Here is a 576716-nt window from a genome sequence, read left to right on the forward strand (position 1 = left end):
CCCTCCATTCACGCCTGTCGCGACACCACTGGAGGCGGGCTGCACGATGTTGGGGCGTGAGCGGAAAACGGCCTAACGGTGTGCGGGACCGTAGCCTAGCTTCATGGAGACGGTTGCGAATGGTCCTCGCCGATACCCCAGGAGCAACAGTGTCCCTAATTTGCTGGGAAGTGGCGGTGCGGTCCCCTACGGCACTGTGTAGGATCCTACGGTCTTGGCGTGCATCCGTGCGTCGCTGCGGTCCGGTCCCAGGTCGACGGGCACGTGCACCTTCCGCCGACCACTGGCGACAACATCGATGTACTGTGGAGACCTCACGCCCCACGTGTTGAGCAATTCGGCGGTACGTCCACCTGGCCTCGCGCATGCCCACTATACGCCCTCGCTCAAAGTCCGTCAACTGCACATACGGTTCACGTCCACGCTGTCGCGGCATGCCACCAGTGTTAAAGACTGCGATGGAGCTCCGTATGCCACGGCAAACGGGCTGACACTTACGGCGGCGGTGCACAAATGCTGCGTAGCTAGCGCCATTCGACAGCCAACACCGCGGTTCCTGGTGTGTCCGCTGTGTCGTGCGTGAGATCATTGCTTGTACAGCCCTCTCGTAGTGTCCGGAGCAAGTATGGTGGGTCTGACACACCGGTGTCAATGTGTTCTTTTTTCCATTTCCAGGAGTGTATATGTAACGTGTTTTTGAAGGAAAAACTGGACCCAATAAACATACGAACATTATATGTTATTTCAAGTGAATAAAATAGTGTACAGAAATACTGTATGCACTGTAGTATAAAGCATACACAGTACTGTACTAAGCTGTAACACAGAAATTATGAACTTAGCCTACAATCTTAAAATTATATTTCAGTGTTTGCAACAAAGTATTTAGCATTTGTTCTCTAAAATGCAGTTTTATACACTATTATACATTTTTAGCACTTTAACGGAAGCAGAGAATGTTTGATAGACAATCAAATGTCAGTCGCCAATTCTTTATTTTGCGTCTGCACTATTTTTAGATCATGCTCGGTAATTCGGAATTTTCGGTAGTCCGGTACATTCAAGGAATCGATAGCACCAGGTAAGCGGGTTTCTAATGTATATGTCGGTTAGTGTTTTTCCATGCAGATTGTTTACGTTGCGTCTCACACGCCGTACAGTGCTATTTTTAGTTGACGCTCGGTATTCCGGAATTTTCGCTAGTATGTTATCGTCAAGGTACCAAAGGTACTCGAAAAGCGGGTTTGTGCTGTAGAGTTTCGGTAAGCGTTTTTCCCTGCAGACTTTCAAAATTGGATATAAGACTTGGTCACGACATGAAATTTGACCTTTGACGTTTTCTCCCTTCATTTCAAATCGAAGTATGTCAACCAAAATTCATAGTGTAGTAACACTGTAAACAGGTGATGATCGCTGATCTTTCTCACAACTCGTTAGCAGGTGAATCGTTGCACTGTTACGGACACGCATGCGCTCTATGCAGAAGTTTTGAGAACTGTCGATGTGAAAGCCAAGCGAAATCACTGTCATTCGCACCAACAGGAAGCAGTGACTAAGTTGGCAGAATTACTTTTTGAAAGTGGTAGTTTCTGAGTCTTCACGGAGCTTATTAAACATGTATTGATAAATTGCAGTTTATAAATAATTAAGTAATATTTTTAGTGTAACTGTGTAATTACTCGCCCGCATCTCGTGGTCGTACGGTAGCATTCTCGCTTCCCACGCCCGGGTTCCCGGGTTCGATTCCCGGCGGGGTCTTGGATTTTCTCTGCCTCGTGATGGCTGGGTGTTGTGTGATGTCCTTAGGGTAGTTAGGTTTAAGTAGTTCTAAGTTCTAGGGGACTGATGACCATAGATGTTAAGTCCCATAGTGCTCAGAGCCATTTTTTGTAATTACTCTTGTTTTGTTTTCAGTTTCAGATGGACATTTAAAAAATAAACACGATATGCGGGATGAAAAACTGAACTGTTGATGTTAAAACGTCGAATAATACTGGGTGTTAATGTGAAGTAAGTTAGGTTTTGCTCATAAGTAATATGTATTTTAGGTTTATCCTTTACGTAAATGATATTAATATAATGGTCAATGTCTCAAGTTATTATTGAATGCTTAATGGTACGCTTTGTTTTATAATAATTGTGAAGACAAATTAATTTTTTTAACATTTTTTACATCTAGCTGCACTGATGTTATATCTATTTCCGATGAAGAAGATGTCAGTTAAAGTAGCAAAAGCATTAATTACGAAAAGTACAAAGAAATTTTAGTCCGATTAAAATTTGTTGTTGATTGACGTCTGTCACTTGCAGCTATAGCGCTGCTGCAGTTATTGCCAGCTACGGCTCGGTTATAAGCGACGCACAAACATGGCGGGTCACTTCACAAATGCTGTTTTTGTGTAACGTGGAACATCGTTAGAAGCGGCCGCCGCGAGGTTTGATGGAAACCGGGATGCTCTATAGACAGCTGATGTTAAGTGACCAATGACTGAACTGCGGCAGACCAAGGGTTTTGTAGCCCCCAGTTTAAACTCATGTACTAACCTAACAACAACATCGTGGTATGAAATAGAGTCGAGAAAACAGCTGTGAATCATGTGTGGCGGATCTGAAATCCCTATCGCTTTATTGACGCCGTTTAATGCTAACCTCTGCTAGCAAACTCGAAATATGTCATTATATGTTTGTTTGCGAAGCCATTTTCACGCCGCGAAATTTCAGTTTTAGCAGCAAAAGCAAATTGCAATTTCTCGCTGTCGTTGGTTACCTGAAACAATCCTCACACTGGCTACACGGAATTCCGCGTCACCAGCAGATGCTCAGTTCTTATTTGCACTTGGTTGCGGATTACAGGCGACACAAGCAGATTCCAAACGAAAAAAGAATGACGGGAAAAAAGAGGAAATACAAAAGACATTATAATGACGAAAATGACTCGGTGAAGCATTAGGAATAGAAAAATTACATTTAAATCATTTAACTGAATAAAAATCATAATCAAAGCCTTCTAATCAGATTTGGAAAAATACAAAATTGCACTGTATTAGACGAGATTCGAACTTCCGTCCTAAGCGTCAGATTTATACGCTAACCACTACCCCATAACATAACACTGAAAAAGCGCACAAGTATTTGTGTCTCTCGTGTCACAGTCGCCAGGATTAATTTACTACCTTCAAAACTTCGGCTTCACGCAATCTCTTGTGAATCTTATCTAATGTAAGCCGATATCGTTGATTATAATAACCGTTTAAATAACTCTGAATCGCGTCTTGTGCGGGAGGATGCAGCGCTTCGTTAGCATCGATGTGCGTGTGTTTGTTTGTGTGTGTTGTTTTTGGTGTTGTTATCATGTATAATGGAATACGAAATAAAAAGGCCAGACCCAAGATTCGGGATCCAGGCACTAAGAAAGAAAGCCATACGAGGTTACGGAAATGAACTTATTTTTGTAGCAGTTTGGGAACGGCGAACTGTTCAGACGTGACGTTGAGCGCTCTGATTGGAGGAAATCGACTACAACACGTAAAAGTGTCAGTTATCAAGACTTTTTAATCGACCTGAAGAGATATTCTTTTCGGGTTACTTTGACGCGGTAGAGCAGACTGTCAGGAATGTTTTCAACAAATTTGACCACATTGTACCTTCACGGGCGGATGTACAAAGCAGTGCTGTAGTTAATGTAACAATCTTTACTTCGCTGCACTTTCCTGTACATTTGAACTCAGCAATTATGAGTTAACAAATCGCTATCATGTTCCATTTTTACCAGCTGTTTGTCTACCAGTTTTGATGTCCTGCCATTCCTGAGCCCATCGCACATGCCTTCTCTTGACAAAGGGCTCCTTCGTCTTCTGAGTTCCTTTCCCAACTTATAACTCCATTAGTTCTTCACCATTTATCTAAATTCATTCCTATTCATGATTTTGTTCTCTGCAATATCGATGCCTTTGACATCTTTATAGCATTCATGAAACTATTCTAAACACTTTGCCTTTGGTTTCAGGAAATTCAAAATTTTCGCTGTTAGACCATAATCCTACTGTATGGTTAAATGATGATGGCGTCATCTTGGGTAAAATATTCCGGAGGTAAAATAGTCCCCCATTCGGATCTCCGGGGGGAGACTACTCAAGAGGACGTCGTTATTAGGAGAAAGAAAACTGGCGTTCTACGGATCAAGAGGAAGAAAACTAGCTCTGCAGATGACGAAGAAATTGAAGAAATGTATGATGAAATCAAAGAAATTATTGAGATAGTGAAGGGAGACGAAAATTTAATAGCGATGAGTGACTGGATTTCGGTAGTAGGAAAAGGGAGAGAAGAAAACGTAGTAGGTGAATATGGATTGGGGCTAAGAAATGAAAGAGGAAGCCGCCTGGTAGAATTTTGCACAGAGCACAACTTAATTATAGCTAACACTTGGTTCAATAATCATAAAACAAGGCTGTATACATGGAAGAAGCCTGGAGATACTGACAGGTTTCAGATATATTATGTAATGGTAAAACAGAGATTTAGGAATCAGGTTTTAAATTGTAAGACATTTTCAGGGGCAGATGTGGATTCTGACCACAATCTATTGGTAATGAACTGTGGATTAAAACTGAAGAAACTGCAAACAATGGGAATTTAAGGAGATGGAACCCAGATAAACTGAAAGAACCAGAGGTTGTAGAGAGCTTCAGGGAGAGCATTAGGGAACGATTGACAGGAATGGGGGAAAGAAATACGGTAGAAGAAGAATGGGTGGCTTTGAGAGACGAAGTGGTGAAGGTAGCCGTGGATCAGGTAGATAAAAAGACAAGGGATAGTAGAACTCCTTGGGTAACAGAAGAAGTATTGACTTTAATTGTTGATAGGAGAAAATATAAAAATGCAGTAAATGAAGGAGGCAAAAACAAATGCAAACTCTCAAAAATGAGATTGACAGGAAGTGCAAAATTGCTAAGCAAGGATGGCTAGAAGACAAATGTAAGGATGTAGAAGCTTATCTCACTAGGGGTAAGATAGATACTGCCTATAGGAAAATTAAAGAGACCTTTGGAGAAAAGAGAACCACTTGTATGAATATCAAGAGCTCAGACGGAAACCCAGTTCTAAGCAAAGAAGGGAAATCAGAAATGTGGAAGGAGTACATAGAGGGTCTATACAAGGACGATGTACTTGAGGACAATAGTATGGAAATGGAAGAGGATGTAGATGAAGATGAAATGAGAGATATGATACTGCGTGAGGAGTTTGACCGAGCGCTGAAAGATGTGTGTCGAAACAAGGAGCCGGGAGTAGACATCATTCCATTAGAACTACTGACGGCCTTGGGAGAGCCAGTCCTGACAAAACTCTACCATTTGGTGAGCAAGATGTAGGAGACAGGTGAAATACCCTCAGAATATAATAATTCCAATCTCAAAGAAAGCAGGTATTGACAGATGTGAAAATTACTGAACTATCAGTTTAATAAGTCACAGCTGCAAAATACTAGCGCGAATTCTTTAGAGACGAATGGAAAAACTGGTAGAAGCCGACCTCGGGGAAGATTATTTTGGATTCCGCAAAAATATTGGAACACGTGAGGCAATACCGATCCTACGACTTATATTAGAAGAAAGATTAAGGAAAGGCAAACCTACGTTTCTAGCATTTGTAGACATAGAGACAGCGTTTGATGATGTTGACTGGAATACTCTCTTTCAAATTATGAAGGTGGCAGGGGTAAAATACAGGGAGAGAAAGGCTATTTACAATTTGAACAGAAACCAGATGGCAGTTATAAGAGTCGAGGGACATGAAAGGGAAGCAGTGGTTGGGAAGGGAGTGAGACAGGATTGTAGCCTATCCCCGATGTTATTCAATCTTTACATTGAGCAAGCAGTAAAGGAAACAAAAGAAAAATTCGGAGTAGGTATTAAAATCCAAGGAGAAGTAATAAAAACTTTGAGGTTTGTCGATCAAATCGTAATTCTGTCAGACACCGCAACGGACTTGGAAGAGCAGTTGAACGGAATGGACAGTGTCTTGAAAGGAGGGTATCAGATGAACATCAACAAAAGCAAAACGAGGATAATGGAATGTAGTCGAATTAAGTCAGATGATGCTTAGGGAATTAGATTAGGACATGAGACACTTAAAGTAGTAAAGGAGTTTTGCTATTTGGGGAGGAAAATAACTGATGATGGTCAAAGTAGAGAGGATAGAAAATGTAGACTGGTAATGGCAAGGAAAGCGTTTCTGAAGAAGATAAATTTGTTAACATCGAGTAACGATTTAAGTGTCAGGAAGTCATTTCTGAAAGTATTTGCATGGAGTGTAGCCATGTATGGAAGTGAATCTTGGACGATAAATAGTTTGGACAAGAAGAGAATAGAAGCTTTCGAAATGTGGTGCTACAAAAGAATGCTGAAGATTAGATGGGTAGATCACATAACTAATGAGGAAGTATTGAATAGGATTGGGGAGAAGAGAAGTTATTGGCACAACTTGACTAGAAGAAGGGATCGGTTGGTAGGACATGTTCTGAGGCAACAAGGGATCACCAATTTAGTATTGGAGGGCAGCGTCGAGGGTAAAAATCGTAGGGGGAGACCAAGAGATGAATACACTAAGCAGATTCAAAAGGATGTAGCTTGCAGTAGATACTAGGACATGAAGGAGCTTGCACAGGGTAGAGTAGTATGGAGAGCTGCATAAAACCAGTCTCAGGAATGAAGACCAAAACAACAACAAGACCATAATCGGACATGTTAAAGGCGTGTTTATAGACAAAAACTTTTTATTTTTAAAATTATGGTGTTAACAGTTCTATATCTCTTTACAGTTCCTTATTTGATTTCAAACGTACCTACCCATTATTCCATCTGTTTCCTCAGATCTTCCTTAATATCCTGCGTTCTCGTTTGACTAATATGTCGACTATCTCCCTTCTATTCCTATCCTAAGTCTCAAAAGCATATCCTTCATGTCTGACAACCATGGCGTAGTGGCTTAGCCCGGCACCACTGCCCAGCGGCTTCTTATTGTAGAAGTTTTTTGCTCGTAATAGGCCTGTATCAGTCTACAGATCCTAGAGTGATCGCCTTCTGTTCTAAGCCATTCTGTTAGGTTACCTCACCAACATATCTAATTTTCTTCACTTACTGAATCTCCCCTTGGTTTAAAATCATCCATTCTTATCCATCGCCTATGTGTGTCATGTATTTTGTCTTCGGAAAGGAGACCTGCAATCATACGCTCTCAGCTACTTCTGTCAACAGATCAGGCTTTATGATTGCTAAGCTAATATTGCTGAAAAAAATGGCTAAGGCATCCGCAAAGTTCGAGCAATCTATGTACACTTCTTTCAGTTTCGAAAGTTGTATGAAACGTTCTTCATTCATATTTTTAATACTGCATCTTCCCCTCCTTTTCCAAGACACAGTTAAAAAGAAGGAGTGCAGAGAGTCCATCACCTCGTCTGACGCTAGTTTTATTTTTAAATGGTACGAAATCTCGTCAACGAATTTCACCTTTGAAGTCAGTGTCTGTCCAAATCTGTTTTAAGATTTTTGGATTTATTCATCCATCCCAAATTCTTCCAGAATATTCAATAACGACCCACAGTTAACTGAGTCGTAAGCGTTTTAAAAACGAATGTAGTGTCTGCTAATCGTCTTGTACTTGTTTACGTATTCAAATTGAAAAATCTGCTCCGGGCAAGAAAATACTTTCATGATGCAGGCTTAGTACTCACCAATCAGTTTTTCAAGACCATCTTCAATTCGTAATTGGTTTAGAGAGGATCTGGTGCAGTAGAGGTACTGATGAAGAACCCCTGATACCCAATTGTTTAAATAGGGAGGGTGTTGGCGACATTGCCACTCCAGAGGGCAACCTGTCAGCTCCCCATGTCTGCATAGATAGATTAAATTTTTCTTATTGATGATTTTACAGAACTGGGGCTATCGTGTTGAGCTACTTACTAGGTTGTTCTTGTTTTTGTTGTTACTGTCGTCTTCAGTCCGAAGAGAGGTTTGATGCAGCTCTCAATGCTACTCTTATCCGGTGCACACCTCTTCATCTCCAAATAACTATTACAACCCACATATTTCTGAATCTGTTTAGTGGTCTCTCTTTACGATTTTAATCCCTCACAATTATCTTCGCTGCTAAATCGATGAATCCTTGATGTCTCAGAATGTGTCCTATCAACCTATCCCTTCTTCTAGTCAGGTTGTGTCACAAATTTCTTTTCTCCCCAGTTCTGTTCAGTACCTCCTCATTAGTTCCGTGATCTACCCATCTAATCTTCAGTATTCTTTTGTAGCACCACATTTCAATTGTCTGAACTGTCTGTCGTCATTGTTTCACTCCCATAGATGGCAACAATCCATACAGAAAAGACTTCCAGATACTTAAATCTGTTCTTCTTGTTAAGAAAGTTCTCTCCTTCAGAAACTCTTTTCTTGTCATTGCCAATCTGCATTTTATACCCTCTCTACTTTGGCCATGATCAGTTATTTTGCTGCCAAAATAGCAAAACCCATTTACTACTGCAAATGTCGCGTTTCCCTGGCTGTAGATAATTTCCTGGGCATTTCTGCAGTATTTGGATGTCATGTAGTGTAAGCGCCGTGGTACTGTTAGAAATTATAAGCGCACAGTATCATTAGGGATGCTGTGTCGCCTGGATACTTGCTTGATCATCTCTGTTTTGCAAGATGCGCGGGAGATGATGCGCACTGTTAATCGCAAGATGAGGAGTGGCAGTAGTCTTCAGCGGTGTGTCGTGAGCTGTTACGGCACAGGGCGAGTGGTACGGTCGCAGTTATATTCAGAGGCAGTGGAACATGTCGACCTACTGAATAATTATTTGAGATGAGGAAGGATACTGAAGCATTTTGAGAAGAATATTTTGTTATTATTATTTTGGTGAGTAACAGAAGAAGATTTAATTTAAGGTTATTGATTTGAAATTTTGTACTTTATTGCTGCCACTTGTAGCTACGCATTCTTGGTTCATACACCCATCGACCTGAGTATAGGGAAAGTTAAACAGTTATACATGAATTTGGGGATATGAATAACTTGTGAATATTTAATGTTATTTTTGTCAGTTGCATCTTCGAAAAGATCTCATTTTACGTTAAAGACTACTTACGTTTGTCCTCTCGAGAAGTGTATGTTTTTTTTTATTAATGTTTGTGAAGCAAAGAAATAGTTCATTATTGAATATAGAATTTTTCTAATTAGAAAACTAAACATTTGATGTTATAATTTATCTCAAGTCACTGTCCGCATCCAAAGACCATTCCAAAATATGACTTATCATTTCTACTTTTTCACATCTGTTATGAACCAAGTACGCTTTTTACTTTCTTTTTCAAAGAGAGCGCATTACACTAGGCGCGACTCAGTACTTACTTGTAGTCCAACATATGCGATGCCCTTTCAAGACAAGAGTAGTGTAACGGTGTTTCCATTGTCCAACCGTCAACAATAAGAAAAAAGGAGCACTGAGTTTTTCCAGGACAAAGTTTATTGATTCACAGTGTAGAATTTAGACAGTATTCTTGCCATTACGAGTATTTAAACAGACAGAGAACCAGTTAGGCACTTCAAGCTACTTTCTCGCAGTCAGATTTTCGCAACACATTCTCGCACTTGAATTCTTATTACCAATGTTCACATATTCCTAAACAGTGTGTTTGAAAAGTAACGCCCTAGTTATAATGTGTGCTAGAATCTATACAAAGTGACATACACTATTCTAGTTCGTTGTGTTTGAGGCATCAACTCTCCAAGTGCGGGTCCGGTGCAGCTTGCAGGTCTGTTTGACATTGAGACAGTGTCAGTGCTGTTTTTTCCCTCTATTCCCTCAGTTCAGTCCACGCGTGCGTGCCTAGCAGTGAAGACCAATCCTGCAACAATGTGTACTCCTCAACAGAAAGCTCAGTGTGTTACTTGGCTTGTGAAAACTCAGTGAGTTATAACAGTGCAACGTAAATTTAAGTAATTCAACATCGACTTGACTCCCCCAAAGTTAATGACAGGTGCAGTTTGATGGAAGGTAGTGTGATTGGTCGTTTCATTGTTGTAGAAAAAACAATATATGGTGACGTTTACTGTGACATTTGACAGCATACTTCTTTCCCCAAATGGACGATATTGAGACGGAAATGGGGCTTAGGTTTTTCCAACAAGACGGCGCCCCACCTCATCAAGGTACCCATGTGTGTGCACATCTTGACACTCCCTTTCCAGCAATGTGGGTAGGCAGGGCCATCACAAAACCGAGACTTAAACCAACTGGACTTTTTGTTTTGACATAAAACATGTTGCGTACAGTGAAAAGATCAGAGACACCAGTCATTTGCGGGAAAGAATCGTCGCAGCAGTTTGGACAGTTACACCTGAAATGTTCTTGAATACAAGGCGAGAAGTGGAATATCGTCTCGACGTGTGCAGGGCAACAAATGGATCCCACGTAGAAGACTACTAACATTGAACAGAACTTGAAGGCAATCTTTTTCATGATATATACTCATTGATGTAATTTTTTATTAATTTGCCCATTAAATTTATACTTAAAACTGGGGTATCCTTTTGAAACATCCCATATTAAAAGCTTATGTATGCTTGTAGATAGCTACACCTGCCACCACGCAAAACTTTCAATAAATTACAAGAGCCATGCACTGCACCCAAGCAAAACTGCCAATAATTAATACAATCACATTATTTTTATTAAGATAACTTTCACATGTCGACTTCCTGCAAGGATGGGGTGCTACGGAACATTTTGACAAAGTCATTTAAGTGCACTGCTCTCGCCTTACATTGTTCATAATTGTGCTTTGACGCTGAGCTATTTACTAAGAAATTGTGTTTCTTTTCTACTATGAAAGACACCAACTGATATGTCATTGATCATTTGATCTGAACATTGTTTTATATTTTTGTGCTAAAATGCCACACAACACTCAGGTAGTAAGCTCTGCACAGTGTGCAACTGCGCGACCGCTACGGTAGCAGGTTCGAATCCTGCCTCGGGGATGGAAGAGTGTGATGTCCTTAGGTTAGGTGTAAGTAGTTCTAAGTTCTCGGGGGACTGATGACATTAGAAAGTAAGTCCCATAGCGCTCAGAGCCATTTGAACCATTTTTGTAAGCCGTGTACCACAATCAAATCACAGACAGTGGCAGATTTACATATATGCACACTAGGCACGGGCCTAGGGGACCTCCTTAAGGGGGTGGGGGGCGGCATTTTTTGCTCTGTACTCATTTTCACCTTTTACGTTTTAAACTAACTGCGACTACAAACGATCATTTTTTTTAAATATTGTTAAACAGCTTGCTAGTTTCAATAAGCCTTAAGAATGGAATTCGATAATACAAGCTTGGAAATATACATAGTTTACTTGGTGACTGAATGGAAATTTAATATTGAGTTTCTGTCTCGTATCATCTTCATGATTGTTCAAAATATTTTGAAGTAAGCTGTCAGGACGGCAATCTACAATACAATGTTTGAAACGTTATTATTCCCAGAATGTTGTCGTCTTCTACTTAACCCTACCATATTTTCCCTGTGAAAACACAGGGACCCCTGAAAAGCTGTGATAAACTAATCAGCAGTTTCTTAAATACTGTTACATGTGTGGGCCTCAGAATGTAAGACCCGACTCTACTTCAATTTCTTGTAGAAATTACGGGATAGTATCAAGTCAACCCTCCATTACAGTAATCAATGTGAAACCTCTGTGGTCGTCAGTATCTGAGCTCTGATTTAATGACACCCGTTTAACAAAACATGTTGATCCTGGGAATGTTTTACATTTTTAAACACATGTTTATAGGAAAAGAATATAAGCAGAATATCTAATAATGTGTGAAATATACTTCACAACAGTTTCAAAATTTTATTTATGTATTTACTTAGTTACTTTTTTTGGCGAAAAAAGAAGAAGAAACTAACTTTCATTTGTCTAATTTATTGTGCTTCAGCCTGCATGATATCGAAGTTTCTACTCTGTGCAATCGAATATCATGTAGCACTGCAAATTATATATTAAACTTCTTAAGGATACAGGGTAGTTATAATAGGTGGAAAAGTCGAAACTGTTTTTGACTTTATTAAATCCTATAGTCTTTTCTGAATATATTGACCTATATATACCTAATTTTAAAGTTACGGTCATGTATGATGCCAAGCCCCCTTTATTTCTGTTACAGAAACTAGTATTATCTCGAAAAAAAACCTGTGAACTTTCGGTTTCCAGCGATTATACGTATGATGCATTGTATATATTGGTAACAGTGCGGGTTTCTAGTGTCTCTAAATGATTATCTGAATTGTGTTGTAATTGCTACTTCTCTGGAGAATGGAAAAAGTTGTTGAGTGTTTATCTAAGTACAACCACACTTGCCATGGTAACACTGAAGCACATATTCAACATCAGCGTTCTAAGAATTATGATGGTTACAGTGGAGGTATGAAGTGTGATGGAGCTCTAGTCGGTGCCCGTTCATAACGTTAGATATACGAAATACCTACGCGTATGGGACTCTAAGGCTTCCAACAAAATTAACGAGTTCAATGTTTATGGTAACAGCTTGGTAACTGGAGCGTTGTGGACATGTGCAGAAGAGGATGGTGGTATATTAAGGAAGCTACGAAAACAAATGAAAGGAAAGTTGCTATCTAATGGAAAATGTCTGTCTGGCCGAGGCAGATTGACAGAAATTGAAACAGACCTTCTTCAGAGTTAGAGTGGGCTGGCCATTAGACGAACTGCACCTCTAAATGATGTTACAGCAATGAGAAAACCTGTATGGGCAACCTACTTTCATAAGTCGTCCACAGATGACCACGCTGATCACGGACTTTGCCCTAAAGGAGTAGATTCTTGGTGTGGTTACGAAAAAGTAAAAGAAAGTGGTCAAATATACCATCATAAGCACTCTCTTCCTAAGCCTGTTTTGAATGAAATGAAACCAATTTTTAGAGACCTGAGTGACCCTATTTTGCTTAGTAAATGTGTTCATGGGGGCACTCAGAATACAAATGGAAGTTTCAGCCATTGTGTATGGGAAAGATTATCCAAGAATGTTTTTGTAGGGCTAAATACATTAATCGTTGGTGTACTAGATGCAGTGATATTTTTCAGTGGTGGAGTTATAGGAAGATTGGAAGTCCGGAGAAATTTAGGCATAAAATGTGCCTCTAATATGGAAAATCAATTGCTTACCTGTGACAGAAAACGAGTGCATGAAGCTGAAAGGCTCGCTCTTCAAGTTACCGAAGAAGGATGAAGTGCTAAAAGGAATGACAAGAGGAAGCTTGAAGATGAAGAAATGCTTCAGGATGACGACTATGCTTCAGGAAATTTCTGAGGCACAGTTTAATTGGACTCATCTCTTCATTCGAAATTTCCCACAAAATGAATTTTTTTGGAATTCGGGTACAATATATCCTGAAGTTTGTAAAGCATTGCTCTAAATTTTTTCTGTAACTTCCAATAGTCCAAACTTATGCAGTAGTAGTTTTATTGCAGAATCAACTAAATTATAGAAAAATTAACATTTTTACAAGAAAAAAACTATAAAAATAAAAATGTAAGATGTGACTATTTTATCGTTGGAATATACATAATAGGTGGAATTAAGTAGGTCGATTACCTCAGCCACCATATCATGCTTATCTGGTAAAAATTTGGTCTTCTTCAAATTATAACATTGGATTAAATGTTACCTCAATTTGAGGTTAGCATTTTGGAAAATAATTACATCTATTTCTTTGTAATTTTTTTTTTGTAACCTTAAGCAGGTTCAAAAATATTCGAACTACTTCTCATTTACTTAGAAAGTGTGGTGCATTACCTGGTATCAATAAAATATCTGTGGAAAACATACATTATAAACATTGCCCCAAAGAAATAGGTGTTGATTTTTACATAATATTAACCCAGGAAAGTACCCTGATCCTTAACCAAGCTTGTTTTCTTCGAGGGAAGGTTATTTTTATTTTTTGTTAGAACAAAATATGCATCTGCGTGTAGACATAACAGCTGTGTTGGGGGACTGATGACCTTCCCTGTTTAGTCCCCCTTAAACATCCCAACAACCACCACCACCACAGCTGTGTTCACATAATTAACAACACACTACATCAACTGCCAACAAGACAACTTAAACTTTGTAGTCTGTCTTCTCTGCCCACAGAAACCGTTAAAATGTTACAAGAATAACTGGGATAAGAGTCAATCCAGCATACCTCACAGTAAGAAATTGCAAAAATTATTAGCTTTTTAAATTAGAAAGACAGTGTCAAGAATATTCAGACTATATTCGCGTCCCAGCTAAAGTTCCAACGATGTGCTTCTACTGTTCGCTGACAACAGAGAACAAGCGACAATGAAATTAAATTATTCTGCATTGTCGTTCTTTCATAGCACAATTATAACGAGTAATCCGGGTTGGTCAGTTCTTCGCTCCGTATTTAAAGGAAAAATCTTTGTGCTCATGTGCCGTGTTTAAAGTAAAATGCTTTGTGCTCATGTGTGGGGTTGTATGACTGGATCTGAATACACTCTTTCTTTCTTTCTTTTTACAAGTTTTTTTCGTCTGTTTTAACTGTTGGTTGACAATTTTGTAAGTGCCTTAACATGAATAACAGTGAAAAAATCAAATGTGCAAAATTAAGTGGGGCGGCGTTTCGGAAATTATTGAACGAAGGGCGAGAAGCCAATGTCCTAAAAACGCTTGGTAAATTTTTCACCAAAAATGTTGCTGGTTCGATTTCGAATCCAAGTAGTACAGATGATATTTCTGGCACTGCAGCTGTTTTAAAAGAAGTAACTAAAGACGAAACAATAGTTAAAAATGAACAAAAACAAATTGTTCCTGATTTTGAGTTTCACGTAAAACTAAGTGTCAGACATTACAAAAAGAAATAACCTCGTTAGTGATGATCCTGCCGAATGGTGTGTCAATGAATCAACAATCGACATTCTCTTACAACGTGGCATTAATCAAAATTGTAATGGTGATTTTCCTAATTCAAGATAATGAGTAGGCGGTAAAACCATATACTTGAACAAAAATGTATTTTACGGTAAACTTTTAAATGGTGAATCAACTTTGTGTGATTTTCTAGTATACTAATGTAGCACAGGCGCTGTTTTTTGTGCACCATGTAAATTGTGCAGAGGTAAAGCCGCCATTGCTACTTATGGTATTGCAGATTGGAAAAATATTTCTAATATTTTATCTCATCATGAGAAGTCACTTGAACACAAAAATTCTGAGTTATCACTAGTAACAAGAAAAAAGTCACTTGGAACAATAGATAACCATTTAGAGTCATATGTTAAGACAGAAAAAATGTACTTGCACAGTGTTTTGAAAACAGTGTTGGTAGTAGTGAAGAAGCTAACAAGTCGTTGCCTTCTCCTACGTGGACACGTTGGAAGATTCCGTTCATTACATAATGGCCTATTTATAAAAGCTCTTGAAGTTATAGCCGAGTCTGATCCTTTCTCACAGAGAATTTATCTTTCTTCAAGAATCTGTGATGAAATAATAGAGCTTCTTTCTGAACAAATCAAAAGACTTATCATAAGTGAAATAAAACAATCCAAATATTTCACTATAATAGTAGATTTTACTGCAGACAATTCTCATACTGATCAATTATATTTCATATTAAGATATGTGAACGAGAATAGTGAGCCTAGCGAAAGTTTCCTTCTGTTTTCACCAAACCCGGGACAAAAGTCCGAAAACTTAGCTGAGACCATACTAGAAGTCCTGTCTACAAATTCCGTTAGTATTACTGACTGTAAAGGCCACTCATATGACAACGCAAGCAATATGTCAGGAACCTGCACTGGTTTTGCAGGCACACATTAAAGAACGAAATCCGAAAGCACATTATGTGCCTTGTGCAACACATTCCTCGAACTTATTCACCACTTGTGGTGCAAGCTGTTGTCGGGAAGCATGTTCATTTTTCAATGTAGTGCAATAACTGTATAATTTTTTCTGAGCTTCTACACAGTGCTGGGATAAACTTCTTTCTTTCGTGAAACCAAGAAACAAAACGGTAAATAGTTAATCAAAAACATGGTGGTCAGCAAAGAAAGGAAGCGTGTGTTAAGTCGATGTGAAAACTGGGAGGACGTTATCAATGCCTTTACACATATTGCCAACAATACGTTTCCAAAACCGTTTGTGTGAAATGAAGCTTCAGCTTTATTGAATCAACTCAGGAGACTAAAAACAATATTCATGATGGGAGTTTGGGAGGACATACTCTAGAAATATAGTAGTGTAAATGTGAAATTTCAAAGTGTAAATATTGATACTAAAATAGTGCATGAATTATATGAATCACCTGTAGAATTTATTGCATCTATTCATGGTATGTTCGACTATTATGAAAATAAATGCATGGAGATTGTAAAAGAACTTTTGTATCTTCATTTTCAACTGTTTCCTGTAAAAGAATATATTAAAAGTGAATGTATAACAAAAATCCATTGGCTCCTACATGCTCTGTTGAATTTTTAGGCAACAAAAGAAACGTTATTTTCCTTGTGTTCGTTTGTGTTATCTTTCAACAGACGAATGTGTTAACACAATGCAGTTTTAAGTTTGTTTTCTCCGCTGCAGGGCACCAAGTACAGTTCAGGAACCATATTAAATTTTGATTGAGCGCGACTAGACAGATGACGCGTCCTTCAGAACAACGAATAGCTGAGTACGGACACAGCTCACAGCGCTCCCACCATAAACAGCAATTTTCAAGTGATCGGGTAATAGCTTTTATTTAAAACATGTTTTCTTTGGGATGGGGGGGGGGCAAATATAATATGGTGAGCCTAGGGGCGCAAAATTCTTAAATCCATCTCTGGTCACAGAAAACTTATTTGCAGAATTCAGCAGGCAACAATAATGTGATTTGGGATCATATAGTTGCCAACAACAGTGAGCTTAATTCCGGTGCAATAATGTAGGACACTGTCATGTATCATCCGGACAAGCAGAGTGCAGTCAGTATCGACACTCATGAATCAGATACGATTCAGAATCCACATAACAACTTTTTTTTTTGCAAATTAGAACATTTCCTTCTCTGAGTATAATCAAAACTAGAGATTAAATGTTGCAAATTGAGCTCCATTGGAGACAACAACCACTCAGGCAATACAAAATTTTTCAGACACTACAGTCATAAAACCTATTCATCACTCAAAAAACATTACGAATTTTTTGAAAGGAGAACCAGTAATGACAATAAGACCGACTTAAAAAAAATGGTTCTGAGCACTATGGGACTTAACATCTATGGTCATCAGTCCCCTAGAACTTAGAACTACTTAAACCTAGCTAACCTAGGACATCACACACATCTATGCACGAGGCAGGATTCGAACCTGCGACCGTAGCAGTCGCGCGGCTCAAGACCGACTTCATGACAATGTTTTTCAGTTAAAGATTTTCAGAGAGCACTCCCTGTAGCATACTAGTCTGAAACAACACAGCCTGATGTGAAGGACAAACTTCTAAATTTACCAAACTTTGAAAACTCGCAGTTTGAAAGGCCCACACAATTTTTTGAACACATGTACAACAAATACAACATTTGTTAGAACCTTACGAGCCATCAGCGGTAATCCAACATCGCATTTCGAAACTTCCAAGATGATTACGCATCTCGCTACTGACAGGATCCCGCTACTGACAGGACACCAGAAAGACAATGTTAAAGCATTCTGAGACGTTTTACAGTTACTATAGATTGGGGAGCCATGCCCACAGTACAGTAATAGCAATGTTTCACACAAAAACCGCAACTATCAGAAACAACAGAGGTTAGTCAGAATCATTTAATGACAACAGAGGAAATCATTTTGGCAACGACATACTATATCGAAACAGCCAGAACTTAAATGGAGCATATCAGAACACTTACCAGCCGATTCATAATTTCCATTGCAATAACCAGAAGACATTCTACACGGGAGGCAACATGAACCATTGCTCACATGAACAGTCATTGACACAGTCTCACAGACACATACACACAACAATAATTCCGGAAATAATTACGTACAGAGGAATAATAAAACAATCGCAGACAAAAACCATACTATCAGAACTCACACGACGACAGACAACACTACCAGAATCAAACTAATAGTTACGGAAACAGAAATAACGAATCCTGGAGAAAAAGAAACTTTAATAAACCACGAAATATTTCTTTAAATGGCCAGACAGATATTCCCGTCCACAGTGGCATTGTCCGAATGATCGGGAACAGCAGAGTACAGTACAGGTCGCTGACGTTTCATCTCCCAACACACAGAGACGGGACAGTGGAGTTAGACAATGACTAGAGGTGCAGGCGCCAGAAAGATGCGCCCGGCGAGACAGCACAGGAAATTACTCGTTCAGACAACGTTATTGAAATTATGATATGTTTAGAAGACATTAGAGGTTTGCTGTTATGGGAGACTAAAGAATCACAAAAACATATTTACTACCCAGTCATCAGTACGCAAATAGGAAAACATACTTTAAACGCAATTTTAGACTCAGGCTCTCCCGCCACAGCTGTCATAGATTCAGCAATCAACAAATGTAATACAGACAATTTTTTTTCGTACTTGACCCTTACGCAAAACTAAAATAGAAGGTGCTGTTTCAGGAAAAGGAGTGAATGCCAGCTCACAAACACTTCTGGATTTCATGGTACAGGATCACACTTCCTTCGCACACTTTCTGATCGTACCTCTACTTACAACAGATGCCATACTGGGAACCGATTTTCTGAGCAAACACAAAGCATTATTGGATTTCAACATTTATAGCATATCGCTATACAACAACGATGGTTAGATGTCACTAAGCTTAGAAAAAACAGGACACCAACAGTCTAATTTCTTAACTTCAGACAAAAACGTTAATTGGTATACGACACGGTTCAATAACAAAGACTTTCCTTACTCAAATAAAGATGACGAATCTCCAGCAGACATATTAGAAGTAATACAGACTAAAGTAGAAAGATGCAAAGCAAGATCTCTCCATGACAAACAACAATTACAACAGATTCTTCAAACCAATTCTTCAGTTAGACTCTTTTAACTTATAAGAAACAAAATTCTTGTCAAACGACTGGAGCCTGACAGTACTACACGGCTTGTTCGTATTCGTGAAGATGTAGTTAACGAACTTACATGGTACATTAAAAAACGTTACGTACACTATGGAGCACGAAAATCAATTTACATACTTCGACAAACTTTATCAACATGGAAAAAAGGATTTGACGATTTGCAGCGAAATGCAAATCCTGTCAAAACGTTAATACAACAACTAGTCTATACTTTGCTCAGTTATACCCTATCACTCCTGTTGAACTACGTTATTTAGCAGCCGTTGACATGTATGGACCTGTTTCGACTAGTAGATAAAGTTATTCGTTAATTTTTGTAGCTGTAGAGCTAACTCCCAAATTCGTTCCATTCACACCATTGAGAAAAGCAACCGCCAAAATTTTCTCAGTGGCATTTGTTAAGAACTTCATAGGAGAAGAGGAACATGTTGTCAAAGTTATCTCTGACAGTGGACCTCAATCCAGATCATGTTTCTGGTTTCGCACGTAGAAGAACAGAGAAGTAAGCCAATTTTTATATACCGCTACCATGTTCCACCCAATAAAGCAGAAAGAATCATAAAGGAAACTGGATAATTGTGCAGACTTTACTTTCACAAAAAACACAGAGAATGGGACAACATTTTTCAGGGTATCATAAATTCTTTGCCAAACGTTACTTTTTCCTTATTTAGTGCTTAAAAACAAACTCTCACAAGACAGAATTAGAGTAACTACTAATTCCTAAGCCAAGATTCTTACGATAGCAGTAAATAATACACATTGCATTAGAAAACATCAGGCAAGCGGCAAGGAAGATAAAAGGACTTCAAAAGACGAAAGGCATAGGTAGAAACATCCAGGTAAATGAAAAACTCTTGGTTCGTTCACACCGAATATAAAACAAAGGTAAATACACATTCAGAAAATTCTGTTTAATTTAAAACTCTCCATATCGCAACCTCCTTTTTTTTAGGTGGAATCATTATGGACTAAACGAAGCCTTGGCCTACAGCACCTATTCAGTGTCAAAAAGTTTCACGAATAACGTCTGCTTTCACTCTTTCTATGCTGTCCACACACATTGATGGAGAGAGAATGCAGCGAGCAAGAGTCTTATTCAGTGGGATTTTGGAACATTTGTACATATGTAGAATTAAGACAAATTTTTATTCAAACCTTTGTATGCGCATCTTACCATTTATCGTGTGAGATGTAGGTAGAAGTCTTAGAGAGTAGATTTTGATTTTTTTGATGATGCAAAGTGAGCAATTCCTTCCCTTGTGTCTAACATACTTATCTCGATACAATGTAATTCACTGTTGCACATTATATTTTACACATTATGCGTCAGGCAATTTATTTTTAGACATGTAACCAGGAGAACAAAATAGAATGAAAAGGGGATAAAACAAATGATGAAAAATAAAAAATAAAAAAAATGATTTCACAGATACGAGAAAGAGCTAGAAGTTTTTCTTACAGGGACGGTTCTATACAGTTGAATTTACAGGTAAAGGTAAATGGGAATGGACGCTTGTACAGATCACGTAACATTTCTTTGAAGGAGTTCTTAAAATGTTGAAGAATTCGCTATTTTCAGTTATAATTTCTGATTCGAATTATGGGAAAGACGGCGTTTGTGAGCAAAGTCATGAAGCGTTTCAGGTAAATTTATATTGATTTGAATATGAACAGTGACGAGTTGCAGAAATGTTGGTAGTGGATATGAAATGACATTATGGAATTTTATTTTAAGACAGTTAAGTGGTTTTATGTGATATATTTTTAACCTGTGTACTGAAGATCTGTAGAAAGATGAGAATATGATTAGTGAACTTTCAACTTGATTACTATACACACTTTGTATTTTTCAGATTTAGTAATTTATTTTTATTTTTTGTCTGAGAAAGGAAATTCGTATGCACTGAGGTTATCGATTAAACTGTGGAGAGGAAGCTACATTTGACTGATCATAAATGTGCCAAACAATTTTCATTTTTTTGCTTATGAGAGATTTTACCTGTGTTCATGCTTCTAACTTTACTGTTCTTTTTCTCAGCATGCAACACCACTTTGTTTCCCATGATTTCTGTTTATTCCATGATGTTTAGCAGTTACCTTTGTACACCAACTCTTTATTGTTTACCCTCTACATGCCATTTATTTTGGAACACATAAAGGATATACGTCTTAGATAAGATTTCTTAGCCGGTACATACGCAGGTAAGATACCCTTGTGGCCACAAATTTTAATTATATTTGACAGACTCATGACTAACTAGGTAATAATATATTATTTCAACAAAAACAAACTGCTTGCTGTGCACAACAAAAAGAACCCTCTTTCTCCTTTTTCACCTTGTGTCCTTCCCAGTAATTAGCAGAGCTCGTAAAATTCTGCAAAGTATAGCATTTCTTAGATACAATAATTATAGATGTGTTTCGCAGTATATAAGATAGTTTAAGAGAAAAATATTAGTTCATGACTAAATAAGGCAGATACAGTGTTTTGTAACTGAGATTTTCACGTGGTTTTCACTGACGATGCCAATGCTCATTTACTGAGATTATTTTGTTTTACTGATACGGAACGATCTTATGCACATGTTTTACTGTGTTCCACATGGGACTGCATCGTTTGTTTACCATTAGTATTTGTAAAACTCTGACTGAGCGCTGTTGCCTAACTCTGTATCTTTTATGTTTGCCAACGTATGTAATATGTTACAAAATCTACCTCTGGGAAATTCCTTTCTTGCACATACGATTATGATTTATGCTTGGACACCTCCACTGTTGTAGCACTCAGCAAAAAATTTACGATTTCGCAACAGACACAGCATAGCTCTCTCCAGTTGCACTGAAAAAAAAAAAAATATTTCTGTGGCAAATAGGAACTTTATGATCAACAGCATGGTTATGCGGTATACTTGGCTTTCAGTTGTCTGCGGAGAATGTAATAGACTGACACAATTTCCTCTGAGACTGCTCCTAGCCTACTTACACATGAACTAATCTGACTGTGCTACGGTTGTCGATGTCAGTGGAATAAAAACCATATGTATTTTACACTCAGTCTTCGTTTACATCAAGAAACTATTCTACAAGACTTTTGGGCGGTAGTGTCTACAATAATGTTATCACCGAATTCTACTGCATTCATTTTACGGACGACAGTGCTTTTTTACTAAAGAAACTGTAAAAAGTAGTGTAGGGCAAATCTAACACTTATCACGAAACTAAAATTTTTGCAAGAAATTTCACAGCCTATGTGCAGTGTGAAATGATAATTAAATCAATACCGTAAGCTGCTGACAGGCGTTGATATACATAAACGGGCGCAGTTGAAAATGTTTGCCCCAACGGGACTCGAACCCGGGATCTCCTGCTTACGTGGCAGACGCTCTATCCATCTGAGACAGCGAGGGCACAGAGGACAGTTCGACTGCAGGGACTTATCCCTTGCACGCTCCCCGTGAGACCCACATTGCCAAGTCAATGTCCACACACTGCATTCGTAGTGCCTCTGCCCACTATACTCATTACTCGCGGCAGTCAATCTGACCGAGACCCGTAAGAGTTCGGCCAATGCGTGTGCATCCGCACAGAAGAAGGAGGTCAATGGCCAGTTAGCCTTAACTATATATGGAGGTGGCATCTATTCTTTCGGACATAATTAAAAGCGAGCAGTGTCATCGGAGATGCAGTGTCTCCTGGATGCTTTCTTGGCCCATCCCTGCTTTGCAAGATGTGCGAGAGATGATGCGCACTGTTAATCATCAGAAGGCGAGTAGTGCGCCATAGGCCAGTGGTACGGTTAAAGCTATATCCTGAGGAAGTGGATCATACTGATTAATTATTTCATATGAGGAAAGAAATTGAAGCAACTTGAGAAGAATGTTTTATTTTGATAATTTTGATGTGTAATGGAAGATGATTTGATTTAAGGTAATTGGTTTCAGATTTTGTACTTTATTGCGACAGCTTCTTTAACTCATTTTTGGTTCAAACATCCAGCGACTTGAGTATATGGAAAGATGAACAGTCATGCACAATTTTTAATCTGAATAACTGTTGAATACGTGACGTTATTTTTATGAGTTGCATTTTTTAAATGATCTCATATGATGTTAAAGGCTACTAATTTTTGTTCACTCAAGAAGTGTAATTTTTTGGCTGATTAACGTTTGTGAAGCAGATAAGACAAAATTAAATAATAAGAAAAAGGGAGTACTGAGTTTTTCCAGGGTTTAAAAGTTAAATGATTCATTGTGTTGAATTCAGACAGTATTCTTCCCACTGCGAATATTTAATCAGACAAGGAACCAGACGTGCAGTTTCATGTTACTTTCTCGAATTTAGAATTTAGCAATACATTATCACAGTCGAATTCTTATTTTCAAAGCTTACGAATTCCTATGTTGAAAAATTACGTAAACTTACAGATAGCTTACGCTGCCATCAAACAAAACTTTTAATAAATAGCAACAGTCATTTTGCTTTTGTTAAGATAACTTTCATCCCAATCTAATTCCCTAAGTATCACCAAATTTAATTCGACTACATTCCATTATCTTCGTTTTTTATGTTAATCTCATATCCTCCTTTAAAGGCACTGTCCATTCCTTTCAAAGGTTCTTCCAGGCACTTCGTTGCCTTCGACAGAATAATAATGTCGTAGGCAAACCTCAAGAGTTTTTTATTTCTTCTCCCCGGACCTTAACATCTGTTCGAAATTTTTCTTTGGTTTCCCTCACTGTTCCCTCAGTATACAGATTAAGTATCATCGAGGCTACGCTAAAAGCCTGTCTCAATCCCTTCTTAGCCACTACTTCCCTTGCATGCCAATAACTGCCGTCTGGTTTCTCTACTAGCTGTAAAGAGCCTTTCGCATGCTATATTGTATGTCTGCTACTTTCAGAATTTCAAGAGAGTATCCCGGTCAACACTGTCAAAAGCTTTGTCTAAGTCTACAGATGTTATAAATGTGGGCTTCCTTTCCTTAACCTGTCTTCTAAGGTAAATCATAGGGTCAGTACTGCCTCGCAATTCTCTGGAATCCAAACTGATCGTCCCACTTTTTATATTCTTCTGAAAAGAATTAGTATTTGCATTTTGCAGTCATGACTTATTAAACTTTGCTTTATTTGGAACTGGTATAATTCTATTATTCTTGAAGTCTGAGTGCATTTCGCCTGTCTCTCACATCTTGCACACCAAATGAAAGAGTTTTGTCATGGCTGGATCTTCCCAGGTATCAATAGCTGTTGCGGAATGTCGTATACTGCAGGGGTATTGTTTCGACTTAGGTATTTCCCTGCTCTTTCGAATTTTTCTCGCAGTATCCTGTCTCCCACTTCACTTTCATCTACATCCCCTTCTGTTTCCATAATGTTGCCTGCAAGTTCATCTCTCTTGTATAGATCTTCTATATACTCTTTTCCCCTTTCAGCCTTCTCTTCTTTGCTAAGGACTAGTTTTCCGTTTAAGCTCTTGTTGTTCATACAACTGCTTCTCTTTTCTCCAAAGGCCTCTTTAGCTTTCCTGTAAGTGATATCTATCTTTCCCCAAGTGAATTTGCTTCTAGATCATTATATTGGTCCTCTAACCATTCCTGCTTAGCCATTTTGCACTTCCTGACAATTTTATTTTTTAGACTTTTGCCTTCCTGCTTCATTTACTACATTTTCCTATTTTATCCTTTCATCAGCTAAAATCAGTATCTTGTGTGTTAATCAAGGATTTCTTCTTGGCCTTGTCCTTTTACCTACTTGCTCATCTGCCGCTTGGCCTTGTTTTTTTACCTACTTACTCATCTGCTGCTTTCACTGTTTCATCTCTCAAAGTTGCCCATTCGTTTTGTATTGTACCACTTATCATGTTCTTGTAAACCATGGTGTAATGCTTCGTTTGAAGCTCTCAGTAATCTCTGGTTCTTTCAACTTATCCAGCTCCCATCTCCTCAATTTGTAGTTTTTTTCAGTTTTAATGTAGATGTTATAACCAGTAAGTTGTGGTCAGACTCCACATTCGCCCCTGGAAACGATTTACACTTTAAAATATGGTTACTAAATCTTTGTCTTACCATCATATAATCAGTCTGAAAGCTTACAATGTCTGCAGGTCTCTTCCACGTGTACAGCTTTCTTAAACAAGCTGTTAGCGATAGTTAATTTGTTACTCTGTGCGAAATTCTACCATGTGGCTTCCTCTTTTGCTCCTTTCTCCCAACCCATATTCCCTTACAATTTTCCCTTCTTTTCCTTTTTCTACTCTCGAATTCCAGTCATCCATCGCTATTAAATTTTTCGTCTCCCTTAATTATCTGAAAAATTTCTTTTATTTCATCATACATTTCATCAATCTCTTTATCTTCTGCGGAGCTACTTCGCATATGAAACTGTACTATTGTTGTGGATCTGAGCTTCGTGGCTATCTTGGCAACAATAATGTATTCACTATGATATTCATAGTAGCTTATCCGCATTCCTATTTTTTTCGTTATGAAACCTATTCCTGAGTTACACCTATTTGATTTTGTATTTATGGTTCAAATTGTTCAAATGGCTCTGAGCACTATGGGACTTAACATCTATGGTCATCAGTCCCCTAGAACTTAGAACTACTTAAACCTAACTAACCTAAGGACATCACACAACACCCAGCCATCACGAGGCAGAGAAAATCCCTGACCCCGCCGAGAATCGAACCCGGGAACCCGGGCGTGGGAAGCGGGAACGCTACCGCACGACCACGAGATGCGGGATTTTGTATTTATAATATTGTATTCACGTGACCTGAAGTACTGTTGCTGCTACCACTGAACGTCACTAATTCCCACACTCTAGCCTGTCCATTTCCCTTTTTAAATTTTCTAACCTACTTGCTCGATTACGGGATCTGACACTCCACACTCCAGTCCGTAGAACGCCAGATTTGTTTCTCCTGATAACGACGTTCTTCTGAGTAGTTCACGCCCGGAGGAGGACTATTTTACCTCCGGAATATTTAATCCAAAAGGATTCTAGCATCATTTAACCATAAAGTAGAGCTGCTTGTCCTAGGGAAAAATTGCGGCTCTACCTTCCCCTTGCTCTCAGCCGTTCGCAGTACCAGCATAATAACGCCGTTTTGATTGAGGTTACAGGGCCATATCAGACAGTCATCCAGACTATTGCCCCTGAAAGTACTGAAAAGGCTGCTGCCCCTCTTCAGGAACTGGCCTTTCAATGGATACCCTTCCGTTGCATCTACGGTACGGCTATCGGTCTGAGGCACGCAAGCGTCCCCACGAACTCACGAACAGCAAAGTCTGTGGTTTATGGGGAGGGGGAGGGGGGAACTTAGTATGATATCGACCCTATGAATTACAGTGCCGACCACTGGGAGCCACAGCGTTTATTTATTATACTGAACGTATGTTACGAGAAGTTTGTTTTCATATTGATCACTAATGCAGTTGTGTACACGTCCCATGAGCTACGAGAGATAGTTTTGACAGCGTTTATATTATGTCTACCTACAAGTATCGGCAAGTTCAGTCGACATTGTTCCTTGTACTGTGACCGTCAGTCGCTGTAGGTACTCACCCACTTACTCACTGGTCATACCGGACTCGAGAGTCCATTACCGCAGCAACGTATTTTCGCCACCTGTCCCTGTCTTGGCCTATTTCCTTCCATTCACCTTCAATACCTAGGTCCTCAAATCAGCCTTCACATTGTCCTCCCATCTACGCCTCGGTCTCCCCACAGGACGTTTTCCCTTTAACTGTCCTACAAGTACTCTGAGCGCTGCCCTGCCCTCATCCATTCGAGCTACGTGACTCTCCCATCGCAGGCTACGTGATTTAATAATACTGATTATGTCAGGGCTTGAATAGAGTTCGTGAACCTCTTCGTTATGCAGTTTTCGCCACTCTCCGCTAATGTCATCCCTTTTTGCTCCGAAAATTTTCCTCAAAATTTTATTTTCAAATACTTGAAACGGCTTTTCATTTTGCACAGCGAGAGACCAAGTCTCACACCCACACAGCATAACTGGTAAAATAATAGTTTTGTATATTCTAATCTTTAAATTCCTAGACAATATCCGTGATGAAAGTAATGTATTCAGCGAAAAGTAGTACACATTTCCCGCCCGTAATCTCTTCTTCAGTTTCGGATTCAATCTCACTTCTCGAAGTGATGCCCACGGATAGATACTTAAATGTGTTCACTTTTTCAAACTGCATGTCTCCGACTCTTAACATTTCCTAATCTACTGCTGTTGGTATTCTTGTAGAAACCAGGTATTTAGTTTTGTCTTCACTTATCTTTTGACCTACATCTTCACTAGCCTTGATTAACGCATTCGAATTTGCTGTTACACATTCTTTCTTAGCGCTAATGATGTTTAGATCATCTGCATACCCTAATATCTTAATATTTCCATTTAACTCCACACCCTCTGAATTATCTGCTGCCATTCGTACAATATATTCTAGGAATAAATTAAAAAGTAGCGAAGACAGGGCATCTCACTGCTTAAGTCCGTTCTTTATTACAAATTCATCTGACTCCAGTTTCCCCACGCTCACGCTACCTTTTGTGTTTTTAAAAACTCGCTTCTATAGGTCTAACATACTTCTTTGGTATTCCAAGTTTCAAAATAATTCTGTACAATTTTGAATGCAATACTGAATCATATGCTTTGGTAAAATCTATGAAAAGAATATGCACTCGTTTATTGAATTCCCATTTCTTTTCCAAAATTTGACGCAGGGTGAGTATTTAGTTTATAGTTGATCTGTTCCTCCGAAAGACAGCTTGGTAAACCCCGACATTTTCATCTGCATATGGTGTAAGCCTGCTTAGCAGAATATTCGAGAACATTTTGGAACATACTGGTAATAGCGATATCCTTCTATAATTACTACAATCCATTTTGTCGCCCTTCTTAAAAATTGGGATCAGAATCGACTCTTGCCACCTTTCAGGTATCATTTCTGAGTTCCATAATTCATCACCTTGTGAACCATTTCCACCAATTTCTGTCCCCCATTTTTAACTAATTTTGCAGTTATGCAATCTGATCCTGGTGCTTTATGGTTTTTCAATTTGTTGATTGCATCTCTTACTTCCGTTAACGTTGGTTCAGGTATCTGGGGTTCTGCTGCATGTATTTCGTACGCCTGCTCATTTCCTACTTCATCGTGTACATTTAATAGATGCTCAAAATACGCCCTCCATTTACTTAATATAGCACTGGGGTCTGTCAGTATTCCTCCGGCATCCCCTCGAAGTGCATTTGTCCTAGCCTTGAAGCCCTTCCTATACCCTTTTATATCTAGGTAAGGTTACCCAATGTTTCCTGTTTTACTGTTTGCTTTCATTTTTTTTTTTATTTTGATTGTTCAAATAATCCCTCTTCTTTGCCCGCAGCCTAAGACCAACTTCCCTTCTCATGTTCAAGAACTCCTCTCGTTTTCTATCTCCCATGCTATCCCAATCCAATCGTGCTTTTCTCCTTTCCTCTACCAGTTTCCAGCATTCCTCATCAAACCACGGTTTCCTCCTGTTCTTCTTAATTGTACCTATTGTGACCTTCGCTGCCTCTTTGATATTATTCCTCACAGTGATCCACTTTTTATTTATATCCTCGTCTTGATCTTCGTGTGTCCTGAGAACATAAAACCTACTTGAAATTTCTATCATGTACCTTCTTCTAAAGTTTTCATCATTTAGCTTGTCAGTGTTGAACCTAACAAATTCTGCACTGTGACACCTTGATGTTGCTGTAGATAGCCGTCGGTGAACTTTGGCAACTACAGGAAAATGATCAGCATCGCAGTCTGCTCCCCTGAAAGTCCTAACATTTTCTATACTAGTGTGCCATCTCCGATCTACAAGAGCATGATCAATTTGGTTTCGGGTGTGTCCATCCGGAGAGACCCAAGTTGCTTTATGAATGTCCTTCAGTTTGAAATACGTGCTCTCAACAATCATGTCTTTTGAAACAGCAAAATTAACCACCCTTGTGCCATTATCATTCGAAATGTTATGCAAACTTTCTTTCCTAATTGTAGGCCGGAATGCTTCCTCCTTCCCTATCTTCGCTTTAAAATCACCTATGATTAATTTTGTATCGTACGAGAACTCATCCCACAGTTGGTCTAGTTCTTCATAAAAGCCGTCTTTAACGATCTCTTTAGTGTCCTTAGTTAGTGCGTGCACATTAATTACTAGTAGTCTTTTCCACATGCCGGACAACACTATAACTGATAGTCGATCACTATTGAACCTTATATCTCTGATTGCGTGAAGCACGTTTCTCCCTATTGCGAAACCTGTTCCGAAACTGTGAGCTTCCGCACCTCCATAGAAAAATGTATAGTTATCCCTCTTTATGCTACCCTCCCCCTGCCACCGAGTTTCTTGAATAGCTGTAATGTCTACAACGTATCTATCTAATTCTTCTATAATGTCTGGAACGATCCTGGCCTGTTCAAACTTTTAACGTTCCATGTTCCCAACCTGAAAGTTCCTTTCAGCCTGATCTCTTCGAAGTGTAGGTGTTCCCCAGGGAAGCGTCCTGGGACCTCTGCTGTTCCTGATCTATGTAAATGACCTGGGTGATAATCTGAGTAGTTTTCTTAGGTTGTTCGCAGATGGTGCTGTAATTTGCCGTCTAGTAAGGCAATCCGAAGACCAGTATCAGTTGCAAAGCGATTTAGAAAAGATTGCTGTATGGTGTGGCAGTTGGCAGTTGACGCTAAGTAACGAAAAGTGTGAGGTGATCCACATGAGTCCCAAAGGAAATCCGTTGGAATTCGATTACTCGATAAATAGTACAATTCTCAAGGCTGTCAATTCAACTAAGTACCTGGGTGTTAAAATTACGAACAACTTCAGTTGGAAAGACCACATGGATAATATCGTGGGGAAGGCGAGCCAAAGGTTGCGTTTCATTGGCAGGACACTTAGAAGATGCAACAAGTCCACTAAAGAGACAGCTTACACTACACACGTTCGTCCTCTGTTAGAATATTGCTGCACGGTGTCGGATCCTTACCAGGTGGGATTGACGGAGGACATCGAAAGGGTGCAAAAAAAAGGCAGCTCGTTTTTACTATCACGTAATAGGGGAGAGAGTGTGGCAGATATGATACGCGAGTTGCATGGAAGTCATTAAAGCAAAGACGTTTTTCGTCACGGCGAGATCTATTTACGAAATTTCAGTCACCAACTTTCTCTTCCGAATGCAAACATATTTTGTTGAACCCAAGCTACATAGGTAGGAATGATCATCAAAATAAAATAAATGAAATCAGAACTCGAACACAAAGGTTTAGGTGTTAGATTTTCCCGCTCGCTGTTCGGGAGTGGAATGGAAGAGAGATAGTATGATTGTGGTTCGATGAACCCACTGTCAAGCACTTAAATGTGAATTACAGAGTAATCATGTAGATGTAGATGAAGAAGGTCCGTCCGGAGATCCGAATGGGAACCTAGTTTACCTCCGGAATATTTTACTTCAAAGGGACCCATGCCTATTAATGTTGCTGATTCCTAATGAATAGATTTGATAGTAAGAGAAGAAGAGACAGGGATGGGTCATCACGCCATCGCCTGCTCCCCACCGGCTCTCCGCGACTGCTTATTTTTTGTATTCGCAGCTACCCTTCATATCTGAAGGCCGTATCCTCTATCCGCAACCGTGGTGGTAGGGGCCCAACAAATTTTAAAAGTTTGTCGTGTTTCAGTAGAGAAGCGACAGCCTATCTGGATTAGACACATTTCCTCTTCTCCATCACTCCTCATATTTTGTATCGTTGACACACGTCCACGTATGTCCAACTCCGATATTACACGCTTGTCCAGAAAGTAAGTTCCGATCAGACTCGAAATGGAAACTACATTGAAAGAAATGTTTTATTTTCGACAGTATTTTCTACCTTCCATCAACTTCTCTACATATTCGCTTCTCCAGCTAGGACATCTGTCGCACCGTTATACCAAATTTCCAATAGCCGCGTCATAGAAGGCAGCCGCCTGTGCTTCCCGCCAATTTTCTGGGCCCATCTATAGATCGTTGTCTGTGCGAAAATGTTGTCTTCATAGCCAGTAGTTAATGTGAGGAGAGATGAAAAACAGGGGGAGACGATTACCGGATGTAGTGCGGGTGATCAAACAATTCCCATGGAAAACGCTGCAAGAACATTTTCATTGCCCCTGCAGATTGCCACCGAGAATTGTCACTAAGTAGGAACCATATGACAGTTCTGTAATGTGGGCTGCATAACATCAGGCGAAATCTGTGACCAGCACATCATATTTGGCGGGAGACACTGAAACGTCCCCTTATAAAAATTACACATAACTATGCTTAAACTGACACACAATATTTTTAGCGCAACGCAATCTGACTTTCAGTAATCCCTACAAGAGAATGGCCCTGACTAACATTAACCTATACGTTTCACATATCATTTACCTCACAAAAATCTTGTTTACTCGAACTACTGCAATACAGCGAGCACCACTACTGCCAGCTAAATAAAAGATTCAAACTACGGAAGGCACTAACTACTGATAGGTATAGTTAGCAAATGAAAGACTTTAATAGAGAACAAACAATGTATTTACCGTAATAGTCATTATATATATATATATATATATATATATATATATATATATATATATATATATATCAGTTCATGACATCCATTCTTACAAATTTCAAGACTCCGCCATCTCTCTCCCCACATCCACCACTGCTGGCGGCTCACCTCCAACTGCGCAACGCTACGAGCTGTTAACATCCAACTGCCCAACACTACAATGGCGAGTATTACAACAATGCCAACCAGCCACTGACTGCACACAGCACAGCCAGTGATTTTCATACGGAGCGCTACGTGGCGTTACCAATAAGAAAACCTAAACAGCCTACTTACAATACTATTTTCTACGCATTTTTATGTGCTCACCAGGAGGCCAGAACTGAAATGGGCGAAGTGACGCAACCGACAGGGATACTGGAGACACTGTCGAACACATATGTGCAAAGCTTTGTTAGATTTTCATAGTGGTTTCCATTTCTTGACCGATCGAAACTTACTTTCCTAATATCCCTCGTATATTATGCACATATTAAACGACGTAGCGAACTGGAGTCCTCGGACATAGTCACTCACGTTTCTGTTCCTGTTTGTAGGGATTAATTGGATTCAACTGCCTTTTCGCCGTAACCTAAGCTGTTCAGCAACCTCTACATATGAGTGTATTGCTTCTGAAAAGCATATGAGGCGTTACATATAAACCAAAAAACGTGATAGAGCAATGCAAAAGATGGTTGCTTGCTGTGCTACTGCAGCTTAAATTTACAATTTGTCTCATTTTATACCATTCGTATTATCAAAACGTATAACAAAATCTATATGACTATTCTTCAATTCGTAATTCAGAGCCGGGCAGAGAGTTTGATTAAACACCTTCAAGCTATTTCTCTACCGTTCCCATATCGAAGAGTGCGCAGGAAAAATGAAGACTAAATCTTTCCATGCGAGCTCCGATTTCTCTCATCTTATTGCGAGGGCTGTTCGGAAAGTAAGGTCCGATCAGTCGCTAAATGAAAACCACCGTGGAGAGCAAAACTTTTTTATTCGCAACAGTTAGCCACGTCTTCCAGCTACCACTCTAAAAAGTCGCCGCTCGTATTTAGACATCTGTCGTGGCATTCTGCAAACTTTCCAGTACCCTCGTCACAGAAAGCCCCCGCCTGTGCTTTCCGCCAGTTATCTACGCTGGTCTGCCTTTCGTTGTTCCTGCCAAGATGTTGTCTTCATAGCCAGCGGTTCATGTGAGAAGAGATGAACAACGGAGGGAGCCAATTAAGGGCTGTATTGTGGGTGATCAATCACTTCCCATCGAAAACGCTGCAGGAGCGTCGTCTTCATTGCCCCTGCAGAATGCGGCTGAAAAGGTCTTGAAGAAAGAAACGCATGACATTTATGTTACGTAGGTTGCATAACTTCAGTAAAATCTCACGAGGTCTACATATTTGACCGGACACACTGTTATTTTAGGCATTCCTACGTGATCACTTCGCGTTTTGAACTGAAACGAGCACTGTGAAGCTATCGACAGGCACACTAAAGACACTGCACAAGATACTTGTGCTAAGTCCCATCTGGTTTTCAGAGTGGTTTCTATTTCGCGTCTAATCGGACCTTACTTTCAGAGTACACTTCCTACAATGACCGTTTCTTCCTAGGTAGGTGGGTGCCAACAAAATGTTTCAGCATTCAGAAGAGGAAGTTGCTGATCGAAATTTCGTGAAAGGGTCCTGCTGCGACGAAAAACATCTTTGTTTTAGTGATCGCCAACGCATGTCAAGTGTCTTATTCTTGATATGATAAAACAAAACGTGCTGCCCTTCTTTGAACTTCTCCGATGACCTCCATCAATCCTACCGTATGCGATTCCCAGACTGCACAGCAGTACTCAAGAAGAGGACAGACAAGCGTAGGTCAGGCAGCCTATTATGCAGACCTACTGCATCTGCCGATCAGTTCTTCTGCCAATAAATCGCAGTCCTCGATTAGCTTTCTCCAGAACATTATCTATGTGACTGTTCCATTTCAAGTTATTAGTAATCGTAATTCCTAAGTATGTAGGCCGTGACGGGTAGCCGCGCGGTCTATGGCGTCTTGTCACAGTCCGTGCGACTCCCCCCGTCTGAGGTTCGAGTCCTCCCTCGGGCATGGGTTTGTGTGTCGTCCTCAGCGTAAGTTAGTTTATGTTAGATTAAGTGGTATGTAAGCTTAGGGACCGATGACCTCAGCAGTTTGTTCCCATGAGACCCTAAGACAAATTTCCAATTTTTTCCTAAGTATTTAGTTAAATTCACAGCATTTAGATACGTGTAATTTATTGTATAACCAAAATTGGGTGGATTCCTTTTGTTACATGGGTGAGTTCACACTTTTCATTATTTGGAGCCAGTTGTCACTTTTCGCACGATAAAGGTATGCCTTGTCTCAATAGTTCTGCAATTGCTTGTGATCATTGATGACTTCACGATATGGTAAACGACAGCATCATCTGAAAACAGTATAAGAGGGTTGCTCAGATTGTGTCCTTAATCGTTTGTATAGTGTAGGAATCAGAAATACTTAGAAAAAAATATTGACATGGGAACGACAGGATTCACGCTCAACAATGACGGGTCACCACTCCTGCGCACCCCTCTGTGGCGCCAGCGAGCTGTAGGTGCTTCCGCGCATGCGCAGACCTTGCTGCCGGCCCATCGCCGAAAACGGGCTGCTCGCACTGTCAGTTGTTGCGCGTCTACCGGAGACGTCGGAAATTGCGGAGCAGCGTCTGTAGCGGCGCGTTCTCCGCACTGTGTCTACGATACGTCGGGGCCATTCGTAGGGGGGGTGCAGCTTATTTACGGGCGACACTCTTGGACTTCGAGCAACCAGAGAAGTAGTCGACAGAACTTACTCTTTCCCTGCGACACTGTTAGCAGATGAAATGATTGTTTCACTTCAAGGTAAGTATAGGAGTAAATGTCTTTAATCAAGTTATGTGCGGCATGCTCTCGCTAACTAGCTGCTACAGTAGTACATCAACTCATAAGCGACACATATGTTACATAAATCATGTCTGAAATCAATTAATTTGAGAGTAATGTGACTGGTTCTTCCTTTTGGAAATCTAAGTTTTTATGACGATATCTATTCCAATTATCACAAATGTCACAGCGGCATTCATTCTGTTTTCTACAAACTAACCATACATTTAAATGATGTAGACGCATGTGCAACTGTTTTAGCCTGAACAAATTAAGAACGATAAGGTGTTTTTCACACAGAATCTGGAGAAGTTTTGTTCTCACCTTTTTTGAGTTCCGTATCTTTACTGAGTGCCTATACGTGATGAATACTTAGAATTTCATTAGTTATTCACCACTGGTAAAAACTGCTTTGCTGGCTGGTTATCTTCTTCAGTGGGTGCGCATCCTGTCACTTGCTGGACGTATAATGTAGTTTTAATATGATATTTTCCTTCGCATCCAGTAGTAGCTTCTACCTGACGCCCTTGCCTTAGATACCTTCTTCTAATAATTGCTTCTTTTACATAATACGCCAATATTTACCTTTTTCTGGATAATTAACTCTGTTCCCCTCCATTCTAAAATAACACAATTGTTTAGCTAATAAACTAATGTTGTGTTTTAAAATTATAAAGTATTGTCACTTTAAGTTTTTTCTGTAACGTAATAATTATTTCCTTATGGATTTCTTGGTTTATTTTTTAAAAAAATGATTAATTTCCTTTTTTCTATTTGTCGAATTAGTGTTCACTCCAACATACCTTTTATGCACATTACGAGAAATCGTTAAATGATTTCACGTAACAATAAATTAAATGTTTCCTGATTTTAGGCACTCCATGCCGTTTCAGTGTATACACTAGTTAATTATTTTTGAAGTTTTCGTTATGTTGTAGAAACTTGTTCGGATGCACTAATTTTAAAGGTGGCATCGGTTCCCAAAGTACCTCCGCTATAAAAACAAATAAAATCCTGCAGCCCATTTAGAAAAACTATGGATTTACCTCATTTAGAGACCTGACGTCGTGTTTAAACATCTCCTCTCAAATACAAGGGTAGTTTTTGTGCCATGCGTTCGAAATTGTTATGAGGTATATTATAATATTAGCAACTGAACGTCCATAACAATAGGACATAATATCACTCCGAATGTGCCTCGGAATCGTGTTCAGGCCACGTACCGTGTTAACGGTATCTGTATTCTGAATCATCAGTATTCTGACTGGTTTAACGCAGACCACAACTATTTTGTGGCACTTCTTCATCTCGGAGTAGTACCTATACTGAACGTTCTCAAATACTCGTCGATTTCTCTATCGCAATATTACGCGATATACATTAGTCATGAGACAACGTGGAATCAATGTAAACTTCGTGAGTTTTTCGTCTTTTGGCTGTATGCTGACGAGATGGCCAATACGTCAGGAAGATCTTTGGGACCTGAGTAAATGAGTCCAAAGGTGTGATGCTGCCACTGTGCTTTTTACACTGTTCTGGTCTTTGTAGAACGACGACAGACCAAGTTTTCGTATTTTTCATCATCTGAAATGTATAGAGCAAAAAACATATTTCTGCAAACTTAAAATACAAATGTCTTTCAAGATAAGGTCTGTGACGTAAACAATGTAGCGCCTGGAACCGCACGGCCACCCCGGCCGGCACTAACTTGAAATTCAGTTCTATGTGGCGCAGGTAGATCTGCGATGAGAAAATTCAGAACCGTGTGTACAGACAGTCGTTGTACTTGAGAATCAGTTTTCCGTTTTATACGGTTTCTTGCTACATATATTTATCCAATTTCATAAAATTAGGAATAAGCATGGCGATAACAGCGAATGATTCAGGAAGTTTCTTACCGGTGTTCTCACCATAAAAGTTAAATATATGATCTTCTTTACTTTTATTTAGATATTTTTGAGATCTACAATTTAACACTACACAGTTTGGTGATCTCGCATTATTTACGTAGGATATTGCTAGAAAATACGAGGTACGCACACTTATTTTACTGCGAATAGCCAATGATCATTAGACGAATGAATAGATTGTCATAAAATATAGCTGAGAGCCACCCAATGCAACCAGTCTTCAAACTACACTAAAATCGCTCCATTGGTTTGGAAGCCCTGATACTAGACACACACAGACGCTTTAAACTTGCAACACCCTTTTTTATGTCAGAAGTTAAAAAGGGCGAATAACATTCTATACACAATATTAATTTTCTACAAACATCAGTACTGTGTATTTCGATCCATAATATGTTTATGTTCATCCTACTACCAACAGAAGATTCCATAAACTTTTTTTGTAATTTATGGCTGTTGATTGTTCAACAAAAGTTTGTCTTTCATAAAACAACAGTTATAATTGTACTTACGAAACTTGAGCTAGACGAAACCGACAATTAACAATCTTGACTAATGGGAAAGAAACCTTTACGCTCTCATGGATAGATTCTTTGAAATCAATGAACAACTTTTGTCGTTTAAAGGACAGTTGACCCTTTCTGCTTTCACCATGAGATAGGTTTCAGAATCTTCAGACAGGTTTCTCTCTTTTTGTTTTTCGTAAAGCTGGATAGAGGTATGTAAGAACTTTCAGAGTAACAGTGTACTGTAAACAGCTGAAGAAGGTATCTTACTGCAGATTGAAAAGTTCTATCCATCAATATAATTTTCTACTGACATAGACCTTCCAGTTTTGATTCGGTAGAAAAAATAACATACCATTTTCTATGTCATCGTTGAGGATAAACGTTTCGCCTTTTGAAGTTGTTACCTCCACCTGGGATTCGGAAATCTGAACTTCTGCCGCAGATTTTGGCAGTTTCGGCATACTCTTCAAATAAGCGTGAATAATGTTGTTACGTATATCCTCTACATCCTTTGTAACTAAAGTGTTTTCTATTCTATTCTTCACAAATAGGCTTTGATGGTTTTGCATCCAAATCTGCTCCTTTCTCCTTAATGGAATTTGATAACGTTCTTCGGTTTATTAAGTGGTCTGGAATTGGTGTGCAATCGTGTTGGCCTTGCTAACGCGAAAATGAGTTTTCACTGCTTACAGTGAAAAATTTCAAGGGGCACCGCGAATTATTATTTCACCCTCACAATCCACATTCTTCATATCCTGAAACTCTTCTGTTAGGTTTTAATTTAGAGACATCGCAAATTAAATGTAGATTGCCTCCATTATTGCAAATGGTACTAGGAAAGTTTGCAATAGAGCTTTATTTATTTAATTTTTTCAAAGTAATTTCAGCCACATTGAACACACGTCCCCATCCTCCGAAAAAACCCAATAAACCACTTCTCACAAATTTTTGTTAGGAGTTAGGCTCACCCGTCCCAAGCCCTCAGGAGGCCCTCACCACCTGAAAACTACACTCCTTTCAGCTTCATTTTCACATGCACGAACAGTGCAAAGTCGCAAGGGGCAAGGTCTGGCCAGTGTGGAGGCTGCTCTAGAAGTTTCAGTCCTGCACCCTTCAAGCTTTGGCGCGTTGAGCTGGAGCGTTGTCGTGATGGAGGAACCAAGTGTCCATTCTTGAATTCGGTCGCAGGTTATTGAAAGATCGGATAACTTTGGGCAGGCACTGCTCTGTGTACAATTTAGCTGTAACTGTCTTCTGTGTGTCCAAAACAACACGCCCCACAGTTACACTCGATTTGAACAAAACAGCTATAATTTTCTTCTTTACTATCTGGATTTTCTGACAGCTACAGGTGTATCGTCATTTTCAAAGACCCGAAGTTTGTTTTGAGTCTTAGTTGGCACGTCATAACAGTATAGCCGATTCTCGTCTTTAAAAGCTCCCGGCACCAAGTTACACGTCTTGTCACTGTTTTTTCGTCAATCTATGAGGCACTCAGCGACAACAAAGTTTCTTTAATTGCAATGCAGAATCGAACGAATTGCTGGCGCATTTAGTGTACGTTTACACTGCCTGCGATGCGACGCGACGCGATGCGAAGCATAATGGCCAAAGCGATGCAATACGATGGAGCGTTCACATTGCACACGATACAGCGCGCGCGCGCGATCTGGCCAGCAATTGAGCAGTCTCCGCACGATGTCGTGTTTCCTCGACCCAGTAAATTCTTTTTTATTAGAAACCAGTGCTCTGAAAGTTCAACGAAGTCATGAATGGGTGCATGAAATCAACAAGGAGAGAAGGGCTTTAGGAGAATTTCATCATTTGTACAGTGACTTGAGAAATGATGAGGGTAAATTTTGGAGTTATTTCAGATTGAGTACAGAGACATTTGATTATATAGTGTCGTCTCTTTCATATAGATTACAGAAGCAAAACACAAATTTCAGAATGGCTATTATCTCCGAAGAGAAAGTTATGATCACCATCAGGGAAGTACAATATTAAGTTTACAGCAATCACTTTGTTATGAAAAATTTACAAATTGGGATAGATTCAAACTTCCTGTTCATAAATTTTGACATAGTTGACAATGAGAAGTAAAATACATCACAGTTCACTCACTTAAGTATCAAAGTTTTCAGAATCTTGGTGGCTTGAAACAACAATGTCATCAGGTTCAATTTCAGAAATGACTATTTCATTCTGCGGATTTCCAGCAATTACGATTTCAACTGGACTTTCAGGTGCACAGGGTGACATCAACGAATGTGCAGTGTAAGTGGTTGATTATTCCAATTCTTCCAAAAGAACCTGCTCAATTTTTATCCTGGCTCTCAACTGAGCTGCTGGTGATAGTTTTCGCGTTGCTGGCAGCAAACTCACTACAAAATGATAGCTGTCATCTTGCATTTCTGATTTCGACATTTGTTGCTCAATTAGCTTAAACTTTTGCTTCTCTATATTTAGCAACTCAGAGTTTGTCGATTTCTTGGATCTCTGGTTTTGGTTTGTGTGTGGGGTGGGTGACGGAGGAGGCATCGAAACGCTACCCTCTGAACTTACAGACAGTCTTGAAGACCTGGCTTGGTTGGTTTCATCAGGTGAAACACTCTCTTTCTCTGTTAAGAGCTGGTGAAAATGGTACGTCGTCTTGTGCGTCGTCGTGTTGCGATGCTGTTCTTTTACTGTGACGAACATTAGTCTTGGTCTTCCGTGGCGTCATTATGTCAGTCAGGAAGGTCACGGCCAATTAGATTGGAAAGGCAGCATGCCACTTTCGTCTCCTGAACGTTCAGCCCGAGATTTTTGAGTTCAGAGCGGAAAGTGTCACGTAGGTTCTTCTATTTATTCTTCAGTACCTCGCCTGAAAATATAGACGTGATATTCCAAAATGACAGAGCAAACAGTAGTGCTTCAAGAAGGGCGAGGAGTGTCAGAGAGGCCTTCAAAAACTATGTCAACAGTCGTTAACGCAAATATATTTCATGTCGAAATTATCAAATACTGTAACTATTGTGAACGTCATTTCATTATCAAAATACTGTCATAGTACCTATACACAATTAAAATTAGAAAATAAACGAAGTTGTTTGTGTTACTTAATTCTTGGAGTCTTGTAGCTATTTATTTTCCTTTTTTGTATTTACTGTCTGTTCCACAATCTTCAGCTATTTCATATTCCATGCTTGACGAACAAAATCCCTATTGTGGTAATATTTATTTTTCTGCTCCCACAACACGGAGCGTTCACGCACACTGTTAATTAGTCTTTCGATGTCCATTGCAAGCAAGCAATTACTTCAGACGCAAGCGCAAACAAGCAACCGCTCCAAACACTCGCGCGAAACGCAAACTCGGTTGCGACTACAGCGGAGCCATCGCATCGCACCGCATCAAATCGCTCGGCCCGGCCTGCAGTCTAAACGGTCACCGCTCTGTTGCCACTGTTAAACCAAGCCTGCCCATTGTCACGTGATTTCAGCGCTTTATCGCTCTACTCGGCTCGGCATCGCATCGCGGGCAGTGTAAATTTAGCCTTAGCCGCAAGGTATCCTTTATCTGCTTATAGGTCACTCACCTGTCTTCGTCAAATACTTTCCTCGCAGCATCCATGTTTTTCTCCGTAACTGGCGATCGTGGTCTTCCCGGTCTCTCAACGTCCTCGAGAGTGAAATTTCCTCTTTGGAATTCTCCGTACCATCTGAATATATTTGTACGATGTGGACACGCATCACTGAGTGCAAGAGTCATTTCTTCAAAGCACTGGTCTATATTTAAACCACTGGCGAGGTTGTACCGCGAAACTGCCCGAATCCCACGCCGTGCCGATAGCAAGCGCTTCTATACAACCCCACTAGTGAATGACTTCGCCCACAGACTTGGTACAGCGGCTACAACGCAGGTATGAAGTATCCTCAGAACACAGAAACTCTCAACCCCCAGCGATTTATTGTAGCGTCGTATTGCAAACCCTTTCCTAGTACCATTCTTGTGATCATTAAAAGTTGCCGCTTCTGAGTATCCCGCAGTCCGCAAATACCCCTTGCGATTTCCATAATTTTAGTGCCGTGAAAAAAGACATTCCTCGCTGTTGATTTCTTCGAACGAAGATGCGCACGCATATGTGCGTTTCTGTAGGCAACCGTATTGTCTCACAGTGGGATAAATGTATTGTTTTGGTGTTGACTTTTCGATTTATAAATGGTTAACTTACTTTTTTCCATCTGTTTCGTTTTCATTCTGTAGCCACATATACACTCCTGGAAATTGAAATGAGAACACCGTGAATTCATTGTCCCAGGAAGGGGAAACTTTATTGACACATTCCTGGGGTCAGATACATCACATGATCACACTGACAGAACCACAGGCACATAGACACAGGCAACAGAGCATGCACAATGTCGGCACTAGTACAGTGTATATCCACCTTTCGCAGCAATGCAAGCTGCTATTCTCCCATGGAGACGATCGTAGAGATGCTGGATGTAGTCCTGTGGAACGGCTTGCCATGCCATTTCCACCTGGCGCCTCAGTTGGACCAGCGTTCGTGCTGGACGTGCAGACCGCGTGAGACGTCGCTTCATCCAGTCCCAAACATGCTCAATGGGGGACAGATCCGGAGATCTTGCTGGCCAGGGTAGTTGACTTACACCTTCTAGAGCACGTTGGGTGGCACGGGATACATGCGGACGTGCATTGTCCTGAAGGAACAGCAAGTTCCCTTGCCGGTCTGGGAATGGTAGAACGATGGGTTCGATGACGGTTTGGATGTACCGTGCACTATTCAGTGTCCCCTCGACGATCACCAGAGGTGTACGGCCAGTGTAGGAGATCGCTCCCCACAACATGATGCCGGGTGTTGGCCCTGTGTGCCTCGGTCGTATGCAGTCCTGATTGTGGCGCTCACCTGCACGGCGCCAAACACGCATACGACCATCATTGGCACCAAGGCAGAAGCGACTCTCATCGCTGAAGACGCCACGTCTCCATTCGTCCCGCCATTCACGCCTGTCGCGATACCACTGGAGGCGGGCTGCACGATGTTGGGGCATGAGCGGAAGACGGCCTAACGGTGTGCGGGACCGTAGCCCAGCTTCATGGAGACGGTTGCGAATGGTCCTCGCCGATACCCCAGGAGCAACAGTGTCCCTAATTTGCTGGGAAGTGGCGGTGCGGTCCCCTACGGCACTGCGTAGGATCCTACAGTCTTGGCGTGCATCCGTGCGTCGCTGCGGTCCTGTCCCAGGTCGATGGGCACGTGCACCTTCCGCCGACCACTGGCGACAACATCGATGTACTGTGGAGACCTCACGCCCCACGTGTTGAGCAATTCGGCGGTACGTCCACCCGGCCTCCCGCATACACCCCACTATACGCCCTCGCTCAAAGTCCGTCAACTGCACATACGGTTCACGTCCACGCTGTCGCGGCATGCTACCAGTGTTAAAGACTGCGATGGAGCTCCGTATGCCGCGGCAAACTGGCTGACACTGACGGCGGCGGTGCACAAATGCTGCGCAGCTAGCGCCATTCGACGCCAACACCGCGGTTCCTGGTGTGTCCGCTGTGCCGTGCGTGTGATCATTGCTTGTACAGCCCTCTCGCAGTGTCCGGAGCAAGTATGGTGGGTCTGACACACCGGTGTCAATGTGTTCTTTTTTCCATTTCCAGGAGTGTATTTAGTTCAAGGCGACGTAGCCACAAAAAATGGTTCAAATGGCTCTGAGCACTATGGGACTTAACTGCTGAGGTCATCAGTCCTCTAGAACTGAGAACTACTTAAACCTAACTAACCTAACGACATCACACACATCCATGTCCGAGGAAGGATTCGAACCTGCGACCGTAGCGGTCGCGCGGTTCCAGACTGTAGCGCCTAGAATCGCTCGGCCACCCTGGCCGGCCACATAGCTACAGTTTTCTCGCTTAAAGGGACTGTTGCACTGCTATGCTGAAATTCAGTCTACTGTCCTAGTAATAGATACTGCTGCGCAAACACTATCTTATATCGTGGGAGTGTTTACCAGAAAACTTGTTAGTTGCTAAGCTCTTTAGTTCAAGTGTATCCTAGAAATTCTGCATCATCTCATTCGCAGTGGCTAGTCAAGAATACCGATGCTAAGTTGTTCAAGAACCAGCAGGAGCATATTACTTTGTTGCCTGCAGTTTTGAATCGTTAATGAGGAAAATGTGCAAGAATAAGGTATTACCCCGTTACCTCCAACACTTGGATATAAAATCCAGACCATGAAAGAAATTTGTAATCATCTTTGTAGGAACTGGAAAGACCCGGGCACTCCCAACCGCAAATACGTAATAAAACAAGGCGAAGCACGACCATCAGCTTTTCAGTACACCGTAGTCTAGTTCATTATTGGTGAAATGGATCTACAGATAGGTGTGTATGGAAATTGCACTCTAACAGGACAAAATGCTACAGAAGAAGTCCGGATCGTGTAGAGCTTTGGTTCCTCATCCTGATGGGTGAAATATACGAGGGTAATCTCAAAAGTAAGGTCTCCTATTTTTTTTATAATTTCGTTGACTCCTTTACTTCTATAATGGTTTACATCAGTTTACAGCTTGAACATTTAGCTATTTTCGACACATTCACCATTTCTGTCGGTAATTTTTGTAGGCACTGTAGCAGTTGTTGTATGCCCGTATCATATCAGCTCGCCGCCATGCCGTTCAGAAAGTTATGAACCTCTTCTTTTACGTCGTCGTCGGAGCTGTATCACTTTCCGGCCAAATGTTCTTTTAACTTAGGGAACAGGTGATAGTCATTGGGCGCCAAGTCAAGATTATAGGGTGGGTGGGTGATTATGTTCCACTGAAACTGTTGCAGGAGAGCAACGGTTTGCCAAGCGATGTGTGGGCGAGCGTTGTCATGGAAAATGTGTACGCCCTTGCTCAACATTCCTCTTCTCCAGTTCTGGATTGCCCGTTTGAGTTTTTTCAGGGTCTCACAGTACCTGTCAGCGTTAATTGTGGTCCCAGCAATTCTGCTCCGATGACGAGGTGAAAGAAGAGGTTCATAACCTTCTGAGCAGCATGGCGGCGACCTGGTATGACATGGGCATCCAAAAACTGCCACCGCGTCGACAAAAGTGCATCGACAGAAATAGTGATTATGTGGAAAAATAGCTAAATGTTCAAGCTGTTAACTAATGTAAACCATTGTAGAAATAACTAGGTCTACTTACTTATAAAAATATAGGAGACCTTACTTTTACGATTACTCTCGTATTTTTCCAAGGGGTAAAAAGAAAAAGGTCCATTTATATTTCTGTCCTGAAACTAACGTATCTTTAAAAGATCACTACTTTGAGGGGCGTTCAATAGATAATCAAATACTTTTTTCACGATAATAATATGTCATACTATTCCACACCCCGTTGGCTAGAAAACCCCACTTTTCAACGTAATCTCCGTTCAATGGGACGGCCTTATGCCCGCATGGTACCACCCCACTGGTCGATTTTGGAGCAAACGCCTTGCTGCATCAATATCCTCCCGTCATCCACGTACTGTTGCATTGAGTCAAACGGAAGTCGGAAGTTGCGAGATCCGGCGTCTAGTGTGGATACACAAAAATAGTTCAATAAAGTTCTGTGAACTCCTCTCTGGTGTGTAGACCTATGTGAGGCCTTGCGTTGTCATGGAGAAGTCTGTTCGCATTTCCGTGGCGACGAAGCCACTGGAGTCGTTTCTTCAAACTCCTGAGGATGGCACAGCACAGTTCAGAGGTAATTGTTGCACCATGAGGGAGGACGTCAAACAGAATAACCCCTTCAGAATTTCAGAAGACCATTGCCATGACTTTTCCGGCTCGGATCACGGCTTTGAACTTTTAATTCGGTGGAGAAGTGGTGTGGCCCGATGCTGTGGATCGCCGATTTGTTTCCCGATGCGTAGTCACCTATGAAAATGTTCGGCGAAAAAATGTCACGATCAACCTCGTAAAGAGCAAGCAATTACTCATAGATGGTCCTTCGTTGCTCTTTGCCGGCTTCTGTAAGGCAGGGAGGAGGCGAGTGGGCACTCACCTTTCAGTACCCCAACTGGTGGATAACTGTGTCAGCACTACCAACACAGACGTCCAGTTGAACAGCGAGGTGTTTGATTGTGATCCGTCGACAGGCCGACACGCAGGTGATCGAACAGGTTTGCCTGACCTTGTTACGATAATGACAGAATCCTCGCCCAACAATTCACCGTGCTTTTGACCACTGTCAAGTCTCCGTAGACATTCCGCAAGCATCTATGAATATCTGCGATGCTGCGACTTAAAGCCAACAGAAATTCAGTGAGAGATCTTCGCTTGGAACGCACGCCATTTACAGTCGCCATTTTGATGGCTATTTATAGCGCTGCTACCTACCTTAACCTCATAAAAATGTAGGGGCTGAAACGCGAGTATTAAAAAATTGGCCGAGAAGAATATGTGTCGCTATATATATTGAACGCCCCTCCTATTGTCACTGTGCCTTTAAGGATGTAATACCGACTGCTAAAGTTACCAATAATTACATTCTGTCCCAACAAATATCATTAACTCGTAAAGCAATGTGGCGATGCTACTTTTCATGAAACTAATGTGTGAATATCATCTTCCTCACATAGTCCACTCGTCACGCATACACGTTTTACTTATATTATGCAGCTGTTACGGTAAAATTGGCACATATACAACACTTATGCTTAAGTACGTGATAAAATGTTTGTACCAAGTTACCGCAATAGATCAGAATTTTTTCCATTATTCTCTTCACAACAATAAACTACGAAGGTCTTTCAATAAGTAATGTCCCACATTCTTTTTCTCAGAACATATTTATAGTTAAGAGTCAGAATTTAGTGACAATATACATCAACATTTCTTGGCCATGTCCTATTTTTCAAGGAAGTCTCCAGCACTTTCTATGGCCCTACGCCAACGTTGTGGATGAGCATGTATTCCCTACTAGTAAAAGCTCTTGTCCTGTAGGTGTAGCCATGTTTTCGCTGAATGACTAAAACCCTCGTATCTTCCAAGTGTGTTCGCTGTAGAGAACCTTTTAGCAGCTTAAAGAGATGGAAGTCCGAGGTATGGTCTGTAGGCGTGGATGGGGCAATGATATTCAACCCAGTTTGGCGATGTGTTCCCTGGTTCTCAGACACTTAATCGTGTTGGAGCAAGATTTTTCTGGATTCGTGTCCGATCGAACAGGTCGGAAACGGTTCGTGTCTTTATTCAGAGTCTTCATGTATACTTCTGAATTGATGGTTGACCCTCTTGGCATCACATTCACGAGAATAACGCCATCACAATCCCAGTAGACTGTTACCGTCACCTTTCCGGCAGAGGGGTTGTCTTGATTTTCTTCTTTTGTGGTGAATGATGATGATGCCACTAAATGGACTGCCTTTTTGTTTCTGGCGAAAAGTGGAGCACTCAGTTTTCGTCCATGACAAAAAGACCTCTCTGTCTGTCTTAAAACGCTCCAACAATTCAGATAAAATGCCCTTTCTTTGAATCTCGTGTTCCGCTGTGAGCATTTGTAGAACCCATCGTGAGCACCTCTTAGAATATCCGGGAATCTCGATTATTGCAGGTGCACTTCCAATGCTGTTGAGTTTTCATGCGCCGGTCGGCTCGATTCAGCATATCTGGAGCAGTGGCTGTGAACGGACGTCCCGATCGTGGCTGATCTTTGAGCTCTGTTTCTGCATTTCCTGAGGCTGTAACTTTCTTTATCCATCGCCCAACTGTACTCCTGTCAAGTGCAGAATCACCATACACTGCCCACAAACATTTACGGAAATACGTGACGGTTTCTTTTTCTGCACTGAAGAATTCAAAAACAGCACGCTGCTCATAATGTAAGTCGTACGTGAACGCTATTTTGACGCTGTACTACGGCTCTGCCACCTGCCAGAACGGTTCGGAATTTCACCGGCGGACAGAACAAACATCAGAAGTGAAGCACCAACAAGGACGTTAGTCTATGTATATTAAGGGCATTTTAAAACGTGCGGGGCATTACTTATTGAATGCCATTGTCATTAATTTAGACCAAAACGCAACAGTGGCTATGTAATAGGCACTAAAATACTGCAGGGCTGATACTTTGTTTTATTATTATTATTATTATTATTATTATTACTGTTATTATCAGTGCCAGGGGCGAGACAAAAACACTGACATCCTAAAGTCTTCTACTTTCTGCGAGTTGAGGAGTAAGGAGTCCATCAGTCAAATGATTTACAAATAGTTAGTCTAAGTAATGTGCACATATTTTAACTTGATTGATTTTAAACGGGGGTACAGGCTATAGGTGAAGCAAGTGTCGTTATGGAGAGGACTGTTGTAGAAGAATTTTGTTTTGTAATTGTCTGCCCTCAATGTGGAAAGTTACTTTTCTTTTCTGAGAATGTATTTGTGATGAACTGAGAATTGCTTCATCGTTGCATAAATGAGGTTGCTAGATATAGATCAATTGTCTTATTATAATCCAGTTTCCGTGCTGACATTTTTCCAAAATATTCAAAAAGTTATGTACTTGAAAGTAGTCATACAGTTAAGTGGAAACAATTAACATATCACGGGTTGGATTCCAGGCGGGTTGCTCGAGTGAGAATGCTATTTATACATCTACTTGTCAAATAGTACAATCTTTAAATAATAATATACCGCCAGTTGGTATTTTTGTGATCTTCTAAAGCCATTTCATTGTGCAGATCGAGTTACTCTCTTGGAAAAAGTCAAGTGTGATGGAACTGGTGGCTTTATGAACACCTGGTTTGAATGATACCTAACAAACAGAATGCTAAAGGTGGTCCTGAATAATTCAGACAATGCCGGAAAGGTAGGAAATTCTATTTAATTGGACAAAAAATCACAAAAAGAGTCCCAAAGATTTTAATTTTGGGTCCACTTCTATTCCTTATAGATGTGAATGGCTCTCCACTTAATATTCAACAAGTAAAATTGGTAGTTTTTGCAAGCGTTTTAGTGTTATAGCAAATTCCTTTAGAGAGAAAGAAGCAGAATAGTAATGAAATTATCGTATGGCATTTACTGGCCGGGATATCCTCTTTGGGGTTCGGCCGCCGTATTGCAAGTCTTTTTAGTTGACACCATTTCGGCGAGTTGCTTGTCAATGATGATGAAAATGATGATGAAGGACACACAACACACAGTCCCCTGCCGTGAACCCAACCCGAGCACCCTTGCGTGGTAGTCGGTCACGCTGCCGTTGCTGCGCTACATAGGCTGACAGCAGAAGTTTTAGTAAGTGATATTTTGCAAAGAATTTTTAAATGGTTATCTGAAAATGAATTCTTCCCAAATTTTGAAAACACAAGCACACTGCATTCAGTTTGGTACACCAAATAGAAACAGACGAACAATTGAAGTATCACTTGAAAATGAATCAGTAAATAGGATGGAATGCTAAAAAATTTGTGTATACATACTGATGAAAACTTCAACTAGAAAAAAACATATTACTGAGTTTCTCAAAGAATAAGTTTATATACGCTATAAGGCTGTGGGTTTTTATTACTGCTTGCTTGTTTAACCTTGAATTAAGAACACTGTGTGAGGTAAGCTGACAAGTTAAATGTTGCAATATTTCTCACCAAGTTAGAGCTTTTCACACAGTTTTCAACTCGCCAACATAAAAACAGTGGCATCTAGCCAACATCAAAAAGTGAAATAAGTTTATACACAACAATGTTAAATGTTAACTCTCTGAAAGAACGTTAATCTTAAGCACAATAATATGAAAGTTTAATTGGACATTTGTTTACAGAATTGTTCCTACACATACGTTATAATGTTGGTCAGTACTACGAAAAACGTCCGATTCCGGTTCAAAGTTCGGTACTATTTAGGATGATAATCAAGTCTACTGTGGATGGTTAGTAAAGTGACAAATCTGACGCAAGATTACCCAAGGCCGCTGGAGTTTACAGTGGATGCAAGCTGGTGAACCAACAAGGTTTACGCCTCTGTATGCCGTATTAATCTTAATCTGCGACGTGTTGCTGTCTGCAAGGCCGCTCTCTCCCACTGAAATTCCCGCTTAACTAATCTGGTCTTTGCTGAACTTTCCAGCAGGAACTCTCCCTATGTTTCTCTTTATGCGAGAAAACATGCACTCAGCCTTAGTATTATTATGTGGCTATATACAGGCGCGTGTTTGGAGCAGCGTGCATATTATAGTACCCTCTCAGTCCTCGCAAGAACAATTAACTAATTTGGCTGGTTCGTTTCTCCACAGTTGGAGCTAAACGTTGCTACAGCTAATTTTAGCAAGAGTGCAGAAGCTGTGAGCGCAGTGTCCACAACAATTTCTTCTCTGCATCGTACGGAGCATTACGCGCTCCGTTCTGCACTTGACTCCAGTTCAGAGAAGAGTCCTCCCCAAAAATTTCTCTCTTTTCCTCTCATGGCAGAACTGCCTCCCTCCACTTGGGGTTCCTTTTTCGCGTCACGGCTTTTTTCGACCAATCGGAGCGTTCCTCTTATTTTGTAGAATCAAGCTCTATCAATCGCAACGTCCCACCTATCAAACTGCATCGAAACTTCAGTAGTTTTGTCCTTCCTAGTGAGTTTCCGCCAATCGGACATTTTGTGCCAGTTCTAGACGCCTAAAGTACATAGACCTTTCCGTGTGTCACACTCGCTGGACGAAAATGAGTCACTTGCTTTTGTTCGTCTCCCACTGGCATTTTGAAATGCAGTTTTCTAAAGCTTCTTCTCTGCTCTTGTACTGATGCCCTCACTACAGGTGGCCCTCCAGCTTGAATCATCTGGCCCGGGGTCGCTGTCTCTTTCCTGCCACCCCTTTAAGTGGTAGCTGGCGTTAACTCCCACAGTGCGGTTTCGCTACGCCGTTGTGGAGCTGGCTTTTCAAAACTAAAAGCGACTCGACTCGCGTTCCCTGTTCTACCTTCCGCTGAAAGACATGCACTGTATAGGAATGGTGTGTTAATTACCGTCTATTGACTTTCATCCCTTTTTGTATTACACACTGGTAGGCAAATGTTCTCATAACTGTCGATTTACGTTAGGTGTCATCTTCACATTCTGAATACGATTTGTAAAGGTCTCATGTAAGGTGCGAATCAGACCATTTATTCAGCCACCATACAACTTTTGCTCTTTGTATGATTGCCTATCTTGGAAGCAGACGTATTAACATCCTGATGTATTTCTTATATTTCTACTACATAATGTCTTACTGAATAATTTTCTGGGTTAAGCTATCACTTAGAAAGAAAGTAATGATTGCATAAAAGAGAGCAATAAGAATAACATGTGGTGTTCACGCACGCACATACTGCAGGTGCCTCTTCAAGTAGCTAACTGTTTCATTGACGAAATTCGTCATAAATAATCCATAACAATTTGAGAAGAACATTGATGTCCATACGTTCAACAGTAGATAAAATAATGACTTTTTTTACCCCTTTCTAAATCTGTCAGAGGCTCAGGAAGGAGTTCTGTATGCAGTAACAAAAATGTTTAATCATTTGCCCAATAACATAAAATGTCTGGCAAGTAGCGAACATCGTTTCGATAAAAGAATCCTTGTAATGATCAACGGAACATGTAACAACCTCACTAGCTTACTTATTAGTTTGCGGTTTAATACAACATCTACAAAAAGTAAATGCCATTTATATTTCTTCATTTTATAAATAAATGTGCTCAGTATCAATGTTGTCAGAAATGTAGGAAACCACTGATATGAAGTAATATTGTTATAACGCCTTATGGGTGATTTCCTTCGTCAAATGCCAACGAACAGTTACGTTATTGGCAATTATATAGACGAAAGGTTATGTCTGGTACGCTACCGTGTACACAACACGATCAGCACTAGTTCACATAGCCCGTAATTCTGAAAGCAGGAGCTACATTTCTGACATCTTAATGTCAGTGGCTGTGCCCTGTCTTCTAGGTTGCCGTGACGTTACCTTTCAACAAGATAATACAAGACTGTGCGCTTACTTCACTGTCCTGACTTGTCTCTATACAGCGGTTGTTGGACTGTTGGCCTCGCCTCAACGTTCTCCACATCCCTCACCCGTCGAAATCAACTGGTCAAGGGTTGTTCAGGGACTGGGACGTCACAAGTCGCCGCAAAAAACGATTGATGAACTGTGGCATGGGGCAAAAGTAGCACTGAATGGCGAACCAATATCTGTCATTTAGGCTCACAAGGGGAGGCCACGACGTTAGCACCACAAATTTACTACAAACATTGTACGGTTATAATAGTCAGTGGGACAACGTAATGTGCAAGTAGTATGTCGTACTAGTTTCAATTAGATATTTTCGAGAAAATCGCAATAGAAGTTTTACTCGTCAGTGATACGCCGGTGGAGAGATCCTGACAACAAGCTAGCGGCAGTCACATGGGTAGCAAGCGTTCAGGCTCTGTAATCGGTGGATCATCGAAACGTGACCCGTTCATACTGTTTTCATTTATACTTTTTCCAATACTCATGAACTTAAATTTACAGTGTTATTTGGTTGTTTGCTATTTTTAACATCACAACAAATGTTATACTTACAATTATAGAAAAGTTCAGGACCAAACACTTAAAGTTTTACTGAAAATGTGTGCCTGTCGTGATTTCCGAAATTCTTTATACTTGCAATCGATTAAGCTACCGAGAACTACTTTGCACCCAGACACTTAGATCTGCAAAAAATGTTCAAATGTGTGCGAATTCCTAAGGGACCGAATTGCTGAGGTTATCGGTCCCTACTCTTACACACTACTTAAATTAACTTATGCTAAGAACAACACAGGCACCCATGTCCGAGGGAGGACTCGAACCTCCGGCGGGAGGGGCCTCGCTGTTCGCGACATGGCGCCTCAAATCGCGCGAACACTCCGCGCAGCTTAGGTCTGCAGACAAAGGTTTCATGGTCGAGGGACAGACTTGAAACCCGAGGTCAAAAATCGATAAATGAAGATGAAAAGGATTTTTTTCAATAATTCAATGAGTTACAATATGCCAGAATATTAGGACAATGTACAATTAATCGTCGGCTGTGCTTTCGACATTACAAGTTGTAAAATGGTTTTTCTCATGCAGTCACGAAAAACATAAATTAATACGGCATCTACTACATCGAATGAATGCAGTTTTTCCGCTCGGACAGTGAGCCCTCTGAGCTTCTACAGAAAAACAAAGTTCGTTGACAGTTCAAAAAATTTCTCTTTCTTCCTCCAATTTCGAAGCAAATCTTACGTACCGTAACACTTCCTTTGTCGACGTTTAGATATTGCAGGCGCATCTTCTCAATCAGGTAACCCCTCTGTGGGCAACAGGAGGCCGAGTATAACACGATCCAATCGTCCTGCCAAGGAAAAATCCTTGGCATTGCCAGGAATCGAACTAAGGTCTTCCACATGGCAGCCGTCTGCATTCAGCAACTGAAGCGAATTTCTCTCTTTCTTTGCTTACGACGTTTTACAATAGCTGTCTTAAAAACTTGGACTGTAAAATTCTACAACTTCGTTGGTAAATAAACAATGTTCACACACATGAATAAATGTAAATATTTCAAGATTGGGCACCATAAATTTTAAAGTGTCCTGATGGAAAAATTAACGTCTACAATAGCAACTGGTTGCAGCTAATTCATTATAGATTACTTACAGTTTCAAAAGTTGCAGTATTTCAATACGATCAGAAAGGATAGGAGTAATTTTTTAACGTAAATTCAAGATAGAATACGAAAAGAATATGCGACAGTGAGACACGTAATCCCTGTCGACGAGCCGTTGTATTGTAAGACAAAAAAATTAAATGAAATTAAAAAAATGGAAACAACGAACCCAAACTAACTATCCGAATAGCTCGTTAATCGGTATATATGATGTATAAGTACAAACAAACAAATCATTAAAACTTTAGAAAAGATTGGATAATTTTTTTTTTCAACGGACAGAGTTCCACAATTGGAGCAAGTCAATGGCGAGTTGCTCCATCTCTGGTCTTTACGCAAGCAGTTACTTCACTTGGCTTCCTTGTTAGAATTGCTCGATTTCCTCCTGAAGGATATCTACCCAATTCGGCCCAATTGTCGCATGAGATCGTCAGAATCCCGAGATGGTTGGAGGGCTCTGCCCGTAATGCCTCAGACGTTCACAACTGGGGACAGATCCGGAGACTTTGCAGGCCAAGGTAGGGTTTGGCAAACGTGGAGAAAAGTAGTAGAAACCCTTCCTGTGTGTGGACAGGCATTATCTTGCCAAAATGTAACTCCAAGACGGCTTGCTATGAAAAGCAACAAAGCGGGGTGTAGGCTATCGTCAACGCACCGACCGCGGATGACAAAAGGATATTGCTATGAAAAGAAATGGCAACCCAAACCATCCCATCCCTCCTGATTGTCGAGTAGTATGGCGGGCGACAGTCAGCTTGGTATCCCACCGTTGTCCAGTGCACTTCCAGAAAAATCTTCCCTGGTCGTCGGGACTCAATTCGAAGCACGACTCGTAACAGTTTTACTGCGGGCAATGAGATTCTAGGCCAAAGTCGTGTCTCGAGATCACAAAGACAGCGGTGGGATATCTTCTTACCTGCCGCCCGCCTTACGGTCAGACAACCAAGACTGATTGGCTAGGGATACCATTTCATTTCATAGCAGCGTCCTTTTGGTTAACTTTCGCGGCACTCGATATTTACGCCCCGTTTTGTTTCCATTCATGGTAAGTCATAACGGACTTTGATTTCAGCAAGATAATGCCCGCCCGCACGTAGCCAGAGTTTCTACTACTTGTCTTGATGCTTGCTAAATGCTATCTTGACATGCAAGGTCGAAAGGTCTTTCTCTAGATGAGAACGTTTGTAACATTATGGGCAGGGCCCCCAACTAGCTGGAGAGTTTGACGGTCTATGGCGCCAGTTCGACAGAATCTGGCACGGTATTCCTCAGCAGGACGTCCTACAGCTCAGTCAAATGGTTCAAATGACTCTGAGCACTATGGTACAACATCTGAGGTCATCAGTCCTGTAGACTTAGAACTACTTAAACCTAACTAATCTAATTAGTTGCAAAAAGCTGCACGCGAAAAGGCGATTTTTCAGGGTGTCGTATCTGGTGTTAATACTTTCAGCTGCTGACAGGGGTTGATATATATCAACGGGGGCAGATGACAATCGGTGCTCCGACGGGGACTCGAAACCGGGATCTCCTACTTACTGACAGACGCTCTATCCATCTTTTTTCTATAATAAAAAAACTGAGTAAAGAAATTAAGGGTCAACTTGAACGGATGTCTTGTGACGTCCGCCCAGACCAAACACAACGAACAATACCGGAAAAAAGATGGATAGAGCGTCTGCCAGTAAGCAAAAGATGGCGGGTTCGAGTCCCTGTCAGGGAATACATTTTCACCTGCCCCCGTTGATATATATCAACGCCCATCAGCAGCTGAAGGTATAAATATATAATTCTAATTTCGTTCTAGACCATATCCATATAATTATGACTAACCTGAGGACATCACACACATTCGAACCTGCGACCACAGCAGCATCGTGATTCTGGACTGTGCAGGTCCGAAAAAACAGACACCATATCCATATAATTATGACTAACCTGAGGACATCACAGACATTCGAACCTGCGGCCACAGCAGCAGCGCGATTCTGGACTGAAGCGCGTAGAGCCGCTCGGCCACAGCTATCAAACAATACCAAGCCGAATAACTGCTTGCATAAGGGCCAGATGTTGACAACCGTGTTAGTTACTCACCCAGTTTGTGGAGTTCTTTCTCCTGAATAAATGATCAAATTTTTATGAAACTAATAATTTTTTTGTGTATTCGTGTAAATCACATTTACCGATTTCCATCCCGTTCAGATAATTCCTTCGTGGCGCTCCTTTTTCGTATTAGAGGATATTTCTTCATTCATTTTAAAAAGTTTAAAGCCTAAATCGTTTCAACTTAAAAAATTTATAACAGAGAAGCCAAACAGGAAAAATTCGAACAACAGAAAGTCGAATATTCGAAAATGTGTCCAGGGCGGAGTACAATGCGAGCGTGTCACTCTCTCTCCCACAAATTTCTTCGATGGGCCCAGGCGAAAACAATCGCGGTCTGTACCCGACCCTCAAACTGCAGGTTGCCCACCCGTGGTGCAGACGAGCAATAAATGAAATTACTCTATCTGTTATTCTTTGTGATGATACAATTTTGATGAGCAACAGTGCAGCTGAGGCTTCTGCTTTCTGTCAGTTTCCAACGTAGAATTTCACGTCTCCATATAAACGTAGCCCACTGATAAGCGTTGAATATATTAATCAGATGCCATTCCTGTCGTTTGGTGTCACCATTAGTTGCCTTTCTATATCTCACCTATTGCGTCAGAACAAGCATAAGTCCTATCCTATTACAGTAGCCACTTCGATGTACGGATTAGTAGAAATGGAAATTTGTATTAAGTTCCTACGGGAGCAAACCGCAGAGGTCATCGATCCTTAGGCTTACACACTACTTAATCTAACTTAAACTAACTTACGCTAAGGACAACACACACACGCCCATGCCCGAGGGAGGACTCGAACCTCCGACGGGGGAAGCCGCGCGAACAGTGGAAGGCGCCCTAGACGGAAATGGCTCTGAGCACTATGGGACTTAACATCTTAGGCCATCAGTCCCCTAGAACTTAGAACTACTTAAACCTAACTAACCTAAGGTCATCACAAGCATACATGCCCGAGGCAGAAATCGAACCTGCGACCCTAGCGGTCGCGCGGTACCAGACTGAAGCGCGCAGAACTCCTCGGCTTCGATATCAGTCTCAGAAGTTTTTTTTCTTAGTTTATTGATCACGCTTGTGAAGTCGTGCTTTTAACCGGTATACTGCGCCCTGTGACTTCAATTCATACTTCAACAGTGGGACACAGTGAAAGAGACTTTGTGTTTTTCATTCTCGTGTCCACTGCTTGTTACAAGAATTAATACTCGTACAAGAATTAACGCTCGTGAATCCAATTTTTGCCTTGGTCAGCTTCGAGTTACCATCGTCTGTGCGCCAGTTGTTCTACTCAAGATCTCATTCTCGCACATTTCCTATTCGTGAGATCTTGCTTATTCTCCTGTTATTACGTGACCTCTGCACTTCATTCACACACTTAGACCGTTGTGGTGGTGGCCCATTAAATTGGCTGCGGAGGTAATTACGGCCACGCAGCTTTTGTTGGAAAATTTTTCGTCCGTTGAATCGCGGCAATTCGCTTTCAAAACGGTAATTATTCCAGAGGAATGGTCGCTGCAGCACTGCTTTATTACCTCCGCGCTAATTACCACCTTTCGAGTACTCTCTGTTTTCGATATCGTCAAGCAACGTAAGCTCTTTGTGACAATTATCTTTCGTGTGAACGCTAATTAAAGGTCTTTGAATATAGATTGGGAAATGCGCAGTGAGCGCGTCTCACTAATCCTAAACTAACTGCACTGTCTAGGGCTGCGGAGATGATATCGCACGCCGCTTTCTATTGTTTTGCTTACGTGGGATACTGCTACCTGAAGATTTCAAGTAGCGCTGAAGTTTTTCCAACAATGTTGTAATACATCACCAACTCGTTATTATTATTTTTAATCTCGGTAATTCTGTAATTGTGAAGCAAAGTATTCCTCTTCTTTATGATTTCATATCTGTTCTCTGACCAACAACTTACTTATTTTTTTTAATTTTTTAAATTCATCAATTTGTATCATCGTCTCTCTAGAAAGCACAGGATTGGCGTTTATATCGCGGTCATACTTCACGATTCGTAGCTTAACTGAAGCCATGGCTTTTAACACATGCGTGTATGTCCCAGTGTCTTTAATGCTTTTTATTGCTTTTTATCTTTCTGTAGCTACTGACTTGCATATTCCCGCAGCCCACTGAAGTCTTCTGAATGGCCATGTTTTTCGTACTGACATAAATTTCCAAGATATGCTTGGTCGTTATTTTAACCTTTTTATTTACACTTGAGAAACGTTCCACAAATTTCCTTAAATTAAATGTTTTTCATTAATATGCACAAACTTCTGCGACCTGTTACCCGACAAGATTGACGTTTTCACATTCAGATCTGACTGTATACGCTAAAACAGGTTATTGTCGATCTCTCCATCGCTGACCAATAGAAGAGTCAGCTTTCTGAGTGACCTTCCTATTTATATCATTATTTCTTTCTGTAAATGCATAAATGCATATACCGTGAGATTACAGGTTAGAGTTCTACTGGAAGTCACACTACTTTATTCCATCATTATTGGTCCAAATCGTCCGTAAGTCCTAGGATTTCATCAAACTTCTTGTTGCCCTGGTTTATATTTGAGACAGCTTAGTCAACTGCTGAGAACTTGCGTATTCACCATTCAGATTTGCAAATAGTGCTAATTTTATCAGACTTGACTACTGACATATTTATTTCCTGTGATATCTCGAATGTTATAGGTCTGTCAATCAAATCAGACACTTCATTGATAGAGGCCATCTTTCCTGTTCGCAGAAAAATGTACACAAAATAGCAAATTTTGCCACACTTAGTTTTCCAAATTAAAATGTGAGTACATTATTCTTAGATATCTTGAACAATGCTGATTGTTCACTGAATGAATGTTCACTGCCTATGACAGTTTTGTGCACGGTACCAATACGTTGCGAAAAGCTGCACGCGAAAAGGCGATTTTTCAGGGTGTCGTATCTGGTGTTCTGCTGGCCACCGAGACAAAGGGTCTATTGGAGAGCCATTGGCCTAGCGACCATTTGAATACCTATCGGACGAACGGTCATGCTGTATCGATCCCACAGCACAATGTCATCATTTAAACACTTCACACCAGCTCTGGCTCAAGTAAGTGGAGCAAATCGATTTGTTTTTTTTTGCATTACGCGCCGTGTAGTGTGAACCTTAGGCAGCCTGTAAAATAACCATTTGTTCATATGTTGTTCCTAATAAAACCCCGAAAATCCATGATTTTTTGATACCAAAAGAGCCAGTTGTGGGGATGGCCACTTCTGTAATTTCTATTCACGGCAAATATTCGAAATTTTTACCTTATGTTCTTAAGATGATGTACCCAAGGTAACATTAAATATTTTTCTATATCGTTAACCGTTACCGAGATCGAGAGGTTCAAATTTACCGTACTTATGCACTTAAAATACGCACATAATATCTGGTCTTAGGTATAAATGTAGTTTTAACTTGAATGAGATTTTCTCTCTGCAACGGAGTGTGCGCTGATATGAAACTTCCTGGCAGATTAAAACTGTGTGCCCGACCGAGACTCGAACTCGGGACCTTTGCGTCTCGCGGGCAAGTGCTCTGCCAACTGAGCTACCCAAGCACGACTCACGCCCCGTCCTCACAGCTTTACTTCTGGCAGTACCTCGTCTCCTACCTTCCAAACTTTACAGAAGTTCTCCTGCGAACCAAGCAGGTCTAGCACTCCTGGAAGAAAGGATATGGTGAGACATGGCTTAAGCACAGCCTGGGGGATGTTTCCAGAATGAGATTTTCAATCTGCAGCTGAGTTTGCGCACACAGTTTTAATCTGCCAGGAACTTTCATATCAGCGCCCACTCCGCTGCAGAGTGACAGTCTCATTCTGGAAACATCCCTCAGGCTGTGGCTAAGCCATGTCTCCGCAATATCCTTTCTTTCAGCAGTGCTAGTTCTGCAAGGTTCGCAGGAGAACTTCTGTAAAGTATGGAAGGTAGGAGACGAGATACTGGCAGGAGTACAGCTGTGAGTACCGGGCGTGAGTCGTGCTTCGGTGGCTCAGATGGTGCCGGCACGGTAGCTCAGCGTGTTTGCTCAGATTTTTAGCTGCCCTCTGTAATAAAAAAACAAAAAAAAAAAAACTGAGTGAATGGATCAATAACGAACTTCAACGGGCGTCAGGTGACGTCCGCCACGAACAATTGTAACGATCATTAGCGAACAAAATGAACTAAAAAAAAAAAAAAAGATGGTAGAGCACTTGCCCGCGAAAGGCAAAGGTCCCGAGTTCGAGTCTCGGTCGGGCACACAATTTTAAGCTGCCAGGAAGTTTTAGTTTTAACTTACTTGCGAACATGTGGCAAAAATCCTAGTGTCATCTCAAGGGTTCTGAGGTGACTAAACAATGTTTTCGTTTGTATTTTTGATCAACAGAACTTTACGACGCGCTGTCTCTGCATGAATGGTGGTTTACGGCTACGCAAACGTGCTCCAATTGGTAATATATTGACTGAAAGGGCCTTGACTTTCCTGAAAAGTACTTATGATGACTGATAAATATTAAGTAAAACTGTGAAGACTGTAAATTCAGTAAACTATTTCTAATAACAGTTTTTTTCGTTTAATATACAAATCATAAGCTGGACGTTTCCGATGAACTGCAATCGATGAGCAAGAATCTAGAAAAAAGGTAAGGGAAACGATTTTGTATTAATCATACATTCTGCGTACTTATTTCTTGTTCGTTTGTGTCAAAGTATATAAATGTGAAGAAGTACGTAAATAAACCGTCTAAACTTTACTGATCCATAGAATTAGTTTTATACAAGCAATACACGCTACTGTAGCAAGGAAAAGAAGGGAACCAGCGGAAAAAAGGCGAATATGTTCCAATATGTTCAAATGGCTCTGAGCACTATGGGACTTAACATCTGTGGTCATCAGTCCCCTAGAACTTAGAACTACTTAAACCTAATTAACCTAAGGACATCACACACATCCATGCCCGAGGCAGGATTCGAACCTGCGACCTTACAGTTCCAATATGTTCCTCTTTAAAAGACGCTGAACAGCTGCCCCACTGTCATTCCTCCTTCTTCGTGAAAGACTTTGGCATACGAACATATTCGCTCTTTTTTGTGTTGAAAGAGAGTACCAGAGAGACAGTGGCGATGGAAGAGGGAGAAGAGAGTGCCACAGGGACAGAAAGGGACAGGAGACAGTGATGATGGCAGAGATAAAGCGGCAGTGATAGAGAGAGAGAGAGAGGTGCAGAAAGAGAACACAAGTGGGAGCCGTAGAGAGAGCAATTATTGTTGTCAATGAGACGATGGCAGTGAAATACAAAGAGAAATGGATGAATGTAGAAGTAGTAGGAGCAGAAGAGTGAGGAGACAGTGGAAATGAAAAATACGGATGAGTGGAGACCATTTTTACGCTTGGAGTGTCTGGATTCTCACAGACTGGCAAACTTTAACACCTATGTATAGGGGAGGGCGCATTTTGGACATAAATTTTAAACGTTTGAGTATAGGGAAAACATAAGTTGAACCACCGAGAATTAATGAGCTGCATACCCGTTGTGGAGACAGTGATGGTGAGAAAGAAAGAAAAAATAACAGTCCGATAAAGTGGCAGTGGGCTGTACCATAAATCACTGGGAGAAAAAGGAGAAAGTGGGAGATAGATATACACTCCTGGAATTTGAAATAAGAACACCGTGAATTCATCGTCCCAGGAAGGGGAAAATTTGTGGACACATTCCTGGGGTCAGATACATCACATGATCGCACTGACAGAACCACAGGCACATAGACACAGGCAACAGAGCATGCACAATGTCGGCACTAGTACAGTGTATATCCACCTTTCGCAGCTATTCTCCCATGGAGACGATCGTAGAGATGCTGGATGTAGTCCTGTGGAACGGCTTGCCATGCCATTTCCACCTGGCGCCTCAGTTGGACCAGCGTTCGTGCTGGACGTGCAGACCGCGTTAGACGACGCTTCATCCAGTCCCAAACATGCTCAATTGGGGACAGATCCGGAGATCTTGCTGGCCAGGGTAGTTGACTTACACCTTCTAGAGCACGTTGGGTGGCACGGGATACATGCGGACGTGCATTGTCCTGTTGGAACAGCAAGTTCCCTTGCCGGTCTAGGAATGGTAGAACGATGGGTTCGATAACGGTTTGGATGTACCGTAAACTATTCAGTGTCCCCTCGACGATCACCAGAGGTGTACGGCAAGTGTAGGAGATCGCTCCCCACACCATGATGCCGGGTGTTGGCCCTGTGTGCCTCGGTCGTATGCAGTGCTGATTGTGGCGCTCACCTGCACGGCGCCAAACACGCATACGACCATCATTGGCACCAAGGCAGAAGCGACTCTCATCGCTGAAGACGACACGCCTCCATTCACGACTGTCGCGACACCACTGGAGGCGGGCTGCACGATGTTGGGGCGTGAGCGGAAGACGGCCTAACGGTGTGCTGGACCGTAGCCCAGCTTCATGGAGGCGGTTGCGATTGGTCCTCGCCGATACCCCATGAGCAACAGTGTCCCTAATTTGCTGGGAAGTGGCGGTGCGGTCCCCTACGGCACTGCGTAGGATCCTACGGTCTTGGCGTGCATCCGTGCGTCGCTGCGGTCCGGTCCCAGGTCGACGGGCACGTGCACCTTCCGCCGACCACTGGCGACAACATCGATGTACTGTGGAGACCTCACGCCCCACGTGTTGAGCAATTCGGCGGTACGTCAACCCGGCCTCCCGCATGCCCACTATGTGCCCTCGCTCAAACGGTGTTAAAGACTGCGATGGAGCTCCGTATGCCACGGCAAACTGGCTGACACTGACGGCGGCGGTGCACAAATGCTGCGCAGCTAGCGCCATTCGACGGCCAACACCGCGGTTCCTGGTGTGTTCGCTGTGCCGTGCGTGTGATCATTGCTTGTACAGCCCTCTCGCAGTGTCCGGAGCAAGTATGGTGGGTCTGACACACCGGTGTCAATGTGTTCTTTTTTACATTTCCATGAGTTTATATACAAAGTGGTACTGTGGTCTTAGGCAAGGTGACGAGAGAAAAACAACGAAGGAATCTAACTAGGACAAGGAGGAGGAAGATATGAGGTGAAATGTCTCGCTTTTGTCAACGATTTGCAGTGATTTGCAACGACAAAACGGATGCAAAGACAATCAAAGTAACACTTCACAAAATAGCAGCTAAAACCGCAGTTTTAATCTCCCAGGAAGTTTCATATCAGCGCACACTCCGCTGCAGAGTGAAAATCTCATTCTGGAAACATCCCCCAGGCTGTGGCTAAGCCATGTCTCCGCAATATCCCTTCTTTCAGGAGTGCTTGTTCTGCAAGGTTCGCAGGAGAGCTTTTGTAAAGTTAGGAAGGTAGGAGACGGATACTGGCAGAAGCAAAGCTGTGAGTACCGGGCCTGAGTCGTGCTTCGGTAGTTCAGATGGTGGAGCACTTTCCCGCGAAAGGCAAAGGTCCCGAGTTCAAGTCTCGGTCGGGCACACAGTTTTAATCTGCCAGGAAGTTTTAAAACCGGATTACTAATATCACATGAGAAAACCGGTAACATCTAAAAAATTGATATATTTAAGTGTTTGGTATAATGGATACAATCAAATAGGTTAGATAACACCACAAGTAAGGCAAGATATAAGAAAATGGAATTAGCTTACAAAATCACCCGAAACATATATAACAAAAGATCAGTATCATTCCAACACTACACAACAATAATTAAACCGGAAGTACTTTACGAATCCGAATGCATAACACTGAATAAAAGAGGTGAACAACAAGAATTGGAAAAGAAAGAAAGCAAAATACCGAAAGAAATTTAGGACCACAAAAAAACCCAACAAAGATAACAATTCGGCGAAGAGGAAAAATGAAGATCTACACTGCTGGCCGTTAAAACTGCTACACCACGAAGATGACGTGCTACAGACGCGAAAGTTAACCAACAGGAAGAAGAGGCTGTGATATGCAAATGACTAACTTTTCAGAGCATTCACACACCGTTGGCGCCAGTGGTGACACCGACAACGTGCTGACGTGAGGAAAGTTTCCAACCGATTTGTCATACACAAACAGCAGTTGACCGGCGTTGCCTGGTGAAACGTTGTTGTGATGCCTCGTGTAAGGAGGAGAAATGCGTACCATAACGTTTCCGACTTTGATAAAGGTCGGGTTGTAGATTATCATGATTGCGGTTTATCGTATCGCGACACTGCTGCTCGCGTTGGTCGAGATTCAATGACTGTTAGCAGAATATGGAATCGGTAGGTTCAGGAGGGTAATACGGAACGCCGTGCTGGATCCCAACGACCTCGTATCACTAGCAGTCGAGAAGACAAGCATCTCATCCGCATGGCTGTAACGGATCGTGCAACCACGTCTTGATCCATGAGTCAATACATGGGGACGTTTGCAAGACAACAACCATCTGCACGAACAGTTCGACGACGTTTGCAGCAGCATGGACTATCAGCTCGGAGACCTTGGCTGCGGTTACCCTTGACGCTGCATCACAGACAGGAACGCCTACAATGTAGTGCTCAACGACGAACCTGGGTGCACGAATGGCAAAACGTCATTTTTTCCGATGAATCCAGGTTCTGTTTACAGAATCATGATTGTCGCACCCGTGTTTGGCTACATCGCAGTGAACACACACTAGAAGCGTGTATTCGTCGTCGCCAAACAGGCGTATCACCCGGCGTGATGGTATGGGGTGCCATTGGTTACTCGTCTTGGTTACATCTTTTTCTCATTGACGGCATTTTGAACAGTGGACGCTACGTTTCAGATGTGGTACGACCCTTGGCTCTAGACTTCATTCGATCACTACGAAACCCTACATTTCAGCAGGATAATGCACGTTGCAGGTCCTGTACGGGCCTTTCTGGATACAGAAAATGTTCGACTGCTGCCCTGGCCAGCACATTCTCCAGATCTCTCACTAATTGATAACGTCTGGTCAATGGTGGCCGAGCAACTGGCTCGTCACAATACGCCAGTCACTACTCTTGATAAACTATGGTATCGTGTTGAAGCTACATGGGCAGCTGTACCTGTACACGCCATCCAAGCTCTGACTCAATGACTCAATGCCCAGGCGTATGAAGGCCGTTAGTACGGCCAGAGGTGGTTGTCCTGTTTACTGATTTGTCAGGATCTATGTACCCAAATTGCGTGAAGATGTAATAATATGTCAGTTCTAGTATAATATATTTGTCCAATGAATACCCGTTTATCACCTGCATTTCTTTCTGGTATAGCAATTTTAATGGCCAGTAGTGTATACAGGAACATAGAAACCACCACAGACACGATAAGAAAAAGGAGATTAAAATTTTACGGTCATATGTACAGAATGAATGACAATAGGTAACGTAGAAAATTTTTGACTTCATTTCCAAATTAAAAACTCCACGGGATGGCTGGAAGAGATAAGAAAGTACTTGAGAAAACTTAATGTCGCACAAAACACCATAAATAACAGGGAATATTTCAGGCTACTGATCAGTACTGCAAAACTTCCTGTCCATTAATGAAATTAAGAATCTAAGAAGGTGATGTCAAATGAACAGAGCCAGGCCATCAGCCCACGCATGAAGACGTTCTGGGAAGATGAAAAGATTGTACCTTGGCCTTGGGTTCTAAGTGGTCTATAATTGGCCAAATTATGCAATTAAAAAAAAGAAAGGGACAATGAAAGGGAGATGCTGAGTATGAAGAGAAGACTGATCATGAAGAGAGATTGGATAAATGGATTTTGAATGTTCTGTGTTGAAAGACCGTGAATATGTTTTGCGTTCCAAAATTTTTGGTGAGGAAGGCGGATTGGGAACTGAGGCAGCTGGTTCCTCGCATTTCTGTCGGAGTCTCTTAAATAGGGATATGTTTGCCTTTTATGTGGTCCAACAGGAGCTTTTTCCACCGATGCATCAATAATCTGCCGTACTTGGTGACCAGCAAGCTACGACTGTTTTCTGATAACACTATAGTATACGCGAATGTTTCTTCGTTTAGTGGATATAGAGGGATAGAGGGTGACTTAAACAGATTTTCTGTTTGTTGTAATGAATGACAGCTTGTTCTAAGGTTAGAGGAAAGTGCATCTCGGCTGCAAAGGATACAGCGTATAGAACGCTTGTGTGACCCATTCTTGAGTACTGTTCTTGTTATTTGGAACCCCCACCAAGTCGGATTAAAGGAAAACATCGAAGCAGTTAAGAAGTGTGCTGCTATTTTTGCCACCAGTAGATTCGATTAAAATGCGATTATCACGGGGATGTTTCTGGAACTCAAATGAGAATTTCTGATAGACAGGTGGCGTTTTATCCACAAACACTGTTTACAAAGTTTGGACAACAGGAACCTGCAACTGGCTACAAAACGATTCTACCACAACCAACGTACATTTCGGCAAAGAGCCATGAGGGCAAGGTAAGAGAAATTAGGTGTTCAACCCTGAGGTTGGTTTGCAGCAGAGCGCCATTCCTCTCTTCTGTCTGCCTTACACTTTATTTCGACGTGTGTCTTACATCCAGCATCATTCATGATCTGTTGCATGTATGATATCCTCGGTCGCCCCCACCGATTCCTTCCCTCAATAGCTCCTTCTGCTATTGTTCCAATGATGTTGTTGTACCGTAGGATGTGCCCTACAGTTTGTCTCTTCTTGTTTGGATGTGCCTCCGCAGAGATCTGGTTTCCTGTACTGTTCTAAGCACCTCTTTATTTGTTACTTTGTCTCTCCAGCTGATCTTCATCATCCTACTACAGCACCACATTTCCAGGGCCTCTAGCCGTCTTCTCTCTTCTCTTCCAATCGTACAAGTTTCACATCCGTTTAGCTCCACACTCCAAACGAAACCTTTCATCATATGTTTCCTTATTTTCAGACTGATGTTGTCCCTGGTGAGTAAGTTCCTTCTCCGATTAAATGCAATTTTGGCCTTTTGTATACTGGTCGCAATTTCTTGCCGGCTTCTACCATCTCTTGTGATAATGCTTCCTAGGTAAGTAAATTCCTCTATCACTTCCAGCTCCTCTCTTCCAATTCTCATTCTCAAAGTTTCATATTTGCTCCTGTGCTTCATTCCATCACTTCAGTCTTTTTCTTGTTTATTCTCATTCCATACTGATTGCATAGAATTTTTTCCATTGTTCTGAGGACTTCCTCTAGATCTTCTTTTGTCTCCGTGACTGTAGCAATATCATCTGCATGACGTAGCATGTCTATATTCTGCCCATTAATTTTGATCCCCACCTCAGTAGTTTCTCGAACTTGGTCTATAGCTTCCTGGATGTAAGCACTGAACATAAGAGGAGAGAGAGCACATCCTTGCCTTACCCCTTTTCTAATATTTGCTTCTTGTTCATGGTGAGAGTTCCTAATCACTGACACCTCATTCTTATAGGACTTGAGTATGACGCGGATGTCTTTGTACTTTATTCCACATTTCATCAGCACTCTGAACATCTCTTGCCAGATAGCGTTATCAAATGCCTTTTCCCTGTCCACAAAGGCAATATAATTTGGTTTATTTTTCTGTAATTGCTTTTCGATAACGAGTCCCAGTGCCAATCCCCTTCTAAAGCCAAACTGATTTTCAGTCAGCATATCCTCCACCTTCTTATCAATTCTCTTCAGAACTATTTTTATGAGAATTTTGGATGCATGTGACATTAGACTTAGCGTTCGGTACTGTTCGCATTTTGCAGCTGCTGCCTTCTTTGGTATAGGAACAATGATACATTTCTGAAAGTCTGTCGGTATCACTCCTGTGTTATAGATAGACCTAATAAGTTTAAGCAGCATGATTTTCATGCTCGTAGGGAGGCATATGCAAACAGTCGTTTCTCCCTCGCTCCATTATCACGTGGAATATGATAGGAAATGAATCATATTGGCACACGGTAGCCTCCGCCATACACCATAAGATGGCTAGCGGAATGTGTGTGTAGTTTTAGATGTGGAATGATACGGAGTCACGAAACACCTAACACTCAAAAACGTCTTCGCAACGTAGCAAAAGATTGAAACAGTTAAAACAGGTAATACAGCAAATCCTTCACAACGAAAACCGTTCATAAAATGAGACATAAGCCCTGTTACATGTATGGAACTTTCACAGAGTGATAAGAAAAGCAGTGACGATTTTGGACCCTAAACGCTATTCAGAAATACTTTGACACAGGGGAATAAATCCATGTAGAGTAATGAGGAAAACAGAGATTTGCATAGAAAGAAAGAAAGTGACCACCCTGCTAGATGGCTTCATCTTTATGTAGCTGACCTGATCTTAGCTACCTTGGTGGTTAAATTTAACGTTGCCGGTCGGAGTGGCCGTGCGGTTCTAGGCGCTACAGTCTGGAACCGAGCGACCGCTACGGTCGCAGATTCGAATCCTGCCTCGGGCATGGATGTGTGTGATGTCCTTAGGTTAGTTAGGTTTAATTAGTTCTAAGTTCTAGGTGACTGATGAACTCAGAAGTTAAGTCGCATAGTGTTCAGAGCCATTTGAACCAATTAAACGTTGGGATTCAACATTACCTTGTTCCAGAATTAGCAGAATATGTCTTTGGAGACTATGCCTGCGGAGCAAATGGTACTGTGATGAACAATTATACAAAATATCAGATATTAGAATGGCAAGTCATGTAAGCGCACCCGCAGGAGACGCCACATGAATACTGTGTCGATGATTAGATACCGTTTTGTAGAACTACCAAACTACGGACATGCTGATAGCTACGCATCACAAATTGTTCCAAAGCGTTTCAGACATCTCCATGCGATTTAACGGGGCATTTCAGGCGCAATGCGGTGCCTTGGCGTTCTTCAAACTCGAGGCATGCGTGTAGCTCTGTGAACAGAGCTGTTGTCGTCTTGGAAGAAAGGAGTGTCCGCAGCATACCCATTCATATTACAAAAATTGATGTGTGCGTGTGTGTGTGTGTGTGTGTGTGTGTGTGTGTGTGTGTGTATGTGTGTGTGTGTATGTGTGTGTGTGTGTGCGTGCGTGTGAGTGTGTGTGCTCCACATGTCCTCCTAAACCAGTGGACCCAGTTCAACCAAACTTGCTCCACAGATACTTTGTGAGGAGACAGTCACTTTGTTGGTAACTAACTGTCTATCATAGTAATGGGAGCGTGTGTGAATATAAAGCCGGCCGTTGTGGCCGAGCGGTTCTAGGCGCTTCACTCCGGAACCACGCGGCTGCTACGGTCGCAGGTTCGAATCCTGCCTCGGGCATCGATGTGTGTGATGTCCTTAGGTTAGTTATGTTTACATAATTCTACGTCTATGGGACTGATGACCTCAGATGTTAAGTCCCATAGTGTTTAGAGCCATTCGAGTCATTTCTGTCAAGATAAGCGTAGCCGGCGACACGTAAGTTGCCAGACTTCATTCACCAAAATTTTGAGAATGAGAACACTTAGTGAGTTACAACAAACATTACACGTTATTTCAAACCTCTGCGAAGCCTTTCCTTAGTGACAACCACCATGACGTTTTAATTTATTACTTCTTTACCATCAACTTTAGTTGTAACACGTTTTACAGGCAGTATGCACATATACCACTGAATGTAATTGCAAAATTACATGATCATATGTTACATAGTTTAGGAGATGTGACGCCATAAAGGAGATGTGTGACAAACTGCTTCATCATGCTTGACAGATAGTATAAACGAATGCGGCTGAATGTACCTACAATATTATATCATTGTACGACACAAAGGTAAAGTTATATGGCGCCATAAACTGTGGGGTGGGTGAAAAAGTGCTGCAGCGTCCATAGCGTTTACATTGATTACTTCGTTGCTCATAACTCGATTCGCCACAGGTTTTGCAGAGAGTATCACCATATGGCATTGAACATACTTACGAAATTATATCATTGTATGACACATAGATCAGGAGATATGGCGTCATAAATATTTAGTACAAGGCCGGAATAAATATCTGGTGACGCTGAGTTTCTCCGCTAGTCTGTAGAATAACGGGCAATCACTGCTAACCGAAATGTTGGACAAAGCTTGCTGGTTCATCTTCAGAGTAACATGAATGAGTGAGCCAGAATCATTGTAGGAAACACATCCAAAACATCACATCATCAGCCTGATGCTGACTGCTCGTTAAGAGTCTCATTAGGCAGTTGGTGTATCGGATGTCTTGCATCATTTCGAATTAGGTCAACTCGTGACTCGTCGGACCACACTGCACTCTTCGTCGGCTACCATCAAGTGCCTAAGCTGTTCCATTGAAGTCGTGCCACTGTGAGCAAGGATCTTCTGTGAGGTACCCGACCTCAGATGTCAAATGCATGGAGATATCTTCGCAATGTTCCTTCGGAAAATGGTGTAGCTGGACTTACGTCAGCCTTGTCGCCGACTATCATAGAGAGAGCAAGGTAATGGCCTGTTACGTCTTACTCCGTGTTACATGTCTACTAGCGCTACACCAATCCTTGTAGACAAATTTAACTTACCGCAGAGATTGAAAAATAGACCCTATGGAACGTCGCGTAAGCACTTGATGCCGGTTTCACATCATTTAGAACGCTCCGAAGCGACCAGTTTGATCTTTCAAGGGGGTGTTTTTTTCCGCTTGTAGTTGTTGACATTTATTCCTGAAATTCAACTAAACTGTAATAGGTATACATATAGTACTTAGAGCGACGTATGAAAATTTGTGCCCAACCGGGATGCTTATTGAGAGCAGTCGCCTTTCCACTAAGCCTATCCAAAAACGCTTCCCGGAATGACCAAATCTGCTATATGTTACTTGCCTTAGTGGCTTAGTGGTAAGGTGACCACTAGCGGTAAGCGGGAAATTCGGGTTCGAGTCGCGGTTCGTCACAAATTTTCACATGTCACTTCAGGTAGTAAGACTGAATCTACGCCCATTGTGGTTGATATGAATTAGACCAATAAATTTCATTACCTGTAACTGCAGTTCGTCTTCAAATATAAATATTTATAATTCTCCACTAAAAGAGTGGGTTGTTTCAGGTTCGATACTCTGCAAAAAAAAAAAAAAAAAAAAAAAAAAAAAAAAAAAAAAAAAAAAAAGGTTCAAATGGCTCTGAGCACTATGGGACTTAAATTCTGAGGTCATCAGTCCCCTAGAACTTAGAACTACTTAAACCTAACTAACCTAAGGATATCACACACATCCATGCCCGAGGCAGGATTCGAACCTGCGACCGTAGCGGTCGCGCGGTTCCAGACTGAAGCGCCTAGAACCGCTCGGACACCTCGGCCGGCCGTCTTGCTGTAGTGAAATGGTTCCAAGGAGATCACTTCTATCGTGAAGGTGCTGAACGATTGCTAGGAAGCTCCGGCCATTGTTTACAAACACTTGGTGACTACGCTGACAATTAATATCATGTATCTAGGTCACTCTGAAGCACAACGAAGGATTCAATAAATGTTGCTTTGCCTTCTGTGATAATGTGTAACCGAATTTTGAAACCTTCACGCATATCTTCTACATGAATGAAGACAAGGTGCCTTTTCAGTGTATAAGATATGAAGTTATAATACAGACATATTTTTCAGGCGAGAAGTAGAGAAGTCTGTTTATCTCTTTGTCGTTTTGATCAACTGTACAACACGTACTTACCTCAAGGCAAGTCATTTTTTTTTGCTATTAAAGTAGCAGCCATTGATTTTTTAATTAATAAATCAAATTGCATCTGCTTGATTTATGACAACTTTTAATATATTTTTATTTGCAGTTTACGAAACTTTGTACAAAACCTACGATGCTGCGCATTTCTTCCAAAAATAAAAAATCACATTTACGGAGGTCCTTATTTTTCAAGTTTTTTTTTGTGGAAACCCATAGCCTTGTTTCTTTGTTCAAAAAATAGTTTTGCATGATTTCGGAATAGTAGCAGAAGGTGAAGCTGTAAGACGCCATTTAAAAAATCATAGCGTGGCACAAAATCATTTGTACTTTTTATCTCAAAGATATGATTCCGAAGTACCGTCTTAACAAAATACGTTTTTATTTTCATTTTTATTTTTAATACTGTGTCGCTGCATTAATTTAAATAATACAACATATGAACCTACTATTTATTAACCGTCCGAGGCAAATATAACGAGAAAAATCATATTTTATTTTAAGCATCGATGAAGTCTCTCTTCTGTCGTGGAACCTTATGGGAATAGCCACGCACAACCTAAAATATATACAGTTTCTGTTCCTTATTTTTATACGCTTATTCGATGAGCTTAGCTCCTGCCTGGTCCACATAATTTACAACCTTTACTTTAGTAACTAAGTGTAGGAAATTGATGAAATCTTTATTTTCATGCCACTGTGAAAAATCTGGCTTACAGAACTTGTCACTCAGATCAAATCTACTAAAAATATTTCTATTGGAGCGGTACACTTACATTAGACAGAATTTTTGGCATTTGAACGATTCCCACTTGAATTCTTCTGTATTTTCACCTGTTGGTTCTGCATAACGATTCATTGTAATGAATGTTTTGATTATTGATTCATAAGATCAAAGCGACAGAACAGGAGAATGGAACATAAAAGATTTTTCTATATCTGTGAAGCCACATGTGGCGTATCATTATGGGCGATATGAATACATACATACATACAGTGTTAAAAGAATTCTACAATCTAAGAATGGTGCTTTGATTTATGAAGTGGCACAACACAAGCTTCGACTTACGTAAGTAAGGAAAACAAGAGCAGAACGTAGTGCAGTCTCTTCTTGTGGTCGTAATTTAACTTAATAACGAACCGAAAACTTTTTCGAAATATACACGGCTTTCGCCATCCTTCTTGCATTATGGATCCCCTCGGAGCACGGAAAGTTCAGTTTTAGACTGCCAGACAATGTGTGTGGGAGGTGAAGATTTATTTAGAAAAATTTCTACACAGGAGTAAAGAAACTAGGCACTAAAATTAAAAGCCTTCTGTCACCAACGGGGTAAATTACATAAATATGCTCGGAGATCGTCAAAACTTCCTATGTAAATGTGTGTTGGATTGGTAGATGACAGTTTACGTTGAATTATTTCATGCTAGTAAAGCAGAATTTATATTATTTTCTGTAAACGAAAGGAAAACGAAGGCACTGTACTTGATATGACTACGATTTTCTCTATAAAGTGATTAATGCCTGTGGTGATCCGCGCTAGGTCATAAACAGGTTCCGTCACCCATAATGTCATTCAGCCTGTTCTGGCCTCTCTTTGCTACCTTGGGATCACTTGTCCGTTGCTCCAGCCGACTAATGTGATACTTTCTACGGAAGCATTCAGCTAAGGAAATCGAGGTAAACCACCTGTCTACATAAGACAATCAATGAATTTAGCATGCGGAAGTATTAACTGCGCGCACTTGACAATGTTTCTGGAAGTTTCTCTAAAATCCATGTAACTTGCGCAATTACATAAAACCGGAACGGTGAACGAGCAAAAATGAAATGTCCCATGTAATGAATGGTCTCCAGTGAACTACACTCCTGGAAATGGGAAAAATAACACATTGACACCGGTGTGTCAGACCCACCATACTTGCTCCGGACACTGCGAGAGGGCTGTACAAGCAATGATCACACGCACGGCACAGCGGACACACCAGGAACCGCGGTGTTGGACGTCGAATGGCGCTAGCTGCGCAGCATTTGTGCACCGCCGCCGTCAGTGTCAGCCAGTTTGCCGTGGCATACGGAGCTCCATCGCAGTCTTTAACACTGGTAGCATGCCGCGACAGCGTGGACGTGAACCGTATGTGCAGTTAACGGACTTAGAGCGAGGGCGTATAGTGGGCATGCGGGAGGCCGGGTGGACGTACCGCCGAATTGCTCAACACGTGGGGCATGAGATCTACACAGTACATCGATGTTGTCGCCAGTGGTCAGCGGAAGGTGCACATGCCCGTCGACCTGGGACCGAACCACAGCGACGCACGGATGCACGCCAAGACCGTAGGATCCTACGCAGTGCCATAGGGGACCGCACCGCCACTTCCCAGCAAATTAGGGACACTGTTGCTCCTGTGGTATCGGCGAGGACCATTCGCAACCGTCTCCATGAAGCTGGGCTACGGTCCCGCACACTGTTAGACCGTCTTCCGCTCACGCCCCAACATCGTGCAGCCCGCCTCCAATGGTGTCGCGACAGGCGTGAATGGAGGGACGAATAGAGACGTGTCATCTTCATCGATAAGAGTTGCTTCTGCCTTGGTGCCAATGATGGTCGTATGCGTGTTTGGCGCCGTGCAGGTGAGCGCCACAATCAGGACTGCATACGACCGAGGCACACAGGGCTAACACCCGGCATCATGGTGTGGGGAGCGATCTCCTACACTGGCCGTACACCTCTGGTGATCGTCGACGGGACACTGAATAGTGCACGGTACATCCAAACCTTCATCGAACTCATCGTTCTACCATTCCTAGACCGGCAAGGGAACTTGCTGTTCCAACAGGACAATGCACATCCGCATGTATCCCGTTCCAACCAACGTGCTCTAGAAGCTGTAAGTCAACTACCCTTGCCAGCAAGATCTCCGGATCTGTCCCCCATTGAGCATGTTTGGGACTGGATGAAGCGTCGTCTCACGCGGTCTGCACGTCCAGCACTCGCGCTGGTCCAACTGAGGCGCCAGGTGGAAATGGCATGGCAAGCCGTTCCACAGGACTACATCCAGCATCTCTACGATCGTCTCCATGGGAGAATAGCAGCCTGCATTGCTGCGAAAGGTGGATATACACTGTACTAGTGCCGACATTGTGCATGCTCTGTTGCCTGTGTCTATGTGCCTGTGGTTCTGTCAGTATGATCATGTGATGTATCTGACCCCAGGAATGTGTCAATAAAGTTTCCCCTTCCTGGGACAATGAATTCACGGTGTTCTTATTTCAATTTCCAGGAGTGTAGTTTCCAAACGTGAACGAGTTTGCCCAAATCTAATGAAGGTACCAACAAACTGGTCTCTCGTTGGGGGAAATGCGTTCGTCGTCAGGCTGACTATGCTGAGAAATAAATATGTAGACATCAATAACAAGATGCAGAATTTTAATAACGTTTGTACTATTTAATTGGATTTAAGAGTTTTCACATTAAAAATTAGGAGGCACTACTTTCAGGCACGCCCTCATAAATGAGCTGCCTCAACGATGTATTGGCCAGCTGGCCGGAGTGGCCGAGCGGTTCTAGGCGCTACAGTCTGGAACTGTGCGACCGCTACGGTCACAGGTTCGAATCCTGCCTCGGGCATGGATGTGTGTGATATTCTTAGGTTAGTTAGGTTTAAGTAGTTCTAAGTTCTAGGAGAAGTTGAGTCCCATATTGCTCAGAGCCATTTGATGTATTGCCCGTACAGAGTGTACGCCTTTTGCACTGAAACGTTGGCCAACAAGATGGCCTTGTCTTTCTAAATTTGATTTTCTTTTGTAGGGTTTCGGATAGGCTCCGTTTGTGTGCTTCCCGTTCTATGACGTTTGAGTGAATTGCGGCCCATATAGGTACAGAAGGGAATGCATTAACTCCAGACATGCTCGTGAAATGCGTGGAACAAACTCGATTGTCATTTAGGTGTTCGGCAAGCATCCTCTAGAGTGCCTACTGAACATCTGTGAGAGTAAATCAATATGAAACAAAGTACAATCAAGAGCCAAACAAACTGGTACAACTCCCTAAAATAGAGTAGAGCTCCTGCGAGCACGCACAAGTGCCACAACACGACTTGGCATGGACTCGTCTAATGTCTGAACTAGTGCTGGAGGGAACTGACACCACGAATCCTGCCGGATTCTCCATAAATCCGTAAGAGTACGAGGGGCTGGAGATCTCTCGTGAATAGCACGTTGCGAGGCATCCAAGATATGCTCATTGATGTTGAAGCCTGGGGCATTTGGTAGCCAGCGGATGTGTTTAAGCCCAGTTGCTGGAGACACTCTGTAGCAATTCTGGACGTGTGGGGTGTCGCGTTGTCCTGCTGGAATTGCCAAGGTCTGTGGGAATGCACAATGGACATGAAATGAAGAAGATAGACAGGATGCCTGTCAGTGTCGTATCTAGGGGTTCCATATCAGGGGTTCCATATCACTCCAACAGTACACGCCCCACACCATTATAGAATCTCCATCAGCTTGAAGAGTCCCCTGCTGACATGCAAAGTCCATAGATTCATGAGGTTGTCTCCATACCCATATCTGTTAATCCCCTCGTACAATATGAAACGAGACTCGTCCGAATAGGCAACATGTTTCCAGTTACCAACAGTCCAATGTCGGTGTTTCTCGTTCCCGGAAACGGTCGACCACAGTTCACTGCGGCCGCGGTCAGTGTCGTTCCGCGAATGGTCGTTCACAGTTCACATTAGCCAGTGTAGTTCCTCCGTTCCTCGCTCTCGCCTTGGTCTCACTCGGTCGGTTTCGCTTTTCTGCGTAGTTGCTTGTTACAGCTCAACTTTTTCATCATTATACACTGAAGTGGCAGAGAAACTGGTATAGGCATGCGTATTCAAATACAGAGATATGCAAACAGGCAGAATACGGCGCTATGGTTGGCAGTGCCTGACAACAAGTGTCTGCGCAGTTGTTAGATCGGTTACTGCTGCTACAATGGCAGGCTATCAAGATACAAGTGAGTCTGAACGTGGTGTTGTAGTCGGCGGACGAGCGATGGGACACAGCATCTCCGAGGTAGCGATGAAGTGGGGATTTACACGTACGACCATTTCACGAGTGTGCCGTGAATATCTGGCCCGCATAAAGCATTGTGCCACGCAGTCATCAAGGGTACAAGAGTGCCTTTTCGGCTCCAAAAGCTCATATCGATGGTGTTTCGTTGAATAGTTCGCAGGCTGACACTTGTTGGCAGCCCAGCATTGAAATCTGCAGCAATTTGTGGAAAGGTTGCACTTCTGTCACGTTGAACGACTTCACTTCCGTCGTCGTTGGTCCCTTTCTTGCAGGATCTTTTCCAGTACACATGTGAAATGGTCGTATGAGGAAATTCCCCATTTCATCGCTACCTCAGAGATGCTGTGTCCCATCGCTCGTGCGCCGACTACAACACCACATTCAAACTCACTTGTATCTTGATAGCCTGCCATTGTAGCAGCAGTGACCGAGCTAACAACTGCGCAGACACTTGTTGTAAGGCACTGCCAACCATAGCGCCGTATTCTGCCTGTTTGCATATCTCTGTATTTGAATACGCATGCCTATACCAGTTTCTCTGCCACTTCAGTGTATAATGATGAAAAAGTTGAGCTGTATCAAGCAACTACGCAGAAAAGCGAAACCGACCGAGTGAGACCAAGGGGAGGACGAGGAACGGAGGAACTACACCGGCTAATGTGAACTGTGAACGACCATTCGCGGAACGACACTGACCGCAACCGCAGTGAACTGTGAACGACAATTTCCGGGAACGAGATAGACTGTGAACGAAGTGAACGGTGATGGAGTTGTTTCTTGGTTTTCCCGTTGACGTTAGTGACCGGTTCCTTTCGACCCGTTTGTTTGTCCCTAATACCCCTCTAAACATCACTATAGAATGTTTGATTTTGTTGACGCAGCTACCAGATCACCTCTGCTTGTACAGCTTCATCACTATCAAAGTGAAGCCCTTGGCGGTGTACTTCAACTTCAGGAAATAGATGAAAATCGGATTTGGCTACTCGGGACTGTTTGGAGGGTGATCGATGACAGGAAACCCAAGGCGTCGGATAGTTGCTCTTGCAGTGCTCGTGTCTGGTCTTGAATTGTCATGCTGAAGGGGATGGCGCTCTAAGGGTCGATGATCTCTTCTGCGATTAGAAACTTGATTGCAGCACGGTCTTTCTCGCACACTGGCAAAGGCGCGTTTCACACCGTCATGTTACACGCTACAATTCTGAGCCCTACACGAGCAGACGGATGCAACTTGCATCATCGAAACGGGAGAGTCTACCGTGTAATTTTCATATCATGTAATACCACGATCAATATTGAGAAGAACATAAATAATTCTGAGGCATTACTTTTCAGCACGCTCTCCTATATGACTAAGCGACTTTTCCAGAGCACGCAACCCATACCTAGTTGTAGGTTGCCTGTCTAATCACTTTCAGGGCAACAAAAATTTGATTTTCAGTATTTCACCTAAAAATTGACTGAATTTAAAAATGTGAAACGTGCACATAATCTACTTAATAAGGCGTCTAATGTTTTGTGAAAGATTGAACATAGCAAGGCAAGCATCACGTTTACCAACTATGTGTATGTCTTGAAAGAGAAGACTTTATTCATCCAGTTGTTGTTGTTGTGGTCTTCAGTCCTGAGACTGGTTTGATGCAGCTCTCCATGCTACTCTGTCCTGTGCAAACTTCATCTCCCAGTACCTACTGCAATCTACATCCTTCTGAATCTGCTTAGTGTATTCATCTCTATGTCTCCCTCTACGATTTTTACCCTCCACGCTGCCCTCCAATACTAAATTGGTGAATCCCTTGATGCTTCAGAACATGTCCTACCAACCGACCCCTTCTGCTAGTCAAGTTGTGCCACAAGCTCCTCTTCTCCCCAATTCTATTCTATACCTCCTCATTAGTTATGTGATCTACCCATCTAATATTTAGCTTTCTTCTGTAGCACCACATTTCGAAAGCTCCAATTCTCTTCTTGTCTAAACTAAAGCTTCTATTCTAAACTATTTATCATCCATATTTCACTTCCATACATGGCTACAGTCCATACAAATGCTTTCAGAAACGACTTCCTGACACGTAAATCTATACTCGATGTTAACAAATTTCTCTTCTTCAGAAACGCTTTCCTTCCCATTGCCAGTCTACATTTTATATCTTCTCTACTTCGATCATCATCAGTTATTATGCTCCCCAAATAGCAAAACTCCTTTACTACTTTAAGTGTGTCATTTCCTAATGTAATTCCCTCAGCATCACACGACTCAATTCGACTACATTCCATTATCCTCGTTTTGCTTTTGTTGATGTTCATCTTATATCCTCCCTTCAAGACACTATCCATTCCATTCAACTGCTCTTCCAGGTCCTTCGGTATCTCTGACAAAATTACAATGTCATCGGCAAACCTCAAAGTTTTTATTTCTTCTCCATGGATTTTAATACCTACTCCGAATTTTTCTTTTGTTTCCTTCAATGATTGCTCACTATACAGATTGAATAACATCGGGGATAGGCTACAACCCTGTCTCACTTCCTTCCCAGCCGCTGCTTCCTTTTCATGTCCCTCGACTCTTATGACTGCCATCTGGTTTCTGTACAAACTGTTAATAGCCTTTCGCTCCCTGTATTTTACCCCTGCCACCTTCAGAATTTGAAAGAGAGTATTCCAGTCAACATTGTCAAAAGCTTTCTCTAAGTATACAAATGCTAGAAACGTAGGTTTGCCTTTCCTTAATCTAGCTTCTAAGATAAGTCTTAGGGTCAGTATTGCCTCACGTGTCCCAAACTTTCTACGGAATCCAAACTGATCTTCCCCGAGGTCGGCTTCTACTAGTTTTTCCTTTCGTCTGTAAAGAATTCGTGTTAGTATTTTGCAGCTGTGGCTTATTAAACTGATTGTTCGATAATTTTCACTTCTGTTAACACCAGCTTTCATTGGGATTGGAATTATTATATTCTTCTTGAAGTCTGAGGGTATTCCCCCTGTCTCATACATCTTGCTCACCAGATAGTAGATTTTTGTCAGGACTGGCTCACCCTAGGCTGTCAGTAGTTCTGGTTCATAAATGGCTCTGAGCACTATAGGACTTCTCAGGCCATCAGTCCCCTAGAACTTAGAACTACTTAAACCTAACTACCTAAGGACATCACACACATCCATGCCCGAGGCAGGATTCGAACCTGCGACCGTAGCAGCATCGCGGTTCCAGACTGTAGCGCCGAGTACCGCTCGGCCACACCGGCCGGCTGTCAGTAGTTCTAATGGAATGTTGTCTACTCCCATTGATCCAGTATCTGAGAACAATAGACTTGCAAACAAACTTTACACGTATTTTCAAACCTTTGTAAAAAAAGTGTTTCTCGCTGACATCCCCCGTAAAATGATGAAAAATAAAGAGATTACCAAGCACTACATTTTCGCTGTACACGCAGTAAAAACGCCGCAGCAGACATGCCGATTTTATTTTTCTCTTCTTCACTAGTAACTGCATTCGCAACACATTTTGCAGACAGTGCCTATAGACAGCACTGAACGTGCCTGCAAAATTAAGTCACGGTGCCACACATGGTTCGGGAGACATAACTTCATAATCATCGAGACGCGTGGGAAAGTAGTTTTTGCTAAAGGTGGAGCGCATATCACCGGAATATATTCATTTAATGTTTGATAATGAAATCAATCAGCTACTTCCAACAATCTTTAATCACGATTTCAAACCTCTTCTAAGCATTTTCTCGGTCATCTCGACTGTGGTACGTGGCAGCTGTGCCTTGTGGTGACACATTTTTCCAGGCAAATGGAACATAGCTTCATCACCGTACAGTAAATATGAAAGGAAATTGTTATCTTCCATCTCGTAGCCGAAAATGAGTCCACAAACTCTTCCTGTAGTTATGTATGTGGTGAGTTCTTTCGGACATGTCCTAAACAACAGATATAATTTCGATCCCACACCATTACGAATCAATCATGACACAAAGGAATTAATGACGTTAGCTGCCAGTCTGCATTGATTAGATCAATGGGGGGACGTTGAAAATTTGTGCCGGACCACTATCAAACCCAGGTCTTCTGCTTATTGAGCAGATGCTCTGGCCATTAAGCCATCCGTAGACAGTTGTTGTAATAGCACGGACCGACCTAGCAAGTCCCTTGTCAGACCGAAATTCTCAGCTTACACCACACACTAATGTTACTGTGCCTCCACTCATTATCCTGCTGAGCGGAGTGGCCGCGCGGCTCGAGGCGCCATGTCACGGATTGCTCGGCCCCTCCCGCCGGAGGTTCGAGTCCTCTCTCGGGCATGGGCGTTTGTGTTGTTCTTAGCATAAGGTAGTGCAAGTAATTCCCACAGGAATTCACACACACACACACACACACACACACACACACACACATTATCCTCATTTCTCGCGGCATCTCGCCGATTCCCTCGAGAGCTTGGGGGTGGTGTGCATCTGCACTAATGGGACCACTGACAGTCATCGCCTTACATACTTTACTAAAGTTTTTGTATCTCGTTCTCGACTGTGGTATATGGCAACTGTACTTTGTGGTGACACACTTTTCCAGGCGAATGGAACATAGCTTCATCACTGTATAGAAAACACGAAAGACTTTATTTTTCATATGCAAGCCGAGAATGCATCCAGAAATCTCTTCACATAATTGCTTATCAGAATCATGAGGAACTTGTAGCAAATGAACGCTGTATGGTTTGAAACAAAAACGTCGCTCCGAAACACGCCATACAGAACAATGGCTAAGCCTCACTTGATATGATGAGTAAACTTCTGTGAACTTCTTGCAAATTTAGGGACTAGGCTGTCCGCTTTGAACAAGCCGTCGAGGCCGACCTGTGAATTTGCCCTTACTTAAACAACCAGCGGTTTTAAACAGCTTTGCAGTGTAGAAGGTAAAGGAAGGAGAGATTAGGGTTTAACGTCCCGTCGACATCGAGGTCATTATAGACTGAGCACAAGCTCCGGTTGTCTCAATGGTGGCGAAGCGGAGCGACCGTGCCCTTTCAAAGACACCATTCCAGCCTTTGCGTGGATGCGATGAGATACTGTCGATGAAAATGGCGCCTCACAGATGCGACACAGTTGCACCAGCTGAAACGCAGAACGAGAAACCCCCTTTGCTGCTGTGTTATAGCCATCTCATCTCGACGCACATAGGGTAACGAACGAGCGAGCGGTAAAGCGAGCAAAATATCTGACGCAGTCGGTTACCCTATGACCTGGAAACTTACAGCTCGCACTAGCGTAAACTGCTGGTTCTTATGAGAAGTGGATAAAAGTATATTAAGAGCTCTCAAACGCTCAATATTTATTGCGTAATGCTACAATAATAATGATCGTCTCAGAACGGTTCTGACGGTTTGCGCAACGTACTGAAGGAGACTGCAGAGCTTTAAAAATACTGACGTTCGCTCCATATATCGTGCGTTGTACTGTCCCATGTATCGGTATTATTTAGCAACAAACGGCAGTTCCTATCGATAGACAGACCAATTCAATTCGCTCCGAGCGAATTTCCGCAAAAACTGAAAAATGTAAATGACAACAGACCAACGAATGTGCTAGAGGTTTTATATTAAAGCAACATGCGGTACTTAGAGAAATGAAATTCATGATTGTTCAAATAACGCCAGATACCCCGCTGCCCAAAGTAGCAAATGCACTTGAAGAACATGATGTCATGACAGTAAAGATAAATGTTCGTTGTACTTGTAGCAGTTCTCAGAATTCTCAAATGAGATCAAATTAGTAAGTTAGCTCTCCAATGAGCATGCATGTTGCTTTTATTGCAACAGTTGTCATACTATAGGCAAAAGATCATGTGAGCTTCTAATCAGTAAATAATTGCTCTATTTCGTTTGCACCATCTGTTACGGTACAGAAATACGCATAAAACAGCAGATGTACACGATAATTTACACAGTTGAAATGTTTAATTTGTAATTAGTTTATGTAGTCGTTTACGAATCTGTAACACAGTGAATAAGCCCTTTCTCCATTTAAATGTTTACCTGAAACTTCTTGACTTAATAGGTCCGTACTGCATAGTTTGTGGTTGTGTTTTGCAAGGCAATCAACTCACTATCGCAGTACATATGAGTTCCACATCGTTGAGCGCCGACATGTTCGCTGCGAAGGCCGACTTCTAAATGTCACGTCCCGGACATAAATATTGGGTAATAATATTCTGCCGTTGTTGCCTTCGCACTTTGACACAATATTTTTGCATAGTAAATACAGAGCGTTTCAGAGAGATTATGCGATTACAAGGTATTATGTTATCAAAGCTCTCTATCGCTGCTCCGCGTCTCGGCTATTCGATGAAGTAATACGTTGTCTAGTTTATATTCAGTGCCGCTAGATGTCTGTTGTCTTCTGTTTGATTGGTTACGTACTTGTTGCGAAATGACTGATCCACAGCAGAAATCATTTCGTGTTCTTAAGTCTGCGAAAAGTAATTCCGTGATTACAGTGAAAAGACATTTCAGTGTGAGGTACATGCGTCCTTACAGATAGCACAGATTTCTCCCACCGAATCCGAACTGCGAGCCGCGACTGTTTAATGCCGTCCGCCGTGGGCTGTACTAAACGCAAGTGGAAGCCTTGCAGGCCATACTGAATTGCAGACTGTTTTTTCTTTTCTTTTCTTTTCTTTTTTTTTCTTTTTTTTTCCTCTGTCTGTCTCAGTGTGTTTGCTGTATGTGTGACAGACTGCTGTGGTAAGCGTAAACCAATGTCCTAGTGACCAGCTTTTCAGAGACGTATGCACTTCATAAGACAGCGAGCTGCGAGCTCATCACTCGCTACAATACGTTCGTAACATTTATCCATGAAGGACTGCTGCTTCTTTATGAACTCACTACTAAGCATATGAATGTATAAATACAAACAACTTATCCGTAGCCTGCGGAATATGCCAGGAAAGGACAACAAAAAACTGAATTTTACTTATAGTGCGTATACAGTGAGAGGCTAGCCATGAAGTTTTAACTGTCGCCTAGAAAATATAAAGTTATAAAGTTACCTTATGAATTTTTGTTAGTTGCAGTTACATGTCAGTGCCATTTGGTACTATGGTGCAGAGATTTTAACGTCTACCGCATACGTGCAAACAAACAAGAAATTATCTAACTTTAGTTGTTCGAGACGACAAAAGAACTTTATTACTCCACGTAGACAGTAGGTTACACCATGATGAACCGAATCACTATGACCACCTGATTAATAGCGTGTGGGCCAACTTCAGAATACAATATAGCAGCAATTGTGCATCTTTGTAGGTTTCCTGAGTTTGTGACTCCAGTTTTCTAAGCACAGGTAACACCGTTCCTTTAAATTATGGTTCTGTTGTTTGTGTGCGTGGAGGTGGCGCCTCATACTCACAGGTGTTCTCCATCAAGTTCAGATCAGCTGAATTTCGTTGCCAAAAGCTTAACGCGATTTCACTATCGTGCCTTATGACACGGACAGTTACCTTGCTGGAAGGGGCCATCGCCATCTGGAACGACGACATGCACGAAGGGATTTACTGTTTATTTATTTGCTGCTATTTACGAATGATCTACCACCTAGTTACTAAGACAGGTCGTACTTCCACAACATGAAGCTGTGCATGTACAGAAAGTGAATCTTACTCTTATTTTTAAAAAGGATTAATAATATTTCAGCTTTAAATACTTATTCGTAAAAGTAATTAAAAAACGAAAATCTTAAAATTAACGATTTATGAATAGAAGACAGGAATTTATGAAGACACAGAAGATGTTATGACGTATAATAACTTTAAGACATATTACAAATTCGGAAATTTTTTGTCCAAAATGAACAAGATTCTTGCATTTAAGATGACTAAATTAAAGATAATAGAACATTCATAGAGTTAACAAAATTTTGGAAAATCGAAATGTGAACCATAACCATATTTTTAGGAACAATAAAAACAGACGATAGGAACATGATAGTGGAAGAACGTCCTTCACCAAGTGCTATGACGGTGAGTGTGTTGGAACTGTCCATCAAGCCTCCGATTGTAAATTTGTAAATCACAGCTCTTCAACTAAATCTAACATCCACTCTAGACTTCCTGATAACTAAATTTTAACCTCTAATAATTGTATTTACAATATGGTGTCAGCATGTTCTCATTCTTCTTGGATATAGAGTTCTTGAGATTAATGTTTTTTTTAGGCTGTTGTGTTGTTTAATTGGGGTATTTCTTCATTTTATTTTACGGTCGTGTCGAGATCAGTGTCACCACCTGATTCTACGTCAGAATCAGTGCTGGTTTTCCATCCTGTGAATTCCTTCTTGCCTGTGCATATCGGCTCATTGTCTGGCTCAGACATACTCTCTGTGGGTCGCTTTTGGTTTTAGAGTGTTTGGCGTAGATAAGAAGAAAAACATTTTATACGTGACAAAACTGTCGCAGGTGCACTGATTTTCAGAGATGTTGTTCAAACTGCTGTGTGATGCATATTGTCTCAGATATTTAGAGGAGAAAAAAAAACACTTTTGTTACGTAACACAAATGCCAAGGGTGCGGTATTCCTCGAAGAATTCGATTCCGGACTTCTCATAGGCCAACGTTCACAGTAGTTTTAGAATAGTTCGTTTGCAACACGTTGACATGGGACGCTACACAATTACATTGTACTTTTAAGGAAGGTAAGTTTCCATTACTGCTAGCAGTTTCCACAGTCGAATGGTAAATAACTGCGTAATTATTGTTTGTTTTATGCTCTGTTTACATGTTAGTCGTCCTGACCTGAGTTCTGTGGATCTCAGTTTGTGGGGAAGACGAAGCGTTTGGTGTACGAGTCATCAGTATATATTCTAGAAGAGCTAGTTGCCCGTCTGAGAGCAGCTGCATCTGCATACACCAAAAAAGTTTTGTATCACTCCGATTCCCAGAACTCCTGGAGATAGACGTTGACTGTGGATGCTGTATCATAGACACAGTCCCTTTGCCTGCTTAGAGATGTCACTACACCCACCCAATGATGTAAACAACCATGAATGAGCAGCGCCCATTAGACGGAGGGGGTCCGACAGGCGATCAGTTCCGGTCACTCCATCAGGAAGGAGGTACACGGATCGTCTTGTCTGTAGTTCAACCATGCCTAGACGATCAATACCGCGGTTCGATCGTGTCCGCATTGTTACTTTGTGCCAGGAAGGGCTCTCAACAGGGGAACCAAAGCACGTTCTTTGGATCAGTAGAAGATACAGAGAGACAGGAACCGTCGATGACATGCCTCGCCCAGGCTTCCCACGGCTACTACTGCAGTGGATGATCGCTACCTACGGATTATGGCTCGGAGGAACCCTGACAGCATCGCCACCATGTTGAATAATGCTTTTCGTGCAGCCACAGGACGTCGTGTTACGACTCAAACTGTGCGCAATAGGCTGCATGATGCGCAACTTCACTCCCGACGCCCATGGCGGGTCCATCTTTGCAATCACGGCACCACGCAGCGCGGTACAGATGGGCCCAACATATCGAATGGGCCGCTCAGGACTGGCATCTCGTTTTCTTCACCGACGAGTGTCGCATATGCCTTCAACCAGACAATGGTCGGAGACGTGTTTGGAGGCAACCTGGTCGGGCTTAACGACTTAGACACACTGTCGAGCGAGCGCAGCAAGGTTTAGGTTCCTGTTTTGGGGTGGCATCATGTGGGGCTGTAACGGCTCTACGCTACACGAATGCTATTCTCCGACCGATAGTCCAACCATATCGGCAGCGTATTGGCGAGGCATTCGTCTTTATGGAAGACAATTAGGGTCCCCGTCGTGCACATCTTGTGAATGACTTCCTTGAAGAAAACGACATCGCTCGACTAGAGCGGCCAGAATGTTCTTCAGACATGAACCCTATCGAACATGCCTGTGATAGATTTTAAAACGGTCTGTTTATAGTCGACGTGACCCACGAACCACTCTGAGGGGTGTACGCTGAATCGCCGTTGAGGAATGGGACAGTCTAGACCAACAGTGCTTTGATGAACTTGTGGATAGTATGCCACATGCATCATTGCAATAGAACGTGCCACTGGGTATTAGATGTACCGGTGTGTACAGCAGTCTGGACCATCACATGTGAAGGTCTCGCTGTATGGTGGTTCAATATGCAATTTGTTGTTTTCATTTGCAATAAATAGGGCGGAAATGATGTTTATGTTGATCTCTATTCCAGTTTTCTGTACTGGTTAAAGAGCTCTTGGAACCGAGATGATTCAAAACGTTTTTTTATGTGTGTTTTATTCGTGAAATATCTAGATGGTTTGAGAGTGATAGACAATCATGAGAACTCGTGTACCAGTTGCGCATTAATTTAAACGGATGACATTTGTAGCAACATCTCTAAATCTACATGCGTAACACAGAAGTTTGGAACCCGTTTCATCGAGGAAACCGCATCCTGTGACATTTTTGTCACGTAAACGTACTACCTTTTTTTATCTCCTCTAAACACACAAAAATTTTGTGTGCGGAGTTTTTTACTCCGTGTCTGCATATAAGTGAGCTTTCGTATTTGACTTGAAATTATATTGTTTCGCACAAACTGAAAAATACCTACCACAAATCCAAAAGACTCCTCTTCCTTAGCGGCAAGTCGCCGCTGGCCATTCTGAAAAGAGAATCCTATACAGACGAGAAAGGTGATATCTGACAGCTGCAAAAGATCGATAGTAATTTCCAGATATTTATACTCAAGTAATCAGTCCGACAGCATTATTCTGGCTTCAATCGATCATAAATGCTACGTAGTGCTTGTGAAAAGCAGCTACGTTCCGAAAATAAAATTAGGCTTCTTTTACTTTTTTGTAACTCTGCTTCAGTACTAATAAAATTATATTTTTGCCACGTAATTTTTCTCGTTAAAATGTGTAGCTAGAGTGGAGTTGCCACGGAGATGCACGTTGTTTTAGGGCGTATTTCACGTCAGTAGAATCGGTACGCACTATAAGTAAACGTATCTCGATATACGAGCTGCACTACTGTTTTATAAAAGCTTCTGGTTCAGAGGTCGCCTGAAAAATTTCACTTCTATGAATCAGATACATACTGTTAGTTAACATTTCTCGCTGTGCATGCTGCGCAGTTTCGTTATAAAATATTATTCTTTCACGAACTCATAAGAAGAATCCTTTTCTTGGTGTGCCTGAGAAACCATTTAACTGTAAAATCTCATCTTTCAGGAACTATTTCAATTTTTGCGTGCTGGTGTGTAGCCTCTAACAACGACTGCATACCTAATCTGACGGTCTTTGAAGGTAATGCCACCGGTTTTGGTAATTTACGAATTCCTACCGAGTGAGACTCAAATTCTCCTCCTCAAGAGGAGACGAATAGCTTATTAATTCAGAGGGTCTGGTGTAAATAGTCTCGCCTCGTCAACCTTCGCAATATCAAAGTATGCGATACATCGCTAAGTGCAAGCAATTTTCTCTAATTCCTCCGTTGACGCGGTTGTAGATTTTAAATGTAACCCTTACTACGGGAGTGTAGCACAGCTGTAAGCAAAACAACTTCAAAAATTCTGTACCTATGTTTTAAGACTGCAAATGACAAGATATAGAAAAAATAAATATTGCTTCACCTTATTTCATTCATTCCCTTGGAATTATGACATCTACATAAAAATTTTTAAAAAATTAAAATGAAAACAATATTCAGGCTTCCATCGATGACAAACATTCAGCAAGTACAAACTGTCGATTGCTAAAGATATGACTTGGCTTTCCGGAGTGGGAAGGAGCGCCTGGTCCTCGGCACGAAACAGCCCGGCGGACTTGGGTTGAGGTCCGGTGAGCCGGCCAGTCTGTGGATGGTTTTTAGGCGGTTTTCCACCTGCCTCGGCGAATGCGGGCTGGTTCCCTTATTCCGCCTCAGCTACACTATGTCGGCGATTACTGCGCAAGCAAGTTCTCCACGTACGCGTATACCATAATTACTCTACCTCGCAAACATACGGGCGTAACTCGTCTGGTGTGAGACATTCCCCGGGAAGAAGGGGGGGGGGGGAGGGAGTTTCACCGGGGGCCGAACCGCCCAATAACCCTGGATTCGGTGTGGGGCGGAAGAGGGGTGAAGTGGAGTGCGGTAGTCGTCGTGCGGTTGTGGACCACTGCGGCTGCGGCGGGGACGGAGCCTCTCCGTCGTTTCTAGGTCCCCGTATAATGTACTATACAAAAGGTACGGCTTTCATCGGGTCTGGGACTATTTCAACATTACGTACAGATAACATGTGCTAAACGACGGATAGTCATCGGATAAAACAGAAATGAAATACAGTATTCCCCATGGACGTTTTACAGGCGCTATGATGTTTCTAACCTACGTAAACGATTTAAGAGTTAGTCTGAGCAGCCTTCTCAGGTTGTTTGCAGATGATGCTGTCGTTTACATCTACATCTACATCTACATCTACATGACTACTCTGCAATTCACATTTAAGTGCTTGGCAGAGGGTTCATCGAACCACAATCATACTATCTCTCTACTATTCCACTCCCGAACAGCGAGCGGGAAAAACGAACACCTAAACCTTTCTGTTCGAGCTCTGATTTCTCTTATTTTATTTTGATGATCATTCCTACCTATGTAGGTTGGGCTCAACAAAATATTTTCACATTCGGAAGAGAAAGTTGGTGACTGAAATTTCGTAAAAAGGTCTCGCCACGACGAAAAACGTCTATGCTGTAATGACTTCCATCTCAACTCGTGTATCATATCTGCCACACTCTCTCCCCTATAACGTGATAATACAAAACGAGCTGCCCTTTTTTGCACCCTTTCGATGTCCTCCGTCAATCCCACCTGGTAAGGATCCCACACCGCGCAGCAATATTCTAACAGAGGACGAACGAGTGTAGTGTAAGCTGTCTCTTTAGTGGACTTGTTGCATCTTCTAAGTGTCCTGCCAATGAAACGCAACCTTTGGCTCGCCTTCCCGACAATATTATCTATGTGGTCCTTCCAACTGAAGTGGTTCGTAATTTTAACACCCAAGTACTTAGTTGAATTGACAGCCATGAGAATTGTACTATTTATCGAGTAATCGAATTCCAACGGGTTTCTTTTGGAACTCATGTGGATCATCTCACACTTTTCGTTATTTAGCGTCAACTGCCACCTGCCACTCCATACAGCAATCTTTTCTAAATCGCTTTGCAGCTGATACTGGTCTTCGGATGACCTTACTAGACGGTAAATTACAGCATCATCTGCGAACAGTCTAAGAGAACTGCTCAGATTGTCACCCAGGTCATTTATATAGATCAGGAACAGTAGAGGTCCCAGGACGCTTCCCTGTGGAACACCTGATATCACTTCAGTTTTACTCGATGATTTGCCGTCTATTACTACGAACTGCGACCTTCCTGACAGGAAATCACGAATCCAGTCGCACAACTGAGACGATACCCCATAGCTCCGCAGCTTGATTAGAAGTCGCTTGTGAGGAACGGTGTCAAAAGCTTTCCGGAAATCCAGAAATACGGAATCAACTTGAAACCCCTGTCGATAGCGGCCATTACTTCGTGCGAATAAAGAGCTAGCTGCGTTGCACAAGAGCGATGTTTTCTGAAGCCATGCTGATTACGTGTCAATAGATCGTTCCCTTTGAGGTGATTCATAATGTTTGAATACAGTATATGCTCCAAAACCCTACTGCAAACCGACGTCAATGATATAGGTCTGTAGTTAAATGGATTACTCCTACTACCCTTCTTGAACACTGGTGCGACCTGCGCAATTTTCCAATCTGTAGGTACAGATCTATCGGTGAGGGAGCGGTTGTATATGAGCGTAAGGCGGGTTGCCGCTCTGCCCCTGGTGCCGTACGCGTACGCGTGCTACTAGAGTTCCCCTAGCACGCGTACGGCATAACGATCCGGATAAAAAGTATGAATATTTATGAACAAACTATCATCTGTTATAGTATTTGTCATGCTGATTACGAATATGTAACTACCTTTTCGATATACCCAGTGGTTACGTCTAGCGGCAAAGGATCGCAACTTGTGTCAGCTTAGCACCAAAGTCGACCAAGTAATATGCAATACATTAAATGTATCACCTGTACGATGAAAAGACGAGAATGAAAATTTGTGCCTGATCAGGACTCGAACACGGATTTCCTGCTTACCGCGGGCGGTCGCCTTTACCACTTTGGCTATCCGAGCACGACTCACGGCTAAACCGAAACTTCGATATGTCATCAACCACGCGTCTACAAGCTGTATTCATACATCCATTGTTTGTATTCCCACAATAATGAAACATCTCACTTGAAAGCCACCTGCCCGGTATCGGCGGATAAATTCGATATTGCAGGGCCTGTGTTATTCTGAACTGCGATGCTAAGACCCTTTGAACATGCATGCATGTCCGAAGGGAAAACCCATCGAACGTCTGAACAAGATAGATAGTGCAATAATATCGCCGACATTGGGCAAACGACTTTGAAGTAAAATTTCTGCCCTGTACAGGAATATGCATAATGGATGTACGAGTGCAGGTCGTACACACAAGGACCACCACAAATGGAAGTCTGAGTGTGGCCGTGAGACATGCACGTATAGCTAGATGCTAGCCGGCACGGTAGCTTAGTGTGTTCGGACAGAGTGTTAGCTGTCCTCTCTGACAAGAAAAAGAAGCAATACTGAGTGATTGAATCAACGAAGACCTCCAACGGGTGTTAAGGGCCTTCCGCCCTGAACAAATGCACCGAACAATAACGAACAAAATGAGATTTAAAATAAAAGATGGTAAGGCGGCCGATCACGATATGCGGGAAATCCGGGTTCGATTTCCGGTCCGACACCAATTTTCCATGTTGTTATTCCATCGTACAATTGATTTTGTGTTCAACAATGTTCGAATGTGCGTTAAATCTTATGGGACTTAACTACTAACGTCATCAGTCCCTAAGCTTGTACACTACTTATCCTAAATTATCCTAAGGACAAACACACACACCCATGCCTGACTCGAGCCCCCGCCGGGACCAGCCGCACAGTCCACAACTGCAGCGCTTTAGACCGCTCGGGTAATCCCGTGCGGCTTGATTTTGTGCATATGTATGCATGTCCAAAGGAATTTTGCATTTTAATTCAGAATAAGAGAGGCAGTGCAACATAGTATGTAACAAGCATGACGTGCAATATCTTAACCCATATTGGCAACAAGGTAGAACATTCGAAGGCATTACATTTCACCACCTCCTCGCATATGCAGATGTAGATATTTGAGCTGAAGGCATAAGTGTTAAGGTCTCAATGTCGACATGAAGCTGTTCTCTTAAATTGTTTTTCAGGACTGTAGAGGAGCCGAGCACTCAAGCTAAACCGTGAGAAATGCAGGTGTCTTTTGCGTTATCGACGGGGTACACTAACTTATAATTTCGGTGAAGTTACACAATATTCTATTTACCTCCAGGATTTCACAAGCAGTTGGAGTGGCAAAACCGCCCACAGTACTTTTCCCCACCACCACCTTTCCCTGTTTCTATGTATAGCGCCATAGCTCCAGGAGAGGGGCGTGTGAGGAATTTTGAGTCTTTCCGCTGGAAGCTGTTCCCTCATTGCAGAGTTATGGGGCGATATATTACCACGAGGCTGAGTGGCTTGGACCGAGCAGAAATAATATGCTACACATTTTTCCTAGGCCAGGTAGAGGGCCAAGAGTGTCTAAAAGATATAGGGACTGATATTTCAGTATTAAATTGTCACACACTTGCTCACAGTTTCCTGGGCAGTCTGTATATTATACAAGTGTGTCTCGAGGAAGACTCTCAGAGTTGCTTGTTTTACTTCCCATACACGTTTCGGAGAAGTTCCTCCGTGATCAGTGGGTTTTATTTCTTATTATTACACGTTGGTGTTCACAAGTCTGTTTGGTATCTGTACAACAGCTACGATTATTGCCTTCCAGTATTTCATTTTCTGCAAACGTCGCGTATTCTTGCTCTAGAGGGTGTTTCAGTGCAGCTTCCTAACACACACTGTTTGGCTGTCTGTGTGGTGTTCACTTGTGAACATCGGATAGCCACCAGATGGGTCCAGGCTAGAGAATGGAGCGATATGGTCTGAGGAATATTTTCGTGGCATTCTCTGGGTCATCTCGTCATTCTGGAATGAACACTTAATCAATCCAGATATGCATCTATGGCTGTGGATCATGTCTATCCCTGCATGCTGCTAGTTGTAAACGCCATCGAGAATCTGTGGGACCACGTCAATCGGGCTGTTGACATGGAACCTCAACTGAGAAACCTACTACAGCTGGCCACGGCACTGGGATCAGCATGGCTCCAGATCCCTGTCGGTACCTTCCAGAACCTCACAGACTCACTTCCTGCAAATCTCGCAGTTCCCACTACAAAAAGGTGGTTCTTCCAACTTCTGACAAAATTAAGATTTCAGAAACATATGAACACCTCGATGAAGATGCTAAATTCACTATTTTAACAAAATGAGTAGAGTAAAATATGTTAGTTTAAATATAGTTCGCTATTGTGCACAGATGTCAGCTTATCTTCTTACCAGTTAGATGTAGTTGCTGTTTCAGAGGTATCGATATGTATTGCAGTGTTGATGAATATTAAATGTAGTTTCAGTTTTTACTTTCTTGAATCATGTTGTGACACTGTAATCTCGCGAGTCTATATGCGATAACTTTATTTCAGTAAGCTAGTTTGCAGAATAGGGTTGGGTTGTTTGGGGGAAGAGACCAAACAGCCAGGTCATCGGTCTCATGGGATTATGGAAGGACGGGGAATGAAGTCGGCCTTGCCCTTTCAAAGGAACCATCCCGGCGTTTGCCTGGAGCGATTTAGGAAAATCATGGAAAACGTAAATCAGGATGGCCGGAAGCGGGATTGAACCGCCGTCCTCCCGCATGCAAGTCCAGTGTGCTAACGACTGCTCCACCTCGCTCGGTTTATGCAGAGTAACCCGTAGCTTGGGAGCCATTGGCTGTGAAGGAGACAGCCAGTTGTGTCTTAGCAATGACTCATACATACCTGTCGCTATGCTAGCCGTGGGAACGGATATCTGTGTCACTTCGAGCGATTGAATATTCAAACCCCTCTTGTTGTTATTGTTGTTGTGGTCTTCAGTCCTGAGACTGGTTTGATGCAGCTTTCGATGCTACTCTATCCTGTGCAAGGTTCTTCATCTCCCAGTACCTACTGCAACCTACATCCTTCTGAATCTGCTTAGTGTATTCCTCTCTTGGTCTCCTACGTTTTTTAGCCTCCAAGCTGCCCTCCAATACTAAATTAGTGATCCCTTGATGCCTCAGAACATGTCCTACCAACCGACCCCTTCTTCTAGTCAAGTTGTGCCGATTCAGGAGAAGATTATATAAATATTTCAACCCTTTAACTATCATAGTTTCGGAAATAGAAAAAAATTACTTAAAAAGTAAAAAACAAACACTTAGGGAATTAAATTCAGTTAGGAACTATAACAGTTTACCTTTTATTATCATTTGAAAACATAACCAGAACTCTCAATGAGCAGAATTATTTAATTAAAATTTAATCAGAAGAACTTTAACTACTTTACATTGTCCTAATATAGAAATGAAACAAAATTATTATTTGTGTCTAATTTTATTGTGGGAATAAATGAGTGTGTATGTGGGACATACGTTAAATTTAAAGATTAAATTTATGTAATACATTACGTCGTCATAGCGTGGGAAAGATATTTGTAACCACATTACTGATGAATTATGTCTAAGTGTACCTGCCTTGTAAGGAGGCAGCCAGGAAAACAGTTTAAAGTATAATCATTTTCTAAATTTATTCCAATATTGATTTTCTTTTCGTTTGGTTTTATTAAATTTTATATTAGTATTTGCGTGTTGGAATGAAGTAAATGTATCAGTGAATAACCATTGGCGCAGGCCAGTTTTGGTGAAAGAATGATCTCGAAAAAATTTTCTGATTGGCCAGCCAAAATGATCGACCAATCAGAATTAGGCAGTTCCCGCGCACTGCTAAGTAGATATGCTGTGGTAGAATCAGCAGCCAGGGCAGTCGCTTGTCAGCTATTGGACGTGCAGGTCATGTTGAACGTTTCTGTCTTCATTATGTGTAAAATGAAGAAGTAATTGGTTTCTCGCGTCTAGATTGTGTTGCCTTGAAAGCAGCTGCATTTTCGAACAGCTTGTTGAAAGTTGGAAGTTTCGTAATTGCTTTGTTGGAAAGTTAGCCGCGTGTGAACTTTCGGCCTGTGTGTACATTCCGCGTGGCATATTTCGTATTCATGTATGGAATATTTGGCGAGAAGTTTCTGTTAAAGAAATCCACTGAAAAGGATCGAGAGTGAAACTCACTATTAGTAGCGTAACTGTAACCACGAAATCGCCCAATGATTCGGGTCAGACTTACATATATTTCTGGCTGCTTTGCGTGTGTTCTGGATTGTATGAACTGTTAACTGAGAACAGTAGTCTTGTTATTCAAGTACATTTGGACTTGACGGCAGGTTTTTTTCATTTGAGCTAAAGGAAATAAAAAGAATTGTATTATATTTTTTTCATTTTACTAAAGCAATGAATCAATCACCTTCTGCCGAAAATTATTATAATATATATACGTGATAGTTGGCTACTAGAGTTCGCCCGCATCTCGTGGTCGTGCGGTAGCGTTCTCGCTTCCCCCGCCCGGGTTCCCGGGTTCGATTCCCGGCGGGGTCAGGGATTTTCTCTGCCTCGTGACGGCTGGGTGTTGTGTGATGTCCTTAGGTTAGTTAGGTTTAAGTAGTTCTAAATTCTAGGGGACTGATGACCATAGCTGTTAAGTCCCATAGTGCTCAGAGCCATTTGAACCATTACTAGAGTTACGGGGACTTTGCAACGTTAAGTATAGGCGTCGTTTTATCAACGCTGCTTTTCAACGTACTAACAGTACCTACGTTTGCAGAGAAATATGATGGTGAACCGACGCCATACTGATGTGGAACTATTGGAAGTGAGCAGTTCGAAGAACGTAAAGTACAAAACGCCGCCCCGCCGCAACACTTATCTCTGTCAGAAGACAGCCATTTTTCGCAGAACCCAGAAATGTGTGTATTGTTTTGTGCGATTAGGACTCAATACTGGATGTAATTTGTAGTTATGAGTTCGTAGTTTCTCCACAGGAACATACGTCACTATTTATTAAATTATTTTTCTCCAGCACAGAAGAATATTTTCTTTGAGTAGTACTCTTATTTTTGGCGTCGAACTGTTGTAATAGTCTCCCAGGTAATGAATTTCGTAAAAAAAGAATAAGACTGGGTGATTTAGAAACAGGTTGCAGGTAACATTACATACAGAGATTGGAGAAAGATATGGAATCCCCGCTTGGAATGTACCGGATGATCAAAAAGTCACTATAATTTTGAAAACTTAATATACCACGGAATAATGTAGATAGAGGTAAAAATTGACACACATGCTTGGAATGACATGGGGTTTTATTACAAAAAAAAAAAAAAAAAAAGACACGCCATATTGCTAGACGCGTGAAAGATCTCTTGCGCGCGTCGTTGACTTTCGTCATGCTTCGCCTCCCAGGTCCCCAGAACCCAGTCCGTGCGATTATTGGCTTTGGGGTTACCTCAAGACGCAAGTGTATCGTGATCGACCAAGTCGCAAGTGTATCGTGATCGACCGACATCTCTAGGGATGCTGAAAGACAACATGCGACGCCAATACCTCACCATAACTCCGACATGCTTTACAGTGCTGTTCACAACATTATGCCTCGACTACAGCTATTGTTGAGGAATGATGGTAGACATATTGAGCATTTCCTGTAAAGAACATCATCTTTGCTTTGTCTTACTTTGTTGTGCTAATTATTACTATTCTGATCAGATGAAGTGTCATCTGTCGGACAGTTTTTGACCTTTTGTTTTTCTTTTTTGGTTCTAATAAAACCCCATGTCATTCCAAGCATGTGTATCAATTTGTACCTGTCTGTCTACGTTATTCCGTGATTTATTCAGTTTTCAAATTTATACAGACATTTTGATCACCCAGTATACGCTGTTATACGATGTTGTTGTTGTTGTCTTCAGTTCTGAGACCGGTTTGATGCAGCACTCCATGCTACTCTATCCTGTGCAAGCTTCTTCATCTCCCAGTACTTACTGCAAGCTACATCCTTTTGAATCTGCTTAGTGTATTCATCTCTTGGTCTCCGTCTATGATTTTTACCCTCTACGCTGCCCTCCAATGCCTCAGAACATGTCCTACCAACCGGTCCCTTCTTCTTGTCAAGTTGTGCTACAAACTCCTCTTCTCCCCAATTCTATTCAATACCTCCTCATTAGTTATGTGATCTACCCATCTAATATTCAGCATTATTCAGTAGCACTACATTTCGAAAGCTTCTATTCTCTTCTTGTCCAAACTATTTATCGTCCAGGTTTCACTTCCATACATGGCTACACTCCATACAAATACTTTCAGAAACGACTTCCTGACAGTTAAATCTATACTCGATGTTAGCAAAGGTCTGCGCAATGACCTAAATACGTTGCAACTGTCAGTCGCGGGCAGAACAGCGTTCTGTGTAGTTGTGAGTGCATTACGTCGGAACTAAGTGAATCTGAACGTGAGCAAACTGTTGGTGCTCCTCGGTGGGCGAGTCCGTAACCTAAAAATCGTCCACTAAGTTGGAAAGCGGATTAAACTGTTTCTTGAAGATAGACGGTCAATGAAGAGGATTGTGACGAAAAATAAGAGGACGACAGCTGCTAAAGTCACTGCAGAACGTAACGTCGCGAGCCCTTTCAGTACTCAAACAACACGAAGCTACGTAAGCAGGCAATTACAGGGCGAGCTGGAATCCCAGAGCCACACGTCAGTGGTTCAAATACCGTAACGTGATGCCCAAGCCATAAAACCTGGACAGTAGACCAATGAAGCAAAGTCATTTGGTAGGTTCAGTCTTGTTTCCAACTTCCGGCCTAGGTAGCGTCCGGAGTAAGCCGTTCCGTGCCTAAGATGGAGACTACTTGTTGCCAAGAGTGATACATGGCGGGGATCAGTGATGATTTGCGAAACTATATCATTGTATTCCTCGGTCACCATGGTTACTCCGCACGGTCAGATGACTGCCAAGGATTATGTGACCATTTTGGTAGATCATGTCCATCCTTTGGTACAGTTTGTTCCCCAGTAGTGATGCTGCATTCGGGAGGACAGGACCCCTGTTCATGAAGCTTGCGTCTTACACGGCTGGTATTGTCGACGCGAGGATGAATTGTCCGATCTTTTCGAGCCACCACAGTCATCCGATCTCAGTTTTATTGAGCCTTTGTAGCCTTCTATGGAGAGAAGGGCGCGTGACCGCTATCCACCTCCATCATTGTTGTCTGAACTTGCTACTATTTTGTAGGAAGAATGGTATAAAATTCTCTTGAAAACCATCACAGGACTTCTGTTTATCCATTCCGAGATGATTCGAAGCTATTTTGAAAGCCAAAAGTTTTCCTGCAACGTCTTGGGCAAATAATGTGTTGTATTTACATCTTTTAGTGCACCACATGTATTTCATAAAATGATGATCTTTAAACTTCAATCAAAAACTAAGTAAATGACTTGATTGTTCCTTTTCCTGCATGAAATATTTACACCATTGTAAACAGACGTTATATATAAGGGGCGATCAAAAAGTTTCCATTTAAGGGCGTTGCTGCAGCATATATGCAAAGTGACAAGACCCCGATGTGGGTAATAAGCACCAACATGTAGGAGCAAGGGACCGATGTGGCATTCGTGTCTTTCCGATGGGCATCCCATAAGTACGGAAATGTTTATTTATTTATTTAATCGTATGGTGATTGTATACAATATACAGTTGATATAAGGCAGATGGTTGGTTGGTTGGTTTGGGGAAGGAGACCAGACAGCGAGGTCATCGGTCTCATCGGATTAGGGAAGGACGGGGAAGGAAGACGGCCGTGCCCTTTGAAAGGAACCATCCCGGCATTTGCCTGGAGCGATTTAGGGAAATCACGGAAAACCTAAATCAGGATGGCCGGACGCGGGATTGAACCGTCGTCCTCCCGAATGCGAGTCCAGTGTTGAACCACTGCGCCAACTCGCTCGGTCTATAAGGCAGATGATATTATGCAATATACGTATGATATTACACAAGATTAAACCTTAAAGTCCGTGTTTTTCAACCAGTTAATTAAGCTGGGTGTGAGACTGAACAAGTAGTCAGGAATTCCAGGGTAGGAATGAAGTGGACAGCGTTGAACTAAATGTTGAGGTATCTGCTCTTCTTGATTACATTCACAAATTGGTGAACTGATCCAGCCCATTTGTACCTGAAGTACCTACAACCTATTGAGGTGGCACCAGAGGTTCCTCGGTAGTTCAAAACCTTTTGGTTTCTTTGTGGGATCAAGGTGATGGGCTCTAGTTCCCAATGTTTTTGTTGTCCTTTCATGCTTCCAGCTTTCATTTAGATCAAAACCATCCGCGATGAGTTGTCCTGCAGTAATACTTGCTGGTCTTCGTGACCGCAATCGTTGCTGTGGCGGCTGACAGAATTCCTGGTGCAGTTGTAGAGAGGGTGATGCAGAGATTTTCTTGGCCTCCCTCAGTAGAGCTTGTTTCTGCCTTAAGTGAGGTGGAGCTATGCGACTCAGTACAGGTAACCAGTGGCATGCGGTTGATTTGATGGAACCAGTAATGCAGCGCATTGTGTCGTTAAGTTTCGTGTCTACCTTCTTCACATGTACACTTTCCAACCAGACAAGTGCACAGTACTGGCAGCAGACTACCCAGGACTGATGACAGTTAAACACTGATGGAAATGTGAATTATGGCGACGTTATTATCAAATGCGTGCAAACAGGACTAACGTGCTGTCACTCTTTTCTTGGCTGCCAAAGTACAAACACCGGTAGATATCCATCGGAGAATGTGTAAGGGGCAGCATATCTGTCGAAACACACAGTTGTGGAAGGGTGCTGCAAGTCCCGTGCCGGTCGCTATTCGACACAAGATGCCCATTCCTTGCTGATTTCTACGAACGTGGTGTGTCAATCACTGGGGAACGGTACACGTAACGCTGGAGAAATTACAACCTCCAATAAGGCGAAAATTTCGGATAAACTGCAACAAGGGGTGCTGCTCCCTCATGACAACGCACGTCCCCACATAGCAAAAGTCGTAAAGCAGAAATAACACCAACCCAAGTGGGAGAACTTTCAGCATTGCAGCGCGTCACCAATCGTAATTATCTAAATAAATTATGAATAATCCGCCTCGATTGCGAAAATTCCCGGTGTTTACCCAGGTTTCAACGTGGATAACCACGCCTTCTTCAGAACAAAATAAAAAACAGCTTGCCTAACTGGGCATAGTCAATTTCCAAAATGAACACCACAACGGCAGGTCCCCATAAAATTTATTAACATTACACGGTACATCTGTACCAAGTCAATAACACTACTTAACTGTGTGTGCTGCCTCGCCCCAGCCAACGTGCGATGGGTCACAGGCTCTCCACTGCGAGGCCTTAGTGCCTGAAAAAAATTACAGGCAGGAAATAGACAAAGCCTTCATAGATTTCAAAAAGGCCACAAATCTCTCTCCTAAATTTCAATCTCAGAGGAGAAGTTCCGGAAATTATAAGATTATTACAGGAGTTAGAGAACATGATGGAATTTCTCCATTACTTTTCAAATGCCTATTATAAAAAGTAATACAGGAGTGGTGGATATTAAAAGCAGAAATTGACAAACCAATCAAATTAGGTATAACAGATACCGGAAAAGACCGCTTCATATTTCCCAACAATCTGACGACTCTATGTCAGGACATTCAATCAGCACAACGGAGATAGAAATCGGAAAGAAACAAACAGTAGAAGAAGAAGAGCTCCAAACATCTTATGAAAAAAAATAAAGTAATAAATATATAAATAAAAATCATGTCCAGCAACAACAAAGTTTTTCCGGACTTCTTGCAGGGTCAACTGTCCAGTCGTGAGTCTTATGCCAAAATATCCTCCTGCCTTGTGCATCAAGATGTGTAAATCCTCTTTCTTTCGGATATTCCGTTGCTGCACCAATACATTTTGTTGTTGCAATTTACTGCGGGAGTCACAGAATTCCACAACCTGCCTTACTCTGGTTGGTACCTAAAATTCTTACAATTAAATACGGAAAAATCAAGAGAGTTTCTCAGTACAAGCTTTTCGATGCAACCATTCAGCAGACTGTCCTGGAAAAGTCTGGTTACGAAATTCGTGGCCACGAAGTGGAAACAGTTCTCAGGCTAACCAGAGACATATATAACAAAACATACATCTCAAAATACGTCAATCAGAGACACTACAACACATTCATCAAATCGGAGAGTGTTTGAGGGGATGAGACACTCATTTTAAACACAAAGAGAGACAATGAAGAAATTAAAAAGTGAGAACGAAGAATAATCAGAAAGATTTTAGGTCCAAATTATGCTAAAGAAGGAACGTCTAAGAGCTAACGAGGAGATTGAAAAGTATTCCATTTGCATGCAGATAAGGAAAACCGCAGGCAAAAATTGTATGGACATGTGAAAAGAATGGTACCAACCAGGTTAAGGCAGGTTGTGGAATTCTGTGACTCCCGCAGTAAATTGAAACAATAAACTGTATTGGTGCAGCAACGGAATATCCGAAAGAAAGAGATATATTTTGACTAAAGGTGTGATCAAGACTGAACTTTAGTCAAAATATAATAATCTATTGATCACTGTATTCCAAAAATGTTTACCAAAATTGTCGAAAGAAAGAGGATTTACACATCCTGATTCACAAGGCAGGAGGATATTTTGGCATAAAACTCACGCCTGGACAGTTGACTGGAAAAACTTTGTGAAGCGAAAGGAAAGGGGCCATACTGTGGGAATGAAAATGACGTGAGCACAAAGGAAAGCTACAACAAAGTGCAAAAAATGCCCCGTGTTTTACATCGTGTGGTCTGTTAGGGCTCCGACGAGAATAGTAATAGTAATAAAGAAGTTGAGCTTTGTGATGTGTTACTATAGATGATCAATGTTTTTGGCTTTAAATGTACTGAAAGACTACTGTATTACTGCGTCTATATATAGCCTGATGCCAGGTAATAAAGCCCACATTCCTGCCTATTGTTTCAACTTACAGATTAGGTCATTAATACACATTGCACATGTTCACTTCTGTTGAAATCTGCTCCCATACAGCTTAATGCCCACGGCAGTAATGTATTTCATTACTGTAGCCTCGGTCTGTGTTCACGAGTTAATCTAATGAAATTCTCCGCCCTTGTTGCTCGTAGCTGAGAAGCCACTCTTTTCCTCTTCAAAATACACACCTAGTGGGATCTAGTCGCGCTTCAAAAGTGTACACACGTGTCATACAGATACTACAGAGTTTCACGTGATGTAAGCACTTCCATTCGCGTATTTGTGCTGGGACTGTAGATGCCATGTAATGACACTCAAGACTTCTGAGAAACCACACCACTTCGAATCTAGTCCCCAAACTAAGCACAAGGTATGATAGAAACACTTTTTGAGTGTCAGTAACGCAAATGTGATGAGTGAAGTCATACATCACAACAAAGTATATCTGCTTTATTTGGTACACGTGTTACACAAGGAGAGCCTAATGCTGTAAAACTAACAGGTCCACGAGGTATCGCCCTCTTGAAGAAGACCGGCCCAAGAATGAAGGGGCTTGTGAGACTTCTCCTCACAGTCACATAAGGTAAGTGCAGCGGATGTTCCTGCACAGCATGTGACGGAGTAGAAACCCATATGCGACACTTCTGTGCATTCGTGACTCCGTACAGAGTAACAGGTGCCTCGTAGGACCAAAGAATATTCCCAGTCACGTGGCAACCATTTCCACACATGCAAAAAGAAAGAAAAAGGGTCAAAGTCACGCCGTTGTATCCTATCTTGGGACGTTCTAAACCTTGTGAGGATGCCAGTGTAAAATACACTACAAAATCTTTTGAACTGTTGACCAAGGGAGAGACTATCTCCGTGACACAACTCGATCACTGGGTACAGCATTTATGTGCTGCAATGTTGGCTGTAGCTACTGTAACTTCATCAACAGCTGCCATGGGAATGGGCCGACTTCCTCTTCCTGATATAAAATGGTTCAAATGGCTCTGATCACTATGGGACTCAACTGCTGTGATCATCAGTCCCCTAGAACTTAGAACTACTTAAACCTAACAAACCTAAGGACATCACACACAGCCATGCCCGAGGCAGGATTCGAACCTGCGACCGTAGCAGTCGCACGGTTCCGGACTGCGCGCCTAGAACCGCGAGACCACCGCGGCCGGCTCTTCCTGATATACCACCTAATTCACTCGTTTCTTCAAATTTGTTGATCATCTTATTTAGCCTATCTATTTACATGGGACCTCTTCGCAACTGTTCCTAACGACGATATTCCAGCAATGCACCACTGACATTACTGCCTTTGATAAAACAACATTATCAGCAGTTCACGATCTTTTATCTCAATAGCCATTGCGTTTCGTAGGGAAGACTTCAAACTTCTTAACCCTTATACCAACAGACACTTCAGAGAATAAACCAATATGCGTGCCAAGCGTCAAACAACATACTGACGTCAAAACAGTAAACACTTCACCTTCAGACTTTTACAGCGTGGTATTTTCTCCTGATGGCAGATAGTGGAACTATTATTTTTCAGCTTGCTCTAAGAGCGCATCGTTTAACGAACATACCTACAATGTTTCAGCATCCTACGATGTATACAGCTCACACTGCAGTTTAACTATAACCACAAAGCACGCAATGTTCGGAAGGAAAGTTGTAGAAGATGCAACCATTAGTTAGGAGAAGCTTTACTTGTCATAAAGTATTGATTATACCTTCCTGCCACTGCATCATTTGTCACATTAGTAACACCTAAGGAAATCATGCTCTGCAGTGACCGCTTTAATCTTTCTTACCTTGAAAGGCAGATGTGTGCGAGGAATGTCGTACAGTCATCTTAAGATCACATACATCCAAACTACTGATAAGAATAATAAACAGAAAAGTGGAAAAGAAAATTGAGGGACTTTCAGATTCGAGAAGTTAGGAAAGGTAAAGCCACCATAGAGACAGTTCGTACGTTGCAGTTGATAATGGAAGCAAAGCTGAAAAAGAATCAAAATGCGCTCATAGGGCTTGTCGAACTAGAGAGAGCGATCGACAATGTATAATGGTGCACAATGTTCACAATTCTAAAAAAAAAATACGAGTAAGCTAAAAAGATAGATTGATAAAAAAAATAGGAGTAAGCTAAAAGGATAGATTGATAATATACAGTATGTTCAAGAACCAGGTGGGAACTATTATCTTGGAAGACCAAGAATAAAGTGCTCGAATTAAAAATGATGGAAGACAAGAATGTGGCATTTCGCTACTACTGTTTAATCTACACACTGAGAAGCAATGACGAAAGTAAAAGAGAGGTTCAAGTGTGTGATTAAAATTCAGAGTGACTGGATATCAATGACTATCCGCTATTACGTTGCTATTCTCAGTGATGGTGTGAAGATAAATTATGAAATCTGTTGAATGTAATGAACAGTCTAAAGAGTAAAGAATATGGACGGAGAGTGAACTGAAAAAAGGAAATATTGAGAACTATCAGAAATCAGAATAGTGAGAAACTTGGGAAGGAAATTGGTGATCGCGAAGTTGATCAAGTTACGGAATTCTGCTACCGAAGAAGCAAAATAACAGACGAAGGACGATTTTTGGTGAAGAAGCAAGAAAAGACACAGGAAAGTAATGAAAAGTAATAGACCAGGGAACATAAATATATTCAACTTGAAACAAACAGGATTTAAAGAAGAAAGAAATCCGATATTTGTCATCAAAGGAACAAGATCACGTTAGGACGCAACTAGGCCTGTGAGACATTTCACTGCAGGTGGAGAATAGTTTTTCGTTAGTAGAAGAGTACAAATTCTCAGTTATTAGCGCGCCAACTGATGCTGACATTTGTCACACTGCATGGTTTAATTCGCTCGAAAAATAATTTGCGGATCGGTAGTAGTTAATACACTGAGGAAAAAAACCTCAACTTGAAGGAGTTAAGCAATATAAACGGAAGTTTGTAGTCGTATTACTTCTGAAAGATTTCACTCCAGTCAGAGAAGAATGGCGCTAGTAGCGCCATATGAGGATGCAAATCACACTTAGATACACGATTTAACGGTCATGAGCGTTAGTTACCTTTGAGACTGGTTGCGGTTAGTTGATGTTAGTTGAGAAAGTCTTTGAGGCGCCAAAGAGTTTGAACGAGGTCTTGTGATAGGGCTACGTGAAGCTGGATGTCGCTTCTGCAATATTGCAGAAAGTCTTGGCAGCAATGAAAACACTGTATATTGTTGGTGACAGCGGTGGTAAACAGAATGCAAGGTCGCAAGAAGACGGGGTTCCGGACGGCCAATTGTCACAACCGCGAGAGAAGACCATCGTATTTGCCACATGGCTGTGGCGCAGTATACTGCGTCTGCAGCAACAATTTGAGCAGCAGTTGGCACCACAGCGATACAACAAACTGTTACAAATCTGTTACTTCTAGGATAGTGTCAATCCAGTTACTCTGTAGCGTTCATTCCGCTGACCCTAAACCACCGCCATCTGCGAAGTTAGTGGTGTGAAAAGATAGCTCATAGGAGGGTAGGGTGGAGTTTTGTTATGAAAGCTAGTTCTTCCTCCGTGTCAGTATCGATCGTGTATTGGTTAGATAGGACTCCGCTGAGGGCCTGCAACCCCAAACTGTCTGCGTGGTAGACGCACTGGACCGACACCTGGAGTTAAGGTCTGGAGTGCGGTTTCATATTACAGCAGGAGCACTCTCGCACTTGTCCAATGCACCCTGACTACAAATTTGTACGTCAGGCTGGTGATTCGACCTATTGTGTTGCCATTGATGAACAGCTTTTAGAGGTATTTTCCAACACGATATCGCTCGCCCACACGCCGCTGTTATAACTCAATATGCTCTACAGAGTATCGGCATTTGCCAGATCAGTCTCTAATTGATCACATATGTGACATCATCGGACGACAACTCCAGCGTCATCCACAACCAACATTAACCGCCCCTGTACTGACCGACTACGTGCAACAGGCATGGAACTCCATCCCACAAACTGACATCCGGCACTTGTAGAACACAACGTATGCGCGTTTGCACTCCTGCATTCAACGTTCTTCGGTTACATCGACTATTAATGTACCACTAATTCAGATTTTCCACCTCATATCTCTTGCAATGTTAATCATTTAAATGTGATACGTAGAATGTCCCCCCCCCCCCCCCCCTCATGAACCATGGACCTTGCCATTGGTGGGGAGGCTTGCGTGCCTCAGTGATACAGATGGCCGTACCGTAGGTGCAACCACAACGGAGGGGTATCTGTTGAGAGGCCAGACAAACGTGTGGTTCCTGAAGAGGGGCAGCAGCCTTTTCAGTAGTTGCAGGGACAACAGTCTGGATGATTGACTGATCTGGCCTTGCAACATTAACCAAAACGGCCTTGCTGTGCTGGTACTGCGAACGGCTGAAAGCAAGGGGAAACTACAGCCGTAATTTTTCCCGAGGACATGCAGCTTTACTGTATGATTAAATGATGATGGCGTCCTCTTGGGTAAAATATTCCGGAGGTAAAATAGTCCCACATTCGGATCTCCGGGCGGGGACTACTCAAGAGGACGTCGTTATCAGGAGAAAAGAAACTGGCGTTCTACGGATCGGAGCGTGGAATGTCAGATCCCTTAATCGGGCAGGTAGGTTCGAAAATTTAAAAAGGGAAATGGATAGGTTAAAGTAAGATATAGTAGGAATTAGCGAAGTTCGGTGGCAGGAGGAACAAGACTTCTGGTGAGGTGACTACAGGGTTATAAACACAAAATCAAATAGGGGTAATGCAGGACTAGGTTTAATAATGAATAGGAAAATAGGAATGCGGGTAAGCTACTACAAACTGCATAGTGAACGCATTATTGTGGCCAAGATAGATACGAAGCCCACACCTACTACAGTAGTAGAAGATTATATGCCAACTAGCTCTGCAGATGACGAAGAAATTGAAGAAATTTATGATGAAATAAAAGAAATTATTCAGATAGTGAAGGGAGACGAATATTTAATAGTAATGGGTGACTGGAATTCGAGTGTAGGAAAAGGGAGAGAAGGAAACATAGTAGGTGAATATGGATTGGGGCTAAGAAATGAAAGAGGAAGCCGCGTAGTAGAATTTTGCACAGAGCACAACTTAATCATAGCTAACACTTGGTTTAAGAATCATGAAAGAAGGTTGTATACATGGAAGAACCCTGGAGATACTAAAAGGTATCAGATAGATTATATAATGGTAAGACAGAGATTTAGGAACCAGGTTTTAAGTTGAAGGACATTTCCAGGGGCAGATGTGGACTCTGACCACAATCTATTGGTTATGACCTGTAGATTAAAACTGAAGAAACTGCAAAAATGTGGGAAATTAAGGAGATGGGACCTGGATAAACTGAAAGAACCAGTGGTTGTACAGAGTTTTAGGGAGAGCATGAGGGAACAATTGACAGGAATAGGGGAAAGAAATACAGTAGAAGCAGAATGGGTAACTCTGAGGGATGAAGTAGTGAAGGCAGCATAATAAAGTAGGTAAAAAGACGAGGGATGCTAGAAATCCTTGGTTAACAGAAGAAATATTGAATTTAATTGATGAAAGTAGAAAATATAAAAGTGCAGTAAATGAAGCAGGCAAAAAGGGATACAAACGTCTCAAAAATGAGATCGACAGGAAGTGCAAAATGGCTAACTAGGGATGGCTAGAGGACAAATGTAAGGATGTAGAAGCTTAGCTCACTAGGGGTAAGATAGATACTGCCTACAGGTAAATTAAAGAGACCTTTGGAGAAAAGAGAACCACGTGTATGAATACCAAGAGCTCAAATGGCAACCCAGTTCTAAGAAAAGAAGTGAAGGCAGGAAGGTGGAAGGAGTATATAGAAGGTTTATACAAGAGCGATTTACTTGAGGACAATATTATGGAAATGGAAGAGGATGTAGATGAAGACGAAATGGGAGATTCGATACTGCGTGAAGAGTTTGACAGAGCACTGAAAGACCTGAGTCGAAACAAGGTCCCCGGAGTAGACAACATTCCATTAGAACTACTGACGGCCTTGGGAGAGCCAGTCATGACATAACTCTACCAGCTGGTGAGTAAGATGTATGAGACAGGCGAAATACTCTCAGACTTCAAGAAGAATATAATAATTCCAATCCCAAAGAAAGCAGGTGCTGACAGATGTGAAAATTACCAAACTATCAGTTTAATAAGTCACAGCTGCAAAATACTAACGCGAACTCTTTATAGACGAATGGAAAAACTGGTAGATGCAGACCTCGGGGAGGATCAGTTTGGATTCCGTAGAAATGTTGGAACACGTGAGGCAATACTGACCTTACGACTTATCTTAGAAGAAAAATTAAGAAAAGGCAAACCTAAGTTTCTAGCATTTGTAGACTTAGAGAAAGTTTTTGACAATGTTGACTGGAATACTCTTTTTCAAATTCTAAAGGTGGCTCTGGTAAAATACAGGGAGCGAAAAGCTATTTACAATTTGTACAGAAACCAGATGGCAGTCATAAGAGTCGAGGGGCATGAAAGGGAAGCAGTGGTTGGGAAAGGAGTTAGACAGGGTTGTAGCCTCTCCCCGATGTTATTCAATCTGTATACTGAGCAAGCAGTAAAGGAAACAAAAGTAAATTTGGCGTAGGTATTAAAATTCATGGAGAAGAAGTAAAAACTTTGAGGTTCGCCGATGACATTGTAATTCTGTCAGAGACGGCAAAGGACTTGGAAGAGCAGTTGAACGGAATGGACAGTGTCTTGAAAGGAGGATAAAAGATGAACATCAACAAAAGCAAAACGAGGAAAATGGAATGTAGTCAAATTAAATCGGGTGATGCTTAGGGAACTACACTCCTGGAAATGGAAAAAAGAACACATTGACATCGGTGTGTCAGACCCACCATACTTGCTCCGGACAGTGTGAGAGGGCTGTACAAGCAATGATCACTCGCACGGCACAGCGGACATACCAGGAACCGCGGTGTTGGCCGTCGAATGGCGCTAGCTACGCAGCATTTGTGCACCGCTGCCGTCAGTGTCAGCCAGTTTGCCGTGGCATACGGAGCTCCATCGCAGTCTTTAACACTGGTAGCATGCCGCGACAGTGTGGACGTGAACCGTATGTGCAGTTGACGGACTTTGAGCGAGGGCGTATAGTGGGCATGCGGGAGGCCGGGTGGACGTACCGCCGAATTGCTCAACACGTGGGGCGTGAGGTCTCCACAGTACATCGATGTTGTCGCCAGTGGTCGGCGGAAGGTGCACGTGCCCGTCGACCTGGGACCGGACCGCAGCGATGCACGGATGCATGCCAAGACCGTAGGATCCTACGCAGTGCCGTAGGGGACCGCACCGCCACTTCCCAGCAAATTAGGGACACTGTTGGTCCTGGGGTATCGGCGAGGACCATTCGCAACCGTCTCCATGAAGCTGGGCTACGGTCCCGCACACTGTTAGGCCGTCTTCCGCTCACGCCCCTAACATCGTGCAGCCCGCCTCCAGTGGTGTTGCGACAGGCGTGAATGGAGGGACGAATGGAGACGTGTCGTCTTCAGCGATGAGAGTAGCTTCTGCCTTGGTGCCAATGATGGTCGTATGCGTGTTTGGCGCCGTGCAGGTGAGCGCCACAATCAGGACTGCATACAACCGAGGCACACAGGGACAACACCCGGCATCATGGTGTGGGGAGCGATCTCCTACACTGGCCGTACACCTCTGGTGATCGTCGAGGGGACACTGAATAGTGCACGGTACATCCAAACCGTCATCGAACCCATCGTTCTACCATTCCTAGACCGGCAAGGGATCTTGCTGTTCCAACAGGACAATGCACGTCCGCATGTATCCCTTGCCACCCAAGGTGCTCTAGAAGGTGTAAGTCAACTACCCTGGCCAGCAAGATCTCCGGATCTGTCCCCCATTGAGCATGTTTTTGGACTGGATGAAGCGTCGTCTCACGCGGTCTGCACGTCCAGCACGAACGCTGGTTCAACTGAGGCGCCAGGTGGAAATGGCATGGCAAGCCGTTCCACAGGACTACATCCAGCATCTCTACGATCGTCTCCATGGGAGAATAGCAGCCTCCATTGCTGCGAAAGGTGGATATACACTGTACTAGTGCCGACATTGTGCATGCTCTGTTGCCTGTGTCTATGTGCCTGTGGTTCTGTCAGTGTGATCATGTGATGTATCTGACCCCAGGAATGTGTCAATAAAGTTTCCCCTTCCTGGGACAATGTATTCATGGTGTTCTTATTTCAATTTCCAGGAGTGTATATTAGGAAATGAGACACTTAAGGTAGTAAAGAGGTTTTCCTATTTAGGAAGTAAAATAACTGATGATGGTCGAAGTAGAGAGGATATAAAATGTAGACTGGCAATGGCAAGGACAGCGTTTCTGAAGAAGAGAAATTTGTTAACATCGAATATAGATTTATGAATCAGGAAGTCGTTTCTGAAAGTATTTGTTTGGAGTATAGCCATGTATGGAAGTGAAACATGGACGATAACTAGTTTGGACAAGAAGAGATTAGAAGCTTTCGAAATTTGGTGCTACAGAAGAATACTGAAGGTAAGGTGGATAGATCACGTAACTAATGAGGAGGTATTGAATAGGATTGGGGAGAAGAGAAGTTTGTGGCACAACTTGACTAGAAGAAGGGATGGGTTGGTAGGACATGTTTTGAGGCATCAAGGGATCACAAATTTAGCATTGGCGGGCAGCGTGGAGGGTAAAAATCGTAGTGGGAGACCGAGAGATGAGTACACTAAGCAGATTCAGAAGGATGTAGGTTGCAGTAGGTACTGGGAGATGAAGAAGCTTGCACAGGATAGAGTAGCATGGAGAGCTGCATCAAACCATTCTCAGGACTGAGGACAACAACAACAACAACAACAACGTAGAATGTTATTTCCGAAATTTCATTACTCTACTTTAAGTATAATTTAATATTGCGATATTTTTCCTGACAATGTAATTTCGTTTCTCAATTCAGATTACATTATAATTTTTATTTTATGTTATTTTATTTCTTCATTTTAAAAATTTACATTTTAGACGAATATATTATTGAAGTGGCTATGAGCACTACGGGATTTAACATCCGAGGTCATCAGTCCCCTAGAACTTAGAACTAGTTAAACTTAACTAACCTAAGGACATCACACAAATCCATGCCCGAGGCAGAATTCGAACCTGCGACCGTAGCGGTCGCGCGGTTCTAGACTGAAGCGCCTAGAACCGCTTGGCCCCTCCTATGTTGAAGTATTTGGATTTGTACCTTTGTGGTTAACTTTATCTCCAGCTTACTGTTCCACCAGTGTTTGCCTTTAGAAGACATCGTCTGGAGTTACAGTTCTATGAGAGACTGTAACATGGCCAGCTGGTTGGTCTTTTGTTCTGTGAACGAGCTGTGGATTCCCCTCCGTGCCTCCTGTAGCGAACTACGTAACCTTAACTCTTGGACAGCCACCAAATTAATGTTTCCAGCGGTAACTTTGCTTTTGTAACTCGGCGGTGCAGAAATACGTGTTGGCCTCTGTGCTAGTAGCTTTTATCGCCTTCTCTCTGACAGCCGTGGTGTTGCAAACAGGAGGAATAACCACAAAATATTACGCTAGTAGAAGAGTTTATTCGAGAATACTTTGATTTGGAAGTATTGTTTCTGGGTTAATGCGTTTGAAACTATACGCTCCCATACTGAAGCGGAAGGCAATGCAAGCTATATTCCGAAAATTTTGTCCATATTTTACTGGCTATTCTTCTGACACGGTTTGTCGTTCTCCTGTTGCGCTTCGCTTCCGTCTATCGTTCTCATGCATCAGCTACTGAACGCAGTGTATAGAGATAATCATGTACTTGTTGAGTTAGTTTTTTTTTTTGATCAAACCTTTTACTTTTTCGAGCACTTATTTCACAGTTGTTTTTTTCCATAATACCCTTAGGGACGGCTCGGTTGTTTTATCTTCGAATAGCACATGTTTGCTTGGTACATAGTAGGATTACTAGGAGTTTAGATGCCTGTAAGAATCGACTGTGAGGAAACAATGAAATTGGTAAGGTGGGTGCTGTGAAGGGCAAGAGAAATTTCTCCGCACAACACGCTATGCCCAATGAAACAATTAAAAAGCTCTGCGCAAAAAGAGTCACGTTTCATATCTTTGAAAGTCTCCCTTTTTGTTGCTCTTGTTTCTACATGGGTAGAATTCGAATCACACAGTTTTATTGTTAATCGCCGAGTACATGAATTCGTTACCTGATGCCCGGCATTAAAGTTTCTGTAGCGGCTAACACTCATGATACTCTCCGATTCAATACCTGCGGTTGATAACAGTTTGGGCACGGTCCGAATATTTACGAATCCAATTAAATTGATAAGTCTTGAACTGAACAGCTTAAGGCAACGGATAACGCAGTGTGTGGGGGAAAGCAGCCAAATCAAGTTCGTGAATGAAACCGTTTGCACCACTGTCTGACACGTTCGATAACTACATGTACGAGGGTCGGTCAAAAAGTAATGCCTCCCATTTTTTTTCTACTTAAAAAAATCAAGTTAAGTGAAAAATTTGAATTTGGCGCCATTCCTCAAACCTTCTTCTGCAATCCACTGCAGTAGTAACTTTCTGTGTCAACAGGTGGCAGCACAGCAGAAGTTTGTAAGATGGCCGACATCGATGTTCGTTTGAGACAGCGTTGTGTGATTGAATTCTTGAATGCAGAAGGTGAAACGCCCATACGCATTCATGAAAGACTGAAGAAGGTGTATGGTGTTGTGACAGTGGATGTCAGCACTGTTAGATGATGGGTTCGTCGTTGTAAGGAAGCTGAAGGGCAAACACCGTTGACTGACGAAAAGCGGAGCGGCAGGCCGGTGAGTGCAGTGACTCCACACAACATTCAGCATATTGATGACATCATTCGTGGTGACCGTCGGGTGACTGCAGATGAAGTGTGTCGCATTATTTCTCTTAGTAAAGGCAGTGTGATCACGATTATTAAACAATTGGGGTACTCAAAAGTTTGTGCACGGTCGGTTCCAAGAATGTTAACCGATCAGAATAAAGAGGCATGGAAAACAATAGCCTCCCAACACTTGCAGCGCTTCCGTTTGGAGGGAGATGAGTTTCTGAAAAAAATTGTGACCGGGGACGAAACATGGGTGCATTTTTTTGAACCGGAATCAAAGAGGCAGTCAATGGAGTGGCATCACACAAGCTCGCCGAGGAAGAAAAAATTCAAAAGTGTGCGATCGGCAGGGAAAGTTATGGCAACAGTTTTCTGGGATACAGAGGGTGTGATTCTGGTTGATTTTTTGGAGCAGGGATGCACAATAAATTCTGTTCAATACGTCACAACCCTCAAAAAACTTAAAGCACGTCTTCAGCGAGTTCGCCCAACAAAATCAATGGCAGATGTTCTTCTTTTGCATGACAATGCAAGACCACACACCAGTCGTCACACCTCTGACGAGATTGTCAAAATTGGATTGGAAGTTTTGCCTCATCCCCCATACAGCCCTGACCTGGCACCATCAGACTTCCATCTGTTCGGGCCACTAAAAGAAGCTCATCGTGGGATTCATTTTGAAGATGAGGAGGCCGTCAAAACATCCGTGCGTCAATGGCTTAGGAAGCAGAGCTGTGATTTTTACCGTGCTGGGATACATGCCCTTGTTCAGAGATGGACCAAAACTGTAGAGATGGGCGGAGATTACATTGAAAAATGACAAAATGATCCTCAATGTTGTGGTTTTCAACCTATGTAATTGCATTTAAATTTCCCGACAATTAAACGTAGAAAAAAAATAGGAGGCATTACTTTTTGACTGACCCTCGTATTTATGATTCAAAGCATGGCTGATTCAATATTATTTTGGCGGTACAACTATTCAGCACTACACTATCAGGGAAGGCCAGGTGGCTGAAATTACTAGCCTGAACAATGACGTTGATTCTCATTAAAGATGCAATTTTCTGCTGCACTTGACCCAAATCTCAGCGAAGAAGAAACCAAATGATAATATATTTCATGCACTGACGGACCTCAGTGTACGGTGGTTGGAACTTAAATAGTGGCAACTATTTATTTACAACCGGAACAAAAGAGCTACATGTTTGCACCTGTTATTGTCCTTCAACGTAGTCACCAGCGTTGTGTAGAACCCATTGCCAGTGATGTGGAAGGCTTAGAATATCGTTAGCAGAGTCTGTTCTGTTGATGGTACGAATGGAGCAGTCAACTGCCTGTCGAGTCTCTGGAACAATTCTGAAGCGAATGCCACGAAGTGGTTCCTTTATCTTCGGAATCAAATCAAAGTCACATGGACTTAAGACCGGGGAGTATGGTGGATGGTACAGTACTTCCCAGTCCCATCGACCGAACAGAGCAGCCACAGCATGTGCAGTATGCACTCGAGCATAGTCGTGCAAAATGATGGGCGTGTTGCGCAGAAAGTGTCGCCGCCGGCCGCGGTGGTCGAGCGGTTCTAGCCGCTACAGTCTATAACCGAACGACCAGTACGGTCGCAGGTTCGAAACCTGCCTCGGGCATGGATGTATGTGATGTTCTTAGGTTAGCTAGGTTTAAGTAGTTCTACGTTCTAGGGGATTGATGACCACTGATGTTAAGTCTCATAGTGCTCAGAGCCATTTGAACCATTTTGTTAAGTCCCATAGCGCTCAGAGCCAAAGCTTCTTTCACAAAGCCGGTCGAAGGTAACGCTCCAAAAACGAACAGTAATGCTGTGCATTGACGGTCTGCCCTGGACGAACGTAATGCGTTAGGATAAAACCAAAACAGTCGTACACGAGAATCACTATAACTTTAAACCATTTGCACCATCAACAGAATAGGCTCTGCTAACGGTATACTATGACTTCGACATCGCTGACAAGGGTTCTACACAACGATGGTGACTACCTTGAAGGTCAGTAACAGGTGAAAACATGCAACACTTTTGTATCGGATGTGAATAAATAGTTGCCACTTGAAAGTCTCTTCGGGTTTGCTGCCGGATCCTAAAATAAACTTGACTCGATATTTCGGCGATCCAACTGGTCGCCATTTTCAGGAAAATGCTGTTTCTTCTGATGAGTCCCTCTGAGAACTAACGCCAGGTTGCAAATCGACGTCCTATATAGGTACCGTTCAGTACACGGCGCATGCGCCGCCCGCGACGGTTTCTGCCTTCCAAGACAGGGAGGTGGCGCCGCCCTTACTGAAACACTGCTGGCAACGATATATCGCAATCAAGGCCGCACCAAAGAACGTTCAGTTTTGATGCGAGATAATACAGGATTCAACGTCTTGCTAAGAGGAAACCCGTTGTCTCTGTTGATTAAATTATCATCCAACTTAATTTCAATATCCTATTTATAGACACTGTTCCAAAAACCGGAAGTGTTGGCAACTACCACAGTTTCATCAAATTTCATACTGTTTCCCTCTTTTAGGCAGTGTTCTGCTACTGCCGATTTTTCCAGCTGTTGTATCCTCGTATGACGGCGATGTTGCACACACCTGTCATGCACTGTGCGAATCGAACGGCCAATGTAAGCTTTCTCACATTGACACGGAATTTTGTACACACCGGGTTTCCTAAGCCCCAAATCATCCTTCACAGTGGAGCCCTAATCTTAGAAGGTGGACGTAACACACTCTTAATGTTAAAATTCCTTAAAATTCGTCCAAACTTAAACGATAAGCCTCCAGCATAAGGAAGATAGGTCACAGATCTATGTTCCTCTTCATACACCTCCGGAGATTGTCCAAACTCGATAGCCCGACGAATCTGCTTCTCGGTGTATCAGTTTTCCTTAAAAACAGCAATCAAATGCTCAAGTTCTTGGGTTAAGCTGTCTTCAGCTACATCACTACTCTGCAATTCATATTTAAGTGCTTGGCAGAGGGTTCATCGAACCACAATCATACTATCTCTCTACCATTCCACTCCCGAAAAGCGAGCGGGAAAAACGAACATCTGAACTTTTCTGTTCGAGTTCTGATTTCTCTTATTTTATTTTGATGATCATACCTACGTATGTAGGTTGGGCTCAGAAAATATTTTCGTATTCGGAATAGAAAGTTGGTGACTGAAATTACGTAAACAGATCTCACCGCGACGAAAAACGTCTATGCTTTAATGACTTCCATCCCAACTCGCGTATCATATCTGCCACACTCATTCACAAAAGAGGTGCCCTTTTTTTGCACCCTTTCGATGACCTCCGTCAATCCCACCTGGTAAGGATCCCACAACATGCAGCATTATTCTAACAGAGGACGAACGAGTGTAATGTAAGCTGTCTCTTTAGTAGACTTGTTGCAACTTCTAAGTGCCCTGCCAATGAAACGCAACATTTGGCTCGCCTTCCCCACAATATTATCTATATGGTCTTTCCAACAGAAGTTGTTCGTAATTTTAACGCCCAGGTACTTAGTTGAATTTACAGCCTTGAGAATTGTACTATTTATAAACTAATCGAATTCCAACGCATTTCTTTTGGAACTCATGTGGATCACCTCACACTTTTCGTTATTTAGCGTCAACTGCCACCTGCCACTCCATACAGCAATCTTTTCTAAATCGCTTATCTACTGATACTGGTCTTCGGATGACCTTAATAGACGGTAAATTACAGCATCATCTGCGAACAACCTAAGAAAACTGCTCAGATTGTCACCCAGGTCATTTATATAGATCAGGAACAGTAGATGTCCCAGAACGCTTCCTTGGGGAACACCTGATATCACTTCAGTTTTACTCGATGATTTGCCGTCTATTACTACGAACTGCGACCTTCCTGACAGGAAATCACGAATCCAGTCGCACAACTGAGATGATACCCCATAGCTCCGCAGCTTGATTAGAAGTCGCTTGTGAGGAACGGTGTCAAAAGCTTTCCGGAAATCTAGAAATACGGAATCAACTTGAGATCCCCTGTCGATAGCGGCCATTACTTCGTGCGAATAAAGAGCTAGCTGCGTTGCACAAGAGCGATGTTTCCTGAACCCATGCTGATTACGTATCAATAGATCGTTCCCTTCAAGGTGATTCATAATGTTTCAATACAGTATATGCTCCAAAACCATACTGTAAACCGACGTCAATGATATAGGTCTGTAGTTAGATGGATTACTCCTACTACCCTTCTTAAACACTGGTGCGACCTGCGCAATTTTCCAATATGTAGGTACAGATCTATCGGTGAGCAATCGGTTGTATATGATTGATAAGTAGGGAGCTATAGTATCAGCGTGATCTGAAAGGAACCTAATCGGTATACAATCTGGACCTGAAGACTTGCCCGTATCAAGCGATTAGAGTTACTTCGCAACCCATAAGGTATCTACTTCTAAGAAACTCATGCTAGCAGCTGTTTGTGTTTCAAATTCTGTAATATTCCATTCGTCTTCCCTGGTGAAGGAATTTCGGAAAACTGCGTTCAATAACTCCGCTTTAGCGGCACAGCCGTCGGTAACAGTACCATCGGCACTGCGCAGCGAAGGTATTGACTGCGTCTTGCCGCTTGTGTACTTTACATACGACCAGAATTTCTTCGGATTTTCTACCAAACTTCGAAACAATGTTTCGTTGTGACACCTATTAAAGGCATCTCGCATTGAAGTCCGTGCGAAATTTAGCGCGTCTGTAAATTAAGCCAATCTTCGGGATTTCGCGTTCTTCTGAACTTCGCATGCTTTTTCCGTTGCCTCTGCAACAGCGTTCGGACCTGTTTTGTGAACCATGTGGAATCAGTTCCATCTCTTACCAATTTATGAGATATGAATCTCTCAGTTGTTGTTGCTACTGTATCTTTGAATTTGAGCCATATCTCGTCTACATTTGCCTAGTCAGTTCGGAAGGAATGGAGATTGTCTCTTAGGAAGGCTCTAGTGACACTTTATCCGCTTTTCTAAATAAAATTATTTTGCGTTTGTTTCTGGTGGATTTGTAAGAAACGGTATTGAGCCTAGCTACAACGACCTTGTGATCACTAATCCCTGTATCAGTCATGATGCTGTCGATTAGCTCTGGATTGTTTGTGGCTAACAGGTCAAGTGTGTTTTCGCAACCATTTACAATTCGCGTGGGTTTGTGGACTAACTGCTTGACATAATTTTCGGAGAAAGCATTTAGGACAATCTCGGAAGATGTTTTCTGCCTACCACCGGTTTTGAACAAGTATTTTTCCCAACATATCGAGGGAAGGTTGAAGTCCCCACCAACTATAACCGTATGAGTGGGGTATTTATTTGTTACGATACTCAAAGTTTCTCTGAACTGTTCAGCAAATATATCATCGGAGTCTGGGGGTCGGTAAAAGGAGCCAATTATTAGCTTAGTTCGGCTGTTAAGTATAACGTGCACCCATACCAATTCGCACGGAGTATCTATTTCGACTTCACTACAAGATAAACCACTACTGACAGACACAAACACTCCACCACCAATTCTGCCTAATCTATCTTTCCTCAACACCGTCTGAGACTTCGTAAAAATTTCTGCAGAGCTTTCTGTTCCTGTAATGATTTCAGCTTCTCTGCTTTCTATTAGCGCTTGAAGCTCAGGGACTTTCCCAGCATAACAATTTACAACTACAATTCCGACTGTTCCTTGATCCAAGCACTTCCTGTATTTGCCATGCACCCTTTGACATTGCAGCCCACCCCGTACTTTCCTGAGGCCTTAAACTTGAAAAACCGCAAAGTCCACGCCACACAGCCTCCGCTACCCTTGTAGCCACCAGCTGAGTGTAGTGAACTCCTGACCTATTCAGCGGAACCCGAAACCCCACCACCCTATGGCGCAAGTCAAGGAATCTGCAACCAACATGGTCGCAAAACCGTCTGGGCCTCTGATTCAGACCCTCCACCCGGCTTTGCACCAAAGATCCGCAGTCGGTTCAGTTAACGATGCAGCAGATGGTGAGCTCTGCCTTCATCTCGTAAGTAAGACCGGCAGCCTTCACCAAATCAGATAGCCGCTGGAATCCAGAGAGAATTTCCTCAGATCCAAAGCGACACACGTCATTAGTGCCGACATGTGCCACCACCTGCAGCTGGCTGCACCATGTGCTCTTCATGGCATCCGGATGGACCCTTTACACATCAGGAATGACTCCACCCGGAATGCAGACGGAGTGCACAATGGATTTCTTCGCCTCCCTAAGGGGCGACATTAAGCGCCTAACTTTGGAGCTCCCAACTACCAATAAGCCCACCCTCTGCGATTGCCCGAACTTGAAGGCTGAGAATCATCCTCTGAAACAGGGCAGGCAGCTGCATCTGGCTCAGCCAGAGACAGTGCCTGAAACCTGTTTGTCAGACGCACCGAGGAGGCTTTCTGATCACCCTCCGGGGACGTGTTTCGCTGCCTGCCACGCCCTGGAACGACCTCCCAATCAACCACAGGCGAGGGCTCAGCCCCTCGGCGGGCAGCAACCGGGGCAACCACAGCAGCAGACCGATCTGGGGACAGACGGGACGAGGTTGACATCCCCGTGATACCCAAGTCCGGCTCCCCACAGTGGTGCCCATTGACAACAGCCTCAAGCTGCACGACCGAAGTCAGCACCGCTTGCAGCTGTGAGCGAAGGGATGCCAACTTAGCCCTCATCCGAACACAGCAATCACAGTCCCTGTTCATTCTAATCGATGTGGAACAACAGTTACTGAAACACGAGTCCATGTCTAGATAACGCAAGGGAATGTATGAACTAACCTGTACAAATGCCTAACGACTGTGCTACAATCTGTCTGAATTTACGATTACAGTAACTAAAACTCGAAATTACACCTCCTATACGAAACTCACACGCAATTTAAGTATGAATCTACGAAGCAAATACTAAAGCGCGATGCTACAACTCTCAAATACTATAATACGTCCGAAATTTATGAATTAAACAATGCAAGTACCCTAGAACACGCAAAGAAGTTAAGAATTAAACTATGTAACAAATAAGGAAGCTAGCTGCGTCGGAAATGACATATGCTCTCCGTACCGATGTCCTAAGGACGCCACTGCGTTGGTGTGGTGGATGACAACTCTTAGGATGCAGATACCAATCTCTGTGTGCCGGCTTTCTGTGAACCCTGTGTCCCAAAGTACCATCTGGCTTCTTTATAAAGCATAACGTCTAAAAATGGAAACATCCCATCATTTTCAACCTCCATAGTAAATTTGATACTGGGATGAAGACAGTTGAAGTGGTCCAAAAATCCGTTAAGAGCATCACGTCCATGCGGCCAGACAGAGAATGTATCATCCACGTATCTCCAGAAGCACGTTGATTTGCAAATCTGAAGTCCTCAGTGCCATGTCCTCGAAGTCCTCTATAAATAAATTGGCAACTATGGATGACAAAATACTACCCTTAGCCACTCCGTCATTCTGTTCAAAAATGTTACCGTTGAATAAAAAATACGTGGACGTCAGCATAGGACGACACAGGTTCACCAGCTCTTCATCCACTTTCTTCACTGATCAAACTAAGGGACTCTTTCAGAGTAACTCGTGTAAATAGGGATACCACATCGAAACTCACTACCAGATCTGAAGGACTCAACTTCAAAGATCCCAATTGTGGTATCCCTATTTACACGAGTATGTTAATGGTAATTAGACATGGAAAAAATGAATTTTTAGGAGGCAGATGGCAAAACAAGAGAAGAAGTAAAAATATCCCAGTTTGCTTCGTCACAAACTCCTTAGAAGTTTGAAAGGTAATAGAAGAAAATGCGTAGGTCAGTCGATAAGAGCAATGCCCGTGAAAGACAAAGATCCGAGGTTAGAGTCTCGGTCCGGTATATGGTTTTGTTCTTCCAGGAAAACTTAGTAAAATGACGAATAATAAACACGTCTCAATCCAGAAATAGTAATAAAAGATAAATGAAGATGTTACTGTTGAGTTTATGCTGATTTTCCAAAGCTTCTACCGTAACTAGAGATGCACACACAACTTCTGAGGACACGCAGAGTGACGGCTTTGCTCTCTATTGTAGACAAACAGGTACAGAAGTAACACGAATGGTTTTACACTGGTCCAGCTAATACTGTAATGCTGAAGAAGAGGAAGAAGAATAAGAAGTCTTCATAAATGGCGATTATGGAGAAGTTGATAACTATTATTCAGAGGCAGTAAAGCGGAATTCTGATAATCCAGAATTTTACAACGACTTTTCTTCATGTTATCCGAAACTTGCTGCTTTTGACTTGTGTCTCAAACACTGCAATAAATGTCTTGAACCGAATCCAAAGTTTATTCGGCGTTGGATAAACAAAGGCAAAATCCTGCAGGCAAAGCAAAAGGCTGGCAAAGCCATCTTAATGCATCAAAAGATACCGAAATCAGATCTATCAGATTCTGAAGCCATAAGGCACAGAATCAGCGGGTAGCACTAAACTCTAACCCAAAAGAGGGAAATTATAGATCCAAAAATACAATATATTACACGAGGTCCATCCACGGGAGTCGTTTTATAGCAAATGCAGAATTCCTCAAAAACTCTCGGAGAACATTAGCAGAACCCTGAAGTTGTCTCAAATATTCGTAAGTTGCTGGAATCAGCACTGACTGGGATTCACTGATATAATGGAAAGGACAAATTTTCTATTATTTATCAGTTTCATTTTGTCAGGCCTATCATCACCAGCACTCAGTCATCTTTGCCTGAATTGGCTCTGAGCACTATGGGACTTGAACGTCTTAGGTCATCAGTCCCCTAGAACTTAGAACTACTTAAACCTAACAAACCTAAGGACATCACACACGTCCATGCCCGAGGCAGGATTCGAACCTGCGACCGTAGCGGTCGCGCGGTTCCAGAGTGTAGCGCCTAGAACCGCTCGGCCACACCGGCCGGCCTTGCCTGAATTTGTGCGTTTGTTGGCAACTGAAATAACTTCATTGTTGTCTACGTTTCATTGTATTACTGTGTTCAGTACTTGTTATTTAACTGAAAGAAAAAAGTATAGAAAGCTGTTTCCCTACTTGTTTCACTATCAAGTAAACAGGTGGTTTTCGGCGTGCAAACAGAGAGCGGTGATAGTGTTTAATGGAGCAAGGAGCGGCTATTTTGATTTGTTAGTTAAGGAAAGACGTTGCTTGAGTGTTCATTCTCACTGAAACCCAAAGAGTGTTAATGATCTCCTTATGTGAAAGTTGAATATTGTAATTAGTGTATTCTTTCAAAGTACATATATAATTATAGGCCCACATATTCTAATAAAGAAGAAAATGGGTAACCCAGTGGATAAATACAAGATTACAAATCCAAGTATATTGGGTACGATCCCTAGGTGGTCCTCAGATTATCGCTTCTTACACTTCCGGCAAGGCCTTGTCAGTGCATTAAATGCCAGGTTGCCCTGTGGTAGGGAGTCGACGTTAGGAGTGCCTCCCCCATATAGCTGCCTGGGTGAGTCCGTTTGGATGTCTACCTCTAGTATGACCGTGCCTTGTAAAGCATTGTGCTATTCAAATCAACCTTCGGTTTGATGATAGCTTTAATTATGTAAAGCGAAAAATTTCGTTTCTTTTTCTAGTACTTACGGTATCTGACTCGTATACTAATGTTGATTTATTTCAATCCGTAATGCAACGTTTACAAGCAATAGTTCATTAAACAGAATAAGAAGTTATGTATGAATGGTGTAGCTCAGCCATTGATTGTTTGCAAATAAGTTACGAATTATTCTAGCTTCACTATATGAAATTCAATACATCTTGAAATTTAACCAAAAATTCACTACATTGGTTACTGGACAACAGAGCATAGAACGATCCAGTAACCGGAACCTAAAGTCTTTAACATCATTCCCTTTTACTGCCGACACTCTGGTATTGTAAACTGAGTCAATATTTTTACAAGCTAGTAACAGAAGTATCTTGATCGTCCAACATATGATACATCAACAGAAACGGTTCTCCGTATACATTCATGCTCCCATACATAGGCACTTGCTTCCCCTCTCCCCTCCCCCTCTTTCCCCCCCACCGGATCAATTCTACAGGGGCTCATATTCACATCAGAAAAAAAAAATTGAATCTACAGATGCAGTTTCATCTTAAGATATTTTACACATAGTTATGTAAACGCATGATGCAATAATACGTGCGCCAAAGGAATATATTCGGGTAAGTAATGCGTGCACAAATATCACTACCTATACACAGGGCGGTCAGATACAGTCTGTAAAGCTTGTGAGGGTGCTGCACGGTAGATTGTGCTGAGAAATAATTATTAAGAAAAGAATTCGATACACTGCACCTCTCCTGAGGTAATTAGCATCGAAGCTACCCAGTCAGGCCGATGTGCGCGCAAATTCAAGAGGCGCGCCAGTGACAATGCTGCCAAATGTGTACTTCGTTTGTCGTTTGTTTTCCTAAAATCGAACAAGAAAGTGATACAAAAATTCGATATGGGACGATCACAAGGATCGAATCCGAACCAAAGAAGTACGCTATCATCTACGGTGTGAGAGCAACTGACACTAATTGTATCTGGCGGGATGATTCAACTTGCGTACGCAACTGCCTGATTGGCTTACTTCAATGCTAACTAACTCGGAAACGGCGCAATGTATGGAATTTTTTTTTGTTAACAGTCCTTCCTAACTAGAACCTATTCTGCAACACGCTAACAACCTTTGCAGATTATTTGTTATCACACTATATATACTTTTACTCATAAAGTTTGATTAATTATATTTATAAAACATCGTCGTTCGTGGCCTTCCTCTATATTTTCTACATCTACATCTACATACATACTCCGCAATCCACAATACGGTGCGTAGCGAAGGGTACCTCGCACCATAACTATCATCTTCTCACCCTGTTCCACTCCCAAACAGAACGAGGGAAAAATGACTGTCTATATGCCTCTGTACGTGTCCTAATCTCTCTTATCTTATCTTTGTGGTCTTTCCGCGAAATATAAGTTGGCGGCAGTAAAATTGTACTGCAGTCAGCCTCAAATGCTGGTTCTCTAAATTTCCTCAGTAGCGGTTCACGAAAAGAACGCCTCCTTTCCTCCAGAGACTCCCACACGAGTTCCTGAAGCATTTTCGTAACACTCGCGTTATGATCAAACCTACCAGTAACAAATCTAGCACTCCGCCTCTGAATTTCTTCTGTCCTCCCTCAATCCGACCTGATATTGACCCCAAACGCTCCAGCAACAAATCACGCGATTCATCATTTTTAAAACTTGTGTTTTTGTATTTATCTGTCGTGACATCCAAAATGCCGGGATTCATGTATAGATCTCAATCTACTCTTATTAAAAATCTTGTTGTTCAGTTTTGTGCTCATTTTCAACTTCCCATACTATTTGCCGACGACAACAACAACAAACAGCGAATACAAATGTGCCCACAGACCATAGCACGCTGAGAGACATTCGAGGATATCGTTAATAGTGCCCAAAGATGGCACATTATTTCCAGGTACCGTAATAGATGTCGAGAGTTTCTGATCTGCTCTATATTATTAAGCAATCTCGCAGTCTCACCCCTACAAGTTCAATATAATTGTGCATCAGAAAATAGTGCGCAATATTATTGTCAGTCTAGAGGACGGTGCTAAACAAGAACGAAGTCTAGTAATCATGGTACATAAAGCGCAAAACTAAAGAGCTGTGAGCTGTTGTTCATCTTTGACACTGTGAATCAGATCTCTTCTTCGGCAAGCTATTTGCTTTCCACAGTTTTTGGAGCAGGTAGTCTGGATCAAAACAAGAAAAAAGTGTCGAGTAAATATTGCTCTAAAACACATACTTTTAGAGCTATGAGCACTTGTTGAATAGCACAGATGTGTTTCGCATTAAAGAAGAAGGCGTTTTAGAGCCTGTGTTTATCAGATGTTATCTGTTGTTTTGGTCCATTTACGAGCGGAACGGGAGAAGGCATGACTAACAGTGATAAAAGGTGCTTTCTTAAAGGGAAGGCTGTACGCAGACCTCCACTGACACTTTACAAACTCTACATCCGCATCATACTCCGTAAGCCACTGCGGAAGGCCCCACTGCCAGTTATTCCTTTTCCTGTTCCACTCCGCCAGCAGATCCTACAGGTACGCCAAAATGAAATGCTGAACTGGCCAATGAGGTTCTCAGACTTCTTCTCAAGACCGCTCATAACTAGTCGGATTAAAACAGTACTCAACTTGTCACACAGTGCCAGCAACGGACCAGTGAGACATGTGGCGACAGAAGCGACCTAAAGCGATGTTGGTTTCCGTGAGACGCCACTCTCACGTCACACGTGAAACACGCTGCACTGTGGAGTGCGTTTAAGACACCTTCTGTGCAACAGGAAGAACTTCGTGTACCTTTTCTCCCTAAGGCGAAGCTGAAATTTTTTTTTTTTGCGATTCACTTTAGGAGCTTCCAGTTGAGTTTCATTAATATATTGTTACAGAATTACCATTCATCTGTTTCATTTACTGTAATTAAACCTCACGATCAGTTTCGAAATTGCACAATTTCATCTTCAGACTGGCTTACGGTAGTCCAGCTCAACAGAAACACTGAAGTACCTACTTTTGGTTAGCTTTTTGATCGCTGTATGTACTTCAGTGTTTCGCTTGAGATGGACTGCTATAAGCAAGTCTGAAGATGATATAATGTTAATTAATATTGTGCTTATAGTGGTTGCTGGTGAGGAGAAAAATTAGTTATTCTATTTTATTAATGATCTCATTCATAGGCAACCATATCATAGTGATCACAGTCGCCCAAGAAAGTTATAATTAAGCTTTACTTGTTTAATCAGAATCGGACGATGACTCTCCTTGTCCACAGCCTCGATGATTCGAAGCGATCTGCAATTCTGTGTAAATAACATGTCTTTGTTTTCTTGCACTGCGTAGTCAGTCGGGAAACTTCAGATCAAGCGGAAAGTTTGCTTTGATAGAGTTTAATTATCCGATGAAAGAATGGAGCTCTTGGGTCTAATAATTCGTTTCCAATTCATCGGAGGTTCCCTTCTGATTACCAACGAAACGACACCTCCGTGCAAATTTCCAATTAGTGAATACATAAATAATGAAATTCCTTACACACCTGTGATGTAAATGCTCTGTATATATTTTCTCGAGTAGCATACCATATATTTTCAATCTCTTTCTTCCAGTAATCTCGGTAGCAAAATTACAATTATTCATTGCGGCTATTCGGCACGGACCAGGTCCTAGAAGTCCCCTCAACACACCAGACAGAATATTACAAAGAGTAATTATGCGCTCATGGAATAGTAATAGTACTGCACTACTTTGCGCATCGATTCTGCGAGTATACAGATTGTCAAGTACGAAACGTAATTCTCTCATAGAATTGTGCAAGGATAATTAGTAGAATATAAAGAGATATTAAAATGAAGTTGTGTATAGTTTCGAAATCAGTGATATGAACAGCTGTTTCATCGATGGCACTGAAGAATCAATAAAATGCCTGAAGTCTTTATCTTACATTGTACATTAATTGATATGAACATTATTTAAAAGCACATTTTGTAGTAAACCGAAATTATAGTGCATTTTACATTATGGCTCGTGCACTGTACTTGCGAAACATGCAAATTAAATAGGTTAGGTTTAGCAGTAACCAGACATTTAAATCCGTTTACCTGTGCAATAAAAGATTGGGCTAAAGAAGTAACCAGGTGAATTAAGGGCGTCAGCCGGCTTTGAGATAGTATTTACATTTAATATTTAATCCCAGGCAACATATAGCTTGCTTTTCGGCGACAATTTAATAACATTTTTGCGTTCTCCAAAACTGGACCTGACAGCTTTAGGAAAGAAACAGCGCAATTTATTTCACTTTAGCCACTAATTATAATTCTGGCATGTTATTCGTTTCCCATCTTAAAAGAGCCCCTGCTGTGACGCATTTCCATTTGCCGCTAGCTGCGAGACTAGGCGCCACCCCTCCCACCCCCTCCCCTGCTGCGGCCTCATTTCTCGCCACTGTGACACAAACAGCGCCCACGAGATTTATTGCGCCAGCGTCGTTATTGCCGTCACATGCGGCTGGTGCGAACAAGTGGAGGGAAAAAGGCCAGAAATGTGTCGCTGGTAGTGCGGTGCATCGCTCGAAAGATTTCTCTACTGCTATAATTCTCCGATGGCGTAAAGTGCAAGGCGACTACAGCCACTAAGTCTTCATTTAGTCCGCGGTATTCACGAAAATTTCGTGCACCAAAATTTTTATGTTGTGTTGTTGAGTTCAATGATTTGTTTGATGCCTCACGCAAAGGTATCCTATCCTGTGCAAGTCTCTTCACATCTTTGTAACTTCACATCTTTGTAACTGTCCTTTTGAAAGTGGTTACTGTAGTCCGGCCTTGACTTCTCTATGCAGTTCTTATTTACCGCTACCCCCTGCCCCCCTCCCCCAAGTCATCTCATTACGAAACAGAAAGTCAGTGGCGTGCTTCCGCATATTCAATTGAGCTGTTTCTTAGTTGAAAGTTGGTGAGCTACTGCCCCATCTTCTAAACAGTATGTCTCTATATTTCCCGGTCTTCTCAGTTTCTGAGTATCTGGAACCATATTTCGTGTATGTTCACTTTTATCTAGTCCATCCATCGTCTCGGTGGTCTTCCCTCCAGACGTTTCTCTTCAGCTGTGTCTTAGATGATCATCTTTTTTGAGTTATCCCCCTGTCGTCTAACTATGTGACAAAAGAGTTGCAGGATTCGCTGGAAACAAATACTGGACGACTTCTTCCCCACCCTGAGTTAAAGGATTGATTCGTTGGTCCGTTTGTTCATCCATGACAATGCCAGCACCCCCTTATATACCCACATCTCAGAAGCATCAGTTCTGTTGAGGTCCCATTCAGTTATTGTCCACGTTTCGGCGGCATAAAGAAAAATTGGAATCAGTAGTGATTTCAGCACTCTCAGTATGATATTTCTGTATTGTCCACGTTTCGGCTGCATAAAGGAAAATTGGAAACGCTAGTGATTTCATCACTCTCAGTATGATATTTCTGGTTTGGACTCGGTCTTTCCAAATAACTGTCAGCTGCAATGCAGCATTCCTATCCATAGCAATTTTACGTCGTATTTCTTTTGTAGAGCCATCCTCTTTCTGAATCACCGACCACAAGTAGGTAAAGATTGGTTCAAATGGCTCTGAGCACTATGGGATTTAACATCTATGGTCATCAGTCCCCTAGAACTTAGAAATACTTAAACCTAACTATCCTAAGGACATCACACAACACCCAGTCATCACGTGGCAGAGAAAATCCCTGACCCCGCCGGGAATCGAACCCGGGAACCCGGGTGCGGGAAGCGAGAACGCTAACGCGTGACCACGAGCTGCGGACGTAGGTAAGGAGACCAACGGATAGTATATCAGTAGCTGATAGTGATTCACTTCTCTAAGTTAGCATTATCAAGGTCATTTTCTTATTAACTGACAGTAGAAGTCTATCCAGTAGTTTTTCCATTTCCATTTGTGATTCTGCTCTCAATATGGTGTCATCATTAACTCTTAAATTACTGATTCTTCGTCCTCCAATTCGGATCCACCACTCCAGCCTTGAAGACATTTTCTCACAACTTATTCTCCATAGATGTTAAATAGAACTAGTGATAATGCAAATTAGACTGCACATTTAGACGTGTCATGGAATCGTGAATTTGTAACCTGTCAGTTTTTATCGGCGTTTTTGTTTAATAGTGTGCTTCCGGGTCTTATGCACAAAATGAGAACAGCCTAGTGTCTGACTCATTTACATGGTTCCAAATGCCTTGAAAGAGTTATATCTAGTCTGATTATTGCCTTTCTATCGGAGCAGAGATTTCTGATGAGGGAATAAGATGATCAGGAACGCGCGCTTCTGATAGCAAAGTCCACAGATCTTTCCCTCGATTAAAACGAAAGTCTTGCTGTACTCAAAGAAAGACGGTGTTTACATCTAATGCATAACTAGCCTGTTGTCATTTTGTGCCTAACACCCTGAAGCACACTAGTAAACAAAAAGCCGATAAAATCTGACAGATTACAAATTCACGATTCCATGATGCGTCTTAATATGCAGTCCACTTTGCATTATTTTAGTGAAGTCGTGTGATAAATTTCTTTTCTGCTCAATTAGATTCAGTAACTCCTCATTAGTTGTTCGAGCTACCCTTCCGATCTTCAACATTTTTCTTTAGGATCACATTTACAAAGGTTAGATTCTCTTCTTGTCCCACTGTGTATCGTTCGAAGTTTCATGTTCTTACGAGACTACACTGCAGACGAATATTTTTAGAAGTGACTTCATAATACAACAATTTCTATTCGAAGTTCCTATATTTATCTTTTTCAGCAGCGGTATTCTTGGTATTGTTAGTTCTACTTTGGTCGTCATCAGTTACTTGTATGCCCGAATAATAAAGTTCATCACCGCTTTTAGTGTCTCATTTTCTAATTTAATTCCTTCAAGATCGCCTGATGTAATTCGATTACTTTCCATTACCATTCTTTTAGTTTTGTTGAAAATAATTTTGTAAGGTATATATAAGACGCTATCCGTCCCGTACAAGAGATCATCCAATCTGGTTGAAGTCTTCGTCAGATTTGCGCAGTCCTCGGCAAATGTTGATAAGGTTTTATTTCTTCCCTCTAAACTTTAATTCCCTCTACTGATTACTTCTCGACTTACTTCAACGGCTTGCTCAATGTGCATATTGAATCATGTCGCGGATAGCCTACGATCCCTAATACTAACCTTCTGGGTGTTATGCCGAGTTGCTGTTTCCATTTTATGAACAATATTTCGACGACCGACCCATCCGTCTTCTACAGATGCTGCGAGGTCTGCTGTATTATTCGGTGCCTGGACTCCAAACTAACTGTGAGCTGTTGTTAGTCTCACGTCGCTACTTATAGTTGAGTTCTATTCGCGAGGTCCGCTGCGCCTTTTGAAGCTATTTTACAGAGCACGCATTGGTGCTCCGTGAAACGTAGATTTCTTCAGTGTTTTGCAACTCCGTTGAATGTGATGGTTGGAGTCATATTAATAAATTGAGAGCCGGATCTCACGCGTATTCATATTGAAATATCCACCCTCCTTTATTAGGTTTTCTGACATTTCTATTCCGACAACCTCCTTAATTATGGTGTCCCAGAAACTTGATGTTCGCACCACGATACTGGTCTCACCGTAAATCATTTTATGATTATATTCGACGCACTGCTCGGCGGCTACACTCTGGAACCGCGCGACCGCTACGGTCGCAGATTCGAATCCTGTCTAGAGCATGGATGTGTGTGATGTCTTTAGGTTAGTTAGGTTTAAGTAGTTCTAGGGGACTGATGACCACAGCAGTTAAGTCCCATAGTGCTCAGAGCCATTTGAACCATTTTTGAACAGTTCCTCGCATCTTTCCTCGACTGTTCTGATAGTCACCCAAAATAAGACATGCCACATTCGCATGGAAAGCGACACACACCCGGCTGAGGACTCAAGTACATAGAACCCGAGACTTTCCGACAAGGAGAGCGTTGGTGGTGAATTCCTACACCAACGACTGGTGTTCCGAAGGAAGGGGTATTCGGAGCATCAAATTGAAAGGGCGATGCAAGCAAAATGAAGAACGCCTGAGAAAGAGTCTGCGACTGAGACTGAGGAAGAGAAAGAGAAAAAGCCAAAAAACGCTTAGTTGCCTTATGCTGGGCCAATATCCGGAAAGATCGATAGATTGCTCAGGAAAGATGGCATCCATTGTGTTTCGCTCTCTTCATCTAAGATAAAAGCTATTCTGTGCAATGTTAAAGACGATTCAGGTGAGCGAAAGCTGGGTGTGTGTTACATTCAATATGAACGTTGTATGTCTTACGTTGGGCACACTATCAGAACAGGCGGGGAGAGATGCAAGGAAATCAGCGGAACACTCGACTAAAAGGACCAAACAAGGCAAGGTCGCCGACCCCTGTCTCTAATGTAATCATGAAATGAAATGCGATAAGTGGTGCGAACGCCAAGATTATGGAACAGCATAATGATGGAGTTTATAAAAAAAGATGTTAGAAAACCTAATAAACAGGCACGGTGGCTTCAGATTAAATGGACTTGGGGCCCGGCATTCAGTTTCTTAAAATCTCGGTGACCATCCGAGTTGGTAAACGCTGAGGGAATTTGCGTTTCACAGAGTTTCAGTCCATGGTCTGTGAAACAAAAGAGCATCTAATAGCGCAGTGGACGTCGGGAATCGAACTCATGTCAGTTATAAATAGCGGTGTGACACCAGTAATGTAGTTCACAGTCTGGTTGGAGCCCAGGCAGCGGACACACACAGTAGCAAACTCGCAGTACCTGAGGTAGACGGAGGGGTCGGTCGTCCCAATGTTCCGCAGAAAATGGAAACAGCAACTCGGCAGAACATCCGGAAGCTCACTATTGATCAATCGCTGCGAAAAGACCCGAGAGATCACAGATTACGACTCCGTCTCTCTTCTTGGATACTGCTCCCTTTCATGTCCGTCTCTTACGATTGCAGTCTTGTTTCTCTCTCTGTTTCCCTCCATATATTTTATCCCCGCTACCACCAAAACTGAAATATTATATTCCATTCAGCATTAATTATGGTACACATATATTTCATTCGAGTTTGGTGCCATGCTCGACGTGTGAATGTAAGAAAATTCACATTTAAAACAATTCTTGGGTAGTCGCACTTCCAAATATCTCAATTTTAAAAAATCGAGATTAATCTGAATAGAATAAATTGGTGCCGTCGAGGTAACGTGCGAAGAACCTGTATATATTAACAAAAAAATCGTAAAATCGTCGCGTCTCTCTGTTTGAACTCACTAACCTGCAGAACTACTACATGAAGTTTTCACAGTTTCTTAGGGCAACGTTTAGACTTTATTTAATCAAAATCGAATTACGAGGAAAAATAATCGTGATTTGAGTTGTCTGTTTCAACACGCAAATCTCCAAAATTGCAAGACCAATTTTCATGGAGTTTTCAGTGGTAACTTGAACATAGCTTCCAGCAACGTAAAGGCTTTATTTCATTAAAAGCGCGTCACGTAAAAAAGGATAGCATGATTTAAAGTTATAGCGAAAACTATCGCTTACGTCTGTCTGTTGGAACAGGATCATCTCCGAAATCTACTAGACGAATTTTAATTGGAGTTTCACAGATAACTTCAGTTTAACTTTGTGCAACATAAAGGCTTCATTCCATGAAAATGGGATGACGGAAGAAGAACATCTCTTAATTTAAAGTTTTAGGAGTCTGATCAGCTAAGTATTTCAAATATTTACCTTAGTGACGCCGTAGTACACCAATGAACCTATAAATGGTGCTGTTAGTTTTGCAGTACATCAAAGATCCACAAGAGATCTCTGTTTGTTTTTTTGTCTCATTGAAAGAAATTTTAGGAAGTTTACGTCAGTGAGAGAATCAAGCGTCACAGTCTTGTCTTCACGAATATAAACGAACTTTGAATTTACTTTGGCTAAGATAAACTAAACTAGGCTGTGCCTGATTTTATTACTGCAACCGGAGAAAGTATCTCCCTTATCAATTATTAGGGAAGCAAGTACAAATACCTTTTATTGTTATGAACTTCTCTTCCCATATTTAATAATGGAAATTACACTCCAAACATATATACTTCACGTAAAGTGAAAATATTGTGATACTAGGAATTATTATTCTGAGATGGATACATCTCAGTGCTACGAAAAACTCTGGTATGGATATGAAATGTTTTTCCTGACTCAGAATAAATTGAAAATTGTTTTAATTCTGAAATATTACTTCTTAAGGCTCAAGGCAAAGTTAATGCGAGCTTCTGCTAGAGTGGTTTTACGAAAACACCAATTATCAACAATCTAAGATAACCGAGCTGTGTTAACTGAAAATCGTACTTCGTAAATAACATAAAAGTGCCGGTTGCTCAGAATGTAGAGCGCGAGAATTAAAAGAAAACTAATTTTAAGTTGCTTTTTGGAATTAAAATAAAATACCCCACGAGCTTCGATCCGTAAACAAGAGCTAAGCAACAAAATCAGAAACAAAAGCGATAAGACAAAGATAACACGGCATCTTTCCTTTATATAGTAGTTCATGGAATCTTCATATGTAACCCAGAAATCTAAACTTTCAATACCCTATTTGTGATAAATATTCCTGCGATGCGTATATCACTGTCATTACTTTTACTAGTAATTAGAGGCGTCACAATATAGATTTACGGAATTCGCTTTAGGTATAAAAATGTTAAAGAAACAGCTTTGCTTCTTTTGACAAGTTTAATTTATATTGGACTTCTTGATTAGGAAAAACGATTTTGTTGACAAACAGATACAATAAGGGTTCCTTATTTACCAATTGAGATACGGAATCCTAGATAACTTCTATTGCGAAGCGCGTGCTTCTAACTAGTTATAAATGCGAGGATGAAGTGATAGTCATGACTGGGAAATAGACGACGAAAAGATGCATTTTGTTGATCAAGCTTGTGAGGTGGATGCGAAAAATCAACCGAAAAGGTCTCCGTGTGAAGACTGCCTCAAGGCTGGTGCAGTTGACCTTGTTTTGGGCGGCGTAATTCTCTGGTAAACGTAATTAAGGGACGAGGAACCTTAACAGCATCTCGCTCCTTCCTTCCTTCCTGACCCACAAGCTCGTGCTCTTAAGATTCCTCTGAACACTACACGAGAATTACGTCTTTCACTTTATCCGTATAGTAAGTTTCTAGATTTGAGAGTAACTTTTCTCTTCGCTTCTCAAGAACTGTCTACGTCAAAAACGTTTCTCTTGCAATGAATAGCTTAACTGCAGTACTAAAACAGTAACTTCAAAACAACAAACATTATTCAGCCACCTGTACATAGTTTCTGTGCTAAAAGTATACTGAGTGCAAAGTGAGGCAATAAATTTTCTACTACTCCACACTTACGATACCACCTTTGGTGAATTGGTGTGATATAGAAACAATATAATCCCACTCTGCCTCTATCAAAGATTAAATCGATGACTGGACACACAAACTAGATGGCGTTCGTAATCTCCTAAAATGTGATGGTCTCTGTTTGATGATATATCTCTCTCGGTGCATCACTAAGACCAAAGTATGCTACACTTCTATCAGCTTTAGTTTCCTTACATTTGAGGATATCTAAAAGTAATTGTAACTAAGGGTAGAAATCAACGAATAATTATGGTAGGAGCATAAAACTATTGATCGACATAAAACAGAAGCTAATAAAACAACACTGCTGAAATTGTTAGTTAATTATATCGATAAACGAGACATTTGGACAAAATTTTAGAAGTAAAAGAGTCTTATGAAGTCCTAATCATTCATGGAAGTAGGGTAAGTCAGGGTGATAGGTGTATCGGGTGAAATGGTGAATTGCTTAACTTATTTGCTGGTTAAACAGATGTCTCTCTATGTCTGCACGCCAACAGTCTCTGATCATCTGTGCAGTGTGCACGTGTTGAAAACCAGCTCCGTTTTAGAAACCGTAAGTACTTTGTACAAAACTGTTTTCGATGCTAAATAATTTTTATATGCTGCATGCATTTGTAGATGTTACTTCAGGTAGTGTAGTCCGCATGGTATTTTTTGATATATTCTGCCTTCTGACTCTACTTTTGTACTACATAACCTAGAAATCGTTGCGTCTAGTGTTTTGAATATCTTGCCGTGCTAGTCACCGTTTCACCCATAGCAAATGGGAGAAATGGTGAACTCGGACAGGGGTGATGCGGTGAAGGACTTTTCTTATATGTAAAGTGTAAAGCTTTTATTTAGGTACATCTCAACCACGGTTTTTGACAAGTCATGAAATGTTAGCGTTTCCTATCACATGCAAGAGTTATATTCTGTTTTATCCGACATCTCAATACAATCGTTAATTTAAAAAATTAGTTTTTATAATTTTTTTGCGAGTACAGATAGGTTTGTCAGTGATTAAAGAAAGTAAATGTTCTAACTACCGCCATTGTTCCACTCAAAGATGCCTACATTTTACAAAAGACAAAAAGGATGCAGTCGTACTGATTGGACAGAGGAGCAACTTAACGATGCCGTAAAAGCGGTGCAAAATGGAATGAGCCTGAATAAAGCCTCAAAGGGGTTTCATTTTCCATGGTAAACGCTGAAGAGATGATAAGCAAAAGGGTGCTTTACGAAAATCTTTTGGGTGGACTGCCTGTACTAACACAAGAATGTGAGAAACAATTGGTAAAACATATAAAATTACAAAATTTCGGATTTGCACCGACAAGGACAGAAGTACGTACCATGGCATATAAGCTAGCTGAGAAATATAACCAACATCACAAATATAACCGAGAAAAGGAAATTGCTGGAATGGACCGGCTACATTTATTCTTAAAAAGAAATCCGCAAATCGGAAGGAGTTTCACACGCACGGTCAATGGGTTTAAGTACGAAAAACGTTTCAGACTATTTTTCATTGATGCAGAACATCTTTGTAGAGCATAACTTCGTTGATAAGCCGGGACATATATTCAACGTAGATGAGTCCGGACTTCAGCTGAGTAATAGACCAGGTTACGTGTTGGCAGGAAAGGGCTATAAGAGCGTTCCAACGATAACATCCGGTGAAAAGGGTGAAACCATTTCTGTAATCGCTTGCTGCAATGGAGAGGGCATGTTTTTACTCCCAGCTTGTGTTATGAAGGGAAACAATGAAACGGCCGAGTACAAGTACGGTATGCTGCCGGGTTCCACCATTTTCATGTCACAAACGTCGGCGTACGTAACAACTGATATTTTTCTTCTGTGGCGAAGGAACCATTTTGCTCCGAGGAAGCCTGAGGGAACAGTCGTGCTTATTTTGGGTGGACATAACTCTCATTCCAGCCTCGTGGATACATTACAGTTTGCAGAAAAAAAAAACTACATAATTTTGCTCTGTCTACCCAGCCACGGTACACACTACCTGCAGCCGCTAGACAGAGCAATTTTTAAAGCTCTGAAATCCTGTTATTACAATGATTGCAATTCGTATATTAAAATGAATTCAAATAGAAAAATTTCCAGACTAGTGTTCGGAGGACTGCTTACAAAGGCTTGGGTACAAGCAACTACGACAGAGAATGCTATATCGGGGTTGAGAAGCACAGGAATCTTCCCGTTTAATCCTGATGTCATACGCGTTATCAACATCAGCTTCAGATCAACATCAGAAAAACAACGAACGACATAAAAACCGACATATTCACCACGCACTGGCAGAAGGTACCTAATCCCTCGGAAGAAGCAACTGCAGACGTAGATAACGAGCAGAGACTTGAACACATACAAGCTTCACCGCAACTGGGCTGTCCGCAACGGGCGGAAAATCCACAGGAAAACATGCAGTCTTCATCAGAAGCAACAGATATGGCCTCGGCAGTGGCAACAGAAGAATCTCAAATAACCCCTGGCAAACTCTTGGACCATATTTCACCGATACCTATCATAGATAAAGTTACATCTGCAAGGAAGAAGTCCAGAGCTTTAGCTCAGATCTTGACTTCTGCGGAAAACATGACAACCTGCTAAACAGAAAACGACAAAATGAGTCAGTGAAGAATATATCAAATGCTGAAAAGAGGACCAAAGGAGAACCACAGTAAAAACCGTGGCCAAACGAAAAACCGTAACCAAAGAGACTAACAAAGAAGTTATCAAAAAGAAGCAGCCTATTAAACGAAAAGCGTCTTCCACTGACACCGAATCCTACTCGTCGCTGGATATCCAATTGCAAGACGATGACGACGACGTGGATGATGAAGAGTGTTGTTGTGTTGGGTGCGGTGAACTGTACAGTTCCACTAAAAAGGATGTGGATTGGATCAAGTGTATTAGCTGCAAAGGTTAGCTCCTTGAATACTGTTCAAAATATGAATCTATGTGTGACGTATGTGGCAAAAAGCAGAGTAAATAAGTTCACCATTTCACCCAAAGGGTATTCGCCATTTCACCCATGTATATGTACTTAAATTGTAAAACTGCGGAAAATTGTGGAAAGTTAAAACATAAAGCAAAGGGTTGGCAATGCTAAATACTTAGGAAGCAGACAGGTAACATAGGAGACAGACAATTAAAAAACATGGCGACAGTCTGGTTTCCGTTCGCAAGAGATATAAAAATTACACCCAGCTACAGTATGATTTCCGTTTGGAACACTTTGGAAAAGACACACAACACTGAACACTCACTGTAAACACTGCACTAAAATGTTGGCACAAAGATGACACACCATAGCCAAGGGCAGATGGTGGGGGGGGAGGGGGGAACTTGGGCAGATGAGGGGGGAAAACAAGGAGGAAGGAGAGGAAAAACGAAAGGGGGGGGACCAAAGGAGGGAGAGGACTCATAAGGGTGGGGGGGAGGGGCAGGGCAGACATTAGAGGGAATGGGCAAAGGCAGTGGAGTGAATGCGAAAGGGCTCGGGGGAGAGAAGGGGGCAGAGAGAGGATAGATGAGGAAAAAAGAGGATGGAAAGGGGGGAGGGGAGAGGGAGCCCAGGAAAAGGATGGAGGAAAGGAGGGGGGTGAGGATCAGAGTTGATAGGAGGGATAAATAGAGAGGGAATCATCTGGGAGGGGGAGTTGATGGAAGCCACCTTGGGAAAGGAGATGAAAGGTGTAGAGATGGAGGGTAGGGGGGACACAACAGTGAAGACATGGCAGACTAATGTCGTGCCGCTTCATAGTTTTAGTAATGATGATGAGCTTAGAGGGTATGTTTCAGAAATGAAACTTAAAGCATAGGACAATTTTTGAAACATTTAATAATATTACAGAAATAAGAAATGTTTGATTACACCTGTAATTGTTGTAAGTAACGTCAATGTCCATTATGTGGGAATTTTAATAAGAAATAACAACATGTACGTAATTCTGTGATCACATGACTACAGCTCCCTCTGGTCATAACTTTGTCTCTGCAGAATAACAGGTCTTAGCATACTCTTTTCATTACGCGTGTTTTCCACGGTTTATTACAGATTAGTTTATGTATGAGCGCCTAAGAGTACACAGCGAGTAGTTAAACGAATATAAAAGGACTAGTAAGCCACCTGTCAATAAGGTTTTTGCCAGCACGACGTATTGTGAAACTTGTGCTTGTACTTCTAAGACGTGAATATATTGCAGAGTGCTTTTATAAGTAGAATTTCATCATGGGCGTTAATTTCAGCTTTTTATTTTCCTGCCAAAAAATAAAAACCAATACCTTTTTAACTCGATCAAATAAGTACATTAGACATAGCTAATGCGGTAAGCAGAGCTTCAAAACGCTTGAAATATAGGCATATAACTTTTATTTCAGATATTTATAAATTTAGACACATTTCGATTTTAGAATACGTAATATATCAGGAGCTATGGTTCGTGATATAATCACAAACATGGCGTTACACAGATTAAAATTTGTTAAACCTGAACGTTGGCGGAACTGCCCCAATTTCATAGAAAAAAATCGTTAGCACATGTACTAAAAGAAACACTGAAATAACTTCGGCGGTTGATCTGCGCAACCGAGGATGTTGCTCTTGGGGTAGCACTTTATAAAAGTTTTGTAAATTCCTGGCTCGAACAAACAGGTTGTTGGGCAGGGTGCTTTACTGTAAGTCTATCAGCTCAAACTGGAAGTAGTGAGGTACTTCAGCAGCCAAAACCGAGATGGTCTGACAAATAAATCGAAATCCGTGTTCAGTCGTGCAGTGCCTCGCCGTCTCTTTGGGAACTAACGATGAGTTATTTCAATTATTGAAACATAGTCAGTCATGTCTGGCCCACAAACGACTGCCTCGAGCTAATGGAAATGTTTCATATTATGAACATGATACTGATGTTTAAATTGGATTACTTTTTGTTTGATCGCACTAGTGCTCCGCCACATCTTATAGCAAATGATTCTCACCTTGCACTACGAGACTTAATGAATTTAAAGAATTGGTGATGTAAACCACAAAAGATTTCGTCTCCGTTCTCCGTAGCCTTAACTCAGTTTGTTTCCTAATGGACAGCTTCAGTTTGGGCAGCAATTACAGTTGTTCGTCAACTGATGAGTGTATCATATTGTATTGGTACGATCCGCTGCCATTGTAGTGACGTTGTAACCTTCCCGTATAAATAAAAAATATAAAATAATGAAATTTGGATAATTAAGCTGTGACGGATGAAAACTGACAAATCTTAACTCGTGAAAATCTGATAAATTTTAACGTAAGCAGCGGTACGCCATGGCCCTTTGAAATCAATCTGAATCCGTCCGTGAGAAATAAAATGAAAAATTCTTACCTCGTTATGGTGTCGCCGGATGACGCTGTCTATATATCTGCTCGTAAATGGCACAGCTTTGTGCAATGTGGCCTGTCTACTAATACTGGATAACATTTGTCTGAGGTCTGAATTACTAGAAAAACAGACTTTACTCAGTGACACAGCAACACAGCTGGTCGTCTGATTATTAAGGAGCACATGACTATGACCTGACAAAAATTCTGGAATATTTTAATTTAGATAAATGACTGGATCGGGACTGGCAATGACTTAAGGAGAAATTATACTTTTATAATTGACTGGTAAAAAACAATTACATTCTTAAAATTTATACGTTATTGATTAAGATCTACAATCCGTTACACGGGAAAATTGAATATATTACAAATCTTGGTCAACTGGTGCTGACGAATCACAAAAGAAAAGATTGAAACAAATTCATATTAATATCTCAGACAAGTGACTTAACTACGCGTATGCCAATAAAAATAAAAAATAAAAAAATACCTTACAATAGATGGTTGACTCAATTACACTGTTTATTTTTCATTACATTAACAATTATTGATTTGTTCATCATCATCTCATTTCTTGGTATCATGTAGTTCTGCGGCTGATTACAAATATTATTCAGTTCCATATAATAAAATTTTACAATTTGTTCTGCACTGTGACTTTAACAACTACTAAATATAAAATGCGCTGTACCAGCGACAGACTACGGCTACACTGTAGCAGCGAGCGACTACAACTGCTGCAGAAACTGGTCTGGTCTGCGACTCTATTGCAGCTCTCTTTTAACAGGGGCAAAGATATTGTATGTCTCAGGCAGCGCCTGTGAATTGTCGTTCTAGCAAGTGACAATAAATACATCGAGATTACATTTAATGCAGCAGGGCGTTCCAATATAAGTTTTTCTAACTCATAATAGTGTGATGGCATATTACGCACTGTCTATGGCTTTTAAACGATACGAAAAGTAAGACAATTTGTCGATTTGGCTTCCTCACTTTTCCTTTTCTGGTTAACTGTGTGGACGCAATAGTATTCCTAACGCAGAAGGCATGCTACTAGTATTGTTAGCAAACTACTTGGCGCCTGGCAAGGTGACTGCTTTGATGTGGCGGCGTCCGGCTGCAGCCTTCGTCATCCTTTTCCTCCTCTCTCCTCAACCGCACTCACCAGTGCGTTCGGAGCGGTGTTTGGCCAGGCCATCAGGGTTTAGTATAGAACTTCATATGTGGCCAATCCACCCACTTTGTTTTCCTTAAATCGATTCAGGCCGTTTCACTATGATAAGCTGGGAAGAAGAATGTGACCAGTGATGAATATAGTTCATTTTTATTTCTCGCTAACGATCTCTCGATGAACGGATTGTTAACTCGTTGGTCAATAAATTTCGTTTACAAACAAGACCCGTTGTGTGTTGCCATATAAACATTTATTTGAAATCAAAGCTTCAAAATCATCCATTCATATTGTTGTCAATCTGCACAGGTGACGCAACTGACAAAATGATGTACCATGCTTATAACGACTGGGACAGTTTACACACGAGTATTCGGTGTATAGAAATCTGTCTACAGTGTTGTTGTTGACAGTTGCTGAAATTAGCATTCACGATTTAAATATGACCTCTAAAGGGAGCAATAGGCGCGCTGAATATCCAAATAAGTTTCTGAACATAGAAGTTCCTTTTTCTCTTGTTGCTTTATGATATAGCCTTTCCGTAACTAGCAATGATTAATTTAACCCGTAACTGGTGATGTTGGGTGTCAGATACCCACCTAAATCTTTGAAGCCCCATTCTTACCAGATTGTCGTGAGTACACCATTGTTGGTCCCTATACCTTCAAGTCAGTTTATTGCAAGTCGGCCTGCAGCGCGGTACTCAACAGAGCGGTGAGTTGTTTGATTTTATACACGATTTGTTAAAGTTACTGGGTATTTTAACCACTTTAACGTAAAAGACCTTTGGAGCTTCCTTCCGAGTCGGTGTCCATTTGTCAGCCTGCACACCCGCTGATTATATTTCGATGTTATCAGAGAGAGGACAAAAGAAATTAAAGGCAATTGGAAATCTACTCTTTTTTTGTAGTAGGTTGGAACAGAGAGGGTAAAGAACTGTCGTACAGATAAACACGGGAAGGCTAAGGGCTGGGATCTCATCCCTAGTAACCATCCCACGTTCTTGATTCGTTCTTTCAATACAGTCTGCTGAATTGTTCATTTAAACAACTAAAAGGGTGGCCTTGTTTATATTTCACTAAATGGCCTACCCGACAATGCCCAGGCATTCATTTTGTCAATTATGTATTAGAAACGAAACAAAATAATCAAATGTGTTTGTAGTGAACTACTGAAAAAGATATCATTCCCACCTATTTTCGCAAACACCTTCGGAATTATGAAACAGTCGTACAAAGAAATATGCGTAATGTACAAATGTATAAGTTCAGTATCAGAATTAAGAAACGAACAGTTTCTGTACGTTGGAAGCAGCTGCTTCGCATGTCTACAATGTGATTCCGTAAACGGTAACACCTCTTCATTGCTGTAAAGACGGCTATCGTCATCACCTCCAACCGTTTGCGCTTCGCACTAGAAAGCTGTCTAAGGCGTTGCAGGTGTTGGGGATTTCCTTAAGTTGATTCGACTGTAACACTGTGTTGGTAGTAAAGAATAAATATGTTAAAACTTCATTCATCGTGCGACATTTTTCGCGATCTCCGTGTTTATAATATCTTTTTACTATGTGTCGTGCAATAATGTATTTCTGTAGGTACATTCAGCGGCATATTTGGATATTGTCAGCGAAATATGTTACGAGTAGAGTTAGTAGCAAAGAAGTAATAAATTCAAACGTAATTTATGACATGGTGGTTTTTAACGCATCTCGTTGTTTATGACGTCATATATTCTGAACTATTATAGATTAGTCGTTCTAACACCAATAGCGATTGTTCTCTGACAGTGAGAGATATGTGGAATTAATTTGGTGGAAATCGGTCCAGTAGCTTAAGAGCAGATGTAGAATATATACACTCACAGACGCACATACCCACATATACACATACGTACACTTTTATAATATGTCTGCATTAAGAGAGAACCCTTTTAATTATAGTCACCGTTAATTAGAAAAAGATTTCAACGTAAATAAGCTTCAAGTCGCTCTCACATACATCACTCCTTCACAATATTATTTCCATTCTGGCTAATATTATTTTGGATTCTTCCGCATGGAAATTACTGAATCTTAAACCAAATATCGTGTAGAGCAATGACTTAGGCGTATCCTGCATGAGCGATAGTTGATCTGCAATATCTAAACTACTTATCAATGGACTTCAGAGAGTAAGTTAAACATGGCATCTCACACTAAGACCATTGAGCAACAAGAGAGGCACATCGCTAGAAGAAAGTACATGTTGGAGGTTTTCTGCAGCTATAGGGATAACATGTGCATCACAATGTGCGAATGAAATGGCACAGCAACTGAAAATTCTCTCCAGAGCTGGAGTACGCGGGCATCACGATTCTTGTGGGAGAAAGATTTCTATTGCACGGAGTTCCAACGCGATATTTTCGTCGTAGGGTACAGCGGGGCTGTTCTGTTCATTTCAACTGTAAGCCCTATATAACATGACATGACACTTTAAAGAAATCTGTCAATGTGGTAGAATTATGGTATGTTAATTGCAAATAAAGTTTGCATCACACCGGTTCACAGAACTTCTGAAGGTAGATGTTGACTGTGGATATAGTGTCACAGACACAGTCCCTATGACTGTTTAGAGGTGTCACTAAACTCGCCCAAAGATGTAAACAGCCATGCATGAGCTGCTCTTATTAGACGGAGGGGGTCCGACAGCCGATGAGTTCCAGTCATTCCAGCAGGAAGGAGGTACACGCTTCGTGTTGTCTGTAGTTCCACCATATCTAGACGGTCAGTCGCGCCCGGTTCGATTGCGCCCGCATAGTTACTTTGTGCCAGGGAGGGCTCTCAACAAGAGAAGTGTCCAGGCGTCTCGGAGTGAACAAAAGCGATGTTGTTCGGACATGGAGGAGATACAGAGAGACAGGAACTGTCGATGACGTGCCTCGCTCAAGCCGCCCTACGGCTACTACTGCAGTGGATGACCGCTACATATAGATTATGGCTCGGAGAAACCCTGACAGCAACGCCACCATGTTGAATAATGCTTTTCGTGCAGCCACAGGACGTCGTGTTACGGCTCAAACTGTGCGCAAGGTGCTGCATGATGCGCAGCTGCACTCCCGACCTCCATGGCGAGGTCCACCTTTGCAACCACGACACCATGAAGCGCACTACAGATGGGCCCGACAGCATGCAGGATGGACCGTTCAGGATTGGCATCACGTTGTCTTCACCGATGAGTATCGCATGTGCCTTCAACCAGACAATCGTCGGAGACGTGTCTCGAGTCAACCCGGTCAGGCTGAACGCCTTAGACACACTGTCCACCGAGTGCAGCAAGGTGGAGGTTCCCTGCTGTTTTAGGGAGGAATTACGTTGGGCTGACGTACAGCTCAAATGGCTCTGAGCACAATAGGACTTAGTATCTGAGCTCATCAGTCCCCTACAACTTAGAACTACTTAAACCTAACTAACCTAAGGACAGCTCACACATCCATGCCCGAGGCAGGATTCGAACCTGCGATCGTAGCGGTTGCGCTGTTCCAGACAGAAGCGCCTAGAAGTGCTCGGCCACACCGGCCGGCGTCGACGTACACCGCTGATGGTCATGGAAGCGCCGTTACGGCTGTACGATACGTGAATGCCATCCAATATATAAAAGATCGAAATTTCTTTACACGAACAAAGTGTTAAAGAAACATCTGAAGGAGGCAGAAATTACAATATATAAAAAAAGTCTATTACGTCCCAGTGTGTTTAAGTGTCAAAATCAAAACATTTGTCTCAGGGGGTTTAGCCGAGTGGTCGCAGTCATGGCGCTGCAGTCATGGACTGTCCGCTGTTCCAGGCGGGGGTTCGAGTCCTCCCTCGGGCACGGCTGTGTGTGTTTGATAATTTAGGTTGAGTTGTGTGTAAGCTTAGGGACTTATTACCTTAGCAGTTAAGTCCCATAAGATTACACACATTTGAACATCTTGAACATTTGTCTCGGGTAAACTTTTTTCGTCTCTTTCCACCGCATATACGTCGAGAAACCGGCCATCACATTCCTGGCACGTTACCCAGAGGAGCTGCCTACAACACTTGTTATTGCTTATTTCACATCTTCCTCGGACCATGAAATACTTGCCTTTTCCCTTTTGGCCTTACGGATCATCTGAAAACAAATCAAGAGAACGTGTTCTCTAGACTTCTGCAGTAAAATATCAGTTAAACTAATAACGACGTGCAAGGTCCATGGATTCATGAAGTTGTTTTCATATCCGTACACGCCAATCCGTTTGATGCAACTTGAAACGAGACTCGTCCGACCAGGCAACATCTTTTCCAATCGTCAACAGGACAATATCAGTGTTGTCGGGCCCAGGAGAGGCGTAAGGCTTTTTTTGTATCGTGCAGTCATCGAGTGTACAGAGAGGGCCGTCGGCTCCGAAAGCCCGTATCGACACTTGTTGACATCCCAAAACTGAAACCTGCAGCAGATTGGGGAAGGGTTGCAGTTCTGTCACGTTGACCAATTCTCTTCAGTAGTCGTTGGCCCAGTCGGCGCAGGATCTTTCTCGGGCCGCAGCGATGTCGGAGATATGATGTTTTACGTGATTCCTGATATTCGCGGCACACTCGTGAAATGCTCGAACGGGAAACCCCCACTTCGTCGCCTTCTCGGAGATGTCGTGTCCTATCGCTCGTGCGCCAACTATAGCACCATGTTCAAACTTACTTAAATCTTGACAACCTGCCATTGTAGTGGCAGTAGCCGATCTAACAACTGCGCCAGACCCTTGTCCTACATAGGCGTTGCCGACCGCAGGGCCTTAATCTGCCTGTTTATATATCTTTGTGTTTGAATACACATGACTGACCCGGAAAAAGCCGCACGTGTACGGGGCGAAATAGCCTAAAGAGGAGACATTTCTAAAGACACGGCAAGTTATAACTTTGTGAAAGAAGCCAGCAGTATTTGTTGATGCACACACTGCATAATTTGTGGTCTTATGCTATTAAAATTTCACGTTATTGTGTATCGTAGACTTTAATTTGTTACGTTGTATAGTTCAACTGTGCCAATAATATGTCTCAATTCGCTTACCTCTAGAGTTCGTTTTTCTGACCTGTCAGTAATGGTACGGAAAACACCCTTACAGCAACCACTTGCGACGGCACAGAGACAATGGAACACTGAAGGCAAAACGACTCTGACTATATGAGGGACTAGTGTACTGTTGTAACTTTTCTTATTTCTGGCGAATTATCTCCGTGAGCAGAATATCGCCGCTGTACCCTATGTGGACAAAAAGCTATGTCGCATACGGCCACAGAGAAATATTGCCAACATTCGGACGAAGGCCGCACAGACATGAGTGATACTGATTGGCAGAGATAGCCATCCACGCCGAACACAGACAACTACATCTAGGCAATCGAGAAACAGATTCGCAGCAATCGCAGAGTGACTATCGCGAACATTGCTGAGCTGATTTGCATCTCAATATGCATTGCTCATTCCATCATCCGAGATCGTCTGCAGTATCGGAAATTGTGCTCACACCTGGTTCCGCGATTTCTGTCACCGGAACACAAAGGAGAAAGCTTTATACTTGAAAAGAGCTAGAAGTGTGGAAAATTAAGCAAAGGCATCGTTGTCCTGCACGACAAAGCGTCACCCCACACGGTGCGCTCAATACAAGCTTTGCTTCAATGATTTCGATGGGAATTTCAGAAGTAACTGCTATAGCGTCCATGCCTTGCACCATGCAGTATCCATCTTTTCGGAAAGCTAAAAGGAACATATGGGAGAAATAGACTTCCCAGCGACGAGGACCTCCGTGACCTAGGAGCAGGTTTTATCGTCGAAAAATCGAACTGTTGATGGAGCGTTCCGTCCGTTATTTACAGAGACGTGGTTACAATGTAGAAAAGTAGTATCACGTACCTGTTCACTTTGAAGTGTTGTGCAGCATTCAATGAAACCTACTTGATTTGCTATAATAGAGTGTAACTTACTTTTTGTAATCCCCTCGTGCTTCCGAAAGCAACTTTCTTCATAACTTGTAGTCGACAATTTTTTATTTTCATTTTTCTTATTAATATTCATCACGGCATATTTACACTTTTTACCTGTATTGGACAGTTCACTTAAATCTTAACTAACATTCAAAGTAATTGGTACATCCCACTCACGAGACAACCTGCTGGCTCATTCGAGTCGCACTCCAAATCTATCGAAACATGCGGACTTTCAAATAGTGACAGTCACATTTATAGTACGAAATTCCCACTTCGAATGTGGTCAGGTGACTGGGTGTCACTTGTGTAATATGTCTGTACGCGGGATTTCCACGCTACTAAATATACCTAGCTCCATTGTTTCTGATGTGATAGTGAAGTGGAAATGTGAAGAAACACGAACAGCACAAAAGCGTACAGGCCGACCTCATCTGTTGACTGACCGAGACCGCCGACAGTTGAAGGGTGTCGAAATGTGTAATTGGCAGAAATGTATCCAGACCATCACACAGGAATTTAAAATTGCGTCAGGATCCACTACAAGTACTATGACAGTTAGGTGGGAAGTGAGAAAACTTGGATTTCATGGTCGAGCAGCTGTTCATGAGCCACATATAAGCCGGTAAATGACAAACGACGCCTCTCTTGGTGAAAGGAGCGTAAATGTAGGACGATAGAACAGAGGAAGAACGTTGTGTGGAGTGACGAATCACGGTACACAATGTGGCAATCCAATGGCAGGGTGTGGGTATAGCGAATGCGCGGTGAACGTCATCTGCCAGCGTGTGTAGTGGCAACAGTAATATTGGGAGGCTCTGGTGTTATGTTGTGGTCGTGTTTTTCATGGAGGGGGCTTGCACCCCTTATTGTTTTGCGTGGTAATATCACAGCACATGCCTACATTGATGTTTTAAGCACCTTCTTGCTTCCAAATGTTGAAGAGCAATTCGGGGACGGCGACTGCCTCTTTCAAACACCTGTTATTCAAAAATGGTTCAAATGGCTCTGAGCACTATGGGACGTACCATCTATGGTCATTAGTCCCCTAGAACTTAGAACTACTTAAACCTTACTAAACTAAGGGCATCACACAACACCTAGCCATCACGAGGCAGAGAAAATCCCTGACCCCGCCGGGGATCGAACCCGGGAACCCGGGCGTGGGGCACCTGTTATTAATGCACGGCCTGTGGCGGAGTGGTTACACGACTATAACATCCCTGTAATGGACTGGCCTGCACAGAGTCCTGACCTGAATCCTACTGATCACCTTTGGGATGTATTGGAACGGCGACTTCGTTCCAGACCTCACCGACCGACATCAGTACCTCTCCTCAGTGCAGCGCTCTGTGAAGAATGGGCTGCTATTCTCCAAGAAACATTCTAGCACCTGATTGAACGTATGCCTGCGAGAGTGGAAGCTGTCATCAAGGCTAAGGGTGGGCCAACACCAAACTGAATTTCATCATTACCAATGGAGGGAGCCACGAACTTGTAAGTAATTTTCAGCCAGGTTTCCAGATACTTTTAATCACATAGTGTAGGTGTGCGGATTAGCTTCTCTCGCAGCCTACTTACTACCACTATGGAATATGGAATACCTCACTCTTTGCAGTTCTCACAGTCATGGATGCAAACTGATCGATAAGCACCCAGAAAAAGGGGTCGAATGTTAATGTCATTCTGTGCACCTGTACCCCGTTAGGACAGTATGGAAATGTATGCCACAGTTCTGGTGACAGGTAGAATGGCCACTAGATTGCGTTACGTTTGCTCGCGATTAAAGTTGTTCTCAGGTCTGTTGTAGTTTAAAAAGGGGTTAAAACGGCGTCAGGTGTAGAATGGTCACTGTTCATGGCACGGAGGTTCCGTGTACTCGTGTGATACACTGTTATCATCATCTGACAGAATTAGAAAGGTGCCTCAGTGTGGGTGCGGGTCGGATAATGCAATATTCAGATTTATGCGTCATGTGAATGTGATAGTGGCCCAGTGTTGGACTGCGTGGGAAAGTGAGGACAGGTCAAAATTCCGGCCGACCACATCTGACCACCGAACGTAAGGATTGCCGTATAGTGTACCAACCGCATCTTAACCGCTTTACATCTGCGCCTGGCATTCGAGAACAACTGGTGGACTCCCTGCAACATTCTGCGTCATCTCCGACCGTTCGTCCGAAGCTAGCAGAAGCCGGACTAGGGAATTGCCGTCCCATATATGGTCAGCCGTTAAGACAACGCGAGCGACAGCCTTTGGAGTGGTCCCGTGACCTGGAAGCATGTAGCGCTAACGAATGATTTTCCAGTGTGTTCAGCGGTTACTTACAGCTACAGGGTGTTTCAAAAATGACCGGTATACTTGAAACGGCAATACAAACTAAACGAGCAGCGATAGAAATACACCGTTTGTAGCAATATGCTTGGGACAACAGTACATTTTCAGGCAGACAAACTTTCGAAATTAGAGTAGTTACAATTGTCAACAACAGATGGCGCTGCGGTCTGGGAAACTCTATAGTACGATATTTTCCACATATCCACCATGCGTAGCAATAATATGGCGAATGAAATTACCCGAAACCTTTGACAACGTGTCTGGAGGAATGGCTTCACATGCAGATGAGATGTACTGCTTCAGCTGTACAATTTTTTCTGGATTCTGTCGGTACACCTGGTCTTTCAAGTGTCCCCACAAAAAGAAGTCACAGGGGTTCATCTCTGGCGAATAGGGAGGCCAATCCACGCCGCCTCCTGTATGTTTCGGATAGCCCAAAGCAATCACACGATCATCGAAATATTCATTCAGGAAATTAAAGACGTCGGCCGTGCGATGTGGCCGGGCACCATCTTGCATACACCACGAGGTGTTAGCATTGTCGTCTAAGGCAGTTTGTACCGCCACAAATTCACGAAGAATGTCCAGATAGCGTGATGTAGTAATCGTTTCGGATTGAAAAATGGGCCAATGATTCCTTTGGAAGAAATGGCGGCCCAGACCAGTACTTTTTGAGGATGCAGGGACGATGGGACTGCAACATGGGGCTGTTCGGTTCCCCATATGCGCCAGTTCTGTTTATTGACGAAGCCGTCCAGGTAAAAATAAGCTTCGTCAGTATACGAAAGGCTGCCCACATGCATATCGCCGTCATCAATCCTGTGCACTATATCGTTAGCGAATGTCTCTCGTGCAGCACTGGTAGCGGCGCTGAGGGGTTGCCGCGTTTGAATTTTGTATGGATAGAGGTGTAAACTCTGGCGCATGGGACGATACGTGGACGTTGGCGTCATTTGGACTGAAGCTGCAACACGGCGAACGGAAACCCGAGGCCGATGTTGGATAACCTGCTGCACTAGCTGCGCGTTGCCCTCTGTGGTTGCCGTACGGGGTCGCCCTACCTCTCCAGCACGTTCATCCGTCACGTTCCCAGTCCGTTGAAATTTTTCAAACAGATCCTTTATTGTATCGCTTTTCGGTCCTTTGGTTACGTTAAACCTCCGTTGAAAACTTCGTCTTGTTGCAATAACACTGTGTTCTAGGCGGTGGAGTTCCAACACCAAAGAAATCCTCTGTTCTAAGGAATAAACCATGTTGTCCACAGCACACTTGCACGTTGTGAACAGCACACGCTTACAGCAGAAAGACGACGTACAGAATGGCGCACCCACAGACTGCGTTGTCTTCTATCTCTCTCACATCACTTGCAGCGCCATCTGTTGTTGAAAATTGTAACTACTGTAATTTCGAAAGTTTGTCCGCCTGAAAATGTACTGTTGTCCCAAGCATATTGCAACAAACGGTGTATTTCTATCGCTGCGCGTTTAGTTTTTATTGCAGTTTCAAATATACCGGTCATTTTTGAAACACCCTGTATGTCCTAACGTTAATGACCGTCCTCGACGAGTACGAAGGAAAACTGTTGACTGGTCTGCCCTTCTAGTGCTCTGAAGCGGCACAGCGGTGTTCCTCCTGGTGTCACTGTGTGAAGAGCCTTCGATCATGACTTCACGTCACGGCTGGTAATGACGGAGGGAACTCTGACAGCATAACGGTACGTCATGGATATCCTGCGTCCTCATGTTACTTCTCATGTAATGGTATTGTGATATCATTTAGCAGCAGTAGAATGCTTGTCCACAGGTGGTACGTGTCTCTATGAACTGTTTGCGTGATGCCGAGGTACTCACGTCACCACAAAGATTTGCAGGTCTGTCCCCGATAGAACACGTATTGGACCAGATCTGACTCCGTCACAGAGCCAATATTATAAAGGTGTCAAGAATCACCATCTACAGGGTGGTCCACTGATAGTGATCGGGACAAACACCTCACGAAATAAGCATCAAACGAAAAAACTACGCCGGCCGGGGTGGCCGAGCGTTTCTAGGCGCTACAGTCTGGAACCGCGCTACCGCTACGGTCGCAGGTTCGAAACCTGCCTCAGGCATGGGTGTGTATGATGTCCTTGCGTTAGTCAGGTTTAAGTCGTTCTAAGTTCTATGGGACTGATGACCTCAGCAGCTAAGTCCCATAGTGCTACGAGCCATCTGAACCATTTTGAAAAAAACTACAAAGAACGAAACTCGTCTAGTTTGAAGGGCGAAACGAGATGGCGCTATGTTTGGCCCGCTAGATGGCGCTGCCATAGGTCAAACGGAAATCAACTGCGTTCTTTTGAATAGGACTCCCCATTTTTAATACATATTCGTGTAGTACGTAAAGAAATATGAATGTTTTAGGTGTACCACTTTTTTCGTTTGGGGCCGCTGCAATACTCACAAACGTATGAGTACCTGGTATCACGTGAAATTCCTCCAGTGCGGTCGGTATTTGCTTCGTGATACATTACCCGTGTTAAAATGGACCGTTTAATGACTGCGGGAAAGGTCGATATCGTGTTGATGTATGGCTATTGTGATCAAAATGCCCAACGGGCGTGTGCAATGTATGCTGCTCGGTATCTTGGACGACATCATCCAAGTGTCCGGATCGTTTGCCGGATAGTTTCGTTATTTAAGGAAGCAGGAAGCGTTCAGCCATGACCTGCAACAAATGATGATGCCCAAGTAGGTGGTTTTAGCTGCTGTCGCGGCTAATCCGCACATCAGTAGCAGACAAAATTGCGCGAGAACCGGGAATCTCAAAAACGACGGTGTTCGATTGCACGCGTCCCAAATTGCTATGCACCAGGAATTGCATGGCGACGACTTTGAAAATCGTGTACATTTCTGCCACTGGGCACAAGAGAAATTACGGGACGATGACAGATTTTTTGCACGCGTTCTATTTAGTGACGAAGCGTCATTCACCAACAGTGGTAGCGTAAACTGGCATAATATGCACTATCCACGATGGCGGCGACAAGTGGATCATCAGCGACCTTGGAAGGTTTATGTATGGTGCGGCATTATGGGAGGAAGGATCACTGGCCCCCATTTTATCGATGGCAATCTAAATGGTGCGATGTATGCTGATTTCCTACATAATGTTCTACCGATGTTACTACAAGATGTTTCACTGCATGACAGAATGGGGATGTTCTTCCAACATGATGGATGTCCGGCACATAGCTCGCGTGCCGTTGAAGCCGTATTGAATAGTATATTTCACGACAGGTGGATTGGTCGTCGAAGCACCATACCATGACCCGCACGTTCACCGGATCTGACGTCCCCGGATTTCCTTCTGTGGGGAAAGTTGAAGAATGTTTGCTATCGTGATCCACCGACAACACCTGACAACATGCGTCAGCGCATTGTCAATGCATGTGCGACCATTACAGAAGGCGAACTACTCGCTGTTGAGAGGAATGTCGTTACACGTATTGCCAAATGCACTGAGATTGACGGACATGATTTTGAGCATTTATTGCATTAATGTGTTATTTACAAGTAATCACGTTCTCAAAAATGGTAAGTTCACAAAGGTACATGTATCACATTGGAACAACCGAAATAAAAAGTTCAGACGTAACTACGTTCTGTATTTTAATTTAAAAAACCTACCTGTTACCAACTGCCGGCCGTGGTGGCCGTGCGGTTCTAGGCGCTACAGTCCGGAGCCGCGGGACTACTACGGTCGCATGTTCGAATCCTGCCTCGGGTATGGATGTGTGTGGTGTCCTTAGGTTAGTTAGGTTTAAGTTGTTCTACGTTCTAGGGGACTGATGACCTAAGATGTTAAGTCCCATAGTGCTCAGAGCCATTGGAACCATTTTTTGTTACCAACTGTTGGTCTAAAATTGTGAGCCATATGGTTGTGACTATTACAGCGCCATCTATCACGAAGTGAAAAAAGTGGTCCAACTGAAACATTCATATTTCTTTACGTACTACAGGAATATGTAATAAAAATGGGGGTTCCTAATTAAAAAAACGCAGTTGATATCCGTTTGACCTATGGCAGTGCCATCTAGCAGGCCACCCATAGCGGCATCTAGTTTCTCCCTTCAAGCTACACAATTTTCGTTCTATGCAGTTTTTTAGTTTGACCGTTACTTCTTGAGATATTTGGCCCGGTCACTATCAATGGACCACAATGTATACTAGTTGTGAGTAGCTTTGTTTCATCTCAAAATAAGTGTGTTACGTTAGATGAATGTTATTAGTTGCAAGAGAAACGTACACCCAGCGGATCTCCTGTTTTGCTCATCTTTTGCACGAGTCCTGTACATACTTGGATGTGACGAATGATGCTACTGGACGATGCATTTCTCATGTCAAGATTCTTCATTACAGCCCATTGTATCTCATTACGGATGTGCCGGTATATTTTTCATTATTATTACCAGTCATATCTGGAGAAATTTGTTTACTTGTAGTGAAGATCAGAAAAAGTGAACGACGAGATTGCACACGTAGCCGGCTGCGCCGCGTCTCTGCTCGACGGCTGGCGCTCTCGTATTGCAGTCAACAGGCTCATAAAATTTCTAATTTCGATTTATGGAACGCCCTTAAGAAGAACATCGCACTAGAGCGTTCTTTCTTACAGCTAAGTAGATTGTGTCTGGGAAGTAGGGACCAATATTAAAGTGCTGTAGAACACACGAAGTTTATTGAAAATGTAATGTTTATTCAAACCCATTAAATAACTTATCCCATTTATGTATGAAAATTTATATCCTCCATAAGACCACCCAAGGCTGCACGTCAACGAGCATCGCGTTCATTTAAGTTCTCAATGACTGGTTCACAAACATCTGGTGGGATACCGTTAATAAACTTTTTAATTTCGTCCTTCAATTGGTGTCTTGTTTTTGGTTTGTTCACCTACACTTTTGATTTAACAAATCCCCACAAAATTTCACAAGGCGTAAGATCGCATGATCTGGCACGTCATTTCTGGTTGTCACGCAAAGATATAATTTTTTGATGAGTCTTTGCATTCAGCAGAGCAATCGTTTCACGGGATGTGTGATACGTCGCACCATCATGTTGAAAAAAAAATCATCATTTTCATCAATAAGAGGGGAAACCAATCGGAAAGTGTGTTTCGATAATGGTCGCCGTTCACAGTGACAGCACCGCCCTCATTACGAGTCGATCACTCTTCCTGCCCAGAACCCACACCACACAGTCGTACGTTGTGGATGCAAGTCACCATCCACAGGGGGGTCCATCGTTGCTCACGTCCGTAGGTATAACCTACATTACCCTACACATGACCCCTGTGTGGTGCTAAACGAGTAACAGTGTCATAGGTGATATACAATATGTCCAGAAACATAAAGAATAACCGTCCTTTTCAGGATCATCCAACTAGAGACGAGAACCACCTAGTTCGTATTATGCAGCTTAATATTGGAGGTATAAGCTCTGCCAAATGTAACAAAAACAGCTGCATGAACTTAACATTGATGTTGTCAACATTCAAGAAACACATACCAAAGATGAGCAAGATCTTCAGCGTAGAGGACGAATACCTGGTTGTACACTGGTCGAAGCTATCCACCATCCACAATATGGAATAGCCCCTTATGTGAAGTCATGCCTAAACGGAGTGCATGTAAGTCATTCTACAGACATTAACCACATCTACACAATAGTAATCCAGATAAACGACTTAAAAATTATAAACCTGTACAAGCCTCCAAGTGTGAATTGGATCTCCACAGTTGTGCCGGCTTTCGATCACCCTTGTATATACATTGGAGACTTTAACAGCCATCACACGGATTGGCGGTACGACACCGTCGATGTCAATTGGGGAGTTACTAGCTCAATGGGCAGAAACTACCAACATGCACTTGGTCTTTGATGTAAAAGACAAGGGAACCTTCCACTCTGCACGCTGTAATAAGGATTACAACCCCGACTTGGTATTTGTATCCAAAGATCAGCTAGATCAACCACTTAATGCCACTAGTACTCTTCTGTCTCACTTCCCAAACTGCCAACACCGTCCTGTTATGACAGAAATTGGTTTAAAAATTCCCCTTGTAAAGTTAATGCCCCTACCCAGATGGAATTTTCAACCAGCTAACTGGGATGGATTGTCAAAAGACCTTGACTCCAACTTAGCTGCGAAGAACTTACAGGATACAGAAAACCACTACGATGAATTCTTTAGACTAGTTATCAAAGCTGCTAAGTCAAACATTGCTAGGGGTTACAGAAAGGAATATGTTCGTGGCTGGAACCAAGAAAGTGAGGCTTTACATCAAGAATACCAAAGTTCTAGAAATCAAACAGTGGTCTCACAGCTACTCCACTCTTGAAACAAGAACAGACGAGAGAAATGGGAAGCAACACTTAAAGGAATGAACTTTGCCAAGTGAAGTAGGAAAGCATGGAGAGTCTTGACTGGGCTAACTGGCAAGCAACACCTCAAAACGCCGTATCCTAAATTGAGTCCCGACCTCATTGCCAACCAGATTGCAGACCTCACAAGGGCAAAGAGAGACAAGAATCATACATGAGCAGTAAAATGTAACCTCTCTAACCTCAAGAGCAGTGCCCAAAGAAACGAGCCGCTTTCTAGGCCCTTCTCCATAGCGGAAGTAGAAAGTGCTGTCAAGCAACTGAAAGTCGGTAAGGCTGCTGGCCCTGAAAGCATCTACAATGAATTTATTAAGAACATGGGCCCACACTGCATACGCTGTCTCACTTCGCTCTTTACTTACATACTCAAAAAGAACTACCCCTCCTGAACAAGCTTGCTTCAGACAAGGACGCAGCTGCACCGATCAAGTTCTTGCCATAACTACCCATATTGAAGCAGGTTTTCAAGGCCATCTGAAATCAACAGCTGTCTCCATCGACATTACAGCCACGTATGACACAGGGACTGATCTACAAGCTACTGCGAGTTGTACCAAGTCGAGAAATTGTGGATCTAATATCCAGCATGCGTAGTGAAAGGCATTTTAAGTGTTTCTAGGCAGCTCTAAAAGCCACAAACGGAAACCAAATAATGGACTACTACAGGGATCTGTTTTGGCCCCATCACTATTCAATTTATACATTAATGATTTACCAACCACAACAACAACTAAATTCATCTATACTGATGACATCGCATTGGTAGCACAGGCCAGTAATTTCGAATTCTTACGGAGGATCTGGAGAAGATGTCAACTTTCTTTAAGACCTGGAGATTGATCCCAAACACATCACAAACTGAAGTCTCTTGTTTCCATTTAGCGAATCGTGCTGCGAACTACAACCAATGGACAAACGTTGAGGTACAATCCTTTCTCAAAATATCTCGGAATCACTCTAAATAGAAACCTGAACTACAAAGAGCACATCACCAAGCTTTCTCATAAAGTTGATTCAAGGAACAACATATTACATAAGCTCAGAGGTTACAACCTGGGGAACCACTGCTGACTGTCTGCGTTTAACCGGCATCAGTCTTGTGTACTCTGCTGCTGAGTACAGTGCACCTGCCTGGTTGAAAAGTGTACACAAAACTTAATGACACAGTGCGCTGTATTACTGGTTCCATCAAACCAACACCATGCCACTGGTTACCTGTACTGAGTCGCATAGCTCCACCTCACTTAAGGCAGAAACAAGCTCTACTGAGGGAGGCCAAGAAAATCTCGGCATCACCCTCTCTACAACTGCACCAGGAATTCTGTCAACCGCCACATCAACGATTGCGGTCACGAAGACCAGCAAGTATTACTGCAGGACAACTCATCGCTGATGGTTTTGATCTAAATGAAAGCAGGAAGCATGAAAGGACAACAAAAACATTGGGAACAAGAGCCCATCACCTTGATCCCACAAAGAAGCCAAAAGGTTTTGAACTACCGTGGAACCTCTGGTGCCACCTCAATAGGTTAAGGACTGGACATGGTTGTTGTAGGTACTTCTCGTACAAATGGGCTGGATCAGTTCACCAATTTGTGAATGTAATCAAGAAGAGCAGATACCTCAACATTTAGTTCAACGCTGTCCACTTCATTCCTACCCTGGAATTCCTGACTACTTGTTCAGTCTCACACCCAGATTAATTAATTGGTTGAAAAACACGGACTTTAAGGTTTGATCTTGTCTTATATCATGAGTTTATTGTATAAAATCACTTGCCTTGTATCAACTGTATATAGTATAAAATCACTACACGATTAAATTAAAAAAAAATCCCACAGTCTCTCGCGGATTTTCGTTACCTCATATACTGCAGTTCTGTTTACTGACGCACTCAGTGAGGTGGAAGTGCGCCTCATCTGGGAAAAATATTCTTTTTGTGAAGTTCTCGCTATTCGCTTCTCGAGCCAAGACCCATAGAGCAAATCGATGTCTCTTTCCATGATCTGCAGGCCTCAAGCCTTATGTAAGTTAAATCTTGTACGCATGCATTTTCAGATCTTTTGAATGGATTTCATGCAGTGAAGTTGGTGATAAATTGAATTGTCGAGCTGTTCGGCGAACCGTTTTTCTGGGGCGTACCGACCGGCCGCTGTGACCAAGCGCTTCTAGGCGCTGCAGTCTGGAACCGCGCTGCTACTACGGTCGCCGGTTCGAATACTGCCTCGGGCATGGATTGTGTGATATCCTTAGGCTAGTTAGTTTAAATAGTTCTAAGTCTAGGGGACTGATGACCACAGATGTTAAGTCCCATAATGCTTAGAGCCATTTGAACCATTTGGGGAGTACCGTCAGATTGTCACGCACGACAGCAATGTTTTCTTGTGTTCGAACACTTGTGTTATCTTAACGTATGACATAGAACCCGTGGTCTCAAACATCCGGATCAACTTCCGAACTGATGATTCGCTTGGAGTAGAATTACGTCAGTGTGACACGCAATTCACCAATGGTGGCTCTGGGACTTTCGCTGTTTTTGTGATAACTTTTTATTACTTGGATATGTTGCTCAGTTGTTATCTGCTCCGTGACGGAAATAAACATCAAACAACATTTCTCACCATGCAAAAACTATCAGGCTATTAAACGGAAGGAGCGCAGATATCAAACAAAATAAAACCACAGCTGCCAACAGTCATATGATAAAATTGCGCAAAATTCTAATCCGTTCTTACTTCCCGGTTACCCATTTTGTATTACAACCGTGGAAAAGACGAGATAAATCCGTGACCCGTTGTATCTATGATAACCTCGGTAGAGCATTAGGTTTAAAGTAAAATAACCTCTTGGTGCGGCTCTAGAGGCCCATATACTGTTTTTTCGGAATAATTTAGCCGCTGTCAGAAAGTTTCTTTAAATGAATTGGCAGTTCGTGCCCACCGATTTTATGAATTCATTATTCTGCGACAACAAGACTTTCATTGTCATATTAACTTTTCTCTCCATTCATTCGACTAACAGCAGCTTCGAATCATATTTAACCCATCGACCTGTAGAATACCTGATGTTTTTTAGTCAAAGCCTGATCCAAACCCTTAATTGACTTAACTATGCTAGATTTATCAACGAACAAAGTTCCACTACAATTTCAATCGGACGCAACGGTATTATAGACCAGGTTTTAAACATCCTACATACTTTTATTGTCTGGATGTAGAGTAAACATACACTTGGAGATATTACACTACTGGCCATTAAAATTGCTACACCACGAAGATGACGTGCTACAACGCGAAATTTAAACGACAAGAAGAAGATGCTGTGATATGCAAATGATTAGCTTTTCAGAGCATTAACAGAAGATTGGCGCCAATGGCGACACCTAGAACGTGCTGACATGAGGAAAGTTTACGACCGATTTCTCATACACAAACAGCAGTTGACCGGCGTTGCCTGGTGAACCGTTGTTGTGATGCCTCGTGTAAGGAGGAGCAATGTGTACCATTACGTTTTCGTCTTCGATAAAGGTCGGATTGTAGGCTATCGCGATTGCGGCTTATCGTATCGCGACATTGTTGCTCGCGTTTGTCGAGATCCAATGACTGTCAGCAGACCATGGAATCGGTGGGTTCGTGAGGGTAATACGGAACGCCGTGCTGGATACTAACGGCCTCGTATCACTAGGCGAGATGACAGGCATGTTATCCGCATGACTGTAACGGATCGTGCAGCCACGTCTCGATCCCTGAGTGAACAGAGGGGGACGTTTGCAAGACAGCAACCATCTGAAAGAACAGTTCGACGACGTTTACAGCAGCAAGGACTATCAGCTCGGTGACCATGGCTGCGGTTATCCTTGGCGCTACATCACAGACAGGAGCACCTGCAATAGTGTACTGAACGACGAACCTGGGTGCACGAATGGCAAAACGTGATTTTTCGGATGAATCCAGGTTTTGTTTACAGCATCATGATGGTCGCATCCGTGATTGGCGACATCGCGGTGATCGCACATTGGAAGCGTGTATTCGTCATCGCCATACTGGTGTATCACCCGGCGTGATGGTATGGGGTGTCATTGGTTACACGTCACGGTCACCTTTTGTTCGCATTGACGGCACTTTGAACCGTGGTCGTTACATTTCAGATGTGTTACGACCCGTGACTCTACACTTCATTCGATCCCTGCGAAACCCTACATTTCAGCAGGAGAATGCACGACTGCATGTTGCAGGTCCTGTAGGGGCCTTTCTGGATACAGAAAATGTTCAACTGCTGCCCTGGCCAGCACATTCTCCAGATCTCTCACCAATTAAAAACGTCTGATCAATGGTGGCCCGGCAAATGGCTAGTTACAATACGCCAGTCACTACTCTTGATGAACTGTGGTATCGTGTTGAAGCTACATGGGCTGCTTTACCTGTACACGCCATCCAAGCTCTGTTTGACTCAATGCCGAGGCGTATTAAGGCCGTTATTATGGCCAGAGGTAGTTGTTCTGGGTACTGATTTCTCAGGATCTATGCACCCAAATTGCATGAATGTGTAATCACATGTCAGTTCTTGTATAATATATTTGTCCAATGAATACCCGTTTATCATCTGCTTTTTTCTTTTTGGTGTAGCAGTTTTAATGGCCAGTTGTGTATTAGAAATCTCAGCTTTATCTGCAGTACCGCTACGTAGCGGATATAAGCCATCTTTTACTCATTAGTGTTTGTCTTAAGTAAAGTGCAAAATGCCAATAGTTCATTTTTCTACAGTAAAAGAATAACAGTAGACTATTCTTTCTTTGTCTTTCCTCGGAGCTGAAAATTTCTTTATTATTTGTGTGATGACTCGTATTTCTCCAGTATTTCGTAATCGACAGGATCAGTACTTCCTAATTGTTCTTATACGAAAGAGATCTTCATTTCATGAAGAGTGTGTATCGGGTTTCTCGAACTGTGTTTCAAGTGTTGGAAATTTTGCAGTTTCCCCTCACTTACGGAGAGGGAAACATTTCATATTAACTCATTTTATTCAGAAGAAACGTCGGTTTTAGATGGTACCCATTGCTCCATCAGTGACGGATTTCAGTTCCTTGACCTTGCATCTTCGATAAAGTACAAATTATAGATGAGGAACAGCAACAAGGAATACGTTTTCCAGCTGAAGGTGTTGATGCAAATGGAGCTGACGTACAGTGTTCGGTGAAGAGCCAGAGCGCCTCACCGCTCTGTGTGGCCTGTCCTAACTCAGTGTCTTTGGGCCACGCCAGTCGGAGTTGTGGTACTACGAGGCTAGGAAACTCGGCTAACTGGTATCTACAGCACGGGTCGGACAGCGAGTTAATTGCGATGTACAGCAGCCCGTTCCTTCCACTTGTCGGCTTGGCGGGCCACTCTCCTCCACGCGGGAGAGGTCGCCTCTCAGAAGAAACTCTATTGTTCGCTGCCACTCCGCTTAACGACGACCTGAGGTTGCACCCCTTCGTGCCGTGACTCTTCGTTTAGGTCATCGCATGATGCAGCTATGGCAGCGCAGAGATTTCTGCGCCGTTTTGTTACACGCCAGTGCTAATGGTCCTAAGCCGACACGTTATCCAAGGCTTTCGCCGAAAATGGTCAACAATGTTTGATCGAACAACACTACCTTTATTTTACAGTTTAGAGAACTACATACTACCGTACATTATTTTTCAGTTACTGGAACTTTAGTATAAATTATATTATAGAAGTACATAATCAAGATCGAAACCAAGCTTACTGTCCTGTATTGAAAACGGAATCCACTGAAGAGTCATAAGCTATGTTTCCTCTCATTTAACGTAAAGTGTTTTAACAATAAGAGAAGTTGTATGAAACATAAAAAATGGCTCTGAGCACTATGGGACTTAACTTCTGACGTCAGCAGTCCGCTAGAACTTAGAACTACTTATACCTAACTAACCTAAGGACATCACACACATCCATGCCCGAGGCAGGATTGGAACCTGCGACCGTAGCGGTCGCGCGGTTCCAGACTGCGGCACCTAGAACCGCTCGGCGGCCTGAAACGTATTTCTGAGAAAGTAGCCAAGGGGAATACACATCTGCGGTGTAAAAAAGTTTTAGTTTGTGTTTATAACAAGAGTCATAGTGGAAACTAGATTTCAGGATTTGCAGTGCAATACCTTTTGGGTCCTTTTCCAGGTGCTGATACCATAATTTGCATTTGTCTCTTGTGAATGATGTTTACACTTTATTCCTTTGCTGATCATTTGAAATATATCTTCTGTTACCCATGGTTTCTTCGCAGTTGCCTTCCTTGTGCCTCTATTTTTATGGCGTATTTCTGTGATACCCAATTTAGAAGCGTTCCTGCCTCTTAAATAGAACGGCCTATTGTGATATTAGCTATCACAGTTTCTTCATCCTCTGTTCTCAGTCTTCCACTTCTTTCCATATTCTTTCTTCCGAAAGGCTGTCCATCATTACTAAATTGTGGACTGAGTCTATACTTACTGCTGGGTACGTCTTACAATTCAATACGTGTTGTCCGCATTTCTATTTGTTCGTCACTGATCCAGCTGGAATATTCTGTATTTAGTAGCCATTTTCAAGAGTAGCTCCCCTTTTCGTGAGATTGTAACAGTGTCTTTGCTATTAGTAACTGAAACTTGTTGCACGGCCCTATTAGCCTTTCTGTTTGCTCCTTCCTATTACAGACACAATGTTTTCCTGTATATCTGTCTCCTATTCCATTCCTCACTACAGCGTTGGAATCAACCACGAACATTAGATATTCATCACCCTTTCCTTACTGACTTACGCGTTCATTATACCCACAAAAGAGAGGGAGGGCCACGTTGCAAGGAAAATAGTTTTTAATTTTTATTGTTTTTTACATTAAGCTGATTAAATATGAAAACGATACTGAGGAATTTCATTCATTTACATATAGGAATCACAAACAAACGTCCGATTCTACCATTAGAATAACTACAACTAAATAAAGAAGAGAAGTCGATGCATGTTTCAATTTACCCCTCCAACGGGGCAGATTGACACATACCAAAATTTCACTGAAAACAGCCTACTTAGTTTGAAATTTCTGAAATGTCAGAGGTGTCTTCATTGTGTCCACAGTATCCACCCATCTAGAATGGATCATTAGCGGCTCAGTAACAATGATACCTCGCATTGTACCCATTCCTCTCCCTTTCTATAAACATCCCCACAGATCAAACAATAATATTCTTCTTCTTCTGCGTAAGATGGATAGAATTTCAATTTTTTTTTGCTGCTAGTTGTGGCTTCTTGGATTCATTTTATCTTGGTTTCCATTCTTTAGTGCCTTCTTTCCTATCTTTCATCTTATAGTGCCTGTTTATCAAGTGTGTCTGTTAAAATGGCACACTTCCTTTTCTTTTTTCCCATGGTTGCTCTCTTTCCTTCGTCCACCTTCACGGAAAAGGCGAATGTGCTCAGAGGAAAACATTTCTCCCCTGAAGGTCCTGGAGTAGCATTAACAGCACTCGCCACATTCTCGGAGCTAGTCAGACGATCTGTAAGTTTTTCGTCTGGAGCAGGCCTATTGGTTTCAAAATATTCACGAAAATCAATTCCTTGGAATTTATAGGTTGAAATGGGAATATGTCTTTTGCTGAGAATCAAAGTGATGTTTGATGGCGCGAAAGTGGCAGAAGCTCTTTGTTTATAATGGAAGTCAAGTCATAAACTGTCAGTCTTTCCTGGATTTGCTTTCAGCCAGGCATCGATTGCCTCGCTGCACGTTTTCTTGAACGGGGCTGTAATCTGTGAGAACAGTGTGGATGAAATGACAGTAGCACCACTCAATCGTTCTAACATTCGTTAAGAGCTTCTGTGCTCGGGCGGAACAAATGGTTATCCAGCAGTCGTAGGACAGGATCTTCTTTTGTTGGTCAGATTTGTCTAATAAAATGATCGAGAAATATTTTAAAAATATAGCTCCATTATTCATCTGGAAACTGTGGCAGCACCGATGCCTCCTGTGGGCTCGTCCTGATAAAATCTTTAAAAAAATTTCTTAGAAAAATTATCATGGGCGGAATGAAGGTCCCTTGAACACACATAGCAGCTGCATCTGTTACCATTTCTCCCCGTTAAGCGTAGCTTATAATTCCGACTTGGTTCACATCTTTCTACGCAACTATCCTGTTTGGCTTTTAGTTACACCCGTTTCGCTGACGTTCCAGATTCTAGAAGGGGAAGGAGGATGACGATAATAAACATCTCCCAACTTTTAGAAGAACTCCCCAACATTTTTTTATTAAATGCTGTCATTTTTCCCAGACTTGTGTTCTCGGTTTATCTGATAATAAAATCATAGTTTTATCAAAAAATCATGAAATCCAATCGACTCCAGCTATGTCCTTTTGTGCCCAAGATTATAACATTTCCAGGTTAAAGTATGCTGCACAAGGATATTCCATTTTTCATACTTCCACTTTGGTCAATTCGAACATAATTTCTCTGGATCTCACAATTTAACCTCTATTATTGCATGATTGTTTGAAGATCCTTTGGTGTGTTTCGATTGCCCACATGTAACTTTTCCGTCAGTGTCTTTTTTTCTTTTTGATGAGTAGAGAGAGATTACAGTAAAAAATATTAAATTCTTTTGCAATTTTTCTTGTGGAATAATCGCTCTTTCCTCCATTTTCCACAACTTGAGTGGCTGCTCTCTGCATCACATCTGAAAGTGTTAAACCTTTTCCTGTTTTGTGATTGTATGACGCATTTTGTTTACCAGTCAGTAAAAATTTATACTGAGTGAACGCTAAATACAAGAACAGGAACATAAAAACATTACATTATCCAACATGCATAAAAAGTCTGTCTAACGAAGAGTGGCTTACGTGCCCCACTCTGCACCGCCATACGAAACACAAGTAAACATTTTGACAATCACTTTAAACTAAAACCAGTTATTACATTATTAAACAACAAAATGGAACTATTTATCACTTGTGAAATTCAATGTCACCGAGCGTGTTAATTTACAGAAAACATTTTTAAAACTCTAAACAGTTACTCATCAATGACGATTTCGGTCAAAGAAAGAGAACATAAAGAAGACGCCAGCTACGACAATCATGGCGAAGACATCACGCAGAGCTCCATACGATGGCAGCACCTTATAGGATACTTCATGAAGAAATTCGGATGTTGCAATGTACCTTTGTCGCAACGAGCCCCTCATTCCCCTACTTCCTCTGCTTGTGACATAGGGATCGCTTCGCTGACGATACCTCGTCAGAATAACTCGATCACTTCTATTAATGAACTGTAGCGGTAACTCTCCATACGTTACACCCATTTTAGTTGTACCTCTAAATATTTAAACAATGGGGTGTGCTCAAGATTAATCTTGTAATCAGATTGTTTGATGTAAGACCCACCAGTTATACAAAAAACCGTTTTTTCCAAGTTCCCAACATGTTTCAGCACCTCTTTGCCATCATCAGTGGGTTTCTGTTTTATTTAATCTGTAATGTGAACATTTTTACTAAATGATTACAAAATTAGTGAAATATTTAGTTATAACAACAATTTTAACTAAATATTTTGTAATCATTTACTAAAAATGTTCACAATTACAGATTAAATAAAACAGAAGCCAACTGATGATGGCACAAAGGTGCTGAAATATGTTTGGGAACATGGAAAAAAACGGTGTTTTGCATAACTGACGTACATCCCACAATTTTAACTACAAGCACGTAAAACACAAGGAGCAAATCAAAATGATGAATATAATGTAATCGGATACTATACTGTTCTTTCCCGTTGTTATTGGCGTTATATTAGGTTTACCCATATTTCAGGATCACTGCCATTCATCATACTAAGTAGATGTGTGTCCAACCCTTTCAGAAATTCGTTAGGATCATACAACGGCGGTGCTTTCTTGCACCACAATTGCATCGCCAGCGAGCAGTCTTAGTGAAGCTGCGACATGGTCCCAAATAAAGATAGTAGTGCAGGATTACATTATTGACTTGCTAGTATGACCTATTTATTTTAGGATTATATGAAGGTTGTCCAGAAAGTAAGTTCCTATCGGTCGCGAAATGGAAACCACAGTGAAAACCACAAACATTTTATTTGAAACAGTTAGGTACACCTTCCACATACTTCTCTACGTAATCGCCGCTCCAACTTCGAGTTTTTCGTAGTGTTGTATCAACTTTCCAATATCCTCGTCATAGGAAGCAGTCACCTGTGATTTCGGCCAGTTACCTGCACTGGTCTGCAGCTCGTTGTCTGTGGAAATTTTTTGTCTTAATAGCCAGCTGTTCTTGTAAGCAGAGATGAGTCTCAGGGGGAGCCAACTGCGAACTGTATTGTCGGTGATCAAACACTTCTCATCGGAAATGCTGCAGGAGCGTCTTCATTGCCCCTACAGTGGGCGGCCGAGAATTTACATGAACAAGGAACTGGTCGACAGTGGTGTTATGTGGGTTGCATGACACAGGCGAAATCTCTAACCAGGCTCTCATACTTGGCAGGAGACGCTATTCGCTAAGCATCTTTACTTGCCCACTGTTCACTCAAAACTGAAAAGAGCGACGCGTCAAAATCTACGGGCATACTAGAGACACTGTCCAACACATCGGTGCAAAGCTGTACGGGATTTCGCGACAAATCGGAACTTATTTTCTGGACAACCCTCGTAATATGCTTTGTCTCTCCTAATCATATCGTAAGACGGTCACTGTGGACCGAAAACGACAGTCATTAAATGAAATTAAAGAATCTAATTCTGAAAAATGTTATAGCGCTCTTTATCCTACATGACAAATCGTTCATTTACATGTAAGGCATGAAGGGTCCTACTACTCTTTCTTGGAGCATATCGGATGCTACTTTCTTTTCTGTGCAACGTTCGCCGTCCGGTATAAACTACTGATTGCCACCAGTGAAACATTTCGCAACTAGTCGTATATTTACGTAGACACTCCGCACGATCGTATCTTGATTAACAGGTGACGCCTTTCGAAAACTGGAAAGTCATAAACTAACATCATCCAGCATTTGAAAGATGTGTATGAATAAAGTGAGTTATTGCTCAGTTCGTCGTCATATTTTGAGAGATGCTTATTTACGTCCAGGAACGCCTAATATTTGTTGTTAGAAAACGTTACAGAGTCTTGCAACGGACGCATGTTAGCGGTATTGATCTACATGAAGGAGGGCAGTTATTACACTAAAAAACAAAGAGCTGGTGCAACACGAAGGAGTTATCCGAATGGGACGCATATTGGTTGATGTGCTGTACATAAACAGACAAACAAGTAACAAATAATTCCAAATTCAGGAAACTTTGATTCATTCAAGGAAATGTACTTCACAGATTGAGCAAGTCAGTAAGACATTGGTCCTCCTCTGGCCCTTAAGCAAATATTTATTCGGATTGGGATTGATTGACCCAGTTTGTTGGATGCCCCCTCGTGAGCAAATTCTTTCCAACTGGCGCCTCAGATCGTCAAAATTCCCAGACGGTTGGAAGGGCCTGCCTATAACGCTCCAAACGTTGTCAACTAGGGAGAGATCCGGCGACATTTCTGGCCAAAGCAGGGTTTGGTAAGCACGACCACGAGCGATAGCAGATCTCATTGTCTGCGAGAGGGCTTTAGCTTACTGAAATGTAATCCCAGGACTGCTTACCATGAAGGGCAACAAAACGGAAGTTAAAATGTCGTCAGCGTACCGCTGTGCTGTAAGGGTGCCGCGGATGACGAACTTAAGGGTCGTGATATGAAATGAAATGGCAACACACAACATCACTCCTGATTTTTGGCCAGTATGGCGCGCGATAGTCATGTTAGTATTCCGTCTCTGTCCAGTGCATCTCCAGGCACGTCTTTGCTGGTTATTAGGGCTCAAAAATGGTTGAGATGACTCTGGGAACTATGGGACTCAACATCTGAGGTCATCAGTCCCATAGACTTAGACCTACTTAAACCTAAACAACCTAAGGACATCATACACATCCATGCCCGAGGCAGGATTCGAACCTGCGACCGTAGCGCCTAGTACCGCTCGGCCACAGCGACCGGCCATTAGCGCTCAGTTCGAAGCGGGACGCATCACTGAAGACTTTTCTATGCCAGTCAATGAGATTCCAGTCTGAAGACGTATCTGGAGACACCTTGGGCAGTGTTAGGATACCAAACTGGCTGTCGCCCGCCATACCCGGAGTTATGGTCTGGGGTACCATTTATGTTCATATCAGGACCCTTTAGGTTGTCTTCTACGGCATGTGTACTTAGTAATTAGTCTTGGCCTGCTCACGTGTAACACGTCCGCTGCCTTCCTTCCCCACGGCTCGACTGCTCATTGTTCTTTCTTCCCACGGCCAGCTGGGCTGTTCCGTTTGGGTTACCTGGGCGAATCCCCACCTTGGTACTTTCGTAAAATTAACTTGTTCATTACCTTTTACCATATTTACTTTCATACATTCTTTTGCCATCAACACATATTAATCAGAGTTTTTTTTTCTTTCGCTTATTACCTGTATTCCTTAAACACTACTGAATATTTACTAGGGGGGTATTGGTCGTATAGTCCGCCCCCGGTAGCTGAGTGGTCAGCGCGACAGACTCTCAATCCACAGGGCCCGCTCAGGGACTGGGTGTTGTCCTAATCATCATCATTTCATCCCCATCGACACGCAAGTCGCCGAAGTGGCGTCAAATCGAAAGACTTGCACCAGGCGAACGGTCTACCCGACGGGAGGCCCTCGTCACATGACATTTCATTTCACTGGTCGTATAGCAAGGCTTGCAGTACCATTCGTCTTTTGGCCGCTAGATGGCTCTCCTTGCCTGCCTGCAGTCACTCGTGCCATCCTGTGCCATTCCTTTACAACAGTACTACTGCTCTCAGTGCTTGTAGCGTCTTGTAACGTCACAGGCACCCTAACAGCACAGAGGTACATCGATGATATTCTATGCTCTGTTTGTTGCAAACCATCATGAACTTCCATTTCTGCAAGATAATTCTCTCTCACACACGGCGAGAGCTGCTATTGCTTGTTTTCGTGTTTGCCAAACCCTACCGTGACAACAAGGTCGCCGGATCCCTCCCTAGTTGACAATATTTGAAGTATTATGGCAAAGCCTTCCAACAAACTCGGAATTTTGACGATCTAACGCACCAGTTGGAAAGAACGTGCCACAATTTCCCTCAAGAGGGTACCCAACGATTCAATCATGCAATGCCAAGCCGAATAAATGTTTACATATGGGGGAGAGGTGGATCAACGCACTATTGACTTACTCAAATTGTGAAGTTCTTTCTCTTGAATGAATCACCCATTTTTTCTGAGATTTTAATCATTTCCAGAATGCGATTTCCACTCTGCAGCGGTGTGTGCGCTGATATGAAACTTCCTGCCAGATTAAAACTGTGTGCCGGACCGAGACTCACACTCGGGACCTTTGCCTTTCGCGGGCAAGTGCTATACCAACTTTTTTTTTTTAATCTCATTTTGTTCGCTTTTGTTCCTTGCGTCTGCTCGGGGCGGACGTCGTAAGACATCCGTTTAAGTTCGTCGTTGATCGATTAACTCAGAGGGCAGCTAATCCTCTGACCGAAGACGCTGAGCTGCCGTGCCGGCGACCCAACTGAGCCACTCAAGCACGACTCACGCCCCGTCCTCACAGCTTTACTTCTCCGAACCCTGCAGAACTAGCACTCTGAAAGAAAGGATATTGCAGATAAATGGCTTAGCCACAGCCTGGGGGATGTTTCCAGAATGAGATTTTCACTCTGCAGCGGAGTGTGCTCTGATATGAAACTTACTGGCAGATTAAAACTGTGTGCTGGACCGAGACTCGAACTCGGGTTCTGCAGGGTTCGCAGGAGAGCTTCTGTAAAGTTTGGAAAGTAGGAGACGAGGTACTGGGAGAAATAAAGCTGTGAGGAGGGGGCGTGAGTCGTGCTTGGGTGGGTCAGTTAGTAGATCTCTTGCCCGTGAAAGGCAAAGGTCCTGAGTTCGAGTCTCGGTCCGGCACACAGTTTTAATCTGGCAGGAAGTTTCATATCAGCGCACACTCCGCTGCAGAGTGAAAATCTCATTCTGGAAATGGTTACTAACTGCCAGGTCGTTTTAGTAATCATCTGTTTATCTGTAAGTGTACAACACGCTACCGATTTCTGTCTCTCTCGGATAATTCCTTCGCAGTGCGTTCTGTTTTTTTTTCCTTTTGTGTTTGAGTGTATACGCTACACAAATACAAGCATATGTCACATACCGAGATCGCTGTTACAAGTGCTGCTCGGCTGCTGGGCGCCACGTGATTTACGAGCGCTGCTCGCGCTTGTGTGCCGCAGGTTGGGTGGCGCGCTGCACGTGGATGTGGGCTGCCAACGGCGCCGCCGGGCGCAGGGCCGGTGCTGGGCTGACCTGCCTCTGCACGCTGCTGCTGCTCGCCGGGGACCTCCCGCAGGCAGGTGAGTGGCGGCTCGGCATACACTTGTCCTCACAAAGTGACGCTCACGTCCTAAGTCCCTGAAACCAGCGAAGCTTTCTGCGAACTGTAGAGTCAAGGAAACAACACAGGCCTTCCACCGAGTCCTTTTGTATGGTATCACAACCGTTTTCTTGAAAGCCGCAGACAAACATCTCTCTACATTTCTGGTGAGGGAGGATGCCTGTTAGGTCAAATTAACCATCACAGCTAAGGTGTGGAGTGAGCAGAAGGTGAGCTGATGTGGCGAGGATGATCCGGAAAACGCCACAGGGGTCTGTATAGTCTGAATTACATACTGAGTGGGCTGGACTTCTCCCATCAATAGTACATCAATGAGAGTCTACTGTTGCCTATTCCCACTGCATTACCACTTACCGCGAGCAAAGCAATATGTCTCCATGAAGGAAACTTTTCTTCTTTTCATTTTCCTTTTACCTTTTCCCGTTTCCTTATGGGTTCGGCATTTATGTAAGGTGTGATTCAGAAGTTTCAAGACTGATTCGTTTCTGAGTAGGGGAGCGCGATGACTGGTTCCGCCAGGTGGGGGAAGTAGGGGGGGGGGGGGTGGTCTCCGGTAACGAACTGACGCTGCGGCAGTTGCCTCCGGAAACCTGGAAAGTGCTCATCGTTTGCAGCGTCAGTGTGTGTCACTGACCTCGGTCGGAAAGTGGGAGAGGCAGAAATGGAGCAGTACTTGGAGCAGCGTTTTGCAATTAAGTTTTGCGTTCGACTGAATTAAACCGCCACGGAGGCTCTCGGTATGATTCAAGAGGCCTTTACGGGGGTAGGACGTCAAACGGGCTGACTTGGAGCAGGAGAGGTACCACACGACATTTTAATTTCTGCTGTCTATACTTTTACAAATAAATTCATAAAACTTTGTTAGCATGACCAGGAAGGATTGAGGACTCACACTCATAGCAGTGGAAGTTCAAAAACGTAGCAAAATACCTTTTTTCTTTACATGTGATATTTCATCATTTTTTTCACTCACTGATGGCTGCATTTGTTTCTGTAGGTACACTTTTCTTCTTAAGTAAGACAGATTCTTCGATGAATTTTGCACAGCATACAAGCACTACTTACAGATGTAGGAAACTCTAGAATTTTCCAAATCTATTAAAAACTGTGGTAAAAGTTGAGATAAATAACTATAAAATTTGAGTTTTTCTAAACAATAAGTTTAAAATGTAACAGTTCATTCATTTTTTAATACATTAAATAAACCCTAGAGATTCCTACACATGTAACTATAGTTTGTATGCTGTGCAAAATTCATCGAAGAATCTCTCTTACTTAGGAAGAAAAGTGTACCTATAGCAACAAATGCTGCCAGTAGTAAGTGAAAAAATGATAAAATTTCACATGTAAAAGAAGTATTTTGTTACGTTTTTGAGCTTCCACTACTATGAGTGTGAATTCTGAATCCTTTCTGAAATACTTTCAAAGTTTTATTAATTTATTTGTAAAAGTATAGACAGTGAAAATTAAAATGTTTTGTGGCGCCTCTCCTGCTCCAATTCGGCCCGTTTGATGTCCTATCCTCCCTTAAGGAAGAAACCATGTCCCGTTCAATGGTTTTCATGTGGCAAAAACCTTTAAAAGATGGCCGCGGGAATGTTGAAGACGGTGACCGCTCTGGGAGGACACCATCAAGCCGAACGGATCAAAATGTGGAGAGACCGTCGTCTTAGTGTGAGTGCTCCGCTGCTTGAGGGATCGAGTTCACCTCTTCCGCCCGGCGATCAAGGGCGACTGGATTCTCCACGACGACAACGTTCCCGCTCACACGTCGCGCGCCGCCACCGAAGTTTTCGTCAAGTTCAACTTGACAACACTGTCGCAGCCACCCTACAGCCCCGACTTGGCTCCAAGTGACTTTTCCCTCTTCCCCTGAATCAAGACAGACCTAAAAGGGAAGTGATTCGACTCCATCGACGCCACCCAGCAGGCTTCGACGGGAGCCCTTGACAGCATGACGCCCGAGGCCTTCCAGAAGGGCTACGGACGGTGGAAGACGCACTGGCAGCGCTGTGTTGATGCTGAAGGATCATATTTTGAAGAATTTTAGTCCGCTGTACTTAAAAGTCCACTAAATTTCTAGTTTTGAGTCTTGAAACTTTTCAATCACACCATGTATACATCGTTTTTGGCAATATTAGCGACATTTGGTGACCGGATGCACTTATGACGCCACCACTACCTACAAAGTGGAAATATTTGTGCCCTAGCTGTCTGCGTCTAGTGTATATCTGATGTTCAAGGGTGATAATGTTTCCTAAGTGTTTGCATAGTGTTTAACTGAGGAGATACATGAGAACCATTCCTGTATTTACCTAGCTGGATGTGGGAAAACTCCTAAAAACCACATATGGGTCTGCTGGCTCATCAGCCCTCGTCGATTCGGGGCTGGCTAGTCTCCCTGTGTTTCACAAGCGTACAACTTAGTGCTCTCAGCTATCCAGCCGTCTGCGAAGGAAACATTTCTGGACACGAAAATCTGGCGTATTTCATGAATAAACGAACCTCGTCCGTAATTACGATTAGGAATGGATCCTCAGACGCGCTACAGAGGTCTATACCATACGTGAATTTCTGAATTTGTCTTAGATTTTGTAGGAGGCGGAAGTTTTCTATCGCCGTGGACAGCAGAGTGTTGCGATGGCTGCCTGCAGACTGTGTTTGTCACGGCAACGTCGAAACTTCTTTCCTTAAACATCAGATTGGAACTAACTTCAATCAAACTATAGAGGCAAGAGGATTATGAGTCACAAAACCAGTATTAACTACTCTGCAGGACCATGGCTTTACTGCCATGCGAAAAGTACGAGTGCGAGATTTTCACATGCCATGGGCTCACTGAAAATGGCGAAGCTGCAGTTGACGAACAAATCTACCATTTTCTCGCATCTGTAGCAAGTAGCGTAAAGCGACCTGAGTCCTGCTGTGCGCAAGGACGATCAAAGTTCGTGAACTGCGTGGGAATCAGCGTCCACTGTCAACGAAGTGTGAATGACCGCCACAGAAAATGGTTGGCCATTGTTCAGAATTGCTTTACCTCGTACAACAGCGAGGGAACGTTCACACGGTCTTCATCTCACTCGTTTCGTGTAGAACTGGCCAATGAGCTAGATGTCTTTATTTAGCTAGCGGTGATGTAGTATGCAGTTGGTAGGATGTGGATCAGAACCGCTGCAAATCTTATTTATTGGTAACTGGCTACTACAGTGAGGGCAGAATTGATGAGTTCACTAACAGAGTTGTTAATCATTATATATACTCGATGTGTTAAACGCTTGAATACAACTCACTCAAAATTCCGACGGAATAAAATCGCATTCAAAATAATGCATAGACCATCTGTATACTAGCTTAGTTATATGATCGCGTTGATAAACCCGTAGGTTAACGTTACTTTCAGGCATAGTCTATTGTGACCCATTAGAGGCGGTGGCTGTTAATGGAGTTTGGTTTCAGGAACTTACCTCTGGCCTAAGCTATTTCCTTACAGGGGCGTAAACTATATGGCTTATGTACGAGGTAGTATGTGAGGTGGAGCACTTAGAGAGACGAATAACAACAAGTAAAAGCTTCGGAACTGTACAAAACTTATGCATGAATAGATGAATATGTTTAACAACGTTTTTTGTTTGTTAGGTGTTTGACCACAATTGATTTACGGAAGTATTATGGAGATCTTTATGATTACTTACCTCGACAAAACTATTCCACCTGGTCTGTAAGATCTATGAGGCCGGTCAAACTTAAAAACAATGTAATAAATCCGATTCCAAGTAAGGTACTGCTGGTGAGAATATTACAGAACCGCCAATCTTAAGAGATTTGGTTTCAAAATAACGATATTAATTAAGAGAATGGAAAAACTAGTAAAAACCGACATCGAATACGACCACTTTCGGTTCCAAGAAAATGCACGACAATACGAGACAGTACTACGACCTATCTTACAAGACCGACAAGAACAACAAAACTTATGTAGTATTTGTAGATTTGGAAGTCCTCAGTGGAATACAGTCCTTGAAATTCTGAAGTTGGCACGGATGAAATACAGAGAGCCAAAGGTTATTTGCAACTTGCACAGAAACCGGAGTAGAATTTAAAGAGTTGAAGGCATAAAACGGAAATAGTATTTGAGACAGGATTGTGACGGCGGTTATCGATTGTGCTAGATTTTATTCTGTCTGTACATAGAGTAAGCAGTAAAGAAAACCAAGGAGAGATTAGGAAAAAGGAATCTAGGTTCAGGGCGAAGAAGTAAAAGTCTGTGATATGCACTTGGATGATCAAATGATCGTCTGAAAAGATGTTGTAAGATGAATTTCAGCAAAAGCAAGACAATGGTACTGCAATAGTAGAATTAAATCAGGCGACGCTGAGGCAATTAGATTAACAAATGATACATTGAAAGTAGCGAATGAATTTTGCTAATTGGGTTACAAATTAATGCATGATGACCGATTTAGAGAGAGAGTATAAAATGTAGACTGGCAGTTGCAAGAAAAAATTTGTTAACATCGAAACCGATTTCAGAGTTGCGTTATCTTACCTGAAGGTCGAGGTCTAGATCGTAGCCTTGGGCGGAAGTGAAACATGGACGACAAACAGTATAGAGAAGAACATACCGAAGCTTTTGAACTGTAGTGCTGCAGGAGAATGCTGAAGATTAGGTGGGTAGATCGTATAACTAATGACGAGGTACTAAAGCGAATTGGTAAAAAAGTAATTTCTGGTCTCATGAGGCGGCAACGAATTGTCAATTTGGGAATGGAGAAAGTGTGAGTCAGTGCTTGACTACAGTGAGAAAGATTAAATGGATGTAGTCTGTAGTAGTTATACAGAGATGCAGACGCATGCGCTGGATAGAGTAGATTGATGACCATGCAGCGACTGCTTTATATCAATATTTTGTGGTTTGTTCTTAGATCAGACACATTGGACCACCAGATAAACAACTAATGATGTGATTCGAATTGGAGGAGGAGAGGGGAGAAAAGGATGGCAAGGGAAGGGAATATTGACTGGACTGGTGTTCTAACCCAGGATTCCCTACTTTAGTCCGTAGTTGCGTTAACTACTGCACCACCGGAACTCAGTGTTCATCGGAACTGTGCGGACTTTCTCTGCACGCCTCACGGCCGACTCACACTCCCAAGCGCCACCTATCCACAGTCCTCAATGATCGCTACTCTGAAATTCCCGCCAGGAGGTCAGACGTACCAGTGCATCCCCAGTGAAGAAGGTTGATCCATCGCCCATCAAGGCGAATTAGTTATATCAATGCATTGTGTCTGCTCTTTAGGACATGTCCGAAAGAACAGATACAGCCAATATTCTGCAGTTTTACCTCTACTTCTTTAAAGGTTCTTCCTCTTACTGAGATACCCAAATCGTCAATACAGGGTGGTCCATTGATCGTGACCGGTCCAAATATCTCACGAAATAAGCATCAAACGAAAAAACTACAAAGAACGATACTTGTCTAGCTTGAAGAGGGAAACCAGATGGCGCTATGGTTGCCACGCTAGATGGCGCTGCCATAGGTGAAACGGATATCAACTGCGTTTTTTAAAATAGGAACCCCCATTTTTATTACATATTCGTGTAGTACGTAAAGAAATATGAATGTTTTAGTAGGTCTATTTCTTCCGCTTTGTGATAGATAGCGCTGTAATATTCACAAACATATGGTTCACAATTTTAGACCAACAGTTGGTAACAGGTAGGTTTTTTTAATTAAAATACAGAACGTAGGCACGTTTGAACATTACATTTCGGTAGTTCTAATGTGACACACGTACCTTTGTCAACTTATCATTTCTCAGAACGCATGCTGTTAGACCGTGCTTACCTGTAAATATCGCATTAATGTAATAAATGCTCAAAACGATGTCCGTCTATCTCAATCCATTTGGCAATACGTGTAACGACATTCCTCTCAACAGCGAGTAGTTCGCCTTCCGTAATGTTCCCTCATGCACTGACAATGCGCTGACGCATGTCAGGCGTTGTCGGTGGATATCCTTCAACTTTCCCCACAGAAAGAAATCCGGCGACGTCAGATCCGGTGAACGTGCGGGCCATGGCATGGTGCTTCGACGACCAATCGACTGTCATGAAATATGCGTTTCAATACCGCTTCAACCGCTCACGAACTATGTGCCGCACATCCATCATGTTGGAAGTACATCGCCATTCTGTCATGCAGTGAAACATCTTGTAGTAACATCAATAGAATATTACGTAGGAAATCAACATACATTGCACCATTTCGATTGCCATCGATAAAATGGGGGCCAATTATCCTTCCTCCCACAATGCCGCACCATATATTAAGCCGCCAAGGTCGCTGATGTTCATCTTTTCGCAGCCTTGGTGGAATTTCCGTTGCCCAACAGTGCATATTATGCCGGTTTACGTTACCGCTGTTGGTGAATGACGCTTCGTCGCTAAATAGAACGCGTGCAAAATATCTGTCATCGTCCCGTAATTTCTCTTGCGCCCAGTGGCAGAACTGTACACGATGTTCAAAGTCGCCGCCATGCAATTCCTGGTGCGTACGGTTGCAATCGATGTTGATGTAGCATTCTCAACACCGACTTTTATGAGATTCCCGATCTCGGGCAATTTGTCTGCTCCTGATGTGCGGATTACCGCGACAGCAGCTAAAACACCTACTTCGGCATCATAATTTGTTGCAGGTCGTGGTTGACGTTTCACGTGTGGCTAAACACTTCCTGTGTCCTTAAATAACGTAACTATCCGTCGAACGGTCCGGCCACTTGGATGATGGCGTCCAGGACACCGAGCAGCATATATAGCACACGCCCGTTGGGCATTTTGATCACCATAGCCATACATCAACACGATATAGACCTCTTCAGCAACTGGTAAACGGTCCATTTTAACGCGGGTAATGTATCATGAAGCAAATACCGTCCGCCCTGGCGGATTGTTACGTGATACCACGTACTTATACGTTTGTGACCATTACAACGCCATCTATCACAAAGCGAAAAAAGTGGTCCAAGTAAAACATTCATATTTCTTTACGTACTACACGAATATGTAACTAAAAATGGGGGTTCCCATTAAAAAAAAAAGAAGGTGATATCCGTTGGATCTATGGCAGCGCCATATAGTTGGCCAGCGATAGCGCTATCTGGTTTCCCCCTTCAATTTAGACGAGTTTCGTTCTTTGCAATTTTTCGTTTGATGCTTATTTTGCAAGATATTTGGCCCGCTCACTATCAATGGAACAACCTGTATAGAAAAAACATTGATTTTACGTATGTTGAACATCATGGGAGGTAGAACAATTCCTTGAGAAATGCCGTTTTATGCTTCCTCCAGCGACTGTTATGCCCTTCTAGAATGACGTAGAATAGTCCTCTCTGGACAAAGGATACTATTATTTGTACTAGCCGATGGGCTGTAACAATGTCAGAGATTTTGAGTAATAGTTTTAGGTGGTTTGCTGTGTACTTAGATCAACCTGTGCCAAGACCTTTATTAATTTATTTCCACATCGCTCCTCTATATGCTCTGTGAATGCCAAGATCTGGCCAGTATAAGATTTATTTGCACTGAATCCAGCTTGTTGCAGCTTTAACTTTGAATAAACGATGTTGTTGATTATTCATGCAGTTCGAAGAGGTGTCGAAGAAATGCAGGTCACTAATTATTTGATGATCCGAATTTTTTCCTGGTTTTATGAGTGCTATTAACTTGGAATTCCTCCATTGTTTAGGGATTTATAGGGTGTATCGGCAGTGGTTCAATAGGCTTAACACCCACTTTTTGGCACTCGGCCTGAAATGAGGCATACACCATCAACACCAGCGGTCTTACAGATTGTTATCAGGTTTGTACCCTAATTGATTTTACTTATCATGAAAGGAGGGGATAAGTTTTGGATTTCTGTGTGGATATCACGTTGCGTCTTGCTTTTCTCACATTTTTTGTTATGCTTCCCATTCAGTAGTAGCTGGTTCGTGGTTTGATTACATGTTACTCTAATTATTTCTTTGCTTTCTTTTGGTCGCCTTGAGATTTCTGATCAGATTCCATGCAGTTTTCTTGCTATGTGGCACGTTCATTTTCTCCAAGGTTTCGAATCATTTCTTTTGCCTTGTTTCACTTAATGCTCTTACGAGAGGTGTGCCACAAGCTACTATCTTGTCACTGAAAGGGACTTTGACTACAATTCGTCATATTTCTCTAAGGTTTTTTGGTACTCTCAGAGTGTCCTGGTATGAAGATCTGTCTACGGCCTCTTGGAATGTGCTGTTTTGACACTGTACGGAGAATGTATATTTTTGGGTCGGTATTTATGTTGCTAATTTCCTCACCTAATTTCCTGGAGAAATCCTTCCGTGCCGCTTTTTTTTTTTAAACTGAAACTTCTCTGAAACTGCATGTTAACAGATCTGACTGCCGAGAAAACTTGTATTGCAATGGGCGTTTGCTGATTTTTTGGAAGTACTCTGTATACATTTGTAACACAGCTGTCTTGGATTTTGCTGCTGACAAAGGAGTTATCAGCGTTGAAACCTCGTTTCCAAATTTTGTTCGTGAAGGAGTAGGACAGCCTTGAGTCATGTAGAAGAACGAAGTTATTTATTTCCATTCATTCTTATAGCAACTGACCATTGTCATCGGTTTCGTTGCAGCTCCAATTTATACTACGTCGGCTGAAGTCACCTATGATAAACTGCGTTTTCTGATGTTTGAAGTTGTCTGGCATAATAAGCGTAAGATTTCTGGGGGATCATATATGGAATACTGTGAAGGTTCCGAATTCGATTGTTCAGATCTGAGTGCCATTTACTACTGTTTTTCCTGTGGAAGTAAAGGGCAGGTGAGGTCTAAGGAACATTACACTACCACGTTTAATGTGTGGTACCTCTATTGCTAAATACATCCCATTAATTTGAGGCCTATGTGATGATTCTTCTCTGTGCCTTTCCCAAGACACATTACATCTCATTTATGCGCTTGGCATAGCTGCGAAATTGTCTTGTTTGTTCTTTGCTATACCCACTACGTTCAAGACGCTATATTAGAATGTCATCAGGACCTTGTAATTCATGAGTGACGTTGGTAAGAAATTGTACGAATCCATAAATAAGTAGTAGGGGTAGAAAATAACAGACTTGGATTTGTTGGTAGTGCTATAGCAAATTTGATGGGCCTGTGAAGAAAACCACACGTTGTACGTTATTATTAAGTTTCCTCAATCATTAACTGTAGAGTAACTGATGGAGAACACCCAGTTGAAGACAATTCTGCTTCATTTTTGTGGGTGTGTCCGGACTATGTGTCGTCTCAAAAGATGTCTCATCATACACACCGGTTTCCACGGATGCATTGCTACACTTCTGGATCCCACACATACTACGGAACTTGTTGCCGTGCCTTAACGTCACAGATAGCGATAGTAGAGGTGCAGTCACATCAGAGAGGAGTGCGCGGCGAGACCATACTAATATGTTGTTCCATCATAGGAGCCGCTAGCTTTTCAGTAGTAGCAGAGGCAACGGTATGGATGGTTGACTAACATATTCCCGTAACGTCAGCGAACATGAGTTTGCTTCAGTGGTACCGGGAACGGCTGAATGCAACGGGAAACTGCTGACATTATATTTGCTAACGACATGGAACTCCACTGTATGATTCACTGATTACGGCATCACCTTGGGTAAAGGTAGTCCCCCATTCGAATCTCCGACAGGAAACCAATAATGAAGATGTTGTCATCACAAAAATCAACTTTGGCATTCGAAAAGTCTTAATTTTGATTTTTAGACCCATCAGTCGGGTAGCTAGATTAGAAAACGTAATACAAAATCGATGGTATAACATCGTGGAGAGAAGTTTCGCTGTGTTATGAGAGGGAAAGAAGCAGGTATGTTTAGATAATTCTATGTAGATGTAAATCACAAATACACAATAGGTCTGACTGAGGCCAGGTCATCGAAAGTGAAACATTGAAAGCTCTGAAGCACTGTCCAAATGAAGCTTAAAATAAGACCCAAAAGGACATAATTTGTAGAGCCTTGTTTGCGTGGTGGTCTAAAGTTCATATTCTAATTTGGGTTAGGATGAAGGGAACCAGATAAGCTGCTAAGTAATTCATGTCCAGAAAGGTAACTCGATGTCGAAAGTGAGGCACCTGGTACGGCATTCAGAAGCAGGGATGGGCTAGTGGAAGTTTGGTTTGGTCGATACAACTATCATAAAGTTAAGGCTGTCTTACATGGAGAATGGTGATAGAATACAATCGCTACATACAGCTTGTTAGCTGTTTTTGTAGATTTTTTTTAGCACTTGCGATTGAATACTTAGTAGTTGAAAGATTCGTTTAGAGTTTTGGATTTGCTTTTGATATATAATACACGTCATTAGTGCTTGGTATTGTAGAGAAAGTCGTGGGAGTTCTCAAATTTCGTAAAACTGTCGTGGTTTTCCGACAGTGCGTGAAGATATCAAAGTGCCTTAGTTTTAAATATGATGTTTTGCATTGCGCCCGTTTTTTCTGGAACGTTTCGTACACAGGGCAGAGTGCCTACATCAACCTGACGGCACTTGGCAGGTCCGCGTCCATTCCGCTGTCCTTGGATGACGACTCGCCCTACCTGAAAGATCTCTACTGGCCACTTAACGACTCGTGGCAGCTCGCTGGCTTCGACGGCGCAGAGGATGGACACCTCATCGGTAAGCAGTCATCAGTAGCCACTTGTCTAAATTTATCGCAACATTTCCATACGTTATGCTTTACATCTACTTGGTCATCGTCTGCCTATCCCTTTCTGACCTTATTCTTTTTAATTATTGTCCCTGCATTTTCGCTTTATGCTAGGGATAGCTACAAAAGCTACTTTTTTCCTTTAATTTGTTCTTTTATTAAATTTGGTATACGTATACATAATTTTGCGACTCACAGAGGTTGCTGGTATCGTAAGACTACTATCATTCACCGAAACGAATAACATGAATTCCTGTTTAATCAGCTTGATAATGATAAAACCTAGGAAGATGCCGCTGGTGGTAAGTTTGGAATTTGGGAGCGTTTGGTTATAACAGTTACATGTAATTTATTGACTGACGGCCATTGTCTAAATGTTTGCAAGCTTTGTATTTCATATTTGCTGCAAACGAAGGCATCGCCCACAGGCAACGCAGCAACATTTGTAATTAATATCCAGGCTACACCAATTAACTTTTTGGCCAGAATGAAAATAAAAGATATATCAAGTAAATGTTATTTAGCTGCCAGGGGGACATTAACCTACATGAGTGCCTTTCTTGCAACTTTGTTTGTTACGAAGATATGAAGATCAGTGCATAATTTTCGAATATCACCCTACATTGTTAATTAGTAACACACATCACATCCTCGAGAAAGTATAATGTATTCACGTGAACATAGCGTTGAACTTTAGAAGAAACGGAAACGGAGTCCTGCAAACCATCGTGCGTTAAAAATGGTAGAACATTCAAAGGTACTCAAAGTTTTTCATGGCTGCTTCCAGCGTAACCTTTTGAAGTGAATTAGAAGCAAGCAACGGCATGTTTTCTGGAGTTGTTGGAGTATCACGATAGACATCATTTTTTATCGATCCGCGGAAGATATGCGTCTAGAGACCGAGAAGGCCAATCCTCTATACCTGCATGAGCAGTCCGTAAGGAAGTCTACATTTGGTCTGGAACACAGCGCAAATTAATATGTACTGGACATCCATCTTATTAGTAGCATAAGGATTCTGCTTCTTAGATATATTTCATCTAGAAGGTGAACAATAGTTCGTGTGAAATAGTTAGCACATCTCCTGCTATTATGTTGCCATTTCTGAAACAATCTTAGTATCAAGCATCGTGAATCAGACGTTAACTCATCTCTACGGTGATGTTCCACCTGCCGAAGTCTCTTTTTGGTTTTCAATGGACCAGTAATGCAGTTTCTTTGTACACACTGACAAGGAACCTCTGGAGTGTGAGGTCGTAAACTCAATCTTTAGTAAGGCTCATTTGAAAGTGTTGTATTAACAGTTATGACAGGAGAAATATTAGCTGCTAATCACTCACCACGTGCATCAGGGGGGCGACAAAAAATGAGTGTCCGAGAGATACAGAGATCAACTTTCTATGGGGTGTATGTACTTTACAAAATGGACATTGTCGACTTTCAAGAAATGTTCAAAACAAACTATTAACCTGCACCGTGAACACTGAATGAAAAATGGCGCCCCGCAGTGATCACAAAGTTGGGAGTTCTCAACATTAAGATTGAAGGCGTGCAGGACGTTCAGCTAGATATGCGTTCTTACATAATGCATATAGAGACATGTTGGGCTAATGGGATGACGAGCACTGATGGAATGTGATACATGCAGCCTAATGCTAAACGGTCTGTCGTAATGTTTGTCGTGAAACAAGCTATCCTTTAAGGCGTATCTGCAGATACTGCTGTAATGAGTTTTATACAGGGTGTTGAAAAAGGTACGGCCAAACTTTCAGAAAAGATTCCTCACACACAAATAAAGAAAAGATGTTATATGGACATGTGTCCGGAAACGCTTAATTTCCATGTTAGAGCTCATTTTAGTTTCGTCAGTATGTACTGTACTTCCTCGATTCACCGCCAGTTGGCCCAATTGAAGGAAGGTAATGTTGACTTCGGTGCGACTCATTGCTCTACAGTACTAGCATCAAGCACATCAGTACGTAGCATCAACTGGTTAGTGTTCATCACGAACGTGGTTTTACAGTCAGTGAAATGTTTACAAATGCGGAATTGGCAGATGCCCATTTGATGTATGGATTATCACGGGGCAATAGCCGTGGCGCGTTACGTTTGTATCGAGACAGATTTCCAGAACGAAGGTGTCCCGACAGGAAGACGTTCGAGGCAATTGATCGGCGTCTTAGGGAGCACGGAACATTCCAGCCTATAAGTCGCGACTAGGGAAGACCTAGAACGACGAGGACACCTACAATGGAGGAAGCAATTCTTCGTGCAGTTGACGATAACTCTAATGTCAGCGTCAGAGAAGTTGCTGCTGTACAAGGTAACGTTGACCACGTCACTGTACGGAGAGTGCTAAGGGGAACCAGTTGTTTCCGTACCATGTACAGCGTGTGCAGGCACTATCAGCAGCTGATTGGCCTCCACGGGTACACTTCTGCGAATGGTTCATCCAACAGTGTGTCAATCCTCATTTCAGTGCAAATGTTCTCTTTACGGGTGAGTCTTCATTCCAACGTGATCAAATTGTAAATCTGGACGATCAACATGTGTGAGCTGACGAGAATCCGCACTCAATTGTGCAATCACGTCATCAACACAGATTTTCTGTGAACGTTTGGGCAGGCATTGTTGGTGATGTCTTGTTTGGCCCCCATGCTCAATGGAGCACGTTATCATGATTTCATACGGGATACTCTACCTGTGCTGCTAGAACATGTGCCTTTACAAGTACAACACAACATGTGGTTCGTGCACGATGGAGCTTCTACACATTACAGTCGAAGTGTTCGTACGATTCTCAACAACAGATTCGGTGACCGATGGATTGGTAGAGGCGGACCAATTCCATGGCCTCCACGCTCTCCTGACCTCAGCCCTCTTGACTTTCATTTATGGGGGCATTTGAAACTCTTGTCTACGCAACCCCGGTACCAAATGTAGAGACTCTTCGTGCTCGTATTGTGGACGGCTGTGATACAATACACCATTCTCCAGGGCTGCATCAGCGCATCAGGGATTCCATGCGACGGAAGGTGTATGCATGTATCCTCGCTAATGGAGGACATTTTGAACATTCCCCGTAACAAAGTGTTTGAAGTCACGCTGGTACGTTCTGTTGCTGTGTGTTTACATTCCATGATTAATGTGATTTGAAGAGAAGTAATAAAATGAGCTCTAACATGAAAAGTAAGCGTTTCCGGACACGTGTCCACATAACACAATTTCTTTTTTTGTGTGTGAGGAATGTTTCCTGAAAGTCTGGCGGTACCTTTTTGTAAGACCCTTTATACAGGGAGAAAACGAACATCCAGACGCTGAATTTTTACAGTGGTTCCAGCTGGTATGAATTGCAATGTCAAATACTTTTCAGGAGGGATAGTTTCTTCTAAAGGAGTGCCATTTTTATACGCAGACGAGGAACGAAGCAAAATCATGTTATTTTGACCAGTTGTTGGCCGAAAACAGTGCTTATAACGTAGTTCTCTTACGTCCATTTTCCCAGTATTCCTTGCTGTCACTTGCAACATCGCGCACACGAGAAAGAATCGTAGGGGTAGAGCACCTACAACTTCTAGAAGCCTAATAAACAACTTTACAGCCAATTTACCATCAAGATTTACAGTCGGGATAATTGTATATGAATGGGTTAAGACATTGATGTTAGTTGACCTTTATACAACTCTCTTGGCACCTCTGATTTCCAGGGGTCATTTCATATACATATTGGCTGGAGTTGAAAACAAATTCCTTATTGAAAGACGGTATACGTTTCTTTGTCTCATCTACAAATTTTCTGGCCGATTCCGCAGTTTGTTGTGCATAGTCAAGTTGACGTTTTGTTTACAATTTCATAATCTTACGGTTTCAAAATCTGTACCTCTGTTTGAAAATATGCAACCATCAACTGATTCCCTTGAAATCACTATAATCTATGTTGCGCGTAATTTGATGCGCATAACGTTGTACGTTACTATTATGCACATCCAGTATATTGTTTCGAGCATTTTTGAAACGCGCGATTGTCAGTTTTTGTAGCAAGTGTACCTTGTCTTCCCTTACAGAGCCGTAGTTTTTCTTACGCGCTACATGGTCATATTGCCGCTGACTTATTCGAACTCTGTTCGTAATTGTTTTCTTTGCTATGTTGAGGAAGATCTTCCATGTACAGAATTATGTTTAATACCCGTTCTTTGGGAAACGACTGTTCCTTACAAAGTTTCACTGGAGATGGGATTTGTCGATCCCTGCTCGACAAGGATGATTAACTACATGGGCGGACACCTGTTTAACTATCACTTTGACTTTTTAAGCACATGTCGCCGTCATTGTACTCACCTACATTGAACGCACAATTGAGCGTATACGACACCACATATTCCACTGGCTCGTCTTGCAGAAACACTAAGATTTAGTCCTCACTTTGTCAACTTTGACATCTATTGCTGTAAATATAATCCATGTTCTCCTTGTTAATCGTTGCTATTCTCTGATTTGTATCAATGCCACTAGCACTGTGGCATAGCTGTGAGTTACTCGTCAACTAAGGAGTGCAATGACGCTGTGTACCCTCATGGTGTGCTCACCATGGGACACCTCCAGTCCCACCCCCTGTTGCCATTACCAGCCAATACTTTAGTTGCGTGATTAACAATGTATGGGGCGTTGAATGCCATAAACATCATTAGCCTTTTGCGACTTCGTACTTGAAGGGTACTTTGTCAGACAAAGACAGAGGCATAGCACGAGGGATTCATCCGAAAGAGACGGAAATCGGCAGATGTAATGTACGTGTGCGAATAAACCAGTGATTATAATTTTGGAAAAATTTGATGATTTATTCAAGAGAAAGAGTTTCACAAATGTAGTAAGTTAAGATGATATATAGATAATACATATATAAGATGGTATATATATATATATATATATATATATATATATATATATATATATATATATATATATATATAAAGATGGTGATCATGCAGCTCGTTAGAATGAAATGAATACCCTAGCTGCATACAGACGTTAATAAGTCAACGGGGACTGTTGAGAATGTGTGCCCCAACCCGGACTCGAACCCGGGATCTCCTGGTTACATGGCAGGCGCTCTATCCATCTGAGCCACCGAGGAAACAAAGGACAGTACAACTGCAGGGACTTATCTCTGGCACGCCTCCCGTGAGAGCCACGTTAACCTTGTAGTTAAGGCTCACCAACCATTTGACCATCTTGTTCTGTCGGGATGCACAAACAATGCTCGAACTCTTACGGCAATCGGCAAAAAGCCACGAGTAATGAGTATAATGGACGGGCACTATGAATGTAGTGCGGGGCAATAAGCTGGGAATGTGGGTCTCACGGGAGGCGTGCCAGAGATAAGTCCCTGCAATCGCACTCTCCTCTGTGTCGTCGGTGGATCAGATGGATAGAGCGTCTACCATGTTAGCAGGAGACCCCGGGTTCAAGTCCCGGTTGGGGAACACATTTTTAACAGACCCCATTGACTTACTTCAACGCCTGTATGCAGCTACGGGTATTCACTTCATTGTAAACGTATTGATTACCACTAGCCCCTATGCAAGCAGTTATTTGGCATTGCATTATGAGCTGTGGTATAAAAAAAAAAAATCGTGTTTGAAGAGCGCGCCGCAGCGCGTTGTGTGGAGCAGTCGCCCTCCGTTTCTGGCAGTGGCGCCACTGTGGCAATCGCAGGTTTGGTGTCTCCCTCTGGTGCGAAAGCGGAAAGGTTGCCTGTTCAGGTGCATTTAAGGGGCGCTATCAGCTCGGCAGTTGGATCCCTCCAAAACTCAGGCGATCATTGTAGGCAAAACGACCCATTCCTTCCGCCTCCTCGATTTCTATCTCACCATCTATGGCCGTCCTATCGCCCTCACTCCCACCCTCAAGTACCTTGGCGTCACCCTCGACCGTCGCCTCTCCTGGACCCCCCATCTCCGGACAATCCAAGCCAAGGCACACTCCCGACTCCGCCTCCTCAAGCTCCTTTCTGGCCGTACGTGGGGTCTGGACCCCTCCACCCTCCTCCACACCTATAAATCCCTCATCCGCCCTTTCCTCTGCTACGCCCATCCAGCCTGGATCTCCGCCCCCCTTCCTTTTATAAATCCCTTCAAATCCTTGAACTCCATGCTCTCCGCCTCGCCTATCGCATCCATCTCCCCTCCCCCATGCGGATCTTGTACGACCTCATTCCTTTCCCCCACCTCCTCCTTTTCCTTGAAAGGATACAGATCCTGTACACCTCCTGCAAACTCGACCCTCCTCACCTGCTTGTCTCGCCCATCCTCTCCCAAGCCCGCCCGCTGCCGCACCTGTATTCTCACGTCCCACCCGGTCTACATCTCTCCACCCTCCTTACCCTCTCCCAAGGTGGCTTCCGGCAGTTCCCCGTCCCTGATGATGTCCTCCTCCCCTCCATCTACCCCTCCTATCAACTTTGATCCTCCCTCCCTCTTCCTTTGGGCACCCTCCCTCCTCCCTTTCTCCCCACCCCTCCCCCGGGCTTCCCCTCCCCTGTCCCTCTCCCCCTCCTCCCATCTCCTCAGCCATTGGCATCTTTGTTCTCCCCTCCCCACCCTCTCCCCCCCTCACCTTTCTTCCCCTCTTGGCAGGTCCCCGGACTCGCACACGCTACGTGGACTTTCGCGCGCAGAAGATCATCGCCATCTGTGTCTCGTGTGTGTGTGACGTCGTTTTGTGTTTTTAGTGTCCGCCGTCACGCTTCTACGTTCACTTGTGCCATCGGATTCGTCAGTGTTCTGTGTGCCGTGTCAATGTGTTTTCGGTGTCGTTATCGTCGAGTGTGAACGGCTCCGTGTTTTTTTTTGTGTATCTGTGACCACTATTTTTTAGTCGGTCACTATGTTCATTCTGTTTCTCCAACCAGTGTTCTGTAATTGTCAACACTATGGCTGAAGAGCGGCGTAGCATGCCGATGACAGCCTACCTGTTTGTGTAGGTATTAAAATAACAATAAAGGAAAAAAAAACTCGGCAGTTGGTCAATCGGGGTGAGGCTGGGTCAGTCTCGAGTCACCAGTTGCTGGTCTGTCTCTCGTTCGCATTTGTGCGGCAGTTAGTGTCTGTCTGTCGTCGGAGTGCGAGTATGTTTGTCGTTTGGATCAAACTTTAAGCCAGAAAATGAAAGTCTTGCCACTCAGTCAGTAACAGAACTCAGCTAGTGGTCTCCCTGTCGGGGCTGAGTTCCTGCATGTGAGTCTGCGCGTTAGGCCGCCAGTCTGCTCGAGTTGCTCGGGCAACGGTCATTGGCGGTTGGATCGGTCGGTTGATCGGTCGAGCACTGAGGCACGAGATGACTTGTCCGACTTGAGCGTCGGCGCATATGAGGTCACCACTTGAGTCCAGTGGGTCGCACCGTATAGAAAGGGGTAGTGGCTTCGCGGTTCACCAGAGAGCAACAGGAGCGGAACCACTGCATCAGTCTGGTCGGTGCGAGGTGCGACGCCGTGAGACGGGAGATCGGCGCGCCTTCCTGCGTCCGTTGAAGCTGCTGACAGCGGACGGTTTGGAAGTGCGCTGTGGGTGCTGCACCAGGTCTTAGCCAGAAATCGCAATTTATTAGAAGTTAAGTGACTGGAGATATGGTGTTCCATTTACTTGTTAAATTCTACTGGTTTTCTTGGTGAGGTCACCAGCCGCTTTGTTTTGGGATCATACCACCATTCTTCTCCGTTTGCTCACCAGAGGGAAGGTGGTTATTTGTGAATTTTGTGGTCCGTTTTTCGATTGTGTAGTTGGGGATTGTTAGAGCAATCTGTGGTTCGGGTTGTTCAATAATCCCCCTGTCAATCTGCCACACGTTAATAGCTGCCTCTGTCATGTTTGTCGGATTCGATGTTAACGAATTTATAGAATGAAGGTGTAAAGGCCGAATTCCTGAAATATGTTTTTATCTTGCCTATCATCTTGCGGGGCGGTATATGTGTAATGTAGAGCATGTTGTACATTTTATGTAAGTCTGAATTACATGGGTTTTATTTAAATAGTAATTTTTATAAAGTTGCCACCCTTCCACCGTAAGAGTCCTTTTAAAAACAAATTGCACTTGCGGTGGCAAATAATTTCTTAGTGTGAGTGTTTGTACTATTTTCATCCCTTTTACGGGGTGCATAGTTAATGTGTTTGTGTGAGTTGTTAAAATTTTAGTTTAAAGTAATCTGGTGTGTTGCAGTTTGCACCAGTGTAGTCTTTCAGAGGTTGTTGTGAGGGGCCGTGACTACGGCCGTGTTGAAAGGGAGCGGCAAGATTCTCTGCCCGAAGGCTCATACTGTCAATATTGTTCTTTCTGCCTCTAAATAAAATTGTAACTTGATATTTCGAGGGTGCTTTTCCGCTTATAAATTTTAAATCTGTTTTCAAAAGGCTTTTATGAATAAAATTCCCATTTATTAAGGGTAATTTCATTTTCATCAGTTACTCCCTGGCAACTACTTCCACGCTCACCTACTGTGATTAATTGTGTTAATGTTCTGGATGAATCGCTATTAAATAAAGTAAATTCTTTAAGAAAAGATTTTAAAAGTTCACATTAGTTGATAAAATTGTTTGATGTCTTACACATGGACGTCGTGCGCAGTTCTGTCTAATTGGTGCGTTAGATCGTCAAAATACCGAGATAGTTGGAGGGCTCTGTTCATAATGCTTCAGTCGTTCTCAGTTGGGCGAGATACGGAGACCTTTCTGGCCAAGGTAGGGTTTCACAAGCACAAAGACAAGCACTAGAAACTTTCGCCATGTACGGAAGGCATTGTCCTGCTGAAATGTACGCCCAGGATGGTTTGCCATGAACGACAACCAAACGGGTCGTAGAACGTCGTGGCGTACCGGTGTGTTGTAAGGGTGCTGCGGACAACAACCAAAGCGGTATTGGTATGGAGAGAAATGCGACTACAGACCAGTATTCCTGGTTACGCAGAGTATGGCGGACGACACGTAGGTTGATATCCCGCCGTTACCCGGGACGTCTCCAGACATGTCTTCGGTCTACAGTCTCCTTGGCTGGAATAGAATTTTCTTCACTGTTGAGTCCCACATCGAACTGGGTCCCGATGAACAACAAAGACGCGTCTGGAAATGCCCCGGAAGGCGGTGGCATACTCATCTGACTGTCGCCCGTCATACGGCCCCATAATCACGAACGATGCTCTTCTTTTCACAGCAGGACCTCTTACGTTGTCATCCGTGGCAGCCTTAAGCATAGCGGTACGTCGACGATATTCTACTCCCCGTTTTGTTGCCATTCATGGCAAGCTTGCATTTAAGCAATATAAGACCCACACGCAAACGATGAGAGTTTCTACTGCTTGCCTTCGTGCTTACAAAACCCTACCTTGGCCACCAGTGTCACCGTATTTCTCCCCGACTGATAACTGCTGGGGCATTGTAGGCAGGGCCCTACAATCAGCTCGGGATTTTGACGGTCTAACGCTCCAATGGCACAGATTTTGGGACAATATCCCTTTGGAGAGCCAAAAACTCTATTAACCAGTGCCGAGCCGAACAAATGCTTGCATAAGGGCCATAGGCAAATCAGCTCATTATTGACTTGCACAATTTGAGACAGTCTTTTCGTCTTGAATAAATCACCCAATTTTTCTGAAATTGTAATCATTCTTTTTTCTGTACATCTGCTTCATACATGTCTACCGATTTCCCCATTCAGATAATTACTTCGTGGTTTCCCTTTTTTTATCTTACAGCGTATTTTCAAGTCCTTTGTTTAAGAAAGAACACCGATAGCAGGAAGATGGGAGATGAAGATCTAGCTGTCAAGCGTTTACTGCTGTGTCCACTCACAGAAGAATACACCATTCTGGAAATCGTTCCCACCAAATTCTCTGCGCCAGTGTTCATTACAACGTCGGATCTGGCCACGTGTTAGAATGCGCTGTACACTGGTTTCAGTATTCTTCTTTCCAAGCTTTCGTTCGCACAGCCGCAGATTCATTGCACCAAAAGCGAGAACTTTGGCGGCTTCGTCTTTGGGAGTTCCAATACGATATCGTTGCCTTTGGTTGAATCTTCGTTTTCCCTGATTCGTAAAAACAAGACAAGATAACATCCGCGGAGAAGGTGGATTCTTGTCTCTATGCTGTTCTCTCTAGAGATCGTTTACTGACGCAGTTTTTAATCAAGGTCTGCCTTTACTGTACACAATATATCGTTTAGAGATACTGCAGTGCTATTCTACGTGTATCTGTATTGTAAATCAGAAAACATAATTGCAGTTACAGCTCTGCTAACTTAAATGTGCGTAAATGAGTTGCGTTTCTGGCCTCTCTTCGTTGGTGTCCTTTGGACCCACGCAAACCTTCGATTGCAGACGGTTGACTGAAAGCCCCGCTGTGCCATTTAATTGTATTTCCATTTGTTTCCTATTGACTCCAGCAAGTGGAAGAGTGATGTTAAACGCGCAAACCAGCATTTGTGTTGGTACAAAAGAATGAAAGTTAATTTCGCAGTCTGGTACCGTCGGTCGCGGAGTACGGACGTATTAGCTGATCCGCTCCGCGCGGTCGCTATTTGTTAACCTTCCGCGGAGGAGTGAGGCGATTTGTACTCTTCGCATTCTTGTAATTGTTTCTATACTAATACCATCGTTCCCACGGAGGAAAAGCGATTACTTGCAGAGTAATACACGCTGGAATTGTGTGTGTTTTCCTAGCCACACAATTTCAGCAGCTACAACTAGTCCAGCAGCAACGGTTTCAGCTACTACCGCTACAACAACACCAAAAACAACAAAAATCAAAGACAACAACATCATCGTTATCAACAACAACTGCTGCATCAGGTCACCAGCGAGTCAGACATTACTGTGACCACAACGGCTTATCACTTGAAGCCGACGCATTTAAACACAAGCCGCAGCAAAGCGATCCCCTTTGCAAATGGCTCTGTGTCTACGTCTTATATGAGATGAGCCGGCCGGAGTGGCCGAGCGATTGTAGGCGCTACAGTCTGGAACCGCGCGACCGCTACGGTCGCAGGTTCGAATCCTGCCTCGGGCATGGATGTGTGTGATGTCCTTAGGTTGGTTAGGTTTAAGTAGTTCTAAGTTACAGGGGACTGATTACCTTAGAATTTAAGTCCTACAGTGCTCAGAGCGACTTGAACCATTTATGATATGAGGTTCGGATCGCCCTTCATCATCGCACTTATGATAGTTTAACCAAATTTAACAACATGATTATCTTTCTCAGAACGCCACAACACTCTTACATACGATACGGACACATCCATTACTCGATGATTAGCAGTTTGTCGGACAATGAAAAACGTGTTCTTGGGGCATTAATGACACTTGGAAGGACCGGAACATTCCAGCAGAGTTGACGATTCAAATATTAGTGCCCATACTGTAACCTGGGAAAGATCCTGGTGAAGCAACATCATATCGTCCGATTACACTATCGTCAGGTACGTGTAACACCTTTGAACGTCTTCTCAAGCTCCGCTCAAAATGTTGGTTAGAAAATAAAGACTTGCTCCCGTATACGCAATACACTTTTCGTTAAGGCAGGAGTGCTTTTGACAGTGTATTACACCTCTCGTAATGATGCACAAGGAAAAAAAAACATTCCTGGCTAACTGGTATCTCATGGCTTTATTTATTGATTTCTCGAGGGTTTATTACAATGTCATTATACGTCAACATATTAACAAACTGAAACAGCTACAACTCCCGGTGACGTATTTACGAATTATATATAGTTTGATCGCTCTCGTACAGTTTACGTCAGTGGCCAAGACGGCGTGTTATGTGGCCGCCGTATCCTGTCTCGTGGCCTTCCATAGGGTGCGGTAGGGAGTCGCTTACTAAACGACCCGTATGTCGCCGACATAGAAACTCTATTTAGCCCCAACATCAAAGTTCTTCTGTACGCAACCGGCGTACGTGTATACGTGCACTCGCCGGGCTTTTGTGTGATAAAATTACCGATTAACGATGCATGCAAAATGTTGGCCACATGGGAGTTTCGAAATGCACTCACTCTGTCACCAAAATAATCTGAAGCGGTGATGTATACGAGCAAAATGCGCAGTTACGTCCCTCCAGAATTTCAGCTTGATCCGTACAAACTTCCCTTTCAGTTACATGCTAGGCTATTTGGCGTCTACTTTGATCGCAAACTGACGTGGAAGTGTCAAGTTGCTTACCTCGTAGGCAAGGTGGAATACGCTGCGAATATATTGCAGGTGCCTGCTATAGTTTGGTGGGAAGAGGAACCGACAGTCCTCTTCACATTGTTCTTCATCCGCTCTGTCTGCGATTATGGCAGCATCGCCTACGGCAACGCAACGAAATCAGCTTTGCGCCAACTCGATGCTCTCCATTATAGAGTGCATCGTCTTGTTCTACTGCTAGCGGAAGCATGTGCAATGCAGCTAATTATACGACGGCAGACGTCGTCATTTTATTTTCTCTACTGCATCTTTCACGGCTATGGTTCAATTTGAGTGATTCACACAGGTACCTCATAGAAGAACACCGAACCGAACTCCTTTTAATAGCTCGCAGTTATGAGGCGAGATACCTTTCCGCTAGTTCTACAAGACACGAAACTTATTTGCTTTCGCTCCTCATTTGATAATCTCCTCGATCAAGCCCCGAGTGCTTGAACGAGGAAGAACATCATTCTCGACCTAGAGCTCTTCATTATCCGATACTGACCACTGTGCGCTTGCATCTACACGGATGGCTCTAAAATTGAGGGGGATGTAGGATACGCCCTATTCAGCCCCTCTAATAGCACTTACCAAATGTTTGCATTTTCGCCTGAATCCTTTATCTACACGGCTGAGTTACTGGTAATCAGGGAGGCCATTTACTATGGCACACACGCGTTCAATCTGGTACTGATGCCTACGGGCTCCCAAGACGTGTTGCAGAAACTGCAAAATCCGGGATTTGATAACTAAGCTAACGTATATCTATTGGATATCATGGATGCCCCAACAGACGAACGAACATTGCTCATAGACGTCCAATTACGCTGGATAAAGGAGCATCAGGTCATCGGCCTCGCCAAGAGGAGCATTACGGGAGGACAGATACGCCCAACACCGATCACTTATACGGATGTCAAGTCGACGATTAAGACAGCTGCTTGTCACGACTGGAAACGTAAACAGCACATATCCCAGCACTATAAAGACGGCCACCTACCAGACATACAATGGAACTTCACTTTTCCATCATGGTACGCCTCGGTGAAGCTTAGTAGACGTCATATGACACCTATCATTCGCGTGAGACGAGGGGACGAGTGTTTACGCTGCCCGCCTACACTGGTTCAGCACTATCGGTTCTGGAAAATACGATAAGTACCTAACGTCGATGGCGGATCTTAACCAAATCATACTGGCGTGTATCAAGAACATAGCCAATCAAGCGATCTCGTACAGGAAATTTAATGCGAGATTCTACTCCCTTCCCCACAAGTGTAACTGGTTTCCTTACCAATTTTATATATAGTACAATTTGCTTGCGAACAATTTATAAGACGCTAGTATTCAGCTACAAACTATAAATTGATGTGGCTCTCGTCCTCTAATCGACAAATGGATCATAATTTTGTGTTTTTTGTTCAAATGGCTCTGAGCACTATGGGACTTAACTTCTGAGGTCATCAGTCTCCTAGAACTTAGAACTACTTAAAACCTAAGGACATCACACACATTCATGCCTGAGGCAGGATTTGAACCTGCGACCGTAGTGGTCGCGCGGTTCCAGACTGTAGCGCCTAGAACCGCTCAGCCACCCCGCCCGCCAATTTTGTGTTTTATTTTGAGTTACGAACTTGTATTTGTAAGTGACGCTGTCGTCCGGCCTTAAACTATAAGTTGCTGTGGACATCGTTCTTCCATGGAACCAGCACGATTCGAAAACTGGGTCGTAATTTTGTGTTTTTATATTACGTTAAGAATTTATATTTGTAATTAATACTTTCATTGTGTTACGTGAAATTTACAGTTATAAGTTGGCATTATTGTAACTACTGCTGGCTGTAAGGTGTTTGTTACTTTGTTTTTATTTTGCATTAAGAACTTATGTTTATATGTCAATCTCTTATTACTGTTCTAGTGTGAAATTTGCAATCGTGTTAAAGTGGCTAAGTTGTAATTGCTGCTGGCTGTATGATCATTGCTGCTAAAAGCCAAAATAAATTGATATGAAAGTAAGTTTTGTGTTAAGATTTTAATAACGTCATGTTTACGTGAAAGGGGCACTGCGATATATTTTGTGAATGGATCTTGAATAGAGGATTGCCGAATAAAAAATACAGGGTTCTATTTTTAAAAAATTGTATTGCTGTTTGTACCTGCGTAAAAGTTATAAGAAAGGCGATCATGCTGGTTAATGTCCCCCTGGTAGCTAAACAGGATTTACTTGACTCTGTTTTATTTTGCTTCTGGTCAACAAGTTATTTGATGTGGTCAAGATAAATGGAACGCTCTGTAGAGGTAAACAGGCGACGATCGCGTGCTGTTTGATTTATTGAGTGTTTCTCTCATCGGTGCCAGCATCCTCAGATATTCATTGCCCAGGTTGCGAAACGTTAGTAGTTTAACGCACCGCTCTGCGTCATCCTCACCATAAAGTTGGCTATGATGCCGACCTGTACGTGAAACCTCTAACTTGTCGCGGATAGGGCAATGAATATCTGAGGATGGTTGCGCGTGATGAGAGAAACTACTCAATAAATCAAATAACACGCGACATGCGCCGCATTGTCTGTCCATTAATGTATAATGTTTGTGTGGGGTCTGACTCACTGTATCATTTGCGTTACAATTTTCTCGTACCTAGACGCAGGGAAACAGCATTTAAAGTTAACTGTATGTGAACCTTTACAATTGTGTACAAGAGCTGGATTCGATACCAGATATTCACATTTGACCGAACGTGCACTGCTCTCTCTTTAAGCGAACTTGGACACTCACAAATTGCTCGAAACTGTCAGAGATTTTCTCGAATTCTTTCAAATTCTCAACACGGACGAAACAGATCAAACATTACAAGTTTTTCATTTAATCTTCATGAAATTCATCTTCAACCATAAATTGTATAAACGCACTTTCTAATTATTTAGAAACAAATGACATAACTGTCCATCACACGAGTACTCACTAAAGGAATTGCAGGCCGTAGAGAGGATTTTCCTCATCGCAATTGTAGTGTTCCCTTATCGTCTTTTATTACGTGTATCTGGTTGCTCCCGTCAAGCTGCGTGACCTTGCTAGAACCTTGGCTGTCTATCGTAGTGTATAACTTCGGATGCGCAACCAAAACCAATAATATTAACACTTTGAACACTATTGTAGAGAAAGCTGAACTTCCGTACTATGTCAGCCTCGTTTATACTGAATATTAAGTAGGATTTCATACTACTTTCGGAGAATTTAGCGGACAAACTAGAGGGTTGATGTATCCATAAACAGCGCTATTACCTGTTTATTAACGTTTCCTACTAAATAATAGTGACAGCATTTATAACTGGGCTAAGAACCAATGCTAACTCACATTTAACACTTTCCTCCAGAAAATTGTTAGTTCTACCAACTAATACCGGTCATCACGTTCTGAATGGCCGAATTACGAAAGTAAATCTGTTAATTAAACATAAAGCATCTACTGCATTTATATTTTAATAAATGCAACTATTGCTCTCAGTACTAGAGTGAAACTCACAAGATCTTAAATGACTTCCTTTTTGCACATTAAGAACTCTGAACGCAAAAACGAAATCTATAACTGTCGTTAGGGCGAAGTTACTTAAAATTTGAGAGTTTTAGTTATTGAATTTAAACTACGGAAATTTAAGAATGTCCATCAAAAGATCTCCACTGTCTTACTTTAATAATCCATACAAGCATGCCATTCACTGTTGTTACTTTCCCACACACTAAATAATAATTCTGAGATAGGATTTAAACAAAATAGTTGTAGGTAATTGAAATAAGATTGTAAACTGTCCAAAGTTAACTGTCAATACATTGAACCAAAGGCACTTGTATTAACAGGTATTGTTAACATAAGCCCTGCGTCCCGTTCATTGATAATGAATTAAATTTCCTGCAGCTAGCCTTGTCAGAAGCAGTGCAGTGGAGTATGTGGTACAAAAATACTTCCACAGATTCGTGACCTCTGTTATTAATTATACAAATGAAAAATGCCATAATGTCTGCCTTTGAGGAACTTTATTGGAGTCAGATGGTGTAATTTTTGCTGCACCGGGAAAAGTCCTGCACCCACTGCTACAACTTACTAAGGATGACTTACTGTCGGAGAAGTGCTGTTTACCACCTTCTTTAACGAATTATACCAGTTTTAGCACAAAATATATAATATCTTATTGAGTGCGCCAATAGATGTCTTCACTGACCACTGTTCGCGGGCTTCTTTCTACAATCCAGTCTGTTTGCGGTATACTTTGTTCCTCATACGTAGGGAACACAGAACGGAACCGACAAGAGACGCCTACCAACGCTACCTCGGCAGTGACCGCTGGTTCAGTCTACTCCTCGTAGAAAAGGAGTTCACAAAAGCTAACGACTAGGGAAAATAACTTGGCCGTTCTCAGGACTGACGTCTTCCCTACTTCTTTCACACAATACTCGTTTTCTTCATAGTAATGAAATATCGCATCCTTAGAAAAAGCTCGGATTTTACAACATCGTAGTCAAAGTGTAGTTACTAATCACAGTTTACTTTTACAATGGTGCGATTACATTTTTTCCTGACAATAACCATTAATTAATCATTACCAAACCAGGTCAGATATCGACAACATACTACATGAATGTAACAGAAATACTTCCAGAATTGAAGGTACTGGCGGAATTAAGGCTGTGAGGACTGGTCCTGAGTGGTGCTTGGGTAGCTCAGTGTTAGAGCACTTGCCCACAAAAGGCAAAGCTCCTGAGTTCGAGTCTCGGTCCGGCACATAGTTTTCATCTAACAGGGAATTTGAACAGTAATGCTGTTCCGTTAAGTAGAATTTGGATCTTGAAGCTATCTGTGCAGAAAATGTGATGAAAAGAGATTTCGTCTTGAGGCTAAGATTAAAAGACAACATCCGGGAAAAAAGGGGAGCAAATAATATTTAACGTAACGATCAGCAATAATTGGTGCAGTGGGACTCTGGCATATTGAGGACAATTACCACAAATGCAATGACGGGAAGAGATGTCAGCAAGTTGGAGGTATCTTCTAGCTCTGACGCTAAGCATAACGATGTCATACTGCCAGAACATTTATCCCGGCACTTGGCGAGGAGTTGACTTCTGGCGACAAGCCGTAAGACACCAAGGAATGGCGATCTTCGCACATCCGTATTAGAGAGTATAGTAAACAATCAAATGGAATGCTCGTGCAGGCTCGGTTTTGGACAAAGCAGGAAGCAGATTTGGATTCATTGGCAGGTCACTGGTAACATGTAGTCAGCCTACAAAGAAAACTGCTTAGAGCAGACTTGTACATTCCAGTGTAATATTCTGATCAGCTGTATCGGACCCATGCCAAGTATGACTGGCGGGCAATTCTGAACGACTTGAAAGAAGGGCAGCACGAATGGACACTTATTTGACTCAGGAGAGGGCATCACGGAAATTCTGAATAATCTAAATTGCTAGTGGTTTGAACATAGACCGTAGTTATGCCTTAAGCCTGCTTACAATGTTTCAGAAACACAATTAAGTTAGGCATCGTGGAACATACACTCTAAGGAAAAAAAAAAGACTCTGCACGAAGTAACTATCAGAATGGGACGGAAATCGGTAGATGTGATGTGAATGTACAGACATACAAATGACGACAATTCAGAAAAGTTGGATGATTTATTCCAGAGAAAGAACTTCACATACTGTGCAAGTCAATAAATCGTTGGTCGATGTCTGGCCGTTATGCAAGCAGTTATTCACCTTGTCATTTATTTATAGAATTTTTGGATGTGCCACATTCTGTCTAATTGGCGCGTTAGATCGTCAAATCCTCTACTGGTTGGAGGGCCACACCAATAATGCTCCGGACGTTCTCAATTGGGTAGAGATTTGACAACCTTGCTGGCCAAGGAATGGTCTGGGAAGCGCTAGAACAAGCAGTAGAAACGTCGTATGCTCGCGGGAGTTATCTTACTGAAATGTAAGCCCAGGTTGGGTTGCCATAGAGGGCAACAAAACGGGTCGTAGAGTATCTTCGACTTACCGCTTTGCTGTAAGTATCCACGAATGACAACAAAATGCACGCTACTATGGAAATAAATGGCACCCCAGACCATCACTGCTATTTGTCCGGCCGTATGGTGGGCGACAGTCTGCAAAGAAGTTGTCCAGGGCATCGACAGTCACGTCTTCTCTGGCTATCGAACGGGACTCATTGCTGAAGTCAGTTCTACTGCAGTCAGTGGGATTCCGATAATAATAATTACGTCGTGGTGAGTCTTTTCTTGTCTTAGAGTGTCCTACAACCCAGTAAGTACCAGTACCGTAGCGACTGCGAAGGCCACATTGGATATAATTACAGCGCACAAAGTCACATTCGTTCTCACTGAAATCTATACGTGATCGGACCAGTAAGAAGCTGTAACAAACTGCTAGGCGCTTCACAGTAGTTAGCAGAGTATTTATGTAGATGAACATCTACGGGAGAAAAGTAATGAGACTGGCTACGCTGTGAGCGATCTGGCAACGCTATGTTGTTTCACGTACTTGTGTAGACCTTTGTGCTCATCCCTTTCAGATGCTCAGTCCAAGTTTCAGTTCCGTACAACCATAACGTGACTTTTGAGAGGCCATCAGTGAGTTTTGTTGTGTGTTACGAGAATGGAAATGAGTACTTTAGAAAAACGTTCTGCAACAAAGTTTTGTGTTAAACTTAGGGTATTCATGATTATGACCTTCAAAATGTTGATACAGGGCTATGGGGAATATACTACATCAAAAGCACAACTTTTTCACTAGCATAAACCATTTTTGGAAGGTCAGGAACATGTTGAAGATGAACCTCGCTCAGGGAGACCTTCAACTTCAAAAACCAGACGAAAATGCCGTACATGTGCATGCTCCTGTGGGACCAGGCTGACGTTTTACAATAAGGATGACGGGTGACCTGTTGAACTCATACACTTTTACCCTACATCAAACCTATACAAAATTTGCACATGCGAAAGGTTTGTGTCTAAATGGTCCGAAAAACCTCACAACTGAGCGAAAGGACGATAGAAATAATGTTTGTGTTGATATAATTGAAAGGTTGCCAATGACCATGAATGGTGCAGCCGTGTGATCACAGGTGATGAGTCCTCGATTTCTGAGTAAGATCCTGAGACAACTTGGCAAAGTGGGAAAAGGCACACTGAGACATCTCCTCAAACGGAAAAAGATCGAATAAGCAAATCAAAGATCAAAACAAGGCTGAGTTGGTTCTTTGACAGTATGGGTGTTGCGCATAAATGTGTTGTTCCTCCAGGACAAACTGCTCATCAAGTGTTTTACAAAGAGGTCCTCGAAAGGCTCGGGAAAGTGTTGAATCGGGTGAGATTACACGGCCACTTCCATCGCGAAATTTTTGATCTCAAAAGGCGTTCCTGTTTTTTCACATGCCCCCTGTACACCTGCTCTGTCTCAACCCTCCGCCACACACCGTCAGGTGGCTTGCGGAGTATGGATTTAGATGTAGATCTCAGTCCTTGCGACTTTTTTCTTTTCCCAAGGTGGAAAAATGTCTTAAAAGGGCGTCATTTGAGACTCTGGATGACAATCAAAAGAATGCCCCCTACCAGTTAAAGCGCCCTACCAGTTGATGCATTTCAGCTCTGCTGCCGAGAATAGGAACAACGCCTCGGTCCGAGTATGGCTCCCGGAGGGAACTCATTTGAAGGTGACATAGTTGTTGTTTGAAAAAGAAATAAAACTTTGGTAGATAAAACATCAGTCTCATTATTTTTCTCACACAATTCGTATTTCCATCGGAAAAAGACACTACTTCTCGTCGTAGTTTGTACTTGCACTTTCGCACAGAGTCTGAAAGTCTCAACTAATTTTATCCATATAGATTTTTGCTGAATTCAGTATTTGTAGTTCAAAGAAAAATTGTGGAGGGAGACCACAACCAATCGCAAATACTACTCGAGAACTGGTTTATTTGATTGCACTTGCCTGTTTCATTACACTAGGCCTATCTTTATATTGCTACACTTGTGTCATTAAGCTGTAACTGTCGTCAGTGACATGTTTCTCTTCCTAAAATGCGTGGACGATGAACGATATCTCCTTTCTTCAGATTCTTTTATTCTTTGTAAAAATTCACGAAATACCTAAATACACACAGTATGCACATACCTTTTTTTAATAAACATGGCACACGGTTGCACCATAACACTCCTCACAACAGTCTCACCGGCAGCCATGTGCTCTGCAAGCTTTTTTTGTGCCTATGTTCGTATATAAATGTAGCTGCAGGATCCTTGTGGTCTCATGAATGATAGCGAAATCAAAACGTTGCATACATTTTGGTTCTTTATGTCGTAACTGCAGCGCTATGTGGTACTGGTTACTTTCTCGTAATGAACAGGTGACTTCCTGGGCGAGTTCCATTCGACACCCCGGCCTCTGCTGAGACAGCCCTCCGGTCCTCCGGAACCAGAGTTCGACTCCGGGCTAGTGACAAATGTGACGGCGCAGCTGGGAGCCACGGCTTACCTGCACTGCCGCGTCAAGAACCTGGGTGAGCACGCGGTGAGTACCGCCACCGAAGGCCCCACAACGTGGTACCACACTAAACACAAACACGAATATCGGCTTCTCAAAGACTGCACCGGTGCATCTCTTAAGCATGTCGTTTACTCGTAGACATCACAACAGTTTTCATGTGACTCTTTTATAAATAAGATATAAGGGGTCAACGGAAGCCCAGATAACACCTGTCTACTTTGACCCAGGACATAAGGGTGTTGTGGTGTACGACGTCATTACAGCGTGGAGCTTATGAGTTGATTGTGTTTGTAGATGTCGTCTTGTTGTGATTTTTGTGTATTTATTGCATATTGAATGTGTTTTAATTTACGTAGGGATGTTTGGCTTCTGAATTTTTGAGGTGTTGTGGCTTTGGTTTTGTTTTTCGTAGTTGTAGGTGGTAATTTTTTGCGTATCAATAGTTATGGTTGACCTATATTGGTCAAGGGAAGTGTCTGATTCCTGAACATTTTGTAATTTTTTTTGTTCATTTTGTGTTTTGGGATCGTGGTGCGTCTTTTTCCACTGTTATATTTAGCTTGTCCCCTAACCGAAAATTTCCAGCGGCTGCCGCATTAGTTTGATTGTATTTTTGGAGGCAGATGTTACTGTCTTGTTTGTACGTATTTTCGTGTTAGGTACCGTGTGTATGTAGTGACATTATAGGCACCGTATTGGAAACGTTTCGAACAGCAATTTCCGCCAAATCTATGACGTCGTTGGTAAAAGTGAGGGATGGAATCGGAGACTTTGGTAATCCCGTTCTAAATTCATCAATTTTTTTTTTTAGCACATAGATTTCTGCACAAGTGCGGAGAAGTGTGAACAGTATTTTATCTCATTTTCATGAAAATAACCGAAATGCGACGTCACTCTAACGCGATTAATAATATACTTGCGTGATAAATCACGCCGATGTACTTGACATACATAATACTACGACGTCTGTAAAATAGTAGTCTGTATAGTTCTTTTAAGCGGAAACGCAAGATACGAGGAAGTAAAAGTATGAACTTCTTTCATGTTGCTCCCAAAACTGATTACGTTAATAACCAACATATTTTAAGTGAACTGAACACATGAAAAACCTAAATCATCAATTTACTTTTAATAACGGAGAGGCATTGTGGAGTACACTCAAAAAGAAGTAAAAACGTAATATATAAAAACAAGTAAGTACTGCCCATGATGTACAGTGTTTAGAGCACTAAATTCTGGCGCTGGAAGTACCGGTTTCAATCGCCGATCGGGGCATAGATTTTTCCTCGATACAATTCCTCTGATCGCGGCCACACCGCTTATGCCTCAGAACATATCCTACCAACCGATCCCTTCCTCTGGTCAAGTTGTGCCACGAACTCCTCTTCTCCCCAACCCTATTCAATACCTCCTCATTAGTTATGTGATCTACCCATCTAATCTTCAGCATTCTTCTGTAGCACCCCATTTAGAAAGCTTCTATTCTCTTCTTGTCCAAACTATTTATCGTCCATGTTTCACTTCCATACATGGCTACACTCAATACAAATACTTTCAGAAATGACTTCCTGACACTTAAATCTATACTCAATGTTAACAAATTTCTCTTCTTCAGAAAAGCTTTCCTTGCCATTGCCAGTCTACATTTTATATCCTCTCTACTTCGACCATCATCAGTTATTTTGCTCCCCAAATAGCAAAACTCCTTTACTACTTTATGTGTCTCATTTCCTAATCTAATTCCTTCAGCATCACCCGACTTAATTTGACTACATTCCATTATCCTCGTTTTGCTTTTGTTAATGTTCATCTTATATCCTCCTTTCAGGACACTGTCCACTCCATTCAACTGCTCTTCCAAGTCCTTTGCTGTCTCTGACAGAATTACAATGTCGTCGGCGAACCTCAAAGTTTTTATTTCTTCTCCATGGACTTTGATACCTACTCCGAAATTTTCTTTTGTTTCCTTTACTGCTTGCTCAGTATACAGATTGAATAACATCGGGGAGAGGTTACTACCCTGTCTCACTCCCTTCTCAACCACTGCCTCCCTTTCATGTCCCTCGACTCTTATAACTGCCATCTGGTTTCTGTACAAATTGTAAATAGCCTTTCGCTCCCTGTATTTTACCCCTGCCACCTTTAGAATTTGAAAGAGAGTATTCCAGTCAACATTGTCAAAAGCTTTCTCTAAGTCTACAAATGCTAGAAACGTAGGTTTGCCTTTCCTTAATCTTTCTTCTAAGATAAGTCGTAAGGTCAGTATTGCCTCATGTGTTCCAGTGTTTCTACGGAATCCAAACTGATCTTCCCCGAGGTCGGCTTCTACTAGTTTTTCCATTCGTCTGTAAAGAATTCGTGTTAATATTTTGCAGCTGTGGCTTATTAAACTGATTGTTCGGTAATTTTCACATCTGTCAACACCTGCTTTCTTTGGGATTGGAATTATTATATTCTTCTTGAAGTCTGAGGGTATTTCGCCTGTCTCATACATCTTGCTCACCAGATTGTAGAGTTTTGGCAGGACTGGCTCTCCCAAGGCCGTCAGTAGTTCCAATGGAATGTTGTCTACTCCGGGGGCCTTGTTTCGACTCAGATCTTTCAGTGCTCTGTCAAATTCTTCACGCAATATCATATCTCCCATTTCATCTTCATCTACATCCTCTTCCATTTCCATAATATTGTCCTCAAGTACATCGCACTTGTATAGACCCTCTATATACTCCTTCCACCTTTTTGTTTCCCTTCTTTGCTTAGAATTGGGTTTCCATCTGAGCTCTTGATGTTCATACAAGTGGTTCTCTTATCTCCAAAGGTCTCTTTAATTTCCCTGTAGGCAGTATCTATCTTATCCCTAGTGAGATAAGCCTCTATATCCTTACATTTGTCCTCTTGCCATCCCTGCTTAGCCATTTTGCACTTGCTGTCGATCTCATTTTTGAGACGTTTGTATTCCTTTTTACCTTCTTCATTTACTGCATTTTTATATTTTCTCCTTTCATCAATTAAATTCAATATTTCTTCTGTTACCCAAGGTTTTCTACTAGCCCTCATCTTTTTACCTACTTGATCCTCTGCTGCCTTCACTACTTCATCCCTCAAAGCTACCCATTCTTCTTCTACTGTATTTCTATCACATCACGGCTGTCATAGTCATATTCCACAATCTCTGGTTGGGTTCGTTTGCAACGCAATCATTTCCATTTTTCCTGTCCTACCACCAAATTTCTCTCTCCATTACGTCTTCATCTTCTCCCCTCTTCATCACACACTCCTTCAATCGAACGATCCACCTGTCTGTAGGACTTCCTCTAGGTCTGCTGTCTCTTACTGTCATTTCATGGGCTTCTATCGGTATCCTGTAAAAGACCAAACATGCACGTAACGTCTTGAACTTAACTTTTCTATGGCCTCGTGCATGCACTTCTCTTTCACTGTATCGGTTTCCGTTCTCATTCCTCATTCTGCCGATTCTACTCAATGCTGTTCTGTTATAATGGCCAGAAAAAAGCGAAACTATGGGCTTGATGAAAACATACCTCCCAAACTGAAACCAGGAATACGAGAAGCACACTAAAAAAATTCATATAAAGCACAAATTATAAGTCAATGCCTCTTATCAACTCCACTGACGGCGAAAAAAGCGCCACACTAAAAATTAATAAATACAGAGTAATGAAATTTCTGGAATACGTTCGTCTAAGTAGCATAATTAAGTGACTAATGGTACAAGAACACAAGTTAATGCACACGCGAGATAAATGGTTCAAATGGCTGTGAGCACTATGGGACTGAGCATCTGAAGTGGTAAGTCCCCTAGAACTTACAAGTACTTAAACCTAACTAACCTAAGGACATCACTCACATCCACGCCCGAGGCAGGATTCGAACCTGCGACCGTAGCGTTTGCTTATCCTTTTATTGTTTATGTAAATGTGTCATATTTATGATAGAGGCATATCTCATTTTGTTTATTTCCATAACAAAACCAAATGCTGTTTATGATTTTCCTCTGTTATTCGGGTGCCTCATAACGATCCCTGTGAATGAAACTGGTAGTTCAAAAAAAGTGTGTCTTCAGGCATTAGATTATTCTGGTGAGCTTCATGAAATATTTATCAGCTGTGAGGCACCACTTAAACCTTTGTGTTCAATTTGGAAGTTGGATATAAGGTACACTGTCCTCCATAAGTTTGGAAACACCATGCTCTGTATTACAACGGAGCAAGATGGAAGTGGTCTATGTAAGTTATTGATTAGAATACGGAAGAGCAAGCTCAAATAACGGTTAATAATGGCACATACAGTATTGTACACTTAATTATTGTACGTATACATACATACTGAAACATCTAATTCCGTTTTGTGTAACCGACGTTACTTGTCCCAGCGGTTCTACTAAAAACTCCAGGTGGCGCGAGTAGACTGCATGGCCTTGTAGAAATACGTTGTTAACATTTCTGTTCACTTGTAGTTGCGTTTGCATAAAGGTATAACACGCCGCGATAGTAATTGAAAATTGCCCCATAGTGCCAGATTCCTTATGAATCAAGGGTAATGATAATCACTTTGCACCAAGAAGGCAATAGTGTCCGACAAATAGTAAAGAAACTGATGATTTCCATCAGCGGAGTTGTCATAACCATGAACCTGCATCGAGAAACAGACTCCTATGTAGATCGTCCTCGCTCAGGAGCACCCAGGAAAATATCAGAACGCCAGGAAAAGTATTTGGCAGTGACCAGAAAATGTAACAGATTAAAAACTGCCCGTGAATTGACTGCTGAGCTAAACGAAACGAGCGATACACCGGTGAGTGAGTCAACAGGGAAACAACGCATGGCAGGTAACAACCTCTGAGGTTATGTAGCAACAAGGAAACCACTATTGCGCCCTGTTAACAAGAAGAAAGGTCTTCGGTGGGCTAAGACACACCAAAATTGGACAGTTATATTCACTGATGAATCCAAGTTCGAAATATTTGCAAGTAAACGGCAACAATTATTAAGCTGTTTACCCCATGAACGCTTGAACCTCAACTGTAAAGCATGGGGGGGGGGGGGGGGGGGTTCTGTGATGGTATGGGGATCCTATGCAAGGAATAAAGTCGGAGATGGAAAAATGAACTAAGACACCTGGTTTGCGTCTGATTGGGAAAAGGTTTGTAGGTTTTCGTCTTGCAGCAAAACGACCTGAAACATACGTCTCGCTTGTGTCAAAAGTATTTGAAGTCTCTAGACGTTCGTAAAATATTGAAAAACATGGAATGGCCGCCCCAATCCCCTGACTGTAACCCAATCGAGCTGCTGTGGGATGAATTGGACAGGAGGATTCGAAAATGGGAAATCATGAGTGGGTCACAATTGTGGGAGGTGCTGCAGCAAGAATGGAGATTATTTCCAACTGAAACCTTGGCAAAACTGAAGCAGCGCATGCCGAGAGTGTGTAAGGCACTGATGAAAGCGAAGGGTAGCTATTTTGTGGAATCAAAAAAAATTTAATTGTTGCATCTTTCTGCGTATTATTTGAGCTTAATAAACATTTGGGAACAACAAAATGCATTTTTATACTGTATTTTCTTTCCATTGTCTATAATTACTAGGTAATTCCAAACTTATGGAGGGTAATGTACCTAATAAGAAAACGATTCCAGTGTTCTGATTTGTAATGTAGCTCTAACTTAACAGGGTATAACTACTTCAGATACGTATCTGGGCCATCTGGGAATTATTGTTTATTCTTTCGATATTTCTTCGGAACACCGACCATAACACTATTTGAACCGTTTCCTAGTCTTTAGCCTTCGGATAGGAAGTAACGGTGCTAGAACCTGTCAGCGTGTGTTACAGGTCTCGTGGGTGAGGAGGCGAGACTGGCACATCCTGTCCTCGGGCCTCTACACGTACACCAACGACGACCGCTTCCAGGTAACTAGCTTCAACAACCGAGAAGACTGGACACTGCAGATACAATACGTCCAGAAGAGGGACAACGGCACTTACGAATGTCAGGTGCGTACTTTGCAATAAGAGAAGTAAAGTCTTTCATTCAACTTCACCTTCACCAAGAGAACAGATTTTTTAATCGAGTTCCGAAGTAGTTTTAGAACCGTTGTGGATTTAGCTCCTGCTCTGTAATACATGTGAAAGGAACACGCTAGAGATTTGTTAGGAAGATGCCCACTCTAACGAAAGCCAGCCATTCAAGCGGTAGTGGATCTTCGCACAAGCGATCACGAAGAAAGCCGATATTTGTGGCGCAATGTCCTACTATGGTTGAAGTGCGACAGAACATATGGTTGTATCGTCACCAGGTCGTACCAGGGCGAACTGGAACATGGATACAGTGTTTAAGACTCACATTCGGGCTAGTGGCATTTAAAAACACGTTCCATTCCTCGTCCAGGTTGTCAAGTCCCAAGGAATGTCTACCGCCCGCCTCTACAGCTGCATGCGGATGTGATATGTACATCTACATCTATATCATACTTCTATGGTGTGTGGCGGACGGTACTTCCGATACCACTGTCTGATACGTCCAATCCTGTTCCACTCGCTGACAGTGCGTGGGAAGGAGGATTGTCGGTAAGCCTCTGTATTGGCTCTAATTTATCGAATTTTTTGATCGTGGTCTTTACGCGAGATGTATGTTGGGAAAAGTAATCTGTAGTCTGACTCCTCCTGAAAAGTGGTGCCCTCGAAATTTAAATAGTAGATCTCTCTGTGATGCACAAAGCCTCTCTTGTAATGTCTGTCAGTGGAGTTTGTTTAGCATTTCCGTAACGTTCTCTCCCCAGCTAAACGATCCCATGACGAAACGCGCCGCTCTTCGTTGGATCTTCTCTATCTCCTCTATCAGTCCTATCTGATAGGGATCCGAGACAGACGAACAATACACAAGAATCTGGTGAACAAGCGCCTTATTATCCACTTCTTTGGTGGAAAAGTTACATTTCTTTAAGATTCTTCCCACGAATCTGAGTCTGGTGTCGGCTTTTCCCACTATCTGTTTTATATGGTCATTCCACTTTAGGTAGCTCTGGATAGTTACGCCTGGTGTAGCTATACAGTAGTGGATTTATTTTGCTATTTATGCGCAATATGTTACATTTATTTACGTTCAGGATCAAGTGCCAGAGTCTGCACTATTCATCAATTCTCTGCAGGTCGTTTTGCAAATTCTTACTATCTTCTGACGTTGCTACTTTGGTAGAAACAACTGCATCATTTGCGGATAGTGTTAAAGAGGATCCGACACTTTCTAAACAGCAACGGTCTTATCACACCTCTCTGTGGTACTCCGGATGTTACCTTTACATCTGTCCATTTAGTACCGCTAAGAGCGACGTGTTGAGATCTATCTTCAAGAAAGTATTGAAAACAATCGCAGGTCTGTCTGATACTCCGCAAGCTGGTACTTTTCTCATTAAATGGCAATGCGGGACGGTGTCAGATGCCTCACTGAAATAAAGGATCACCGCATCAGCCTAAGCGCCGTTGTTGACTGTTCTGTGGATCTCATGGAGGAACCGAGCGAGCTGAGTTTGCAATATCTCTGTTTGCAGAATCCATGTTAATTTTTAAAGAGGAGCTGTCCATTTTCCAAGACCATCATAATTCTTGAGCATAAAACATGTTCCATACTTCTACAACAGATTGATGCAACGTTATAGGTCTATAATTCTGTAGATCTGTCTTACGGCCTTTCTTAAAAACGGGACTGGCAAGTGCTTTTTTCCAGGCGTTAGGGACCTTACCTTGCTAAAGCGATCTAAATTAAATTACTGCTACAAGGGGAGAAAGTTCTTTAGCATAATCTTTATAGAATCTTATACGTATCTCATCTGGTCCTGAAGCCTTTCCATACTAAGCGATTGTAGGAGCTTTTCATTTCCACTACCGGTTATCTCAATATCTGCCATTTCGATGTTCGTACGACGATTCAAAGGAGGGACAGTATTACGATCTTCCGTGGTGAAACAACTTCGAAAGACCGAGTTCAGTATTTCGGCCTTCTCTCTCTTATCTTACGTTTCGATGCCGGTGTGGTCGCTGAGAGAATGAATGGATGATTTTGTCCACTCAATGATTTTACATACGACCAAAATCGCTTAGGGTTTTTACTCAAGTCGGTTGACGTCTTTCTTTCAAAATCATTAAACGCTTCTCTCATTGCTCTGCTAACGCTCATTTTCGCTTCGTTCAGCTTTTGTTTGCCAGGTAGGTTTTTACTTCTCTTGAAGTGGTCTTTGTTTACACAGCACTTTTCTAATACGACTATTAAACCATGGTGGATCTTTCCCATCCCTGAAAAGCTTACTCGGAACATACTTGTCTAGGGCGTATTAAACGATTCCTTTGAATTTTTTCCATTTGTTCTCCACATCATCGTCCTCATCACCGAATATTTGATGCTGACCGCTGACTGCTGAAACTTGTATCCTGTCACCCTTGCTGAGCAAATATATCTTCCTAGATTTCTTAACATTTCTTGCAGGACCCGTCGTCATAGATGATGTCACAGCCTTATGATCACTGATACCTTCCTCTACGTTAACTCATTCGATAAGTTCAGGTTTGTTTGTTGCCAGGAAGCCTAAGACGTTATTCTCACGAGTTGGCTCTCTAACTATCTTCTTAAGGTAATTTTCGGACAAGACATCCAGAACAATGCCACACGATTCGCTGTCTCTGGCACCAGTTTTGGTGGCATAACACTCCCAATCTATACCTGGCAAGTTGAAGTCACCCCCTATTGCAACGACATTATCAGGAAAATTACTAATGATACTGTGCAGGTTCTGTCTAAAGCGGTCTACAAATACATATCCTGGACCAGGTGATCTATAACAGCATCTGATTACCATTCTTGACCGTTCTTTGGAACTCAGTTTCACCCACATTAATTCATATTCGGAGCCCATGATAAGGCCGCTAGATTTTAACGATTTTTTTACAGCAATAAACACGCCGCCACCATTGGCGACTAACCTATTGTTACGGTAAGCATTCCAGTCTCAATATAGGATTTCGTTGTCACTGACGTCTGGTTTCAACCCTCTTTCTGTTTCCAATACTATTTGTACATTATAGCCTTCAGTAAGCGATACTAATTCTGGTACCTTTCGTTGGATGCTCTTGCAGTTTCCTAAAATCATATTAATCTTTTCTATCTCTGATCTGCAAGGACCAAGATGCTATCAGGTCTCTGTGGCTGATTTAACAGGCAAATCGTCTTTGATTCCAAAGGAGAGGTTCTCTAACTTAAAAAAAGGCCTATGTGCAAGCCACACGTACTCCGCTACCCTAGTAGCCGCTTCCTGCATGTAGTGCACGCCTGCTCTATTAAGGGGAACCCAACAATCTCGCATCCGATAGCGGAGATCGATAAATTCGCATCCGATACAGTCGCAGAATAGTCTGACCGTCTGGTTTAGATCTTCCACACCAAACCAGAGGACCGCGATCAACCCTGGTACGTTGCTACAAATAAACAGCTTAGCCTGCCCCCCGCGTGAGTTGCTAGTTGCCTTCGCCAGATCAGACAGCTGCCGAAAGGTGCCTAGGATTGCGTCAGAACCCAAGCGGCAGGCGTCATTTGTGCCGACATGTGCCACTACATGCAGCCGGTTGCACCCAGTGTGCTCGATGGCCGCCGGCAGCGCCTCCTCCACATCACGGATGAGACCTCCCGGCAAACATACCGAATGCACACTGGAATTCTTTCCGGCCTTGGTTGCTATCTCCCTGAGGGGCTCTATCAACCGCCTAACATTGGAGCTCCCAATGACAATCACACCCACCCTTGTGCAGACTGGGCAGAAAAATCGACGTCTGGCCCAACAGGAGAGGCATCCCGTCCTGGCTCATAGTTATTATCAGCACTGTTGCTAACATGCAGGGAGCCAGACGCACGGCCTGCTTCTTTTTCGCCTTCCGCCCAGTGAGAAGCGAACCCACCGCTATCTGCCAGCCACTCTGGAGTGTGGATGGACCGGTCACTTGTTGCGTATCAGAAGCCGCAGAGACGTCCGGTTCATCAGGAGATTCCAGTGCCACCAAAGAAGTCGCAGGTCTCGTAACTGGCGCCCCGACGTCACCGCAACTTTGAGCATTAGCTGGAAGCTTGTCGATGGTAGCCAACGGAGCTTCCAGCTGTTTACGGACAGCAGCCTTGTATCCGTTCACAGCAAGCACAGTCCTTAGCCATATCGTGCTGCATATAAAATAGATGTAAGGTCTCAAATGGCGCTACTGAGCTTGAAAATACACCAAAGAAGGATAAAGTAACAGTAACAGTTGCTGTGCAGATTTGTCACTGTACTCTGCGACCGCAGCCTCTTAAACAGAAATAAATTTCTCTAATGAAGTTGACGTATTTACAGATTCTGTTTGCAGAAAAGTTATTGCACGGGATAAATATTCAACCTAGAATGCACTGATCTAAACTGTTTCCTGGCTAGTAGCACAAAATTAAAACTTAGTGACGTGACGGAGTTTCTGGCGACGGAAAATTTACACTAGGAAGCCGCACTACACAAGGATATTCACAGGACTTACGCAACAACAAAAACTACGATTGATTTTCTAACCACTAGCCAAAACAGTAAAATACACACGTCTAGTTCACTTCTGCGCAGAAGCATGTGAACAAAAAGCAAAGAATAAACTAATTTACAGTTTATCAGACAAGTCCTGCTGCCGCTCTGCTACGCGTCCTCTCTGCTCCTCGTCTGCCGCTACACTGTACGATCATATGGTGGGCACACCGCTCTCCCGGCCATTATGCAGACTCGGTCAAGCATCTCTTCTGGCATCGCTAGTGTGAATGCACACCAAACCAGTCTCCACAGCAAGGAAAAATCCTTGGGAGTACCTGGAATCGAACCCACCTTCTCTGTACGGCAGCATTCTATGCTGACCTCTCAGCCACGTATGCGGGCAAACACACATAGGACAATCTAGAATATGTACCCTGTAGTTATCTTAACATGATAAAGGCAACTACCTGTTCATGTAGAATATGGCGGTTTCCGTCAGATCACCGAAGTTAGCCAACACTGGCACATAGCCAGTACAGTACTTTGTTGCGTCACTTGCTGTTAGCTGCTTTTTCTTTGCCTTCGCGGCGAGGGGGTGGGAGGGATGGTAGTGTGAAGTCCCTGATCGCCAGACTTTGCACTACTGTCCTGGATTAAATTCCAAAACTTTTCTCAGTATCTCATGTAGTATGGTCTCATGACGCCGTTCGTGGTGAACCGCCCGTCGAATGAGGACGCTGACCTCGGCAGCCCCTTTGGTGCTATTCTAGAGCAATAGGCTATTTGGCAGCACCGGGTGTCATCCTCTCCTTTTTCTCATCGTCATACAACACAAACATGCGACCACTGCACACACATCACCTACATTTCTCAGATACGCTTAAACACCCGACTCTCATACTTTGCGAAGGAAATATGCGATTGTGCGCGAGAAACAGGAAAGCCTTTCCAATTAGGTTGCCGGATCTACCCTTCGCCAGTACCCAGTCAAAATTCGACTTTCCTTTTTTTGTGTTAAAATGCTTACAGCAAAGGTCAGGGTGGTTCGTTTGAAAAATGAGCCACTGACTTCGTTCCAGTTACTTTTCTGTTCCGTATGTGTGGTCTGTCCATAATGGTCTCATCATCGAAGAGATGTTGCACTCTAATGCTGGTTTCTTGTTTTGGGATCCTTAATCACCTAACTATCTCAGACTTTCCACCCACATAATTCAGCCGACGCTGAAGTTACTTCAAAGTCCCCTTGGTCACGTACATATTTCCCATTGGCGTGAATTTTCGTCCGGATACAGGGGAGAGTGTATTCCTCCAGAACATAGTGGAAACCACTATTTCTATTAGCGTACTCCTTATGCATATACATCTAACATTTCTCGCGTTCCCCCTACTCTTGCCAACAACAAAATCTTAAATTTGTCCCGGAAAAGTTAAAGGGAGCCGATTTAGACTGACTACAGCTCATAAATTGCTGTCCAGAAGTAAAATAAAAGATTCGGAATAAAATAACTGCAACAATGGCACTTTTATTGCTAACCAGTACTGCAGGTACAGGGCCTGAACCACTGTTCTCCATATCCTGATAAAGAAAATAAAGGTCGTTTAGTTACTAGAGGGACATATGTGCTGGTATCGAAATCACGTCTTGTTACACGTGGTTGTTTACACATTTCGTGGTTCTGGCGATTTTCAATACATCTTGTGGAGTGTTGAGCTGCATATGCATCTCCTGTACAGCTTCTTCCTTCACGTGAAGATGGTCGCTGTTACCGAAACCGGCAGGAAACAAAAAATAAATTTGTGAAGCTCGTGGGAAATATCCAATTATTCGACATAATAGGGTTTCTCTGTAACTTTATTCCCTACTAAGAAATGAACGTCCGTTCAACCTTTTTAAATAGCACCCTAATTTCTTATTCAGTAATCCGCTTCCTCTCCTGAAGACTTTTTCAAAAACGTAACACATGTTCACGCAAACACAACATTGAACTTCATAAGAAATGGAGACCGTGTATTTCCGTACCCTACATAAATGTCTCGGCCGATCACATACGCTTCTCTTTAGTATGTAAATCTTTGAATCTACAGAAGAAATTCAAGAAATTGTGTGGCAGATTCTCGTGTCGCCAGCGCGGGAGGGGGAAGTCCTCAGAAGAATAGCACTCGTTGTACTGTACGATGATGTGATAAATTAACTATCTAACCTTAAATACTAGTACCGTACTTAAATTTTTGATCCGCGTTGAGGACTTCGTGTTCCTCATATTCCTATAGAACAATATCTCAATGCGAGTACCTTTGCTGAGAAGCGTGTTTTCATATCAAGAAAAATTTGGAACCATGTGGTAAGGACTGTGGGAATACTCTGCTGAGGTCATCGGTCCCTAGGATTATTCACTACTTAATGCAACTAACTTACATGGGCCGTAATAAGACGTCATAGACCGCTCGGTTACCCCGCGCGGCTCGTATCAGATTTACTCCTACTCAGTATGGGTACATAATGCTGTGTAACGTAATTTAAAGGATATTACAGACGAAATAAACAAGAGTAAGTGCTTAAACAATCATCAGGGTTACTACAACTAAGAAATGAGTGCACTAAAGCAGTGAGTGACTTGTTTTCTTTAGTATTATTATTTCCTTTCAGAATAACAGTTTAGGTCAGCCTGTGCCGCTTGCCCTGATAATATATTCGTTGTATATTCAGTACGACAATAATATTAAGTGAACACGTCGACCAATGACGTCTAATTGCATCCGGATTGCTCAGTGGCTAACAAGAGAAGTGCAGATGGACAAGAAAAAAAAGTTACCCGAAACATTTTATGGACTAAATTCAATTAGAGTGTGTCTCTGGAAGCGTTTACTGTCTCTGCTAATAACTAGAGTTGTCGTTGCAAACATTAGCAGTATTTAATCAGAACACTACGTAATGACGACAGTAATTAATTGCTTCAATTTAAACTTCACTGAGTTAACCAATTTATCCAACACTGAGCGGCAAAGCGGTAGTACATTGAGGAGTCCGCGTATTAAAGAAGCTAGTAGGACATGGGATAACGGAAATAAAGCTCATTCACATTTTGTTTCTTATGTAAAAGCTACGCGAGAGGTTTCTATAGTAACAACTATTCTTCACTGCAGATTTTAATTTGACTTAAGTAAATTAGCTTTTATAGTCATCAAAGACTGGTAGCTGGCTCTCCCGTGATGTTAAAAATTAACCATGTATTCTTAGACGTGCCTCCTGTTTTATACACTGCTGGAAAAATTTACTTCATCCTTTTACAGGAGTCCAGTTCACTCAAGATTTGTTGTAGCAACAGTGCACGTGGACTACATGAAAGGACGACATTTACAGACCGATAGCACAAGCGGTTCTGAGGTACCAGGCATAAACCCATGCTGAAACACCCGTACTAGTACGTCGTGTAGCGTGCACGGGTGGCAACGCAGGCCCTGGCTCTGCCATTCAGCCGATCATACAGATCGCATTATCCCACCTCATCTCAACCTCTTCATGCAGTTCTGTACGAGTTTTTGGTAAACAAGTCGCAGGAGTCACTTCTCGTACCACCATATCACACACCCGTGCTCTATTCGAGAAAAGTGTGGAGATCGTGCTGGCCAGGGAAGTTGTTGAACGTCTTGCACAGCACGTTGAACTTCACGGGCAGTGTGTGGACGAGCATTATCCTGTTGGAACAACACCTCACCTTCCTGTTACAAGAACGGCAAAAGAATGGGTCTAACAATATTATGAACATGTAAATCGGTGGTTAATGAGCCCTCCGGAAACACCAAAGGTGAAACAGAGTTGTAGCTTATCGCACCCCAGACCATGAGGCCTGAGATGGGGCCAGTGCGTGTTGGACGAATGCACTCTACGAGACAGTGCTCACCACGTCTACGTCGTACGACCATGCTTGCGTGCAGGCAGAGTGTGCTTTTATCTCTGAAGATTACGGCGCTCCACTCCGTCTTCCAAATGGTCGTCTGATGGAACCAGTCGAGTCGTGCACATCGATGGTGTGACGTGAGTGGAAGATGATAGAGATGTGAGTGCCTGTAGTCCCGTTGGTAATAACCGGTTCGCAACAGTTCGTGTTGACAAGTCTGGGCTCACGTCTGTGGTGTGGTAGTTGCATTATCTGCCACTGCTGACCTAACAATACGACGATCCTGGCTGCGTGGACATCTAGTACCTCGCCTACGGGTGCGAACATGTTTACGTGACCGCCGTCAGCAGCGTCGTTGCACAACTGACGCAGCACATCCAATGTCTGCGGCAGTTTTCCGAGAGGACCATTCCACCACTCGGAAGACCACGACCTGACCCCGTGCAAAAAATTACTCAGTTGGCTGTAGGAATCACGAGTGCATCTCCCTGGCATGGTTGCCTGCTTGCTTCACACGACTGCATCACACTGAACCTTCTGGCTGTAAACATTATCTATTAAAAAACAGACACAAATGGCGCTCTGGTTCCTATGCCAGTACGCTATCTGTTGTCAGACGACGCTGAAAACATTACCAGTACATCACTTATTCCCCAGGTGGCATACACCGTCATCGGATCAAAATAGACGTCGTCTTTCAGGTGTAAAATTTTGTTTCGCCAATGTATAACAGTATACCTTCTTCTAGGGCTACACCTGCAGGAAATGAACCTGACAGACATAAAATTACATCTTTTCTTAAACAGACTGAAAGCATATAAATGTGTGAGTGTATTCTTAGGGAAGTTACAAAATAACACGTAATAGATATAATTCTGTACCTTAAATTTCATATTCCCTTTTCATAGCTGTATTCGACAATATTGATAAATCAGTGCCTTTTATTCTAGCCTATCAATATCGCAAGTAAGATCCAATTAGTTCACCCTCTAATAATAATGTAAAGCAATGGCGGATTCTGTCCTGTTCGCTCAGCTACCAGCACCAGAAGACATAGAAGAAAACAGTGAATAAGTCAACCTCAAAATAAAATAACTGCGGAGCGTAACGCCATCATGAGTAGTGCAATGTCAAAAGAGGGGCAATAAGGGGGGGTTGTCATGAGATTACAAACTTGAAGTTGGCGTCCGCAATGTTAGCAATCCCAAACATTAGCGTGTGGTGTAAATGCTTTCAAAAACAATGCCAGTTTACATCATTTACTGCTAGTCGTTCCAATTACATCCTTAAGTGTAAAGGAACTGCATTTGAATCGTAAGCAGACTCGTTCAAGCGAGATTTTCTTTTATGTAAACGGATTTTAATTTCGTTGGTTACTTTTACTGAAATTGTTTTATTTTTTTAATTTGACTTTAGATTTCCTATCAATACAACTCGAACAGCTCTCTGGTTGAACCCTAGGAGAAGTAAATATTGCAAACCCTCCAAACGTAGTAAAATATGTTCTTAGCATTTTCGGGAGGAGAACATAGACAGAATATCAGTTTCGTCGTTCCATACCAAGGAAAATGCTGGCTTACGAAAGCTGCCTTTTCACATGGTATAGGCTACTTCGTTTCTTGGTTATTCTAAGAGTGTAACAATAAGGAAGTTTCATTAACGAAGCCAACTTCCTCGTACTACTGATCAATGTTTGCTTTAAGACCAGAAAAACTTTCAAAATGCCTTCCTGACACTGTGTTGTTCACGAAAGCATTGCTATATTTGCTGTATACACTGAAGCGCCAAAGAAGCTGGTATAGGCATGCGTATCAAATACAGAAATATATAAAGAGGCAGAAGACGGCGCTTCGATCGGGAATGCCTATATAAGACAACAAGTGTCTGGTGGAGTTGTTAGATCGGCTACTGCTGCTATAATGCCTGGTTTTCAGGGTTTAAGTAACTTTTAACGTGGTGTTATAGTCGGCGCACGAGCGATGGGACACAGGATCTCCGTGGTAGTGATGAAGTGGGGACTTTCCATACGACCATATCACGAGTGTGCCATGAATATCAGGAATCCGGTAAAACATCAAATCCTCGACATCACTGCGGCCGGAAAAGGATCCTGCAAGAATGGAACTAACGACGACTGAAGAGAATCGTTCAGCATGACAGAAGTGCAACCCTTCCTCAAATTTATGCAGATTTCAGTGCTGGGCCATCAACAAATGTCAGCGCGCGAACCTTTTAATGAAACATCATCGGTATGGGTTTTCGGAGCCGAAGGCCCACTCGTGTACCGTTGATGACTGCACGACGTAAAGCTTTACGCATCTCCTGGGGGCATCAATATGGATATTGGACTGTCGATGGCTGGAAACATGTTCCCTGGTCGGACGAGTCTCGTTTCAAGTTGAATCGAGCGGATGGACGTGTATGGGTATGGAGGCAACCGCATGAATCCATCGACCCTGCATGTCAGCCGGGGTTGTTGATGCTGGTGGAGGTTCTATAGTGGGCATGTGCGATTGGAGGGATATAGGACCCCTGATACGTCTAGATAAAACTCTGACAGCTGATAAGGTAATAAGCATCCTGTCTGATCCCATGCATCCATGCATGCCCGTTGTGCATTCCGACGGACTTCGACAATTCCAGCAGGACAATGTGCCACTCCACACGTGCAGAATTGCTGCAGAGGGGATCTAGGATCACTATTCTGAGTTTAAACATTTCTGCTGAGCACCAGTCTCCCCAGACATGAACATTATTGAGCATATCTGTGATGCCTTGCAACCTGCTGTTCAGAAGAGATCTCCAGTCCCCCGTACTCTTTCGGTTTTATGGACACCCTTGTAGGATTCATGGTGTCAGTTCCTGCCAACACTACTTCAGACATTAGTCGAATTTATGGCACGTGGTGTTGCGGCACTTCTGCATGCTCACGGGGACCCTAAACTATATTAGGTTCAAATGGTTCAAATAGCTCTGAGCACTATGGGACTCAACTTCTGAGGTCATTAGTCCCCTAGAACTTAGAACTAGTTAAAGTAAGGAAGTTAATGTAAGGAAATCACTAGTTAAAGTAAGGAAATCACACACATCCATGCCCGAGGCAGGATTCGAACCTGCGACCGTAGCGGTCTCGCGGTTTGTAGCGCCTAGAACCGCACAGCCACTTCGGCCGGCCAAACGATATTAGGTCGGTGTACTAGTTCCTTTCGATCTTCAGTGGAAACCAAGTGTTGCGGGGATACGACAGAAATGAAGAACAAGAAACAATTGTAAAGAGTAGTTTGGTAATGGCGCGAGGCTACTAACATAGTGGCGCGGGTTTAAGACAGTGTATAGCGTAAGTCTCCAGCGTCACATCCCTTTACTCCGTGGTAAAATCCTACTAACTGTTTCTTATTTTTGCACATGAGACCCTGGGCACAGAAGAATGTTTTCATTAATTTATGCCTTGACGTTACAAATAAGCTGCATTATTCATGCAAAAATATAGTCAGACTCTTAAATAAACGTCACTTTCCATTTAAAATATTCCCTATATACACTGCTGGCCATTAAAATTGTCACACCAAGAAGAAATGTAGATGATAAACGGGTATTCTTTGGACAAATATATTATACTAGAACTGCCATGCGATTTCATTTTCACGCAGTTTGGGTGCATAGATCCTGAGAAATCAGTATCCCGAACAACCACCTCTGTCCGTAATAACGGCCTTGATACGCCTGGGCCTTGAGTCAAACAGAGCTTGGATTGCGTGCACAGGTACAGCTGCCCATGCAGCTTCAACACGATACCACAGTTCATCAAGAGTAGTGACTGGCGTATTGTGACGAGCCAGTTCCTCGGCCACCATTGACCAGACGTTTTCAATTGGTGAGAGATCTGTAGAATGTACTGGCCAGGGCAGCAGTCGAATATTGCCTGTATCCAGAAAGGCCCGTAAAGGACCTGCAACATGCGGTCGTGCATTGTCCTGTTGAAATGTAGGGTTTCGCAGGGATCGAATAAAGGGTAGAGCTACGGTCGTAACACATCTGAAATGTAACGTCCACTGTTCAAAGTGCCGTCAATGTGAACAAGAGGTGACCGAGACGTGTAACCAATGGCACCCCATGCCATCACCCCGAGGGATACGCCAGTATGGTGATGACGTATACACGCTTCCAGTGTGCGTTCACCACGATGTCTTCAAACTCGGATGTGACCATCATGATGCTTTAAACAGAACCAGGATTGATCCGAAAAAATGACGTTTTGCCATTCGTGCACCCAGGTTGGTCGTTGAGAACACCATCCCAGGCGCTCCTGTCTGTGATGCAGCGTCAAGGATAACCGCAGCCATGGTCTCCGAGTTGATAGTCCATGCTGCTGCAAACATCGTCGAACTGTTCGTGCAGATGGTTGTTGTCTTGAAAAAGTCCTCATCTGTTGACTCATGGATCGAGACGTGGCAGCACGATCCGTTACAGCCATGCGGGTAAGATGCCTGTCATCTCGAGTGCTTGTGATACGAGGCCGTTGAGATCCAGCACGGCGTTCCGTATTACCCTACTGAACCCACCGACTCCATATTCTGCTAACAGTCACTGGATCTCGACCAACATGAGCAGCAATGTCGCAATACGATAAACCGCAATCGCGATAGGCTACAATCCGACCTTTATCAAAGTCGGAAACGTGATGGTACGCATTTGTCCTCATTACACAAGGCATCACAACAACGTTTCACCAGGCAACGCCGGTCAACTGCTGTTTGTGTATGAGAAATCGGTTGGAAACTTTCCTCATGTCAGCACGTTGTAGGTATCGTCGCCGGCCCCAAGCATGTGTGAATGCTCTGCAAAGCTAATCATTTGTATATCACAGCATCCTCTTCCTGTCGGTTAAATTTCGCGTCTGTAGCACGTCATCTTCGTGGTGTAGCAATTTTAATAGCCAGCAAAGTATTTCGCCTAACTTTTTTCATGTAAAAGTAGTATAAATCATTCGACGAAAAGTATTTTTGGTACTCTCAATAACTCAGATGACTACTCTCAAATGATACTGAACTGCACGTAAATGGTTATCACCGACGTTCATTTAACATTAAAATTGTAACATCTACCTCTTTCATTTCCAAGTTAATCAGACAGCGTCTCAACATTAATTAACTTTCGAAATGCACTAAAAAAAGGAAAAAATCATATAGAATAAATTTAATAGTAGTTATTCTGATGGTTTTTGACGGTGATCGGAGCTTACAGAGGGGATACTTTAGTACTTCTCTGATAAACGATGGTGTTCGGGCCGATCGGGCACTCGACACCACGGGTCTGTTTTCACAGGCGTTTCCCGCTCACCCAGTAATGTAAATAAAACACAGTTCCTGTAGTTGTATAGTAAATTTTATCTGTTTCGACACATAATAAAACTTGTAAGTATTCGTACTACACATATTGCTGGCCGTTACAGGTAAAACGTTCTCGGCACTACAGCAGGTACAGATCTCTTGTTCTGTTACAGATAGACCATGGAATCAGTTACCTTCTTTGGTATAGTGCGATAATGGCATACAAGTCAATAAAGATACTCAGGCTATGACTCCAGTGACACTGACATTTCAGGGGTAATTATCTATTTAGAACTTATTGTGATGTATTTTAATAATTATTCCTTTTATAAGATGAACACATTTTTAAACACTTTAGTAACTCTGTAAGATTTTCTGCGCTGCAAATTGTTGTCAAACGATTGACTTTTTCCTTCTTCCAAAACTTTGTTTTGTACCGCGAGCCTAGCACTTAGAGACGTAATGCTCTGTGGTGGCTGTTAACATCTGAGGTCATCAGTGCCCTAGAATTTAGAACTACTTAAACCTAGCTAAGTCATTCGGGAGGACGATGGTTCAATCCCGCGTCCGGCCATCCTGATTTAGGTTTTCCGTGATTTCCCTAAATCGCTCCAGGCAAATGCCGGGATGGTTCCTTTGAAAGGGCACGGCCGACTTCCTTCCCCGTCCTCCCTATTCCGATGAGACCGATGACCTAGATGTCTGGTCTCCTTCCACAAAGAACCAAACCCCCCCCCCCCCCCTAGCTATGCTTAGGACATCACACACATGCATGCCAGAGGCAGGATTCCAACCGGCGACCGTAGCAGTCGCGCGGTTCCGGACTGAAGCGCCTAGAACCGCTGTGCCACAACGGCCCGCACTGTGGAGATAGTAATCTGGTATCTGGTATCTTCTGGGCTACATCTCATGTCATCCCTTGAAACATTTTGTCACACTAATGGGATAAAATTGTGCTGAATTCGGTTGTGTGCCCTAACTGTTTACCGATTCTTATACACATGAAGAGGAGGTGACAACTGCATTTAATCTTGAAATAGAAACCATACGAAATATTTAAAAGAAATTCATCATTAGAACAATTTACGCCATGGGTTCAAATTCCGCGAATGCGGAAGACAGCTCTATTCACTGCAATATGAAAAAGAAAACAAGAAGGCATCACAGAAATGTCTTGCTGGCAACTGGTTAAAAGTAGCAGTGAAATGTTTTTATGAGCCTCGATGTGTTGCAGATTTTACGTGACTGTAATCTTCTGCATTTTTCTTTCTATGAATTGCATCTGCATGAAATACATGACAGCGTTCATAGAACTCGTAGCAGTATAAAGCGCATTCGGAATCATTGTTTCGGACAAAAAATTATTCGTACTTACCGTGCTGCTATAAAACTGAATGAGCGTTCATCCGAGAACTGTATGTTCCATTGTATATTTAAGTTTATGAACTGATCTGATGGTGCTGTATAGACTATGTGTGGTATTTTGACCACTGAAATGATCATGGGCGACCTAAATGTTAGCATCTTCTACGGGTAAATCTGGAGGGCTCTCTGATGAATGAAAGTTTTGCTAATCAATGGTCAATTAAATGGCTTGGATTGCATTAAAACTTCAGAATTAAAAATTATTTCTATAATAGCCATTCTAACGTATAGTGGTGTTATCGATTAAGAAAACAATAGAAAGAAAGCACAGGCATCACGAATTGTCTAAATATTAACATTCGGGAGGACCGGTTGCCAGTGAATGGATAGAAATGTCCTTACATTTATATGAAGCTGGTATCTCTACAGATATCATTGGTGATCTTGTAGCTCTAGTAGAATTATATTATAATGAAATCTAGGCCTTTAGCTGCTTACAGGCGTTGACAAATATCAACGGGGACAGTTGAAACGTGTGTGTCCCGACCGGGTCTCAAACCCGGGAGCTCCTGCTTAGATGGCAGATGCTCAATCCCACTGAGCCACCGAGGACACCATTTATCAACGCCTGTAAGCAGCTAAAGGTCTAGATTTCATTACAATTTTATCCTTATATTTTATTTTCATAACTGCCCAGTATCGGCTGTAAAGCAGTTTTCAAATGTGACGTATTTAGGTTAGATTCCAATTAATTGACAAGTTAAACAACGATATAAACGAATGCTTTTGGCCCAACTGCACAATTACAGACACGCTATAAGCATATTATTCTGTATACACTGAGGCTTTAAAAGCCGTGGGATTCCTCCCAATATCGCTTTGGAACTGCATTTGTTCGGCGTGGTGCAGTAACTCGACGTGGCATCAACTCAACAAGTCGTTGGAAGTCTCCTGGAGAAATAGCGAGCAACGCTCCCTCTATATCCGACTATAAATGGCCATTTTCATGTGTTAAAAATTTGGTTCGGACTGTTGTTATTCTGATTGATTATAACATTTAAATAGCATTTACATTCAGTATTCCCACGAAATATCGGTTACTTTGATGTAACTGAAGCCTAAAAGTCATTAAATAGTACTATTTCGTCACGTGATCCGAAACGATCTGTTATTGCCTGATGCTATTGTGATGTCACAAACTAGGAGAAAGACGAAGCTCTACCTGTGTAAAGAGCACAGGTAGTTCCAATTTTCAAGAAGGGTCGTCGAGCAGATGTACAAAAGTATAGGCCCTATATCTCTGACATAGATCTGTTGTAGAATTTTAAAACACGTTTTTTGCTCGCGTTTCATGTCATTTCTGGAAACCCAGAACCTACTTTGTAGGAATCAACATGGATTCCGGAAACAGCGATCGTGAGAGACCGAACTCGCTTTGTTTGTTCATGAGACCCAGAAAATATTAGATACAGGCTCCCAGGTAGATGCCATTTTCCTTGACTTCCAGATGGCGTTCGATACAGTTCCGCACTGTCGCCTGATAAATAAAGTAAGAGCCTACGGAATATCAGACCAGCTGTGTGGCTGGATTGAAGAGTTTTTAGCAAACAGAACGTAGCATGTTGCTCTCATTGTAACCTCTGGCGTACTACAGGGGAGTGTTATGCGGCCATTGCTTTTCACAATATACACTCCTGGAAATTGAAATAAGAACACCGTGAATTCATTGTCCCAGGAAGAGGAAACTTTATTGACACATTCCTGGGGTCAGATACTTCACATGATCACACTGACAGAACCACAGGCACATAGACACAGGCAACAGAGCATGCACAATGTCGGCACTAGTACAGTGTATATCCTTTCGCAGCAATGCAGGCTGCTATTCTCCCGTGGAGACGATCGTAGAGATGCTGGATGTAGTCCTGTGGAACGGCTTGCCATGCCATTTCCACCTGGCGCCTGAGTTGGACCAGCGTTCGTGCTGGACGTGCAGACCGCGTGTGACGACGCTTCATCCAGTCCCCAACATGCTCAATGGGGGACAGATCCGGAGATCTTGCTGGCCAGGGTAGTTGACTTACACCTTCTAGAGCACGTTGGGTGGCACGGGATACATGCGGACGTGCATTGTCCTGTTGGAACAGCAAGTTCCCTTGCCGGTCTAGGAATGGTAGAACGATGGGTTCGATGACGGTTTGGATGTACCGTGCACTATTCAGTGTCCCCTCGACGATCACCAGAGGTGTAAGGCCAGTGTAGGAGATCGCTCCCCACACCATGATGCCGGGTGTTGGCCCTGTGTGCCTCGGTCGTATGCAGTCCTCATTGTGGCGCTCACCTGCACGGCGCCAAACACGCATACGACCATCATTGGCACCAAGGCAAAAGCGACTCTCATCGCTGAAGACGACACGTCTCCATTCGTTCCTCCATTCACGCCTGTCGCGACACCACTGGAGGCGGGCTGCACGATGTTGGGGCGTGAGCGGAAGACGGCCTAACGGTGTGCGGGACCGTAGCCCAGCTTCATGGAGACGGTTGCGAATGGTCCTCGCCGATACCCCAGGAGCAACAGTGTCCCTAATTTGCTGGGAAGTGGCGCTGCGGTCCCCTACGGCACTGAGTAGGATCCTACGGTCTTGGCGTGCATGCGTGCGTCGCTGCGGTCCGGTCCCAGGTCGACGGGCACGTGCACCTTCCGCCGACCACTGGCGACAACATCGATGTACTGTGGAGACCTCACGCCCCACGTGTTGAGCAATTCGGCGGTACGTCCACCCGGCCTCCCGCATGCCCACTATACGCCCTCGCTCAAAGTCCGTCAGCAGCACATACGGTTCACGTCCACGCTGTCGCGGCATGCTACCAGTGTTAAAGACTGCGTTGGAGCTCCGTATGCCACGGCAAACTGGCTGACACTGACGGCGGCGGTGCACAAATGCTGCGCAGCTAACGCCATTCGACGGCCAACACCGCGGTTCCTGGTGTGTCCGCTGTGTCGTGCGTGTGATCATTGCTTGTACAGCCCTCTCGCAGTGTCCAGAGCAAGTATGGTGGGTCTGACACATCGGTGTCAATGTGTTCTTTTTTCCATTTCCAGGAGTGTATATAAATGACCTGGTAGATAGTGTCGGAAGTTCCATGCGGCTTTCCGCGGATGATGCTGTAGTATACAGAGAATTTGCTGCATTAGAAAATTGCAGCGAAATGCAGGGAGATCTGCAGTAGATAGGTTCTTGCTGCTGGGAGTGGCAACCGACCCTTGAATAGACAAATGTAATGTATTGCGAATACATATAAAGAAGAATCCTTTATTGTATGATTATATGATTACGGAACAAACACTGGTAGCAGTTACTTCTGTAAAATATCTGGGAGTATGCATACGGAACGATTTGAAGTGGAATGATTAAATAAAATTAATTGTGGGTAAGGCGGATGCGAAGATGAGATTCATTGGGAGAGTCCTTAGAAAATGTAGCCCATCAACAAAGGAGGTGGCTTACAAAACACTCGTTCAACCTATATTTGAGTATTGCTCATCAGTGTGGGACCTATACCAGGTCGGGTTGACAGAGGAGATAGAGAAGATCCAAAGAAGAGGGGCGCGTCTCGTCACAAGGATTCTTTATTAAGCATGGTAGCGTTACGGAGATGTTTAGGAAACTTAAGTGGCAGACTTGCAAGAGGGCGCTCTGCATCGCTGTATAGCTTACTGTCCAGCTTTCGAGAGGGTGCGTTTCTGAATGAGGTATCGAATATATTGCTTCACCTTACTTATACCTCCCGAGGAGATCACGAATGTAAAATTAGAGAGATTAGAGAGCGCACGGAGGCTTTCCGGCAGTCGTTCTTCCCGCGAACCATACGTGACTGGAACAGGCTGGTTCAAATGGCTCTGAGCACTATGGGACTTAACATCTGAGGTCATCAGTCCTCTAGAACGTAGAACTACTTAAACCTAACTAACTTAAGAACATCACACACATCCATGCCCGAGGCAGGATTCTAACCTGCGACTGTAGCGGTCGCGCGGTTCCGGACTGAAGAGCCTAGAACCGCTCGGCCACGACTGAAACAGGAAAGGGAGGTAATGACAATGGCAAGTAAAGTGCCCTCCGCCACATACCGTTGGGTGGTTTGCGGAGTAGATGTAGATGTAGATGTGTTACAGGGGCGTTAACCGAAGTTACGAGGTTTTTACGTACTTCCTTTGCAAAACAGTGTAGCTATTAGGTGATGTAAAATCTAATTGCAACTTTTAAGTAACCATAGATTGGAGCCGCTGACAGTAGAAGCCTTGAGAAAGTTGATGCATTCATGCTCCATCCATTTAGACCTGCGATATGTGTCAAGACGTACTTTTTTTCCCTCCTCCCTGCAAATTCATTAAACTCGCTTAAAACTAAGGAATTGTAGAACTTTTGCAAATGGATCCGTGTATTGCAACTAGATTGTTGGCTATCCGTCATGAGCTACGATACAAAGCATAACAAAATTATTCTTGGCAAAACTGATTTCCTTTATAGAAGACACTCAGTAGAGGTGCTACATACAGTAGGCGTTCGCTGGCGCAACGGCTAGTGCATCCGAAGAGGTCACATGTTGACGTCCTGGAAGTGTCTTATATTTTTCAAAGTTTTACATGAAATATGAAAGTAGCGTTAGCAAGAACGGATTGTAGCAGTTGTTTCGATTGTGGAATGTATTATATATAGCTTCACATTAGTCTCAGTCTGAGAAATGAACAACAGCGGATAAATACATTCCTGGAAATTGAAATAAGAACACCGTGAATTCATTGTCCCAGGTAGGGGAAACTTTATTGACACATTCCTGGGGTCAGATACATCACATGATCACACTGACAGAACCACAGGCACATAGACACAGGCAACAGAGCATGCACAATGTCGGCACTAGTACAGTGTATATCCACCTTTCGCAGCAATGCAGGCTGCTATTCTCCCGTGGAGACGATCGTAGAGATTCTGGATGTAGTCCTGTGGAACGGCTTGCCATGCCATTTCCACCTGGCGCCTCAGTTGGACCAGCGTTCGTGCTGGACGTGCAGACCGCGTGAGACGACGCTTCACCCAGTCCCAAACATGTTCAATGGGGGACAGATCCGGAGATCTTGCTGGCCAGGGTAGTTGACTTACACCTTCTAGAGCACGTTGGGTGGCACGGGATACATGCGGACGTGCATTGTCCTGTTGGAACAGCAAGTTCCCTTGCCGGTCTAGGAATGGTAGAACGATGGGTTCGATGACGATTTGGATGTACCGTGCACTATTCAGTGTCCCCTCGACGATCACCAGAGGCGTACGGCCAGTGTAGGAGATCGCTCCCCACACCATGATGCCGGGTGTTGGCCCTGTGTGCCTCGGTCGTATGCAGTCCTCATTGTGGCGCTCACCTGCACGGCGCCAAACACGCATACGACCATCATTGGCACCAAGGCAGAAGCGAATCTCATCGCTGAAGACGACACGTCTCCATTCGTCCCTCCATTCACGCCTGTCGTGACACCACTGGAGGCGGGCTGCACGATGTTGGGGCGTGAGCGGAAGACGGCCTAACGGTGTGCGGGACCGAAGCCCAGCTTCATGGAGACGGTTGCGAATGGTCCTCGGCGATACCCCAGGAGCAACAGTGTCCCTAATTTGTTGGGAAGTGGCGGTGCGGTCCCCTACGGCACTGCGTAAGATCCTACGGTCTTGGCGTGCATCCGTGCGTCGCTGCGGTCCGGGCCCAGGTCGACGGGCACGTGCACCTTCCGCCGACCACTGGCGACAACATCTATGTACTGTGGAGACCTCACGCCCCACGTGTTGAGCAATTCGGCGGTACGTCCACCCGGCCTCCCGCATGCCCACTATACGCCCTCGCTCAAAGTCCGTCAGCTGCACATACGGTTCACGTCCACGCTGTCGCGGCATGCTACCAGTGTTAAAGACTGCGATGGAGCTCCGTATGCCACGGCAAACTGGCTGACACTGACGGCGGCGGTGCACAAATGCTGCGCAGCTAGCGCCATTCGATGGCCAACACCGCGGTTCCTGGTGTGTCCGCTGTGCCGTGCGTGTGATCATTGCTTGTACAGCCCTCTCGCAGTGTCCGGAGCAAGTATGGTGGGTCTGACACACCGGTGTCAATGTGTTATTTTTTCCATTTCCAGGAGTGTACATTTGCTTTGCAAACAAACAATTTACTTTTTTTGATAAAGCATTGCCAGTAGTGAAGATACCACCATACGCCCAAAATACAGCGAGGTGGAAGACGATGAGGTTATACAGAGAAATAGTAGTATAAAATGTGCACAACATGCAGGTGACACAAACGTAAAGGCTGCGATGTTTGTGAGCGTGAACTAACGTTAGAGTCTGAAGCAAATGGCTTTGAGCACTATATGACATAAATTCTGATGTCATCAGTCGCCCAGAACTTAGAACTAATAAAATCTAACTAACCTAAGGACGTCACACACATCCATGCCCGATGCAGGATTCGAACCTGCGACCGTAGCGGTCGCTCGGTTGCGGGCTGTAGCGCCTAGAACCGCACTGCCTCTCCAGCCGGCAGTCTGAAGCAGACTTACCTCATCCTGATGGAAGATTATGACACTGCAAAAGTCGAAACATTAACTATCCTAGATGGACATTACAAAGAGAAAAACATTGTTTCTAATAAAGTAAAAAAGAGTGTGGCCACATTAACTAGAAAATATCTTTTTGGACGTGCCGTGTGCGAACAGATATTGCAAACGCAAGTATATGTAAAAAAGCAAGTAAAACACGATAATATTCTGTTTCTGATGGGTGTGGTGATGTTTTGTAATTGTGATTTAGTTTCCATACGAGTTAAAATGTTCTTTCGGGTTAGATTCGAGCCAGCTATGTATACACATCTTATAAATTTCGGGGGTCTACCGCTTTTAACAACTGAGTTATCGAATAATTCAGATGTAGTTGGATAAATAGGCAATTTTTACTAGGAGTTTAATATCGTCGAATGACGCTGTCCTTCGTTGTAACTGTTGGAGAGAATATCTCCCAAGTAATTTAATGTTAACTTCATAGTGCAACGTATTTTTAATTAAGTCAGCGAACTTGTGTGTCGATGCGGTCGCAATTTGTGGCTACAGTGCAACCACATTTTACGCATTTTATCATTCTCTGGAACACTCAAAAGCCACTTTCCGGGAGTTTTCATATACATATTTGTGCAGTATGGTACTAAACATAATTCGTAACCCATTTTCCGAAACGTAAATTCTAAAACAATACATCACTGTGAATTAGCGTTGTGGCACTAGGATCAGCGAGCTAGCCAGTGATGTCACGGGTACCACGTGTCCCGAATGGAGCGTTTTAACGTTCTTTCAGATTGTCTGAATTGCATTTCCGGTTTTATAAAAGAATACTGAAATTCAAGACGAAAGGAGCGTTAAATGACATAATTGTTTAAGACAATTACCGGAAAAAGTCAAGTACCGTGTTACGGAAGTGTTGCCGGAGCAGCATTATGTGCATGAACTGACCTCTCGATTATCTCCCATAAATGCTCGACGGGATTCTTCACGGGCGGTCTGGGTGGCCAAATCATTCGCTCTAATTGTCCATAATATCCTTCACACCAACCTCAAACAAATTCATGGCGCAGTGTCTTCGGTAAAAATTCCATGATTTTTGGGAAGGTGAAGTCCATGCATGGCTGAAAATGGTCTCCAAGTGGCCAGATATAACCATTTACAGTTAATGATCGGTTCATTTGAACAAGAGAACCCAGTGCATTCCCTGTAAACACAGCCCACATCATTATGGAGCCACCACCAGATTGTGCAGTGCCTTCTTGACAGTTTGGGTCCATGGCTTCTTGAGGTCCGTTCCACCATCCAACCCTACCGTTAGATCTTACGAACTAAAATAGACACTCATCTGATAGGGACACAGATTTCTAGTCGTCTAGAATCCATCCGATATGATAACAAGCCCAGGAGAGGCACTGCAGGCGATGTAATGCTGTAAGCAAAGGCACTACAGTCGGACGTCTACTGCCATAACCCATTAACGTCAAATTTGTGAAGACAAGCGCAACTGCTCCTTGTCGTTAAGCGAAGGCCGTTGGCCACTGAATTGTACTTGGTGAGAGTTGATGCCCGAAATTTGTTTCTCGGTACAGTCTTGGCACTGTGGATCTCGGGATACTGAAATCCCTTATAATTTCCGGAATGGATTGTCTAAGGCGTCTATCTCCAACTACCATTCTCCATTGAAAGTCTGTTGATTTCCATCGTGCGGCCATAATCACGTCGGACAGCTCCTTACATGAATCACCTGAGTAAATATGACAGCATGTGCAAAGCACTGCCATTTCATACATTGTTTGCGATACTACCACCAACTGCATATGTGCATGTAGCTATCCGATGACTTGTTACCTAAGTGCATAACAGTTGTGACGAATCTCACTAAACTGGTATACTACACTATGTGATCTAAAGTATCCATCCACCCCCAAAAACATACGTTTTTCATAGTAGGAGCATTGCGCTGCCACCTACCGCTAGGTACTCCGTATCAGCGACTTCAGTAGCTATTAGACATCGTAAGAGAGCAGAATGGGGCGCTCCGCAGAACTCACGGACTTCGAACGTGATCAGGTGACTGGGTGTCGCTTGTGTCACACGTCTGTATGCGAGATTTCCACACTTGTAAACATCCCTAGGTCCACTGTTTGCTAAGTGATAATGAAGTGGAAATGTGAAGGGACACGTACAGCACAAATGTGTACCGCCGACAGTTGAAGAGGGTCGTAATGTGTAATAGGCAGACATCTATGCAGACCATCACACAGGAATTTCAAACTGCATCAGAATCCTCTGCACGTACTATGGCAGTTATGTGGGAAGTGACAAAACTTGGATTTCATGGCCGACCGGCTGCTCATAAGCCACACACCACGCCGGTAAATGCCAAACGACGCCTCGCATGGTGTAAGGAGCGTAAACATTGGACGATTGAAAAGTAGAAAAACGTATGGAGTGACGAATCACAGTAAACAATGTGGCTATCCGATGGCAGGGTGTGGGTATGGCGAATGTCCGGTGAACGCCATCTGCCAGCGTGTGTAGTGCCAACAATAAAATTCAGAGGCAGTGGTGTTATGATGTGTTTTTCATGGAGGGGGCTTGCACCTCTTGTTGTTTTGCGTGGCACTTCCACAGGACAGGACAGGCCCACATTGAAGTTTTAAGCACCTTCTTACTTTCCACTGTTGAAAAGCAATTCGGGAATGATGATTACATCATTCAACACGATCGAGCACATCTTCATAATGCACAGCCTTTAGCGGAGTGGTTATACGACAGTAACATCCCTGTAAGTGTAATGGACTGGCCTGCACAGTGTCCTGAGCTGGATCCTATAGAATAACTTTTGGATGTTTTGGAACGCCGACTTCGTGCCAGGCTTCACCGATCGGCATGATTTGGCCACTCCGAAAGCCCGAGATGAATCCCATCGAACATTTATGGGACATAATCAAAGGTCAGTTCGTGCGCAAAATTCTGCACTGGCAACAGTTTCGCAGTTATGGAGGCAGCATTGTTCATTACGTCTGTATGGGACTTCCAACGACTTGTTGAGATCCTGTCACTTCGAGTCGCTGCACTACGCTGGGCGAAAGGAGTGTGACACGATATTAGATAGTACCCCATGACTTTTCTCACCTCATTGTATAATAGTAAATAGTCTACATACAATGACGAAAATCGTGCTATAAGGTCCAATGCCTTAAAACAGATCTACTTCGGAGAATGTATAGAAATGGATAGTGAAGAAACGTATGGGGAGCGTAATTCTATAACCGATAATACAATTTAATATTTCTGGTGCTGTGGGCATGTAAAACATGTCTTTGAGAAAACTCTTGTTTCAATTACTATAAAGTCTGTAAGGTTTATAGATGATATTATACGGACCCTTTGCGCAACAGGAATCTGCACAACTACTGCAGTCTACATCAATTTCGAATCTCTTTACTGTAGGGAAAACTTGGTCTCCGTCTACAATTCTGACTGCTCACACTGTCGGGCTTAGCATTATTGGAAATTTGTGGTACGATCTTATAGGTCCCAACTGCTGGGGTCATTGGTCCTTAAGCTTACACACTACTTAATCTTACTTAAACTAACTTTCACTAAAGACAACACACAGCCCCGTCTGGTGTGGCCGAGCGGTTCTACGCGCTTCAGTCTGGAACCCGCGACCACTACGGTCGCAGGTTTGAATCCTGCCTCGGGCATGGATGTGTGTGATGTCCTGAAGTTAGTTAGGTTCAAATAGTTCTAAGTTCTAGGGGACTGATGACCTCAGATGTTAATTCCCATAGTGCTCAGAGCCATTTGAACCAGACAACACACACACTCATGCCCGAGGGAGGACCCGAACCTCCGACGGGGGGAGCAGCACGAACCGTGACAAGGCACCTCATACCGTTATTATTATTATTATTATTATTATTATCACTGTAATTATTATTATACTTTACCAAATTAACAAGTTCCTGATGCCTCAGGATGTGTTCTGTCAAACGATCCGTTAATTTAGTCATGTTACGTCATTCTTTTCTTCCCATTTCCTATCAGCACCTCGTCGTTGGTTGTTTATGTCGATAATCTGCATTTTTTATGCTCTGTGCTACCATCATCAGGTGCTTTGCTGCTGAGATAGTAAAATTCATTTACTACTCCTAACGCTTCGTTTCCACATTGCAACGGTATGGCTTAATTAGACTGTATTCCAACAGCCTTGTTTTATTTTTTATTATGCTCGTAACGAAGCTCTTTCCCAGATACTATGTATTGCAAGTCCCTTGTCGTCTCTGATAAAATTACAATTGATGGGTTGTACTACACAAATATTTGGAAATGGCTTCACAGGCGAAACTGCGCAGTAATGACTACAAAATACTGGGTCATTTTAATCTGTCCGATGCCAGCTGGTGTGACAGACTGTTGTCATTCAGTTAGAAATAAATTATCCGACCAGAACGACGGTACGAAGCCCATATCATATAACGGCTCGTGATTTCGTCCTCTGCCAAGAGAAATTGTGGGTGGCAGGAGGGAGGGTAGTTGCCGTGCCGCTGAGGGCAGGCAGGCAGGCGGGCAGAAGTGACACCGCTGTTCCATTAGACGTTGCAGGACGGCAACAAAGGGCCACTCTCTAAGTTGCCTGGTCGCAGAACTGCAGCACTAAGTCATTACAGTAATGGAGGCAGCTCCGGACGGACGACGCCGAACGTCTTCCGATACTTCGGCGTAGATGGCGAATAGCAACTCATCCTCCACTTCAACTGTGTCCTCGATATGGAGTAAATATCGTGACAAATCCCTCTCGATGAAGTCCCAGGTACACTCCATCAGTTTAATGTGGCTGCTGTAGTAGTCAGTCTGAAGGCAGATTTGATGGAGCTCTCCTCTCTACCCTGCGAAAGCCACTTCATTCCTGCATAAAAACTGCGACCTACAGCCACTGGAACCTGCCAAGCCACGGTCTCGTCTTACAGATTTAACCCCCCAGAATTCCCTCCATTACCAATTCTTTAACGCCTTAGGATGTGTTCTATTTACGATCTCTTCTTTTAGCAAAGTGCGGCTATAAATTTCTGTCTTCCTCCGCCCCATTCAGGACTCCTTGATAGGTCAGGAGGACACTAAACAAACGAAGTAGCTTATCGGGTAGAGGGTACGTGTGGAGTGAACGTGAAGGTTTTTTTTAGCCTTGGCGGTAGTTTGAGGCGCTCTGATAAACACTCGCCAGTCGATACGCAGCAATGGAAGTCAGACGGCATTCAGAGTAAAGACACTACGACTGTCAAAATTTTATCAGTTAACTGTAAAAGCATTCGCAATAAAATTCGCGACATTATTGCTCACCAGGAAAGATTCTTGGGACCGAGATCTGACTGAAACCGCAAGCGAAAGGCTCTGAGATATTTAGCGAGTCTTGCAAAGTATTGCCCCTTTTGAGGTCGAAGTTGAGTTGACAGTGAAGTTATGTTGTCGCGTATAACAGGTTTAGGTGAAACCATGTTAACCGCCCGATTCCTCTGTGACAGTTCGAGCCATTCAAGGAAAGCCTACGGTCAGTAGCGCATAAATACCCAGATCATGCAATACTACACTACTGACAAAATTGCTACACCAAGAAGAAATGCAGATGATAAACGGGTATTCATTGGTCAAATATATTAGACTAGAACTGACATGTCATTACATTTTCACGCAATTTGGGTGCATAGATCCTGAGAAATCAGTACTCAGAACAACCACCTCTGGCCGTAATAACGGCCTTCATAGGCCTGGGCATTGAGTCAAACAGCTTTGATGGCGTGTACAGGTACAGCAGCCCATTCAGCTTCAACACGATACCACAGTTCATCAAGAATAGTGACTGGCGTATTGTGACGAGCCAGTTGATCGGCCACCATTGACTAGACGTTTTCAATTGGTGAGAGATCTGGAGAATGTGCTGGCCAGGGCAGAACTCGGACATTTTCTGTATCCAGAAAGGCCTGTACAGGACCTGCAACATGCGGTCGTGCATTATCCCGCTGAAATGTAGGGTTTCGCAGGGATCGAATGAAGGGTAGATCCACGGGTCATAACACATCTGAAATGTAACGTCCACTGTTCAAAGTGCCGTCAGTACGAACAACTGCAGCACTAAGTCATTACGCCGGGTGATACGCCAGTATGGCGATGAGGAATACACGCTTCCAATGTGCGTTCACCGAGACGTCGCAAAACACGGATGCGACCTTCATGATGCTATAAACAGAACGTGGGCTCATCCGAAAAATGACGTTTTGCCATTCTTGCACCCAGGTTCCTCGTTGAGTACACCGTCGCAGGCGCTCCTGTCTATGATTCAGCGTCAAGGGTAACCGCAGCCACGGTCTCCGAGCTGATAGTCCATGCTGCTGCAAACGTCGTCGAACTGTTCGTGCAGATGGTTGTTGTCTTGCAAACGTCCTCATCTGTTAACTCATGGATCGAGACGTGGCTGCACGATCCGTTACAGTCATGCGATAAGATGCCTGTCATCTCGACTGCTAGTGATACGAGACCGTTGGGACCCAGCACGGCGTTCCGTATTACCGTCCTGAACCCACTGATTACATATTCTGCTAACAGTCATCGGATCTCGTTCAACGCGAGCAGAAATGTCGCGATACGATAAACCGCAATCGCGATAGACTACAATCCGACCTTTATCAAAGTCGAAAAAGTGATGGTACGCATTTCTCCTCCTTACACGAGGCATTATAACAACGTTTCACCAGGCAACGCCGGTCAACTGTTGTTTGTGTATGAGAAATCGGTTGGAAAATTTCTTCATGTCAGCACGTTGTAGGTGTCGCCACTGGCGCCATCCTTGTGTGACTGCTCTGAAAAGCTAATCAATTGCATATCACAGCATCTTCTTCCTTTCGTCTTTAATACGTCATCTTCGTGGTGTAGCACTTTTAATTGCCAGAAGTGTAGTTGGGGAGCACTTTGACTTACCGAGTAGAGACTGAGATGTTTAGGGATTCATTGCAGAGGGTAATATTTCTTAAGACATTTTCTGAAAGCTGTCTTGAGCCGCTAGGTCACCAGCCCTCATGAAATGGAAATATCTTAGATCTTTTAATTATAAAGAGGCCGGATTTTATCCAGAATGTCACTATGGAAAGGGGCATTAGCGAACATGTTGTCATTATACCACCCTTGGTTATGAACGTTAACACGTCAGTCAAGGCGTCTAGGAGAGTGTTTCTTCTAGAAAAAGCAGGTAAGCAGTTGTTATTATCTCACTTAGACAGTGAACTGACATCATTTAATTCCAGTAATATGGACGTAGAGGAATTATTGGCAAAGATTAAGTAGATTGTAAATCGTGATCTGGAGAGTTATTTGCGTAGAAAGTGGATAAAGGTTGGAAAAGAACCACTATGGTTTAGTAATTAATTCCGGAAGATGTTGAGGGAGCAGAGATTGTTGCACTGAAAGTTCAAAAGAGAACGCACAAATAACGACGTGTAAAGGTTAGCAGAGATTTCTGCGTCTGTGAAAAGACCTATGGACGAAGGACATTAGCAAAGATTTGACAGAGAAACCGAGAAAATTCTGGTTCTAAAATCACTAAGTGAGTCTAAGGCTTCCATTCAACACCATGTTGACCTCTCTGTTGTGGTAGCTGGAGATAGCAAAACGAAAGCTGAGGTTTTAATTTTAACGTTCAAGCTATCTTTCACACAGTCGAATCTTACAAGCATACCGTTATTTTACTATCGGACAGAATCCTGTGTTGACGAAACAGTAATAAGAATACCTGGCATAGAGAAACAACTGAATGATTTGAAAGCAAATAAATTACCAGGTCCGGACGGGTACCCAGTTCAGATTTACAAAGAGTGTTCTACAGCATTAGCCTCTTACATATCCCGCAGTTATCGTGAACCTCTCTTCCAGTACAAAGTCTCAAGTGACTGGAAAAAAGCGTAGGTGACTCCAGTATATAAGAGGGGTAGAAGAGAGGACCCGCAAAGTTACAAACAAGGTACCTAACTTTCATCTGCTGCAGAATTCTCGGACATATTCTTAGTTCGAATATAAAAACCTTTATTGAGACTGAGAAACTTATCTCTAAGAATCAGAATGGTTTTAGGAAACATCGCTCGTGCGAAACTGAACGTGTCCCATTTGATATACTGCCAACCAGGGATGAAGGGCAACAGGCAGATTCCATGTTTCTAGATTTCCGGAAAGAATTTGACTCTGTGCCCCATTGCAGGCTGTTAATGAAAGTTCGAATATATGGAGTAAGTTCACAAAATGAGAGTGGCGCGAAGACCTCTTAAGTTGTTCTCGATGGCGAGTTTTCATAACAGACAATGGATATCCTCAGGAGTGCCCCAGGGAAATGTGATAGGAGCCTTGTTGTTAAGGATTTGATGGACAGGGCGGATACCAATCTGCGGTCGTTTACTGGTGATGCGTGTTGAAGTTGAGCCACTGTATGAAGATACCAGACGACTTAGACAAAATTTCTAGTGTGACGATTGCTCTAAATATGGAAAAATGAATGAGGATGAGTCCGAAGAACAAACCTGTGATGTTCGGCTACAGCATCAGTAGTGTCCTGCTTGACATAGCCAAGTAGTTTAAATATCTAGGCGTAACGTTGCAAAACGATGTGAAATGGAACGAGCATGTGAGTACTGTGGTAGGTAAGGCGAATGGTCGACTCCGGTTTACTGGGAGCATTTTAGGAAAGAGTGGTTCGACTGTTAAGGAGATCGCATATAGTTCTCTGGTGCGATCTATTCTTGAGTACTACTCGAGTGTTTGATTGAAGGAAGACATTGAAGCAATTCAGAGGTTGGCGGCTATGTTTGTTACCGATAGGTCCAAACAATACATAAGTATTACGGAGATGATTAGGGAGCTCAAGGTGAGAAGACGACGTTGTTTTCGAGAAACAATATTGAGAGATTTGAAGATGACAGCCAAAGGAACCTACTACCGCCAACATACATTGCGCATAAGGTCCAATAAGATACAAGAAATTAGGGCTCATACGGAGGTATGCAAACAGTCGTTCTTCCCTCATGCTATTTGCGAGTATAACAGGAAGGAAATGACTAAAAGTGGTACAGGGTACTCTCCGTAAGTGGCTTGCGGGGTGTCTATGTAGACATAAATGTATATGTATTCCTCCTCATTAGTTCACGTGATGTACCCACATAATCTTCACCATTATTCTGTACTACCGTATTTCAAAAGCTTCTCTTCCCTTCTAGTCTGAAGTATTTATCCCTGATGTTTCACTTACGTACATTGCTTTGCTACAGACAAATACCTTCAGAAAAGAATTTCTAACATTTCAATTTGATTGGGATAGAAGCTGAAATACTGAATTAAAATTTGTAAAACTACCCCACGATGGTACTGTGGCTGACATAGCTGCTCGGACTACTCTAGTCCAATGCCCCCCCCCCCCCCCCCCCTCCCAACAGAAACTTCAATTCACATCACAGCCCATCTTGATTTTTCTTCGTAAATCTTTAGTATCGCCGAAGCTCTCTGATATTGGAATAGTACCCCCACTTCGGAAATAATAGTGAAATCCAGCATGAATCTCACGTGTAGTTGAGACGCATCGATTCTCAAATTTGCGTTCAATAAGCACAGAAGCTGAAGTAATTAATTAAAATGTGTGCCAATAAGGGGAAAATGATGATGGACTGAGGTGTGAACTGAAGTTCGCGTTAGGAGGGCACACAATGGTAGTTCATGCGGCGGTGTCAGCCACCAGGGCAGGGTGCTGTAGTGGATATCACATCTGCTTAGTAAACAGAAAACTCGAGTTCAAGTCACCGCCTTGGTACAAAGGTTAATTCAGTACTTCAGCACCTATCCTTATCGGGGGTAAAGTTGAGACACAGTATGTCTTCAGCAAAAAGCGATTACATTAGATCAACTTAAATTTGAATTAGATGTTAGTAAACTATTTCTCTAAAACACACCTCTTGATATTGCCGGTCTTCATGATATATTCTCGATACTTCGGAAACTGCAAGTTACTTAGCTGGCCAAATAGCAAAAATCTCCTACTATACTTAGTGCCTCATTTTATAATCAAATTTCATCAACATAGCCTCATTTCGTTCAAGTAAGTTTATTATCCTCGTTTTACTTGAATTGATGATTATTTCATAATAACTTTGTAAGACATTATCCAGTCCGTTGAGCTGATCATTCAAGTACATTTTTCAGTTTAATAACTAATATAGATCATAGGTGAAGTTACGTCGTGACTCCTGTTTTAAGCAGACTCTAATAAACGATGGTGGGTGAATTATTAATTAAATTCAATAATTAACACTACTCACTACTCTTGTTGTATCCATGTATCGAAACATTAGTTATCATAGAACAGATTTTAATACCGCTTCAATGTTGAGACTGGCAACTGTAGTTTCTGAGGGTTTGTGGTTCTGCTTGTGATCAATAATGCGATGATAGATACCAAATTTTGTGTAGTCTGTCATCCAGTAATGCTAATCCAGTGAATTACTTACCAGTAATTGAAGAAATGTGGTAACTAAAAAGTTGTAAGTGTTGTAGCGGAGATGTTCCCGTATTTTTTATTACCGAATCATTGCACTGACTTGTTTTAAATAAAGTCATCGACCTACAACACAGAATGTACATAATAAGGTATTTCTAAGGAAGGGTATCATAGAATATCTCAGTTAACTGACAGCGAAAAGCTGTAACATGACAGGAAAAATGCGCTTTAAACTAATACAATATTAAACAACCGCATTCTCTCACTGCTGCCTGTGAAATCATCCATTCTTCGACACGCTTTGTTTGACAGCATTATTACTTGGTGCTTGAGTGTGATCGCATATAACAACAACTTGTTCCTTGATAGATTTTTAGAATCATGATCGAAATGATAGGAATGTTGACATTTGACACCGAAAAATTTTTGTGACAAATAATATAAATCGCTTACGGAGAGTTTTTCACGTATGGACCCAAGTAGTTATTATTATTGTGTTCTCTAGCTGTACTCTTTTGAGGACAATCCTGTGTTCAATAAATTTTTATAAATTAGTGTGAAAAATATCTCTACAAATATATAAAAAGATTGTTTACCAGGCTGTTTAAACTTCTGAGCAGTTAACTGAAGTGCCACGCTACCGTTTGAATCGTTTTTTCATTTCTTATGAAGTAGTTATACCTGGAACGAGCTATTGTTGAACAACTATTTAAAAATAAGACAGAAGCGTCACTGCCGTACGACTTGCGGACGTCAAAAAATTCGGAAGACATCTTACTGTACACTCTGACATGTGTTTCGCTTCCTCTTAACTTTGCTCCTTCAGTTGGTATAGGTAGTTTTTATTCTTCCACGCCGTTCCATCGCGACTGAGAATATCACAAGCTAGTTATACCCTTAAATAGCAGTCGATATTTGTGACATTCTTTTGTGATTTGTCAGAACGAAGCTAATATCGGGGCTATTTATTCAGTGAGTAAATAACCATTTCAGACGTTAGTAACAGTCTAGAATTTATATCGCACGGTATTGTGCTATGTTGTAAGGGCATTGTGCAACGAGGTTTGGTGAGGTCCTGTTTTGCGTGAGAGTGTGGCGCAATGTGCAGAAAAACTGTTGTCATCTTGGCCGTGTACCTGAACAACTAAAGACTCGAAATGGGACACTATGAAAGTGCCAAAAAGGATATTTTCGTTGTCTTCGTAGAAACCGTGAATGCTTCCTGAGATGTGTTGTATGCACCAGAGAAGCGTCGTTGTACCTCAGAATACCTTCTAACCAAACGCGCCGAATCCACGTGTGACCGATTCATCTGACTTTTTAAGTTCACAAATCACGTGTAACTGAACTTTTTAATATTTTGGTAATACGGAAAGAATTTCCTTTTAACTTTGAAAATAGCAATTTTTAGTAATTGTATTAATTGTGTATTCTCTTAGAGGTATCGTATTTGGTAGAGAGTGCGATTTTTGGTTACTGGAAAACAATATTTCGATGACTGGACGCTACGTAGAACACGCCGGTGCATTAGGTTTTTTCACTGGCGCGTGGCGCGCTAACCTAAAAATGGCTCTGAGCACTATGGGACTTAACATCTTAGGTCATCAGTCCCCTAGAACTTAGAACTACTTAAACCTAACTAACCTAAGGACCTAAGGACATCGCACACATCCATACCCGAGGCAGTATTCGAACCTGCGACCGTAGCAGTCCCGCGGTTCCGGATTGCAGCGCCTAGACCCGCCGGGCACCGCAGCCAGCGCGCTAGCCGCCTGCTGCCTCGCATACTCACGAAAAACCGTCAAACACGTTACCCTCTCTCTTTTCAGAAATACTGCCGCTTTTTGTCAGTCAGTGGAACGCTGACATTTATTCTGAACTTTAAAACTCTTACTATTCTAGCGACTTTCAGAATATTTAACTCTTAGACCATATGTAACCTAATGGAATACAGGGTCGTTGTAATTGAACCTCCAGTTGCAAGAGGCTGTAAAAAACCGGCCACTGCTCAGAATAACGTCAAATTGGAACGGAATTTTGCCGAGGAAGATGGGAAAGGAATTTTTTCCTCCATTTGACGCAATAAGGATCGTAACGTAATGGGGTCGGCTACAAGTGAAAGATGTGGTGTGAGCTGCACTTTAAACCAACCGTTCTGTGCTATGTGCATGACCTCACAAGTTTCGCATTCAGCAGTTGTGGCATTGTCAGTTAGGTACGTCCGTCCACATGGAAAAGGTCATACCGCATTGGATGGGAAAAATTGTTTTTAATTGTCCTGAGGTGAAACCCCGCATAAAAAGCAACTATGACATTGGATTTTAAGTGTACTGAAGTAAAAACCGTATAAAAAGCAACACTGGCAACGGTTTTTAAACGTCTTGAGACTGTAACAATGCATGTTTAACGTACTGTCCGTTTTCCGCCACAAATTAAAGTCGAGAAACAGCTTATTCCACAACAGATCGGAATATCTCAGGCATCACGTTCCGAATGAATTGCTCGATGTGTGCCTTCAGTTCAACTACGTTTGTAATCGTATCTTTTAGATAATCCCACAGCTAAAAGTGACGCGTATTAAAATTAGGTGATTTGGACGGCCAGGCTGCAGGTAAATGACTGCTGATAATTTTAGCATTTCCAAAATTCCTCTACAGGAGCTACTTCAGTGGCTGTGAAATGTGAAGGAGAAAGCCATCTTGCATAAAAATGATCCTACCCACATATCCACGCTGTTGGGATGACGTGGTACTGTTCAGCAGTGATGGTACAGGTATCAGAACCGACAGGACCCATCTCTTCGGAAAATATGGTCCTACAATAAAAGATGTTGTAACCCGGACCACACAGTTCCCTTTGGACCATGACGCAAAGCCAGTTGATGTTCGAGAGAATTTTCCATTGCCCATATTCTGCAATTCTGTGTATAAGACGTTGTTGGAGATGGATACGTCCTTTGTCTGTCCACAGAATGTTCCATGGTGATTAAATATTCACTTGCATGCGAGCAAGAAATTCTAGAGCAAATGTTTCCCCTACTGCCAGGTCAGTGTGAAGCAACAACTGGACATGGATAATTTTGTATTGATAAGAATGCAAGATGCTTCGTAGAATTTTATGCGTCATCCTCACAGGCATGTCCAGAAACTGGGCGATTTCCTGTGCATTGCATGTTTGCACACCACCACTCGAACCCTGCTGCAGTCATGGACCACATCTACAGACGTCGGTTAAATTGTTTTTCTCCCCTTTACTTTTAGAATTTCGTTTTCATTCTCTCCAGACCCTTGGAAGACATCGGATCAACATCTGTTTTCATATCCTTGAGTGTCCGCAAGTTCTGCTGAGCTACAGGTCCACAGTAACGGTTCTTGCAGATGTGCTTTACTAGCAGCGCGTGATCCTGCATTGAGACGGTCACGCCGAGCGTCTCAGACGCAAACAGGAACAGCTACGTACCCTGTGTCATTTATTTCGCGTATTCTGTCACTTCCAGTGTTAAAAATCATTCTTACGTTTATTTTGTTTCCATAACGTTTCCCCCTGCTTCGATAACTTTCCATTCAAATTAGACATTATTCTGAGCAGTGGCTCGTTTTTTGCGGCGTTGTCAAGCTGGAACGTTAATTATAATAACTTCGTATAGTGTCAATTTTTAGGCAGTTAATTTTATCATCGACCTCTCTCCAAACCTTGATAACAGGGCACGATTTGCAATAATTTCGGCACATAAAAGAAGATTTCACTGAATGATCACTCCGCTGCGTACCTTGCACTTTCACGCTCATCACAGCATCGAATGGATTGTAGACTGATAAATTCTTCCCATATGACAGTCCCTCCGTGAAAGATAGTGATCTACGAAGATTTTCGGTCGCCAGCTCTGAAGGAGCAATTTGACTTGATATTCCAAAAGATACTTTACTGTCACTTAAATGGCTCTGAGCACTATGGGACTTAACATCTATGGTCATCAGTTCCCTAGAACTTAGAACTACTTAAACCTAACTAACCTAAGGACATCACACAACACACAGTCATCACGAGGCAGAGAAAATCCCTGACCCAGCTGGGAATCGAACCCGGGAACCCGGGCGCGGGAAGCGAGAACGCCACCGCGCGACCACGAGCTACTGAAAACTGTCACTGACATGCAGTTATTTTGCTGTAATTATTTTCGAACATTGAATCAAGATGGATACAGCTGTGAGATACGGTGTAGCTCAATGGTTAGAAGCCTTAAGATTTGTAGTTGCAAAAGGAAGGAATACTGGGTTAAACGCCCCGTCGACATCGAAGTCATTAGAGACAGAATACAATATCTGAGTGTCATTGATGGAGAAGGAAATCGGCCGTGCTTTTTCACAGTAACAATTTGGGAATTTGCCTGGAGCGAGTTGGGGAAATCACGGAAAACCTGTATCTGGATCGCCTGACTCGGGTTTGAACCGTCTTCCTCCCAAATTCGAGGCCAGTGCACCACTTGGCTACATGCAGTTACAAATTAATGAATATTAAACAACCAGCCAAAATATGAAATTAATCTTAAGTCTAATATGAATTATTAAGTTAGCGGTGGAATCAGTAAACTTCAGAGAAATACAAATAAATTTAAATTGCCTTTTTCAGCAACAACAACATTAGTTGAAATTACGACAATCTTCGACTGTCATGATACTTCAAAAATTGTTTGAACAAGGAGTTACAGGGAAAATAATATTATCTTTATGATTCCTGCTAAAAAAAATTAAGGCAAAATTTTAGCTACCAGTTTATTCCGCAATGGAACATGAAGTATGAATTGTAATATTCAATGCAAATGTACTCGCCAGGAATTACTAAACGTTCTTGCCTCATTTGTCGTATCTGTCGTGGTGTTCTTACAATTTCTAGAAATATAACTGGCTAAGCTTTTCACATCTCGTAAGAGATGAAGACTGATGTGGGATAATCTTGCTTTCCAAAACCCGCAATTTACGGAGATGACGTTGCGACACGAATACCACAACCACACCAATTTCCAGACGAATTTATACATCTGCAGTACACATGAAACATTAACTGCGCCAGACAAGACAGAGCGACATCTGCACACCACGCTACCCTACCAGCGACAGTCATCTTTTCCTTCTCTCCTCACCACTTGGCGCCAAGATCATCCACACAACACGAGCTGAAACCCCATAGTGTATACCCGACATTTTTATGAGCTTTCTCCACAGTTTAAGATATTTTCAGATGTCCTCTAAATATTACAGTGGTTACAACTACGATAAGCATTCACTGTTAATTTCTTTAAAATTGTTCAAATGGCTCTAAGCATTTTCGGACTTAACATCTGAGGTCATCAGCCCCCTAGACGTAGAACTACTTAAATCTAACCAACCTAAGGACATCACACACATCCATGCCCGAAGCAGGATTCGAACTTGCGACCGTAGCAGCAGCGCGGTTTCGGATTTCTATAATCAAGAAGTATTCATTCATTTTATTTTAATAATCAGTTTGAGAGATTTAATATCATTCTTAATATCGATGTCTCAGGTTTTTTATGGTTACAGTTTAAGCAAAAAATTTTAGTAAATTTTTTAGTCAAATTTAAACTGTTACATTACAACCTCCATTAGTCTTAACAGCGTGTAAATTCCGTTGTTTGTGATACGAGCGACGCAGAATGTGCCGAGCATGTCTGACCGCGCTGGTAAACATGTTACAACCTGTTATCCGCTAGCTTTCCTGAAAACAATGAGCATTAGTGCATTTAACTTCATTTCAGTTATTTTTGACGTGAATCTTACATGCTTGGAGCTTTGTAATGCTAAGGAAATGCAATATTTGAAACGCAAAGAAGAGTAGTGACCTAAGAATTCATCGGAAGCTGTGTGTAAAAACCCAATGGACAGCAGTTGTAATAGAATTTAACTGTATTTTGTGCAGCGCAATGAAATAAAAAATAGGGACATGTAACTTTGGTGTTCAAACCGCATGCTCTTCCCATTCTAGGAAGTATTCCTCGTCTTCCCTTGAACAAGAAAGTGAGTGGTAAACACACTACGACATATCAGCCATGGTCGATTTCTTGAAGTCAAATACTGGAATTTTATTTCTCTTTGTGTCAATGATGTCAACACTGTGTTTGTAGTAAGTAAGTGAGGTGATGCTGTGCACACTCAGTGATTCCTTGGAAACGGAGAATGGCATTCACGTACCTACAAAATTTTAATTTTTATAGTTTTTAATTCAATGCTTATTAATTTTTTACGGCACTCTTTCACTCAGACGTTACATCTGATGTGAAATTAGCATAACTTGCATTTACTCAAATAAAATTGTTTCTAATGTGAAGATGTTAGGGACGTTTCCTGCCTTCTGACATTTCACTCTTTCAGCTTTCCCGTTTCCAGTCTACAACAGCGTGTGCTACAACCCGGACTACTTTAGGGGAGCGGTATAGGCTGCCACGCGTTTAGGTGTTGTACAATTCCAAGTTGTCATCATTCCGGTAGTCGACGTCTTCTCTGGCCTGGCCATCCTTTCCGTCATCCAAATTACTTAAAACGAACCAGATGGCGCAATGGCTAGACACCCGACTCGCATTTAACAGGACTGTTCTTCAAATTCCGATCGTCTATCCTGGTTTAAGTTTCTCGAATTTTTATAAAACTGAGAAACAAACGCCCGTAATATCCGTTTGAAAAGGACGCGCCGATTTCCTTTCCTATCCAGACGAATATTTCACTTTTCTGCGGACTGTGCCCTGGTTGCAACTTCTTGGTAGGCGTGCCGAACCGAGACTTGAAACCGTGACCTTCCTCTTTTACGTTACCAACTGAGCTACCCAAGCAGTACTTCCGAAACGTCCTCACAGCGGTAGTACATCAGTACCCCATTTCATTTTGGAAACCTCTCCCCGGCTACAGTTAAGTCATGTCACTGCTGTGTCCTTTCTTTCGGCTGTGCTAATCCCTCAACTTTCACAATAGAACTTCCGTGAAGTTTGTTAGGTAGGATATGAGATACTGACAGCAATAAAGCTCTGAGGCGGGGCCGTGTGTCGTGTGTGAGTAGCTCTGCTGATAGAGCAATTGGCAAAGAAAGGCGAAGATCCTCCAGATTCGAGTCCCAATCCAACATACACTTTTAATCTGCCAGGAAGCATAAATTCCAATCCTTCCACAGTGAGAGCTTCTGTTTCGTCTCTATTTATTTTGTCATCGAGGAAATGTTGAGCACTAAGCTTTGTTCGTTTGAGGAAAAAATTGAGACAGAATATCACGAAACATACCATGTAAGTTCCATCATTCAGTGATGGCGGCTACAGGTATCGACATTTGCATCAAAGCTCTGGAAACCAGAACACGGTAGATGGTACTCCCCGTTGTACCACATATTAAAGTTTCTTACCGTTTAAATCTCTTATGTTGCGAGAGCATTATATTTACAACAGTGAACGATAATTAAATATACGTGAGAACGGCATAAGGTACCGTTATGGAAATACTAAAAAACGATTCAAAATCTTCACAGTACACTCATGTCCAGAAAAAACAGAATGCCTTGAACGACTAGAAACAGGACTTTCATACTTACAAGATATGTAAATTAGTTTGTCCCGCAGAAGCATGTGTCCTGCTGCATAGTAAGCACAGAGTCCGCCATAGGCCCTGATGACGTGTTCCACACGTGAGTCCACCGGAGCGTATAAGGCGCGAATGTCATCCTGTGGCATAACCATCCATGCAGCATTCACATGGTTACAAAGTTCATCCGCGGTTGTTAGCATTGGGTCATAGCGCTGCTCCCGTCGTTTCGCCATATCACACATTTTCAACTGGCTACAAGTTTGGCGATCTGGAGGGCCAGGGCAATAGGCTGACATCCTGTGACACAAAAAGGCACGTGTTGGTGTAGCAACATTTGGTCATGCATTTTCTTGCTGAAATATAGCTACTGGGGCGTTGTGCAGAAAGGATATGGCTACCGGTCGCAGGTTGTAATTCACGTAGGCCACACTGGTCACAGTGCCCTAGGCACACACCAGCTGTGATTCGTGGTCTACCCAGTAGCGCCCCACACCATAAGGCATTAATCTGGTGCTGCATGTCTTGTGCAAATGCAGTCTCTGTGATGCCGCTCCCACTGTCTGCAGCGAACCAAAATGCGGCCGTCATTTTCAAACAAGCAGAATCTGGATTCGTCCGAAAACACTATCTTTTGTGATATTGGTCCCAGTGACCTCTGTTTATACACCATTGCCCTCTGCACATCCGTCATAGCCGAGAAGAACGCAGATCTATCCTGCAATGCCATTCGGATGTGGTATCGTCATGTTCTACGACCTTCTGTGGACACAACCCTTGCACTACTGAAGCACTCCGTCCCACGCGAGCAGCAATTTCCCGGATGTATGTATAACATACTCATACCAATAACGCGTCTCTTTCAAACTCACTAATTTGACTGTACGGTTCACGTATACGTCTTCGAGGCATCCTGCACGTCTTCTCAAGTCACACTGATCCATTACCTTCGGTTTATAGCGACAGGAAATTTGTGACACAAATTGACTGAAAGAAGGGGTCGGTTGAATAGACATATTCTGAGACATTATTGACTATTCAGCTCGACAGTTTCTAGAAGTGTGTGTATGTCAGTGTGTCTGTGTGGGGAGGGGGGGGGGGGGGGGGCTAGAACTGAAGGAGGAGACCATCGCGTGAATACTGTAAACAGGTTCAAATGGGTATATGTTGTAGTAATTATGTAGAGATGAAGAGAATGACACAGGTTGGACTGGCGTCGGGAGCGGCTTGAAACCAGTCTTCGGACTGGAGACCACAACAATAACAGCAACCACAAGCACTCTACAGAATGAGCTGCTACTGAGGCATGACAGCTGAAGAGCGTATCTAACTGGGTATTGCTTCCCATACGAACTCATAGCCGTCTTTTGTATGACACTACTGAACGTAGTCGTAAACAGCACACATTTATTCCTTGAGGATTTAACTAGGCTACTTCTGGGTCGGGTGACAGTGGACAAAACTCTGGTAAACGTCTCAGAGCACTTACTATTGCGCTGCGTCATCAATAGCCGGAATCGTACGTACCACGTATTTTACCTCGGTGATGTAAGAAGGTGTCTGAACCTTCCAGAGTAGCCGACAGCGCTAACGCGCTGCTTCCTGGACTCAGGTAGGTGCGCCGGCCCCGGCTCGAATCCGCACAGCGGATTAACAGCGAGGGCCGGTGTGCTGGCCAGCCTGGATGTGGTTTTTAGGCGGTTTTCCACATCCCACTAGGTGAATACCCGTTTGGTCCCCACGTCCCGCCTCAGTTACATGACTCGCAGACAACTGAAACACATTCGCACTGTTTCATGATTTACACTAGACACAGACAGTTGGGGGTTCACTATTTCCGCCTCTGGGGGTACGGGGTGGCCACAGGAAGGGCACCTTCAAAGTTAACCATGCCAAATCAGTATTTACAGAGCAGACCCAGCAGGTAGGGACAAATTCTTGGAAAGTGAGATATTTAAGAAGATGTTTGCATGGTTGGCTGGCACAGGTCTGGCAGCTGTGTGTTGGTATCTGCTGTTTTGTTTATCTAGCTGCGTGCCGCAAGACCCACACCGCCATACTAAGCCAAAAACAACTATCAATATTATCATATCGTTGTTTGGAAACCAAAAGCATACATACTTTTTCTGAATATCAGTTAGAAAGAAATTAAATTTCTTCGATCTCGAAAGAATATTCGTTCTCTGAGTACAGAAATCTCGTAGCGTTGCAGATAACTGGAAATAATCGTGCACTCATGTAAATATAAGCAGAAAACGTGTACTTCTATTTTTTAATAAGGATTAGAAGAGGATGAGCTAAGGTGCAATGTTATCAATGGATTTCAAACATTGTGCCCCGTTGTCCTTTCGGACACAGACATAGATAGGCCACACCCGACAACATATGCAACCAAATTATTTTTAAGTTCCTGCGCTAAGCTAAAGACTTATCGGCCATTCATCCTCTAAAATGTCAAGGATTTTAGCAAGTCGCTTGAAGAAAAACTGTTTTCTGCAATTTTTTTGCCTTCTTCGTGTCTTGGGATCTCGAGCATTTGAAGGTAAATAATGTCCACATATTCTATGTAACGATTTATTTATTTTTGTGTACTCGATGCTGCCCAAGATTGGTCTGTAAAAAAGTGTGACATCTCTAGGTGGCTGTCCAGTGATCTAGAGTATGGCCAGAGTAATAACACTCAAGATATCTCCCTAATCACGCATGTCACATGAACTCTCTGTTCTCATATTGGAGACGGACAGTCCGTTAGCTCGTGTGAATAGCATACACAAGAAGTGCAATGGAGCCAGTCAGTACAGATTTTAAAATAACTAAAATTAAATGACTATATTTGGAAAATAACATAACTGTATGAACTAGTTCAACAATGATTTGCCACATTTTAACATGCGTTATTAACATTATTGCTCGTAACTGACAGGCACTCATTAAGCCGTCTCTATAGAGGTGAACTTTATAAAGTATAGAATGCATTTTCATTTTTTTCAGTACCAATCATACTAGTATATTGCTGGGAGAATAAAACGCGAGTAATTCAAGCTGAAGAGTACTCCGTGATATTTTCAGTCATTATAGATTATTAAATTCACGTTAATTATTTTTTCAGTTATAGCAATACCAATCATAATTGAATATTGCGTTTTTATAATACGCGAGTAATCAAATTGGAGAATACTAAGTACTCATTCAAATGTACTTAACAGTAACATAATATGAACAAATGTAATTAAAAACTATGTTTTAAAGTTAACAAAAATCGTAAAAATTTTAAGTTTCATTAAAGGGTTAGACAATTTTTTTAAGTACTTAATCCTTAAAGTTGATTATCTCAGTGGTATTGTGTGGATGTAATACTGTACAAAGGAGATTCGTTGTCTAGAAGGGCTTATACATAATAATCTATTTTATGAAATTATGTAAAGACAATAATTATAATCTCGAACTGTGATGCTATATAAATAAACTTAAAGGGCTGGAGCAAGACATCTAGTCAGACAGTTTTCAATTTAAATATTTGGAAGAAATATTAAGTTTTGAGAAGAGCGCATAGATAGGTAACAATTATTTGTATAGGCGAGAATGAGCTGGAGCAAGCCATATTAACATTTTTATGCTATTTATTTAACATGATCAGATTAGCGATCTTAGACTATGTCTTACATCAGGACAAGCGGTGATACATACTCACCTTTTTTATCAAAATATAATTATATAAAGACAGTAATTAAAATGTCGAATTGTGATAAATAAACCAAATTTTATTTTTTTCAGACCACGTTATGCCTTCTGCCATTCTCATTGTGTAGTGTAACCTCGCAACACATTCTTTTTTCCGGAAAAATGTCACATTAAACACTCATAATTTTTAAACCTGTGCAACATAATTTTCTGTGTGGTTATGATTAAAATGGATTTCATCGATTGGAGAGCGAACACTTCGAATAACGATGACAAAATTGATCCATCACTTCATAGACTCATGAGTTACAATCGAGTGATGTGAAGATTTATGCTTTTAAAGGGACGACAGCGTAATGCTTTAAGATATACACTGAAGAGCCAAGGAAACTTGTACACCTGTCTAATGTCGTGTGGAGCCCACGCAGAAGTGCCACAGCACGACGTGGCATGGACTCAAGTAATGTCTGAAGTAGTACTGGAGGGAATTGACACTATGTATCCTGCAGGGTAGACCATAAATCCGTAAGAGTAAGAGGGGGTGGAGATCCCTTCTGAACAGCACGTTGCAAGGCATCCCAGACACACTCAAAAATGTAAATGAATCGGGATTTTGCTACCTAACGGAAGTGTGGAGTGTCGCATTGTCCTGTTGGAATTGTCCAAGTCCGTCGGAATGCACAATGGGCATGCATGGATGCAGGGATCAGACAGGATGCTTACGTACCTTGTCATCTGTCAGAGTTGTATCTAGACATATCAGGAGTCCCACATCACTCCAACCGCACACGCCCCCCACCATTACAAAGCCTCCAACAGCTTGGACTGTACCTTTATGACATGCACGGCTCATGGATTCATGAGGTTGTCTACATGCCTGACCACGCGACCGCTACGGTCGCAGGTTCAAATCCTGCCTCGGGCATGGATGTGTGTGATGTCTTTAGGTTAGCTAGGTTTAAATACACTCCTGGAAATTGAAATAAGAACACCGTGAATTCATTGTCCCAGGAAGGGGAAACTTTATTGACACATTCTTGGGGTCAGATACATCACATGATCACAATGACAGAACCACAGGCACATAGACACAGGCAACAGAGCATGCACAATGTCGGCACTAGTACAGTGTATATCCACCTTTCGCAACAATGCAGGCTGCTATTCTCCCATGGAGACGATCGTAGAGATGCTGGATGTAGTCCTGTGGAACGGCTTGCCATGCCATTTCCACCTGGTGCCTCAGTTGGACCAGCGTTCGTGCTGGACATGCAGACCGCGTGAGACGACGCTTCATCCAGTCCCAAACATGCTCAATGGGGGACAGATCCGGAGATCTTGCTGGCCAGGGTAGTTGACTTACACCTTCTGGAGCACGTTGGGTGGCACGGGATACATGCGGACGTGCATTGTCATGTTGGAACAGCAAGATCCCTTGCCGGTCTAGGAATGGTAGAACGATGGGTTCGATGACTGTTTGGATGTACCGTGCATTATTCAGTGTCCCCTCGACAATCACCAGAGGTGTACGGCCAGTGTAGGAGATCGCTGCCCACACCATGATGCCGGGTGTTGGCCCTGTGTGCCTCGGTCGTATGCAGTCCTGATTGTGGCGCTCACCTGCACGGCGCCAAACACGCATACGACCATCATTGGCACCAAGGCAGAAGCGACTCTCATCGCTGAAGACGACACGTCTCCATTCGTCCCTCCATTCACGCCTGTCGCGACACCACTGGACGCGGGCTGTACGTTGTTGAGGTGTGAGCGGAAGACGGCCTAACGGTGTGCGGGACCGTAGCCCAGCTTCATGGAGACGGTTGCGAATGGTCCTCGCAGATACCCCAGGAGCAACAGTGTCCCTAATTTGCTGGGAAGTGGCGGTGCGGTCCCCTACGGCACTGCGTAGGATCCTACGGTCTTTGCGTGCATCCGTGCGTCGCTGCGGTCCGGTCCCAGGTCCACGGGCACGTGCACCTTCCGCCGACCACTGGCGACAACATCGATGTACTGTGGAGACCTCACGCCCCACGTGTTGAGCAATTCGGCGGTACGTCCACCCGGCCTCCCGCATGCCCACTATACGCCCTCGCTCAAAGTCCGTCAACTGCACATATGGTTCACGTCCACGCTGTCGCGGCATGCTACCAGTGTTAAAGACTGCGATGGCAAACTGGCTGACACTGACGGCGGCGGTGCACAAATGCTGCGCAGCTAGCGCCATTCGACGGCCAACACCGCGGTTCCTGGTGTGTCCGCTGTGCCGTTTGTGTGATCATTGCTTGTACAGCCCTCTCGCAGTATGCGGAGCAAGTATGGTGGGTCTGACACACCGGTGTCAATGTGATTTTTTTTCCATTTCCAGGAGTGTAGTTCTAAGCTCTAGGGGACTGATGACCTCAGAAGTTAAGTCCCATAGTGCTCAGAGCCATTGGAATCATTTCTACATGCCCGAACACGTCCATTCACTCGATACAACCTGAAACGAGACTATTCCAACGAGACAATATTTATCCAGTTATCAACAGTCCTATACCGGTGTTGAGGTGCCCAGGCGAAGCAGAAAGCTTTGTGTCGTGCAGTCATAAAGGATACACAAGTGGGCCATCGGCTCCGAAAGCCCAAATCGATTATGTTTCATTGAATCATTCGCAAGCTGACACCAATTGCGTGCCTAGCATTGAAATCTGCGACAATTTGCGGGAGGGTTGAAGGATGGCACCTCTGTCACTTTGAACGACTTTCAGTCGTCGTTGGTCCCGTCCTTTCAGGATCTTTCCCGACCGCAGCGCTGTCGGAGACACGTTCAAACTCACTTAAATCTTAATAACCTGCCATTGTAGGAGCAGTAACCAATCTAACAACTGCACCAGACACTTGTCTTACATAGGAGTGGCCGGCCGCAGCGACGTGTTCTGCCTGGTTACATATCTCTGTATTTGAATACGCATTCCTATACCAATTTCTTTAGTGCTTCAGTGTATAAGGAGATCTGTACTTATGGTTTCTAATTCACCGTTCATGAGATAAGAATAAGTGTAGTGAGCTGATAACTAGTCACTGTCTGGGAGAGTAAACCTTTACGCCAGAGAGTTTTCCATTTAAATATTTGGAAGAAACATTATAATTTTGGAAAGAACGGATATGTAGGCCACACTCATTTGTATAGGCGAGAATAGGATGGCGTAAGCCAATTAGGTGTCGATAACGATGCAGGGATTTGTTCACATATCAGATTGGTTGGTATTATGTACTTCTAGGAAATAGGCAGATCAGTTATGGATGGGTCTTGTCGTCATCACGCCGAATCGGATGCATGTGAGGAACGTCGATGTATGTGTGGAAAGCTGACGGTGCAGAGAAAGTTTACAGGGGTGGAGAAACGAAAACAGGTATAAATGGCACTGAACACTGTGGGACTTAACTTCTGAGGTCTTCAGTCCCATAGAACTTAGAACTACTTAAACCTAACTAACCTAAGGACATCAAACACATCCATGCCCGGGCAGGATTCGAACCTGCGACCATAGCGATCGCGCGGTTCCAGACTGTAGCGCGTAGAACCTCTCGGTCACCCCGGCCGGCTTGGAGAAACAGAGACATTCAGCTATGGAGCCGGCCGCTGTGGCCAAGCGGCTCTAGGCGCTACACTCCGGAACCTCGCTGCTGCTACGGTCGTAGGTTCGAATCCTGCCTCAGGCATGGATGTGTGTGGTGTCCTTAGTTTTAAGTAGTTCTAAGTCTAGGGGACTGATGGCCTCAGATGTAAAGTCCCATAGTGCTTAGGTTTAAGTAATTCTAAGTCTAGGGGACTGATGGCCTCAGATGTAAAGTCCCATAGTGCTTAGAGCTATTTGAACTAAGCTATGGGACTCGTTCATATAGACGGGTTAGAAATTATGGTCACTGATATTTTGTGCATACATATGTTACCGATTACGCGGAAATGGAATCTGATAATCAGTTTAAATTGTAACTAATTACAGTGGGTCTTACTTGAGAAGCCGGATTATTTGTAGCCTACGATGACAAATATATTTTACTTTAGCTTTCGAGGTGCGGTTTTGATTCGTTTGTTTTCCAGGTGGCGACGGACAACGGCCTGATGTCGCACTACTTCAACCTGCACGTAACGGTGCCAACAGCGTTCATCCTAGGCAACGGGGAGTACCACATCGGCGAGGGCAGCACCATATCCCTCGTCTGCATAATCGAAAATGTACGTTGACGCAGTGTTCTTTTGGTTGATTTTCACATTATCGCCAACAAAGAGTTCAAAATTCCATTTCGTCAAACGTTTTCCGTTCCATTCTTTGATCACAATATTAATTCTTTTGAGATGACCGGTTTCGAATCAGTAATGACCACCTTCAGATCTACAATATAAAAATATATAATAGTCTGCTACATCTATTTTACCTAATATGTTTTTATCAGATTATTTCTTACGTAAATGATGACTACATCTAAGCCCACAGTAGCGACGTCTATGTAGGATGTAGGCAAACATATTTCTGGTAGCTACTGTACTTCAGTAGCCACTTGCAAAAATTTACTGTATGGCTGATGTGGCCTATTGTACACCTTATTTTAGATCTATGTGACGATGCTGTGCTTAGTATATTTTTATCTTTTGACGATGCCATTACGGCCTTATCACTTTAGGACATGGTGTAGAAAAGGTACGTTTTACCGTATTTTATCTGTACATTTCCCTAGTTGTATGATAGTATACTGTGATACGTAATACTGTATTGTGTTGAAATACACACTGCTCACTAGGTGTATATATTTTTATATTGTAGATCTGAGGATGGTCATTATTGACTGAAACCGCTCATCGTCAAAAGAATTAATATTGTAATCAAAGACTGGAATAAAAAAACATTTGACAGCATTGGATCACTGTTAAAATACGCGACTATGTCGCAGCTGGTGATTCCAATTCGTAAAAGAAATTAAATGAACATGTCAACAGCAAAAATTATTTTGTGTACCATACTGTCGCAAATTTTATTTTTCGTACCGACTGCAAGTTTGGTACCAAGTACTATCGTCAGGCATTCCTTTGATGCACGATCATAGTGTTCCCTTTCCAAGTAGGTGTGCGAGTGTCTGATACACCTTCTTTCGAAGAGAGCTGAGGAATGGCCTGATGATGGTGCCTACCACCAAAACCTATAGCCAGTAGGCAAAATAAAAATTGCGACTATAACAAATAATTTTTTCTGATTGTGTTGGTCGCTGTTACAGTCGATATTGTATTGCAACCATGTCATATTTTAACAGTTTTCCTTAAATTAGTTTTGCTGATCATTCAGTTTTGTGAATACCCATGAGACGAAAAGAGTTTTGTTTGAACAACTATACGAAATTTTAAACTTGTCTTCGTAGTAAGTGCTTATGCACATTAATTACCAAACTGCTTTGGACTTTCGCCTTGAGAACAGGTATTCTATGACAGCAGTTACTGAATTCGTCACCCTGCTGTTTTCGTGGTCTTCAGTCCTGAGACTGGTTTGATGCAGCTGTCCATGGTACTCTATCCTGTGCAAGCTTCTTCATCTCCCAGTACCTACTGCAACCTACATCCTTCAGAATCTATTTAGTGTATTCATCTCTTGATCTCCCTCTATAATTTTTACCCTCCACGCTGCCCTCCAATACTAAATTGGTGATCCCTTGATGCCTCAGAACATGTCCTACCAACCGATCCCTTCTTCTAGTCAAGTTGTGCCCCAAACTTCTCTTCTCCCCAATCCTATTCAGTACCTCCTCATTAGTTATACACTCCTGGAAATTGAAATAAGAACACCGTGAATTCATTGTCCCAGGAAGGGGAAACTTTACTGACACATTCCTGGGATCAGATACATCACATGATCACACTGACAGAACCACAGGCACATAGACACAGGCAACAGTCCATGCACAATGTCGGCACTAGTACAGTGTATATCCACCTTTAGCAGCAATGCAGGCTGCTATTCTCCCATGGAGACGATCGTAGAGATGCTGGATGTAGTCCTGTGGAACGGCTTGCCATGCCATTTCCACCTGGCGCCTCAGTTGGACCAGCGTTCGTGATGGACGTGCAGACCGCGTGAGACGACGCTTCATCCAGTCCCAAACATGCTCAATGGGGGACAGATCCGGAGATCTTGCTGGCCAAGGTAGTTGACTTACACCTTCTAGAGCACGTTGGGTGGCACGGGATACATGCGGACGTGCATTGTCCTGTTGGAACAGCAAGTTCCCTTGCCGGTCTAGGAATGGTAGAACGATGGGTTCGATGACGGTTTGGATGTAATGTGCACTATTCAGTGTCCCCTCGACGATCACCAGAGGTGTACGGCCAGTTTAGGAGATCGCTCCCCACACCATGATGCCGGGTGTTGGCCCTGTGTGCCTTGGTCGTATGCAGTCCTGATTGTGGCGCTCACCTGCACGGCGCCAAACACGCATACGACCATCATTGGCACCAAGGCAGAAGCGACTCTCATCGCTGAAGACGACACGTCTCCATTCGTCCCTTCATTCACACCTGTCGCGACACCTCTGGACGCGGGCTGCCCGATGTTGGGGCGTGAGCGGAAGACGGCCTAACGGTGTGCGGGACCGTAGCCCAGCTTCATGGAGACGGTTGCGAATGGTCCTCGCCGATACCCCAGGAGCAACAGTGTTGCTAATTTGCTGGGAAGTGGCGGTGCGGTCCCCTACGGCACTGCGTAGGATCCTACGGTCTTGGCGTGCATCCGTGCGTCGCTGCGGTCCGGTCCCAGGTCGACGGGCACGTGCACCTTCCGCCGACCACTGGCGACAACATCGATGTACTGTGGAGACCTCACGCCCCACGTGTTGAGCAATTCGGCGGTACGTCCACCCGGCCTCCCGCATGCCCACTATACGCCCTCGCTCAAAGTCCGTCAACTGCACATACGGTTCACGTCCACGCTGTCGCGGCATGCTACCAGTGTTAAAGACTGCGATGGAGCTCCGTATGCCACAGCAAACTGGCTGACACTGACGGCGGCGGTGCACAAATGCTGCGCAGCTAGCGCCATTCGACGGCCAACACCGCGGTTCCTGGTGTGTCCGCTGTGCCGTGCGTGTGATCATTGCTTGTACAGCCCTCTCGCAGTGTCCGGAGCAAGTATGGTGGGTCTGACACACCGGTGTCAATATGTTCTTCTTTCCATTTCCAGGAGTGTATGATCTACCCATGTAATCTTCAGCATTCTTCTGTAGCACCAGATTTCGATAGCTTCTATTCTATTCTTATCCAAACTAGTTATCGTCCATGTTTCACTTCCATAAATGGCTACGCACCATACAAATACTTTCAGAAACGACTTCCTGACACTTAAACCTTACTCTATGTTAACAAATTTCTTTTCGTCATAAACGCTTTTCTTGCCATTGCCAGTCTACATTTTATATCCTCTCTACTTCGACCATCATCAGTTATTTTGCTCCCCAAATAGCAAAACTCCTTTACTACTTTAAGTGTCTCGTTTCCTAATCCAATTCCCTCAGCATCACCCGATTTAATTCGACTACATTCCATTATTCTCGTTTGCTTTTGTTGATGTTCATCTTATACCCTCCTTTCAAGACACTTTCCATTCCGTTCAACTGCTCTTCCAAGTCCTTTGCCGTCTCTGACAGAATCACAATATCATCGGCGAACCTCAAAGTTTTTATTTCTTCTCCATGGATTTTAATACCTACTCCGAACTTTTCTTTTGTTTCCTTTATTGCTTGCTCAATATACAGATTGAATAACATCAGGGATAGGCTACAACCCTATCTCACTCCCTTCCCAACCACTGCTTCCCTTTCATACCCCTCGACTCTTGTAACTTCCATCTGCTTTCTGTACCAATTGTAAATAGCCTTTCGCTCCCTGTATTTTACCCCTGCCACCTTCAGAATTTGAAAGAGAGTATTCCAGTCGACATTGTCAAAAGCTTTCTCTAAGTCTACAAATGCTAGAAACGTAGGTTTGCCTTTCTTTAATCTAGGTTCTAAGATAAGTCGTAGGGTCAGTATTGCCACACGTGTTCCAATATGATGTCGCAATAACGTTACCTTATGTTCTCAGAATTCTTGGATCTGTTTTGTCTTCCTTGCAGAAGGTTAGCTATTCAGCAATGTGTGATTTACAGTCCCGTATGTTATGTCACTGCGGTATTTCGTAGCTTCCTTACAGCTAAGATTTTATCACTCTCTCCGGTTTTTCCGTTACTTACCTCTCTCCTCGATTTTTAATTCTTGACACTAAACGCAGTAAACCTTAAGAATTCATCAAGTGGAAAACATTGGATTCTAAAAGGAATGTTGATGAAGACAGCATAATGTTGTGTATAAAAGCTTATATAATTCAATAGGCGAAGGTCGTGGTGAAAAATAAAGGCGGCTACTCGAGGATCGTTTTATCATCCATGTGAACCATGACAAATCCCTAAAAACATGGGTCGGAAACAAAAGAACGAGTAACCGGAGTAGAGAGACCATACCTGTGTCTGCTTTAGCTTGATGTAACAACAAGGACTTTTACTCCAATCCGTGCCTTGCCGCGGTCACACTCGCCTTCCTCCGGTTCCTGTCTCCCTCCCACAACTGATCAGACCCGCAGCGCCTGAGTGGGAAACCTGCTACCCCACCCTGTCACGCTAAAGCAATGCTCATTGCATCAACTGTGTATCGAGACTGGCGATTTTAGATTTAGAAGTTGCTGTGAGCTCGTGTTCATTGTTGTAATGTGAAAATGTATTCATTAAAAAAGAAAATAAACAATTACAGCCATCAGCGTGTCATTTCAGTTTAGAATGTTACATTTTGTTGTCAATATATATAACTGATTTATTAAATAGCGTCAGCCCCACTACGCAGTGATACGACCTCTTCTGTAGTGGTACGTGCTCTGTAAGTCTAGTAGCGACGTATTGCAGTGCTCCTTCGCTAGCAGAACACCCCCACACAAGGTCGCTGTCCATTTTACCTAAATTATACAGAGTCGGTGTTTTTGGAATTTGTTTATGAGCAGATATAGAGATAAATGTTCCACCCTAATACTGCGATGTTAATTTGAGCCACTTACGTCGAATTTTCACCTGTGTATCTCCCGCTGCCATGGCTGCGTCGAAATCGATATTTATATTTGGCAGCGAGTTATCAACGCTAATAGCGAAATCAATAAGAGTACATTACTAGACCTATCTCTAGTTATTTTGGCACATCAGTTTACACTGGTTTCTTCTTTTCAATTTTCACTCTCTGTGCATGTTATCGAAGTCCATTTGAGTTAATTAACATCCCAATTTCACAAACATCTTCGTAACCTCCTTTCGCCAGAGTTTATTTTCCTAGTTCAACCAGCGCGTTACCTTATTTCCGGACCTTAAGTTATATTTACAGAAAATGTCAGAATTATCACACATCTATAACATCTCCCTGTACCACTTACGGTGTCACTTCCAAATTAAAATGTCAGCAAATAGGTATTCTGGTGCAGTCTGTTTTCACTGACTGCAGTAATAAGAGGTTGTTACATGAAAATGAACTCTGACAATTATCAAAGATGGTTCTCGTTCTCAACTGTATGGCGAACGAATTGACTTTACTTTTCCATAATTTCTTCACAGCTGAGACGAATCTCGTTACCTCTTACTAAAGCCGAATATTTCATACGTCACCAAACTTTTTTTCTTTAAGAGCAGCTCAAAACTCCTCATAGAAACTTTATACAGTTCTTACTAATTTGATTTCTTTCACTTCATACAACATGACCACGTAACATAGGTGAAGACTAATCGTGGCATACATTACATTATATAGTAACCATCTTGACTAACAGTATGGCTTACTGACTGTATACAATTCAAAATTATGCGACATCTTCATTGCTTAAAAAATTTTCGCAATCGAGAGTCTTCCCTGTGGTGATCAACTACATGGTGAAGTCGACCAGATATTCTTAAGTTGATTCCTTCCTACGTTTCTGATGCATCACAGGAAAGAAAACATCATTTGTTGACACCACATACACAAACATCTTACTACGCATAAACAAGAAAATAATCAACAGCTACACTTATGTTACAATCCACATAGTCCTTGCGCTAGCCAAGAAGTCTACGGAGGAATCTTTCAACTATGACAGTTTTCACTAACAGTGCTATGGACTTCGAGAAAGGATGTTCTCTGCACGATCATCTATAAATGTCGAAAGACTTACACAAAATTTCCTTTGGGTCTGATGTAGATAAGTAAAAAATAAATCTCATAACAAAGACAAACTACAATGTAATATCCAATACAAGATTAGTAGCCGTCACGCCGTTTTGATAGACTACCTGACAAAAATAAGTGAAGTACCCAGGAGGTAAGGAGCAAACGAACTGACACTTCATGTGCTAAGAGGATGTGAGTAGGAAATTTATGGGTATTCTGGGCCACTTACCATGCGCCTAGCGCAAGAGAGGATGCCATCAGTGACATTGAACACACTGATGTCACCAAGACATTGTTGGCAAAAAATTAAAAAATGCAAGACATCAGATGGTGGGACATTCAAAAAATTAAAGACAATAGGATAAATTTAAAAATTAATGAAGATAGAAAATTTAAATCTAAAGATGGAAGGAGTCAAAACAAATAAAGACGGCAGATGGTGATACATTTAAAAATTAAAAGTGGTAGATGGTGGTAAATTAATAATAAAAACCATGATTGCCCTGGAAGCAAAATATTTTTCGGGCCACTCACAGAGCAGCATATTATTTGTAAGGCCAGCCATGTTCAAAAGTATTTACAGTAATTTTGCAGAGTGGTATTCACATAATGACTTTTGTAAACACACCCACACCCACACACACCCACACATACACACCAACACACACACACATACACACACACACACACACACACACACACACACATATATATATATATATATATATATATATATATATATATATATATATATATATATATATATAGTACATTTTATTTTTATTTTTCCGTTATGTTCAACAGTATGCAGTTTTACTGCAGTCTTTCCACGCCCATCTTCATTTGAATTGGCGCTATCTTTAAAAGCAAAAAAAGGATACTCATATAAAACTCAGAAGTGAAAAGAGGAGGTGTAGAAACACAGGTCAGATTACACCAAACTTAAATAAATTTGAAACCACTTTGTCTGGAATTAACGATGTTAAATTTTAAAGTAGATTTGACCACAGAAAAATTCATCGTGTCGCTGAATCTTGATAACACGATTCTGTTTCAGATAGGTCTTGAGAACAGCAGACCAAAGTTAATTACATTGGATTTTCAGAATTAATAGTAATTTCTCTAGTTGAAGCACAATTTCATGTTTAGAGCCTATTCATTACTCAAGGCTGATGGCGAAACAACTTGATGCTTGAGAACATATACACTCCTGGAAATGGAAAAAAGAACACATTGACACCGGTGTGTCAGACCCACCATACTTGCTCCGGACACTGTGAGAGGGCTGAACAAGCAATGATCACACGCACGGCACAGCGGACACATCAGGAACCGCGGTATTGGCCGTCGAATGGCGCTAGCTGCGCAGCATTTGTGCACCGCCGCAGTCAGTGTCAGCCAGTTTGCCGTGGCATACGGAGCTCCAACGCAGTCTTTAACACTGGTAGCATGCCGCGACAGCGTGGACGTGAACCGTATGTGCAGTTGACGGACTTTGAGCGAGGGTGTATAGTGGGCATGCGGGAAGCCGGGTGGACGTACCGCCGAATTGCTCAACACGTGGGGCGTGAGGTCTCCACAGTACATCGATGTTGTCGCCAGTGGTCGGCGGAAGGTGCACGTGCCCGTCGACCTGGGACCGGACCGCAGTGACGCACGAATGCACGCCAAGACCATAGGATCGTACGCAGTGCCGTAGGGGGCCACACTGCCACTTTCCAGCAAATTAGGGACACTGTTGCTCCTGGAGTATCGGCGAGGACCATTCGCAACCGTCTCCATGAAGCTGGGCTATTGTCCCGCACACCGTTAGGCCGTCTTCCACTCACGCCCCAACATTGTGCAGGCTGCCTCCAGTGGTGTCGCGACAGGCGTGAATGGAGGGACGAATGGAGACGTATCGTCTTCAGCGATGAGAGTCGCTTCTGCCTTGGTGCCAATTATGGTCGTATGCGTGTTTGGCACCGTGCAGGTGAGCGCCACAATCAGGACTGCATACGACCGAGGCACACAGGGCCAACACCCGGCATCATGGTGTGGGGAGCGATCTCCTACACTGGCCGTACACCTCTGGTGATCGTCGAGGGGACACTGAATAGTGCACGGTACATCCAAACCGTCATCGAACCCATCGTTCTACCATTCCTAGACCGGCAAGGGAACTTGCTGTTCCAACAGGACAATGCACGTCCGCATGTATCCCGTGCCACCCAACGTGCTCTAGAAGGTGTAAGTCAGCTACCCTGGCCAGCAAGATCTCCGGATCTGTCCCCCATTGAGCATGTTTGGGACTGGATGAAGCGTCGTCTCACGCGGTCTGCACGTCCAGCACGAATGCTGGTCCAACTGAGGCGCCAGGTGGAAATGGTATGGCAAGCCGTTCCACAGGGCTACATCCCGCATCTCTACGATCGTCTCCATGGGAGAATAGCCGCCTGCATTGCTGCGAAAGGTGGATATACACTGTACTAGTGCCGACATTGTGCATGCTCTGTTGCCTGTGTCTATGTGCCTGTGGTTCTGTCAGTGTGATCATGTGATGTATCTGACCCCAGGAATGTGTCAATAAAGTTTCCCCTTCCTGGGACAATGAATTCACGGTGTTCTTATTTCAATTTCCAGGAGTGTATGTTCTGTGATGAATTCCATTTGTCATCACAATGAGTGTAAAACATATTCTCCATAAACAGTTAAAACCGAAAGTTCACTCCGGCAATGTAATAAACGAATTAAAAGTAGGTGTTTTACTTCTGCTAATATTTTGGAAACTTCTTCAATATGAGAAAGTAATTTAACTGTTGCTTTATGCTTTTGTTTTTTATACATCACTCTTAAATTTCTATACTTTACATAGTGAATCATGCTTGGTGTAGGGGACAACAGCCCTTCGATTTAATTATTTTCGACATCTGAATTGTGATACGACGTTTGGTAAGTGCCTCAGTGCTCTTTCCATGAAAAAACACCTGCAAAAACATGTCAGCAACACAACAAAAATGATTATCCATACCTTTGCACAACACTCTGCAAGCACAAACGGGTAAGTAGTAAATGGGTGAGCGAGCGAATAACTAAAGAGTAGACGGTCAACAGTAAATGGCAAATGGGTAACACGTAACAGGTAATTGGCCAAAATCTCTTGGGTAATTAGTTAACGAGTAATGTGTAAATAGGTAATAAGTTAACAGATAGCAGGTAAAGGGCACCCAGTAATGGGTAACAAGTATTAGATAAATGGGAAAAGTTAAACCAATAAAGGTTAATGAGTAAAAGTAAATGGGTAATGGTAAATGGGGCACAGTAAATGGGTAATTGGTAACAGTCATTGTTTACCACTTATTGTTTACCCAGGATTTTGATCGAGAGGTCCTGGCTTCATGACCCAGTGAGGGCATTTTTGTTGTGATGCCATCAATGACGCTCAACTTAGCAACATCACATGAGGGCAATGACCTTGAATATGCTGCTCACCATTTACCATTTTTGTTTACCGTTCATCGGTTCACCTTTTCACCCATTTACTCATTGGCACTTACAGTATAAAAGCACTCCGTCTTCAGGCCACAAGTGGCCCTTCGGGACCATCCGACCGTCCTGTTATCCTCACTGAGGAGGGGCGTGTGGTCAGCACACCGATCTCCTGCTCGTTGCGGTGGTTTTCTGTGACTGGAGCTGCTACCATTCGTGCGAATAGCTTCTCCATCTGCATCACGAGGCTGTTTGCACCTCGAAAAACGGCAACAGCGCATGGCAGCCTGGATAGTCTCCCATCCAATTTCCGGCCTCACCTGACAGCGCTTAAATTCGGTGATCTGACAGGAACTGGTTTATCCACTGCGCAAGGCCGTTGCCCAGTTACACTATAGCTCAGCTATAAAAGAGACTGTGTAGATTTGAAAATCATGTCAAACGTGCCACCGTGCTGCTGTCACATCACCGGTAAACACCTAAGGACGTACCGTTGTGCCACCAGAATTCCCTAATTAACAACTAGCTGTGACATGCAGTCATGTCTGACTGTTCCCCTAACCATGACGCTTGGAGTAACACAGCTGTTTCTCTCCAGAACATTGGAACGATTTAATTATTTATGGACATTGACATTTTAAGGAAGATTGTAATGATGTGTGAAGCCGAAATGGCAGCAACACTAATCAAGAATGTTTTATGAACTGAAGATGGCTAGTTGTTAGCAGAAATTAGTAATCAATCCAAATGAAGAAGATTTTATGTACGATCCTGGCTTCATGCGTTTTCAATCCCTAACATAAATAAAAAACCACTTTCACTATCTACCTGATCAAAAGTATCCGGACACTTCAGTGCAATCTAGAGCTTTACGTATTCGAAACACAAAATGTGTCTCCTTCTGCTGCGCAGAAATTTGAAATCTGCCTCAAAGCTGCTTACAGACTTCTTCCTCTAATAGTGCGAAAGTATGGAGCCCTCGAAGACTCTTCAAAAAGCAAGGTGTGGACCCCTACAAAAACATGGCAAGTGCCCAGACGTTCATGTGACGTGTAAGGTAGCTTAATGACTTCGCATTCACACCTAATTTCACCACAATTTTGCCCAGCGCCATCGTAGAAGTGTAGCACGATGAGAAAGTGGTCACTCCCCCTCCCCCCACCCCACCCCTCCCGCCCCCCATGCCCACATTGCACCCTCTACAACGTAGGTTGAATCGCGACGCCCGGCACAGATATCACGCGGTTTTCGTACGGGTGGCCGAGGAAACATTTCAGACACACCGTTGCTCAGAAAGCGCGTGACACAGTGGCATCAAGGGCGTCAATGAACCTCGCCTTCCCTGGGGGCGTTAATTCTCAGGCACTTTGCGGCCGAAAAGACAGTTCGCACTGTGGTGACGTTCTTGACAACCTATGACACTGTCGCAACCCCTGGACATTTCAACCATTTTCTAACGACATTGTGGGGCTGCATCCCAGCTGAACGTGGTCTCACCTCTTTGGAGCGCAGCGCGACCGTAATTTTTGCTCTCGTGTACCGGCTGGAACCATTAGAGACCGTACAAACCTAATCGACTAAATTTGAACGTGATCCTGAACAGCAAAAGGTGCTTAAGCATTATAAGACCTCTTGTTTCATGTCCTTCTGTGACATGATGACACAGGGGTGCATCATTGGCACATATGATAGTAAACCGTCAACTTCCGCCCCTGCAATTCGGCGCCAATTTCAAAAATATCCGTCTACAGAGATAACCAGTGAAGCAGTCGTGGGAACCTGCATGCAGGGTGTCCATTGACACCCCTACAATTCGAGACGCGTGTTTGCAGGGTCTAGAATTACTTCGCAGGCTCTAAAATTCTCAGAAAAGAATTTGGAAATTTGTGGTAGGTTCCCATGGGACAAAACTACTGATTTCAGCGGTCCCTAGGCTTACACACTACTTAATCTAACTGTCCGAGGGAGGAGTCGAACCTGGGACTGCGTGGGGGGCACAAATCGTCGTGGCTACCCCGTGCGGGGCCGGTTATCTTGGATACCTACAGTTTCCACATGCGGTGTATGACATGCCCTAAAACGTATCTTGGAGTAAGGAATTGGAGAATTACAAATATTGCAGACTGTGACTGAAGCGGGTAGGAATTACGCGCAGGAAAGACAACATGCTACTGAAAATTAGGCGTGCCTAGCGACATTGGTGAGAGTGAGAAATTGCAGAAATACGAAACTATCTAGTCTGCAAAAGGCATGCGGGACTGGAGACAGGCGAGTGACGAAGCGTTTATTTTACTGCGAGTCCGACATATTCTGGTGTTACTGGTTTTCTACTTCTCTTTTTGTGGTGGTGGTGCTGAAGACTGATCAACTTTGTTGATTTTTACTTCTATAGGGAATGGAAAGAGTAGAAATTTTCGCTTTATTTATTTATTCTTCTTTCAGCTTTTGTTTGGGCACACAGAGGGGTCCTTTAACTCACCGCTTTTGGTGTGTGTTTGAAAACAGTGTGTAGAAGTGCTAAACGACTTTATGTCCTTAAATTATGGAGAATTACATAGGGAAAACATTTACAGAGGCTCAAATACTATTGCCTTCGGTACTTTATATCTGTGGTAGCGTGAGAGTCCTACCGTACTTACTGTGCTGAGTTGTGGTGTACTGTCGCGTATCATGTCCAACGTCGGAAACAAGGTTCGTGCCTTCAGATGGTTCAAATGGCTCTGAGCACTATGGGACTTAACATCTAAGGTCACCAGTGCCCTAGAACTTAGAACTACTTAAACCTAACTAACCTAAGGACAACACACAACACCCAGCCATCAGGAGTCAGAGAAAATCTTTGACCCCGCCGGGAATCGAACCCAGGAACCCGGGCGCGGGAAGCGAGAACGCTACCGCACGACCACGAGATGCGGGCGTTCGTGCCTTCCCCTTGACAATATCTGAGATGTAAAATTCGCTTAAGGCTAGATGAATATCATGATTCCGGATCCACCATTTGGCTCCAGCGATCCATCGTAGGCATCAGCTTTGTATAACCTGTAACTTCTTGTAGTTAGTGGCACACGTAGTACCCCAAGAGGTCGTTCCATACAAAATATATGGTTCGACTGTGGCATGGTGCAGCTAGAGTTTCGTGCGTTGGCGGAGGTACGAGCTATTCAGAAATGGGAGGAGAGCTCCCAGCATTTTGAGGCCAGACGTCTTCTCCAGAATGTGATGACTATACAGCAGTTTGGGATCCAGATGCACTCCAAGGTATTTTACAGTTGTTGCCCAGCGGAGTGGCTGGTCTGATATCCGTAGGCGTTCATTGACGATGGGTCTCCGACGTGTGAGGACAATAACTTTGGTTTCCTCTGCATTGACCGTTATTTTGTTCATGTGGGTCCAGTGGTCCGCTAAATCTAATTAGCGCTGCTGCCGTGTGACGAGGTGGTCTATTCTGGTGCATGCAGGCAGGTGCTCTATGTAGTCGGCATACAAACTGGCAATAACATGTGGCACCGTTGGGAAGTGGTTAATGTATAAATTACACAGCAGTGGTGATCCTTGTGGAAGTCCTTCAAGGGCAGGCCGTGTTGTTGAATTCTTGTCATCAATGCGAACATATAATCTGCGATCCTGAAGAAAATTATCGAGAAATTTTAAATAGCAGTCTGGCAAGGGAGTGGTATTTTGGAGGTTGACGATCAAGTTGCGTCGTTATACTTTATCGTAAGCCTTCTCTATATCGAGAAAGACTCCAATGGTATGTTTTTTCTTGTTGAAATTGTCCTGGATAGATTACGTGATGCGTAGTAGTTGCAACTCAGTCGATAGATTCGCCTGGAAGCCAAACTGCTCCAGTCGGATGATGTTGTGCGCCTCAAGGATGTCCTGCACGCGTTTCAGGAGGACACGTTCCAGTACCTTCCCCGGCGTCGGTAGTAAGCTTATGGGTCTGTAGCTGTCAGGGTGTGAGAGATCCTTGCCCGGTTTTGGTATTGGCACAATTCTGCCAATCTTCCATGCCTCGGGGAAGAATCCAGTCCTGAGACAGCTTTTCACTATCCAAGTAAGAAGCACGATAGGCTTTCTCCGTGGGTGTTTCATTTCCGTATTGACGATTCTATCTGTTCCAGGTGAGGTGTGTTTGCTGTACTTGATAATCCTCCGAATTTCCTCTGGCGTTGTCAGCCGGGGCGTAGTATTAGTCTGGGCGTCCCTAATAGCTTGCCGCTGTGTCCCCTTCTGCATTCTGGAGTGCATCATCTCCATCCTCCGTGGCGGGGGGGGGGGGGGGGGAGGATCTGCTGTTCTTGGTATGTATCCGCATACACCTCATGAGTCGTACAAGAGGCCATGGGGTCCTCGAATTGCCCTTTTGAGGGGCTGCTGCTGTCCGAGACTTTTAACTATTCGCCATTCATCTTTGGTGCTTAATAGAAAGTTGACCATTGGGAGTTACCAAGTGTGTTGCTTCCAGTTCTGAACCTTCCGCCGGAGTTAGTCTGTGAGTCTTCCGTCTATCATCCGGATGGCGATAACGGACCCATCGTTTCCGAAATCGATTGCACCTTGTCTTAAGTTCCTGCAGTGATGGGGGAAACTCGTCATGATTGACTTCTGGTTGCAGGCGCTGCGTGAGTGCTCGTTGTTTCACACTGTTAATCTTTTCGTGAGTACTGCGACTGCCACATCAATGGCTTCTCTGGTAGTAACAACCTGAGCTGATCGCACATTGTTGTTGAGGTACGTTTGGAGCTGCTGCCAGTCGTAAGTTCTTGTCGTCAGCGGTGGGAGTTGCACAGTGGCCCTCTCTATGAGTCCTAACACCGGTCTGTGGTCGGAAGAAAGATCATCCAGCGTCCACAGATGGAGATTCGGGTTGATGTTCTTGATTATGGCGATGTCTAGAACATCAGGGTCTTGTGTCTGGACTTAAGGTATCCTCGTCGGTTCCCGTGGGCCGTGGACGGAAACATGTAAATCCTCAACGAGTGCAAACAACATATGTCGTTTTGGGTTAGTCTTACGGTAATTCCAGGCAACATGCTTACTATTTAGATCTCCTCCAAGGAGGATGTTGTCATAACCCTCTGTAACGGCGTAAAGATCTTCTGGGTGGAGAGGCTTCTTTGGGCTAAGGTAAGCTGCAATATAGGCAATGTATCCAAGCGTCGTGTGGACTGTTACCTACGTGGCCTCTAACGTCTGGAGTTGAGGTAAATGTTCTTGGTGGTGACGAATGCATTTTTTTATCAGAACTGCTGTCCCTCCATCCCAATGGTCATGTCTGTCCGTCGGGTAGATGTGAATGTTCCTCAAGTGGAGGGCGGTTGTTTCGCTGAGATGTGTTTCGGAGACAAATGATACTTCTATCCTGTGGCGATGTAAGAAGTCCGTGAATTCTGTTTTCTTCAGTTTCACGGTGTTGGCATTCCAGATGGAGAAGTTGGGATTCGTCGAGTGATGCCGTCTATCCATTTAGGGTGTTTGAAAAGCTGTCAGTACGCTTTCTACAAACGAGAGGATAGCCGTCAGCTTCAGCTGGAGAGCGGTGAGTAGTTGAACAATATCTGTTAACGATGGTGTGAAGGTGGTCGAACAGGCAGATGATGTCTCCGCTGGCGTTGGCGTCGGTGGATGGGCGTGTATTGCTTTGGAGTAAGAGCGGTGTTGTCTGTCGTGGAGTCACTCTGGGTGCCGGTTGCGGTCGAGAGGCAATTGTTTCCGCAGGGAGGAATGCCGCTTGTTGTTGGGTGGCCGGAATCGCTGACATGGCCGAGTTCTTAACAATTATAGGCCGTTGTGGGGTCGACTTCTTTGGTGCCCTTCTAGTATATTTCCGTAGGAGTTCTTGAAATTTGGGGCAGCTACGGTGTTCTTGTTCACAATTGATGAACTTGGGGGTCGCCATCCTAGGATGGGCACAATTCGATGATTTGTGGGAAGCACCGCAGCGGACGCAGCGGGCTGGCATGCTGCAGTAGTTCGTTGTATGCTCAAAACGTTGACAATGTCGGCACTGAACTGGTCCTTACAGGTTTGTATTATCACTTGTGTGTAGAGCAGATACTTGACATCATATATCTTGTCATTGTATTTTCTGGATGGGAGCGTGACTCGACACACAGGTTGCGGTATCAGTTGTTTCGTCTTCTCGTCGCGTTCCTTAAATTGGTGAACTTGTAGCACTCTGATGCCTTTTTCCTTGAAGTCATAGTAAAGATGTTATTCGGTAACCTTCGCCGGAAGGCGTTTGAGAGCTACTTTGAGTTCTCTGTCGTCTGGTGCTAGGTGCGTAAAACATGAGAAGCTGTGGTTGGTGAAGAAGTTTATTGCACGTCTTTGGTCTACGAAGGACTCAAAGTGGTATTTGATCGGTCCTTTTGGTATATGGCATTAAGGTTGCCCTCTAGAAGTCCGTTGAGCGTTTCATTGAGGTGAACCTAATCCTTCGTGTAATAAATAGCGGCTGGGGGCACTCTGCGAAGCACATTCTTGTCTCTGTCCACGGCGTATGCGGCATTAGAACTTTGTGCCTGTGGCTTGTTGGTGGGTGATGGAGGCGTAGCTTGAGGCTTCAGCAGGGCGAATCGGTTCGTTGTGGTGATGGTCACTGTTGGCTAAGTCCTTGGCTAATGCGTTGCTTCTGCGCCGTTTGTTATGTACGAGCGTAAAGCCCTCCTCTGAGTGTGGGGAGTCTTTGTCGTTTTGTGCTGGAAAGGCCGCTGTCTTCTGCGGTCGAATAGGGCCTGTCGATCGTCGTTCTTGACGTTCTGTCCTGTCACGAAGCCGTAGCCAAGGTCGTCAACCTGGGATCCGTCCTGTGTGGAGCGGCTGCTGGGGCGTCCGGCGGCCCGGCCCAACCGACCGACCAGCGGCCGACTCCGGCGCGTCCGAGGCGGCTGCCCTGGCCGCGCGCTCGTCATCCTCGCTCGTCGGCATCGCGCACTCAACTGGTTTTCTACTGACAAAAGACTACTCAAAACGAACTTTGCGCGGGAACAAAACATGAGATTAACAAGACTTTTGAGGCAGAAAACTAAACGGTACTCTGGGTACGAATACCTACGATACGCAACAGCCCTAATTACGGCAATAACGTAGAAGTGCTTAAGGGAACACTTAACCCTTTAACTGCTCTAGACGTGTTGACGCGCGTCACCAGTCCTACCTGGTACTCTGAACGTGTGGTGGCGCGCGTAAACACGTTCGGAGCCCACAGGGACAGGTACAACGGCGGGCGCGTTAACACGTCAAGAGCAGTTAAAGAGTTACCAAATGAAATAAGATAAAATTTGGCCATTCTTGATGCTAAGAATACCCCCGTCCCCGTCCCCGTCCCCGTTCCACCACCGCATCACCGCTCCTTCCACCCGTTCCTTACTCGTCACGAGTTGACGCGCTGCACAGTACCTTGCGGAGTACACGTGTAGATGTAGACTTATTTCACTGCGGCAGAGCGAGACGGCGCCACGGCCGGTGCTGTGGTGGCACAACGAGCGGCGGCTCGACCAGAGCGGCGTGTCCGGCGTGTCCGGCGTGTCGGTGATCACGGAGCCGGGCCCGCGCACGCACTCGCGGCTCGTCGTGGCGCACGCGACGCGCGCCCACTCCGGCACCTACACGTGCGCCGCGCCCGACACCGAGCCCGACACCATCAACGTGTACGTCTCGCAAGGTGAGTCCCGTCTACCCCAAGCGGCCAGTGCCGACCGCTGCTCTTCTCCATGCTTCATTGATCCGCAACCGGACGCTGCTCCGAGTTAAAGTCTGTGAGGTAGACGTGCCCCAGACGATATGGGGCAGTGGTGGTCAAACTTCTTTAATAAGAGCCAGTACTGACACAGCAGAACGACTCCCCGAGCCGCACAGAAAGGAAGGGGGGGGAGGGATAAAGTGGTAACTCAAAGAGAAATTCAATTTTTACCAACCCATGCTTACTGATAGAAGCCTACCACTTACACATTCTGAATTTACATGTTACACTGAAGTGCCAGAGACATTGGTATAGGCATGCAAATACAGAGATGCGTAAATATGCAAAATACGGCGCAGGGGTCGGCAACGCCTATATTAGACAACAAGTGTCAGGCGCAGTTGTTAGATCGGTTACCGCTGCTACAGCGGCATGTTATCAAGATTTTAGTGACTCTGAACGTGGTGTTAAAGTCGGCGCACGAACGATGGGAGACAGCATCTCCCAGGTAGCGACGGAGTGGGGATTTTCTCGTACGACCATTTCAGGAGTGTACCGTGAATATCAGGAATCCGATAAAACATCAAATCTCCGACATCGCTACGAACGGAAAAATTCCTGCGAGAACTGGTCCAGCGACGAATGAAGAAAATTACTCAACGTGACAGAAGTGCAACCCTCTCGCAAATTGCTGCAGAATTCAGTGCTGCCGGCCGGTGTGGCCGTGCGGTCCTAGGCGCTTCAGTCTGGAACCACGCGACCGCTACGGTTGCTGCTGCTACTATCGTAGGTTCGAATCCTGTCTCGGGCATGGAAGTGTGAGATGTCCTTAGGTTAGTTAGGTTTCAGTAGTTCTAAGTTCTAGGGGACTGATGACCTCAGCTGTTCCATAGTGCTCACAGCCATTTGAACCAATTCAGTGCTGGGTCATCAGCAAGTGTCAGCCTGCGAACCATTCAACGAAACATAATCGATTTGGGTTTTCGGATCGCAAGGCCCACTCTTGTACCCTTGATGACTGCACGACACAAAACTTTATGCCCCGCCTGGGCCCGTCAACACCGAGGTTGGACTACTGATGACTGGAAAACTGGAAACATGTTACCTAGTCGGACTAGTGTAGTTTCAAATTGTATCGACCCGATGGCCGTGTACGGTTACGGAGACAACCTCATCAATCCATGGACCATTCATAGCAGCAGGGGACTGTTCAAGCTGATGAAGACTCTGTTATAGTGTGAGGCGTGTGTAGTTGGAGTGATATGGGACCCCTGATGCAACTAAGTACGCCTCTGACAGGTGACAAGTACGTAAGCATCCTGTCTGATCATCTGCATGCATTCACGTCCATTGTGCATTCCGCCGGGCTTGACAGTGCGACACCCCACACGTCCAGAATTGTTACACAGTGGATCCAGGAACACTCTTACTATTTCAAACACTTCCGCTGGCCACATTATTGAGCATATCTAGGATACATTGCAACGTACTTTTCAGAAATCTCCAGCCACTCGTACTCTTCTGGATTTATGGACAGCCCTCCAGCATTCATGGTGTCAGTTCCCTCCAGCACTACTTCAGACATTAGTAGAGTCCACGCCACGTCGTGTTGCAGCACTTCGACGTGCTCGCCGGGTCCTACACGATATTAGGCATGTATACCAATTTCTTTGGCTCTTCAGTGTATAAGGTAACACATTAAATTTTTTAAGTGAAGAAGAAAATGTTATATCGGAACTATATGAATTTTTCTGCAGTATTACGTAATGACCCATTTTTCGTAACCAATCGAGTACTATGGCCACTGCCATCGCAGTAGCATCCCATTTTTACTTTTCCGATTTCGAGGGACGTTTTCTAGTAGTCTTCTCACCCTAGTATCTGAAAGAATACCAAGCGGCTAAAGCACACCTTTACAGTCGACTTATTATATTGGGCCAAGTATAACACAATAGGAACAGTTATAAATTATATAATTTAATTCAAAATTGTCACAAAAGGATAGAAAGCCGGGTGATAGCTTTACATGTAAAAGGTTTAGAGATGAGCTTTATCTGTTGTATTATACGTCTTTTCCCAACGTAACTAACTCTTCTTCGGGTGAACGCCTAGGCCACTTCTCCTAATGAGTAATGTGGCTACTGTTCCCGGTCGGACGCAGTGTCGGCATTGGTGATCCTGAGATGAAACTATAAAACGTAAGTAAATAGCAGGGAGCTACATTCGCAAGCCAAAGGACTTTCTTTAAACATTGATATTGGAAAAAATTATTACCTTCCTTATAAGCGAGGTAACAAGAATAATATAACTTAATTATCTTCGAGCAGATGACTAAAACCAAAAACTTGTTTACTAAAACATGATTGAACAAGCTTTCTTAGTCAGACTGACTCAGTGCACTGGCGATGTACATTAGAAGTAGTTTGACCACTTCCCGGCAGGCAGGAGCACTGTTCCGGGCCAAAAATTTGCAATGGTATCTTTTGCCGTTCTGGTCACTTTACCACATCTTGCTCTGCCGATCTTACTATTGACTGTTAACTTCAATAAATTAGGATCTTATATTAATTAATAAGAGTAATTGCTACATGGGACAGGATCAGAAATGTTTTAAATTACATTTTTCTTTTGCTCATTGCATTGTGCTACAACAGCCTTAATTTGATTGAGTGTTACTTTCTGTAAACGCGTATTCACGAATGGATGTTACTTTTGTTTGATATTTATACAGCAGCAGCTAATCGGTGATAGCTGCGCACACTCGTGATTTGTGAGCATTGGAAGGCAAACGATAAAATATTTCACCTCTCGCTTCTATTAATCCTGCAGTGGCCGCGTTACATACCACTCTGGCCGAATTCACCAACACCAATTAAAATTATGTACTTCTTAAAATATTACTGTCTCTGTTAGTATTTTTGTTTGTTACTGAGCAAGAAAACTACTCTTCAAAAGCTATTAACGGAAGCTGACGTTTTTGGACTCGTCTGTTAGCTGCTTGATTCCTGTTGTCACAGAATCTACATCTACATCTATATATCGATACTTCGCAAGCCTCCTGACGGTGCTTGGCGGAGGGTACCCTGAGTACCTCTATCTGTTCTCCCTTCTATTCCAGTCTCGTATGTTCGTGGAAAGAAGGATTATCGGTATGCCTCTGTGTGTGCTCTAATCTCTCTGATTTTACCCTCATGGTCTCTTCGCGAGATATACGTAGAAGGGAGCAATATACTGCTTGACTCCTCGGTGAAGGTATGTTCTCGAAACTTTAACAAAAGCCCATACCGAGATATTGAGCGTATCTCCTGCAGAGTCTTCCACTGGAGTTTATCTATCATCTCCGTAACGCTTTTGCGATTACTAAATGATCCCGCAACGAAGCGCGCTGCTCTCTGTTGCTGAGAAGTATTCAAGCAGTGGGCGAACAAGCGTACTGTAACCTACTTCCTTTGTTTTCGGATTGCTTTTCCTTAGGATTCTTCCAATGAATCTCAGTCTGGCATCTGCTTTACCGACGATCAACTTCATATGATTATTCCATTTTGAATCACTCCTAATGCGTGCTCCCAGATAATTTATGGAATTAACTGCTTCCAGTTGCTGACCTGCTATATTGTAGTTAAATAATAAAGGATCTTTCTTTCTATGTATTCGCAGCACATTATACTTGCCTACATTGAGTTTCAGTTGCCATTCCCTGCACCATGCGTCAATTCGCTTCAGATCCTCCTGCATTTCAGTACAATTTTCCATTGTTAGACCCTCTCTATATACCACAGTATCATCCGCAAAAAGCCTCAGTGAACTTCCGATGCCATCCACAAGGTCATTTACGTATGCTGTGAATAGCAACGGTTCTATGACACCTCCCTGCGGCGCACCTGAAGTCACTCTTACTTCGGAAGACTTCTCTCCATTGAGAATGACATGCTGCGTTCTGTTATCTAGGAACTCTTCAATCCATCACATAATTGGTCTGATAGTCCACATGCTCTTATGTTGTTCATTAAACGACTGTGGGGAACTGTATCGATCGCCTTGCGGAAGTCAAGAAACACAGTTGAGAAACATGGGCCACACGAACACTTGATTCCCGTGGGCCACTATTTGACGACCACTGATACAGGGAGTAAACAATAACTGTTTATGACAAACCACGGTGATATCGGTGCCGTTGAGACGAACAAACTGACGTACAGGAGTTGGACAAAAGTATAGAAACTACGTAACAAAAGCACACTTGAATATAAATGAAGATGCTAGCCAAGTCTGCAAGTTGCTTTGTTTTATTTGACCACAAATTCCACCTGTGCGATGTCCTAAATACTTTGCTAGTGTTAGTCGTTGTCAGAACAGCGAGTGCAGTATATCGGAGCTACGTTCGACACGCAAGTAGCGGTAGTGGCGTCAAATCGAAAGCCTTGCACCCGCCGAACGGTCTACCCGACGGGATGCTCTAGTCACACGACATCTGAGCTAAGTGAATTCGAACGTGGACAAATCGTTCGTGCTCGTATGGCCGCTGCTTCCGTAACGAAGGTAACTGAAGTGGTGGCTCTTTCAAGACGCATCGTATTGAAGATATAAATCGCATATAGGGAAAGCAGAAGACCCCCGAACGGTAAGTCACAACGACGAGAAATAAGAGGATGACATATGCAAAACTGACTGCAGAACTGAATGTCACACTGGCGAATTCTGTTAGGACTAAAACAACACGAAAGGAGGTCCACAAGCATGGAACTGCAGGGATAGCGTCGGCCGCTGTGGACGAGCGGTTGTAGACGCTTCAGTCAGGAACCGCGCTGCTGCTACGGTCGCAGGTACGAATCCTGCCTCCGGCATGGATGTGTGTGATGTACTTAGGTTAGTTAGGTTTAAGTAGTTCTAAGTCTAGGGGACTGATGACGTCAAATGTTAAATCCCATAGTGCTTAGAGCCATTTAAACAATTTTTTTTTGCAGGTAGAGCTGGAACTCGAAAACCACCAATCAGTGACGAAAATGTCCGTAACAGGCAAACGAGATGCAGAAGCCAATAGACCTGGCCTATAGAGCAATAGAAGCATTCTATTTGGTCGGACGAGTGTCCTTGCACACTGTGTCCAACTGCTGGTCGCGTTAGGCCGCAAGAGTGAAACATGGCAGGAGCTGATTTCGCTAGTCATATCATGGCATTCTTTGGGCCCCATGAGTGTTCTACAAAGTCACATTCAATTTTGGATGATCAGGTATATCGCATGGAACAATGTTTATTCCCCCCTGCTCACACAGTTTGCATCGTCCACGACTGGTTTTGAGGATGGACTGTCGTATCCTCCCTGGCCCCCACTGACACAGATCTTAATATTATTCAGACTTTGTGGTTTGCTTTGGAGAGAAGGTTACACGACCGCTGTCCACATGCATTTTCGTTACCTCGACAGCCCACTATTTTGCAGAAAGAATAGTATAAGATTCCCTTGCAAATCAAACAAGACCTCAGTCCATCCATTGCGATACGACTGCAAGCTGTTTTGAATGCCAAAAGTTCCCCACACCGTATTAGGCCTGGCATTGTGTTATGTTTTTTTGTCCAACGACTGTACATGCCTTTAGAGTAAATCAAAGAAGGCAAAAGCATTGAGGATCGCCAGAAGAGATTAGCAACCAACTTAACATTGAAATTGGGGACCGTGTAGTATATGAACTGAAGGAATTCTATTGCTCTGGAAACGAAGTAATGAGTGACGAACGGGAGGAGAGAGTACGAAAGAAGCAGCATTGACAGTCAAGAACAGCGATGATACAGAAGGACGTTGAAAATTCAGTGCACCATTAAAATAAGTAATCTGGAGGTCTCAACAGATTCAGCGAAAACAGGTATGTTTGGAAAAAATTAAGTACAAGAAAGCACGGGACATTAGGATGTGTTAAGACGTCTGGAAATACCTTTCGTGTCACTGGAGCTAAACGTAGACGGCAAAAATTCTAGCGGAAATGTAAAACTGGAATAAATAAAGCAGGCACCTGAGAAAGCTGAGTGTAAGTGCTACTGTAAGAATGTATAAAACCATTTAGAAGATAGATGACTGAAAAGAAAAAGAAATTCAAATTGTCATCAGCTGCAGAGGCTATACTAATTCTATAGCACGAAACTATTGATAGCTAGTATTATACTGGGGTACAGTGACATCAAACTGCTCTCTGGTAAGCCTATGTACCATATAGCGGTGTTCAAATGTTCTTTTCCGAAATGTTTAAGAATCTGTGCTAAACTGCCCGGAATTATTCCTAAATGCAAGCAAAGGATAAAAATGAATCCACAGTGAAAGCATATACAAGAATTTCTAAAATAACATTTCAACCCTACACATCCACGATTGATAAAAGACTTGCTTCGAAAATCGTTTGTGATCACTTACGGTCACAGCAATGTCAGTACAAATTTACGGGGTTGGGCCATAGCAAAACATCTTGAGATATTAATTTAAGGTTCCCTGCTTCAGTGCAACCACTGACGGAACAGAGCAGTGCCACACCAATCATTAGGTTTCCTCAGCGGTAGAACCGATCCAAAGTTTGTCTTATGATCTGAAGAAGGTTGCTAAGGGGCAAACCCAGTAGTTTCGCCTTGAAACTGTTGTGATTGTGCAGGATAATAAATTATTTTCAAAACAATAGACTTTGTTGACTCTTAAATACTATCGTAATATTACGTCGCAAACGAACCATTTGTTATTTGCAAAAGAACAACCTCCATAGCCGTGGTTGCAAAGGTGACGCTCAGCTGGTGGTAAGCGATTTCAATTTTAGTGATGAAAGAAACCTTTGTCAGTAGTTGAGCAGGAATGACAGGAGATGTGATAGCGTAAAATTTCTGACCACCTGCGCGCTAGTTTCTAGTCATCGGATCTGAACTATACCGTCTTGTCTGTGGCCACATGCCTTCCACGAGGCGGCCAGACACTCAACGTACTTTCCGTCGGTGAACAACCGTCAGGCGTCAAACTCTACAGAATGTTTACACGGCGGAGAACCCGTCATTGTCCAGCGCTTCTCGCCAGTGTTAGCAAATATTCCAGAAAGCATCCAAACATGATTATTTGTTGTTCGTAAAATTTTCAGCAGTAGCCTTGAGAGGCGCCGGGCACCGACAGCAGCGTGTGCATCGACAACAGGACTGTTCTTATCCCAGGCAATATTTCGCCTTCGTGTGTCACGTGCCAGCAAGTAGTTCGCACCTTATATCATACCAGCGCACAGCCATAGAAAGGTATTTCATATCACGCTCTCTATGGACGAGTTCTCTGGGCTCTACGCCGACTGTTGCTGTGGCTTGCTCTCCGATGCCAGCCAGTCTACATGGCTTAGACCTTCGCTTCCGACACTATGTGCGATTACCAGCAGTCTTTGTCGTGCTGTACTGAGTTTGGGCCTCTACCACAATGGACCTCACGAACTTTGGTATCACGGTGCGTTGAGGGTTCATGCAGTCAGAAACAACTAGTGCACTAGGTAGTAATGCTGAGTTAACCATTTGTACCTCAGCATTCTTTGGCGCATAGAACTCAAAGCACCATAATCATTGTTCAACACAGAGATTTCTCTGAGAACTGTTTTTTTGTGTTTCTGTAATTAAGCTCTAAAGAAAGAGGATAGGAACTTTAATGTTTTTATCATTAATCCTCTTGTTCAAAATCTACATTGGACATCAATTTTCTGACGTCGAACCCGACGTGTACAACATCAATGAAGATAAACATTTGATTCCAGCGCCTGTATTCAAAGTATTATCCCAAAAATTGGCGACGAAAGTAGATATTTTTCACTGCATCCAGTGCCACCATTCAAAGTGTAGTCCAAACAATAGGCGAAGAGGAAAATCATTTTAACTGGCTCTCAAGCTACCGCTACCCTCCAGCGTCACCACTTCAGTTTCTTCCGACCATTGGTGACGGCTTCAAAGATTTACTATTCGTTCCACCATTAGCAATGGCTTCCAGCTTCGTCTCCTCAATTGGCGTTAATGATAAATTTTCACATTTCGTCCCACCCTGCGCGATGGTCTCCAGTTTCACCCTAACATTGGTGTCGGCTCACAAGTTTCGTCCTACGATTGGCGAAACCAGAAAGATTTCATGTTTCGATCCACCACTGACAGGGCACCTGAACTTCAGTTTTCTCCATTCTATTGGCACCACGTTCTCTTCACCGATCAGTGTCGGAGACGTGTTTGTAGGCAACGCGGTCAGGCTGAACGCCTTAGAGACACTGTCCAGTGAGTGCAGCAAGGTGGAGTTCCCTGATGTTTTGGCCTGGCCTAATGTGGGAGCGAGTTACGCAGCTGGAGGTCATGGAAGGCGCCGTAACGGCTGTACGATTCGTGAATGGCAACCTCCGACTGATAGTGCAACCACATCGGCAGCACATTGGCGAGGCATTCGTCGTCATCGACGGCAATTTTCGTCCCCGTCGTGCACATCTTATGAATGACTTCCTTCAGGATAACGATATCGCTCGCTAGATTGGCCAGCATTTTTTCCAGACATGAACCCTATCGAACATGCTGGGACAGATTGAAAATGGCTGTTTATGGACGACGTGATCCACCAACCACTCAGACGGATCCACGCCGAATCGCCGTTGAGGAGTGGGATAATCTGGACCAACAGAGTCTGGATGACCTTGTGGGTAGTATGCCACGACGAATACAGGCATGCATGAATGCAAGAGGACGTGCTACTGCAGTTTAGAGGTACCGGTGTGTGCTGCAATCTGGACCACCATCTCTTAAGGTCTCGCTGTATGGTGGTACAACATGCAATGTATGGTTTTCATGAGCAATAAAAAGGTCGGAAATGATGTTTCTGTTGATTCCTATTCCAGTTTTCTGTACAGGTTCCGGAACTCTCGGAACCAAAGTGATACAAAACTTTTTTTTTTACAACCGCTCGCTCACATAAGGTTCCGTACCTATAGTTTGGAAAACTGCTCAAGTCACACCAGTACCCTAAAGCAGATGTAGGAGTAATCCGCTGAATTCCGGCCAATATCACTAACGTCAATTTGCAATAGCGTTTTGGAACATATACTGTGTTCGAACATTATGAAATACCAAGAAGAATACAGTTTATTGACACATAGTCACCGCAGATTCAGAAAATCTCGTTCTTTTGAAAAACAACTAGCTCTTTATACTCGTGAAGTAATGAGTGCTATAGACAGGGGATGTCAGATTGATTCCATATTTTTAGATTTCAATAAGGCTTTCGACACCGTTCCTCACAAGCGTCTTATAACCAAACTGCGTTCCTATGGAATACTGCGTCAGTTGTGCGACTGGATTAGTGGTGTCCTGACAGAAAGGTCACAGTTCGTAGTAATAGACGGAAAGTCATCGAGTAAAACAGAAGTAATATCAGGACTTCCCCAAGGAAGTGTTTTAGGCCCTTTGTTTCTCCTGTTCTATATTAACGACATAGGAGACAATCTGAGTAGCCGTCTTAGATTATTTGCAGATGGTACTGTCATTTACCGTCTTGTAAAGTCATCATATGTCCAAAACGAATTGCAAAATGATTTAGATAATATATCTGTATGATGTGAAAAGTGGCAATTGGCCCTTATTAAGGAAAATTGTGAATGTATTCACATGAGTACTAAATGAAATCTGCTAAATTTCGATTACGCGATAAGTCACTCAAATTTGAAGGCTTTGAATTAAACTACATATTTAAGGATTACCATTACAAATAACTTAGATTAGAATGATCACATAGATAATGTTTTGGGTATTGCAAACCAAAGACTGCGATACATTGGCAGAACACTTAGAAGGTGCAACAGGTCTACTAAAGAGACTTCTTACACCACGCTTTTCCTCCCTATTATGGAGTACTGCTGTGCGGTGTGGTATCCCCGTCAGGTGGGACTGACAGATGACATCGAAAAAATCCAAATAAGGGCAACTTGTTTTGTACCTTCACGAATCAGGGGAGATAGTGTCACAGACATGATACGTGAATTGGAGTGGAAATCATTAAAACAAAGTCGTTTTCCGTTGCGACGGGATCTTCTCATGAAATTTCAATCACCAGTTTTCTCCTCCGATTGCGAAAACATTCTATTGACACCCACCTACCTAGGGAGAAATGATCATCACGATAAAATAAGAGAAATCAGGGCTCGCACAGAAAAACTGAAGTTCTCGTTTCTCCTGCGTGTCGTACGAGTGTGGAACGGTAGAGACAGAGCTTGAAGGAGGTTCATTGAACCCTTTGCCAGGAACTTTATTGTGAACAACAGAGTAATCACGTAGATTTCGTTGTAGTTGTAGATGTGCAGATCAGAAAATAGTGAATCAGTTCTGTACATCTGTGTACTCGTTCTTCCTGTATGGTGAAACTGTATTATTAACTAAGCTAGTTACTTGTTAGTGAATTGCAAATGAATGACAATTCCCTTACTGTTCCATCATAAGTTGCACTGATTATTATTTATTTTGCAGGTGACAACACAGCAGCCATCCAGAAGCAAGAAGCATCCGCCGGGTTCCATCCTGCACCGGTTTGGCATCTTGCCGCTAGTATAATAATTGCCATCTTGAGGGAACTTAGTCGATGACGCCAATTCACGACACTGCACGCCCTCGCAGCATCGGAGGTGCTGGCCACAGTTTGGGAGGGCTGTTGTCACTAAATCTGTGAACGTGTTCTGAGTGCGACCTTCCATCCTATTATTCCACCAGAAATAAACCACTGGAAATGTGTGGTGGATTTTTTAACTACCATCTGATAGAGCGCAGATAATATTCGTGTAAACCGCTGCCTGGAGAACCTCGACATATTCCTAAAGAGGTGAGTGTCATCTTAACTCAGCGTAGTGTTACACGAAAATTTTAAGATTTTCTTCTGTTGTAAATTAAGCGCAACCCTAAAACGATTAACGAATTTTTGCCAATGAACAGTGAAACTATTCCTTATCACAGAAATACTGCTGTCATTTGAGAGATGTTGCAGTGTAAGAACATTGCATTTCAAACTTTCAGTAGCACTGACTAATAAATCTGAGTGCACGTCGTATGCATGAGAATCGCTAGCATCGTTTTAAGAGTTGGCAATAACTCTTTTGATTGAAAAAAAAGACAAATATGATAATTTTGCATGAAAAACATTTATGGTGGGTATACTTAGCCCATCAACACATACGAACCATACGTGTAGCAGAAGACTCCACTGTGTGTCACGTAGATTCCTCACACGACTTTATTTCTATTCTCTGCTGACATTTGTAAGATAGCAGCTGTTCCCCATTTATATGTAATCACTCAGGGATGAAAACTGTATCAATTAGAAAAAAAATGTACTTAACTCGTAAAGGAAGAAGTTGAAAGTAATTAAGCTGAAAGAACTTTGATATACCACTGCCACTCGGATGTGAGAAGTTAGGAATCGTTTGTACAGTGTAATGCATTTATATAGCTGCTGGTAGGCATAACACTGTGTAGAAAGTAATAAGGGAACAATTCACACCAAGTTCAAGCTCCCATTCCTGCTCTCTTCAGCGTGGGGTCGAGTCAGTGGCTGAAACAGTGCTGTATGGTTCATACTTTCCTTCATGCGTATGTGATTTTCCTTGAATTTGTCTGTTTCACCAGAGGTGGAGAACTTAGACGTGCTTCAGCCAATGAGAGCTGCTACGCTGTAGTAGTGGAGAACCATCGACACAGCTTTCCAATGTACTTACGGGGTGCCTTAATTTTATGGCTAATCGCGCATTTCCCGTGTTGTTGTAAATAACTCTCGTGACATACCTTCAACACGATGGGTCAGGACCAATTTGCACATCTCTCTCGTGATCTGTGTCAAGCACAATTATGAATAGAAATATAATAATTGCTCTGTTTCACGACCACCTCTGTCGCATGATCCAAAAATACACACATCCAAAAAGTTTTGCAAATCCTCGGTTCAGAGAGTTCCGGAACCTGTACAGAAAATTGGAATAGAAATCAACAGAAACATCATTTACGCCATTTTTATTGCTCATGAAAACCACACACTGCATGTTGTACCATCGTACAGCTAGACCGTCAGAGGTGGTGGTCCAGAATGCTGTACAGCCGGTACCTCTAATACTCAGTAGCACGTCCTCTTGCATTGATGCATGCCTGTATTCGTCGTGTCATACTATCCATAAGTTCATCAAGGCACTGTTGGTCCAGATTACCCCACTCCTCAATGGAAATTCGGCGTAGATCCCTCAGAATGGTTGGTGGGTCACGTAGTCCATAAACAGCATTTTTCAATCTATCCCAGGCATGTTCGATGGGATTCTAGTCTGGAGAACATGCTGGCCACTCTAGTCGAGCGACGTCATTTTCGGAAGGAAGTCATTCGCAACGTGTGCACGATGGGGGGCGCAAATTGTCGTTCATGAAGACGAATGCCTCACCAATGTGCAGCCCATATGGTTCCACTATTGGTCGGAGGATGCCATTCACATACTGTACAGCCGTTACCCACGTAATGCCACTCCAAAACACCATGGAACCTCCACCTTGCTGCACTCGCTGGCCAGCGTCTCTAAGGCGTTCAGCCTGACCGGTTTGCCTCCAAAGACATCTCCCACGATTGTCTGGTTGAAGGAATATGGTGAAGAGAACGTGATGCCAATCCTGAGCCGTCCATTCGGCATGTTCCTAGGAGCATCTGTACCTCGCTGAATGGTGTCTTGGTTGCAAAAATGGACCTCGCCATGGACGTCGGAATTGAAGTTGCGCATCATTCAGCCTATTGTGCACAGTTTGAGTCGTAACGCGACGTCCTGTGGCTGTACGAAAAGCATTATTTAACATGGTGGCGTTGCTGTCAGTGTTCCTCCGAACGATAATCCGTAGGCAGCGGTCATCCACTGCAGTAGTAGCTCTTGCGCGGCCTGAGCGAGCCATGTCACCATAAGTTCGTGCCTCTCTATCCCCTTCATGTCCGAACAACATCGCTTTGCTTCACTCCGAGACGCCTGGACACTTCCCTTGTTGAGAGCTCTTCCTGGCACAAACTAACAATGCGGACGCGATCGAACAGCGGTATTGACCGTTTAGGCAGGTTGAACTACAGGCAACTCGAGCCGTGTATCTCCTTGTGGGTGGGATGACTGGAACTGATTGCCTGTCGGACGCCCTCGGTCTAATAGACGCTGTTCATGCATGTTTGTTTACATCTTTGGGCGGGTTTAGTGACATCTTTGAACAGTCGAAGGGACTGTTTCTGTGATACAATATCCACAGTCGACATCTATCTTCAGGAGTTCTGGGAATCGGGGTGATGGAAAACTTATTTTGATGTGTGTATTTCATTGGCTGTGGTGGTTTCACGTGAAAAGTTTCGTGAGCGAAAAACCGCTTCACATTGAAGAGGACCTTTTGGAGGTAGTTCTTACTGCCTGTCACATTTTTAAAACAACATCAAGGTCTTTCAAACTGATAAAAGTCTAGTGTGATAATATTACGCCTGCATGTATGTTGCGGGTCGCCAATTTGGGCAATATTTGTAAAAGTACTACCTTGTTCATGCCATTGGAAAAATTTAATGTCAAAGCGCTTGTACTGGCCTTTTATCACAGTCAACAGACCAATATTATCCAAGTGTCTGACGTATTCTATTCGTCGGTTACAACAACCCTTCTTTTCGAATTGCCGTTGCCTGCCGGTATTAGACGGTGCGACGTAAGAGCGATGGCGCACTTAGTCATTCAGTCTATAGAAAGCCCACCCACACACACCTTTACTTGCAAGCCGCTAGTTGCCACCATCCGGCACAAGCGATGGGTGTTTTGAAGACATTGGTTCACCGAGCCCACGACATCTGTGACACCGATAGTTTGCAAACAGAACTGGAGCACCATCAGACTGTATATCTGAACAATGGGTTATCGACCCAGCAAGTAGAGAAAGCGCTGCATAGCTGCAAACAACGGAGCAAAGAAGAGGAAGAGGTATTTAAAACGACTGCCTGTTTACCATATATCGCAAATATTTCAGCGTAAATAGGCAGAATTCTAAGAAAATATAAAGTGAAATCAGTTTTTCGCCCTCCTGCAAAAATTTCGTCGGTGTTGGGACCTGTCAAAGACTATCTACAGCTGCGCAAAGAAGGTGTTTACAGGACTCTGTGTGAATGCGGCAAATCTTGTATAGGTCAAACGATGTGTACTGCACAGGGTCGCATTGTAGAATATCAGCGGTATACTCTCCCTCTTCAGCCTTGTAAGTCTGCCATCGGCGAACGCTGTATTTCCACTGGTCATGTCATGAACTACAGTGAGACAAAAATTGTGGCCCATACGTGTAACTTCTGGAGTTTTATTATTAATGAGTCCGTAGAAATACGACTGTCTGACAGTGAGTCTCCTAGTAATGGAGACGGCGATTTTCAATTGAGTTCGGCATGGAATAAAATCGTTGAAGAACTTCGTGTCCTCCGTAGCCGGCGTAGTTCTGTGATGGAACCGCGGGAAGACAATCGAACTGATATCGACGTGGTGAGTTTTTAGCATGGAGTGCGCGCTGCGCAGCACAATCGCATACGCTCAAGTAGCGCCCGCGCAACACCAAGTGAATCCACCATGCACGTGATGGCGGGGCCTTAAATACCAGAGCTCAGTGCGCTTTCGCCAGGATCACCTGCAGATGGCCAGAGGACTCTGAAGCCGAAATATTGTGGCAGGCAGTTTACCCGAAAATTTGCGGAACATTATGTACGCCGGGAAAGTTTTACATCTCACATTCTTTCATGATTCTTAAACCAAGTGTTAACTACGATTAAGTTATGCGCTGCGCAAAATTCTAGCGGGCGGCATCCTCTTTTATTCCTTACCCCCTGTCCATATCCACCTACTACTTTTCCTTCTCTTCCTTTTCGTACCATCGAATCCCAACCCCCATGAGTATTAAATTAACTATCTGAATAATTTCTTGTATCGCACGATATATTTCTTCAATATGTTCATCACCTGCTAGTGCTAGTTGGTATATAAACTTGTACTACTGTGGTAGGCGGGGCTTCGAGTCTATCTTGGCTACAGTAATGCGTTCACTATGCTGTTCGCAGCAGCTTATCCGCGCTACTATCTTTTTTATTCATTATTAAACCTACTCCTACATTATCCCTAACTGATCTTGAATTTATAATCCTGTATTCACCTGACCGGAAGTCTTATTTCTTCTGCCATCGAACTTAACACTGTATCTAACTTTAAAATATCCATTTCCCTTTATAAATTTTCTAACCTACTTGACCGATAAAGCGTTCTGACATTCCACCCTCCGATTCGTAGAACGCCAGTTTCCTTTCACCTGATAATGACGTCCTCCTCAGCAGTCCCCGCCCGGATGTTAAAATGGGGGACTATTTTACCTCCGGAATATTTTATCCAAGAGGACGCCATCAGTATTTAACCATACAGTAGAGCTGCATGCCCTGCGTGCCCCGGAGATCCGAATGGGGGAATATTTTACTTCCGGAATATTTTACCTAAGAAGATGCCATCATCATTTAACCATACAAACCATACAGTAAAGCTGCATGCCCTCGGGAAAAATTACGGCTATAGTTTCCCCTTCCTATCAGCCGTTCGCAGTACCAGCACAGCAAGGACGTTTTGGTTAATGTGACAAGACCAGAAGGGTATTCATCCAACTGTAGCCCCTGCAACTACTGAAGAGGTTGCTGCCCCCCTCCGTTGTGGTTGTACTTACGACACGCTATGTCTATCGCTAAGGCCCGCAAGCCTCCCCATCAACGGCAATGTCCATGGTTCATAGGAGCAGATGAATGGTGGAAATTAACCCCAGTTTATTAGAAAGTCTTTGTTTGCACATACCGAATAGGAACGAATCACAGGATCTGATGGGTGTTTACAAATACAGAGAACAAGAAAGCTGACCATTACTAGTATGAAACACTCAAAAGACCTGGCGAAGACCAGAGACGTTAGTTGAATTTCGTGGACTGGCGTCTTACAAATCAGCTTTGGAACGATAAATTTGTGGTGGACACAAAGGAATTGCCAGATTGCACGAGAAGAATGGAAATATGCTACACGCAAACAATATCCCTTGTCAAGTCACGAAGTAGCCCTCAGCGAGTCAAGAGAAGTATAACGATTGATCAGTCGCGTACCTTACCCTTCTGACCTTACCACATTCTGAATGTTATAGAGCAGAAAGCTGCTAGTGCCGTGATCGGCTGCTGCTGCAGCAATGTCCATTCACTACATCGGTGGGCGATGTATTCTTCTCAACGTTTGAGGATCAAATGCATTTCTCAAGGCCTCCAGATGAAGAGGCCCTAGACAACGTGCTTCAAACTGAAACCTTCTCTCTCCTCTCTACAAAGTCGGCGAAATTCGTGTGCGCCAGTGAAGAAGGGTGTGTAAAATTCTGACCAATGATATTGTTGTTAAGAAAATGGCTTCCCACCTGGTGAAGTTTAACAACTTTACCAATAACCTATCTCTCATGTAAGCACTTCATAAAGTATACTGTGTTACACTCCCACACTTCAGCTAAGTTTTTCACTTCAGCCAGTCCGATTGTCTACATGTCTAAATTTCTCTCAAACTGGCTTCCAGACTTCGTCTCATCTGCATATTTTTTAAAGATGAAGCAATGGCGTGTAGTCTTACAACACACCAGTCATGAGGGTGTTCATCCCGCATGAACTGGTGCTGGATTGTCAGCCCATCGCTTCTACACAGACATACAGGAAATCCTGAACAACATGCAGCTGCATCGTCTCTTGCGGGACACAGATATCTCTGTCTGCAGCAGACTTCCCACTCCATTGCAATCTAGGAAGAAAACTTGTCGGTGAAAAACGAAGTTCTTTTGAAATATGTTTTGACCAGGTGTCACAGCCTGTGAAAGTCAAGATTCTGCACAAGCCCAGCTGCTAGTCGTGGCACATTATATGGCTTCTTAGGAGAGAGACCAGGCCCCGCAATGCACAAAGCACATTAAGACAAAAACTGGTGGAAGGCGATTCTCCGGTGCCCGAGGTAAGCCATGCTGGGTGTGCAGCATTGTACCTGGCGCGACTGGGCATTTCGCCCGATGCCCTGTATGTCACCTCTAAAAGCCGAGGCGAAACTCACAAGGGAACTTTACTGGACTCAAAGTTCATGACCTGTCGTTTCCTTTCTTCCCTAGCTCATCACAGCCGCAGATCAATCACAGATAGTATAATATCAAAAAGTTCCACCAGAAAAGAGAAACAATTAATGCAGGAGCAAATGGCTTTTATCCTTGCAGTCACTGAGATTACTTATTACCCGTTAGATATCTATTAACTGCTAGGAATGGAAGTCAAATTATAATGAATTTAAATCAATTATAAATTAAATATATAATGTGCCAGTCTAGCAATGGACTAACATGTATCACTATCAAGGACCAGTTGCAAGGATTGTGGACCAACGTACCTCAGGAGAGGATACAGCGATTTTATGAATGCCTTCCCAATGGAATCAGTGAGTACATTCCGTCAGAGGCGGAGCAATGCCGTACTCATAAGTGGCACATATTGGCTAGGTAGCCTGAAATAAACATTGAAATAACGTGACATACATTATCATCCCGCCTCTCCATCTGGGTGATTCACTCTTTTTGTCAGGCGTGAATATCGGAGCAGCGTACCATAACTCAGACTGATTTGTGAGTGCTGCTGTCCATCATTCCCGAAATGTAGTTCCAGTAACACAACCCGTCATTAAAACTGCTACGTCATGACCGTGACATGTAACAAGTGTCAAATTACAAAGATCACGTACCTGACACGCAAACTGCACAAAGTTGGTAAGAAGAAATAATGCCATTTACATCCTGGGTACAACTCGATTTCACTATTGCTTGTTTGTGAGAAGATCGTATTATGTCTCAAGTAAGCTGAAGAAATGTCTAGGAATTGTAGGAATATGACAGCGGCAAACTCGAAACTGCAGCTTATCGATTTGTGATATCGCTGCTGCTTGCACGGGACTGCATCTCGCTAGTCATACATACACATAATGGATGGCTTCAGGGGGGCTATACTCATCCTCACTCACGATATAAAGGGCTGTGCATCCAATTCTTCAGCATCCCGACAACAGCATATCGCACTTCTGACTTGATCGGTCGTTGCACCATGAGGAAGGACATCAAACGGAATAATCCCTTCAGAGCTCTAGAAGACCGTCGCCCGTAATTTACCAACAGAGAGTGCGACGTTGAACATTTTCTTCGGAGGAGAGGTGGCGTAGCGCCACTCCGTGGATAGCCGGTTTTATTCCGGTTCGATACGATGAAACCATGTTTCATCGCCTGTTTCGATGTTCAACAAGAAATTTCCACGACCAGTCTCGTAAAGTGTAAGCAATTCCGCGAAGATTGTGCTTCCTTGCCCTTTATGGTCTTCTATTAGACGGCGAGACATCTTACACAACTTTGAGCACAGCTGGTGGACGAGTGTATCACTACTTCCAACGGAGACGTACAGTTGTGCAGTTTTGTGTTTGGTAGTGATCCGTTGATCTCCTCGCATAAGAGTGTCCGCACGTTCCAGCATTGTAGGAGTCACAGCTGTGTGCCGCCGACCGGGACACGTGAGATCGGCCGCGTTTGCGCGACCTTATTGCGGCTCATCGTGCTTTTGTTCACTGTCGGGTCTGCGTAGACATTCTGCAAGCACCTACGAATATCTACGATGCTCTGATTTTCCACCAGAAGGAACCAAAAGACGGCTCCCTGCTTGGAACGCACCTCCATTACAAACGCAATTTTAGGATACGTATGTGCCGCAACAACTTCAAGAAACTATAGGCGAAATTTTTCAACCGAAACCGACCAACAGAAAAAAAAGTGTTGCGTTACTTACTTTGTACAATACCAAGTGTGAACCACTATAATTCATCATTTTGTCATAGAGTTAAAGCCGCATGGGTTGATGTGCCCGTATCTGTCATCCAAGCTATATTCGACTCGATACCAGTCACTCCGCAATAGGTGTTAGCTCTGTGTACTACACGCATAACCCCAAATCACCCACTATTTTAACCGTGTATTATTCCTATTGTACTGTATAAGTACAATAAGTAACTTATCCTTATTCTCCGCCTTTATGGTGCCGCAATAATGATGAGCAACAGTGTAAGTGACACTATTTGGGGTATAGGCCATGAAACATCCTCTCAGCAGCCACACTTCTTCTATAAGGATTACTCTGTAGAAAAGTACTGAACCGACTTGTCAGTCAGCAATGAAAAATAGACGAAACAGAACGATATCTCGTCGATGACAAATAGCATTTTGTAAAATACGGAATTTTAATAGCAGTAACTCTCTTCGAACTAATTTATCAGTTTATGGTACTGAAAGTAGTACAGGACATAACACAGGACATAACACATATGGAATGATGGATTGTGGAACTCCTTCTTTGTCTAATATGTTACCGAGTACATCATATTCTGTCAGGCCGTAAAAACGTGCTTGTGGCTCGAGCTATTCTTTCACGTGCTTCCGTATCATTTCAGAGTCGCGTAGACGGACGAATGAGACTCAAACTAGCACATCTGCATTGTTTAACGTGCTGTGGGGAACTGAACAACTGAAGTAGCCGATAATTACTTAATGAGTAGTATCCACTATTTCAAGTAACGTAGCCAGAAAAACTTCTTCTTTTAATAGTACTATCATGTAAAACGTTCCTTTCCATAATGAGATTTTCACTCTGCAGCGGAGTATGTGCTTATATGAATCTACCTGGCAGATTAAAACTGTGTGCAGGACAGAGACTCGAACTCTGGACATTTGCCTCGGGCGGGCAAGTACTCTACCATCTGAACTACCCAAGCACGACTCACGTCTCGTCCTCACAGCTTTACTTCCGGCAGTACCAGTTTCGAAGGTGGGAGACGAGATATTGTCGGAAGTAAAGCTGTGAGCAGAGGGTGTGAGTTGTGCTTTGGTAGCTCAGATGGTAGATCACTTGTCCACGAAAGGCAAAGGTCCCGAGTTCAAGTCTCGGTCCGGCACACAGTTTTAATCTGGCTGGGAGTTTCAAAACGTTCCTTGCTCAATTTACTTATGGGCCTCCTTATTTTCAGGGAGAAGAGACGTCTTTGGGAAGTGCATTCAGCGAAACTACGAAACTAGTTTGGATTGGATGGCTGTTTTTCCACGTTAATTACTTCATGTCTGGATGCAGTATTACAGCGACATAAGTGTTAAAACTTATTTTCTATTAACGACTTTGTGTAACTACGTACAAGAGACTGTGTATAAGTCTGTTGTGAGTGATCATCTATACTTCATTTCTTTGTAATTTTTTCTATATTAAACTTCTGTATGTTTTAATAAATATAGAAGCTTTTGAAGGATGAAATGAAAATTTTAATACTGTTTCACTATCAAACTGTTTATCTAGTGTCCATTAACAGCCGTGCGTGCACTGCATGGCTATGGCTCTCCTTCAGAGATCCACTAGTTCATTGCGTATCTTGAATTTTTACATGAAAGTACGCCGTCGAATCAAATTAAAGTTATAAAGTACTCTTGGCGACGGCCGTAGCACCAAACTGTTTCCGCTTCACTATTTGTCACCCGTATTTTTATCCGAATATGCTCACGAACAATCTTTCCAACACTTACGTTTCTAGCTGCTAGCAGTATGACAGGGGAAGGAAACGATATTATCCAAAGATAACAAACGATTGCTAATACTTACTTGCACTGAACCTCTAAAAATACGTTTGTCCCATGCAATTACTTTCAACCTGATTTCGAATATAGCAGAGACGGAAATAGGACTAATGAGGAACGTTTATGAAATATGATACGGCAATGACGTTGGGAAGAAAATGTATACAGTCTCAGACACAACAGCATGAAGACTCGTACTTCTTACCCAGAATCTTGGGTCCTATTGTTACTCATATGTTCTCATCGCGAAAACGTAGAAGGAATTGGAAAGAGAAACATAGAAAAAATACTAATCTCTGTGGAGCTCTACGAGAAACGCCGATGTACACCATACGCACACAGATACCTAACGGAAGTGCTTCGTTGTCTAATAATTAATATCCCGTTTGGAACATATTTCTCAGGGAAAACTATAAGATATAGGAGCTTTTCGTGTCTAAGAAACATACATTTGCAAGAATTCATTTCTTGAGAACATTCTCTTCATTATATAATGATAATAAGAACATTGCTTGAGATGGATGATGGACGATTGTGACGAGAGGCATAAATACAGAAATTATTTACAATCAACACTAACTCTCGTGATTAACTGTTAACATTATTTCGTATCCTGAAATAGGTCAAAGATACATGATTCTCCTACAACTTGAAAATAACAGAAAATGGTTGCAAAATACCGATCTGAGACTCCAATTAAAGTGCACCTGTCTTGGAGTACTGAGTGGAAGATTTCCCCTAAAACTCTGTGCTTAATAAAAGTTGCGCAACGGATCTGACTAACGCGATTATCGTAAAACTGTGGCGGCAGCACTGAATTCCACGTAAGAGCTTTCCCATAATTTGCCCATAGCACGTATTTACTAACTGCAAATCAAAAGCTTTGCTGACGTTAATCCCCACATTTATTACAATTCTTAGCAAACACAAATTCATGAAGGACATTACGAGACTTCCAATAGAGTACAGAGCAAAAACATGAAAAATGAGATTTGAAACTAAGTCACGATGAACAATGTTACGGTTGAGAAAGATAATTTAACAGGGAAACGAGATTGGTTCAAATCAACTTCCTGGCTTATTAATACAGTACAACATAATTGCGAAATGAAACCGTGATTTTATTGTCGTACCGGAAAGAGAAGCTTGGCTATCAGCCTAGTCATGAAACGTCAGAGTGAATTTACTAAAAGTTGCCAAATATTTAACTTTGTTCCAACATAACCACCTAATGCTGCTAGATATTCTCACCATTACGTGCATATAGAGATGACTACTGTGTGTTGCAATAGAGGCCTTACCCCAGCCTGTTCTGAATGTGAGCATCTCTCTGCATCTAAGTCTTTCGTCCAAGAGCCATCTGCTGCCGGAGCTGCAGTCCGCCGCCGGGTAGAAAAGCTGCTACTCAAATGAAATCTGCTAACCGAATTCCTAGAGCACACTTCTCCCGTGATTGCTTCGCTCACGGTCTCCCTCGAAAGTACACTACGCATCAATGAACACACAGTTCGCCCGCTGCTAGCTAATCACTTAATTTTTTTATGCTGTTAAATTCTCCCACTATAGACTGCGAAAAATTTGTTCTCCAGTCGTCTTTTCTGCAGCTAGCACCGTTCCGAGAGTAATATGAAAGCGGGCCTACTTCACAGCCTTGTGTGCTTCACTGTCAATCCACGGTTAAAGAAAAAAGAAAAGAAAAAAAATGAAACTCTGTTTCGTAAGTGTCTTTTTCACTACAAACAAGTCGTAGCTTTCAGTACTGTGTGATGGGAAAGTTTCACCTGCCTTCCACAAACTTGTTCACCAATGCACGATGTCCCCTGCCCTCTGTGTAAGAAGCACTGCTGGAAATGACATATCGTGAAATGCCCATGGTATGGGATGAGAGCTGCCACAGGTTATCTTTTTAGCGTATTTGCCAGGATCACGTGCAGTTATTCCCCTTCCATATTCCTCGGTAAAACTGACTGCCGTGGCCGCAAACGCGGCACCAGAGGAGCAATATGCTTGCAGCGCTGCCTGCCTTGTGATCAGCTACCAGCACCTCAGCACTCAGACGACATTCCGCTCCGAAGTTGCTCCAAGGGCCCCCTGGGAGCGGCAAAGCAGGGCGTGCCGGTCACTGCGCTTCCCATTCTCTTAGCGCTGGCTGTTCACGGCTTTGATGTGCGAGTGATTATTCTCCATACAATTCCCAGTTACCAGATAGAAAGGACATTAATAAAGATGGCTTGAGCAACCAATAGCCGTCTTTATCATCGATGGGGCTGGCGCAGTGGTTAGCAGACTGGACTTGCATTCGGGAGGACGACGGTTCTAACCCGAGTCCGGCCATCCTTGTTTAGGTTTTCCGGGATTGCCCTAAGTCGCTTCAGGAGAATGCCGGGATGGATACTTTGAAAGGGCACGGCCGATCTCCTTCCCCATTCTAGCTTGTGCTCCGTCTCTGATGACGTCGCTGTGGACGGGCCGTTAAACTCCAAGCTCCTCAATGATATTTTCACTCTGCAGCGGAGTGTGCGCTGATATGAAACTTCCTGGCAGATTAAAACTGTGTGCAGGACCGATACTCGAACTCGGGACCTTTGCCTTTCACCGGCAAGTGCTCTACCATCTTAGCTACCCAAGCACGACTCACGCCCCGTCCTCCCAACTTTACTTCTGCCAGTTCGGAAGGTAGGAGACGATGTACTGGCAGAAGTAAAGCTGCGAGGACGGGGAGTGAGTCGTGCTTGGGTAGCTCAGATGGTAGAGCACTTGGCCGCGAAAGGCAAAGGTGCCGAGTTCGAGTCTCGGTCCGGCACTCAGTTTTAATCTACCACGAAGTTTCACTAATCTCCTCCTCCTCCTCCGCCATCGTCTTAATCCTCGTGATTTGAATAAAAAATAACATGCTTGCCGTTCTACACATGATTTGTATCGGCATAACATGTTATTTGCATAAAAATGAAATGTGTCAGGCTGGGAATGATTTGACACTTTTCATGGCAGATGTGAACAACGATATTCTACTTACCACATACTGTTGCTTCTTACGTCAGTTACATGTTTTCCATCAGGCTATGGCAATTTGTACGGAAACCAGACTGCAGTTATAAGAGTCGAGAGGCGTGAAACAGAAGCAGTGGTTGAGAAGGAAGTAAAACTGGATTGTTACCTATCCCCGATGTTATTCAGTATGAACACTGAGCAAGCAGTAAAGGAAAAAAAAATTGGAGTAGTAATTAAGTACAGGAAGAAGAAATGAAAACATTCAGATTTGTCGATGACATTGCAATTCTGTTAGAGACAGTAAAGGACTTGGAAGAGCAGTTGAACGGAATGGACAGTGTCTTGAGAGGAAGATATAAGATGAATATCAACAAAAGCTGAGTCTGTTGAGACCTCCCGATTCCTTATTTTAATGGTGCACTGAATTTTCAACGTCCTTCTGTATCATCGATGTTCTTGACTGTCAATGCTGCTTCTTTCGTACTCTCTCCTCCTGTTCGTCACTCATTACTTCGTTTCCAGAGCAATAGAATTCCTTCAGTTCATGTACTACACGGTCCCCAAATTAATTGTTAAGTTGGTGGCTAATCTCTTCTGGTGATCCTCAGTGCTTTTGCCTTCTTAGATTTACTCTAAAGGCATGTACAGTCGTTGGACAAAAAAACATAACACAAGGCCAGGCCTAATACGGTGTGGGGAACTTTTGGCATTCAAAACAGCTTGCAGTCGTGTCGCAACGGATGGACTGAGGTCTCGTTTGATTTGCAAGGGAATCTTATACTATTCTGTCTGTGTCACAAGACTTTGGGACAGTGTCATTAAAGAAGCAATTGAGATTAAGGTCACAGACAATCTAATCAACCGTGACTCGGGATACCAAATCAGTAACTGCCTGGAATCCAGCACTTGAGCTTGTTAAAACTCAACGCAGGACACTCCGGGATTCTGCAAGAAATACAAGTGGAGACCGAGAGAACAGCCGTGAGACAAGGTGTTGGATATTAGAGACCAGATCTGATACACCCCAGATCACGAACTCGACTTCAGAAGACGGCCAGGCCGGGCGCGGACGGCGGAGGGAACACCGGCGACCAGAGAGGGACAATGTAGCCGCGTCTGGCGGGCGCGGACCTCAGATGGAACATACGACGGGGCGAGGACCGATTAGGGAGCGCCCAGCACGCAACAGAAGTGGAAACCGTAGTAACAGTCATGAGATAGAGTACCCAACATCTCAAATCGGGTCTGACACACCTCAAATGACAACCACAACCGTTGAGGACGGCCAAAACGGGCGCCGACGGCAGTCGGAACATCCGCGACTGGCGGGGTCCGTTGAAGTCGAGTCTGGCGGGCGCGGACCACAGATGGAACACTCGACTCGGCGCTGACCGATTAGGGAACGCCCGGCTCCTCCCAGGCATAAATACTGGACTCGATCGACCCAAGGACCAGTCTCAGGTAGCACCTGAAGAAGACAGCGAGGCACGCTGTTGAAATATCGTGCGAGAACGACGCGAACATCCGGCTGGATTCCCGAATATCCAAGATGTCAACAGATCGCCGGGAAAGCATGAAGAATTACCAGTGTGGAATAGTTAATTTTGAATGAAGAGCCTCTCAAAAATTACTAAAGCGGTTTTGGTATGCCTTTCACAAATTACCCCTTAATTTTTTTCTTGCGTATCGAAAACTTGCTGAGAATTCTTCCCAAAAGGCAGAGAAAGAGAGTACAGTGACAATGTCTCTTAACAGGTGAGTAAAGGTAAACAGTTTTTCCACACACAGCGTACATGCGAGTGCAATACGAATTTTCATAAGAGAGATATGAGGACATAAAAGTGAGGGATTTTGTTTGAAACGTAGGACCATCGGATATGCCATCAAACGATGTAAACTCCGATATGATAGTACTATCATGACGAATGTGAGTCTCAAAAAAACAATCATATTCTCATGCCTTGCTGTAAAAGTTATTTTCAATGAGGTGATACAGTGAGCACCCTTTCACTTATAACATCCATCGACGAGTCACGTTCCTAATTTGTAAGATTCTAAAGTAGCTCATTCAATTAGGAGAAGTACGATAAAAGCCATTTGAGAAATAGGAGGATTAAGTAAAAATATTTTGTCATTTCTAATTTTCTGATGATTAAAACAAGATTTACACCAGAACGAAGTTTGAATCTGCAGTGGAGTGTGTGTTGCTTTGTTACATCCTGGCACATTAAAAATGGGTTTGGACTGGGACTCGAAACTAGGACCTCTGCCTTTCTTAGGCAAGTGTTCCACCGTCTGAGCTTTCCTAGACGGGCTCATGACCGGTCCTCACATCCTACTTCCGCCAGTACCTAGTCTTCTGCCGTCAAAACTTCACGATAGGTCTCCCGCAAAACTTGTGGGACTAGCGCTTCTCGAGGAAAGACAACTGCCGTGACATGGGGCCACACAGAATGCTGAAGAATTTCTGTGAAATTTGTAACGTAACTAATGAGGAGGTATTGAATAGGATTGGGGAGAACAGAAGTTTGTGGCACAACTTGACTAGAAGAAGGGATCGGTTGGTAGGACATGTTTTGAGGACATGTTTTGAGGCATCAAGGGATCACAAATTTAGCATTGGAGGGCAGCGTGGAGGGTAAAAATCGTAGAGGGAGACCGAGAGATGAGTACACTAAGCAGATTCAGAAGGATGTAGGTTGCAGTAGGTACTGGGTGATGAAGAAGCTTGCACAGGATAGAGTAGCATGGAGAGCTGCATCAAACCAGTCTCAGGACTGAAGACAACAACAACAACAACGAGATGAGAACTGGCTGATCTATGGCTGTGATTGGGCAGGAGGCGGAGAACGTTGTGATCCGAGCTTGGTAGCTCAGGTGATAGAGCACTTGCCCACTGTAAGGCGAAGGTTCCACGTACGAGTTCCGGTCCCGCACACGGTTTTAATATGCCAGGAAGTTTCATGAGTTATACGTGACGTTAAAATATTTTTTTTAGGACCCTCAGTCCCCCTCGTCACAGGTCGTCGTCTTTGGACGGTACACACATACACACACACACACACACACACACACACACACACACACACACACACACACACACACACACACCTCTCCATTCAGCAGTGTGAGGTAATTTATACATTGACCCGTTACTGTTTACTGTAATTTCCAATTGTATAGGGAAATGCACCTTCAAATTCATACCGACTATGCAGGTTAGCGCCCATTTAAAAACTCAACTAGAGCAGTATCCTAAGGCATGCCATAAGGAATTAGTACTAAAGCAGATAGAATCTATGTAGACAGTAACAAAGAAATCTAGCAGCAAATGGCAGGACTAGTACGTAGAGAAAGGGAGTGCAATACTGTGCTGGGGTAAGCTCTTAGTAATACGTAATAAGTACCATAGCCGCTTTGTAGCAACATGATGTCTCCGTCGCAGTACTTTGAGAAGAAGGCCATGCTACTCATAAAATCTTCAAATCCGTAATACGTGTTTGGCGCCGAGCAGGTGAGCGCCACAATCAGGACTGCATACGACCGAGGCACACAGGGCCAACACCCGGAATCATGGTGTGGGGAGCGATCTCCTACACTGGCCGTACACCTCTGGTGATCGTCGAGGGGACACTGAATAGTGCACGGTACATCCAAACCGTCATCGAACCCATCGTTCTACCATTCCTAGACCGGCAAGGGAACTTGCTGTTCCAACAGGACAATGCACGTCCGCATGTATCCCGTGCCACCCAACGTGCTCTAGAAGGTGTAAGTCAACTACCCTGGCCAGCAAGATCTTCGTATCTGTCCCCCATTGAGCATGTTTGGGACTGGATGAAGCGTCGTCTCACGCGGTCTGCACGTCCAGCACGAACGCTGGTCCAACTGAGGCGCCAGGTGGAAATGGCATGGCAAGCCGTTCGACAGGACTACATCCAGCATCTCTACGATCGTCTCCATGGGAGAATAGCAGCCTGCATTGCTGCGAAAGGTGGATATACACTGTACTAGTGCCGACATTGTGCATGCTCTGTTGCCTGTGTCTATGTGCCTGTGGTTCTGTCAGTGTGATCATGTGATGTATCTGACCCCAGGAATGTGTCAATAAAGTTTCCCCTTCCTGGGACAATGAATTCACGGTGTTCTTATTTCAATTTCCAGGAGTGTAGGACAATCCCCCTCCCGCTCCGCCCTCAGGAGCTTCCTATGAGTCGGTGCGGTCCAGCTACAGCGTCCGTTCTCCCGCCGTCTGGGCGCTGCGTCCTAGGTCTTCTCTTTCATGAGGGTCTGCCGGCACCGCTCTCGTTACTCTTCTCCCCTCCCCAGAAGTCGTTACACTCTGGGAAATATCCTTTTCTCTTCTTAATCGGGGTGATGGCGGGTTTCTACGCCTTGCTAAGGATGTAACCGCTGTCACGATTTAGTTGTGGCTCCCTTATTCTGATCTCTATGGGTTCTTTGATGTCTCAGTTCCAGTATCTGGAAGTCTGTGTCAGGACATTGGTTTGGTCATAATCCGAGTTGTGGAGTTTCCACAGGCAATGCTCAGCAATTGCTGACTTAATAGGCTGTTGCAGTCTAGTGTGCCGTTGATGTTCTCAGCAACGGTCCTCAATGGTACGAATGGTCTGCCCTATGTATACACTATCGCATTGGCAAGGTATCGGCTAAAACCCTGATTTACGTAGACTAAGGTTGTCCTTGACACTACCAAGAAGGCTCTTGGTTTTGCTTGGAAGACGGAAGATGGTTTTCACTTGGTGTTTACGTTTGTCCAAATATACATGGTGCCGGCCCACCGCCGGTCAGTACATCAGCGCACCTGATGATGGCAACAACCAGGCTGTTCACCCGAGATTTATTTAGTCATTCTAGGGTATTTATATAGCCAAAAAGAAGTAATTTCTGTAATAATTCTGTGGAATCAATCGATTATCTTTCATTCACTTCGGGGGATGAAAGTTTCAGTTTCTTTTGTAGTTTGTCCATTATCAATTAGTGACATTGGTATAAATGAATGGCTGTGATAAAATTTCAGATACCACAGTTTTGTTACACGATTGTCTGTTAATCACTGGAGAAATTTTTACGCCATCACTGTCAGCGTATTTTTATACGTAATGAACAAAAAAAAGTCATTTCTGTGAGGTGTTGTTGTGAGGTAAGTTCACTGCAAATACCTGGCCAGGAAGGGGATGAGGGGTAATAGTGTTAACTTCGTCCCCATTAGCCTTTGTGACAATGTCCTGGATTAAATTCCGAACCTCTTTGCAGTGTGCCATGAAATGAGGGCATGTGACACTGTCGACAGCGATCCGCACATCGCATAACGACGTTAACCTTGGCCGCGTCTGGTGCTGTTAGAGAGAAGCAGGCTATGCGCCGGTACTGGGGTGCATCCTCTCCCTTCCTTTCGACCGTAACGACGCAAACACAATGTTTCGCTGTACCAGAACTTACTGCAGTCATCCACACGTCACAGATACGCACCTGACACTTCATAACAGGCTGGAGAAAAGCAACGGCACATCACGTCAACGGCAAACCAAACGATTCCTGTATTTGCTCCCTTACACTAATTCTCTGAATTTGGGACTTTGAATTGAAAACTTTAACTACAATATCAGAAAGACAGAACACAGTGTAAGTGACCACCTGACAGGCTGACAATACCTGATCTTAAATACATATTAACTGAGACATATCATACTTTAACAATTAAAGAGCAACATGAAACAATATCGTAGTCAGCGCAAGTTGATCTCATAGCGGTGCAGACTCATTAGCTCCGTTGATGGTGTACAGTTTGCAGCAGATGAACTTCGCTCAGCTGCTTCGTTTTATGAACCAAGCGACATAGAAAAATGGAAACTATTTCGTGCTTACGCTTTAGAAGTTAATACCTATATAAAACATACTTCGCTGTCATTATCAGATAACAGAAGTGGTAATAATAAGAGTGCCGTAGTTTATTTTTGTGCCACATGGGATGATTATTCGCAGGGGTACTGGGCAAGGAGCAGAGGGGAAAGAATCACCCTCCATCTCTACGGCGTCAGCAGTTTTACATCCTTAGAATATCATGTGCCCTGGCACCCAGGCAGAGACGTTCTCCCGTCTTTAAAAGTGGAAGAGAGCGCTCTGGCTGTACCGAACCATCCTATTCTCTATGTATCTGATCGTAATAAAGGAATCGGAACAGAAACGGATATTCGGCCAGGATGTCGCGTCACCTAATGCAGTGCCTGAGAAAAACTAGCAACTGATGGAATATACAGTGAAGAGTTGCACCTGTTACGGACATTCAAAATTGTCTCCCATGAACAATAAGGAGTTTACGCGTGGTACGTGTTGCGTGGGGCTGAAGTTGGTTTGCAAGGAAGCCAGAATCTCGGCGGGGCCGAGGGGTGATCACTTTAGAAACGAAAGTTTGCCGTTTCGAACTTAGGTCGTTAGATGAACGGCGAGTAAACACGTTCTATAATCTGCTCCAAGTTACTTTAGGAGATTGACACTCAGGCAGATATACGAGGAGGAGGGCAGCGGAGTTGCCACGTCCTGCCCTGGCAGCTCACGTATTGGTGGAACCGCTGTTTGTGGAGATAATACGTTAGCCGTCCCCGGCAGAAGAAGTCCTTTTTTGCGATCCACATTTTACGATGTTTTCGGAAGATATACTGAGGCTACTGTGTTTATCTATGGTACACTAGTGTAAAAGGAGTCACGAAAACAACTAAGAGCAAAGTGCGTGCCACTCCAACGCTTGGTTACTTATACGTCCTCGTACTACCCGACTTCCGGTATTTTCTTTGTGTCTGAGTATTATCATATGTGTCAGATGAATTCGACTTGAGTTTTTAGTTTCAGACATATTCTGCTAACATGTAAACATATTCTTTGTTTCAAAAGTGGAGCATGTGTCCAGATATACTGCGTATTTTCTTACATTGAGTGCCGTGGAAAATCCATTTTGTGCTATAGCATCAGTTTTCATCAACATAAAAATGTGTTTACGTAACTTTAGCAGCAGTATCCACGTCCAAAGAACAGTCCAACACGTATTTCGTTCAGGACTCTTGAACGAACTGTGACAGAAGCCTAAATAACAGGCGACTGATGAAATAGGACATGCATTGATAATATGAAATAGTGCACCGATAATCGCTAGGCACTAGCAGAAATCTAGATCTGCCTAATGAAACCCGAAAGAAAAGGACGACACTTTGCTATGCGCTATCAATTGAAAAGTAGCTCAGAAGCTTGTGTGGAAGCAATATCATCAAGAAAAATTGTGGGAATACAACTGAGTAGCTCCTGAAGTTTCCATGCTTATTGTCATCACTGGGAACACTAATAAACTGAAGGTGTCTATCTAAAGCTCCGTAAAAGATGTTCAGAAAATGTAACCTGGGTCACAGCTTTCCGTGCACATTATTGAATTTAAAACTGACCTGTTAGAAGCCGCGAGGTTCTCCTTCTCTACCTCTAATTCGATTAGCCTTTAAAATCTGTCACTTGTATGGATCGTCAATGGCCTCAGCTCGTACTTGTCTGGAGCAAAAGTTCCAGGAACGCAAGAGGACAATCGAAATGGATGCTAGTAGTTTTAGAACAGACAAGTCTTTGAACGCTTGGTTCACAGTGAGGAGAAACCATGTTAGCAATTGGGAAGACGCACCGCGTCCAGTGTTTTAATGAGTGAAGGCAGTGCCGATTCTTAACACTGGCATCTATATTCGAACAGAAGGGTGTATAAAATAGGATGGGACATGCTTAGCCTGATCCTCAAAACCCATGAATAATATATTTTAAATAACTTAAAACCTTTTCGCATCTTACTCCTCGGTACTAGAGATGTAGCAAATTTTCATCAAAGATTAGGCCCACAAATTTCACATTTTTTCTAAAACTAAGAAGTGAGATTGACTGAAAATTACAGTTTCCTCCAAAGAGAACTTTAAACTTGTAGTATACGACTCTTCCTCTTGCCTCTTGATACATGTCGCGCAATTTGAAAGTACAGAAGAAGAGATCACCGAGCACCTTACAAGAACTACTGTACATATCCTTCCTTATTGTGGTCGTTATATTGTTCATTGCTATGACAAAGCCATAACAGAATACTTCGTTAAGGGACGCCGTACTCTTCCTTAAAACGTTCCAACAGGCCGTATTGTTTCCGTACCCACACAATCTAACCGACAGAAAAAGATGAATGAACTCGGTGATTTATATACGGAAATCTCATTTGACGAGTTTCAAATGTTGTGTGTCCAGGCAATACAGTAAGATTTCCACAGATCAAACAATACTGCGTCCTTTGCCATTGTAAGGAAGTCTACTAGATAATAGTTTCCAACTGAATCACGTTGTCCAATGAGCTGTGATACCTACGGAACCGCCAGTGGGAAAGATGTAATAATAACCAGGTTTTGAAACCAATACTAAGCAACTGATCTCTCTACGATGTTTCCTGTGCAGTAATACTGACACTAGTATAACTGTGGGGCAGATACGGCGTTTTTATAATTTTAAAAGTACTAAATGGGATATCTACAGGTACTGAGAAATATTCCTGAATACGACTTTCATTGCAAAATAAATAACTTTTTCTCTACTGGGCCGGCAGCTTGCATAAGGTCATAATATAACATATAGTTTTTAATGTTACAAAATTAGTTGCAAACCATTTCCTTCAGTGTTTACATAGGTATACAATAGACCTGTTGCTCCATTGTAGTCGTTGTATTGAACTTACATATTGGAACGTTAAAAGGCGTTTTATGGACACCACTCCATCTGCACGCAAGTATAATAAAAGATAAAAATCTCATAGTATTGTTACAAAGCGACTTCTAATCAAGCTGCGGAGCTATGGGGTATCGTCTCAGTTGTGCGACTGGATTCGTGATTTCCTGTCAGGAAGGTCGCAGTTGGTAGTAATAGACGGCAAATCATCGAGTAAAACTGAAGTGATATCAGGTGTTCCCCAGGGAAGCGACCTGGGACCTATGCTGTTCCTGATCTATATAAATGACCTGGGTGACAATCTGAGCAGTTCTCTTAGATTGTTCGCAGATGATGCTGTAATTTACCGTCTAGTAAGGTCATCCGAAGACCAGTATCAGTTGCAAAGCGATTTAGAAAAGATTGCTGTATGGTGTGTCAGGTGGCAGTTGACGCTAAATAACGAAAAGTGTGAGATTATCCACATGAGTTCCAAAAGAAATCCGTTGGAATTCGATTACTCGATAAATAGTACAATTCTCAAGGCTGTCAATTCAACTAAGTACCTGGGTGTTAAAATTACGAACAACTTCAGTTGGAAGGACCACATAGATAATATTGTCGGGAAGGCGAGCCAAAGGTTGCGTTTCTTTGGCAGGACACTTAGAAAATGCAACAAGTCCACTAAAGAGACAGCTTACACTACACTCGTTCGTCCTCTGTTAGAATATTGCTGTGCGGTGTGGTATCCTTACCAGGTGGGATTGACGGAGGACATCGAAAGGGTGCAAAAAAAGGGCAGCTCGTTTTGTATTATTATAGGGGAGAGAGTGTGGCAGATATGATACACGAGTTGGGATGGAAGTCATTACATCATAGACGTTTTTCGTCGCGGCGAGACCTTTTTACGAAATTTCAGTCACCAACTTGCTCTTCCGAATGCGAAAATATTTTGTTGGGCCCAACCTACATAGGTAGGAATGATCATCAAAATAAAATACGAGAAATCAGAGCTCGAACAGAAAGGTTTAGGTGTTCGTTTTTCCTGCTCGCTGTTCGGGAGTGGAATAGTAGAGAGATAGTATGATTGTGGTTCGATGAACCCTCTGCCAAGCACTTAAATGTGAATTGCAGAGTAGTCATGTAGATGTAGATGTAGATGTAGATGTAGATGTAGATGTAGGTAGGATAAAATGCTTTATAAATGTAATGTTAACAGGAACACTTGAAAAATGCACCAATGGCGAAACAGACTTATCGCGTATCTATGTAAACCCAGGAAGAAGTAAATTATTTGCAGCTGATTTTGTAAAATTTAAGGAAGATTTCATTGAAAAGCTGCGGTGGTATTTCCTTTTACTAGAGATTCGAGTGTTTCAGCCTTCTGTACGTTACCCGCGTAGTATCACGAGCAGTGGCCTGTGCTAAATCCAGCTCCAGACGATGTTTCTTAATTATCACTGTTCCCGTAATGCAAATGACTGCTAGCCTTATCCGTTGTTGCGCAACAGTGACAGGAATTGTACTTGTACTACAGTCGGTCATATTATTATTATAAAATTCAGCCACTGTTTGAACGATATGGTCGGTGTCGCTACGAGACAACGCTAAGCTTGTGCAGCTGATAAACGGCTAGTACCTCTAGGGTAGTGACAATTGGCGAAAACCCCAGGGAGTTCCGTAACCAGTTACCTGTTGAGTGCAGCTGGAAGCTGTTGCGAAACGCTAGTCTGTAACCGCCGACTCTGGGGGCATGTCTCATCGAATACCATGCGGCGCAGCGGTGGAATGTTGTGTGTCACAGGGAATGGAGATACTGTCTTAGTCACCTTAAGGATGGTACAAGCCTCAAAGAAAACAAAATCTCTCACTTCACGGTTTGCTACTTGCAGACTGGTTGGACGGCTGATGAGGCGAAACAGTTACTAATGGGCAACCTGCCAAATCCCAGTTGTAAAATGCCGGACTGTGTGTGGAGTGACCTTTACTTCAATAGCTTGTAGCTGGTTCACAACAGTCCAGTAATTCAATAAAATACACTCCCTGTTGATCAAATGGACCACTGGCAAAGCATTCACAGCAAGCCAGCAGAGGGAGATCGCGTAGCTAACAGACCAAACCGTGGTAGAAGTCAAATGAAATATTTTAACAGTAACAGATATGGCTGGGGAAATACAATGTCATTGTTGGAAATCACTAAGCGCTTAACTGTAACAAAAGTGTCACGTCATGCTTTGACATAATGTCGATTGATGTAAGCGGAGTGCGAAATGAGTGGTCTGAAAACGACGTTAAAAAGCTCAGAAACGTTTTGTAGTGGGTTTCAAGAGGAGTTGAAACGACTGGATAGTGTCGTGAAAAAAGGTTGTAAGACTGATATCAACAACAATAACATAACGATGATGGAAGTAGTCGAGTTGAATCAGGCGATGTTGAGGCAGTTAGATTAGGAAATGAGACACTAAGAATGGTTGAGGATTTCTGCTGTTTGAGCAGCAAAGTAACTGATGGTGATCGAAGGAGAGAGGATGTAGAATGCAGACTGACGGTAGCAAGAGAAGCATTTCTAAAAACGAGAAATTTGTCTACTTTGAAGGTAAAATTACATTTTAGGAAGCCTGTTCTGAAAGTGTATGCCTTTTACGGAAGCGTAACTTGGATAGTAAACAGTTCTTACAAGAAAAGAATAGGTGCTACCGACATATGCTGAAAATTATATAATTAGATAGAATAACTTATGACGAAGTAATGCTTCGAATTGGGGCAAAGAAACTTGTAGCACAACTTGATTAAAAGCAGTGATCGATTGAACACGTCCTGAGGCACCAAGGAATCGTCAAATTGTTAATTAAAGTAACAGTGCAGGGCTAAAAATTGCACGTTTAAATGGATATAGGGTGCAGTTCGTGTGACAGAGGTTTTAATTGGCTAGACTAGCGAGGAGAGCTGCATTCAAATAGCCTTTGGGGTAACAACATAGGACGAGCGGAAAACAGTTAACGTGTTAAGATTTTAACTCATAATTAACTGCTGCCTCCCATTTTTGCAAAAGTAAATGGCAGCGGAATCTGACGCTCCGCTCAGGCTCAAGTAACTAACACCAGTATGAATATCTACGCTGCCAAGTATAACTGTGAATCCACTATTAATATAAAAAAAAAGCAAATGGATTTCCGCGAAATTGTGAAGGATATAAGAAACACTATGCGATTTTGTCATATGATGACATGGTTGGAGACCGTGGCTGTTATTTGAAGACAAATGTTGATGGTGTTGAGACAGCAACCAACCACAAATCTATTTTAAGTTCCTTAATTCAAAGTGTACCGTTAACGGATCCGAATCATTACGATTCATCGTCAAACGGCTTTGATGCTTTCATTACAACATGTGGTGCGTTATTCACTGATTATTTATCGTGAAATGTCGGTTTGGAGTACTTGTTGTCACAGTTTTCGTCCAGCAGCAACGTTTGTAGTATTCGCCGCCTTCACATCATTGCACACATAAACTTTCATAATTGAGCGCTTCAGATTTGATACTGAATGCATTTCCACGACATTTCTATCGTTGGAGACGTGTATTTGTAACACTGAGCACTTCAACTTAGACGCAGAACAGACTTCTAACATGTGGGAAATGTATATTCTTATCTCTAATCTTGCACATGTGCTTACAAACTTTAGCTGTAACAGTGCATTTTCCGTACACAGTGACAACATGTTCTTTATACGTGGGAAATCTAGACATCGAGATTCTCGACAATCTTACAACAGAGGTTCCCAACAATTACTCAACTGTGAAGACCTAAAAGCACACAACGTGCTATGAAGATCCGACTTATAGGTCCACTGGGTAGAAACACTGAGAACCCCAAACCAAGAGAATGATTAGGTATTCGTAACGGAGGGATATATGAATGATATGCATCAGCCATCTTTCAATACGCCCTCAAGACCTCCCAGACACAATTAACTGCGAGGTGATCATCAATATGGACTGCAGCGGCCACTGCTTGCTTCTAAAACACGTGCATACTGAGTAGCGTATTGCATGGAAACAAGACGGCCGAATGGTTTCTCAGCAAGATCAAATGATCGTTGTACAGCCAACTGCCTGTATTTAATCATCGTGACATTGACCAGGAGTCCTTCAAACACATTACTAATGCGAGCGACCAAAATGCAGCTGCATCTGTTCCAGCGACATCCGATGATGCTCGACGACCACCAGTCCCCTAGCGGAATGAGGGCGTCGGGGTCAGGCGTGTTGCAGAGAATCTAGTAGTTTTCCCGGCAGTGAGGACAAAATGCTGCCAAACAATTAAAGGTCCATCAGCTGCACACTTGTACCCTTATTCTCTATCTGTTTCAATTATTACAACCGTCTTCACAGCTCTGTAGCTGTCCGAGCTGGCTGCCAGAGATAACGGTCATGTACCGTACGCGTGAGGTGCGCTTGAAAGTGTGTGCGTGTGTTTGTTTGTTTGTTTGTGTGTGTGTGTGTGTGTGTGTGTGTGTGTGTGTCTTTCCTTTCCTGAATAAGGCTTCGGCCATACGTTGAATGTGGAAATGTCTCTTCGTTGTACCTGTCCGCAACGCGACGCGTCATCTTTACGGGCCGGCCGCTGTAGCCGAGCCCTTCAGTCTAGGCCCTTCAGTCCGGAAAAACGCGGCTGCTCCGGTCGCAGGTTAGAATCCTGCCTCGGGCATGGATGTGTCTGATGTCCTTAGGTTAGTTGGGTTTACGTAGTTCAAAGTCTAGGGGACTGATGACATCAGATGTTAAGTCCCATAGTGGTTAGAGCCATTTGAACCATCTTTACGGTGAGCAGCAATCTATCTTTTCCTTACACTGTTAACTGTCATAACTGTCTGTCTGAACACAGTCTACATAAACGTGCTGTACAGTAATGTACACTGTGTGTTGACTCCACACTTAGTAATTCAAGAAGGGTGACATCACTGTACTGCGGGGATAAAGCCCCGTCAGAAGGGACAACCTCCGAGAGGACAGGGAGTGGACGTATCACAAACTCTACATTCCAGTAATTGTGTCAAGGTACAGCTCGTTTATGTGGACTGTTGTAGTCAGATTGTTGCGACAGTTATTTATGTTATACATTTGGTTTGTAATAAGACGATTGCCCAGAAGGTAATGCACCGCATTATTGTTCTCAGTCTAGAACAATGCGACGAATGCGAAACGTTATGTATGTATTATTTCAAGTCTCCTGACTGAGCTCACCAAGTTTCCATCACTTCCAGCAGATAGTGTAGCTGCAGGACAGTTTCAAAATGGTGTGTGCAGGTGACGTACGTTACAAGCAACGTGCCGTCATTGAATTTCTCACTGCAGAAGCAGAAACTGTGGGGAATATTCACACATGCTTGTGCAAAGTCTATGGAGCATTAGCTGTTGACAAATGTACAGTTTTCGCTGGGCACAGAGTCTGAGGTCATCAGAAGGCTGCTCGGCGGAGCTCCACAATTTGTAGCGGTCGAGGAGACCATCCATGGCTGTCACAGCCGACAGCCCTGACATAGCCCTCTCGGACTTCCACTTGTTTGGGCCATTACAGGATGCCATTCGTGGTAGACATTTTTAGGACAATGAGGAGGTGATTAGCACACGGTGATGCACTGCCTCGACCACCAAGATAAGGTCTGGTACCGGCAGGGCAGACACGCCCTTGTTTCGCACTGGAGGGAGGCCGTAGAACGGGATGGAGATTACCTGCAAAAATAGGGTGTGTAGGTAAAGCACCAGTGTTTCGTGTGTGTAGTTCTCATTATGTTCAGTAAAGAGTTGTTGATGAAAAAAATACGGTGCTATACTGTATGGACAACACTCGTAATTGGCACCAGTAGTGCAGCTGTACAATTGGAGCCACAAGTATGCTTTTCTAAAATTCTTAACAGCCACAGACAATCGGCTACGAAAAGTTTTATGTCTGGGAAAGTTAGGAGGTGTCTCAAATGCCACGCAGGCGCTCAATGATAATTACTTGGAAACACTAGACCGTGTTTCGGTAAACACCATTTACCATTTGTAAAACGTTTATTACCAAAGATTATTAGGTGCAAATTTCCAATATCACATTAAGTAAACTGATGATTAGGTGCAAATTTCCAGTTTCAGAATAACCAAACTTTCAGCATATACCCAATAGCTATCACTGTCTAATAAATTTAAAATAGAGTTAATTGAAAAGTTTCTTTAACATTTTAGAAACAAGACCAAATGGACTTTAAATAAAACTTGTACAAGAAATAACAGCGAGAGTAAAAAGAATATCAGTGCCATAATGTGCCGAAACTATTCTGATAAAGACGAACAGCTGGTGTTCTTACAATTTATATCGCAATTGAAATCTACAAACGGGACGAACATGAAACCAAGGTCATGATTGGTAATAAAGACAAGTATTTACAAACGCATCCATATTAACATTCTACCTCTACATCTAAAAGCCTCTTTAATTAAAACTTGGACAGAGCCAGATAAGAAAACTTCAATTAAGAAACGGCCAAACACAGCTCTTCAAAAATTGGAATCTAGTCAGGGAGAGATGATAAATTTTAGCGTAATTAAGCAAGCTGGGCAACGGCCGTTCAGGCCCCGCAAAGCATTAATCCCATAGAGTGAAACTCTTTAAAGTTACGTTAATTAACACAAGTGATAGGATGATGTCTCTTTCGTAAAACAGGAGAATACAACAGAATATAACACTTATAGCAGCAGCATCCTGTAATAAGGGTGCGTAGCTTCATTCCTTGCGCCGTGAAGCGATGCAGGAGGCGGCAGGCTCGGCGAAGACAACATCAGCAGCCGACTCACACAGGCAGCAGGTCCACAAGAGAAGTATGGGGTCAATAGGTTCGACGTCGTCTGAGTGTGTCACAACAACGTAAGACTGGAACGAACTAAAGCATGGCCACTAGCCCACTTCACGATCTCCCGTGATCGGGTTCTCAGCCTGGAAGCGGTTCCCTTAGCAGGCGCGACCTGCACGATAGTCGTGCTCTGCACACGCAATCACCGATAAGCTATACAGATTTTAACCCTTCTTTCCCTGTCAGGTTTCTTGGTGAGCACACGCTTGCTAGGACAACATCTTTGGCAGTGGGGCCTCCTGATTCTTCTGAGAACCAGCAGGCAAGATACCCGGACAGGAAACAAACCCATACACCAATGTCGCCTTCTCCTGATTTGTCCCATTAAACGTGCTTAACCAATTACAGGCTCAATGGGTCAAAGGACAGCAAAGTGATATCATAACCCAAAGGCCAAGTCATCTGATGAATCAGACTCTCCGAGATACCAAACTCTCCGCAAATTAATTCACACAGACTGAATGCCGAGATGAGAGGAAGTGACGTGAACGTACAAATGAAATAAGTTTTGGGGCTCGAGGGACACAGAGCTCCAAGAGCACTACACTATTTAGCATTGGGGAGTAACACCGGGGAGCGGTCCTGTCAACAGGCGTCGTACCAATAAAACGGCCAACGTGACTAAATGTGGTCTCCATACAGGGCACCACTCCGAGCGGAGACGACGGCGAATTAACGCCGAATACCACACCACCGCTGAAACCAACCACCTGGCCTTGCCCACTGGTTGCAACGTGCTCTCTGTGGCGAGGAACTGCTAGTTCTCTAGTACGCACTGTGGGATATTAAGCTGAAGAGCCAAAGAAACTGCTACACCTGCCTAACATCGTGTAGGGCCCTCGCGAGCATGCAGAAGTTTCGCAACACGACGCGGCTTGGAGTGATGTGTGAAGAAATGCTGGAGGGAATTGACTATTCGAATCCTCCAGGGCTGTTCATAAATCCGTAAGAGTACGTGGGGGTCCTATTCCCTTCTGAACTGCACGTTGCAACGCATCCCAGATACACTCAGTAGTGTTCATGTCTGGGGAGTTTGGTGGCCAGCGGAAGTGTTTAAGCTGAGAAGGTGTTCCCGGAGCCACTCTGTAGCAATTCTGGACGTGTGGGGTGTCGCATTATCCTGCTGGAATTGTCCAAGTCCGTCGGAATACACAATGGACGGTAATGGATGCAAATCATCACACAGGATGCTTACGTACGTGGCACCGGTCAGTCGTATCTAGACGTATCAGCGGTCCCATATCACTCAGGCTGCACACACCCCACACTATTACAGAGCCTCCACCAGCTTGAACAGTACCCTGCTCACGTGCAGGGTCCATGGATTCATTAGGTTGTCTGCATACACGTACACATCCATCTGCTCGATACAGCTTGAAACGAGACTCGTCCGACAGGAAACATATTTCCAATCATCAACAGCCCGATGTCGGTGTTGACGGGCCCAGGTTTTGTGTCGCGCAGTCATCAAGGGTATACGAGAGGGCCTTTGGCTACGAAAGCCCATAACGGTGATGTTTAGTTGAACGGTTCGCACGCTGACACTTATTGCTGGCCCAGCACTGAAACCTGCGGCAATTTTTGGAAGGATTGCACTTCAGTCACGTTGAACGATTGAAATCTGCGGCAGTTTGCGAAAGGGTTGAAGGATTGCACCTCTGTCGCGTTGAACTATTCTCTTCAGTCATCGTTGGTCCCGATCTTGCAGGATCTTTTTCCGGCCGCAGTGGTGTCGGAAATTTGATGTTTTACCGGATTCGTGACATTCACGGTACACCCGTGAAATGTTCTACCGGGAAAATGGACACTTCATCACCACCTCGGAGATGGTGTGGCCCATCGCTCGCGCGCCGACTGAAACATCACGTTGAAACTGACGTAAATCTTGATAACCAACCACTATAGCAGCTGTAACCGATCTAACAAATGCGCCAGACACTTATTTGTTACATAGGCTTGCCGACCACTGCATCGTATTGTGCCTGTTTACATACCTTATAAGATAGAGATTCAGGAACCAGATTTTAACTTGTAAGACTTTTCCAGGGACAGATGTGGACTTTGACAACAATCTATTGTTTATGAACTGTAAAATAAAACTGAAGAAACTGCAAAAAGGGGGAAATTTAAGGAGATGGGACCTGGATAAACTGACTAATCCAGAGGTTGTACAGAGTTTCAGGGAGGGCATAAGGGAACAATTGACAAGAATGGGGGAAAGAAATACAGTAGAAGAAGAATGGGTAGCTTTAAGGGATCAAGTAGTGAAAGCAGCAGAGGATCAAATAAGTAAAAAGACGATAGATAGTAGAAATCCTTGGTTGACAGAAAAAATATTGAATTTAATTGACGAAAGAACAAAATATAAAAATGCAGTAAATGAAACAGGCACAACGGAATACAAACGTCTCAAAAATGAGATCTACAGGAAGTGCAAAATGGTTAAGCAGGAATCGCTAGAGGATAAATGTAAGGATTTAGAGGTTTATCTCACTAGGGGTAAGATGGATACTGCCTACAGGAAAATTAAAGAGACCTTTGGAGAAAAGAGGACCACTTGTATGAATATCAAGAGCTCAGATGGTAACCCAGTTCTGAGCAAAGAAAAGAAAGCAGAAAGGTGGGCCGGCCGCGGTGGCCGAGCGGCTGCTACGATCGCAGGTTCGAATCCTTCCTCGGTCATGGATGTGAGTGATGTCCTTAGGTTAGTCAGGTTTATGTAGTTCTAAGTTCTAGGGGATTGATTACCATAGATGTTAAGTCCCATAGTGCTTAGAGCCATTTGAACCAGAAAGTTGGAAGGAGTATATAGAGGGTCTGCAAAGGGCGATGTACTTCAGGGCAATATTATGGAAATGTAAGAGGATGTTGATGACGAAGAAATGGGAGATATGATACTGCGTGAAGAGTTTGACAGAGCACTGAAAGGCCTAAGTCGGAACAAGGACCCAGGAGTAGACAACATTCCATTAGAACTTCTGACAACCTTGGGAGAGCCAGTCCTGACAAACCTCTACCATCTGGTGAGCAAAATGTATGGGACAGGCGAAATACTCATAGACTTCAAGAAGAATATAATTCCAATCACAAAGAAAGCAGGTGTTGACAGATTAAAAATTACGGAACTGTCAATTTAATAAGTCACGGCTGCAAAATACTATCGCAAATTCTTTACAGACGAATAGAAAAATTGGTAGAAGCCGACCTCGAGGAAGATCAAATTGGTTTCCGTAGAAATATTTGAACACGTGAGGCAATACTGACCCTACAACATATCTCAGAAGCTAGATTAAGAAAAGGCAAACCAACGTTTCTAGCATTTGTAGATTTAGAGAAAACTTTTGTCAGTGTTGACTGGAATACTCTCTTTCAAATTCTGAAGCTGGCAGGAGTAGCATACAGGGAGTGAAAGGGTATTTACAATTTGTACAGAAACCAAATAGCAGTTGTAAGAGTCGAGGGACATGAAAGGGAAGCAGTGGTTCAAATGGCTCTGAGCACTATGGGACTTAACATCTATGGTCATCAGTCCCCTAGTGCTTAGAACTACTTAAACCTAACTAAGTGCATCACACAACACCCAGTCATCACGAGGCAGAGAAAATCCCTGACCCCGCCGGGAATCGAACCCGTTAACCGGAAGCAGTGGTTGGTAAGGGAGTGAGACAGGGTTGTAGCCTCTCCCCGATGTTATTCAATCTGTATATTGAGCAAGCAGTAAAGGAAACAAAAGAAAAATTTGTAGTAGGAATTAAAATCCACGGAGAAGAAATAAAAACTTTGAGGTTCGCCGATGACATTGTAATTCTGTTAGAGACAGCAAAGGACCTGGAAGAGCAGCCGAACGGAATGGCCAGTGTCTTGAAAGGAGGATACAAGATGAACATCAACAACAGAAAAACGAGAATAATGGAATGTAGTCAAATTAAATCGGGTGATGCTAAGGTAATTAGATTAGGAAATGAGATGCTTAAAGTAGTAAATGAGTATTGCTATTTGGAGAGCAAAATAACTGATGATGGTCGAAGTAGAAAGGATATAAAATGTAGACTGGTAATGGCAAGGAAAGCGTTTCTGAAGAAGAGAAATTTGTTAACATCGAGTACAGATTTAAGTGTCAGGAAGTCTTTTCTAAAAGTATTTGTATGGAGTGTAGCCATGTATGGAAGTGTAACGTGGACGATAAATAATTTAGACAAGTAGAGAATAGAAGCTTTCGGAATGTGGTGCTACAGAAGAATGCTGAAGATTAGATGGGTAGATCACATAACTAATGAGGAGGTATTGAATAGAATTGGAGAGAAGAGAAATTTGTGGCACAACTCGACTAGAAGAAGGGATCGCTTGGTAGGGCATAATCTGAGGCATCAAGGGATCACCAATTTAGTATTGGAGAGCAGCGTTGAGGCTAAAATTTTCAGCAGGAGACCAAGAGATGAATACACAAAAGGGATTCAGAACAATTTAGGTTGCAGTAGGTACTGGGAGATGAAGAATCTTGCATAGGATAGAGTAGCATGGAGAGCTGCATGAAACCAGTCTCTGGACTGAAGACCACTATAACAACAACATATCTCGGTATTTGAATACGCATGCGTATACCCGTTTCATTGGCGCTTGAGTGAAGAAAGAAGGAAGCCGCAACGGCTCACTGCCAAGTAGGTGCTATAATGAGAACCTTTCCTGACCAGTTCTGGGGAGAGAGATAAGGCAATGCCGGGACATTTCACACAAGCTACAGCTATCAGCACACAGGACACTCCCGCCCACAATCAAAATTTTACTGTTGCCGAGAGGGGCAGGAGGCATTTTCAGCCAAACAGCTGAAATGTTACGAATCTTTATGCTTCTTTCCCTGTCTTCTGTACCTTTCGACTATGTCTTTCCTTCGTAGCGTAGCTTAGGAGGCACTCTTTTTCGACTAACTTCGTGCAAATATCTTTGATTGTCGCTCTGTGAGCTTAGTACAATAAGTTATATGTTTGACAGCTGATCAGCATTAAATTCATGCAACTTTCATGCCATATGTTTAACTAATTTTGTGACCAAACATTGTCTCCTTGAGCTAGGAATTGCTTGATTGATAATCACATTCATATGAAAATCAGAAACAGCAGTATATCTCGAGCAAAGTGATAGGTAGCAAAAAGTGAAAATTACAGGTTTCAGATTGGTTATCGGGGCAGCACCTAAAAATTTGTTGATTAATTAATTTCGAATAAGCATGGTATCGGCTGGGATACCTGAATTCTGACATTCCAGTAATTTCTACGTGGCATTTACAAAACATTTCTTCTCTCGTATCATTGTTTTCAGTTACGAGTGACCCAAGGTAGTTGAAGCTCTCATAGCGTTTAAATTCTTTCCTATTCAAAGGCACACTGATTTAAGTATTTAAAGAAGAATCCATAGTAGAAATTTGAAGGCGGCAGTGTATCGTACAATAGTGAGACCTGTGGTGATGTTTGGTTTGGAGGCTTGGACAATGACGCAAAATAATGACGAGTTGTTGTAGAGATGGGAAAGGAAGATACTTAGGAAAATCTTCAGGCCAGTCAACGACAGGGATTTTTGACGAATCAGAAATAAGGAGATCAGACAGTTCTGCAACAAACCAGATATCGTGACAGAATAACTACGCTGGTTGGGACATATGGACAGAATGGTGGAGAGCAGCACAATCGAGGAAGTTTTCAAAGAAAAACCAGGTGGGCGCCGTATAAGGTGCCGACCAATCACTAGATGGCTAGACAACGTGGAGGATGACTCGTGAAGAACGGGAGTTAGAAGAGGGAGAGCCAAGGCAGCCAGCAGAGAAAAGTGGGCGGAGATTGTCCAGGAGGCAAAGGCCTTACACGGACTGTAGCGCTCAGGAGTAAGTACAGGGTAAGTAAGTAAATATTTATAAACATTGCCATCTTACCGTACAGGATGGTAATAATAGTACAACGATCTATTCTTCTTTCTCCTGTGCCCTTCTCCCACACCTGCGCCAGGTCAACATAGTGTTTATCGGATTTAGCATGGTTAATCTAAGCGGAGGCCAGGTGACCTTCTTGTTGGCACCCCGTTACCCCAGGGACAGAATATATGCCTACCCCAACTGTCTGCGTAGTGTTTTACTGATGCGAAAGTGTGTGAAAGTTTCCGAATGTTTGCAACTCGTGTAACTGACGCGGGAGTTGGACACCAACCTGATATACATCAAGACGGTCGTGGTAAGACGCCTGAAAACCACATCCAAGATGGCCCACACACCGACCCTCGTTGGCAATCCGCCGGGCTGGTCCGATCATGCAATTCCCCGTCCCGGAAGCTCCACTTCAACCCACACAGCTCTCCGGGTGGGTAAGAAACGTCGGTACGTTTTTGTAAATGTCTCTTTCCTATCACTGACATATCTACGCCTGTATCGCGTACTTTCAACTATGCAACCGCCACGATAACTATGCCGGCGTCTCATGTAAATTACGCTTCACACACGCAGCGAGAAACGACTGTTCTAGACAATACGTATTCTATGATAAAAGCGTCTGTTGGTGGCGCCATAATTTTCACTGCTCTCTTTGAGCCACCAGAAGAAAAGGTGCGGTTCGCTTTTATGAGGAAAAAAAGAGGTGCTCCGTGCGCACGCAAACGTCGCTCTTTGTGGTTGGTTGGACGGAAGAGGGGTGGGGTGGTGGAAGCGGAGGTCCCCTGAAATAACACAGCCCGCTGAACACAAACGCTTAGTCTAAAAAAGAATAAAGGGGCCGCCAGCCACCCCGTCTCGTCGCCGCGTCCTCTACGTAAATGAATCGCTAAGGGAGCGTGCAGAGAACCTGTTGAGTGCTGGCAACGCGGTTTCCACTTCACAATACAGTATCCTCAGAGAAATGTTTTTGTCTGCGATAACCTTCTGTGTCAAGTATCAGAAACAATGTCTCTTCCTAGGGAGGAAACATAACGTCGTAGCAATACTGTATAACGAAACAGGTAAGTGAAATTAGATTTGTTTTCCAGAAAAATATCTGACGTGTAGATGTGTACCTGGAAAGAATTAAAGTAAGGCAGTATTGAGCTACGTTGGTCCTGTATCCGTGTACACCAACGCGCTAATTTCGTATTGTCACTGTGTAGTTGGATAATATTATATTAGTTTCAATTTACATTCCATAGACCCTAAAACGATACGATTCTCGTGAGTGTGGAACATGTTAGAAAGTATCTTATAAAAAAAAACACGGAACATTTGAATATAATAGTCATTTCCCTGATCATTTGTCAGGAGACTGTCAAGATAAGTGAATACATTAGAGCAGCCTGGAGCTGCTAATATTTACAGAATTAATACAATGTCAGAATGAAACACAATAATGCACTTTTAATTAATTTATCATACTCATAATAGCAAATTTTGACCGTTGCGATCAAGTGCTGTCAAAACTGAAATCTAGCAGACAATTATACTTAAGCTAGTCTAACACTTCCTGTTAAAGAGATTGATCTATGGAGCTGATGGAGTCGGAAAGTCTTTCAAACTCTTTTTAAACTAAGCTTTATCTGGGACCAAGTTTTAAATGGTTGGTGGCAGTTAATCGAAAATATTTGTTCCTGAATATTGGACCACTTTTTGGAACAAGGTAAGTGATTTTAGGTCTTCATGTAGATAGTTCTTATTCTTAGTATTTTAGGTTTTTATGTAGATTGTTCTTATTCCTGGTATTGATACTACGTAGTAAACTATTGGTTCGAAATAGAGAGATATTACTTTCAACAAATTTCATTAATGAATAAGTACACTGAGAATCAGTGGTTATTATACCCAGTGCTTTGAACATGACGTACCTGAATTTACACCACAAATATTATTACATAATTTTGCACTCCAAAAACATTTGTTCCGTTTGATGTGTTACCCTAGAATATGTTCTCTTATGACATAGCAGAGTGAAAGTAAGCAAAGTATGCAAGTTTTTTCATATTTATGGCTCCTACAGCTGACTCAATTCAAATTGCAAATACAGACTTGTTACGGGGCTTCATCAGTTCTGTGGTATGCCCTCAAAGTTGACTTTATTATCGAGTTGTAATCCCACATATTTAACACTGTCAGCCTCTTCTGTTAGCATGCCTTCATATGTTATACAAATGCTGAAGGAAATCTCTTGCACATTCTGAACTGCATATAGTTGGTCTTTCCAAGCTTTACTGACAGTGAGTTAGCTTTGAACTATCTGTTACTGTCAATTAAAATTTGATTCAAATGAATATATCGATTCTCATTTCTAGTTTCTCAAGTTTTCCTCTTGAATGAAATTAATCTTCGTCGTGACCATAAGCATTTATAATGTAGAAACATAGCCCACGGGTATTTACGTTTTGTAATGGATACACAGTGTCGACTGATAGCGTTTTGTGTGAGTACTTATTCCTCAGAAACATTCTCTATTGTAAATTTATGGCGGATGATGTGGCTCGGTTATGGCAAGTCTCTACGTCGCTAAGGAAGTGCTGAGGATCTTTGCAGAGTGTCTCATAGCACGTGTCATTTCCAAGTAGTTAGGACTAGTTTGGAGCTGTATTGATATTCTGCCATCTAAATTCTCGTTGCGAATTTGGCTCCCCCCCCCCCCCCCCCCCTCCATATTTTTAGTCGTTACTCATGACTTTTTTGATGCCGCGCGCAGTAGCTATTATTCGTACTCCTGCTACTACTACTACCATAGTACCACCACTATCACCTACACACAGGCCTCCATTCCTTCGACTCTTGTTTTTATCATCTACAGCTCTTTCTATTGCTGTGGTTGTTATTCATCTATGCCTTAACACATGTCATCATGCTCTTTCTTCTTGTCAGTACTTTCCACATATTACTTTCCTTACCGATTCTGCGAAGAACCTCCTCATTTCTTATTAACTTCCAACATCTTTGAGTTACTTCACATATCAAAGACTTCGATTCTCGTTTCTTTTTCGGTTTCCCGCAGCTGGTGATTCATTTTCATACTGTGCTGTGCTCCAAACGTACATTCTCAGAAATTTGTCTTAGTTTATACGAGTATCTCTCCCTCAAATTAAGACTCACGATCTACACCAGTAGACTTACTTTAGCAAGTAATAGCCTCTTTGCTTATTCTAACCTATAGCTTAGGTCTCCATTGCTTTAATCATCATTTGTTATTTGGCATCCAAAGTAGCTTAATTCTGTATTGTGTTCCAGAGTTTCATTACGTTCATCGCTAATATCATGCCTGCTGTTCTTCATGCCTTTCGTTTCTCTTTAGGCTACTCTCAAACCAAATTCTGTATCAATGAAACTGACCATTCCATTCAACAGGTCACGTAATTTTTTCCCCACTTCCAGTGTGGATAGTAATTTCATTAGCGCGTTTTATCACTGATGGACTTTAACCTTAAATTTTAGTCTCACTCCTGAACCTTCGTTTCCGTCAATGCTTCTTGGATGCACAAATTAAAAATCAGGTGAGAGAGATCACATTATTTTTAAGACCCCTTTTAATACGAGTACTCCGTTCGGTGTGTGGAAACATGTGGACCAGGTAATTACAGATACGGAGATTGTAGACAGCTGAGATTTTCGGTCACGCTACCTAACAATACGCTGGGCGGTAGCGGCAAAAAGTGGTATGATTTAAGCTACAAACAGCTAGTTGCCTATAGGGGTCGCACCCGCCTGATGAATCCGCACAAATACGTGTGGCCTCTCAAGTGACATGAGAAGTCGCTCTCGCATTGTTAATACAGACACATAATACAACGCTGATAAGGTGTTGCACTTTATCCGAGATACAAGTGGATGAAATGGGGAGCGTATGATTTTGCTAAGGTAACATGAAGAGCACCTACCGTTGTCAGCAGAGTGAAGCGCGTGGGAACCAACAAGAGCCCAAAAACTGTTGTTGTTTCTTCTAGAAGACGACAGATTAGAGGAAGGGATGGTTATTCTTGGTGGAAGCAAAGAAAAAGAAATCTTGGAAACATCTTCCATATTCATTCTTTTTTTATGGACGAAAAATTTAAGAGGTGATGCAGGCGGTTTACAAACATCTACACCATACATGCTGACTGAGGAGCCCCGAGTGACGAAACAAACGTTCTTCGTGCTGTATTTGCCCTATTCCCTAAGAAGAAGGAACGAAGACATGCCGTCAGTACGTGTGCTGCGCTGTCCTTTTTGAAACCAGAGTATGTAAATAACGAATAGTTTGAGATTCACATCCAAGCTCCTGGTAACTAACGACTAGATCTCAGTTTTTCGACTATTTTGTGGATATCTTGCTACAGAATGAGGACGTTCCCATTGCAGTGTGGGACTGCTACGGATAAAGCCTTCGAGAAACGAATGCTATTGGAGGTTGGCAAGACAAAATAAATCTTACTACAGGAAATGCCCACCCTAGAATCAATTATTTGGTAGAAACCTTGCAGCAGGAAGCGGAGCTCACAAACCATGCGTATATGAAGTTGGAAAAGAATGTTGAAGGAAAGAGGAGGAACAAGAAATAGTTAACGCTGGACGACAGAACAGAGAGAACTATAAAAAATAATGAAGAGATATTTAGAAACTGGATATGAAAGCTACTGAACCCCTGAACATTACTTGGTTATAGTTATTAATTACATCGGAGAAAAATTATCGGTATTAATTGCTAGTTATGTTAATAAGGACAGTGTAATTCAGTTGCAGCATAAAATTATGAAGCTTAAGTAAAGAAAACTGAAGTACTAGTCGCTGATACAGGTAATTTGCCGGAGCAAGTGAAGAGTTTAAGAAATAAGACTGTCTTTTAGAATTTCTTTTAGAAATTAGAAATGTCTTTAATTCTCGCGTAGCGAGGCAAAAATCTACTTAAAACATGTTAAAGTTTTCGTTATAACTATAGGTCATTGAGCTTTTAGCTAGCTAACAATCAAAGAGAAACGCCTACTCAGCGTTCTTAGACTTTCGGCGGTATTCTGGGTATTACCAATGTTAGTAGCTTGCTGGAATGAAGTGGACACTTTTGTGCAAGACGTCGGAGTATTGAATCGATTTGTTAGAGAGAAAGTCTTCGTAAAATCAAGGCACTGTTGTAAACCGTCGTTGCAGAAATTTTCGTCTCAAGGAAATCTGAGTCGTTAATACTACACAATGAAAGCCATTACTTGTTCAGGTTTGTGCTGGGAAAGTGTTGTCTGAAGAATGAAAGTTGATTTATATTCAAAAGGCAAGTGTTGGCTATTATTTTCAGAAAATCCTGGATTCTTTATTACGAAGTACTAAGGCGTCCCTTAGATCATCTGAATTCTGGAATTCCACCTACATATTGTAATAGGTGACGTGAGAATAATATACAAACGAAGCTAATCCGACATAAACGTTTATTCGGCACAGGAGAATACACGAGGTGACTACCATGACGATCGCTCGGTCCGAACTGGCGTCTTCGTCGCACAGGTTCCCCATCCCCAATCCATTGGCCTAGTCAACGATTCTCTTTGTACAGTAGACTTTCATTACTCCAGCATCCAACAGTCCGGAACAACCGATGGTCGGGCACCATCCCAATTTCGGAATTACTCGGAGGTGTCCACTACGTGCTTTTCACTGTTGGACACAATCGGAATTCTTCGGAATCAATCGGAAGTACTCATACTTCATTCGCTAGATCTCGGCTGTCAGTACACACAGATTCAATTTATTGTTTAGATTGAGAGCCGTTTTAGCCATCTTTTCTTGCGAACTAAGATGCTTATTACAACAATGAACTTAAGTATCACACTAACCTGCTGGAGTATTACTGATGTTTTGACAGTGATAATGTTGCCGAAACCGGAACATCCTTCAAGTTTAAAATAAGGAGAGGGACTGGAGCGCGCAACTCTGACCATAAAGCAAAAACTACAATTCATCAAACACCAGGAGAAAGTTGAGAATAGATATATTTCGATGAATGAATTTAAAACCGGCTCATCAACACTTTACGTCATAAAAAAAACAAAAAGATGGAGTAATGAAATTTCCTTCCCAGTCGGTAACAAATGAAAAATTGATTTCCAGAAAAACTTAAAAAGAACGAGTGCTGGAACGATTAGATATCTTATTGTACAAATTGTTCAGCGCAGTGCGCTCCAAAGGAAAGGCAGGAACTGGGCCCGTGGTTATGGAAAAGGCAAATAAATTTGGAGAAGATTTTGGTGTTGCAGAAAGTGAATGCCGTTTTGCTGATAGTTGGCTGAGAATCGTAGATAATGCAACAGCTGATCAGATTCACAATTCCGATGAAACAGACCTACTATAGCGTTGTTTGCCAAAACAACCTGAGGGAGGTGACAGGCGGCTAAAGGTTAAAAAAAGATTTACTGTCTTTCTAAGTGCTAATCGGCCTGGAAGCCACCGAACAACTCCTTTTGTGATTGGTACATTTGGAAAACCTCGGACATTTAAGAATGTTACGAATTTGCCTGTTCGTTATGACTGCTAGTCAAACGCGTGGATGACTATCACCCATTTCAAAATCGTTTTTTTTTTCATAATTTTGCACCACAGAACTGAAAATGGTTCAAAAGTCTTTGAGCACTATGGGACTTAACTTCTGAGGTCATCAGTCCCCTAGAACTTAGAACTACTTAAACCTAACTATTCTAAGGACATCACACACATCTATGCCCGAGGCAGGATTCGAACCTGCGACTGCAGAGGTCGCGCGGTTCCAGACTGTAGCGCCCAGAACCGCTCGGCCACAGCGGCCGGCTTTACCACAGAACAAAAGAAGCTTCAAAAGCCGTGGTCTACCAGAAGACAGCAAGACCATCCTTGTCTTGGACAACTGTAAAGCACATTCGCCAGTAACTGAGCTAGTTTCTGGAAGCTACATGTGAGTTGCGGCAGCTCTACAATTTTAAAGTTTGTTACACTTCTAACACCTAAAGTTACGTCACTGATTCAACTAATGGATCAAGAGATAATTCAGAACTTAAAATGTTTTTAGGGAAGCTCTTTCATTCACGGACTGTTAAACGCTGAGTGTGATGTAACTGACTTTAGAAAAAGGTTTAATGTACAATACACCTTCGGTGCTGTCGCACTGTTTTGGACTCAAATATAGAAAGTTACTTTACAGTTGTGCCAGAGAAAATTTTGGGAAAGTGTAGATCCTACATTTAATTCAACACCACAGACTGTTGAGAAAGAACAACATCTCAAATCAATGTGCGAAGTTTTGGATGTTGTAAAAAGTGTGACCAACAACAATTGTTTAGGACGCCTAACTTAAGAGGAATTCGCAGAGAGGATGCAAATGAATAACAATGAACCTATTGACCAAGAGCTAACCAATGAGGCCATTATCCAAAGTGTAGTAAACCCTCAACGCTTACACGGTTTTGAAGAGAGACATTCCAATGAGGAAACGGAAGGAAAGGAGAAAATCAGCTGAGCAGAAGCTGCAGCGTCTGTGAATAAATTCATCACTTTTGCAGAATGTAATGCTATTATAATGCCTCTGAAATTATTTATTTACGTAGCATTAGAAATAAATTTCATGCCAAGCGACAACGATCTTGCTGCCAAACGTGCTGGACCATGGGTCTTCTACTGTATAGATGTCCTGATGAGCCCGCAGAGCACCGCCCCCCCCCCCCCCTACTCCTCCCCTTCTCGCACCAGCCCGTTCATCCCTCCCGGAGTGTGAACAGGACTAGAGAGTGTGGTTGAAGGTCGTCGTCCGTGAGATGTGTGATATGTTGATCTACGGTGCTTGCTGGTGTGTGGTGATGGCATACATCTGGTACGACGCGAATCATGGAGATAACGTAGTGGCAGACCATAGAAAGAAGGGGGCGCGGTTGGCATTGGCTCTTAGATTGCTGACATCTGGGTTAAATTGTACGTTGTTGTGGAGTGGTCGGGATGGGTGTCCAGTATAATCGCGTTGTTTGTATTGGTAGCGGGCAGACTGATTGTTAGTTCACCCATGAACAGAGGTGGGAAGACACCGCTGCGAAATCTACCATCGGCGGAACGTGGAACGTTCGGATATGATTCGTGCTGATCGTCTTTGTCATGATCTGCAGAGCGGCTGTCATGTTCTATGTACTGACTTCGCAGAAAATTCTAAGAAATTTTGGTCTTATGTCAAAGCGGTAGATGAATCAAAACAAAATGTCCAGAGATTCTGTGACCAAAATGGTACTGAAACAGAGGATGACAGACTAAAGGCCGAAATACTAAATGTCGTTTTCCAAAGATGTTTCACAGAGGAAGACTGCACTGTAATTCCTTCTCTAGATTGTCGCACAGATGACAAAATGGTAGATATCGAAATAGGCGACAGAGGAATAGAGAAACAATTAAAATCGCTCAAAACAGGAAACGCCGCTGGACCTGATAGGATACCAGTTCTATTTTACACATAGTACGCTAAGGAGCTTGCCCCCCTTCTTGCAGCGGTGTACCGTAGGTCTCTAGATAGGTCTCTAGAAGCGCGTAGTGTTCCAAGGGATTGGAAAAGGGCACAGGTCATCTCCGTTTCCAAGAAGGGACGTCGAACAGATGTGCAGAACTATAGACCTATATCTCTAACGTCTATCAGTTGTAGAATTTTGGAATACGTATTATGTTCGAGTATAATGACTTTTCTGGAGACTAGAAATCTACTCTGTAGGAATCAGCATGGGTTTCAAAAAAGACGGTCGTGTGAAACCCAGCTCGCGCTATTCGTCCACGAGACTCAGAGGGCCATAGACACGGGTTCACAGGTAGATGCCGTGTTTCTTGACTTTCGCAAGGCGTTCGATACAGTTCTCCACAGTTGTTTAATGAACACAGTAAGAGCATATGGAATATCACACCAACTGTGTCATTGGATTGAAGAGATCGTAGATAAAACAACGCAGCATGTCATTCTCAATGGAGTGAAGTCTTCCGAAGTGAGAGTGATTTTAGGTGCGTCGCAGGGGAGTGTCATAGGACCGTTGCTATTCACAATATACATAAATGACCTTATGGATGACATCGGAAGTTCACTGAGGCTTTTTGCAGATGATTCTGTGGTGTATCGAGAGGTTGTAACAATGGAAAATTGTACTGAAATGCAGGAGGATCTGCAGCGAATTGACGTAGGGTGCAGGGAATGGCAATTGAATCTCAATATAGACAAGTGTAATGTGCCGCGAATACATAGAAAGATAGATCCCTTATCATTTAGCTGCGAAATAGCAGGTCAGCAACTGGAAGCAGTTAATTCCATAAATTATCTGGGAGTACGCATTAGGAGTGATTTAAAATGGAATGATCATATAAAGTTGATCGTTGGCAAAGCAGATGCCAGACTGAGATTCATTGGAAGAATTCTAAGGAAATGCAATCCGAAAACGAAAGAAGTAGGTTACAGTACGCTTGTTCGTCCAGTGCTTGAATACTGCTCAGCAGTGTGGGATCCTTACCAGATAGGGTTGATAGAAGAGATAGAGAAGATCCAACGGAGAGCAGCGCGCTTCGTTACAGGATCATTTAGTAATCGTGAAAGCGTTACGGAAATGGTAGATAAACTCCAGTGGAAGACTCTGCAGGAGAGACGCTCAGTAGCTCGGTACGGGCTTTTGTTAAAGTTTCGAGAACATACCTTCACCGAAGGGTCAAGCAGTATATTGCTCCCTCCTACATATGTCTCGCGAAGAGACCATGAGGATAAAATCAGAGAGATTAGAGCCCACACAGAAGCATACCGACAATCCTTATTTCCACGAACAATACGAGACTGGAATAGAAGCGAGAACCGATAGAGGTACTTAAGTACCCTCCGCCACACACCGTCAGGTGGCTTGCGGAGTATGGATGTAGATATAGATGTAGATGATGGTCCTCATTACGCAGTGCCATCTCTCTGTTAAGCCATTGCTTTGAGGGTGGTATGCTGTTGTACGATGGCGAGAGACGTCTGGGTCATCGTAATTATGTAGGGTATTTGTAGCATCTTTAGTGGTAAGCGTCCATGGTGGCATCAGTCTATCGATTGAGATCGTTGTGGTGTTTCCGTCGATATCAGTATCAAAAGTATAGGTCCCCACTTTGGGCACGGAACACGCCGTTGAATGGGGATTGTATTGTCCTTCGGTCAGTATCCATTTGAGTACTGCAGACGTGACATGCCGCGGCGCTCCACCTCCGGACGTTGTTTGCCGCTGAAGTGGGCTTTCCCATGGGCCTTGCAGACGGCAGTCGCCGCGCGGCCTGGCCGGTACTTGAGTCCTAATGACGGCTTATACCGCAGCCGGTTCCACTGCCTGTGGGCCAGTGGACGCCAATAGCCGCTCAGGGCTGCATGCCAGCCCGTCGCAAGTTCTTTTGTCCCGTGCCTCCCTGGGATGGATGTACCCTATTTATTGCTCTGTGTCATTGTCCCTGCTATCTGGGAAACACTCTGCTACGGATTTCACAGTTGCTGTTCGTCATTCGTGCTAGCTGGTTCATGTGATCTTCTGTATTCTGCTTCTGTGGTGTCGTTTAGCTATCTGCCGTTTCGTCAGGATTTTTAGAGTGCTGTCACTTTTGAGTTTCATGGACAAATGGCACATCGGCGTCGCTGCCCTGAAGAAGAGATACTGACAAGGAGTGATAGTGATAGTGAGTGTGGCATTTTCAATGAATGTAGGGACGATGAAGATTCATCAGAAGAATCTCGTAGTAATATACCTCCACGTACTTCACCTAGCAGAGTTCGCCAGGACTGTTCTTCTTCATATCCGGAATGTGAAGACGAATCGATCCGTTAAACGGCCACGACATAGTGAAAATGAGAAATTTGATTGTCAAAAACGTGATTTCAGTCCAGCACTTCATGCATTTGATGACTCATCTTCAGGACACAATTGCTAACTAGCACCTGATTCAAGCGTTCTATCCTATTTCATACTATTCCTATGATAAAATCTGTAGAAATTTATAGCACTTGAAACGAACCGATTTTTCACTTTCACCATGGCAAATACGTCGGAATCAGTTCGTTCTCGACTATCCACCTGGAAAGATACAAGTTCTGAGGAATTGTATAGCTTCATTGGTGATTTGCTTCTCATGGTTCTTGTTAAAAGGTTGAGAATAAAGTAATATTGGTCCGGAGATGTACTTCTGAGTACTCCAATTTTTGGCGAAGCTATGTCCCGTGACCGTTTTATGTTACTTTTGAGAATGTTGCATTTTAGTGACAACTCGGCCAATCGTGGAGATGACAGTTTGTTTAAAATTAGGACAATAATTGATACAGTTCGTGTGGAGTTCCGCAGTGCATTTAATCCACACAGAAAACTCTGTGCCGAAGAAAGCCTCTTATTGTTCAAAGGTCGCAATACAGTGCGACTGTAAAACTGGATACGTCTTGGATTTCATTGTCACATTCCTTTTTGACATGGTTGTTTCGAAATGTTCTTCGCCCGAAAGTAGTAGCCGCTTAAATAATTACCTTTTACTGTAAATGATTCAAATGCCTCTGAGCACTATGGGACCTAACTTCTGAGGTCATCATTTCCCTAGAACTGAGAACTACTTAAACCTAACTAACCTAAGGACATCACACACATCCATGCCCGAGGCAGGATTCGAACCTGCGACCGTAGCGGTCGCACGGTTCCAGACTGTAGCGCCTAGAACCGCTCGGCCACTTCGACAGGCTCTTTTATTACAACCGAGACTACAATTTTTTAGTAATATCCGGTAACAGATTGCTGTCCTATTTTTCCAGGACATTTGATTTGTGAAAAAATGCCAGGCCTTCACTTGGAAATGGCGTTTCGTTTGGTCAGTTTGATCACTTGCACACACTCGCCCGTATCTGAAGCACAAAAGACCAGTAAGAATTAAAGGTGACATTTAATTAAATAGTTTCGAAAATTATTTCCTTATCTAATTCTTAAACAAAAGTTATAAATAATTATTTATTATGTATAATAACAATTGAATCCTATATAAAAATAATTCGGATGTGTTGAATTTTTGATTTTGAACTTTCCTTGGGGATAATTTATTGGGTTAATGCTCTCAAAATATAGTGATTAGCTTCGAAGTGTGTTTCGGCATGCAGACACTTCCCTCGAAGGTTGTTTGCGGGCGAATTATTGCGCTACTACAGTAGGACGTCAACATTTGGCAGCAGCAGTGCCTATCGATAAGCGCACTGTCGTAACATCTCTGGAGTGACCGATAGTATTTACAGGTCGTGTGTCGGGTAGTCAGTGAGTGGGAGACGCTCCAGCAGTGCAGTCGCGACGGAGCAGCAGTTGCGCACGGGCTGGCAGTCCAGTCGGTCGTTGGCGTGCAGCAGCACCCAAGCCCCTGCCGCCCGGAGTCGGGCTGGAGGCGCTGCCGGCGGTCACCCGCGGTTGGAGTGTGAGGTGCTGCTTGCGAGTGCTACGAAGTTCGTCGCCCACCGATCTTGGACATGAAAGCTGAGCGTCACTTAACTTACTATCGAGCCTCAACTATTTACATTTCTTTGTTTGATCCTGGTTGTTGCTTTTGGGCATTCCTGAGAGCAAGATTCCAGCCGTCTTCCTGTGAAATTTTACTTAATTTATTCCCTGTTATTGAAGTTCGCCAGCAGCATCTTTATCCTTGTGGCCGTTGACTTTCCGGTTACCTGCCTTGTCGTTGATGTAGTGTTAGGCAGTGTATTTTCCTTTTCGTGTTGTTGCTGTCCAGTGCGGCGTGTAGTTCGACAGCTGAGGTGTTGCTGGTCGTTGTGGACCCAAATATTCTGTGTGTCGTGTATTGAAATCTTGTGGTCGTTTTTCTGGTTGCGTGAAGCGGAACTGATTTGTGTGATTGGTGGGTCAGCTCTCTGTCGGTTGGGTTGACTCCAGATTAAGAATCGTTGGACAGGTTACCGGTCTTTCCTAAATGGGCGTTAGAGTTATAATCCCAAGTTCACCCTTGGAAACTTCTGAGCACCGTTCCTTGTGTTTTATGCAGTAATCTCTTTTTTTGGATGTTAGTTATTTGGTTGATGTGTGGCTTTCAGCTGAGTATCAATATCTCTTAAATTAAACTTCTTCTCTTGCCCTTAGGGCATAAGATTGTTATGCTTTTGAATGAGGCCTTCAGCCTAATTTGCATGAAATGTTTTAAGATAAGTCCTTCCGCCTTTTGATTGGAACTCCTCTTATTGCTTAATATGCGACCTCCATCCCAGTTCCATTGAAACTAAATTGCAAGTCCTTCAGCGGATTACATTGATGTTTTAGCAAATATTCTTGGGTGAAACCTCCAGAAGCACCTTATATTTCAATTTTGCTTAAACCTTGTGTCTTTGATTTTGAATGTGGCCTTCAGCCGATCTAATCAAAGGAGGTTGATTAAAGTTTTGAATGTTTTGGATCCTTGTTGTAATGTTGTGTGTTGATGAATAAAGTTAGTATGTTAAGCGCAACTGACATGAAATCGTTTTGGCTCCTTTCCACAAACTAATCCGCTCTGTCCTGCTAACGCAGGCATTTCACCATGTTTTGTTGCCTGTGACGATGTTCGACAAATAATTGTCTTAGTCAGCCTCGTACCGCACAAGCAACCTCAAACAGGTTGCTCTTTGTGGTTTTCTGTTTCCCGGTGAGGAACTCAGCGGGTAAATGCCCTCGAGTACCCTTTCGAGCAGATATCTGTGTCAGCATGACCAACAGAGATGACCAGTTGTGCAGAGAGGTGTTCGATTGCGATCTGTTGAACACCCTGACTGAGAGTGCCATCACGTTCCGATGTCGTAGAAGTCACAACTATCTGCAGCAGGCCGGCATCCAAGAGATCGGACAGGTTTTCGCGATCTTCTGGAAGTGCCTAAAATAACTGTGATGCTTTGGTTTTCCGTCAAAAGAAATTCAATGACAGCTCTGCTTAGAACGCCGCTCCGTTACAGAGCCACTTTGAAGGCTACATATAACGTTACTCCCTACCGGATCTTCACAAAACTACAGGGGCTTATGCTATGATATACCACGATGTCCCACAACAAATTCCGCACTTTTTATACGAAATTGCAAGAAAAAAGTGTCAGATTACTTATGGTCTGAACGCCCCTCTTACTCTTCAGAGATACGAGAATCGGAAATATCTTTTCAGGTGATAGGAAATGGGATCGTTAAACTGAATTTGAGCGGGTAAATATGAACTGATGATGATGCATCATTTTCCAAGTTGCGTTGTAATGACAAGAATAAGAGATCAAAATGGGAGCCTTATAGCTGAAGCAATGATTAACAACTGGCTACCTAAGTTTGGTGCAACAGAAATTATAGTCACAGATCAAGAAAAAAATATCATGTTTTATCTGAAATGGTCAAACGGGTGTGAATTCCTAAGGGACCAAACTGCTTAGGTCATCGGTCCCTAGACTTTCACACTACTTAAACTAACTTATGCTAAGAACAACACACACACACCCATGCCAGAGAGAGGACTCGAATCTCCGATGGGGGAATCCACCCGGACCGTGATAAGACGCCCAAGACCGCGCGGCTACCCCAAGCGGCATGTTCGATCTGATGAAACAGTCATGTCACCAACTGAAAATAATGAAATTGCGAACCAGTCCGTTCCAACCACAAGCTAATGGAAATGAGTCCACCGTACCACAGTAAACATGATTAACCACTTTCTGTACAGTCAATATTTAGAAATGGATGACAATTTCGGCTATAAGGTGAGTGCGTACAACTCAAAATGCCACCCAAGTAGTTGTTTTTCACTGGACGAAGCAGTGTATGGGTGAATGATGCCGTCACATTTTGATCTAGTACAGCCAAAAATTTGAACATACGGCGAACATGCGAAGCAACTCGCTAAATCTTAAAAGAAGTTTGAAAAAGCGTGGAACATGGAATCACAAAGGCAATGGAACCTCAAGAGTGAGCTAGGCAGGGTACAAGCAAATTACTTCAGTACTGAGTAGGACGATTGGTTCTCTTAGGATATCTGTATACCCCATAGTCTAAATCTAAGAAATTCTTGACATTTCAAGAACCGTACCAGGTAGAGGAGGTGGCTTCACCCGTCTGTGTCAAATTACGGTTATCGACGAAAATGTAGGACATGGATGTTAGTCGGGTTAAACAATTCACGGGTGCATGGCATTCAGCAACGGTCCTTGATCTCGTTGAAGGGCTGGTAAAGGTATTTGAGCTGCTTGGCTGCCTGAATAAATTTAGATACTACCACCTTTATAATCCGTTCCAAAGTTCTCCTTCCTGTGCATTCTGATAGTGGTTATTTCCGCCTGAAATACTACAGCCAACTTTCCAATTCAGACTGCTCTTCCTGGTCTGCGGTGTATCCCGTATAATCCGGCCCCAGAGCCCTCATCTTTTATCAGCCTGTTAGTAAACCTGACTTTGTCTCCTGAGCTGTGTTATGGTTCGTTCTGCCACTGCTCCAGCCTTCCAAATATTACATTGAAGGGTTTACCGTATGGTTGGCCGATATTTTACCGACCATTCCTGTATTTACCAAACTCACTATATCAGGGTATTTTATATCTGCTAAAAGAATGCAGTTATTTCCAGTTTTCAGCCTGTTTGCCCTTGCCACTGCACCTATTCTAGCCCAAGGGTGTGATGGGTCTCCTGCAATATGATCTCTATCGCAGCAGTCGTATGCTACTAATTCTGTTTGTTATGGCTAACCAGGTAAGACTTTGCACCTTGCCAAGCACCTTAACAGGCACTTTCTGTTTGCCTCTATTCCACCATACTGTAACCCCATAAATTATCAGAGGTGTACATATGCCTCGAGCTATTACCGTAGGCCGTTCTATTGGACATAAAAGTATTTTTTGCCTAGCAACATATACTACTTACACGCGGGGTCCATAGTAGTTTCACATTTTGGGTTACCTGTAGACAGCGGCGAATACATAGGGGGGGGGGGCGCCCCCTCCCCCTTGCGGGGCCATCGTGCCCGCCCCTGCCAGTCAGACCGCACGCTATTCGTTCGTTTCTTTCGTCAGTTGACTCGACTCAATCGAGTTATCGAGTAGTTGTACTTTCCTAAGTATCACGCCCGTCCTCGTTTCGTATTTTATACGTTTCCTTCTGGCACATAGATAGCTCACATCTGACTATCCCACTTAGCACACGCTGTGCAAATTATAGGCTTGTCTACCTGCATCTATTGCTACAGGAGAAAGAATTCAACATTGTGGCGTACAAAGACATGGCTGAGGTCGACAATGAAAGAGGAGCGACGCAATGGCTTAGCTCTGTTGAACACTCACCCTGACATTGATTGCCTTATTGACAATGTAATTAACCAATTTTCCAGGACGAATAGGGGCATATAGTTCATCATTTAAGGAAGAGAACCACAGTTGTTTTATATCTTAAAATGGCATTGTCTTATATATGTGTATAATCAGTTTAAATTAAACTTTCTTAATTTTTTGCACGTTACTTGATTATTTTTTATTACGGTAAAAGTAACGGTAGCTCAAGATATTTTTAGCGCCCCATCCTTGAGGTTTTTCTGTTTCCACCACTAGCCGGCCGGAGTGTCCGAGCGGTTCTAGGCGCTACAGGCTGGAACTGGGCGACCGCTACGGTCGCAGGTTCGAATCCTGCCTCGGGTATGGATGTTTGTGATGTCCTTAGGTTAGTTAGGTTCAAGTAGTTCTAAGTTCTAGGGGACTGATGACCTCAGAAGTTAAGTCCCATAGTGCTCAGACCCATTTGAACAAATTTTTTTGTGTCCCCCACTGCCTGAAGATACTTCACTACCCCCTCTACTGTTAGAGTTTCATTGGGGTACTTGAGAGACCAGTATGTGTGCTGGATTTGCTTACTTGTAAATGGTCCTACAACAGGTTTCCTGGGACTGGTCCTTAGATCGTGTTTTCTGCACCAGTTTTTAACAAAGTCTAGTGCATACTGTGCCATTGATCTAATTGTCTAATTTACCATATATTACTGTGCCTAAATCATTTGCATATCGTTCGCAAAAGTAGCCCCTGGTATGTAACACTTCAATGAGTTCGTTCACCATTTGGATCCTTAATAGTAGGGAAAAACATCTAACTGCAGTCACCGCCTTGTGGAATTGATCACAATTGTCTGGTTCTCATGGTCGCTTCTAGCTATCTTCGACTTAACACAGTCACCTGCACATGGTGGCCTCAGTGCCATTCTCTTTTGCACCTCTAACCATGTATTTGAAGATCGTATTGCTAAAAGCCGTCTTGAGACCCAGGAAGAAGCATAAGGTAATTTATTGGAAGTTGAGAGCCTTTCTCAACTTCCCAACAAGTAGTTGAATTGCTGTATTACGTGATTTCCGTGGTTGACATTCGCTTTGGTTTACATGTATAAGAACCTCAGCTGACCTTTCCTCCCTAATGTGCTCATTAACCAGTTTTTCTAATGTCTTTACAAGGAAGGAGGACAGCCTGATCGGTCTCATCTCTAACCATGACATGATCGGTTCTCCCTGGCTTCAGAATGAAAACAACTATCTCTGTCCTCAAAGCATCAACAATAATTCCTGTTGCTATGAAGACACCAAACATTCTACATAGGAATTCAATTAAATCCTCCTCTGCTTGTCGCTACAGAACCGCAAAGATACCATCTCAGTTCTAGTGACTTAAATGGTTGAACCATTCCTATGGCCAACTGGATTTCTTGTTTTTTAAATCAACACATTCTCTGTCGGATAACGAGTTTTCCGTTTGGTTACCTGCAAACCAGTATCTTTCATGGACTGACTCTTGGTCAGTGTTATCTGCCAGAGTGCATTGAGCGAAGTGAGTCTTGAGGAGCATATGCAGTGCATCACTCCTTGCAGAATACCTTCCAGGATGATAGCTTCGCTTACGTGATCGCAAGGGCCTCCCCGATATTTTGAACATTTTCCTTCCTTTTTTGAATAGCCTTTATACCTGTTTCTCTTGAACTTGGAGCCGCGCAGAGTGGCCGCACGGTTTGAGGCGCTGTGTCACAGATTGCGCGGCCCCACCACCGGAGATTCGAGTCCTCTCTCGGGCATGGGTGTGTGTGCTGTTCTTCGCATAACTTAGTTTAAGTTAGTTAAACTATTGTGTAAGTCTAGGGACCGATGACCTCAGCAGTTTGGTCCCTTAGGAATTCACACACATTTGCACATTTTCCGCTGAACATTCTGATTGTTGTTCGACCAAGATACATTTCTGTTTGTGTACTTAACTGGTGATTGAGCTATTTCATGAATATTAGGGCGTAAGTGCAGATGCCATTGCGTCCACTATTTCCTCAAAATCTACTGGATTCCTTATCGAAGTTCTGACTTTAGACATTTAGCTCTTTCCTATATGAGTTCTAGTCTGTATTCCTAAGATTCCTATAGGTCATGGTCCGTTTAACATATGTTTCAACCTCAAATTTAGTATACATATAGTCAGATAAGTATGGCTCTATCGCCATTGACGTAACTACACGTTAGAGGGGACCCGCAAGTTACGTCAAACCCTTCTTCTCCTCGTCTTCTACTCCTGAAGGTTGATTTCCTACGCCTGTTCAATTAGTCCCTAGCAGAAATTCAAATAAGTGCTCACCTCTACTGTCAGGGCCGCTGCTTTCCCACACCAGGCTAAGGGGATTGGCATCACAACAACAGTAGTTGTTTATTTTACTGTGAAGAAGGAGTACTGTGCTGATAAGAAAGGTACGTTGAGGCTAATAAAGTTTCCCCCAGTGCATCCTTTCTCATGAAGTTTCTTCCTGATATTCATGTAAGTCCCTGGAAAAGTAGTTTTCCATCGGCTTAAATGAAATTCCATTATTAGCGTAAATATATGTTGCGCAAATGAAATGACACAATGTGAGAGACTTTACTGGTCTGGTACACATATGATTTTATGTATATAGTCTGAAGTAGCGAGTGCAAATTGGTACCAAGACTGGGAATTGGACGGCAGGTGCGCTAGCCACTAAACTGCTTTGGCACAGCGGTTCGTACAACAGCACTCATTACCCTGGCACGCCACCCTCCGCGATCCTAATTCTCACTTCTGCCCCTGGCTATTTTGAATTCGACCTTATACATTAAAAACCTGGAATAGGAACTGAGCATCGAACGTAATGGGGGATCAAGCCTGAAACCCAGGTGCAAGTACTGATAATAATAAAATGACACAATTTCGGAGAGTTTACTGGTCTCATACGGATATGATATACATATAGAAACTGAAGTGCCGAGTGAAAATTTGTGTGAAGTCTGGGAATTCAACCATGCAGGTGCGTTAGCCAGTAAGCTACCTTCCTCAAAATTCTAGCACAAACCAAGCTACCTCCCATTCCTCCGAGGCCTGAGACGCATCTTCTATTAAGGTATGGTTCCTGGATCAGGGCCATAGCCACCCTGTGTCTTCCTAGAAGACGACGCATTGCGGCTGTCGCCCTTTTACCGCGTTGCACGTTTGTCTGCAAGACTTGCAGCCTCCAACTTCCCGCCATTATCACTTCCGACGTCTTTGGTCATCCTTATGGAAACCTGCTAGAACGCCATGTACAATATCAGGTCCTGTTCTCGCACTTTCATCAAGAACTTTTCTTGACTTTCCTCCACAACAGTTTGGCCATACAGCACAATCTTCAGTTTATTAGTCTCTAATCATCTGTCGAAACCTTCTGGTTGCTGGCCCTTATTTTCTCTCTTTGGACGAATCTCGTTAAGAAGTTTGTGTAGCCTAATTGAAACCTTTGCGGCTTTGAAGAGCTCAACTGCTGTCTCGACCAGCAGCTTCGTCTCCTCCCACAGAGATAACTTGAGCACCATTTCCTTTAAAGAAATCAGGTGTTCCCATCTCTTCACAGCCAAAGGTAAGAGAATCTTGATCCTGGACTCTGGAGCCTTAAGTCTTCTTAAAGAGAGCTAACTGATCAAGTTCCACTGGTGCGCAGCGATGTAAACCAATGGATGTCCCTGTTGGGTAATATCCACCTTGAAAATCGAGGCTGCATTATTATAGGTCTGTTTTCTTATTTTCTATCTCAGTTGCCATCTTGAGAAGTGGGAGACCACTTTCACGGTCTCTTGCAGAAAGTATCTGATTACTCCATTTTCAGAGAGTCTTATTTTGGAACAGTTAGGTTCAGGAACTGTTATTTCCCTCCATTTATGTTTAAGAAACCATTCCCTACCTTCCTTTTTTTCCTCCTCTGAGGATTTATTCTTGACGTGGTCCAACTTCTCAGTAAAAGTTTCCGCCTTTGGACTGGCCTGCCGACCCATTTGCAGAGATTGCCCCATTGGTTCCAACCCCAATGTTTTAGTGTTTGAGGCCTCATCGCGTCACTCAGTTTATGTTTTATTTTCTGTGTTCTTCATATTTCCCTTATGTTAAATGGAAATCTGTTCAGACGATACCACAGAACCCCACACTGCCCAAGGTTAATTACTCAGGGAGGTCGCCTTGTACCCCCAAGGCTCCGTCAATCAGACATCTACCCTTTTGCCACCATCCTTCGGCCTGGGTCGTATTACACCTTGCGATGGGTATCTGAGGCATTGGTGAAGAATATTTGTTGGTATATATGGGAAAGATGGGTCGTTGTAGGACACACTTCGCCTACCTCATCCGCTGTGGCCTGTCCATCACTGGAGACGCTGTCAGTAGCTGTGCTACAACTACAATACTCCTAGAGTCGCATGAACATGCTACCTTCTCCATATGTGTGGTAAGTAATTTGACAAGGCGGTGTTCCGTGAGGAGTACATATTATGTTCCTTTATCTGTCTGATGTTTAATTTTTTCAGAGCAGTGTTGTTATGTGATTCGATGTATTTTGACCTCCTGCTTCTAGTGCAATACCAAATTTGCCGCAAAAATGTTTTTATTTAAGCTTGTCTTCCATCCTTGCATATACACTTCCTTCCGAAGGATCAGTAAGAAAGAAATTTTATAGAAGATCTAAAGAAAGAAATCAGAAGAGTGAGAAATATAATGATGTACAGGGTATTTCACACTTCATGTCACAGACTTATAGAGGTTGTAGAGGGGACTTAGTAGGTCATGTTCTACATAGACATATGCATGTACTGGGTGATTCCGTGATGATACAAACGGTCAAGGATGATGGCGACGAATAATGTTTTAATCTGATGTAAGGGTCTCTGGTTCGGAAACGAACGAGTCGAACGTTACAAGCTAAAATCATTCTGATATCAGACGTATGGACTAAGGCAAGACAAAATGTCTAGCAAATATGGGCTGAAGTGAGTACTGTAAGAGCTATGAGCACTTTTTCAATACAGGAGTTGTGTTTCACACTAGCTAAGATGAACAAGTACTCATAGCTCATGTGGTATGCGTTTTAGAGCCCATGTTTACCTGACACCTTTTTTTTTTATTTTGGCCCATACTGCCACTTCTGAAAGTTGCCTACTCTGCACTGACGGAGGTATCAATGATTTTCACTTGTAACTTTGTAAGGTGTCAGGCAAATCCAACACCTTCCATGAAAACCCTGATATGATAAGCAAATCCAGTAGTATGTCACATAGCTCCAAATAAATAGTGACATTCAATTAACCAAAGTAATATGAGTCACAAGTGAGCAAATGGAATACCACAGACTAACACAAGGATGCCTAAATGCATGTCATACCTTCCCACTGTGAGACAGACGCAGTTCCAAGGGGAGAAACGAGAACATAAGCCGAGAGTAGAACCGTGTTAAGCTTGAAGGCCCTACGATAAGGAACAGACTGGACACTCACTAGGGCCACACCACCCGCATGTTTTAGCGTGAGACTTTTTCGTGTCTCTGTTACGTCAAGGACTACCCCACAGCACATGTTAAAAGCTAGAGCCCTCCAGAAAAACAGTATAGATCTTACGATAACACAAAAAGGGCCACTACCACCCGCAAGTTTTAGAGTGAGACTTTTTCGCGTCTCTGTTACGTTACAAACTTTAAAAACATTGCCCCACCACGAAAAGTATAACGATTCTCATTGGATAGACATAATTTTTGTAGACAGAGCTTAAGGTTAACATTGAGACCCTGATTGGTCAGATGAAAACACAGCCAGATATATTTTTTAAACCAACTTCGTTAAATTGCAGTAAGGAGAAGTTAGGGGAGAGTTAGTTCCGAGTCGGCGAGGTGAGCGGAGCTGTGCTGCCGGCGGCCCCCTGACGATCACCGACAAGGTAATGAACGCACGCGATGCCGCATAACAGCGCATAAAGCTTCACTCTGAACTGCAGAAGTCTCATCTGTTACACCCTCTTTTTGCGTAATACTAGTGTCGATCGTCAATTAAAGCTCATGGTGTTAACATTTGCCGCTTGAAGTAAAAATCTGAAACGCGATGATTTCTCTGTTATATAGTTATTGAGAAGCCACATCAGCCACTGTAATTTACGTCAAGCTAGATAAGTAATTAAAGATAATTGCGGGTCACTGTAGACCATTTTGATAGTTTTCCTTTTTGTGAAACTTAATTTAAACCTAGATTATAGATGTGATATGGCATAGGTCATTCTTCGATCCATTGTAGAACTTGGAAACCCATTCAGGGAATATTCGTTCACATTTTTGTCGAACGCAGTTAGTTTTTACCATCCTGTATTAAAACACTTCCTTTTATCAATAGTGTAATTTATAAACAATGTTTTGTGCCAGAATGAGATTTTCACTCTGCAGCGGAGTGTGCGCTGATATGAAACCTCCTGGCAGATTAAAACTGTGTGCCCGACCGAGACTCGAACTCGGGACCTTTGCCTTTCGCGGGCAAGTGCTCTACCAACTGAGCTACCGAAGCACGACTCACGCCCGGTACTCACAGCTTTACTTCTGCCAGTATCCGTCTCCTACCTTCCAAACTTTACAGAAGCTCTTCTGCGAAACATGCAGAACTAGCACTCCTGAAAGAAAGGATACTGTGGAGACATGGCTTAGCCACAGCCTGGGGGATGTTTCCAGAATGAGTTTGGAAGGTAGGAGACGGATACTGGCAGAAGTATAGCTGTGAGTACCGGGCGTGAGTCGTGCTTCGGTAGCTCAGTTGGTATAGCACTCGCCCGCGAAAGGCAAAGGTCCCGAGTTCGAGTCTCGGTCGGGCACACAGTTTTAATCTGCCAGGAAGTTTCAATGTTTTGTGAGTAGAATAAAATTTCCAATGGTAAACCTAGCTGCTTCTTTGACGTTATTTTACCAGCTAACTAAAAATAGGAAAGCCTTGAACCCCTTCCACTAAATTGAGTTAGTATTAAGATTCTCTTACAGGGAGTGCAGTGGAGCTGACGCTGAGATCATTAAGTATTTGGTTATATCATCGCTAATCTCACTGAACTCTTCTGAATTCTACATGTCGTGTGTGGCCTGGCGTCTCCTTACCAGCAACAGGTCCCAGGTTCAAACTAGTTAATTCCTTAAAAAACATGCTCAGAGCGTCGTTGCTCGAAATTGGTTGGAAGACACGATATAGAACAAACAGACCCCACCATGAATGTTTAGAACTTTGACTGATTCGTTTCCGAACCAAGCACCCATACCTCAGATTGGTACATTTATTTGTCTCCATCATACTTGAAAGTTTGTAACATGGTCAAGGAATCACCCTGTATATATGCATCTTTCCATGTAAACCTTGAACTACGAAGCCCTTCTTCAACCTCTAGAAGTGTGTGACATGAACTGTGAAACACCCTGTGTATCATACTCTACATTTCTCACTCTCCTCAGTTCCTTATTTAGATATTGTATAATATTTCCTGCGCATCTTTCAGAAATAAATGCATATGCGAGAATGGAAAACGGAATGAATGGTCGCAAACTGTTGATGGAATCAATGAGATCATTTCATTATGAACAGAGGTGATTTATTCAAGTGACACATAGGATTTTCATCAACACCACTCTGAAATACGTCAATTAAACAAATTTAATAGTGCAAATAAGAGTGGATGATAATAAATGATTATCACATAGAAGTCCCTTGATATAACATTAATGAGGGGCTGCCTGGATGCAAGGATCATTTTGTTTGCATTCAGACGAGCATTAGAAACACCAAGATTCCAAAATAGGACGCAAAAGGATCTCTCTCTCTCTCTCTCTCCCCATCCCTGTCTCTCAGTCACTGTGTGTGCGTGTGTGTGTACGTAATTCATGAAAATTCGTTCAGTGGAAAGACGGACAACGATTTCATCTACCACTTACTGCCACTACGGTATACACTGGGGTGATGAAAGTCATGGGATAACTAGTAATATCGTGTCGGAATTTCCTTTGCCCGGAATAGTACAGCAACACAATGTGGCATGGACTCAAGTAGCTGGAAGTCTCTCGTAAAAATATTGATCCATGCTGCCTCTACAGCCGTCCATAACGCGTAACTGTTGCCGGTGCAGAATTTCGTGCACGGACTGACCTCTCGATTAAGTAGCATAAATGCTCGATGGGATTCATGTCGTGCGATTTGGATGACCAAATCATTCGAAAGTTCTTCAAACCAGCCGGGCACAACTGTGGCTCAACGACGTGGTGCGTTGTCGTCCATGAAAATTGCAATATATTGGAACATGAAGTCCATGACTGGCTGAAAATGGTCTCCAAGTAGCCGGACACAGCGGTTTACACTCAGAGGACCAAGCCCATTCGATGCAACCACAGCCCATACCAGTATGATGCCATCACTAGCTTGCACAACTTGGGTCCATGGCTTCGTGGGGTCTGTTCAACGCTCAAAACCTACTGTCAGCTCTTACCAAGTGAAATCGGGACTCATCTGATCAGGTCACGATTACCCAGTCGTCTATGGTCCAACCGACACGGTCACGAGCGCAGGAGAGGCGCTGCAGCTGATGTCGTGCTGTTAGCAAAGAAGCTAGTATCGCTCGTTTGCTGCCATAATCCATTAACGCCAAATTTCGCCGCATTGTCTTAACAAATACGTTCGTCGTACATTGCATATTGCTTTCTGCGGTTATTTCACTATGTGTTGCTTGTATGTTAGCACTGACAACTCTACGGAAACGCCACTGCTCTCGGACGTTAAGTGGAAGCCGTCGGCCACTGTGTGTCTGTGGTGAGAAGTAATGTCTGAAGTTTGGTATTATCGACACACTCTTGACACTGCGGGTCTCGGAATATTGAATTCCCTGACGATTTGCGAAACAGAATGTCCCATGTGTCTAGCTCCATATACTATTTCGTATTTAAAATCTGTTAATTCCCATCGTGCTGCCATAATCACGTCGGACTCTTTTTCACATGAATCACCTGAGTGCAAATGATAGCGCCGCCAATGCACTGCTCTTTTCTGCCTCGTGCACTCGATACTACCGCCATCTGTATATGCGCACACCGCTATCCCATGACTTTTGTCACCTAAGTGTAGAGAGAGCGAATGAATAGCCTCCGTTACAGGTCATAGCGCTGTCAAGCATTTTCTGAAAAATTAGGAAAGTGGCTTGCAGACAATATTTCTCCATGGATACAGGGATACAGCGTTGCGTAAAAGCTGCAAACTCAGGACCACGAGGATATAAAATGGTCGAAGATTGCCATGTAAAACACTATGTATTCACTCAATACAAAGTTCTCCACACAGTACTTGGATTGTTAAGTCAATTCATTTAATAAATGACTGAGCTCACAGTGCCGAAAGCAGCGGAATCTGGCCATGTGGGTGATGATTCAAGTCTGAACATTCTAATGACGACAAATTTACTGTACACTGACTCCATAAGTCTGGAAACACTATTTTGCTTATTACAATGGAGCAAGATGGAAGTGATCTATGTGAGTTATTGCTTAGAATACGGAATAGCAAGCTGAAGTAACGGTTAATAATGATGCTTACAGTACTGTACAGTTAAATATTGTACATATACATATATACTGGAACATAAAAGTACTGCTCTATTTTATGGAAACCGACGTTACCTGTCCAAGCAATTCAACTAAACACGCCCTCGATGGCGCGAGTAGACCACATGGCTATGTAGAGGTACGATGTTTACAATTCTGTTCACTTGTAACTGCGTTTGCGTAAAGGTACAACACGCCGCGAAAGTAATTGAAAATGACCCCAAAGTGCCAGATTATTTAAGAATCACGGGTAATGATAATCATTTTGCACCACGAAGACAATAGTATCCGACAAATAGCAAAGAAACTGATGATATCCATCAGCAGAGTTGTCAAAACCATACACCGGCGTCGAGAAACAGGCTCCTATGGAGATCGTCCTCGCTCAGGAGCACCCAGGAAAATATCAGAACGCCAGGAAAAATATTTGGTAGTGACCAGTAAACAGATTAAACAGATCAAAAACTGTCCGTGAATTGACTGCTGAACTAAACGCAACGAGGGATACACCGGTGAGTGATTCAACATTGAGACGACGGCTGGCACACAACGACCTCCGAGGTTATGTAGCGATAAGGAAACCACTGTTGCGCCCTGTTAACAAGAAGAAATTGCTTAAGTGGGCTAAGACACACCAACATTGGACGGCGGCGGATTGGGAAACAGTCGTATTCGCTGATGAATCCAAGTTAGAAATATCTGGAAGTAAAGGCCGTCAATTTGTACGCCGTTTACCCCATGAACGCTTGAATCCTCAGTTCGAAATTCTAACTGTAAAGCATGGAGGGGGTTCTGTGATGGTATGCGGATTCTTTGGAGGGAACAAAGTCGGAGATTTGGTGAAAATAGATGGAAAACGTAACCAAAATGATTATCATGCCATTCTCCAGGGACATGCTAAGACATTTTGTTTGCGTCTGATTAGGGAAGGGTTTGTCTTGCAGCAAGACAACGACCCCAAACATACGCCTCGGTTGTGTAAGAACTATGTGAAGTCTTTAGAGGTTCGTAAAATATTGAAAAACATGTAATGGCAGCCCCAGTCCACTGATTGTAACCCAATCGAGCCTCTATGGGATTAATTGTACAGGAGGATCCGGAAACGGGAAATCGTGAGTGGGTCACAGTTGTGGGAGGTCCTGCAGCGAGAATGGAGATTAATTCCAACGGAAACCTTGGCAAAACTTGCGCAGCGCATGCCGTGAGTGTGCAAGGCAGTGTGAAAGCAAAGGGTGGCTATTTTGAGGAACCTAAAATTTAATTGTTGCATCTTCCTGTGTATTATTTGAGCTTAATAAACATTTGGAAAACTACAAAATGCATTTTTATACCATATTTCCTTTCCGTTGTGTATAATTATTAGGTGTTTTCAAACTTATGGAGGGTGGGGGGTAGTGTATGTCACAAAATTATACAAAAGGGCCATTATATGAGATATATAGTTTCCCTAACGTAACTAATCCTGCAATAGACCAGACTGAACGCTCCTGCAAGTTAAAATTAGTGCACTGAAACATCTGTATCCGTACATGAAACCGCCAGCTCACTAGAGCATAACGTTCACTTGCCCAGGCTCATTCAGAGTGATGAGACTGGCGCTTAACTGAAAAACGGCTCCGTTTTCAAACCAAGTGGAGTGGAGAGAAGTACCGCTGTGTTTGACCAACAACCACGTGACAAAGATATTGTTCACCATTGGCTCTGCTCTTAACTTACGTTCTGTGCTAAACTACTCCACCAGGTTAGGGTGGAATGACTCCACGCCTGACACGCCTGTGAAAACACTTGAATTCCACACATACGTATTCACTCATTCATGATCAGTTGTGGGGTACATAGGAACTGGAACCAAAATTTATAAGCAAAATAAATGAAGAGACTGGCTCCTCGCTGCTCCATAGGCTACTGACAAACAGAAAGTAGCGGGTCGGTTACAGCTACAGCACTAAAAGGAATTTTATCAGCGACCAAATATCATTAAAAACATAGATAAAGGTTTTTAAAATTTAAAAATGACATTTTAATTTTAAATGAATATAAATTTGTCGTAGGCACACACGCCAGGATGAGTTGGTAACACGTGGTTCATTATTTGATCATCTCTTGTAGTAAAAATAAAACATATGGTACCTCGTCAGAAGAGAAGTTATTTACACTGAAATCATAAATAGATTTAAAGTAGGGTAGCCTCATGTATGGACCTGAGATACGATGTGGATACTAAGACGAAAATCGTGTTAGTAACTCGCTCATTCTATAAATCGTAGACACGTTGAGGAAAGAGGCAACATTCATTTCCATAACCCACTAAACTATTCAGATGCCAAACAGGTAGGGTAAGGGCGTGTGTCATGTGTCGGTACGTGGTCAGTGAAGTATGTTGAAAATTAGTAATAGGAGAACAGAAAGAAGTTCTCCACGGATACAGACATTCAAATGGTACAAATGGCTCTAAGCACTATGGGACTTAACATCTGAGGTCATCAGTCCCCTACACTCAGAACTACTTAAACCTAACTAAACTAAGGACATAACACACATCAAAGCCTGAGGCAGGATTCCAACGTGCGACCGCAGCAGTAACGCGGTTCAGGCCTGAAGCGCCTAGAACCGCTCAGCTACACCAGCCTGCGGATACAAGCATTCATTCTGAATAAAGATTCATGTACTACGATGTGAATAACTACGTAACGCAACAACTAACAGAGACAGAAGACATGCTGTGGTTCACGCACATCGTACATGTCGAAACAAACACATCTCTTCTATTTTCAGAAGATACATCTAGTATAAGATACGAAAAGGAGGGTCGCAAAGGGACAATAAACTAGGGCAGAGGGCGCACATATTATCTGTGGGAGTCTCAGTCCCACATTAGCAGCATGTGGGGGAATGGGTTAAGGCACGAAGGTCTGAATTGCTATCACATTCTAAATCTGGTTAATTTTGTTAATTATGACAGGATATACAGAGTTTTTCAAAATTACACCGACGAAATTCTAGGGGATGTATAAAGTGCCTTGAGGAACAAAATGAGGATAGGAACAGGTGATCAGAAACATCATCCAACGACGCTACAGAGCGTCGAAGTACTAGGCGCCTGTATATATCTGTATACACAGGGGTCCCGTACAAATATTCAGGGATGACATGGAAGGATAAATGTATCAATTGGAGGTAAGGGAACGTGGTCCACAAACAAAATTGTCAAAAGTTATTAGCGAAAATGGCTCTGATGTCTGTGACACTGTAATACATGTACCGGTACGGTTGTTGCTAGAATAGTAGACAATAAGTGAAAACAAATGATTGTATATTACAGCTTGTATTTCCTCCAGACGATTGTTACCGTCTCAACTAAGTAACAGTTGGTATTAAATCTCTCTTGTGCTCACCCTCCAAGCCCACACTTTTATAAAATGGCTGTAATTGACATATTTCAACACGATCGAATTTGTTTGGTGATTTGGGGTGTGTAAAACGTAAAATTTAATTCACAGGCCTGCCACCTTTTGTAGCAAACTTGGCTCTTACACAGCTCAGTGTGAACTGAGCTTGATTGTCAGATAGATAACAAATTCTGTGCTGCTTCATACCTGATTGCATCAGTTGTAGGCACTGGTTAGTCTTGGCATGCCTTTGTTTTGTCAAACCATGACGGATGTCTTCAATTGGTGGCAGAACATTTTTGCCAGGGAAACGGTTCAAATGGTTCAAATGGCTCTGAGCACTATGGGTCTTAACATCTGAGGTCATCAGTCCCCTAGACTTACAACTACTTAAACCTAACTATCCTAAGGACATCACACACATCCATGTCCAAGGCAGGATTCGAACCTACGATAGTAGCAGCAGCAACGTGGTTCCGGACTGAAGCGCCAAGAACCGTTCGGCCACAACGGCCGGCAGGGAAGCGGTAAAATAACCTTTGTAATAAGGTAGATCAGGACAGCATGGGAAAAGTTCGATATGACGACGTCTTGTTGGAAAATAACTTCATGAGGACCTCAATGATAAGACGCATCAGTGTTCATGAACACGTCAAAAGTGTGATGGCTGCTGTGCAAATTACCAGCTAAGAGAACCAAAGGTGTTCGTTATATGTGCTCTGTGGAACTCAGACGATCTCAACAGGTTCTGGACCTGTGTGACAACGGTCGATGCAGTCTCGAGCGCCGCGTGGGATTGGCCGAGCGGTCTTAGGCGCTGCAGTCATGGACTGTGCGGCTGATCCTGGCGGAGGTTCGAGTCCTCCCTCGGACATATGTGTGTTTGTCCTTAGGATAATTTAGGTTAAGTAGTGTGTAAGCTTAGCAGATAAGTCCCATAAAATTTCACACACATTTGAACATTTGAGAAGTCTCGTGCTGTTGGCTATCCTCTGAGCTTCCACACACAAACACATCGTAGTTATGCTGTATATAGAAGTGAAACTTGACTTGTGCGTGTCCTCCGTCCAGTATTCTCGCTGAGCACACCAATGTCGACAGTCGCCCCCCTGCTGCCACATTAAAGGAAGCTGCAACAATTGTGATAATGCTGACAGGCATTGATGTTCCACGCGTCATCTCACAGGCCGTGACAATATGGCTGTAATGAAGCCACTTTCCTGCCCAAAATACGACACGAGGGCCGTCCAGAACCGATATATTCGATACAGGGGTGTTAGTTGTGAGACACTGACCAGTGCAAGCAGTATCATTGTGGACCTATGAACCAAAGCGTCGATAAGCCATGATCCTGCCTCTGCTGAATTCCGACTTGTGCTGCTGGAAATTTCTCCCTCTTCTTTTTCACTCGATCTTTTCTCACACCAATAGAAACGTGCAGCCTAATCATTCCTTACATACAGAACGGAGATGATGCTTCTCTTACGTACATTGTGTAGTTGTGCTGAAGTGCTAATTATTTACATAGTCCAATTTTAAGCTCGCTTCAGCGCACCCTAATGGCATTCAATTTTAATGGCCAGCATCGGTACCTGAACTGAACTGCCGAGTCTACGTTTACACCGCTCGTGACCCACGCGCTTCGAGGTCAGCTCGCGTTGCGCTTGTGCGGTCAATGTCGGCGCCGTTACACGGAAGGTTGACCCGATGATGTACGAGCCTTCTTTGGCTATTGCTGGTCAGTCACTTTATGCTTCCGCTGGCTAGCCGCTTGTATGCTGGTCAGTCACTTCATTCTGAGATAGTCGGTGTTGCAGTAGCTCAGTAACGTGCTTTGCTGTTGAACGAGATAACGAGATGCACTCGGACAGTTTCTTTTTTTAATTATTTTTATTTTTTTTGCCCTGGCTCTCCTAATGAGTTTGCCTGCAGTGCTCCCTTATGGCAGCCGTAACATTACGCTGAATTACGGCAACGTATCAATGTCGCTCTGTTTGGCTTTCCGAACGCTACGCTGCTTTTACAAAGATTTTGTCTGTAGAATTATTGTTGTTGTTGCAACCCATCACATCGTGTGGACAAAGAACATGTGAACTGATATAATAACATCTAAACATCTACAAGAATCTAATTTGTGTCGTTTACATGGTAAATCACCTTGCATCTTGTAATAAGAAATGACCATTATGGTTCCACAGTGGGACGTAAAGAATTTGATCATGATTCTGTTAAGCCGTTGCACATCGTAATTGTCTGCGTCTCGGACAGTTCTTTGTGGACAGAGTAGTGAGAGCTACAAGTACTAAAATCTGAAAATTTTCGCCTGCGGATATTGCACTATTGTTTAATTTTTTGTAACCTCTGATTCTACATTTTGTACACAATTGTCACAACATAATTAATAATTTAGTGATTCATTTCTAATATTCATATATATTCTTAAATGACGAACAGAAAAATATCCGAGTTATAGATGTTAACCGCTTTTGCGACTGTAAATAACTCTTAGTAAGATCAAACGCTTTTCGCTTTATTCTAAATCATCTTCAGTTGTCACTGTAACAATATGGATTTTCTGTAAATACCCACAGAAAAGTATCAAACGCTCCTCCTGCTACGAAAAACGAGAGACGAGCGCATCCCGGAATATCAAAACAAAATACACGAAACGGCGGGATGGCAGTGGAGCCTTACAACAAAAATCATGAGTACGCTTAGTGTTCGTAAAAGTGCAGTGTGCTTAAAAGTCTATAACATATATGCAGAAGAACTTGGAGACTGACGTAAGAAACCAAAAAACTATAACTAAAGATAATAAAATAATATTGTTTATAATGGTGGGTAAAAGAATGAAAACTATTCATGGTCCTTGCAAACGATATCGTAAGAAAAGCTGTATTGTTACAATGACTATAGAAGATGTCTCAGAATAACGGGAAACGCGTTAGATCTTAATAAGATTGTAAGAGGTCCATAATTAAAGATTTTGTTGGTTGCGCACTCTAGCTGATGTAATTTCGATGTATTGCTCACGCGCTGCCTGCGATATGTAAGCTGTAAGAGAATCTGAGACCAAAGAGCAGTGTTGACTGCAGTAGGAACTGTGTGGCAGTAGCAGTAAGTAGTTGCTAGCAGTCTGGTGTATCGTGCTGGCTGGGCCGGTCGTGTGCAGCGATGGCGGAGCCTGAGCGTTGTAGGGTAAGGAAAATGCAGCCTCGCGCGTATGTAGTATTGTTACATCAAGTCCCATGTAAATGTTTTAAAAAAAATCTGTTAATAATAATCTTTATCATAAAAAGTAACTTTTCACATTCATCTCAATTTAAAGAATTCGCTAATTTTTCCAATCCTTGGGCATCCCGATTATTGAAAAGAAAAATCAGTTCTTTCCTTTTCAGACAAATCTATCGGCCAGCATTGCACTTAGCTGCGCCAAGAAAATTTCTTATAGGAGCAGATATATATACTCGTTATCCGGCGATCTAATTAAGGTAAGATTTTTCAGTTTATTCAGAGCCATGACGCAGCATTGCTGACGTCCAAAATTTACCAGGTTAAATTGACTGTCAATTATTGAAAGGTTATAAGTGACCCACATTTTTTTATTGAGAGATTAGTCACATTTTATTACTGATACGTTATGTAATTTTCCTGTTGGTAGGTTATACTGAATGTGAACGACATATTATATTTTTTCTACTGTTGAGAGGTTTAGGAATTTGGGAATTTTTCTGGTTTGGGGGGCTACTGCCACATAGTTCCCACTGCAGTCAAAAATGCTCTTTGGTCTCAGATTCTCTTACAGCTTACATATCGCAGGCAGCGCGTGAGCAATACATCGAAATTACTTCTGCTCGAGTGCGCTAGCAACAAATTCTGTAATTATGGACCTCTTACAAGATGTGTACTTACAGTGGCAAAAGACGGTATAACCTATATAATTTGTAATATTGCGACTGTGGAAACAAGAGGCCGTAAAACAAAGGAGACAACGAGAATAATATCCTTTTTAAACTCTTGTGGCAGTATTGTCTTAAATACCACAGAAAACTTGAGAAAAGGACTCAATAAATCTACCACAAGACATCTTACTCATGTTGCATAAAATCTACTTTCAACTAATTATGAAATGGTTCCTGTAGTTTGATACAGTTACAACGTGTTTATAAGGTTTTCTTCCTTAAGCTAATTCCACAGGTATATTTTTTACTTGTTTAACGTTCTTAGATTGGCAATCTAAAACTAATGTACACTTATGAAGATTTTGAATAATAAGAAACATTTGCTGTGGTGCAACAGCTGTATTAGAAAGTTGCTTCGACAACAAAGAGAACTTCATCAAATAATTAAAAAACTGTTGTTGAGAAACAAAAGCTGAGAAATGTGAGAAGGGGCGTAAGGAATAGAATGCAAGATGTGTTCAATGAATTTAAAAGCAATAAAATGCTTCCTGATCTGACGACAAAATTTTAATAATTTTTGATTGTACTTAAAGACAGTAAATGAATGAAATTTGGGTATTGAGAAACTGGGAACAAGTGGTACATATTCATTACGTTATTTTAAAATTTCTTCGGTGAATAATATGGTAGTGCAGTTCATTCTTTCAGTAGTCGACGTATGATGGCGAAAAAACAGATACACTAAGATATATATCGTGGAGCAGAAAATCAAATATAATCACTCAGTAAACAACAACAAACTCGACCAGATGGTATGCGTGACCATCTCTGTATCGATTATATGAATAGATATGATCCATTTTCATTAGCCTGTTTAGTTCACTGAAATAAAGAACGTTTAGGAAAAAAGAGGACAAAGGTGACTCTGGTTACTAAAAGTGGACGTGGAAAACTCGTAACTGTAGTTCCATATCGGTGTCGTCAGCAGATTGTGGAATTATGGGACACGTTCTAGGATCACGTGCTATGATCTTCTGAGATACTGATATCTAAAGCATATCGTCGATGACGTAAAATACAGCTATGATGCTGAAATTTCTTTTGGAGGAGAGCTGGCAAGCGACACAAATGGAAATTTGCATCAGAGTGACATTGCGGCTGATGAGCGAGACTACAATCAACACAGATTCCATAAACAGCGGTTGTGAGAACGTGTCTTGTTCTCTTCGTAAACGATATTCAGAAAGCGGTGGGCAGCGGTACCCAGGTTGACACCGCATTGCTCGACTTCCGGATGTCCTTAGAATTGTGAATATTTCCGTACAGTCACGTCGTGAACAAAATACTAGCTTACACGATATCGGTCTCCCTTTATGACTGGTAGAGAATTACCTAGCACAGAGGACTCAGCACGTAGCTCATAGCGAGCAGTGTGAGGCGACGAGCTAGTGGTCTGTGCGGAAGGGAGTGAACAATCTGGCAGCGGAGCTCGGAGCTGCCAAAGGGACAAAACAACGGCAGATGTACCCGGACGAGCTCAACGTTTCGGAAACTCAGGACACGACAGTTGAACGGGGGAAACTGCAGTGCGGGAAACAAATTCGCACAACTGCAATGACTGCCGGAAAATATGGCTAAAGATGAAATGAAATATGAATGTATACCTGGTGTGATTGTTCTTTCTGGAGGCTGATCTTAAAATCAATCTCGAACAATATTTCAGTTATCCAAATGGTTTCCATCTTACAATTCGAAGCAAAATTACTGACCGAGCTAAAAGGGACATGGTAGAATTTTTAATGAAAGCTCCATAAGGAATTGCCCCTGATGACTTCTCTCTGTGCTATAGATGATAAGAAAAATGAGAGAATACGACTTGTGTAGTTTGTAAATGAGTCAGGCAGCAGTAGCCGATTACGACATACACAGCCGCAGATAAGTAACCGCATTTGTCATTTACGAGTTCCTAACCAGTAGAAAATTTTATTACATCATCTGTGTGCTTTCGTAGTTTCGTTTCTTGAGTTTCAGTGTGTAAATTTAACATCTGATAGCCACAGTTCTGGCGTTTTCGTTTGCGTCACAAAATAAACAGATTTTGTAACATATTTCAAGTTCTAAATCAGAGTCAAATTATTTAGTTTCACCTGAGTGCTTCGGTAGTTAGGTTTTTGAATATCTGCGTATTACTAGACACAGTTCGTGCTTTTTCGGCAGGTTCTACAGTGGAATGGCGCAGCACGTGCTGATAGTCCGTTTATCTGCATAGTTTAGTTTTCCACGGTCTTTAGTATGGACAGGGACTGCGATTGTTGTGTGCGGTAGCGAGCCAAGTTGGTGACACTTCGCTCTCAGCTTCAGGCTGTGATGACTTCGATTACACAGCTTGAGGCTACAGTGGATGTGCACCACTGTTGTAGGCCGACCGTGGGGGTCCAACGGACGTCCAGCACGTCAGAGTCCTCCGATCGGTCGTCACCGGTGGCCAACCCAGTTACTGCTCGCACTGACGCTGACCCCTCACATGTGGTCGAGTGGGAGGTCGCCTCAGGGCCAAGCAGGTGGCGGAAAGGTTCCCAGGTGGCCGCACATAAGGCCTCCCCGGTTTTTCTGGCAAACAGGTGCTGTCTGTGGCTGACACTATCCCTGAGCCATATGCTGTCCCCTGTCCTGTTTCAGAGGAAACCACTCAGCCTGCAAGATCCGGGAAATCGCAGAGGGTGGGATTTTGGTGGTTGGGAGCTCCAACGTTAGGCGCGTTATGGGGCTCCTGAGAGACTTGGCTAACTAGAAGGGCGAGAAACCCAATGTGCACTCCGTGTGCATACCAGGTGAAGTCATTCCAGATGTGGAAAGGGTCCTCCTGGGTACCATAAAGAACATTGGGTGCAGACAGCTGCAGGTGGTTGCTCACGTTGGTACCAATGATGTGTGACTTTCGATCAGAAGAGGTTCTCTCTGGTTTTGGGCGGCTAACAGAAGTGGCAGAGGCTGCCAGTCTTGCTTGAAAGATGATAGCAGAGCTGACCATTTGCAGCATAGTAGACAGGACCGATTGCGGACCTCTGGTACATAGCCGAGTCGAGGGTCTGAATCAGAGGCTCAGACGGTTTTGCGGCCGTGTAGACAGCAGATTCCCCGACTTGCGCCAAAAGGTGGTTGGGTTTTGGGTTCCGCTGAATAGGTCAGGTGTCCACCATAGGCAGGAGGCGGCTGCACGGGTAGCAGGGGCTGTATGGCGTGGACTGGATGGTTTTTTAGGTTAGAGGGTGTCGGGAAAACACAAGCAGGGCTTCAGTCACAAAGGGTGCAGGCTGAACACATAAAAAACGTAGATACAGGAACAATTGGTATAACAGTTGTATATTGTCGTAGCGGCGTTGGTTAGTACCAGAGCTCCAAGCGCTAATAGAAAGCACTGATGCTCAAATCGTTACAGGCATTGAAAGGTGGCTAAAGCGGGATGTAAGCTCAGCCGAAATTTTTGCGAAGAACCTAACGGTGTTCCGAAAGGATAGGCTAAACACGGTTGGTGAAGGCTTGTTTGTTGCTGTCAGAAGTAGTTTAACTTTTCCCGAAATTGAAGTAGATATTCCTGTGAGTTAGTATGGACAGAGGTCACTGTTGGCAAGCGGAATAAAATAATAATTATAGGATCCTTTTACCGACTTTCCAATTCAGTTGCTGAAAGGTTCAAAGAAAACTTGAGTTTGATGTCAAACACATACAATAATAGTTGGTGGTGACTTTAATTTACCCTCTATATGTTGGCGAAAATACATGTTTAATTCCGGAGGTACGCATAAAATATAATCCGAAATTAAACGCATTCTCTGAAAATTATCTCGAAAAATTAGTTCATGAGCCCACGCGAATAATAAACGGTTGTGAAAACACACTTGACCTCTTAGAAACAAATAATCATGAGTTAAGAACGAGCATCAAAACCTATTCAGTGATTAGTGAACACAGTGCTGTCGTAGCAAGATTGAATATTGGAATCCCCAAATCCTCGAAAAATGAGCGAAAAATATACCAATTCAAAAAAGCAGTTAAAAATTCACTTGAGGCCTTCCTAAGAGACAATCTCCACTCATTCCAAATTAATAATATAAGTGTAGACCAGTCGTGGCTTAAATTCAAAGAAACAGTACCGGCAGTTATTGACAGATTTATACCAAATGAATTAACAAACGACGGAGCTGATCCTCCTTGGTACACCAAACGAGTTAGAACACTATTGCTGAAACAATGAAACAAACATACCAAATTTAAACAGACGCAAAATCCCCAAGATTGGCGATCTTTTACAGAAGCTCGAAATTTAGCGGGGGCTTCAATGAGAGATGCCTGTAACAGTTTCCACAACGAAACTTTGTCTCGAAATCTGGCAGAAAATCCAAACCGATTCTGGTCTTATGTGAAGTATGTTAGCGGCAAGAAACAATCAATGTCTTCTCTTCTCGATAGCGATGGAGGTACCATCTAAGACTGTGCTGCCAAAGCAGAGTTACTAAACACAGCCGTTCGAAATTCCTTCACAAAAGAAGACGAAGTAAATATTCCAAAATTCGAATCGAGAACAGCTGCCAACATGAGTAACGTAGAAGTAAATATACTTGGAGTAGTGAAGCAACTTAAATCTCTTGTTAAAAGCAAGTCTTCGAGTCCAGACTGTATACCAATTAGGTTCCTTTCGGAGTATGCTAATGCATTAGCTCCATATTTACCAATCATATACAACCGTTCGCTCGACGATCCGTACCCAAAGACTGGAAAGTTGCACAGGTCACCCCAATATTCAAGAAAGGTAGTAGGTGTAATCCATTAAATTACAGGCCCATACTGTTAATGTAGATATGAAGCAGCATTTTAGAACATATATTGTGTTCGAACATTATGAATTACCTCGAAGAAAACGGTCTATTGACACACGCTCAACATGGGTTTAGAAAACATCGTTCCTGTGAAACTCAACTAGCTCTTTATTCACATGAAGTGCTGAGTGCTATTGACAAGGGAATTCAGATCGATTCCGTTTTTCTTGATTTTCGGAAGGCTTTTGACACTGTACCACAGAAGCGGCTCGTAGCAAAATTGTATGTTTATGAAATATCGTCTCCGTTATGTCACTGGATCTGTGATTTCCTGTCAGAGAGGTCACTGTTCGTTGTAACTGACGGAAAGTCATCGAGTAAAACACAAGTGATTTCTGGCATTCCCCAATGTAGTGTTATAGGCCCTTCGCTGTTCGTTATGTATATAAATGATTTGGGGGACGATCTGAGCAGTCATGTTCAGTTGTTTGCACATGACGCTGTCGTTTATCGACTAATAAAGTCATCAGAAGATCAAAACAAACTGCAAAACGATTTAGAAGAAATATCTGAGGAGTTCTAAAAGTGGCAGTTGACCCTGAATAACGAAAAGTGTGAGTTCATCCACATGAGTGCTAAAAGGAACTCGTTAAACTTCGGTTACACGATAAATCAGTCTAATCTAAAAGCCGCAAATTCCATTAAATACCAAGGTATTACAATTGCGAACAATTTAAATTGGAAAGAACACACAGAAAATGTTGTGAGGAAGGCTAACCAAAGCCTGCGTTTTATCGGCAGGACACTTAGAAAGTGTAACAGACCTACTAAGGAGACTGCCTATACTACGCTTATCCGTCCACTTTTAGAAAACTGTTGCACGGTGTGGGATCCTTACCAGATAGGACTGACTGAGTACATCTAAAAAGTTCAAAGAAAGGCAGCAAGTTTTGTATTATCACGAAATATGCGAGAGAGTGTCACAGAAATGTTACAGGATTTGGGATGGACTTCATTAAAGGAAAGGCGTTTTTCGTTGCGACGGAATCTTCTCTAGAAATTCCAATCAGCAACTTTCTCCTCCTAATGCGAAAATATTTTGTTGACACCGACTTACATAGGGAGGAACGATCACCAAGATAAAATAAGGGAAATCAGAGCTCGTACGGAAAGATATAGGTGTTCGTTCTTCCCGCGCGCTATACGAGATTGGAATAATAGAGAATTGTGGAGGTGGTTCAATGAACCCTCTGCCGGCCACTTAAATGTGATATGCAGAGTATCGATGTAAATGTAGATGTAGATCAGTCCCTAAAGTCTGTTATGACGATCATCTTTGGAATTTTATGAAACTGCTATATATACTCTCCAATACGAAAAAGAACGCACCAGAAAGGAATTATACGAAGGGGATGTAAATAGCTAGATGTATTGTACGTATACAGATAAATAAATTATTACAATTTCAGAAAAAACTGCATGATTTATTTAAGTCAAAGAGCTTTCCAAATTGGGCAAACTCATAACGTGTTGGTCCATCTCTGACCATTATACAAGCAGTTATTCGGCTTGGCATTGACTTACAGAGATGTCGGATTTCCTTTGATGTATATCCTGCCAAACACTGTCCAATTGGCACGTTAGTTGGTCTAAATCCCGAGGTTTTCGAAGAGCCCTGCCCATAATGCTTGGAAAGTTCTCAACTGGGGGAGATCCGTCAGTCTTCCAATCGCAAGTATGGTTCCGCAATCACGAAGATAAGCAGAAGAATCTCTCGCCGTCCAAAGGCGGGCATTATCTTGTGAAAGGTAGGCCCATGATCGCTTGGCATGGGCAACAGAACGATGCATTAAATATCGCCGTCGTGTGCTGTGCTGTAAGGATGCCGCAGACGACAACCAAAGAGGTTGAAGTGGCACCCCAGCCCATCACTCTTGACTGACGGGCCATATGGCCAGTGAGTGTCAGGTTGGTACCCCACCGCTGTTTGGAGAGTTTCCAATCACGCTCTTCACCTAACATCGGATCTCAATTCAGAACAGGACTCATCACTGAAGACTACTCCAGTAAATGAGATTCGAGGCTGAAGACGTGTCTGGAGACCCCACATACAGCAGTGGGATACTAACCTGACTGTCACTCGCCATATAGCCCGTTAACTAGGAGTGATGTTTGTCATCCACGACATCCTTACAGCACAGTGGCGCGTCGACGAAATTGTAGAGCCTGTTTTGTTGCCATTCGTCGGAAGCCATTTCGTGGGCTTACACTTCAGCATTACAGTGCAACCTGTGCATGGCGAGAGTTTCTACTGTCTTCTTCATTCTTGCCAAACCTTAATTTGGTTAGCAAGGTTGCCGGATCACTCCCCAATTGAGAGCATTTGCAGCATTATAAGCAGGGTACTCCAGCCAGCCCGGGATTATGGCGATCTAACCCGCCTGACGGACAGAACTTGGCACGATATACCGCAGGAGGGCATTCAACAACTCTGTTATTCAGTGCCAGTCCGATTAACTGCTCATGTAAGCTGGACCAACGCATTATTGATTTGCTCAATTTCGGAAACCTTTTCTCTTGAGAGTATCATCCAGTCTTTCTCAAATTGTAATGATCTATTTGTCTCTACATGTACATCACGTCTAATGCTTTCCATCTCATTTAGATGATTCATTTGTTGTGCGTGTTTTATTTTATTTTATTTTTTGGTCATAGAGTATATACACTGAAGGGCCAAAGAAACTGGTACACCTGCCTAATAAAGTGCAGGGCTCCCGACAGCACGCAGAAGTGCCGCAACAACACGTCAGACTAACGTCTGAAGTAGTACTGGAGGAAAATGACACCATGAATCCTGCAGGGCTGTCCATAATCCGTAAGAGTACTAGGGGTGAAGTTCTCTTTTGATAAGCACGTTAAAGGCATCCCAGATACGTTCAATAATGTTCATGTCTCGTGCTACCGCTACGGTCGCAGGTTCGAATCCTGCCGCGGCCATGACGTGTGTGATATCCTTAGATTAGTTAGGTTTAAGTAGTTCCAAGTCTATGGGACTGCTGACGTGAGATGTTAAGTTCCATAGTGCTTCGAGCCATTTTTTGTTCATGTCTGGGGAGTTTGGTGGGCAGCAGAAGTGTTTAAACTTAGAACAGTGTTGCTGACGCCACCCTGTAGCAATTCTGGACAAGTGGAGTGTCGCCTTGTCCTGCTGGAATTGCCCAATTCCGTCGGAATGCACAATGGACATGAATGGCTGCAAGTGATCAGACAGGAAGCTTACGTACTTGTCACTTGTCAGAGTCGTATCTAGACGTATTAGGGGTCCCACATCACTCCAGTTGCACATGCACCCCACCATTTCAGAGCCTCCCGCAGCTTGAACAGTGCTGTGCTGATTTGCAGGGTCCATAGATTCATAGAGTTGTCTCCACACCCGTACACGTCCATCATCTCGATTCTATCTGAAACGAGACTCGTCGGATCAGGCAACATGTTTCCAGTCACCAACAGTGCAATGTCGGCGTTGACGGGCCCAGGCGAGGCATAAAGCTTTGTGTCGCTCGGTCATCAAGGGTAAACCAGTGGGCCTTCGGCTCCGAAACCCCATATCGATGATGTTTCGCTGAATGATTCGTTCGCAGACACTTGTTGATGGCCTAGCGTTGAAACCCGCAGCAATTTGCTGAAGAGTTGCACTTCTGTCACGCTGAACGATTCTCTTCAGTCGTCGTTGGTCCGGTTCTTGCAGGATCTTTTTTTCTGTCGCAGCGATGCCGGAGATTTGAAATTTTACCGGATTCCTGATACTTCTGATGACCCCCTGCATCCTGGACAGCAGTGGAGCTGCTGCTGGATTGAGCCTGGAAGTTGCGAATGAGCGTAAAAGCACCGGGTCCGAGAAGGAGGGCTAGGTGCTGGAACATACTGCAGCAGTGGCAACTGACCGAGCTCATGGTGCTTACTTCCGGACCAATGGTGAAAAGGTGCAGCAGTTCTCGTCGTAAGTCTTCCAGGCAGCATATATCTCTGTGAAAGCTGGTAGCCAAGGGGAGGCAGGATTGGGCTACGATTGTGGACGGGGCCGTAATTAGTTAATATTGGTCGGTTTTTACAGTTACACACATTTATTTTTAAAACAGTAATTCCAGGGACAACAATAAATAAAAAATACCACACCCTGTTAATGAAGGAATAAACCACTGTTTAAATAATAGTGTTTTCAGTGCGTTGCAATTCAGCAAATCGCCGTAAAATACAGATACAGATAATGAAAAAAAAAACAACAACTGTGATCACACCTGAAGGCCTTACTCCCCAAGAATGGCAATAAATTAAGAATGTTTAAGAACTCGCTGCAGTTACAACTTACATTTATTGAAATATTGAAAAGTAAGTGGCCAAAAACACAGCAGAAGGTATCAGACTCCAGGAATGGCAGTAAATAAGGGTTTAATGCTTACTGCTAAAATACCAATATGGAATTTTTTGTTAAAGCAAATGACCACAATTACAGCTGAAGGCCTTATACCCCAGGGACGGCAATTATATAAAAAAATTGAAACCTGCTGTAAATCAGCAAATAGAAGCAAAGTTTAATTAACAGAAACAGGCAACTGATAACCAAACCGGTGAAATAAGATGATAGTAACCTTGTAAGATAACCCTTACACTGCTAGATTTATTCCAGGAGGTGACTGGAACTATTAACTAGACATACATAACCTTTAATGTAGGCTTTGCAAGGTATGGTAATAAATAATACAATAATAAAACACAAGGACCAGTCACAGGCAGTGCCCCAGGAATCGACCCCTGAGAAGGTCCGGCAACAAACACTTTCGTGAGTGATGAATAGGCAGCCAAGAGCTGCATTCACTTGACGAGATGGTAACTCAGATCAGTGGCAGTCTAACGAATGACTAATGATGATCTTAGTGAAGCTACCTGACGTCATATAAACCAAATGCAAGAATGGAACAACACGCCACAGCCGGAACTGGCGGGCTGCACTATACCCCCAGAATACTGTGCTTAGACGCCTGGAACGAGAAAGGAATCACTACCACCAGAGTAGAAGAATGAGAAACGGCCTACAATCAAAAACTACGCGCCTTACTGAACAGCAGCGGCAAGGCGAGGAAACGTACACTGCCGTTACATACACTAATTCCAAGGGCAGGTTACTTAGGCGTTAGCGCCCACCAAGCAGGCAAAAAATACCGCTGGTTTTAAGAAATTGTAACAATCTGAACCCAGTAAATAGTAATGAGAAATCGAGGAAAGATAATCAGATCCGCTTTCCGCAAGCACTCCACTCGCTGCTGTTTGCCTCGGCGACACTACGAGCAGCAACACGAACCCAAGTCAGTGGAGAATCGCGAGATCACTATGGTGGAGGTTTCTCTACTTGAATTGAAATGCACTCATCTTAAAGCTTGCAGGATCTGATTTACGATGGAGATCTGCACCCTCGTGACCACAGCCCTTCCATCCGTCAGTCCATGCTCGCCGCCAGCGCACTGCACGGACCTGGCTCCTCCTGAGACCCCAACAGAACTGCCACACTCACGAGACACGGAAAAACAACAATGTCCCCCCAAATATTGGGCGTTACTACATATCAATAATCGCCGCTGCTGCCACTAGCAGACAGGCAACGCTTGCGAAATGAATGGCGCCAGTCTAGACGAGAAGAAGACAAAAAACCGCAACCATGAAACTTCCTGGCAGATTAAAACTGTGTGCTGGACCCAGACTTGAACTTGGGACATTTGCCTTTCGCGGGCAAGTGCTCTACCACCTGAGCTACTCAAGCACGACTCACGCCCTGTCCTCACAGCTTTACTTCCACCAGTACCTCGTCTCCAACTTCCCAAACTGTGAGGACGGGGCGTGAGTCGTGCTTGGGTAGCTCGGATGGTAGAGCACTTGCCCGCGAAAGGCAAAGGTCCCGAGTTCGAGTCTCGATCCGGCACACAGTTTTAATCTGCCAGGAAGTTTCATATCAGGGCACAATCCGCTGGAGAGAGAAAATATCATTCTGGAACCGCAATTATGCCAACTAAATGATACGGTCTGGCCTCCAACACAGGGCGGAAACCTACACCCAAAGCAACGTGAGCCACAGCATGGCTGACTCTGCTAAAAAGTCACAGCTCGTCTGTTACAGTGATGTCCCGCTTCTAGCCACTTTCGTGACACTTCCGCGACCTGTCGGTGGAGAAACCGCTTGAGTCGCTGTGTGAGGCTCCTGTTATACTGCTGCGCTGCCAGCTTCGTGGTACCGAGCCTGGTCTGTCTGGCAAAGGGTAAACAACGATGTAGCTGTAATGGGTATGGTTGCATACTGTGCTTGCCTGCTGCCTATGACTTCTGCAATGCTGAACAAAAAAGTGGTGGTATGGTGGTTTGTAGACAACTAGCACCTGGGAGTATGTGCCTGGGTGACCGCTTCGCCGTTTAGTAGCAGAAAAATTTCTTTCCATACAATGTAGAATGAATTTTTCCTGAGAGTTTGGCAGATCGACGCTTCCTCTAAGTAATGCCTAATGGCAGTGTTGACAATATGGCTGGCCGCCTTCGTTGTAACATGAATTACTTTGTTTTTCAAATGTTACATATAAGAATCGGTAGCAAGTAACCTTACTTCAGGACCACCAGACTTGACAAGAAGTATGGTGGCGCACGAGATTGTCAGTCATTCTTAAAGAGGGGGTACATTTAATAAATCAGGTCATAAGTCTTCTTGGCGACACTGCTTGTGTGCGATATCGAAGTTAATCTCTTATCTAGATGATGTCCTAGCTATCTGACATTTACACCAAGTAAATTCCTTGTCTCCAATCATGAGTTGGCACCTTTGGTTCTTGTCGGTGGTAGGTAAGTGAATTACTCGACAGTTGTAAGGATTGATTTTCATCACCCAGACAGTGAAACGCTGTACTATTGTGTGATTTTGTCAGACACATCTAGAAACGGCGTTGCAGTAATGTTTGCAGTTTATACCTCGCGTCCACATCACTTTTAAAAAAAATATTGCTGTGTATATGTGAAACCTAGCCGCAGGTAGATTTCGTGAAATTACGAAAATTCGTTACTCTGACTTACATTTCGCAGCAGGTTAAATTCCTTTCCAACCTTATCATCTTATGCTGGAATTGTAATGAGACTGTCTGTTGCAGATCGAAGGAAAGGTTTTTCTTATTGATCAGGATGCACGATGAGACTGAATAATGTCTGAGGATGTAGGTTTATGATAAACTAAAAAATATTTTCTTTTATTCATGGCAATAAAAAAATGTAAAAATGTAATGCTGTTACCCACATGGTGCTCAACAGCAAAAGTAATGGTAATGAGCATTTTACTAAAGGAATGTTCGAATTGGTCGATATCTTGTTGTGAGTCACAGAATAATACAAGAATAAAAACATTACGTTTGTAATATCTTTCAGTATGATCTTTTTTAGTTTAGTTATTTCGCAATACGGGGTGAGGGCAGAAAATGAAAAATGGCCCTGAGTTCTATGGGACTTAACTTCTGAGGTCATCAGTTCCCTAGAACTTAGTACTTAAACCTAACTAACGCAAGGACATCACACACATCCATGGCCGAGGCAGGATTCGAACCTTCGACCGTAGCGGCCGCGCGGTTCAAGACTGTAAGGTTAGGTTAGGTTAGGTTAGAGCCGCTCGGCCACCCTGGCCGACGCAGAAAATGAAGACTGTGGTTAAAAAAAAGTAGTGTTTTTGGTACTGTTAATGACTCCGACTTAGAATTTAATGTTATTTTGAACGATATTCTCCTATATACTTGCAGGCTGTATTTCAGAACTAATAAGTTTTTTGTGCCTAGACATAACTTGTTTTATTGCTCAACAGCTTCCAGTTTTATGTTTTCGTATACATTCATTTCCTACCCGAGGTGCGTCACATCCTGTCTGCGTTACGCACGATGCATTTGAGCATTTCCTTATTCTAACATTGATGTAGTAAAGTTTAACCTCGTATTCCTTCAAACGGCGTAAAAAGGAAGCTTTTTGGATATAAATGAATAGAAATAGAACTTCTCACCCAGCTGTAAAAATCCAGAGAAAAGACAGACAATGAGCTTTTCCTGGGTGGTTTCATGTAGCATCGTAACTTCCAGCTTCCATTAAGGTCACTCTACAATTTCCTCATTGCTTTAAGGTGTTAGTAAACACACCCTTACCTTGCAAGCAGTCCACGCTGCGTCATAACGCCAGCGAACTCTACGTATGCTTGTCTTATAACTTACGCTCACTCATCCTAGAGGACGTAGCTTTATGTTTGACCTGGGCGGAACGTCCACTTGTAGTGGGACGCGAAATTGAAGCGTCACCCATCCACCGGTGTCAGCCCAGTTTGCAGGTGAATATAAGTTTAATTTAGTGTTTTGTTTATGTATTTGTAATGTTTACATAATTCACAAAATTTTGTATTTATTTTTGTTTCATGTACGGAGAGGGCGGTACCAGAGAGAAAATTGCTGGCCACTATACGTCGCGGTTCGACAGCCAAAGAGCAACAAAAGATCCTGAAACCGAGTTGTTGCGTCGTGCTTCTAAAAACTGAAAAAATTAGAATTTGTAATGGTTGTACAACAATGACGTCATAGAAAGTTTAATCATGTTGTAAATGTTCAGTCCTATTTTGTCAAGACTCAGGGTCACGTCTATGTAGTATATACGCGTGTATACTACAAAAGTTTAAATACGTGTTCCGAGAATTTATTTATGAAGAATTATTGATTTATTTGACAAGATTAGTAATTTTGACAACGTTCATCGCGAGTTTTAATCTTAAAAGTTTATTTAATGTGGTTTTAATATTTATTAAAGCAGATTCTTACGTTAATATAATGTCGGAGAAAAAGCAAATTACATCTAAGTTGAAAAAAGTTTGCGCAAACCAATTGGACTGAGTGACGTAATTCTGCGCATACGACTCAAATGATGATGTTTTAATTACAGTTTCTTTCAAGAACCATTCAGCGACCACCTATAAAAAGAGTTTAAATAATTCTGATGTGTTTTGTAACTGACGTTGGTAACGAAGTCTGCGCATGGTCATATGTCAAAAGAAAATCATTTATACAAACTTACGTCGTTACACTACACACTATAGCCATGATGGGCAGTCAAATGAAAACCGAACAACTGCCACAACGGGACCGCGAAATGGTTCCATTCAAAAGTAATTACCACACGTGTTAAGACAGTTATCCCACTGAGAGACAGCAAGATCAGTGCCTGTTTCACACAAGGGGGTCAGCCGCTAGCGGATCCAGAACCGCACCCACTCCTGCACTTCCTTGTACCACTGAAACCGAAGTCTACGCGTGTCTTTCTTCAGGTCGCTTACAAAGTGAAAATAACACGGCGAAATATCGGGGCTGTACGGAGAATGTTGCAGTGTTTCCCAATCAAATCGCTGAAGCGCTGCCTTCGTCCGATGTACAGTGTGGGACAGCCATTATCATGCAACGGGATGATTCCGCCCGACAGATTCCTGGGCGTATTGACTTGATGTCGTGTCGCAATTTCTGAAGTGTGTGTTCATAGCGTTGCGTGATGCTTGTGGTTTCGCGCTCAAGGAACTCGACATGCAAAGAGCCCCTGAAGTCGACGAAGGAGGTCATCGTAACCTTACTGGAACTTAGGTGAACAGCTTTGAATTCCTTTGGCGGGGTGAGATGTGGCATGTTTCCACTGTTGGCTTTTCCGTTTGCCTTAAAGGCAGCCCCGTTTGCTCTCGGGTTACCATAATGCTGTCGGACGGAAACCTGTTGTATGATAAATCCGCCCCCTACTCAGTCAACTGGACCAAGGCTACACTTCACTAATGTGGTTGGGAAACATTACAGACTCGTATGTCCTACCCGGATCGATCACAGTGTGATTTTTGCATTGTTTGCTGTCTTAAGAGAGACATGCATGGACTTCGGTTTCAGACAGATAAGGGAGTGCAGGAGGGGTTATAGTTAGGATTCGTCAGCGACAGTTCGTGTTAGTTTTTTATGAGTCATCGGTGTTAGAGACTGGTTTCGTGCGGTCCGCTACCAATTCACCCGCTGTGTAAACTTCTTCATTTCAGAATAGCACCTTCAACCTACATCCTCAATTATTTTTTCTATGTACTTCAATCTCTGTCTTCCTGAACAGTTTTTGCCTTCTATGGCTCCCTCTAGTATCATGGAAGTGATTCCCTAATGCCTTAACAGATGCTTTATCATCCTGTCCTTTCTCCTTGTCAGTGTTTTCCACATATTCCTTTCCTCTCCGATTCTGCGCAGAATCTTCTCATTCCTTACCTTACAAGTCCACCTAATTTTCAACACGAGTCTGTAGCACCACAACTCAAATGCTCTGTTCCAGTTTTCCCACAGTCCATGTTTCACATGTTTCACTACCATACAATGCTGTGCTCTAAACGTACATTCTCAGAAATTTCTTCCTAAAATTAAGGCCTATGTTTGATATGAGTAAACTTCTCTTGGCCAGGAATGCCCGTTTTGCCAGTGCCAGTCTGCTTTTGATGTTCTCCTTGGTCCGTCCATCTCTGGTTACTTTGCTGCCTTGGTACCGGTAGTAGAATTCCTTAATTTCGATCTACTTCGTGACCATCGATCCTGATGTTAAGTTTCTCGCTGTTCACACTTCTGTTACTTCGTATTACTTTTGTCTTTCTCCGATTTACTCTCAATCAATATTCTGTTCTCATCACGCTGTTCATTCCATTTCAACAGATCCAGTAATTCTTCTTTACTGTCACTCAGGATAACAACGTCATCGGCGAATCGTATCACTGATATCCTTTTACCTTGAATTTTAATTTCACCCCTGAACCTTCCTTTTATTTCCATCTTTGCTTCTTTCATGTACAGATTGTATAGTAGGCGCGAATGTCCTTATCCCTGTCTTACGCCCTTTTTAATCCGAGCGCCTTGTTCTTGGCCGTCCACTTTTATTATTCTCTCTGGGCTCTTGTACATATTCTGTATTACCCGTCTCTCCCCATAGCTTACCCCTTCTTTTATAGAATTTCGAACATCTTGCACCATTTTACATTGTGGATCGCATTCTCCAGTTCGACAAATCCTATGAATGTGTCTTGATTTTTCTTTATTATTCTCTCTGGGCTCTTGTACATATTCTGTATTACCCGTCTCTCCCCATAGCTTACCCCTTCTTTTATAGAATTTCGAACATCTTGCACCATTTTACATTGTGGATCGCATTCTCCAGGTCGACAAATCCTATGAATGTGTCTTGATTTTTCTTAAATATTTCTTCTATTATCAGCCGCGACGTCAGAATTGCCTCTCTGGAGCCTTTACCTTTCCTAAAGCTAACACACCCTCAATTTTCTTTTCAATTCTTCTGCGTATTATTCTTCTCAGCAACTTGGATGCATGAGCTGTTAAGCTGACTGTGCGACAATTCTCGCACTTGACAGCTCTTGCAGTCTACGGTATTGTGTGGATGAAATTTTTTCGAAAGACAGATTGTGTGTCGCCAAATCATGCATTCTACACACCAACGTGAATAGTTGTTTTGTTGACACTTCCCCCAATGATCTTAGAAATTCTGATGGAATGTTATCTACCCCTTCTGCTTTATGCGATCGTAAATTCTCCAAGGATCTTTTAAATTCTGATTCTAATATTGGATACGCTGTCTGTTCTTATCGACTCCTATTTCTTCTTCTATCACATCAGAGAAATCTTCTGTCTCACAGCGGCCTTCAGTGTACTCTTCCCACCTATCCGGTCTCTCCTCTCTATTTAACAGCAGTATTCCCGTTATACTTTTAATGTTACCACCCTTGGTTTTAATTTCTCCGAACGTTGCTTTGATTTCCCTATATGCTGAGTCAGTCCTTCCGACAATCATTTCTTTTTCGATTTCTTCACATTTGTCGTGGAGCAATGCCGTCTTAGCTTCCCTGCACTTCCTATTTATTTTATTCCTCAGCGCCTTATCTTCAGTACTCCTGAATTTCCCTGAACATTTTTGTATTTCCTTCTTTCATCGATAATCTGAAATATTTCTTCTGCTACCCATTGTTTCTTAGCAGTTACCTTCCTTGAACCTATGTTTCTATTTCCAGCTTCTGTGAAGCTGATTATTAATCAAAATCAAGCAGCTGCGGGTTTCGAATCCGTGACGAAGATTGTTCCGATTACTAATCTACCGCAGGTAGATAGTTTTTCTTTCTTAATGGGATGTCTTTGATTCCCCACAACACAATGTAAACTACACTGTTTTATATACTTATACTGTACATGGGTAAACTTAGAAATTTTTCGTGTTGAAACTCCTGCATTACAGTTATCTACATTATTTTGATATTCATGAACGTTTTGTGGTATTTACAGTCTCATTTTCAAATTCCACTAGAACATAACTTCAGTGTAAAAGCCAAGGTTTATTTAGCAACTAGAGCGGTTACTCATTAAATCAATATATGGGTGCAATGTCGCAGCGCTATCCAAATACGGACATAAAAGTAATACTGCGAATTACTGCTCTGCAGAGGCCTACAAAGAAAATACGTTTTGCACGACGACGATTCAACCTCAGCATTACGTATTACAATCGAACACGTTGATGTATTATAACGATAATGCATCGACTCTTAAACATAAATACAGCCGAAATTTACGTCACTATATTTAGGAGAGCTGAGTTTCGAAAGATCGAAAATTAATATGTAGAGAATTCGTTACCGGTAAATGTTATGAGCTATAAAGGAGGGCAAGTAGCGCTATCAGATGATACTTGTACAAATACCGAAATTATAATAGTTTGCTCACTGTCAATAGAAAGAACACGACAGTATTTCAGTAGGTGATTGAAACCATGATTAACTTTGATGCAAACCAAACAAATAAAAGCAAGTTATAGTTGTGATTGAAATGCAGCATAAAGGGTGAACAGAAGTCACGATGCACAAGAATTAATATATCGTTTTATTATTTTATTATATTGTAATTGTTTGCGCATATCAATCAAAATTAGCGCTTGAGACGAAGACAACATTTATAAAGAAAGCGTCGATAATTTCGTACTTGAAATTTTTAACAGATTTCATGTCGGCATTCTGATTTTGATGACTCTGGACGCTTAAGAGAATTTTGTGGAGTTTATAAAGTTTCAACGCTAGTAACATACCAGAAGGTCGTTATTTATTAGAGAGTTTGTGGCGGTTCTTCTCATTGTAAGAACGATTCAGCGTAACTGACTGTACATTAGGTTTCAGTCTCTTAGGATATAGCAGACAGCTAAAGCTTATCTTGTAACTAAACTATTAGTATCTTAAAATAATATCTCTAGAGGTACTTTTCAACCAACTTAAAAGTTACGTCTGGGGACACAAAATACGTATCTGACTACATAATTAATTATCCGCTTGCTGCGAATACGAAAGGCTACTCCACAATAATACTAAGAGTAAACATTTCTCACAATTTCACTCACTGGAAATTAAAAATTGTGTATCACTTAAACTGACAAACTAAAACAAACGAAGATGTTTTGTCAACAGTTGACACTACCAGGGCGAAACCGGCATTTCTAATTGTTGCTTGTAATGTTGAGGAAAGTTATGGTTTTCTTATTTTCATGTTATACGGTGTGGGTGGTATGTTTGTGGGTGTTGCTGAGATCATTTGCAAGCACGTTTATTTCGACATTTGAACTATTGAAGAGAACGATCGTATCAGCCACATATTTCTTGTATATAGAGCGTGTCTCTCCTAAGAGTCGTCAGGCACATTTTCTCTGATATTTCGCCAGACACTCGAAATTTCGTTTATGCAACGTGTAGCTGGAGTCAACACAAATACGTACTGCTCCTAATGTCATTACGACACCCCAGTGCCTACACAAATCGTTTGTTCGTTTCCTAGTACGAATAAAATTATTTTTAAAGTGTAATTTTGCGTACCTGTTTGATAGAGCAGCTCAAAATTACTCGAGTGCGATATCCGTTTTATCGATACGTGTTAACAGGGACAGGTAAAACAGGAAGAATAACCTGTACTGTAGCAGCGACGAAGTACCCTGGCCCGCAATAACTGCTGCCGCCATGCAGCGACGCTGCCTCGGAAGTGCTGGTTTATTCATCGTATTTCTCTGTTCCTTTTAGTTCATGTGGATAAAATGAATGCCACACGATACTAATTTTGGACTGCTTTATCGAATAGACACATAAAATTCCATTTAAAAAACATTTTATTTGTATAGAGAAACAAATCGACACATTTCGTCGACACCGGGGTTGCCTGAATGACGTGGCAAGCAGTATTTGTTTGGGATGACTTCAGTGAAACGTTGCAGAAACGGAATTAAAAATACAGGCCAAAACATCAGACTAAAAAATAATGACGTCTCTTTGGAAGACACCCTTTTCATTAAGCTGTCAATTAGCTGAAAAAATTGCTGTTCTGTTCGTATGCATACCATCATATAATACAGTTAGTCTATTATCCATGGCCAGGCATTCTACTGTTCGTAAAATTTATTACTGAAACTGAAAAGTTAATAAAAACAAAAGGAAAAGGAATTACCTTGACGTTGCTATTACAGAAATTAATCGAACAGTAGCCTGACACATAAAGGAAACCAATAACCTCTGACTGAAGCATGAACAATATTTCTTGTCACACAATCGGTATAAAACAGTATATTTCAGAGAAATGCTGAACTGAATGATTAATATCCTAGTTGATAAAACAGAGAAACTAAAAGAAATTAATAACATGCCCGTTACTGGCGCTGAGAAATACTAAACTCAGTACATTTATCATCTCCTTGTTGCCAACGCAAGCCACTAAATCCACCACCAAATATGCTGCTACGCCCTTTCTGGGAAGCCTGTCCTATAAGAAGACTGAAATTCAAAATATTTGACCAATCATCAGAGAAAATGCACAAATATCAGAATAATATTATGTAAGTTGAAGGGGGTAGAAATAAAAGGACAGGGGAAGAACTAATGACATCAGCTGCGTAGGGACTTGGTTCGGAATCAGCGTCGACGAGTGATAATGCGCGCTGGACTGGGAACTGAAACAGGAAGCTCCTGCTTACAAGACAGCTGCGTTAACCAGTATCCCATTCGGACACAGCGTTTATCGCAAATGCGCGGACTATCTCGTCACGCTGCCCAGCTGACTCACATTCCCATCCGGTGCTGCGTATCCACAGTGGCCGTCCATGTCCTCAATGTTACTCATTTTACTCATCCTTTGGAGGTCGAACGTAAATGAGCACCCGCATTGAGGATGGTGGTTTCAATGTTCATCATCGATACGAATCAAATATACGAATGAGGGGTGTATGTTCTTTACTTCACAAATAGTAAACTGAAACAGTAAGCTATTTATAATACTATGTCCAATCCCATAATAAATCTAGCATATACAAAGTAGTTCAATATTCTTGCCCAAAATGCACATTGTGCAGACGTACTGAAGCTTCACGATAAAATTTAGGGAGCATCTCAGTGCAATTGGGCTAAACAATTTAAACAAGTCCGCTTGTGTTGCTAATATTGCTGAAGAGAAACATTCTGTACAAATCACTGAAAAAAATACAGATCCCCCACTACACAGATAAGGCCATTATTATAAAAACCCATGAATAAATAAAGATATTTACAAATAAAGTCGTAACATATCTCAACGTCTTCAGTAACAGACTTAGCTATCTAACAATACTTTTATTAACAATTTCCAAGAGTTACTCTCCCACAGGAAATAAAATAAATTTCGCCAGGTGCAAACACAAATAAATGTCTCACGACACGTTAACTTTACGTGTTCGTGCTGTACACCTATCATGCAGTTGCCAACTTTCATTTATCTTCATTTCCGATCTAGATATTTATCAGTTACAAAATTCTCACTGCAGGGGTGGCACGAAAAATACCCCAACATCTGATTAAGAGTGCGTCCTGTAATTTAAAATCTGATGAAGAACAGACGTTTGAAACTGTAATGGTAGCGAGGAATAACATGTATAAAACTACAACTCTTTAATTTTGCATGAAGCTGGTATTTGTACAGATACCATTGGTGATCTTACAGCTCTGGAAGAACGAAATTATAATGAAGTCCAGGCCTTTAGCTGTTTTTTATTCATATAGGTAAGGCTAACCGGCCAATGATCCTCTGCAATCACATTGTCCGAACTCTTAGGGGGATCGATAGATTGCCACGAGTAATGAGTATTGTTGGCTGGGGCACTACAAACGCAATGCGTGGACAGAAAGTTGGAAAGTGTGGGTATCACGGGGAGCGTGTCAGAGATAAATCATTACAGTCACTCAGTCCGCTGTTGGCAGCGGTGGGGCAAGGTCGCCGTGCCTGTGTCCCGTCTGTTTGCGTACCGCGCGCGCGAGTGTTTCCTGTTTACCTTCCGCTGCGGCGAGTGTCACGCGACCGTGTCTCGGTAATGCCATGGCGCACTCGTACCGCAAGTCCAGAATTGAGGTCACATTTCAAGCGGACTACGCCAGACCTCGAGCACTTTACACTGAACATTTCATCCGGGGAGAACATATTGCACCTCAAGACATCATTGGTCTCTACTTTTCTATAACACAAAGTGTCGTATACATAAAACTGATCAATGAAGAGGCGTGCACTGATGTTGTGTGCAGACACACACATGAACTTAAATTTAAGGCTGCTGTTGCCCACATAGGAACTGTAACGATTGACCACGCTGGATTAGGCCTTCGCACTCTGAGGTTTTTCGAGTTGCCATTCGAAGTTCCGCCAGGTGTTGTGATGACAGCTTTCAAACCGTACGGCAACTTGCAAAGACACCTGGCTGAAAAATGGCAAACGTTGGAGACATAGCCCGTCTTAAACGGAGTGCGACAAATTAAGATTGCACTGACGAAGCATGTACCATCCTATTTAGTAATTGGCGGATGCAGAGCCATTGTCATGTACGACAGACAACCGAGTACTTGCACCGGCTGTGGCCAGGAAGGAAATATCCGATCGGCCTGTATTCAACGCCGACTGAGTCAGACACCGGTTGGTGAAGTTCCATCCACGACGAGGCGTAATTCATTCCCCATTACGTATGCAGCGGCTGCAACTGCAACAGCTGTTCCTGTCCAGTATAGAAACACCATATTGCAGTCAATGATCGATGACGTTGTGGCGGACAACATATCCCACTTCTCGACGTCATCGGCAGACTTGCCTCAAGATGGAGATAAATTGTGTCACAGAGACCAGCCTAAAGAGATGATGGAAGTAGAAAGAGAAATTGTCCCGACTTCTGCCTTCCTACCAATGGAGACTGCATTAGACGATTGCCCCCCACACTCTGACACAGAACAACATGTCCGAAAACAACGGTCCCCTCGAAAAGACAAGAAACGGCACCATACGCCATCCGATAATTACCTGCTTGGGATGTGTGACCCGGACGAAGATCCGGCGTCGGACGACACTCAGGACTACCACCACAACTCACCCTTCCCGTCACGATGCTGCGGCGAATGCAGCTTCTGAGCCTAGGACTGACAACGCCATTTCTGCTACCGAACATGCGCGCGAGCGCTATACTGACAGCACTAATCACCAGTTACCAATTGCTGCATCTGATTCTTTGGCGGATGATGTCGAGGATGAGCCACAGCACCAGGAGGATGCCGGGGGCAAAGTTGCTTCCTCGGCTGTACCCACACCGACCACCCACAGTGACTACTGCTGTATCGTCAGCCTCTGTGGGGCCGCCCCTGCCGCCCACACCTGGCCTCCTAAACAACCCAGTTGCCGACCTGGCTGACCAAACATACCGTCTAGCAACGATTAACATCAACAACATACGTGCTCGACATAACTTAGCGATGCTACAGGATCTTCTCAAAGCAGCAGACATCGACACTGCGCTCCTTCAAGAGGTGTATGTCGCAGACATCAAGGAACCCTATGGCTAGAAAACTTGGGTTTCACGTGCGTCGGCCAATGGCAGCGGTGTGGCGATCCTCCTCCGCGAAGGTATACCCGCAGAAGACGTCGAGTATCTCCCTGACGCCAGAGATATGGCTCTTACTATCCAAGGAGTCAAAATAACATCTATGCGTCGTCAGGATCTGGTCGGCATCGCAAACGATCCTCATACAATCACGTCCCTCTTTATGGGCCGTCAGGACACCTTGATATTCGGAGGGGACTTCAACTGTAGCCAAGCACCTAAGGATCATTTACCACATCATTCTTCCTGCACAGAACGTGCGACAATTATAAATAATCATCAATTGGTGGACTCGTGGGAACATGTTTGTGGCGACTGGCCCGGATTTACGCACTGCACCAGCCATTCTTCCAGACCCATCGATTTACATCTCGCGCTCCATAGCTGTGGAGACGAGAGCTGCCGAAGTTTTGCCCACAGCGTTTTCTGACCACGAGGCCTAGATCTACGCTATGACCCTCGGCCGCCAGAAGCTATGGCACAGCCGTGATCGTTGGAAGTTGAACGTCGTCCACCTAGCGTCTCAGGAATGCCGCCGCCTTATAGAGAACACGTAGGACTCTTGTAGCCTCCGGAGTGGCACCTACTGGTCTACACTGTCGTGGTAGTTGCTCTGCGCCAAACCAGCCCAACGGAAGAGCTTGGTAGCCTACGGACGAGATGTTGCAGCATGGAGGAGACATACCATGGACTTTTACTACAGCATCTTAAGGGAACGTACAACATTGCCGTAATCACCTACAAGGCAGGTGACGGTGGACCTTGCCAAGGCACAGATCATCAGATTAACACGTTGCCACCTTGAGGGTCCGATCGTCAGAGCGCGCACTTAAGAGAGAGTGGCCCAGGAGGAACCGTCTATGTACCACGTCATTGCAGAACGACGGCGCCGACGCAGGACACTGATCGAAGCTATCACGACGGAAGACGGACGACGCCTTGATACCTAGCGTACTATAGGAAACGCCCTTCATGCTCACTACACTAGGCTGTACTCGGAACCCCGTTATCCCCCCAAAGGTGATCGCCGAAGTCTCTCAACTAACTTATGGCACAATCTCTCAGACAGTGGCAGTGGATTTGACTGCAGATGTAACGGAAGAGGAAATCATTGAAGCAATACAGGCGGGGGCTGCTCATAAGACCCCTGGACCTGATGGCCTTCCTCTGGAATTTTACTGGACATATCAGCAATTGCTGGCACCAGCATGGACAGATATTTGCTACGATCTCCCATAACGCAGATCCCTGGGGCGTGCCTAGAAGGATTGATTGTGCCCATACACAAACGACGAGGCTGATCCCGGGTCAGTGATTACCGCCCCTTGACCTTACTCAACAGTGACTTGAAGATTTTCACCCGGCTTCTGGCGGCACGCCTAAAGCGATCGGTACAATATGTTGTGTCGGAGGACCAGGCGTCGTTAGGTGGTGACCATTATATTCGCACTGCACTGTGCCGATATCGAGATATGATCGCGCTAGCCAAAGCTCGCCAACTGCCAGGAGTTTTGGCCTCACTCGACTTTAACCAGGCCATTGACACAGTCGACCACACATTTTTGATGGAGGTACTACGACACATGGGGCATCCGGACATCATAGTTATGGTACTGATGCTTCTCCTACGCGGAGCGAAGTCCAAGGTGTTATATAATGGCCGTCTCACGCCACCGATAGAGATCCAGCGATCAGTGCGACAAAGCTGCCCTCTTTCGGCGATATTGTACGCTCTCGTCTTGGAACCACTCCTCTGCGGCCTCCGACAACACCTGACTGGGATGCCCCTTAATGGACACACTTTTTGCTGCACTGCCTATGTGGATGATCTGGTACTCCTTCGCAGTAATGACCATGTACATGCAGCACTGGCGTGGGTAGCGACCTACGGCGCGGCATCGGGGAGCAAACTCAATCTCCACAAATCGCACGCCCTGAGGTCTACCCGACGAGAGCGTCACACTGCTACGAGTCAGTGACACAATGCGCTGTCTTGGCATTGAATTCACATTTGACATGAAGCTTTCAACAGCCCATAACTAAAGGCGTTTATTGAATCAGATGAGAGCAGGAATAAGTGACCACCGTCTTAGACATCTAGACGACCTGCAACGGACGCGATATGCTAACGTCTATTTGGTGTCACGTATCCCCCATTTTGCACAGATACTCCCGATACCACCTACTCTGGTTCACCACATGTTGGTGGTTTTGGGATTCTTTGTTAATACGAGCATGTTATTTAAGATTCGTTACGAGTCCCTAACCCTCCCGAGGAGGAGAGCGAAGGCCCTGTTCGTCAGCTGTCACCTCCAACTGTGGCGACGAAGTCCGACGTGCCTCACAAGTCTCTTACTGGAGGACTTACGACCAACCTCACTCACACCCCCTGTGATGATATCGGACATCCCAGCACCTTTCTTCTACATTAACGAATTCTTCCTTGCATTAAACTACATCCGTACCGTACTACTACCCACACGAATGACGATGACGAGGGCGATATATGCTGCCATGCAAATGAACAGGACGCCGAATGTGATTGAAAGCAAACACCCCACTACAAAGTGACGTGCTGTGAATGACAGCACCCTTGATACTGAGGTGCAATCTGCATGGTACTAACTGTTACTGGGAAACAGTTGTGCCAGTCGCGCCTACATCACATCCACCTCGCCCATTCACCCTTGTATGCCACATGTCAAGTGATTGTCACGGATGAACATCGTTTCGAATGAGGGTCGGAAAAAGGACGTTTGGTGTTTGGTGCGCCAGATATTGTCTTTTCTCACATGCACGACTCCCGACAGGCTAACTACACGAACACTTCTTTTCCCCCATGGGATGTATTTCGCAAGAGCAAAAACGAACTCTGTGAGATGGATTAGCGGCCACGCTGTTTACTACCTATTCGTTAATGACTAAAAGACAGTACCCAATTTTTGGTATTACCTCAACGAACGACACTGTGCGATCGTAAAGAATACTAAGTACAGGCAATATTTTTCTAATTTTCTTTGGAGCGCATTCCATAATCAGCCTCGCAGCTGGATTATCGATGATATGAGAAGATAAGCATAGCACCTCTTCCCAGTTCCCTTTTTTTATGAGATTGTACAAACAACGAAAACAACACAGAAACGAGACGACAGTCATCGAAAAAATCGCAGCGGGCTATAGTATGGAGCATCCTTATGTCTTAACGGGACGACTTCCTATTATTCTGTTCTATGCAGCCGAAGAGGAACGGCTTTCCTTTATCAATTCGCACGAAAATAAAATAAAAATAAAAAACAGAAAAACAAACCTTCCGAAATCCTTTTTCCTTTTTTATTTTTGTTACAAAAAAGTAGTAATCGAGAAAAAAGAATCGGATACAGCGTCTGCCATGTAAGCAGGAGGTCCCGGGTTCGAGTCCCGATCGGAGTATACGGTTTTCAACTGTCCCCGTTGATATTTATCAACTTCTGTAAGCAGCTAGAGGTCTGTATTTCATTATAGTTCCATTTTTTAATTTAGTGTCTGGTAGCTGTTTTTATGACATATCGCGCAAGACAAAGCAATTTTCTCGTATAAATACCTGATGAAAGAAACTAAAGTCTGAGAAAAATGATATCGATTATATTCTCGATAAAACTTACAGGAAGTGCGCCTTGTATTATTTAATTCGTAACAGAAATTTAAGAGATTAATTATATGTGCAAAAGCTTGGCGAAATGATAGTCTGCACAACTGTGAAAGAATACGACTGACTCTGTGCAATCAATTTTTAGTCTCCGATCCTCTGAACACAAGGGCTGTCTTTAGTCGCCGTATCTCTTGTTCCATGGCTACTACTCTGCGTTTTCGCTATATCTATTTTGATCTTCCAGGTGCTCCGTCCCATGGGATGCGATGTTTCGTGGCTGCTCGGACGTATTTTTGCCTGCAATAGATTTTCAATAAACAATTTTATTTGTACGTGCCGTCCTACTCCGATCACTCGGAAAACGTTAAAAATTATTCGTCCAATATTTAAACTTGTAATTAATATTTTTTGGAAGTGAATGAAGAACGGATGTAACTGTTACAAATTTAAGCAGCTGGGTCAAGTGATGAACTCTGGAGTCGAATTTAGTCCGGTTTAGGTTTTACGTAAAATTTTACAGACTGTAGTCGCGGATTTAAAGGACGTTTTGATGTTTAGCGCCGAATCTGGGATACATTTTAGGAGACTTTTAAAAGGGTAGAGTTGAGTAGTTAACGGTAGCTGAGGATGGTCCGCCCCCGTAGCTGAGTGGTAGCCGGCGCGGCAACTCAACGTGTTCGGTCAGGGGGTTAGCTGCCCTCTGTAATAAAGAAACTGAGTTAATGGATCAACGACGAACTGAAACGGGTGTCTTTTGACGTCCGCCTCGAGCAGATACAACGAACGAAAACGAACAAAATGAGGTTAAAAACAACAACACCAACATAAAGTGGTCAGCTCGACAAATTTTCAATCCTAAGGGCCCGGGTTCGATACCCGGCGGGTCGGAGATTTTCTCCGCTCAGAGACTGAGTGTTGTGTTGTCTTAATCATCATCATTTCATCCCCATCGACGCGCAAGTCGCCGAAGTGGCGTCAAATCGAAAGACTTGCACCCGGCCATTGGTCTACCCGACGGGAGGCCCTAGTCACAGGACATCATTATTATTACAGCTGAGGATGCACTGCCAACGATGCTGTTGACATACACGAGAGCATAGGCTAACACGTGGTTTTATCCGAGTGATCAGACAATTAGGTTTCTTTCTCTGCTTGTTCTTCAGCGGAAGTTGAGGGCTGTGTTCGAGTGTTGTGCAGGTGTCCAAGTATTCAAGAGTTGTGTGATAGGCCGGCCGCGGTGGTCTCGCGGTTCTAGGCGCGCAGTCCGGAACCGTGCGACTGCTACGGTCGCAGGTTCGAATCCTGCCTCGGGCATGGATATGTGTGATGTCCTTAGTTTAGTTAGGTTTAAGTAGTTCTAAGTTCTAGGAGACTGATAGCAGTTGAGTCCCATAGTGCTCAGAGCCATTTGAACCATTTTGTTGTGTGGTAACGCGAGGCGTAAACAGCGCATGGCGACAGGTATGATTTGAAAGACTTTACCCTCAAGCAAACGTAAATAATGAAGACGTTCTTGAGAATTGCTTGGCTCTTTGTTTTAGGACGGAATGCAGGGAGCAGGAGAAGCATTAAACGAATATACGAGTATTTACGAGAAATACGTGCAGTTGGGAATTCGAGCTCGAAGATGAACGAGCATGCATACCTTCACAGAATTAAGGAATCCCTCATGCGAAAACGTTGAAAATGAATACAAACAGTGCCGGCCAAAGTGGCCGTGCGCTTCTTGGGGCTACAGTCTGCAGCCGAGCGACCGCTACGGTTGCAGATTCGAATCCTGCCTCGGGCATGGATGTGTGTGATGTCCTTAGGTTAGTTATGTTTAATTAGTTCTAAGTTATAGGCGACTGATGACCTCAGAAGTTAAGTCGCATAGTCCTCAGAGCCATTTGAACCAATACAAACAGAGATAAGAATATTTGGTAAGCGAAGGGTGAGATTAAGAGCCGTTCTCACTGTCATCTCCTTAAATTGATTTTGATTTTAGAATTTGTACTTTCTATTCGTATACAATCATGTTTGCATTGAGAATGTTTTTTTTTAATCGTTATCGTGATACTTTGACGATATTCATGTAATATAAGAAATTTCTTAGAATCACGCTGAAATTTTCGACGTGAGGGCTCGTGTAGAATGTCGGTTTCTTTCACGCTTTATTTTTGGCCAACAGTAAGAAACTACGCTGATTCACACCAGTTAATACTGCGTGCGCTGCTCCCCCTTCAAGTTGCTCCTCACTTCCCGAAGGAAGAAGAGGAAAGCCCTTGCCGCTACTCCCAATACGAGAACAGATTCGTAGTATCATGGGTCAATCTGCAGCCTGAGTTCCATGTGTGTGAATAACGTAGACCTCTCCGTTGTTGTTGTGTTTCGTTTTAAATGGGTCGCGTGTACTCTTGCAATTACGCTAATTACTTGCATTCACTGAAATGGTATCATTTCACAGGTCACGACCGCTGTCTCTTAATGTAATTTCACGACTGGGTTAAGTGGTACGTGATGGTTTAACTAGAATGTAGAGCAGTATTTTTATTTGCATCGTAAAATTGACGTCCATTATTTTTACGTGATTCGAGACGCATATAACTTAATTTGGATGTCTGCAGATAGTCTTCTTGTTTTACGTAAATAGGAAATAAGGTAACCGTATCTGGCCACAATCCATCGCCACTGGGTTTTTAGTCTAGTCTGCTAACGGAATAAGTAGGAGAAGGGATGCATTTACGTGCACACCAGAGGCCCGTGTCACAATAATTTAATATAAGAAAACCTTGTTTTAGTACTTTGACTGACGTTCTCTTATAAACGTAAAAGATGTGGAGCTAATTATTTAGTACTGGCTTATTCGGTTGATTCTTTTCAGGCTGATATTAATTAAGTCAACAATCACCTTTCAAAGCCCGTGTCCTCTAGCGTTAATTTTTCTTTGGCGAACGATCAAAGACGTGGCATGCCAGTTGGCAAAATTAAGAAGATTTTTTAAAGAAACTGTTAAGGGAATTTTGGCAGTTTCAAGAGGATTTCATATCCTGAAAATTTGATTTCTTCCGTTTCTCGTTTAAGCCAACCAAGAAATCTTAGAATCATTTTACTTCCTGTTGAAGTGCGCAGAGTTTTGATCTCTTGACGCTGGTGACACGCACTTTCAAATATCTTCATTGTTTATTTAGATAATGGTGGAATGCATTGGGTTTGTATAAAATACATTTAAAATTTACTTTTTATTTTTTAATTGCAAGACTGATTTTTGCATGAGCATGAATATAAACATTTCCTCTCTATTTCATAAAGTACAATATTTCATAACGATTTAATATGTTGTGCTCAGTACTAGACGCTTTCAATTTTTCTGAACTTTTAAATATCAGTTAATTAAATCATACATTGCATATTCACATTTATAGATCTTAAATGATACCTTACTACTCACTTACAATTCGGAAATTTACCGTAAAACTTCATTAGTGGTGCCGATCTTGCAGATTTATCTTAGGGGTCTGCAGTCGTAAATACAATTCGGATAGAAGAAATAAACTTATTGGGCATGCTCGTCCCTATAACTCATGTAACAATGATTAACAACTCTATTAGTCTTTGTTCATAAGAAGTGATTAACACACTCTTTCCTCCTGTCTATAAAGCGTGGTTGCTGTTATGGTTTTCTTTTCGAGTACTAGTTTTACGTAGCTCACCATCCTAATCTGTCCTGTACAAACTACTTTAGCTGTACATAACTATCGCAGCCTACATCCATTTGGACCTGCTTACTGCAATCAACCCTTGGTCTCTGTGAAATTTTTACCACTCACACTCGCTTCTATTACCATATTGACAATTTGTTGATGCCTCAGGATACGACGTATCATGTAATAATTTCTTTTAGTTCAACTGTCACAAAAATTTTGCATTTCCCTGATTCAGCTGCGTACTCCTCATTTGTTATTCGAGCTACTCATGTAATAGTCGACTTTCTTCTATAGTGTATTCTCGATCTTTTTGTCAATCTTTCACGTCCATAGTGTTCTACACTCTTGACAGATTTCTTCAGAAAAATTGTTTTATCAAATTTTTATTCGATGTTGAAAAATTTCTCGTGTTTGGAAATGCTTTTCTTGCAATTGTCACGCTGCATTTAATAACTTCTCTACTTTGACCATCATAAGTTACTTAACTGCCCAAACAGCAAATCTTGTCAACTACTTTTAATTTATCTTTTCCCACTCTAATTTCGTTGGCATCGTCTGATTTAGTCTGACTACATTCCGTTACCCTTATTTTACTCTTGTTGATGTTTGGCCTATAGTCGCATTTCAAGAGACTAACCGCTCCCTTCAATTGTACTTCCAAATTATTTACTGTCACTCTGATAAAATTATAATGTCGAGACAGCGTACCTTTCATTCCCTTTCCAAATACTTCCTAAGATTCCTTGACTGCTTGCTCAGTGTAGACACTAATTAACAGTCGGAATTCAACTGCTAAAATCAACGCCGCAGACAAAAAAAATAGTATTTTATCCAAAGACGAAAAACGCCACTCTTCATAAACAAGCCTTATTTCTAAGGAAACTACAATGAATGCTCAGGTATGCATTCTTAGCCCTAACAAAAACCCATCGTTTTCATATAGGGAGAGCAGATGAGCGCAAGACAATGGAATCCTCTTCCAGACTACGAACGGCATGGGCGTCTGTGAATGGTAACACTCGGAACTTTGGTAAGCCTATCTAGAAATCTAACACGTCCCCAAGATGTTGCTGTTACAGTGTACATCATGTGTAAGACAGCTTACTTAGTGCGGGCTGACTTAGATTTCGAGGATGAAAGGCACCGACTGTAATATACTCTCCTGCAAATTGAAATAAGAACACCGTGAATTCATTGTCCCAGGAAGGGGAAATTTTATTGACACATTCCTGGGGTCAGATACATCACATGATCACACTGACAGAACCACAGGCACGTAGACACAGGCAACAGAGCATGCACAATGTCGGCACTAGTACAGTGTATATACACCTTTCGCAGCAATTCAGGCTGCCATCCTCCCATGGAGACGATCGTAGAGATGCTGGATGTAGTCCTGTGGAACGGCTTGCCATGCCATTTCCACCTGGCGCCTCAGTTGGACCAGCGTTCGTGCTGGACGTGCAGACCGCGTGAGACGACGCTTCATCCAGTCCCATACATGCTGAATGGGCGACAGATCCGGAGATCTTGCTGGGCAGGGTAGTTGACTTACACCTTCTAGAGCATGTTGGGTGGCACGGGATACATGCGGACGTGCATTGTCCTGTTGGAACAGCAAGTTCCCTTGCCGGTCTAGGAATGGTAGAACGATGGGTTCGATGACGGTTTGGATGTACCGTGCACTATTCAGTGTCCCCTCGACGATCACCAGAGGTGTACGGCCAGTGTAGGAGATCGCTCCCCACAGCATGATGCCGGGTGTTGGCCCTGTGTGCCTTGGTCGTATGCAGTCCTGATTGTGGCGCTCACCTGCACGGCGCCAAACACGCATACGACCATCATTGGCACCAAGGCAGAAGCGACTCTCATCGCTGAAGACGACACGTCTCCATTCGTCCCTCCATTCACGCCCGTCGCGACACCACTGGAGGCGGGCTGCACGATGTTGGGGCGTGAGCGGAAGAAGGCCTAACGGTGTGTGGGACCGTAGCCCAGCTTCATGGAGACGGTTGCGAATGGTCCTCGCCGATACCCCAGGAGCAACAGTGTCCTTAATTTTCTGGGAAGTGGCGGTGCGGTCCCCTACGGCACTGCGTAGGATCCTACGGTCTTGGCGTGCATCCGTGCGTCGCTACGGTTCGGTCCCAGGTCGACGGGCACGTGCACCTTCCGCCGGCCGCTGGCGACAACATCGATGTACTATGGAGACCTCACGCCCCACGTGTTGAGCAATTCGGCGGTACGTCCACCCGGCCTCCCGCATGCCCACTATACGCCCTCGCTCAAAGTCCGTCAACTGCACATACGGTTCACGTCCACGCTGTCGTGGCATGCTACCAGTGTTAAAGACTGCGATGGAGCTCCGTATGCCACGGCAAACTGTCTGACACTGATGGCGGCGGTGCACAAATGCTGCGCAGCTAGCGCCATTCGACGGCCAACACCGCGGTTCCTGTTGTGTCCGCTGTGCTGTGCGTGTGATCATTGCTTGTACAGCCCTCTCGCAGTGTCTGGAGCAAGTATGGTGGGTCTGACACACCGGTGTCAATGTGTTCTTTTTTCCATTTCCGGGAGTGTATCTGCAGCGCTGACGTCTGTTACATGTCATAAATGTCACTGTTATTGATGCAAACACTTAAGTATGCATAAATATGAATCTTTCACATAAATCCTTCTCGAAACTGATGAGTGTGGTTTAACATATATCATGATGTGAGTAAAATCCCATTAATGAAATAATCGACACAGGTCTCCTCTAGATATAACCATACGAAGGTATATGTGTAAACGCGATACTTTTAATAATATACAAGGAATCACTTCAGTATTATGAATCGGAATTAACAGAAGCATATCTTTTGGGAATATCGGTATGCATAATATATTTATGGATTATATATATAATTAAATATTCGTCATTTCATCTTTTATTTTAAGTGAAAGAGGTTGCCAAAACAAAGAGATTTATTTAACACTCTATTTTCGTAGTATACAGTCTGTAATATATGCAGTGAGTAAACGAGTAATGTGCAAATTTACAAAACTGTAAATATTTTATTTAAAATGATTCGGATTAATATTATTATTAATAACTTGAATAAAAAGTATTAATGTTCCTCAATAACATTTATTAGCTCTGAACCAGATTTCGGCTTCTTAGGCCATCTTCAGCTAAATTAACACTAAACACATAGTTCACATAACTTCGTAGGGAATTTATAGCGGTACAAAGATTGTTGTACAAAGATAGGTGACACTTTGTGGCCTTGTCGATACAAAACATGAGGGTAATGTAATACCTAAAGAGACTCTGAACAAATATGTTATAATATATTGAAATATTAAAACTTCGTGTATGTATAAGCTAACAATTTTCTACAATTGCATAATGGCACAGGCTACTGTGTCAAATGGACAAACTGTTCACTGTGACGAACAGATAAAATAAAGGGAGGAGGAGAAAGTAGCGTGTGGAATGTGGGCGTGGGACAGTTATAACAAGCTTATTATCTAATGGTGAGAGAAATAATTAATGGCTGTTACTTTCTCAAGCATGAGTAATATAACTGCGTTTGGCCCTGAAGTACCAAGTCAGGATTCTTTGATTGGTGTTTATTAAAGGGCCAGAATTTCAAATAATGCCAGTTTTCTGCCTTTAGTTTCTTCATCGAGGACATAAGATTTCACATCTTATGAATGACATTCATTCAGAGCTTGTTCATCAAACGTGGAATTTTTCTTTTCCAGTCTTCAGCTCCTTCAGTGCTCAATCAGTCTAGTAGTTATACCCTTACCTGACTGGGACCGATGACCTCGCCGTTTGGTCTCTTCCACCCCCCACCCCCACTTTTAAACCAACCAACCAACCAACCCTACCTGACTGACCTACATAAAATTTGCCAGAAATTCTATTAATTCCAGTCTATTCTAAAGGTGAAATCTTATCTTTACTACTGAACAGAAGGAGGGCAACAATATTCCTAGTGTAAACAGCTTTAGTATATTTCCTGGAACATAGTTTTCTAGCAAGAACCGGTGAAGTCCTACCCACGTATAGCATGAGAGCCCATTTGTTATCAGTGTGGTTGTTGTGCTGTCTCAGGTGGATAAAGAACAACCGTTATCCTATGTTTCTTCTTTTTCCTGAGTGTGTTGTCAATTAGTGTAAGTCTATAACCATTTCTGTATCGTATTTCCCCAATTATTTTCTATTCATTTTTGAAATCTGGTTTGGTGTGTGATACATATGGTGATGGTGCTCTAATGAGTGGAAGTTGTATGTTTTCTTGTGATGAGCTGCTGGGAACAGAGCAGTATCACCATTTCTGTTGAGTGTAGTTTCCTGTATATGTCAATATGAGGCATAAAAAGTTTGTAGAGAATCGTGCCTACTCCAGTGTACACTTTTACTGTGGCGTGAATTCAAATGTTGAAAAAAATTATTTACTTATTTTGTGGAAACCTGTGCAAAGGCAAAGTACATTATCCACACACCTAGTCCAGTATTGCATTTTGGAGCTTAGGGCATATTTATGTAAAAATATTTGTTCAAACTTATCCAAAAGAATTCAGCTAATAATGGACTCGGTGGGGAACTCTTTACTCACCCTTCCAACTCTACAGAGCTTGTTGAAATTGGAAACGGTTTTGTATTAAGCGTGTTTCAGTTGCCATCCTTATATTTTTCTGTTTCCAATAAATTTGTTCTTGTCTTATGTATCAGATTCAATTAAATTTTCCGTTGCCCCTGCAACAGGAATATTAGGAAACAGACTACTAACAAAAAATGAGACTAGTTTCGCACTACGTGGAATGGGTACATTTTTTATTTTTTACACTAATACAACAGAATTAAGTATTCCATGTTTTGGTTGAAATTTAGTTTCATTTTGATTAGTGAATCTAACTCTTTTGATAATGTTTATCATTCAAACTGAAGCTATATTTACTTGTATGAAATAAGACAACTATTTTCCTTGAAAAATTGTTATTAATTGGACAGTCACAAAAATTGTAAAGTAAACAAACCTACAAATTCTAAGATGATAGATTTTAAATTATAAATCCAATTAAAAATAAAAACTTGGCTACTGAAGTATTAAAATTATAGGTTCCAAATATGTATTATTTTGTTTTAGGTGAAGTCTTCATCAAAAAGTTATACTAAGTAGAATAAATGTTTTCATTTAGTTTAAATGTTTGATCGAGTGAGGATAGATTCATATGTTACACGTTTCGTAAATTTTGTTGATTTGCAATGTATATTTTGAAGGTGATGTTTCAAAAAGTAGTATTGGAAAAAAATAAACGTCAAAGAACTATGTGCAACCAAGTATTTCAATCGTCATGAACTATTACTTTTCACAAACAAACATATAGTGCATAATATGACATGCACTTACAAGGTCCGTGATGCATGTTTTATTTAACACTAGGAGGCTATATTTCAATATTTGGAGATTTTTCTGAAGTAAACATTATGTTTATGTACTTAAACTGGGAAGTAGCTATAAAATTTCCGCTTCATGGTTCAGTTTGATGACCTGTGTAGTAACAGGTAACATCTCGCTATGTTGAGCTTTCACAAACAGAAAAAGCACAAATTTATTTAAAGCATTTTCTATGCGCTATTAGAATATCGGTTTTCGATTGTTTCAAATGTAACCCTATACATAGGGTGGCTACTGTCAGTTGTTGGCAACATCAATATGGAAAGTTTCTGCATTGAGCAAAGCACTGTTTTTTTCTTACTCCTCTCACTCATGTTTAGGTCATAACTCATCATCATTAGCGCGTTTCCTTTATTTTTATGTCCCAAAAAGAGTAGAATGTTATACGAGATAACATAATTTTGGAATTGTAATCATTATGCTCAAAAAGCTTTAACAAATATACGAGAAGGTACCTCATGATCACACGCAGCTCTTCATGTCGCTGCAGTACCCCTGATATTTCGGTACGGTTTGTCATTCGTAGCCAGTAAGGATTTCCCCAATTCAGTGTGCTTCATATGGACTGAATAATGTTTTAGTACGAAATGCGTTGCTTTAATGTTACTTACCATATTAGTATCACTTCATCATTAATTTATGCTATCACTACTGGCATATTAATTATGCTTATAGTTTGTTTACTAGCTTATTTTACGTGTTTGTGAAAAAGTGTACCTATTTGTTAGAAACACAGTACTCGTGAAGGCCTTTGTAAATTCATCGGTGTGGGAGGTGTATGTTAATAATTTTTTTATTACCTTTCGTGTTTGTTACATTGTCACGTTACTCTAATCTTTATTCGAAACCATCAACACTAGCGCCGTTTGCTGAACGATCAGCTGTTAGCAGTTTTGTGTGTTGTAGGCGTGTATTTTGACCTTTGGTTTGCAGCAGGGTTTGAGAGAGGGAGAGAGAAAGCGATAACTTTATATATATATATTTGATATTATTTGTGTTCTGATATTCTGAAAGGTCTTTGAGCTCACACAACAGAGATCTAGTACTGAGAGCTGTGTATTAATTTATTCTCCTTGCTTCTATTTTGGCTCTTTGTATGTGATAGTTCTGTGAAATTATTAGTTCGTGTGGCGGGCTGTTTTTGCATTCAAAAACTTAGTCAGTGTTAATACCTGTAGAACTATGGTGCGTATCCAAAAAATGCTCTTCGGATTTAGTATAATTTTTGCAATGTTAGACAGGAGGGTCATGATTTTGGACTGAGTCTGTTGTGACGAATGAATGAGTAGATGAGTCTCTTTTCATTTACCGGTTCTACAGCGCAGGGGAGAACGCAAGGAAGGAGATATAGGTGATCATGGGGGGTCATGAAACCTCCTCCTACTCCTCCACCTAAGAACATTTTACTGAGAGCGTTTATATTTTTACATATATTTTTCTGCTCTTTCGGAGAATAACGTAGAAGGTACTCTTGAGTCTGGAAAAGGCAAGGGAGTAGGTTTACACATGGTAATCCGGCATGACAGATAGGGTGGGAACAACAGGAAGAGCAGGCGACAAGATAAACGAGCTGGGACGATTCTTGACACTACAAGATTAAATGGCGGAAGCTACGAAGATTGCGAAACCGTAGCACAGTCGACAGTAGTCGACAATGAGGAGGGAGTCGTCTCTTTCGTCAGACTGCGATATATGGACGGGGAGAGGTGGGGAAGTGGGGGGGGGGGGGGGGTAAGGGTGACGGACCAGATACTCTCGTTCCATGACACGACTCTATAAGACCGATGCCAGACGCCGAACGAACGCCCGAACCCACCGCCCCCACAGCCTCCACGGAAGAACGGGAGGCTACTACGCATACTGTATGACCAAGCGAGACACTTTACAGGGAAGGAAGCTATACGGGGGCTTTCACGCCGGAAACATCTGTAGCTTGGGTACGACGTCACTTACGTTGCAGCAGCTGAGTATCTGAGATCATCGGAACGGGCAGCAGGCGGCTCAGAATCCGTCTTCCGTTTTATCGGGAGAAAACTACCCGCGGATAAACTCAAATCAAACTGAAGATTGCCACTAGAGGTAGCATCAGGCTCAAAGGGATTTATGTCACTGTTCAAGAGAATATTTGGGAAAAAGATACCCACTTCGGGCAATCGAGGCGCGGTTGACCACTCTCATTACACAAGAAACTTTTCCCCACTTGACCACTATAAGTAACATGGGCCCAATAACCACAAATCTGAAGATGGACGGGCTGTTCTTTTTAATGTATACCTCGACCGAACCTATACCACTACAGCACTGAAGTCGATGTTGGCACTACCAGATTTCCCAGGGAATCGCTTTGGCATAGCCAGATTTAAGCAACACGTCCTTAAGATATTCCTCACCTACGGCAGCAAGTTGAAAACCCGCGCATTGGTATATTTAATATCAGCAGTTGCAATGAGGATAACACATCTGAGACATCCATACGGCGGAAAGAAAACTGGTTGCAGGGTATAAGTTAATCCTTCCTACGTGGAGGGGGTTCGCGATTTATACAACGTACGCATGAAGCTCTGTGTCAAAATATACCATGTGTACCTAATCTACACTAAACGTTTCCACTAACGATCTATGAATTTTGGCTCCACATTACATGTGGACTTACCAAACGCTAAACTGCTCGTAACTTTAAGCAGAATTATCCTGGACGTGTTGGACAGGACTGACAAGGATGACTCTTTAAATGAAACACTCCCAGAAATGAAAACAGAGCATGCCAAGATCTAACTATTACACTCAAAGCGCTACGGCGGAACTGAGGAGTAAACACACACGACCGCTGTTTCTGTGCAGTCGGCATGCCTGAAATACATTCCATACTACATTGTATAATAGAGACATTGCAAACACTGTATCATACCTAGACGAGGCTTCGTCAAAGTCTCTCTCCGAGCGGGAATCGCAGCAACTGTATGAGTGCAGGGCATAGACACAATGACAAACGGAATTATAGGTTGGTCCAGGAGGTGTGCTCAGATAGCCTAAAGAGTCACAGCCCTCTGCGTAGCTGGATCATCACGAGTAGGAGAAGCTAAAATCGAAAGACGGCGATAGAAAAGTGCACGATTCAACCTGGGATAAGCATTAGTCCATACGAGAAGCCATACGTGGATGATTAAGCTGTGGGAGAGGTTCCTCGTCACCCTTTGCAATGTGCTTTGGTGTGTGCCCCCGTTTTAATTTTCGTCTTAAGCGAGGAAGGATCCGTTTTTGTTCCCAATCACAAAGTGCCATGGATTCCGTCCTTCGATTTTATTTAATGGATTCCCTACGCACACAATTTTTTTTTCTTTCGCTGTGACTATAGCTAAAATTACATTCTGTTAGTCGCCGTCATACACTTCGACCTTAATATGAAGCAAAAAAAAGAAAAAAAACGTCCTCAATTTTAGTATTTTTCATACGAAAAAACGGACAAAATTGCAGAACAAGAGGCATATTTTTAATTTGATGGACAAGTCATAATACTTCTTTAATGTTAGGAAATTGTTTTGCTTAAAGGTGATGAAGCAGGGTCGAGATGACACACATTGGCAAATGCAAGGCGGGGGTATAAGGGGAGGAAGGAACTCCCCAAAAAATGAGTCGTTAAGGCGACCGCCTGCCATTAGCGAGAAATCGAGGTTCAAGTGCCAGTTCAGTACAAACTTTCATTCTCACTCACGCATTGTGCAGCTGAAGCCTAATCGTATTGGCAATTGCGAATACATTCCATTCCATTTAATTCATACTGTATCCTAATCTTTCATCATAATTCTGAGTCTAGCCATATTCGCAATTGCAAATGCATTTAATTCCATTTAATTCATACTATAACCTAATCTTTCATCATAATTCTCAGTCAAAATACTCTCACCACACAAAAATCACTACAACAAAAATTTGCAGTTCTCGTAAGTAACACGTTCCAAAGATATGACACAGCGTAGTAATTGCTTGTAGTCAAAACGTCAGTCAATTAGTCAGCTGAAATCCTCTTTCTCAGTTGGAGAGATTAAAACTTTCTCCAGTGTGAGCACTGCTGCATGGCGAGGGCGGGCGTCTCCGTTCTCTCTATCGCTCATCGAAAGTCCACCTACCTCGATATGCATCTTTCCGACGTCCCTTCACTCTGTAGTAGCAGATACGTGCTAGGCAGTGTAAAGCAGTGTTGATGAAACCACTACCTAATACCTATCACACAGTGGCCGTGTAATTCGAGTTGAAAGTCAGTTCCCGAAAATTCATATTTATAAAGTCGGGCGTCAGGAGGATGCAGTCTAAAAGCTGCCAGAATTTTTGCAAGTCTGACCCGACTAATTTTCACGTTCTAACAGTCACAGATCCACAACTATTCTCGAGTTAAACATTCGGTCGTTTCAGTGATCTGATTAGTAAGAAATGCTCTCCGAAGTATTCTGTACACAGCACGAAACATGCCACACGGAACTGTTACTCGCCGCCTAGAATAAGCCGAGCGGTCTACCGCGCTGCAGCCATGGACTGTGCGGCTGGTCCCGGCGGAGGTTCGAGTCCTCCCTCGGGCATGGGTGTGTGTGTTTGTCCTTAGGATAATTTAGGTCAAGTAGTGAGTAAGCTTAGGGACTGATGACCTTAGCAGTTAAGCCCCATAACATTTCACACACATCTGAACATTTGAATTGTTACTACGTCCAGAAAGTTCACCTGCTCATAACTTTCAAACTATTTAATTTAGAAACACCAAACATTCATTAAAAGGTTCGAAACTCCAGTCGCTTCAGTCACGAGGCATTCGAACCGTAATTAACCCACAACTTTTTCATTTTTCAGTGTATTTTTACGGAGCTATCTATCCGTAGGACGGTTAGCAAGAGACTATCTCGAATTATTCAACTCACTGCCAATTCCACAATATTTGCGCAGGAACTGCTTGATTCTGGTTGGCTGTTGATCCAAACGACCAATCAGAATGTCCCTTCCAGATCATTCTCTTATCCTATCAATAATCTATTAGTAATTAACGTTATTAAAATTTGAATTTCTAGTGTACTGTATAATCAAAATAAGCGAAGTAGGAATTATTCTCCAAACTGATAAATAAACTCATTCCGTCTAACTTCCATTCTGGCTGCTTTGATACAAAAGCAGGCTCAACCGCCATACGTCGTCTGAATCATGGTTGAACCATAACTTTCCCAATGTCTATCCGTACAAGTTTCTATGAATAATGAGCCGGCCAGGGTGGCCGAGCGGTTCTTGTCGCTACAGTCTGAAACCACGTGACCGCTAAGGTCGCAGTTTCGAATCCTGCCTCGGGCATGGATGTGTGTGACGTCCTTAAGTTAGTTAGGTTTAAGTAGTTCTAAGTTCTAGGGTACTGATGACCTCAGAAGTTAAGTCCAATAGTACTCAGAGCCATTTTTATGAATAATGACTTATTAAGTTTTAAAGTATGTCCAACATACTCTCTCAATCATTCTGGCATACTCACACAAAAAATATAATCAAATAATAATTTTGACCGAATGTTGTATTAAGTAGTGCACAGTGACTGAAGTGTTAAAAATGAAAATTCTAATTAATTGATTTTCATGCTCTGAAAAATTGGGAACCACTTCAAATGTTAATGCAAATCAATCTGTATTCGTTCCTAACATGGTTTTAAAAAACAAGCATTGGTTTATGTTTTTTAGGTAGTTTGCTTTATCTCCGGCACTATAATAAATAAAAATTTGAAGTTTTGACAGCATCTTTCCATTACCAATAAAAGGCTGTGTACCAAATTTGAACAAAATTGGTTAATAATTAATATGGATTATTTAGATAAGTAGAGGGTATGAATCTTCGTATTGACTGACTGTTACTCTATGCAGTTCCCACGGCAAGCACCGTCAGCTGCGCTGTGAGCAAAGCGACAAAATTTCATAGCCATCCCGCAGCCACGGTAACAAACGGCTTGGTGCCTTACTACAACGAATGTAATCTCGTAATAACTTGCTACGTTACAGTACTTTGGAAATTAAATTCACAAAAGGGCGTAAATTCAACTAAATACCTAGGTATTACAATTACGAACAACTTAAATTGGACAGAACGCAAAGAAAATGTTGTCAGGAAGGCGAACCAAAGACTGCGTTCTACTAGCAGAACACTTAGAAGATGCAACAGATCCGCTAAGGAGACCATCGACACTACGCTTTTCCGTCCTCTTTTGGAGGACTGCTGCTCGGCCTGTGATCGTTACCAAATAGGGTTAAAGGAGTCCTTCGAGAAAGTTCAAAGAAAGGCAGCACGGTTTGTGTTATCGAGAAATAGGGAGAGGATGCCGCGCACATGATACAAATTTGTGGCAGACATCGTTAAAACAAAGACATTTGTCGTTGTGGCAGGAACTTCTCACGAAATTTCAAACACCAACTTTCTCCTCCGAATGCGAAAATATTTTGTTGGCGCCAGCCTAGATAGGGAGAAACGACCATCACAATAAAATAAGGGAAATCAGAGCTCGTGCGGAAAGGTACAGGAAAGATGTAAGTGTTCGTTTCATCCGCTCACTGTTGGAGAGTGGAATAATAGAGAATGACTGTGAAGTAGGTTCGATGCACCCTCTGCGCTTCCATTAGTGTGATTTGCAGAGTATGCATCTAGATGTAATTGTAGATGCATATGAACCCAGGTGTATTCATTACCAACAACAAATCTGTCACGATGTTTAATGTGCCTACAGTTGTATCCATTACAGATGACCACTTGTGTCAACCATTCACATTGAATACTAACATAGACTGCCTTCATTTTACACACTGCACATCTTTCGTTTCAATAACATCACCATTTCATCTTTTAATAATATGCACAGCAAACGGCTACTGCTCCCCATACGTGGCTGTCGATTGAGTGAAAATGACTTCCAGTTTCTTACTGGACTTCAGGAATATGTAACTAATAATATTCATGTAATATTGCAGTGTATATTTTGGGTACATAACATAGCATAATGATGTATCGCCTGGGAAATGTATGTAGAATCTACACTACTGGTCATTAAAATTGCTACACCAAGAAGAGATGGTGATGATAAACGGGTACTCATTGGACAGATATATTTTGCTAGAACTGACATGTGCTTACATTTTCACACAATTTGGGTGCACAGATCCTGAGAAATCAGTAACCAGAGCAACCACCTCTGGCCGTAATAACGGCCGTGATACGCCTGGGCATTGAGTCAAACAGAGCTTGGATGGCGTGTACAGGTACAGCTGCCCATGCAGCTTCAACACGATACCACAGTTCATCAAGAGTAGTGACTGGCGTATTGTGACGGGCCAGTTGCTCGGGCCACCATTGACTAGATGTTTTCAATTGGTGAGAGATCTGGAGAATGTGCTGACCAGGGCAGCTGTCGAAGGTTTTTGTATCCAGAAAGGCCCGTACAGGACCTGCAACATGCGGTCGTACATTATCCTGCTGAAATGTAGGGTTTCACATGGATCGAATGAAGGGTAGAGCCACGGGTCGTAACACATCTGAAATGTAACGTCCACTGTTCAAAGTGCCGTCAGTGCGAACAAGAGGTGACCGAGACGTGTAACCAATGGCACCCCATGCCATCACGCCGGGTGATACGCCAGTATACGCTTCCAATGTGCGTTCACCGCGACGTCGCCAAACACGGATGCGACCATCATGATGCTGTAAACAGAACCTGGATTCATCCGAGATAAGGACGTTTTACCATTCGTCCACCCAGGTTCGTCGTTGAGTACACCATCGCTGGTGCTCCTGTCTGTGATGCAGCGTCAAGGGTAACGGCAGCCATGGTCTCCAAGCTGATAGTCTATGCTGCTGCAAACGTCGTCGCGGATAAGGTGCCTGTCATCTCGACTGCTACTGATACGAGGCCGTTGGGATCCAGCAAGGCGTTCCGTACTACCCTCCTGAACCCACCGATTCCATATTCTGCTAACTGTCATTGGATCTCGACCAACACGAGCAGCAATGTGGCGATAAGATAAACCGCCATCGCGATAGGCTACAATCCGACGTTTATCAAAGTCGGAAACGTAATGGTACGAATTTTTCCTCCTTACACAAGGCATCACAACAACGCTTCACCAGGCAACGCCGGTCAACTGCTGTTTGTGTATGCGAAATCGGTTGTAAACTTTCCTCCTGTTAACACGGTGTAGGTGTCGCCACAGGCGCCAACTTTGTGTGAATGGTCTGAAAAGCTAACCATATGCATATCACAGCATCTTCTTCGTGTCGGTTAAATTTCGCGTCTGTAGCACGTCATCTTCGTGGGGTAGCACTTTTAATGACCAGTAGCATATTATGTTTATCTCAGGTCTTCTTATGCTATAAGCGGTGGGAGTACATCACTACTAGTTTAATGGACATTCATGTAATACTGAAGTGTATGATCAGGCATCTAACATAACAGAGAGAAGTACAATGCTCTGCCTATCCACCTTGCCCACTACCACTTCCCCTCACGCAATTCCCATATTTATTTCATCTCTAAGCTATCCCAACACTTCCCACTCGCCCTCAACTCTCCTCTCTCCCCCCACCCCATAACCCTGCCTCTTTGTCACTTCTCCTTCCCCTCGCCACCCACTTCACTCCCCCCTCCCATTTAATATCACAACATTTCTTTTCGACCATAACATGCCACAGACTGGGAAGACATATTTTAAGATGCCAGTAGTTTTCTTCTGATAAGCAATAACAGCCTATTTCTAAGCCGTGCACAGTACGGTACGCGTGAGTTATTAATTTCCAGTTCAGCATGCACCTGAGAAATCATGGTTGTGTGAAATAAATGAAAAATTAACAGTCAAATGGCGGCAATTCTTGAAATAAAACAAAAGAGTGCAGAACACAGTATTATGTTACAGAAAATATCTTATTCTCTATATTACTAGCACCTTACGATATACCGCAGTGCGTTTGTGAATTGTGGCGTGCTGGTCATCTGTATAATTATCAGCACAAACAGGAGACTGTAGGACTGGGCAAGCAATGTGTTTGTCACCCGAAGATATCGATCAGTTCCAGTGGTGAAGTGTTGTGGGGATTTCGTAAGGATATTGGACGTCTGTCCCGAGAACCATTACAACTGTCTCATCGGGAAAACTTTATGCAGTACATACGCCTAATTTTCTTTTGCCATAACTCATCCAATGAAATCAAGCAGACAACCGAAAGGGTCGTCAGATTTTTTATCATGACTAAGTTGGATGTCACAGAGTATATTCGAGCAGTTAATGATTTTATGAAAAAGAAAACATCTCATTATTGTATCATCCGTATTTACCTCAGTTTTTTTCCGCCTGAAGAAGCTGTTGAGCCGTGCGGGATTAGCCGAGCGGCCTAAAGGCGCTGCAGTCATGGACTGTGCGGCTGGTCCCGGCGGAGGTTCGAGTCCTCTCTCGAGCATGGATGTGTGTTTGTCCTTAGGATAATTTAGGTTAAGTACTGTGTAAGCTTAGTTATTGATGACCTTAGCAGTTAAGTCCCATAAGATTTCACACACATTTTAACATTTTTTTTTTAGAAGCTGTTAAATCATTCCAAAAGTAAGTGTTGACGGTACCACTGAAGTGAGAAACCTTTCCAAAACTAGTTCGAAGCCATGCAAAAATTTATAAATTTTTAAGACAAATATAGTGACGACTGAAACAGTGTACTGGCTCGTGACTCGAACACAAACATTTGCGTTTCATGGGTAAATTCCTTGCTGACTCATTTTAGCTGCTCTCGCAACACCCTCCGCCCCCAACCCCCAACACAGCCACAGAGTGAAAATTCGTTCTTGATCACAAGAACATGTTGAACATTTGTAGCAATTTTTTTTATATTTAATGTTTCATGTATCTCTGAACAACAGCCTTCGTAAAACTGACTGTCAACGATTCTTTCGAGCTCTCAGTACTACTTTCCAACGTTCCTTATTGAATGTTACGATTACTGCAAGAAAGCGAAGCGGTATGTATAGTATAAGCAAAATGTTGACGATTAGAACGTGTTCCATTGAAAGGTTTTCTTTTGTTCCACAGTTTACAATCTGCGAACTTCCTCTAGGAGTGCTGAGAGTAGTTTTGGGATATATGGAGTGTCTGTTCAGTTCTGAAATTTACGCTACGTTGATGGCATTTGTGGCATTGCCGTGTGTATAACTGTGTGTATGCAGGTAGTTTGCATCTGCTTAACAATTTTGAAAACAGTGTTTTTGTTATGTATGTGTAACTGGGCCGCTCTTTTATCATACAACGTAGGTTAGTGAGCAGCTGATTTTCCAGGAATTTAACAGCACTCAGATAGTGAAACACCTTCAATATCCGTTAGTTGGAGTTGCCTGACTCAGGTGCCTGAGCAGCTGTGGAACACTACCTAGCTGAATGGTGGTCAAATGCTCTGACAGGTAGACCTATTACGTGCTCAACAAAGATGGGTGAGTGGCATCGAAGATGCCGCTGAACTGGGAGTTCTTAGTGGGCCCCTTTGCCGTTGTATTCGCGCCCTTGTCAAAGTTGTAACCCTTAGTGATCACACTATAGGAGTGCGTGCAACAGGATATCTGAAACGCATAAACAATTGTATCACGCCCGTGGGTACAAATGGGTAGGGACCCTTTTAAATTGGAATCTCGCTTCGACCTTGCGCCCTATCCACACCACATACCTGATACTCCCGTGACGGTCGTGCTGTTCTGCTCCACACTGCTGCTGGCTTGCCTGAAATTATCTATCGAATTATGCAAGCGGGTTTAGGGGAGCCACTCAACGTTAAAACACAACACTGTTCGACGTCTGGTATGAACAACTACATTCTGAGACGATAAGAAGTCACAGCAGAGTCGTAAATGATTCTCCCAATTAACAATCTTGATGATTACCTATCCACAATATCACATGGACAAGCGTACGTGTACCGAACACGGCGCGGATGATTGATATTGTACGGTACGACACGCAACGAGAGGATACACAGATACGTTGTCAGTGGCACTGTTCATTTTTAAATTAATTCTTCACGCACTTTTATCTGAATCATTTGCATATTTTATCGCTTTACTGTACTAGCACTTTTAGCAACACTTCAACTTCCTTACTAACAATGCCTCTCATATGCAGAGCTACACACTACAAAACATAACAGTTCCGTGTCCCACGCTCGACCGGCTCTACAGACGCGGCTGCCCGGAAAGATACTCCGCAACCAAGCCAGCGATATGACAATACGCTTACACAATTTTTGCTGCTTCAGATTATGTATAGAACTCGTCGAATGGTTTAGGACGACCGCTGGTGGATCTTCTTTGTATGCCAGATCAAAAACTGTGGTCTCACTACCCCCCAAAGGGGCCATGTCATGTCCAGTGTGATTGCAGCGCCACTCTTTCCTTAGGGAATAACTGTCGTCTTTTGCTTGTCAGCAGTTCTAACGTTCTCAGGAATGTCGTCCTCTTGGATATCGCATTGCAAACTGCCGTTTTCGATCACTAACTATGGTGGAACCAACGCCCCATCTGAAGTGTTAGTTTTCATGACGCACTGTAAGACACCTCCAGAACGTTTTTCTTGTCGATTCTGAGCGGCGGTGTATCTGAAATAGTTTCCTCAAAAATGGTTCAAATGGCTCTGAGCACTATGTGACTTAACATCTGAGGTTATCAGTCCCCTAGAACTTAGAACTACTTAAACCCAACTAACCTAAGTACATTACACACTTCCATGCCCAAGGCAGGACTCGAATCTGCGACAGTAGCAGCAGCGTGGTTCCGGACTGAAGCGCCTTGAACCGCTCGGTCACAGCTGCCGGCTGGTTTCCTCACCCACCCATTTCTGCGCTGGGTGTCGCGGTTCTGACCACCATTTCAAAGCGTAAAAGACGGAGTGAAATGTGAGTAAGAGGGGGTGTGAAGACCGTCCATCGTATGAAACGTCCACGATGGCGTTCAGCAGAATTGTGGTGAAATGTGGTGCCAATGGCACATCTCATATGAACATTTTTAGCTGTTTCGGCACCTTGTTGTTTGAAGCAAAGGAAGGTCGTAGGCTAAGGTTTATAGCCATATATCAAACTTTTGCGTCGCAATGGGAGTTAATTATAGGGCTACAAAAAAATGATACTTTTGTGCGCAATATATTAGCGACTAATATTCACTGTGCTTTGTTATAGTCTCTGGTCGACATTATCGAACTGGTATATTTAGTTCAACAAAATGCAGTGGATTCTATTAGATGATCTTCTGTCTTGTTTTTTCCGGAGCTGTAGCATCTTCTGTTGTTTTCTTCAAACCTCCATTTGCAACTTCTGTTTAGCTGGTGCTGTACTGTATAGCGAAACTTACGCAAATATTCGTTCAGTAATTTTCCTCTCGTGATCGGCAGCCTTTTCTTTTGGGTCGCTTAGCTCCGCAGGCGTGCGGCAGCTGCCCAGTAGTGCAGATTCTCTTGTAGCTGCAGTAATGAAAATTGCTGCTCGTGGGGGAACGTATTTCTACTGTGAAACAGGGCCAACCGCAGCGCAGTTCAGCTGCCCGGCGTCCCGTATAATTGCTTATCTCTGCCTGAGATGGCCTAACCGGCGCCACACACTTGAAACAGAAACCGATGTGCGACCGCGGTCCGGATTACAAATTACGCCTCGCAGCTATCGAGGCAGGTGCTGCGTGCAGAATTCCGACTGCAAATACACCAAAGTTTGCTGCACAGTGGGACGGGATTGGTTCTTCAGTTATGTGGTCCACCGCTACGCCGATACGACAACCTGGCTCTCAGAGAGGTCGAATCCTGTACTCTGCCTACGCAAGTAGTCTCACTAATGTAAAAATCCACTACAACAAGATATTATTCGCGCGTTGATTCTCGAATAGTAGAGAATATCAAGAAATTATTCTCTGTGGTGAAATACATATAACATTAACACATCCAAGTACAAATACACTACTGGCCATGAAAATTGCTACACCACGAAGATAACGTGCTACAGACGTGAAATTTAACCGACAGGAAGAAGATGCTGTGATATGCAAATGATTAGCTTTTCAGAGAGCATTCACACAAGGTTGTCGCCGGTGGCGATACCTACAACGTGCTGACAGGAGGAAGGTTTCCAACCGATTTCTCATACACAAGGAGCAGTTGACCAGCGTTGCCTGGTGAAACGTTTTGTGATGCCTCGTGTAAGGAGGAGAAATGCGTACCATCACGTTTCCGACTTTGATAGAGGTAGGATTGTACCCTATCGCGATTGCGGTTTGTCGTATCGCGACACTGCTGATTGCGTTGGTCGAGATCCAATGACTGTTAGCAGAATATGGAATCGGTGGGTTCAGGAGGGTAAAACGGAACGCCGTGCTAGATCCCAACGGCCTGGTATCACTAGCAGTCGAGATGAGAGGCATGTTATCCACATGGTGTCACGTCTCGATCCCTGATTCAACAGATGGGGACGTTTGCAAGACAACTATCTGCACGAACGGTTCGACGACCATTGCTGCAGTTACCCTTGACGCTGCATCACGGACAGGAGCGCCTGCGATGGTGTACTCAACGACGAACCTGGGTGCACGAATGGCAAAACGTCATTTTTTCAGATGAATCCAGGTTCTGTTTACAGCATCATCAGGGTCGCATCCGTGTTTGGCGACATCGCGTTGAACGCACATTGGTTGCGTGTATTCGTCATCGCCATACTGACGTATAACCCGGCGTGATGGTATGGGGTGCCATTTGTTACATGTCTCGGTCACCTCTTGTTCGCATTGACGGCACTTTGAACAGTGGACGTTACAGTTCAGATGTGTTACGACCCGAGGCTCTACCCTTCACTCGATCCCTGCGGAACCCTACTTTCAGCAGGATAACGCACAACGACATGTTGCAGGTCCTGTACGGGCCTTTCTGGATACAGAAAATGCTCGACTGCTGTTTTTAATAATATTGACGATGTTTTGAAAAAAACAAGTTACCGCCGGTTATCTGCAATACGAACTATCAACTCTTCACGCCTGGATTCGATGTTTTGAATGTTGTATTCATTTGGCATACCAAATGAAATCAAAAAAGTGGCAGGCACGTAAAGCAGAAAATAAAGAGGGGAAAGCAATACTGAAAGCCAACATTCAAAAAGCTTTCAAAGAGCAGCTTGGAATTGTAATTGACATGCCGAAACAAGGGTTTGGCTGTACGAATGACGGAAACACCGCTCGACGTTTTTTTGAAAACACTCCAACATCAGAGCTGATAACTGGAGTTTCCCAAGAACTAATCCACCGTTTCCATATAATTTTGCAGACGATATCGAGCGGACATCAGATCGACGTTGAAAAGTTTCGAGCATACACCTTAGCAACTGCCAGGCACTACGTGAAAGAATACCCCTGGTACAACATGCCAACAGCAGTCCATAGATTGTTGATTCACAGTCCAGACATTATTTCTTCGGCCATTTTACCCATCGGTCAACTATCGGAGGACGCTCAGGAATCAACCAATAAGTTGATAAAGCAATATCGCCTGAGTTTTCAAGAGTTAAGACTATGGAAGACGTGTTCAGGAGATTGTTGGCAACGACAGACCCCTACGTTTCTTCCTTACGCAAATCTTCGCCGAAGAAACTGAAGAGATATCGCCAGAAGCCTTTGCCCTCTTAGTTCCTGTGGCGGAAGACTATGAAGATTCAGATGCAGATGCAGATAATGAAGAAGCAGTGTTTGAGGATGATGACGATTCAGTTGAAGCAGAAGATAAAAAAGATTAAGAACATGAAAACTTGTAAATTAAGTTATAAAAAATTTACAAAATAAATAATTGTAATTAAAATGAAATAATCTTTTGTAATATTTTACACCATCTTGAAAAATTATATTTGGTCCTTTCTTCGGGTTTTCCACTTTTTTTTGTTTATTTTTTTAAGCATTAACTGCAATAACCCCTAAATACTGACTTTTATATGAATAAAAATATATAAATATAAATAAATAAAAAGACATAGATTTTGACCGCCATCTTGGATCCACCATATTTAAATTTTTTGAACTCTGTCATCATCAGTAACCTCGATAATTCCCTAAAAATTACTTTTATACGTAAAAAATGATAGTAGTGTACATAGAGCCTGCCATCTTGGGTCCGCCATTTTGCTTTTTTCGCTTTTTGATATCATATTGTTAATCAGAAACTCCGTAAACCCTCACATACTAAGTTTGGTACAAATTGAACAACTACGTATATTTTGACCAGCTTTTTGGGATTCTGACCCACTGTGGGCCGCCGGGGCAGGCCCCAGCGACCGGCCAGCGGGCGACCCCGGCGCGACCCAGCCGGCTGCCTCGGACGCGCGCGCTCCGTTGTCCGCACTCATCGGCATCGCGCGCTCATCTTTGCCTGAGCGTCGTGTGCTACTACTGACGCCTAAAACAGTCACCTCATTAGATGGCGCTGCCACGCACGTGCTGGTAAGAATGAGAGATCGCAAACCGCATATACATTGCCACTAAAACTTTATAAATGAAATGCACATGAAACATTAATAAGGTGGAAATAGTAAAAGCCACACCTGTGCATTAATGTATAAAAAAAATTATGACGGAGTAAAAATACAAAAGAAGGCGATAAATTTAATATAAACTCCTGGAAATTGAAATAAAAACACCGTGAATTCATTGTCCCAGGAAGGGGAAACTTTATTGACACATTCCTGGGGTCAGATTCATCACATGATCACACTGACAGAACCACAGGCACATAGACACAGGCAACAGAGCATGCACAATGTCGGCTCTAGTACAGTGTATATCCACCTTTCGCAGCAATGCAGGCTGCTATTCTCCCATGGAGACGATCGTAGAGATGCTGGATGTAGTCCTGTGGAACGGCTTGCCATGCCATTTCCACCTGGCACCTCAGTTGGACCAGCGTTCGTGCTGGACGTGCAGACCGCGTGAGACGACGCTTCATCCAGTCCCAAACATGCTCAATGGGGGACAGATCCGGAGATCTTGCTGGCCAGGGTAGTTGACTTACACCTTCTAGAGCACGTTGGGTGGCACGGAATACATGCGGACGTGCATTGTCCTGTTGGAACAGCAAGTTCCCTTGCCGGTCTAGGAATGGTAGAACGATGGGTTCGATGACGGTTTGGATGTACCGTGCACTATTCAGTGTCCCATCGACGATCACCAGAGGTGTACGGCCAGTGTAGGAGATCGCTCCCCACACCATGATGCCGGGTGTTGGCCCTGTGTGCCTCGGTCGTATGCAGTCCTGATTGTGGCGCTCACCTGCACGGCGCCAAACACGCATACGACCATCATTGGCACCAAGGCAGAAGCGACTCTCATCGCTGAAGACGACACGTCTCCATTCGTCCCTCCATTCACGCCTGTCGCGACACCACTGGAGGCGGGCTGCACGATGTTGGGGCGTGAGCGGAAGACGGCCTAACGGTGTGCGGGACCGTAGCCCAGCTTCATGGAGACGGTTGCGAATGGTCCTCACCGATACCCCAGGAGCAACAGTGTCCCCAATTTGCTGGGAAGTAGCGGTGCGGTCCCCTACGGCACTGCGTAGGATCCTACGGTCTTGGCGTGCATCCGTGCGTCGCTGCGGTCCGGTCCCAGGTCGACGGGCACGTGCACCTTCCGCCGACCACTGGCGACAACATCGATGTACTGTGGAGACCTCACGCCCCACGTGTTGAGCAATTCGGCGGTACGTCCACCCGGCCTCCCGCATGCCCACTATACGCCCTCGCTCAAAGTCCGTCAACTGCACATACGTTCACGTCCACGCTGTCGCGGCATGCTACCAGTGTTAAAGACTGCGATGGAGCTCCGTTTGCCACGGCAAACTGGCTGACACTGACGGCGGCGGTGCACATATGCTACGCAGCTAGCGCCATTCGACGGCCAACACCGCGGTTCCTGGTGTGTCCGCTGTGCCGTGCGTGTGATCATTGCTTGTACAGCCCTCTCGCAGTGTCCGGAGCAAGTATGGTGGGTCTGACACACTGGTGTCAATGTGTTCTTTTTTCCATTTCCAGGAGTGTATAATACAAGGGTGTATAATACAACACATAGATGCGATGCATAAACAAGTATTACGTAACATGTATCACTAGAAGTAGAACATTACTAACACAGGACCGTAATTTCGGATGAAAAGGCCCATCTATAACAACCAATACTGCGTCATACGGAGCAAAAACTTCTAACTAAGAAAAAAGTTATTAAAAATACCAAAGTAAAATTATTACGCTTGAAAGATACACACCAGCGCAGGAGGTAGACTTAATGTGGGTGAACTTTTCCCTCTTTCCGTTTTATACTTACATTAAAATGTGTAAAATGCGTCGACATATGAATCGACCAAGTCGTAATATTATTTTCTAGTCAAAAACCCTAAGGGCTCGGCTAACAAGACGACATAAGGCCAGAGAGAAAAAGACTCATATTTAGGCACAAATGCGAGAGCCCCAGGACTATATTAATAACACAGATTTCGTAACTTAATGTTTCATGTGCATTATATTTATAAAGTTTTAGAGGCAATGTATATCCGGTTTACGATCTCTCATTCTTATCAGCAGCTGCGTCGCAGCGCCATCTAATGAGGTGATTCTGTATTAGGCTCCAGTACTAGCACATGACGCTGTGGTGCATTACCCTAACTACAGGGCTGCGCACGAAATGTGTTACCAATTGTTTATTTCACAATTTACGACGCACAGTAGATGTCCCGCTGGGATCTCTACAGCAGTACCAGCAGAGCTAGGAATAACAAATGAGTTACGAAAAGACTTGTAATTCACAATACTGCCGCTAGGAGACTAGTAAGTTCTAAACATTCATGGTGGTGTCTGATTGTTCTATATCGTGTCTCCCTACCACTTTCGCGCAACGACGCTCTGAGCGTGTTTTTTAGGGAATTAACTAGTTTGAACCTGGGACCTGTTGCTGGTAAGGAGACCCAAGACCACACATGACATGTAGAATTCAGAAGAGTTCAGTGAGACTAGCGATGATATAACCAAATACTAAATGATCTCAGCGTCAGCTCCACTGCACTCCCTGTAAAAGAATCTTAATACTAACTAAATTTAGTCGAAAGGGTTCAAAGCTTTCCTATTTTTAGTTAGCTGGTAAAATAACGTCGAAAAAGCAGTTAAGTTTACCATTGGAAATTTATTCTAATCACAAAACATCGTTTATAAATTGCACTATTGATAAAAGGAAATGTTTTAATACAGGATGATAAAAACCAACAGCGTTCAACAAAAATGTGAACGAATATTCCCTAAATGGGTTTCCAAGTTCTACAATCGATCGAAGGATTACCTATACCATATCACATCTATAATCTAGGTATAAATTAAGTTTCACAAAAGAGAAAACTATCAAAATGGTCTACAGTGACCCTCAATTATCTTCAATTACTTATCTAACTTGTCGTAAATTACAGTGGCTGATGTGGCTTCTCAATAACTATAAAATACAAAAATCATCGCGTTTCAGATCCTTACTTCAAGTGGCAAATGTGAACACCATGAGTTTTAATTAACGATCGTCACTAGTATTACGCAAAAACGGGATGTAACAGATGAGACTTCTGCAGTTCTGAGTGAAGCCTTATGCGCTCAAAAATGCGGCATCGCGTGCGTTCATTACCTTGTCGGTGTCTAAGCAGCGTCAGGGCGGCAGCGGCCGGCGCAGCAGCCATCCAGCACGCCGTCTCGGAACTAACTTGTCGAACTTCTCCTTACTACAATTTACCGAAGTTAGTTTAAAAAAGCTATCTGGCTGTGTTTTCATCTGACCAATCAGGGTCTCAATGTTAACCTTACGCTCCGCCTACAAAAATTCTGTCTATCCAATGGGAAACGTTATACTTTTCGTGGTGGGGCAATGTTTTTAAAGTTTGCAACGTAACAGAGACGCTAAAAAGTCTCACGCTAAAACCTGCAGCTAGTGTGATCCTTTTGGCGTTATCGAGAGATCTATACTGCTCTTCTGGAGGGCTCTATCTTTTAACATGGGCTGGGGAGTGATCCTAATGTAACAGACACGCGAAAAAGTCTCACGCTAAAACTTGCGGGTGGTAGTGGCCCTTTTCGTGTTATCGTAAGATCTATACTGCTTTTCTGGAGGGCTCTAGCTTTTAACATGGGCTGGGGGTTGTCCTTGACATACCTGAGACGCGAAAAAGCCTCACGCTAAAACGTGCGGGATGTATGGTTGTACAGGTAGGCTCGTGGCGTGGGTGCCCAGCCCCTCTCTTTTCTACCTTAACACGGTTCTGCTCTCGGCTTCTGTCCTCGTTTCTCCCCTCGGAACTGCGTCTGCCTCACGGTGGGAAGGTACGACATGCATTTAGGCATTCTTGTGTTAGTCTGTGGTATTCCATTTGCTCACTCGTTACTCGTATTACTTTGGTTAATTTAATGTCACAATTTATTCGGAGCTATGTGACATACTACTGGATTTTCTTATCATGTCAGGGTTTTCATGTAAGGTGTTGGATTTGCCTGGCACCTTACATATCACCACCCTTCGAACTTAATTTTTGCACTGAATTTAGGCAATGATTGAATCGTTGTCTAAGTCAGTCAAAAATTTTCTAATTTATCTTAATTTTGTTGCACACTGTTCAGCCACATTATTCTGTTCTATCCTAGTTTGTATTACTAATTTATATTTTTATATTCTTCCACATTATAATTAAAAATGACAAGAGAAGACTATTTTTATTCTATTATTAATTTTTAATTATTTTCTTTTTTTTATTTAAGTGTGATGTTTGTTTTTTAAGAAGTTTGTTATCGAAAGTGAGGAGTCTTTCACATCGATTTTCTTAGAAATATTGTTTTTATAAATGTAGTAATTAAGTAAAATCTGTTCCTAACACATTTTCTAAATATCATGTGCAAGAAAAAATGTTTTTGTTTCTAGACACACATTTCAACATTGTTACACTAACAAGTAAGAATTATTTTCAAGAATTGCTTTGACAAAGAAATATACATACACAAGTATTGAGATATTATCCTAACAAATTTTACAAATGCAAAAAAATTGCTTTGACAAAGAAATATACATACACACGTATTGAGGTGTTACGCTAATAAATGGTACAAATGTTAAAGAAAGGGAAAACATCCAACAAGATATATTTTTATTCTTTGTTTTTATAAGGAGAAAATAAGTAAAATATAGTTATTCTTTTATTTTTATGAGGAGAAAATAAGTGGCGTATTGTTTCTTTATATACTGTCCATTTCAGAACTAATGACTTATTTTTATCGACAGTCTATTTTTTACTGAAGTCCATAGTCAATGACTTATTTTTTAGTTTATTAGCTGTCTGGTGTGCTTAACTTATTTTGTTTTTCACACGTTTCTTTTGCACAATTCCTACATCGGATAATTTGATTTCACACGTTCACACAATCCTGTGAATGCTTAAGCATGATGTCGGCGAATGTTTTTGCACGAAGGCGATGGACTTGAGCGAGATGGATGTGGGCAAGTATTTGATGTACAGCTTCGTTCGTCGTTCCTTGTTGACTTTGCAAGTGTGTGTTGCTGTTGTGGAGGTCCCATAATGGAATGCAGCTGTGAGTGCAGAATCTCGTGGTTTACTGGCTTTGTATGCGTGAAAGTCATCGTTATGTGTCGCTGAATGCGGTCGTTTTTCTTTGTAATACTTAGCAGACGACTAGTTTACAATAGGATAGGGATTTGGGAAGGTATGTCGTCTATTCTTCACCCATCTTCTTTCTTGGTCTCAATCTTGCGAATCTTCAACTTCTGTTCTTCCTGCTTTTTCTCTACTTCTTACTTGCTTCTTGGTTCTTCTCTGGGCAGGATATGGAAATATTTATTGATAACTAGTCGCTTTGAAGTTCTCCTCCTAGTAACAGTTTGATAAATTGTTTGGGCGCGTCATTTTTACTTTGTGGAAGTCCTTCTTCAGTTTCGTGTATCAGCGTGCTGTTTAATAGCAGTAGTGTGACTTTTACGCATATTTTTTGCCAGCGGTGGCTTGCCCAAGCGGTCTACTCGTCGGGCCGTTTTTTGCTCGCTGAGCTGAGTCGGGGCTCGGAGACCCTTCCGGCGTTCGCCGTCCCAGCGCGGTCCCGCCGCGTCTCAGCAGCGGTCTGTCACTCTGCTGCTCCGTATTCCCTCCGAGCAGGGTTCCTCCTATCAGGCATATTTATTGCCCACTTTCGCTACAAGGGCCTTCTGTTGGTTCGCTGTCCGTTCCCTTCTCTCGACGCTCCTGCTATGTAGGAATCGTGTCTTGCTAATTACGTCCTTTTCTTTCTTGATACATCTCGCGTTGCAACTTGTGGGTCGTTGCATCTCTTCCTTGTTGGAGTTTTTACAATGGTTCTTACAAAAAGTTTTACTTATAATCATCTAACATATATCTACTATCTACTTGTTTTGCGCCTACTTAAAAAGCTTTACAAATTTCGGCGCCCTTTCCATGTTACAATTCTAAGATATTCGGAGTCTTAACGTCTACTCAAGAATCCTCAAATTCGTTTTTTTTATTTTTGTGTAGTGTCGTGGTGTATGGCATTTTAGTATTTCATGCTGTTAGACTATCTACGCTTTATCCCTTCACCTTAATCTATCGTACTATTGGTGTTATTATTGAAACTACTTTCTTTTTCCCACCTTCCTCTCTCTTCATTCTTCTTTCACCTGACGATCTTATCTGCAACATAATCTTGAAATATTGTGCTGATTATTTACCAATAATAAAATTAATCTTCAAACTTATACTGAAAGTGTGTAATACTACCAGTCTTAGGTAAATGTAGCTCTGCTTCATCTCGTAAAATACCCTCTAATTCTCTTTTACTGTGTTTCGAAATACCTTGAACTTCTTGCAATTTTTCGTCGATTTCTTTATGGACTTCTAACATTAGTTGAGGCGATACCTCCTTTTGTGCATACCATTCTAATTCTTCATCCTCTTTATCTCGCACCATTCTTAATTGTTTGTTTATAACTGGTATTTCTTCTAATTTTAGCTTTTGCTCACAGAGAAGTGTCACATTCCCGAATGTTACGCTACCTTTCCCCATATCTATTATCGCTCGTCTCTCATTTAAAAAATCTGCACCTATAATCAAATCTACAGTTAGTTTAGGTATAATCACGAAGTTGGCTTCGATCTTTTGACCTTGGCAAGAAAGAGTTAACCTTGTTTGTCTCGTAACTTCCGCAGCATTGTTTCTAATAGGACCTCTTACTTTAATCTTACGTGTTTTCAGAACTGGCAATTCCTCATTGGCATTACACTGGATGAATAAATTTTCTGAGATCGCAGTCAGTTCACTTCCGCTATCAATTACAATATTGACTGGGATATTCTTTACCATGGCCTTCACAACCGGTTGAATTTGAAAGGGTTGGTTCTGTTCTTCTTCTTCTTGCATCAACGAATCCTCCACTGAATCATACATGAGTCTTTTTAGGAATTTCCCTTGTGAATTCGAACTTTCTGTAGGATAAGCTTCGACTGCTACTTCTCTCTCTTTTATTTCCTCTTCTCTATTTCTTCCTTCATTTACGCTTTCTTCTGAATCCTCTACTTTTTCCTCATCCTCGTCTATCTTCTCCTTCTTCGCTACTTCCACATAATCGCATCTAAATGCTCTAATTATCGCTTCATAACTTCCTTCGTTATATACGTTGGGTTGTGTGCCCACTCGTAACTTATTTTCAACTTCTGTCGACTGCGCATTATCCTCATTGAATTCGCTTTCCCTGGTTTTCATCTCAAATAGCTCTGCAATACTCATTACTTCGTCCTTTCCTCCTACATTCGTTGTGCATGCCTCTGGTAATTCATCTTCCTCGTCAGAGTTCTCCTAATTAATTCCGTCCCAACACGATATTGTTATTTTCCTGTCTTCGTTTTCATCTGGTCCCTGCGGATTTGTTTCTTCCTTCTTCTCTTCTCGTGATAAGATTTTTATTTCTCTGTTCAAGATGCTGCAATTGTCCTGGGTCGGTGCATCACTCTCTTTGGCATGGGCGCTTAGCTGTCAATTCGAACTTTTGTTGGGGTTTGGTGGTCTTACCTCCACGTCTTCTATCTGTATTCGCTTTTCTTGTTCAGCTTGTTGATAGTGGTTTCTTTGTTGATAATTTGTCGGTCTATTGGTTCTCCAGTACCCGTTCCGGTTGTCGTTATTCCCTCTGTAATAGTTGTTGCCGTTCCTGGGTGAATTATAGTTATTGCCATATTCTCTTCTAAATGTATAACCGGTTCTTTGTTGAAATTTATTGTCGTTTCTTGGTGCGAAGTTATCACGTGGTTCGTAATTATTTTTTCTTCGTACTGTGTCTTGTGGATTCCACTGCTTTTTGCTTTCGTTTTCACGTGCGCTTCGTCTTTTTCTTGCGTCATCTTCCGAAAATATGAACTCTAGTTCGCTTAGAATACCTTTAAATGCTTCGATGTCATTGCCTCCGCGACCTACTAATGATTGCTGGTATTTCAATGGTAGCTTCATCGTGCATAATTTAATCAACTCTCCGTCACTGTATGGTACATCTAAGCATTGATTTTTGTTTGCCATTACTTCGAAAAATTTCACGGGACTCTTCTCTCCTGAATTTTCAAAATATGGGTTCTGTAATAATCCGTACTTCACTCTGTTCTGTGCTTCGCTGGACCAATATCGTGAGAGAAACTTCTCTCTGAAATCTTCGTACGATCGGCATGTCGCTGCAACATTCTGCATGGTTTCTGCGACTGTTCCTGACATGTGTGCACATATAAAGTCTAATTTGTGTGCTAGCGTCCAGTGTTCTGGTAATCCTACTCGGAATTGATCAATAAAAGTTCGAGGATGTAATGAGTTTCCTTCTCGAAAATGTTGAAATTTTCTGACTGTGAGGAAATGATCGTTGTCGTACTTCGTCATAGTTCCATATGAAATTCGCGATTCTTCGCCACTTTTGTTTCTGATCATTTCTCCCGTCGTTCTTTCCGGTTGTGGTAGATCCACTGGATATTGTCTACTGTAACTTTCGCGTACCCGCGGTGCAGGCTGTCTGATTTCACATATGCTACTTTCCGCTTGTGATTGGAATCGCAAATGCGTAATATCTTCGTTAATTTCTTGTTTCTCCGGTGCTGTTACAGATACGGATGTGGTTGCAGATTCTGTGCTTGTTCGATCCTGTTCACTACGCTCTTCAATGGTTTGCAACAACTCTGTTCGCAATTTCTGAAATTGTCGCTTCGTTTGCGCTTCTATTTTGACTATGCGGTTATCATATCTTTTCAGCGCTGCTTTTGTGATACGTTTGTGTAACACACTGTTTTCAACAATTTCACGCGCTGTACCTGCTGCTTGTCTAGTAATTTCGTTTGTCTGTTTCTTTAGTTTCTTGACTTCTCCCTGGGTGTTGTTACGTAATGTTTTGATCTCGTCCTGAATGTCATTACGCAATGTTTGTACGTCCACTTGTACCTTGTCAATGTCTGTTCTCAATTGATTGTGACCTATTATTAAGTTTCCTAACACGTCTCGCGATTCTTTTGCCTCGTTTTCAATATGACTTAGGTGTAACTGAATTTTTTTGTTTTGTTCTTTAATCTCACGGATTTGTCTCGTGGTTTCTGGATTCTGATTTTTAATTTGGTTCGCAATTTCTTTATTCTGATTTGTCATTGTTTCCGTAATTTGTTGTAATAATTCTGCCAGATTGGTGGGTCCTATTGCGTTTTCTTCCGACGTCCTACGCTCTGTGTTTTCGACCAAGTGTTGGTTCGCAACCGATTGCATTGAACTCTGCTGTGACGCGTTTCTGCTCGCATTCCTTGTACTCTGTGGTGAGGGAGCTCTGATTACTTGTGCTATGGGTTCTACGTATTCAAGACGCAAGTTAAAATCCTCATCGCCTGTCTCTCTACTTTCCTGCTCTGTCGTATGCTGACCTAGGTTTTCTGTGCCTTGGCGTACATTATCCTCGTTATGATGCGTTATCTGTCCTATTTCTCGCGCTACTGCATCGTCTGTTGTACTGTCCTCTATTCTCTGTCGATTTTCATGCTGGGTCTCTACCTCAATTCGGTCAAGGTCTCGATTTGCCATTGCTAATCTTTCCGAATCCCTTATTTTCTGTTTTAAAAGCAATTCACACGCCCTACTTCGCGTCAAAATGCGCTCATACGATCTCACGCGTTTCATAAACTTTTTGTTCACACGACTTGACACTATCAAGACTGACAATCCATTCACTTACTTGTTGGGACAGAACCAACTTGTCAACGATGTATCCGCCACCTGCGCTTGCATTGGAGAGAAAACTTAATTCTAACAATTTTCAAAATTCATAAATTAATTATGCTATTGTTTCTGGTGAATGTCTTTCTTGAATACTTTTACTATCTATCGCTGCAGCTACTGTTTTCGACTATGTATAACATTAAGAAAAAAATTTTTTTTTTACTACGAAAATTTTTCAGCAGGATTTTTTTTCTGACTTAATTAGGCATGTGGTCGACCTTCAATCATGGTATTTTACCATCCTGGCAGGGTCGCCATTTTCTAAACATTCATGGTGGTGTCTGATTGTTCTATATCGTGTCTCCCTACCACTTTCGCGCAACGACGCTCTGAGCGTGTTTTTTAGGGAATTAACTAGTTTGAACCTGGGACCTGTTGCTGGTAAGGAGACCCAAGACCACACATGACATGTAGAATTCAGAAGAGTTCAGTGAGACTAGCGATGATATAACCAAATACTAAATGATCTCAGCGGCAGCTCCACTGCACTCCCTGTAAAAGAATCTTAATACTAACTAAATTTAGTGGAAAGGGTTCAAAGCTTTCCTATTTTTAGTTAGCTGGTAAAATAACGTCAAAAAAGCAGTTAAGTTTACCATATCACATCTATAATCTAGGTGTAAATTAAGTTTCACAAAAGAGAAAACTATCAAAATGGTCTACAGTAACCCTCAATTATCTTCAATTACTTATCTAACTTGTCGTAAATTACAGTGGCTGATGTGGCTTCTCAATAACTATAAAATACAAAAATCATCGCGTTTCAGATCCTTACTTCAAGTGGCAAATGTGAACACCATGAGTTTTAATTAACGATCGTCACTAGTATTACGCAAAAACGGGATGTAACAGATGAGACTTCTGCAGTTCTGAGTGAAGCCTTATGCGCTCAAAAATGCGGCATCGCGTGCGTTCATTACCTTGTCGGTGTCTAAGCAGCGTCAGGGCGGCAGCGGCCGGCGCAGCAGCCATCCAGCACGCCGTCTCGGAACTAACTTGTCGAACTTCTCCTTACTACAATTTACCGAAGTTAGTTTAAAAAAGCTATCTGGCTGTGTTTTCATCTGACCAATCAGGGTCTCAATGTTAACCTTACGCTCCGCCTACAAAAATTCTGTCTATCCAATGGGAAACGTTATACTTTTCGTGGTGGGGCAATGTTTTTAAAGTTTGCAACGTAACAGAGACGCTAAAAAGTCTCACGCTAAAACCTGCAGCTAGTGTGATCCTTTTGGCGTTATCGTGAGATCTATACTGCTCTTCTGGAGGGCTCTATCTTTTAACATGGGCTGGGGAGTGATCCTAATGTAACAGACACGCGAAAAAGTCTCACGCTAAAACTTGCGGGTGGTAGTGGCCCTTTTCGTGTTATCGTAAGATCTATACTGCTTTTCTGGAGGGCTCTAGCTTTTAACATGGGCTGGGGGTTGTCCTTGACATACCTGAGACGCGAAAAAGCCTCACGCTAAAACGTGCGGGTTGTATAGTTGTACAGGTAGGCTCGCGGCGTGGATGCCCAGCCCCTCTCTTTTCTAGCTTAGCACGGTTCTGCTCTCGGCTTCTGTCCTCGTTTCTCCCCTCGGAACTGCGTCTGCCTCACGGTGGGAAGGTACGACATGCATTTAGGCATTCTTGTGTTAGTCTGTGGTATTCCATTTGCTCACTCGTTACTCGTATTACTTTGGTTAATTTAATGTCACAATTTATTCGGAGCTATGTGACATACTACTGGATTTGCTTATCTTGTCAGGGTTTTCATGTAAGGTGTTGGATTTGCCTGACACCTTACAAAGTATCAATGGCTGATAATGGAAGACTGACGACGCAGCAACGATCGGCAATTGTGTTACTTTTTCATGAAACGTAAAACCTTGTCAGAGGCGTTTTGGATAACAGTTTAACACACGATGGGTCCCATGCAAGAAGGTCATCCTCATGTTGTACGATAAATTTGTTCAGGAAGGAACAGTATTGGAAGCGAAGCGACCTCGGCCTAAACCTGATTGTTCGCCGGAGAATATTGAAGCGGTACGAGTTGCTGTACAGACAAGTCCCGGGAAATCGTGTAGAAAGGCAGCAGTGCAACTGGGAATATCCAGACGCTCCGTTCAACGCATTCTTAAAAGTGACCTCCATATGTACCCATACAAGATGACCTGTGCACAGAAGCTCACTAAAGAACACAAGCAGCAGACACTACTGTTTGCTCAGTGGGCAGAGGATAGGAAAGAAACTCTCAACAACGTTTGGTTTTCAGATGAGGCGCAGTTTCATTTAGACGGTATGGTTAACAAAGAAAATGTACGCTTTTGGGCCACTGGAAACCCACAAGTGCTTCATGAGCTACAACATTACGCTCCGCGGATTACAGCGTGGGCAGCAATTTCCAGTCACGGAATTATTGGACCCTTTTTCTTTGAGGAAACTGTGAACAGCGAGCGTTATTTAAGCATGCTTCGCAATAGCTTCATTATACAGATTCTTGCTACTGCCTTGCCCTTCAACACGCAGTAAGTCATGCAAGATGGAGCAAGGCCACATACTGCAAACACTGCGTTGGAGTTTGTACACGAGCATTTCGACATGCGGGTCATTTCACTCATGTTTTCAGGTCGCTTCGATGACGAACAGAATAGGCCCCCCAGCAGTCCAGACCTCAATCCACGTGACGTTTTTCTTTGTGAGTACCTAAAGGAAAAATTTTCCCGAAACGTCCACGTGATTTAATGGAGCTCAGAAGACTTATTCTTCAAGCTTGCAGTGAAATTACGGAAGACATGTGCCGTAGGGTATTCACTATCTTCAGTGTTGGTTTGAAGGAAGTTAGGTAACCAAGTGGTGGGCATATTGAGCATCTGCTGAGTTAGAAAAAATCTCCATGGACGGCTCTTTATTGTAGTAAATGTTTCTTTCTGATTGTATTGACAAAGTTTATATTGAAAAACAAAATGATAACACATTTCGTGCGCCACCATGTACTTAAGCCCGTGTTATTCTATATTTGCTCCTGTGAACGTGAACGCGTTATGCAGGGCTTGGATTCACGTCCATTTAGAAAGGTAAGGCCTTATCTTAAGGCTTCAGCAACATGATTGCACTTCTGAGTGTCCGGCCATTGGTGATTTCTCTTATCCGTTTTTACTATTTTATATTTCTAGTATTTACTGAGGGTAACGAAGGCGATGTTAGCGACGCCCTTTAGACACTGTCTAATGAATCGTCCCATGAAATACCAAATTAAGGTATTTCCTCTTTCAGTATTTGACCTGTTTAAACATGCATTTAGGTTACCCAAATCTGCGCAACGCGATCGCGATCCATAAATAGATGTATTTGTTCTCTGTTTTCTATGTAGATTATCCTGAAGATAAGTAAATCAGGTGAAACGCGTAGTTGATAAATAAAAAAAACTAATATAGGAACCAAGACTGTTTTCAACTAATACTATTAAACACCAGCTTGCTGATTCATGTCACAGAGTGATAGAAAGAGTTTCCACATTTATCGATAAAAACATACTACAACAGTACGAACATTGCATAATACGCACAAAATCTTAACATTTTAGTTACGCTATTACAAATGCTCTATCTACCACCAGAAGCTCGAACAAAATCCAGAGGAAGAAAACCAATGTGCACTCCGTGTGCATATCGGGGGGAGTCATTCAAGATGTGGAAAGGGTCCTTCCGGATGCCATGAAGGGTACAAGGTGCACCCATATGCAGGTGGTCGCTCATGTAGGCACCAATGATGTGTGTCGCTATGGATCGGAGGAAATCCTCTCTGGCTTCCGGCGGCTATCTGATTTGGTGAAGACTGCCAGTCTCGCTAGCGGGATGAAAGCAGGGCTAACCATCTGCAGCGTCGTCGACAGGACTGACTGCGGACCTTTGGTAAGAGCCGAGTGGAGGTTCTGAATCAGAGGCTGAGACGGTTCTGCGACCGTGTGGGCTGCAGATTCCTCGACTTGCGCCATAGGGTGGTGGGGTTTCGGGCTCCTCTGGATAGGTCAGGAGTCCACTACACGCAGCAAGCGGCTATACGGGTAGCAGGGGTTGTGTGACGTGGACTGGGCGGTTTTTTTTTTTTAGGTTAGATGGACTCGGACAAGTACAGAAAGGGTGACAGCCTCAAAGGGTGAGGGGCAAAGTCAGGACATGCGGGGACCAAGCAGCAATCGGTATTGTAATTGTAAACTGTCGAAGCTGTATTGGTAAAGTACCGGAACTTCAAGCGCTGATAGAAAGCACCGAAGCTGAAATCGTTAAAGGTACAGAAAGCTGGTGAAGCCAGAGATAAATTCAGACGAAATTTTTACAAAGGCACAGACGGTGTTTAGAAAGGATACATTGCATGCAACCAGTGGTGGCGTGTTTGTTGCTGTTAGAAGTAGTTTATCCTGTAGTAAAGTAAGTATTATGGGTGGAGGTTACACTCAACAACCGAACTAGGTTAATAATTGGCTCCTTTTACCGACCTCCCGCCTCAGCAGCATTAGTGGCAGAACAACTGAGAGAAAATTTGGAATACATCTCACATAAATTTTCTCAGCATATTATAGTCTTAGGTGGAGATTTCAATTTACCAGATATAGATTGGGACACTCAGATGTTTAGGACGAGTGGTAGGGACAGAGCATCGAGTGACATTATACTGAGTGTACTATCCGAAAATTACCTCGAGCAATTAAACAGAGAACCGACTCGTGGAGATAACATCTTGGACCTACTGATAACAAACAGACCCGAACTTTTCGACTATGTAAGTGCAGAACAGGGAATCAGTGATCATAAGGCCGTTGCAGCATCCCTGAATATGGAAGTTAATAGGAATATAAAAAAGGGAGGAAGGTTTATCTGTTTAGCAAGAGTAACAGAAGGCAGATTTCAGTCTACCTAACCGTTCAAAACGAAAATTTCTGTTCCGACACTGACAATGTTGAGTGTTTACGGAAAAAGTTTAAGGCAATTGTAAAATGCGTTTTAGACAAGTACGTGCCGAGTAAAACTGTGAGGGACGGGAAAAACCCACCGTGGTTCAACAACAAAGTTAGGAAACTACTGCGAAAGCAAAGGAGCTTCACTCCAAGTTTAAACGCAGCCAAAACCTCTCAGACAAACAGAACCTAAACAATGTCAAAGTTAGCGTAAGGAGGGCTATGCGTGAAGCGTTCAGTGAATTCGAAAGTAAAATTCTATGTACCGACTTGACAGAAAATCCTAGGAAGATCTGGTCTTACGTTAAATCCGTAAGTGGCTCGAAACAGCAAATCCAGACACTCCGGGATGATTATGGCATTGAAACAGAGGATGACACGCGTAAAGCTGAAATACTAAATATCTTTTTCCAAAGCTGTTTCACAGAGGAAGACCGCACTGCAGTTATTTCTCTAAATCCTCGCACAAACGAAAAATGGCTGATATCGAAATAAGTGTCCAAGGAATAGAAAAGTAACTGGAATCACTCAACGGGGGAAAGTCCACTGGACCTGACGGAATACCAGTTCGATTCTACACAGAGTACGCGAAAGAACTTGCCCCTTCTAACAGCCGTGTGCTGCAAGTCTCTAGAGGAACGGAAGATTCCAAATGATTGGAAAAGAGCACAGGTAGTCCCAGTCTTCAAGAAGGGTTGTCGAGCACATGCGCAAAACTACAGACCTATATCTCTGACGTCAATCTGTTGCAGAATTTTAGAACATGTTTTTTGCTCGAGTATCACGGCGTTTTTGGAAACCCAGAATCTACTCTGTAGGAATGAACATGGATTCCGGAAACAGCGATCGTGTGAGACCCAACTCGCTTTATTTCTTCATGAGACCCAGAAAACATTAAATACAGGCTCCCAGGTAGATGCTATTTTCCTTGACTTCCGGAAAGCGTTCGATACAATTCCGCACTGTCGCCTGATAAACAAAGTAAGAGCCTACGGAATATCAGACCAGCTGTGTGGCTGGATTGAAGATTTTTTAGCAAACAGAACAAAGCATGTTGTTATCAATGGAGAGACGTCTACAGACGTTAAAGTAACCTCTGGCGTGCCACAGGGGAGTGTTATGGGACCATTGCTTTTCACAATATATATAAATGACCTAGTAGATAGTGTCGGAAGTTCCATGCGGCTTTTCGCGGATGATGCTGTAGTATACAGAGAGGTTGGAGCATTAGTAAATTGTAGCGAAATGGAGGAAGATCTGCAGCGGATAGGCACTTGGTGCAGGGAGTGGCAACTGACCCTTAACATAGACAAATGTAATGTATTGCGAATACATAGAAAGAAGGATCCTTTAATGTATGATTATATGATAGCGGAACAAACACTGGTAGCAATTACTTCTGTAAAATATCTGGGAGTACGCGTGCGGAACGATTTGAAGTGGAATGATCATACAAAATTAATTGTTGGTAAGGCGGGTGCCAGGTTGAGATTCATTGGGAGAGTCCTTAGAAAACGTAGTCCATCAACAAAGGAGGTGGTTTACAAAACACTCGTTCGACCTGTACTTGAGTATTGCTTATCAGTGTGGGATCCGTTCCAGGTCGGGTTGACGGAGGAGATAGAGAAGATCCAAATAAGAGCGGCGCGTTTCGTAACAGGGTTATTTGGTAACCGTGATAGAGTTACGGAGATGTTTAGCAAACTCAAGTGGCAGACTCTGCAAGAGAGGCGCTTTGCATCGCGGTGTAGCTTGCTCTCCAGGTTTCGAGAGGGTGCGTTTCTGGATAAGGTATCGAATATACTGTTTCCCCCTACTTATACCTCCCGAGGAGATCACGAATGTTAAATTAGAGAGATTCGAGCGCGCACGGAGGCTTTCCGGCAGTCATTCTTCCCGCGAACCATACGCGACTGGAACAGAAGAGGTAGGTGATGACAGTGGCACGTAAAATGCCATCCGCCACACACCGTTGGGTGCCTTGCGGAGTATAAATGTAGATGTATATGTAGATCTAAACGATAGCTAAACTGGTCACGATCTTTACACAAGGTATATCCTATCCAGAAGATATAGCGGTTCTTATTCTGTTCTTCACTTCTTCTACGTCATGAATTATAGGGGAGATGAACATAACCCCAGATGAAAAAATCACATGGGTTCATGTCTGACGATCTTGCAAGCCAAGAATGCAGGGCACTGTGTCGGTTCCACGTACGGCCTGTCCAGAGCAGGACGTACGTTGTTGTGCCAGTGCGGTGGAGATCCATCCTGTTCGAGAATAAGTCATCGGAGTCCTCCTAAAGTTGTGGAAGAAGCCAGTTCTGGAGTATAGCAAGATAGCTAATTCCAGGGAACACGCACTTTTTTACGAGAAATTACACAAAAAAGTTCACTTGAGGTGAATCTCTTTCATACTCAACAATGTCATCAGGGTTCTAGAGTCCACGTATGCATACGTTTTGTTGGTTTACTTTAACGTTAACAGGAAGTAGTGCATCCTCATTGAAAAAATTAACCGCATCGTGTCTCATCAAAGTGGCGGTACCAACGATGAATGTTTTTCAGTGCAGGCGGAGCAATGCAGAACGCTAACAAAAAGCATACTGGAACGAAATCACTCTCTGCAAACTTCAGCACAAGAAACGTCTTCTGCTGACTGGAAGTCATCTTACTTCTGACTGACTGATAGCTGGGAAGACGCATTGACTACCATCTAACGGTGATTTTCTAAAACTCTGTGCCACGCCCCTTCAAACAAGACACTTTTTCCTGCCAGCACGTCCCATGTTTCGTAATTATTACCATCCAAACTCAGGCCAATATTTTTGAAACATCCTGTGCGCATAGGGCGAGGAATGGCCTATGACAGAACTGGCAACGTTTTCTACATTCTAAAACATTGTGATGCCTTAAATGTAGTCTGTGAGCACGATTGTCTTTATTTTCCGCTTGAGCGACAGTAGGTAAATCATAAATTGTAGTATATGCTTCAGTAATGTAAATATGCTTATTGACTTGTGCACTAAAATTATGGTGTCTTTTTGTCTGTTGCACAGATGATATCCTGCCAGCTGCTGATCGGTGCTCTAGAGACGCAGAAAATTGGCAGTGTGGGTCACTAATCTCAAGAGCGTCGACAGAGCACGATGGCGAGAACATTGGGTGACTATTTTCAGCATCACAATGGTGAATGAATACGTGAAAATGTATCAGTTCTACATCAAGTCTTGAGCTTGCATGGCCGTTTTATGTCACCAACGTTAGCAAAATAAACTGAATATTAATTGAAGATGTGTCAGTTACGTTTACTGATTAGCTTAGTAATTGTACCGCTAAACCATACTGATGTTAATGAAGTGGGACTTCTTGCAAGATAATCTTTAAAGGCATGTGATTGATACTTAATCTGTCGGTGTGTATCGAAAACAATTCTCAAGTTATTAACGGAGGAGATGTTGTTGTTGTTGTCTTCAGTCCTGAGACTGGTTTGATGCAGCTCTCCATGCTACTCTATCCTGTGCAAGCTGCTTCATCTCCCAGTACCTACTACAACCTACATCCTTCTGAATCTGCTTAGTGTACTCATCTCTCGGTCTCCCTCTACGATTTTTACCCTCCACACTGCCCTCCAATGCTAAATTTGTGATCCCTTGAGGCCTCAAAACATGTCCTACCAACCGATCCCTTCTTCTAGTCAAGTTGTGCCACAAACTTCTCTTCTCCCCAATCCTATTCAATACCTCCTCATTAGTTACGTGATCTATCCAACTTATCTTCAGTATTCTTCTGTAGCACCACATTTCGAAAGCTTCTATTCTCTTCTTGTCCAAACTAGTTATCGTCCATGTTTCACTTCCATACATGGCTACACTCCAAACAAATATTTTCAGAAATGACTTCCTGACACTTAAATCTATATTCGATGTTAACAAATTTCTCTTCTTCAGAAACGCTTTCCTTGCCATTGCCAGTCTACATTTTATATCCTCTCTACTTCGACCATCATCAGTTATTTTACTTCCTAAATAGCAAAACTCCTTTACTACCTCACAGTCCGCCTTTAGCCGCGGAGCAGCTCGGACTTGTTTACGTCCCGGCTGCGAACGTCCGCGGAAGAAGCGGTGTTTACACCGTCGTCACTCGCTTGTGTTACTGTTTGAATCGAACGCCATGGCACATAATTTCCGAAAAACCACGATACAGTTCACGTTCTGTAACGAGTATGCACGACCGAAGGCTTTCGAAATCGAACGTTTCTTGAGGGACGAAGTGCAACTTAATTACACGGAGATCATTGGAATTCATTTATCAATCGTGAGCAGCACTCTTTACGTAAAGATGATTGATGACGCAGCATGCGATAGGATCATTGAAGCCGCCAAACGAGGATTCCAGTTCCGACACTCCGATGGTCATATTGGCGAAGTTTTAGTCGCTCACCCGGGCCTGGGCGTGCGTACGATTCGAGTCTTCGAGCTGTCTTTCGAGGTACCAGAATCATTGGTCACTGAATCGCTCCAGCCATATGGCAGAGTTATCAGTCATACGGCCGAACGTTGGGCAAGTTTTAGCACGTATCCAGTGCTCAATGGTGTCCGACAGGTGCGAATTGCCCTTATGAAACATGTGCCATCGTACATCAACATCGGCGGCTGTCGAGCTATTGTCATCTATGATGGACAGCCCCGGACATGCTCCGGGTGTGGTGGTGAAGGACATCTCCGATCTGCGTGTATGCAGAGGAGACTCGTGCAACTCCCCAGCGGAGACCTCCAGAATCCGACTACACCAACGTCACTGCCGATGACTTACATGGCGGCGCTTCGCGGGAGGTGACGCCGAGTTCGGAACGCACTATCGAACCGACGCCGCAGTTGATTGAGGCGCCTTCGGACCCCACTGACGAAGGAATGGCTCCGACCAACCTCCAATCCCAGACATTACAGGTGGTGCAAAAAGAGGTTGACAGCGTCACAACAGGCATGGAGGCTGAAGTGGAACGACCCCAGGGCGTTTTGGCGACGGCGAGACTGCAGGAGATACAAGATTCACCGACACCAGAGGCTGAGGTGAGGGCCCGCAAACAACGCTCGCCAAAGCGCCGCAAGAAGCGCCGACTAAACTCTTCGGAGACGCTATCTTCTCTTCTTGTAAGCCCAGAGGAGACTAACACTATGGACCTGTCTGACTTGGAACCACAAGCTTCCGATGTCGCAGACCATATGAATTCGGACAGTGAAAAGATGTCATGTCGCTCAGACGACACATCCGCTCAGGGGCCTGCTACCCCTTCTGCGGTGGATTCTAAAGCTACGAAAGAACAACAGCTGTCACTCATCAGTGTTGCACAGGAAAATTTGGAGCACCACAATGATATCAGCTGGTATGAGCAGGACGATGAAATCACTGATGCGGACCATTCTACTGGTGGGGACTCGCATCCGTCTGCATCTCAAGAAACCTAATACCGCGGGGACACGTCCGTCGGGCGACCCTCTGCAGATGTGCAGAGGGACTGTCGATACGATGCAACTTTGTAATTTTAACATCATGTGGAGATGACAGCTACTCGACCCCAGGCATACACAATAGGGACAGTGAATGTAAATACCATTAGATCGCCCGTTAAACAGAAGTTGTTTAGGGACATGATATACGCGTCGGATGTGGATATACTGATGGTGCAGGAACTCTACATTCCTGAGTTCCAGGAAGTCCATGGCTACATCTCCTACACCTCGCCGCACTCGAACAACGACAGTGGAACGGCAATATTGGTCCGGGACGGGATTCCGGTTCGCGACCTGGCTTATCTACCTTCGGCACGAGGACTGGCGATAACTGTTAATGGAATTCGCATTCTCAATGTTTATGCCCCTTCCGGCACCGACAACAGACGGGAAGAGATTGTGCCCTTATTTACCGGCAGATTCGATCATTTCATTATAGGTGGTGACTTCAATTGTGTTTTAGCCCAAAAAGACCAGACTCCACATTACAATACCTCTGTGAATTGCATGTGCTATGCCGGGATCTGGAGTTAAGCGACACCTGGGACATGATTCATAGGAACCGTGAGGGATATACTTTTTATACCAGTCACTCAGCGAGCAGACTCGATCGAATATATGTTTCGGTTGGCCTACAGGATAAGGTGATCGACGCGGAACGATGGCCTGCGGCATTTACTGATCATCTGGCTTACATTTGTACCATATCACTCCCTAGGAAAAGTGTGTGGAGAAGCCGCGGGACATGGAAGCTCAATTCGTCACTTTTGGCAGACACCGAATGTCGTCAGAGAGTCGAGGAGGTATGGGCCACATGTCAACGCCGTCTACCAACATATACCTCCGTGCTTCAATGGTGGCTCGAGTGTACTAAGCCGGCAATAAGAAGAGCGCTCATACAGTATGGTCGGGATAAGACGAGATGGCAAAGAGACACTCTTGATTATTAATACACCATGCTTCGTGAACTGCCCTTCCAGGTGCCGTCTCCAGAACATCAAGCAGAAGTTCATCGTGTCAAGGCACAAATCCTGTCGATCACGCGACGACGACTGGGTGGCATCCCAATACGGGCACGATGTCTCGACACCATCACTGGGGAACGTACCTCGATGCACCATGTGTCGCGCGAACATAAACGTTACCGCCGGTCATTGGTAACAGTGCTCCACGGTTTAGATGGCCGTCAACTGACAACACAACAGGACATTGCAAATGAATTTTTAGAGCATTTCCGCCACCTCTATGCCGGTACACCGACGGACCGTCTCGTGGGGGAAGAGATACTGCAACATCTGCAAACGACACTGACAGAGACGGATAAGGCAGCGCTTATGGAGCCACTCACAGAAGACGATATAAAGGTGGCACTCAAAAAAGGAGCGGCCCATAAATCACCAGGGCCAGATGGGATTACGCTAGAGTTTTATCGAGAATTCGTGGACATGATGATGCCACAGTTAGTGTTGATGTACAATGAGGCGATGCGTCCGGACATGCGTCTACCGTCGGATTTTGTGACGGGCTTTCTTCTTCCCATCCCGAAGATGGCTGGGAGTCGCAATGTTAATCAATATCGGCCTCTCACTATGCTAAACACCGATTATAAAATCTTTGCAAGACTACTAGCGTCTCGTCTCAAGCTGGCGATATCCAGGACAATATCCCCTGATCAGGCTTGCCTAGGGGTGCGAAGCAACATCTCCTCGGCGTTAAGTGAATACCGTGACGTTATCGTCCTTGCGGAAACGTGTAAAATGCGAGCAGCGATGATATCTGTGGACTTCGATCGTACGTTCGATAGGATAAACCATGACTTCTTGGCGTCAGTCATGAGCCGAATGGCGATTCCACCTGTTTTCATCTCCATCGTTATGAGGCTAATACGAGGGGCTACATCGAAGGTGATTGTAAACGGCCGGGAAGCGGGATCGATTCCCATTAACAGCTCAGTCCGACAAGGGTGCCCACTCTCCATGATGCTGTTTGCGGTAGCGCTTGAGCCGCTGATGTGTGTTATGAGGCGCTCACTTACTGGGATAGTGCTTACTGAGAACTCTTTTGTTTGCCGCGCATATGCGGACGACATGATCCTCCTTGTCAGATCAGGACATGAAGTGCGTCAGGCTGTTGAACATCTAGACTCTTACGGGACGGCGGCAGGCAGTGTCGTTAACGTGACGAAATCCAAAATTATGCACATTGGACGGGGTCTGGAAGACGTATCGGGACCGTTTCAGACGGTGGAATATCTGAGATGTCTGGGGATTACATTTACCCGTTCACTACGGCGGTCGGCGGCGGCGAGTTCTAGGCGGCTTCTGCAGGATGTTCGTTTGACGATACGCAACAACTCACTGAGAGCCTTTGACATGATCCAACGTGTGGCATACACCAACGTTCACATAGCGTCACGACTGCCCCATTTAGCGCAGATCCTACCAATACCGAAGGGTATTGCAGATCGCCTCATGGCTGCCTTTGGTTACTATGTTAGTACTGGGATGTTATTTAAGATCTAATATGATACGTTAACGCTACAGTTCCGGAACGGTGGCCTCCACCTCACAAACGTGAGAAACAAAGCTCTGGCGCTCTACATGCGAGCGATGATACGAAATTGGCAACAAGAAGGCATACCATAACGTCAGCTCTGATAGAAGTACTTGTTCCGCTTCGTACGAACCCCCTATTGCGATGGGCAATATTTCGCCTTCTCTTGCACACATTGTCTCATTTCTTGTTGATTACCGTTATGTTCGTCTGAAACTACCTTCGACGAGAATACCCACGACTCGGGAGATCTATAGATGCTTGATGGATCACCATGGCCGCAATGTAATGGAATTCAAATACCCGTCGAGGACGTGGAACCACATTTGGTGTGCAGTGCATACTCCATTACTGTCAACAGCAGCGAGATCGATGTGGTATATTCTTATAAACCGGAAACTTGTGACTAGGAGTCGATTACATACAATTCATATGGTCGATTCTCCTCTTTGCACCAACTGTGGACTGTTAGCAACGGAAGAACATGGTTTAGTGTGTGGCGCAGCGAGGGACGTCTGGATGCTGACGCGCCTAATATTGGCCTTCCTTCAGCGCACTAACTACACAGAAATCACATCGGATGTACTTTTTCTACCCGATAAGACCTTTTTTCCCAAACAAAAGACATATGCGGTCAATTGGATCGCTGGACATGCGACGAAATATTTGTTTTCGTACGATATTAAGTCCGTGATGGATTATTGGATGTATTTACAAGAACAACACGAGCTCATACGGAGTCATACGAAATACAGGACTTACTTTTCCAATTTTTTAGGAAGTGTTTTTCACAATCCTCCCGATAGCTGGGGGGTCCGCCCGTGACTAGGATTGTCATTTACTTTATTGCTGTTACAAAAAACAAAAAACAAAAAAAGAGAGGGCGGCCTTTGTGTTGATTTTTTGGTTTCTAAATTGTTTTTGCTGTCTCGATACTTTTCTTATCCCTAGGACAGCACAATTGTACGAATAAAGAATGTTTGTTTACCCTGCCTTCCTGTAAAAAAAAAATTAAATTAAAAACAAGTTGGTAGAACAAAAAAAAAGTTGGTAGAGCACTTGCCCGCGAAAGGCAAAAAAAAAAAAAAAAAAAAAAAAACCACACGTTTTCATATTAGGTGCATTGAGATGCCACCTACTGCCAGGTTCTCCATAAAAAAAAAACTACTTTAAGTGTCTCATTTCCTAATCTAATTCCCTCAGCATCACCCGATTTAATTTGACTACATTCCATTATCCTGGTTTTGCTTTGGTTGATGTTCATCTTATATCCTCCTTTCAAGACACTGTCCATTCCGTTCAACTGCTCTTCCAAGTCCTTTGCCGTCTCTGACAGAATTACAATGTCATCGGTGAACCTCAAAGTTTTTACTTCGTCTCCATTAATTTTAATACCTACTCCAAATTTTTCTTTTGTTTCCTTTACTGCTTGCTCAATATACAGATTGAATAACATCGGGGAGAGGCTACAACCCTGTCTCACTCCTTTCCCAACCACTGCTTCCCTTTCCTGCCCCTCGACTCTTATGACTGCCATCTGGTTTCTGTACAAATTGTAAATAGCCTTTCGCTCCCTGTATTTTACCCCTGCTACCTTTAGAATTTGAAAAAGAGTATTCCAGTCAACATTGTCAAAAGCTTTCTCTAAGTCTACAAATGCTAGAAACGTAGGTTTGCCTTTTCTTAATCTTTCTTCTAAGATAAGTCGTAAGGTCAGTATTGCCTCACGTGTTCCAACATTTCGACGGAATCCAAACTGATCCTCCCCGAGGTCCGCATCTACCAGTTTTTCCATTCGTCTGTAAAGAATTCGCGTTAGTATTTTGCAGCTGTGACTTATTAAACTGATAGTTCGGTAATTTTCACATCTGTCAGCACCTGCTTTCTTTGGGATTGGAATTATTATATTCTTCTTGAAGTCTAAGGGTATTTCGCCCGTCTCATACATCTTGCTCACCAGCTGGTAGAGTTTTGTCATGACTGGCTCTCCCAAGGCCGTCAGTAGTTCTAATGGAATGTTGTCTACTCCGGTGGCCTTGTTTCGACTCAGGTCTTTCAGTGCTCTGTCAAACTCTTCACGCAGTATCGTATCTCCCATTTCGTCTACATCTACATCCTCTTCTATTTCCATAATATTGTCCTCAAGTACATCACCCTTGTATAAACCTTCTATATACTCCTTCCACCTTTCTGCCTTCCCTTCTTTGCTTAGAACTGGGTTGCCATCTGAGCTCTTGATATTCATACACGTGGTTCTCTTTTCTCCAAAGATCTCTTTAATTTTCCTGTAGGCAGTATCTATCTTACCCCTAGTGAGATAAGCTTCTACATCCTTACATTTGTCCTCTAGCCATCCCTGTTTAGCCATTTTGCACTTCCTGTCGATCTCATTTTTGAGACGTTTGTATTCCTTTTTGCCTGCTTCATTTACTACATTTTTATATTTTCTCCTTTCATCAATTAAATTCAATATTTCTTCTGTTACCCAAATATTTCTAGCAGCTCTCGTCTTTTTACCTACTTTATCATCTGCTGCCTTCACTACTTCATCCCTCAGAGCTACCCATTCTTTTTCTACTGTATTTCTTTCCCCTATTCCTGTCAATTGTTCCCTTATGCTCTCCCTGAAACTCTGTACAACCTCTGGTTCTTTCAGTTTATCCAGGTCCCATCTCCTTAATTTCCTACATTTTTGCAGTTTCTTCAGTTTTAATCTAATCCAATAGATTGTGGTCAGAGTCCACATCTGCCCCTGGAAATGTCTTACAACTTAAAACCTGGTTCCTAAATCTCTGTCTTACCATAATATAATCTATCTGATACCTTTTAGTATCTCCAGGGTTCTTCCACGTATACAACCTTCTTTCATGATTCTTAAACCAAGTGTTAGCTATGATTAAGTTGTGCTCTGTACAAAATTCTACTAGACGGCTTCCTCTTTGATTTCTTAGCCCCAATCCATATTCACCTACTATGTTTCCTTCTCTCCCTTTTCCTACACTCGAATTCCAGTCACCCATTACTATTAAATTTTCGTCTCCCTTCACTATCTGAATAATTTCTTTTATTTCATCGTACATTTCTTCAATTTCTTCGTCATCTGCAGAGCTAGTTGGCATATAAACTTGTACTACTGTAGTAGGTGTGGGCTTCGTATCTATCTTGGCCACAATAATGCGTTCACTATGTTGTTTGTAGTAGCTTACCCGCATTCCTATTTTCCTATTCATTATTAAACATACTCCTGCATTACCCCTATTTGATTTTGTGTTTATAACCCTGTAGTCACCTGACCAGAAGTCTTGTTCCTCCTGCCACCGAACTTCACTAATTCCCACTATATCTAACTTTAACCTATCCATTTCCCTTTTTAAATTTTCTAACCTACCAGCCCGATTAAGGGATCTGACATTCCACGCTCCGATCCGTAGAACGCCAGTTTTCTTTCTCCTGATAACGACATCCTCCTGAGTAGTCCCCGCCCGGAGATCCGAATGGGGGACTATTTTACCTCCGGAATATTTTACCCAAGAGGATGCCATCATCATTTAATCATACAGTAAAGCTGCATGTCCTCGGGAAAAATTACGGCTGTAGTTTCCCCTTGCTTTCAGCCGTTCGCAGTACCAGCACAGCAAGGCCGTTTTAGTTAATGTTGCAAGGCCAGATCAGTCAATCATCCAGACTGTTGCCCCTGCAACTACTGAAAATGCTGCTGCCCCTCTTCAGGAACCACACGTTTGTCTGGCCTCTCAACAGATACCCCTCCGTTGTGGTTGCACCTACGGTACGGCCATCTGTATCGCTGAGGCACGCAAGCCTCCCCACCAACGGCAAGGTCCATGGTTCATGGGGGGACGGAGGAGATAATTTTGTAAATTAATGCATGATCGAAAATATAGTAAAAGGTTCTCCGTTTTGTAAAAAGTGCCTGAATCAGATTTGGGAAGTGTTACCTCACTGAAAACATTAACCTTCTTTAAACTGATGTACTTTTAATAGTGAACGAAATAATTTCCTTTATTATTAGTATTATTATCTGATTTCAAATTTCGTCTTGGTGGCCACTGAAGCATTTTAACGCAAACTTACACCATGTGTTAAAATCTGTGAGACTTACCGATAAGCATTTTAGATTAAAGATGTGCTTGACGGGAAGGTGAAAGTAGGACTTTAGAAGAGCAATAATTCTTACAGTTTCTTATCAGTTATCAATTGAAATTGTCGGCTTGCTCAGCTCGATGGTAACGTGCTTGCCTCCCACGCACTGAGCTCGGGTTCGATTCCCGGCCCAGTTGGAGATTTTCTCCGCATGGAAAATGGGTGTTGTTCTCCTCATCATTTCATCCTCATCATCGACCGCAAGTCATCCAGTGTGGTGCTGACTAAAAAAAAATTTGCGCTTGGCGGCCGAACTAGAATGGGACGTCCCTGCCCACAATGACATACGATCATTTCACTTTTCAATTGACATTTAAGAAGAAAGTAATCGAAAGTAATGTATTTTACCTAACGCAGCAGATCTATTAAAGAATATCTGTGATCGGCAGAATTTTATCTAGTTGATGTGCCACTGTTTCAGCAAAGCGAAAAAGCAATTCTTACACGACGAAAAACATTTACTATAAATTAAAAAGACAGTGCCTTCTCAACTAGGCAGACTGAACGAATCTGATATGTACATGTCAGCGAACACAACAGTATAATGAAGTTAGGAAAATATAGGAAAATAATAAAGAAGATATGAAATCACCTACGAAGAAATTTTCGTGTGAATACGGTCCCTCCCATATACCCAATCAATTATGTAACTGGAAAGAGTTTCGAAGAAATTTAATTAACTATTGATATCTCTGAAAGGAAACTGCAACGTTTTATTATAACCTGAATACACCGGCTTGGCTCTGCGAAATACTGAAGATATAGAGGCTTTTTAGTTATTAAGGTTGTATAAAGGAAAGAATACGCTACCTGTTGATGTTATCACAGCAAGTAACAGGACAAATTAATTCATCGCGAAGATAAACTTGCAGAGGACGTCGCTATAAGAGAAGGGGACCAGGAAGTGTTGAGGGATGGTCATCGTGGGAACACAGAGTTCGCTAGACGGTCTGTGGAGGGCGAGGGGTCTCTCGCTTTAACAACAATCTAAAGTTCGTCCAGGGTCAGTGTAAGTGTCGACGTACAGGGTCAACTGGGTAAAATCTACAAGTATGACGATGCGGGATACAGGTGTCTTCGGGTCGACGTCTACAGTCTTTGGGAGTCAACAGAGAGGGGTCGTCGACAGTCCATCTAGCACAGTGATTGTCGAACCACATGAGGCCCGAATCAGGTGTTCATGCAGCCTATGATTCTCAGCCATAATACTAGCTGAGTAAACTGCACTGCCCTGACAGGTATGTACTACAATTCCATTACTCATCTCCTCCTCTCCCCTCTTTTTGTCCATCTCCTTTGCCCCCCCCCCCTCTCTCGTGCCACCACCTCCACTCCACCCCCACCGTCTATTCTATCTACTCCTGTCCCTCCCTCTCTCTCTCTCTCTCTCTCTCTCTCTCTCTCTCTCTCCATCTGCTACTCCTCAAACTCTTTGTCCATCTGCTCCTGACTCTGTGTCCATCTACCCCTGCCCTCTCTTTCCATCTCTTTCACCCCCCCCCCCCCCTCCAACCAACTTCTGAATCAATTTCCTCCTGACCTTCCATCTCCTCTTCACTCCATTTTTCTCCTTGTCCAACTTCTTTCTGTCCATACACTCCTCCCTCTATCCAACTCCTCCTCCGCTCTCACACTGTCCATCTCCTCTTATCTCTCTCTGTTTATTTCCTCTTCCAGATTTCTCTGCCCTTCTTCTTCTTCCCCCTCTCTGTCCGACTCCTCCTCTTTCCTTTTTCACTCGATTCCCCCCTCCTCCCTCCATCTCTCTCCTTACATCACCTATCCTTTCCTTTCTTAGTCCTCCCTGCCCCCGCCCCCCCCTGTCACTGTACCATCCTCTCCTACCTCATATTTGCATCCATGTTCTCCTTCTCCCTCTCTGTCCATCCGCTTCTTCCTCCCCACAGGTTTAGAAGGAGAGTTTTAGCTGCGTTTCTTCCAGAGTTCTCACATGTCACAGTTTACTTATATTTAACACACTTCACCTGAGTTTGTAGCGAATTTCTTCCTCCAGTTTCGATTTCACGCAGCTAAATCTATATGATGTCATACCTCGTAGTGTATGTGACATACAATGATACAATTGTGTGGGTACATTCAGAGGTATGAATGGATACTGCTTCGAATTTTGTTGTGAATAGTGTTAGCAGGAAAGAAGTAACAAGTGTCATTGGCATGAATGATGCCACAGTTTTTCACACATCTCATTGTTCGTGAAGTAATATCTACTGAACTGGTACAATTATACAGATACACTCAGTGCTATATGTGAACACTCTCAGAAAATATGTCACGAATATTAATAGTAGTAAAGAATTAATAAATTAAAACGTCATACCTGATGCGGTTTTACAGGATGAAGAGCTAAAGTGTAGACGCGAAAAACTTTTTTCGTTTCATTATTTTCGGGGGGTTGCCAACGAGAAAAATGTTCGTAAAGTTTTGAAATTATAGGTAAAGTGTGTTTCAATAACTAAGTATTGTAAGTCTCAAAAAGTGGATGAATAAAGTCTAGAAGCTACACTACTTTTCACCTCCACCCATGCCCCTTTCATAGTTACATGGTTCTCACTCCCAACACGATTCTCCCTAGGCGTGTACCACGTTTGGTCGAAATTGGTCTGGTGGTTTAGGGGGAGATGCGAAAATATACACATATGTACATGACTTTTGGTAGATCTGTTTTTATGATATGTATGGATGCTTTTAGCAACATACATCTGTATCCAAAAACATCAAACAGGTAAGAGCTTCTCTAAAAAATTACACAAAATAAATGTCAGTTCCACCACATTTCAGCAGTTACTAGGTACAAATGATTGATAAAACTGAATTTAATTTCAGTTCCATTAGCAATATAACGTACAACAACGACGCAGCACGGAGGAATTATCTGAATTGGATGGAAACCAGAACATGTGATGTACATGTAAAGACGAACAAAAATTTCGGAAAAATTGGATGATTTATTCAAGAGAAAGAGCTTCACAAACTGAACAAGTCAATGATGCTCTGGTCCATTTCTGATCCTTATGCGAGCAGTTATTCGGCTTGGCGTTGACTGACAGAGTTGTTGGACGTTCTCTTGAGGGAAAACGCTCCAAATTCTGTCCAACGCTGCTCATTGAAATTGTGGGCTGCGTCGAGGGTCCTTCCCATAATGCTCGAAACCTTCCACGTTGGGGAGAGGTCTGACGACGTTACTGGGCCAAGGTAGGGTTTGGCAAGCGCGTAGACAAGCAGTGGAAGCTCTCGCCGAGTCTGGGCGGACATTGTCTTGTTCTTTAATGCTGCTTCGATCGCAGTGGGGAGTCGGGCTAATGGGCAAGGAGGAGCAGAAAAAGGCTGTGGCCTTACGCTGTTAGGGCGAGACAATCGGTTTGTCACAGTTGATAACAATACCGGTTGCGTGAAATAATATCTTCGTCCTGAATGAGGAATACTACTGTGTACACGCACTTGCTACGTATAAAAAAAGTGGAGAAGTCACATAATTCAATGCTGAATCGGAATTATTGTACTTTTCATACAGTTTGGGGGCCCTGAAAAGTGCTTAACACATCATCACACAATTATGAGTTGAAAAGATATTCGTTTGAACATTATTAGAACACCACCCATAAAGACGATACGACGCACTTGTCTGCTGCCGAGCAATAGCGAATGCTGGCTAACGGGAGATGGGTATTGGGGAAAAAAGTAGTGAAGAGTGAGAAAAGTAATGACAAAAAACTATTACGTTCTTGGTAATAGTTAGTGTGGAAAAGGCTAATATTATCTTCGACTGCTTATATGACGCTATAATTATTTCATTGCTTCCCTCAATGTATGTGTGCGAATTATTGCTTTCCTGTGTGAAATTGAGAACGTTCCGCCAACATTCCGGTTTAACACATTTTAATCTCTGTAACACCATATGTTTATATCACGAGCGATAGTTCTATGTATATTACGCGCCCTAAGCCGGCCACTGTGACCGAACGGTTTTACGCGCCTCAGTCCGGAACCGTGCTGCTGCTACGGTCGCAGGTTTGAGTCCTGCCTCGGGCATGGATGTGTGTGATGTTCTTAGGTTGGTTAGGTTTAAGTAGTTCTAATCTAGGGGACTGATGACCTCAGATGTTAAGTCCCATAGTGCTTAGAGCCATTTGAACCATTTTGAACGTACCCTAAAATTGAAATGTCAGTAAATTCATAAACATCATAACATAATGTCAAATACCTGTACGTAGTGCTTTTTGTAGTTCTGATCACTGTATTAGCAGTGTATACTTAACTTATTGAATTAAGTAGAAAAGTTATTGCTTTGATAAAAAAAATGAAAATTTTGAAATGAACATTAGTGATAAAGTCATAATTATAAAGGTATGGTGCAATATTCGCCTTCTAGGAGCGGTTCCACTGTGTGGCAAACAATTCTACGTAAGTTTACTGCGTGACAACCGTCTCACTCGCACACGTGCTCGGAATATCGCAGGGGTGGGGAAAGCCGGAGTGCTGAGCAGCATCAGCTGCGATCAAAGACAGCGAGCGCGGCCTGGGAGCGCATATCTGGGATATGCCCGTCCTAGAGTGTTATGTGGAAGTGGAAGAAAGTGCTTTGTTTAGCACTAAGGCCAACACGATGTATAATTTCAATCCTTATTTTGGATGTCTTTGTATTTTTGAATGACAGGCCTTGATACAACCACAGTGTCAAAGAAATGGTTTTGATGCTTTCCTGCTCCAGCGCATGATCTCTTACTACCAATTCCCCGTTTGGTCCAGATGGCAGTCTGCTGCTGTTTCCTTGTAGCCGGTTTTCAGTGTACACTTGACCGCATACGTAAAGGATATTGTTCCCTCCTGCTGTGGCAAGCGCTTGCCCTTGGTAGGTAGGCACAGAAACACGTCTTCGATCCCCACCAATTTCTCAATAACAAAACGTACCTGTAATGCATACGCATTCGTTGAAAGCCTGCATTGTGTGGTATTTTATTCTACTGCGAAGTACACCTGCTTTAATATACTCAGTACTATGTGAACGAGCAGACACTACAGCCGATTTGAAATTGACAGCACGTTTTCTACAAGTTCTATAGAAAGTGATTCCCAAATAGCGTAGACAAAACGAAGTGACTCAGAATAGCCGAACTATACCGGTGAGAGGTTTTCACATGGAATCCTCATTGAGTTGTATAGCTTATGGTGTAATGTACCTTGGAGGCAAATAAAAATTGCGAGCTTGATCGGACAGCAAAACTGAGCTTCCAGTAGGTAGTGTTTTTACGCATTGTAATGTCAGAGCGCGTTCATTCCGGAAGCACGTGATTAGAGAGTCCTTGGCGACTTTTTAACTAACTGCCAGTGTGTATTCTACATGTGGTACGTTGTCGGTATAAAGTAAAGAATATTCAGAAAAGAAAACATATAAAACGTAAGCACGCCGTCCAGATATTGTTAATACAAATTTAGATCTTCCAGCGAAATATGATTTCTTCTAAGTTTTTCTTCATGAGCGCATATTTGGAAAACCGTTCTCAACATCTCAACATGTCTTCTGTAATAGTTATATTACTCTTTCACAATGAGATCGCTACAGTATTTACGAGGTAGTCTGTTAAGTGGGCTAAATTTCCATGAAGGGATGGAACCTTTTTGTTCCACTTTCATAGTTGGTAAGTTTAATTATTCAACGATGTGTAAGTAGGCTGTTTAGGTTCTTATATTGGTAACACCACCGCCACGTACCGCTCTGTATGAAAATCACTGGCTGTACTGTGTGCAGTTTGTGGCTGGTTTCCATTGTTGTTGACTATTGTAGTGTTGGGCAGTTGGAGGTGAGCCGCCAGCAGTGGTGGATGTGGGGAGTGGGACGGAGGAGTTTTGGACAAAGACAGTAAATTTGTAATATTGGATATCATGGACTGATATATATATATATATATATATATATATATATATATATATATATATATATATATAATGCCTTTTGGACACTATTAAGGTAAATACATTGTTTGTTCTTTTTAAAAACCTTTCATTTGCTAACTATGCCTGTCAGTAGTTAGTGCCTTCAGTAGTTTGAATCTTTTATTTAGCTGGCAGTATTGCAGCTCGCTGTATTGCAGTAGTTCGAGTAACTAAGATTTTTGTGAGGTAAGTGATACATGAAAAGTATAAGTTAAAGTTAGTTAGGACCATTCTTTTGTAGGGATTATTGAAAATCAGATTACGTTGCGCTAAAAATATTATGTGCCAGTTTAGTGTTGATCAGAATAAGTAAAGAGAGTAATGACTGAGAACGTTCAGTTTTGCTCAGCTGTTTGAAAAGCAAATAACGTAAGAGGTTTATCAGCATATTAATTCATTTATTTTTCTAATGGGACTTTTCAGATGGTATAAAGAAATTCAACAATATGCAGCATACAGTTCATTGCTGACTGCCATTGGACTCGGTGAAAAAGACAAAACTGAGTTTCGAGTTCTTGTTACAGGTTTTTATTTGAAGGGTTGGACATCCGTACAAATCAATTGCTGAGACCGTAGACATCTTAAATGAGCGAGTACATAATATCCTGCACAGAGAATTGACTATGAAGAAGCTGTGGGCGACATGGTGCCGTGACTGATGACCGGGCGACAAAAAGAGCTTCCGGCACAACATTTCAGCACAATGTCTGGTGACGTTTAATTGAAATCGGCCAGAAATTTTGGGCTGATTTATGACTTAGTGAAACCTGGACCCATCATTACACGCCAGATTCAAAACGGCAGTCAAAACAAAGGAAAAAGGATGCTGAAGACTCACCGAAGAAGACAAAGATCACTTCGCCAGCTCTTAAGGTAATGGCCAGTGTTTTTTGCGATTATCAAGGAATAATACACACAGATTACTTTCAAAATTCTATAACCGTAACTGAACTCTATTATCGTTCATTGTTGGATCGTTTGAAACTTTCATTGACTGAAAAAAGACCGAAGTTGGCACGCAAAAAAGTGATCCTTCACCTGGATAATGCACCATCCAACACATCAGCGATAAAAATGTTGAATGTGAGTGAACTGGGATTTGATTTGGCTTCTCATCAATCCTATTCACCAGACGTGCCCTAAGCTACTTCTCCCTGTTCCCTAAATTGAATAGTTGGCTTGCTGGGAAGAAATTTTCATCAAATTAGACGGTCATAGTGGAAGACAATGAGTATTTTGCAGAGTTCTGACAGAGCCTACTTTTCCTGTGGGATAAAAAAACTGAAGGATTTCTGAATCAAGCGTGCGAGTATAGCCCTCAAAGGAAGTTGTTTCGGGAAGTACGGTGAGCTGCTTAAAACAAACATTTCGCGTAAAAGAATTTCTGTTTTGCGACGTTCCTTGGTAGCTTTAGTTGGATAATCGCGTAAAGAAAAAAATGTATTACAGGCCACTGAAAATGTTTCACAGTTAAAAGAAGCGAAACGTGTATGGCAATAAAGACGTAACATACCTCCACAAACATTTCTTCTTGCTTATTTAGCGGACTAGCAAGCCACACATCCTATTCGACGTACTTTATGTTTGTACACAATTGGAGAGGTTTTGAGTGGTATGCCCTCGGAAACCGAAATTTATTAACTATCCACAGGTTTCAACATGGCTCGTAATGCTTCTGCGTCGTGTAAGGGCATCAAATAACGAAGAACTGTAAATTCAGATATGTTTTCCTACTGGAAGTTTTGGGGCTACCACGAACGTTTTATGGCATTCCACTGTTACCGAGTTCTTGTGTCTGGAACTGATAAGCAGTACAAATGGGCGAACCAGCAAAACACGCCGAACTTTCTGACAGGTCGTAAATGGAGATCTCGGGAAGGGCCTCGGAGTTTACGAGCGACCATTGTCGTAAACTTGTCGGCATTTCTCACACGGTCAGCACTCGGACACTTCGACAGAGACTATGTGACAAAAGTTACTATCATGCAGAAGTTCTTCGTGGGCAGCTGAAACTTCTCACAAGTCAAAACCAGTGTCACCTGACGTAAGAGGATTGTGCAATTTCTTCGTATTCCCTTCACTGCTCCTCCGCTGGCGGCTGCATGTTACAGATGATGTAACATCTGGTTGTGAGTGCATCAATGTCTGATGTCGCTGCCACTACGCCACAGGCGCATTCTTGCAGTGATTAAAGATTCGTAGCCCAGTGGGATTCCACTGTTAAAATGGTTCAAATGGCTCTGAGCTTTATGGGACTTAACTTCTGAGGTCATCAGTCCCCTAGAACTTAGAACTACTTAAACCTAACTAACCTAAGGACATCACAAACATCCATGCCTCAGGTAGGATTCGAACCTGTGACCGTAGCGGTCGCGCGGTTCCAGGCTCTAGCACGTAGAACCGCTCGGCCACGCTGCCGGCTCCACTGTTAAATGCTGAGCAGAGTGCACATAGGTGGTAATAGTACATTGAAGGCCTCAGTGAGGGGGAGGATTTGTGCGATGTGATAGAAGAAGAAACAGTAGTCGATTTAGAAGAGATAAGGGATCCAGTATTAGAATCAGAATGTAGAGAGCTATGGAGGATTTAAAATCAAATAAGGCAGAAGGGATAGATAACATTCCGTTAGCATGTTTAAAATCATGGGGGGAAGGGGGGGGGGGGAGGGGTGGAGTCTCAACAAAACGACTATTCACGTTTGTGTATAGAATATGTGACTCTGACGACATAGGATCTGACATTCGGGAAAATATCATCCATACAATACCGAATACTGCAAGAGCTGGCCAGTGAGAGAGTTATCGCACCATCAGCTTAACTGCTCATGCATCCAAGATGCTGACAGTAATAATATGCAGAAGAATGGAAAAGAAAATTGTGGATGTGCTAGATTACGATCAGTTTGGCTTTTAGATGGTAAGAGCACCTGAGAGGAAATTCTGACGTTGCGGTTGATAATGGGAGCAAGACTAAAGAAAAATGAAGACACGTTCATGGGCTTTGCCAACCTGGAAAAAGCGTTCGACAATGTGATATGGTGCTAGATTTTTGGAATTCTGAGGCACATAGGGGTAAGCTACTGCGAGAGACGGATAGTATAAAATATGTACAAGAGGCAAGAGGGAATAATAATAAGAACGAAGCGCTAGGGTTAAAAAGGATGTAAGACATGAATGTAGTCTTTCCCCCCTAATGTTCAATACGTACATCGAAGAAGCAGTGATAGAAACAAAAGCAAGTTTCAGGAGTGGAACTAAAATTCAAGGTGAAAGAATATCAATGATACGATTCCCTGATGGCATTGCTATCCTGGTTGAAATGTAGAAGAATTACAAGATACAGTAAGTAGAACGTACAATCCAACGAGTACAGAATATGGATTGAGATTAAATCGAAGAAAGACGAAAGTTACGAGACATAGCAGAAATGAGAACACCAAAAGACTTAACATCAAGATTGAAGGTCAGGAAGTAGATGAAGTTACGGAATTCTGCCAATAAACAAAACAACCAATGATGGACAGAGCACGGAGGACATCAAGAGCAGACTAGCACTGGCAAAAAAGGGCATTCCTGGCCAGGAGAAACCTCTTAGTATGAAACATAGGCCTTAATATGAGACAAAAATTTCTGATAGTGTAGTCTGGAGCACAGCACTGTATGGTAGTGAAACATGGACCGTGGGAAAACCAGAACAGAAGACAATCGAAGCACTTGAGGTGTAGTGCTATAGGCGAACGTTGAAAATTAGGTAGAGTGATAAGCTAAGGAGTGAGGCTCTCCGCAGAGTCGGAGAGGAAAGGAATATGTGGAAAACACTGACAAGGAGAAGAAACAGGGTGATAGGACATCTGTTAAGACATGAGGGAATGACTTCCAGGGCACCAGATGGAGCTGCAGAGGCCAAAAACTGTGGGGAATACACCCAGCAAATAATTGAGTACGTAAGTTGCAAGTGCTACTCTGAGATGAAGAGGTTGGCACAGGAGAGGAATTAGTGGCGGACTGCATCAAACCAGTCAGAAAACTGATGACAGCTCCCCCCCCCCCCCAAAAAAATACGTTTACTCCATGGTTTTCAGTATGTACGTACCAGCATCCAGATAACAAGAAATTATTTTGTTGCTGTCGATTTTTCTTTCGCTTTCTCTGTCTCAGAAAATCCATATGCACAGATTGTCAACAAAATGGCATCACCAGGGAGAATAACAGACAACGAAATCAAAGTAGTAATTCACGTACAGCATAGTAGGAAGAATATGGGATTAAACTGGCCGGTGGTTTGTAGGTGTACAGGATGTAGTAGACAGAGCTATGAATTCTGGCAGCAGCAATGATATTAACATAGCTGGAAATCGAGTCTAAATTAGCTTCGATGACAGAAGCGGGAATGTCATTCCTTGCAATCTCAAGTTCATGCCAGAGTTCATCGCTCATAGTGACTGGCGAGTAGTGGCTTATCAGCCACTCAGCAGCCCGTGATCTGATGTTTTGAATACGTGAAAATATGGGGAATGGACTGCATTCGAAAACCCACTTTATCAATGTTATCCAAAGCAGCACAGAAAACATGTGCGTTTGTGTTATCTTGTTGAAAATGTCATGAACGTCTCCTAAGCAGGGCACATCTAGGTTTGCCAGATTAAATTGACAAAATTACCAAACATTGCCTGAGGTTAAAGCTGAGGATGAATACAATAAAACACTTGTTAACCATGAAGAATTACATTTGTTAGTGCTAGTCGCACATCTTAACATTTTTCTACCTTTAACTTTTTGGTGCAGTCATAGCACTTTAAAAACTTCACATTACAATTAATGCATAGTTCTCCTTTTATCATACGGACATTCAGTTTGTTTCTAGCTTCAGACCTTAAATCATTCACGTGACTGAAGATTCTTTCCACAGAGGCATTGCTGCATGGAGCCGCCTCTATCGCTTTGATAATTCATTACGTTTGGCTATTCCGCTCCTTTTCAAAACGTTTTCCACGAAAATGAGTTTGTCAACGTAGAACCCAAACTTTGCAATCATTCCATTTATTAAGAATAAGGATCTCTTCTAGTGAACTGCCTTTGTAAGTAGGCTGTTTAGGTTCTTATATTGGTAACGACGCCGCCACGTAGCGCTCTGTATGAAAATCACTGGCTGTGCTGTGTGCAGTCTGTGACTGGGCTGCATTGTTGTCTGCCATTGTAGTGTTGGGCAGCGGCAGATGGATTTGAACAGCGCGTAGCGTTGCGCAGTTGGAGGTGAGCCGCCAGCAGTGGTGGATGTGGGGGGAGAAATGGCGGAGTTTTTGAAATTTGTAAGACTGGATGTCATGAACTGCTATATATATTATGACTACTAAGGTAAATACATTGTTTGTTCTCTATTAAAATCTTTCATTTGCTGACTATGCCTATCAGTAGTTTGTGCCATCAGTAGTTCGAATCTTTTAGTTAGCTGGCAGTAGTAGCGCTCGCTGTATTGCAGTAGTTCCAGTAACGAAGATTTTTGTGAGGTAAGTGATTTGTGAAAGGTATAGGTTAATGTTAGTCAGGGCCATTCTTTTGTAGGGATTTTTGAAAGTCAGATTTCATTGCGCTAAAAATATTGAGTGTCAGTTTAAGCACAGTAATTCATTAATTGTTCAAATGGGACATTTCATATGGCGACCCTGCTAGGATACCTCACTGGAATCTTCTGACTTTTTATTGTAGTTTGTGTAATTATTGTAGCTTTTGTTTATTGTTATTTTGTAATTATAGAGAGAATTTCCTTTGTAGTTGTAGTTTTTGATTGTTGTACAGTAAAACAGTTGTGGCATGCATGTAGATTTGCAGCAAATATTTCGCAGCTGCGCTTGCAATTAACGAGATATTATTTTCAGTGCTACATTAATGTGTTCTCTTATTTTTGCTCTTAAAATTGTGCTTTTCTGTGTTATCATGTGAAATGTTGTGACAATAATGGCATGTGAAAAACTAAACACTAGGCTCCAAAGTAAACTGAGAAATAATAGTGACGATGAGTGTAGCTTACCAGCACCATTGTGTAATTAATTAACAGACATTCAAAGTAGTAAATTGGAAACTGTGAATAGGGAAATGGAGTGGGCGGCAAATAATGGCGTAGACAGTGATACAGACAGTGAACAGTGAAGCATTATCGATCGATGGGTCGGCATCAGCACGCCTCAGGAATCGGGAATGACAGAACACAATATTGCAAATACTGTAGATGCAAATAAATCAAGACACATTTTCTGCTTTTCAAAATGCGAATATTGCTGGTTCAAATGCACTGGCACTGTTATTACAGTTAATGCAACCAATGGGACAAAGGCTAGAAAAGTTAGACACAACGCTTGAACAAAATCAGAAACAAATGGGACAAAATCTTCAAAAGTTAGACACAATGGAACAAAATCAGGGACAAACACAGCAAAAGCTTCAAAAGTTAGACACCACACTTGAACAAACACGTGAAGATCTGACTACTGAGTTACATAACATTGAATCAAAATGTCAAAAAGTCTGTAATGACATAAAAATACAAATTTGTGAGCATTTCCAACCTATTTTTCGCGTCATGAAAATGCATTACAGAATCACGAAGCAGCCATAAAAGAACTGCAAAGTTTTGTTCATGAAAATCACGACACCTTGCAAGCTAAAATTGACTCAGTTGCATCTAGCGATTCGGTTACGCAACTTGCAAAGACTCTGGAAAACTTAAAGGACACAGTAGATACGATTTCCACACATATGGACACTCTGAAACTTGGTTCAGAAAAACACACAGAGGAAATAATTTCACTATTGGATAAAGTATCCGAACTTTCAGATCAGTTCACTAACTTATCTACAAAGGTAGATGATGATCTGAATGACACAAGACCTGTAGCCATCACGGACACTAAAGAGTATGAACAAATTAGAAAATTCAAAAAAAATGAAAATCAAATTAATACACAGTACAAAAAAGGAATCCGGGGAGTACAAGATCAGTTGGCACAAGTAATACAAGAATTACATATTTCAGAGGACACTCGCGCTCCAGTACGGGAAGAGGGACATAGAAATACGGAACAACCACAAAATAATAACACAGGACACTTCGGAAATTATGAATGAAATTGGCAAGGCGCACCGAATTTTGAGATGGAAACGCCGAAACGAAGTAACAATGAGCGATGTGCGACTCGCCGACGCGATGATTTTGACTATAAGCTGTTCATTACTACACGTAAATTCAAAACATTTAAGAATTCTGACAACGACATTCATCCACAAGCATGGCTTCATCAATTCTCTCATTGTTTTCCTCCCAACTGGTCATTGGAGCACAGGTTAGAATTTATGTGTGCCTATTTATAGAATGAACCAGCTGTAAGAATGTGATCGGTCATACACGATTGTCACAATGAAGGAGAATTTTATCATGCCTTCCTCTCAGCGTGTTGGTTTACAGCTACACTAGACCGAGTAAAACATAGCATCATAATGATGAAACATTTCGAACAATCTGAATTTTCCAGTCTTGTGAAATATTTTGAAGACATGTTGCGCAAGAACCAGTACCTGTCAAACCCATACAGCCCCTCAGTTCTCATCCGCATTTGCTTAATAAAATTACCTGAACATTTACGACATCTCATCTTGGCAGGACGTTGCAAAGACGACATTGAAGCTTTTCATGGACTCTTACAAGAATTAGAAATTGACACTGACAATCGCGGAACGCGAAAACAGGAACACAACAATTACAGGTCACATCAGTCGCAATTCCGTAATGAAAGAAATAATAACTGGACACGACAAGGCTATTTTCACAACATAAATCGTGACCAAAACAAACACCACCCGTATGACAACCGTTGGCAAAATAATAGTTACAGAGAAAGATCACATTTCCGTAGTAATGAATATGACAGAGATAACCACAGAAACAGACAATATGGCAACCAGAACTATTATTATCAAGGAAGTCAGAATAACTTCAGACGCAACGGTTCACCGTGCAGTGATATTTCAGGGAGAAATTCTCAACCAATTAACCGACAAGAAAGAAACTACAGGAACTACCGACATGACGACAGACGATATAATCGTAACGACAGACTTGAATTACATCAGAACTGGAGAGATGCAACCAGAGCAGGGCACACTCGACAAGGTGAATTTGTAGAAGTTAGGTTTCCTAATCCTAATAACGACGCACGCCAACAAAGAGACAGACAATGACTCGCACCACAGGCAGGCCCGTGTGCCGGCTGGCTCAGAGAAAAATAACATAGACGCTAACCTTGAGACAAATTTTGCCATTCTTTACCGACAAATACCGCATGATAATTGCGTTCAAGTTAATTTGCTGCGTACTGAGAAAAGGTAAAATATTGCCCTACATTTCACATGTAAAAACGTTTACTGAAAGATAATCTGTTTTTTTTTTCTTTTTTTTTTTTACTTCACAGTCTTTGCTATAACAATTTTCACTTCACGTTACTTGTACAATTTGTCACAATGAGAAACTGTTAACATGCAACAATGTTTTGAAGTTAAATATCCAGTCAACAACCAAAAGAACTTATTTAGACAGTATTTACGAGTGCATTGTTATAGTGAACAGACGACACCTTGTTATTGTGTGTGTACATTCTTGCTTGTTAGTTGCACCATTATGTAACGACTATAAGGCTCACATACTTAGAACATGTACCAGTACTGCTAATGAGATTTTAATGCAACATTTTGGTTTCCTTTAAAATACATTCTAGATTTAAAGTACTTTTTGAGAGATACCAGATGTCACAGTGGTTAGTTTATTTCACAGCTACACGATTATATCACGACTCTACTAATATGTGACACAATTTACATCGTTGCTTTTTCGGTGTATCTGTTTTATATCTGCACAGTTTTTCTGTATTATTCTGGAAAGTAAAACATGTTTTAGTAGTAACTTTTGTGGTATAGCTACAATGAGACAGCCTTTTTCGTAGCACAACAATGCGTTACATTATAGTACTTTCTTGATCACAGTAAGGTACGTAATAACTACAATATCTATACGCAAAGCATTTCACTTTCGTTTGTGATGAGATAAGTACATTGATTTCAGCAGAACTTTGCTTACAGAGGACGATAACTACGACAGTTCCACAGAATTATCTTATAGCAAAACGCACATTTAGCACTACTGGACACGCATTTGAGTGATTAATTTTGTACTTAAACCATTTATTTTTCAAGACTTTTTAATTAAAAAGAAAGTTTTTCGTGATATATTTCATTCCATTGCTGTAATCTGTAACACCTGAGGTTATAATTACATTCATCCTCAGGGGGGTACACGCTTACTTTGTGTACCATGTGTGTGGCAAGCACAAGGGGCCCTAGCTAATATGGTATTTGCTTATACAACTTTACAAATCGGTACCATATTCCTCTAACACAGAATTACACAGCTACCTAATTATTTAACAGAGAAGCAAACATATTTTTAGTACATCAGTGACAGACGTTTACGTAATTACACATATGAATAACTTCACACTTATGAAACTGTATTTTTGTCTGTACTTTGTGAACTGTTCACATTTTTTCGGAACAATTGTGATAATATGAGAGCTTTGAATGTCGTATTTGGTATGAGATCATGATTTTTAAAGTACGTTTGAGGTAGAAGACACTTTTGACATGAGCAGAGAATTTTTTTTTAGGTTTTGAAATTATTGGAGGAAGCTACTACGATTACGACGATTTTATGATTTGGCAGAGATTTTATGATGTTATGATGACGATGTGTATTGCGCTGTTGCGGTATGTTTATGATCAATAAGCTGATGCTATATGAGGAATTTGATTATGCTATGTATTTCTTATGATGAAATATTGAAGAAGTGTCGACAAATATGTATATGTATAATAAGGTAAGGAATAATGAGTAGTGGTTAGGGACTCTGATTTGTCGAAAAGGATGTTGGAAACTAAGAATCGTACTTTAAGAATTATGAAATGTGTGTACATGCTTGAATGTATTGCAATGCTGTCGAAAATTTTTTACACATTTGTAAAGCAAATTCTAAACCTGTGAAAATATTTTTGTATGAGACTGCCACTGTAGTGGAAACTGCTGTCGTAAATATTTCAGTAAGAAAGGTAAGTGACCTTGACGTAATGCATTTTGGGCGCCCAGCTGAGAGATCGTCGTCTGACAAAAGAAAGCCATTAGCTGGAGAAAAAAAAAAGAGGCCATTATCCTCGCTATTGACATTCCTTTGTAGAAAGCATCGCAAATACGACACGCTCAAACTTGAAAACATGATTACACTGTAGAGTTCTTAATTTATGATATTTACTAAAATGGTGAGAAACGTTTTTACATCTGTTGTCTTTCTAGTTGAGAAATTGCTCAATTTCTTTAATATCTAGTTTCTAGCTGCCCTGCAGCATTGGTTAAAATAAAATTTTATAGATGTACTAATAAAAGTATTTTATGCCTACAGACCCACTAAAGAACAACTTTATGATGTGCTTCAAAAAAAAAAAAAAAAACGAAGGAGCACAAAAAGACATTTCCCATCACAGGAATTGCATACTGATTTTTCTTTTCAAGTACTCGGTAATTTCTTTTGTAGAATAAATTGTGATGCAACACTTTAGTGTTAAGATGTGACATAGGTATTAGACATGGCCATCTTTAGTGTAATATTTTTTCTGCTTGAGCTTTGTCATGTATAGATATAAGTTACTGCATTTGCTGCTGCTGTTTTCCTGGTATAGTGCTACTAAATTTCATTTTGTATTACTCTGTTAAGCTAGTTTTACTACTGATTTATTTTTATTGTTGCTTAACATTGGCTTATATTAATTGTAATGTTGCATTGCTTGGTAATTTAGATTTACTGTAGCTTGCTTTGCCAATTGCCGTTTTTTGTCATTGCTGTTTGTGTTAATTGTTTTGTGCTGCTGCGTTGTCTCGTCCCTTAGTGTATGCATCTGAGCTCAGTAGATTTAAGTTAGCTTAAGAGGGGTAGCCTATCTAAGAGAATGAGTTGCGATGAATTGGAAGAAATGCACTGAGAGGTTATACGAGAAAAGTACAGAAAGCAGGTATACGTAGGACTTTTTGGAAAGAATGAAGAACAAAGGGAGATCTCCGAGAAGTAAAGAAAGTTTTGTTTGCAAAATACTGCAGTAAAACAAACCCTGTCCTTTCCTTTTGTGTTATCCCACTATGTGTTTGTGTACCCTTGTGTATTTGTTTTCTTCCTGTCTCTGTGTACTGTTTCATAGAATTTTTTCTCTTCTAATACTAAGCTACATTCACTATGATGAGGAATACTGTTATCCTCAAATATAATTTGCATTAATAATATGTTATTTACTTTGTAAAGGTCTTTAGACATTATTTATTCTTTTTGTTTTAATGCTCATGTGTGTAGTTGATGTTTCAAAAGTTATTCTGATCTTTTATGTATTTACTTATATCATGATTCCTATAACACTGATGTATATGTTAGTTCAATTCTTTTGTAAAGCGCGTATTACCACAAATGTTATTTGCATTGTTATGTTCTTTAATTATATATTTTGTGCCTTTGTTATTTTATTCTCATGTTATAACATTGTAATTGACCCCAGTTCGGCAAATCAAGTAAATTGTAAGCATTCATTTCACTGAACACAGTTCTGTTGGTCATATTATATGCACAATATGTAAAAAAGAGGACTTTTAGTGCTCCCACATGTGCTGATAAGTCAGCAAAGGACTGGTTAACAGCGTTGCTGGTTTTAAGGACAATTCCAAAAACTTTGTGAGTACACAAGTGATGGTTTATGGACTTGCTATATTCTCCACAAGACTCTTCGATGGTGATTGTGCACCTGCACAGTTGCAACAGTTGGCTGCAAGCCATCTCTACAAGGACTACAGTGGGTCTACACCTTTGATGACTCACCAATACCAATATTTCTACAAGGACAGCTGTGGGTCTGCACCTCTGGTGGCCCGCCAATCCCATAATCTCTACCAGGACTACAATGGGTCTACTCTGTGTTGACCTGCCTACCAATATTCTTCAAAACTTCGACTGACTCTGCTGTGGGTTTGCTCTGTTGTAGCCTATTACCTGTCTGCATGACAAGAGTCAGCACTGTCTTTCCGTTGGAAGGACAACACTACTTCTTCAAGACTGCATGGAAATCCACTACTTTCGTGTGCTTTATTTTTTACTGCTCAAACTTTGAGAAAAATACTGCAATTTTACTATGATGAATGATCAGGACTGTCTTTATGGACTGAGAGAAAATTTTAGCTTTTGATATCTTTGTTATTGTAATTATGAAAAATTTTATCAAATCATTATTGGCCACTGCTCGAAACAATTTGTAAAATTTTTGTGGGAAGCATGGGGGCTATGTACGTAGGCTGTTTAGGTTCTTATATTGGTAACGACGCCGCCACGTAGCGCTCTGTATGAAAATCACTGGCTGTGCTGTGTGCAGTCTGTGGCTGGTTTGCATTGTTGTCTGCCATTATAGTGTTGGGCAGCGGCAGCTGGATGTGAACAGCGCGTACCGTGAGCAGTTGGAGGTGAGCCGCCAGCAGTGGTGGATGAGGGAAAGAAATGGCGGAGTTCTGAAATTTGTAAGACTGGATGTCATGGACTGCTATATATATTATGACTACTAAGGTAAATACATTATTTGTTCTCTGTCGAAATCTTTCATTTGCTGACTATGCCTACCAGTAGTTTGTGCCATCAGTAGTTTGAATCTTTTCGTTAGCTGGCAGTAGTGGCGCTCACTGTATTGCAGTAGTTCGAGTAACGACGATTTTTGTGAGGTAAGTGATTTGTGAAAGGTATAGGTTAATGTTAGTCAGGGCCATTCTTGTGTAGGGATTTTTGAAAGTGAGATTGCATTGCGGTAAAAAGATTGTGTGTCAGTTTAAGCACAGTAATTCATTAATTGTTCAAATGGGATTTCACCTTTATAAATGTCTTTCTGAATGCCCACCATCTCTGACGCTTGTGCATATTTTTTTTCGTGTGTAGGAGTTACTTTACCTACATCCATGTCACTGAAAATCTTAAATGGAAGACTTTCGTAGGCAAACTACTTTTTAAGATACTTGTTGGTTCATTGGTATGCAATGAGAAGTTCATTCTTGGATGTATGTCGCTCAATCTCATTTAGTTTTAACATTTCTTGGTTATCTTTTTCTTCGAAGAAAGAATCGTTTTAATCTGATAGAATAGCCTCTTTTTAGGTGATCGTAAAACTGGATAATACTGTAAGTTTTATGTATTCATACTCTTCAACATTAATGCGTTTGTAAAATAAATTTTAGGAATGACGTTCGAGATAAATGTAGCGCTCCAGCAATCCACTTCCTTCATTGGCGAGAAAAAACCAAGTAAGCTTATTGTACTCTTTCTTAAATTACCGACGGTAATATCTTGATCGCCTTCCAATCAAGGAAATGCCCTTTCACAGCTGGCAGTGAACTTCCGACCTAAATGTTTTATGTAGAAGCAAAATACGTTAATCCTGATCAACAAAAGCCAAGCATTCATTAAGCATCTACAGTCTTTCAGTGCTGGTAGAAACATTGATAGAAACATATTTTGATCGCATCGCTGAAAGATGTTTCTTGCCATTACTGTACTGAATAAGAACCTTCACCCGATTATTCTTTACACTGAAAAAAGACGAACATACTATACATCTGTCTTGGTGTTTGCCGTGTACTTGAGTAATCCAGTTACGGGACACTTCATCTTGTAACCAGTTCTGTTTAAAACCACAAGAAACACGAAGAGGTTTTCTTGTCCTGTACAGGGAATCGATATTTTATGTTAGGTGCGTACCATTCTTTGAAATATTTATGTGAGAATCAAACTAATAAAACGCAGTGTACCACCAGAATAAGTTTCTAAGGAGGTAGATACACCTAAACAATTGTTGGCCGTAAAGTAGGAATATATGCGATTAAAATGATATTGTAGTACACTATTTTTAAACAAACAAATCCGTAGGAATCTTCCTTTCTTTTATGTTTTATTTATTCACAAATTGGTTAGACGCGCGAAACACAGCACGCAACAAAGTCAAAACGTAACTGTGTTCAACTCTGAGCTACAGCTTGTTAACCGGTAAGCGGTGTAGACTGGCGGGTGGGGATGGAAGCAGCCGAATGCATAGGAGAGACACGGGCAACGATCAGACAAGGGCACAAATGCAGCACTCGCCGGCTACAAACAACGCACTAATTTCTTATTGACTTGATTATGCAAATCAAAAATACCGTGACGGTAAAAATCACGAAACCAAATACTAATTGATGCTGAGTAATGAAATTTCAGACAGTGCATTTGTTTAGGAAACGTATTTAACTGATTAACATCCCAAGGTACCAAGTTAACGTAAGCGCGAGGTAAGCCATTGCAAACGCAAAATGCCGCTACAGTAATAACCGAGGTAACCGCCAGCACGTTGAAGGCAAGCATGCAAACGTGCATATATTGTGTTGTACAAGTGCCGGATGTCAGTTTGTCGGACAGAGTTCCATGCCTGTGGCACTTGGTCGGTCAGCACAGGGTCGGTTGATTCTATTTGTGGGTGACGCTGAAGTTCCATCCCATGATGTCACATATGTGCTCGATTGGAAACAGATCTGGTGATCGAACAAGTGAAGGCAACACGTCGACACTCTGTAGGCCATGTTGGCTAACAAAAGTGGTATGTGGGCGGTAGTTATCTTGTCGGAAAACATCCATTGAAATGCTGTTCATGAGTGGACGCACAACAGGTCAAATCACCAGATTGACATACAGATCTCTAGTCAAGGTGTGTGGGATAACCACGAGAGTGCTCCTGCTCTCATAGGAAGTCGGTTACCAGACCATAACTCCAGGTGTAGGTCCAGTGTGACTATAATGAAGACAGGTTAGTTCGAGGCCCTCAACTGGCCTTCTTCAAACTAACACACGGCCATCACTGGCCCCGAGGCACAACCAACATTCATCACAAAACACAGCAAATGGTTCAAATGGCTCTGAGCACTATGGGACTTAACTTCTGAGGTCATCAGTCGCCTAGAACTTAGAACTACTTAAACCTAACTAACCTAAGGGCATCACACACATCCATGCCCAGGGCACGATTCGAACCTGCGACCGTAGCAGTCGCCCGGTTCCAAACTGTAGCGCCTAGAACCGCTCGGCCACTCCGGACGGCAAAACACAGCAGATCTCCACCCAGTCCTCCAATGAGCTCTCTCTTGACACTACTTAATTCGCAATTCGCGGTAGTGTGGGGTCAGTGGAACGCACGCTACAAGTCCTCTGGTTCGGATCTGTCCTTGAAATAAACTGGTATTTATTGGGCAAATATATTATAATAGAACTGACATGTGATTACATTTTCACGCAATTTGGGTGCATAGATCCTGAGAAATCAGTATCCATAACAACCAGCTCTGGCCTTGATACGCTTGGGCATTGTGTACAGGTACAGCTGCCCATGCAGCATCAACACGATACCACGGTTCATCAAAAAATAGTGACTGGCGTACAGTGAGGAGCCAGTTGCTCGGTCACCATTGACCAGACATTTTCAATTGTTGAGAGATCTGGGGAATGTGGTGGCCAGTGCAGCGTTCGAACATTTTCTGTATTCAGAAAGGTACGTAGAGGACCTGCAATATGCGGTCGTGCGTTATCCTGCTGAAATGTAGGGTTTCGCAGGGATCGAATGAAGGATAGAGCCACGGGGCGTAACACATCTGAAATGTAACGACCACTGTTCAAAGTTCCATCAATGCGAGTAAGAGGTGACTGAGACGTGTAACCAATGGCACCCCATACAGCCACGCCGCGTGACACGCCAGTATGGCGATGACGAATACACGCTTCCCATGTGCGTTCACCACATTGTCGCCAAACACGATTGCGACCATAGTGATGCTGTAAACAGAACCTGTATTCATCCGAAAAAATGACGTTCGTCGTTGAGTACACCATCGCAGGTGCTCCTGTCTGTGACGCAGCGTCAAGGGTAACCGCAGCCATGGTCTCCGAGCTGATAGTCCATGCTGCTTCAAACGTCGTCGCACTGGTCGTGCAGATGGTTGTTGTCTTGTGAAAGTCCCCATCTGTTGATTCAGGGATCGAGACGTGGCTGCACAATTTGTTAGAGCCATGCGAATAAGATGCCTGTTATCTCGACTACTAGTGATAGGAGGCCGTTGGAATCCAGCACTGTTTTCCGTATTACCCTCCTGAACGCACCAATTGCATATTCTGCTTACAGTCATTGGATATCGACCAACGCGAGCAGCAAAGTCGCGATACGATAAACCGCAATCGCGATAGGTTCCAATCCGACGTTTATCGAAGTCGGAAACGTGATGGTTCGCATTTCTCCTCCTTTCACAAGGCATAACAACAACGTTTCACCAGGAAACACCGGTCAACTGCTGTTTGTGTATCAGAAATCGGTTGGAAACATTCGTTATGTCAGCACTTTGCAGGTGTCGCCACCGGTGCCAACCATGTGTGAGTGCTCTGAAGAGCTAATCATTTGCATATCACAGAATCTTATTCCTGTCGGTTAAATTTCGCGTCTGTAGCACGTCATCTTCGTGGTGTAGCAATGGCCAGTAGTGTACACTGAGGAACGTTGTCCAAGATGATCGTTTTGGTACTCCAGGTCTTATCGGATGTGGAGGCATAATGTTGCATGTGTGCTCTGACCAAATCTTGGCGGATCAACGCTATTGTGAAACTGTACACTCCCTCTAGTACGTCATTTTAGAGGTGTATTCGACCCTGAATTGATTATTTTGGATGATAATGCGCGACCGCATCGAGCAGCGAAGATGGAGCAGCTCTTGGAACGAGATTCGGCGAGAGGGCTGGCTGCTCATTCCCGAGACTTCTGTGCCTTCGAGCACGTGTGGAATGCGTTGGAGAGACCCAGTGCAGCATGTTCACAAGCACCAACGACCATTCAGCAGTTGTCAGTTACTATGGTAGACGAATGGAAAGTAGTGAAACTTACTACGAACTTTGTGGCCAGCACGGGTGAACGCTCCAAAGCATGCACTGACGTTTGTGGTGATCACACATCCTATTAAGAATCACGTCCCGCCGTTCCATATTTCCAGGTGCCATGATGAATTGCGACTACATCAGTGTTTCAGTCATATCAGATGTGTTCGATCGGGTTCAGGTCTGCCAAGCTGGCGGACCAGAACATCAACGGGAGTTCGTCACTGTGTTCCTCGAACTACTCCATCACACACCAGGCCTTGTGACAAGGCGCATTATCTTGTTGGAAAATGGCGCTGTCGTCGGGAAACATGATCGTCATGAATTGGTGCACGTGTTGCGCAGCCAGTGTACGATAGTCCTAGGCCATCATGGTGGCCTGCACGTGATGCCAAAGTGAACTTAACCCAGAGCATAATGAAGCCGCCGCTAGCTCATGTCCGCCCCGCAGCAAAGGTGTTAAGGAGCTGTTCCTCTGGAAGACGATTGATTCACCCCCTCCCATCGGCATTTTCAAGAATGTATCGGGGTTCATCAGACCTTGCAACGCTTTGCCACTGGGCCAACATCCAGTGTCAACTGTCATGTCCCCATTTCAGTTATAGTAGCCCATATCGTGGTGTTAACATTGGCACTTCCAAGGGTCGTCGGCTACGAAGGCATATCATTGGAGAGTGTCCGGTGCATTGTGTGTTCAAACACACGGATAATGTGCCCAGCAGTCAAGTCTGTTAGTTCCATCACAGTTCACCCCCTGTCCCGTTTTACCAGTCTGACGACCCTACGACATCCGACATCTATGATGCCATTTTTCATGAAAGTTTATGCTATAAACGTTGTGACTAATCATGATCATCAGTGTTCTGCCAAAAGGCAGGTTTGCACATGGTAGTTCTCCAGGCTGTCAGGTCTTCTTCTGTCTTCTTCAGGTCTGCATAATTTCCTCTTCCCTTTATGTCGTCTATCATCTTGTACCTCCGTCTTAGTCTTCTCCCACAAAGCATTCCTTCCAAAGCATCTACTAGCAAGCACTCCCTTCTCAATGAATGTCTCAACTAGTTCTCTTTCCTTTCTATTACAATCTTCAGCAGACATCTTCTCTCACCGACCCTATCCAATTCTCTCTCAGTACTCACTCTTTCTATTCGGCTTATTCTCTCCATTCTCCTCCACATCCACATCTCAAATGCTTCTAACCTTTTTCCATCCTCTCGTCTCCCGTCCATGTTTCTGCCCCATATAGTGCCACACTGCAGACAAAACATTTGCCCAGCCTTTTCCTTAGTCCTTTATCTAATTTGCCACATGAGTCTCCTCTTTCTGTTGAATGCCTCCTTTTCTATGGCAATTCGAGTTTTCACCTCCTGGTGACATCTCAAGTCTTCAGTTATTGTGCTTCCGAGATATTTAAATTCACTTACTTGGCTAATGGTAGATTGTCCTATTTTAATATTGGACAGTCTGCGTCTTGTACTGATAACCGTACTCTTTGTTTTTTCTGTGTTTATTTGCATCCCATGTTCCACACAAACTTCATTCAGATCTTTGAGCATGTTATTCACTGTCCGCTCACTTTCTGCCACTGATACCAAGTCATCAGCAAATCTTATACATTCTATTCCCTTTCCACCAATACATATTCCTCTTTTCCCATTTAAGCTTTTCGCAATAATCTCTTCAAGGTACACGTTAAGCAAGAGTAGGGAAAGGCAACAACCTTGTCTAACACCACGTCCAATGCTGCTTCCTTCTGACATTTCATTTCCAACCCTTGTCCTTACTTTCTGGTGTAAATATAGTCGTCTCTCTTTCCAATCTACTCCTTTCCTCTTCAAAATATCCATCAGCTTGTTCCACAGAACTCTGTCAAAAGCCTCTTCTAAGTCTAGAAAAACAGAAAAGATTTCTCTACCCTTTCCCATATATCTTTCACCTATAGTTCTTAGCAGGCCTACGTTATCTCTAGATGGGCCGTTTTGGTATACTTGTACTACGTTTACATATATTTCTGCTGTTCGTCGTTCATTTATTACTAATCTTATTTTAAACTTCTGCATGTCACTTCAGCTTTACTCCCAGCTTTTATTTTTGCTGTTCCACTGGAAAATCGTGAGTAAAACACACTGAACAAGATCGTATTTTTTTTATTTTGCTATGTACTCCTTCAGAGTATCAAATAAAAGACATTATTATGGGCGTTTCTGAAGAACAGAAATTTATTAACATCTAGTGTAGATTTAAGTGTCACGTAGTCGTTTCTGAAACTAGTATTTGTATGAAGTGTGGCCATGTATGGAAGTGAAACGTGGACGATAAATAGTTCGGACAAGAAGAGAATAGTAGCTTTCAAAATGTGGTGCTACAGAAGAATGCTGAATATTAGATGGGTAGAACACAAGGCTAATGAGGAGGTATTGAATAGAATTGGGAAGAAGAGAAGTTTGTGGCACAACTTGACTAGAAGAACGGATCGGTTGGTAGAGCATATTCTGAGGCATCAAGGGGTCACCAATTTAGTATTGGAGGGCAGCGTGGAGGGTAAAAAAAGTAGAGGGAGACCAAGAGATGAATATACTAAACAGATTCAGAAGGATGTAGGTTGCAGTAGGTTCTGGGAGATGAAGAAGCTTGCACAGGATAGAGTAGCATGGAGAGCTACATCAAACCAGTCTCTGGACTGAAGACCACAACAACATTATGGGCTTCCACTACATATTAAGACCATTCCGCAATAGCAATCACTGGGGAATACTTTCGTATTATTTCACACTAGTAGGCAACACTATGGCCCATCGAAACATTCTTCCCGAGAAATCTTGATGTGACGTGACCTGTCGATGACATTCCGCCAATGGCGTATGAGAGTGTCACCATGTGAACCACAGAGGAGAAACCTTTGACATAACGGACGCAATAGTGAAGTTCCATCAAGTGTGAGTCCACCTTTACTTCAACGGCGCGCGCTCACCACCCTGGACTCGCTGAGCAGGAATTCAAATTCGCGGCTACTGACTACGGATATGGATCGTAACATTTAAAGAAATGCAATTCATCCACAAAAGGTATAGTTTAGAAACACTTCGTCTACATTACTGGAGCAGTGCTCATCAGTTTTGGAACCTTACCCAAGTTGGAGTACTTTCGTAAACACGAGGACATGACGGAGAAGTTGAACGAATGCCATTGACAGAAGATACAACAGAAGCGTTGTGCACCCCACACATGCAGGTATTGTAATCCTGGACTAGCAGGACAGAGCGGGTGAGGTTGTATTCGTGGAAAGGGGCCAAAATAAGTTACTGTAAGTTACACTCAACATATAAATTTTATTATTTAAAACACCCAATAACATAAGCAAGAATTTAAAACTCTCAAGATTTTAACAAAAGAGTTATTTTGATTTGGTTTAAATCGGCTGAAAGCCACATACGAAAATCCAGGGCCCAAGGCCTAAGCAAGAAATTGAGGTACAAGAGTTCTTCTGAAAGTTTCACATCTCTCAAAAAATATTTTTTACTTCAATAAAAATAGGCTGAAGGCCACACATTAAGCAATAACAGTGTTACGGCTTAAGGCCAAAACAAAGATTTTCAATGTCAATTCTAAATAGGCTGAAACCCGGCCGCATATCAACCAACAATTTAACGGCTTAAACAATAGGAAGAATAACTTTCAAGTTTAACAGGATCAGGGCCTTAGCTTAAACATTTCAAGCAAACTCTGCTGAAGGCCTCATACTAAAGAATAACAATGTTATGACAGAAGACGAGACTAATATTTTAAATTTTTAGTTTAAGGGAGATTAAAACTCGTCTGAAGGCCTTATACTAAACAATAACAATCTTATGACTGAAGGGCAAGTCGAAATTTTCAATTTTTAATTTAAGAGAGATTAACCTCGGCTGAAGGCCATATACATAAGAATACCAATATTACGACCTAAGGCAAAGACAAAAATTTGGAAATTTTAATTTAAGAGAGATTAAAACTTGGCTGAAAGCCACACACCATGTCAAAACAATTCTACGGCTTAAGGGCTAGGAAGAAGAGTTTTCAAACTGAAAAGGCTGAGGACCTTAGCTTAAAGCATTTCATGCGAACTCGGCTGAAGGCCCAAAAAAAAAAATAACAATGTTATGACTTAAGGGCAACAGCGTGATTTCGAATTTTCTGTTTAACAGAGTTTAAAATTCGGCTGAAGGCCACACACCATGGAGAAAACAAGGCCTAAAGAGGAAAAAAACTTATAGTTTTAATAAGCCAAGATCGGCTGCAGGCCACACAGAGTACTTAAGACTAAAAGGAAGTCACTATGTGAAACACAAGGAGCGGCGCTCAGAAGGTTCCAAGGATCGGACTGGGAAGTAACACTAACGCACCTGCAAAATATATCCGCCACCCCAAAGATAGTACAGCAGTTGTAGTATAAATACGCACTGCTGCTGCCACTCACGGAGGGAAGATAGCAAGTTTATGGTGGTAACCGAAGAAGAAATAAGATACGACAGGACTGCAACCAATGAAAATTAAAAAATACATGACGCGAGAAAGCCACGGCTCAACCTCCCCCCTCAAACACAATGCCGGAGCGGGAGTAGCTTTCAAAGCTTCATGATTGGTGGTATTAAAGGCAAAACTAATCCAAGGAAGACGAGTCCCACTTACTAGACGTTCTCTGATGATAAATAATCAAAGCGGATTGAAGATTTCGGTTAACTCTCCCCGCAAAGAATCCTTGCGGATAATACGGCGTGGTCGTGACGTGTTTCAGACTGTTCTCAAAATAGAACGCCTTAAAAGAACCCGAAAGAAAGGCCGGCACATTATCACTAACAATTTGTTTAGGTGGGCCAAAAACACTGGAAACATTAGTTAAATGACCAATAATGGTGGTAGCAGTGGCGTTACGGCTCGGAAGGAGCCAAGTGACTCTGGAGAACGCAACAATAATAACTAACACGTATCGGTGACCTTTCTTAGTACGAAGTAAGGGTCCTAGCTAACTGATATAGAGTTTGTGCATAGGACAGGACTCGCGGTCAGAGCTCAGTAAACTCTGTTGAAGAGCATTCTTGAGTTTGGCTACATTACACAACTGACATTAGGATTGGGATACCATCTCTCTGACATGGAGGGCCAAGTCAAATGCTCCTTGACTGTTTGCAGAATCTTGTAAGTTTCTAAGTGACCACCCACCAATGAATCATCAAAGTAACTAAAAACCGGACGCACCAGAGCTACTGGCAAATAGATCTTGAGCTGCTTCCCATGCCCCACCCTTTTACACAGAATGCCACTCTTAATAATATTCGCATCCGACAGTTCCCCAGCCAAAAGGCGTTGCTTAATCGGGCGCCACATAGGGTCCTGATCGTGATGCTGCGTGACACCATCAAACGAAAGAGGAATTTCACCCAACACGATACAGCTAAGACTGCCCAGAAAACATATAGGGCACCCCAAAGATAGAACAGCAGTAGTAGTATCGATACACGTTGCTGCTGCCACTCACGGAGAGAAGACAGCAAGTTTATAGTGGTTGTTGGGGTTGTTTTTGGGAAGGGAACCAGACAGCAAGGTCATCGGTCTGATCGGTTTAGGGAAGGACGGGGAAGGATGTCGACCGTGCCCTTTCAAAGGAACCATCCCGGCATTTGCCTGAATCGATTTAGGGAAATCACGGAAAACCTAAATCAGGATGGCCGGACGCAGGATTGGACCATCGTCCTCCCGAATGCGAGTCCAGTGTTCTAACCACTGCGCCACCTCGCTCGGTGCTTATAATGGTAACCGAAGAAGAAATAAGATACGACAGGACGGCAAAGAATGGTAATTAAGAAATAGACATGGCGCGGGCGAGCCACCGCTCAGATATATTATTATAATCTAACAGCACAGGTCCAACAATGTTCGGATAGCTGTAACTTCCTGCCACATACACGTAATGAAATGACCAAAAACCGGCCGCGGTGGTCTCGCGCTTCTAGGCGCTCAGTCCGGAACCGCGCGACTGCTACGGTCGCAGCTTCGAATCCTGCCTCGGGCATGGATATGTGTGATGTCCTTAGGTTAGGTAGGTTTAAGTAGTTCTAAGTTCTAGGGGACTGATGACCACATATGTTAAGTCCCATAGTGCTCAGAACCATTTGAAACGACCAAAATAAGAATACCAGAGAAATTGAAGGTCATGCGAAGGCTACCGACTACAATTAATCACACAGTGTCCGTAGCCACAGCTTCGTGGGCACTGGCTGCCGCAGTCAACGACACTTGCTGACACAACAACATCAACAGCGAAACTCTTCAGCACTCCCACGTGCTTCCGTCAGGTCCTGACCAAGTCTCAGTCGCTGAACACTCTCTAAGTGGAGCTTCCACGTTACGGAAGAATTCGGCAGTGCCATCTCTTCCGCATAATCAGCCTCCTTACAAGAGTATTTATGCTTCCGTGGGGCCAGAGAGTAGCCATTGGACAGCTAGGATTCGTTATGATTCCCAACCTGTGTCGAATACTGTCACGAAGACAACTACGTAGCTATGAGGCAGCTGCAAACCCTCGACTATTGCCTGATCGCCTAGGCTCTAGGGGGTCATGAGATCTGCCTCCATCGCTGGTCTACTATCTGAGGTTCAGTTCTCTCTCAATTTAGTGGCGAGGGGGGGGGGGGGGGGAGAGGGGAGGGGGTTGCGCCTCTGGTGCCTTACGCAGCCGGCAGTAGCCGCCTATCCTTCAGCGCGGTATTTAAGCTATGGGTCGTCCTACCGTCACTTGGCAGTAGCAGGATCCGCTGCCAGGTCTGCTACCGATTGGGTTTGACGAGACGTCTACCGGACTTGACACAGCATCAGGAAATTCGATATGCTCTGTCGCTGACAAAGACGGCACTACGAGGACAACGTGCCGAGAGTCGTTTAACGCCCATATGCCAGGCTCGCGAGGACTTAGAGGAGTTGTCTACATTTATATTCAAAAAGACTGAATGATTGTAAATAATTCATATTAATGTTACAAATTCTGACGTGCCTCTGTCTGTTACGTTTTCATGACTAAACCGCTGAAACGATTTAGATGAAATATGGTATGGAGGTAGCCTGAACCCTGAGGAAAAACATAGGCTAATTTGGAAAGTAAAAAGAAAGAAAAACCTGGCCCGTAAGAGGGTGGAGTACGGAATGTACACTACTGGCCATTAAAATTGCTGCACCACGAAGATGACGTGCTACAGACACTAAATTTAACCGACAGGAAGAAGATGCTCCGATATGCAAATGATTAGTTTTTCAGAGCATTCACACAACGTTGGTGCCGGTGGCGACACCTACAAAGTGCTGACATGAGGAACGTTTTCAACCGATTTCTCATACACAAACAGCAGTTGACTGGGGTTTCCTGATGAAACGTTGTTGTGATGCGTAGGAGGATAAGAAGGAGGAGAAATGCGCACCATCACGTTTCCGACTTTGATAAAGGTCGAATTGTAGCCTATCGCTATTGCGGTTTGTCGTATCGCGGCACTGCTGCTCGCGTTGGTCGAGATCCAATACTGTTAGCAGAATATGGAATCGATGGGATCAGGAGGGTAATACGGAATTCCAAAGGACTCGTATCACTAGCAGTCGAGATGACAGGCATCGTATCCGCATGGCTGTAACGGATCGTGCAGCCACGTCTCGATCCATGACTCAACAGATGGGGACGTTTGCAAGACAACAACCAACTGCACTAACAGTTCGACGACGTTTGCAGCAGCATGGACTATCAGCTCGGAGACAATGGCTGCGGTTACCCTTGAAGCTGCATCACAGACAGGAGCGCCTGCGATGGTGTACTCGACGTAGAACCTGGGTGCACGAATGGCAAAACTTTATTTTTTTTTCGGATGAATCCAGGTTCTGTTTACAGCATCATGACGGTCGCATCCGTGTTTGGCGACATCGCGGTGAACGCACATTGGAAGCGTGTATTCGTCATCGCCATACTGGCGTACCACCTGGCGTGATGGTATGGGTGCCATTGGTTACACGTCACGGTCACATTTTGTTCGCACTGACTGCACTTTGAACCGTGGTCGTTACATTTCAGAAAGGCTCTACCCTTTATTCGATGCCTATGAAACCCTACATTTCAGCAGGATAATGCATGACCGCATGTTTTAGGTCTTGTACGGTCCTTTCTAGATACAGAAAATGTTCGACTGCTGTCCTGGCCAGCACATTCTCCAGATGTCTCACCAATTGAAAACTTCTGGTCAATGGTGGCCGTGCAACAGGCTCGTCACAATACGCCAGTCACTACTCTTGATGAACTGTGGTATCAGGTTGAAGCAGCATGGGCAGCTCTACGTGTACACGTCATCGAAGCTCTGCTTGATTCAGTTCCCACGCCTATCAAGGCCGTTATTACGGCCAGAGGTGGTTGTTCTGGGTACTCGTTTCTTAGGATCTATGCACCCAAATTGCGTGAAAATGTAATCACATGTTAGCTCTAGTATAATATATTTTTCCAATGAATACCCGTTTATCATCTGAATTTCTTCTTGGTGTAGCAATTTTGATGGCCAGTTGTGTATGTACTTTTTTTAAACAGTGGACATAAACCATATCAAAAAATTATTCGATTTAGTGCGTAAGGTGCACATTGTGTAATGTATAGTTAGTTAAATAGCCCCCTTGAAAGGACATATTATGGGGACCCTTACAAGAGGTATACGGTACCCCTCTGTTACTATTATATTATACCTATTTAACAGCACAGAAAATGTTAAAATACAGCATTTGGTTCTCTATATTGTACCAAGTAGCGTTACACATGAGGTATATAAAATGTAACACGCCAATCTGGTCATTTACAGTTCATGTAACTACAAATAACAAGAATCTTTAATTAGTGGAAAAGTATCTTACTGTAAACATCAGTTTAACGAAATTTGCAGAAAAGCTAATTATTTAATTTGTGTAACTATCTGACAATGATGGCGTAGAAATTTCGAGGCCAGGTCAGTCATTAAACGCGAAATTACCAAAATTCTGTTATTTCATAAAATGTGAAAATTAATGTTTTGGGTAGACTTCTGGCTAACTTATGCACTGAAAGGTACGTTCAATCTCAAGAGATTCTGTTTCTGTAAAATCTCAAATCAGATTGACTGCTATTAGTTCTGTAAATACGAGTTCTAGAACTTTCTGTCATATACAAACTATCATTTCGATGATTTACTAACGAGAGGTTACTATGCAAAATTTGAACCTCAATATTTGTTTCCCCATTATGTGAAGTACTCCAAAATATGTTAGTATCAAAATTCCTGAAGTAATTAACGAGATAGTAATTATTTTGTATCAAGTACTGCTAGCCACATTTCTCAAGAAGAATTTCGATACTAAATCTGAAAATCCATTTTAGAAATCATATTTTCTGTGATCAGTCATTTATTAGAATGGTTCAAATGGCTCTGAGAACTATGGGACTTAACTTCTGAGGTCATCAGTGCCCTAGAACTTAGAAATACTTAAACCTAACTAACCTAAGGACGTCACACACATCCATGCCCGAGGCAGGATTCGAACCTGCGACCGTAGCGGTCGCGGGTTCCAGACTGTAGTACCTAGAACCGCTTGGCCACCCCGGCCGGCAGTCATTTATTATCTTCAAAACTATAACTGTAATTTCTTTTGAAACAACCATTTTTCATTGTAGTTCAGCTAATGTTACTTTGTTGAATAAGACTGTACTGTGAAGAAACTATATAAAAAGTACGTACAATGCCTTACTTATTCACCTTCACACATTGTAACAGGGCTGCTGATATATAAAAGCTGCTGTGATAACGGCTAGTAAAAAGTGATGGGCATTTGTATCGACAGGCTGGTTTCTTCTGCTGCACCCGTATCCATCTCAGACAGAGAATACCTTGCCTACACCAAGTCACCTGGATAGTCCGTCACACAGCCATAGTTCCTCCCACTCACCGTTTGCTAATGGAGCAGAGAAAGGAAAAGGGGGGGGGTGAAATACATTGTTATTGGTAATACTTTTCACCGTGCAGGGAATGAATATTTATTTACTAATTTATTACTTCCTTTATTTATTGATCCAAGATATGCATAATAATGATGCAGGATCTCTCATCTCAATGCAATGATCAGAAATAGGTCAACTGTACTTTCACATAGAACAAATAAGGATTGAATCTTCGGAGGAGAGCTTCTGTGAAGGTTGGAAGGTTGGAGATGTGATACTGGCAGAAGTGAATCTGTGAGCACGGGGCGTGAGTCGTGTTTGGGTAGCTCAGATGTTAGAGCACTTGCTCTCGAAATGCAAAGGTCCTGAGCTCGAATCTGCCAAGAAGTTTCATATCAGCATACACTCCGCTGCAGAGAAAAATTCTCATTCTACAAATAAAGATCGTTCTTGCGAGGATCGGACAGATGGTCGGACGTGGTCTTGCTCAGGGAATCATCGTAATATTTGCCTTAAACGATTTAGGAAAACAATGGACGTGGTAAATCAGAACAGCGAATCACAACACTTGGCATCCTCCTCAATATGAAGTCAGCGTCTTAAAAACTGTACTATCTCGCTGGATTGTTCCTTATTGTATTAAGTTTTTATGTTTTGTGTACATCTGCACAAAAATTTTTCAAAATAGTTTTGGACAGTTGTTCCCATATCTCTGAACTATCACGGTACACGCTACAAACACTCTCTGTTGACTCCAGGATGAAGAACATGTTGCTATCTTCCTAGTACTGCTTTCAGTATGTCTGGGAAACTGTCTCCACGTCCTTATTTTTTGCTGTGTACCATAAATATCTGCGTGTCTCTCCTTCAGTCCTCCTGGTAAAGCTGAGTCAGCATTCCCCCATGATGGGTGAGAATCTGAGCTAAAGGTAATGACGACTTACCAGTAATACGTACTACGGATCTTAAGTAAATGATTTTCTTGAAAAAAATGAATGATTGCATTGTGATCATGCATTGTAAGTGGCAGTTTGTTGCACATAGCCCTTACTGTTATTAATCTGTACTCTTAGTTCTCTAAGTAATCTTTAACTGTGTAGAATGAATTACATATGAAGTATGTTTCAGCCGCCTTTGAAACAGACATAGTGTAACAATTTTTTTCATCATATTGGAGAGTTTGTTATAAAATTTTATTCTTTGATAGAAAATGCTGATAACAATTTTAATGTAAAAATAGATGTCTGATTTTATAATTGACCCTTCATATTTAATCTGATGAATGTGTAAATTGTTTGAGTCCAGGACTCTTAACTATGGAGGCGGCTTTACATAGCGTATGCACATGTTTCTATTTGAAAACTTACGTTCTCGAATTTCTTCAATAATGCAAATTGAAATAAAAAACGGCAATTTTATTCTATTTAATATTGGCTAGTGTGGAGAAAATAATTTAATTTACCTTTCAATCTTTCAATGTGCGGATACATGTAACATATCATGGACGTTGTAGCAGATCCAGGCAACTTAACATAAAGTAAATGGCCATTATCGTCTCCGTAGTTAATTGAATCCATACACGTGCATTTATCGACGAATTACCACTAATTTATTTTCAGTACAGTCAGTCAGTCCGAAACAGTTCCCACTTCTAATCTACCAGACGTTGCGTAGTTACAGGTTCCATTCATATGAACCGCTCTCACGTTTGACATGGACAATTTCAAACTCGACGGAGACTGCCGGGCCGGGTAACCCAGTTGACAGGTCGCACAGAGGGTGATGAGAGTGTTGATGAGTCATTATTTCCTGTCAAGCTGAGTGTCAGACACACACAACAGTAATAAACAACGCACAGAGCTTAACATAGCTGTAACGATGGGACGGACGTATTGCACGAATGCACACAGCGCATTTTGGTCGACGCTTAACGCGTAACGCTGTAGAGGCTACGAGTATATGAACAGTAAGAGAAAAAAAGGACAACGCACCAAAAAGGTATTATTCGATTCACTCTAAAATCAGTAGATTTGTTATACGTGTAAGAACAAACAAATGATTACAGCTTCAGGAAAATTGGATGATTTAATAAAGAGAAAGAGCTTTACAAATTGAACAAGTCGACAACGCGTTCGTCCACCTCTAGACCTTATGCAAGCAGTTATTCAGCTTGGCACAGACTGACAGATTTGTTGGGTGTTCTCCTCAGGGATATCGTGCCAAAATGTCCAGACACTCTGTGACCAAAATGGTACTGAAACAGAGGATGACAGACTAAAGGCCGAATTACTAAATGTCTTCTTCCACAGCTGTTTCACAGAGGAAGACTGCACTGTGCTTCCTTCTCTAGATTGTCGCACAGTTGACAAAATGGTAGATATCGAAGTAGACGACAGAGGGATAGAGAAACAATTAAAATCGCTCAAAAGAGGAAAGGCCGCTGGTCCTGATGGGATACCAGTTCGATTTTACACAGAGTACGCGAAGGAACTTGCCGCCCTTCTTGCAGCGGTGTACCGTAGGTCTCTAGAAGAGCGAAGCGTTCCAAAGGATTGGAAAAGGGCACAGGTCATCCCCGTTCTCAAGAAGGGACGTCGAACAGATGTGCAGAACTATAGGCCTATATCTCTAACGTCGATCAGTTGCAGAATTTTGGAACACGTATTATGTTCCAGTATAATGTCTTTTCTGGAGACTAGAAATCTACTCTGTAGGAATCAGCATGGGTTTCGAAAAAGACGATCGTGTGAAACCCAGCTCGCGCTATTCGTCCACGAGACTCAGAGGGCCTTAGACACGGGTTCACAGGTAGATGCCGTGTTTCTTCACTTCCGCAAGGCGTTTGACACAGTTCCCCACAGTCGTTTGATGAACAAAGTAAGAGCATACGGACTATCAGATCAATTGTGTGATTGGATTGAGGAGTTCCTAGATAACAGAACGCAGCACGTCATTCTCAATGGAGAGAAGTCTTCCGAAGTAAGAGTGATTTCCGGTGTGCCGCAGGGGAGTGTCATAGGACCGTTGCTATTCACAATATACATAAATGACCTGGTGGATGACATCGGAAGTTCACTGAGGCTTTTTGCAGATGATGCTGTGGTGTATCGAGAGGTTGCAACAATGGAAAATTGTACTGAAATGCAGGAGGATCTGCAGCGATTTGACGCATGGTGCACGGAATGGCAATTGAATCTCAATGTAGCGAAGTGTAATGTGATGCGAATACATAGAAAGATAGGTCCCTTATCATTTAGCTACAAAATAGCAGGTCAGCAACTGGAAGCAGTTAATTCCATAAATTATCTGGGAGTACGCATTAGGAGTGATTTAAAATGGAATGATCATATAAAGTTGATCGTCGGTAAAGCAGATGCCAGACTGAGATTCATTGGAAGAATCCTAAGGAAATGCAATCCGACAACAAAGGAAGTAGGTTACAGTACGCTTGTTCGCCCAATGCTTGAATACTGCTCAGCAGTGTGGGATCCGCACCAGGTAGGGTGGATAGAAGAGATAGAGAAGATCCAACGGAGAGCAGCGAAAGCGTTGCGGAGATGATAGATAAACTCCAGTGGAAGACTCTGCAGGAGAGACGCTCAGTAGCTCGGTACGGGCTTTTGTTAAAGTTTCGAGAACATACCTTCACCGAAGAGTCAAGCAGTATATTGCTCCCTCCTACGTATATCTCGCGAAGAGACCATGAGGATAAAATCAGAGAGATTAGAGCCCACACAGAAGCATACCGACAATCCTTCTTTCCACGTACAATACGAGACTGGAATAGAAGGGAGAACCGATAGAGGTACTCAGGGTACCCTCCGCCACACACCGTCAGGTGGCTTGCGGAGTACGGATGTAGATGTAGATGTAGAAATTCTGTGCATTATATCTTCAAAACCCGAAGTTGGTTGGAGAGCCATGTCCGTAATGTTCCAAATGTTCTCAACTCTGGAGATACCTGACAACCTTGGTGGTCAACGTAGGGTTTGGTAATCACGAAGGAAAGTGGTAGAAACTTTCGCCGCGTGTGGGTGCGAATTACCTTGCAGATTTGTAAGCCCAGGAGGGCTTGCCATGAAGGGCTACAAAACATCATCGAAGGGAATTCGACTCCCGTCAACGTGCTTTCAAGGCGAAGACGTGTCTGGAGATGTCCCAGGCAGCGATTGGCTACCACTATGACTGTCGAACGCCGACGGTCCGACAAAAAGTAGTTATGGTATGGGATGCCGTTTCTTTTAATAGCAGAACCCCTCTGATTGTCATCTGCGGCGCCCTTACAACACAGCGGTACGACAATATTCTATGCCCCGTTTTGTTGCCCTTCATAGCAAGCTATATTGCGCTTACATTTCAGCATAAAAATGCCCACCCGGACACCGCGAGAGATTCTACAGCTTGTCTTTGCGACTGTCAATCCTTACATTTACTAGCTACAGGGTGTTTCAAAAATGACCGGTATATTTGAAACGGCAATACAAACTAAACGAGCAGCGATAGAAATACACCGTTTGTTGCAATATGCTTGGGACAACAGTACATTTTCAGGCAGAGAAACTTTCGAAATTACAGTAGTTACAATTGTCAACAACAGATGGCGCTGTGGTTTGGGAAACTCTATAGTACGATATTTTCCACATATCCACCATGCGTAGCAATAATATGGCATAGGTCTCTGAATGAAATTACCCGAAACCTTTGACAACGTGTCTGGCGGAATGGCTTCACATGCAGATGAGATGTACTGCTTCAGCTGTTCTATTGTTTCTGGATTCTGGCGATACACCTGGTCTTTCAAGTGTCCCCACAGAAAGATGTCACAGGGGTTCATGTCTGGCGAATAGGGAGGCCAATCCACGCCGTCTCCTGTATGTTTCGGATAGCCCAAAACAATCACACGATCATCGAAATATTCATTCAGGAAATTAAAGACGTCGGCCGTGCGATGTGGCCGGGCACCATCTTGCATAAACCACGAGGTGTTCGCAGTGTCGTCTAAGGCAGTTTGTAGCGCCACAAATTCACGAAGAATGTCCAGATAGCGTGATGCAGTAATCGTTTCGGATCTGAAAAATGGGCCATTGATTCCTTTGGAAGAAATGGCGGCCCAGACCAGTACTTCTTCAGGATGCAGAGACGATGGGACTGCAACATGTGGCCTTTCGGTTCCCCATATGCGCCAGTTCTGTTTATTGACGAAGCTGTCCAGGTAAAAATAAACTTCGTCAGTAAACCAAATGCTGCCCACATGCATATCACTGTCATCAATCTTGTGCACTATATCGTTAGCGAATGTCTCTCGTGCAGCAATGGTAGCGGCGCTGAGGGGATGCCGCGTTTGAATTTTGTATGGATAGAGGTGTAAACTCTGGCGCATGAGACGATACGTGGACGTTGGCGTTATTTGGACCGCAGCTGCTACACGGCGAACGGAAACCCGAGGCCGCTGTTGGATCACCTGCTGCACTAGCTGCGCGTTGCCCTCTGTGGTTGCCGTTCATGGTCGCCCTACCTTTCCAGCACGTTCATCCGTCACGTTCCCAGTCCGTTGAAATTTTTCAAACAGATCCTTTATTGTATCGCTTTTCAGTCCTTTGGTTACATTAAACCTCCGTTGAAAACTTCGTCTTGTTGCAACAACACTGTGTTCTAGGTGGTGGAATTCCAACACCAGAAAAATCCTCTGTTCTAAGGAATAAACCATGTTGTCCACAGCACACTTGCACGTTGTGAACAGCACACGCTTACAGCAGAAAGACGACGTACAGAATGGCGCACCCACAGACTGCGTTGTCTTCTGTATTTTTCACATCACTTGCAGCGCCATCTGTTGTTGAAAATTGTAACTACTGTAATTTCGAAAGTTTGTCCGCCTGAAAATGTACTGTTGTCCCAAGCATATTGCAACAAACGGTGTATTTCTATCGCTGCTCGTTTAGTTTTTATTGCCGTTTCAAATATACCGGTAATTTTTGAAACACCCTGTAGGTCGGCGGATCTCTTCCAAATTGAAAACGTTTGCAGCATCATGGATGGGGTTCTCCAAAACAACCGTCATTTTGACGACATAACGCAGCAACTGGACAGAATTTCACACGATATCCCTCAGGAAGACATCCAGCAAGTCTGCCAATCAATATCAAGCCGAATAACATCTTGCGTAAAGGCCAGAGGTGGATCAACGCTTTGTTGACTTGCTCAGTTTGTGAAGCTCTTTCTCTTCAATAAATCGTCAAATTTTTTCTGAAACTGTAATGATTTTTTTTTCTGCACACATAAAGCACAACTATCGATTTCACCCCATTCGGATAATTTCTTCGTGATGCGTCGTTTTTCTTGCCTTAGTGAGTATAATGGAACTGACGTATCAGAAGACCGTACAGTGTAAAATACAAGTACAAAACAATGAGAAGCATCTACGTGTTTCAGGATCAAAGTTTAAAAACTAATTTCACACTTTCAGTAGCATAGGATAATAAATACCATTCTCTCTTTTGTAGATATATGACCATAACTTAATGTAACTCTTCATTATGCAGGGAGCTGCCTATTCCTTTCCTAAGCAGGTCTTTTCCCATCTAATCCTACATGTGTTTTCACTACCATACACTTATTTTGTATGTGAGACCACATTTAAAATATATTCGACACTAAAAGAATAATCGGAAAAGTTTAACAATAAGAAAAGAGACGGATAGGGGAAATTAGAAAAATAAACATGTGATGACGTTACCAAAAGAGGCTCATCAGCTCTTCCGTTACACTTAACATTATAAAAGTAAAATATAAAAATTATAACTGAGCGTGTATTGTTCCGTGGTAGGCCCTGTTATGTCTTATCAAATTTTTTTCACATAACAGTATACGGTTGTCGTTTATAGGATGAAAGCAAACTTTCAGTAGCAACTTCTGGCTTGTCACACTCCATGATGGTGTCGTATTGCTATGTTTGACTGTCTAAAATAGATATAAACTGAAATTGGCCTGTATTCAATTTGCTTATCTATACTCGTTACAGGCTTGCACAAAAGCAAAAGAAGATTCATTGTATATGCGTAGAGATCGCGCATCGCATATCAAATGAAATCTGAATAGCTAGTAGCCCTGATGAGCCAAAACTTTACGGCACTGCCAACCGCGAGGTTAAATGCCTCCTGATGGTGCTGGTAGCACTTGGCGCAGATAGGAAAGAATGGTATCGGAACGGAGAGGAATTGGTAGTCGTTATAGCGAAGATACGGGCCGCAAATTCGGAGATCAACTGATATAAGCGGTTTTGAGAAAGGGCACATACTTGTGACGCTGCAGTTGGAAACTATAATCTCTGACACGGTGGAGCTGGACGGTTTCTCACCTTCTGCTATATTGAGCACCCGTGGAAAGCGGTCGAAGATGTTGAAATTACGAATAGGCTCTTATAGTATTGGACGTTGACGTCTCATCACAAAACATCGCGGTCGGAAGATCGCCACCTATTTAATGCACGATAGACTGCGATCTGTGGTAGATCTGACAACAGGGTACTATGCTAGTGCAAACAGTGTTCTGCAGCACGGCGTCCAGAGGCCATTGTTAAACATGGAGCTCCAAATCACAAGACCCCAACGTGTTCCTTTGTTGACACATCGACATCGTCATTTATGACTACAGCTACTGCTTAGCTGAGTATATCCGCACGGTAGCTGAGCGTGTTCGGTCAGAAAGTTAGCTGCCGTCTGTAATTTAAAAACAAAAAATAAAAATATAAAAAGCCAACTGACTGAATGGATCAACAAACAACTTCAATGGGTGTCATGGCAAGTCTGCTCCGATTAAAATCAACGAACAATAACGAACAAAATGAGATCGAAAGAAAAGTGGTAACGTTTTGGCCTACTGTGCAGCAGGCCCGGTTTCGATTCCCGAATGGGTTGGAGAATTTATCATCTCCTGGACTGGGTGTTGTGATGTCTTCATCATCCTTTCGTCATCATCAGCGACACGCAAATCGCCCACTATGCCGTTGCCTGAAATAAGGCTTCCAACTCGGCGACCGACCATCACCGGTTGGGGCAGCCCGGCCATCGATGCCATAAGATCTTTGCATTTTTCCTGTAGGCACATCATCATCGCGGATCAATAGAAACGTATCGCCTGTTGAATGAATCGGATTTACGTGCACGCAGCTGGTCGACTGTTGGGTCCTTACAAGCCGTCATCCAGGGGAATTGCTGCACGAAACATGCATCACGCCACAGGTGCATATTAGTGACGGCAGATTTATGCCATGAGGGGGCCTTCCATGGAATCTGCAGTGGTAATCGAAGGCACTATGGTAGCAGTAAACTATGCGAACATTATTGCGGACCGCCTGCATCAATTCATGCTCGAAGTGAGCTTCTTGGGAGTGTCTTCCTGCAGGATAATTGTCCATGTTGCAAGGTCAGAACAGTGCTACAGGGATTTGAGGGGTACTGTAGTGGACTTTGATGTCCTGGCCAGCAAAGTGCCTGATCTGTACCCAGCTGCGTGCCCGTCCGCCACCATCCTGTAATTTATGGTAATTGCTTTACCTATGCCTAGACATCTGCTGCTATATACTTGTGGAATCTTATCTAGCAATTGTAGAATCCTTGCCAAGCAGAAACGCTGCTCTACTGTGTTCGAAAAGTGGACCAACGCGCTACTAAATAGGTGGTCGTAATGTTTTGGCTCATCGGTGTATATTCTGGTTTATATACGAGCCTCGGCCTTTTAACGAAGTGTTGTTTATCGTATCTTAATGTGACACCAAACCTTTTCCCTTTTAAAACAAGAAATTTAAGAAATATTGGTATTTACCATTTCTTTCGTTTCTGACCGAATTAAGCTAAGAAAGAGCTATCGAGTGGGCTAAGTACTGGCCTAAATTGGTATACCAAATCGATGGTCAGAGATAACTACTAATATGAGACTGATCAATTTTCATATGTATGTAACAATATGGTTTTATTTTACATGATTCAATATATTCCTTTACCGGATAATGTCTGAATGCGTTTCCCAACTAACTGAAAGCTTAGTTAAAAACTCTCGTATCTTTATCAATGAGATACTTCATTTCTTTTGTTTTGAATTCGATTTTGTTGAAGCAGTATTACGTTTAATTTTGAATTTATTACTTATCTTCCTTTGATTATCAATTATCTACTGAAGAAATAGATCTGAATTTTATTTTAATGCCGTACGGTGAGTTGGTTTTATTGTCCCTTCAGTCAGGCACATGTACTGTAGTCAAGGTCCAGTGTAGAACAATCCTAACATGACCTTGCCTACATTAAAATGTAGCAACTCAACCGCCACTTCATCCTTGTAAATTAAACTATTAAAATAAATCCCTCCCCCCCCCCCCCCCCCAAAATCAGGCGTTGGTTTCTAGGTAAATACTCCCCCCAGTATATGTTACAATACGGATGAAAACACCAGTCATCTTATTAGTAAATGGCTACCAATGCTAGTTCCATATAAGAACCAAATTAATAAAGGATTATGTCGACAAAACTTGTACTTTAAGGTAAAAATATAGTCAGTTAATAACTCAGACTCCCCTGTCGATCGACAGCAGGCCTTGTAACACCAATGATTTTGCTTTTAGAGTCTACCAAGAGTACTCAAGGCTACTCAACAAGTGCTTTCCAAAATACAGAAACCTGTCTCAATAGAAACGGTTCTAAATAGGCCAACTACTTCGCATCGGAAATTAATCGTAAAGTTTATTTTCTATTTCACACACAACTGATAACTGAATTCGAGCTGTTGCCAATGGAATGGTCAGTTTATGAGCAACACTGCTTTCTCAGGAGAATGCCCTTCCTTTTATGCGACCCTTAAAGGGAGAAATAAATCGAATACTGATTATCTACTACTGACTCGTGAATGGAGGATATAATATATAGATTACTCTTTAGAACAGAAATATTTGCACTCGAGAAAATGCCTGGAATGGATGTGACAACCTTTCAGTTACGACTGTAATCAGTTCTGTAAAGCCAGCTTACTCATAACTCTCTTATGTAACTGGTCTCAAACAACAGCCTCGTGCAGCCACATCATACAACTGTTCTCAATCAACGACTTTGTGCAACACCGTCATACAACTGCCGTTAAATCCGTTCCGTACCTCAGAAACCATTAAAATTCAACGAAGGAACAGCACTACCAATATTTTCAAGGAGTTAATTACTTTGCTCTATTCGATGACCTTCGGCGAAGCGTGTAGCGGTCGGTTTCGCACTCCCATTATAACCATCGCATCCACACGGTTTCAGCATAGCTGGTTTCCGGCACCAAAAGCTTGCGGGCTCCTTCTACTTTCCTTTCATTCCAACAAATCAAAAGAAAAACAGGTATGTATTAAACTGACAAATGTATTCTTATACATGTATTTCCCTATAAACTTATCGTTGATCCACAAATAAAGTTGGATGAGTGTTTTTTGTCGTAACAGCCGTCGTTCATTTTCTTCACGTTACAAGAGACATAGGGAGGAAACCGGAACAATACACGGTAAGAAAAAAGGTTCGTTACCACTTCAATTTCAGTCTAACAATGGACGTATATGATTATGAAACAAAGACCATGATGTTTTGAAGTATTTCTCGTGGCCATCTGGATATACTGTTTAATTACCCTTCTAATCTGAAAAATGACTATGAGCATCGCACGTCCAGCGCCATGCTACAACAAAAATTAATAACTTTAGTTTAACTACTTTATCTCTATGTGCATAAAACGGGAAACAAAGAAAGAAAATATTGGTGATAACTGAAGGCCGAGGTAGGTATTGCTAATGGTGTAATACCCTAAAGCACTTTATCACGAGGTAAGAACATGTCATACTATGGATGAAGTACTCACACACCCATACATTCAAACTACATTACTTATCAAGCACTGAACAGCATTGGAGCTCATATAAAAGATACTGTGCAAGCTGAAATAAACCTGTTGTTTACTGCAATGACTTTTCAAATATTACCTGTGACGTTTACGTGGAACGACCTGTAATACCTTAGCGACAATTTTACCACTGTATCAAACTTATCTTTTCAGTTCAAATAAGAACTGTCTTTTCTTTATGGTGATAGGTTGTAAACGAAATGATAAGAGAAAACCTAGTTCGTTAAACTGACTTTTAACTATCCAAAGTCAAAAGGAGTATGAAAGAAGTCTTTGAGAAACCTGACAAATGTTAAACTTGTTGTACTTGACATCGCCAGTTCAACGGCAGATTTGCAATTGTTAATTCCTTCCTCAGTCGTTCCGCGTTGTTGTAAGTGAAATAATTCGTAGTGGTAAATGTCTTTTTCCGACGTCTCAGTACATACAGCCACCAGACCTGCACTAGGTCACTTGTCCTCCTCCGAACAACACAAGATTTCACAGCCGTATTCACACAGACATACACACACACGTACACACACCCATGCACACACACACACACACACACACACACACACACACACACACACACACACACACACTGACAGTCAGCCTCAGACTGCTACTACTTTGTCGTTTTAACAGTACTTCTGTAGCTGGGATTCATAGTCTTAAAATAAAAAAAAAAAAACTTTTTGAAGGACATCATATTTACGCCACTGGCTGGTATAAGGTTTTATTACACACTTTTCCAATTTCGGCCTTAGGCCATTATCAAGTGCTGATATTACGGCTTTTACCCATGTCAACGTAATGTAAACTTACATTACGTTGACATGACTTAAAGCTGTAATATCAGCACTTGATGGCCGGTCGCTGGTGACCGAGCAGTTCTAGAGGCTACAGTCTGGAACAGCGCGACCGTTAGGGTCGCAAGTTCGAATCCTGCCTCGAGCATGGATGTGTGTGTTGTCCTTAGGTTAGTTACGTTTAAGTAGTTCTACGTTCTAGGGCACTTATAACCTCAGCAGTTGAGTCCCATAGTGCTCAGAGCCATTTGAACCATTTTTTTGTTCAGCACTAAGTCCTAAATTGCAATAGTGTGTAATATAAACTTCTAACAGTCAGTGGCGTAAATAGGATGTGCTTCAAAAAGTTTCAACAGTAATTAATCTCTTTGGTTTACCCAGTGCAGTTCTCTTTGACGTGTTAACAAAATATGTAAATATATATTTCATTCATTCCTACTCACTCTACTTTTTATGTCAGAGAGTGCTGCTAGTTACGATTACAGAACTGTTGCGTATGTGGCGGAATATTTCAGACTGAGCCAGTAAAAGAAATTGACAAATTAAAGAAAAAAATTCTGTTATATCTCGATGTTCTGAATATGTCTTAAATGTACATGAAGACCTCAGTTGTGAACAGCTGAGCTTTGTTTTGAGAAATTGTGGAGTTAAGATTTAATAAACTCTCATAAAAAAGGTATTTGTTGTATATGCAATGTGTTTGCCTTTCTTTAAAATTCAGTTAAGTCATTGTATTCACAAGTATGTGAACAGTAACGATATATTTTTGAAATGAAATGTTCAACAAAAACATTCGTTCTTAAAAATTTGTAAATATATACTTAGTATTGCTTACCTGCAAACTGAATATCCTTAACATGTGTTAGAACTTGCTGGACAATTAACGGAGCTTCACTGTGAAAGCTCTCACAAATACAAAATTAAAAAGCCCAAATTGCTTCTGTATTTAGTACTAAGATTTGTCTCAACTTTTTATACGACAGTGAAGTATAACAACTTCAAAAATTAAGCTACGATTCACCACTATATACAATTATTTTTAACGTGAACATTAATACAGCATGTAAAGGAAGTTTTTGACAGTCCTTAACATTTCGACCACCACCCTGTCATGTTACTATCATGTCAGAAATGTAAAACAGCTCACTTCACAAAACGAAAAATCATAGTACCATATCTTATGGATAATGTGAATATGATATCAGCGAATCAGAGTTGGACTCGGTAAACGCATACAAATGCCTGGGTGTTATTATGGATATGAAAGAGACTATCATATATTCTTTGCGGTAGGTAAAGCAGGTGTCAGACTTCGGTTTATCTGTAGGGTACTGAGAAAGTGCAATCAGTCTACAAAGAAGAGTACACACAAAATTTTAGAATATTTTTCGAATGGGTGAGACCCATACGAAACAGGACTAAGGAGATACTGAACGTATTTGGATAGAGGCACGACGAATCGTCACAGGTTTGTCTAACACTAAGGAGAGTGGCACTGAAGCCTTGAAAGAACTGAACTGGTCACACTGTCGAAGATCGACGGAAAATAACACGAGGAAGCCTACTAAAAAAATTTCAAGAACCAGATTTGAATGATTGAGAGTCCACTACAACAATTAAAAGGCGCCCCTATGCTTGACTTTAGTCAATTTGATTTGCCACTGTCATGCACTGAGTATCCCCGCTCAAGGTGCGAGTCCATCATTACAATCCAGTTGTATCGAAAGGAATTACGTGCAAGGAAATGGAAGGAAATTGTTGACTCTGAGACTTGGGCCGTAGTTGTGTAATGTTACTGAATAGTGATGAGGGACTGTCAGTTACTGTAATGAAACGTGGATTATAAATGACGTACATTTATTAGTTCCAAATTCAAAGATTGCTGAGAAAAAGTAGGGATTAAATACTCTCATGGGAGAGTGATTAAACAGACGCATGTGAACGTGGGATAACCGTGGATCGTCGGAAAGAAAGAATCGGAAAATCTCTGATATAATGGATCAAATGGACAAGAAATCATATCAGCTGACTGCTTACCGTGAAACTGAACCGGTGGTGGTGATTGTATGTATGTGAATAAGGAGACACAGAATCCCTAAGAGTAAAATCATGGCCGAGACGTCACCATATGTAGTGTAACGACGTAAGTTTTGTATAAATGATTTTCTTTTGGAATATGACCATGTGCAGACTTCGTCACCTACATCAGTTACAAAACACTTCAAAAATATTTAAACTCTTTTTAAAGTTGTCTCTGAATGAACGAAACTGTAATTAAAACATCATCCTTTGAGTCGTATGCCCAGGATTACGTCACTCAGCCCAGCTAGTTTGCTCAAACTTTTTTCAATTTAGATGTCGTTTGTCTCTTCTCAGAAATTATATTAATGCAAGTTATCTGCTTTAATAAATATTAAAGCCACATAGAATAAACTTTTAAGGTTCAAACCCGCGATAAATGATGTCAAAAATTAATAATCTTGTCAAATAAATTAGTAATGCTTCTCCCTTAATATAATTCTTCATAAATAACTTCTCGGAACACGTATTTAAACTTTTATAGTATACACTAGTTTATTATCTTCCTATATACTACATATAGACGTGAACCTGAGCTTTGGCAAACTAGGACTGAACATTTACAGCATGATTAAACTTTCTATGATGTCATTGTTGTAGAAACAATACAAATTCTTATTTTTTCAGCTTTTAGAAGCACGACGCAACAACCCGGTTTCAGGATCTTCTGTTGCTGTTTGGCTGTCGACCCGCGACGTACAGTGGCCAGCAATTTTCTCTCTGGTCCCGGCAGTGAAGGTGCTGTCTCCGTTCGTTGCGCCGCCCTCTCCGTACATGAAACATAAAAATAAACTCAAAACTTTAGATAATTCAAAACCATTACAAATATTACAAAATACATAAACAAAACATTAAATTAAACTTATATTCACCTGCAAACTGGGCTGGCACTGGTGGATGGGTGACGCTTTACTTTCGCGTCCCAGTACACATACAGTGACTTATCAATGTGATGCCAGACGCCTACCATTCTGTACAAACTCTTATGTTGTCTGGCTGCGAAACGTACATCAGCTGCAAGAGAGAAGGCGTGGCAAGGCGGCAGATGGAGGCGGACGACGACGTGACGCGGTTCATCCATCCGTTCATCAACTGCTCCTCTCTAAATCCATTCCTCTCCTACTAATGCCGGCGAACAAGTTGGCTGCCTCAAACGCGCGAAGAGGAACTGTCCTTTTTACGGCTCCCGGTGCATAAATGTCTGCTACTACGCTCTGCTGCTCCTTCGCGGTGTGAGCTAGCCAAAACTGCCATTTTGGCCAATCTGATATCGTGTACTTTATTTCTCCTATCAGAAAACTCTTAACAAATGTCTTCTGAAAGGTTTCGCGTTGCTTTTCAGAAGATTTCCAACGCCGATCATCCCGACTCTTGGTTCGAAAAGCTTGCCAGTGCCACCCTACGGCAAATCGTCACTCCCAAAGATTGCGAGCCCCGAACTATCAAGGAGCGTCCGGCCAAAACATTCTGTTCCTTGCCTCCTTAATGTTTACACTCGCGGCGCCAGAGGTCCATCGACAAGAGACCAAAACTAGTCTCTGAAAGCAACCCGTGGCCACTTCAGAATAGTGATATACTATCAGATTGGGGCAAGCCATTTGCTTTAGTGGTCTGTTCCGTCGAAGAAAACACAGTATTCATGTTCAACAACTGCGGTGATGGCTGGGGGATTTCAGGGAACTCAGCACACAACTGCTTATTTCCTCGAGCGTACCTAATCTTGTCAAAGGCGCACGCCCTAGTCTGCCGCAATGAATGCGACAGGGGCGGCTACTTACAGTGGCCTTGGCGGCCTGTGTTTACCTCCCCCCCCCCCCCCCCCGCCAGGCATGCAGGTCTGGTCACTCGCCTCGCTCTCTGAACGCAGGCTGAGGCGAGTGGAAGCTGCACAGTTCATTCCTTCACTCCCCGCTAACTACCAAAATAATAAATTTGACATGCATTTTAGCATTAATAGAAACTGAAGGAATTTCTGTACAATCATAACACAGCGTTAGGGATAGTACTGCTCTTTGTGTATACATCGTAATTTATCTATTAATTGGACCTATCGTGTGGTGAGGGAAATAGCATGAAACGCGATACTGCCTAAGGCCTGACACATTTCACCCGCTACCAATTATTGTGAGCGCTAAGTGTCCGTGGATAGCAAATAACGAAATTTTAATTGTGTACACAGGGAAAAGTTGTAGGAAAGCAAGTTTAAATTTTTAGGTGATTTGAGAAACTACATGATGCCAAATTTACGACACAGAGCTATCATCGCTGGCAGCAAAATGGCTGTAGTTCGGCTGGTAATTGTGTCAAACTGAGGTTGGTTGGTTGATATTGGGGAGGGGACAGACAGCGATGCCATCGGCCCCATTGGATTAGGCAAGGATTCAGAAGGAAGTCAGCCGTGCACTTTCAAAGGAACCATCAAGCCATTTTCCTGAAGTGATTTATGAAAATCACGGAAAACCTAAATCGGGATAGCCGGACGCGTGTCTGAACCGTGGTCCTCCCAAATGCGAGTCCAGTGAGCTAACCACTGCGGCACCTCGTTCATTCGGTGGCGTATACTGAGATTCGGTTGCCGTATACTGCTTCATTTCTATGCCAAATTTCATCACTAGTGATGGCAGCCGATGACAAGATAATTACAGCAAGTAAGAGATCTGAAGAAAGTGTAGGATGGCGCGACTGTCGAACAGCCTCTGCAGCCTCTGCATCGAGACTGGTTAGGATGTAACACGCAGCCTGTCGTTAACTTGTGAAAGTAATAATGTTAATAGAAATAATAATAACCCCCGGGCCTGTGCACCATGGACCTTGTCGTTGGTGGGGAGGCTTGCGTGCCTCAACGATACAGATAGCCGTACCGTAGGTGCAACCACAACGGAGGGGTATCTGTTGAGAGGCCAGACGAACGTGTGGTTCCTGAAGAGGGGCAGCAGCCTTTTCAGTAGTTGCAGGGGCCACAGTCTGGATGATTGACTGATCTGGCTCTGTAACACTAACCAAAACGGCCTTGCCGTTTTGGTACTGCGAACGGCTGAAAGCAAGGGGAAACTACAGCCGTACTTTTTCCAGAGGGCATGCTGCTTTACTGTATGATTAAATGATGATGGCGCCCTCTTGGGTAAAATATTCCGGAGGTAAAATAGTCCCCCATTCGGATCTCCGGGCGGGGACTACTCAGGAAGACCTCGTTATCAGGAGAAAGAAAACTGGCATTCTACGGATCAGAGCGTGGAATGTCAGATCCCTTAACCGGGCAGGTAGGTTAGAAAATTTAAAAAGGGAAATGGATAGGTTAAAGTTAGATATATTGGGAATTAATTAAGTTCGGTGGCAGGAGGAACAAGACTTCTGGTCAGGTGAATACAAGGTTATAAATACAAAATCAAATAGGGGTAATGCAGGAGTAGTTTTAATAATGAATAAAAAAAATAGGAGTGCGGGTAAGCTACTACAAACAGCATAGTGAACGTATTATTGTGGCCAAGATAGACACGAAGCCCATACTTACTACAGTAGTTCAAGTTTGTATGCCAACTAGCTCTGCAGTTGACGAAGAAATTGATGAAATGTATGATGGAATAAAAGAAATGATTCAGGTAGTGAAGGGAGACGATAATTTGATAGTCATGGGTGACTCGAATTCGGTAGTAGGAAAAGGGAGAGAAGGAAACATAGTAGATGAATCTGGATTGGGGCTAAGAAATGAAAGAGGAAGCCGTCTGGTAGAATTTTGCAAAGAGCATAACTTAATTATAGCTAACATTTGGTTCAAGAGTCATAAAAGAAGGTTGTATACATGGAAGAATCCTGGAGATACTAAAAGGTATCTGATAGATTATATAAAGGTAAGACAGAGATTTAGGAACCAGGTTGTAAATTGTAGGACATTTCCAGGGGCAGATGTGGACTCTGACCACAATCTATTGGTTATGAACTGTAGATTAGAACTGAAGAAATTGCAAAAAGGTGGGAATTTAAGGAGATGGGACCTGGATAATCTGACTAAACCAGAAGTTGAACAGAGTTTCAGGGAGAGCACAAGGGAACAATCGACAGGAATGGGGGAAAGAAATACAGTAGAAGAACAATGGGTAGCTCTGAGGGATGTAGTAGTGAAGGCAGCAGAGGATAAAGTAGGTACAAAGACGAGGGCTGCTAGAAATCCTTGGGTAACAGAAGAAATATTGAATTTAATTGATGAAAGGAGAAAATATAAAAATGCAGTAAATGAAGCAGGCAAAAAGGAATACAAACGTCTCAAAAATGAGATCGACAGGAAGTGCAAAATGGCTAAACAGGGATGGCTAGAGGACAAATGTAAGGATGTAGAAGCTTATCTCACTAGGGGTAAGATAGATACTGCCTACAGGAAAATTAAAGAGACCTTTGGAGAGAAGAGAACCACGTGTATGAATATCAAGAGCTCAGATGGAAACCCAGTTCTAAGCAAAGAGGCGAAAGCAGAAAGGTGGAAGGAGTATGTAGAGGGTCTATACAAGGGCGATGTATTTGAGGACAATATTATGGAAAAGGAAGAGGATGTAGATGAAGATGAAATGGGAGATAGGATACTGCGTGAAGAGTTTGACAGAGCACTGGAAGACCTGAATCGAAACAAGGCTCGGGGAGTAGACAACATTCCATTAGAACTACTGACAGCCTAGGGAGAGCCAGTCCTGACAAAACTCTACCATCTGGTGAGCAAGATGTACGATGCAGGTAAAATACTCTCAGACGTCAAGAAGAACATAATAATTCCAATCCCAAAGAAAGCAGGTGTTGACAGATGTGAAAATTACCGAACTATCAGTTTAATAAGTCACAGCCGCAAAATACTAACGCGAATTATTTACAGACGAATGGAAAAACTGGTAGAAGCAACAAACTCAGGAACCAATACAACTGGATACAGATCACAAGTATACACAACATTTATTACCAGATACCCAGAATTAAAATTTTTAACAGAACAACGAGTAGCTGATCAGATCCGTGTAATAATAAAAGATCAGTTTGGATTCCGTTGAAATGCTGGAACACGTGAGTCAATACTGACCTTACGACTTATCTTAGAAGGAAGATTAAGGAAAGGCAAACCTACGTTTCTAGCATGTGTAGACTTAGAGAAAGCTTTTGACAATGTTGACTGGAATACTCTCTTTCAAATTTCAAAGGTGGCAGGGGTAAAATACAGGGAGCGAAAGGCTATTTACAATTTGTACAGAAACCAGATGGCAGTTATCGAGGGGCATGAAAGGGAAGCAGTGGTTGGGTAGCGAGTGAGACAGGTTTGTAGCCTCTCCCCGATGTTATTGAATCTGTATATTGAGCAAGCAGTAAATGAAACAAAAGGAAAATTTGGAGTAGGTATTAAAATCCAGGGAGAAGAAATAAAAACTTTGAGGTTCTCCGATGACATTGTAATTCTGTCAGAGACGGAAAAGGACTTGGAAGAGTAGTTGAACGGAATGGACAGTGTCTTGAGAGGAGGGTGTAAGATGAACATGAACAAAAGCAAAACGAGGATAATGGAATGTAGTCGTATTAAGTCGGGCGATGCTGAGGAAATTAGATTAGAAAATGAGACACTTAAAGTATTAAAGGAGTTTTGCTATTTGGGGGGCAAAATAAGTGATGATGGTCGAAGTAGAGAGGATATAAAATGTAGACTGGCAATGGCAAGGAAAGCGTTTCTGAAAAGAGAAATTTGTTAACATTACGTATAGATTTAAGTGTCAGGAAGTCGTTTCTGAAAGTATTTGTATGGAGTGTAGCCATGTATGGAAGTGAAACATGGACGATAACTAGTTTGGACAAGAAGAGAATAGAAGCTTTTGAAATGTGGTGCTACAGAAGAATGTCGAAGAGTAGGTGGGTAGATCACGTAACTAATGAGGAGGTATTGAATAGGATTGGGGAGAAGAGAAGTTTGTGGCACAAGTTGACTAGAAGAAGGGAACGGTTGGTAGGACATGTCCTGAGGCATCAAGAGATCACAAATTTAGCATTGGAGGGCAGTGTGGAGGGTAAAAATCGTAGAGGGAGACCAAGAGATGAATACACTAAGCAGATTCAGAAGGATGTAGGTTGCAGTAGGTACTGGGAGATGAAGGAACTTACACAGGATAGATTAGCATGGAGAGCTGCATCAAACCAGTCTCAGGACTGAAGACCACAACAATAATAATAATAATAATAATAATAATAATAATAATAATAATAATAGGCCTCCGGTATGTCATGCCAGTAGTAAAAACCGACGAAAAGAACAAACCACTAATAAGGCTAACCCCCACTTTAGTGTGATTAGTAGGTTCAGACAGAACTAATGAAGCCTCGGACCAGCGCCGTCATGGTCGGGGACGACGCTTGAACCCTATGTCCGTCCACAATGGTAACTACACTGCTAGCCACACTGAAAATTGTTTAAATTCAAATAGAGGTGTTGTGGGGGATATGCTTCCTGCAACCACTCTAGAAGGAAAACATAGACAGAGGATCAGATGGTCAGATGAAGGTAACTGACACCCCATGTTCTGTTATTACCAAGCAACAAACTCAGGAACCAATACAACTGGATACAGATCACAAGTATACACAACATTTATTACCAGATACCCAGAATTAAAATTTTTAACAGAACAACGACTAGCTGATCAGATCTGTGTAATAATAAAAAAATAACAGGATACCTCAGTCAGAGTTAGAAAACTTCAAACAACAAGTACAACAAATACTGGAACAAAATAATGGGCAATCAAAAGAAGATAATAATAAAAAATAATAGAATACCTCAGTCAGAGTTAGAAAACTTCAAACAACAAGTACAACAAATACTGGAACAAAATAATGGGCAGTCAGAAGAAGAACCAAATACAGTAATGGACTCAAACATCCCAGAGCAAACAAACAAAGAACAACATGCATCAATTAAACAATCAGAGGTTAACGAAATCTTAAGACAGCCACCAGAACAAACACAAATAGAACACGAAGTGACACACATGTTGGATATAGAAGAAAAATTTCAGCTGACATATATAGAATACATAGACACAAAAACAGATATTAGACCATTCTTGCAGAGACCACCAAATAACCCACAAGTAGGAACAAGAATAACAACTATCAACACAATCATACACAACAAAACAAATGAAAATACAGCTATGGAAGAGTTACAGCTACTGGTTTATATAGGAGCGCTCACTACACTAAATATAGAAACTAGGCAGAGATCAGCACCAACCAACACACAGAAGAAACCCAAAAAACCAACATGGCAACACAGGCTACAGATCAGAATAGAAAAACCGACAAAAGACATCGTACAGCTAACACAATTTATAAGAAATGAAACATCAGACAAAAAACCAAAAAGGTTAGGTAAAATCTCACAACAAGGAGCGATAGAGCAATTAGATGAAAAGAAGCAGAAATTACAACCATTGGCCAAACGACTTAGAAGGTACAAAAAAAGTGAAAATAGAAAGAAACAAAACTAAACATTCAACACAAACCAAAAGAACTTTTACCAGACAATAGACAACACAGACATTAAAATAGATAATCCACCAAGCATAACATACATGGATCACATCTGCAGCAACATATGGTCAAACCCTGTACAACATAACAGAAATGCATGGTGGATACAAACAGAAACAGACACATGACACCACAAATGCCTGAAGTGATAATTTTGCAACACAAAGTCACCCGAGCAATTAATTCTATGCATAATTGGAAAGCCCTTGGAAAAGATAAAATAGCAAAATTCTGGCTAAAGAAGTTCACCTCAACACATTCACATCTAACTAAATTATTTAACAGTTACATTGCAGATCCATACACAGTCCCTGATACACTTATACAAGGATTAACTTACCTGAAATCTAAAGATCAAGCAGACACAGCAAACCCAACAAAATATCCCCCCATAACATGCCTGCCAAAAATAGACAAAACATTAACTTCAGCCATTACACAGAAATTAATGACACAATACAGAATAAAATTATAAATGAAGAGCAAAAAGGCTGCTGCAAAGGAGCACGAGGATGTAAAGAGCAACTGATAATAGATGCAGAGATGACATATCAAGCTAAAACTAAACAAAGGTCGCTACAGTACGCGTACATTGATTACCAAAATGCTTTACATAGTGTATCCCGCTCATGGTTACTACAAATATTGGAAATATCCAAAGTAGAACCTAAATTGATACAGTTCCTAAACATAGTAATGAAAAATTGGAAAACCACACTTAATATCCAAACAAATTCAAATAATATCACATCCCAGCCAATACAGATTAAGCGTGGAATATACCAAGGACACTCATTAAGTCCTTTCTGCTTCTGCCTTGCTTTGAACCCACTATCCAACATGCTAAATAATACAAATTTTGGATATAATAGTACTGGGACATGCCAACACAAAATCACACATTTGCTATACATTGATGATCTGAAACTACTGGCAGCAACGAATGAACAACTCAACCAATTACTAAAGATAACAGAAGTATTTAGCAATGATATAAATATGGCTTTTTGAACAGACAAATGTAAGAAAAATAGCATAGTCAAGGGAAAACACACTAAACAATAAGATTACATATTGGATAACCACAGCGACTGCATACGAGCGATGGAAAAAACAGATGCCTATAAATATCTAGGACACAGACAAAAAATAGGAATAGATAATACAAATATTAAAGAAGAACTAAAAGAAAAATATAGAGAAAGACTAACAAAAGTACTGAAAACAGAATTGACAGCAAGAAACAAGACAAAAGTTATAAATACTTGTGCTATACCAATATTGGCCTACTCATTTGGAGTAGTGAAATGGAGTAAATGAGACCTAGAAGCAGTCAATACACGTACACGATCGCAATGCCGCAAATATAGAATACATCACATACATGCTGCAACAGAAAGATTCACATAAAGCAGAAAGGAAGGAGGAAGGGGATTTATGGACATAAAAACCTACATTATGGACAGGTAGACAATTTAAGAACATCTTTATAGAACGAGCAGAAACTAGCGAAATACACAAAGGAATACATCGACTACACCATTGCAATTTCATAGCCACTTGTACAACCCTTCCGATCACATAACATCAATAGATACGAAGAAACTAAATTGGAAAAAGAAAACACTACATGGCGAGCACCTGTATCATCTAAGACAGCTACACATTGATCAAGGCGCATCCAACACATGGCTAAGAAAAGGCAGTATATACAGTGAGACGGAAGGGTTCATGATTGCAATATAGGATCTAACAATAAACACCAAGTATTACAGCAAGCATATTATTAAAGATCCCAATACCACAACAGATAAATGCAGACTTTGCAAACAACAAATAGAAACAGCGGATGTACAATACTAGCAAATACAGAATACACCAGAAGACATGAAAGTGTAGCAAAAATAATTCATCAACAACTTGCCGTACAACATAAACTAATGAAACAACACGTTCCCACATACAAGTATGAACCACAAAATGTACTGGAGAATGATGAATACAAATTATACTGGAACAGAACCATTATAACTGTTGAAACAACACCACATAACAAACCTTACATCATACTCACCAATAAAAAGAAGAAATTAACACAAGTAATCGAAATATCCATACCCAATACAACAAATATAGAGAGGAAAACAGGAGAAAAAATTGAAAAATACATCCAACTGGCTGAGGAAGTCATGGACGTGTGGAATCAGGATAAAGTTGACATTATATACGTTAGTATAAACTTCAGGAGTCATACCACAAAATATCCACCAGTACATCAACACAATACAGCTACATCCAAACGTATATATATACAACTACAGGAATCTGTGATTATTGATACATGTTCAATTACCCGAAAGTTCCTAAATGCAATGTAACGTATACCGTACAGATAAAAGGAAGTCACGCTTGATCAAGGTGCGCGTCACATTCCATTCCTCACCAGACATAAAGTCTGAGAAAGGGAAGATAATAATAACAATAACGTACAGAGACGTTGGAGATAGGGCATAACTGTAACCTATCAGAAACGTAATGGCTGTCGTCCTACTTAAAGTCTATGCAACAGTACCATAACCATTATCTGCTGTGTCCGCGCCGGCCGCGGTGGCCGAGCGGTTCTAGGCACTTCATTCTTGAACGACGCGGCTGCTACGGTCGCGGGTTCGAATTCTGCCTCGGGCATGGATGTGTGTGATGTCCTTAGGTTATTTAGGTTAAGTGGTTCTAAGTCCGTACCCAATAGTACCATGACCATTAGCGTCGACGAACTTAATCCGACACCGTTTGTACTCCTCGAAGGTTCCTCACACATCCAGGTCTACCGTCATGCTGTACACCAAATCGGTACTCGTTTGACGAGGCAGCATGTTGCCATCCCTGTGCTGTCATTGGGTGTACCACGTCAAGCGAAGTCGAAGTAACGTTCACCTTTCTGACAGTCCGTGGTACTCCAGACCCCATCGCTGGGTGAATGTCGATAGCTTATCTTGTTGAAAGCAACCGATTTTCAGTTACTTAACTTTGGTTTATGATCCACACGGACAAGTGAACTACATGTCTGTCTCTCGTAACCGTAGTCGGTCGGAGCTGCTGGCGTCCTGCATGGAGATGAGTTTAGCCTCGCTGAACCCAAGACTTATTAGTGAGGTGAAATAGTCATGAAATAGCGATACGCACATGCACAGATGGCGTTAGTGTCGCGTGCACAAGGTATAAAACGGCAGTGCATTAGCGGAACTGTCATTGGTACTCAGGTGATTCATGTGAAAATATTTCCGACGTTAGTATGGCTTCAGGACACGACTTAACAGACTATTAAGGCGAGCACACTGGGTGCAACCGCCTGCATGTAATGGCACATGTCGGCAGCAATGACTCCTGCCGCTTGGGTTTTGAGTTCACCCTGGGCTCCTTTCACCTGCTAGCTGGTTTCATGAGGGCAACTAGCAACGCAAGTGGGGTGCAGGCTAAGCTGTCTATTTGTAGCATCTTACCTGGGGTTGATATCGGGGTCCTGTGGTTTGGAGAAGAGTGGAAGGTCTACACCAGAGGCTCAGAAGGCTCTGCGACGGTATCGGATGCGATTTTCTCGACCTCCGCTACCGGGTTCAAAATGATAGGGTTCCACTTAATATCTCAGTCGTGCATTACACGGAGGAAGCAGAGTACGTGTACATGAGGCTTTTTTAGTTTAGAGGACCCTACCTAGGAGCAAACACGATTTGCCTCTTAAATCAGCGACAGTGACCTCAGAGAATTTACGTCCTCGCAGATCAGAGATAGAAAAGATTAATACGATTTTATTAAATCGCAGAGGTATCCAAGGAAAGGTATCAGAATTAGTATCGCTTATTGAAGGTTCTAATGTACAGATAGTATTGGGAACAGGAAGGTGGTTGAAGCCACACGTCAATGACAACGTAATCTTAAGTTCAGACTGGAAGGTTTATCGTAAGGATAGGCTATTCGCCAATGGTGGTGGCGTGTTTATTGCCGTAAAAAATTCAAGAAAATCTATCTAAATTATCACGGATTCCGTATGTGAACTAATGCGTTTGAAATTGAATATCAAAGAACGGTCAAAAATGGTGATCGGATGCTTTTATAGACCACTATGGTCAGGATCTGTAGTTGTAGATCTCTTCAGACGAGCTTGCAGAATATCATTAGTAACTTTCCTGATTACGTCGTTGTAATACAGGGTCACTTTAACTTGCCAAGAATAGATTGGGAGTGTTATGCCATAAAAACTGGTGCAAGAGACAGGCACTTGTGTGGCATTGGTCTGGATACCTTGTCCGGAAACTACCTTGAGCAGATAGACAGAGAACCAACTCGTTAGGGTAGCGTCTGAGACCTCCTGGCAACAGACAGACCTGAACATATCCAACTAGTTGGCATACAGAAAGGTATCAGTGATCATAAGGCTGTGGCAGCATCTATGATTACGAGTCCTACAAGGAAAGTTAAGAAAGGTAGGAAGTTATATTTGTTCAGCAACGGTGATAGGATACAAATTTCAGAATATCTCACCAGTCAGCATCAAATACATGGTCGAAGACGTGGAGAACAAATGGAAAAAATTCAATGCCATCATTCAATATGCCCTAGAAAAGTATGTTCCGAGTAAGGTTATAAGGAATAGGAAAAATCCACCACGGTTTAATGCACGTGTTAGAAAAGAGCACTTCATCTCAGATTCAAGAGAAGTAAAAACCTAGCTGACAAACAAAAGCTGAACGAAGCGAAAATGAGCGTATGGAGAGCATTGAGAGAAGCGGTCTCTAATTTCGGAAGTAAGACGTTTTCAACCGACCTAAGTAAAAGTCCTAAGTCTTTTGATCAGTAAGTGGATCAAAATCATCTATAGATTCTCCCAGTGACGACACCGGCACCGAAACGGAAGATAACAGAGAGAAGGCCGAAATACTGAATTCGGTCCTCTGAAGTTGTTTCAACGCGGAAGATCGTAAAACTGTCCATCCTTTCTATCGTCGTGTGAACATCGAAATGGCAGATATTGAGATAACCAATCGCGAAATTTAAAAGCAGCTACAATAGCTTAGTAGTGGAAAGGCATCAGGACCATATGAAATACCTATAAGATTCTATAAAGATTATGCGGAAGCACTTGCTCCCCTTCTAGAAGTAATTTATCGTAGATCGCTTGAGCAACGAAAGATACCTAACGACTGGAAAAAAGCGCAGGTCATTCCTGTTTTTCAGAAAGGTCTAAGACAGATCCACGCAATTATAGACTTATATCGTTGACGTCAGCCTCTGGTAGAATTGCAGAACATGTTAAAGAATTATGACGTTTTTGGGAAACCAACATCATCTCCATGAAAATAAACATGGATTCCGCAAACAGAGATCCTGCGAAACTCAGCTCGCTCCGTTCCACCATGAAATGCACAGAGCAGTGCACAACGGTGCTCACGTTGATGCCAGGTTCCTTGATTTCAGTAAGGCCCGTATTGCCATTTAATGAAATAAATACGAGCTTACGGAGTATCGGAGTAGACCTGCAATTGGATTCAAGACTTTTTTGCAGATAGAACTGACACGTCTGTCTTAACGGAACTAAATCGACAGATGTAGAGGTAATATCTGGAGTACCACAGCTATGTGTGGTAGGACCGTTGCTGTTCACAATATATATAAATGATCTAGTAGAAAGCGTCGGATGCTCTTTAAGGCTATTCGCAAATGATGCAGTTGTTTGTACCAAAGTAGCAACGCTAGAAGATTGTAAGAATTTGCAGAACGACCTGCAGAGAATTGATGAATGGTGCAGACTCTGGCAGTTGACCCTGAACAGAAATAAGATTGCGGATACATAGGGAAAGAAATCCACTACTGTACAGCTACAGTACTGATGACAAAAAGCTGAAGACAGCGTCTGCCGTAAAATATCTAGGCCTAACTATCCAGAGCAACCTTAAGTGGAATTCTAATAATGTCCGGGTATGCAGCCGGATCCCGTCGACATTAGTTGTGTACGCACCTGACGATGGCCGGACGTCTCTGGGCCGAAATATCGTGGCAGAATGTCGACGGGATCCGGCTGCATACCCGGAAATTATTAGAAGAACAAATACGCCGGGAAAATTTCAGAACTTAAGTGGAATGACCATATAAAAAAGATAGTGGAAAAAACAGACACAAGACTCAGATTCATCGGAAGAATCTTAAGGAAACGTAACTCATCCACGAAAGAAGTGGCTTATAAGGAACTTGTTCGCCCGATTATTGAGTATTGCTCATCTATCTGATAGGACTGATAGAGGAGATAGAGATGATCCAACGAAGAGCGGCGCGTTTCGTCACGGGATCGCTTAGGTGGCGAGACAGCGTTACGGAGATGCTAAACAAACTCCACTGGCAGGTGCTACAAGCGAGTAGTTACGCATCACGGTGAGATTTACTATTGAAATTTTGAGACAACACTTTTGAGGAAAAGTCAGACGACATACTACTTCCCCCCACATATATCTCGCGTAATGACCATGATGAGAAAATTCGAGAAATTAGAGCCAGTAGGCTTACCCGAAATCATTCTTCCCACGTGCTATTCGCAAGTGGAACACCATTAGATGGCTTGCGGAGTATAATGTAGATGTAGAGTGGTAGTTGGGGCTACGCGCATGGGCATTCCAATTTAGAAATCGTTAGGGAATTCAGTATTACGAAATCCAAAGTGTCAGGAGGGTGCCAGGAATATCAAATTTCGGGCATTACCTCACACGACGTATAACGCAGTGATCGACGGTCTTCATTTAGCAATCGACAGCAGCGGCATTTGTGTAGAGTTGGCACTGCTAACAGGCAAGCAGCACTGAGTGAATTACCGCAGACATGAATGTGAGACGTAGAACGAACGAATCCGTCAGGACAGTGCGGCGAAATTCGGCATTAATGGCCTGTGGCAGCAGACCGCCGACGAGAGTGCCTTTGTTAATTGCACCACGTCGCCTGCAGCGCCTCGCCTGAGCTCGTGTCTATATTAATGTTACCCTAGACGGCTGTAAAATTATCTTCCTGGGCTGAGGTAGGAGCGCTGGCCACAGATCGAATCCGCCCGGCGGATTAACGACGAGGGCCGGTGTGCTGGCCAGCCTGGATGTGGTTTTTAGGCGGTTTTACACATCCCCCTAGGTGAATACCGGGTTGGTCCCCACGTCCCGCCTCAGTTACACGGCTCGCTGAGATCTGAACGCTGTTGCACTATTCCATGGATTATACTAGTCGCAGACAGCTGGGGTACACTAATTCCTTCCCGGGGGGTATGGGGAGGCGGCAGAAAGGACATCCGTCCACCCCTCGAACTAACATTCCCACATCCGATTAACCATGCCGACCCTGCGTATCCGCGGGAAAAACGGCGCAAATAGAAGAAAACGAAAAGAAAAGAAGAAGACGACTGGAAGATCATGTCCTGGTCAGATGAGTCCCGATTTCAGTTGCTGAAATCTGATGGTAGGATTCGATTGTGGCGCAAACCCCACTAAGCCATGGACCCAAGTTGTTAACTAGCTTCTGTGCAAGCTGGTGACGGCTCCATAATGACGTGGATTGTGTCACCTTTGGAATGGACTGGGTTCTTTGGACCAAATAATCTGATCATTGACAGAAAATGGTTCTGTACGGCTACTTGCAGACAATTTGCACCCATTCATGGACTCTGTGTTCCCAGACAACGATGTCATATCACTGGATCACTGGGCCACAACTGTTCACGATTGGTCAAAAAGGTTCAAATGGCTCTGAGCACTTTTGGACTTAACATCTGAGGTCATCAGTCAAGTAGAACTTAGAATTACTTAAACCGAACTAAGCTAATGACATCACACACATCCATGCGCGAGGCAGGATTCGAACTTGCGACCGTAGCAGTCGCGCGGTTCCAGACTGAAGCACCTAGAACCGCTCGGCCACTCCAGCCGGCGGTTTGATTACGGGTAGGAAAATTCGAGCGAATGATTCATCCACAGAGACTGCCTGATATGTGCCCCAATGAACATTTATGGGACATATTCATGAGTCAGTTCCTATACTGGCTTAGCACACTGGACTCGCATTCGGGAGGACGACGGTTCAATCCCGTCTCCGGCCATCCTGATTTAGGTTTTCCGTGACTTCCCTAAATCGTTTCAGGCAAATGCCGAGATGGTTCCTTTGAAAAGGGCACGGCCGATTTCCTTCCCCATCCTTCCCTCACCCGAGCTTACGCTCCGTCTCTAATGACCTCGTTGTCGACGGGACGTTAAACAACACTAACCTAACCTACACTGGCAACAGTTTCACAGTTATGTACGACTTTAGAGGGAGCATGGCTCAGTATTTCTGCAGACGCTTTCCTATGAATTTTTGAGCCTTTGCCACGTCGAGTGGCACCACTATGCTGGCGAAAAGATCAAATTTCAAATGAGATTTCTAAATGAGAACCCACTTATTGATCATACATACTGAATGTGCATGATGCTACTGATATTTACTTTGTGCAGCTGTAGTGAAATGAAGCCATTTGTATGTCGAAGTAAATAGTATAATTAATGCCAAATGAAGGCACAAACATACATATACTTACTTTCGCCCTCCTGCAAAATATGCATTAGGAAAGCCATAGCTTCGTAGTCTAGATGCAGTGTCTGCATGTCAGCGTCCTCTTCTCACATACGTATGAAGACATTCAGATCATTGGGGAAAAAAAGCATTTTGTCACTGCTGTTTACAGCATTCTTTTTTAAAAAAACATATCTGCCACACATAAATATGTAAACTTACATTCCTGGAGGAAAGCCATACTTCGTTCAACAGAGAACGGTGACGGTATGTCGTTGTTACCAGATAAGCTAGGACACTTGGGCTCACCATTGCCGATAACACTGTCAAACCGACGCTTTATATAAACACTACAGTCATTGAAATGACAATCGCGTAGAGGAGGACCTACTCAACTAATTTATTTCTATCCAGCATCGGCATGCATGTCCCACCATACTCGTGCAGATAATGTAATCGTCTGCTTGCGCATACCAGGTATTTCATCGTCTGAACGAGTCCTGCAGAGAAAGAACACCATTGCGTTTTTTTGTGATATGGAAGCACTAGGGTCTGTCAGTGCAAACAATAGGGAAAAGGATTAATTTTCCAGGAGAGGTGTGTACATTGATTCATGTATTGAACGACTGGCTCTTTGCCATATACAGAGAGAACTGCATTGTAATATGGCACCAGGCTATCGCTTCCCAGCATTTTACAACGTAACCAATTGTTAACTCACATTCACAGAACCCGTAATTAAATATGGTACACAATCTCGATATTTGTGGAGTGCTTACAGAAAATCCCTAGTCCACAGTCCGCCTAGAAAACTGACGTTTCTTGTAGAGTTCCCATACACTGAAATATCAGATTATCTCACGTTAATATTTACTCGTGTTACGAGTGGAGGCCGAAGTGCACACGTTTTAGCTAACGCAGGCCGGCGTGAGGAGGGAAGAACTATACTGACGTGAGGTCTGGAACATGACAAGGAATGAGAATTCAGAAAGCGGACGTAATTAGTTTGATACTTAACTTTAATCCATTAATGATGAACGTCGCTCATTACGGTACATGATTCACAATCTGTTCAGAATACATTCTTGAAGATAGTAATTATAGTAACTGAATATGGCGCCTTGCTAGGTCGTGGAAAATGACGTAGCGGAAGGCTATGCTAAACTGTCGTCTCCGCAAATGAGAGAGTATGTAGACAGTGAACCATCGCTAGCAAAGTCGGCTGTACAACTGGGGCGAGTGCTAGGAAGTCTCTCTAGACCTGCCGTGTAGCGGCGCTCGGTCTGCAATCACTGATAATGGGGACACGCGGGTTCGACGTATACTAACGGACCGCGGCCGATTTAAAGGCTACCACCTAGCAAGTGTGGTGTCTGGCGGTGACACCACGCTTACCACCATTTTGAGGAAAATGCTACGATGTGAGACGTACTGCAGTGTCATATTATCTCATTTCACCATTGTTTTAACTCTAGACATATCAACCTTTTGGTTCGTCATACAAGTTTGTTTTTCTTTCTAAAGGAGGCAGTTGGCTGTTGACGATAATTTCGGGGAAATCCTGTCCAGAACAAGCACTGTCCTTTTATTTGTGTTTTTGTTGTTTGTGCAAATATAAAACAATACTGGGCCCAGCTTTCAGTAAAAATGACTGAGCATTAAAGCTTTATATACCAGTGAAAGATGTTGTTACTACATGTTTAGGCAACAAGAAAGAAACATCCATCATCTCTGATGTACCTAACTTGTTTTAGAAGTTGATAAAGTTCACTTTTTGAAAAGGAACCGTGATTGCATTGGATTTTATTTCACCTGCTAAAGCGCAATAAAAGCTCTTTATTACGCAGTAAGTATTGACACTGTTGTCGATTGACAGCTCACAAAAACGTTTCGCGCTGCGTCTTCTTAAAGTCATAGACACACATCAAGTGAATACATATTCTGTAGTCACGCAAGTCATTCAGCATCCGTGTATTTGTTTTCCAAAGAGTTCTTCAAGTGAAATCCAATAACCAGCCCAGTGCGATATACAGTGTGTCAGTGAGGTATACACTAAAGAACAGCAAGATACGAAGTAGATTTCTTGTCATAATTCAGTGTCCCACAGAGGAGTCGGTGGCAGCGGATAAAACCGTTCAGACGAAGGAAAGATAAATCTAAAAGATTTCTTAAAATTCATAAACAGAGATAAGAATAAGATATCGTTTCTTTTAAAGAACAGAATGGTGGACAATATTTACTATTTTTACGTAAAAATACATGATATTGAATGATTTAAAAACGAAAAGACGTTAGTGAACAACAATTAAGATTTTTAAAAGTATTTTGGCGATTTTGTATTACAGTAAAAATCGGAGCAGTAACGATAATGCGAATGATGTAATAGTGTAGCGGGTGTGCCTGTGGTCCATGAAAATGGTCATGGTCATGATGGAGGTGTAATGGAATGTACGACTTTGGCGCCCTGTGGAACTGCAGGCAGCGGCCGAAATTCAGTGAAGTGGAGTAAGGTGTCTTGGGAGGGTGAGGACAGGGAAGTGAGTAGATGGCTGGTGTTAGGTGGAACATAATGCTTACCTTTGGAATGAGGGCCATTTTTCGAAACGGATTTCGTCGTCGCCGCGTGAGAATCTGTTTGAGGTTCCGGTGGGAGAGAAAGGATAAAGCATTTTGTCTATACAGGCCAAGCCCATGCGACATCTTACGCGGCGCATGTGAAGTTTTCGTCAGCGTATATCGCAGATTATCGATTTCCCTGTCTAAGGACAGAAATATACTGAGTTTTACCACATCGACCTTATAAGAAAATGGATTTCTTTTCGAACTCAAGAAATGTATTTCCCTATGGAATTTACATGATACTGAATACATTTGATCATTCAGGGTCCCAGTTATTTGCTCTTTTCGATAAGAAATTGGTTTACTACTGAGCATAATGATCACTTAATCCATCCTCGACCTTAAGGCTCTTCATTAAATTATCATTTGCTCCCGTCTGGCCATCATCTGTGGTACAAAAAAAATCCAACCACTGTTTTGTTTCGAATTGTGAAAGTTGCTGTGTCATGTGATTATACGTGTGACCGATGAGAAATACTGCTCATTGAAATATTTCAATATAGTTGCCTGAATTATAAGTTTAATTTGCTGTGAATATCTTTGAGCTACATTCATATTGCCGGCTACTTGTTTTACAGAAAATTACTGGCCATCCCGATATTTCAGATCATACTCCTAGGGTTCTGTTTATTAGGTAGACTTTTATTATGTGTAGAGTATCCATCTGATGGGGATCAGCTTTTGTTTTAAAACGGTGCTGGCCGCTGTGGCCGAGCGGTTCTAGGCGCTTCAGTCCGGAACCACGAGGCTGCTATGGTCTCAGGTGCGAATCCTGCCTCGGGCATGGATGTGTGTGATGTCCTTGGGTTGGTTGGATTTAAGTAGTTCTAAGTCTATGGGACTGATGACCTCAGATGTTAAGTCCCAAAGTGCTTAGAACCATTTGTACCATATTTTGAAACGGTCATGAGAGCTCAGACAACTGTAAGTTCATAAAATATTCCAAAAATTTAATAGCTGTTATTTAATCTACACGTACCTTTATTCTACAACAGTCCACAGCCCCTCTGCGATATGATGAAAAGGCAGTAAGTGTACGCCTGTTGGCCTTTTTTGAGAAGGCATAAATTACAAAACGGCACGCCCGTGGCGAACGGCGCTTGCAGACAGTCTTTTATTCTCTTTTTGGTGAAGAAAACAGAGCTCCGGCGCTGGAAATTCTGCTGTAGCGCCTGATAGAGAGAGGTAGGATTCTTTATTTTTCGTCAGCGAAACCAGGGATCGTATTTTCAGTCGCGGCCGCTGCCTTATCAGATTCCAGGAAACAGGAGACCGCAGGGACGTCGGCTCGGAGTTGCTGGAGAACGGACGTCATTAGTTCTGCGAATTCGAACCCATCTGCCTACAGATCCCTCGGCCAAGCGGCAGGCGGTTTAGTCCGCTGGGTGGGACGGCGCGGCCGTTTATCACTGTCACGGAAGCGAATCTTCGGATCTTCTCCCCATCGGACATCCAGAGCAGGATCCACACCGGGCGGTTAAATCGGGCAATCGACTTGAATTAGATAGACGAGTTAAATTTTTAGATAATTCTGAGCGCAGTGGGGGTTCAGGTTGCAGCACGACAAATTAGCTTCATGCATAAAAAAAGCTTTGTATTACATCGGTTCCGAGAGTTCCGGAACCTGTACAGAAAATTGGAATAAACATCAACATAAACATCCTTTCCGCCCTTTTTATTGCCCATGACAACTAGACATTGCATGTGGTACCACCACACAGAGACCTTCAGAGGTGGTGGTCCTGATTGTTGTACAAAGCGGTACCTCTAATACCCAGTAGCACGTCCTCTTGCATTGATGCATGCCTGTATTGGTCGTGGCATACTGTCCACAAGTTCATCAAGGCATTTCTGGTTCTGATTGTTCCACTCGTTAAGGCGATTCGTCGTAGGTCCCTCAAAGGGGTTGGTGGGTTACGTCGTCCATAAATAGCCCTTTTCAATCCATCCCAGGCATGTCCGATAGGGTTCATGTCGGCAAAACATGCTGGCTCCTCTAGTCGAGCGATGTCGTTATCCTGAAAGAAGTCATTCGCAAGATGTGCACTATGGGGCCTCAAATTGTCTTCCTTGCATACGAATGCCTAGCCAGTATATTGCCGGTATGGTCGCTCTATCGGTAGGAGGATAGCATTCACGTATCGTACAGCCGTTACGGCGTCTTCCATGACCACCACTGGCGTACTTCAACCCCACATAATGCCACCCCAAAACAGCAGGGACCCTCCACCTTGTTGCATTCGCTGGACGTGGAGTCTGAGGCGATCAGTGCGACCGGGTTGCTTCCAAACACTACTCTGACCAATGTCTGGGTGAAGGCATATGCGACACTAATCGGTGAAGAGATCCTGTGGCGGCCGGAGTGGCCGTGAGGTTTTAGGCGCTACAGTCTGGAGCCAAGCGACCGCTACGGTCACAGGTTCGAATTCCGCCTCGGGCATGGATGTGTGTGATGTCCTTAGGTTAGTTAAGTTTAATTAGTTCTAAGTTCTCGGCTACTGATGACCTCAGAAGTTAAGTCGCATAGTGCTCAGAGCCATTTCAACCATTTGAAGGGATCGTGATGCCAATCCTGAGCGGTCAATTCGGCATGTTGTTGGGCCCATCTGTACCCCGCTGCATGGTGTCGTGGTTGCAAACATGGACCTCGCCATGGACGTCGGGAGTGAAGTTAACGCATCATGTAGGCTATTGCGCACAGTTTGAATCGTAATACGACGTCCTATGGCTGCACGAAAAGCATTATTCAACATGGTGGCGTTGCTGTCAGACTTCCCCAGAGCCATAATCCGTAGGCAGCGGTCATCCACTGCAGAAGTACCTCTTTGGCGGTCTGAGCGAGACATGTCACCGACAATTCCTGTCTCTCTCTGTATCTCCTCCATGTCCAAACAACATCGCTTTGGTTCACTCTGAGACGCCTGCACACCTCCCTGGTTGAGAACCCTTCCTGTCACGAAGTAACAATGTGGACGCATTCGAACCGTGGTATTGACCGTTTAGGCATGGTTCACCTACAGACAACACGAGCCGTGTACCTCCTTGCTGGTGGAATGACTGGAACTCATCGACTGTCGGACCCCCTCCGTCTAATAGGCGCTGTTCATGCATTGGTGTTTACGTCTTATGGGAGGTTTTAGTGACATCTCTAAACAGTCAAAGGAACTGTGTCTGTAACACGATATCCGCACTCAACGACTATCTTCAGGGGTTCTGGGAACTGGGGTGAAGGACACTTTTTTGGTGTGTGTATTTTGAAAGAGAACGAACGGTTCAGAGAGGGACCCACAATTTAAGCTAGAAGCTAGTAGCTATTGGGTGGTCTGAGCGAGACATGTCACCGAAAATACCTGTCTCTCTGTATCTCATCCATCGCTTTGGTCCACCCCGCGCCCCCCTCACCGCTTAGGGGATCACACGCATTGTCATCCACGCCACCCCCGCCAGTCAGTCCGCACACTATTCGTTTCTTTCGTCAGTCGATTCGACTGAATCGAGTTATCGAGAAGTTGTACTTCCCTATGTAGCGTCATCGTATTTTATACGTTTCTGTCTGGCACAAAGATACCTAACACATACCTACGACAAAAGTCGCGAGCGTTCTAGTGATCTCGATACGTTACTCTGTAGGGAATTTGTTCGAGAAAAGTCGCGAATATTCTGCTGGTTTGTGATTAGAAAGAGACTAATGAGAGAGAATCTTCCATACAACCAAACGAGCATAAACGCCCATAATGATCGTCATTCTATTATGCAAGCGTTGTCTGTTTGTTCTAGATCCGACTGTCCTACTTTGCACATACTGTACAAAATTTTTGCTTGTCTACCTGCGTCTGTTGCTACAGTAGAAAGAAGTTTTTGAACACTGCGGCGTACAAAGACATGGCTCTGGTCGACAATGAAGTAGGATCGACTTAATCTCTTAGCTCTGCTGAATACTCATCCTCTCATTGATTGCCCTATTGACGACGTAATTAACCACTTTGTCAGGAAGAATAGGCGCAAAAAATTCATCATTGAAAGAAGAGAGCCACAATTGTAGCTTTTTTATATCATCAGATGGCGTTGTCTTGTATATGTGTATAATCAGTTTAATAAAACTTTCTTTAACTTTGTATGTGACTTGATTATTTTTTATTGCGGCAAAAGTAAATGTAGTTCGAGAAAAATGGTTCAAATGGCTCTGAGCACTAAGGGACTCAACGTCTGAGCTCATCAGTCTCCTAGAACTTAGAACTAGTTAAACCTAAGTAACCTAAGGACATCACACACATCCATGCCCGAGACAGGATTCGAACCTGCGACCGTAGCGGTCTCGTGGTTCCAGACTGCAGCGCCTAGAACCGCACGGCCACGGCGGCCGGCTGCTCAAGACATCTTTAGCGCCTCATCCTTGAGGTTCTTTTCTTTCCCCCACTGCGACGAACACGGTGTAGCCTTTGTTCAAGCTCCTGAGGGTAAAACAGTTCACTTTAGTATTGATCGTTGCACCAAGGGTGGGGGGGAGTCCTACCAAGTAATCCCTTCAGGGCCCCAGAAGATCGTCGCCAAGACTTTACCGGCTCAGCGCGTGGCGTTGAACTTTTTCTTCGAAGGAAAGATGGTGCGACGCCATTTCGCCGACTGGCGTTTTATTTCCTTTTCGAAGTGATGAATCCATGTTTCATCACCTGTATAAGCCTCGCAACACGCAAGCAATTCCGCGGGGCACAAACCATAGAGTAACTCAGTTGATGGACGAGTGTGTCAGCACTACCAGCAGAGTCGTCAAGTTCTGTAGCGAGGTTATTGCGGCCCGTCTATCATCTCGAATCAGTGCATGCACTTTCCATCGTTGCAGGATTCACAGCTGTGTGAGGCCGGCCCGCACGCGAGTGTTAGGAGCAGTTTTTGCGACTTTGTTGCGATGATGACAGACGCCTCCCCCAACGACTTACCGTGCTTTTATTCAGTCTCCATTCCTTTCTGTACATCGCTTTCCTTCTCCGGTTCCTGACTCCCACTGCTTTGGGGTCCTCCTCCGTACCTTCGTGGGTCTTCCTGCTTTCCATCCTCCTTCGAGCTTTCCTTATAAACATTTTTTTAACGCTTCTACTTTCTGTCGTTCATATGATCAGCCCATTTTATTCTTCCTTGCTTGATTTTTGCCTCTATATTAATCTGTCCAAAAAGTGTCAATAATTCCGCGTTGTTCCTAATTTTCCAGCTTCCTTTCTCACTCTCTTCCCGAAATATCTTTCTCAGAATTTTCCTTCCCATCTCAATAACCAGTCTTCCTCCTCTGTAGTCATTACCTAACTTTCCGATACATGCATTACTATACACATTAATAAAGTCAAATAAATTTTAGTTTTTGTATCCCAACTAACATTTACAGACTTGAGTGTATTCTGTAAGGGGTAACAGTAGTAGTTTCCACTTGCTATCCTTTCTTGAGTTTCTGCTGCTGTCCTATCTTCTCCTACTATCGAACATAGATATTTAAACTTTACCACTCTTTGGTATTGTTACCCGTTTATTTTTATTAAGGTGTCTCCTCTATCCCCAATATGACCACCCATCGTCATCTGATTTGTTTTCCATATATTCACTTTCAGCCTTGTATTCCGAGCTGCTTCTTCCAGTGCAACATAATCATACTTCGAAGCTCTGTTATTCCTTGCAGTTAATGTTACATCATCAGCGTATACCACCACCTGAACCTGCCAATTAAATATTCTTCTTCCTGGACTTATTGGCATTTTACGAAATGCTTTTTCTAGTGCTAAATTAAAGAGCAGCGCAGTGATGACATCTGAAAGCCCTGCCGCAGTCCCCTCCCCATGAGGAACTCCTCTGACAACTCTTTCTTTATTCTAACGTTGCAGACTACTGCTTTCATTGTTGCTTTCATTGTCATCTCGGGCAACCTCACTAATTGTGGCCAGATTCTAAAATCTTTCATACTTTGGAGAATCTTGATTCTTGTGCAACATGTCTTCAAAATATTTCACAAGACTGGAAAATTCAGATTGTTCGAAATGTTTCATCATTATGATGCCATGTTTTACTCGGTCGTGTGTGACTTGAGACCAGTATGCTGAGAGGAAGGCATGGTAAACTTCTCCTTCACTGTGGCAATCGTGAATGACCGATCGCATTCTTACAGCTGGTTCATTCTCTAAGTAGCCGCACATAAATTCTAATCTGTGCTCTAATGACCAGTTGGGAGGAAAACAATGAGAGAATTGATGGAGCCATGCTTGTAGATGAATGTCGTTGCCAGAATTCTTAAATGTTTTGAATTTACGTGTAGTAATGAACAGCTTATAGTCAAAATCATTATGTCGGAGAGTCGCATGTCGGTCATTGTTACGTCGTTTCGGCGGTTCCATCTCAAAATTCGGTGTACCTTCCCAGTTTCTTTCATAATTTTCGAAGTGCCCTGTGTTATTATTTTGTGGCTTTTCCGTATTTCTATGTCCCTCTTCCCGTATTGGAGCGCGTGTGTCCTCTGAAATACGTAATTCTAGTATTACCTGTGTCAGCTGATCTTGTACTTCCCAGATTTCTCTTTGGTGTTACGTATCAATTTGATTCTGATTTTGTTTGAATTTTCTAATTTGTTCGCACTCTTATGTGTCATTAAAGACTACTGGTTTTGTATCATTCAGATTATCATCTACCTTCGTAGATAAATTATTTAGCTGATCCGAAAGTTCAACTACTTTCTCTGATAATGAACTAATTCCTCCAAGTGTGTTTTTGAACCAATTTTCAGAGTATCTGCTGCGTCCTTTAAGTTTTCCTGAGTTTTTGGAAGCTGTGTAACCAAATCGGTAGATGTAACTGAGTCAATTTTAGCTTGCAAGGTCTCATGACTTTCATGATCAATAGCTTGCAGTTCTTTTATGGCTGCTTCGTGCTTCTGTAATGCATTTTCATGCCGCGAAAAAATAGGTTGAAAATGCTCACAAATTTGTGTTTTTACGTCATTACAGACCTTTTTACATTTCGATTCAATGTTACGTAACTCAGTAGTTAAATCTTCACGTGTTTGTTTAAGCGTGGTGTCTAACTTCCGAAGATTTTATTCCGTTATGTCTAACTTTTGAAGCTTTTGCTGTGTTTGTCTCTGATTTTGTTCCACTTGTTTTAATTGCAATAATAATGTCAGTGTCTGGAATCTGTTTCTCTATGCTTTTTGGCAGTGCATTTCCACCGGCATCGTTCACATTTTGACAAGCAGAAAATCGGTCTTGACTCATTTGAGAAAACGGTGTGAACCCAAAACCTGAGTCCACAGTATTTACAATATTGTGTTCTGTCATTTCAGATTCCTAAGGCGAGCTGTTGCCGACCGATCGATCGATAATGCTTCCCTATTCACTACTTGTTTCACTATCTACACCATTATCTGCCGCCCGCTCCATTTCCATATGCACAATTGCCAAATTACTAGTTTGAACATTAGTTAATTCATTAAACGGTGGCGCTAACACACTGCTTTCGTCTTCACTCTCATTTCTTAGTTAACTTTGGAGCCTAGCGTTACGTTTTTCACACGCCATTATTGTCACAACATTTCACACGATAAAACAGAAAAGCACAATTCGTAGAGCAAATATAAGAGAACGCATTAACATAGCACTGAAAATAATATCTAGTTAATTGCAAGCGTAGCTGCGAATTACTTGGTGCAAATCTACATGCATGCCACAACTGTTCTACTGTACAACAATGAAAGACACAGACACACTGTCACGCGCACCGGCTAGGCTTGGGAAAAGTAACAAAGAAGACAAACCTCGACAAAAATTTCAGTATTCTTTACATTCAGAAAGTCGCCTTTGAAAACTTCATCACCACATCTTTAAAGGACATTGCTCATGAACAAGATAAAGATCCGATTTGGAAAGACATCAAAAGTAAATGGCATGAAAAGCCGCACACTCAGATTCGGCATTATTATCTGGTAAGAAAGAACATACTCTTCGAACGCTGCACTGTTAATGACAAGCTTTGGGTACTTTGCATTCCTGACGATTTTGTTAATAAGCTCATTTCGTACATTCATTTCAGCTGTGCACATTTTGGCCCACGAAAATGTTATCATATTCTTCGGACGACTTGTTATTTTAAAAATATAGAAAAGAGAATTCGAATAATCTTGTTTATTTGTAAACTTTGTCAAAAGGCGAAACCATCTACTATCTCACATCGTACTCCGTTGTTTCCTATCTTTCCTTCTAAATTAAAAGAATTTGCTGCTGCTGATCTCTTGGGACCCCTTGTCAGAACATCTAATGGATTTTCGTACGTTCTAGTCGCTATTGAACTTACTTCAAAACTTGTTTCTTTCACACCGCTACGTAAAGTCACTGGACGGTCTGTATCCACCGCATTTGTTAAAAATTTGTTACTTGAAGTTGGACACGTTAGTAAAGTCATTTCAGATAACGGACCGCAATTCAGATCTGGTGTTTGGTCACCCATGCTTCGGAACCATAAAATCAAACCTGTTTTTATTTCATTGTACTCACCACATTGTAACCCGTCTGAACGGATTATGAAAGAAATCAATAAGCTTTGCAGACTTTATTGTCACAGAAAGCATCAGCATTGGGACAGATATTTACACTTATTTCAAAACTTGCTGAATGAAATGCCTCATGACTCCACTGCTTTACCACCTACTCTTGTACTGAAGAATGAACAACCACCGAACAGAATCAGAGAGCTTGTACCTCTCTCGAATACATGTTAACTTCGACACAAAGACATAATTGCTTTGGCTATTAAAAATATAAAATCTCAAGCAGACAAAAAAAGAAAACTACACGGTAAAGCAAATGCAAAGAAATTATATATTAGTCAGAAAGTTCTCATTAAAGCTCATTCATTATCACATAAGAAGAAACACTTAAGTCAGAAATTCTTTCTGATTTACAATGGACCTTACAGAATCCGACGTATACCACATGACAATTGCGATGAAGTTGAAACTCTGCGTACTAGGAAGAGTTAAGGTTTACACCACATTTGACATGTAAAACCGTTTAATGAAAGATAATCTGCTTTTTAACTTTGTCTTTGCCATATAACTTTCCACTTTACATTACTAGTATGCTTTGTCAGACTTAGAATCTGTTAACATGCAACAATGTTTGAAGTTAAATATCCAGTCAAGAATCAAGAGAACTTATTTAGACAGAAATTACGAATGCATTGTTATTCAGAACAGACCACACAGTGTTGTTGCGTGTGTACATTCTTGCTTGTTAGTTGCACGATTACGTAACGACTATAAGGCTCACATACTTACAACATTTACCAGTACTGCTAATGAGATTTTAATGCAATATTTTGGTTTCCTTGAAAATACATTACGGATATAAAGTACTTTCTGTGAGATACCAGATGATACAGTGGTTAGTTTATGTGACAGCTACACGATTTTTTCACGACGCTACTAACGAGTGACAATTTACAATGTTGCTTTTGTGGTGTATCTGTTTTATATCTGCACAGTTTTTCTGAATACTTCTGGAAAGTAAAACATGTTTCAGTAGTAACTTTTGTGGTATAGCTACAAGGAGACAGCCTTGTGCATAGCACAACAATACGTTACAGCACAGTACTTTCTTCATCACGGCAATAAGCGCAATAAGTAAGATATCTATACGCAAAGCATTTCACTTTTGTTTATCATGAGGTAAGTACATTGACTTCTGCAGAACTTAGATAACTACGAGACTTCCACAGAATTATCTTACAACATGGTTCACAGTTTAGCGCTACAGTACACGTATTTGAGTGATTAATTTTGTACTTAAAACATTTATTTTTAAAGATTTTTGAATTACAATGATATAAAGGTTTTCCCTGATACATTTCATTCCATTGCTGTAATCTGTAACACCTGAGGGTATAATTACATTAATCCTCAAGGGGGTACACGCTTAATTTGTGTACCATGTGTTCGGCAAGCACAAGGAGCCCTAGCTAATATGGTATTTGCTTATACAACTTTACACATCGGTACCATATTTCTCTAACACATAAATTACACAGCTATCTGATCATTTAACTGAGAGAGACAAACATTTTTTTGCTATGTCAGTGACACATGTTTAAGCAATTACACAGTTGGATAACTTCACACTTATGAAATTGTATTTTGTCTGAACTTTGTGAACTGTTCATATTTTTTTGGAACCATTGTGATACTATGAGAGCTTTGAATAATGTATTTGGTGTGGGATCATGATTTTTAAAGTACGTTTGAGGTAGATGACACTATTGAAATGAGCAGATAATTTTTTTAGGTTTTTGAAATTATTGCAAAAAGCTACGACGTTTTTGAGATTTGACTGAGGTGTTATGATGTTATTATTACAATGTCAATGTGTATTATGATGTTGAGGTATGTTTATGATAATTAAGCTGATGCTATACGAGGAATTTGATTGTATCTGTTTTGATGAAATATTGAAGAAGTGTCGACGAATATGTATATGTGTAATAAAGTGAGGAATAATGACTAGTGGTTACTGACTCTGACTTGTGAAAAAGGATTTTGGGACCAACAATCGTACTTTAAGAGTTATGAAATGTGTGTAAATGCGTGAATGTACCACAATGCCGACGAAAATTTTTTGGACAGTGTTATATTTATAGGATTTTGTTTCTACACATTTGTAATGCAAATTCCCAACCTGTGAAATTTTTTTATATGAGACTTTCACTGTAGCGGAAACTGCTGTCGTAAATATTTCGGTAAGAATGGTAAGTGACCTTGACGTAATGCGTTTTGGGTGCCCAGCTGAGATAGTCGTCTGACAAAAGAAAGCCATTAGGTGGAGAAGACATTCCTTTGTAGAAAGCATCGCAAATCAGATACGCTCAAAATTAAAACATGATTATATTGTAGAGTTCTTAATTTGTGATATTTACTGAAATGAAATGATGAGAAACATTTCACATCTATTGTCTTGCTAGTTGAAAGATTGTTTACTGCATTATGAAATTGCACATGGCGGCCACTGAGTGACGCGCGTTTCTTCGGCTCGCGAGTTTTTCCGCTCACTGAAGGTGTTACAGAGAAGTGCGACAGTCCACAACGTGTGCATCTGACTAAACAAGTGTTACTTGCCGTGGTGTATTGTTCTCCGTCGATTACCACAAGTGATAAGTGATAAGTGAGTGAAAAATGGGAAGAGCACGAGTAAGCGGCAGCAGGCGAGGCTACAGGGGCGCAGGCAGCGCGGGCGCCCGGTCTCCGGCGGCAGGTGAGGCCCCGCTTCCCGACATCGGGGAGCTCGTCCGGTCCCAGGTGAGTGCGGCGCTGCACAGCAAAGACACGCTAGACGTAATCGTCCAATCCATCACGGACTCTGTGACGGCCGCGGTCATGGACAAACTGCAAGAGTCTGTCGGGCGCAACAGCACCGAAATCCAGCCTCTTAGAAAGTCCTTGGCCGCACAAGAGAAAAAAGCCGCCGAGCTAGAAGCTAAACTGTCTCTTGCCACCGATGAAATTGAGCAGTATCAGCGAAGGAACAGCTTGCGCTTGTTCGGGGTAGCTGAAAACGATCGCGAAAACACCGACGACCTGGCCATTAGCCTCGTGCGTGAGAAACTTGGCGTGCAGATCGACGTGGCCGATATTGACAGAAGCCATCGTGTTGGGCGCAGGATACCAGGCGCCACGAAACCCAGGCCTATAATAATTAAATTTGTGTCGTACCGGAAAAGAGCTGAAGTGTTTGCTCAGAAAAGAAAACTCGCCAAGAGTGGGGTTACCTTGAGGGAAGATCTGACGCGCGAAAGACTAAAAGTTTTGAACGCTGCGATCACACAGTTCGGCCTTCAAAATGTATGGACCCAGGACGGCAGGATCGTAGTCAAGACAGAAGGAGGGAGGAAAACGGTGACGAACATGTTCGAACTGAAAGACTGAGCGAAATCTCGCGAGACACAAAGTCTCATATTGTAATCTGTCTAATATAAGTTAATTTTTATTCTTTCTTTTCATGTTTTAGCTTAAATATAGCTCCGTTATTTCTATAAGTACCATAAGTACTCTATTTAAAATCAGTCAATTATTTCACATAAATATTGTTTCTTTATTTGTCTATCATAAGTGCTCATGTATACTCATATTGTCAGTTAAATGGGAATTAACATTCTCCATTAACAGGAATCTGCTTACAACCGCCTTTCTATATCTGTTATTTTCATCTTCGCCACTACCACTACTACTACTATTATCTTTTTCGTAACCACTACTGCCACTTTCCATCTTTCTTTTCGCTCCCTTCTCCGATACTTCCAGCGTGTTTTTCACCTTTAGTTCACAGACGCTTGACTCAGTCACGACCTTGGACACCTGTAAACATGTCTTCCCCCGCGAAATCCAGCTTTTGTCCCTCTTCCGGCCAGCAGGTAAACGGAGCGCGCTCGGTCCTACAGGCGGCCACAATGGGACGGACCGGTTCAGGCGGCGGGCTCTTTGTGGCCCACGCGAACGCGCAGTCGCTAACGGCTCACTTCGACGAGTTCTGTGACCTGTTCTGCCAATCGCTGTTCCACATTATCCTCGTCTCTGAAACTTGGTTGAAACCAAACATTTCTTCCGACGCTATCCGAATCGCTGGTTACTCTCTCCTAAGGGCAGATCGTGAAACACGACGCGGGGGTGGTGTGGGTGCCTATGTTCGCTCTGATCTGACACCTACTGTACTATGCACATCGGATGCAAAGGGCGAAGGAGAAGCAGAGTTCTTGTTTTTCGAAATAAATACGTCAAATCAGAAACTGCTAATTGGAGTAATCTATAAACCTCCAAACGTCGGTGCCATGTCCTCCTTTCAGTCTGCCCTGTCCTCACTCGTGACACAGTATGAACACATAATCATTATGGGCGACACAAACATCGACTTACAGTTAAAATCTCCCTCTGCCGAAAAACTAAGGCGACTGTTCCACTCCAATGATATGAGTTTAACACCGCTGGACCCAACTCACCACACGTCACACAGCCACACACTCATAGATATAATAGCAACAAAGCGACCAGATAAAATAATCCGCGCCAATCAGACATCCGCTCCGGGACTCTCTGCTCATGACGTGATATTCTTAAATTACTCAGTGCATACTACCAAAGAAAAATCTCACCTGGTAACCTACAGAAACTTAAAAAATGTTAACCATGACGCTCTTCAAAAGGATTGCTCAGACATCCCTTGGCATGATATAAGCAATGAACCGACTTTAGACGGAAAAATTCGGCAATTATGTAGCAAAATTATTGCACTGTACGATAAACATGCTCCTCAACGCACTGTCAAGGTAAAGAGAGCTCCTGCTCCATGGCTCACCACTGCATTACGCCAGTTAATGAATAAACGTGATGCTGCACACAGGGCCTTCAAGCGTAACCCAACTCCCGAGGCGTACGAAGCTTATAGGAAACTCCGAAACAGAACGAAGCAAAGCGTGAGAAATGCCAAAATCAGACATGCCCGCTCTGTCGTATGCGGCATATCAAAACCTGCTGCACTGTGGAAAAAGCTGCGCAGTTTCGGTATAGGGAAGCGAAGATATGACGCTGTTTATCAAGCGTCTGCAGAAGAATTAAACGATTTCTTCTCAACAGCTGTAATCTGCCACGCAGCGACAAATTACCAGCCCCAAGATATCAATCTCTTGAGAGACAAGTTTTTCCTAAAACATGTCACTACCGGCACAGTACACAAGGCAATTATGAGAATCTCTTCCGAGGCAGTAGGAAATGATGGAGTGAGCATTGGCATGATTAAAAACGTCGTAGCCACCATTATTCCAATTATCACAGACATCTTCAACCTGTCTCTTGTCAGTAGTATATATCCTACTGAGTGGAAGCAAAGTTTAATCCAGCCTATACCCAAGACTGACAACCCTAAGTCGCCAGGTGACTACAGGCCGATCAGCATACTACCTGCAATATCTGAAGCCCTAGAATACATCGTCCATGAACAGCTGACGGATTACCTCAAAACTCATAACATCCATGACGAATATCAGTCAGGCTTTCGAAAGCACCACAGTACAGCAACTGCATTAATCAAAGTAACTGATGACATTAAACATGCTATGGACAGACGTGAAGCTACTATCCTAACACTGCTTGACTTTAGCAAGGCTTTTGACACAGTTGACTTCGATATATTACTAATTAAAATGAAACAGCTGAATTTCTCAAACAGCGCAATACACTGGTTCGACAGCTACCTCAAAAACAGAAGTCAACAAGTCATTTGTGGGTCGGAAAAGTCATCATGGAAAAGCGTGCGCTCTGGAGTTCCCCAAGGCTCCGTCCTTGGTCCACTACTCTTCTCACTGTATATTAATGATATTTCTTCAGTGATTCACTCCTGCAGCTACCATCTATATGCTGACGACATCCAACTGTACATAAGTGCAAGCCCCAAAAACATTGCTGGCGCAGTAGCGAGTATGAACGCAGATCTTTGCTCTGTTTCTCGATGGGCACAGAACCTAGGTCTGAAACTAAACCCCAAGAAATCCCAGGTCACACTTATATCTCATCCAAAGTTAATCAGCCGGTACTTTCGCGAAACGGTCCCTAAAATACTCCTCAATGGTACCCAACTACCATACCAAAAAACAGTAAAAGACCTTGGAATAATCTTGGATGAACACCTAAACTGGGAAGAACAAACAGTCACAGCTTGCCGGAAATCGCTCTCCTCCCTGCATGCAATTCAAAAATTTAGAAAAATATTTCCAACCCATGTTAAACAAAAATTAGTCCAAACACTAGTCTTGCCTAATCTTTACTACTGCGATGTAGTTCAACATGGCACGAATAGTGAAAATTCTAGATGCCTCGAGCTAGTGATGAATGCTTGCGTCAGATACGTGTGCAATATTCGGTTGTATGATCATATCAGTCCTTCATACTCCCAGCTAGGTTGGATACGCCCACATAAGGCACGCGATCTCCACACGATGTGCTTACTTCATCGATTTCTTAGCCACTGGTGCCCTCAATACTTATCTTCTCACATTAAACATCTATCATCATTCCACAATCGCAATACCAGATCGGATACGTCTATCATCTTGGCTGTACCTTTACATAACACAAAATCTTTCTCCGTGTCATTCTCCATCTCAGCCATACGACTATGGAACGCACTCCCCTGTGATCTGCGTCTTATCCAGAACTACTCAACATTCAAGAGGGAACTCAAAACTTACATATTAGGGACGGTAGAGCCACCATTGTTGTGCCCCTAACATCTCTTTCTTTCTTCTCTCCATCACAGCTTCGAATTTTACCATTCTTTTTCTCTTCCTCAAACCTATCTACCTCTTATATATCTCTTTCACCCCATTCTATCGTCTTATGTCTCTGCTCGATGAGAATAACTCACAAGCTGCAAGAATATAACGAGAAAATTCCCAACTAACTGACATTCACAAAAGAAATGTATGTTTACTTTCATATACTTAGTCACTATTATTATTATTATTATTACTATTATCATTATTATTATCATTATTATCGTTGATTGTTATAATTATTTTTATTGTTATAACTATCATTGTACTACTGTTATAATCTCAAATTTTTTTCGTTTGACATCAATACTGCATAATACGTTAAATGTTCTTAATGTTATTTAGTAACTGTAACTCGTTCAATCTGAGTATGCCTGGTTAGGTGTAAGAGAGGGCCTGAAGGCCCTAATCTTGCCAGGTAAAATAAATGCATAAATAAATAAAAAAATAAAAAATGAAATGCGATATGGCTAATGAATGATGTTTCATGCCTTCCTTTGTACATATTTGCTCATTTTGTATCATATTTAGTTTCTAGGTGCACTGCAGCATTGGTTAAAATAAAATTTAATAGATGTACTAATATCACTATTTTCTGTCGACAGACCCAGTAAAAAAGAGAGCACAAATAGACATTTCCCTTCACAGGAATTGCATAAATAATTTTTCTGATGACTTGGTAACTTTCTTGCGGAGTACGTTTTTGCTATGTATCACTCTAGTGTTAAGATGTGACATGGGTATTACACATGGCCATTTTAGTGTAATATTTTTCTGCTTGAGCTTTGTCATGTTTAGGTATAAGTTATTTCATTTGCTACTACTGTTTGCCAGGCATAGTGTTACTGAATTTGACTATGTATTACTCTGTTAAGCCAGTTTTACTACTGATTTATTTTTATTGTTCGCTGCACATAGCCTTACATTACTTGTAATATTGCAACTGCTCTGCTAATTTATTTTACTGCTGCTAGCTTTGCCAATTTGAATTGTTTGTCATTGCTGCTTGTGTTAATTGTTTTGTGCTGCTGCATTGCCTCGTCCCTTAGTTTAGCATCTAAGCTCAGTAGATTTAAGTTAGCTTAAGGGGGGGGGGGGGGGGGCAGACTATAAGAAAATGAGTTGCGATGAATTGTAAGAAATGCATTGAGAAGTTATACGAAAAAAGTACAGAAAACAGATATAGATAGGACTTTTTGGAAATAATGAAGAACGAAGGGAGATCTCCGAGAAGTAAAGGAAGTTTTGTTTTCAAAATACTGCAGTAAAACAAACCCTGTTCTTTCCTTGTGTTATCCCACTATGTGCTTGTGTACCATTTGGTATTTATGTTCTTCCTGTCTTTATGTGTTTATCTGATGAGAGTTCCATTGTAGAATTTTTCTGATGATATGTTATTTACTTTGTAAGGATGTTTAGACATTATTTATTCTGTTGTGTTTTAATGCTCATGTTGAAGTTTCAAAAGTTATTCTGATCTTTTATGTATTTACTTATGTCATAATTCCAGTAACACTGATGTGTATGTTTATTTCTATTGTTTTGTAAAGCCTGTATTACTACAAATGTTATCTGTATTATTATGTTTTTAAGGATGTATTTTGTACCTTCGGTATTGTATTCTCATGTTATAAAATTGTAATTGTCACCAGTTCATCAAATTAAGTAACTTGTAAGCATTCATTTCACTGCACATATTTCTCTTGGTCGTAGTATATGCACAATATGTGAAAAAAGAGGATTGTTAGTGTTTGGACGTGTGTTAATAATTCAGCAAGGGACTGGTTAACAGCATTGCTGGTTCTAAGGACATTTCAAAGATTTTTTTTTGCGTGTGGACATGTGGTGGTTTATGGACTTGCTACATTCTCCGCAAGACTCTTCGATGGTGATTGTGCACCTGCCATCCCTAGAAGGACTGCAGTGGGTCTGCACCTTTGATGACCCACCAATACCATTATTTCTACAAGGACTGCAGTAGGCCTGCTGTGTGATGACCTACCTACCAATATTCTTCAAAACCTGCAATGACTCTGTTGTGGGTTTGCTCTGTTGTGGCCCATTACCTGTCTGCGTGTCAAGAGTCAGCACTGTCTTTCCGTTGGAAGGACAACACAACTTCTTCAAGACTGGATGAGAAAGTCGCTACTTCCGTGTGAATTCTCTTTTACTGCTCAGACTTTGAAAAAAAAAAAACACTGCAATTTTACTGTGATGAAGGATCAGGACTGTCTTTATAGATTGTGAGAAAATTTAAGCTTTTGACCAACATTGTATCGATAAGTGTGTGCATTTGATTTCTTTGTTATTGTAATTATGAAAAACTTTTTCCAATCTGTATTGGCCACTGCCCAAAACAATTTGTAAATTTTTTTGTGGGGAGCATGGGGGCTATGTACGTAGGCTGTTTAGGTTTTTTTAATGGTAACACCACGTAGCGCTCTGTATGAAAATCACTGTCTGTGCTGTGTGCAGTCTGTCGCTAGTTTGCATTGTTGTCTGCCATTGTAGCGTTGGGCAGTTGGCTGTTAATAGCGTGTAGCGTTGCGCAGCTGGAGGTGAGCCACCGGCAGTGGTGGATGTGGGGAGCGAGATGGCTTAGTTTTGAAATTTGTAATACTGGATGTCATGAACTGTTGAGGTAAATACATTGTTTGTTCTCTATCAAAATCTTTCATTTGGAAACTATGCCTATCAGTAGTTAGTGCCTTCAATAGTTTGAATCTTTTATTTAGCTGCCAGTAGTGGCGCTCGCTGTATTGCAGTAGTTCGAGTAACGAAGATTTTTGTTAGGTAAGTGATCTGTGAAAGGTATAGGTTAATGTTATTCAGGGCCATTCTTTTGTAGGGATTATTGAAAGTCAGATGGCGTTGCGCTAAAAAAAAATTGTGTGTCAGTTTAAGCACAGTCATGTATAATATTTCTAAGTGGACGTTTCAAGGTCTGTAAGCTTTGGGAGACCCTGCCAGTAGCAGGCTACCGTCGGCGTAGCCATCAACTTCACTGCAACAGACAAATCGTCCAGCCCATCACTGAAAGTGCTTTAGATAAGACTGTATCTTGTGCAATAGTCGTTCCTGGTACACTGGAGTTCGTACTTTATATAACTGGCTGAGTATTTTGGAAAGCGAGATTATAGTGGTTCAGATGGCTAATATATAGTTGTAGGCAACATTGGTTATCCAACGTGATCTTAGCCTATGTGGCCAGTCAATGTAAACAAAAGAAGCAGAAATAACCTTCAAGCGTCAATAATGAATTTTCACGAATTGCAAGACACACCAGCTGCTCAGTATCACGACTCGCTGAGAGACTGACTCTCTCTGACTTCACACTCATGAGTCACTGTTCGCCCAGGCAGGAACAAACTTTCATTACGCCGGAATAACTACTGTTCGACAATTCGTTACACAAGAAAATATCGCTGACAGAAGAAAGTCAATCAGGCAATCATTCAGTAAAGTCGAGGCGGGCACTGTGGCTGATACCTTCCTACGTACGCTGTGGAGTAACCATTTTCAGTGTAGGTGAAAGTTGTAACAGTGTCTCAAACAGAAATGCTACTAGCATGCTATTAGATCAGTCAGTTACTCACTGAGGCCGTCCTCCATTATTACGGCCTCGCAGATACAGTCGGCGCTCTGACTAAACAAATTAGATAACTGCTGTCTCATCGCAACTCAACCAACGACAAGGGATGCTATCGCACGAGACCGTGTAGCCGTTCCTCTGCGAATTTTGGAGATCAGGAGCACAAATGCACCTTACCTCGTGCTTATCCAAATGCCAGTGGAAGTCGAATGTGGGTGTATCTGATTGCTGATTGCTGTCTCAGCGTCTATTAATCTGTGTCTGGAAGACGGGATGAAAATTTCTTGTGGAGATTGGTTCATGCTTTTGTACTACAGCAGAGTTGCCAGCACCGACTTTGTTCTGCCTTTCCACAGCAGCTAATTCATCCTTAGTGACTTGTGGCACTCAACATATTAAATTGAGTTAGGATTGCGCCGCACCTTCGCTTGGAATTTCACCATCGCTGACGTCACGGAATGCATAATCGGAGCAGATATTATGGTTCAGTATCATTTGGTACCAGATGGGCACCACTAGTCGATAGTATCGCAGGTCTTACTGCTGTTGGATTCTGATGCAACACCATTTCAAACAACGACAAAGTCGGTCAGGTGGCAGGTTGTAAATACGAAAAGTTACTGGAACGGCTTCCAGCTATTACGCGATCTCCAGGTGGTCGAAAAGAAATACATAACAATACCATCCCTAACATTACCCATCGATCACCAGTTTTGTGCAAACCTAGGCGATAAGCTTCTTGACCATCTGGTCATCGCTAACGCAGGTTTCGACTCTATGCTAAAAGAAGGTATTATACTCCTTTCTACCAGTCTGTGGTCAAGATTCTCCACCTGGAAGCTAAGAAGTGTGGCACATGCACCCATGTGGTAATTATGACGCAGTTGATGCATGGACAGTGCCAGACAAATACACAATGTCCTTGCGAAGAGCTTACATCTATGCTCAGCCTGTTTAACGTGCTAGACTGCACGAATACCTTCACGCGTATTACCGTGGCAGATGAGGACATTCCAAAAACTGCCATAATGACGCCATTCGACTTGTTCAAGAGTAGTCTCATCAAGACAGATGATGTGCGCAGTACCGCACAGTTTTGGGAGCTGGACGCGGTGGACGAGTGGTTCTTGGCGCTTCAGCCCGGAACTGCTACAGTCGCTGGTTCGAATCCTGCCTCGGGCATGGATGTGTGTGATGTCCTTAGGTTAGATAGATGTAATTAGTTCTAAGTTCTAGTGGACCGATGACCTCAGATGTTAAGTCTCGTAGTGCTCAGAGCCATTTGAACCATTTGAACAGTTTTGGGAGAGATTTATTGACCGTTTTGCAAGGGTTGCCATTCTTTTGGCTACTTAGATGCAACCTCCTCGTTTTGGCCACTGCAGAACAGCACCAGCAACACTTGGTGGGAGTGTTTAGATGCTTAGATCAACACTGTGTGGAACTGAAAATTGTCTAGTGTGTATTTGGCCAACCACAGGTTATGTTCTTGAGCCATCTGATATCGACAACAGAGTCGCTACCGTTTCCTGAGAAAGTAGGAGCTATTGCGAAGATTCCACGCCCTGAAATAGTTAGGGAATAACACCATTTTCTTAGGAATGCTAAAATTGATACTTATTTCATGTACTCGGCTAGGCGGAGGTGCCTGAACCTCTGACTGCGGCAGCTTCCAGGCAAATTCTGGGACCCAAGACAGACGCGATGAGCTCTACCTTTCAAACAGCAAAGCACAGCACAGCAGTACCACATTCCTGGCACACCCTGCATCGTATGCATCTCTTGCGTTGTTGATAGATATAGGCCTGACTACTATCAGTGCAGCATAACAACAGCTAGTCGATGGTGCTTGGCAACCACTCGCCTTCTTTCCACACAAGCTCTCACCTTCGAAGCAAAAATGGAGTATTTACTAGCAAAAACTATTTTCTGTTCGTGAACCGTTCAAGTAGTTTTGTTCCCAGCTGGAAGCCACTGAGTTCACATTTTTTTTTACCATCATAAGGCAATCGTCTAGGCTTTTATACATACAACAAGAAATGTTAACCACATCGGTAGAATCATTTAGAGTTCATTGCTCAGGCAGCAGTGACATTTCAGGCAATCACAGCGTGGATCTGCTGTACGTCTAGAGTTCGGAGCATAACAAATGCTATCGATTTTGCTCAACTTGCAAATGCACAGTAATCTGAATAGCAACTCCAGAATCTATTGAAATATGCACCATCACCCTGCAGTTACAACCAGTCGACTTTCCTGGCCCAAATTTGAAGCTAAACTGCAGTACATTAAGTGGAAGACCTTGTTCTTTTCTGCCACCTACATAAAGCAGACTTGCTTTTGACAGTGTGCACAGCTGGAGTCACCCTGGTGTCAGGTCACCAACTCGCCTCGGTTCAAAACATTGAGTACGGCCTGGCATGAAGAATGATTTTCATGAGTGGAATCATGTATGCATTCAGTGTTGGCACAGCAAGAAATCCAATCACGAGGATGTACAAGAGGGAGGTTTTCAAGATATGAGGGCCCAATTTGCAAATGTGCATGTCGATATAGTACGTCCACTACGTTCATCAAGTGCTCATCGGTATTTGGTCGACATAGTACGTCCACTACGTTCATCAAGTCGTCATCGGTATTTGTTAAGTGCAATCGATCGTTTAATTCGTTTGACAGGAGCAACACCGGTCGTCAACATTTTACTAGAAATTTCATTCTTTGCCTTTGTGTCGAATTGGATTTCGCGCTTCTGTTGTCAACTACCCATCACCACAGATCGTCGACGACAATTTAGTCAGAGATATTTAATAAAATTAGCAAATTCTGTAGCGGTGTTCTTCATAGGACTACAAGCTACCATACGGTGATCAACGGCGCCACTGAACATTGGTGATGTTCTTTGAAACTTGCACTGATGTGTCAAGACACCACTTAGGTGACAGTCTGCTAGGTCATCGCAACACATATAAACTGGACTTTTATTATTCATCAGCAGAGCTCATGTATGCAAATTCATCGACTGAAATTCTGTGCAGCTTCTAAACCGGAACCAAAAGGACTTCATTAGTCGCTTGGAGGAATACACTAATCGCATTTGGCCTCATCAAGCACCCAGAAATGGCAACAAGGTGCACCATGATTCACAAACAAGCTGTTGAAGTGCCAGAGAACAGCTGCCAGTACGAATACATTTTCTAGAATAGTATTCAGAGAACAAAGGAGACGCACAAGAAGGGCATTGGTTTGGGTCTTGGGCCGACTCAAGGTATCATGTGAGATCACATGCCAAGCCGCGAGGCGGGGTAATACGTTGGCTGTGAGCATACTGGTCATGCAGGAGACCTCTTAGAGCAGTGTCTAAATTGCCAATGTGGAAGGGGCGGCGTTGCCTTCCTCACAGTATTAAGGCAAAGGCGGTGTAGTCCGTGTGAGAGTTCAGTACAGACTGCGGTCCAGGGCGATGTCTCTGTAGGTCAGGCCCAGGCCCTGGACGTACAGTATTCGGCCTGGCTCTGCTGACACATATACATAACTGCGTACCTCCCTCCATGGGAGTTTGCAATCAGGAGCAGTATACTATCACTGAAGTAATTATTGTTCAGACAAGCAATTAAAGTTTGTAATTATACAGATCTTGCCTTTGTTCAATTGTTTCCCGACCATATTCCGTAATCCGTCAAGCGTCGGGTAAGGTCGTTGAAACGCCTGTTTAAATCCGCAGGAAAGAACAGATAGTTGGAATTGTGGAAAGGGGTCAAAAATAAGCGGCTGTTAGTTACAGTCGAACACATATAACTTTATTTAGTTGCCTCAAACGATAACAGCGCAGATTTCCGAGCTTAACTATCGACTGAATATGTCACACAATCTTATGGCTTAAGGGCACAACCTCTTTAATTTTTAAAACGGCTGAAGGTTCATGATTTAAAACAGAACTACAATAAATTTTCAAAAAACAGAAGCGCAAGTTCTTATCCTTAAATAATATTTCAAATGAGACTGAAGGCCCAAACAATCTATGACTTGACAAGTAAGGAGCTTTAATTTTAAAATGGCTGAAGGCACATGATTTAAAAATAGAACTACAATAAATTTTGAAAGGCAGAAGGCACAAAGCTTTATCCAGAAAAGTGTTTTTTTAAATGAGGCAGGACTTGACAAGTAAGGAAATTTCAATTTTAAAATGGATGAAGGCCCGTTTTTTAAAAACAAACTAAAACCATACAAATTCAAACCATCGGCTATGTGCCATTAAAATACACAATAAAACACCAAAAAGAAAAGGCAGTACAGCCAGCGGCGCTCAGAAACTTCCGGGGGTCGGTCTGCACTTGAAATATTAAGGTTCGCTTAGGGGAGACAGGTAGTCGGCCAAACTATATCCGATCCGCCGGCAACCCAACCAAGAGACAGTCAACGGACCCACCGACAAGACGACTTGCTTTCCACCCGACCAGTGAACAAGGAACTCCAAAGCCAAAACGTAAAATGCGTAGCCGCCCACAACCAAGTATGCATAAGCTGTCAAACCTACACACACGCCTTGGACAGCGACAACACGGTGATGAAAGGACGTCGGCTGAATTTTACGTCAGCTACCAGGGCAGGTAACCGGAATGCTAACTGCCACAGGGCAGAAAATTCCGCTGGTGCACTTGGACTTCAAATAACCAAAACACAGTTGAACTCTACCGGATGGTGGCCATACTTTCACCAACTCGAACACTCGCTGTTGCTCATGGAAATACCCCCAACAGCCAATCATGAAAACCGACGGCACAATGTGAACAGACTGGCTTCGGTAGTTAAACCACCACTCAACTTTGATGTCCTGGGTCGCTGAGCCACGAACCCCGTAGCAATCGGAACAGCTCCCACACACTCCAAAACTGTGCAGAGACCGCCAGCGGGCCCCGCCCACTGCGCCGTGCGGAGATTTCCTGGCGGATCCAAGTCAACCGACCGAATTCCCCCCACCGGCTAGCTGGAAATTATAAGCACCAAATATAGTACAAGGTGCGAATACCGATACACACCGTTGTTGCAACACGTAGAAAGAAGAACAACCACGGCATAACCGCAATAACCGCGGGAAACCAAACGCAGAGTAACAGTCAAGGTTTAAACCAACGCATAAGCAGGGGCCAGAAAGGCTCAGTCATGGAATTAGCTTGCAGCTGTCACACCATCAGTTGTAGGAACAAGTCACCTATATCTGGAATATCGAAACTGCTCAGTCTGATGTCAAGCAAAACGACGGAACGGCTTTGAAAACCCATTTTGCAATACTTGAATAACCCATACACACGGGAGCGGCAGAACCGGGAGCCAGCAGAGTAATAGAGCTCCGGAGAAGAAGAAGAAGGCGGTCACTACCGAGCGCCAAGGGACGGTTGGTGCCTGGAACGTACAGAAGAAGAGGCCAGGACCAGGCCAACAGACAGACGGATTCGTCATCCTGTGATGCGACCTGAGACAGTGCAGCATCAGTGGCAGTGCTCACAGCCGAGGAGGACATCCTGGAAAATGGCCAAGGCTTTGAACACCCATTTTGCAATACTTGAATAACCTATACACAGGGGAGCAGCAGAACCGGGAGCCAGCAGAGTAATAGAGCTCCGGAGAAGAAGAAGAAGGCGGTCACTACCGAGCGCCAAGGGACGGTTGGTGCCTGGAACGTACAGAAGAAGAGGCCAGGACCAGGCCAACAGACAAACGGATTCGTCATCCTGTGATGCGACCTGAGACGGTGCAGCATCAGTGGCAGTGCTCACAGCCGAGGAGGACATCCTGGAAAATGGCCAAGGCTTTGAACACCCATTTTGCAATACTTGAATAACCTATACACAGGGGAGCAGCAGAACCGGGAGCCAGCAGAGTAATAGAGCTCCGGAGAAGAAGAAAAAGGCGGTCACTACCGAGCGCCAAGGGACGGTTGGTGCCTGGAACGTACAGAAGAAGAGGCCAGGACCAGGCCAACAGACAAACGGATTCGTCATCCTGTGATGCGACCTGAGACGGTGCAGCATCAGTGGCAGTGCTCACAGCCGAGGACATCCTGGAAAATGGCCAAGGCTTTGAACACCCATTTTGCAATACTTGAATAACCTATATACAGGGGAGCAGCAGAACCGGGAGCCAGCAGAGTAATAGAGCTCCGGAGAAGAAGAAGAAGGCGGTCACTACCGAGCGCCAAGGGACGGTTGGTGCCTGGAACGTACAGAAGAAGAGGCCAGGACCAGGCCAACAGACAGACGGATTCGTCATCCTGTGATGCGACCTGAGACGGTGCAGCATCAGTGGCAGTGCTCACAGCCGAGGAGGACATCCTGGAAAATGGCCAAGGCTTTGAACACCCATTTTGCAATACTTGAATAACCTATACACAGGGGAGCAGCAGAACTGGGAGCCAGCAGAGTAATAGAGCTCCGGAGAAGAAGAAGAAGGCGGTCACTACCGAGCGCCAAGGGACGGTTGGTGCCTGGAACGTACAGAAGAAGAGGCCAGGACCAGGCCAACAGACAGACGGATTCGTCATCCTGTGATGCGACCTGAGACGGTGCAGCATCAGTGGCAGTGCTCACAGCCGAGGAGGACATCCTGGAAAATGGCCAAGGCTTTGAAAACCCATTTTGCAATACTTGAATAACCTATACACAGGGGAGTGGCAGAACCGGGAGCCAGCAGAGTAATAGAGCTCCGGAGAAGAAGAAGAAGGCGGTCACTACCGAGCGCCAAGGGACGGTTGGTGCCTGGAACGTACAGAAGAAGAGGCCAGGACCAGGCCAACAGACAGACGGATTCGTCATCCTGTGATGCGACCTGAGACGGTGCAGCATCAGTGGCAGTGCTCACAGCCGAGGAGGACATCCTGGAAAATGGCCAAGGCTTTGAAAACCCATTTTGCAATACTTGAATAACCTATACACAGGGGAGCAGCAGAACCGGGAGCCAGCAGAGTAATAGAGCTCCGGAGAAGAAGAAGAAGGCGGTCACTACCGAGCGCCAAGGGACGGTTGGTGCCTGGAACGTACAGAAGAAGAGGCCAGGACCAGGCCAACAGACAGACGGATTCGTCATCCTGTGATGCGACCTGAGACGGTGCAGCATCAGTGGCAGTGCTCACAGCCGAGGACATCCTGGAAAATGGCCAAGGCTTTGAAAACCCATTTTGCAATACTTGAATAACCTATATACAGGGGAGCAGCAGAACCGGGAGCCAGCAGAGTAATAGAGCTCCGGAGAAGAAGAAGAAGGCGGTCACTACCGAGCGCCAAGGGACGGTTGGTGCCTGGAACGTACAGAAGAAGAGGCCAGGACCAGGCCAACAGACAGACGGATTCGTCATCCTGTGATGCGACCTGAGACGGTGCAGCATCAGTGGCAGTGCTCACAGCCGAGGAGGACATCCTGGAAAATGGCCAAGGCTTTGAAAACCCATTTTGCAATACTTGAATAACCTATACACAGGGGAGCAGCAGAACCGGGAGCCAGCAGAGTAATAGAGCTCCGGAGAAGAAGAAGAAGGCGGTCACTACCGAGCGCCAAGGGACGGTTGGTGCCTGGAACGCACAGAAGAAGAGGCCAGGACCAGGCCAACAGACAGACGGATTCGTCATCCTGTGATGCGACCTGAGACGGTGCAGCATCAGTGGCAGTGCTCACAGCCGAGGACATCCTGGAAAATGGCCAAGGCTTTGAAAACCCATTTTGCAATACTTGAATAACCTATACACAGGGGAGCAGCAGAACCGGGAGCCAGCAGAGTAATAGAGCTCCGGAGAAGAAGAAGAAGGCGGTCACTACCGAGCGCCAAGGGACGGTTGGTGCCTGGAACGTACAGAAGAAGAGGCCAGGACCAGGCCAACAGACAGACGGATTCGTCATCCTGTGATGCGACCTGAGACGGTGCAGCATCAGTGGCAGTGCTCACAGCCGAGGAGGACATCCTGGAAAATGGCCAAGGCTTTGAAAACCCATTTTGCAATACTTGAATAACCTATACACAGGGGAGCAGCAGAACCAGGAGCCAGCAGAGTAATAGAGCTCCGGAGAAGAAGAAGAAGGCGGTCACTACCGAGCGCCAAGGGACGGTTGGTGCCTGGAACGTACAGAAGAAGAGGCCAGGACCAGGCCAACAGACAAACGGATTCGTCATCCTGTGATGCGACCTGAGACGGTGCAGCATCAGTGGCAGTGCTCACAGCCGAGGAGGACATCATGGAAAATGGCCAAGGCTTTGAAAACCCATTTTGCAATACTTGAATAACCTATACACAGGGGAGCAGCAGAACCGGGAGCCAGCAGAGTAATAGAGCTCCGGAGAAGAAGAAGAAGGCGGTCACTACCGAGCGCCAAGGGACGGTTGGTGCCTGGAACGCACAGAAGAAGAGGCCAGGACCAGGCCAACAGACAGACGGATTCGTCATCCTGTGATGCGACCTGAGACGGTGCAGCATCAGTGGCAGTGCTCACAGCCGAGGACATCCTGGAAAATGGCCAAGGCTTTGAAAACCCATTTTGCAATACTTGAATAACCTATACACAGGGGAGCAGCAGAACCGGGAGCCAGCAGAGTAATAGAGCTCCGGAGAAGAAGAAGAAGGCGGTCACTACCGAGCGCCAAGGGACGGTTGGTGCCTGGAACGTACAGAAGAAGAGGCCAGGACCAGGCCAACAGACAGACGGATTCGTCATCCTGTGATGCGACCTGAGACGGTGCAGCATCAGTGGCAGTGCTCACAGCCGAGGAGGACATCCTGGAAAATGGCCAAGGCTTTGAAAACCCATTTTGCAATACTTGAATAACCTATACACAGGGGAGCAGCAGAACCGGGAGCCAGCAGAGTAATAGAGCTCCGGAGAAGAAGAAGAAGGCGGTCACTACCGAGCGCCAAGGGACGGTTGGTGCCTGGAACGCACAGAAGAAGAGGCCAGGACCAGGCCAACAGACAAACGGATTCGTCATCCTGTGATGCGACCTGAGACGGTGCAGCATCAGTGGCAGTGCTCACAGCCGAGGAGGACATCATGGAAAATGGCCAAGGCTTTGAAAACCCATTTTGCAATACTTGAATAACCTATACACAGGGGAGCAGCAGAACCGGGAGCCAGCAGAGTAATAGAGCTCCGGAGAAGAAGAAGAAGGCGGTCACTACCGAGCGCCAAGGGACGGTTGGTGCCTGGAACGCACAGAAGAAGAGGCCAGGACCAGGCCAACAGACAGACGGATTCGTCATCCTGTGATGCGACCTGAGACGGTGCAGCATCAGTGGCAGTGCTCACAGCCGAGGACATCCTGGAAAATGGCCAAGGCTTTGAAAACCCATTTTGCAATACTTGAATAACCTATACACAGGGGAGCAGCAGAACCGGGAGCCAGCAGAGTAATAGAGCTCCGGAGAAGAAGAAGAAGGCGGTCACTACCGAGCGCCAAGGGACGGTTGGTGCCTGGAACGCACAGAAGAAGAGGCCAGGACCAGGCCAACAGACAGACGGATTCGTCATCCTGTGATGCGACCTGAGACGGTGCAGCATCAGTGGCAGTGCTCACAGCCGAGGACATCCTGGAAAATGGCCAAGGCTTTGAAAACCCATTTTGCAATACTTGAATAACCTATACACAGGGGAGCAGCAGAACCGGGAGCCAGCAGAGTAATAGAGCTCCGGAGAAGAAGAAGAAGGCGGTCACTACCGAGCGCCAAGGGACGGTTGGTGCCTGGAACGTACAGAAGAAGAGGCCAGGACCAGGCCAACAGACAGACGGATTCGTCATCCTGTGATGCGACCTGAGACGGTGCAGCATCAGTGGCAGTGCTCACAGCCGAGGAGGACATCCTGGAAAATGGCCAAGGCTTTGAAAACCCATTTTGCAATACTTGAATAACCTATACACAGGGGAGCAGCAGAACCGGGAGCAAGCAGAGTAATAGAGCTCCGGAGAAGAAGAAGAAGGCGGTCACTACCGAGCGCCAAGGGACGGTTGGTGCCTGGAACGTACAGAAGAAGAGGCCAGGACCAGGCCAACAGACAGACGGATTCGTCATCCTGTGATGCGACCTGAGACGGTGCAGCATCAGTGGCAGTGCTCACAGCCGAGGAGGACATCCTGGAAAATGGCCAAGGCTTTGAAAACCCATTTTGCAATACTTGAATAACCTATACACAGGGGAGCAGCAGAACCGGGAGCCAGCAGAGTAATAGAGCTCCGGAGAAGAAGAAGAAGGCGGTCACTACCGAGCGCCAAGGGACGGTTGGTGCCTGGAACGTACAGAAGAAGAGGCCAGGACCAGGCCAACAGACAGACGGATTCGTCATCCTGTGATGCGACCTGAGACGGTGCAGCATCAGTGGCAGTGCTCACAGTCGAGGAGGACATCCTGGAAAATGGTCAAGGGCTACTGACACCGTCGCGAGGCCGCCGACCGTGTGAAGAGGCGATTCAGAGGCACCAGTAGCTGTGGACAGCGACGCGAGGCCGCAGACGACGGGCCGGCCGGAGTGACCCAGCGGTTCTAGGCGCTACAGTCTGTAACCGCGTGACAGCTACGGTCGCAGGTTCGAATCCTGTCTCGGGCATGAGTGTGTATCATGTCCTTAGTTATGTTTAAGTAGTTCTTAGTTGTAGGGGACTGATGACCTCTGAAGTTAAGTCCCGTAGTGCACAGAGCCATTCGAGCCTCAGACGACGGTGCGAGAGACATCCAGCAGCAGCGGCAGCGACGGCGGGCAGCGCCGTGTCGCAGAGGCGGTGCAGCGGCGCCGGCGCCGACAGGCAGCGGCACGGCTAGCGATGAGGGCAACCGAATGAGGACCATCGATTCAGTCGGTTGCCGGAAAACAATCTACTCGTTTAGTTGTAGCTTTACGTTATCAACTGAGTTATTCATTCATTCTTTTGAGAGAAACCAGTCTGTGAGAACAATCGAATAGTCCGCCTTTAGCGAAACAATTTTGTTCTTTAACCCAAACATGTTTCACTGCAGTTGCAGCATCCTCACTGGGCTTTTATTTTATGGCTGTTAATTATAAAGAATGTTCTTTACTGTTTGTATACATGTAACTATTAGTTTTCAAATAGTAATTGCAGGTATTTGAAAAAAAAAAAAACATGACATTATGAATTCATACCTTTTTACCACATGGTGTGGTTTTTCTGATGCATTGTGTTTTTACAGTGAATGTTTCGTTTCACAGTTTGTCAGCTGCGACCACTTACACCTTAAAGTAGGTAAATTGTTTAAGCCAAAAACGCGATTTGAAAATTGTTATGGCTATGCCTGAAATTAATTAATTCTGTCTGTGTGTGTGTGTGTGTGTGTGTGTGTGTGTGTGTGTGTGTGTCTATTTACGTCAAATACGTTTTCTTTTTCCTCATCATCATCACTGTCAAACACTATATACTGAGCTGTCACTGTCACTGTAACAGTCACTGTTTCATTGTTTACCAGCTGTAAAAACAAACATGGTGGTCAGTGGAACAGTTGAAGGTGCCAAACAAGGTGGCTGACAGTGGAACAGTTGAAAGTGTTCCTGGCGGTTGCTCTGAATCTTTCAGTGGTGTCTGTGCAATTTGTGTGTGTGTGTGTGTGAGAGAGAGAGGAGAGAGAGAGCAATTTTAAGGATTTATTATTATTATTACAAGTAACTTTCTTGTGTGTCAAAAGGAATGGAGAGAGAGAGAGAGAGAGAGAGAGAGAGTCTGACAGTAGCTTTGAGAATTCTTGTGTGCGGGTTGGGAAGGGAGGAGGTGTTGGTGGGGGTTGAGAGCTTTATAGGTTGATTTTGTCTAATAATTCTTTGAAGGCAGGGGTGCAGTAGAATCAGTCGGTTGTAGTTTTATGTATCATTCATTTCTTTCACTTGAAACTAGTCTCAGGGAACAACTGAATGAAAACATGTGACACAGTCCAGTGGGGTTTTGTGTACATACTACTTACTGAGTTATTCGTTCTTGCGTTTTCAAGTGGAAGCAGTCTCTAGCTTTTTTTTTTTTTTCTTTTTTCGGCTGAAGCTTGTATTTAATCGGTCATTGAATTAAGAGCACGTTTAGTGGTTTAGCCCATCGAGTTATCCAGTTATTCTTCTGACTGAAACCAGTCTGTAGTACTTCCGTGAGGTGAAGTAAGGCAGCGGTGTACAACAGAAACTGGTGTCGACATACCCTTAGGTTACACGAAGACAACCAATAAAAACGTTCGTTTCATTGTGTTCCGAAAGATTAATTCTTTTCACCATTTAAAACTATTAAATAGAGATCTGTGCATTAAACTGTTCTAGGTGTAGTAAGTAACATGTAATCTAATGAAGGAAGAAGCTTCTTTGAGAGTGACAGTGCTGAGCAAGCATAGGAGTTCTCTTTGGGGTACGTGAAGAAGTTAAGAACATTGACAAATTTTTGCCACTGTTTGCGTTGTGTTTTACTGAAAAGAGATTACGTCCATAAATAAAATTAATAAAATCTGCGATAGCGCCTGTGTCAAGCTCGCTCCACGTCATCGTCCTGCAGCTGCCAGGGCCAGGGACACAGCCAACTCGAGGAAGTGGCGCGGTGGTCAGTCGCCGCTAGCTCAGGTCCCAGCAGTGGAGCACCCGTGCCGGCTACAACGCCACTTCCTCACTCCGGCTGGGACCCTGGTCTTGGCAGCCACAGGAAGATGTTACGGCGGCGGCGCCACACGCACGCTCAAACTAGAGAAGCCTGTATAGGGAGGTGGAGTTGCCCGTGATTGGTTGTTTAGCTTTGTCGCCATTTTTCTGCCAACCGTCTCTCGCACTTCCTACGTTCTCCGTGCTTTTGAGTTGAACTGGAGTTAAAAGGACTTTTGGAAACGATTAAAAGGTATTTGAATTATTGAGAGACTTGTTATGCTGTGGTGTGCGTACTGTAAGACCTTCGGTACACACACCATCAGATTAGTTGACTTGTCGCTCTAACGAAGTAGGCAAGTGTCAGCAATAGGTCTCGTGGTCTTATCGTGGCGTGTTCATCTTCTGCCGTTAGGTCATACGATAGAAATGCCACTTGCACGCTTAGCAGATTGACGGTGACCAACTTTAAACAGAACTTGATTAATTTTCACACACATTTATTACAATAATAAAAAGGATAGACATTACGTAACTCGATTCTGGGTGCTGTTTACAATTCACAATCTGAAGTTCCTTTGGTCAAGGTACGTTAATCTTATTCTCACATATCTCTGATACTTGACAAAGTGTCTATACATTTCTCTTCATGGCTATGAACAGGAACACGATAATCTTATTAGGCGCAGACTGAAACCTAACTATAGAGTAATACAGACTGACTAATCGGAAGTCTGAACACTCGTTATAATACCTTGCGCGTTCATGTATCACTGCACGAGAGTGACCCGCGAGGAGAGAAGGTTCTACGTTAGCAGCAATCTCACTGGCTGCGTTACATATTAATACGCGGATCGGCGGAAGCAGAATTTGGTCCGTCTCTGGGACAGCGCCATCTCGTAGTGCGGAGACGGACGAGCGCTGCGCCTGCGCTGTTGTGCTTAGCGGGACGCGCCCTAGTGGGAAAGTTGTGTACGCGCTGACTACGCGGAACTGTGTACACAACATATGCGTAGTGCATGCATGTTCGACTTAGTTGTATATCGTTTTTAGTATGTAATTAGCGTTTGCGATCTTAAATACGAATTGAAATAATGAAGCGTTTTGTGATAAGGTCGGTAGGCCTACATGTTTGAAGTGGGTAGGCCTGTTAAAATTTACTACATTTTAAGGTCTTATTTCTTTAACAGTTCGTGCATACTGGTAGCATCACAAGCTTTTCTGAAGCCAATATCTCACTGTCCTTGCTGCAAACGGAAAGTGCCATGCTCATTCGACGTTATAGCGTCAAACTTTATTTCGGTCCGAATCAGAACATTAGGCATTAGTTTGGTTTCAGTATTATTGCCTGAGTGTTGACGCAGGCAAGTTGTAAGCACGTTTTCCGCGGTTGTCGTGGTTGCTTATACATTATTCGTAGTAAATAATTGTAGGTGTTCTTGAAGACAGTTTTTTATAGGCTTACTTACTTTGGGGTAGAAGGGATACAGTAGTTTTTTTGTTATATTTGGTCGTTATTACAGTAGCCTACATTTAACATTACCTGCTTTTTGTAATCTTTTTCGTTTGTTATCTACGAGAGGTATTTAGTATATATATATGAAAGAAAGTCGTAAGCAGTTGTTTACTTGTGACATACAAAACGTTTGAAGAAGTGACAAGAAGTACTAATACGTCTCACACTTTTTGCATGTCACAAGTAAACAACTGCTTACGACTTTCATTCATCTGACGTAATACCGGTACGTTAAATCTTTAGCGTTATGCACCTCCGATGGGAAACAAATGCTATACACTTTTTTTAAAAAAATTACGTTACTTTCATTGCAATATGTCTAGTAAACGAACGAGATAAATGCAAGTAAAGAATAATTTTTGCAACCAATGTATAACATTTTCGTGTGCTGTACGTAGTAGGCTATTATGAATATATTCTAGCTGTAAAGAAAGGCATTTAACGAATGATTTCGCCATATTGTGTTGTGCTTTTGATTCGGTGACTGTGTACTCCACTACTCCACTACTGGCCATTCAAATGTCCCGCCCGCAGTTTGGCAGAAAAATGGCCGCCGTATCGTCCGGTTGGCCACTCCCTCCCTACACAGGCTCTCTAACTCCAACAACCGACCCCTACGGAAAAAGGTGAAAATGTACGTATGTAATATATATGGTAGTAAAAATCAGTCAGACCTCGAGACTGAGTGAAAACATTCATATAACGGCCGCAACCAACGGAGATTTGAGTCAGTCGGTTATTTCGCATTGCTGGTCAGTGAGTGAAACTTCCTGGCAGATTAAAACTGTGTGCCGGACCGAGACTCGAACTCGGGATCTTTGCCTTTTGCAGGCAAGTGCTCTACTATCTGGGCTACCCAAGCACGACGCACGCCCCCTCTTCACAGCTTTACTTCTGCCAGTACCTACCTTCCAAACTTTACAGGTCTCCTGCGAACCTTGCAGAACTAGCACTTCTGAAAGAATGGATATTGCGGAGACATGGCTTAGCCACAGCCTGGGAGATGTTTCCAGAATGAGATTTTCACTGTGCAGTGGAATGTGCGCTGATATGAAACTTCCTGGCAGATTAAAACTGTGTGCCGGACCGAGACTCGAAGTCGGGACCTTTACCTTTCGCGGGCAAGTGCTCTACCATCTGAGTTTCATTTTGGTCAGTGAGTGAAAACGGCCGCAACCGTCGGAGACTGTTTCAGTCGATTGTCTTGCATTGAGTGAAACCAGTCTAATCCAGTGAATGAGCGAAACCATTGATGTAGCTGTCATCGCTACAGACTACTTTCATTCGATTGTTTGATTCAATTGAAAAAAAAAAAGTCTGAAGGATAAAGCAGTTGATTGATCAGTCGGTTGTTATAAACAGTAAGGTATCCCATCACTTGGCTCAGATGACTGACACACGGCGTGAGGGCGGTCAGCTGCAGCGGCAATGAGTACAGATGCACCAAGGTCTCAGCCTAGGGGCAACATTTCGCTGTAGATTCCGCACAAAAGCAACAGCAGCAGTGAGACTTCCTAGGCTGAGTTAAAAAATCCGCAGGCATGTTACAAGGCAGAAATAATGTTTGTGGCACAGACTCTGATGAGCCTGAGTCACAAAGTAAGCAATTCGTTACTTTGTGCTAAAATTAATACCACAGTCGTTTGAAGGCACTAAGAACACCCTACATGAGTTGCTTGACAACTGTGGTTTTACGTTTGTAGACCCAGAGCATCACGATACCCTTTTGCAATCGGTTAGAACTAAAACTGGGAGGGTGAGCACATAGCAAGTTGTTAGGCAGACATCTAAGCGCCATTTGGCGAGATATTCATGTAGTGGTAGTAGGAAACTATACTAGTGAAAAGACAGTTGACTTCCACGTATGTCAGATGTTTGCAAGTTGGCAAGAACAATGGGAAAGTATAGCTCAGAGAAGGTCGAGGTTTGATACCATGTAGCACCATTTCAGGGAAGCAATCAGAGGTACCCTGTGAGAATCAGAGCTAGAAGCCTAGAAGGTAACTTTACTTTTATTTGGAAATTAAACCAACCAGAATCTATCCAAGAGATTTACAATGACATGATAAAGACCACAGTGCGTGCATCAGGCAAGAGGCTAATGTTACTAGCGGCTATAGAGATAGCTCTGAAAGAAGAGAGCGCAATAGCGTTAGCCCGAGAAAAGACCATCACCAAAAGTAATCGTCTGGACTGAAAAAAAAAAAGCCACGGAGTGTTTCACGTATGCGAATACAGGCCACATGGTGCGAGAGGGTCACGCAGATAAAAGAATAAGAAAGGTGGGACCTGTTGTATGACGGAAAGGCTGGGAAATCAACCAGTCATGGGTAGAGACATGCTCACAATGTAAATCACCAAGCCATAGAGGCCCAAGTGAGCATCTGAAGTCCGCAATGTGTTTGAAATGCAAAAGAATCGGTTACTGCGCGAAAGACTGCCCAGAAAATGCTAGCAGTGCACAGAAAGGACATAGGAGAAGTAAAATTCAGGAAAACCAAGCAAAGGCATAAGAAAACATTCACCTTACGATTTACCTGGAGATGTATTAAGAAGCGACTGCGAAAGTAAAAATCAGTTTATATAATTGAAATATCATCATGGCATTACTAATTAACTGAAATTTCTTTTCGGTAGTGGTGCTCAGATAAGCCTTGTTAGGAGAAGTGGTTTGCGAAACGGCAGAAAGTATAATCCAGCCAAACGTATTAGGACTCGGGGAATCGGTAATACGGTTTAAGGATGGAGAAAATTGTAAACTCTCCAATTATGAACGAGAATTTGAAAGCAAGTGAGGCATCGTTTGCACGTAATTGGAAAGATGCACATCTTCCATTTGAGAGGTTCAAAGAACATGGAGTCGTAATCAGTTATGCCACCGGAAGGCTGTGGGTCGGCGGGGAAGGGATCGAAATGAAGACGAAGCAAGAGTGTGAACTTAGACGGGTACAGACTGGTATTAGAAGTCGCAAACGTGCTAATATGGTTGCGCAGATACAAGAAAAAGAAGGCTCTTTCAGAAAAACCTCAGACGCGCAGCGAAAGAAATGTAAGGAAAAGAAGACGGAGTAACAGGGTGATATCCACATAGTACATTGAATGAAAATAGGAGGCTCTTGCGAGAGACGCTTAAGCGCAAAGCGAGAAACGTGTGGAAAAGCGAGAGCGAATAGTGGCAGAAACTCATTAACTGTCGGGTAGCAACAGAGACTGGCAAAGGACAATGCCGGAGAGAAGCAAAAAGAGCGCAAGCAATTTTTTTCCAGTTAAACAATAGGACCAGGAAGGCACGGTTGTGTTGATTTACGGTATAGGCGAATGGAATAAGAGAAGCTATCATTCAGAAACAGGAAATGACCAAAGGCGTTTATTTACTTGAGGAATTAGTATAATCAGAATCAGGAGAATGCCTAACAAGTGTACTGAACACTACAGCAGGCTGGCCACAGGTGGTAGTAGAGACAGTTCCGGAGAAGAAATTGTTGCGGCAATCGTTCAGTGTGAACCGGGTCAGCAGAAATAAGCCATAGTTAAAATCAAGAATATGAATATTAAAGGAGAACATCAGCAAGAGTCATTTGATTGTGGAACAGAACAAGCAATGAGCATCATGTGCAGCGACATTTCCCTTTAGCCTAGAGACAACTTATACAGATGGTATCAGGCATGTACATTAAACTACTACCAGAAGCAGTAGGTAGGGTGATACGTTCGCGACCCTGCAGAATACCACAAGCACAAAAGTAGGTGCTCCAGCAGGAAATTTAAAAGATGTTATAGGGCGATATTATAGCAATAAGTAAAAATGATTGGATTTTCCATTGATTATAATGCAGAAAAATATGGATGCCAGTGGAAATGAAAAGTAGCGAATACCCGCTAACTATAGCCGATCTCGCTAAACTCAGGGTATCCATTGCCAATAACAGACGAAATTCTTGACGTTTTATGAAAGGCAAAGTACTTCTTGATCCTCGACTCAACGAAGGGGTATTAGCAAGTCTTATTAGACGAAACTTATCGAGAATTGACGGTTTCAGTGCGCCGTATGGACATTACGTGTACTCATGGGTCTCAAACAAGCTCCTCATACATTTCGTAAGTTGGTGATGGCCTCTGTTTTGACAGGGCTGCAAGGTGACCAATTGTTCAAAATGGTTCAAATGGCTCTAAGCACTATGGAACTTAACATCTGAGGTCATCAGTCCCCTAGACTTAGAACTACTTAAACCTAACCTAAAGACATCACACACATCCATGCCCGAGGCAGGATTCGGACCTGCAACCATAGCAGCAGCGCGGTTCTAGACTGAAGCGGCTAGAACCGCTCGGCCACAGGGGCCGGCTGACTAATTGTTCATCTGTTTGGATGACACGGTAATATTTGGCTCCTCCTTAGAGGAATATAATATGTGGCTGCACGAGGCATTCGAAAGGCTTAGACTCCACAATTTAAAACTACAAGTGGGCAAACGTGAGTTTTTGAGAAAGGAAGTGTGCGATTTGGATAATATTTTATCGAGTAAGGACTTGAGGCCATATCGATAGAAGGTGAAGGTGACAAAGGAGGGTCCACAGCCCAAAACACCGAAGCAATTAGTGGCGTATTTAGGCTATGTGGGAAAGTTCATGCGTTTGATAAGCAACTTCAGCAAAATCGGGAAACCGCTACATGAATTATTCAAAAAAGAAGTGCCCTACGCCCGGGGTGTTAAGCAAGAAAACACTTTTCAGAATTTGAAAGAGAAGTTGGCTAATCCGCCTATACTACAGTACCCGCACTTTTAATAGGACTTCATAGTTACGACGGACAATAGCCATTCAAGTATTGGAGAGGTTCTAAGTCAGGGAAAAGTCGGAAGCGACTTACCTGTTGTGTACACGACGACAACATTGAACGAGGCAGAAAGATCATATGGTACGATTGAGAGGCAAACGAAATAAAGTTGCCGACATACTCTCTCGAGTCAGAGGGGTCAGGTTGATTAATGGGACGGGACGAATCAGCGACGTCATCGGTCCCATCGGTTTAGGGAAGGATGGGGAAGGAGGTCGGCAGTGGCCTTTCAGAGGAACCATCCGAGCATTTGCCTGAAGCGATCTAGGGAAATCACGGAAAACCTAAATCAGGATGGTTGGACGCCGATTTTGAACGAGAGATATCAGATCGGCTGGTGCATGACCGGAAGGTGACGGAAGTCTAGGTCAAGGGACGGCGGAATCGAAAACCGTGGCGCGGCTCAGGGACCCACCGGCAGGCGGCGACAGCGGGGCAGTCAGCGCACGCGAGCGGGCAGCACGTGCGGAAGACAAGGACACAGGACACACAGCGGCTGACCGAAGAACAGTGAAAGATATTATGCAGCAATGCCAAAACTGCATCACAGATATAGAAAAGTATATCCAGAAAAAAGGCACAGCTAAGCCGGGAATGGTGAAAGAAATAAGTACCACTGAAACTGCTGCAATATTAAGTTTCACGATTCACTCGATGGAGGACGCCAGGCAATAGGCAGAACCTATGAGCGAATAAAAAAGTACCAATTATGGAACGGAGTGAAGAAACATATACACTGCTGGCCATTAAAATTGCTACACCACTAAGATGTCGTGCTACAGACGCGAAATTTAACCGACAGGAAGAAGATGCTGTTATATGCAAATGATTAGCTTTTCAGAGCATTCACACAAGGTTGGCGCCGGTGGCGACACCTACAACGTGCTGACATGAGGAAAGTTTCCAACCGATTTCTCGTACAAAAACATCAGTTGACCGGCGTTGCCTGGTCAAACGTTTTTGTGATGCCTCGTGTAAGGAGGAGAAATGCGTAACATCACGTCTCCGACTTTGATAAGGGTCGGATTGTAGCCTATGGCGATTGCGGTTTATCGTATCGCGACATTGCTGCTCGCGTTGGTCGAGATCCAATGACTGTTAACAGAATATGGTGTAAGTAGGCTGTTTAGGTTTTTTATATTGGTAACGCCACGTAGCGCACTGATGAAAATCACTGGCTGTGCTGTTTGCAGTCAGTGGCTGATTGGCATTGTTGTAATACTCGCCATTGTAGTGTTGGGCAGCTGGCTGTTAACAGCTCGTAGCGTGGCGCAGTTGGAGGTGAGCCGCCAGCAGTGGTGGATATGGGGAGAGAAATGGCGGAGTTTTGAAATTTGTAAGACTGGATGTCATGAACTGTTATATATATTATGACTTTTGATGATGTTAAGGTAAATACATTGTTTGTTCTCTATTAAAATCTTTCATTTGCTAACTATCCCTATCAGTAGTTAGGGCCTTCCGTAGTCTGAATCTTTTATTTAGCTGGCAGTATTGGCGCTTGCTGTATTGCAGTAGTTCGAGTAACCAAGATTTTTGTGAGGTAAGCGATTTGTGAAACGTATAGATTAATGTTAGTCAGGGCTATTTTTTTGTAGGGATTTTTGAAAGTCAGATTTCGTTGCGCGAAAAATATTGTGCGTCAGTTTAAGCAAAGACTTGTATAATTTTTCTAAGGGGACGTTTCAATGGAATCGGCGGGTTCAGGAGGGTAATTCGGAACGCCGTGCTGGATCCCAACGGCCTCGTATCATTAGCAGGCGAGATGACAGGCATCTTACCCGCATGGCTGTAACGGATCGTGCAGCCACGTCTCGATCCCTGAGTCAACAGATGTGGACGTTTCCAAGACAACAACCATCTGCACGAACACTTCGACGACGTTTGCAGCAGCATGGACTATCATGTCAGAGACCATGGCTGCGGTTACCCTTGACGCTGCATCATAGACAGGAGTGCCTACGATGGTGTACTCAACGACAAACCTGGGTGTACGAATGGCAACACGTCATTTTTTCAGATGATTCCAGGTTCTGTTTACAGCATCTGATGCTCGCATCCGTGTTTGGCGACATCGCGGTGAACGCTCATTGGAAGCGGGTATTCGCAATCGCCCTTCTGGTGTGTCACGCGGCGTGATGGTATGGGGTGCCATTGGTCACACGTCTCGGTCACCTCTTGTTCGCATTGACGGCACTTTGAACAGTGGACGTTACATTTCAGATGTGTTACGATCAGTAGCTCTAGCGTTCATTCGATCCCTGCGAAACCCTATATTTGAGCAAGATAATTCACTACCGAATGTTGCAGGTCCTGTACGGGCCTTTCTGGATACAGAAAATGTTCGACTGCCTTCCTGGCTAGCACATTCTCCAGATCTTTCACCAATTGAAACCGTCTGGTCAATGGTGACTCGTCACGACACGCCAGTCGCTACTCTTGGTGAACTGTGGTATCGTGTTGAAGCTGCATGGGCAGCTATACCTGTACACGCCATCCAAGCTCTGTTTGACTCAATGCCCATGGGTATCAAGGCAGTTATTGCGGCCAGACGTGGTTGTTCTGGTTACTGATTTCTCTGGACCTATGCACCCAAATGGCGTGAAAATGTAATCACATGACATTTCTAGTATCATCTATTTGTCCAATGAATACCTTTTTATCATCTGCATTTCTTCTTGGTGTAGCAATTTTAATGGTTAGTAGTGTAGAAGAATATACCAACAATTGCAAAAGTTGTCAAAACAATAAGTTCGCTACGAAACGCGTGAAGATGCCTCCAGAGATCACGAAGATGCCTGAGCAAAAAATGAAGAAATTATCAGGCATGGGTTGAAGCAATTAAGCCAGGATTTTGTAGAACTAGAGAACGGTACTACAAAGGGATAAAGTGACTCATAATTTAGATCACCGTGAACGAAAAGCTGATACAATTGTATTTTCAGTGAGCTATATCGAAAGACGATATGTTAATATCAACGATTTTTAAAGCTCAGAAAGCTCACCTGCTCAATGCCGTTCCCGATCGTAGATATCTAGAACAAATAAATGATGACATCGGAAAGTAAGAGATACCTTGCCGACCTGAAGGTAGATAGAGGATAACAGTTAATCAGAATTGTTGATCTGGACATTTAATTACTGGAAAAATCTTAACTTATGCGTTAAATGTCTCACTAGTGGAGACGTCCATGTATAATCTGTACAAAATACTATTGTTACTGTCAGAATTGGACAGAACAAGATATTTATGTACGTATATTGCCCCAGAGGAAGACTACTGCTAACTGATGACACGAAACGTCATCAATTAAAAAAGGAGCAGTTATAGTGTGAGGCGATAAATCAGAGCCTCAGAATATGCAAGCAGGTAGTTATACTTTTGTTCACGTATGGTCATGAGACGTTTGAGGCTGATATGCTGCAACTAGTGTGAAAAGTTCCGAAGAACTGCATTCACAAGCTAATACTTTTGAAAGAACATTACGTTATAATGAATGACTGTTTGTTGCACCAGTTGAAGAAAGCATTACCGTTATCTGTAATGACGGAAATCCCACATATATCATGCTCCAAGGCGCAGGGAAGTTAAAATTTTTAGGTAACTCTCGTGTGTATACTCTTTGGATGAGGACACAGTCCGAACATATAATACTAACACATGTCTCAGACGATTCTGCGGAGATCTGGGGTTCAAATTTCTCGACCTGTGGGTTTTTTAGCTTAGAGAATTCCCTTCCTAGGCCCGACAAGACGCCTCCTTAGACGCGGCAAGGTAGGAGTAGGCAAAATGCTACAGGGAACAATAATACTAATGTGCAAACAGTAAACTGCAGGAGCGTCTATGGAAAGGTCCCAGAAGTGCTCTCGTTAATAAACGGTCACAATGCCTGTATAGTATTAGGGACAGAAAGTTGGCTGAAACCAGACATAAACAGTAATGAAATCCTAAACTCAGGTTGGAATGTGTACCGCAGAGACAGGATGGACAGTGAAGAGGGAGGCGTGTTTATAGCGATAAGAAGTGAAATAGTATCGAAGGAAATTGACGGAGATCCGAAATGTGAAATAATTTGAGTGAAGGTCACTGTTAAAGCAGGCTCAGACATGGTAATTGGATGTCTCTATAGGCCCCCTGGCTCAGCAGCTGTTGTGGCTGAGCATCTGAAGGATAATCTGAAAAATGTTTCGAGTAGATTTCCCCACCATGTTATAGTTCTGGATGGAGATTTTAATTTGCCAGAAGTAGACTGGGAGACTCAAACGTTCATAACGGGTGGCAGGGACAAAGAATCCAGTGAAATTTTTTAAAGTGCTTTATCTGAAAACTACCATGAGCAGTTAAACAGAGAACTGACTCGTGGCGATAACATATTCGACCTTCTGGTGACGAACAGACCCGAACTATTTGAAACAGTTAACGCAGAACATGGAATCAGCGATCATAAAGCAGTTACTGCATCGATGATTTCAGACGTAAATAGAAATATTAAAAAGGTAGTGTGGGGCGGCGAAGAAGTTTGTCGAATGAGTGTTGAACATTGCCACCTTAAATCACGCGAGCCTGGCAACTAATTTGGTGGCCAGTCAGAAAGCGAAGGGAAACTTACTGACCTTAGTTCCCAGTCTGCACGGCCACATTCCTGTACAGCCCAGCTAAACGAAAAATATCCATAGTTCTTCACGGGATTAGGGCTGCTTCAATAAAATTTAAAGTTCCAAACAAGATTTTATTATCTTAAAGGCTCACACAAATTACTCGAAACTTCTGAAAATGCTAAAGACATTAAATATTGTTAATTCAGCCAATCGTTTAATAGTTCAGAGGCGACTTCTACAGCAAGTTCCTCCCGAATAGTTCATTACTCTAACTAACGGTGCTCTATTAATAGTTCGCAATAATGTTAAAAAAAAAAAAAAGATTAATGCTCGCCTTAAAAGTGGAGTTAGTCACCACTTGCCACGCGGAATTATACTTCACACGGACGGCACAATAACAGTTTGTTACCGAAGTCTAAACGATCCAGGACGGTGTACAGTCCTCGCGATTTTCAGTGTCCGTTTACATTGCTAAGTACGCGCATGTCACAGCCCGCTATGACGTCACCCGAGGCGAGGCGCGATCGGACGTTAAGCTCGCGTGGACTAGGCGTTGGTCTAATGCGGAGTGAGCTTACTACTGCCTCTGCCGCTCTTTTTATATAGCTCCGGCGCGTACTGCCAAGAGAGCATCTGTTCTTTCCGTTCCTATGCAGATGCCTGCAGCCTCCAAATGATCGCTATCTCAGGCACATAATCTTAAATATCACATTTAATAATAGCTTTACAAACTTCTCAATTTTTGTATACATACATCTGAGCAGTACAGAAGCACGTAGAAAATCTCAGCCCGCTAAAATTAAAACTTTACTCTCTAGAATTTTTACAATGGAACTAACGGTAGATTGTTACCTCTGAACCATAGCTTTATCAAGACTTGTATCAGCTGTTAATTATGCTACAAGACTAAAACTTGGTGTAGCTTTGTTAATTGTCCTATCTGATCATTGGTCTTAAAGAATTTGTTTTATCATTAAAATTTAAAGTACTTAATCTATAATGCTTATGTACATTTTACTCACAAAAGTAGTTTTTACTAAATTACTAAAAAAAACTAGAAGAGGTAACTGATTGTGGTATTTCCATTATTATTATTAGGGTGAACTGAAGAATCCTACCAATTTTCAATATTGTAGCTCTATTATTTCGCGCCTCTGATTTTTCCGAAAAACGCGGATTCTGGAGTCAATTTTAGTTTTATGGTTTTGGAAACCAGCACCACTCATTAATGACTTCTTACTGCACCTTCTCACCAAATTTTGGCTTCCTAGCGTCATTATTTAGCGCCTCCTATTTTTCTTTCAAAACGTGAATTTTACGTAAACTACTAATTTTATAACATTAAGATTTGTTACCTGAAACATTATTACATAGAACTATACTTTAACAAAGTTTTACACACAAATCTTAATTTTTACTTTTATGTTAAATGTGGTGCAATACTATATGCAGGCGCGTTACGATGACGTGACGCTACTAGCAGTGAACTAGGGTAAGTCCCGTGCACTCGCTCGCCTCTGTATCTTATACATGATACAGCGCTTGCTTTGCTTCAGTAAGACTATTTTTCTGTTTAGCAAAAGTGACAAAAAGCAGATTTCAGAGTACCTGACGGCTCAACACAAAAGTTTTCTAAGTACAGATAGTGTTGAGGATCAGTGGACAAAGCTCCAAACCAACGTACAATATGCGTTAGATGAGTATGTGCCAAGCAAGATCGTAAGAAATGGAAAAGGGCCACCGTGGTACAACAACCGAGTTAGAAAATTGCTGCGGAAGCAAAGGGAACTTCACAGCAAACATAACCATACCCAAAGCCTTCCAGACAAACAAAAATTACGCGAAGCGAAATGTAGTGTGACGAGGGCTATGCGAGAGGCGTTCACTGAATTCGAAAGTAAAGTTTTGGTCTTATTCAAAGCAGTAGTTGGATCAAAACAAAATGTTCCGACACTCTGTGACCAAAATGGTGCTGAAACAGAGGATGAAAGACTAAAGGCCGAAATACTAAATGTCTTTTTCCAAAGCTGTTTCATAGAGGAAGACTGTACTGTAGCTCCTTCTCTAGATTGTCGCACAGATGACAAAATGATAGATATCGAAATAGACGACAGGGGGATAGAGAAACAATTAAAATCGCTCAAAATAGGAATGGCCGCTGGATCTCATGGGATACCACTTCGATTTTACACAGAGTACGCGAAGGAACTTGCCCCTTTTCTTGCAGCAGTGTACCGTACGTCTCCAGAAGAGCGTAGCGTTTCAAAGGATTGGAAAAGGGAACAGGTCGTCCCCGTTTTCAAGAAGGGACGTCGAACAGATATGCAGAACTATAGACCTATATCTCTAACGTCGATCAGTTGTAGAATTTTGGAACACGTATTATGTTCGAGTATAATGTCTTTCCTGGAGACTAGAAATCTACTCTATAGGAATCAGCATGGGTTTCAAAACAGACGGTCGTGTGAAACCCAGCTCGCGCTATTCGTCCACGAGACTCAGAGGGCCATAGACACGGGTTCACAGGTAGATGCCGTGTTTCTTGACTTCCGCAAGGCGTTCGACACAGTTCCCCACAGTCGTTTAATGAACAAAGTAAGAGCATATGGACTATCAGACCAATTGTGTGATTGGATTGAAGAGTTCCTAGATAACAGAACGCAGCATGTAATTCTCAATGGAGAGAAGTCTTCCGAAGTAAGAGTAATTTCAGGTGTGCCGCAGGGGAGTGTCATAGGACCGTTGCTATTCACAATATACATAAATGACCTTATGGATGGCATCGGGAGTTCACTGAGGATTTTTGAAGATGATGCTGTGGTGTATCGAGAGGTTCTAACAAAGGAAAATTGTACTGAAATGTAGGAGGATCTGCAGCGAATTGACGCTTGGTGCAGGGAATGGCAATTGAATCTCCATGTATACAAGTGTAATGTGATGCGAATACATAGAAAGATAGATCCCTTATCATTTAGCTACAAAATAGCAGGTCAACAACTGAAAGCAGTTAATTCCATAAATTTCCTGGGAGTACGCATTAGGAGTGATTTAAAGTGGAATGATCATATAAAGTTGATCGTTGGTAAAGCAGATGCCAAACTGAGATTCATTGGAAGAATCCTAAGGAAATGCAATCCGGAAACAAAGGAAGTAGGTTACAGTACGCTTGTTCGCCCACTGCTTGAATACTGCTCAGCAGTGTGGGATCCATACCAGATAGAAGAGATAGAGAAGATCCAATGGAGAGCAGCGCACTTCGTTACAGGATCATTAGTAATCGCGAACGCGTTACGGAGATGCTAGATAAACTCCAGTGGAAGACTCTGCAGGAGAGACGCTCAGTATCTCGGTACGGACTTTTGTTAAAGTTTCGGGAGCATACCTTCACCGAGGAGCCAAGCAGTATATTGCTCCCTCCTACGTATATCTCGCGAAGAGACCATGAGGATAAAATCAGAGATATTAGAGCCCACACAGAAGCATACCGACAATCCTTCTTTCCACGAACAATACGAGACTCTTATAGAAGGGAGAACTTCCGCCACACATCGTCGGGTGGCTTGCGGAGTATGGATGTAGATGTAGATGTAGACAGCGGAGAGATAATTTTTGACAGGGCTGTAGTGCCTGCTAGATACGTTATAAGTTAGAACTGGTGTTTGTAAAAGTCTTAAGACAAAAATAGATAAACGTTGAAGAATGATGACACTAGTAGAAAGTGTGAAAAAACTATTGTGAACTGTTTTCTCTTTCAAGTACTAAAACTATGATTATGTTATGAAATATACATCAATGATAAAGTGTAATTCATTATAAAGTTGAATGTAAAATGGTACAAATAAGCATTCTACCAGAAAATGATTCTTATTCAAGGTATCAGAATATGTAACAATGATATTAACTGTGAAATATAAAAAACGTTAATGTTTTTCTTACAGGAGAAATTGATTTATATGTATGGCTGTCATGAACAGTTGCAACGCAATGATGTGTGTCTTTTGAACATTACTGTGGAACAAATGTGTATGTTTTCCAATTAATAGAATGAAATTTTTGAGAAACCTTGTATAGCATAAATATTTGTAATATGAGAAAAATTTGTAGTCGCTAAGGACAGCCCCTACAAATTATTCCCAGGGGGGGGGGGGGGGGGAGGTGATGTAATATTTAAAAAACGCAACGTGTGGAAGGCAACAAAACAGCTGCCAGAATGATTAAGTTTTCTAGAAAGTAGACGCTACATGAAGGCCGTTTTTTTGCGCGTTGGTCGGAAATATTACGCAGATTAACAAGGCTTCACATGAGCTCACGTGTCGAGCTGTGAGGTGCGGCAGTGCGTTGGCGGTGACCATTAGTACTCACACACAAGGCCTCACAGAGAGGTGTATGGAAGCGCCAATGGGGAAGGGGCGGCGTGGCCTTCCGCACAGTATAAAGGCGGAGAAGCCTGTGGGAGAGTTCAGTACAGGCAGCAGTCTAGGACGGACGTCTAAGTAAGTCAGGCTCTTACTTAGTGGCGTACGACCCTCCATGGTCTCTTGAAATCAAGAATAGTGTACATTCTCCCAGATTTCCAGTAAGCAATCTCCACTTTAGCTGTCTGGACGGACTTTTTCCAGTCTCCAGTATCAATGACCATTTAGACCACTAGCTGGACGCGACAATGCACTCATCTCATGTTATGCACAGACAGTGTCAAACAAGCCGTACAACTGCCTTAAACAAAGCCTCATCGTGTCGTTGAAAGAGGAGCACGGACTCTGGAAATTCTAGTGAATGGCAAAACTACTGCAGTATCGACTGCCAGAGTAAAACCATCACTCATTTTCGTAGAAGCAAAGCCAACGTGTACGTATCAAAGAACCAGCCTCAGTCTCATTCTTAAGGACAGTAGCATCCAGCCAAAGCGGTCCTGTTACCTCAACGTAGAACATGCTCTGGAAGTCGAGTGCACTTGCTAACACGATTGTTGGACGACGCTCCGCTTTCGCAGAGGGGGCATATGTACCGACTAAGATCTTCGGTTACCGGGAGCTGCTGTGTTTACGTCAGCTCTCAAAGAGTTCGCGTACCAGCCACCAGAGGCACCAGGTTTTGCTTTGTTCTCTGTGCGCAGTGCAACGTTCCATCAATGTTACATAGGACATTAATATTACTGTTCTTATACTATTGTGATACTTCAGGTACGCCAAGATCACTTATAAATATTATAATTTATTGCCAGTTTCGACGGATCTGTGCTGTTAGCATCGGATCTCGTAACACGTTAACATGTTTACAAACATACACATATGGCATGTTACTCAGGAATGATGTCAAACCGGCCCTACACCGCCTTAAAGAGATCGCAAGATCTGATGATGACAGTATAGATCTATCGGAAACTGAAATCAATAAAAATATGTGCAAGCGATCTTATTGTACCAGATATTTCAAATTAAAATAACACTTCAGATGCCCCCCCCCCCCTCGATATTGACACAATATCAAATGTATCGCGTAATTACAGGCAGTTCTTGTTAAACTCTTCTCTATGGTTAACTAATCTCTTGACTTAACAAGTATCTTTTCTGTGTTTATTGGTTAGCAAATGTAGATTCGTTCCTGGCACACCTGCGTTCATATTTCATGTAATTGATTGTATTTCGCGGAACGCGCAGTTACGGTTGTTCGGACAGTTAACACCTAGTTGCGTGAGAGAGTTTGGTCCTAACAAACATACGATCGCTGGAGGCCATGTAGCCTTGTGGTATTTTGTAGGACGTCTACGAGTATATTACACCTCAGATGAAATAATGTTGAGAGTAGGGGACTAACGGAAGCCTTGGTGGCCTCCTATCTAATCTACACTCCTGGAAATTGAAATAAGAACACCGTGAATTCATTGTCCCAGGAAGGGGAAACTTTATTGACACATTCCTGTGGTCAGATACATCACATGATCACACTGACAGAACCACAGGCACATAGACACAGGCAACAGAGCATGCACAATGTCGGCGCTAGTACAGTATATATCCACCTTTCGCAGCAATGCAGGCTGCTATTCTCCCATGGAGGTGATCGCAGAGATGCTGGATGTAGTCCTGTGGAACGGCTTGCCATGCCATTTCCACCTGGCGCCTCAGTTGGACCAGCGTTCGTGCTGGACGTGCAGACCGCGTGAGACGACGCTTCAACCAGTCCCAAACATGCTCAATGGGGGACAGATCCGGAGATCTTGCTGGCCAGGGCAGTTGACTTACACCTTCTAGAGCACGTTGCGTGGCACGGGATACATGTGGACGTGCATTGTCCTGTTGGAACAACAAGTTCCCTTGCCGGTCTAGTAATGGTAGAACGATGGGTTCCATGACGGTTTGGATGTACCGTGCACTATTCAGTGTCCCCTCGACGATCACCAGAGGTGTACGGCCAGTATAGGAGATCGCTCCCCACACCATGATGCCGGGTGTTGGCCCTGTGTGCCTCGGTCGTATGCAGTCCTGATTGTGGCGCTCACCTGCACGGGGCCAAACACGCATACGACCATCATTGCCACCAAGGCAGAAGCGACTCTCATCGCTGAAGACGACACGTCTCCATTCGGCCCTCCATTCACGCCTGTCGCGACACCACTGGAGGCGGGCTGCACGATGTTGGGGCGTGAGCGGTAGATGGCCTAACGGTGTGCGGGACCGTAGCCCAGCTTCATGGAGACGGTTGCGAATGGTCCTCGCCGATACCCCAGGAGCAACAGTGTCCCTAATTTGCTGGGAAGTGGCGGTGCGGTCCCCTACGGCACTGCGTAGGATCCTACGGTCTTGGCGTGCATCCGTGCGTCGCTGCGGTCCGGTCCCAGGTCGACGGGCACGTGCTCCTTCAGCCGACCACTGGCGACAACATCGATGTACTGTGGAGACCTCACGCCCCACGTGTTGAGCAATTCGGCGGTACGTCCACCCGGCCTCCCGCATGCCCACTATACGCCCTCGCTCAAAGCCCGTCGACTGCACATACGGTTCACGTCCACGCTGTCGCGGCATGCTACCAGTGTTAAAGACTGCGATGGAGCTCCGTATGCCACGGCAAACTGGCTGACACTGACGGCGGCGGTGCACAAATGCTGCGCAGCTAGCGCCATTCGACGGCCAACACCGCGGTTCCTGGTGTGTCCGCTGTGGTGTGCGTGTGATCATTGCTTGTACAGCCCTCTCGCAGTGTCCGGAGCAAGTATGGTGGGTCTGACACACCGGTGTCAATGTGTTCTTTTTTCCATTTCCAGGAGTGTATTTGTCGCATGATGTAATAATTGTTTATTGTGGAATTTTGTTTGTGCTGGGATGTTGCTCTTTTATATGACGTAAATTCTAGTTAAATTATCACTGGTCCATTTGCTTTTATATTAAAGTTTTGTGGTGTGATGTGACATGTGCACTTCTAATTTTACAAAACTGATTAAATATCTCGTTCTCATGATTTGTTATTTTTGTTACTGATTAAATATCTCGTTGTCATGATTTGTTACTATTGTGATCGAGTACTTTAGCTTCTATAACATGAAAGTCTTTTGTACTCATTTGTAATAGGTGACAGTATTATAAATTCCCTAAATTTTGCCGGCCGGAGTGGCCATGTGGTTCTGGCGCTACAGTCTGGAACCGAGCGACCGCTACGGTCGCAGGTTCGAATCCTGCCTCGGGCATGGATGTGTGTGATGTCCTTAGGTTAGTTCTAAGTTCTAGGCGACTGATGACCTCAGAAGTTAAGTCGCATAGTGCTCAAAGCCATTTGAGCCCTAACTTTTCTACGAGGAAAAGTAAATAATATCAGACAACAGTGGTATGGACATTGTGTACTGTATGATACAGAGTGTTAGGAGAACAAGTGCAAACATTTTTAACAGTAAAAGAGGACAGTATACTGAACAACGTTACATCACAATTTACTTCACCTGCCGAGTAATAATTATAGCTATTAGGTTTTTAAATTGGTTAGTACCTCCAAGTACATGTGGCAAGCGCAAGCTATTAATTCTTATTTGCGCCTGGGAAGCAGATCAGGCGTTGAAATGTGGACACATGAACAGAAAAGTGTAATTTATCCTGAAAAGCGTCGTCTGTGTAGTGGTGCAGTGACGACCATGCAGGAAACATCAGGTAATTTTGTGATGTATTTGTGGGAAGACTGTTAGATGCAGAGAAAAAACCAACACATAGAAGTGGGTACATATTAAGGTAGCAATGATCATGATATCTGCACTTGTACCACTAACACCCTGTATGCACTACTTTTGCCGCTATTTACGTCTGATTATAGGAAGACTCTACTTTATTCATTCCACTATTCTGGTCTCCTTCTTTTACATACAAGCTTCACAGAATGCAGTGGTTCGTTTCCTTCCTCTACATTGACGACCGGGTTATGAAACTACGCTACTGGCCATTAACATTGCTACACCAAGAAGAAATGCAGATGATAAACGGGTATTCATTGGACAAATAGATTATACTAGACCTGACATGTGATTACATTTTCCCGCAATTTGGGTGCATAGATCCTGAGAAATCAGTACCCAGAACAACTAGCTCTGGCCGTAGTAACGGCCTTGATACGCCTGGACATGGAGTCAAACAGAGCTTGGATGGCGTGTACACCAACATCAACACGATACTACAGTTCATCGAGAGTAGTGAGTGGCGTATTGCGACGAGCCAGTTGCTCGGCCACCATTGACGAGATGTTTTTAGTTGGTGAGAGATCTGTAGAATGTGCTGGCCAGGGCAGCAGTCGAACATTTTCTCTATCCAGAAAGGCCCGTACAGGACCTGCAACATGCGGTCATGCATTATGCTGCTGAAATGTAGGGTTTCGCAGGGATCTAATGAAGAGTAGAGCCACGGGTCGTAACACAACTGAAATGTAACGTCCACCGTCCCAAGTGCCGTCAATGCGAACAGGAGGTGACCGAGACGTGTAACCAATGGCACCCCATACCATCACGCTGGGTGATACGACAGGATGGCGATGACAAATACACGCTTCAAATGTGCGTTCACCACGATGTCGCCAAAGACGGATGCGACCATCATGATGCTGTAAACAGAACATGGATTCACCCGAAAAAAATAAGTTTCGTTATTCGTGCTTCCAGGTTCGTCGTTGAGTACACTATCGCAGGCGCTCTTGTCTGTGATGCAACGTCAAGGGTAACCGCAGCCATGGTCTCATAGCTGATAGTCTATGCTGCTGCAAACGTCGTCGAATTGTTCGTGCAGATGGTTGTTGTCTTGTAAACGTCCTCATCTGTTGGCTCAGGGATCGAGTAGTGGCTGCACGATCCGTTAAAGCCATGCGTATAAGATGCCTGTCATCTCGACTGATAGTGATACGAGGCCATTGGGATTCTGTGAGAGTACGTCTTTTGAAAGTGGAAATACAACATGTCACAGCTACTCAGGTTGCCATTGTAGCCGCAGTAGTTTCAAGAGGACAGTTTTCTGTGCCTAATCATTGCGCAAAAGGGGCCTTAAAAAGTCACATTTAATCAAAATTTGAAAACGAAGACGGTCGTGTTCTGCACTGAAAAGTGACTCCTACACTGCTCGTCTAACTGCTAAGTTTCGAAACATAAGAGGCTGTTCATGCTGCAGTCGCTGCATGTACTGTGGACATACAAGGTGGCTGCGGATGTAACAACTGTACATATGCCACTAAGTGAAAGAGTCCTAGTCGGCTTCAAAGAGAACCGCACTGCCTGAAAGGTTTAAAATAACGAGAACAATGGATCCGTTTCTCCTAGCGTGGCCATTGGAGCACTTCTCAAGACTAAGGAACTGTTCGTGTAATGGGTAAAGTACTGTATTTAACACAGAGGCCGGATTTGGTGGTTATTGGTAAAGCACAAGTCTGGATATTCAAAAGTGGCAGGATCGAATTCTGGTCGGACGTGGGAATATTTCAGTGTTCCTTCCACACAGCCTTCACCTCCCAGCGATGTGAAGATTCGTCAGAATCGAGAAGTAATAGGGTTTCTAAGGCAAACAGTAGGGCCACTTACACCTTTAGACATTCTGGGGATAGGTTAGGGACACGCAAGTTCCTGAAGTGGCGTCCGGCCGAAAAACTTGCACCAGGCCGTTGGAAAACGTGAAATTATTATTGTATTTCAAGAGAAGTTTTAGTTTCATTACGTAACTTAATATGTTATTTTTAGTTTTTATACATGATAGAGAGCAGTAAAATTTACACCTGATACCTAATTATTCTGGAAACCGCACTTAGTGACGCATTTCCCAAAACATTAGATGAATTATCCAGCAGTCCACTCGCCATTTGTGTCTCTCCCCCCTCTGTCTGGGCCGCTTCATCACAGCGACGAGCAGTTAGGTGCGTCAATCGCAGCTTCTGTCAACGCCACGTTACAGATTGGTTAATTGAAAGCCCGACCACTACCGCTCTTTAATCGCGAACGTACCGTACAGTACTGTGTCTCGCCACCGGTTCACCTCAATAACTTTTTCAAGCCAATAGTACAACTTGACCACATCTACAGATATTATTAATTCATTAAGAGTTTTCAGTATTATTCCAGTTAGGTTCATTAGACTTTATAAGACGACCAGTAATTTTTAATTTACCGCTACTATTTAATTCCAGATCAAAATTTTATCAGTTAAAAACTCAAAGAAAACATGATAAATATTATTCAGATGCCATGTATGACAAATTAGGAGAACATGATCGTAACAAAATTAACGAAAAAATTAATTTCCTTCTGTAAGTGTTGTGTCACTCACACATATGACCTTTGACTATTCTTTCAAAGTATTTTTAAATAATTATGACAGGGAGCCTCCCCTTAATGCACCACATCTGGCGTCCACACCAAATGCCAACACAGATCGGTGCTGCACACACTTGCAGCTCATAGCAACTCAGAATAGCCCAGGTAGGTTTGCAGCATGGTTCCAGTGTGCACCTGTGCGATAGTAAAACTGGAAGATGTAACTCTGAAAATTGTAAGTGCTGTTTATGTAACACTTCATTATCAGTAGCATAGAGAAAAACGTAGAAAAGTCATCGTTGGGAGACAATGATGCTGAAAAGTCGAAAGATATATGGCGGAAATAATTTTTAGAGTGACGCTTTTGTAGCCTGTCTTTGGAAGACTTCGAGCACTCGTGCTTTTTCTACACTAATGGCCAATAAAATTGCTACACCATGAAAATGACGTGCTACAGACGCGACATTTAGCCGACAGGAAGAAGATGCTGTGATATGCAAATGATTAGCATTCCAGAGCATTCACACTAGGTTGGCGCCGGTGGCGATACCTACAACGTGCTGACATGAGGAAAGTTTCCAAACGATTTCTCATACACAAACAGCAGTTGACCGCCGTTGCCTGGTGAAACGTTTTTGTGATGCCTCGTATAAGGAAGAGAAATGCGTACCATCATGTTTTAGACTTTGATAAAGATCGGATTGTAGACTATCGCGATTGCGGTTTATCGTATCCCGACATTGCTGCTCGGGTTGGTCGAAATCCAATGACAGCAGAATATGGACTCGGTGGGTTCAGGAGGGTAATACGGAACACCGTGCTGGATCCCAACGACCTCCTATCACTAGCAGTCGAGATGACAGGCATCTTATCCGGATGGCTTTAACGGATCGTGCAGCCACGTATAGATCCCTAAGTCAACATTTTCAAGACAACAATCATCTACACGAACAGTTCTACGACGTTTGCAGCAGCATGGACCATCAACTCGGAGACAATGACTGCGGTTACCCTTGACGCTACATCACAGACAGGAGCGCCGGCGATGGTGTACTCAACGACGTACCTAGATGCACGGATGGCCAAACGCTATTTTTCCGGATGAATCTAGGTTCTGTTTACAGCATCATGATGGTCGCATCCGTGTTTGGCGACATCGCGGTGAACGGACATTGGAAGCGCGTATTCGTCATCGCCACACTGGCGTATCATCCGGCGTGATGGTATGGGGTGCCATAGGTGACACGTCTCGGTCACCTCTTCGCATTGAAGGCACTTTGAACAGTGGACGTTACATTTCAGATGTGTTACGACCCGTAGCTCTACCCTTCATTCGATCCCTGCGAAACATTACATTTCAGCAGGATAACGCCCGACCGCATGTTGCAGGTCCTGTACGGGCCTTTCTGGATACAGAAAATGTTCGATTGCTGTCCTGGTCAGCACAATCTCCAGATCTCTCACCAACTGAAAACGTCTGGTCAATGGTGGCCGAGCAACTGGCTCGTTACAATACGCCATTCACTACTCTTGATGAACTGTGGTATCGTGTTGAAGCTGCATGGGCAGCTGTACTTGTGCACGCCATCCAAGCTCTGTTTGACTCATTGCCCAGGCGTAACAACGCTGTTATTACGGCCAGAGGTGGTTGTTCTGGGTTCTGATTTCTCAGGATCTATGCACCCAAATGGCGTGAAAATGTAATTACATGTCAGTTCTAGTATAATATATTTGTCCAATGAATACCCGTTTATCATCTGTATTTCTTCTTGGTGTAGCAATTTTAATGGCCAGTAGTGTACGTTTTGTACGATGATAATTGTGTTTCAGATCCAATAACTACTTTTTTTCTTTTTGTAGACCTACCAAGTATTCTACTTTCTGATGATTCATGAAAATCACTGACTGTGCTGTGTGCAGTCGGTGGCCGATTTGCATTGTTGGAATATTTGATATTGTAGTGTTGGGCAGTGGGATGTGAACAGAGCGTAGCGTTGCGGATTTGGAGGTGAGCCGCCAGCAGTGGTGGATGTGAGGAGAGAGTTGGCAGAGTTTTGGAGCGGACGGTCTGGACGTGTGTCGGTCAGAAAAAGGAAATTTGTAAGACCGAATGTCATGAACTGATATATATATTTGGCGCTCGCAGTATTGCAATAGTTGGAGTAACGAAGATTTTTGTGAGGTAAGTGATTCGTGAAAGGTATAGGTTATTGTTAATCAGGGCCATTCTTTTGTTGGGATTATTGAAATTCAGATTGCGTTCTGCTATATATAGTGTGCCAGTTTAGTGTTGATCAGAATAATTAAAGAGGGAAATGTGTAAGTACGTTCTGTTGGGCTCAGCTGTTTGAAAATCAAATAACATAGAGGTTTTCCGGCTCTATCATTAATAAATTTTTGTAAGGGGATATTTCACTTGGATAGTTTCCTGCTTCCTGCTTATGTGCATAAGTAAAAATTTTTTTGAGCTCTAATTTCTCTGAACTATGGCCGTATTCATTTCATGAGATTTAGTCTATGTAGGAGGAAACAAAATGTTGCTAATTATTCCTGGAATATAAGCTCTCCTGCAGAGCACGCCTCTTGAGTGTAGTGAGACTTCCGTAGGGCCCTTATGCTTCCTGAATGAAACCTGGAACATTACGTGCTTCTCTCCTATGGCTGCTCTGTATCTCCTCTATTAATCCTACCGTATGGACGAGTACTAAACAGCAATCTATGGAATGAGTGTTTCGTAAACCACTTCTTCAGCAGACGACTTATATTATCTTTGACATTGTTGTCGCTCATCAAATATTCTACACTATAGACTACATACCTAGTGTGTAAATAACAGTTTCAATCCACCAGGAAATATCATATCAGTGCAAACTCTACTACAGAGAGGAAATTAATTCTGGAATAATAACATCTGTAGCATATATTACGTCTGACACCGTTGGTCAGCTCATGTATGTCACCGCCTGATGATCACATACGACTACCGACTACAGCCAAACTTCTTCTTCACCATTCTGCCACCTGGCAGCCCTTAGCTCATCACTATGACCACTGTTCGGAAACTAGAGGTATAACCCAGAACACGAAGGCCTCTTCAGCAGTAGGGCAAAGGCACTACGTGACGCTTCGGGATCTACAAATCACTTCGGTTCTGGGCGCACACAAATAGCTAGAACTGCTGACGAGCGGGCTACTGCCGTGAGGTTCGGACCAGCCCAGTCATTGAATCGCCGTCAGTGGCAGGATGGTCCGCCCGCGATAGGTGAGTGGTCAGCGTGACCCACTGTCAATCCTAAGGGCCCGGGTTCGATACCCGGCTGGGTCGGAGATTTTCTCCGCTGAGGGACTGGGTGTTGTGTTGTCCTAATCATCATCATTTCATCCCCATCGACGCGCAAGTCGCCGAAGTGTCGTCAAATCGAAAGACGTGCACCAAGCGAACGGTCCACCCGACGGGAGGCCCTCGTCATACGCCATTATTATTATACAGGCAGGATCTTCGGCATAAGTCAACACCACTCAACGGAATCGCTTGCTGTTGACCCTGTATCGAGCAGCAGTGGGCCTGAGGGTCGAACTGGGACACTACTAAGCACTGACTCCTTAGCAACAGCTACCGGTGATTGTGTTTTTACCCATGAGGTACACCGATATCATGTTTGCTTTGAAGTGACATCCGTGATTCAAGTACTCCTATTCAAACAACAGAAATGTATCCGTCTGGTCCTCAAGTTTGACACAAATTTCGCTGTCTTGATAGTTAAATAAAAAAATTTATAATGCGTTAATAAAGTATTACTACCCATGGGATTTAACTGAGAGTTGCGAAGGTAGCGACGGTTGGTATCAGAACGCAGCTGCCTCTCGTGTCGACTGCGGTCATGAGACGGACGTGGAGGCAGACACATCGTGCCTTGCGAAAAGCGAGTCCGCGTAATTGAGGAACATTTCCGCTCAGCACTACGCCCCAAACTTTCTCTGCGCCGCAACCAGAATTCCGCCGAGCCGTATCTGCGCGGCGGACGGACGGAATTCGTAATTCGGGTTGCGGCTGAGCATCACAGTCAGTTTCAAACGTCCTAAATTGGTGAAGAACTCCGAGCGCTGGAATGAGCAATTCTGCTTAACTCTGACAGTGATCTGAAACGGAATTGGATATTGCTGCATGTCACAAGCGAACATGTAATCTCAAGCTGATCTGTAAAGATATCAGCCTCACGCATTTGGGCTACTGTATGCATTGCGATAAATGGTCCATACCTCTTAGTCCCTCATGCTTGAACAGTTTGTATATACGAAGGCTAGTTAGCTGCACGTTACAGATGCTTCTCTATATTCACTCATGCTCACAAATTAAGGATAATTGCAGAATGAGGTGACACACAACGTGTCACTATACAAAACTGGCGCTAATAGCATAGGCACATAGGGAACACACACGACACAGATCTGTAAGTCCACGGTATTGCTGATAAATTGAGAAAACCTTCCCTAAACACATTAACTACAAAACGCTACTGTTTCCTGCACATGTACCCCGACATGAATATTGGATATGATCACCATGCACACGTACACAGGCCGCGCAACAAGTTGGCATACTCTGGGTCAGGTGGTCGAGCAGCTGCTGGGGTATAGCCTCCCATTCTTGCAGCAGTGCATGTCGGAGCTCCTGAAGTGTCCTAGGATTTTGAAGACGTGCAGCGATACGTCGCCGAGAGCATCCCAGATGTGCTCGATGTGTTTCACGTCTGGAGAACAGGCAGGCCATTTCATTCGCCTATCTTCTGTTTCAAGGTACTCCCCCACGATGGAAGCTCAGTGGGGCCGTGCGTTATCATCCGTCAGGAGGAAGGTGGGACCCACTGCATCCCAGAAAATGCGGACATACTGGTGCAAAATGATGTCCCGAAACACCTGACCTGTTACAGTTCCTCTGTCGAAGACATGCAGGGGCGTACTTGCTCCCATCATAATCCACCCCACACCAACAAACCACGACCTCCATACAGATCCCTTTCAAGGACATTAATTGGTTGGCATCTGGTTCCTGGTTCACGCCAGATGAAAACCCGGCGAGAATCACTGTTCAGACTATACCTCTCGACTCGTCCGTGAACATAACCTGGGGCCACTGTTCCAATGACCGTGTTCTTGACACCAGGCTTTACGGGCTCTCCTGTGACCAGGGGTCAGTGGAATGTACCTTGCAGGTCTCCGGGTGAATAAACCATGTCTGTTCAGTTGTCTGTGGACTGTGTGTCTGGAGAAAACTGTTCCAGTGGCTGCGGTAAGCTCCCGAGCAAGGCTACCTGCAGTACTCCGTGGCCGTCTGCGGTCACTGGTGGTGGGATATCGGTCTTCTTGTGATGTTGTACACTGTAGACGTCCCGTACTGTACCGCCTAGACACGCTTCCAGTCCGCTGGAATCGTTGTCATAATCAGGAGATCACACTTGTGGCGCATGGAGGGCCTGTGCTACGACTTATTGTGATTGACCAGCCTCCAGTGGCCCTAGCATGCTATCACTCATAACGTCATCAATATGTGGTCTTTGAGCCATTTGCAACACACATTCACCATTAGCACGCCTGAAAACGTCTGCACACTTACTCGCTGCACTCTACTCTGACATGCACCAACACACCTCTGCGTAGGTGGATTGCTGCCAGCGCTACCGTATGACGACCGCAGTTCGAATGCACTACATGGTCATACCCCTAGAGGATTTATGTTCGAGTATAATGTCTTTTCTGGAGACTAGAAATCTACTCTGTAGGAATCAGCATGGGTTTCGAAAAAGACGGTCGTGTGAAACCCAGCTCGCGCTATTCGTCCACGAAACTCAGAGGGCCTTAGACACGGGTTCATAGGTCGATGCCGTGTTTCTTGACTTCCGCAAGGCGTTTGACACACTTCCCCACAGTCGTTTAATGAACAAAGTAAGAGCATACGGACTATCAGATCAATTGTGTGATTGGATTGAGGAGTTCCTAGATAACAGAACGCAGCATGTCATTCTCAATGGAGAGAAGTCTTCCGAAGTAAGAGTGATTTCAGGTGTGCCGCAGGGGAGTGTCATAGGACCGTTGCTATTCACAATATACAAGAATGACCTGGTGGATGACATCCGAAGTTCACTGAGGCTTTTTGCAGATGATGCTGCGGTGTATCGAGAGGTTGCAACAATGGAAAATTGTACTGAAATGCAGGAGGATCTGCAGCGAATTGACGCAGGGTGCACGGAATGGCAATTGAATCTCAATGTAGACAAGTGTAATGTGATGCGAATACATAGAAAGATAGGTCCCTTATCATTTAGCTATAAAATAGCAGGTCAGCAACTGGAAGCAGTTAATTCCATAAATTATCTGGGAGTACGCATTAGGAGTGATTTAAAATGGAATGATCATATAAAGTTGATCGTCGGTAAAGCAGATGCCAGATTGAGATTCATTGGAAGAATCCTAAGGAAATGCAATCTGACAACAAAGGAAGTAGGTTACAGTACGCTTGTTCGCCCAATGCTTGAATACTGCTCAGCAGTGTGGTATCCGCACCAGGTAGGGTTGATAGAAGAGATAGAGAAGATCCAATGGAGAGCAGCGCCCTTCGTTACAGGATCATTTAGTAATTGCGAAAGCGTTACGGATATGCTAGATAAACTCCAGTGGAAGACTCTTCAGGAGAGACGCTCAGTTGCTCGATACGGGCTTTTGTTAAAGTTTCGAGGACATACCTTCACCGAAGAGTCAAGCAGTATATTTCTCCCTCCCACGTATATCTCGCGAAGAGACCATGAGGATAAAATCAGAGAGATTAGAGCCCACACAGAAGCATACCGACAATCCTTCTTTCCACGTACAATACGAGACTGGAATAGAAGGGAGAACCGATAGAGGTACTCAGGGTACCCTCCGCCACACACCGTCAGGTGGCTTGCGGAGTATGGATGTAGATGTAGATGTAGGAACCGCCTACCAGAGCGTAGTTTCACCATGTATCAGCATTATCCTTAATTTATGAGCATGAGTGTAGTTGCCGCTCCGACTTAGACATTTGTAGTAGCGTTTTACCATCTTTCCAGTACCCTCGTCATAGAAAGCAGCCGTCAGTGCTTTCCGCCAGTTATTTACGCTCGTCTGCAGCACGTAGTCTGTGCCAAAATAGTGTCTTCATAGCCAGCGATTCATACGAATAGAAATGAAACTCGGGACGAGAAAATTACGGGCTGTGTTGTGGGTTAATCAAATACTTCCCATCGAAAACTATTCAGGAACATATTCATTGCCCCTGAAAAGAGCGGCCCAGATCTGTCATGAAGAACGAAACACATGACAGTTTTGTTATGTGGGCTGCACATCAGATGAAATCTCTCACCAGGGCATCATAGTTGGTGGGAGGCAGTATTTTGTAGGCATCTTTACGTGCTCACTGTGCGCTCAAAATTGAAAAGAATGACGTGCCTCGATTAAAGGGCATACTAAGGACACTACCCAACACATCTCTGCAACACGTCATCGGATTTTCACAGTGGTTTCCATTTCGCAACCGAGCGGAACTTACTTTCCGAACATACGTCGTATTTCTGGTGTAAAATAGTCATCTCACTTAAGATCAAAAATATTTTTACCACGACTAACATCGACTTCAGAACACGACAGAGGGATGTGCTCTCTGTCGGGAAATACGAGAGTTGTCTGATATACGACAGATAAACGAGTAAACAAGGATCAATCATTACTGCCGTCCTAAGGGAACCGGGTTCGATTCCTGGCTGGGGTGGGGATTTTCACCACTCATGGACTGGGTGTTGTGTTGTCTTCACCATCATTTCATCTTCATCATACGCGGAGGTCGCCCAATGTGGCGTCGAATGTAATAAGAGCTACGTCAAGGCAGTTGGACCTACCCCGTACGGAGCCTCCCAGTCAATGACGCCAAACGGTCATTTACATTTTCCCACTACATACGGAGTTCAAAACGTACGAGGAGCGTTCAATTAAGTAACTCGAAGCTATTTTGTGGAAGCATCTTGCTTCTGGTCAGGATCCCAATACACCATTAATGCCCCACTCTTTTCGCTATAAAACCCTATTTTTCAACATAATCTCCGTTAAATGTGACGGTCTTACGCCACCTTACTGATAGGGTCTTTATACCCGCATGGTACCACTCTGGTGGCTGATTTCGGAGCCAACATCTTGATGTATCAATAACCTCCCTATCCTCTACGTACGGCTTCCCGCGGAGTACATCCTCCAGTGGACGAAGCAGATGGATGTAGGAAGGTGCGAGGCACCGGCTGTAGGATGGATGAGGAAGGACAGTCCAACGAGTTTTGTGAGCTCCTCTCGGGTGCTCAGACTTGCGGAACGTCTTGCATTGACATGGAGAAGAAGAAGTTCGTTCGCATTTTTGAGGCGACAAATACGCTAAAGTAATTTGCTGAATTGCCTGAAGGCAGCACAATACATTTTCGAGTTGATCGCTGCACCACGTTCCTTCAGATTCCAAGAAGACCATTATCATGACGTTAAGGGCTGAGGGTGCGTCTTTGAACTTTTTCTTCGGACTGGTGCCACTTCATAGATTGCCATTTTGCTTCCGTTTTGAAGTGATGAACCCATGTGTCACCAAATGTGGCGATTGTCGACAGAAAATTTTCAGAATCAGTCACGTAAAGCGCAAGCAATTTCACACAGCTGTTCCTTCGTTGCTCTTTGTGCTCTCGTGTTAGTCGACGTAGCCCAACGGGCACGCAACTTTACTCCAACTGGTGGACGAGAGTGTAAGCACCACTAACAGAGATGTTCAGTCGCACAGCGGGGTGTTCCTTAGAGACCAATATATTACCTGGAATGAGAGTGTCCGTAGTTTCCTCCATTGGCCGCACTCGGGAGGTTCGAGAGTTTTTTGTGATGATGACAGACGCCTCGCCCCACGACTCACAGTCGTTTTGTTCACTGCCAGCTCTTCGTAGTCATTCTGCAAGTGCCTACGAATATCTGCAGTGCTCTGGTATTCTGCTAAAGGACTCTCAATAACAGCTTTCTGCTTGGAAAGCACCTCAGCCACTTTGAAGGCAACGTGCAGTCCCGTCATCTATCAGAACTTCATGCAACTACACTACTGGCCATTAAAATTGCTAAGCCGTGAAGATGACGTGCTACAGGCGCGAATTTGAGTGACAGGAAGAAGATGCTGTGATATGCAAATGATTAGCTTTTCAGAGCATTCACACAAGGTTGGCTCCGGTTGCGACACCTACAACGTGTTGGCATGAGGAAAGTTTCCGACCGATTTCTCATACACAAACAGCAGTTGACCGGCGTTGCCTGGTGAAACGTTGTTGTGATGCCTAGTATAAGAAGGACAAATGCGTAACATCACGTCTTCGACTTTGATAAAGGTCGGATTGTAGCCTACCGTGATTGCGGTTTATCATATCGTGACATTGCTGCTTGCGTTGGCCGAGATCCAATGACTGTTAGCAGAATATGGAATTGGTGGGTTCAGGAGGGTAATACGGAACGCCGTGCTGGATCCCAACGTCCTCGTATGACTTTCAGTCGAGATAACAGGCATCTTATTCGCATGGCTGAAACGGATCTTGCAGCCACGTCTCGATCCCTGAGTCAACAAGTGGGGACACTTGCAAGACAACAACCATCTGCACGAACAGCTTGACGACGTTTGCAGCAGCATGGACTATCATCTCGGAGACCATGGCTGCGGTTACCCTCGACGCTGTATTACAGACAGGAGCGTCTGCGATGGTGTACTCGACGACGAACCTGGATCACGAATGGCAAAACGTCATTTTTTTCGAATGAATCCAGGTTCTGTTTACAGCATCATGATGGTAGCATCCATGTTTGGCGACATCGCGGTGAACGCTCATTGGAAGCGTGTATTCGTCATCGCCATAGTGGCGTATCACCCGGCGTGATGGTATGGGGTGCCATAAGTTACACGTATCGGTCACATCTTCGCATTGAAGGCACATTGAACAGTGGACGTTACATTTCAGATGTGTTACGACCCGTGGCTCTCCCCTTCATTCGATCTCTGCGAAACCGTGTATTTCTGCAGGCTAATACTGACCGCATGTTGCAGGTCCTGTACGGGCCTTTCCGTATACAGGTAATGTTCGACTGCTGCCCTGGCCAGCACGCTCTCCAGATCTGTCAAAAACTGAAAACGTTTGGTCAATGGTGGCCGAGTAACTGGCTTGTCACAATACGAGAGTCACTACTCTTGATGAAATATGGTATCGTGTTGAAGCTGCATGGGCAGCTGTACCTGTACACGCCATCCAAGCTCTGTTTGACCGAATGCTCAGGAGTATCAAGGCCGTTAATACGGCCAGAGATCGTTTTTCAGGGTACTGATTTCTCAATATCTAAGCACCCAAATGGCGTGAAAATGTAATCACATGTCAGTTCTAGTATAATGAATTTGTCCAATGAATACCCGTCTATCATCTGCATGTCTTCCTGGTGTAGCAATTTTCATGGCCAGTAGTTGTATAAGGGGCGAGAAGGTAATATTTCACGATTTTATTACAAACATTCTCCATGTAGCCGTACACAACCATTTGCCACAGTTATCGGTTCAGTTGGACCAGAGGACAGTGTCCATTCCTTGTAAACACAGCCCAAACCAGTACAGAGCCACTACCTTCCGGCACAGTCGCTTGTTGACAACCTAGTTTCATGGTTTCACGGAGTTTGCGCCACACTCGAACCCTACCATCACCTCTTTTCAACGAAAATAGGGACACATGTGGTCCAGCATAGGCTGTCTAATCGTCTAGTGTCCAACGGAGGTGGACATGACCTCAGGAGAGGCACTGCTGGTGATGTCGTGATGTTAACAAAGGTCGTGTGCTGCCATAGCCAGTTACAGTCAGATTTTGCCGCAGTGTCCTAACAGATACGTTCTTTGTACGTCCCACACTGATTTGTGCGGTTATTTCAAGCAGTGTTGCGTGTTTGTTAGCACTTGCAACTCTATGCAAACGGCGCTGCTCACGGTCGTGGAGTGAGGACGTCGGCTGCTGCGTTATCCGTAGGGAGAGGTAATGCTTAAATTTGGCATTTTCGGCACTCTATTAACACTGTGGTTCTCGGCATATTGAATTCCATAATGATTTACGAAACTGAACTCCCTCGCATAGGCCGAGCGAGGTGGAGCAGTGGTTAGCACACTGGGCTCGCATTCAGGAGGACGACGGTTCAATCCCGTCTCCGACCAACCTGATCTAGGTTTTCCGTGATTTCACTAAATCGTTTCAGGCAAATGCCGGGATGGTTCCTTTGAAGGGGCTTGGTCGATTTCCTTCCCAATCCTTCCTTAACCCGAGCTTACGCTCCGTCTCTAAACACCTCGTTGTCAACGGGACGTTAATCACTAACCACCACCACCTCTCTCGCATATAGCTTTAACTACCGTATCATGTGTTAATTCCCGGCGTGTGGCCATAACCATGTTAGAAACCTTTTCCCGTGAGTACAAATGACAGCTTCGCCAATGCACTGGCCTTTTATACCTTGTATATGCGGTACTACCGCCATCTATACATGTGCAAATCACTATATAAATTAATTTTGTCACCCCAGTGCGTATTATTTCTGATTTGTATAAATTTATTTTAATTATCTTGATCTTGATGCAAGTTACTCTTCCACATGTTCTATACCTCCACATCTGTTTATTCAAGAACTATGTTCTCGAATGAACTAAATTAACTTTAACTATATTTAATGATATAAAGGATCCCCCACATGAGATCTCCGCCCCAGCTACCTTTTACAAATCCCTCCAAATCCTTGAACGCCATGCTCTCCGCCTCGCCTATCGCATCCGTCTCCCCTTCCCCACGCGGATCCTGTATGATCTCATTTCATTCCCCCACCTCCTCCTTTTCCTTGAGAGGCTACGGATCCAGTACACCTCACGCAAACTCGATCCTCCTTACCCGCTTGTCTCGCCCATCCTCTCCCGCCCCCATCCGCTGCCGCGCCTGTATTCCCACATCCCATCCGGTCTCCATCTCTCTACCCTCCTTACCCTCTCCCAAGGTGGCTTCCGCCAGCTCCCCCTCCCTGATGATGTCCTCCTTCCCTCCATATACCCCTCCTACCAACTTTGATCCTCCTTCCCTCTTCCTGTCTCTGTTCCTTTGGGCATCCTCCCTCCCTCATCCCTTTCTCCCCACTCCTCCCCCGGGCTTCCCCTCCCCTGTCCCTCTACTCCTCCTCCCATGTCCTCAGCCATTCGCGTCTTTGTTCTCCCCTCTCCGCTTCTCAAATTACTCGGTAATGTAGGATATAGGAATAAAAAATGTTTATAGTACGAACTGTACCTATATGATCAAATTCACAGACATGCGTTGTTAGTAGCCCCATGAGATCTATGTTGTTGTTGTTGTTGTCCTCAGTCCTGAGACTGGTTTGATGCAGCTCTCTATCTACTCTATCGTGTGCAAGTTTCTTCATCTCCCAGTACCTACTGCAACCTACATTCTTCTGAATCTGCTTAGTGTACTCATCTCTCGGTCTCCCTCCACGATTTTTACCCTCCACGCTGCCCTCCAATGCTAAATTTGTGATCCCTTGATGCCTCAAAACATGTCCTACCAACCGATCCCTTCTTCTAGTCAAGTTGTGCCACAAACTTCTCTTCTCCCCAATCCTATTCAATACCTCCTCATTAGTTACATGATCTATCCACCTTATCTTCAGTATTCTTCTGTAGCACCACATTTCGAAAGCTTCTATTCTCTTCTTGTCCGAACTATTTATCGTCCATGTTTCACTTCCATACATGACTAAACTCCAAACAAATACTTTCAGAAACGACTTCCTGATACATAAATCTATATTCGATGTTAACAAATTTCTCTTCTTCAGAAACGCTTTCCTTGCCATTGCCAGTCTACATTTTATATCCTCTCTTCTTCGACCATCATCAGTTACTTTACTTCCTAAATAGCAAAACTCCTTTACTACTCTAAGTGTCTCATTTCCTAATCTAATTCCCTCAGCATCACCCGATTTAATTTGACTACATTCCATTATCCTCGTTTTGCTGTTGTTGATGTTCATCTTATATCCTCCTTTCAAAACACTGTCCATTCCGTTCAACTGCTCTTCCAAGTCCTTTGCCGTCTCTGACAGAATTACAATGTCATCGGCGAACCTCAAAGTTTTTACTTCTTCTCCATGAATTTTAATACCTACTCCAAATTTTTCTTTTGTTTCCTTTACTGCTTGCTCAATATACAGATTAAATAACATCGGGGAGAGGCTACAACCCTGTCTCACTCCTTTCCCAACCACTGCTTCCCTTTCATGCCCCTCGACTCTTATGACTGCCATCTGGTTTCTGTACAAATTGTAAATAGCCTTTCGCTCCCTGTATTTTACCCCTGCCACCTTTAGAGTTTGAAAAAGAGTATTCCAGTCAACATTGTCAAAAGCTTTCACTAAGTCTACAATTGCTAGAAACGTAGGTTTACCTTTTCTTAATCTTTCTTCTAAGATATGTCGTAAGGTCAGTATTGACTCACGTGATCCAACATTTCTACGGAATCCAAACTGATCCTCCCCGAGGTCCGCATCTACTAGTTTTTCCATTCGTCTGTAAAGAATTCGCGTTAGTATTTTGCAGCAGTGACTTATTAAACTGATAGTTCGGTAATTTTCACATCTGTCAACACCTGCTTCCTTTGGGATTGGAATTATTATATTCTTCTTGAAGTCTGAGGGTATTTTACCTGTCTCGTACATCTTGCTCACCAGATGGTAGAGTTTTGTCAGGACTGGCTCTCCCAAGGCTGTCAGTAGTTCTAATGGAATGTTGTCTACTCCGGGGGCCTTGTTTCGACTCAGGTCTTTCAGTGCTCTGTCAAACTCTTCATGCAGTATCTCATCTCCCATTTCGTCTTCATTTACAGCCTCTTCCATTTCCATAATATTGTCCTCAAGTACATCGCCCTTGTATAAACATTCTATACACTCCTTCCACCTTTCTGCCTTCCCTTCTTTGCTTAGAACTGGGTTTCCATCTGAGCTCTTGATATTCATACACGTGGTTCTCTTCTCACCAAAGGTCTCTTTAATTTTCCTGTAGGCAGTATCTATCTTACCCCTAGTGAGATAAGCTTCTACATCCTTACATTTGTCCTCTAGCCATCCCTGCTTAGCCATTTTGCACTTCCTGTCGATCTCATTTTTGAGACGTTTGTATTCCTTTTTGCCTGCTTCATTTACTGCATTTTTATATTTTCTCCTTTCATCAATTATTTTCAATATTTCTTCTGTTACCCAAGGATTTCTAGCAGCCCTCGTCTTTTTACCTACTTTATCCTCTGCTGCCTTCACTACTTCATCCCTCAGAGCTACCCATTCTTCTTCTACTGTATTTCTTTCCCCTATTCCTGTCAATTGTTCCCTCATACTCTCCCTGAAACTCTGTACAACCTCTGGTTCTTTCAGTTTATCCAGGTCCCATATCCTTAATTTCCCACATTTTTGCAGTTTCTTCTGTTTTAATCTACAGGTCATAACCAATAGATTGTGGTCAGAGTCCACATCTGCCCTTGGAAATGCCTTACAACTTAAAACGTGGTTCCTAAATCTCTGTCTTACCATTATATAATCTATCTGATACCTTTTAGTATCTCCAGGGTTCTTCCATGTATACAACCTTCTTTCATGATTCTTAAACCAAGTGTTAGCTATGATTAAGTTGTGCTCTGTGCAGAATTCTACTAGGCGGCTTCCTCTTTCATTTCTTAGCCCCAATCCATATTCACCTACTATGTTTCCTTCTCTCCCTTTTCCTACACTCGAATTCCAGTCACCCATTACTATTAAATTTTCGTCTCCCTTCACTATCTCAATAATTTCTTTTATTTCATCGTACATTTCTTCAATTTCTTCGTCATCTGCAGAGCTAGTTGGCATATAAACTTGTACTACTGTAGTAGGTGTGGGCTTCGTATCTATCTTGGCCACAATAATGCGTTCACTATGCTGTTTGTAGTAGCTTACCCGCATTCCTATTTTCCTAGTCATTATTAAACCTACTCCTGCATTACCCCTATTTGAGTTTGTGTTTGTAACCATGTAGTCACCTGACCAGAAATCTTGTTCCTCTTGCCACCGAACTTCACTAACTACCACTATATCTAACTTTAACCTATCCATTTCCCTTTTTAAATTTTCTAACCTACCTGCCCGATTAAGGGATCTGACATTCCACGCTCCGATCCGTAGAACGCCAGTTTTCTTCCTCCTGATAACGACATCCTCTTGAGTAGTCCCCGCCCGGAGATCCGAATGGGGGACTATTTTACCTCCGGAATATTTTACCCAAGAGGACGCCATCATCATTTAATCATTCAGTAAAGCTGCATGTCCTCGTGGAAAATTACGGCTGTAGTTTCCCCTTGCTTCCAGCCGTTCACAGTACCAGCGCAGCAAGGCCGTTTTGGTTAATGTTGCAAGACCAGATCAGTCAATCATCCAGACTGTTGCCCCTGCAACTACTGAAAAGGCTGCTGCCCCTCTTCAGGAACCACACGTTTGTCTGGCCTCTCAACAGATACCCCTCCGTTGTGGTTGCACCTACGGTACGCCCATCTGTATCGCTGAGGCACGCAAGCCTCCCCACCAACGGCAAAGTCCAATGGTTCATTAACAGTGCTATTAACAGGTCCATGGTTCATGGGGGGGATGAGATCTATTATAAGCAAAATAATTTCAGTTTTTCCCTCGCCGTAAATTAATACATAGTGTTTTTCCTTTCTTCTTACTAGTACGAAACTTGCAGTTATTCACATAGAGATCAGATTGTAGTGATGACTGAAGTCTTAGGGAACAAAAAGCGGTCATTGTGTGATATGAATTCGAAGGCTAAATAAAGTAAACAGTACCTACACGATGTCTTGAAGTAACGGAATTCAAGTCAGTTACAACTTGGCGGTCTGTAGGCGTCCTTGGACGTCCCAGATGGGTCTCAGCGGGTTCAGGTTAGTTGAATTTGGTGCAAAAGACGAGAGTCCACTATCGTGCTCTTAAAACTACACTGTATCACCATTATCGTCTTGTGACAGGGACAGTTATCCTGCTGGAAGATGCCATTGCAGTCGAGGATGACATCAAGCATGAAGGGATGCAGATGCAGATGCAAGAATGCTCACGTACTCACCAGTATCATAGTGCCCTCGATTACCATCCAAAGTCCCATGGAAGCTATGTGATTGTCAGTAGTATAATAAAACGTATTCATCCGTCAAGGTTAAATGTTTCCAACGATCCACTGTCCAGTCTCGATGATTCAGTGTCCACTTCAGTCGTAACTGGCGATGTCGTTGGGTGAACGTGGAAACCTTAGGAACCGTGTGCCCCATGTTCAACAGTAGTACGTAGCCTGCTTGTATAATGGCAGCGCTATAGGCTGTTAATATCGCTGACAGTTGTGGTTGGACGGACTAACAGTTAGCGAGTGGGTAGAAAAGTGGATAGACATGTTTTTCTTAGTGGAGACTCTGTGTTGTTAGGACAACCAATGTAAAGTCAGATGAAATTTCTTGTAAGAAAAGATGCAAGCAAAGATATGATAATGGATGTATGCCGGAATGAGACTTTCATTCTGCAGCGGAGTGTGCGATGATACGAAAGTCCCATGCAGATTAAAACTGTATGCCGGACTGAGACTCGAACTCGGGACCTTTGCCTTTCGCGGCAAGTCCTCTACCATCGAAGCTACCCAAGAACTACTTACTCCACTACCTCACAGCTGTTCTTCCACCAATACCTCGTCTCCTACTTTCCAGTAGAGCACTTGCCCGTGAAAGGTAAGGGTCCTCAGTTCGAGTGTCGGTCTGGCACACAGTTTTAATGTGCCAGGAAGTTTCGATGGATGTATGGTTGATAATATTTTGATATTGGAATTATCGACAACTATATAATTTTTGGACCTGGATGTCACATGAATAAGGTAAAATTTTATAAACACGTTGTTTGCTGTACAACAAAATCTTTCTTTTGCTAACCATATGACTCCCAGTAGTTAGGGGTTATATTACTTAGAATCCTTTTATTTTTCTAGCTGTTGTTGCTACTTGCAGTAACTGCTGCAGTTCGTGTTGTGAAGATTTTCTGTGAGGTAAGTGACTTATGAAAGAGAATGGTGTTTCCACTATCGGGATTCGTGACTGAAATGAGTTTAGACAATTAACAGAGTTGCAGGTAGTTTCATATTTCTATAATTAAATATTTTTGCATTATATTATTGTTAGGATTTCTGGCAATTCAGGGCTATTCTTTTGTGTTAATTACTGAAAGTCATATTATCAATGTATAGCAGTCAGATTGCGTTGGGCTTGTATATTATAGGCAGTAAATGAATAGGTTAAATTCAATTTGTCTCTGCCAGGGAAAATTCAGTAGGTCAGTGTTTAACAAACAAAAAAAAAAAAATAAACACTTAATTTCAGAGTGTTCGCCGAACAATGTGCCCTGAAACGCTTGTGCCTGCACCAGCGCCGTGCTCTGTCGTCATATGTGCCACATATCGCCACCCATTCCGCAGTACACCACTAACAAGCCGTCCAGCACGACGCTCGTCGCCTGCCCGTGACGTCATCGCCCTTATTTGCGGTCCAGATAGTCAGTACAGTGATTACCCCTTCCGTCTCTGCACTGCTTAAATACTCTGCTGTCTGCATCACGTCCCTGTAACGCAGCCTGGCGAAATCCAGTCTCGCGCTGGGTAGCGCTTACGATATGTTGGTTAATCAGGTACTGTCGCAGTGTACAAGGTCCAACTTGAACCTGGATCAGAATAACAAACTAAGTAACGTCTAGACGTTTATAGGGCCGCAAGTATGTAAACAGCCAATTGCAGGATGAGCTTTGTCGAGCCTTCTTTTCCGTTCAAAAAATGGTTCAAATGGGTCTGAGCACTATGCGACTTAACTTCTGAGGTCATCAGTCCCCTAGAACTTAGAACTACGTAAACCCAACTAACCTAAGGACATCACACAAATCCAAAATACAGTTCAGTGATGTGTCACATCTTTCGTGGTCAGAGACACATATGTGTGTGTGTGTGTGTGTGTGTGTGTGTGCGCGCGTGTGTGTGATCGGTGCGAGAATATATCGAGGAGAAGAGCAACAATTGTGTGGCTCTACTACTGTATCGCTTTTAACGAAAGTAGGGACTTTGACGATTTAAAAAATACACTGTCAGGAAAGTTCACTTGAAGAAATCTGTACATCTCGTTCAACGAACTACGAATACCTGATGAAAAGAGGAGCACAGATCAACAGGTAAAGAGCGTGCACATATTTCAGGAAGATGCTGCTAGTCGCTCACGTGAGGGAAGATCCTCCAACCATAAGAAATTGTGAGCTGCTTTTCACAACGTAGAACTATTCAGTGGCAGCAATATGCCTTAAACTGCCAGAGCCCTTTATTCCAGCAGTTTAACAAAATAATGGACGCAAAATTACAATGGAAATAAGAAACATCATTGCAACGAGTTGTTGATTTTTAAGAGAGCTAATGTAGTGTAGTTTATGTGGATAGTTGAAATTTGGATAAATACCTGCCATACTGTCAGAAAAACTGGACAAATGAAATTATCCGTGGCAATGCCTCTTTCCTAGATTTCTTCTGGTTTCGCGTCGAAGCGACTACCAAGAAGAGATAAATCACGAGAATTTTCTTCAGTGGTTGAAGGAGCGTCTACTGGCAAACTTCAACCAATAATCTCCGTAACATTCAGTTACTAAAGATGAGGTTCCCACGAAAATGGAAAAGTCAGCCCTGTTGAACGCTTAAACCTCGCAATGTGCAAGTTCTGGACTTTGTAGCTCATGGAACTTATGAGGCCAAAAATAAGCCACAATTTAAATGTGGGGACGAAAGAACAAGATCACAGCCATGGTAGTCTTCCACTCTATCACTGTCAATTTGATGTCATTGAAATGATTTGGGGAAAGCTCAAGCATCATTTGGTAACAAATAAAGCAAGCTTCACTGTTACAGGAATTTATAAAAATGTTAGAGAATGAAGGAACATAAAAAACGGATGAGAAGAGGACTAATGTTGAAGGCAACCTTGATAATGTTGTTAAACACAGCCTGGAAAAGCGAAAAGAGATGAGAAAATAATACAGAAGATATAGTTCTACCAATGAGTAATTCGGTTGACTCTTCCACTGATCATAGCACAGATAACATCGTCGAGGAAGAAAGTCACACTGAACTTGTGAATAACATTTCCCCACAGCCATAATACGATTCCTTCCCGGTTTATGGGCTACATTTGAGTTTAGTGTTTTCAGTGTGTGATTTCCATAACTTTCCATAAAAGTTTTCATCTTGCTATTAAGAAATAGCGCTCTGCAAATACCACTCTGCACAAATATGAGCTTCTATATGCAGAGGCTGTAGAGCGAAACGGAAATTAGAATGTACCGAACATTTTATCGATGGCATTAGGTGCATATGCTACTCCTAGATGAATAGTTCAGCACAGGAAATAAAGTCACGACGTGCCGCATAAGGCGAATGAAGGGGGAAATGAACGACGGACAGGATTCACGATTAAATTTTCTTAGTTTTTGAGGCTGCGCTCCTAGTGGAATATTATGAGTAAGATTGAGTAATATATTATACTCTACCGAAGAAGGACTCACGATTCAGGAAAAATATGTGTGTGTGTGTGTGTGTGAAACAGAGGGAGAGAGAGAGAGAGAGAGAGAGAGAGAGAGAGAGAGAGAGAGAGATATCTGTGCTCTCTCACCCTAGGATGCTGCTTTAAAGCGGTCCTTGCAGTCATCTCCATTATGGTTTCGCCTGCTTCCCTATGTTCCTTGACGGTATTCATGTTTTTTTTTTCTTTTCTTCTGCGGTAAACAGCGCATCTTGATGTGTCGGCAGCAGTTTGCGTCCCACCGGATACCTGTCCACAGTACATTATTTTCACGACTTCTGTCGCTTTCACTCTTCAGGCAGAAGCAACACAGCCTCCACCTGAATGCACTAGAGGCACTCACGATAACTCGTTCGTGAGAAACGCCACTCTGTGTGGAGTGCTACCTGGGGAGACAGAGGCGTCTAAAGCTTTCCCGTGTCGGCGTTGCACTTAAAAGGACTCTGATTCTACACCATTCGAGGTTCTGACTTCGTGAACTCAATGTGTTTCCATATCTCTGAGAATTTATTTAAGAGGAACACAATTTCAGAAGGTAACTATACCCCTTTTGAGTACTATACGGTGTTAAAAAAACAGGGGTGCCTATGGAAGAATATTTCTTCTTTAACATACTCACGACAAGATCACGAAAGCATTTCACGAAAAATATTTCATGCGGATTCCGTCAGTCAGTGCTCATCATGAGAATGTCAACAAATATGAAAAACAAAAGGGGATGAGTTATCGTAGAATCTATAAAATCTGCGAAGCAGCTGTACACATAACGATAAAAAGTCAGAAGAAGTGTGAGTAGCACTTTCGCACCAAGGACTCCGTATAGAATTAATTACAAAATCCCTGGAATCGAGAATCTCCAGTGTTTTTACCTGCTATAGATGGCGAGACACATTATGTCGTCAAAAGTACCCGGACACCCCCCAAAACATACGTTTTTCATATATTAGGCACATTGAGTTGCCACCTACAGCCAGGTTCTTCACTCCAGCGACCTCAGCAGTCTTAGACATCGTGAGAGAGTAGAATTGGGCGCTCCGCACTACTCATGGACTTCCAAACGTGGTTAGGTGATTGCGTGTCTCTTGTGTCATACGTCTAGACTCGAGATTTCCGACGGTTGAAGAGGGTCGTAATGTGTAATAGGCAGACATGTATCCAGACCATCATACATGAATTCCAAACTGCAGCAGGATCCACTGCCAGTACTATGACAGTTAGGTGGGAGGTGAGAAAACTTGGATTTCATGGTCGAGCGGCTGCTCATAAGCCACACATGACGCCGGAGAACGTCAAACGACTCCTCGCTTGGTGTAAGGAGCGTAAACACTGGACGATTGAACAGTGGAAAAACGTTGTGTGGAGTGACGAATCACCGTACACAATGTGCTGATCCAATAACGGGGTGTGGGTATGGCGAATGCCCTGTGAACGTCATCTGCCAACGTTTGTAGGGCCAACAGTAAAATTCGGAGGCGGTGGTGTTATGGTGTTATGGTGTGGTCGTGTTTTTCATGGAAGGTGCTTGCGTTCCTTGTTGTTTAACGTGGCAATATCCCAGCACAGGGCTATTTGATGTTTTAAGCATCTTCTTCCTTCCCACTGTTGAAGAGCAATTCGGGGATGGCGACTGCATCTTTCAAAACGAACGAGCACCTGTTCATAATACACGGCCTGTGGCGGAGGGTATATACGACAATAACATCTCTGTATATGACTGCCCTGCACAGAGTCTTGACCTGAATTCTATAGAACACCTTTGGAATGTTTTGGACCGCCAACTTCGTGCCAGGCCTCACCGACCGACAATGATAACTCTCCTCGGTGCAGCACTCCGTGAAGAATGGGCTGCCATTATCCAAGAAAGTTTCGGTTCCGGGAATTCCAGGACTTTCGATAATGACAAAAAAATATATTTTTTCTTCAGGTATGATATAATTACAAATCAACAATTTTTCTAATTCTCTCTGTACTTCAACTGTGAAATATTGCTTCTTAGTGAATTTCATGATTCTAGGTTGACGGGAAATAGGCTATAAGTTTTGATAAATGAGTTATCAAGTATCAAAGTATCTTGATATTTCACCGACTTAGAAGCAAACATTTCCAGTGTTCCGCGAACGGTCTCTCCATCTCAAACAAGTAATATCAATCAATCATTATCTGGTAATCAACAGGATACCAATGGTGGAATAGGATGGGAAAGACTTCGTTGATATGGGATAGCAAGCATCGAAGTTCATAGTGCGATCAGTTTTAGCAATTTTACCAGCTGTTCCATAATTTCAACGCCAGCCATTGATACAGCAAAATGCTTTTCAGTTTCTGTAACGTAGCTAAACCACACCTTCACTACTTTGCAAGTACTATACATTAGATTTCGAATGCAGATAGATGACAGTGCAAATACGTCTATTCGGTCATATACACCAGAATATACCAGACAGGCTCCTATACCAACGCATTTAGGTTACCTACATATTTCTAGCACCTCGATCATAATGCAGAATGTACCATTACGACTGGCCATCTTTCCCTACGATGGGAGTCACAGTGTCTTCTCGCATTCGCAGGTTAAAATTGAAGATAGACAGATAGCTAATGTTTGTCCTTGATCAATTCCCCCTGCGACACGGTCGCCAATTTACTCTGCAACTGATCAGAAGTATGAGGCTACAATACCTACTTCGTGACACGTCTTGTGAAGGAACAGAGCGAGCTGTGTCCGTAACTGCTGTTCAGCGAAGACTGTTCCACACCACTCTTACCCACAGCACCCATCCAAATGCACAAGATCTCTGCATGTGTGTGTATATCGAGGGGGTTAGCACCCCTCATCACGGTAAAGTAGACATAAGAGTGTTGCAGTGATATAACAGACAAGTAAAAAGGAACGTCTACACTATACTGTGGTTTGTACAGAGTGAAGCTCCATACAGAAAGAATTAAAATCATTTCCCGGAAATCAACTGTGCTATCAGTTCTAAAGTAGTATTACAGTGTCTGGATTTAGTACCAAGAAGGTACCTTCACGAGTGAAATGATTGAAGACTATAAACACACGCTCCCATTTCTACACCGTTGTGCATCTATAAATATCGTATGGTTTCCGAACATTTAGTCGTGCGGAATGCAGCACTATTAGTACACTAATGCGGGATATAACTGAACAACTTCAGACATATAACCACAGTGAAAGTTTCCCCCTCCAATCTCTATGGTGACAAACTTTAAAATGATCAGACTACTTCCTTCTGCACTATTCTGCTGTCCTAGAAAATGACCAAGCTGTTCCTCACTACGAACGCATCGTTGTGTACATCCGCTGCTCAGCTGCGTATAAACCAACTAGAACCAAATCGGCAGATTGCTGTTCTGTATGTTAGGAAAGTAATGGATATTATACGTCTTTTTGGCCAGAAACGTACGTACCCTCAATCACACTTCCTGTGTCAGTCGTAATTATTGTTAATACAATACTAGCTATTGAAACTGCTACACCACGAAGATGACGTGCTACAAACGCGAGATTTAATCAACAGGAGCTAGATGCTGTGATGTGCAAATGATTAGTTTTCAGAGCATTCACACAAGGTTGGCGCCGGTGGCGACACCTACAACGTGCGGACATGAGGAAAGATTCCAACCGATTTCTCACACACAAACAGCTGTTGACCGGCGTTGCCTGGTGAAACGTGTTGTTATTCCTCGTGCAAGGAGGAGAAATGCTTACCATAACGTTTTCGACTTTGATAAAGGTCGGATTACAGCCTAACGCGAGTGTGGTTTATCGTATCGCCACAATGCTACTCGCATTGGTCGAGATCCATTCTTAGCAGGAGGCTCTGATGACGTCATTTTCCATCCGGATGGAGCTCCAGGACAAAATGTACGTCGGTTTCTCTATGACACTCAGCCTCAACACGGGATAGTGTGTACGTGACCCGGAGACAATCCGCCGGGTGGGGTGGCCGAGCAGTTCTAGGCCCTACAGCCTGGAACCGCACTACCGCTACGGTCGCAGGTTCGAATCCTGCATCGGGCATGGATGTGTGTGATGTCCTTAGGTTAGTTAGGTTTAAGTAGTTCTAAGTGGTAGGGGACTGATGACCTCAGATGTTAAGTCCCATAGTGCTCAGACCATCGAGACACTGCGCAGCATTCTTGGCCTCCAAAATCGCCTTACGTGACCACATGTGATATTTTCTTCCGGGGTATATGTGAAGGAAAGTCCTATGATATCCCCTTTAGCTCTTGACACAGAAGAAGTGAAGAATATCATTTTTTGAAGGAGGGTACCAAATAAAAAAGAAAAGATCAATTACTTTCATTGGTCGAAGTGCAGTATATGATACGCTTTGAAGGCACTGACTTTTTTTGTAAATTATTACAACTTGTGCCATGCAGACGGACAACAAAACTAACTGGCAACCTGTTAGCTGATAGGACTTTTTCAGTAACTAAAGGCACAAACGGTCCAGAAGTATTAAATAATGCCTTGAACAGGAACCTGTCCTTGCTCTCCTCTTGTTTAATATATATATATATATACATATACATATATATATATATATATATATATATATATATATATATATATATATATATATATATGATATTCTTACTCCACAGTCCTGAAATCCAGGTTATGTGGGCTATGTGGATGATTATGCAATAACCACCCAGCAAAAAAAGCTTTGAAACAAATTAGAAAATCCTAACTTCTGATCTAGGTATCTTAAGCCGATATTTCCGTAAATGGAGGTTACAGCCAAACTCAAATAAAACAGGAATTGCATGAATTCATCTGTCCAACAGATTGGTACACAGAGCCCTTGATGTCCATTTTGAGGGAGAGAAACTTTATGACAGCATGCATCCAAAGTACCTTTGGATCACGTTAGATAGGTCACTTTCTTTTACGGAGCAGTTGACACGAACATCTGCTAAGCTCAATAGCAGAAACAACATTCTCCACTAACCCTGCGGCACTCGTTGGGGACCGTCAGCAGACACTCTTCGAGTATCGGCACTCGGAGTGGTATACTCAAAAGCGGAATTTCTTGCTCCTGTCTGGCTTAATAGTTCACACATAAAAAAGATAGACGCACAGTTCGAAGAAGCAGTGGGTCAGTATGATCTACTCCAACATACTGGTTACCAATCTTGAGCCACATTCCTCCTCTTGATATCAGGTGGAAGAGCGCGCTGCTGCATAAATAGCAGAAGACTGCTGATGACACCGACCTCGCAGTATTGAACGATGTACTCCGTGCGAAGTGAAAAACGCTGAGATCAGTACATTCCACTCTTAATATAGCCAGGACTCTCGTGGAAATTCAATTCAACATCATCGATGAATGGAAACGCAGTTGCTGGAACTGCCCTGTATCCATAAGAAACCCCGTGCAATTAATCAGCCTGGGGCACTCTAGAATACCCTGACCCTCATCCGGACAGACCGTAGAAGACGTGTAGACACTCTCCACAAGTGTGGCAAATCTCTGAAACGTCCCCTTAGAAAAATTAATAATTACAGTGCTGGAAAAAAATCTGACGTTATTTAATACATAAACAGCTGAGTTAAAAACTGAACGTACTCAGACAGTTCTCTCCTTACTTATTCTGATCATCATTGAATTGACACACAATATTTTTGGCGCAACGTAATCTGACTTTCAGTAATCCCTACAAAAGAATGGCCCTGATTAACAATAATCTATTCCTGATCATGTTACCCGGATTCGCCTCCCTGATGAATATACCACGCGATCCTGAAGGCACTGGAGCAGATTCATCGTGTTCGAGGCAATCGATTTCTGCTCTGCTCCGATCCTCTTAGTGCCTTACACTCACTGCAGAATTTGTACCCAACTGATGAGATAGTCCACCAGATATATGACCAACTGTACTTGCTCCAACGGCCGGGTAAGGAGGTGTCCTTCTGTTGGGTGCCTGGTCGTGTAGGAATATGGGGTAATGAACAGGCCGATCGGGCTGCCAAGGAGGCCTACAGAGAACAGGATGTGGTCCAGTGTCCTATTCCCTTGACGTCTGCCATCTCTGCACTCCACAGGAAGTGCATGGAGTTGTGGGAGGAAGAATGGCTGCGGTGACGACCAATGTACTGCGGTTGGTGAAGTCAACAACTCGGCCGTGGCGTTCCTCCTGCCGGTCGCTCAGGCGGGAAGAAGTGACCCTCACAAGTCTTCGGATCGGGCACTGTCCTCTCACACATAGCTTTTTACAACTGCGAGAGGATCCCCCATTTTGTGATGCTTGTGGTGTGCACATCTCTGTCCGCCACATTTTAACAGACTTCATTTTATACCGTGATTCAAGGGCAGAAGCACATGTTGATGGGGATCTGCCTTATGTTTTAGCGAACGATGAGACGTGTGTGTCTAGGGTTTTAAAGTTTTGTGATGTGTCTGGACTCTGGCCTAAACTTTTAGGCTGGAGGTTTTAGTGTATTGCTGAGTGGCTGGCTCCTCCCTTTTTTCCTTGCGGTCAGCGAGCCACCTTTATCTGCTATATTGTTTTAGCTCCCTCTCCCACTTTCTTCCTGTGTTGTCCATGTTTTACTGCTGACGACGTGCTTTGTCCCACGCTTCGGTGTGGGTAGGCACATATTTTTCAAACCTCGCTACCTTTGTTTTATGTTATGCTTTATCTTACCGTTCTGAGTCTTTTCTTGACACCCGTCTCACTATTTTACTGAGCGGGCACTGAAGACCTTACCGTCGTGCGCCCAAAAACCCTCTACTACTACTACTCAAAAAAATCTTCGTCACTCGAACTACTGCAATACAGCGAGCGCCAATATTGCCAGCTAAATAAAAGACTGTAACTACTGAAGGCACTTACTACTGATAGGAATAGTTAGCAGATGAAAGATTTTGATATAGAACAAACAATGTATTTATCTTAATAATGTTGAAAAGTCATCAATTCATGACATCCATCTTTACAAATTTCCTTTTTTCTGGCGGACACACGTCTAGATCGTCTGCTTATAGTTGCCTCTAAAAACTCTGGCATCTCTCTCTCCACATCCACCACTTTTGGCGGCTCACCTCCAACTGCCCAACGCTACACGCTGTTCACATACATCGGCCCAACGCTACACAAGCGAATATTCCAACAATGAGACCAACCAGCCACAGACTGCACACAGCAGTCAGCGATTTTGATACAGAGCACTACGTGGTGTTACCAACATAAAAAGCTGAACAGCCTAGTTACATCTTCATCACCATTATGTGACTGTACTGCGGAACGACAGGTAGCTGCTCATGTTATATCAACATGTCCAGCTCGTGCCTAGATGGGTCCTTTCGAAGATTTCCTGACAGCGACGAGTGGTCTGATAAAATATATACAGGGTGAGTCATGTAACATTACCGCTGGATATATTTCGTAAACCACATCAAATACTGACGAATCGATTGCACAGACGCAACGTTAGGAGAGGGGCTAGTGTAACTGGTTAATACGAATCTTTAAAAAATGCACAGAAGTATGTTTTTTAACACAAACTTACGTTTTTTTTAAAAATGGAACCTCGTTAGCTTTGTTAGCACATCCGAACATATAAACCAACACATAATCAATGCCGTTTTTTGCATTGTAAAATGTTAATTACATCCGGAGATATTGTAACCTAAAGTTGACGCTTGAGTACCACTCCTCCGCTGTTTGATGGTATGTATCGGAGAGCACCGAATTACGTAGGGATCCAAAGGGAACGGTGATGGAGCTTAGGTACAGAAGAGACTGGTACAGCACATTACGTTCACATGCTAACAGCTTTTTATTGGTCTTTTTCATTCTCCGGATGTAATTAACATTTTACAATGCAACAAACGGCATTGATTACGCATTTGCTTACATGTTCAGATGTGCTAAGAAAACTAACGTGGTTCCATTTAAAGAAACGTAGGTTTGTGTTATAAAACATACTTCCGTGCATTTTTTTATGGTTTGCATTAACCAATTACACTAACACCTCTCCTCACGTTCGGCCTGTGGAATCGGTTCGTCAGCATTTGATGTGGTTTACGAAATATATCCAGCGGTAACGTTAGGTGACTCACCCTGTAAAAGACCATGATATCTGTATATAGCTGTTGTCGTTTGTGCTATTTAATACTCGAGAACTGTGGTTTAATGTCGACATATCGCACACCTTTGTATGTGTATTGCCATGAGATACATAAAAAATAAAATAAATGTAATAAGAATTGAGCTATACATGTATTGTCAGTGTTCACGATTAAAAACAGTAGCAGTGGTTTACACTCATTGACAGTTTCACATCATAGTGCACTCTGACTCCCTCTACGAAGATCAGTTTTCAGTACGGTGCACAGATATAGCACCGCTCTAGTAGCAGGGCAAGTGAGCGTATCGGGAGTCCAGCGAGGCAGCCGCGGGCAGAGTAGCTGCTGTTGTGACGCTGGGCCTGATCGCCCGTGGAGAGCACGGGCTTTACGGGCGCGGGCGGCCGTAAACACGTCCGCACTGCGGTAGCTTCCTCCCCCGGTCCGCTGACCCGCGGAACTTGCCGCCCATCGCAGTTTCTCAGAAGCGGACCTCTGGGGAAGCTGCCGCGTCGGCAGAGCTCGGGGTGCTGGGACTCCTTTCCCAACGGTCAACGACGACGATTGGAACGGCGCGGTTTAGAGGGAAAAGTCACCTCTTCTCTACAAGGTGCTTGTAAATTCAATACTTTTTTTGTAATTTTGATTATTGTAGGAAGTATCATCGGCTCTTGCTGGTGTGTAAAACGTTGACTAATATGAGGTTCCCCATTTATGACATCAGAGGTTGATCGAGTGAAAACCAAAAGACTGATCGTGTACTTTCAGTAGAAGATAGAGCTAAGATTGGCAACAGATTTAAAGTTCGGCGGTCGGTTGATGCAGGTAGGAGCGAGGTAGGAATGCAACCCTTAACCCTACGACAATAAATAAAATATTAATGGTAACTGGTAGAAACAACAAAGCCCCTGGAGAGGACGGAATAACGTTAGAATTTATCGAGGAGGGAGGTGAGAGCTTACACTTAAAGATATATAAACTGATCCAGTTGATATGGGAGAAAGAGACATGGCCAGAAGAGTGGAAATTTGCTTTAATATGCCCAATATACGAGAAGGGAAGCAAAATGGAATGCGGAAACTGCAGAGGAATCAGTTTGTTGAATGTAACGTATTAGGTGCTATCCAACATTATCCTCAGAAAAATGCAACCATTCATAGACAACAACACACAGGAGTACCAAGCTCGCTTTCGACCAAACCGATCGACAAAAGATCACATTTTCACACTAAGACAATTGTTTGAAAAACATTGGGAATATGATAAAGATATCGACAGCGTGTTCGTCGATTTTCAACGTGGGTATGACAGCATCCACAGGAACAGCAATGAGGGACTTCAGAATCGCTGAGAAGCAAATGAGAATGGTTCAAGCTTGTATGGAAGGGTCAAAGGTAGCAGTATGTTTCCGAGGAGCCACATCAGCAACATTCGAGATTGAGACAGGCCTCAGACAAGGGGATGCTCTATCATGTGTTCTGTTCAATGTCATCTTAGAGAAAGTAATAAAAGAGTGTAGACAACAGGAATAGGCTGGAGTAGAAATGGACTGTAACTTCAATTGTCTCGCATAAGCAGATGACATAGTACTATTAAGTGAATCAAAGCACGAGTTGAAAGAAATGTACCAGAGAATGGCCAATTATGCACAGAAGGTTGGGCTCAAAGTGAATCGAGACAAAACAGCAATTTGGAAGAAGACAAGAGCAGGTAGAATTTCTTGAGATAGGTGGCAAGAGGTTCAAGAGAGTAGACCATTTCAAACACTTGGGATATTGGTGTACCATGGACAAAAACATAAAAATGGATATCAAGGAAAAGACAGCAGTGTGAATGAAATACATGTATTCCCTCAGAGAGACGCTTGGCTCTAAATCGATCTCAGTGAACACTAAGATGAAAATCTACAACACAGTGATACGCCCAGCAGTAATGTATCGCTCAGAAACATGGAAGTATGACTAAGAGAGAAAGGGAGAACTATTAATATTTGAAAGAAGAGTAATGAGGAAGATATGGGGACCAGTTTTAGATAACGGAGAATGGAGGAGGAGGAAAAACGAGGAAATCTACCTTATGGTGCGACAACCAACTATCCTGCAGAAGATAAAGAGAAAAAGAATACAATGGTTGGGCCTTCTAGCCTGTATGCCAAATGGAAGACACGCGAAGATGGCACTAGCGACGAAACCCAACACAAAACTCCCCATTGGACGACCAAGGCAGCGCGGGATGGACAACCTGGCGAAGGACCTACCAGCCCTGGGAACTGAAGACACCTGGAGGAACCGGGCACAAACCAGGAAAGAATGGAGGCTGTTCGTGGAAGCAGCGTGTGGACTGCAGGCCCTGTAATCGCTGAATATCTATCGAACTGGTAGTGTGAAAGATGCAAGTCGATATGAAGGATCCTCAGCATCCATATTGGAAGATAATGTGAATGTTGCTCAGCGCATCTTTGAACAGAGCCCTTCAAAATCGACATGACAAGCTGTTAGGGAAACGGGATTGTCACATCACACGGTAATGAACATTTTAGAAAGTGAGTTATTTTTTTTTTCACGTCGGAAGCAACATTACGCGCAACAGCTATTCGATGAGGAGTGCGACAGCAGAATGGGTTTTTGTGAGATTATGATTCTTTGTCCCGATCTGTACTACAATA

At 43.0% G+C, this 576716-nt stretch overlaps 1 protein-coding gene across 1 annotated transcript; it reads left to right on the plus strand.

The window, feature by feature from the left end:
• Window positions 1-34465: 34465 nt before the first annotated feature.
• On the plus strand, window positions 34466-291329 carry LOC126272377 (opioid-binding protein/cell adhesion molecule-like). The gene is made up of 9 exons (XM_049975191.1): window positions 34466-34686; window positions 168352-168471; window positions 179067-179225; window positions 199876-200039; window positions 205865-206026; window positions 253624-253758; window positions 270693-270912; window positions 281419-281767; window positions 291057-291329. Exons 1-8 carry the CDS (start codon window positions 34668-34670, stop codon window positions 281532-281534), a joined length of 1095 nt encoding a protein of 364 aa, XP_049831148.1. The 5' UTR covers window positions 34466-34667; the 3' UTR covers window positions 281535-281767; window positions 291057-291329.
• Window positions 291330-576716: the final 285387 nt, after the last annotated feature.

Source organism: Schistocerca gregaria, chromosome 5 (assembly GCF_023897955.1).
Source record: "Schistocerca gregaria isolate iqSchGreg1 chromosome 5, iqSchGreg1.2, whole genome shotgun sequence".
Taxonomy (NCBI): domain Eukaryota; kingdom Metazoa; phylum Arthropoda; class Insecta; order Orthoptera; family Acrididae; genus Schistocerca; species Schistocerca gregaria.

Bases quoted from the DNA above. Each gene is read 5' to 3' on its own strand.
- LOC126272377 (XM_049975191.1), top strand. The intron at 168,472-179,066 runs GTGAGTGGCGGC...TTTCGTACACAG, and splicing joins CGGGGACCTCCCGCAGGCAG to GGCAGAGTGCCTACATCAAC. The intron at 253,759-270,692 runs GTACGTTGACGC...TCACTGCGGCAG, and splicing joins TCGTCTGCATAATCGAAAAT to AGCGAGACGGCGCCACGGCC.